We start from the raw sequence: 573,897 nt of genomic DNA on the forward strand, positions 1-573,897 counted from the left end.
ATGCGAGACAATTCAAGAGCATATACAGAAATTGGAATTGAAATATATAACTGTAAAATAAACATAGAAATTAAATATAATATTAGGGTGGGCCCGAATCTTCCACATTAAGTGTAAAATGATAATAAAAATATATTATTTGCGGTAAAAAAAAATAAATATGAAAGCATCTTAATATTTGATGTAAATATTAAAAAGTAAAAGTAACTCAATTTATATTAAAATTCATTTATATATATATAACATTATTACATTTAATTATGCTAAATCTTATTAAAAATTTAAATCAAATATTTTTGAGTATCTTAATTTGATCTCAATTTTCAAAATGTTTCTATTATTCTATGCATATGTGCATATTACATACAAAAAATTCATATTTCTGAACATAACGTATATTGTGTAGCGGCGAACTGTTGCGAACAAACTCGGTACAAAAACTCGGTTCGGGCGACAAAAAAGTAAGTATCTGAACTGGCACCGACAGGTGCCTGAGAGATAACACGTTCCACATAACACCATGTTCCGACAAAAAATTTGTGGTGGTTAGATAACCGTTAATATGTTCAGTAACGTCCGTCCTCCCTACCGTTCGAGATATTATATATTCACGTCGTTCAAGATTTATTATAAGAAAACATTTCAACGTCGTACTTTGTGGTAATTTTAATTCTCCATTTAATGGAAATAATGGAAACTTTTTTATTTTAAGCGCATAGCATAATATGGAGCAAATTCAATAAGGTTTATGTCCTGCAATATCATCCTTAAAACTTTCTTTGAATTGCAATATAATATAAATTAAATGTATAGAAAAACATATGTGTATATAAAAGTGAATATTGTATGCTAAAATGCATATAAATATATACATATATATAATATATTTTATAATAACAAGTAAAGTCATTGTTTTCGTCTAACTGATTTCTAAATTAATAATACTTTTTTGGTCCTGTTTTATGTGTATTACTTTATTTGCTTTTTCATGGCCCCACTCGTATTGATATTCGTAAGGTCACGAATGATCGCACTTGGACAGCTAGAAACGATGGCATTGAGCCTGTTAGAAATTTCTTGAGGCCTCTAATATTAATTTAAGCCGATTCACCTGCTCCTCCGTGCAACTTTGAAAATTTGCATTCTTCACAATCTTTGACCGCACAGACCGAGTATCACTAGGAGATTGTCTTATTATTTTAACGAGATGAACCTTAGTAAAAATCTTGAGAGCTCAAGGTCAGTGGTGCCGCTCTGCTATCGAAGTGAATGTACAACTCTCTAAATGATGTTGCAGCTACCTCTGCTTGAAAAGCAGTTTTTTTGTTTTTGTTTTTGGAACTTAAATATATAAAGAACAAATACATGTAGAAAATTTGAACTGAATTACCTATTAACATGGTGTTTTTACTTTACTTAAAAAATAGTGTCAGGTGTACGCAGACTTTATTGGCTATGTGTACATACATAGTACATATATGTAAAGTTTATAATTAGGAACCAATTTGGTTAATGTGGTTATGTTAAAATTTTTATAATAGAATATCTTTTATATTATATACTAATATAATATATTATGAATTTCTTTAGGTTTTTTGGATTGCGAGTTGATTGGATTACAGTTGAATTTAACAAATTTAAATCCTGCTGAAATTGCGGGCAAAACAGATATGTACATGGTGATAAGTGTTCATATCAACTTGATAAGTGAAAATGAAGTGAAAAATATGCGCATAGTGTGGTTAACTCAGTGAATCAGCATGCATTAATTTGCATTGCATATTTCTTAATCTGGAGAAACTCATCTATCCATCTACTATCAAATCGCGGTGAATATTCTTTTCACTTTAACACTCACCTTTTACCACTTTTACGAAGAGGATACAACGGAGTCCTTTAAGTGCATTTTTTAATGGTGTGGTGTGCCAGTATTGTCTTGTGTGGTGTGTTGTGTTGTATGTTGAATGCATCAGGGTGGGAAACTTAATTCATTTAGCCATCCCGGCCCCCATAGATGAAACATCTTGTTCAGCCTAGCAGAAGCTGGAGCTGTTGCAGCCTTGCCACAGCGTTGCTGTGGTCTGTCCTGCGGCAGGTTCGCGGCCTTAAGGGTTGGTGTCGCGTCGAGGTGCCATTGAGTTGGCGCCAGGTACGGGGTGCAGCGAGTGCTTGTCGTCGACGGGGTCGCCCTGCACGGCTCGGCTGCAGACGCCGGGGTGCATCATGACTGCGGGGTACGGAGGGCCGTGCAACAAGGCGTCTTGGATTTCTATGCAGCAAGGTATGATGCGGTCTGTCACATATGCTGGCACGTGATGTCGGACACGCATTCCTGTGTGTCATGCGTATGGGCCAAACAATTCAAACAATGCCCATGTGCCTGGGGCACCTGTAGCCGTTGATTGGGCGCCATACCCTTAAAAATGGGGTAGTGCTGCAGCCGGTGTGAACGGCAACAGAGCGGGCATCGGAGACGGGCAGCTTCGAAACTAAAGTCGGCGTTGGGCGCATGGCACTTCGTGCAGCGGTCGGTGCAGTTGTTGCCGTGGTTGTTCCGAGCCGCTGCTACGGGAGTAGAACCAGGGCACAACAGCCAAACGTATGATTGGCGTTGGTGTAACTGGCATTTCAGCGTCCATAGCTACCTGTATGGAGAAAAGGGCGAGTTTAGTTATGACTCAATGGTATAGGTTATGTATATATTTTTATATGTAACCAACTTTATTTGGTTTGTGGGGGTCGTATTAGTCTACCCATTATTGTATTAGTATATATGGTTGTGATTTCTCATATTTGCGGTTTATTTCGGTTTTAGATTATTAGACGGATGTTTCGACTTCTGCGTGTAAATTTTATTGTACGGATGGTTTCTTATTTGCGTTTTCGCTATTATCTGAATAAAATCTAAATAAATTTGTAGAAGCTACGTTTTTAAAGTAAGATTTGAAGCTTTTTACAGCTGGTTTCCATGATCCACCCATATGAGGAGCGCTTAGAGGGATAAACTGACAATTGTTACTTTTGACGGAAAACCGCGTCGTCCGACGAAGCGAGCAAATGCCGGAAGTAAGACCTCGTTCATAGCTAGAGGTGCACTGCTTTTGTCGTAAAATAGACAAAGACAGCCGCATAGCCTTTCATGCAGGTGGGAGACCTTAACATGTTCGCCTTTATCTGAAAAGGCCCAGCAAAATGGACACCTATGATGGAGAAAGGCAGAGCGAAGTTGCAGCGTTCCGGTGGAAGTGCTGGCATAATCTGTGTTCGCATCTTCTGATCATGCGGATACATTTAGTGCGAACTGTTTTACTATTACGCCTGCTTGACCTTTTGTTTTGTATCGAAGGTGATGCAATTGAGATCTCGTTGAAGTGATCAATGTGCCTTTATTTTTTTTGTACGCAATCCTGCTTGTTTGTTACAAGGAAAAAATTTACATATGCGTATGTACTTAAGTTTTTGTTTAAACATAAATTTTATGTTTTTTTTTTGTTTGCGTGGTAACAAATATATTTTTTAATATTTGGTTTTACTTTATTTACCAAATCATTTAATCACCTCTTTTGCAAGATTTAAAATTTAATATTGCTGTTCAATAAAACATAATGTAGGGTGTAGAAAGATAGGTAGATTCTTTGCCGTAAGTTTATAAAAATTTGCATACATATTTAAGCGACGTAGGGAGCGCGAAAATAGAATTGGTAAAACACGATGTTTTCCCGTATATGCACTTCTCTTTCTTTGTATTTTAATTTTTGTTACATGTTTGTGCCTTTGCTTACTTATTTTAGGCAATCCTGCTTACTGTTTTTGTTAAAAATAAGGGGTATTGCCGGAAAATATTTGCATGTAAATACTTGAATTATGTGTGTTTGAAAAAACAAAGGTAAGCTTATAGGCATACAATAATTATTTACATATTATATATATTGTACCAAACTGGTTTTAATGTCAGCGGTTCGATTATTTCGAGTTTTACTGTGATTTATACCAGTTTGATATTCGTTTTTTATATTAGTAAAAACGGTTTTACTGCTACAGGTTTTATGTTATATAAATATGTTTGACATACATATATAAAATAGTACGTGAAATGAATACGCTCTTTGGTTTTGCAGGGGTAGGTTTCTGTTTGTATGTACGCATGTGTGTTCCGTTGTTGTCAATTCCTTTTCCTCTGCTTCCAGTTGTGCTTGGTTTTAGTGAGTGTTGTTTTTGTTTATTATCATTTGTTTTAGACTCGCACCCGTTTAAGTTGTTGGTGTTTATGTATGCAATCAGGTATTTTAGTTTTCGCGCTGTATTAGTTTGTTGATCCCTTTTTTTGTTTGTGTATTGACGCACTTTATTTAAATTCGTTTGTTAATATGTTTTTTTTTTTCTATTTTACTGCACTTGTTAGGCCTATGTGTTAGGCTATCGGTGAATTTTTTTTTGAAGTTGGCTTTGTATATTTTAAAATATGTATATATGTAGCTATGCATGTACATATGTATGTGCATATATTTTTTTCGTTTGCGCTTTATTGTTATTATAACTTAAATTAACCGCATTTGTTTTTGGCAAATATATGTATTTATTATTGTGCACATTTGGTTGTTGTCATCGCACTTCAACCATTTCGATAAGTTATGTATGTATGTTTATGTTTATTTTGTTTGGTTCACCGCACTTTTTTTTTACTTGTATTTGGTCACCGCACTGTGTATGTGTAACTAAATTTTTTTTGTTTTTAAAGTTTTTTCACTCCATAGTGCCTTTCACTATGGCTCGAAGGACCATAAACATAGCGATACAGAATTTGTATGGGAGCACCCACCACTGTCTTAAAAATGCTGACACTCAATACACTCGCGTTTAAAATTAAAAATAACAATGCGATTTTTTTCGTTTACAATATACAATATTTTATTACATATAAAAGCCAGTTATTATTATTGCTTTTAATACATATCTGGAAAGTAATATTTTGGGCCGATGTCGATCGACGGGTTTATAATCGGCAAGAGTAGCGCACAGGATCGTTGTTGTCGAAAAGTCATAAGCGAATGTTGATGTGGTGTTCGTAGACGATAAGCGAGTGTAAGATGGTATGTTGTGTTGTCCTGTGTGGTGTATTGGTGAGTATGTGGTGGGCATTATTACAGTGCGCCAGTTTTTCTCGAGTAGAATGGTGTACTTGGAGGAGGGAGTTTAAACTCATTTAAACACGACTAGTAAGTGGCTTGTGGTCGCAGTGTCGCTTTGTTGTTTCGGATAATGCTGATATTGACTCTGTAGTGTATGAAAACTGGTCAGATATCGCATTCAATTGGATCCCCAAAGTTTTTGTTGTACTTTCCTTTTCAAATTTAAGAAAATTAGTATCTAGAAAATTTTCATTTGATATATTTTTCAAAATATTAGGGTGGTTCGCCGTTATCTTTTTCAATGGAAACCCTGCGGTTTCGAGGGCTTGTACCACTTGTGATAGTGACTCGTATGCTTGTGGAAGACTGTGACTTCCAGACAGGATATCGTCTACATACGTTTGAGTTTTTAACACTTCGGTTGCCAGAGGAAATTCTGACTTTGTGTTTTCTGCCAATTCGTGGAGTGTTCGAATGGCTAAATATGGAGTACAATTGACGCCAAAGGTAAGCCGTCTTTATGTACGACTATTTGTGGATACATTTTTTCAACGTCCCCGTATGTGAATATAAGCCAATTTAATATGAGGAGCAGTAAATCCGGTTCCAGCAAATATAATATCATTTAGGGAATTTCGTGAGCTAGTGTATCTTGAGGCAATGACTACTACTACTACTGCGTGATTAGGCAATTAAAATGAGTAGTATTTGCCGTTTATGATTTTTTCGCCTGCGCTTATTTCCTCCATGTGATCTAAATGGATCGCCATCGTATTCTGGATTAAGCTCACTTTTTTTAAGTAAGTTTTTTTCCATACTTAACAACCGCTGCATTGCGAGAGTGACCTAAGGCGAGTGTAAGACAAATTATTAAACTCAATGAAGATTCTAATTGTCTTACCGCTGGTGGGGGACTGAAAAAGACTTGATTGAGCTGAGAATAAATTCATTCTAACTTAATTTTATTAAATTCTTCTCTTATATACTATTTACAAATCTTACTATCTAATTATGTGTATATATATGTGTATATTGCATGCACACCACATGGGGTTGTTTTTAAGTACACAACTCAATACATGTGTGTTTTTATTTTTATTTTATTTTTTATCCGAAAGGGGAATCTTCTGAAAGATACTGTCACCAGTGACAGCATGCACGATTCATACCGTACGCTTAGTGCACCTCTTTCGGGACCACGCCCGGTATATATTATTTAATATGCCCAACTCGCGCATCGGTACGCCTACGTGCTAAACCCTTAACTCCGTCAGCTTCGTATGTACCTCGCGGGACTACCGTTAAGTATTTTTCGCAAGATAAGCTTAGCCTATGGGCTCTTGCATCTCATTGTACTTATACTCTATTTATTGCTCTCGTTTCGCTCTTTCGCAGCCGTTCTGCTATTCTCAGTTCTATCAGGGCTTTTTCGGTCAAGTCTTTTACGGTGAGCCACACCTGCTCAGATCGCAGCATATGTGGTACTATGTTATCCGGTGATACGGGCTCTGCTATCTGATGTTCAAGCAAGGTCCTTTCCACATTATATTTCGGGCAATAGATGGGTAAAAGATGTGCAGAGCATTTGCATTTCTGTTAGCACAAAAGGAACACGTCACTCCGTTTTTATGGCCATACTTGTACAGGTACTGTCTAAAGCAGCCATGGCCAGTGAGGAACTGCGTCATATAAAAGTCCTTGTCCGTGCTTTCTATCCACCCAGGTTTTTCCATTTTGGATAAGCTGGTGCGTCCATCGCTCTTTGGTTGTTGCATCCCTGTTTACACTCTGTTGCCACTCGTTAAGACTCTTTTGTCTCTCTTCTTTTCGTTCTTCTATTGTTACCGACCTGCCGAGTATTTTGCTCATCATATGTTCTTTTGAGCTCAAGAGCCATTATATCTGGTGGCATTATACCGGATATAATGCTAGCAGCTTCTTGCGATACTGTGCGGAATGTACTGGCTACTCTGATGGTGCTTAGTCTACACAGCGAAATCACCATTTTGGCATATATTTATGGGTCAGCGCTTGTGCCCATACAGGTGCCAATACAGCATAACTGATAGGCTGACTTTTGCTAAAAATAACCTCGCTTGGCTTGTTCCACCAATGTTAGCCATAATTCGCGCTAGTGCCGAAGTCACTCGCGCAGCTTTTTCGCAGGTTTTTTCGATATACATCTTGTAGTTGAGTCTCATATTAATTATGACACCCAGGTACTTTAGAGATGGCTGAGTTCTAATTGCATGCCCGTCAATGTTTAAGGTAATAGCCTCTTGTTTTTTCCTACTCGAGATCAGGACTGCTTCTGTCTTCTGCCCCGCTAGCTGAAGTTTTAACGCGTCGAGCCAGTTTTTAATTTTCTGAGACGTAACTATTGCCACCGCAATGTCATCCGCGTATCCAATTATTTTAGCTTCTTTTAGTAGTGGGAGGCGCAGTATTCCGTCGTACAAGATATTCCATAGCATTGGGCCCAAAACGGAGCCTTGTGGCACTCCACCAGTTACCGCATAACTTTTCACACCTTCCTCAGTGTCGTATAACAGCAGCCTGTTGGACAAATAACTTCTTATAATCCGCAATATATATACCGGAGTTTTGAGGTTCTCTAAGGTTCGTATTATGTGGGGCCAGTATGCTGAATTAAACACGTTTTTCACGTCCAAAGTGATGATTGCGCAGTATTCTTTCGTGCCATGCATCCACCTAGTACCTTCTATTGCTTTATCTGCTATTCCGGTCAGCTTTTTGATTGCGTCGATGGTCGAGCGCTTCCTGCGAAACCCGTATTGGTTGATAGATAAACCATCTTCCACTTCTTCCAGGTGCGCTTCAAGACGTTCACAAAGTAATCACACTAGAATTTTCCCAATTGTGTCTATCATGCACAGTGGTCGATACGCACTAGGATCCCCAACTGTTTTTTTTTTGGTTTTTTTAATAAGACCAAACGTAGTTTTTTAAATATTTTTGGAAAAATACCATCGGATAAGCACTTCGTGTATAGCTGGGTAAAGCATTTTGGGTTTTTTGTAGTGCAATCTTCAGAGCACGATTTGGGATGGCGTCCAACCCCGGTGCTTTAGCATTACCAAAACGTGCACCAGCATTTATTACCTCCATATCGGTAACTACTGGTATAGCTGGTTCTTCTGGGAGAAACCGCTCTTCTTCTCGCATGTGCTGTTTTGGAAAAAGTGTTTCCACAATATGTTTTAGAAGGACTGGGCAGGTCGGCGCTTGTCCTTTAGGACCTCGTACTTTAGACATGACCAGCTTGTACGCACCGCCCCAAGGATTTTCATCGATCTTGTTACATAGCTCTTTGAAACACGTAGCTTTGCTATTTTTAATAGCATTTTTCAGTTGCTTGCGTCTGGCCTTGAAGTTTTCACGTAATCCCTTTTGATTTGCCGTGCCTGTACTTCTCTGGTACTGTCGCCTCGCTTCTATTCGTAATTGTTGGATCTCATTATTCCACCAGTATGCTGGCTTTCGTGTGGGGTGTTGTTTTCTTCGAATCATGACGGCGCCACAGGCTCTGAGATATGTTGCACAAGCAACTTAGCCAGTTGATTGGTGTCTTCTGATTCAGGTATGTCTTTTGTCAACACGAGTTTCAATAAATCCTAATCGATTGTGCTTTCCTTCCACCCTTTAGCTTGTACCTTTTTTACACGCGGCCATCTTTTTTGGCTTACGGAGCGGTTGCGAAATCTATCATGATTGCGAAATTTTCACTGTGTGTGTACGTGTCACACACCTGTCACTCTACCGTTCGAGCTAGAGATTTGCTGGCAAACGTTATATCGATAATAGAACCACGACCATTTTTTTCGAAAGTGTTTCTAAAGCCTGTGTTTAGAAGGACAATGTGACGTAGCCCGAAGGCTTTGACGCATGTCCTCGCTGGTTTCTGCTTCTGCTTCCCCATTCTAAGGCCCATGCATTGAAGTCTCCTGCTATTATGTTTGGTTTGGTTGTGTAGGCATGCCCAACCAACTCATCGAGAACCTTTTCGAAGACTGACTGCGGAAGGCTTTGTGGCAAGTAACAGCTGTAAAAGTGTATTCCGCCGATTTTTACTCTCGTGTAGTAGGATTTGTGTGTCAATGGTTGGTCTTGTATCATTTTATCACCGCAGGCCCAAATTTCTGCTTTTTTTGTGTTATCTGAAATCCACGTATCAGAGCTCAGGTTTTTGTATTGCTTACATATTATTACAACATCTACGTTCCTTTCGTACACGGTTTGCGTCAACAGTTCTTGTGCGGCTTAGCAGTGGTTTAGGTTGATCTTTAATATTTTCATTTCCTTTTCTTTTTGCAGGCTTCTAAGAAAATAGGTCATATCCGGCTCAAAATTTGATGGTTCGTCCTCGCTCTTCCTTTGCTTTTACACAGAGGGGCTCTTTACTACAGTCCTTCGCTTAGTGTCCGGCTTCTCCGCATTTCATGCAACATTTACTCCTGTCATCAGGATTCGTGCACGATTTTGCGACATGCCCGAATTCAAAGCATCGGTAACATTTTTTTAGGTTTACTTTTTCTCGAACTCTACACACAACCCAACCAACCTTAATTTTTTGTGCCTTGCCTGTTGTGCTGAGAGACTTCTCTCCGCCTTCTGTGTATCTGCGTATGCCTTCCTTACCTGTTTTATTGAATCGACGCAGAGATTCAGCTCTTTGATTTGCGAGTGGATGGCCTCGACTATGTCGTCCTTTGTTGTGATTTCGTCCGAATCGCGACTTTCAACAGTTAGCTCAGAGTTCTAATCTGCGCCTGGTCTCCTAATACCCTGTTTATTTCATTCCGGTATTCATGGGTACTCCCTGTTCGTGCTCTTCTTAGTTCGAACAACGTCTCTCCTTTGGCGGTCTTTCTTATCCTCGACACGTTTTCTCCAAGCTGTTTCAGGTTTACATCCTTTTTGACCGCTCTCAGTATGCCACTGTAGGACATATCTCCAGTTTTTGCTATGACTAGAGCATCCGGTCATGGTGGCTGCGGTGGCATTTTTCTTCTTCGCTTTCTTGTTCTTGGGGTGTTCCTTTCTTCCCTACACTAGCTGGATTCTCACATATTTCCTCTACGCTCTCCGTTTCCTCCTACAGCATTCCGTAAGGACTGATTTTGTGAATTGGATTCCTTAACCTTAGCAAAGTCCTTCTGTGCACTTGCATGTAGCTTCGCAATCGTGTTCAGAAGCTCTCTCATCGGATTATTAATAGAGCGTTGTGGGAGACTCATCATGCTTATTAACTTATTTATGTTTCCTCCCAGTTCATGCATATGATCTTGCATGACATCGTTTTTTTGGTGCAGTGTCGGGATTTCCTTTTGTAGCGCGTTTGGAGAAGACCAAGCTCGTACTTGTTCTTCGACATTTGCTCAAACTTGTAGTTTTATCTGATGCAATGGCCAAGTGGTCCACCATCGCATCATTGCAGTCGTTGGATATCGACGGTCGGGAGCCTGCTTTCTCCCCCCCAAAACCGCCGGCACTGGACTTTTTACACCCTGCACAGTAACTTTTAATTTTTCGAACGCAGCCATGTTTTGTTTTTCCGGGATCCTACCCGTACCATTTTATACCTACTGGAAGGAATCAATACATTTGTGTGTGTGTGTTCATATGTATGAAGCACATTCAAGTGCACATGTGCACATGTAATCAATTACCTAAATGTATATCTTAGGTTACAAGTTATCATATGAATGCATATATATTTATGTGTTTGTTTATGTATGTATGTATGTTAAATATATTATATTTGAACATACATATTTATGATTAGTGGACTCTATTAACTCCTATCTTGATATATATATATATAAATTTTTTGTTGCACGCCGTCGAAATGGAGCCCTTTTGGTCCCAACGCACCTGTTCAGCTTTAAACAGCGGGTGTTAGGAAATTTTTGTTTTAGTGGTAGTCGTACGACGTACCGACCATTATCTGATCAAGTAGTTGTGGCTTTGTAAAAGTATTCACAATACTGATCTTCAGGGGTTGTGGTTGATATGGGAGGAGCTCTTCTGACTCCTAAAATTTCTTTAATTGTCAATTGAGGTATTCATTTGAGATTTCCTCAACTCGAATGGTCATGGTGGTAACTGGTTCCGTAACTAGGCTACTTAGGATACAACCAAAATTAGTATTTTGAGCCAGAAGTGTGTTTGAGATTTTCTAAAAACCTTCGTGTATTATCTGTGGTATTGCTGCCTAATAGAAAATAGAGAAGATCTATTTGAGCGGGGGTATTGCAGTTGAGATCAGCTACCTTTAGGTGTGAAACCTTTTGCCAATGCTTGCTATTTATATGATAGCTTGGAACCGCAACTAACAGGTAAGACAATAGCTTCTGCTTGAATGCGCTTATGCGCTTTTGGGAGAAGTTAGGGTAACGGGGCAGATTTTGTTTGTACGTTTGTTTATATTGTTCGGATGTGAACGATTGATTTTTAAAAAAGCTTCTATTTAAATTGTTGTTGCTACTGGCTTGGGGTCTATTGAAGCTTCTATTTAGGTCGTGTTGAACGCTTATCGTTCTGAATATTTTTTTGTCTAACTTTTCTGCGATTTCGTATTGGGTAGTTAGGAAATCTTTCATTTGTTGCCAGGTGGGGCACTTTCTTCGTGATGAGAGCGATTGCTTCCATAGAAGTAATATTTTTTCTGGTAATGTCGCTGGGCATATATTTACCAGTATTGGATCCCAGCTGTCTGTGAGATTATTATGTGTCAATAGAACCAACAAACAATTTGAAACAGTGGATTGTAGTCTTATAAATTATTCACTTGTTTCTTTTTGAATTTTCGACAAGTTAATTAATATCGTTACTTGCTTATCGAACAATATTCATTCGTGTTCGTATCTTAATTTAAGAGCTTCCCAAGCCAGATCGAAATTATCGTCATTTAGTGCGAACTGTTTGACCTTTTGTTTTGAATCGGTGGTGATATAATTTTTGTGCATTTGATAATTTAGGATGGTTTATGTAAACGGCAGTAAACATGTCCCGGAAGGAAATTTGCCTTTATTCATAACCATCCTGAAAGATTTTTGTGTCACATGCGGGCAACTTGAGGTGGATGCGTGAACTGGATTTGTAACAGCTCTACTATCGGCTGTGGAGTAGGTGCAATTCCTTTGATTAATTTTAATTGGTCAGAAATCATTGCTTTTGTTTCTTCAAGCTGGTATAAACCGGTTTAGTATTTGGCTAAAGCGCTGGATTTGAAATTTTCCGGTAAATCTAATTCGTCAGATTCTACGATTGTGTCATATGCAGCTTGGAGACATGTCCAGAAATTTTCAAGATTTTATTTTCTGATTTCTAATACCGATTCAGAATTGTCCTGAATCGGCGAAGATGAAAATCGAGTGCAGTATATTAGGCTGTCACTCTCGGAAATAAATTTGGTGCTTCAAATATCTTTAAAAAACAAGAACGTTTTCAATTTCCGTGTATACTCGTATGTTTAACCGAAAACTCTTTTAAGTTAATAAGAGTTTTTATTTCCAATAAAAATGAGAAGAGTACGCGTATTTCGTATTTAATGATATCGCTGTGAATTAATTTTTTTTAATATTATTTTATTTAATAGTTTATTAATAAACGCAAAGGGTTTTTTTTTTATTTGGATGTATAATGTGTCCGTAAATCTTATAGGGTATACCTATAAACGGATCAGCTTATACATATGTACATATGAGACCAATGCACTTTGTACAATACATATGTATGTATGCATTAAGCTTTAATATGTTTTGCGCAATCCTGCTTGTTTTTGTTGGGAAAAGAACAAGCGGTATTGCAGATATGTGCTAATGTGGAACTAGAATATTATATATATACGCAATCCTACTTGTTTTTGTTTGACAAAGAATAAGGGATATTGCGGGATATTTGCCAATGTGGAATTTAAAGCGATAAATATACACGTATATACCAATATACGCAAATGTTAACAAATAAACCCAAAAATTTTTTTTTGTTTTATTAGATCACAAATTGTCGCCGGTTAATTTTTTTTTCTAAATGTCAATAGGGTATATAATTTTTTTTTTCGATGCTTTCTCGTGTGTATGTTTGTATAAATGCGCCCGTATGATGTATACAAGTATGTTTGTTAATCCACTGCATAGTCACTTGTTACATATACATATGTATATATAATATATATATTATATTATTATGTATATATGTATCTACGTTCAGTCATTTTACAGCACTTTTAATCACTTAAGTTAGGCCACTGCACAATGGGTATTGGGTCCTTTCTTTTCGTTTTTAAATATTTAATACTCCATAGTGCTTCTCACTATGACTCGAAGGACCATGAATATTTTTTTCAGTTATACACTCACCTTTTACCACTTTAACCAAGAGGACAAACCAAAAGTTATTTAAAAGAAAGTGAGAGTAAAAGTTTTAATATCTTATCTCAATTACCCGACGATATCCGCTTCGTTTATTAAAAAATATATAAACAAAATTAAAATTAAAATTAATATATGTATCTGCACTCGGGCGAGAAGATGTGTATTGCTGCGGTCGACGTACGTCCTGACGGCTCGAATGGTGCAAAACGAAATTGGTCTCTGGATCTTGGGCAGTCCGTTTTGACTGTTGGGTAGTGTAGAGTTGTGGTTGGTATGTGTGGGTGGTCTGCGTGGGGTGTGATGTTTGCATTGGTGGTGTATGTTTGTGTGTTTAAGTGAGTGGAGTCTTCTTGTGGATTGTGTTGATGTTGTGTTTTGGCGCTCAGTGGTGTGCGTTGAGGGGGAGGCGTAACTCACCTAGACACACGGCGTCAATCAAAGTCGGAAGTATAGAAAAAATCAGAATCAAGAATATTTTGGCCTGATGACTATATCCAAGTATGGGAACAAAATTATTAATATAACTTTTTCACAGGGTTAGCTTGTGCGGGTCCCCAGAACCTCAAATGTTTTCACCGATGATGTGACCAAAGAGTAGAGCGAGAGCGGCAATGCGTTGTTCGAAAAGGAAATCGAGTGGTATAAATTGTGTGGCGATCATGAAATGTTGCGTGAGATATTTTCCAATGGAGATTCCAAGGTTCGAAAACCCATAACTTACATTGTCTTGCCTCTTCTGAGCTGTATTGCCTTGCAGGGCTGTGACGTCGTGGTGCGCAACGATCATCTTTCGAAACAGGCCAATGAGTACGCCGTACTACTGTTTCAGTGTTTGGTGGACTATTATGCGAAAAATATTCCACATCAATAAGCGCATGTCCAAATAAGAATTGCTGTAGAAGGCTTAAATTAACTACTTATTTATTTACTTTGTGTATTTTTTAAGTGTGTTTTAGATGAAACTCAACACTATCCGTTTTACAGGTGTGTCATCAAATAATGTATCATTGGGTATGCGACGTGTAAAGGAAATCCTTAATATCTCCAAGAAACCAAGAACTCTCTAACAGTATTCTTACTGGTGGTGCAGCGCGGGTCGCCAAGAAAGCTACAAATGTGCTATGTCGTTTGGAGCACACCATCTTGCGAAAGGTGACGGTCAACACTGCTATTTATACGCAGAGAACTGTCATCTCAGAGGATTGTGTCTACTATGCCCGATTTCAATCCAACACGCATTCCGCTTTGTGTAGGGCATAGAGGCTGTGAGTAAATCGGTTCCTTCGTCCGTCTTTTGGTCTTGTATGAGGTAATGACAGCTTACTGAATACAAGTAAGTAAATTATATATTCTAGATGTTATAAATAATAAGAGGGCATATATTGGCATTATAATAATATATACGTATGAATAATATAATCATAGTTTTCCAATCTATTTACATATATTCTAGCTTAGATGGAGGGTTTATCTTTCTACCTCGCATTGTTATATAATTATGATTATCTTTCTTTGTTGTTCTTATATTATCAGTTTCACCGACCGAGCTACGGCTTCTAATTTATCTATTTAAGTATTTCAATTCCCTTTGGATTCTTTTGTCTGTCTGTTTTCTTCATTATGTTTTTCTTGCATGACCATTTTATAGATATGCTCCCTATTTCTTCAATAAGTCGCTCTGTCTACGTCTTGAATTAAAAATGAACGAGGCTGATCACAACTATCAACGATAACTCCCGGAAACCATACAGCCGCCGGTGTTTTCTTAAACATAATTTGTTCACGTTTTTCAACTGGCTTTAGACTCTTTGTTCGTTTATTAAACTATTTGGCAAATTTTTTACTAAATACTAAGTTTTAAAAGCTGTTTGTATTTCTCAATATCAATAACTTTTGGCCTTAGGTTATGGGAAGAAGAGGGATCTTAATTTTAAGATTTCTCGACATGAGCAACTGTGCGGGGCTTGGCATATTACCCTTAGGTGTGTTTTGATAGTTCAATATAGCAACATATGGATCTATTTGGGACTCGTTACATTTATTTAGCATTTTTTTATAGTCTAAACTGAACCTTCTGCTATTCCGTTGGAGCTAGCTAAATAGGGACTTGATGTATTTCATTCAGAGCAGAAACTTTGAAATTCTTTTGAATTATATGTTGAGCCATTATCTGTAATTAATACTTGTGGAATTCCATGTCTGGAGAAAATTGATTTTAATTTGGTTTTGACTTCGCTTGTTAAAAATCCATTAGTTAAAACCTCAATTTCAATATATAATATTTGGAGAAATAATCAACACCAAGTAAACATGTTTTACTGTTAAACTGCAAAATATCAGAACCAAGCTTTAACCACGAAACATCAACGCATTCATGGGATTTAAATCTTGTCTAAGGTTAGAATTTCGAAATTTCATGCATATTTCACAGTTAGAGACCAAATTTTTTTTGTTGCACTAAACTTTGGGTACACTGTGGAATTAATATTTGTTTATTTAAAAAAAAAATCCATCAATAACACAAATTTCGTCTTTTATTTTAAAGTAAGGTATAACTTTTTTGTCTCCCATTGCTTTTTAGATGGTCAACCTATTTTAACTAACTCTAAACTTTTTTTTAAAAGTCTCCTCGTTTCCTCTACATATTTTAATTTAATCAACTTTTCTTGATGGAAGTGCAATTTCTGAAATTATCATATTGCAGTGCAACTTCAAATCATCATTAATTTTATTTGGTACCGTTTCCTTTACAGGAGCTTTTGATAAAGTATCAACAACTCGAGCTCTACGTCTGCTATATCGGTGAAGGTCGTGATGTGTCCACTGTGAATGACGGTCAGCTTGTCTAAAGTTCGTTGCGTCCGAAGTACGGTCAGCGTACTGTCTGATATCGTCGACGTAATCAAGGAAGGACCTCTTGACGTTCCTAGGGGAGCTCGTTATGTTCCTTAACCGGAAGCATACGGGCCTCACTGTGCAGGTGTTCTATTGGGCAAGAGGCATCCCGTGATAGTCCGGGGTGCAGTGTTTTGACAAGTCTGAAGTTTGTAAAAATGGTCGCTATGGACTTAGTGGGGAAGAGTGTCAGACTCCTTGCAGAGAAGAAGAGAGAAAGGTTGGAGAGATAGCTGTTTACTTTTACTGTAAGCACGCGGCTAATTAGGGCTGCTGAAGCTAGTTTGCTGTGATAAAGATTTATTTATAGAAGACGCATTAACTATTGTTAGAGTCGCTTAAAAGCTCTCTCCGTATACATGTTTGAAGGTTTGTTAGCAAGCTCAGACTCGGAAGAAACTTACCTTGCTCTATACTTTCCACATCACTCGAAGACTCCATAGGATCTTCCTCGACTTTGCGTATCTCGTTTTCTGATGCTAGATGGTCTGCAGCATCGGCGTCCAATTTTTTCGATACCAATAAATGCCTTGACGAACTTCCACCTCTCGGCTCTTATGAGCCGCATAATCTGATCCGGCTGTTATGGTGTAGCCGGGATCCATACCCTTGCCCTGGTCTGGATGGTATATCCCTTTTATCTACTGCTACCTATTATGTGCCGATTATACCTCCCCTACCTTGGCTATAGCAGCTTTGTATAAAGCGACCGATTTCCCGTCGTCGCATGCAATGATTTTGATTTGGCCCTGGTACCAGCCGGCATGTGTGCATGACGGTGGCGAACCCGGGGGATCGCCCTCATTCATAACGCCATTGATAATTCGGTTTCGGGCCATATCGGCAAATTATTTTGCGGGCGTTATGCCCTTTATCGTCGCACTCTTGGCTGACGGCTTAGCCTCTTCAGCTGATCTTTGCCGTTTGGCAGCCTGTACTGGCGGTTCCAGCTTGAAATTTGGTATGACTGTCCTTGCGCAGCCAATCGGTGGGATCCCGCTACGCAAATAAGGTTATCTTATTACGGAGGGCGCCAGGTATCCATCGGCTCCGTTGACCCTCGGCACGGGTCGCACGACACCTTGATCCAGCCCTTTATAGTACCCCCGACGATGGTAAGGCTCCTTATCTGTATACTGTGCTATTGAGGAACAACGAACACACAGGTGACCTTAACCAGATTCCTCACGACTACGGCCGGGGCGGACTGTTACCAGATCGTCCCTGCTTACGTCGTGAAACTGTGGTATCTATTACTATAGAAGTTAACGTGGTAATTGATCAACCAGTTTTCAGTAACCAATGGCTAACCGAACAAATAACCTATGAATCAGTTTTCTGTAACTTATATGTAACCATAACAGTAACCAAACAAACTATTTGCAGTAACAGATGGCTAATCCAACAAATAGGAATGAAAAAGACGCTGTTGACCAAAGAATAACAGATAGTTTTCCAAAATAGTTGGCAAATTAAAGCAGTAAAATATGTGTAGTATTTCCGCAAAAGTAATGAGAGAGAGCGAATAACATAATCACACCGACGTGTAGTGAAAGAGGAGGAAAAGTTACTTTTTTCCCGAGACTAGAACAAAAATAACCTATCGAATAACTAATGCATTAATTAATGACAACCTATCGATAATTAATAATAAACCTAACTTTAACTCATCTTGTAGGGTACCTATAATGCTAGAAACAGTCACCGACGCAAAACGTAGGCCGAATAAGCTGGTACGACCTATCTTATGAAAGCGCAATGCAAATGATACTCATCCGGTTATACCCTCCCCTTATACATACCGTACGGTAGGATATCCACGAAAATTGGATTTTTCCTGTAGAAACGAATTTTTTCCTGTAGTGAGCTGATTGCTTTCTTGCAACGCAGGGTTGCACCTCTCGGTATTTTGTAGTAATTAAAAAGTAAACTTGAATATATTTGAAATATTCTTAAAAGTCACAGCCGAATACATTTATTTATAAATAGGTAGACTATTTTTAATAGCTGGGAAATGAAAATTATAAAAAAAATATAACTAAAAACTAAATGTGTGCAAAATCATGTATACAAATTGATCAATGGCAACATTGGTGAAATGAAAACAAAAGAGAGCAACTGATGTTTACGTTGCCACTATGGCCATAACTTTTAAAAAATTTCTTTTGATATGGGCGGTAAAGGCGGAATGTCGATGACTGTTTCCAGCCTAATTTATCCGGACGTTGCACGATCAAGGAATTGCTTGAAAGTTGCAACACTTTCACACTTTTTTACTACCAAACTCTCACTTTTCGAACTTGAAAGCCGTCTTGATATCAATTTTTTCATTCAAGCCGAGTGGCAAGTTAACGATCTTTTTTGAACAGCTGATCACATTTTAAAGTAAGTTTACCGTATATAAAAGCCATACAGTTCTATTGGTTACGAATCTTTCGTGTTATCGCCGAATTTACATAAAAATTAAAGTTTATGACTCAATTTCGGCTGAAACTAAAATGCATGTGGAGAATGAAAAAAAGAAAGTCAAATCTCTTCGCACAGCATACAATGCAGAGAGCAGTAAGGTGTAAAGGAGCCAAAAATGTGGATGTGGTACAGACTCCTTATATACTCCAACCGTATTTTGGTATAACGAGATGGCTTTCCTGGAGTTTTCTCTTATTAATCGGAAAACTGTGTGTTTAATTTTTCCAGATATTGTTTAATTTATATTTATCTCTTGCACCTGGAACTCAACATTTCCATATATGGCTAAATATTGTGACAACTCGTCTCTAGCTTTGCATGCATACCTATATGTTTTGTGGTTTTGAACACCAATTGCTGAAATAATTCTACAATTAAATTTTAATCTGATTGTGGTACTTTTCCTACCGCTCTTAGTGGTGTTAAATAGTTGTGAAGCACATAACAAGACTTTAGCAAAGCGTCCGCCGTCTTGCGTTGCACCTCAATGGGTCTTTGAAAAATTCTGAACCTATGTGACTCTCGCCCGAGAGCACATTCGACTGTCATCCTTGCGACATAGACTGTAATTGAAAATTTCCTGGGGCACACTCAATTTCGAGCTTTGACTTCACAGTTTTATAAGGTGCCAGTCCAAAGCGAAAGCTTCGTCCCCAATAAAAAAATATAGGATTTTATTTCCTTCGCCGACAACAAGCTGAGTTGTATTAAAGGTGTTTCTCTTCAGAGGATGGTATAAATAAATGTCACTATAAATACTGTTGTGTGATAACTTGCCATTGCTACCTATATTCACGTGTGCAAAACAGCATGTGAAACAGCAAGAAATAGGACAACGCTAAGATATTCTTTAAAATTATAAAATTGGTAGCCTGTGTGTTCTGGGGCTTTAATTCTAATATGCTTGCCATCGATCGCACCCAATGTATGGGGGAATTGCTACAAGTTTTCAAAATCATTAGTTATTTGCTGCCATTCGCATACCGTAGTGGGCATCTGAAATCAAAATAATATAAAATTTTCAATTCAATATTGGTTGTATGTATATTAAAATTTTAATATTTTCAGGAAAAGAAAGAAAGCATGGGCTCCGACACGAACGAAATATTACTTTCCGATTCATCATATATTGAGCAATGCATTGAAGAAGCGCCATCTTCCGCAAAAAGAACAAAAACGAAAACAGTGTATTTGAAACTTTTGATGCTTATCAAACTATGGCTGATATTTAAGTTTAACAAAAAGAAAACTGGAACTATTCAAGAATATCCGAGAAGAGAAAATGCTTAGTAGAACATCAACACCGTGTTTTCAAAGGTCGAGATATTGGAAGAAGTCTGCATAGTTCCCTTAGTACATATAGTTTTATGTATTTAGAATGAAATGCTTTTAATTTTCTTTACTGTGTATGCAAGGAATTTGTACTTATATTTTAGTTTTGATTCAGTTATATGAATTGTTAAAGAAATATACATATGTTGAAAAAATTAAATTAATTATTTTTGTTAAAACTCTATATATCTAACCTTTATTTAAGACGGTTGAAGACTTCTTAATAAAAACTCTAAGGATTTGTAAGAGTCTCCAGTACCTAAGTACCTTAGAGTCACACACAATTTCATTCGGGGTGTAATAGCTGCTCGCATTACCGTGTCCTTTTTTTAAGCCGGTTTTGAACCTTGTTATAGAAATTAATATGTACTTTGGGTGGGCTTTAGTTTAGCATCCCACGATTTCAGGGTTAAGAGGCGTATGGTTGGATAGAGGAGATTCTCCAGATCACGAATATATATAATTATTGCCGCCGGAAACTTATAGTTTTCGAGATATTTGCATTTTAAGTTGAAAATTTCACAAAATTCATTTTACAATTTCTCTATTTATGGTTATATTTTCTTTTATATTATGCACTTATTATACACTAACTTTTCACTTCAGTGTTTCTACATATTTATTTTATATTAAATATTTAAGTATTTGCTTTAAATAAGCATTTAATTTTTACACAATTTTCGTAATATGATCAATAACAAATGGGTTCCATGTTGTCAGATAATAAGTGTTGCCATATCTATTATATATATATATATATATATAAATATATATTTTGAAAGCGAATTAAAATGAACAATAAAAGAGGATTATACCCCAAATACATGAACTATTATTTTGTTCATTCCCTTCTATTGATAAATTATGGTATTGGATTGGCCAGGGTTATTTTTTTAAAGCGCGGCCGAAGGCCTCCAGTGCGGAAAGAAGTTTGACGCGATTAAATTATGAACACCCCGGTGTTGGACCGACCAGGGTTATTTTTTTGAAGCGCGGCCGAAGGCCGCCAGTGCAGAAAGGAGTTTGACGCGATTGAATTATCAACACCCCGGTGTTGGACCGACCAGGGTTATTTTTTTGAAGCGCGGCCGAAGGCCGCCAGTGCAGAAAGAAGTTTGACGCGATTGAATTATGAACACCCCGGTGTTGGACCGACCAAGGTTATTTTTTTGAACCGCGAAGGCCGCCAGTGCAAATAAAAAATCTTTACAAAAAAAAGCAATGTTAAAGAGAATATATAACTCTCTATAAACTTCAATTTTTATTAAGGATAATTATAATAACAGTGAAGATTTTGAAAATTTGATATATGAATACATATGGCGTAAAAATATAGTAAATCAGCATCATGATCCATTTGTGAAATTATCAGATGCAATAAAACATACGCCATAAAACCTTTTTCTTTTATTAAAATGGAAAATTAAGTTCATAATATTTTGTAGAGGGTGATTGGGTTTTTTATTTATTTTCATTGCTTTCATCCGTTTGGATATGGCAACACTTATTATCTGACAACATGGAACCCATTTGTTATTGTTCATATTACGAAAATTGTGTAAAAATTAAATGCTTATTTAAAGCAAATACTTAAATATTTAATATAAAATAAATATGTAGAAACACTGAAGTGAAAAGTTAGTGTATAATAAGTGCATAATATAAAAGAAAATATAACCATAAATCGAGAAATTGTAAAATGAATTTTGTGAAATTTTCAACTTAAAATGCAAATATCTCGAAAACTATAAGTTTCCGGCGGCAATAATTATATATATTCGTGATCTGGAGAATCTCCTCTATCCAACCATATGCCTCTTAACCCTGAAATCGTGGGATGCTAAACTAAAGTTTTCCCTGTACTTTTATTATTTTGTTCTAAATCATCTAAATCTTTACTGTTTGGAGTAAGTTTTCAAACTAATTTATATAAATACGTGTAAAATTTATGATTTCACTGTCATCGCCGTCCCATACTAAACACTTTAAAAAATAACACTCCAAATCATGTTTCATCCTTTTAAATAAATACATTTAAAAACAAATTCCGAACGATGGTAATGTGTATTTACGCACCTTGTTACTAGAAACGGTTTCATCCATTTATTTTTTCTTGTACATTTTTTTTTGTATCTTTTTCCATAAAATTTTTTATTTCTAGCAAATTTTACATAGATCCTAGAATTTTTAGTTGTTTCCTTGACGACGGCATCTTTAAACCAATATTGATTTGAATTTGTTTGGTTATTCACTGAATAACATATCGGTTACCTTTTTCCTCACAAATAAAACAATTGAAATTCGCATTTAATTTTTATTTCTTTAATCATTATGATTCTATTTTTCTTTTCTATTTTTACAAACTTTTAGTAATTATTTTGGTTTAGTTTTTAAGTATTAGTATTATTATGCATATATATATTTATACAATATCAGCCTTTATACATTACACACTAAATTTTCTTAATTACAATAATTTAAAAAATTTTTTGTAATTATTTTATATTAGATTTCAAATTTTAGTGTTCATACATATATGTATATACATTACAAAACCTTCCTTCTTACAATATTTTTATTGGCTAAAATTTATACATATTGTAACGGATTTCTCGATAAATCGTCTACCTGTAACTCACTCTTGAGTTCGATCACTGGATTGTTAAATAAAAGTCCCAATTTAATGGCTACACACTTATCTTAGTTTCTAATTCCAACAACCTAACACTTATTGCTCGTTATTCGAGCTTACAACTTCTTGCTTATAGCTTGATTGCTCTTATCACAACACTCTAACTAGAACTGTGTTTGCTGCACAATCCGGCAGCCCTTATATAGTAATTCTGTAACAAAACATTGCTTCTAGAACATTCTGGCAACTACGAATTCTCTAACTAGTTGCTTCTGGCAGTTTATTATCGTTGATTCGATTTAGTTCTATCATCTATATTCGTCACACTGCCCTCCACATAAGTCTGATCGTCCCGATTAGACATATTTGCGATACCAAACACACGCTTTTATGTCCCCCATCTCGTCTTCTAGGCTGGTGCTGACATCGTTAGCCGTCCTTCTCTGCTTGGAGTTAATTCTATCCGTTTTCCGGATACTCAGTTTCTGGTACATCCCTTGACTTAAAGCTGACTCGAGATTCCATTCTTGATCAGAACGTAACTCCATTGGAACACCGAATCTCGGTACCCACTTGTTGATGAATGCCTCCGCCACTGGTTCAGTCTCTTGGTTAGGAATTGTGTATACTTGTGGCCATTCATTGAAATGGTCCTTGACTACCAAAACATGACTATTTCCTAATTTATTGGTGGGGAATGGACCATCTTCATCCACGCCTATTTTCTCAACTGGCGCACTCGAATTGTGCTGTTTCATCTGCCCATGACTCCTGGACCTTGATCCTTTAGCTACAATGTTCTCAGCATATTTCGCAATCTTTTCTATAGCTGATTGACAACCAGTCCAATAAAACCTTTGCTTCAAATGCTCCAAGGACTTCATGTCTCTCAAGTGCCCTCCTCTTGGACATTTGTACTGCACGTTAAGAACATCAGGAATTCCAACCCTTGGAACAACCATAAGTACTCGGAAGGGTTGCTTATTTTCGCTTTTGGATACTCGATGCAAGCAGCCATACACTAACTTTAAACTGTGCCGTTCTGCCCAATATGATTTTGTGACTGGCCTTCCTGTAGTTATTTCTCCAATCGTTGTACATTGGTTCAACTCCACCTTATGTAATGCACCTTTCAATTCTGGATCTTCTTGCACAGAGTCATCCGTTCCAGGTTCAATTTTATGCTGATCTTCCACCTGTGATGGTATACACGCTTCCTGCTCTTCCAACTGTAAGGACACTTGTGCTGGTATCCAAGCTTCTTGCTCTTCTAACTGTGAGGAACCTTTTACTGGTTCACACGCTTCCTCCTCTTCCAACTGTGAGAACACCTGCCCTGACATACGCAGTTCCAGCTCTTTCGACTGTGAGGACCCTTGTACTGGTACACACGCTTCCTCCTCTTCCGACTGTGAGGACACCTGGCTGGCATACGCCCGTTCAGTTCTTCCGACTGCGAAGACACTTTTGCTGGTATACAAGCTTCTTGCTCTTCATACTGTGAAGATCCTGGTTCACATGCTTCCTCCTCTTCCAACTGTGAGGATACCTGCGCTGACATATGCACGTCGAGCTCTTTCGGTGCTGACAACTGTGCTGAAAAACGTGCATGTTGCGCTGCGAACAGCTCTTCCAAATGCGTTGACAATCGCGTTATTGCGGCAAAAACCATGTTTATGTCCACAATCTTTGACGAGCATTGAGCCTCTTCCTTTTCTTCAATCTTTGTTGTCTCTTCTTCTAATTCCATGTGAAAGACATATTCCTCAACACTAATGTTTTCCGCCTCCATGGCCTCTCTCAACCGTGATTGTAATTCAGTTTTTAATCCATTTGTCGCCAAACCACGTTGCTCCAGCTCCTTTTTCAGTTGTGGAATCTTCAGATCGTTAAACTTGACCATTTTCAAATAATTATCTCCTTGGGAATTTATTTGACAATCCCACTTCTGACACCAATTGTAACGGATTTCTCGATAAATCGTCTACCTGTAACTCACTCTTGAGTTCGATCACTGGATTGTTAAATAAAAGTCCCAATTTAATGGCTACACACTTATCTTTATTTCTAATTCCAACAACTTAACACTTATTGCTCGTTATTCGAGCTTACAACTTCTTGCTTATAGCTTAATTGCTCTTATCACGACAACACTCTAACTAGAACTGTGTTTGCTGCACAATCCGGCAGCCCTTATATAGTAAATCTGTAACAAAACATTGCTTCTAGAACATTCTGGCAACTACGAATTCGGTAACTAGTTGCTTCTGGCAGTTTATCGTTCATTCGATTTTGTTCTATCATCTATATTCGTCACAAGATTGTAACGGATTTCTCGATAAATCGTCTACCCATAACTCACTCTTGAGTTCGATCACTGGATTGTTAAATTAAAGTCCCAATTTAATGGCTGTAAACTTATCTTTATTCCAACTACTTAACATTTATTGCTCGTTATTCGATTTTACAACTTATTGCTTATAGCTTAATTGCTTTTTACACGGCAGCACTCTAATTATAACTGTGTCTGCTGCACAATCCGGCAGCCCTTAAATAGTAAATTTTTAACAAAAGTTCGCTACTGGAACATTCTGGCAAGTACGAATTAGCTGTATAGTTGCTTCTGGCAGTTTATCGTCTATTCTGATTTGTTCTGGTATTCGCGGTCGCCCCAATATACTACATTATTAATATATTTTTATTTTTGATTGTTAAACTTTTATTGTTTTGAATATTAGTTACATTTAATTAATTCTTAAGAAAAAACGTAAAATTCACGAACTCACCGTCTTTATAAACGCCCTTTGAATCTAGAAAACAAATAAAAATTATATAAATTTTAACACAACTATCAAAAAATGTACTTGTCTCAAAAAATTTCCAAAAAATTCCGGCCATTATTGAAGGAAAATGGTAAATATATATTATATGTATGTGCGTCTCATTTTGTCGCATTCAAAAATTTTGCATGATGAATGTTGTTTCTCTTACAACAAATGTTTTCTATTTAAAAAAAAAAAGTTAGTTTTGAATATCTAGTGGTGTAAGAAGTGAAATTTTACAAGTGTGGTAGGAAATTGTTACCACCGCATTGTCGGAAAGTAACAATTTTTTTAAATTTAAACGCGAGTGAACAATAACAAGTAGTAAACACGTTTACTAACAGATACCGGTTTCGCAGGGTAGCAGTGATCGGAACCGTACGATAATTATCGTACATATGCGATAATTTCATGCCTACGTACGATGTACGATATGATATCATTATCGTACGCAGATTGTACGATAATTTTTATATGATGCATTAAGAATGTATCTTATTTCTACCCTCGCTGACAGTTGGGATATTTTTTTTTTTATAGGAAAAAAGAGGAGAAGGCGCCAGCTCTTGGCTCTTACTGCTAGCAAATATTTTTTCCGTCTTTTTGCACACAACGCCATCTACTGGTTCGTTCAACGAACAAATAATATCGATATTGTAACGGATTTCTCGATAAATCGTCTACCTGTAACTCACTCTTGAGTTCGATCCCTGGATTGTTAAATAAAAGTCCCAATTTAATGGCTACACACTTATCTTTATTTCTAATTCCAACAACTTAACACTTATTGCTCGTTATTCAAGCTTACAACTTCTTGCTATAGCTTAATTGCTCTTATCACGACAACACTCTAACTAGAACTGTGTTTGCTGCACAATCCGGCAGCCCTTATATAGTAAATCTGTAACAAAACATTGCTTCTAGAACATTCTGGCAACTACGAATTCGCTAACTAGTTGCTTCTGGCAGTTTATCGTTCATTCGATTTTGTTCCATCATCTATGTTCGTCACAATATTGTGGTTTGATTTCGATCATTTTCGCTCTCTTAACATAACCAAACGGCGAATATTGAAGAGAATATAATATGTATGCCAAACTGGGAATATTGATATGCTATTAGAAACATATTCCCTTTTATTGAACTATTATTTATTATTATTTTTAAATTATTTTATGTTAATTCATTTTTACTTTCTTGTGAGTTATTAATAATAATTTAAACATATTTTGATATATTTCTTAAAATAATTCAAGTGCTTGACACCATTATGGGGTACAGAATTGTGTTTTGCCGTCGGCACTTTCATATCATGTGTAAAAATATTTGTAAATTTGTCTACAAACCTGAGAACTTTAATCAAGTTATGTATGTAGATATGAACACTCATTACTTCATGTGTAATCTCCGTTGACACGGTCAACTAATGATCGAAGCTCACGTTCTTTGCTTTTATGTCAAAGAGTCAATCTGTCGAAGGACTGACGCGACGACAAAGCGTCGCAACATTGTGTTGTTGTATGTATGTTTTAATATGAACATGCATACATATTGATGAAGATTTTTACGAGCCACGGAAAAATATTTTAGAATTGTTAAATATTTTAAATCGACAAAAGCTTTGTTGCCACTTTTGTCATTGATTTCTTCTAGAGGGAACATCAGAAAGATGTTCAATTTATGATTTCTAGCTTTTGCCATCGTCGCGAAAAGGCGCTTGTGGGCAAACGCATGCTCCGGAAGTTGTGTAAGGCGTTTGCTTTTAAGAATGAAACGACTTAGCTTATTGATTATGCGCCAGCGTTCATGAATGAAAATGTTGTTGTTGTGGGATTTACTACAAATTTAGGATTTGTCAATTTGGCTGCCATATTGATTTCTGCGACTATTTGAGGCAATTGTTATTTTTGTAAAACAATGTTTGTATTTTGCCTATTAGCTGACTTACATTTGTACGCTTAAATGTACATATGTAGATTTGTGTATGCATTACTTATTTTGCGCGGTCGCATATTTGTACATACATACTTACATATAGAGCAGTGCGCTCACATTCTTTTATTGATAATTGATAATATATTATTACAAGTATATTATATAATATAATATAACATATTGATGTACATATGTACATACATAAATTATTAATTCTGTAACAACTGAAATTAGAAAATTATGAAAATAGTAAAATATCATTTCTTGCATAATCTTTCACATTTTATCAATGAAGCATTTGTGCAAAAAAATCATATTTTATCAATTTTTCATGATAAAAATCGTTTATATGGCAAAAAAATAATCATGCATATGTGAAGTGGCATTTGTATTTTTTGTTTTCTCATTCATTTAATTTCATTTTTCTCTTTATGTTGGGAGATACGTAATTTGTCAGAGAACGCTGTTATAAATTCTCATTTCTGTTAAATAACAGCAAATATTACAGAAAATGGTGAACTTCTTGATCTCAATTTTTCAGCCAACCAATCGAGCATCATACAAAATTCAAATTGCACCTTCTCGTTATTTTAAGTTCTCTGGTTCACCTACGGACCTGCGTGTGAATTGTCAAAACATAACAAAATAAAATGAACGTGTTTCAACACAGCTAGCTCGGAAGGAGAAATTTTAACGTGGCACGTGAACAGAGCTGAGCATTCAATGAAAATTGTGCTCAGAAGTTTGCATTGATATTACAGCCGCATGTTACTCTTTTGGCTTATATTTTTGTTATATATATTATATTTATATGCAATCACATAAATTGATATGAGTTTCATTACAATTTTTATGAATGCATGCATTATTTAATTTTCAAAATATTATATATAGTCAATTTGGGAGTTTAATGATTTTATTTAGTTTTTACATAATATATTTTTCTAATAAATATTTTGGGAAAACTTTGGTTTAGCATACCACGATTTCAGGGTTAAAAGGGGTATGGTTGGATAGAGGAGATTCTCCACATAACGCATATATATAATTATATACGCATATATATAGTTTTCGAGATATTTGCATTTTCAGTTGAAAATTTCACAAATTTTATTTTACAATTTCTCAATTTTGGTTAACGGTTCTTTTATATTATGCACTTATTACATTCTAACACTTCACTACAATGTTTCTACATATTATTTTAGATTAAATATTTGCTTTATATAAGCATTTTATTTTTACACAATTTTCGTAATATGAACAATAACAAAGGGGTTCCATGTTGTCAGATAATAAGTGTTGCCATATCCAAACGAATGAAAAAACCCAATCACCCTCTACAAAATATTATTAACTTAATTTTCCATTTTAATAAAAGAAAAAGGTTTTATGGCTTAAACGTATGTTTTATTGCATCTGATAATTTCACATATGGATCATGATGCTGCTTTGGTTTATTTTTACGCCATATGTATTCATATAGCAAATTTTCAAAATCTTTACTGTTATTATAATTATCCTTAATAAAAATTGAAGTTTATAGAGAGTGATATACCCCCGTTAACATTACTTTTTTTTTGTTGAGATTTCTTATTTGAAATGGCGGCCTTCGGCCGCCCTTTAAAAAAATAACCCTGGTCGGGCCAACACCGGGGTGTTCATAATTCAATCGCATCAAACTTCTTTCCGCACTGAAGGCCTTCGGCCGCGCTTCAAAAAAATAACCCTGGTCGGTCCTACACCGGGGTGGTCATAATTCAATCGCGTCAAACGCGCCTTCGGCCGCGCTTCAAAAAAATAACCCTGGCCAATCCAATACCATAATTTATCAATAGAAGGGAATGAACAAAATTATAGTTCATGTATTTGGGGTATAATCCTCTTTTATTGTTCATTTTAGTTCGCTTGCAAAATATAAATATATATTGTATATATATATATAATAGATATGGCTACACTTGTTAGCTGTCAACATGGAACCCATTTGTTATTGTTCATATAACGAAAATTGTGTAAAACTTAAATGTTTTTTTAAAGCAAATACTTAAATATTTAATATAAAATAAATATATAGAAACATTGAAGTGAAAAGTTAGTGTATAATAAGTGCATAATATAAAAGAAAAGATAACCATAAATCGAGAAATTGTAAAATGAAATGTTTGATATTTTCAACTTAAAATGCAAATATCTCGAAAGTTTCCGGCGGCAATATATTCGTGATCTGGAAAATCTCCTCTATCCAACCTTAACCCTGAAATCGTGGGATGCTAAACTAAAGCCCACCCAATATTTTGTATCATAATTGTTACTAATAGAGATTAAAATTATTACAACATATATGTACATATGTACATCTTTTATCATATTAATCTTATATAATCATATGTATATCTGCACAAGTGCATTTGAATGTACGGATTCAGAAATTCAAATCATAATTTTATCACTTATCAATACACTATAGTGCTCGCATTGATTTATACGTACACACATATATGCATGTATATATAAAATTGCCGAACAAATGATGCATACATAAACCAACCTACATATGTATATGCGTACGCATGTAAATATGTCACTCTCAAAAACTACGAAGATTGTTCTACAAAAACAACAATCATCACAAGTCAATAGTTAGTCAAATAGCCGAAGCCCAAATATACGGCGAAGAAAACGAATACCAGAACAAATCAGAATCTACGATAAACTGCCAGAAGCAACTAGACAGCGAATTCGTAGTTGCCAGAATGTTCTAGTAGCGAACTTTTGTTAAAGATTTACTATATATGGGCTGCCGGATTGTGCAATTAAGCTATAAGCAATAAGTTGTAAACTCTAATATAGAGCAATAAGTGTTAAGTTGTTGGAATTAGAAATAAAGATAAGTGTATGGCCATTAAATTGAGACTTTTATTTATTAATCCAGTGATCGAACTCAAGAGTGAGTTACAAGGAACTCAAGAGTGATTTATAAGTAGATGATTTATCAATAAATCCGTTACAATATCAGTTTAAACACTTACTATGAGTAATGACGAAATGTATTGGTTTGTTTTTCGCTAGTTTAATCATATTATAGTATGCTACGGAAACCATATGTGTTGACACACGTATTTTGAATTTTTGTTCAAAAGCAAATGGAGTTCTGTACCTCAATAGTGTTCAAGAAATCATTGAGATTATATTTGTGTAATGTTCTACCACGGATAGTTTGTGTCATATTCACAGCTAACCATATGTGTGTTACCCTGCTGGTACATAGTTTCCTGGGGTTTCATTGTAGTACATATTGAAGTAAGGAAGATACATTAATTGCTTCTAAAAGAGTACTATTAAATAACATTCGCTGTTTTCTATTTTGAGATAAGAAGGTACCCTTTGAAGAAATACTGGCAGAGTTCCAAAAATATCAGGTTTTTGCACGAGAGTCGAATGATCAAATGAAATTCAAATAAATTTGTTTGAGGGGGTTTCCTTTTATGAAATCTGTACCGAGATCAATAAATTAAAGGTAAAATAGAAAAAGTTGTTTTGTCTGTGATAATAGCTTGCAAATCCCCTATAGTTTTCAAAGGATTATCCCACCTTTTAAGCAAAGGTATCATGACTGTTTCCATACCGAAGAAAGAGATAAATTGAATAGTCGTTCCCATAACAACTGGCCAAGTAACTCGGCACTTTTCCTCGAAATTACTTTATATTATATTATCATATTCGAATTAGAATATCAATTAATAATTGGTCGCAGCTCGTGTTGATTTTAATTTTTTTTTTTGAAAAATTAGTACGGTAAGTTGACTTTAATAATTCTGTTAACATGTTGGAAATAATGTGGTTATCCCACGACATGTTATATTTGTATTTCTAGATTTTCTATTTTTTAATGTATATAACTTTTTCCTTTTAGAATGAATTAGTTTTAAATTAAAAATTTCCCCATTCAACTTACGTCTAATTACATAAAAATTAATATAGGTTTGGTGTAGCATATTTTGAGGTATTGTATATTTTCATTGCGTGTGTTTTGTTGTTGTGCCACTGCACAGTGGGCCAGATTTTCAAAAAAGCTGGCCAAAACTCTAATTAATAAGATAACGGTACAAAAATTAGTATACCCATGTTTTTTGATGCGCCGACTTCGAAAAACATAGTTTTAAGATGATTGAACGAGTTCTTCAAGGTCATTTTAAGGTAAAACATTAAAAAAATTCGAATTTCGAACTAAAAATTAGTATACCTATGTTTGTTGATGCGCTGAATTTGAAAAACATGGTTTCAAGATAATTCAACAATTTTCTAAAGTTCTTCTGAGGTTAAACGACTGAAAAATTAAGATTCAACACTGAAAATTTGTGTACTTAAAACTTTGATAGCCGCAGTAAAGAAACATATATATAGGCTACCTTTATACTTAATTTGAAAATTTGCCCTCGCCCAATTAGTTTCAATTTTATAAATTTACTTACGCGCTTTACCACGAGAAGGTATGGGGTGGGACTTTTAAACGCATTTCATTTTTTTTCTATTTTTTTTTTAGTTTTTTTTTTACTTTTTATATTTTATATATTTTTTGGTATTTTTTACATATTTTTATTGTTTTTTTTAATTTTATTTTTTATTTTTTTAATTTTCTAAATTTTAAAATTTTTTTAAATTTTAATAAACTTTGTTTTATTCCTCATCTGAGGTTTCATCGTTTTCCGATTCTTCGTTTTGTGTGATAGTTTGTGGAATATCAGGCATTTTCAAAAGAGCAATGACATCAGCTGAAAATGATTTAGATTTTTTTCTTGGAGTTTTTTGTAAGCTCGAAATTAAAGGATCTGATGAGACAAGAAGAATATTTAATAAATCTTGGTTTGTATGAGTTCGTGAAAACTTCCTTGTGTGACTTAGCCTGTACATTTTATAATTTTGGTTACCTGACTCCTGTGCTTCTTCTGATAACTGCCCTTAAACTGGATGGTTGAAAAATCACTAAGTCGCAAGTTGTCGCAAGATTTTTTGATTTGAGGTCACACTCTTAAGTGCCCTTAAGAAGTTCCTGACCGTGGTACTGCGCGGAAATGCACGGAACACTTGTTGTAGAAAAGGAAAAATTCCTTTTATTGTTCCCATTTAATTTACATGTAAATTAATAAAATTACGAAATAAATAATATCACATTACTAAGAAACTAAACAAGATACATCAAAATGCTTTTACATGCTTAAAGTCAATGCATTAAAGATTAGAAAATAACTTGTTTAAACCATTTTTGTTCACTTTTATTTTTTTGAGTTTTGCCCAGCTTTTTTGAAAATCTGGCCCACTGAGCACTGCACCGATTGGAAAATATAGTAATCCGTGCCCCATTTTTGCAGATAATCTGCTTTATATGTTTCAGTCAGCCCCAAAGTTCAACTTACGAATTTAAATATCATCAATTTTTAAATGCGATGGAATTTAAGACTTACTATCAAAAACCGAGATATCCTTGGCGAATCTGGAGATGAACACCGATTTCTTCGGTAGTATTTCAATCAAGTTTTTGAAAAAGGTCGCTAAAAATTACAATTGAAAATATACGTAATAAAAATAACCATTGTTAATTTAATTTTAAAACCAAAATTTGAGAGAATCAATGCATCGATCAGTTTGAGATGCACTAAAACATTAAAACAAAAACAAAAAACAGAAAACACCCAGCACAGCTGTGAATAAAGGGTGTACACGATCACAAACTGCAATGTTTATAAAAGTAGCAACAATATCCACCATTATGAAAGAGGACCCGGAAATATATTAGAATAATAAATGTACTCTTTAAATTAAAGCACAATATAGCATTAAAAGCACTAATACTTAGCTCTCATATGAATCACGCAATAAATAGACTAATAATTTTTAATTAAATTATTTAAATTTATTGAAATAAAAAATATACGTAATCAATGCCCAAAATTTAAAGGGCCAAAATTTTATGAACCGTACCGCATGAAGTGTTACCAGGCCAAATAAAATAAATTATTATTAAAAAAAAAGTCAATCGAAATGTAGATGTACCAGGAAATTAGTGACATTTATTTAACAATCAAGCGACTCTAAAGATTTTGGTAAATTATTAGTACTGCAGAGATTCCACAAATTTCGTTTGACTTCCTTTGGCTACAATGGCTCCATCATTTTTCTGCATTAAAACGCATTCAATAAAAGCTAGTTTTTTGCCCGCTTTTATTGTATTTGCAGAAACTAGTATTGTGTCTCCTTCTTTGGCTGCTTTTAAATAAGTGACATGCAAATCAACTGAAACACCGGGATTGCAAGGCTTAGACATTAATGCGTACGTGGTCACCATATCCACTATTGTAGCTGTGAATCCGCCATGTAAAAATCCACCGCGATTGAGATGCTCAGGTCCTACCTTGAATTCAACAGTGCATTTACCGTCAGCTCCATCGATTATTTGAACCTGGGAAAGAAACAGGATTCATTTTAAACATTAGGAGACATAAAAAGCTTAGTACTTGAATATCCTAATATGCATTTGTCTAGCTATGAAATGGGTAACAATCTTCCTATTATGCATATATAATTGCCGGAGTACAGCTGCCGTTCAACAACAGAATACCAAATTGTGGTTTTCTAGAGATTGGCGTCTACTTAGCGCAGACCCTGGCAAATTATTATTAAATTGCACAATAAAGGGCCAAAATAATGGGTAAATAGTAAAACCCGTCGGTAGAATCTAAAAATCAGGTATTACAACTATCCAAAACTTTGCAAACGGAGGAATAATCCCTTCAATGCCAAGATTTAGACGTTCTCCTAAGCTGACACAAAGATAACTGAGGAGGGTAGTGTGCCTTGTGAATTTTTTGCATAGTAAAGTTCCAAAAGACCATAAGTATTTTCATCGCCAGGAGAATTTTGAACACAGTAGGGGTTTTTTTTTTATAGAGGAGGAAATACAATTACGTATGCCAGGCCCGGAACCGCCGCGAGGAGATTTAGCTACTGTCCATCTACCCTTCCCACTGTAGTTGCCAACGTGCGATGCTCTTTTGCCTTTCTCTTGTTCCGAGTTCATCAGTGCTCAGTGATGTTGACCTTTTTCGATGGTAAAGGTTCTGTCTTTCCTCAGCAAGAACCTTAATATACAAAGTTCCGAAAATAACGCATACTGCCTCCTCAGATATTGTGTGGAAGGCGCTGGCTATTCTTAAGGCACTCAGACGATATACTGGTCCAGCTTTTCGCCATTAATCTTGGGTGTTCAGCGCGTCTGCCCAGATGGATATTCCACAAGTCAGTACTGATGTGACTACTGATGACAGTAGTAATCACCTATTCTGATGCTTTGTTGGTCACATGTTCGACTTGTTGCTTGAAATTGAGTCGGGCATCAAGCATCACTTCCATATATCGGATATAAGGTTGTATGTGATTTCTTGGTCTCCGACTTTTAGCGTGATTGTATCCACCACTTTCCTGCTAGTAATAAGCACAGCCTCGGTCTTCTGTTTAGCCAGTTGGAGGTTCACTGTATCCATCCAGCGGTTAACTCGCTCAAAAGTGATGCCAAGCATATGGTGGTCAAGGTGTTTCGTGTTGATCATTACGGCTACATCGCCCGCATATGCTACGAGTTTGACGCTTTTTGGCAGTTTCAGTCTTAGTAGGCCATCGTACATGATATTCCATAGAAGTGGGCCAAGTACTGATCCCTGGCGTACACCTCCGGTAATATCGTACTCATTTGGACCATTCCTCGTGTCGTATTTTAGGACTCTATCTGTGAAGTAGCTAGCCACTATTTTACACAGATATTCTGGCACTTTTTTCTCTCGGAGAGCTTGCATGATCCAGTCTTAGTTGGCGGAGTTGAAGGCATTTCTGATGTCTAAGGCGACTCCCAGGCAATACTTCTTTGTACCACCCTTCCACCTGGTTCGTGCAATTGTCTCCTTGGCCGTGTTAACAACCAGATTGATTGCATCCAGGGTTGATCGTCCTTTTCGGACGACTGCTTTTCTGCTAGGAGTGGATCGACTACTGCTTCAATTCTCTGATGAATGATACGGTCGATTATTTTACTCGCTGTGTCTAACATGCAAAGTGGACGGTAAGAAGACGGTTCTTCTGGGGTTTTTTTTTCCTTTGGGGAGTAGCTCCAGTCGATGCTGTTTCCACTTTCGAGGAAAAGTCCCTTCCTTCAGGCAGGTGTTGTAGACGTCAAAGAATAGCGCTGGCGCTGTTTTTATGGATTTGTGCGTTAGAGGTTGAATGGTTGTGTGCTATTCGTGTATGTTTTATTTGTAGCATGTTTTCGTTGCAGAGAGGAAATATTTGAGCGATAACTTCATCGAGTATTTCATGAAAATGTAGTTTCGTGTCCAATTTTCGTAGATAAGCGTATTTAGAGTACCTATCAATACATTAGAGATATTGTACGTTTTGTATGTGAAATACATCCATATGTATTGAAGTACCTGCTAAATTTGGTGTAGGTGTTTTGCCTAATACGTGTCTTAGTGGTTTTTGTTCATATTTATTTTCTGTACGGTTTACGCAGTAGCGTACTAATTTTTCTGTATGTTTTTAGGGTGTCCAATCACAGGTTTCTAATATTTTGATTGTTTTTTGCATTCCTAGATGCTGTGATGTCATGTAGCTTATGTTGTGTGAATACCTCTGGAAAAGCTTCAAATATTGTTTTTAATGTAGTGCGTATTTCATGCCATGTTTCTGAATCTGTGTGAAATGCTGTCATTACTTTTGGTTCCATAACTCTTGTTGCAATTTCGATTATATAGTATAACGTAGTGAATCGTATCACAAAGTGTTCGTGTTTAGGAAAAGGTGTGGTTGAGTCTAATGTATTTTTATGTGATTTAATTAATTATATTTGTGTCTTGGAGGAAGTAAATGGTGAGCTCATATTTTTTATGTGTATTCGAGTTGGTGATAATGCGAGTCGTGTTGCATCGTACATGCTATGCTATGTATTTCTTTCGTTAGTGCATTAGCTACATTTTTGTTTTTGTGAGTCATTTCAATTTTTGAAAGAATCACATGCAATGCCTGATTTAGTTGGACATAGTACACGTGGAGGGAATTATTATACTCTCTAATTTTCATCATCTCCTCTTCCAGGACGTTGATTTGGGCTGCATTGCTTAGGATTTCCTCTGACAATTATTAATGCTGGGGCATATATGTATGTTAAATCCTTCCAATTGTTTAATTGTATCTATTAGTGTAAGGGCAATTTTTTTTACCAGTTTCGGGAAAATGTTTAAGTCTACTTCGATTGGATTTACGTAGTTGAATAATTGTTCAATTACAGGAACTGGGGTACTAGAATTTCTGCTTCCACTATCGCCAGCCGCTGTTGTAATTCTGTTATGATGGTTTGCAATGCATTATAGTCTGCTGCTGTTGCCATTTTTGTATACCTATTTTATTATTTTCCACTATTTATATGTTTTACTTCCTTTATTTTGTATAGGACTATGTCCTTTCTTTTGACTGCTCCTTTAAGAATTTTATTCCTGAATAATTTTAACACTGCAGCCCCATGTTGGGCGCCAATTAATCTTTCAACAATAAAATATTATAAATAACTTATTTTCTTTGCCCTGCACATAAAGTGTGGAGCATTTTCTAATTGTTCACTTCACTGTTACACAAGTAAAACACTAAACACAAAGACAAGCCATCCTATGAAAATATATGGAAAATACCGGTTACAGCGCCCTACTTCTACCGACAGATTTTACTATTTCCCGGTTAGTTTGGACGTTTATTGTGACATTTGATAATTTGTTTACATGCAACGTATGTATGTACAGTCATTGCTTCATGCACAAACCAAATTGAGACGAACAACCATTGGCCGAAGCTTATGTATTTTGTTTTCATGTCAAAGAGTAAATGTGTCGAAGGACTGACGCGACGACAAAGGGTCACAACATTGTGCACAACAGCTTTACCTACAAACCATCATAAATATGTTTGTTTATGTATGAGCATGCATACATATCAACGAGGATTTTTGCGAGCTATGCAAAAATATTTTAGATTTGACATATATTTTAAAGCGACAAGAGCTATGCTGTAATTTTTTCACTTTTTTCTGTGTTTGGCGGTTGTCACTTTTCCCTTCCCGAAGGAACATCAGGAAGTTGTTCAATTTATGATTTTTAACTTTATATGACGAGGTTTCATATGCGCTTTTTCTAGGTTTTTGTATCATAATGATTTCGGATACCTTCCATGACATGGGGACGTACGCTCCGATAGTGTTGGCAGTGGCGCGAGTTAAGGAACGTGTTATTTATAACATTATATCACCAAAATATCGTAAGCAAACAAGCATCAAAACAACCTTATCTTTGAACCAAGATAATGTATCAAAACAACATTGAACAAAATACATCAAAACCTAATCTTAAAACAAAGGAAATATAGTAAAGCAAACAATATGTTATATAATATGTATGTAAACAAACTATCAACTAGTAATAAGTAAACATAGCATTTAGTATAAATAGCAGTAAGATCTAGGTAACAAGTTAGTGTTATGAATATCAATAAAGAGTACATATTTCGGCGCAGCTCAAAAGTATATCTTTAATGACTCATTTCGAATAGACGATATTAACGCGCGGTACAATAACGTGAAAACTCGTCACCGTTTTATATATCTTGGTTTAAAATTAAAATGCCATCTGTGCGGTGTGTTAATTTATTTGACAGTTTCTGTTATATTTGTTTAGTATTAGCTTTCTGATATGCGATTCCTATGGTATGGCGCAAGCAAAAGAACCATAGTTATGATTGTTACTTTTATTCGTGTAAATTGAAAGGGTATAATTAAAAACGCAAGCAGTCAATTTCATACCGCAATGGGTAATCAGCTCGTTGCTCGGATAACAATCTGGGTTTACCAAATTCCCTTGTATTTTGTTTTGGTGCCTCTGGTGTCTCCCCATAAAGTTCTTCTACCTCCGCTTCACATAATGTTGGGATTGATGAAGCAATTTGTTAAGTCACTTCCAAGAGATGAAAATTGCCTCTAATACTTAGTGTCAAAGTTCTTAGGACTTCACCAAGATATTAAGGAAATGGGAAAAAGATAGCAGGGAAGATGGAGTGTGTCAATGATGACAGACTATTATTGGACGTTTCATAGACTTTCCAGATGTTTCCTACAAGCGAAAATGTACCAAAAGGAGTCTCACTGGGAAAAATAAATGTGATTAGTATTTACTAATAATAATATAAAATAAAAAATTTTGTTACACAAATAATTGCGTATTAATAAACATTTTTTTTAGTGTTTTATCTTTTTTTTATGACTTAACATATTGGCTGGCAACTAAGTAATTGCGAATTTTTTTTTTAAAATCAAAGAAAATTTTTTCATGGAACTAAAAAATTTTATTCTATAATGTATTGCCCATTTTGATCAATGACCTTTTTCAATGACATCAGCATCATTATTGAAATTTCTACCATTCAAGGAGTTTTGTAAAGATCGAAACAAAAAGTAATCCCATGGTGCAAGGTCAGGACTATATGGTGGATGCGGCAAAACATCCCAACCAAGCTCGAATAATTTTTGCCGAGTGACCAAAAATGTGTGTAGCCTTGCATTGTCATAATGGAATACAACACCTTTTCGATTTATCAATTCGGGCCGCTTTTCTTCAACTGCATTGTTTAATTTCGTTAGTTGTTCAATGTAGACAACAGAACTGATCGTTCGGTTGGGTGGTAAGAGTTCAAAGTAGACAATTCCTTTATAATCCCACCAAACTGATAACAAAACCTTCTTTTGATGAATACCAGCTTTTGATGTTGTTTGAGCTGGTTTACCTGGGGTGCTTCACGATCTTTTCCGCTCGATATTGTTGTAAACAACCCATTTTTCAATGCCAGTTATCATTCGTTTCTTTAGTAAATCGCAGCTGGTAATGCGTTGCGTTAAATGCGTCTCTTTCAATTCGTGAGGAACCCATGTATCGAGTTTTTGAACATAGCCAAAGTCAAGATGCTCGATTAGAATCGGATACCGTGCTGATCTCCATTTTCGAGAGTAAAATTCAATACCTCAGAAAAGTTATGGATGTTCTAAACAATAAAATAATAAACAGTAATCACATCAAGCTTTTGAAAATTGTATATTTTCAAATGGACAATTTTTACACAAAGTACGTAGAGAGAATTTTCTCTCTTGAAGTTGACGAATTGTACCTTGAAATTATTGCGGAATATTACAAGGCGCTTGAAAATTGTAAAAAAATATTACAAGAAGAGCCCGAAATCAAGGAAGGCGAGCTACGCGTGGAAGATATTACCTTTGAGAAACTACGCTTAGAAAACATTACCTTTGAGAAGGAAAATATATTTGAGGATGCAGCTCAAGTAATTTATGAAGATCTTTCATATATAAAATTTCCTAAAGTAATAGATGTTGAAGTTGATGTCACAATGGAAGAGCACGACCCAATAGTAGCTGATGACGAGTCAATAAATCCAACGCAACACGACCACAAGCAATGCAGGCTGGCAGAAGTAAAAGAAGAAACTAATATTACAACGTTTAAAGATGAGGATGCAGCTCAAGTGATCGAACACATTTATGAAGACCTTACATATATAAAATTTCCAAAAGAAATGGATGTTGAAATTGATGCAAAAGCAAAGAAAGAACGAGTGATTACACCAACTATAGAAAGAGAAGACATCAAGTGGCATTTTATATCCTCGGAGAGTCCCCACTTTGGAGGAATTAGGGAGACTGGTTATGTTGTCATAGACACAACATTGGATCCTGATCCTCCTGATGAAGAGCCATATGAAGATATGGAAATTAAAGTCTCCGACGATGGAGGCATAACAAATAAAGATGACTTAGATGATTTTAAGTTTGGTACTACAATCAAAAAGAGACGTTCTCAACGTGGTGCTGATGGTAGACCAAGTAGACGCAAATCAACGGCCGCAACAACACGGAACCCAAAGCCCAAAGAGAAGAAACGTATGAGACGTCCGCCAAGCAGTGAGGAGGAGTATGGTAAGTCACAAATAAAGAAGGGTAAAATCAAGGGTACACCGCCGTCTGATGAGAGAGAGAGAAGACCGACAGAATACCTTTGCGACGAATATGAAGAAATAGTTACAAGTATATTATCACTAATACAACACAGGAAGGCGCATAGTAATCGTGAAATGTTATTTGAAATGTCAAGATTTAAATGGCAGAAAGACGAATATGCAGCCACCAGCTACGACGTCACTTAGTTGACGAACATGACACGACTACATGCTGCGGGCATCTTTCCAGCCGTCACTTTGTCGCCCTGGAGTATGTTCAAAAATGAACATGTGCGTTAGGGCCACAAGGGCCCCACTTAGACGGCGTGCAGCAATAAATTTAGTTTTATTATTTTTCATATTAAGATAAGAAACATGTTAGAATATACAGTCCACTAATCCTAAATATGTATACTCAAATATATTTAACAGGCATACATACATACATAAGCAAACACAAACAAATATACACTCATATGATAACTTGTAGACCTAAGATATATATTTAGGCAATTGATTACAAGTGCACATGTGCACTTGAAAACAATTCCATAACATGTAGCATAAACAATGTGCTACATACATACGGACATACACACACACACATGTATTGAGTTGTACTTAAAAACAACCCTATGTGGTGTGCATGCCACATACACATATACATATATATACATTTAATTAGATAGTAAGATTTGTAAATAGTATATAAGCCATCCATTTCATAAAATAAAATTAGAATGAATAAGTTCTCAGCTCAATGAAGTCTTTTTCTGTCCCCCACCAGCGGTAAGGCAATTAGAATCTTCAGTGAGTTTAATAATTGGTCTTACAAATCAATTATACAAATGTGAAAATCATTGCTTATCGAACAAAACACATAAATTAGTGTATACATAAAACTAATATAAATACACAAAATATACGTACTCCAAATACTAATGCACACAAGCAGCAACCGATAAGATAGTATCATGTGTGTGTACGTATGTATATAAGTGCGTTAGATGCACTAAGTCACACAGTGAATCTAAACAGTTGTAAAATATCAATGCATTGGTATCTGAAGTATGCAATAAAAATAATATACATATTTACGCATATGTACTTTTAAGCATACACATATACAAATATACCTAGTAAAGAGATTAGAATTAAAAAATGTATTTAAGAAAGAAGTTTTAATAAATTAAAGAGTTTTTCTGTACAGTGCTGAAGGCTTCACCGCTTCATGCGAAGCAGCATGCTTACAGAGCAGGCAGATCAACAAATACTGCTCTGTATCAACTAGCCTCGGAGATCCAGAGTTCGTTAGATGGTGGTGAGGTGATGTTATGCGCCTTCCTTAACAACGAAGGTGCTTTTAACAATACGTCTCAGGTAGCGTGTCAAGAGCACTGGAGAAAAGAAGTGTGGCAGTACCAGTATGCAGATGGATCACAGCCGTACTGCGCATCAGGGTAGCTGAAACCTCAGTAGGAGATACTAAAATTCGTCTTCGCACAACAAGAGGTTGCTCACAGGGGGTTCTTGTTTTTGTTGTAGCGGCAGAAAGTCTACTTGCCCACAGGGTGGAGTGCTATCCTCCCTACTTTGGAGCCTAGTTGTGGACGATCTCCTTGAGCTGCTAACTAACAATGGAATCCGCTGTCAGGGATATGCGGATGACATTATTTTAGCTAGGGGTTAATTTGTAGACACACTCTGCGATATCGTACAGGCTGGAAAAGCGATGGTGGAATCTGGTTGGCCTAAACATCAACCCATCTAAAACTACCAGGCCTCAGATATCTATCCCTTGACGGCAGTGTTGAAGATGGCCAGCACGGTCAAGTACCTGGGCCTCACGCTGGATTCCACTCTACGGTGGAAGCAGCACGTGGACCTGATCCTAACCTGTGCAACCAACTAGCTGGGAAATCCGATGGGTGCTCCCCAAGGACTATCAGGTAGATGTACACCATGATCGAAAGACCGATTATCACATATGGAGCGGTGGCTTGGGTTTCTAAAGCATCGTAGACTTAGGTAGAACAATGCGTACGTGTCCGACTGCAGTACTGGAAGTAATACTGGAACTTATACCGCTACATATGGTAATCAAACAAACAGCCAAACAGACTCTCCTCCAAATGAGAGCAGAGGGAGTTGGCAGAGGGAAGGTAATCTCGTCCCAGCAGATGAAGGCGCTAAGTGAGGAAATGCCACTGGGCCTTCTCCCAAAGGAACAGCATTACCAAAGCTTCACCGTTCCCACGACAGTCGGGTCTACGTAACCGGAACGGCCCCGGATTTATTCCGGCCAAGGACTGTCAATTCGGTAGAATTCTGCCGCTACAACAACAACCAAAGCTTCACTAAGAAGTTCAAAGTTAACCTTGGCAGTAAGGCGGAATGGAATGATTCATCGCTGGACCTGCTGCTAAGGGAAAGCACTATCAAGTCGCTGGGCCAAGCACCAAACTCTCCATTCCCATGGGAAGTTTTCCAAGTATTTTCCGGAAACCCCAGAACATCTGTTAATGAACTGCACAGCAGTCTGCAGAATCAACGCCCTGGGATCCATGTTTCCAAACAGGGATTGTATCGCTTCACTAGCACCAAGCAGAATATTGGAGTTTATCAATATGATCTGGCTAGATGAGTCGATATGACTTAGGGGAGGGCACAATAGACCATAGGTCGCGGTGCATACCTCAAAACTAATATATCTATCTATCTATCTTTATTTTATATTATGCACTTATTATACACTAAAACTTCCCTTCATTGTTTCTACATATTTATTTTATATCAATTATTTCATATTTGCATTTTTTTTTGTACACAATTTTCGTAATATGAACAGTAAGAAATGGGCTGTATGTTTACAATTAATAAGTGTTGCCATATCCACACGAATGATAGCGATCAAAATAAATATAAATAATATAAAAAATACCCTCTACATAATATTATCATCTAAATTTTCCATTTTAATAAAAGAAAAGTGTTTTAAGGATTATAAGTATGTTTTATTGACTCTATTCGCTGCGTATGGGTTTTTTATTTTGGTTAGGTTTTCTTTCTGCATTGGCAGCCTTCCGCCGCGCTTCAAAAACATAACATTGACCGATCCAACACCGGGGTGGTCGTTATACCTTTCGCGTATTACTTGTTTCTGCATTGGCGGCTTTCGGCGGCGCTTCAAAAAAATAACCCCGGCCGATCCAACACCGTGATTTATCAAGAGAAGGGAACGAAAAGAATTGTGATATTATGGTTATTTGGTACTCTTTTAGGGAAAACTTTAGTTTAGCATCCCACGATTTCAGAGTTAAGAGGGGTATGGTTGGATAGAGGAAATTCTTCAGATCTCGAATATATATAATTATTGCCGCCGGAAACTTATTGTTTTCGAGATTTTTGCATTTTAAGTTGAATATTTCACAAATTTTATTTTACAATTTCTCGATTTATGGTTATCTTTTCTTTTATATTATGCACTTATTACACACTAACACTTCACTACAATGTTTCTACATATTTATTTTATATTAAATATATTATATTATATTAAATAGTTAAGTATTTGCTTTAAATAAGCATTTAATTTTTACACAATTTTCGTAATATGAACAATAACAAATGGGTTCCATGTTGTCAGATAATAAGTGTTGCCATATCCAAACGGGTGAAAGCAATCAAAATAAATAAAAAACTTAATCACCCTCTACAAAATATTATTAATTAAACTTAATTTTCCATTTTAAAAATTTTCCAAATTTTCAAAATCTTCACTGTTATTATAATTATCCTTAATAAAAATTGAAGTTTATAGAGAGTGATATATTCTCTTTAACATTACTTTTTTTTTGTTAAGATTTTTTATTTGCACTGGCGGCTTTCGGCCGCGCTTCAAAAAAATAATCCCGATCTGTCCAACACCGGGGTGTTCATAATTCAATCGCGTCAAACTCCTTTCTGCCGCGCTTCAAAAAAATAACCCTGGTCGGTCCAACACCAGGGTGTTCATAATTCAATCGCGTCAAACGGCCTTCGGCCGCGCTTTAAAAAAAAAAACCCTAGCCAATCCAATACCATAATGTATCAATAGAAGGGAATGAACAAAATTATAGTTCATGTATTTGGGGTATAATCCTCTTTTATTGTTCATTTTAATTCGCTTTCAAAATATATATTTATATCGGACAACAGGGAACGCATTTGTTATTGTTCATATTACGAAAATTGTGTAAAAATTAAATGCTTATTTAAAGCAAATATTTAAATATTTAATATGAAATAAATATGTAGAAACATTGAAGTGAAAAGTGAGTGTATAATAAGTGCATAATATAAAAGAAAAGATAACCATAAATCGAGAAATTGTAAAATGAAATTTGTGAAATTTTCAATTTAAAATGCAAATATCTCGAAAACTATAAATTTCCGGTGGTAATAATTATATATATTCGTGATCTGCAGAATCTCTTCTATCCAACCATACCCCTCTTAACCCTGATCGTGGGATGCTAAACTAAAGCCCACCCCTCTTTTATTATTTATTTTAATTCGTTTGCAAAATATAAACATATATATTTATATATATATATACATATAATAGATATGGCAACTTATTATTTGTGGGTCGGCTTTAGAATAACGTCCCACGCTTTCGTGGATAAAATGGGTATGGGCGGATAGAGGAGATCCTCCACATCAAGAATATATATAGATATAGTTGCGGGAAACTTATAGTTTTCGAGATATTTACGTTTAAAGTTGAAAATTTCAACTATTTAAAGTACGTATTTTTGCGATTTAAAATGAATTATACACTTATATTTTTCACTTTTATATCCACTAACACTTGACTAATTCGTTTTTAAAATTTTTTTTTATATTAGATGCTGCAAAAATAGCTATATTTCAATATTTAAATCATTCTTCAATTTTATTAATTTTGACAATAACAAAATGGTTGTGAATGTCAAAACATCAGTGTTGCCATACTAATATATTTTGTAACCAAAGAAAAATAAAATAAACAGAGATTGTACCCTAGATACAGGAAACAACGCAAAAAGAATTTCTGCGCGTTAAAACTTTGGAACACCCCGGTGTTGGATCGACCAGGGTTATTTTTTTTGAAGCGCGGCCGTAGGCCGCCAACCCAAAAACGAGTTCTGCGCAAAAAAACCTTGATACACCTCGGTGTTGGACCGACCAGGGTTATTTTTTTGAAGCGCGGCCGAAGGCCGCCAACCCAAAAACGAGTTCTGCGCAAAAAAACCTTGATACACCCCGGTGTTGGACCGACCAGGGTTATTTTTTTGAAGCGCGGCCGAAGGCCGCCAACCCAAACACGAGTTCTGCGCAAAAAAACCTTGATACACCTCGGTGTTGGACCGACCAGGGTTATTTTTTTAAAGTGCGGCCGAAGGCCGCCAACGCAAAAAGAAATTCTGCGCGAAAAATATTTTGATACATCCCGGTGTTGGACCGACCAGGGTTATTTTTTTGAAGAGCGGCCGAAGGCCGCCAACGCTAAAATGAGTTCTGCGCAAAAAAACCTTGATACACCCCGGTGTTGGACCGACCAGGGTTATTTTTTTTGAAGCGCGGCCGAAGGCCGCCAACCCAAAAACGAGTTCTGCGCAAAAAAACCTTGATACACCGAGGTGTTGGACCGACCAGGGTTATTTTTTTAAAGTGCGGCCGAAGGCCGCCAACGCAAAAAGAAATTCTGCGCGAAAAATATTTTGATACATCCCGGTGTTGGACCGACCAGGGTTATTTTTTTTAAGCGCGGCCGAAGGCCGCCAACCCAAAAACGAGTTCTGCGCAAAAAAACCTTGATACACCTCGGTGTTCGACCGACCAGGGTTATTTTTTTAAAGTGCGGCCGAAGGCCGCCAACGCAAAAAGAAATTCTGCGCGCAAAATATTTGGATACATCCCGGTGTTGGACCGGCCAGGGTTATTTTTTTGAAGCGCGGCCGAAGGCCGCCAACGCAAAAAGAAGTTCTACAAGAAAAAAGTAATATTGTCATAGAGGGTATAACATAATACTTAACATCAATGCTTTGTAATAGTTTATTTCTCTAGGTTTTTGGATTCCTGGATTTGGGGTATTATCTGTTTTAATTTCTTTCAGTTCAATTACAAAAGATGTCGATAAGGTAACACTGGTTATTTGAAATTTTGCAACCCTTTTGTTATTGTCAGAATTAATAGAATTTAACAATAATTTACTTATTGAATTAAACTATTTTTGCACTATATAATGTAAAATAAATGTGTACAATCGAATTAGTGAAGTGTTAGTGGATATAAAAGTGGAAAATATAAGTGTATAACTCATTCGAAATGGGAAAAATGCGTACTTTAAATAGTCGAAATTTTGAACTTTAAACCCAAATATCTCGAAAACTATAAGTTTCCCGCGGCTATATCTATATATGTTCTTGATCTGGAGGATCTCCTCTATCCGCCCATACCCATTTTATCCCCGAAAGCGTGGGACGTTATACTAAAGTTTTCCCTTATTTGTCAACATGGAACCCATTTGTTATTGTGGATACAACGAAAATTGTGTTCAAAATAAAATGCTTATTTCAAGCAAATATGAAAATAATTGATATAAAATAAAATGTAGGAACAATGTAGTGTAGTGTTAGTGTATAATAAGTGCATAATATAAAAGAAAACTTACCTATATTGCAAGATAAAATTTGTCAAAATTTCTACCTTAAATGCCAATATCTCGATTTCCGGCAAGTATAATTACATATATTTCTGATATGGAGAATCTTCTCTATCCAACCATATCCCTTTTAACCCTGAACTCGTAGAACAGTATACTAAAGCCGACTTCATTTTTGAGGCCTCCTGCGTTTTGGGACCTAAACTATACATTTACCATTAACCCATAAACCTTTATTTTATTCTTTATCCAGATTCACAGTTTCGCCGATCAATAAATAGCACTCAATAAGTTTAGGAAGAGGTAGTTGATAATAAGAATCAGCTACCCAAATTGCCTTCATACACTACAGAGTTAAACCATTAGGCTACGAAGCTATTTTCATATTTTGGTAGAAAACTTTTTTCACCTTTTTCAAAGTGCTCTCGAACCCAGTTGATTTAGATATTATGCTTGTTATAGCTTTAATAAAATCGACACCTTTTTTGTTTGTTGTCGCCATTTTTACCATTGTTAATAAATTCGCAAGTGACCTATCCCAAGATTTTGACTAATCCACACGCACTAAAGTCACACTTGGAACGGGTTGCTAACTAATATTATACTACTAAAACGTCCAATTGACTCAAATCTGCTACGGTGTGTTGCCGTGTTCTGCTTTAAAATTTATAAATTTAATAATGTTTTTATTACATATTCAAATAGTTTTCGATTCTTAAAGATTAAATTTACATTTAATAAGTATATCGCTGTGGGTGGTTTAGAATATTTTGGGGTGGGCTTTAGTTTAGCATTCCACGATTTCAGGGTTAGGAGGGGTAAGGTTGGATATGCATTTTAAATTGAAACTTTCAAAAATTTTATTTTACAATTTCTCGATTTATGGTTATCTTTTCTTTTATATTATGCACTTATTATACACTAACTTTTCACTTCAATGTTTCTATATATTTATTTTATATTAAATATATAAGTATTTGCTTTAAACAAGCATTTAAGTTTTACACAATTTTCGTTATATGAACAATAACAAATGGGTTCCATGCTGACAGCTAACAAGTGTAGCCATATCCAAACGGATGAAAGAAATCAAAAAAAATAAAAAACCCAATCACCCTCTACAAAATATTATGAACTTAATTTTTCATTTTAATAAAAGAAAAAGGTTTTATGGCTTAAACGTATGTTTTTAAGTGACAGGGTTAATTTTTTGAAGCGCGGCCGAAGGCCTCCAGTGCGGAAAGAAGTTTGATGCGATTGAATTATGAACACCCCGGTGTTGGACCGACCAGGGCTATTTTTTTAAAGGGCGGCCGAAGGCCGCCAGTGCAAATAAGAAATCTCAACCAAAAAAAAGTAATGTTAACGAGGGTATATCACTCTCTATAAACTTCAATTTTTATTAAGGATTATTATAATAACAGTGAAGATTTTGAAAATTTGAAATATGAATACATATGGCGTAAAAATATAGTAAATCAGAATTATGATCCATTTGTGAAATTATCAGATGCAAAAAAACATACGTTTAAGCCATAAAACCTTTTTCTTTTATCAAAATGAAAAATTAAGTTCATAATATTTTGTAGAGGGTGATTGGGTTTTTTATTTTTTTTGATTTCTTTCATCCGTTTGGATATGGCAACACTTATTATCTGACAACATGGAACCCATTTGCTATTGTTCATATTACGAAAATTGTGTAAAAATAAAATTCTTATTTAAAGCAAACATTTAAATATTTAATATAACATATATATGTAGAAACATTGTAGTGAAAAGTTTGTGTATAATAAGTGCATAATATAGAAGAAAAGATAACCATAAATCGAGAAATTGTAAAATAAAATTTTTGAAATTTTCAACTTAAAATACAAATATTTTGAAAACTGTAAGTTTCCAGTGGCAATAATTGTATATATTCGTGATCTGGAGAATCTCCTCTATCCACCCATACCCCCCTTAACCCTGAAATCGTGGGATGCTCAACTAAAATTTTCCCATATTTGAGTAGTGAAGAAAAGCAAAAAATATATAATAACCTTCGAAAATATTCGTGAAAGCTTTCATTAATATGCTCCATTACATATATATGTTCACAAACAAGTTGTTAAAGTACATTCCTTTTATTTAAATCTCTGTGTAAAAAAAGGCAGATTCCATCAGGTAATCTCATCTGTTTCACATAGATAGGAAAACAGCTGATTCTGTAGTTGTAGATTTTTACAAAAATGTCTACAGTATATTTTTAGGATATTTTTTGCATGAACTATACTCGACTAAGTTTAGGCCATCGACAGGCAATGGCTTTTATCATGATACTTTTATTGCTGTGTAGAAGTCTCCAAACAAAGAGTTGCCCAATGTCAAAGATAGATATATAGTAATTATTGTAGTGTGTTACAACCGAATTTTCAATTTTTGTTCTAACGCAAATGGATTTCTATACCACAATAGCGTTCAAGACATTGTATAAGCTTATAGATTTATGCAATGGTTCAAGAAACCATTGATATTATTTGTTGTTGTGTAATGGTCTACGATAGATTACATTGAACACACCCAGCGCCTTAGCTCTTCTGCTAAAATCATAAATTTTCCGTCACTTTGACATGTAAAAAATATTAAAATTCAAAATAAACGCAAAAATTAGAATCAAATATTAGAGAAAAGGTTGTTACAAAGCCCAGGAAATCAAGCTTGTGTAGTATTTGGTCCCTCTAAATGCCCGTAGAGATAAAGTAAGATATTTCCTTCCTCTCTTCAAGTAAGAAAATACGAGGTGTTTTAAAAGGCAAAATGGAAGGCAAAGCCAATTGAAATGTTGACTGTGGCATTCGGTGAGTCCACTTTGTCTCAAAATAGTGTTTATAAGTGGTACAAGCGCTTTACAAAAGGCCGAGAAGATGATGATGATGAGCATCCTGGATGTGCGACACGCCAACAAGCAAAGAAAACATCGAAACAGTTAAAAAAATGGTTCTTGAAAATCATCAAGTCACTATTAGGGAAGTTTCAGAGAGTGTTGGCATATCAATCTAGCCCTGCCATTAAATTTTCTCTAATGTTTTGGGCATGAAACGTATAGCAGCGATGTATGTTCTGAAATGTCTAAATTTTGAATAAAATCAATGTCGTATTAGTATGGCTTAGCAGTCCCAAAACCAAAACCAAAAGCGTAACCATGCCTAATCTCCCTGCGACTTTTTCTATTCCCAAAACAGAAGAAATCAATGAAAGGAAAGTGTTTTGGCACAATTGATGAGATCAAGTCAGAATCGAAGAAAGAGCTGATGGCCATACCGAAAAGCGCATTTCAGAAGTGCTTCGAGGATTGGAAAAAGCGTTGGCACAAGTGTATTGTATCCGAGGGGGATTAATTATGCAGTCGCATAAATAAAATTTTTATTAAATCGATATGCTTTTTCCATTCTGAGTGGAATAATCGATTATTATCAAAACGTTCAACTAAAATGTGCTGAAAAGCTTAAATTTTCATTGACACTTTTTTTGTACTGGATTTAATAATTTTTGTGAAGTAGCTTTAAGTAAATAAGAACAAAATGTATAAATAAAAGTAAGTTAAAAAAAGAGAGAATTATTTTTCAAAGTACCCTCGTTAAAAAGGGAATAATCGATCCTGATTCCAAAAATTTGAGCACAAGTGATATCCTCAGCAGGACAAAAGGAGAAAACTACTAAGTATCCCTAGCCATGAAATTATCGACAGTGGCGTCTCGAATAAAATTTCTTTAGCAATCAAGAATCCTTACGAGAGGAGAAAAGTAAAGCTAAAAATCGGCAACACATAAACGTGTACAAAAAATAGAAATAAAAACAATTAAATAAACAGCAGGAACCGCAGTAATATTTATAAGGTATTAGTAATATTTATAAATTATTTTATTCTAAAACTAGTTTTTGATTTAGTAGAAATATTTGAATTTTCTTGTGAAATAATTGCAAATGATAACAAGAAACCAAAGTCCAAATTTGATAAAAAATCGTAGCTTACAAGTAATCTAAAATAAAAATGTATAAACTTTATACAACCCATAAGCTAATTAAAATATAAAAAATTCAGTAAAAAAAAGTTAAGATGAAAAAATAAAAAATTTAAATTGAGGAATTGCACGCTAAACCGAAGCGTTGCCAACGAGGGACAAGAGACGAGAATACAACTTTCCTCGTTTTAAGTGACAGTTTATACTGAAACAACGAAGCGCAGAAAGCAAAGAGTATGCTTCAATGAACGCTTTGCTTTCAGTTTTTTTCTGTAATAAAAATGGCGACTGTTGCTTGGCTTCGCGTCGAAAACTTTTAATGTAAACAACAGTATTAAAAACGGTAGCGATGATCCAGGTTTCAAAAAAGAAGGAAAAAGTACACCAAAATACGAAGGGTTGTATTATTATATTTGTGAATAAATTGATACTAATTTGCACAAAGCCTTTAACACTTATTTCCGAATAAAGCAAGGAAAATGTGATGAAAAAGGTTTACAAATTTAAAATTTATTAAAATCTTTTAATACAAGTAACTTGAACTTTAACAAATTAAATTAAATATTCCGCAGAGAAAAAGTCGAAAAAGTGATGTTCACTTCGCAGGTTAACGATGACGGCGGACGGTCGAAAAGTTGCACACAGGAGCTTTCGTATCAAAAATGTTGACTTGGCGCTCAGGCCTATGGACGAAACGAATGATATATAGCGAATGAGAATGGTATGTTGTGTTGTCCTGTGTGGTGTCATCTGGTGTGGGGTGAAATTCCTTGAGTGTTCACAAGTGTGGTGAGTTTCATTAAGGTGTGTCAGTTTTTCCCGAGTAGAGCGGTGCACTTGGAGGAGGGAGTTAAAACTCATTTAAACATCCTGGGCCCCCTAGGCGAATATTTTGCCTAGTATTACACGTATATGCTTATATTGCATGTATTTCGGCGTACTGCTGGTTGAGTAGCCGAGGGCGCGGCATACATGGTGATATAGTTATATCTATATTTACGTGTATGGGCAGAACGCATATTCGGTATGCATTTTGCTGTGCGTGCAAAAGATATGTAACTTAATTTTGCGGGTTTTGAGGTTGTATGTGCTTTTCATACTTATTGTATTGCGGTTGTTTCTTTTATAATTTTATTATCTGTATTGTTTGTTGAAAATTTCTTTACCATCGGTTTATTACGGTTAGCGACTCCACGCCTGGCTCAGATATGGCCAGAATGGGTGCTCCTTTGAAACCTTGAAGAGGGATCTTGCGAGGGTGAGATTTGTGATTTTCACTCACTTTTTTGAAGTGAGATTTACAACTTTTACAAATGTTTCCCATAAACTACCCGTTTGATGAGCGCTTAGATAGTTTCTATAAGTGCGACCTTTGCTTTTTGTAAGTCTGGGTGCGACACTGTATCACATTGTAAATATGGAGATCCCTTAACTTTATTTTTGAAGTTTTATACATTATAAAAATGTTGTCAACTATCAAGCACTATAGAGGTGTCGATTTTTCGGCTTTCTTAGGACAATTTTGTTATATGTTATGTTAAGTGCGATTTTAGCAAGTAGTAGCGCGCCACATAACTCAAGATTTTTGAAGCAGGATTTTTGTATCATTATTGGCTGGAGCCATCCTGCGGGGTCGAAAAGTTACATATTTGTGTTTTTAAACCTGATCTTTTCAGAAAGGACTCTGACTTGATTTTTTCTGCCAATTCGTGGAGTGTTGGAACATTGGGAATTTAGTGGTAGTCGTATGACGTACCGGCCATTATTTGATCTAGTAGTTGTGGATTTGTAAAAGTCTTCACATTACTGATCTTCAGGGGTTGCGATTGATATGGGGGGGAGCTCTTCTAACTCCCAAAATTTCCTTAATTGTGAATGAAGGTATTCTTTAGAGTATTCGTCAACTTGAGTTGTTGTTGTGGAAACTGGTTCTGTAACTAGTCCACTTAGGATCCAGCCGAAAATAGTATTTTGTGCCAATAGTTTGTTTGAAATTTTCTCAACACCCTCGAGTATTATCTGAGGTATGAGATCGCTGCCTAATAGAAGGTCTATTTGAGCGGGAGTGTTGCAGTTGGAATCTGCTAGCTTTAGGTGTGAAACCTTTTGCCAATGCTTGCTATTTATGTTATAGCTTGGAAGCATATTTGTAAGTTGCGGTAAGACTATAGCTTCTGCTTGTATGTGCTTATCCGCTTGGTGGGAAATTAGGGTAATGGGGCAGATTTTATTTGAGTTTTGGACTACTCTTCCGCCCATTCCCGTAATTTCAAAATTGGCTAGTTTTGTTGGCAGTTGTAGCCTATTTTGAGCCCTAGACGCTATGAAAGATCGTTGTGATCCTTGGTCTATTAAGGCCCTAAGTTTAAACAGTTCTCCTCGGTGTTCGATGGAGATGACTGCTGTGGGTAGTAATACCCTATTTTGTATTTCACTGTGTAGCGTTTGAGTTTTTTGTGCCTTTGAGCAACATGGTGTCTTTTGGCAATTTTTGGGATTTCGGTTTTTGGGAGTTGTTGTTACCACTAAACCTGTGGTTCTTTTTGTATAAGCGCTTCTTTGGGGTGATATGGGAAATTCGCTGTAATGAAGCATTGAGTGGTGTCTTTTGTGACAATATAAGCAATTGAACTTGCTTTTGCAATTTTTATACTTATGCGCATGCGACAAGCAATTTGTACAAAGTCTTTTTGATCTGACCAAATTATTTCGTTCGTTAACTTTTAAGTTTTTAAACTTCTCGCAAGATTTTAGTTTATGCCCTCTCGTGCATAGTTCGCATGACGTATGATTATTTTGTTCGGATGTGAACGATTGAGACTTGTAAAAGCTTCTCTTTAATTTATTTTTGCTACTAGCTTGGGGTCTATTGAAGCTTCTTTTTTGGTCGTGTTGTACATTTTTTGTTTTAATTAGCTTTTTGTCTACCCTTTCAGCGATTTCGTATTGGGTAGTTAGAAAGTCTTTCATTTGTAGCCACGTGGGGCATTTCTTTCGTGATGAGAGCGATTGCTCCCATAAAAGTAACGATTTTTCTGGTAATGCGGCAGTGCATATGTTTACCAGTATAGGGTCCCAGCTGTCTGTGGGAATATTTTGTGTCGATAAAACCGACAAACAGTTTGAAACAGTGGATTGTAGTCTTATAAACTCTTCACTGGTTTCTTTTTGAATCTTAGGCAAGGTTATTAGTGTCGTTACTTCTTATAATATTCTTTCATTTTCATATCTTGCTTTTAGAGCTTCCCAAGCCAAATTGAAATTGTCGTCATTAAGTGCGAACTGTTTGACTATTACGCCTGCTTGACCTTGCGTTTTGTATCGGAGGCGATACAATTTTTGCGCTTTTGATAATTTTGGATGGTTGATGTAAACGGCAGTGAACATGTCCCGGAAGGACGGCCATTCTTCATAACCTCCATAAAATATTTCTGTGTCACATGCGGGCACCTCGAGATGGATGCCTGAACTTGCCTCTTGATTTTGTACTTGTGGCAGCTCTACTCTCGGATGTGGAGTAGGTGCAATAGCTTTTATTAGCTTTAATTGATCAGAAATCTTAGCTTTTGTTTCTTCGTACTGGTCTAAGCAGTTTTCGTATAGTGCGTAAGCCGACGATTTAAAATCGTGTGGTAGATCTGAATTGTCATAATCTACTATGGCGTCATGAGCCGTTTGGAGACGAGTCCAAAAATTGTCAATATTTTGTTTTTTTATTTCCAATAACGATTCAGAGATGTCTTGAATCGGTGAAGATGAAAATCGAGTGCAGTAGCGTGTTAATCTGTCACTCTCAGAAATGAATTTGGTGGCACACATATTTTTGCCTTTTATTTGCTATGTGGTAACCTGTCTTGCGCGTGTAGCTTCTGCAGGTGTAATTTGATTTTTATCGTCATTAACCATTTTTGTTATGTTATTTACCGAATACTCTTTTACGTATACTTGTATACGAGTTTTTTTCGGACTAGATAAATATTTAAATGCGAAATAAATTTTTTAATTTGTAAATTATTTTAAATATTTTGTTGTGAGTGTAATTTAAATTTTCTTAATTTTATTATTAAGAATCGCTCTTTTAATTTAACAATATTTTTTATGTCCTTATTGTTGATGTATTTAGGTACACCCTAATACACGGACTTGTTAGTATATATTTATGTGCTCGTGAAATTGAGAGCTCGTTGAAGAGATCAATACACTTTGTATATAAGTATGCACGGATTGTTTGTGCGTATGTATGTATATTTTCTAATGCAATTGAGAGCTCGTTGTAGAGATCAATTTGCTTTTACTTTTGTGTACGCAATCCTGCTTGTTTGTTACAAGGGGTATTGCGGGATGTATGCCAATTGTGGACTTTGAAAATATGTACAATTATAATTGTATATGTTTTAATATGTATATATATTTAAATATTATTTTTGTTTGTGTGCAATTGAGAGCTCGTTAGAGAGATCAATGCGTTTTTGTTTGATTCGCAATCCTGCTTGCTTGTGTTTTAACAAGATCAAGAGGTTTTGCTTGAATAGATGTACATATGCGTATGTATATATATTTATATATATATAAGGTTGGAAGGTATCTCCCTTCCGCTTTTTTGCTCTTCATTCAATGCTTTATAAAAAGTGTTACAGTGATCGGATTTAATTAAAATATGCGTCGTTTTGTTCGATGATCTGTTTTTGAGTTCAACTTCACACCACCAAGGGCATTCGCCATGGACAGGAACAGGTGGTAATCACTTGGCGCTACGTCCGGGCTATATGGTGGATGCGATAAAACCTCCCATCCGAGCTCCCGTAGCTTCTGACGAGTCATCAACGAAGTGTGTGGTCTGGCGTTGTCCTGGTGGAACACTACACCCTTCCTGTTGGCCAATTCTGGACGCTTCTGGTCGATCGCCTGCTTCAAGCGGTCCAGTTGTTCGCAGTAGATGGTAGAATTAAGCGTCTGGCCATATGGGAGCAGCTCATAGTGGATGATTCCCTTCCAATCCCACCAAACACACAGCAAAACCTTCCTGGCCGTCAATCCCGGCTTGGCCACTGTTTGGGACGATTCACCGGCCTTCGACCACGACCGTTTTCGCTTGATATTGTCGTATGTGATCCATTTTTCGTCGCCAGTCACCATCCGCTTCAAGAATGGGACGAGTTCGTTCTGTTTCAGCAGCATATCGCAGGCGTTGATTCGGTCCAGAAGGTTTTTTTGCGTCAAATTATGCGGCACCCAAACATCAAACTTTTTTTTGTATCCAGCCTTCTGCAGATGGTTCAAAATGGTTTGGTGACTAACTCCCATCTCCTGGGCGATGTCACGAGATGCCATATGCCGGTCTAACTCGATGTATTCCATGATTTGATCGGTATTTGTCGTCACAGGTCTTCCGCCGGCTGGCTTAGCCATGGGTCGTTTTCACCGGCTCTGAATCGTCGAAACCAATCCTCCGCGTTTCGAAGTGATAGAGTGCCATCCCCCAAAACACCATTAATCTCACGGAACGTTTCACTAGCGGATTTGCCTTTAACGAAGGAAAACTTTAAAATAGCGCGAATTTCGGCGTTAGTAAACTCCATGTTTGCACGTCTATAACTGTTGAACGTAATATCCAAACTAATCATGTATAGCGTTGTTTTGTAGGTTATGTCAAGACCTTTCAAATTATGTATAGTGTTGCCAGATACGAGCTCTGTAGCGCCTTGTACATAGCCGCGAAATTCAAAAGACAATAAAGCGGAAGAGAGATACCTTCCAACCTTATATATATATTTTTTTTTTTTATTTGTTTTTGTTTGTTTGTTTTTTTGTTTGCTTTTAATAAAAAATAAAATAAAGGAAATTTTATTTCACTTTGTTTATTCATTCGCAATTTAAAAATCACCTTTTAGTGAATGTTTAAAATTTTAATAATTTAATATTACCCAATGTTGAGTATGGTATAAGAATATAGGTAGATTGTATGCCGTATGTATGTATAAACTGGGCTTCTATATTTTGCAATAGAAAGAGAGCGCGAAAAAGGAATTGATAATGTGCAGATATTCTCCGTATGCACATATATGGATGTAAATATGTACTTGGTTTTTGAAAATATATAAATATGTCGTTTGTATTTATTTTGTTTCTTCTTCTTTGTCTTTAAAATTTTTGTTATATGTTTGTGCCTTTGCTTACTTATTTAAGGCAATCCTGCTTACTGTTTTTGTTAAAAATAAGGGGTATTGCCGGAAAATATTTGCAAGTAAATACTTGAATTCTGTTTTTGTTTTTTGTGTTTGTGAAATATGTGTGTTTGAAAACACAAAGGTAAGCTTATAGGCATACAATAACTATTAACATAATATATATTTGGATATATAAGTATATTGTACCAAACTGGTTTTAATGTCAGCGGTATTTCGATTTGTACCGTGATCTATACCAGTTTGGTAATCTTATTTTATATTAGTGTATAAAATAATAAGTGAAATAAATACGCTCACTTTGGTTTTCCTCAAGGGGCTTTTGGAGGGCGTATATATGTATATACAAGTTACGTGCTTGTGCGTTTGTCCCAGTGTCTGTCTTCTTCGGCATCCAGCTGGCTAGCTCCTTATGCGTGTTTGTTGTTTGTATTTTTGTGGATAAATTTGCTCGCGCCCGAATATGTGTTTTTGTTTAGATTTTGTTGTATGGTGCATTAGTTTCGCGCTCAATTTATGTATGCTTTTAGTTTATTTCAGTTTTCGCGCTCGATTTGTGTTGTATTAGTTAGTTGTTTAAGATGTTTAGCAAATTTTGCACTGTATATTTATGTATTTGTTATTTTCACCGCACTTATTTTTGTCACAGCACTTCAACCTTTTCGATAAGTTATATATGTATGTTTATGTTTATTTTGTTTGGTTCGTATTTGGTCACTGTGTATATGTAACTAAATTTTTTTTTTTTTTTTTTTTTTAAATGTTTTTTCACTCCATAGTGCCTCTCACTATGGCTCGAAGGACCATGAATAAATTGATACTAATTTGCACAAAGCCTTTAACACTTATTTCCGAATAAAGCAAGGAAAATGTGATGAAAAAGGTTTACAAATTTAAAATGTATTAAAATCTTTTAATACAAGTAACTTGAACTTTAACAAATTAAATTAAATATTCCGCAGAGAAAAAGTCGAAAAAAACGATGTTCACTTCGCAGGTTGCACACAGGAGCTTTCGTATCAAAAATGTTGACTTGGCGCTCAGGCCTGTGGACGAAACGAATGATATATAGCGAATGAGAATGGTATGTTGTGTTGTCCTGTGTGGTGTCATCTGGTGTGGGGTGAAATTCTTTGAGTGTTCACAGGTGTGGTGAGTTTCATTAAGGTGTGCCAGTTTTTCCCGAGTAGAGCGGTGCACTTGGAGGAGGGAACTCATTTAAACAATTTGGTTAAATGACTAATTCGACATGTCATCCCACACACATTCCACACCAACCCACCACCACGATCACCTCACACATGAAGACTCACATTCCACACCAACCCATCACCACGATCACCCCACACATGAAAACACCCTACACACCACACCGAAGGAGTTAAAAGGGGGACGACGAGTTACCACAAGGCCCTTTTTTCGCTACATCGTGTTAACGTCGCCATCTCCGCTACCGGCTGTTATTAAAAGCGCATACTAGTTCTTAACAAAGTTGTGAACTTAGGAAAAATAAATTCTAATTTAATTTAAATTGGAAACTTATAAAAAGCGTGTTCATTACTAAAACCGGATAAGTAAAAGAAATTGGTGAGTGGTATCCGTGTGATATAGTTTAAACATTGGTCCTTCGAGCCTTAAGAAAAGGCACTATTGGAAAAAAAAATAAATAAAATAAAATAATAATAATAAATAATTATATTAAATAAAGTGCGGAGATCTTACTTACATATAAAATACATATACCTAAAGCAAAAAACAGTGTACAGTGAAACAAGCAAGCGCGGTACAAGTGAATATACATCTTATATATATAAAAAAAAAAAAAAAAAATAAAATAAAAAAATAGTACCGAAGACAAAATTATACATATATATACATTCAGTGCCGTAAAAATAAATACATATATACAAATTGTGCGGAAAAATAGATAAACAGATAAGATATAAATACACAAAAAAATATATATAATAAAATACATAAAAAAGTGCAACAAACCTTTCACATACTGCCTGTGAACAAACATAAAACATATAAAAAACGGGCGCGAAACCTATCTACAATAACACAAATTAAACGGTCGCGATTACTAAACATAATATATAATACATACCAACATAATTATATAGTAACCGGGCGCAAAATAAAAAATAAAAACACACAAATCTTCTACAACAAACTAAGGAACATACCTGCGGGACAAAGGACAACAACAGCAAGCTCGTGTCAGTGACAGTGGAGAGAGAAACAGACTTTTCGGCATTGGCACACACACACACATCTAAAACCCCCCAAAATACCCTTGAGGCGGTACAAAGTGAGTCGTATCGATTCCTTTTACTTATTTATAATTTATTGGCATATATGTATGTTAAAAGTAATAAAATCGGGTTATATTCAAATATAGCGGTTACGGCCAAACTGTTTTAACGTACGGTTAATTTCGAGAAAACCGAATACAGTTTGGTGCATTATATACATCCATATATATGTATATATAAAACATATTTATTTTAAAGAAACCAAAGCCTATACATGCTTACCTTTGTGTATCCAAACACACAAATTTAATAAACACAAACAAAAAAATAAAAATTTGCAAGTACTTACTTGACCAGTTTTTCCGGCAATACCCCTTATGTTTAATAAATCATAAGCAGGATTGCGAAAAATAAGTAAGCAAGGCAAATTGGAAAAATAAATAAAATTCAAACGAAAAAAAAGAGAGAAAAACATACATACATATATGCACGATTACTTGCCAAGTACTTACAAATATATACTATATATATTTCATTTAATATACGTTTATATACGTAACTAACAAAGTTACGAAGAGAATAATTCTTAACATATATACACGAACGGTACGAACTAAAAAGTGTGTACCTGCACATTGTTTATTTTCTTTTCCCGCGTCATTCCTTTAGCCAACCTAACAAGCATACATACATACACACGGCTTAAAATTTGCCTTTGTCTGTATACCCTACATACATTGGGTACAATATTTAAAATTATTTTAATTAAAAATATTGCTAATAATAAAAGACTTTAAACAAAATAATAACAAAATTTCCGAACACTAAGCGTTGCGGTCCATAAGTAGGAATTATTAAATTTTTAAACAGAATTAAAATTTATTACAACAAAAAACAAAGACAAAGTTATACTTGGTGGGAATAGTGCATAATAGCGTTGTACATATATTCAAAGACCGTATCGGCACTTTTCTTGCAATACCCCTTGTTCTTGTTAAAACACAAACAAGCAGAATTGCAAACAAAACTTTTAAGCATATTACATATGCACAAAAAAACGCACATAACGTGCACGCTTATGTACAAAGGTTAATAACCTCATTTTTAATGCGGTAATATACACAATTAAAATACATACAAACGAGTACGTAACAATAAATTATAAAATACAAAGAGGAGAAAAAAAAGCGGAACTAAATAAAACCCGATAATAAGAAAAACGAAATACGCGTTTGTTATTGGCGAAGTCCGGATACAACAAAAAAATATATACTATTTATCTAAAAGGTAATCTCTTCATTTATCCAATATCATCAGTGTACACTGAGAGAAAAAATAGATAAAATATATCTAAACAAAAAAAAAATTAAATTTTTAATTTTACTTTCATCTTTTTAAATGAACGCAGATTCTAAGGAATCTAAAGCAATTCAACATCTAAAAGTACCAAAAATGATTTCGGACGAAAAGAGTCCATGTACACCTGCAGAAGCTACACCCTCAAAGCAAGGTGCTACAAAACAAAAAAAGATAAAAGAAATTTCATATACCAAATTCATTGCAGAGAGTGACAGTCTAATACGATACTGCACTCGATTTTCATCTTCGCCGATTCAGGACAATTCTGAATCGGCATTAGAAATTAAAAAAGACAATCTTGACAATTTTTGGACACGTCTCCAAGCTGCATATGATGCAATCGTAGAATCTGACGACTCAGATCTACCGGAAAATTTCAAATCTTCTGCTTACGCCAAATACGAAAACTGCTTAGACTAGTTCGAAGAAACAAAAGCAATGATTTCTGACCAATTAAAATTAATCAAAGCAATTGCACCTACTCCACAGCCAAGAGTAGAGCTGCCACAAATCCAATGCCAAGAGGCAAGTTCAGATATCCATCTCAAGGTGCCCGCATGTGACACAGAAATCTTTCATGGTGGGTATGAACAATGGCCGTCCTTCCGAGACATTTTTACTGCCGTTTACATAAACCACCCAAAATTAACAAATGCGCAAAAATTGTATCACCTCCGATACAAAACAAAAGGTCAAGCAGGCGTAATAGTAAAACAGTTCGCACTAAATGACGATAATTTCAATATGGCTTGGGAAGCTCTTAAATCAAGATTCGAAAACGAAAGAATATTGGTCGATAAACAAATATCGATATTAATGAACTTGCCAAAAATTCAAAAGAAAACAAGTTAAGAATTTATCAAACTTCAATCGACTGTTTCAAATTGTTTGTCGGTTTTATCGACACAGAATATTCCCACAAACAGCTGGGACCCTATACTGGTAAACATATGCACTGCCGCATTACCAGAGAAATCATTACTTCTATGGGAGCAATCGCTCTCATCACGAAGAAAATGCCCCACGTGGCAACAAATGAAAGATTTCCTAACTACCCAGTACGAAATCGCAGAAAGGGTAGACAAAAAAATAGTAAGAACTAAAAGCGTTCAACACGACGTAAATAGAAGCTTCCACAAACCCCAAGCCAGTAGCAACAACAATTTAAATAGAAGCTTCTTCAGAAATCAAACGTTCACATCCGAACAGTACAAACAAACGTCATGCGAACTGTGTACAGGGGGGCATAAGCTCAAAGCTTGCGAGAAATTCAAAAAAAGGAATATTACCGATCGAAACAATTATGTACGAACAAAAAGGCTTTGTACAAATTGCCTATCACATGCACATACACTTAAAGAGTGCGAAAGCAAATTTAATTGCGTTTATTGTCATAAACGACATCACTCAATGCTGCATTACAGCACATTTTCCAGCTCATCCCCCAACAGCGCAAATATGAAAAGAGCCACGGGTTTAGTTGCAACAGCAAATCCCGAAGTGCGAAATCCCGATAATTGCCAAGAAGCACCATGCTGCTCAAAGGCATTAAAAACCCAAACGCTACACAGCGAAAAGTAGAGTACTACTACCAACAGCAGTCGTCTCCATCGAACACCGAGGAGAGCTGTTTAAACTTAGGGCCTTAATAGACCAAGGATCACAACGATCTTTCATAGCGTCTAGGGCTCAAAATAGGCTACAACTGCCAACAAAACCAGCCAACTTTGAAATACAGGAATGGGCGGAAGAGTAGTTCAAACCTCTAATAAAATCTGCCCCATTACCTTAATTTCCCCCCAAGCGGATAAGCACATACAAGCAGAAGCTATAGTCTTACCGCAACTTACAAATATGCTTCCAAGCTATCATATAAATAGCAAGCATTGAGAAAAGGTTTCACACCTCAAATTAGCAGATCCAAATTGCAACACCCCCGCTCAAATAGACATTCTATTAGGCGGCGATCTCATACCTCAGATAATACTCGAGGGTGTTGAGAAAATTTCAAACATGCTATTGACACAAAATACTATTTTTGGTTGGCTTCTAAGTGGACTAGTTACGGAATCAGTTACCTCCATGACAACCCAAATTAAGGAAAGCTCAAATGAATACCTCAATTCACAATTAAAGATATTTTGGAAGGTAGAAAACTCCTCCCCATATCAATCACAACCCCTGAAGATCAGTATTGTGAAGACTTTTACAAAGACACAACAGATCACATAACGGTTGGTATGTCGTACGACTACAAATACAATACTGCAATTTCAAAGTATGCAAAAATTGATTTTGTCTGGTTAAGCAAGGAAGATATCACGACAATTAGCTGCTACCTGACACCGAGCGATCCTATCTCAGATTTCCTAGCAAAGCTCGATGCCATAGAGGACGCCGCGCATCACACAAACCGTCACTTAAACATAGGCGGAGATTTCAACGGCAAGGCCATGGAATAGGGTACACCAACAACAAATTCGAGATTACGCAAAATCCTTGCCATGGCAGCTAGATTGGGACTTATCGTTGCCAACAGAGGATCCGAAAAAATTTTCAGGAGACCAGGATGCAACGAAACAACCCCCGATTATTCGTTGGTGTCTGAAGGATTCGCAAACCAGCTACGCGGGTGGAAAAGGCTAGAAGACTACACAGGTAGTGATCACCAACACATATACTACCTCATAAGTCCACATGAAAGTCAAACAACAACTGCAAGTAAAAGAAAAGGACCACGTAAATGGAAAGTTTCCAAGCCAGACTCAGAAAAGCTCTTCGTGAGCATAGACAAAAACCCACCTGGCTAAATGACCTCTTGACCATTTCAATTCACATCCACATTAACACACCTTTTTACCATACATTCCACATCGCTACACCTTGCACCAATACGCACACAAATACAACATCACCACAATCACACCACCATGAAGACATCAACAAATATATAAGGGACTAAAAAAAGGATTCCGTTCGCTTTTTAGCATCGATTCGGTTAGGACTCACATCGCATCTTCCCCTTCCCCACATTCGAAAACAAAAAAACAAGGTGCAGTGATAAAGGTGCGTTGCGAAAAAGTGAAAAAAAACAAAAAGGTGCAGTGACATTTATTGAAAAAAAAATAAAAAACAAAAAAGTGAAGTACCATATAAAGAAAATATATTTACATATATATACATACATAAATATACAAAAAGTGAAGTTGAGAGTTGAGGGACCGAACATATACACATTCACATACATGTATGGCAAAACATATTAAGTGTGCCAAAAAACAAAATCATAAAATCAAAAACTACTTAAACACAAAAACAAACGGGCGCGCAAAAAACAAAAAAATTAAAACGGGCGCGAAACCCAAACAAAAAAAAAACATAAATAATAATAAAAATCGGGCGCGATATTAACAGGCATCGGATCATCTGGAGTTTAGGAGAGAAGAAAGGAAGCAGAAAAACAAAAAAACACAAAACCATACAATAACATATACATACATTCTCCCCAAAAACCCCTAGAGGCGCGACGAAGTAAGTGTATCGAAATATCCATTTTAACAGGTTGAAAAAACGGGCACAGGAAACGTTAACGAAAAATATATGAAGAAAAAAAATGAACTAAAAATTTTAGTACTAAATGCTTATATTTTTCCTAACGTTAACGGAAAATTCCAAAAAACCGATATACAAAAACAATCGGACGAATATACTTATATAATACTCATATTTCCATATATGTATATATGTATATATATATATTATATTATCAAATTATTGCTTGCCTTAACTTATGCGCTTTCATTTATATATACAAGTATATATATACACAACAATCACAAAAAAAATTTCAAGTATTTACTTGCAAAAAATTTCCGGCAGTGCCCCTTAGGCTTAATAAAACAATAAGCAGGACTTCATGACAATAAGTAAGCTAAGGCACAATAACAACTAAAGCTAGAATCTACAGCAAAAAGACAAAAATACAAACATACATATACAAGTATATACATTTAATCGGCAAACAATATGCAAATTTATATATTTACATACAAGGTGCGTTCCAAAATAAACAGTAAACAAGTAACAAAGTAAACTCTAGTGACGCCATCTATATGTCGACTAGTGCGTTAGAATCTGCTATCCTTTATCGACTTCCAGTAAAAATTTCATGACATTTCATCTATTGGATGTTTTTGTCATCGGTGCGAAAATGAGCTTCGAACAAAGAGCCAACATTAAATTTTGTTTTTTAAATTGGTAAAACTTTTACCGAAACGTTTCAATTGATGAAACAAGTTTATGGCGATGATTGCCTATCCCGTAGCAGAGTGCAAGAGTGGTTTCAATGTTTTCGAAGTGGTCGTGAGGACATAAATGAGAAATGAGCCGAAACTCAAAAAATCGCGCCTGGAGAAGTCAAAAGCGAAGACAATGCCAATTTGCTTTTATGATTCCAAGGGTATTGTCTACAAAGAATTTGTTCCACCCGGCCAAAATGTCAATGCGGTATTCTACCTTGGAGTTTTGAAGCGTTTGGTGCGCCGTATTCGACATGTTCGGCCCGAATATCGCGAGAGATGGAAGTTAACGTTTGTGCACGATAATGCGCCGTCTCATCGATCGACGCTTGTGGCCGATTATTTTACCAAAAATCACATTTTGACAATCAACCACTCCATTTGCCGATGAAAGAAAAGCGTTATGCAGACGTGGAGGCCATTCAAAAGGCTTGCACCGACATACTGGCGGCCATACCGGGCAACGAGCTAAACACTGGTTCGACATGCTTTTGGACCGTCAAAAAGCTCTATTAAAGCAGAAGGAGACTATTTTGAATAAAATTAATTGATTTTGCCGACAAAACTATTTGTTCTGTCTTTTTTTTTTTAAAGTCCTGTTTACTTTGGAACGCACCTTGTATATACGTACATTCGAATATATTAACATAAGCGCAGTCGGTACCTGCGTATTATAACTTTTTTTACACTCTTCTCTCACGCCGAAAATATAACGCGTTCACATTCATACGTATACACATTTGTACATACGATCTGAATATGGTCGTATACCCAATATACAGAGGGTAAAATTAAATATTTTTTAATTCATTTATTCGTTTAAAAATCGGTTATTTTGAAACTAGTTAAACGGAGCGATTAAATTATACTAACAAATAAATAACTTATTCCATAAACAAACAAAAAATTGCTAAAAGATCAAAAAATTAATCAAATAAAAATATCTCTTCATTCCATTTTAGCATATTCCCCGCAATATCCCTTGTTCTTGGCAAACAAAAACAAGCAGGATTGCGTACAAATAATTCTTGCATACCTAGTTACAAAGTATATTGATCTCTTTAACGAGCTCTCAATTGCACAAGTACATAAATATATACCTACAAGTCCACGCACGGATGTACCTACATACCCTTAAGTGAGGACATAAAAACGAAATATAAATAAAAGTTCGATTGTTAATACATTAAAAAATAAATACGACCGGTAACTATAAAAACTAAATCCGGGTAACAAAGAGTTCGCGGTTATACATACATACGGAATTTAAAATTAATTTTGTCGAAAAAAAAATATATTTACTTAAAAGAGTTTCGTTATATACGAGCATATAGCTTGAATCTGGTCGACACTGAGGAATTTTAAATTTATTTCAATCTTTACTAAATGAGCTCAGATTCAAAAGAATCCAAAACAGTCTCTAAAAGTACCCAGAATGATTTCTGAAGAAAAGACTCCATATACACCTGTGTGAAAGATATTTCATACACCAAATTTATCTCTGAGAGTGACAGTCTAATACGATACTGCACTCGATTTTCATCTTCGCTGATTCATGACAATTCTGAATCGGTATTAGAAATCAAAAAGGGAAATCTTGTTAATTTTTGGACACGTCTCCAATCTGCATATGACGCAAGAGTAGAATCTGACGGCTCTGATCTACCTGAAAATTTTAAATCCTCGGCCAGCTTAGACCAGTTTGAAGAAACAAAAGCAATGATTTCGGATCAATTAAAATGAATTAAAGCAATTGCACCTACTCCATATCCGAGAGTAGAGCTGCCACAAATTGATTGTCAAGAGTCAAATTCAGGCATCCATCTCAAGGTGCCCGCAGATGATACAGAAATCTTTCATGGTGGTTATGAACTATGGCCGTCCTTCCGGACCATGTTTACAGCCGTATACATAAACCACTCAAATTATCAATAGTCAAACAGCTCGCACTAAATGACGATAATTTCAATCTGGCTTGGTAAGCTCTAAAAGCAAGATACGAAAATGAAAGAATATTGGTCGATAAGCAAGTAACAATACTAATTAACTTGCCTAAAATTCAGAAAGAAACAAGTGAAGAATTTATAACACTACAATCCACTGTTTCTAATTGTTTGTCGGTTCTATCGACACAAAATATTCCCACAGGCAGCTAGGACCCTATTCTGGTAAATATATGCACCGCAGCCTTACCAAAAAATCGTTACTTTATTGGGAGCAATCGCTCTCATCCCGGAAAAAATTACCAACGTGGCAGCAAATGAAAGAATTTCTAACTACCTAGTATGCAATAGCAGAAAGGGTAAACAAAAAACTAGTTAGACTAATAACATTGCAGAAGCAACAACAATTTAAATAGAAGCTTTTTTGAAAATCAATCGTTCACATCCTAACAGTATAAACAAACGTCATGCGAACTGTGTACAGGGCATAACCTCAAATCTTGCGAGAAATTCATAAAATTAAAATTGCCGATAGGAACAATTCTGAGAACAAAAAAACTTTGCACAACCTGCTTGTCACGTGAGCATACTCTAAAAGAGTGTGAAAGTCACAAAAGACATCATTCAGTGTTACATATCACAAATTTTTCCAGCTCACCTCACATTAATCATAAAATGGCTTCGGGATTATTTGCAACAGCAAATCCCGAAATACGAAATCCCGAAAATTGCCAAGAAACACCATGCTGCTCAAAGGCATTAAAAACGCAAACGCTAAACAGCGAAAACCAAAGTAGGGTACTACAACCCACAGCAGTCGTCTCCACTGAACTCCTAGGAGAACTGCTTAAATTTAGGGCCTCAAAGATCACAACGATCTCTTATAGCGTCTAGGGCACAAAATAGGATACAACTGCCATTCTACCTGCCTCATCACGCAGTAGTAAAGCCAGATAAAAAAAAACAACAAAAGTCACAGTGGTCTTCAATGCCTCAAGATCTACTAGATCGGGAAATTCCCTAAATGATATTCTATTTACGGGACCCACACTCCAACCAGATTTAATGCTCCTCACATTAAATTGACGTATATTCAAATACGCATTCAATGGGGACGTTGAGAAAATGTATCGACAAATAGTCGTACATAGAGACGAAAAGATTTTCAACGAATTATTTTCCGAAAATCTCCCAATAGTCCACTGCGCGACTAACAATTATAAACAGTTACCAGGCGTTAACTCTGCTCCATATTAAGCCATTCGATATCCTGTCTGGAAGTCGCAGTCGTTCACAAGCATACGAGTCACTAGCACAAGTGACACAAGCCCCCAAAACTGCAGGGATTCCGTTAAAAAATATAGCGGCGAACCACCCTAATATATTAAAGGACATACCTAAAGAAAATCAGTTGGACACTAATTTCCTCAAATTCGAAGAGGAAAGTACAACAAAACTCTGGGGATACAATGGAATGCGATATCTGACCAGTTTTCATATACTACAGAGTCAATATCTGCATTATCTACCATAACAAATCGGCAAATCTTATCCTCTGTGGCAAAACTTTTCGACCCCGCAGGATGGCTTTCGCCAATTATGATACAAGCCAAAATCCTAATACAAGAATTATGGTTAGATGGAACCGACTGGGACGAACAAGTTAAACCACTTCGATTAGAAAAGTGGTCCCAGTTTGCGAGCAATCTAAATGATATCTCACAGATACAAATCCCACGTTGGGTCAATTATGCCCCAGAGCACAAAGTCGAACTACACGGCTTCTGTGACGCTTCTGAAAAGGCATATTGCGCAACTATATATGTTCGCACACAAAGCGACAATGCGACCACATGCCACTTACTAGTAGCAAAAGCAAAAGTGGCTCCTTTAAAAACAATAAATCTGCCTCGACTTTAACTGTGTGGAGCGCTACTACTAGCCAAACTAGTATCCATGGTGCGAATGCATTTAAATATGGTAAAATACAAATTATATCTATGGTCCGATTCCGAAATCGTATTAGCATGGTTAGAAAAACCACCACATGCATGGAAGACGTATATTTCCAATCGAACGTCTCAAATCCTTGACCTAGTAGGATCAGCCACTTGGCGACATGTGGCCAGTGCTGATAATCCTGCTGATCTAGGTACAAGAGGGTGCAAACCCCTGCATCTTGCCACCACCACCCTCTGGTGGAATGGCCCCCGATGGTTAACAGAATCTCCCGATTCTTGGCCACAATCGCCCATGCGCAACATAATTGCCCCATAAAGTCGAAAAATCGACTATTTTTACACAACAGTGGATGCTACCGACATCCTCGAACGATTTTCATCGTTCCCTCGAGCCCTCAGAGTAATCGCTTATATGCTCAAGTTCATAGAGCGACTCAAAATTAAACTTAAGGGAGTAACTTCATTACACTCCCAATGCGATACAGTGACGCACCTAGACTTACAAAAAGCAAAGGTCGCTCTTATCGCATCTACGCAAGCGCGCTACTTCAGCCGCGATATATCACTTTTGAGAGAATCAAAACCTATTGACAAGAGAAGTCCCTCTTACCCGATACAACATCAACGCCCAGCTGCCGCTCCACAGTATCGTCCAAGAAATGGAAGGAACGAAACACCTGCACGGCGCCGACGGCCCAGAGCATCATCCCGCCGCCCCACTGGCCTCAGCAGTGTTGTAGCAACGTTGCAACAACTGCAGAATTTGCTCGGCTAAATATTTGCCTAGAAGACACACATTCCACTAATCTTACTAGTTCTTAACAAAGTTGTGAACTTAGGAAAAATAAACTAAAATTTAATTTAAATTGAAAACTTATAAAAAGCGTGTTCATTACTAAAACCGGATAAGTAAAAGAAATTGTTGAGTGGTATCCGTGTGATATAGTTTAAACAATATTATTATCATTGTAAGGTAGCCATAGAATTAAAAATTGCCCCTATTCAAAGGAAAGTAAAAGTATGAATTAATATATTATATAAACATAGGAAAACTAAAACCAAATTCTAGAAATGGCAAGTCTCTAGTTGCTAGACTGATTGCTGTAACAAATGCATCACTTAGATTAGAAATTTGAGAAATGCGAAGACAAATTGAAGACTTAAAGAAATCAGCAACGATAACAGATTACACACCAAAAGTGATTAATTTTGAAATTCACTGCGACGAATCATTAGAAGTAATAAAATCATTATCAGAATTTTCTGGCAAACAACAAATATGTTAGCTGGAGAGAATCAGCTAATAATAGTTTTTTGCTGCCTTGCCACTAATGAGGAATAAAGTTACACATGGTACTAATGATATATTGTCTAACCACGGTACGGTACTTAATCTTGATGCCATTTTGGCAGGACTTGATTTCACTGACAAGCGATCAGCTCATATTATTGAGCAAATTCGTATTGTGCGCCATGGCAATTATTTAATTATAAAGTATAATAATAAGAATAATGAGAAATTAACCTTGCTGATTAATAAAACAATAATGACTTACTAATCGGATAGTGCGGTAACGCAAAAAGGGCGGGATGCTTTGCGTGTATATATAACAGGTCTAAATGGAAATTTAACATACATATTATTTTAATTATCGCCAAATCATTTATAAAATGCTTTGGCAAAAGCACCGAAATTGCAATCAAATAATATACGAGCAACTCTCGCATTACAATTTGGGAAAAATCTGATTCATTTAACTTTTACCAATAATAATAATTCAATAACAGGAATTTTAATGTCTATTTACGGTTTCCACAAGCCCAACTTCAAAGAGGCTAAATTCAAAGGATAGTTCAGCATAATATTTAACCACGTCCTACACCAATGGACGTCGATTCAAGCATCCACACACGAAACCGAATACAGCAAAAACCAGAAACTTTAGCCAAAACAATAATACAAGTTAATAAAAAAAAGCACATGGCAGTATACAGCAGAATGTGAAGCATCCGCTAAATACACAATGCGTTAACAACTTTAAGGAAAGTATTTTTTAGACCAAAGTTAACTCTGCCATATATTAGGTAAAGTAAAAAGTTCGTTCGGTTTTTATCTAAGAGATGGCGTTATTGTCCATAGTACTAGTGTTACGTGTCGCCTCATGTCATACTCTACGGCGCTGAAAACGTTTATTCGCGGTAAAAGTTTGTCTTTGACAGTTTTTCGATTGATTGACTCAGTACGTTGTGAGAAAATTCGCTATATTTTACAATTTTCCTTCGATCAAGGCGAAAAAGCAGCCAAAGCGACTGAAAAATTTAATTTAGTTTATGGGCCCGATACTGTAAACGAACGTGTAGTACAAAAGTGGTTTGCTAGGTTCCGTTCCGGTTATTTCGATGTCAAAGATGCACCACGCGTCGGGAGGCCTGTCGTCGAAAATTGCTATAAAATCATGAAAATAGTGGACAGACCGTCACGTGAGCACTTATTTAATTGCTGAGGAACTAAAGATAAGCTAGAAACCCGTTTGGAACCATTTGCATAACCTTGGATTCAAAAAAAAACTCGATGTTTGGGTGCCACACGAACTAACGCAAAAAAACATGATGTACCGAGTTTCCATCTGCAAATCGCTGCTGAATCGCAACAAAATCGACCCGTTTTTGAAGCGGATTGTGACTGGCGATGAAAAATAGGTCACTTATGACAACATCGAGCGCAAACGGTCGTGGTCAAAGCTCGGGGAAGCGGCCCAGACAGTAGCCAAGACCGGATTGACGGCCAGGAAGGTTTTGCTGTGTGTTTGGTGGGATTGGAAAGGAATCATCTACTACGAGCTGCTCCCTTATGGCCAAAAGCTCAATTCGGCCCTCTACTGTCAACAACTGGACCGCTTGAAGGCAGCACTCATCCAGAAGAGGCCATCCTTGATCAACAGAGGCCGAATTGTGTTCCATCAGGACAACGCCAGGCCACACTCGTCTTTGGTGACTCGCCAGAAGCTCCGGGAGCTCGGATGGGAGGTCCTAATGCACCCACCTTATAGTCCGGACCTGGCACCAAGTGATTACCATCTTTTCCTGTCCATGGCGAACGCGTTTAAGGGTGAGAAGTTAGCCTCAAGAGAGGCCTGTGAAAATTGGGTCTCCGAGTTTTTTGCCAATAGGGACGCAGCCTTCTACGAGAGGGGTATAATGAAGTTGGCATCTCGTTGGCAACAAGTTTATGAACAAAACGGCATATATTTGACTTAAATCGGACGAATGCACACAAAGTTATCATCTTTTGAAAAATTAATAAAAAACCGAACGAACTTTTTACTTTACCTAATATTTTTCTACATGACAGGGTTGATGGAAAATTTTGAAATACTTGTAGATACGGGAGCAACAAGTAGCTATATTAAATAAGGAATTTATAAAATTAAAAACGAATAAGTAATAATAATTTTCGACAATACGATATTATCAATATTATAACCCTTTTTGGTAAAAGCCAAATTTTCTATGAAATCGAAAATTTTAAAGCAGAATTATTTATCGGATACAAGGTTTTGAAGGATATTATTACAATGATCAACTTGAAAAAAAATAATTTTGATAATAAATAATGAAAGAGAAGAAGAGTAAAGAAGTTGAAAATATAATATTAAGGAAAACAAAACTACTTTAGGAGCAACGACTCTTAAAGCGCCAGATGAAGCTTTATACCAGTACAATAAAGATAATAATTACAAAAAATATATTATGGAACAAAAATGTTTTACAACGCCAGCCGATGATAATACCGGTAACATATATAGCATATATTGCCAACATAAAAGTTCTACAACACCAGTCGATTTTACTGACAAAAAATTAAAGGACAATTACTCAAATTATTTACTTTGGAGAAAGAGTTTTCTGAAGTACCAGCCGAGGTATATATCGGCATAACTGAAGAAGGAAATAACAAAAAAATAAGAAAATCTAAACTAAGGGTCATAACCACATTCCACACAGGAATATAAAAATTCCTCAAAACCAGAAGAGAGAAATATCGGCATAAATAAAAACATTAATATAATATATTTACCATTTTCCTTTAATAATGGACGGCATTTTTTGGAAATTTTTTGAGACAAGTGCATTTTTTGATATTTGTGTTAAAATTTATATAATTTTTATTTGTTTTCTAGATTCAAAGGGCGTTTATAAAGACGGTAAGTTCGTGAATTTTACGTTTTTTCTTAAGAATTGATTAAATGTAACTAATATTGAAAACAATAAAAGTTTAACAATCAAAATTAAAAATATATTAATAATAGAGTATATTGGGGCGACCACGAATACCAGAACAAATCAGAATGGACGATAAACTGCCAGAAGCAACTATACAGCTAATTCGTACTTGCCAGAATGTTCCAGTAGCGAACTTTTGTTAAAAATTTACTATTTAAGGGCTGCCGGATTGTGCAGCAGACACAGTTATAATTAGAGTGTTGCCGTGTAAAAAGCAATTAAGCTATAAGCAATAAGTTGTAAAATCGAATATCGAGCAATAAATGTTAAGTAGTTGGAATAAAGATAAGTTTACAGCCATTAAATTGGGACTTTAATTTAACAATCCAGTGATCGAACTCAAGAGTGAGTTACAGGTAGACGATTTATCGAGAAATCCGTTACAATATCGATATTATTTGTTCGTTGAACGAACCAGTAGATGGCGTTGTGAGCAAAAAGACGGAAAAAATATTTGCTAGCAGTAAGAGCCAAGAGCTGGCGCCTTCTCCTCTTTTTTCCTATGAATAAAAAAATCGCCCAATTGTCGGCGAGGGTAGAAATAATATACATTCTTAATGCATCATAATGAAAATTATCGTACAATCTGCGTACGATAATGATATCATATCGTACATCGTACGTAGGCATGAAATTATCGCATATGTACGATAATTATCGTACGGTTCCGATCACTGCTACCCTGCGAAACGGATATCTGTTAGCAAACGTGTTTACTACTTGTTATTGTTCACTCGCGTTTAAATTTAAAAAAATTGTTACTTTCCGACAATGCGGTGGTAACAATTTCCTACCACACTTGTAAAATTTCACTTCTTACACCACTAGATATTCAAAACTAACTTTTTGTTTTTATTATTATATCATGAAAAAAAATTTTTCCATACAACAAGAAATTTCTTTCATCATAAATATAAATTAAAAATTTAAGGAACATTAAGTTTTTATAAAATTAACCGAAGATTTTACCAGCAATCTTATAATAAATAAATATATTTATGAATTATTTGGTAAAAAATTCTGAAACCACAAATGGTGAAATTAAGGGTCCGATATCCATATCCCTTCACCAGATGCGTAAAGAAAAACTATATACGTATACGTAATATACTAAGGACCGTTTACTCAATGTCTGGTTAAGCGTTTAACAGAACTTTGTCGGGCAACATGTAGAAAAATGTGTTTCTCAATATCTGCCATTTATGGTAATTTCTGGTAAACTTTACTGATACGAGTCTTGGTTAGTTTCTAACCAGAACATACATAAAATGACAGTTGTCAGCTGTAAAATCTATAAGAAAAAACAGCTTCATAGACGGCGTTTATACGAGGACTCGGTCTCTTTGTCTCTATCCTCGCCTACGAAACCGGTTTGGGCGGCAAAAAGAGTCCTCGTCTGACATGCACATACATAGCTCATGACTTTGACAAAGTTTTGCGTGTTCACAATGCATGCTTTGTGAAGTGTTTTCCCCACGCATTCACAGTAAGCAAACTATCTGTAGGTAAGCTAACCACAACGGTTCTGTCAGTTAAAGCTATCATACAGGTAAGCTACTAGCGGTTAAGGATATTATTAACCAGATATTGAGAAAACTGCTCAAAGAAGAACATAATAATAGGGAGAGAAACAAACTACAACCTAGGTATAAAATAAAAGAAAGTTAGGAAAATTTTGGAAATAAAATAATCAGTCTTATTGTAAACATGGGAAAAATCTCTCATATTCGAAAATTTCATAAAATTGTTAGTTGGGAAAAACTATCAATAAAATGTAAGCATACTGTAATAACTAAGTATTTATTTGATTTTAAAAACTTCTTTATATGATCTAAGGCCTATTAACAATATACAGCTGACTTTTTTGGTCAACAGTAAGCCGAAAATCTGATATAGGGAAAGTTTTAAAAAATAAAATTACTAGAAAGTACACGTATTTTGAATGAAGTTACATAATTCTTCCAATAGCAAGAAGCCACCATCGAAATCGATTTCAGAATGAAAAAAGGTGACTATCGAGTTTCAAGTTGCTACCCAATTTCGGGACATTCACGAAATTTTTTTTTTAATCCATTATTCATTTATAATTATTTTAAAACAATAATAGCAGTAGAAAAAGGAGATTTATATAGCCGTATACGTTATGAGAAATCAGCCTACAAGAAACATATTCAGAATTATTATTAATTGAAAATTTCTGCAGAGAACGTATATCATCGAGAATGTTTACCGTGCGGCCATTATCAAAATATTTCACTTTTCGAAGGGGAACTGAAAACGATGAGCGTGTTTCACCACGGAAAGTTATTAGCGTTTTTCATTACAATTATATGAGAAAAAATGCTAATGCCAATGTTAAGAATATACGCTCGCAGATTCGTTTGTTTACAATGCGCAAACGACTCTGCATATAATTTATAGATAATCTGTATATATTTGATATCACAGCACATAAGTATATACACATACGTAAGTTCAAATTGACCTATGGCAGGCACCTTGCCGTGGTGCAGGGACTTGAAGTCGCGAGGCATTCTCGGCATCTCCCAACCGGGGTGAGGAGTGTTGACTAGCGCCTTTTACACGGGTTAGCCGAAGCCGCATACATACATTTGGTGGTCGCTGAACGGAGCCTTCCCAACACCGCGCCGCATTGGGAAGAAACGGTGGCCGGACATTGTGTTCCTCTGAACAAACGCTGACCCGACGACTCGCCTTGTCGAGCCTAAGGTAGTATGTACAAGTGGAAACAACAACAACCAACGGATCAAGGCAACAACAACAGCGAACGGACACGGACAAAGATGATAACACCAGCAACAGCGCAGGAAAGGGTGACTCAGGGACTTACCGAAAGTTCAGCTTCCCGGATTCCCTTTAATTAGAAGAGCGAGCGCTATTCGGGGAGCATGCAAGAGACGATGACGACGACATGCCCTCGTGCAGCGGCGCTCAGCAGGCGAGATTGTCTGCGGCCGGTGCTGATAAAGCGAACCCCATCGAGGCTCCCTCGAGCAGGATCAACTGCTCGGCTGCCTCAAAACTACCCGGCGAAGATGCTGGGGTCGGAGGAGTTCACCGTGCTCCAAGACCTACTCATGGAGGAGGTATTCAGAGGGTCAGGATACAAGGCCTCCTTCCATGGGGTATATTTCAAGGGAGGAATGCTGCAGGTTGACTGCAAGGACGAAAAGTCAGCAAACTGGATGAGGGAGATCGCTCCCAAGCTGGCAGGCTGAAATGGCCCCGTCCTCTGTACAAAGATGAGAGGCGATATAACTATAGGTTCAGCTCGGTGGTCATGAGGCCATACAAGCCAAAGACGACCACCGAAACCAAAACGGGGGAGAAGATGCTGGCAGATGAGGTTGCGACTCAGGCGCCAACTGCTGAGACCACGGTGAAGATCTCCACTGAGAAGGCTAGCAAACAAGGGTGGGTGCAACCCACCACGCAAGAGCTCCTCGAGGGACTCTAGGACCTAGCGGGTGGCAACGCGGTGGACGGCGAAGATGAGGACCAGTCCCTCATGGAACCGATCCTGTAGTGGGTCCACACACGGAAGTTGACCAGGTGAACCTGAACCACGCGGCGTCGACCTCGGCTGTCATCGCGAGCAGGTTCACAGCGGATAGTCTGGGCATACTACTGATCCAGAAGCACTGGATATATAAAGCAGAGGTCAGAGGTCTCAAATGGGAGTTAAGGTAATCTGTGACCTCTCTAGTGAGAGACCTAAAACCTGTATAGTAGTCAGGAACGATATTGATTTCTTTTGCATTTCAGAGTTTCTAACACAAGACCTGGTCCCTGTACAGGCTAAAAACAATGAAGCAGCGGACTTTGTTCTGGCAGCGGCCTACTTTTCGAGGGACGCACTAGCAGCACCCCCAGAGGCTGTCAGTAACCTGGTGAAATACTGCAGAAGGAATAACCTGCCCCTCGTCCTAGGATGCGATGCCAACGCCCATCATACGGAATGGGGCAGCACGGACTGCAATACACGGGGTGAGTCTCTCCTTGAATTTATAGTTAGTAGGAATTTAAGTATTGTAAGCGTAGGGTGCGAACCCACATTCGTAACTAGTGTAAGAAGCGATGTCAAGCACCTTGGTAACGAACTTACGACGGGGCTGATCGGGCAATGGAGGGTGTCGTCGGAACCCTACATGTCAGATCTTCGTATCATAAGATTCGCACTAGGGTTAGAAGTCAGACAACGATACGCTTGAAATAAATGTAAATGGGAGGGGCTGCTGGGCGGCAGTGCCACTGCTTCTGGACTGGAGAGCAGATTTTCTGCGCTAAACTAGTCCATTATGGAGGCATATAACGACAGCTGCCCCCTAAAGACGACCAGCTGAGGCTGTTCCTGGTGGTCAAGTAGGCTCTCAGAACTACGAAAAACGGTATGCAAGCTATTTAACAAGGCCAAGCGTACCGGAAACTGGGACAACTACAAGTGCAGCCTAACTGCATACAACAAGGAGATTAGGTCAGCAAAATAGAAGAGCTTCAGAAAGTTCTGTGAAACGTCTCCTCGACGCCAGAAGCTGCAAGGCTGCATAAGGGCTGGCCAGAGGCAAGACGGACACAGTACTAGCAATAAAAATATCGAATGGAAGCTATACGTCCAGCGCAGAGGAAAGAGCCTCGCCTAGCGCACTTCCCGCAGGTAATTCGAGAGGACCAGATTCGACCTATGGTCGAAGGAAACCATCACGCTTAGATTTGACAGTCTTAAAACAGCTCTTCAATGCAGACTCCATCAAGTGGGCTGTGGCCTTCTTCGAAAAATATAAGTCTCCGGATATGGACGGCATCCTTCCAGCATTTCTGCAACAGAGGGAGCAGAGCCTACTGATCCACCTTTTTCGGCAGCCTAGCGCTGGCATATATCCCGGACCCTTTGCGCATTGCAAGGTTGATCTTCATACCCAAGGTAGGAAGGAAAGACTACACGTTGGCAAAATTCTTCAGGCCAATCAGTCTAACTTCCTTCCTACTTAAGAGTATGGAAAAGATCATTGATCACGAAATAAGATCTGAGGTACTGAGGACTGCACCGCTACACGCAGAGCAAGCAGGTCAGCCAATACTGCTTTGTATCAGCTTACCTCAGAGATCCAAAGTTCGTTAGAGGGGGGTGATGTGTTGTTATGCGCCTTCCTAGACATCGAAGGTGCTTTTGACAATTCTTCTCACAAAAGCGTGTGATTAAAGGAATGTGACAGCACCGCTACGCAGATGGATAGAAGCCATACTGCGCACCAGGATAGCTGAAACCACAGTAAGCGATACCAGAATTCGTCCTGGTACAACAAGGGGCTCTCCACAGGGTGGAGTGCTATAACCCCTACCTTGAAGCCTAGTTGTGGACGATCTCCTTGAGTTGCAATGGAATACGCTGTCAGGGATATGCGGATGATATTGTTATCTTAGCCAGAGGTGAGTTCGTAAACACTCTCTGCGATATTGTACTAAGGGGACGGGGCTGGCAAAGAGGTGGTGTAGTGGGATTGGCTTAACATCAACCCCTCCAAAACTACAATCATTCCGTTTGCCAGGCGCAGGTTACTGCCAGTCCTCGGAAACCTATCCCTCGGCGGCGGGAAGCTGCAGATGGGTAACACGGTCAAGTACCTAGGCATCACGCTGGATTCCACTCTACGGGGGAAGCAGCATGTGGACCTGACCTTAGCCAAAGCTACGAAAGCGCTCATGGTGTACAATCGATTTGTTGGGAAATCATAGGGCTGCAACCCAAGGATTATCAAATGGTTGTGCATCGTGATTAAGAGACCGATCATAACATGTGGAGCGGTGGCTTGGCTTTCCAAAGCATCCCAGACTTCGGTAGGACTTCAACTATCAAAGCTGCAACGACTTGCCTGCATCTGCACGTTGGCGATGCGTACGTGTCTGACTGCAGCACTGGAAGTAATGCTGTAACTCACCTCTTTACATATAGTGATCGAACAGACGGCCAAACAGTCCCTGCTTCAAATGACAGCAGAAGGATTGGGCAAAGGGAAGGTAATCTCGTCCCAACAGATGAGGGTCCTAAGCGACGATATGCCACTAGCCCTTCTCCCAAGGGACAGCCTTACTATAGCAGTAAGCTTCGCTAGGAAGTTCAAGGTTACCCTTGGCAGTAAGGCGAAGTGGTATCAAGTGGCACACCGACGGCTCGAAAGCGGCGAAGGGAATTGGTGCAGGGGTCGCAGGACCCAGCACCAAGCTCCCCATTCCCATAAGAAGTTTTCTTAGCATTTTTTAGACGGAAGTATATGCTATAAGTCGGTGTGTAGAGATAAACCTCCAACGCAACTATCGCAATAAAAGTTTTGCTATACTCAGCGATAGTCAGGCGGCTCTAAAAGCGATCGCCGCTATTGAGGTCAAATCGCTATTAGTGCAGGAGTACATAGAATGGTTGTACAGCCTAGCAAACCACAATAGAGTGCACCTCATTTGGGTGCCTGCTCACAGGGGTAAAGCCGGAAATGAACTGGCTGATGAGTTGGACCGCTCTGCAGCCTCTACAAAAATGGTAGGACCAAAACCATGGATAGCGGTTGGTCCACACACCATTAAGGAGCTGCTCCGTAAAGTGGAAAGAGTGGACAGGGAGAGACATTGGCAACATCTCCAAGGCATGCGCCATGCCAGGTTGCTATCTATATAAATCTCCCGAGAAATAGACTCCGGCTACTTGCTGCGCCTTACGCTGGCCATTGCAGGCTCAATAAACATCTATTCATCATAGGCTTAGTCTCTTCTGCAAACTGCCGGTTCTGTGACATGGAGCCGGAAACCCCAGAACATCTGCTAGTGGACTGCACAGCAGTCTGCAGACGCATAATTAATACCCTGCAATCCAGGTTTTCCAACATGGATCGCATCGCTTCACTAGCACCTAGCAGTATATTAGAGTTCATCTAGTATATTCTGGGGCTAGACGAGTCGTTGTGACTTAGGGGAGGACACAATAGACCATAGGTCGCGGTGCATACCTCTATTCATATCTATCTATCTATATATTAAGGTAAGGATTGTATTATTAAATAAATATTTAATTAATATACATAGGTTTTATTAATAATATATTTATTTACGTTTGTCATTAAAATTTTTGATAACATCTGGAAAAAACAGGTTGTCGCACATATGCTCATACACATATAAAAATGTGTGCATGTAAGCATATAATAGTGTGTTTACATTGGGACTCTTTTGTAACCCAAACGGTTTAGTGTTGGCGAGGAGACGACGAGGAAAGACGAAAAGACCATGGCACGCTTTCCTTTTCACTTTCAAGTTTTTTTAATGGTTGCAAGAGCGCTCGGTTTCAAAAAAATCTATATCATATTTTCAGTAATTTTAATTCTGTTATCTATTTTTTGTACGTAATATGCAAATATGTCTGCATAGAATAATAGAAATATTTTGTAAAATATCAAATAAGGAGAAAGTTAAGTTACTCAAAAATATTCAATTTAGATTTTTAATTACATATAGCGGTATTAAATGTAATAATATACCAGCCTACATAAAAGAATTCTAATAAAAATGGTAACTTTACTGTTTTATATTTCAATAAAATATGAAGATGCTGTCATATTTATTTCTTTTAACCACAAAGAATTTAGTTCGAATATCATTTTATTTAAAACAAGAATTGTAATTAATTCAAGGATGTTTTATAATAAATAGACAAATATATGGAGTAAAGATGTGATGTCTAAGTGTCGAGTAGCCGAACCGCACAAACATTTGCGAAAATTTTATGAAAAGTAATGACAAAAAACTCGATTCGAGTTGCTGGACTCTTTTTGCACGTGTGAATGCACAGAGCGACACCAAAAGAGAATTTTCCGATAATCAGGGTAAAAGGGAAAGAACCATACCCATAATGTTTGTAAATTTGTCTACACACAACTTTGTATGTTAATAAGTACATTCATTGCTTCATGCGAAGTCTCCACTGACACGGACAACCAATGGCCGAAGCTCATGTTTTTTGCTTTCATGTCAAAGAGTCAATGTGTTGGACTTTTTTTGCTCATGTGAATGCACAGAGCGACACCAAAAGAAAATTTCCCGATTATGAGGGTCAAAAGAGTCCCAATGTAAATACTTTAATAAAACTAGGCATATTATTGAATATGACACACTTGAAAATTCAATGACTATTCTAAAAGAATTCTTACAACCAAATCTTTTAACTGCAATATATTGTACACCTAAAGACTTATATGAAATAAGGGATAAATTAAAAGGAAACATTTACTAACAAGTTTTTATTTACAAAAAATTTTCCCATTGATATACCAAACAAGGAAGACCAGGGAACAATAATAGAGCAAACACATAACAGAGCGCACAGGGGCTTTGACGAAAATATTAAACAAATCTCAACTTTTTACTATTAGCCAGAAATGCATAAAAAATTTAAAGAATACATTAGAAATCGTGAAATTTGTAATAAAAATAAATATGGTAGACATCCCATAAAGCCTATTGGAGAGGTCCCTATACCTAAAGAGGAGGGAATACAAATACACATAGAAAAATTTGTATGCACAATTATTAAAATTCATTACATGTATCGATAGTTATTCAAAGTTTTTGGTTAATAAACAAATTGAAGATAAGATTAATTTAGACGATAAAGTGTTAGAGATATACAAGGGTTCCCGAATGTAAAGAGAATAACATTGGATAATGAAGCAGGATTTACTACGGTAGAATTTAAATCCGTGATGCAGAGGCTTCAGATTGAAATTTATTTGTGCAACCCAAATCATAGCACCACAAATGGTCAGATAGAGAGAGATCAACAATAATTGAAATATCGCGCTGTATAAAACAAGAACATAAAATCATCAGCTTCTCGGAATCAATATATAGAGTCGCGCAAACTAGGATGCTAGAAAGACAAAATAAAAATAGATTAAACAAAACATATTTATGTGGAGAAAAGAAACAAGTAATAAAAGAAGATTTAGGGAATAAGGTTACAATTAACTACAGAAATAGAATAGTACATAATGATAATATTAAATCTTGAATATATATTTTCAGAAAATGATACCCTTAATCTTTTTAATATTAATTGTTCAAACAATGGCGGACATCGTGGACTATACAAGAGAGGATTATGTCTTATTAGAGGACCGAGACTTAGCTTTATATAATGAATATGGCGACATTTTTCACAATAATAATTTAACTTATTTTAGAGAACTTATAAATTCAGACAAAAGTTATAGTAATAAAAAATACAGATATAATAATTCACAAGGGAATAATTAAAATGAGGTAGTATTTAATTCTTTTCAAACTAATAATTCTTTTCAAACTTTTCAAAGAAAAACTTACACACTCACCACCTTTCGCTTTTAGTACAATTATAATTTTATTTATAAATGAAATTACGGGTTTTAATCACTCCCTTAATACTACAACCACTTGCGACCCAGCGCAGAGAAAAAAAAATGTATATAAATGCTTTTGATTATGTATAGAAATTTCACTTGATTGGATCAGATCCGCTGATGTGACACGATTGCAGGTTTTCGACCGAGGACGGGAATCCACGGATGACGGTGTGTTCGCTGCGAGTTCAATACGAAGAAGGGGTCAGCCGATTCTAGTGTCCGTGGTTTTGTTGATGGTTGGTGGGGTGATCGCCCGGTGTATTGTGTAGCAGACGCTAAAGTTGTTGCAGCGTGTAGACGACGCTGCTCAGCCCAGTGGCACGGCGGGGTTGTGACCGAAGCTGACTGGCGCGTAATTGCTGCGGGTCGTGCTGATGCCTGCCTTGGGAGTCGCCAGACTACGCCGCGGCGGTGGGAGGCAGTTAGTCGACCATTGTCGCGCCTCGTGGTACGGTGAAGGAGTGTGTGATGTTCAATTCAGGCAGTGTCCATGTGCCTGGGCGATTTGCTGTCGTTGGACTGGTGGCATACCTTTAAATGTGTCGCAATGTTGCAACCGGTGGGGCGACGACATAGCGGGCATCGGAGGCGGTGCTGCTCCGCGGACAGCGATGTTGACGGGGGTAGTGGCCGCGTGCCACTACGAGGAGCGATTGGAGGGGCTGTGGTAGCTGTAGTTCGGGGTGCAGGATTTGCCCCAGGGCGTGGCACATTAACGGCCGAACGTATTGCTGGCGTTGGTGTTGGTGCATTTCCGTCCATAATGATCTATATGGGAAAAAAGTATTTAGATTATAAGTTTGTCGCATGATTGAGTTGGAAATTTGGGCCGCGTTAAGTGGCATAAATGGGTCGTTTGTTCGATCAACCTTTTACCGGATTTAGGTTTTTTTATTTTGATTTATTAATTTTAGCGGTTTTTGGTTCTTATCGGGTTATTATTTACGTTTGTTCGGTATTATCGGCTGTGGGTAAAAAGCTTTACGAGCGGTCTGGTTAATGTTCCGGTTTGCGTACGGAGATCAACTACTCGGATGTGACCGTCGGAACCATGGTGAAGGTTTTCTATACGGCCAAGCCGCCATTCGCTAGGGGGGAGACAATCATCGTGTACTAGCACGCAATCTCCAAGCTTTGGCTCCTTTTTCTGGAGCTTTCCAGCGGTACCTCTTGTGGAGGTCCTTTAAAAAATCTTTTTTTCATCGCCGGCTAAAATTGTGATGAACTCTTTCCGATCGGTTTAATGAGGATAGCGACTCCACGTCTGGCTCAGGTATGGCCAGAATGAGTGCTCCTTTGAGAAAATGCCCAGGAATGGGGTGGTAAAATCGGAGGGATCTTGCGTAGTTTCCAGCTACTTTTTTGAAGTGGGATTTGAAGCTTTTTACAACAGATTCCCATAAACCACCCATATGAGGAGCGCTTGGGGGGATAAACTGCCAATTAATGCCTTGAGGTGCGTACTTCTGTACAATTTCAGGTGAGACTTGTTTGATAAAGTCCACAAACTGTTTCTCAGTGGCTCTTTTGGCTCCAATAACCGTTTTGCCGTTGTCACTCATTATTTTTGAAGGAAAACCACGCCGTCCGACGAAGCGAGCGAATGCCGCGAGAAAAGCCTCTGTCGTCAGATTTGTACATAGCTTAAGGTGAACAGCTTTTGTCGTAAAACAAACAAAAACTGCCACATAGCCTTTCATTAAAGTGGGAGATCTTAACATTGAAGCCTTTATCTGGAAAGGCCCAGCAAAATCGACACCTGTTGTTGTGAAGGGCAGAGCAAAGTTGCAGCGTTCAGGTGGAAGTGCTGCCATTATCTGCATTCGCATTTTTTGCTTGTACGTTGTGCAAACTTTGCACATGTAAAAGCACTTCTTTATTTGAGGCTTAAGACGGGGAATAAAAACTCTTGGCGGACTATTTGATGCATGAGGCGGTGCTCGGCGTGTAGCATCAGTATGTGGACATAATGCAGATATAATGTGGCAAGCCGTGCTTTTTCTGGTATGATTATGGGGCGTCGTTCGTTGTATGTCAGGCTGGAGTTGACAAGCCGACCATTCGCACGAAGCAAACCCAGAAATGGATTTAATACTAAAAGTGAGCTCTTTTTATCGATTGGCTTCGAATCTTTTAGCAATGATATTTCTCGGCTGAAGTATCGCGCTTGAGTGGATGCGATAAGAGCGCCTTTTGCTTTTTGTAAGTGTAGGTGCGTTAATGTATCGCATTGGGGGTATATTGGAGGTGTTCCGTTAACTTTAGTTTTGAGCTGCTCTACAAATTTGATCATGTAGGCAACTACTCTGAGGGCTCGGGGGAACGATGAGAATCGCTCAAGGATGTCAGTATCATCCGATGTTGCATGAAAAGAGTCGATTTTTCGACTTTCTGGGGCAATTATATTGCGCATGGGCGCTTGTGGCCAAGAATCGGGAGATTCTGTTGACCAGCGGGGGCCTTTCCACCAGAGTGTGTTGGTGGCAAGATGCAGGGGTTTGCACCCTCTTGTACCTAGATCAGCAGGATTATCAGCACTGGCCACATGTCGCCAAGTGGCTGATCCTACTAGGTCAAGGATTTGAGACGTTCGATTGGAAATATACGTCTTCCATGCATGTGGTGGTTTTTCTAACCATGCTAATACGATTTCGGAATCGGACCATAGATATAATTTGTATTTTGCCATATTTAAATGCATTCGCACCATGGATACTAGTTTGGCTAGTAGTAGCGCTCCACACAGTTCAAGTCGAGGCAGATTTATTGTTTTTAACGGAGCTACTTTTGCTTTTGCTGCTAGCAAGTGGCTTGTGGTCGCAAAGTCGCTTTGTGTGCGAACATATATAGTTGCGCATTATGCCTTTTCAGAAGCGTCACAGAAGCCGTGTAGTTCGACTTTATGCTCTGGGGCATAGTTTAACCATCGTGGGATTTGTATCTGTGAGATATCGTTTAGATTGTTTGCAAACTGGGACCACTTTTCTAAACGAAGTTGTTTTACTTGTTCGTCCCAGTCGGTTCCATCTAGCCATAATTCTTGTATTAGAATTTTGGCTTGTATCATAACTGGCGAAAGCCATCCTGCGGGGTCGAAAAGTTTCGCCACAGAGAATAGAATTTGTCGCTTCGTTATGGCGGATAATGCAGATATTGAATCTGTAGTGTATGAAAACTGGTCAAATATCGCATTCCATTGGATCCCCAGAGTTTTTGTTGTACTTTCCTTTTCGAATTTAAGGAAATTAGTATCCAACAGATTTTCTTTAGGTATGTCCTTTAAGATATTAGGGCAGTTCGCCGTTATCTTTTTTAACGGAAACCCTGCGGTTTTGAGGGCTTGTGTCACTTGTGCTAGTGACTCGTATGCTTGTGAAAGACTGTGACTACCAGACAGGATATCGTCTAGAGGAAATTCTGACTTGGTGTTTTCTGCCAATTCGTGCAGTGTTCGAATGGCTAAATATGGAGCACAGTTGACGCCAAAGGAAACTGTTTTCAATTTATAGTCGCGGAGTGGACTATTGGGAGATTTTCGGAAAATAATTCGCTGAAAATCTTGATCGTCTTTATGTACGACTATTTTTCTCTACATCTTTTCGATGTCTCCGTTAAATACGTATTTGAATATACGCCAATTTAAAATGAGTAGCATTAAATCTAGTTGGAGCGTGGGTCCCGTAAATAGAATATCATTTAGGGAATTCCCCGAGCTAGTAGATCATGATGCATTAAAGACAACTCTTACTTTAGTTGTTTTTTTGTCTGGCTTTACTACTGCGTGATGAGGCAAGTAAAATGAGTAATATTTGCCATTTATGATTTTTTCGCATGGACTTACTTCCTCCATGTGATCTAAATGGAGGTATTCTTCTAACACGCCATCGTATTCTGGCTTAAGCTCACCTTTTTATACTCTCGCAACCTGTTGCTACAGAGTATAATAGTTTTGTTCACCTAACGGTTGTTTGTATCACCTAAAACTAATCGAGTTAGATATAGGGTTATATATATATAAATAAACAGGATGAAGAGACGAGTTGAAATCCGGGTGACTGTCTGTCCGTCCGTCCGTGCAAGCTCTAACTTGAGTAAAAATTGAGATATCTTTATGAAACTTGGTAGACATGTTTCTTGGTACCGTGAGACGGTTGGTATTGCAGATGGGCATAATCGGACCACTGCCACGCCCACAAAACGCCATTAATCATAAACAAATAACTTGCCATAACTAAGCTCCGCAATAAGATACAAGACTCTTATTTGGTACACAGGATCACATTAGGGAGGGGCATCTGCAGTTAAATTTTTTTTTTAAGTGGGCGTGGTCCCGCCGCTAATAGGTTTAATGTGCATATCTACTAAATTGCTAATGCTATAACAACAAAATTCACTGGAAGCAAATGTTTTTAGAACTTCTACCTACAGTGTGAAAATAGTTGAAATCGTGTGGCGACTCCGTCCACTCCCCATATAACGGTACTGTTAAAAACTACTAAAAGCGCGATAAAACAAGCACTGAACACGCCAGAGACATTAAATTTTATCTCTGGGATGGTATGAGATGACTCTATAGGAACTGCGTTCAAAATTAGGCAGTGGGTGTGGCACAGCCCACTTTTAGGTGAAAATCCACATCTTGAGATCTGCTTAACCGATTTCAAACTCATTCGGTGCATAACGTTCTTTTCATGTTTCTATGTCATAGTGCGAAAATGGGTGAAATCGGACTACAACCACGCTTACTTCCCATATAACACCATTTTAAATTCCATCTGATTCTTTCACTTTCCACTAGGCAAATCAGGCAACAATGACTGTATCGGGATAAAACTTTGCGTGAATAATGCGATTAAAGTATGCCACCTTGTGGCCAAAAATTGTCTAAATCGAACCAAAACTGTTTAAGCCCCTAAGTACTAAATATGTGGACCCCAGTGCCTATAGTTGACCTTCTACCGAAAATATCAGTCAATCCACAAAGAAGTCTCAAACGAGTATACTATTTGACTTTGCGAAAGTATAAAATGTTCGGTTACAGCCGAACTTAGCCCTTCCTTACTTGTTTAAGTAAGTTTTTTTCCATACTTAAAAACTGCTGTATTGCAGAGGTGCGAGAGTGACCTAGGGCGAGTGTGTTAGGAAATTGTTGTTTTAGTGGTAGTCGTACGACGTACCGACCATTATCTGATCTAGTAGTTGTGGCTTTGTAAAAGTTTTCACAATACTGATCTTCAGGGGTTGTGATTGATATGGGGGGGAGTTCTTCTAACTCCCAAAATTTTTTCAATTGTGAATTGAGGTATTCGTTTGAGATTTCCTCAACCTGAGTGGTCATGGTGGTAACTGGTTCCGAAACTAGTCCACTTAGGATCCACCCAAAAATAGTATTTTGTGCCAGAAGTGTATTTGAAATTTTCTCAACACCTTCGAGTATTATCTGTGGTATGAGATCGCTGCCTAATAGAAGGTCTATTTGAGCGGGAGTGTTGCAGTTGGGATCTGCTAGCTTTAGGTGTGAAACCGTTTGCCAATGCTTGCTATTTATGTGATAGCTTGGAAGCATATTTGTAAGTTGCGATAAGACTATAGCTTCTGCTTGTATGTGCTTATCCGCTTGGGGGGAAATTAGGGTAATGGGGCAGATTTTATTTGAGTTTTGGATTACTCTTCCGCCCTTTCCCGTGATTTCAAAACTGGCTAGTTTTGTTGGCAGTTGTAGCCTATTTTGAGCCCTAGACGCTATGAAAGATCGTTGTGATCCTTGGTCTATTAAGGCCTTAAGTTTAAACAGTTCTCCTCGTTGTTCGATGGAGACGACTGCTGTGGGTAGTAGTACTCTTTTTTGATTGTCGCTGTGTAGCGTTTGGGTTTTTAATGCCTTTGAGCAGCATGGTGCTTCTTGGCAGTTTTCAGGATTTCGCACTTCTGGATTTGCTGTTGCAACTAAACCCGTGGCTCTTTTCATATTTGCGCTGTTTGGGGATGAGCTGGAAAATGTGCTGTAATGCAACATTGAGTGATGTCGTTTATGACAATAAACGCAATTAAATTTGCTTTCGCACTCTTTAAGTGTATGTACATGTGATAGGCAATTTGTACAAAGTCTTTTTGTTCTTACATAATTGTATCGATCGGTAATATTAATTTTTTTGAATTTCTCGCAAGATTTGAGCTTATGCCCCCCTGTACACAGTTCGCATGACGTTTATTTGTACTGTTCGGATGTGTACGTTTGATTTCTGAAGAAGCTTCTATTTAAATTGTTGTTGCCACTGGCTTGGGGTCTGTGGAAGCTTCTATTTAGGTCGTGTTGAACGGTTTTCATTCTGCCCATTTTTTTATCTACCCTTTCTGCGATTTCGTACTGGGTAGTTAGGAAATCTTTCATTTGTTGCCAGATGGGACATTTTCTTCGTGATGAGAGCGATTGCTCCCATAGAAGTAATGATTTTTCTGGTAATGCGGCAGTGCATATGTTTACCAGTATAGGGTCCCAGCTGTCTGTGGGAATATTTTGTGTCGATAAAACCGACAAACAATTTGAAACAGTGAATTGAAGTTTGATAAATTCTTCACTAGTTTCCTTTTGAATTTTTTGCAAGTTCATTATTATCGATGTTTGTTTATCGACCAATATTCTTTCGTTTTCGAATCTTGATTTAAGAGCTTCCCAAGCCAAATTGAAATTACCGTCATTTAGTGCGAACTGTTTTACTATTACGCCTGCTTGACCTTTGTATTTTGTATCGGAGGTGATACAATTTTTGTGCGTTTGATAATTTTGGGTGGTTCATGTAAACGGCTGTAAACATGTCCCGGAAGGACGGCCATTGTTCATAACCACCATGAAATATTTCTGTGTCACATGCGGGCACCTTGAGATGGATGCCTGAACTTGCCTCTTGACTTTGTACTTGTGGCAGCTCTACTCGCTGATGTGGAGTAGCTGCAATTGGTTTTATTAGCTTAAGTTGATCGGAAATCATTGCTTTAGTTTCTTCGAACTGGTCTAAGCAGTTTTCGTATTTGGCGTAAGCCGAAGATTTGCGTCATATACAGCTTGGAAACGTGACCAAAAATTGTCAAGATTGTCTTTTTTGATTTCTAATACCGATTCAGAATTGTCCTGAATCGGCGAAGATGAGAATCTAGTGCAGTATCTTATTAAACTGTCACTTTCCGAAATGAATTTTGTGTAAGAAATGTCTCTACCCCTTTTTTGTTTTGTCGCACCTTGCTTGGAGCGTGTAGCTTCTGCTGGTGTGCATGGACTTTTTTCGTCCGAAATCATTTTTGGTACTTTTAGAGACTGTGTTGTTTTTGAATCTTTTGAGTCTGAGCTCATTTAGAAATTGTATGAAATAAATTAAAAATTCCTCAGTGTCGACTGATGGATAATTCAGAAAATATCTTCGTACATATAAATGTGTGAACGAAAGCTATTGTAAGTGAATAGAGTTTTTCACTTCGAACCAAATTAATATTAATTTCCGTATATACTTGTATGAATAACCGCAAAAAAAAATTTGTTTTTTTTTATTAGCGTTCTTAATTTCCAATAAATAACTGAAATACCCGGATTTAGCTGTTATAGATACCGGTTCGTATTTATTTTTAATTTAATTTTATTTAACAATTTATTGACAATGTTTTTATTTATTTTATATATATATATATATATTTTTTTTTATGTCCTTATTTAGGGGTATGTAGGTACACCCTAATGCGTGGACTTGTAGGTATGTATATATGTACTTGTACAATTGAGAGCTCGTTGAAGAGATCAATGCACTCTGTACCTATGTACGAGTAAGCACGAATTATTTGTGCTGAAAAGTTTTGTACGCAATCCTGCTTGCTTGCTGCAAGGGGTATTGCGGGATATGTGCCAAAGTGGACTTTGAATATAAAATATAAATTTAGTTTGAACCAATATGTATGTATATTGTTCAAAATTTTGTATTTTATATATAATATAGTATCATTTTTATTAAATAATCCGCGTTTTATTTACCGAACCGAATTTATGCGAAATGATTGGTTTTCTTATAGTTGTACCCTATGTACCTATATAGGGTATATAAGTAAGCGGTTTGTATACTGTATGTAATGCAAATAAGCGAATTATGTATAATCGTAAAAGAGCGCTAGAGAGAAATCGGCAATAGCAAGTAATGGCGCAATTTTCCGTAAGCACTGTATGTACGTATGCAAGTTTTTAATTGTATGTATAAATGACGCATAGGATATATACATATGTATGTAAAATACGATATGTGATATACGATATTAATATTTAATACTTAAAAATACATATGTATGTATACGTAATTATGCACGCTGTATATAATTTTATATATATAATTGTTATATATACGTTAGAAGTAAATGTATGTACTCATTTTTGTACGTATATATTATATATATATATTATTATATATTTTTTTTCGTTTAACTTCGTTTATTGTATGTATGTATGTATATTTATTTTGCCTTTTATGCTTTAAGTTTGACTATACCTTTGCTCACATATATTACGCAATCCTGCTTACTGCTTAATTAAGCGTAAGGGGTATTGCCGGAAAAATTTGTAAGTATTGAAATACTTAAATTTTTTTTTTTTTGTATATTGTGTTTGAATACACGAAGGTAAGCAGGTACAGGTAGTCAATTATTAGATATTATATACATATATATATCTGCCGTATATATGTATGTGTATGACTGTACATATATTATATATTACAATAAACGTTTTTTCGTTATTTGAACCCGCAATTAAAATCGGTAAGTTATACCAAATTGCCAACCGTTACCAAGATATTGAACGGTTTTTTTGGTATTTTATTACAGTTTTTTGTACAAATGTAAACTGCAATTCGCAATAAATATATATGTATGTGCATAAATATAAGAAAAAGGAATCGAATGGACTCACTTTGATTTCCTCCAAGGGCTTTTGGGGAATATATGTATTGCGTGTATATACAATGGTTACGTGTATGTACGTCTATGTGTGCTTCTGTGCTTCTTTCCAATTCCTTTGTCCTTTCCCTTGGAATTTGTGTGTGCTAGGTGTTGCTTTTTTGTGGTGTTTTTTGTTACCGAATGTATATTTGTATGATATTAAATTTGTTGTTAGGATCGCGCCCGGTTTGATTTTGGGATTATTTCCGCGCCCGTTTTGTTTATTGTTGTTATTTGTATGTAAATTAATATGTAGTTTAAGTTTTTATCTAATATTTTCTGTTTTTTGTCACACCACTTTTAAGTCGATATTATTATTATATTTTTTTTGTTTTTTTTTTTGTTCACCAAGGGAAACACCTTGTATATATGTATATGTATATAACTTTCTGTAGATATGCTTTTATATGTTTAGTACACTACACAGCATTTTAGATGCTTGTTTTGTTTTAACACTGCACTGCACTGACACTTTTGGTAGCTTTGTTTTTTTTTGGTTTTTCACTGTTTCGCTGCACTTTGGCTTTTTGCATATACATATAATATATAACTTTGGTTTTTTTGTTTTTTTTTTGTAAATCGATAGTGCCTTTCTTTTAGGCTCGAAGGACCATATTTAATTCTTTTCAAACTAATAATTCTTTTCAAACTTTTCAAAGAAAAACTTACACACTCACCACCTTTCGCTTTTAGTACAATTATAATTTTATTTATAAATGAAATTACGGGTTTTAATCACTCCCTTAATACCACAATCACTTGCGACCCAGCGCAGAGAAAAAAAAATGTATATAAATGCTTTTGATTATGTATAGAAATTTCACTTGATCGGATCAGATCCGCTGATGTGACACGATTGCAGGTTTTCGACCGAGGACGGGAATCCACGGATGACGGTGTGTTCGCTGCGAGTTCAATACGAAGAAGGGGTCAGCCGATTCTAGTGTCCGTGGTTTTGTTGATGGGTGGTGGGGTGATCGCCCGGTGTGTTGTGTATTCTGGGTGGTAGTGTCGTTGTGTGAGGTGTATGTTGCGTGAGGTGAGGTGGTGAATGATGCGAGAGGTGATGTGGTGAATGTTGCGTGTCAGTGATGTGTGAGGTGTGTTGGTGTAAGTTTTCGGGACAACGTAGGCTCATTTAGCCAGGTAGCATATATAAATGATTTAGATACAGAACCAGAAATTAAAATTATCGAAACTTTATTAGAGCATATACAAAAGAAAGATACAAGATATAAAAGAGGGATAAATGAATTAGGGACACTATGGAAGTGGATAGCAGGAACACCAGATCATGACAATTTAGTGTTAATAAATAAAAAGTTAAACGAACATATTGAAAATAACAATAAACAATACACGACTAACTCTGAAATTTTTAAAATGATCAGTCAATTAACAGAAACAATTAAAAATGTAAACAAAAGTTAACATGTTAAAATTAAATGAAAAGGAAATATCAATAACTGAACTACAAAATATGGTTCATACGATAACTATGGCAAAAATAGGAATTTTAAATCCTGCAATTTTACATTTAGATGAGATAAAAAATATAATACAAAATTAACACGGACGATTGGCTATAACTGATTTAATGGACATTTCTAACTTTAAGATATTACATAATAAGGATTTAATTGTTATATATATTAAGTATCCAAAAATTTTAAATGATTACAAATACTATGAAGTAAGAGCAATCACACAAGAAGACGGTAAATTAGTAATTGGCAAAGAAATTGCAAAATGCAAAAAAGAATATATTAAAGTTTTTAAACATCATTCATTTTTATGGTACATACTTGTAATTTTGTTAATAATGTACATAATTTATAGGATTGTAAAATTAAACAAATCTTATAAAACTTCTAAAATAAAGAGAAATTTAGAATCTCAAAGAATATCATATAACGCTATTTTGGATAAAATAAATAACCTATCGGAAAATAATATTGAGTCGGGGACGATTAATCTTAGAGAGGGGGGAGCAGCCTCCACAAAGTAGCTTTACGCTAATTATAAACAAAACTGTATCTTTGCACTTAGCAATAATACAGCTTCTTAATAAGCATCTTTGCTTATTTAAGTAATCAATATTCGTTTTCATTAAGCTAAGACCACAGCTTCTTAATAAGCATCTTTGCTTATTTAAGTAACCAATATTATTTTTTATTAAGCTAAGACCAGCCACAAAATGTAAACAATAAAACTAATTACTGAATATTTTAACTGACATTTATTGTAAGGCAAATAAGAAAAGTTTATAAATAAGAGTAATTTAAAATAAAGAGATCAGTTATCCATCAGGATCACTTTCTTCCGCGCATTTGCGGCAAGCTATTTTTTTAACACTTCTTAAACGAAGGAAGTTAATTTGCATGATACAGGCGTATGTGTATTTGTAAGTTTTAAATGATAAAATGTAGTAGGTATGGTAATTACTATTGTTATATATTAAGTTTATAGTATACATATAGCATGTATGCATATATGTATATGAAAATATATCTATTAGCGAACATAAGAAATATATGAAAATTAGGTGTTTTTCGCACATTGACTACAAATATTACATTGAAAATTACATAATTTAATTTGAATGTTACCAGTTTTGCATGCATTCATACGAATTCGCAAAATTAAATACATATATTCATATCAATAAATATTATTTGATATAAGCGTATAAAAATATAAACCAAAAGACTAACATGCGGCTGTAAAATCAAAGCAAGCTTTTAAGCATAATTTTTATTCAATGCTCAGCTCTGTTCACGCGTCACTGTTAAAATTTCTCCTTTCGAGCTAGCTGTGGTGAAACACCTCATCGCAAAGCATAAATGCTCACAATTTCCTCAAAAATCTGTGACGCTTGAATGCAACCCTCACAATACAAAAACAGTTGTGTTTGTTTTGTTTATTTCAATATTTTTAGGGAGGGCGTCATATATTATAAATATACGTATTTATTCTAACAATAAATATGTTACTTACGGTTTTTGTACATTTTGCTTCCTTCTGAGTATGAATAACAAGAAAGCTATCTTTAAATAATTCGGTCAAGATTTTATTTGTAAATATGTATGTATTTAATGCATGGACAAATAATTATATTTTTGTTTAAATAATTCTGTTATTTTATTATATATCCATATTTTTTGTTTTTGCGTGTGAGGAGGTGGAAAATGCCTTCCACATCATCAGTGCTGTCGTCACAGCAACGGTAATGCCACTTGCAGGTCACTAAAAACCCCCCTCTAGGGAACCGTAGCTCAGCTGGAACCGCGTTTGCATTACTTCAGGGGGGCGTTCCATTTTCCTCATTGAGAGATTAAGTTGTTCGCGTTTATTGGATCGACCAGGTCTTCTACGGCAGTGCGTTCCTTTTGCCATCGCTCACATTTAAAGAATGTGTTTAACGTCGTCTTCAGTCGTATCGTTGTATAGGTCTTTTCGACTTTTCCCATTCTGTAGAGGTACTTTTTGAAATCTCCATGGCCGGATAGTGGTTGTGTTATGTAGAAGTCGACTTCACTGACTTTACGACTTGTCCATAAGTTTAGGTCTCTTATAAGTCTGGCCGTCACTTTGGTTTTCCAATTTTCGTTGCCATGCTGATATAGTATCTTTCTTTATTTGTTTTAATGCGCTCTTGTAAAATTCAGGCTTTTTCTTTAGCTCCCACAGCTTTTTCCTCTCAAATGCCAGAAGGTCAACTGGGGCATTACCGCTCATAACTAATATTGCATCACTTGACACTGTTCGGTAAGCTGAGGTAACTCTGAGGGCTGCGGTGAGGTATACTCTGCCTAATATCTTACGCCGGTGTTAAAAAAGGATACACATCTGCCCAAATCTCTGCTCCATATAAAAGGACGCTGATGGCCGTGGACATTAAGAGCTTTCTTTTTTCTTGGCTGGGCCCCTATGTTGGCCATTAGTCTACTGAGTTGGGAGGAGATTTTCGCTGCGTGCTGAATTTGTACCCAGAAAGTTAATCTGGGGTCCAGTCATACTGCGATGTCGTCCGCGTAACATTTCGAAATTTTGTAGCCTTGAGCAGCTCCTGACGTAACCGCTATCTGTCGTGATCCCTCTCTGGTTTGGTAGAGCAGGTGATTTATTTCTCTTAAGCTTGCCAGAGGCCAGTTGCGCCTGGATCTCGTATACCATCTACGAAGGCGAAGGCATGTGCGTCTGAGTTGGGCGATAAGCTTTGGGCATTGATTTGTGACAGGCTCTTGTTATATTAAGCTTTATGTGTTCGTCTATTGTGAAGATTAATTTCGAAGTGTTTAGTTTTGAGACGTTCCGTTTTCGGGTTCCAGTATTTTTCCTGTACTGTTGGCGTTTGTTCCGGTGTCCACCGTAAAAGAGAGGTACTGATGATCGCTGCTAGTGAACTCTTCTAGGACTCTCAATTTCTTTATTCTGTATTTTTAAGCCTGCCATGCGTTCTGTTGATATGGTGATGTCTAGTGTGGTTTCCTCACATCCCGGTCTTCTAAACGTGGTTACATTTCCCGTATTAAGCACTATTAGATCAAGCCGCGCAGCTGTTTCTAGAATGCGCTTTCCTCTGGAATCCGTGTTTGGCATGCCCGACCCTAAGTCTTTCGAATTTAGGTCTCCGGCGATAATTAATTAACCTTCTATAGACCTGGCTGAATCCTCTATATTGTCGAGCTTTTCTTAAAATTCTTGTATGCTGTCGCTTGACGTCAAGTAGCATACGAAACCGTTGCCGTTCCCTTTAACTATAGTGCCGACGTTGCTACCAGGTGGTAGCCATATTGCTGCGGTTGAACTGCTATCTTTTAACCAGATTCCGCTTTCCTTCTTTTTATATTGCTCGCTTATGATGATTAAGTCGAAATCATTCTCCGTCACCATTTGCGAGAGTAATGGTCAGCAGCCTTGCATCTATGCATATTGGCCTGTATAATATTAATTTATACTGGTAATTCCTATATACTGAAGATTTTGCGGAGCTCGGGATATGGTCGACTTTTTCGTGTTTGGCCCCTTCGCAGAGGCAGCTTGAGGGGGGTTTTGTCCAGTTTTTTAATTTGTGACCTGGTTGGCCGCATTTTATGCAAGTACCTTGCCCTCTCTGGTCAGGTCCTTTGCAGTCCCAGGTCAAGTGCCCTGGTCCAAAGCAGCGGTAGCACCTTTTTGCATTTTCTGCAGTTAACCCAGCCAATTTTAATGCGTGTCTTTCGCAGCGGTGTGTCAGCTTTATCCTGATGAAGCGTTATATACTCCCTTACCTGCTTTCTTATGTTAGGTGCGGTTATATTTATCGTCAAGTCTCCGATGGGGTCCTGTACCACTTCTTTTACAGCCTACGCGACTTTGTTTTTTGTTGTAAGTGAATCGAGGTCTCCAATCTCTTTAGCAGCCTTTGGTTTAAGGTCGGCCACAGTTGCGGATTTTTGAAGGGTATGCGTGAGTGCCTCACAGAAGTTGGATTTTGCAGTCTGTCCGTTCTCCAGCTCTAATAGTAGCGCCCGGCTCTTGTTTTGCGGATCCCTTTAATCTTAACATCTGCTTCTTTCAGATTTACTTTTCTACGGATGTTCTTAAGGACATCAGCGTAGCTATTGCCTTCTGCTAGCTTTATAATCACGGCCTCTGTTTGTCGCTTGGGCCTATTATTAGCTCTCTGATTTGCAGCTATATTCTTCGCTTGTTGCCTCTCTTCTGTGGTTTTGAGTACTTCCACCACCTTGCCTCCTTCTGCGTGGGTTTTCTTCGTCCTTTTAGGCAAAACTTTTTGCCACTGGCCCTCCTTTTCGTTTCGTGGTCGCACTGTTTCTCGAGGCTCCACAGGGCTTGACGCGCGTCGCTTCCAAGTTATTGGCTCCGGGGTCGTTATGCGCCTGTTTAAATGTCCCCGTCTTATCTCGGTTTCAGCATTATATACATATAGTACATACATGTGTAATATGTAATATAGCATTCTCAATTATATTATATACTATTATAAGAACACATGCAATACAAGACAATACAAAAGAAACATATGCACGCAATACACATGCATTCAACATTTAACAATGCAAACATGTTTACCTAGTTTAAGAACTTGCATATAAACCAACATGTACATGCATTGAGTTGTATACTTAAAAACAACCGATATCGCAGCACAATACAATGCACACACACACACATTTATGTAGGCAAGGTAGATTTCTGAAATAATATACATACAAATATATGTATATCAAATTAGCAAAAATACTTACCTTTCTTGGCTATCCATTTCTTTATTTTGCTTTGTTTATTTTTATAAAGCAACTGTTTAACAGCAAACTGCTTTTTACCTCATGGGGTGACTTTTTTAACCTTTTTTTTATGAGGTTCAAGCAAAAATAACCTCGATAACAAACTTCACTAATTTTTCTTTTCAAATTAGTTGTGAGGTTTTCTCTTAGAATAGCTTAAAAAACCATGTTACACAAAACAGGCCAATAAATGACTTATGAACACTTTTGAAAAGGATAGCGGAACCTCCAGACTATGACGATTTCGGAAAAATTAATAATATTTTAGATGAACTCATAATAATAATACACAACCAGAAAAATTAAAAGAAAAGAATTTATTATATGAAAATATATTAACATTTGCTAAAATAGGAGTTTAAAATCCAATATTACATATATTTTGATGAACTAAAAAAAATATATCATATTACCGCACGGTACAATGACAATTAGAGACTTAATGGATTTAAAATAGTTTCATAAGGTAACATAATTGTACTTTTTATAAAATATCCTAAGATAGAATTAACATGTAAGTACTGTGATATAAGAGCCATAGCTCAACTCGTTGGTAAGCTTATAATTGACCAGAACATTACATAATAATAGTTTTTTCAACATACAAAATTGTAAAACCGAAATTACGAAAACATATTGTAAATTAAATAAGAAAAGTATATGTTTGTTAGAAATATTAAATAAAAAACAAGGAAGGTGCAAAAAATTAAAAGAAAAGAACTTTAAATAGAAGAAATAAAACCAGGAGCAATTTTAATTTCTGGAAAAAATATTGTAGACAACCAAATAGTAATAAGAACCTATTTAATAAAATTCCTTTTCATTTTGAAATTCCTCAAATTAATATTTATACAATACTAGTTCATTCCTAAACGCGTTGCTGTGACTATGATACACATTAAATACTATTACAATAAAATAAGTTAAAATATAATTAACAAAGTGGCAAAAAAGTTATTGCTTGTATAAAAATCCAAGAGAAAGGTCGGATAGACAGCCATTTGCTTTCCAACACATGCCATCGATTCGATTGCTTAATGCCAATATCGTTCAATCATCATCGTACGAGGTGGTGAAAAATCCCTCTAGTGGAGAGTAGTGAGGGAGTCTCGAAATGTAGAAATTAAACAGTAATGGGGAGAGAATACCACTCTGCGATACCCCCTGTTTATTTCTTCTTAAATTGGAGTTTTGACCTTGAAACAGTACGCATGATTGTCCACCGCTCTAAAAGTTTATGGTCTTCAGTCCTGGAGAGAGTGTTGTGTTCTCTGTCCTCAAGTAGCGTTGTATGATTAACTGTGTCAAAGGCTTTTGACGGCCATGAGCTATCTGGGTGGTGGTACCATGCAGAAAGTAAGTGGCGCGCAGTCTCTTGGTATTTTGGGCAGCCTTCGAACACATCGTTTGGCATTGTCTGTGGAAGGGTGCTGTGTGAACTGCCAGCTAAAATAGCTCAGACACTCTTACACATTGTAACGTAGGCATATGCGAAGAATGTTATATACCGAGTTTGGTTGCAATCGGTTAAGCAGATCCCAAGATATGGGTTTTTTACATAAAAGTGAGCGGTACCACGCCAGCTTTCTAATTTTGAACGCGGTTCCTATAAAGTCATCTCGTACCATCTCAGATTGCCTTTGTCGTGTTTAGTGCTTGATTTATCGCGCTTTTAGTGGTTTATAGTAGTACCGTTATATGGGGAGAGGGCGGAGTTGTGACACGATTTCACCCATTTTCACACTGTCGATAAACAGACTAAAAACATTGAATTTCGTTATTATGGCTTAAGCCGTTTAGGAGATATCAACAATAAATCTATTAGGTAGCGGGGCCATGCCCACTTTTTAAAAAGACTTAAACTGCAGACGCCCCTTCCTAATGTGATGCTGTATACCAAATAACAGTCTTGTATTTTATTGTGGAGCTTAGTTATGGCAATTTATTTGTTTTTGATTAATGGCGTTTTGTGGGCGTGGCAGTGGTCCGATTATGCCCATCTGCAATACCAAGCGTCTTAAGGTACCCAGAAACATGTGTACTAAGTTTCATAAAGATATCTCAATTTTTACTCAAGTTACAGCTTGCACAGACGGACGGACAGACAGTCACTCAGATTTCAACTCGTCTCTTCATCCTGATCATTTATCTATATATAACCCTATATCTAACTCGATTAGTTTTAGGTGATACAAACTACCGTTAGGTGAACAAAACTATCTGTAGTAACATGTTGCGCTGTGTTGTATAAAAGTTTGCTTAAATCCTTACATAGAAATTGATGTAAAACCTGCTATTAATTTTACAAAATATTCCGCGGCATATGATTTTTCTTAAAATCCCAGGTTAAGTTCGAATTCCTCTAGGTTTAGGTGTATTCTTGCAAAGGAATCAATGTAGTCAAATTATTTGAAAAATGAAGCCAATGACTGGACTTTGAACAGCGATTAGTCACTATAGTCACTTTTTGCGAATTCAATTTACGGAATAAGTGTTCTTTTATTCACTCGATGAATACATGTTTATTTCCCCGCATTGTGAGGTTCTACTTATTAACATGCAACCAGAATGAAATGCTTTGGGCTTATCCTAGACAGAAAGCTTTCCTGGAAGAAAAAATGTGGAGTGGAATTTGAGGAAGGAGCAATTGGGAAAATTTGGTGACTCTCATCCAAAGTAGTTTTCTGAGTCTATGAAACCATAGTTGAGTTTATAGTGTTTTTTAGACTTAGGCGCTAACCAGGTGAAATATGTTCAAAGAGCGGCCCTCATTATGTCAACGTCAGGGCTATAAGGCTTTCCAGCTGTTGTTTTCCAAATAGTTTTAACCGGTCGAGGCAAGTGTTGACATAACGGTTTTAGAAGAAAGCTAATAATACAGTACGCCTTTCTGACCTCACCTAATTAGCTTGTCGTCATGGATATTCGACTTTGCCGTTGATTTGGCTAGCTGGAAAGGTTTCACTTATGACTCTTTACCTTTTTTAGTGTTTAAGAACTATTTCTGACAAGCAAACTTAATTCATATGACATCCAATTTCCTTGCTTTTGAATGTATCCGCCTGATTTTGAACATTTCGAAATGGTTGGTTGAAGATGCTGCAAGCTCTTCTGAAGTTTGGCAAGATTTTTCGGGAAAACTTTAGTTTAGCATCCCACGATTTCAGGGTTAAGAGGGGTATGGTTGGATAGAGGAGATTCTCTAGATCACGAATATATATAATTATTGCCGCCGGAAACTTATAGTTTTCGAGATATTTGCATTTTAAATTGAAACTTTCACAAATTTTATTTTAAAATTTCTCGATTTATGGTTAACTTTTCTTTTATATTATGCACTTTTTATACACTAACACTTCACTACAATGTTTCTACATATTTTTTTTATGTTAATTATTTAAATATTTGCTTTAATTAAGCATTTTATTTTTACACAATTTTGGTTATAAGCACAATAACAAATGGGTTTCATGTTGTCAGATAATAAGTGTTGCCATATCCAAACGAATGACAGCAATCAAAATAAATAAAAAACCCAATTACCCTCTACAAAGTAATATGAACTAAATTTTCCATTTTAATAAAAGAAAAAGGTTTTATGGCTTAAAGGTATGTTTTATTGCATCTAATAGTTTTACGAATGGATCGTGATGCTGATTTGCAACATTTTTACGCCATACGTATTCATAAATCAAATTCGAGAAATCTTCACTGTTATTATAATTGTCTTTTAAAAAAAACCGTTTGATAACGCGCCACTGGGATTCTATCCTCTGCGTGTGTGTTCCATCTTCGGCAACAAACGGATTTTCTGGATCGCTATGGTTAACGCGTCGGTGCTCATACCCGTGACTGGACAGGCAGTCGTACGCCTTCCAACAATCAGTACATATGATGCTACCTTATAAAACGTGTCTCTGAATATCAGCAGACCTCACATTATCGGGACACACTTCCAGCCGAAGGTCGTCACTCCCATCCTCTACCATCCCTAAAACCCAGTGGCCTTCCACTCTCCGTCCTAAAAAAGAAAAAATTAAATAATTAATAATAAATAATAATGTATTTATTATTACCTTTGTTATATTTTCGTTTCCCGAATTTGCTCTCGTCTATTTGAACAATTTCACCAGGGCCGCCAATTTTACCTACCGCTACCTGGTGATCAACCTGGTATAAAACTACAGCTTCGCGGCAGTAATTGTACCAATCACATATGGTAGCGCTGGATAAAATTGGCTCCTTAATAAAACTGTTCTTTCGAACTTGCGAATGGGACCAGTGCGATGCAAATGCAAACATTATATAAAAAATCTGAGGCAGTGGTATTTTTGCGTTTTCAAACCATGTCCCACTCGACCTCGACACCGCAGTCCGTTTACGGCAGGCACCTTTCCGGCATCGGAATATGCCAACCGTGCTCCTATCTGATAAGGATACCAACATAGGTATCCTATGCGTACGACATAGTTTGCTTTTTAAAATTAAACCCTCCTCCTCTGCAAACGATATACATTTCTCAGTTGTGTCGAAATTTTGAATTATTTTAGGGAAATTCCACATTTCCTTAATTTCGGACACTTTGAGAACGTTTGTTTTTTTTACCGCACCACGGCTGGTTGACGGTTCGTTACAATCTATTTAAAAGTCTTAAGTAATATTTGTTATAATTTTAAATTTCTAATAACATACCTGATGTATTTCCACTCATTTTCTCAAAAACTATCACAATTTAAAAAATTATGTAAAAAATATAAACACTTGCGGAATGATTTATATGCACAATATTCACCAATTAAATTTGAATATGAAAATAATGGCAAAACGGACAAAAAAAGAAACGGTACCTTGTTTAGTTGTAGAAAATTACGTTATAGAAATTGAAGTTTAAAGAGAGTGATATACCCTCTTTAACATTAATTTTTTGTATTTAGATTTCCTGTTTGCACTGGCGGCCTTCGGCCACGCTTCAAAAAAATAACCCTGGTCGGTCCAACACCGGGGTGTTCAAAATTCAATCGCGTGAAACTTCTTTCCGCACTGGCGGCCTTCGGCCGCGCTTCAAAAAAATAACCCTGGTCAGTCCAACACCGGGGTGTTCAAAATTCAATCGCGTGAAACTTCTTTCCGCATTGGCGGCCTTCGGCCGCGCTTCAAAAAAATTACCCTGGTCGGTCCAACACCGGGGTGTTCAAAATTCAATCGCGTGAAACTTCTTTCCGCATTGGCGGCCTTCGGCCGCGCTTAAAAAAAATAACCCTGGTCGGTCCAACACCATAACTTATCAATAGAAGAGAATTAACAAAATTATAAATTGTTCATGTATTTGGGGTATAATCCTCTTTTATTATTCATTTTTATTCGCTTTCAAAATATAAATATATCTATATATATATATAATAGATATGGCAACACTTGTTAACTGTCAACATGGAACCCATTTGTTATTGTGCATATAACCAAAATTGTGTAAAAATAAAATGCTTAATTAAAGCAAATATTTAAATAATTAACATAAAATAAATATGTAGAAACATTGTAGTGAAGTGTTAGTGTATAAAAAGTGCATAATATGAAAGAAAAGTTAACCATAAATCGAGAAATTTTAAAATAAAATTTGTGAAATTTTCAACTTAAAATGCAAATATCTCGAAAACTATAAGTTTCCGGCGGCAATAATTATATATATTCGTGATCTGGAGAATCTCCTCTACCCCATACCCCTCTTAACCCTGAAATCGTGGGATGCTAAACTAAAGCCCACCCGATATAAATAATTGCATTATTAATTATGAGCAATTGACAACGGATACATCTAACAAATTCAATATATATTTAAATGTTGTACAAAAAAAAAACTAATTTCTACGCAATATTAAAGGGCATATAAAATCGTTGATTTTTGATCATACATGGATGCGCAACTGGTACTTATCGTTTCTATGGTATAAAATCTGTCACAACTTTCACTCTCACAGCTTTGCCAACAAATCATTGTAAATATGGTCGCTCTCTAGTTGATTCTGGCAACTTATCGTCGATTCGATTTTGATCTATCATCCGTGTTCGTCACAGGATATTGTTATCTATGGTCTAGACAACGACTGAACAATAGAGCGTAAGCGCACGTGTGGAGTTTATACAATTGTAATGCTTTGAACACAAAGACAACTGCAGCTCAACGAAATTTTCATATCAAACAGCTGATGTACACAATTTCGTTGTTGCCGTACTAAAACCTCTTTTGTTCAAATGTAATTTGTTGTGCAAAAAGTAAGTAAATAGGTCGACTAATTTACATTCAATTATTAATTGTAATCACACATGATATATCATTGATATATTATGCTTCTGTTGGTAAAATAACATTAGATTTGCTTGAGCTTTGAATAATTTTACATTTCACAGATTAGTGGCTACACCCGTTGTCGTCTTCAAATTAGGAAATGGTTTCAAGTTAGAGATTGCGACAACGGCAAGTCCGCTGCGGTAAGGTCGTGCTGCTGTCTAAAATAAGGGATATCCCACTAAATACCAATTTTAATTTGTGCCATTGCTAACCACTGGGCGTTATCATTTATGGCAACCTTTTCCGAACTCCCATTAGAAGTTCCACTTCAAAAAGTAACACATCGCCATTTGAAGTCCCATAGTTTGCTCGTTCTATCTAATTGCAATTATGGAATGCTATGGTTACCTATGTCTTATCCATAACAAAATTAAATGTTACCCAAATTTCTGTTAGTTTTATTGTTTTGGTTAGCAGTTTGTTACCTTTAACATATAAACAGGTTAGCGTATTTGTTACCTACTTGTTACCTATAACAAGCATATCTGTTACCTAGATTTTTCTCGATATGTTATTTTGTTTATTACCCATTTGTTACTTCTAACATATGCATATATTATTACTATAACCAATTCCAATTATTTAAAAAAAAAAAAAAAAAAAATATTTTTCTATTATTTCGATTTATTTTGTTATAAAAACGTATTTATAAACAAAATATTAAAAATAATTAAACCTTATATGTATATATTTAATTTATATAAGTTATATAGTTTAAACATAAATATTAACACTATAAAAATGTTAAATTTAGATATTATCACTTAAAATTTATACTTAAACAAGTAAAGTACATCTCCAATATAATAAATAATTACTTATACTACAATTATTAATCTATAGGCAAAAAAAAATATGATTTCGTCATTCCTTCACGATAACGCACCATGTCACATTACATTAGTTCTTCGGGGTTTTTTTTTGCCAAAAACTCGACTTCAAATGATTTACGCGCCTTATTTACATGTGTATCACGTCTTTCTTTAAAATCCGACATACCAGCCATTACAGCATAAACGATCGTATTCTTTGCGTTTTTTGCATTGCACCCTTGTGTGTTGAGAGAATGTCAGCAGAACTGTTGAGGACGCCTCTAAAATAAAAAAAAAACCAGTAATTTTGCTATTCTAAGAAGATTTTCTTAAGGTCATCAGGTGTGGAAGGACTGAAAGGCTTTCATTAGGAAACAAGTTGGCCACAGCATTTCTCAAGCTAGAGAAACTGGTAGGGCCCATTTGATAAATTCACCATCCCCGCAACCACTAGTTTTTTCAGCATTCAGCTCATCTTCTATTACAATCGCTGCAAATATATTTAACATACTAATTTTTTGTTATTATTTTGATGTATTTTATTTTTTCAATAATTTGAAAGCTTCTCGTTTTTCAGGACACCAAAACCAAATTCATTCGTTTTTGTATTGATATTAATTTCCACTTTCACTCGAATTCCAGAACATACCTGATTATTATACACACCAAATACGAGTTTCGAAAATTTGACAGAAATTCAAAAATTTAACACAATTGAAATATAGTTCTACAGTGCGATTTGATTTTTGATATTATTCCTTATATGCCTACACATACATTGCTTCGACGCATTGAGTTCGTGAGATAGATATAGAGCGGCGATACAAACGAGATTTGCGTCTCATGTTTACTTCAAAAACAAGGGAAAAGTCATTTTAGATGATTGCGTCTTAAAATTTGGTACTGTATTGATTTTAGTAATATTTTCGAAGTATTCCGCAATAAAAGTTTAGTTTGAATAGATAATTTAAATGTTTACGGTAATTTATCCGTAACAAAACAATAAAGTATGTAACAAAATTAGATTTTTTGTCCTATCATTCTTATCAACACATATTTTTCTTATATTGGGTAAATATTTAAAGTCTTAAATTTGAAAGGAGGATACTCGTTATTACATACTAAAAACAAGCCGATTAATGATTAAAATATATGATATGCATTTAGGGGAGGGCACAAAAGACCATAGGTCGTGGTGCATACCTCTATTAGCATCTATCTATCTATCCTATCCACATATTTTGCAAAAAAAACCAAAAGAAATAAAGAAAACAGATAATACCCCAATGACAGGAGGAATTTGCCACATTTTTAGATTTTCACGTAATCGCAACTATCGGTCGAGGGTTCCTTGACGACGTAAAGGAAGTTGCTCATAAACTATTTATACTGATGAACTTCATCAGAAGCACAGGTTGGTTCAGAGAGGAGACAATAGAGTAACGACTTTCTGTCCCTCTCAACAGATGTGAAAGGTTCCGTACAGCAATCCTCGTCCGTGAGCTACAATTAAATCGGCCAATTATGTCGTCAGCTTCTGCCAAGGTAAAACCTCCATCCTTTGATGGCCCGTTCAACGTTTTTAAGCTTCAATTCGAAAAGACGGCATTTTCAAATAATTGGAACGCTGAAGATAAAGTAGCTGCATTGTTCGTTGCATTAGAAGGATCTGCAGCAGAGATATTACAGACCATTCCAAACTGCGAGGCGAGTAGTTATGAAACGTTGATGGGGGCATTACAAAGACGGTATGGTAGTGAGCACAGGAAGCAGATCTTTTAAATCGAGTTGCGAAATCGCGGCCAAAAAGCCAATGAGTCTCTGCAGGAGTTCTCTACAGAGATTAAGAGGTTAGCTCACATAGCTTATGCAAATAAATCCATGGAATACATCGAGGAAACGAAAATTCAGACTTTCGTCAATGGAATACGAGATAACACTACACGATTCGTTGCATTAGCATGTACAAAATTGACGTTTGCAGAAACCGTTTCGTATGTTCTGATATAGGAAATGCATCTCTGCTTAGCAATTAAACATTTAAAGCTCACAAAGTAGAAATAGAGGAACACACTTGGGTGAACCAATTATTTGAAAAAATTGACAACATGCAACAGTGAAAAAATATACGGAAGCGCAAATGAAAAATGATAGTGTGCTTAAATGCTTCAATTGCGGAAAAAGTGGCCATATTGCACGCAACTGTAACCAGCCAAATAATCCAGTTGGACGTAAACGCAAAGCTGAGGAAGATCAAGCAAATGTCAAATCAAACCAATCGTTAAAACTAAAGCGAGCCAGCCGAAAAGGGCACAGGCTGGCTCCCGCAAGCAAATGCTCTGTAATCTCCATTTTACAAATAAGCAGGAAAACGGGTAACGTTACCGTAAGTGGATGCGTAGACGGTAAAAAGCGCATACTGATTGTGGATACGGGCGCAGCACATTCCATAATTCGATCTGATCTGGTTGAGAAAGAAGTGAGACCGTTAGCTGGGGCAAAGTTGCGTACTGCAACTGGAAAAGATACTCTAGTACTCGGAAAGGTAACGTGCGAGATCGTAATTGGAAAGGCAGCCGTGTTACACAATTTTATAGTGGCAGATATCGTTGACGAAGTCATAACTGGAGTAGACATTCTAGCGAATCAAGGAATCAAAATTGACATGAAAAACAGGATTAGGTCCTATAGAAATATGGAAGTACCACTTAAGTTCGGTTACGATAATAAGTACAACGTTAGACGAGTGATAACAACCGAGAGCCGGCAGATTCCATTAACATCAGACTTAGATCCGGAGAAGCTACGGAAATGTCAGCAAGAGGATCCAGATTTGAAAAGTGTTGATGATTGTTCCAAAAGTAAGATTTCCTGAAGTTCTCAACGAGCTGCACAACGGTCCAAGTGGAGGACACATGGGTATCACTAAAACCTTGGAGAAATTAAAACAAAGATTTTATTGGGTTGGTTGTCGTCAATCAGTTACGGAGTGGATTGCCAATTGTGCATTGCTGCTGAAGGGCCGCGGTCCAAGAGTCATGGTCAGATGAAGCAGTACAATTAAGGTGCGCCGTTTGAGCGAGTAGCCATGGATGTAGCTGGTCCATTTCCTACCAGTAAATTAGGAAACAGATATGTTTTAGTAGTCATGGACTATTTCAGCAAATGGCCAGAGGTATACGCAATTCCTAACCAAGAGGCAGGAACAGTAACGGATGTATTCATCAACAATTGGGTACCGAGATATGGTGTTCCAATAGAACTACATTCTGAACAAGGAAGAAATTTTGAATCAGCTCTAATTCAGGAGATGGGCCAGAAGCTGGGTATCCGGAAAAACCGTACAACTGCACTACATCCGCAGTCGGATGGCATGGTAGAACGATTCAATCGAACTTTGGAAGAACATTTGAGGAAAGTTGTGGACAAGTATCAGAAAGATTGGGATACCCATATATCCTTGTTCCTGATGGCTTATCGGTCTGCTGTACGGGAAACAACGGGGCAGACTCCAGCAAGGGTAATTTTTGGTAATGATCTTCGACTACCGATTGATTTAAAATTTGGAATGAACGCCAACGGGGGAAGGAATACTAAGGAATTCAATGGCATCCTAGAAGACGAGATGAGGGATGCTATGGTGAGACAGCGCACCAAAATTATGAGCGATAAGATGAAAGCAAAATACGACAAGGCAATAAACTCTGAGGGTGGCCAAATGAGCTACAATTCCCGCCCCGAAGAACGCAGACACACCACACACAACACCCACACACCACACACCACACAAGGATCTCTACACAACACACCGAACAAAACATCTGTCCTCAAAGCGGACAGTCTCTTCTCTCAGCGACTGTCGAGGACGAAACACCATTCCTTTGGCGCGCGTGTTAATCTATCCCGGCTATCAACCACGTTTTATTACCTCTCCACTGGTATGCGACCAGGGAGTGCGTTGAGTTTGCAATTATCAAAATTATTTGTAATTATTGCAATTATCAAAATAAAAGTTTGTGAATAATTTTGAAACGAAGAAACATACGCTTCTCATTTGCGGAATAAAGTGACAAGTAAGTGGTGGTATTAACATATGGTCCTTCGAGCCCTAGTGGACGGCACTATGGGTTACAAAACATAAAATAAAAAGGTTTAAAAGAACGTGAAAAAAAAACAATAACCGGTGAATTTATTGGCAAAAAAAAAAAAATACAGTGACAAAGTGAACGGAAACAAAAAATGTTAAACAAACAGTGAAAAAAAAAAAAAAGAGTGCAGTGACCAGAAAAACAAAAAAAATAAAAAATATATATGTATATATATATATGTATATATACATATGCTTTGGTGCATGAAACATGCAGTGGCCACAACAACAAGAAAAAAAATATATATATATACATATGCTTTTTGTGGCAATGACCACAACAACAAAAAAATAAATAAATATATATATACATATGCCTATGGTGCATAAAAAGTGCAGTGACCACAACAACTAAAAAATATACATATGCTTTTGGGGCATAATTAACAGTGCAGTAACTGAAAACGGGCGCGAATCAAAACCCATATATATGTATATACATATTAACATAAATCGGGCGCGAAAATAATACAACAAAAACCAATCAAAAACCTCAAGGACCCACATCCCAGGAAAGGATTGGATACACCTACAGGCATCCACATACGAAATACAGGCTATAGTCCCCAAAATCCCTTGACGGATATTCAAGTGAGTTGTATCGATTCCGTTTTGTACCTCATTACTGAAGGGTATATGTATATTTATTACGGTTTTCAAAAACGGTTGCTAAACTGTTTTATTTGCGGTATTTCGGGTTTTACCGAAAAAATTTAGACACATAATATACATATAAACCTTTTTAATTTATATATATATATATCTAAATATATATATATATTTTTTTTTTTGCCTAGGAAAGCTTACCTTCGTGTTTAACACAAATATTCTAAATCCAAAACACAAATATATGATATGCATATATATGAAATTCAAGTACTCTACTTGCAAAAATATCCGGCAATACCCCTTATGCTTGATCAAGTAATAAGCAGGATTGCCTAAAACAAGTAAGCTAAGGCAGATAAAAAAAAAAAAAACACACACATATACATATACCCACATAGCAACATATAACGAATAAAAAGAAAAGAATATTCTCAAAAAACAAAAAAAATTTAAGAATTGCTTACCTATATGCCAAGACTCTCATTACATACATATTTACATATTTTGCACAATATATACCAAAATGTTTAGCAAATTATAATTTTGAGCGCATGCAATATTATTAACATATTTTGCCTACAAAAAAAAAAGGGAGAAGAGAGAGAAAGGTAAAGAAAATAGAAAATTTTTAAACATATAAAATATACGCACATTATTTTACTCTTATACATACGTACATATTTACATCCAATACCGAGAGTGCATATTTACGAATCGTAGTGTACATACGATTACTTTGTTGCTAATTACGTTTATGCGCTCTTTCGTAACTGAGAAACAACGTCCGCTCGTTTACATACGTACTTATACAAGTACGGGACATATTATTATACCCTACTAGGGTAAAACTACAAGTTAAAGAACTTCACAAAACGAATTCATAACAACAAAAAAAAAAAAAAAATTAAAATAAGTATTTATATTTCTATCAATAAAAATAATAACAATAATAAAAAATTGTGAACAATATTACATACATTGCTTCTATACAATTTAATTCAATATATTCCAAAGTCCAATTTGGCACATACTCGGCAATACCTCTTGTTGTTTGGCAAACAAAAAAACAAGTAGGATTGCATATACCTATATGTATAAAGTACATTGATCTCTTATACGAGCTCTCATTGACATATACTAATTCGCTTATAGGTATACCCTATAACGCATACGAACACAATAAAGATATAAAAATAGATATTGCAATTTGAATAATTGTTGAAATAAACAATATAATCGAGATAAATAATAATTAAATACCGTAACAACGAAACACGCTATCTTATTTAATCCGAGATTACGCGTTAAAATTACGAATTTCGCTTAAATTTAATCAGTTTACACTGAGAGAAATCATTTTATTAATTGAATTTTTTTTCTTTTTTTAAATAAACGCAGATTCGAAAGATTCTAAATCTACACAATTATTAAGAGTACCAAAAATGATTTCGGACGAAAAAAGTCCATGTACAGAAGCTAGACGCTCAAAGCAAGGTGCTACAAAACAAAAAAGGGGGAAAGACATTACATACAGTAAACTCATTGCTGAGAGTGACAGTTTGATAAGATACTGCACTCGATTTTCATCTGCTCCGATTCAAGATAATTCTGAATCGACATTAGAAATCAAAAAAGAAAATCTCGACAATTTTTGGATACGTCTCCAAGCTTCATATGACGCCATAGTAGAATCTGACGAATCAGATCTACCAGAAAATTTTAAGTCCTCGGCTTACGCCAAATATGAAAACTGCTTAGACCAGTTCGAAGACACTAAAGCAATGATTTCCGATCAGCTGAAGCTAATAAAAGCAATTGCACCTACTCCACATCAGCGAGTAGAGCTGCCACAAGTACAAAGTCAAGAGGCAAGTTCAGGCATCCATCTCAAGGTGCCCGCATGTGACACAGAAATATTTCATGGTGGTTATGAACAATGGCCGTCCTTCCGGGACATGTTTACAGCCGTTTACATGAACCACCCAAAATTATCAAATGCACAAAAATTGTATCACCTCCGATACAAAACAAAAGGTCAAGCAGGCGTAATAGTAAAACAGTTCGCACTAAATGACGATAATTTCAATTTGGCTTGGGAAGCTCTTAAATCTAGATATGAAAATGAGAGAAAATTGGTCGATAAGCAAGTAACGATACTAATGAACTTGCCCAAGTTTCAAAAGGAAACAAGTGAAGAGTTTATAAAACTGCAATCCACTGTTTCTAATTGCTTGTCGGTTCTATCAACACAAAATATTCCCACAGACAGCTGGGACCCAATACTGGTAAATATATGCACCGCCGCTTTACCAGAAAAATCGTTACTTTTGTGGGAGCAATCACGAAGAAAATGCCCCACGTGGCAACAAATGAAAGATTTCCTAACTACCCAATATGAAATCGCAGAAAGGGTAGATAAAAAAATGGTCAGAACAAAACCCGTTCAACATGACCTAAATAGAAGCTTCCACAGACCCCAAGCCAGTAGCAACAACAATTTAAATAGAAGCTTCTTCAAAAATCAAACGTTCACATCCGAACAGTATAAACAAACGTTATGCAAACTATGTACAGGAGGGCATAAGCTCAAATCTTGCGAGAGATTCAAAAAATTTAATATTATCGACCGAAACAATTTTGTAAAAACAAAAAGACTTTGTACAAACTGCTTGTCACATGCGCATACACTTAAAGAGTGCGAAAGCAAATTTAATTGCGTTTATGGTCATAAACGACATCATTCTATGCTTCATTATAACAATTTTTCCAGATCACCCCCAAACAGCGCAAATATGAAAAGAGCCACGGGTTTAGTTGCAACAGCAAATCCCGAAGTGCTAAATCCCGAAAGTTGCCAAGAAGCACCATGCTGCTCAAAGGCACAAAAAACTCAAACGCTACACAGCGAAATTCAAAGTAGAATACTACTACCCACAGCAGTCGTCTCCATCGAACACCGAGGAGAGCTGTTTAAACTTAGAGCCTTAATAGATCAAGGATCACAACGATCATTCATAGCGTCTAGGGCTCAAAATAGGCTACAACTGCCAACAAAACTAGCCAATTTTGAAATCACGGGAATGGGCGGAAGAGTAGTCCAAAACTCAAATAAAATCTGCCCCATTACCCTAATTTCCCCCCAAGCGGATAAGCACATACAAGCAGAAGCTATAGTCTTACCGCAACTTACAAATATGCTTCCAAGCTATCACATAAATAGCAAGCATTGCCAAAGGTGTCACACCTAAAGCTAGCAGATCCCAACTGCAACACTCCCGCTCAAATAGACCTTCTATTAGGCAGCGATCTCATACCACAGATAATACTCGAAGGTATTGAGAAAATTTCAAATACACTTCTGGCACAAAACACTATTTTGGGTGGATCCTAAGTGGACTAGTTTCGGAACCAGTTACCACCATGACCACTCAGGTTGAGGAAATCTCAAACGAATACCTCAATTCACAATTGAAAAAATGTTGGGAGTTAGAAGAACTCCCCCCCCATATCAATCACAACCCCTGAAGATCAGTATTGTGAAGACTTTTACAAAGCCACAACTACTAGATCAGATAATGGTCGGTACGTCGTACGACTACCACTAAAACAACAATTTCCCAACACCATCGCCTTAGGTCACTCTCGCACCTCTGCAATACAGCAGTTTCAAAGTATGGAAAAAAACCTACTTAAAAAAGGCGAACGCAAACCAGTATATGATATTGTGTTGGAAGAATATCTCCATTTAGACCACATGGAGGAAGTTAGTCCATGCGAAAAAATCATAAGTGGCAAATATTACTCATTTTACTTGCCTCATCACGCAGTAGTAAAGCCAGACAAAAAAACAACTAAAGTAAGAGTTGTTTTTAATGCATCAAGATCTACTAGCTCGGGGAATTCCCTAAATGATATCCTATTTACGGGACCCACGCTCCAACCAGATTTAATGCTACTAATTTTAAATTGGCGTATATTCAAATACGTATATAACGGAGACGTCGAAAAAATGTATAGACAAATAGTCGTACATCAAGACGATCAAGATTTTCAGCGAATTATTTTCCGAAAATCTCCCAATAGTCCACTACGCGACTATAAACTTAAAACAGTTACCTTTGGCGTCAACTGTGCCCCATATTTAGCCATTCGAACACTGCACGAATTAGCAGAAAACACCAAGTCAGAATTTCCTCTGGCAACCCAGGTGTTAACACAAACGTATGTAGACGATATCCTGTCTGGAAGTCACAGTCTTCCACAAGCATACGAGTCACTAGCACAAGTGACACAAGCCCTCAAAACCGCAGGGTTTCCGTTAAAAAAGATAACGGCGAACCACCCTAATATCTTAACGGACATACCTAAAGAAAATCTGTTGGATACTAATTTCCTTAAATTCGAAAAGGAAAGTACAACAAAAACTCTGGGAATCCAGTGGAATGCGATATCTGACCAGTTTTCATACACTACAGAGTCAATATCTGCATTATCTACCATAACAAATCGGCAAATCTTATCCTCTGTGGCAAAACTTTTCGACCCCGCAGGATGGCTTTCGCCAATTATGATACAAGCCAAAATCCTAATACAAGAATTATGGTTAGATGGAACCGACTGGGACGAACAAGTAAAACAACTTCGTTTAGAAAAGTGGTCCCAGTTTGCGAGCACTCTAAATGATATCTCACAGATACAAATCCCACGATAAGTAAATTATGCCCCAGAGCACAAAGTCGAACTACACGGCTTCTGTGACGCTTCTGAAAAGGCATATTGCGCAACTATATATGTTCGCACACAAAGCGACTTTGCGACCACATGCCACTTACTAGTAGCAAAAGCAAAAGTGGCTCCTTTAAAAGCAATAAGTCTACCACGACTTGAATTATGTGGAGCGCTACTACTAGCCAAACTCGTGTCCATCGTACAAACACATTTAAACATGGCACAATATAAATTATATCTATGGTCCGATTCCGAAATTGTACTAGCCTGGTTAGAAAAACCACCACATGCATGGAAGACGTATATTTCCAACCGAACGTCTCAAATACTTGACCTAGTAGGATCAGCCACTTGGCGACATGTAGCCAGTGCTGACAATCCTGCTGATCTAGGTACAAGAGGGTGCAAACCCCTGCACCTTGTCACCACCACCCTCTGGTGGAATGGCCCCCGATGGTTAACAGAATCTCCTGATTCTTGGCCACAATCGCCCATGCGCAATATAATTGCCCCGGAAAGTCGAAAAATCGACTCCTTTCATGCAACATCGGATGATACTGACATCCTTGAGTGATTCTCATCGTTCCCCCGAGCCCTCAGAGTAGTTGCCTACATGATCAAATTTATAGAGCAGCTCAAAACTAAAGTTAACGAAACACCTCCAATATACCCCCAATGCGATACATTAACGCACCTACACTTACAAAAAGCAAAGGGCGCTCTTATCGCATCTACTCAAACGCGCTACTTCAGCCGAGAAATATCATTGCTAAAAGATTCGAAGCCAATCGATAAAAAGAGCTCAATTTTAGTACTAAATCCATTTCTGGACACAAAGGGTTTGCTTCGTGCGAATGGTCGGCTTGTCAACTCCAGCCTGACATACAACGAACGACATCCCATAATCATACCAGAAAAAGCACGGCTTGTCACATTATATCTGCATTATGTCCACATACTGATGCTACACGCCGAGCACCGCCTCATGCAACAAATAGTCCGCCAAGAGTTTTATATTCCCCGTCTTAAGCCTCAAATAAAGAAGTGCTTTTACATGTGCAAAGTTTGCACAACGTACAAGCAAAAAATGCGAACGCAGATAATGGCAGCACTTCCACCTGAACGCTGCAACTTTGCTCTGCCCTTCACAACAACAGGTGTCGATTTTGCTGGGCCTTTCCAGATAAAGGCTTCAATGTTAAGATCTCCCACTTTAATGAAAGGCTATGTGGCAGTTTTTGTTTGTTTTACGACAAAAGCTGTTCACCTTAAGCTATGTACAAATCTGACGACAGAGGCTTTTCTCGCGGCATTCGCTCGCTTCGTCGGACGGCGTGGTTTTCCTTCAAAAATAATGAGTGACAACGGCAAAACGGTTATTGGAGCCAAAAGAGCCACTGAGAAACAGTTTGTGGACTTTATCATACAAGTCTTACCTGAAATTGTACAGAAGTACGCACCTCAAGGCATTAATTGGCAGTTTATCCCCCCAAGCGCTCCTCATATGGGTGGTTTATGGGAATCAGCTGTAAAAAGCTTCAAATCCCACTTCAAAAAAGTAGCTGGAAACTACAAGTTTAATTATGAAGAATTCTCGACCTTATTAATTCGAATTGAAGCCGTTCTCAATTCACGGCCACTAACGACACTCTCGCAAGATCCCTCAGATCTCACAGCCCTAACTCCAGGGCACTTTCTAAAAGGAGCACACATTCTGGCCATACCTGAGCCAGACGTGGAGTCGCTATCCTTACAAAATAGATGGGAAAGAATTAAAATTCTCTATCATGATTTCAGCCGCCGATGGAAGGAGGAGTATATAAAGGACCTTCATAAAAGGTACCGCTGGAAAACTCCCGAGAAGGCGCCAAAGCTTGGAGATTTTGTTTTAATTAATGACGATTGTCTTCCCCCTACGACTTGGTTGCATAGAGAAGCTACATCATGGTTCCGACGGTCATATACGAGTAGTTGACCTCCGTACTCGAAACGGAACGCTAACCAGACCCCTCGTTAAACTATGCTTCCTTCCAATCTCAAATAATAGCGAAAACGCATGTAGTAAACCATCCGTTTAATAATACCTACAAGAAAAAAATCGAAATATCCGTCTAAATAATCGAAAACAGAAATAAAAAACCGCAAATATAATATTACAAATTACAATCATATATACTAACAAAATAATGGGTAGACTAATACGATCACCAAACCAAATAAAGTTGGTCACATATAGAAAGATATCCATACTCTATACCACTGAATCGTATTAATCACGCCTTTTTTCTCCATACAGATAGATATGGATACTGAAATGCATTCCACCCCAACGCCAACAATGCGATCGGCCATCACTGTGCCTCGCCTTGGGATTATGCCAACCGCGACGCCCCGAACACCAGCCGCAACCGCACCGTCAACCACCGCTCGTAATAGTATTCGAGCATCCGCAGCCGTTCCGTCTCCACCTGAGGCGCCCCATCGCATCCGATGCCCCCTTTGCTGCCGTCCCCACAAGTTGCAGCACTGTGGGCTCTTCAAGGGCATGTCGCCGACACAACGCCAGCAGGTTGCCCAGGCGCATGGGCATTGCAACAATTGTCTGGCACATACACACACGACGCAGGAATGCGACTCCGGTGCTTTGTGCCAAACGTGTGGCAGGCAGCATCACACGTTGCTTCACCGTACTCCGAGGCGAGAGTGTGGCACGTCGCCGAAGAACGGCACCCCGATCTGAGTCCCGTCCATGGCGTCAGCACAACGTAGCACCAACTAGGCGTAGGCTGAACTACGTTGCAACAGCTACAGCGACTGCTAGGCTGAACATTCGCCTAGGGGGGCCCTGATGGCCAAATGAGTTACAATTCCCGCCCCGAAGAACGCAGACACACCACACACAAGACAACACTGGCACACACACCACACACAACACCCACACACCACACAAGGATCTCTACACAACACACCGAACAAAACATCTGTCCTCGAAGCGGACAGTCTCTTCTCTCAGCGACTGTCGAGTACGAAACACCATTCCTTTGGCGCGCGTGTCAATCTATCCCGGCTATCAACCACGTTTTATTACCTCTCCACTGGATTGTGACCAGGGAGTGCGTTGAGTTTGCAATTATCAAAATAATTTGTAATTTTTGCAATTATCAAAATAAAAGTTTGTGAATAATTTTGAAACGAAGAAACATACGCTTCTCATTTGCGGAATAAAGTGACAAGTAAGTGGTGGTATTAACAGAGGGTTTTATTGAAGGCGATTGGGTATTGTTATTTAACCCACAACGAAAGAAAGCGTTATCTCCCAAATTACAGTGTAATTGGGAAGGGCCATACCAGTATATTAAACGACTCAATGATGTAGTGTATCGCATACAGACCATTGGAAGACCAAGGAATAAAATGAAGGTTGTTCATCTGGAACGACTTGCAGCGTTTGGTACCGCAAATATCTAATCGGGACGATCAGACTTAGGTAGAGGGCAGTGTGACGAACACGAGTACCAGAACAAATTAGAATTGACGATAAACTGCCAGAAGCAACTAAAGAGTGAATTCGTAGTTGCCAGAATGTTCTAGTAGCGAACTTGTGTTAAAAATTTACTATATAAGGGCTGCCGGATTGTGCAGCAGACACAGTTCTAATTAGAGTGTTGCCGTGTTAAGAGCAATTAAGCTATAAGCAATAAGTTGTAAGTTCGAATAGCGAGCAATAAGTGTTAAGTTGTTGGAATTGGAAATTAAGATAAGTGTATAGCATTATATTATATAGCAGGACAGGATTTTGAATTTGTTAGATTGAATAAAGAAACACGGTATCTTATCTATACTTATATACTTATCTGCAGCTCTGTTGGAACAGATTGTCATTGTCATATTTTCTGACACAATACCGAATAATCGATAACTTTCGCCGCAGTAATAATTTTGTTATTAAATTTGTTGGATTATTTATTCATAAAGCTGTATAAACCAATCAATCGGTTTTTAAATACATTTGCTTTCTTGGTTTTCATAACTGGCGTGAAATACTTATTACTTTAAAATTAGCCGTTATGAATAAAGAAGTTCACTACGAAGGTTGGTTGATAAAGTCACCACCTTCTAAGAGGATATGGAGATCGGTATGTTAAGAAAGTGTTTATCATTTGCATAAAATCAATGCATATAAAATATTTGCTTGTTTTCTCATAATGAGGTACATTACATGTAAATATACTCTGCTTTTTATATTTATGTGGTACAGTGCATGGTTTATTGACCGAGAAGGGAATTAGTAAATCCGATGTTTCAAGTAGTCTTAGGTCCCTATTACGGTTTTCAACTCAATTACATTTTGGTTGAAGTTTCGGTACCATGTTTTTCAACTCAACTCAAGACTCAACTGCATTTTGGTTTACAACTTTGTGCCAATAGGGTAGAGTAGCTAAGAATTTACAACTGCTTGTTAGCACATTTAAAGGGTCGGCTTTAGTATACCGTCCCAGGCTTTCGGGGATAAAATGGGTATGGACGGATAGAGGAGATCCTCCATATCAAGAATATATACAGATATAGCCGCGAGAAACTTAAAGTTTTCTAGATATTTACGTTTATACTTGAAAATTTCAACTATTTAAAGTACGTATTTTTGCGGTTTAAAATGAATTATACACTTATATTGTTGTGCGTTGTCAGCATGGAGTCACATAATTTGTGGCCTACTCCCTATTATGTTGATATACATTGCCCTGAAGTACGATCAAATTTTCAACTGTAATCATTGCTCATGTTGTCTGTAGCAGGCGCTTAAGTTGGATGTGTTTTTATGAGATAGGCGATTTTCGTTTGTTCAAAGATATGGAAAAGATTATGCGAAAAAAATTAACTTTAAAAAGTATTAGAAATTTTAATAAAGGCCCGTGCTAAGTTTGTAATGAAACGATCCGAAAAAAACGCCCGCATTTGTGGAAAAACAAGTCATTGCATTTGCACCAAAACAACGCTCTTAAATTCTTGGCCAAAAACAATACTGTAACAATGCCCAACCTCTATATTCGATAGACATGGCTCCGTGTGACGTTTCCAATTCCAAAAATAAAGAGAACCCTAAAAGGCCGTCGTTTTACAATCATAGAATGGATTAAAAGTGCATACTAGAAGAGCTAAAGGTTATCCCAAAATTCGATTTTGTTAAGTTTTTCAATGATTGGTGGAAGTGCTGGAATACATACAGCTGTGTTGAAATAGCAGTGCAGCAGAAGCGAAAGTATAAAACGTTTTTTTTTTGCAAAAAAATGTATGTGATCAATGTTCGGAAGAGAAATACTCTGCTGAACAAAAGAACTGGTTGAATCGTTATCAGATCGATGTTTATGTTTAGTTTCAAGTTGTCTGATTTCTTTGAAGCCAATGCGCTTCTGCTTATAAACCTTAAATAGATCGATTTCAGTCGATGTACATTTTAAGTAAGACCAACGCAATGAATAGAATCTAAGACATTTCAACATGAAACAAAGCGACCAGACTAATCTTTATAATTACATGTTGGAAAATTAACAGCCATGTTACAATAACAAAAAATATGATTAATAAAAAATAATTAAGGAAGGGCTAAGTTCGGATGTTATTGTTGTTGTTGTAACGGTTATCTAGTCCCCGCTTGGATGGTAAGTGATAGTTTGGTTGTCGTCGAAGTAACCTAACGGGAGGCCCAAGAAACAGGCTGTTTCGACGGGGTCGGACCATAGGGAAAAGGGTGTTAGATGAGTTGGGTTTGTTGGGCATGCAAAGAGGTGGTTAGTATCATGCGGGGCCTCATCGCATGCAGGACATGTGTTTGGTATGTCGGGGTCTATTCTGGATAAGTAGGAGTTTAACCTGCTACAATATCCGGAACGAAGTTGCGAGAGGGTCACTCTGGTTTCGCGGGGCAACTCGAGCTCTACGTCTGCTATAGGTGGTGGTTTGACTCCTAGTACGCCATTCACTGAGAGGGAGTCGATGAAGGTGTTAATGGCTCCACTGTGAATGGCGGTCAGTGCTTGTCTGTAGTTCGTTGCGTCCGAAGTCCGGTCGGCGTACTGTCTGATGTCGTCGACGTAATCAAGGAATGACCTCTTGATGTTCCTAGGAGGCGGTTCCGCTTCAAGCAGGCGACTGCATGGGTGATTTCTACGAAAACACCCCAGCATAAACTGCTTGGATAGGAGCTCATTATGTTCCTTAACCGGAAGCATAAGAGCCTCACTATGTAGGTGTTCAATTGGGGACATCAAGACGCACCCCGTGATAGTCCGGAGTGCAGTGTTTTGACAAGTCTGAAGCTTCCTCGTCTGCGTTGCACTACAACCAGGCGACCAAATTGGAGATCCGTAGTTTAGGACCGGCCGGCCGATTGCCTTGTAAGTTGCCAACAACGTTTCTTTGTCTTTTCCCCAAGAGCTGCCGGCGAGCGACTTGAGGATTTTGTTGCGGCTCTGTACTTTGGCAATTATCGCGGTCGTGTGAGGAGTGAAGGAGCACAGACTGTCCAATGTGACGCGTAAAATTTTAAGGTTATTTACTGTCGGAATTTTTGTGCCATTGACTGAAATGTGCAGTACTCCTTCGTCCAATTTGTGAAGATGGTCGCTGTGGATTTAGTTGGGGAGAGTGTTAGGCTCCTTGCAGAGAAGAAGTGAGAAAGATCGGAGAGGTAACTGTTTACTTTTGAGCACATGCCATCGATTCCATTGCCCGACGTCAATATCGTGCAGTCATGAGCGTACGAGGTCACTGAAATTCCCGCTGGTGGCTGGGAGAGTTTCGAAATATAGAAATTAAACAGTGGTAGGGAGAGGACACCGCCCTGCGGAACCCCCTGTTTATTTTTCCTAAGTTTGGAGTTTAGACCTCGAAACAGTACGGATGAATGCCGACCGCTTAGGTAGTTCATAGTCCACCGCTTCAGCCCTGGAGGGAGCATTGATTGTTCTAGGTCCTCAAGTAGCGTTGTGTGATTGACTGTGTCAAAAGCTTTTGACAAATCCACCTCTAAGAGGATCGTCCTCTCGCAGGGTGGCTTCTGGTTCAGGCCATGAACTATCTGGGCGTTTATGACGCTAAGTGTGCACTTTTCGGAAGCCATGTTGATGATCTGCTAGGCTCAGGTGGTGAGTGAATGACGGGAGTAACAAGGCCTCAAGTGTCTTCACTACTGGGGAAAGGAGAGTTATCGGGCGATAAGTGAATAAGAATAGTGGGACCACTCTTCCGACTTTCCATACATCGGGTATTTGAAGAGTGGATATCGACAAGTTGAGGACCTTGGTGAGATAGTTTACTCCCGTTGGGCTTAGGTGTTTTAGCATCAGTATGCATATTCCGTCAGTGCCGATGGATTTAGACGATTTCGCCTTTTTGATGACACTCTGAACCTCTTCATCGGGGAAAATAAGTGGTGCGCAGTCTTCTCCAAAACCATTCTGTGGATGATACGGTTGGCCCACTGAGAGCTCATCCGCTGCCGTGCCTATGACATAAGCCCACCCAGTCATGTGGGGACTGGCTATGCATTAAAGCATAGATTGCTAGCCTGAGTGGTTATTATATAGGTACTCAGCACATATGAAGAATTCAATGCAACCAAAAACCTCTCTCAGATTCTCTCTCCCCTAGCTGCTGAATGCTGTCCGGACTGCTTATTGGTTATTCGCAGCTTTTCACTATTCGAAAACTGCGACCCGTTTATTTATCTACAGCTCAGCGATTCTCAGATTACCCCGAATCCGCGACCACAGTATTTGCCTTACGTATTAAGACGAGCGGTCTACAACCATTGATTCTTGCAGAAATTGTGAGATCCGTTTTTCTTACCCTGCTGATATAGAAATTTGTTTGGAGATTACTCCTATATTGCCTCATAAAATGTCCTTTACCATCTTAGTGTATGGGGTCTAACTGTTATTGTCTGTGTTACTCCTTTGGCTACTTTCGGATATCTTTAGACTTTCCAATCAAATGCTTCATTACAATTGAATATTTATCCGTTCATTTTATGTTATTGTAGTATATAATATATGTAAGATGGCTATCTGGTTAAACGTTCCAGCCTTTGTTCAAATTTCCCCTAATGATTATAGGATGTTTCTTCTTTGTCATGCTGTTGTTATATCGATAAAAAATGGTTGAGGAACGTTATCTAGGTGCCCTTCATTTGTAGGATTAAAATCCGGCCTCTTAGTAAAGCATTACTATAATACTTGGGTTTACAGTTAACCCTTTAATTTAATCATTCATTGTATAAATAAACAAAAAGCAGTATATGTATATTTTAACTCTTATTAAGATCATGGCAATGTTAGTCATGAAAAGTTAAAAACAAAACTATATTATTGCTTTTATATTCTGTCTTGCAGCGTTGGCGTCGTCGTTGGTTTACACTAAAGCAAGGAGAAATACCTGAACAATTTTGCCTTGAATACTACACTGATCGTAACTGTCGAAAACTTAAGGGCATAATTGATTTAGATCAATGTGAGCAGGTTGATTGTGGTCTTCGGTTGGAAAACAGGAAACAAAAATTTCAATACATGTTTGATATTAAAACACCGAAACGGACCTATTATTTAGCTGCTGATTCTGCAGAAGACATGCGCGATTGGGTTAATTGTATTTGCCAAGTATGCCACTTGCACGACACTAATCATTCATTGGAAGATAACGGTAATTTTTGTTTATTTATTTTAAAGAGACCTAATCAAATCAAAAATATGATTTAAGGTGTATAATCTTAATTTTACTTTGGTAATTTATCAAAATAAATATAGTTAAAAAAAAAATACGCTTTTAAACAAACTAAATAGTGAAAAATAATTCCTTATATAAACTGACCGAAAACTACTTGTATGTCTAGTTATACAATGTAAGGAACTATTTTTAAATTAATATGCTTTAAAAGCATGTTTTCAGTATTTTAAATCATACTTAATCTTTAGACACACGTGGTGTTTTCACTTTCTTTAAGGAGGCGTTTGAGTAAATTTCTTATTCAAATGACAGTATGAATACGACGTTTCACATACGAAATTTGGTTTAAATTAGTTCCATAGTTCCTAAAATTTAGGATTTCACCTAAAGGTTGGTAGTGCCACGCCCATTTTTAAATTTTTACACCTCCTATAACGCTTTTCCCTACCATCTTGCTTGTGAAATTTAATGCTTAGTGGGCGTGGTTATTAATTGATTATACCCATTTCACAGCGTATGCTAAAAAGACTTACTCCCAGCAAATTTGGTTGAGTTAGCTTCAGCGGTATGAAAGATATGTACATGAAACCATTTAGGGGGCGGGGATACGCCTAATTTTAACAAAATATCAGCCAATAGGTATCCCAGGTACCAATTTACAGTGCTAATCTTAATTTAGTGCCTAGTTATGGCACTTTATAGTTTTTCTTTTAACGTTATTAAAAGGAAATAGCTGTAAACACGGATGTGCGCACTAACTTTCAACACAGCCGTTTTTACTTATATGTTACTAGAATTGAAACGAAACTACGACAGTCTTTTTGAGCTTCTAACCCTACCCATTGTAGCGACAGAAAGCATTCCTAAAATAATTTCGAAGAATGGTAGCGGGTTCATAGTCTTTGGCGGGGTGAAAATCAGGTCCGTTCCGCTTGGGTATACCTGAATGTTGTAGGAACGGTTTTTTTTAGTAATATGTATTAAGGGGACTAAGAGAAGTGCGATACCTAGCATCAGGATTGCTGCGCACCGTCTGATTCGAACTGGCATTGAGTCTAACCCAATTTTGAAGCAATGTATCTGCTACGTGTGCAATGAAAGTCTCCATCCAATGTTAACTATGGTTAGGTGTAAAACGTTTTCCTCCAGTACTAGAAGTTCGGCAGTTAATTCCTTGTGTAAATTCTGAATACTGAAATATCACATTGGTCCGTAAAAGTGATATTTAAAATTTGAACACCCTCTGTGTTTGTTGTCCATCTGATGGGATTACAATTTTAATTTACTTTATTTATTATTAAAAGTTCAAAACCGGATGTTTTATTTCCATAAAATTATAACAATATGTAAATAGTTACTCTATATCTTAAACGTTCAATATAGAATAATTTTAAATCGTCAAAAATGTTAGCGGTTTTTATTAAAATAATCTAAAATGAATATTTTGTCCGATAGGGCTACAATGTAAAATAAAATAATCATTTGAAGCGTGCTCACATTGAAATAAGTTGGATATCCCTGTTTAATGCCGTCCGACTCACTTGATTTGTCCGTATTTTAGTGGTCGGTATGAGAGAAAATGTAAACGACTGCTTTAATTATTTTAAGTAACTTTTTTTTCAAAAATTGTCTTTTCTCATAAATCTCAGGTCGTTCCCAGTTTTAATTTATATTTCTGAGGTCTGAAGAATACGGCGTTGTTATTCAGAGACAGTTTTTGTGTAATATTTTGTTTCGTACAGTGAAATTTCTATCTGAAATGGCAGACATGGATGGGCTTCTAAAGATTTTACTGCGTTCCTTTGGTATTAAAATTGTTTGACCTAATAATCAATAATATTTGGACTTCAACCAATATACCACATATACCATAAATCGAGAGTAATTTATGTAAAAATTACGTCCAAAAATTGTTGAAATCGGATTTTAACTTTTCAGGCCCCCGATAACGAATATGTGGACTTCTATGGCAGACTTTTTACCGAAAATATCGGTCAATCCGTGAGATCTAATATTGAAATTCAGTGAGGATGTTTTTATGATAACAAGCATTCGCTTGAGGGATATCTTAGTTAGTTACATATTTATTAACAACAAAAGAATACCGGAAAAAATAAAAAAGGTTAAAAATTTCCACAACTAGCAGCTGATGAATTCGGGGCAGCAAAATACCTATGTATATCTCCGAAAATAATTTTAATATTCAAAAATTCTCTTGTAGACATATTCTTGAATTGTGAAGCTATAAATAAAAAAAATGAAAATAAAAAAAATAAAAATAAAAGGATTTTTTTTCTAAACAAGAGTACCCCTTGATTCAAAAATGGGTAAAATGTGGTCAATACTTCTCCTAGTCCCCATATACATAATGTAAAGATTTTCGTTAATATAATATAAATGTTTTCAAACGTCCGGGTGACTTTATATATCTTATATATTGGTAATTATGTGAGTTATCTTAATGAAACTCAGAGAGCAATTTTCCTGGTAATGATGTGTCGTAATCCCAAAATTAAATATAATCGGGTCAATACCACTCGTACGAATTTCAAACATTGGATTGGTTAAATATCGATAAATGATGAGATATCTTTGCAAAATGAAGTGTACGTATAATACTAAATACAATATGGTCTATTGTCGAAAATGTGTGAAATCAGTCCGTGAATTATCCCGGCTCCCATATACTACATGTCCTAATAACAATTTTCTAGCAGACTTAATGTTAAATATGACGGACAGTGTGTGAGTTATTTTTAAAAAAATAATAATTAGTGGAAAATGTTCTCAAGTATAGGTACTTGAGTAATTTCAAAAGCTAATGCGATCAACACATACTTTCCTCTGGTGGATGTTTTTCTCATGTACTCAATATATTAAAATTAGATTTAAATATAAATATCTCGGACACGAAATAAAGTGTAATGGTGAATCTAAGTAAACGTATGACCTATAATATAATATAAGTTAATAAGATACCAAATATGATTGTAATTCGTTCACGATTTCGTCAACCAATGAATGTTGAACTTTTACTCAACTTTTTTATACTCTCGCAACAAGTTGCTACAGAGTATAGTAGTTTTGTTCACCTAATGGTTGTTTGTATCACCTAAAACTAATCGAGATAGATATGGAGTTATACTGTCTGTCCGCGCAATCTATAAATTGCAGAAAAATTAAGTTATCTTGTTGAAACTTGCTACATATTTTCGTTAGCACCCACGATAGATCGGAATTGCAGATCTAAATGGTTAAATGTACATTAGGGTTTGTAGAAAAAATGCTGGTGATTTGAAAAATAGGTTCCTAAACAGCTCTAAGAAAGTCTCTCCAAGTATGAGCTCTTAATGGTAACGAGAATATCCTCTGCTTCGCAGTTTTATATTTTTTCTTATTATCGGATAAAAATTCAAATCACACTTCCAACTACTTGAATAAATATATCGTGTCATAGATTTTGTTGGAAATTGAATGTTGCTATCAAAATGGATGAAATCGAATGACAACACTTTGCAGTATACAAATTAAACATTAATAAAGTTATCAGAATAAAATTTTTCACAAGCTTTTCAGGGACCCAAAATACGATGTGTCTGTGAATTGGCAAATTTTTGCAGTATTAACCGTCTATTTCGCCCATTCCTTCTCAATGGCTTGTTTTAGCTAGTCATACCGCTTTGTTGACCTAAACATTTTTGAGAAAAGTATGCCCCACAAATCTCTATTGGATTCAGATCAGGACTTAATGCCGGCCAGTGAAGTATCTTGCGACGTGGATAGGCGCGTTATCTTGCTGGAATACCCAGTTGTCGTCATGATATTCCGCAACAAATGTGATTAGCAATTCCACATTTTTTTTTTTTTGCTGTCATACGACTCGGATCAAAGCAAATGGGAGAATTCTCTTTAGCGCTAAAAGTAGACTGCATTAGAGAGCCACCGCCATGTTTACGCTAATAGCAAGATTTTTAAGGGTGCCGTGAATCCCTTCTTTCCAGAATATGTATTTTTAGAAAAAGGAAATGCGTGCCATTTTATGGCGATCTAACAAGTGGAATTTAGGCACTTCGATTCATATATAAGATTTAAGTCCTCTTTCAAAATTTGATTCACACGTTGTCTTGACACTTGTGACCTAATTCCGCCTTGATTTTGGAGCAACTCATTATGCATACTCTCTCCTTAGTTATTTTTATGAGTCCGATAGTAGAGATGTTGACGGCGCGACAGTCAAAAAACAAATACATCATTTTGCACATACCAGTGCAACTCGTTTAACTATTTTCTACTAAGCGGCACGATTTGCATCGATTGCTTATTGAATAGAATAGATATGAGGTATGCACCGCGACCTAAGTTCTATTGTACCCTTCCCTAAGTCACAACGACTCACTTAGCCCCAGCACGTGGATCAATTCCAATATACTGATAGGTGCTAATGAGGCGTTGTGATCCCTATTCGCAAACATGGATCCGAGGACCTTAATTCTGCGTCTGCAAACTGCTATGCTGTCTATTAGCAGGTGTTCTACTTGTATGGTTTCCATCTCAATGTCGCAGAACTAGCAGTTTGAACAAGAGGCTAGGGCCATGTTGTATAGATGCTTTTTGAGCTTGCAATGGCCGGTGTAGAACGCGACAAGTAGCCGAAATTTATTTCTAGGGAGATTGATTACATTTTTAAACCTGCTGAGCTCGTAACCACCCATTAGCAATTTGGCATGGCGCATGCATTGGAGTTGTTGCCAATGCCTCTCCCTGCCTACTCTTTCCTCATTACGGAGCAGCTCCTTTATGGTATGTGGACCAACGGCGATACACGGCTCTAGTCCTACCATTCTGGTGAAAACTGCATAGCCGGCTAGCTCGTCAGCCAGGCATCCAAATAAGGTGCACTTAGCTGCGTTTTGATAGGCTGTTCACTTTCAGTGCTGCGGGAACGTACGCATTGCACGCGACGCGCATTTGCAGGCAAGTCGTTGCATCTTCGATAGTTGGAGTCCTACTGAAGTCTACGATGCTTTAGAAACTCAAGCCACCGTCCCATATGTGATAATCGGTCTCACGATCATGGTGTACATCCACTTTATAATCCTTGGGTTGCAGCCCCAGGATTTTCCGGCATGTCGGTTGCGCACCATGAGTGCTTTCGTAGCCTTGACTAAGGTCAGGTCCACATGCTGCTTCCACCGTAGACTGGAATCCAGCGTGAGACCTAGATATTCTTGCCACGCTTTCGTGAGACGTATTGTCAAAAGCACCTTTGATGTCTAGGACTAATTGGCCTAAAAAATTTCGTCATAGTCTTTCCTTCCTAACTTGGGTATGAGTATTACCTTTGCAGTGCGCCATGGTTCTGGAATATATGCTGGAAAAATGCCATCCGTATCCGGGCACTTGTATTTTTCAAAAGAAGCCATAGTCCTCTGCAGTGAAGAGCTGTTTTGCGACTATCCAATGCTATATGCATTATAATATGCTGGTCTTCTCGAATTGTCTTCGGGAAATGCGCATGTAGAAGAGCTGTGGCTCTTTCTTCAACGCTGGACGTATAGGTCCCATCCAATCTTTAAATGGCTAGTACTGTGCCTTATGCAGCCTTTTGGCTTCTGGTGTTGAGGAGACCTTTTCACTGATCTTCCTGAAACCCCTATGTTTTGCTGTCCTACTCTCTTTGTTGGCCTTGTTAAATACTTAAATTTACCTGAAATTTTAGAGAGTTTTCTTTTTATTGACTTGTCTATGTCTGGAACCAGCCCTATTCCTAAATTTTTACTATTTTCAAAAAATTTGAAACGAAACAGTAAAAGATGGTACAAAAATTGTTTTTGTTTATTTTTCAGACTGTCGCCATTTCGTGAAATTTTTTTTCAAACTCTTTAGTAGTTCCAGATATTGCGACATTATTCCAGATTAATAAATTTTTTCCGTTTTGATTTTAGATTGCTGGGAGGGTTGAAATCGTGAGGATGGTCACGCACTAATTTTTTCAGACCCCCACTATATCAGCTGCTAAAATTTGAATTTATTTTTTTAATATACTGAGAAAATGCAACACTTCGGATTTTTGGTTGTAGTATGTGTATACTTTGTTTCCTCTCACAATGAAATTAGATGGATATCCTTTTATCACTTATTCCTGCGGTATGAATTTGCTCTCTCGACGTATTATTTGATGCATACTTACTTATGTATATGTTCAATAAGATGGGGATTCTTTTGTCGCTCATTATCGGTAAATTCTGTTTTCCTGTCGCTATATGCGTTCACATGAGCGAAAAAAGTCCAGCAACTCGAGTCAAGTTTTTCTGTCATTCCTTTTCATAAAATTTTCGCAAATGTTTGTGCAGTTCGGTTACGCGTGTATTGCATAGTTCATTTGTATATTGGTATGGTTGTCTCTGATTTTGCTTACAAGGAATCACCATGAAAGTGGTAGAACAATATTTAGAATACACGCTAATAATATTTTTAAAGAAAATCTTATGACGGGAATTCCATAATCCATCAGTATGTATTGAATGCCGCTATAAATTTTCAAGGCTAAATGTATGACGCGAATTTCCTAATCTGTCGGGAGTTATTAAAACCCCATTCCTGAATTAATTACATTTCTTGTTATAAATAAAATGTAAATTGAAAGAAATATATATGAAAGCATCTTAATGTTTTATGTAAATATATAAAAGGTAAAAGTAACTTAATTTTTAATACTCCTAAATGTTATTAAAAATTGAAATTAAATATATTGAGTATCTTAATTTTATCCTTATTCACAATTTTTCAAAATATTTCTATTATTCTGTGCATATTTGCATATTACATGCAAAAAATAGATAACAAAATTCAAATTTCCGAACTCATCGTACATATTCATTTGAAACCGAGCGCTATTGCAACCGTGAAACGAATTTCAAAATGAAAAGGAATTCGGAATTGGGCAACAGCGAACTGTTACGAACAAGAAAACCCTTCGTATTTCCTTGTCGTCCCCCGCTCACAAAAAACCGGTTGGGGCGACAAAAGCGTCCGTGTGTGAGCTGGTACTAAGTGGGATTGCTTATATGTTATTACACAAGTATGTTATTTTTATGACATTTAATTGTGCTATTCAATATTATTTAGAGAGGTGTTATGAAAAATACTCATGGTAGCCCCTGTACATATGTACATAGAGTTTAGTTTTTCAGTCACGTGTAGCTACTGGACTTTTTTTCATGGATAAAATGATCCGAAACTCTTTGATTTGAGAGAGCGCTGTCAAAGTCCACATTTTTTTATAACATTTGACAGTGGTGCCATTAACGAAGAAGTAAGTTTTGAGGTTTTAAAATGTATTTCTTGGGTACTTTTAGGTTTCCATTTTACAGAAAAATATACATAATTAAAATTAGTTTAACAAGCTAGATATCCTATATGACTTCTAAATATAAGTACATGTATATTTTAATCACAAAAGATTTTCAAAATTAACGATACAAAATAAATTTAACAAAATATTTTATAATAATCAAAACACACAAGTTTTAAATAACCTAAACATGATCCTAATTTCTTTTTTATATACTCAATTAACAAATATCTTTTGATAATTTATTCGGAAGTCAAAGTTTACATAACATTTGCTGGGAATTTTAACCAAAATAAGTTTATACGTTGGCAATTGGTACTGCTAAGCAAAAGAATACTCTGCGACAAAATACCGCTCTTTCTTAAAAACAAAACTATATTAAATCTCTTTAAATAAATATTACAAATATACGTAAAAGGCAACAAAAAATCTGATCTCACAAATTACCCACTGATTTCGCAATTTATTTCTGCGGGATTCTTAGTGGTAGTTCATGGTTTTGCTTGTCATCTGTTTAGTAGCTCATGAACTCGTTTTTCTTGGCAGCACTGAAAGTTCATGAGCTCTTTTAGAAGGCAAAGAGAGGAGTTTCGGATCATTTTATCTATGCTTTTTTTTTGGCCGGATTGAGAATACCCTATTATGTTGTAAAATGTATACTACAAAATGTACTGGATAAATACTTTTTTATCTTCATTTCAGTTAAATCGCGTGCGTCAAACAATAAAAATGAAAATTCTGTAGAAGCGCCGAATAATACATTACCACGAAAAGATAATCAAAATAGAGAAATAAGTGAAGAGAAACTAGGTATTTTAATGCCGTCACCGATATATTACAATAACGTTTCTAAAAATAGAAAGTCGACTTATGCCAACTCGGAACAAAATAATCTAAGTTCGGTTTCAAATACTGCTCGAGAAACCACAAATACAATCAATCTAACTACTGCAGTTTCGAACAATGAAAGTAATATTTATCTTAATACATCTATAACATCTCATCAAAATCATGAAACGAATGGTGCAACGCGAAAAGTTCCAGAAAATTTAAAACTGCAGAACTCACCTTTATTAGAAACATTGACACTTAGTGTACAATCATCTCCTTCATTAAGCACCTGCTCTGGTCCATATATTCCAATTAGCGAATGTTTCTCTGGCACACCAAAATATGTGAGTAATTATTATAAATAATTAATATAATATTAAACAAGTAAGGGCTAGTGCGCGTATAACCAAACATTTTATACTATCGCATTTTGCAAGGATCAAATCTGGAGAAATATTTTCAGCTGTTGGCAAAATTATTTATTAACAAGAAAAAACGTTAATTTCGGTTGCACCGAAGTTGCTATAATACGATTAAATGTTGTGAAGATACCTCGTCAAATTCAAGAGTTTTCCATACAAGCACTTGAATCCGATTGTTCAGTTTGTATGGCAACTTTATACTATAGTGGTCCGAGGGACCAGTTCGCGTATATACAGGCGGACATGGCTAAATCAACTCAGCTTGTGAATGGATTACCATCAAAATTGGTATTTTATTAACTTATATTGAAGGTCACAGATCCACTTAGTTTTATTACTATATATTACTTCGCGTCAGTGAAAGTTATATTAAAAGTATTCTCAAATAAGATATATATGATATACCGTAAACTTAACCGAAGAGGCTAAATTTAATATATTGAGTTGATGTCGAAAACGTAAAGTAAAGGATCGAAATTCATTATATTAGGGATATGAGGTTCGGACCAAGATCCAGACCAATTCCATTCATATTCAGCTGTAGATCACATAATTTTTAAGAAAACTAGTGCATTTAACTATGAGCTGCATTTAACTAGTTTTCTTAAGAATTATGTGATTTACAGCTGAATATAAATGGAATTGGTCTGGACCTTAGTCCGAACCTCATTTAAATATTACACATTTTGACCCACCTTAACGGTTTAAATATTATATATGATCGATATGTACGATATAAAGCTAACCGGAAGTTTGATTACCTTATATTTGGGACATAAAAGAAGTGCCCGATTTTATCTATTTTTGGAATTACTATTGTTAACAGAAAAAAGTGCTCTCTGATTTTCATTTCACCAATTTATAAAGAGTAAAGTCAACTAGGTGTTTGAAAACCCTGATATTGGTAACAAGGCTGGGGGGTGTTTTCACCGCGTTTTAACCAATTTACAGCTCTGTTCACATAGCCTCACAATAGTCACCACCCCCACTATTGTGAGGTTTTTGAATTTTGTGAGCTTTACCTTATGTTGGCGTAAATTCAAAAGCTCAAATGCTTACAATTTCCTCACATTTTTGTGACGTCTGAAAGCAACCCTCACAATACAACATTTGTGTATGTTTTGTTTATTTCAATATTTATAAGAAATTTGTAAATATTTGATTGAAATAGAATGGAGGAACTTTTTTCAAGTTCCTAAGTATGAATAAAAAGGCTTCTATGTGATTTAAGAGAAATTCTGAAATTTTTAGAGGTGTGTTCTTTTTCGTTTCAAAGATATACATTTTTGAATTTCGGCGAAATAGTATTTTTCTATTTTTTCAACATTTCAAATTCAAAAATTTATATCTTTAAAACAAAAAATAAAACACCTCTGAAAATTTTAGAATTTATTTAGATATGTTAGAGGTATGATAAAAAAATTTTGAGGCCAAAATTTTCCCGCGACGGGTACTTTTAACAATTTTGAAAAAAAAAATTTCCTATACCTTTTAGTGTCCTCTATGAACGCACCAGCGTTTTTTTCAAAATATACAATAGTTTCTCAAATATTGAATAAATAAACTCATAAAATCGGAAAAACAGTGAAAATTTCAATTTTGAATAACTTTTAGGAAACATTTTTTTAAATTTTTTCCTTTGGCAGAACTTCGTTTTATGATGAGACAAAACTCACTGCCAAAATTCATCCAAATCGGTGGGGGTCGCGTCCAACTATTTTTCGATTTGACATGGAATGACCCATATACATACATATAGTACATATGTAGTAATAGCATTCTCAAAGATTTGGTGAATTATCCACGAGAAAATATGTAATCCTAACTATTACGAGAACACATACAATACGAGACAATATACAAGTACAAAAGAAGAATATGCATGCAACATGCATTCAACATTTAACAATACAAACATGTTTAGCTAGTTTTAGAATAAGTAAAAATACACATGCATTGAGTTGTACACAAAAAAGAAAAACGATATATATAAGATAGATTTCTAAAATAGTATAGAATCGAGGAAAATAGTGAAATATCCTAAAACCACATTTTGTACGCATAAAAATAAATGAAATCATTATATTTACATCAAAATGATTAAATTTGCGAAATTAATTACTAATCTTGGTTATCCATTTCTCAATTTTTCTTTGTTTATTTTTATAAAACAGCTGTTTGACAGCATAATGTTTCTTACCTCATTTGGTGACTTTATAAGCTTATTACTTATGAGGTTAAAGGAAAACAAGAGAAAACGTTATCTTCGGCTGTGCTGAAGCTATAATACCCTTCACAGGTGCATTTCTTTTAGTAACTACTATATGTATGACTACATTTGAAAACGTGACTTGCCAACGGTTTGCATCCAACGGAAAGCATTTTGCTAGTTCTTTCTAGCCAGGTTCTTTGCTATAAACAATCTTCTATTCGAATTAAGGTTAGTTATTGAGGTAAATAGATCTTTCAATGATTCAATTCAATTAATTAATGGAAAACAAAACAAATTTTAATATTTTTAGAAATTAGAAAATATATAACATATAATAATATTTATTATTCTATAATACTTTTTTATATGATACCTATATAAATTACAATAATTACATCTATGACTTACACTTTATATTATAATACAAACTTAAATTTAATAATATTGAATCTAACATATATCTATATATATAATATATCTATTTTCTAAAGCTTAAAAATATTCCGTCATGATCACTATATGGTGTTTCATATGTGATACATGAGGTTATTGCAGAATCCATGGTTGTCCATACCCAATCTATTGATGTTTCCTGTTTTGTTGTGGCGACCTTAGCCAATGAAGATTGAAATCCTAACTGTTGCCATCGAGCCTCCAAATCATCAGTTGCTGTTAGGCGACATATGTTAAAGTCACCAAGGACTACTGACGGTCCATTATACTGTTCAGTTATCTGACGGATATTATTTTCCACTTGGTTTCTAAATTCCGGAAGTGATATGGAAACTGTTGAATTGTTTACGTTTAACAGTTGGTAAACGTTTGTTGAACCGGTGTCGTTTCTTGAAAATGATTCTTCTGATAGACCTGGGCACCTATCTTGCTTGTAGTATATTATAAGGCCGTTGGCAGGGCGTCGTCGGGATGATCTTTTTTCTCCATCAAGGCGTGCAGTAACACTGTAGCCTTCTATTTGGAATTCTTCTTGAGGTAAGGCCCATGTCTCGGCAAAGCACAGAATATCAACAGAACAAATCAGCTTGTTTGATCTAATATCTTCAATATGCTTGTTTAGGCTCCTTACATTTTTATAATAAATATCTAGGCGTTGTTCCGATTTTTCAGTCAAAAATCTGTAGCATGTCGTCAATGCTCCTTCTGTCTTCAACCTATTAAGTTGAGTTTTAATTGGATCCTGCGGTCCAAATGGGTTCGGGGGAGAAAATGTCCCGATTATATACAACCCATTGGCACTTGTGGCTCTGCTACATCCTACATATAAAGCTGATCTGCTTACTCTACCCTCTAGATGAACAGCAACTTGTGTGTATGTTCCACCTTGACTTTTATGTATCGTGATGGCTTCAGCTGGAATGACCGGAAACTGTCTGCGTTCTATGGTTATTTGCTCATTTCTCTTGTATTGGAATGATCGGACCACGCTCATGATTGGTGTCCAATCTGCATTGCGACTGTGAGGCTGCTTGGAACGTGCAAAGCTTCCAACTCTTGATTCTGCGAATTTTATCCATAGTCGCACCACTGAACTTTCAGATCTTTGTGATTCGGAATCAACCTGCATTAGTTCCCCCGTAGCACCATTGACGAGACCATCACTTATGCTTATGTTGACTGTCACCATATATTTGATCGAAGTCTTGAGCTGCAATGTATAAAGCATTCCTTGTGTTTCCGATGGCTTAAAAGACTTCACAGCTTCTAAAATGTTTGCCCTGCTGCGTTCTGTTAGGGAACTGGACTTAATTGTATCCTTCGCAGTCGAAATGAACTCCTCGGTCATCGTGTTCGCCAGTTTAGTTAAATTAAAATCATTTGCTCCAGCATTTGAATAAAATAGATGGATGGCTTCGTTCGGTATCTCATTAGAGGTCTTTTCCCTGATTTTGATTAATTGGATGTCAGCGTGTGTCATATTTCCGTCTGACATGTTATTTAAAGCGATAGCAAATGCTTGATCTTCACGCTGGCGCATTATTTCAGTGAGCTAAAAAGTACCGAAATTGATCCCAAAGCGGTGTTCCTGTAATTGTACTGTAATTATCATTCCTATTCGGCGCAAATATCCATCGATCTCCTACTGGCGGCAGCTGCTTTAAGTCACCAAACACGATAATTGGTATGCCTCCAAAGTAAGCGGTGCTCCTGAAAATTTGCTTTAGCCTGCAATCTAAATATGCAAACATCTTTGCTCCAACCATTGAAATTTCGTCAATTATAATAAGCCTAATATCTATGAGATTGGCATGAATTGTGTTTAATGTGTCACTATTTAGCGGCCGAAGATCGCCGGAAGACTGGTTGACAGGGAGTGAAAAAACCGAATGAAGGGTTAGGCCCCCAATTCCAAATGCTGCTTTGCCAGTGGGTGCGCAGAGTCACACCTTGGCTGTTTCAGGGTTGGTTCCTGGTACACTATTAGCTCGCAATGTCAACGATTGATATATAGTTGTTATAAGCCGACTCTTGCCCACTCCAGCACCGCCTCCGACATATTCGAAGAAGATTTCCCTTTTACTGACATTGTGCATTACATGAGCAAAATATTTTCTCTGTTTGCTGTTAAGTGACTGCACCATTGCCAGTAAATGGTCTTCTAATATTAGAGGTGGGAGTTTAATTAATCGAACCGCCTCTTCCTCTTCCTCTGTATTGTTGTGCTCTTGAAAAACATTAATGTCTCCTGTTTGCTCTGGAACGGCTAGAGCTCTAATTCGGAATCTAAAAGTTGTGAGGCAGCTCGATCATCAGCTGTTTCTTCCGCTGTGACATGAAGGTTTTCCAAAATCCGGTCTAGTTCGTTCTATGAAAATTTGTCATATATGAGCTTATTCAGCTCAATTTACTCCTTGTGTTAATTGCAAATACTCTCGACGTCATTATTTAATAAGTCTGTTTCCTCATTTCTTCATGGGTGAAACATCATGGCGGTTTCTCTGAAGAAATCGGCTCTTGAACTTTCAACGCTAAAACGTTTCCAACGCAGAATAAGGGCTTCCTTCCTTTTCCTTAGAAATCCTGATCCATCCTTTAATGCCATTGGAAGTGCAGCTGTCGTGTCATCCTCGTTCTCTACTTCGTTGTATTCTTCCTCCTGTAAAGCATTCAATTCAAGTCGCGGCTTTATCATCCTTACTCGGTTGTTTGGATGTGATGTATTTATAAATATTTCCCCATTACTGATAGATGCAGTCCCAAAATATTATAAGCTGCTTCTTGAGCCGATATTTCCGATCCATTTACAAATTTGTTTCCGATGTGCTGCAGTTTTCTTTTAATGGAGAAATTCCCTGCATTTATTTCCTCCATGGCTTGTCTCAATAATGTTGATACTCCTCTATTGGATTTATTTATATAATTAACGATATAGCTGCAGCAAGCGTATGCGTCCAGAATGAATTGAATATCCATATTTGCTCTATGCAATTTAAGGATATTATTATTATAGGCATTTAGAAGCCTGTCTGAACATTTTTTTCTTTAGGAAAATGTGTGGCTTTTTTACAGATAAGCGAAGAGCAAGCTTGTATCCTTCATAGTCAGTGTTGATTCGCTCATCCGCCAAAAAATTTTCAAAGCAGTTCAACCGTGTTATTTCTTCCTCTGGGAGATCCGTTAGAGTTAATAGTTCCTGTATTTTTTGGAATTGAGCTTTGTGTTGCTCAATACCTTTCTCATTCTCCAAAGGGAAAAGTATTTCTGTCCGTGGCATCGGCGGATATGGCATGTTGAATCGACACACTTGTTTTCCATGTAGGTCTCTTAGGCAAGCTCGACCATGTCTGTGTTTTTGATACTGAATGAATTCCGGTAAGTCCAAATCATCCCCATTGGTTGTAATGTGTCGATCGATGAATGTTTCAACATCATTTGTGTTGGTTAATCCATCACTTTCCAATTGTGGTGCGTTACTTAGCCAGTACATGCCATGACAATGTGGTGATCCCCTATACTGGAATTCAATTCTGTGGTAGTAACGGACTACTAAATTCTCTCCAAATAGTCCGTTCTGTAATAATTTTAGCATTTGGCGGAATCGATTGTCGAAATACCTGGAACATGTAACTGGATCTGTCCTTATCAGTCTCGCCTTTCAGAGCTCTTTCAGAGAAGTAGCTTCCTCTTCCGAAATGTCTACTTTATCCACCAGTTTTTTCAATATGACTAACAGCTCAGGACATTTTGTTTCTGCAGCAGACATTGTGATAAAAAATGTTGGCAAACCAAACTGGCGGATCATGGCTAAAACTTTCTTCTTTTCAGCCTCCCAATGTGCAGGTGAGGATCGAAGTCCTTTGAGTACATGATATCCTTCATCATGCTGGATAAGGTTGCTGACAAAATTTTCATGCTTCACATTTGCAGCAGTTATATTCCTCGATCCAGACTGATTACGCAGGCAAATGGAAATTGCATTTTTAATGCGCTCTAACTCGTAGAACTTATAAATATACAGGAGCACGTCCACGCGCACACAACGCCGATCATAGCGTCGAATTTCAGAACGTGCAATTTTACTATAAGTTGTTGTAGATGTCCTCTTTTTTCCGCAGTAAATCGTTGGATACGACAATTCCTGAGCATCGTCGTCGGTTGTAACGTCCCTTGGGCATCTACCTTGTCCTGGTGCCATTGCAACCCGTTCAATGGATCGATTTTCAACGGGTTCATTGTCCATTAAAGTCTCCTGACCACCTGGATTTAAATGGCACAGTTTCCTCGTTTCCAGCATTTGCCAGTCAATCACTTGACATTTGGATATTATGCTTGACGTAGAGCTCTGTACCCAGCAGATAGTTTAGTGCCTCCAATATTTTTGCTGGTCGCACTGTCTCCGTCAAAAAATTTTGTTTATATTCCAATCGACGTTTCAAAAGCACTTGAATAATATGGCTGTTATCAAATCTTGGTGGAAGCATGGTGACTGTCTCTACAACTGAAATGGGGATATTCACCACTGCTCCACGAATAGCACATTGTCGTTCATATCCTAAGGAGATGATGCGCATAAATAGGATCCTCGGTGATATCAGTCTTTCTTCCAGACACGTTAAATCCTCCAAACTCCAACCCGATAGGCAGATATTTGGTATCTTGCCCTTCCTAACAATACGATAGCATGTGTTGCAAAAGTTGTACTTTTGGTTCGAAGACGGAAATTTTGATGACAGATAATACACTTTTCTAGCATCTTCTGAGCGCGCAAATTTTGTTGAAGTCTGACATTTTTCTAGTTTTTTCACTTGATGAGGGAACCAAGTGCCACCGCAACACACGCATATTTCAGTGGGTCCTTTCTTTATCAACAATGCGTGCATATCAAAGATATTGGCAGCTCAACGTTGACGTTGACGTTCTTGTTCTTCTAGCTGTGCATCAGGAGAAAGTTCACGACGTCTTCTTATATTCCTCCTGATTTGCCTCTCGCTTTCTAGCTGACGATTTGCGGGATCCGATCTATGCAATCGTACTCTTTCCAACGTTGATTCCTGCTCGTTTGCTAGTTGTTGCCTGGTTTGCTGGCGGGTCACTCTTCTTCGAGAAGAATTTAAAATTTGATCACGACGTCTTCTTATTGGATCTTCTCGATGACTTCTCCTCAATGCTGTATCTCGTTGCCTCTCTTCTTCCCTTATTATTGCAGACGCCGTACAGAACGTTCCATTGTGTTGCGCTCCTGCTCCGCTGCTCTATATTCCGGATTGGTTCTCCTATTTAAATGTTCCGCGGTGTTGCGTTCCTGCTCTTTATTTAATTGTTCTATATTCCGGATCCAAGCGCCTGTTCGAATGTCCTATTGTGTTGCGCTCCTGCTCCGCTACTCTATAATCCGGATTGGTTCTCCTAATTAAATGTTCCGCGGTGTTGCGTTCCTGCTCTTCAGTTCTATATTCCGGATCCAAGCGCCTGTTCGAATGTTCTATTGTGTTGCGCTCCTGCTCCGCTGCTCTATATTCCGGATTGGTTCTCCTATTTAAATGTTCCGCGGTGTTGCGTTCCTGCTCTTTATTTAATTGTTCTATATTCCGGATCCAAGCGCCTGTTCGAATGTCCTATTGTGTTGCGCTCCTGCTCCGCTACTCTATAATCCGGATTGGTTCTCCTATTTAAATGTTCCGCAGTGTTGCGTTCCTGCTCTTCAGTTCTATATTCCGGTTCTAAGCGCCTGTTCGAACGACCTATTGTTTTGCGCTCCTGTTCCGCTCTATATTCCGGATTGGTTCTCCTATTTAAATGTTCCGCGGTGTTGCGTTCCTGCTCTTCAGTTCTATATTCCGGATCCAAGCGCCTGTTCGAATGTTCTATTGTGTTGCGCTCCTGCTCCGCTGCTCTATATTCTGGATTCAAACGTCTGTTTGAATGACCTACTGTATTACGCTGCTGCTCTGTGAAGTAGGTTCTGTCGTCTAGTGGAACGTGCAGAACGGGCACGAGTTCTCTCCTCATTGCGGTACTCCAAATTTAAGCTGCGTAATTCGGCAATATAGTCGGCGTTCCTCTGTCTATTATTTTCCAAATTTTGACTATATTGTTGTCGGCTTCGATTCAGAGCATTGCGACGTCTTTGTTCCTGCGATTGTCTAGATACTCTTGGCATTTTTATAAATTAATAAGATATTTATACAAATGAAAAATATAATATACTAAAAATAAACAGTGAAAAAATTATAATAGAATTAAAGTAATGCTTATTCTTAAAAAATAATAATATTTTTGAAATAATGCTCATTATTTGAAAAGGATTTTTTTCGTTGTTTTGAAAGTGTGCCTTGTTGAAAGTTTAAGCTGGTCGCGTAAACTGAAGTGATCCGATGTATTGCGCCCTATTTATTGAATCCTTTAGAGCCCGACTTCACATCTGCAAACTCTTTTGCCCTTCTTGGTATCATCAAGGAATTTTCGAAGAAATGTTAAGGCGTTAATTACAAAAGTTGCATTGTAGAGGTTCTTTTTTACCTAGGTTATATTTTCTACCTCCTCTAAGAACTATGTTTACTTTCTTTATTGAATCCTTTAGAGCCCGACTTCACATCTGCAAACTCTTTTGCCCTTCTTGGTATCATCAAGGAATTTTCGAAGAAATGTTAAGGCGTTAATTACAAAAGTTGCATTGTAGAGGTTCTTTTTTACCTAGGTTATATTTTCTACCTCCTCTAAGAACTATGTTTACTTTCTACCTAGGTTTTGTTTTGTACCTACCCATCAGTTAATTAGGGTTTTAAAATTATTATTAATAAATATTATATAATATATTTTGAATTATTAGGGATTTATTTATTTAATGGGTATTAAAAATATTATTTCGCCTTTCTCTTATGTATATATTCTTAACATAATTGTCTACTTACCTCAATACCAAAATTCATTTAGATCGATCAGTTTGTATGGCAACTATATGATACAGTCATCAGATCTGAAAAATTTCTTATGATATTTTATTGTTACCGTGGCCAATAATCCATGCCAAATTTCATCCAGTAAGTTTAGTGGAAATATTAAGACGTTAAATACAAAAGGGGCATTATCGAAGTGTTTTTTACCTAGGTTATGCTTTTGAGCTACGCTTCGAACAATGTTGATTTCCTACCTGTTATTCTACCTAGAATGTTTTGTACCTACCCATCAGTTAATAAGGGTTTTAAAACTGAATAATTATGTTTTTAAAGTTAGTGTTCAATTATTATTAATAAATAATAATATATCTTGAATAATTAGGGATTTGTTTATTTTATGGTTAATTAAATAATATTTTTGCTCCTTACTCATATGTATCCATTCTTAACACAATTTTCAACTTATTGCCCCAATTAGCTACATGTCATACCTTACTTTTGGCACAAGCAAAACAGTTTTTGGCAGATATAAGAAAAATTTTATTGAAAGTTCAAATTGGACAGTATAAATTATTAATTAATCTGATTTGTTTATAATATATTTTTTGTAAAGTGGTTAAATCTGATTACAATGTAAATATATTGGAGAAGATTGATTAGTTATGTTATTCACTATTTACCATATAGAAAAAATTTAAGGGTTTAATTTTCTATTACAAACTATATTACATTTCGGAAAAAATGGGTTCTCTATTTAATGAAAAAAGTAAGTCATGCCAAACTTTGTGAAGATATTTTGTCACATAAAAAATTGGCCATACAAGATCTTGATTTTGATCGGTCAGTTTCCATGACAGCTGTATGCTATAGTGGTCCGATCTTAACAATTCGTTCGAAGATTGAAGTCATATCTTAAGCAATAATTCATACTAAAAACTTCCATACAAAAACCTATTTTAATCGGTCCGTTTCTATGATAGCTGTGGTCTGATATGAACAATTCGTTCGAAGATTGTAGCGATATCTTGGACAATCATCATCCATGCCATATTTCGTGAAGATAACTTGCCGTAAAAAATTTTTTTCATATAAGAACTTAATTTAGATTGTCAGTTAGTATAGCAGCTATATGCCATTGAGAGAAATCCATGCCGGATTTCGTGAAGATATCTTACCTAATGAACAATTTTTCCATGCAAGCACTTGATTCCGATCGTTCAGTTTGTCTGGCAGATATATGCTATAGTGATCCCATCTGTACAATTTTTTCGGATATTGCAATACTTCTAGCAATAACCTATGCCAAATTTCGATAAGATATCTCGTCAAATGAAAAAGTTTTTCATGCAAGTGCAGCTATATGCTATAGTCATCCGATCTATACAATTTCTTTGGAGATTGCATAGCTTTATTTAACAAAAACCAATACCGAATTTCGTGAAGATACCTCGTCAAATGCAAGAGTTTTCCATACAAACACTCGATTCCGATTGTTCAGTTTGTATGGCAGCTATATGCTATAGCTATATTCGGAGATTACATTGTTGCCTTAAATAATAATCCGTGCCAAATTACGTGAAGATACCTCGTCAAATGCAAGAGTTTTCCATACAAACACTTGATTCCGATTGTTTAGTTTGTATGGCAGCTATATGCTATAGTCATCCGATCTGATTAATTTCTTCGGAGATTACATTGTTGCCTTAAATAATAATCCGTGCCAAATTTCGTGAAAATACCTCGTCAAATGCAAGAGTTTTCCATACAAACACTTGATTCCGATTGTTTAGTTTGTATGGCAGCTATATGCTATAGTCATCCGATCTGATTAATTTCTTCGGAGATTACATTGTTGCCTTAAATAATAATCCGTGCCAAATTTCGTGAAAATACCTCGTCAAATGCAAGAGTTTTCCATACAAACACTTGATTCCGATTGTTCAGTTTGTATGGCAGCTATATGCTATAGTGGTCCGATATCGGCTGTTCCGACAAATGAGCAGCTTCTTGGTAAGAAAAAGACTTGTTCAAAATTTCAGATCGATATCTCAAAAACTGAGGGACTAGTTCGCGTATATACAGACGGACGGACGGACAGACGGACATGGCTAAATCAACTCAGCTCGTCACGGTGATCATTTATATATATACTTTATATGGTCCCCGCCGTTTATTTTGACAATTTGTAGACTTGAGATGTCATACCTTAAAGTCATTATTTGTACAAAGTTTTATCCCTGTATATTTTTGGTGTTTAATTTGTATACTGGGGAGTGAAAGAATGAGATGGAATATAAAGTTGTTATATGAGAAATAGGCGTGGTGGTAGGTCTGAAGATATATGATTTCACCTAAAGTTGGTCGGTGACACGGCTTATATAAAACTCTCTTGCATCATCCCGGGTGTAAAATTGTAAAGTTTCTGACTTATTTAGCTATTGATTTATCACACTTAGTACTTTTTATAACAACCGCTAATTGGGAGTGGGCGGGGATATAATCCGATTTAATTTATTTCAACACCTAAGGAGGGGATTATAAAATCATTTTTTTTTGACCAAACTTGATTTATTTGGCTTTGGTGGTTTGGGAGATATGTACATTAAACCTATTAAAAGGTGGGGAAACACCAACTTTAAAAAAAATTTCAAACCGCAAATGCCTTTCCTGTTCGATTGTTCGACTTTATATTCAACTAATACCACCTTAAGTAAACACCGTATAAGGACCGCCACCCCTTAACTAGGGGAGTTCATAATGGAAGTAGTATCCATGCAAGGTCGTTTAGAAACAACATATTTCCGGGACAGTGAGTATCTAGTATTCGAACAGATGTACCAAGGGACCTGTTAGTGTAAAGACTACCGCAACAACGCTTAAAGAGGTAACGTCGTCATCCTTCGCGAGTTCTTAAGAGATGCCACCGAAAAGCTGTTCCCGGAGTTGCTGCCGTTAGTGTTAGTGTTTTTCACAGTTATTAAGTTGTCGAGAAATAACTCAAGGATGGTCACATCAGAGTCCTACGGTGCGATACGTCAACTGTTACCTCCCAAGGCCTTCGTTATATTGATGGACGTAATATCGTTTCTTCTTCTTTACTGGCGTAGACACCGCTTACGTGGTTAAAGCCGAGTTAACAACAGCGGCAGCTGTTTCTTCTTCTTTTCTTCAAGTGTAGCCAGGTCCTTCTGTACCTGATCCGTCCTATGCTGCCACCGGCGGTTACTGAATCGAATACTTTTAGAGCTGGAGTGTTCTCATCCGTCCGGACAATTTGACCTAGCCAGCGTAGCTGCTGTCTCTTGATTCGCTGAACTATGTCAATGTTGCCGTATATCTCGCATAGCTCATCGTTCCATCGACCGCGGTATTTGTCGTTGGCAAACCGCAAAAGACCATAAATCTTCCGCAAAACATTTTTCTCGCACACTTCTAACGCCGACTCATCAGATTTTGTTGTTGTTATAGGTGCAGAAAAGGTTCCTGAAGTAATTTCGAGGAATGGTGCCGAGTTGACAGTGCTTGGTCGGATAAAAATCCGGGTCCGACTCTAGTGGGAACGGGATGTGGGATGTTGTCATTGTCCATGCCTCCACACTATATAGCAGGACAGTTAATACTGGTTCCAAGATAGACGAAATCATCTACGACTTCTAAAATATGACTGTCAACAGTGACGTGTGGCAAAAGCAGAACTAACGGTGCGGTTGTTGAGGCCAATGATATCAATATCATCAGCGTAGGCCAGCAGCTGTACACTCTAATAGAATATTGTACCTTCTCTATTTAGCTCTGCAGATCGTAATATTTTCTCCAGCAATAGATTGAAGAAGTCACACGATACGGAGTCTCCTTATCTGAAACCTCGCTTAACATCGAACGGCTCGGAGAGGTCCTTCCCGATCCTGACGGAGTTTTTGGTGTTGCTCAAGGTCAGTTTACACAGCCGTATTAATTTTGCGGGAATGCCAAGTTCAGACATAGCGGCCAGATCCTTTTCGTGTTGTCGAAGACGGCTTTAAAATCGACGAAGAGGTGGTGTGTGTCGATCTTCTTTTTACTGATCTTTTTCAAGATTTGGCGCATGATGAAAATTTGGTCGATAGTAGATATTCCAGATCTAAAGTCACACTGATCAGGTCCAATCAGTTTGTTGAGGATGGGCTTCAGCCTTACATACACTACGCTCGATAGGACCCTTTATGCGATATTGAGGAGGCTTATCCCACGGTAATTGGTGCAGATTGTGGGGTCCCACTTTTTTTGGGATTGGGCAGAGAACACTTGGGTGTCAATCGTCGGGAATGGTTTCATCCCACCATAGAAGCTGATGCATGTACCTTTTCAGTTCTTTACCGCCGTATTTAAAATGCTCGGCCGGAAATCCATCTTCATAGTCGCGAAATGGAGTGTCTATTGGGGAATCGGGTTCGCCATCTCCAGATGTTAGCAGGCTGAAGAAGCCATCAGCCACGTGATCACCTCTTTGGGTCATACAAGAGTATGATCCTGTCTTGAAACATTCCGTTAGTCGCCGCATCTTATCGTAGAATTTTGGAGCATTACCCCTGTCGACTAGTTTCTCATGCTCTTTATACTCACGCATTATGGCCTCTTTTTTGTTTTGTTTGCATAAGCGTTTTGCTTCCCTTTTCAACTTTCAGTATCTATCCCACAATTGCTGTCCGCTTTCTCTCGACTGCGATACGACAGTCCTCATCGTACTTGTTCTTTCGAACTTTCCGAAAACCAATGGTTTTGCTTGTAACTCTAAGTAAGGAGCTTGATATGTCGTCTCACAGTTATAAGTGCTCTCAGAGAGCAGGAGTGCAAGTCGGGTAGAAAATCGTTCTGCTGTCGGTTGCGATAGCTTCTCGATGTCGAACATTTCTTGTGTTTGTTGACGGGCGTACTTTGCTGCACAGAGGTGGGTGCCATAACAAAATATGGTCCAAGTCTATGTTAGGCCCTCGGAGCGTACTCACATAATCGATCTGGTTTTGAACTTTTCGATTTGGAGACAGCCAATAAGCTTGATTATTTTCTTGTGCTGGAATCTAGTTTACAGACAACCATATTTCGGGCCCTGGCGAAGTCGATTAGCCTCAGCTTATTTGGAAAGTTTCGTCATGGAGGCTGAATTTTTCAACTGTTAAATGTGCGTTAAAATCACCAAGCACAATTTCGACATCGTGGCGGTAGCAGTTATCATATTATCCATACGCTCAAAAAAGGCATCTTTGGTCATATCGTCCTTCTCTTCCACCGGGACATTGGCGCGAATCAGTGTTATGTTGAAAAAAATTGCTCCGATGTGGATTGTGGCTAGACGATCATTCACCGGAGTGAATGCCAGGACTCGACGACTGAGTCTTTCTCCCACCACAAACCCACACCGAATTTGATCTCATTTATAATGCCGCTCTAGTAAATGTCACAAGGACCTACTCGCCTCTGTCCTTGTCCCATCCAGTTTTACACTTACGAGGACATCAACCAGCTGGTCAGTGGCACCTTCCCAATTTAGGGACCGGACATTACAGGTGCATGTCCTTAAATCATTGTCTCTCACATTTTTGCATTGGTCGTCATCAAAAGTGGGGTCTTTCATCCGAGGCTCTCTTTTTCATTGAGAGTGGTACGTGGCAGGTGCCAAACCCAGCGCACTACCTCGCTAGAAAACTAGTATAAACATTTGTACACATTTATATAACGAGTCGCTTGCTTCAAGGCTGACGCCCGCTCGCAGCCGCACTGTGGTGAAAATACTTTAATTTGGCACAAGGCTCGTAGTAACAAGGGGTATCTGCGGGTTGAACTTTTAAAAAATGGGCGTGGGGCCTCTAAAAGGTTTAATGTACATATCTCTCAGAAATCCCTTAAGCACCCCTACCGACACTGTAAAATGGATGAAATCTGATGAATGTCCCTACTTAAAGCAAAACTGGCCCACTTTTAGGAGAAATCACATATCTCGGGACTTACTTGACAGATTTCAACCATTCCTATTTTACAGTGCGAATTCGGTCTACAATCACGCGTACTTCCTATATAACAAAATTTTAAATTCTTTAAATTTTTATTATGCAAATCAAGCACCAATGAGTGTATCGTGAAAAAACTTTCCACGAATACTGCCTTTAAAGTATGCCACCTTATGACCAAAACTGTTCAAGCTCCTAGGTACCGAATATGTGGACCCCAGTACTTAAAGTAAACTTTTTAACGAAACTATCGGTCATAGTGTGAGATATATAATTGAAATTTAGACAGGATCCTTTTCGGATAAAAGTATGTCCGTATGATAAAATTGGGTTGAATTTAGTCAATGCTTCCCTTAGCCCCCATATACATAATATAAAGATTTTTAAACTTTCAGGTGACATTATACTGCATATATCGGTCAATATGTGAATGAATCTTAATGAAAATGACAGCGCGTGTTTTACTCATATCTTTGTGCCTAAAATCGATGAAATTCGGCAAAAACTTGACCAAACACCCATATATGTAACTAATATCAGGATTTTCGAGCAACTGGCCGACTTTACTCCGTATAATTGGAGGTGGTTTCTGAGGTACCCTAATGAAACAGTGGGAGCAATTTATTAGCCTGTGGTATGTTAGTAGTATGTGGTATTGGTAAAAATTGATAAAATCGGGTCAATACTACCCCTTTTCGTTATTCTAACACGTTTTATGCTGAATATGTCCGTCAGTGAGTATTATTTATGCATAAAATTGCTTCAAAATGTGCTCTCGAGTATACCTGAGCAATGTCAAAATTTATACAATCAGCCCGTCCCTTTCTCTATCCCCAATATACCCCATAAAATAGTCTTTCTACCTGAATTCAAACCTTTTAGGTCCGTCAAAATGTGTGATATTTTAATGAAATACAGTGGAAAATTTTTCTTAACAATTATGTGGTTAGTTGTGTGTTCTTAACATATTCGAAACGATCCATAATACCTTCCACAAAATGGAGGTTGCCCGGTCCTTTAGCCGATATACATCCCCAAACCATTACCGACTCACCGTGCTTAAGAGTTTCCCTAGTATGTTTTGGCAAGTAAGCTTCGTTTTTACGCCGCCATACAAAACTGCAGCTATCAAATCCCTGCAAGTTAAACTTGCTTTCGTCTGTGAAAAGAACCTTAAAAAATAATATATAATATAATATAACACTGTTATAATAATTACCGAATCAAAATTATGCAATTTACCCTTTGCCAGATTTCTTCAGGCTTTTTTAAATGCAAATTTTAGCCTTTTCTTTCTATTTTTTTCGAATATGTACGATTGTTTGTATTAACTAAAACTAATCGAGTTAGATATAGGGTTATATATATATAAATGATCAGGATGAAGAGACGAGTTGAAATCCGGGTGACTGTCTGTCCGTCCGTCCGTCTATTCGTCTGCGCAAGCTGTAACTTGAGTAAAAATTGAGATATCTTTATGAAACTTGGTAGACATATTTCTTGGTACCGTGAGACGGTTGGTATTGCAGATGGGCGTAATCGGACCACTGCCACGCCCACAAAACGCCATTAATCAAAAACAAATAAATTGCCATAACTAAGCTCCGCAATAAGATACAAGACTGTTATTTGGTACACAGGATCACATTAGGGAGGGGCATCTGCAGTTAGAATTTTTATTTAAAGTGGGCGTGGTCCCGCCTCTAATAGGTTTAATGTGCATATCTCCTAAACCGCTAATGCTATAATATAAACATTCACTGGAAGCAAATGTTTTTAGCACTTCTATTGACGGTGCGGAAATAGTTGAAATCGGGTGGTAACTCCGCCCACTCCCCATATAACGGTACTGTTAAAAACTACTAAAATCGCGATAAATCAAACACTAAACACGCCAGAGACTTTTTATCTCTGGGATGGTATGAAATGACTTTATAGGAACCGCGTTCAAAATTAGACAGTGGGCATGGCACAGCCCACTTTTAGGTGAATACCCATATCTTGAGATCTGCTTAACCGATTTCAACCAAATTCGGTGCATAACGATCTTTTCATATTTCTATGTTATAGTGCGAAAATGGAAATCGGACTACAACCACGCCTATTTCCCATAGAACATCATTTTCAATTCCATCTGATTCTTTCACATTCCACTATGCATATCAAGCAACAATGATTATATCGGGGTAAAACTTTGCGTGAATAATACGTACAAAATATGTGGACCCCAGTGCCTATAGTTGACCTTCTACCGAAAATATTAGTTAATCCACAAAGAAATCCCAAACGAGTATACCATTTGACTTTGCGAGAGTATAAAATGTTCGGTTACATCCGAACTTAGCCCTTCCTTACTTGTTTATTATGTTGTTGTTTACCATAAGTTTTTCTAAAATAACTAACCCTTGAAAATCACTTGATTCAATCGTAGTAAGATTATTAGAAAACAAATTAAGTCTTATTAATGAATTCACATTGTTAAACAAACCATCGGGTATGTCAGAAAGATAGTTTTGTCCTAAGAGCAGCTCCCGCAAATTTTTTAGGTCGGAGAATGCATGACCAAAATAAGTATTGTGTAAATGAAATTAATTGAAATTACCTTCGAAATTCGATTAGTACTTAGATCCAAACTAATTAAGCTTTTCAAATTCTTTAATAATTCCGTGGACAGCGATGAAATTCGATTATTATGGAGAATCAAGCTCCGCAGGTTCTTCAGGTCAGAAAATTTTTAATACTGCAATAACATGAAAATTTACCTTTATCGCAGATCTGTAAAATTGATATTTTTCAGTATAAGTCTAAATCTAAGAAAGTGCTATTCTTTTAAAATGCCTTGGTTATATTTATTTGTTAATACTGCAATAACATGAAAATTTACCTTTATCGCAGATCTGTAAAATTGATATTTTTCAGTATAAGTCTAAATCTAAGAAAGTGCTATTCTTTTAAAATGCCTTGGTTATATTTATTTGTTAATACTGCAATAACATGGAAATTTTACTGTAGCGTTAATCAATAAAATTGATATTTTTCAGTATTAGTCCAAATCTAAGAAAGTGCTATTCTTTTAAAATGCCTTGGTTATATTTATTTGTTAATACTACAAGTATATTAACATGAAATCAGTCAAATTGATGTTTTTCAGTATAAATCCAAATCTAAGAAAGTGCAGTTTTTTGGAAATGCACTGGTTATATAAATTTGCTAATGCGGCAATAACATAAAAATTTTACTTTAGCGCAAATTAGTAAAATTGATGCTTTTCAGTATAAGTCTTACTCTAATAAGGTGCTATTATTTCGAAATGCACTTGTTATATAAATTTGTTAATACTTCAATAATATGAAAATTTAACTTAAGCGGAAATCAGTAAAATTGATGTTTTTCAGTATGAATTTAATCTAAGGTTTAAATTACTGGTTTATCAATTTGTTAATGTAGCAATAACATGAAAATTTTACTTTAGCGCAAATCACTAAAATTGATGTTTTTCAGTATAAGTATAAATCTTAGAAAGTGGGATTTTTTCATAATGCTTTGTGTACAGAAATTTGTTAATGCTGCAATAACATGACAATTTTACTTTAGCAGAAATCAGTAAAATTGATGTTTTTCAGTATTCGTCCAAATCTAAGAAAGTGCTATTTTGCGAAATGCACTGGTTATATAAACTTGTTAATACTGTAATAACATGAAAATTTTACTTTACCGCAAGTCAGCAAAATTGATATTTTTCAGTATAAGTCCAAATCTAAGAAAGTGCTATTTTTACGAAATGCACGGGTTATAAAAAATTTTTAATACTGCAATAACATGAAAATTTACCTTTATCGCAGATCTGTAAAATTGATATTTTTCAGTATAAGTCTAAATCTAAAAAAGTGCTATTCTTTTAAAATGCCTTGGTTATATTTATTTGTTAATACTGCAATAACATGAAAATTTTACTGTAGCGTTAATCAATAAAATTGATATTTTTCAGTATTAGTCCAAATCTAAGAAAATGCTATTCTTTAAAAATTTCTTGGTTATATTTGTTTGTTAATACTGCAATAACATGAAAATTTTACTGTAGCGTTAATCAACAAAATTGATATTTTTCAGTATTAGTCCAAATCTAAGAAAGTGCTATTTTTTCGAAATGCACACGTTATAAAAATTTTTTAATACTGCAATAACATGAAAATTTACCTTTATCGCAGATCTGTAAAATTGATATTTTTCAGTATTAGTCCAAATCTAAGAAAGTGTTATTATTTAAAAATTCCTTGGTTATATTTATTTGTTAATTCTGCAATAACATGAAAATTTTACTGTAGCGTTAATCAATAAAATTGATATTTTTCAGTATTAGTCCAAATCTAAGAAAGTGCTATTCTTTTAAAATGCCTTGGTTATATTTATTTGTTAATACTACAAGTATATTAACATGAAATCAGTCAAATTGATGTTTTTCAGTATAAATCCAAATCTAAGAAAGTGCAGTTTTTTGGAAATGCACTGGTTATATAAATTTGCTAATGCGGCAATAACATAAAAATTTTACTTTAGCGCAAATTAGTAAAATTGATGCTTTTCAGTATAAGTCTTACTCTAATAAGGTGCTATTATTTCGAAATGCACTTGTTATATAAATTTGTTAATACTTCAATAATATGAAAATTTAACTTAAGCGGAAATCAGTAAAATTGATGTTTTTCAGTATGAATTTAATCTAAGGTTTAAATTACTGGTTTATCAATTTGTTAATGTAGCAATAACATGAAAATTTTACTTTAGCGCAAATCACTAAAATTGATGTTTTTCAGTATAAGTATAAATCTTAGAAAGTGGGATTTTTTCATAATGCTTTGTGTACAGAAATTTGTTAATGCTGCAATAACATGACAATTTTACTTTAGCAGAAATCAGTAAAATTGATGTTTTTCAGTATTCGTCCAAATCTAAGAAAGTGCTATTTTGCGAAATGCACTGGTTATATAAACTTGTTAATACTGTAATAACATGAAAATTTTACTTTACCGCAAGTCAATAAAATTGATATTTTTCAGTAATAGTCCAAATCTAAGAAAGTGTTATTTTTTCGAAATGCACAGGTTATAAAAAATTTTTAATACTGCAATAACATGAAAATTTACCTTTATCGCAGATCTGTAAAATTGATCATTTTCAGTATAAGTCTAAATCTAAAAAAGTGCTATTCTTTTAAAATTCCTTGGTTATATTTATTTGTTAATTCTGCAATAACATGAAAATTTTACTGCAGCGTTAATCAATAAAATTGATATTTTTCAGTATTAGTCCAAATCTAAGAAAGTGCTATTTTTTCGAAATGCACAGGTTATAAAAATTTTTTAATACTGCAATAACATGAAAACTTACCTTTATCGCAGATCTGTAAAATTGATCATTTTCAGTATAAGTCTAAATCTAAAAAAGTGCTATTCTTTTAAAATGCCTTGGTTATATTTATTTGTTAATACTGCAATAACATGAAAATTTTACTGTAGCGTTAATCAATAAAATTGATATTTTTCAGTATTAGTCCAAATCTAAGAAAATGCTATTCTTTAAAAATTTCTTGGTTATATTTATTTGTTAATACTGCAATAACATGAAAATTTTACTGTAGCGTTAATCAACAAAATTGATATTTTTCAGTATTAGTCCAAATCTAAGAAAGTGCTATTTTTTCGAAATGCACACGTAATAAAAAATTTTTAATACTGCAATAACATAAAAATTTACCTTTATCGCAGATCTGTAAAATTGATATTTTTCAGTATAAGTCTAAATCTAAGAAAGTGCTATTCTTTTAAAATGCCTTGGTTATATTTATTTGTTAATACTGCAATAACATGGAAATTTTACTGTAGCGTTAATCAATAAAATTGATATTTTTCAGTATTAGTCCAAATCTAAGAAAGTGCTATTCTTTTAAAATGCCTTGGTTATATTTATTTGTTAATACTACAAGTATAATATATAATATATATAAATGATTAGGATGAAAAGACGAGTTGAAATCCGGGTGACTGTCTGTCCGGCCGTTCGTCTGTGCAAGCTGTAACTTGAGTCAAAATTGAGATATCTTTATACAACTTGGTACACATATTTCTTGGTACCGTAAGACGGTTGGTATTGTAGATGGGCGTAATCGGACCACTACACTTCCACGCCCATCAAAAACAAATAAATTGCCATAATTTTTTTATATATATTGTTTAAGGTGTTATATAATTAATATATTGTTATATATTGGACTATAGAAAGCTAAACGACCAAACCATTGAAGATAAGTACCCCATACCAATATGAGAGGTGCCGAGTATTTTACAACAATCGAACTGAAATCATAATTTCACCAGTTCGAGCTAGCCGAAAGGGACAGTGAGAAAACTTCCTTTTCCAATAGGCGATGTTCTTAGGGAGCAAATTGGCAGAATCTGTCATGTTTTAGTCGGCGATGTAATTATTTATTCGAAAACTTATATAAAAAACTTAGATAAAAAAGTCTTTATATTGCTAATATGCGAAATTCGATCAAATAAAAAAAAAGTAGAATATTTAGAATTGTTAGGATCCAAGGGTGGCATAAAGATGTGTCCTAAAAAGGTACTTGCAATTAAGAATTATGAGAAACCCACTTTTCGGTCATTCTTGGGACTTTGAAGCTACTAAAGCTGATTCATAAAGGATTTTTTCAGCATAGCGAAACCCTTGACGGATCTCCTAAATAGAGAAAACAGTAAAGTAAGCGCTAGCCAAACCAAAAAAAATTCAAATAAATCTTGATGGTGATAGTTTGAGTGCATTTAACAACCTCAGGACGGTAATGTCAACACAAATACGCTCTTAGCATATCCCGATTTTACCTAACCTTTTCATTTGATAACCGATGCTTCGTCAAAGGGTTTGGGGGGTGTACTGTCACATCAATCATCACAATATCAAGATCTTAGAAGCAATGAAACCACTTCGCAACAAACTAGCGTGAGCTCTTTGCTATTGCATGGGCTCTGAAAAGTTTAAGAAATTACTTATATGGCACAGATAAAGGCACAAACATTTACACTGATCACCAGCCATTACGTTTACGGTGTGAGATAAAATTTCGAATGCAAAAATAAAGTGATGGAAATCCATCATTGAGGAATATAAATCAAAACTGCATTCTAAGCCCGGAGTAGAAAATTTCGTGGCGGACGCTTTGTCCCGCCAACATATTAATCCAATGAAAGTAGATGCGACTTCAGAATGTGCCACAATTCATAGTGAGGTGTCTCTTACCTACTCTATTGAGTCTATTGACAAACCGGTAAATTGTTACAAAAACCAAATTATAGTTGAAGAAGGCAACATACAGTCAAGAAGAACACTTTTTTCTATTTAATAATGCACCACTCTTCTTATGTAATAAAACACCATATTCTAGAGCAAATTTTTTAACTATGTTGATTTTGGAGATAATATGGACCCTAAGCTTAATTTTAGTATTCATATTGATACCATGGTCTTGAAAGCAAAAGCTGTCCTCAGTTTTGTTAAACGTTGGTCTAAAGAATTTAGAGATCCGTATATTACTAAAACACTTTATACAACTTTGGTTAGACCTATATTGGAACAGGCTCTGTTGCATGGAACCCTAGCTACCAAATCCATTCTGACAAGTTAGAGTCGGTTCAAAAACAATTTTCACTTTTCGCCTTAGCGCATTTCCGATGGGATTCTAGGGTAAGTCTACCTCCATTCACTGGTCGTTTAGAACTTATTAATCTACCTACACTTTCTAGTCGTAGGGAAATGCTTGGCATAATATTCTTAGTGAAAATTTTGAATGGAACTGTTTGCAGTTCTTCTCTCCTGTCTGAAATTAAATTTAATATCCCGGTTCGCCTTTCGAGGCAGTTTAGACAGTTACTGCTAAAATCCTGTAGATCAAATTTTGAACTAAACGAGCCATTCCGCCGTATATGTCATGTTTTTAATTCTCATTCCAGCACATTTGACTTAACTGACTCACTTTTCAAAATTAAAAAGACTTTATTGTTTTCTCTTAATAAATGAAAATGTAACAATTTATTATATTGTAACTTTAGATCTTGGCTGTTGAAATTTTTGTTTCTGTAGCTGAGCAGTTTTAGATCTCAACACTTAAAAAACTCTCTTGCCTTTTTTGGCTCGGCTAATTCCGCACGTATGCGGATTGCGCCCCTCGCGTCGGTTGGGTGGGAGGAGAGTAATCGTTGGGTTATTATTATTATTAAGAACATTTTTACTCTTTGAGAAAAAAATCAGAAATGCACTTGGTTTTTTTTTACACACTTAATGAAATCTCTACACTAGGTGGTAAACGATGGCGTCGTTAATTGTAGCTTTATACTTTGGGCAAGAATCCAACAGGAACTAGTGAAACTTCACCCATTGACAAAGTTTCGATACGCTCAAAAATTCATAACGGACATTTCTAATCCTAATGATCAAGTAGAAATAGTAGTGGCTGCACATAACCGCACTCACAGAGCAGCCCAAGAAAACGTGAAGCAAATCTTGAATGAATACTTTTTTTTAAAAATGGCGAGATAAATAGTCTCGAACTGTAGAATTTGCACAAAAGCTAAATACGAGCGACACCCAAAAAGCATACTACTGCAGAAACACAAATACTCTCTTACCCAGGGGAATTTCTCCATATGGACATTTTATTTACTGATAGTAAACATTATCAATTTCAAAATTTGCAATAGAAAAACAATTATGCAATTAATGATTATCTTTAGCAATACCAAAATCATAAATTGCGACAACGAGAATTCACAAACTCTAAAATCAATTTTACTTAATCACTTTAACATTCAAATTATAAATGCAACACCACGGTCAAGTGGAGCGGTTCCATAGTATATTAATAGAAATAGCCAGATGCTTAAAATTGGAAAAGAGTTTGGGTGAAACAGGTGAGTTGATCCTTTTGGCAACCCTCGAATATAATAAATGAATTCACTCGGTCACAAACAAAAGACCAAGTGGCATACTTTTGCATTATTCAGCAACAGCTGCAATTGAAATTAAAGTACGTTTAGAAAATACACAGACGACAAATTTAGAATATCATAACAAAAACGGACAAAGTCGAATATTTAAGGCAGGTGACAGGGTCCTTGTTAAAATCAATGTGATATTAGGTAATAAACTGTTTGATTTATGCACCAAAGAAATAGTTGAAAAAGATCTGGGTACCATCGTTATTATAAAAGGAAGAATTGTCTAAAGGATAACCTGCGCAACTGTTAACTTTGTGTCTAAACGTATAATAAATCCAGTTCCAGATTAATTGTGGGCGCGGTTCTAGCTTTAATGGCTAAGGCAGAAAAACTGGTTGACTACACTCATTCAAATTACATCCCAATTATGGATGGGGACGCGGTCATGTGGGAGCAGTTTGGTTACCTGACTCACTTTACCAACTTTAATTGGTCTGATTCAGTAAAGAATGAGACGAGAGTATTAATTAGATACTACACTACACTACACTACATATGATACACCGTAGCTGTCGAATGTAAGACATCAATCATCCGTGATATTCTGCAATAAGCGAATTGTAGACAAATTGCGAACGACCGAAGCAAAATAATAGAGGTCGATGATGGAATACTAATAATCAACAACATTGCTGCTGCAATCACAAACAAAAAGAATTTTGAACGGAGATGGGACATATTTGCTTACATTCGAAGATTGTATCGAAGTAAATGGCATTGAGCATTGCAATCTTAGCAACGTCTCGAAACGAAAACCGGGAGCACCAACTGCACCCCGTATAAATATTGATCAACATCGAGAAGCCTTTAGTATGCCCTATATGCGATAATTAAGTGAAAAAAATATTAAACACATCGGCACTCTGCAGCAGGAATCAGTATGAAAATTCAATTTACGGTATGTTCGGCGTAAGGGATGTTTTGCAATAATGAAATAAATGTTGCATAAAGGGCTATCAGTATCGTGGTGGGTATAGTAATCCAAAGGTACGTGGACGCTCTTCATTTAAAAGGGGAGGGTTAGCGCTAGTCGGCATCGCCGGCAATACACCACAGCAGCCGATGCCACGAGCTGCTGACTATGAAAACAGCAAACGTCAACAACGGCCATTCACTTTGGACAAGGACCGCTGTAAACAAAGTGGATTTGAAAAAAAAATTGTGAAACAGTAATAAACTGGTTTATTTATTAAATATTAGACTTAGAAATAATACACAAGTTGGCCTTAAATAGTCATTTTTGTTTTCATTATACATTTTTTGATAAGTTAGATCGACACAAGTCTATGCAAATAAAAACGAAGAGTGTGTAAAAGAAATACAACTACTACTATGAATAGATTCTTGCACACCATATGTACATGTGCTAACTTGACACGTACGCTTATGCTATATCCACCGCTGCCAGATCTGCGGATTTGACGGATTTGACGGATTTTATATTTTACCCAAGTTTTTTCGTATTTTGAACGTATCAAATGATCTATTATCTTTTTTTGTATAGTATGAATTCCTTCCGTCAGAAATGCAGTTGTTGCAGAAAGTTGCTGGTTTTTCGGATTCGATCTAGAGGAAACTCACAGCAAATTCAGAGCAGTAAAAAGATTGTTTCAGAAAGACGCAAACCCTCTGAAGTTCTGGGAGAACGTCGCAGTTAGAACACTTGGCGATGGTTTCAAAATTAGTTGAAAATATTGGAGTACTTCCATATTTTTTCCGTTAATTGCGAGATAATTTTATTCCAAATCAATTTGAATATAACTAAAAAGCGCAACAATTTGTCACCAGAGACAATTTGAACAATTCTTTTTAAAGAATGTAATAAAGTTAAATTTTAAATAAAAAATATTTTTTGAAGATTCCAACGTTAAAATAATATATAGTATGTATATGCTCCAGAAATCTTTTTTAAATTTAGAATAGAGAGGAGAGAAAGAGCATCACATAAAAATAAAAAGACATTATACTTTCGAATGTAATAGGTTATAAAAATAGTACCCTCAGGACGTTTTATATAGAAAATATGTAAAGTCCTGCTCCACCATATTTCTCTCGATGTGCGGATTTACAGCGTGGCAGCACTGGCTTTATCGTTCAGGACAAAACGATCCGAAACTCCTCTCTTTCCTTTTTGATAGTGCTCATTATCTCGTGGTTTACTTTGGCAGCACTGAAAGTTCATGAGCTACTAAACAGATGGCAAGCAAACTTACGAACTACCACTAAAAATCCCGCAGTAGAGTTGCAAAACTGTCGATTGGACTACTCAAGAGTTTCGATAGTTTAAAAAAATACTACCTATACTATCCATAGTTTTCCCTTTGAAATCTACTTTTTCGTTTAAATTAAGAGCTATGGCTTTGTACACGTACATGAAAAAGTTAATAAAGTTACATTTAAATTTTATTCATGTTATTATATAAATTGCTCTGAGGCTGACGAAGTAGAAAAAGATACTTTTTTATACGTTTATGTAAAATGATATCAATAAATTTATCTATTGCATGGCATTTTTGATCAACTTATGCAATTATAATTATTTATTTTTTTTTATACAGTACTTTATTTATTTTTGATATTCATTCAAGTAACACTTTCTGAGCGTGGTGACTGATACGAAAACAAATTGTTTTCTCACATTGAATAAACGAGAAGTTTATATTGTTATACTCTCGCAACCTGTTGCTACAGAGTATAATAGTTTTGTTCAACTAACGGTTGTTTGTATCACCTAAAACTAATCGAGTTAGATATAGGGTTATATATATATAAATGATCAGGATGAAGAGAAAGAGAAGAGTTGAAATCCGGGTGACTGTCTGTCCGTCCGTCCGTCTGTCCGTCCGTGCAAGCTCTAACTTGAGTAAAAATTGAGATATCTTTATGAAACTTGGTAGACATGTTTCTTGGTACCGTGAGACGGTTGGTATTGCACATGAGCGTAATCGGACCACTGCCACGCCCACAAAACGCCATTAATCAAAAACAAATAAATTGTCATAACTAAGCTCCGCAATAAGATACAAGACTGTTATTTGGCACACAAGATCACATTAGGTAGGGGCATCTGCAGTTAAAACTTTTTTTTTAAAAGTGGGCGTGGTCCCGCCTCTAATAGGTTTATTGTGCATATCTCCTAAACCGCTAATGCTATAATAACAAAATTCACTAGAAGCAAATTTTTTTAGCACTTCTATTGACGTGTGAAAATAGATGAAATCGGGTGGCAACTCCGCCCACTCCCCATATAACGGTACTGTTAAAAACTACTAAAAGCGCGATAAATCAAGCACTAAACACGCCAGAGACTTTTTATCTCTGGGATGGTATGAAATGACTTTATAGGAACCGCGTTCAAAATTATACAGTGGGCGTGGCACAGCCCACTTTTAGGTGAAAGCCCATATCTTGAGATCTGCTCAACCGATTTCAACCAAATTCGGTGCATAACGTTCTTTTCATATTTCTATGTCATAGTGCGAAAATGGGCGAAATCGGACTACAACCACGCTTACTTCCCATGTAACAACATTTTCAATTCCATCTGATTCTTTCACTTTCCACTATGCAAATCAGGTAACAATGATTATATCGGATAAAACTTTGCGTGAATAATGCAAATAAAGTATGCCACCTTGCGGCCAAAAATTGTCTAAATCGAACCAAAACTGTTCAAACCCCTAAGTACTAAATATGTGGACCCCAGTGCCTATAGTTGACCTTCTACCGAAAATATCAGTCAATCCACAAAGAAATCTCAAACGAGTATACCATTTGACTGTGCGAGAGTATAAAATGTTCGGTTACATCCGAACTTAGCCCTTTCTTACTTGTTTTCTTTGCCGTTCTTATAAGGATTACTACTACCACCATTACTAGATTATCAATGTTATATTAATACCATATGATACATTTTTATGCTATTTTAATTCTGCAATTTCTTTTATATTTTCAATATTTTTTATTGCAATATCATCAATAATTTTTCGACAGGGTATACGATTGTATATTTTTTTATATTCCCATTGTAAAATTTCTATTTTTCAATTTACAACTTTAATTGTATAATTATTTTTTATTCTTGGTAACGAATTTTTATCTCAATATATTTTTTTTTGGCAATGGAGTTATTCATTGAATTTTAGTTTGAAACAAGGTCCTTAGTATCTGAATTGCAAATATTATTGTATACTACTACTCCTACTTTTTTATAAAAATCAATTTAGTATTTTTCCATTTCTTTCTTAACATACTTGGATCACTACTTGATCATTAATTACTATTTGTTTATTTAAGTATACAATAGCATTATGGCCATTTTCTTCAATAATTTTCAAATGGTCCACTATGTCTTGCCTGTCATCATCATCCATAACTCCAAACATCCATTTATATACTATAATATTTATATATTAAGCCTCTTTTATTTCTTTCTTTGATATATGGTGTTATAGATGTAATCTTTGCTTTTATATTTTTTATTTCATTATAAAATTTTTTCAATATTTAGCTGTCCGATCTTTTCTTTAATCTGGTCAACTATTTCTGTAATTTTGTTCGGGTTTATCTTGTGTATAACTGTACTTATTTATTAACTATTTCTATGTCGAATGCTATGTCCGCCGTTTGTATCATTGTATAGCCGTTTCTTCTATTATTGGTGTGATTTGCAAAAGTGCTGCCACTAATGTTATGATTATTGTTAAACAAATAATTATCCCCGTCATCTGTAAAAATAAAAATTTATAACCGTTTGGGTTTTGATTAATTGTCTCTATACGTAAGAGTTTTCGATATTTTATTATTTAATACTCCGTTGGATTTTAGTCGCCTCTTACGACAGTTATCACTTACCATGGGTATATTCTTGAAAAACCCGTTACCCACTGGGGTAGAACAAAAGTCATGTAATGAAATTTTTGTTTTTAAGTGTTACTATCTCCATTAAATGCTCTTAAACTAAATGCGTCATCATCTTTCTCGTTTGTGTTTTCTTTATTTGCCAATTTCATTGGTCTTTTTATATTTGCCGGATGAACATTTTGCAGTGGATTAATTCAGTAATGTTCTTCTCTGTTTAGATTGAACTTGGCTATTGTTTTTTGTTTTACCATATTTATTCTATCTTGTAATATGAATGGACAAATGTTTTCTTTGGCGTCTCTTGGAGAACGTTATAGTTTTATATAACAATTTGCATTGTCATTTGAAAGAAGGTTGAGTGAAGTCTCTCAATATCTGCATTTCCTTTTTGTGTGATGGACTTCTATATTTTCGGCCTTTAAATATTGTATTAATTGCTCTGCTCTAAATTGATTATCCATAATAATTTTCTTAGGTTTACCGAATTTTGCAAAATGTTCCATAATTATTGTCTATTTAGCTCTCCAATTTCTATCTGTTATTCTGTAAGCTGCTGCAAATTTGGTTAATTTATCAATCGCTGTAACAAATGATTGTTTGTTGAAATGGAATCAGTCTTTATGAATTATCTAATTTTTATTTGTTGTTGTTATGCATTTTTGGCAGTTGTTTATTATCAATTGTATGTCTTCCTTGAATTTTGGATAATATATTTTATCTTTTAATGTATTATTTCATTTATGCCACTATGCATAGATTCCTTTGTATGGTACAGTGATATTTGTTATGAAATTCCTCTTCTTCTTCTATTTCTGAGGCTCTTTTTGTGCATTTTACAGATTTTAAACTTCTATCTTGAGCAAACATTTCAATGAGTAGTTTCTGTATTTTATGATAATTTGCTTCAGATAATTCTGAAAATATTCCCGCTATTCCGCTTCCTTTTATACACTTTTTTAATGTTTCCTTGTTCTCTTCTTCTTCATCCATTGAGTTTATTTCAACTATTTCTCTGGAGTCTTTACAGCTGAGATTTTGGGCTACGTGTCAATATAATTTTAATTTTGTACTTATTTACAATTTTTTCTTTAATTGAGAAGTGCTCAAGCAGTTCTTCATCTGTTGAATGAATTGTTTCTGACAATTCCAGGTTTGATTCATTGTCGTTACCTTCTTTTATTTTTGGTGAGTTCTCAATTCGACTCAAGAAATCAACTACAAGTACAACATTATTTTTTCCTTTTACGTATTCTATTTCAAAGTTATATTCCTGCAATTTCAATAACCACCTCTAATGGCGTTGAGAAAATTCCTTTCCTTTATATTTATTAAGAAGATATTTGATTGGACAATGATCTGTTATTATTTTAACTTTATTGCCATATATATGGTCGGAAATATGTGATTGAAAAAAGTATTGCTCCAATGGCATAGTCACTAGCATCAGTTGTGATACTGAATTCTTTATCATACTCTGGGAATTTTAGAATTGGGTGAGATGAAAATTGTGCTTTTAAGTTCTCAAAGCTTGCAATATATTGTGGGTCTTTGGCGTTTATTTTATTGCCTTTTCCAAATATTTTATCGTGGGATAAGCTATGTTTTAATAATCTTTCATGAATTTTCTGTAATATCCTGCTGCTAATAAAAATTCTTTTAAAGGTTTTTAGTTTTAGGTATGGGTAGTTTTTGAATTGCTACAATTTTATCTGGATTAGGCTTGATGTCTTCTTCTGTTAATATGTGCCCTAATAATTTAGTTTCTCTTTGAAGAAAATTGCATTTATCTGCCGGTATTTATAATTTGTTTTCTTGTAATTTCAAAAATATTTTTCTCCATGAGTTTAAATGCTCTTCTAGTGAAGTTGAAGAAATTAGTATGTCGTCTTAATATACAGCACATATTTTATTATTTATTCCCTCATTATGTCGTTCATAAATCTGTGAAATGTAGCTGGGGCATTTTTCAACCCAAAAGGCATTCGAACGTATTCATATAGTGTGGCCGGAGTAACAAAAGCTGTTTTCTCGATGTCATTTCTGCCATTTAAATCTGGAGGTAACCTTTTGCAAAATCTATTGTGCTAAAGTACTGTCCTTTGGCCAGTTTATCCAAGATTCCTTCGATATTTGGTAGAGGATACTTATCGTCTACAGTTAATTTATTTAATCTCCTATAATCGACTACTAGAGGTGAATTTCTGAATTCCTGAATAATCTATCTTCTTTGGTACTATTAAGTTTGGTGAGCTCTATCTACTGTGACTTTTCTTAATTATTCCTTGCTCTCCAAATTCACAAATTTGTCTTCTTACTTCCTCTTCATGATCCGTTACTGTTTTTATTTCATGCACCACTGCTTTTGCACTTGTGAGTATGTCCTTTGTAAGTGAATTAATAAAGTTTTTTAATTTCTCTTTTTTCTTTGATTCAGGGTTGATGTTTTAAAGTTTTCCAAAATTATTACCATTTTTTCGACATCAATTGTTTTTAAATTTCTTGAGGCATTGAAGACAACCCTTACTTTAGTTGTTTTTTGTCTGGCCTGACTACTGCATAATGCGGCAAGAAAAGTTAGTAGTATCATTGATGATTTTTTCCCATGGGTTTACTTCCTTCATGTGGTCCGAATAGAGGTACTCTTCCAACACACCATCATATTCTGGTTTAAGCTCACCTTTTTTAAGTAAGTTTTTTGCATACTTTGAAACTGCTGTATTGCAGAGGTGCGAGAGTGACCTACGGCGATGGTGTTGGGAAATTGTTATTTTGCTGGTAGTCGTACGACATACCGAATTATGTGATCTGTTGTGTCTTTGTAAAAGTCTTCACAATACTGATCTTCAGGGGTTGTGATTGATATGGTGAGGAGTTTTTCTACCTTCCAAAATTTCTTTAATTGTGAATTGAGGTATTCATTTGAGCTTTCCTTAACTTGAGTTGTCATGGAGGTAACTGATTTCGTAACTAGTCCACTTAGAAGCCAACCAAAAATAGTATTTTGTGACAATAGTGTGTTTGGAATTTTCTCAACACCCTCGAGTATTATCTGAGGTATGAGACCGGCGCCCAATAGAATGTCTATTTAAGCGGGGGTGTTGCAATTTGGATTTGCTAATTTGAGGTGTGAAACCTTTTCTCAATGCTTGCTATTTATATGATAGCTTGAAAGCATATTTGTTAGTTGCGGTAAGACTAGAGCTTCTGCTTGAATTCTTCTATCCATTTGGGGGAAATTAGGGTAATGGGGCAGATTTTATTAGAGTTTTGAACTACTCTTCCGCCCTGTAATTTCAAAGTTGGCTTGTTTTGTTAGCAGTTGTAGCCTATTTTGGGTGCTAGATGCTATAAATGATCGTTGTGCTCCTTAGTCTATTAAGGCCCTAAGCTTGTACATAGTTCGCATGACATTTGTTTGTACTGTTCAGATGTGAACGTTTGATTTTGGAAGAAGCTTCTATTTAAATTGTTGTTGATACTGGCTTGGGGTCTGTGGAAGTTTCTATTCAGGTCGCGTTGAACGCTTTTCGTTCTGCCTAGTTTTTTGCCTACACTTTCTGCGATTTTGTACTGGGTAGTTAGGAAATCTTTCAATTGTTGCCACGTGAGGCATTTTCTTCGTGATGAGAGCGATTGCTCCCATAGAAGTAGTAACTTTTATGGTAATGCGAGGGTGCATATATTTACCATTCTAGAGTCACAATTGTCTGTGGGAATATTCTGTGCCGATAAAACCGACAAACAATTTAAAACAGTGGATTGAAGTTTGATAAATTCTTCACTTGTTTCCTTTTGTTCATTATTATCGATATTTGTTTACTGACACATATTTTTTCGTTTTCGTATCTTGATTTAAGAGCTTCCCAAACCAAATTGAAACTATCGTCATTTAATGCGAACTGTTTCACTATTACGCCTGCTTAACCTTTTGTTTTGTATCGGATGTGATACAATTTTTGTACATTTGATAATTTTGGGCTGTAAACATGTCCCGGAAGGACCGCCATTGTTTATAACCACCATGAAATATTTCTATGTCATATGCGGGCAACTTGAGATGGATGCATGAACTTGCCTCTTGACTTTGTACTTTTGGCAGCTCTACTCGCTGATGTGGAGTAGGTGCAATTGCTTTAATTAGTTTTAGTTGATCAGAAATCATTGCTTTAGTTTCTTCAAACTGGTCTAAGCAGTTTTCGTATTTGGTGTAAGCCGAGGATTTGAAATTTTCCGATAGATCACAGTTTGGAGACGTGACCAAAAATTGTCAAGATTGTCTTTTTTTGATTTCTAATACCGATTCAGAATTGTCCTGAATCGGCGAAGATGAAAATCTAGTGTAGTATTTTATTAAACTGTCACTTTCCGAAATGAATTTAAATTTTTTTTCTCTCAGTGCATACTGATAATTGTATCCGGACTTCGTCAATAACAAACGCATATTTCGTTTTTTCGCTTTGTTTTTCTTTATGTTTTATTATTTATTGTTACGTACTCGTTTGTATGTATGTTAACTATGTATATTGCCGCGTTTAAAACGAGGTGAATAATCTTTGTACATAAGCGTGCAAGTTATGTGCATATGTAATATGCTTGTATGTTTTGTTTGCAATCCTGCTTGCTTGTGTTTTAACAAGAACAAGGGGATTGCCAGAAACGTGCCGATATGGACTTTGAATATATGTACAATTGCGTGTGTACCACTAATAATGCCCTATTTCCACCAAGTATAACAATTTGTTTTTTGGTTTTTTTCTTCTTCGTCTGTTAAACCGATGTTCTTGTGTTTTTATTCGAATAAATTTTATTTCAATTTAATAATTCCTACTTATGTATCGTGACAGTTAATTTTTCTAAATTTTATTATTATTAAGTTTAAGGGCTTTTATTATTAGCAATAATTTTAAATACAGTAATATTTTAAATATTGTACCCTATGTACGTAGGGTATACAGTCATAGGTAAATTTTAAGCTGTGTGTATGTACGTACATCCTTGTTAGTTTCGCTATAAGAATGACGCGGGAAAAGAAAATTGATAATGTGCAGGTATGCACTTTTGTGTTCGTATCGTTCGTGTACATATGTAAACAAATTATTCGCTTTGTAACTTGGTTAGTTACGTATATAAATATAATATATAAGGTATGTAGAGATGTATGTACTTGGCAGGTAACCGTGCAGATATGTATGTTTTTTTTATCGTTTGAGTTTTATTGATGTTTCCAATATGCCTTGCTTACTTATTTTGGGCAATCCTGCTAATGATGAATTACGCATAAGGGGTATTGCCGGAAAATGTGGTCAAGTAACTACTTGAAATTTTGTTTCTTATATATAAGTTAGCACAGCAGTTTACACGGTCAGCCAATTCTCACCATCGGTCAGTAACTTGAACCGAAACCGACCAATTGCTGAAGCTGCATCAGCGATATTAACTTGACGACTTCACACGCGCGTCCGATCAACTGCTGACGCGGTAACTTGAGGCAACGTGACCCGGCACGGACTTAGGTTTAATTTAGAGTTAAGAAATGAATTATATTTAATCTTAAAATAATAAAGACCGGGGACGCAAGTCCGCTATTTTTAAAAAACCATTAAATAAATAAAAAACTTAACTGGTGCCCAAGCGTCTAAGTGCGGTGTTAGAATCGTGTTGTGATAATATCCAAATCGCCCGTGGAAGGCCGGCCGAAGGAAATTCAACATAAAAATCACCCGTGGAAGGACGGCTGAAGAAGATTCAACATTAAAATCGCCCGTGGAAGGACGGTCGAGAAATAAAGACACCAAGGCACTCGGACCAAACGAGCTGGTTCGTCAACCACGCGTTAAGATCCAGTAGGAAGAAACGCACCCTCTATACGTGCGCAACGAGGGAAATTAGTAGTAAAGGACAAACGGGAGGACACCCGATGCGCCAGGAGGCTAGTAATAAGTAAGCACCTAATATTAAGAAATTTTCTAAGCATTTAATAAAACAAAGTAAGAGAAAAATTGGAAAAGAAAAAATATTTAAAGGAAAAATTCTAAGAATTTAAAAGGTATTCTGTTAAAATTTTCTAAGCATTTAAAGAAGACAAAGTAAGAAAGAAACTGAAAAAGAAAAATATTTAAAGAAAAAAGTTTAAGAATTTAAAAAGTATTCTGTTGAAATTTTCTAAGCATTTAAAAAAAAAAAGTAAGAAGGAAACTGAAAAGGAAAAAATATTTAAAGAAAAATTTTAAGAATTTAAAATGTATTCTGTTTTGCGAATTACTATTAATTAAATTAAAATCTAAAACTTGTATATTTACTAACCCTAAATAATACATATAAATATTAATAGGCTCGTACAGCCAATAAAAATAAATAAAAATAGAAGCTGCGATTCACCACTTTCGGGGGGACCCTTCAGCTTATAAAAATAAAATTCTTTGCGATTCACCACCTAAGGGACCTTCCAGAGAATTTTAAATTACAAATCAAAATAAAAAAAGGCTCGTACAGCCAATAACTTACAAGAATAAAAAAAGGAACCGCGACTCACCACCTAACGGTTGACCCTCCGGTTCTAAATAACTAGAGTCCAACTCTCATTCACCACCAAAGGGACCCTTCAGAGTATAAGGACACCTAACCAATATAAAATAAAATCATTGCAAATATTTAAAAAAATATGGCAACCAATCCCATAAGACCCATAAGACCTGGTGTGCTGAACGCACCTACTGCAGGCAATACCCAACCATCCCATCCTATTCCTAATCCTAACGAAATGAATCTAGAACAATTGACAAACATTATAAGTAACGTAGTCATAAATATTTTAAGACAAGAGGGACTGAACCTAGTTCAGGCCGCCCTTAATCCGAATGCAAACTTTTCAAACACAACGGACGTCACCATAGACCCCACATTAACAAAAAACATTAGCGAACTATACAAAATCCCCGATGTGGTAAGATGCCTTCGCGAATTTTCCGGGAATCCAGGCGAATTCAATTCATGGAAGAAGAGCTTAGACCGAATACTAGAAATATACGAACCTCAAAGAGGATCGCCAAAATACTATGGTATTCTTAACGTTATAAGAAACAAAATCGTGGGCAACGCAGACATTGCTCTTGAATCATATAACACACCTTTGGAGTGGAAGGCTATTTCAAAATGTCTTACTCTCCATTACGCGGATAAAAGGGACATAGGTACCTTAGAGTACCAAATGACATCATTAGTTCAGGGTAGCTATACCATTCAGGAATTCTACCAAAGGGTATATTCCCACTTATCTCTTATTCTTAATAAACTTGGTTGCATGGAAGTTAGTGCTGAATCTATGCATTTACTTACACGAACATATCGTGACAAAGCCCTTGACACTTTTATTCGAGGACTTAATGGTGATTTGCCAAGACTCTTTGGCATGAGGGAACCCGTAGACCTCCCTCAAGCCCTTCACTTATGCTTTAAGTTGGAAAATCAGAAATTCCGTTCGCATTACGCTATCAATAATAATTCTCATATTAAGAAAGCCCAAGACTTTAAGCCACCTCTTCCACCTAGGAAAGTAACCAACGAGTTCTATCCACAATTGGCTTATATTCCTAAACCATATTTACCTAAACAGAACTTCATGCCGCAGCAACGACCACAGCTAATCATCGCAATTCTCCAAATTTTCGGCCAACATATCAACCTCCTGCTAGGCCACAGCACCCACGACCTTTCGGACTCCCACGTCCAGAGCCAATGGATGTAGACCGCTCTCTACATTCAAAAGTGGTTAACTACATGAATAGAAATGCACCCAATAACCAAGCATGGAAACGACCATCAAATTTATCTCAACAAGTGCCTTTCAAACAACAGAGGAACTTTCATATAGAAACCGGTACGGAAGGTCCTTACTTCCAACAAGCCACATACGACCAACAATATCCATGTGATCAACAATACCAACATGACGAACAGAATTTCAACCGAACAAGAATACGACACAATGCTAGACAATGAACAGATTGAACAACTAGTCCAAGAACAATCCGAACATAACCAACCCGACTACATAGATGTTAATTTTTTAGGATGAAAAGTTCTTCGTTACCATATATAGAATTTAGAACTAAGAACGGAACATTTTTAAAAATACTTATTGATACAGGATCAAGCAAAAATTACATACAACCAGAGCTTGTAGCTAAACCCATTCCGAATGAAGAACCTTTTTTTTGCAAATTCCATAGCAGGAAAAATCCAAATTACCCATCATACCATACTTAATCTAGCCCACATAGATAATTCGAATTTGAAATTTTTCATTCTACCAGGACTGAAATCTTTTGACGGTATTATCGGAAACGATAGCCTCAAATACCTCAATGCTACTATAAACATTCGTGATGACATAATTAGGTTTGGCAATGGTAAAGAAATAAAAATCAAGCAGAAACTTTCTCCTACAGTAAATAATATTGACGTTAGAACAGAACATATGACACCTTCTCAGAAATTTCATATTCATAAACTTACAAATAAATATTCTCAGTTATTTTCCGATCCAAATGAAAGACTGACTTACACTACCACCGTAGTAGGCGAAATCAGAACTTCTACAAATACACCCGTTTACACTAGATATTACCCATATCCTATTGGCATGAGAGAGTTTGTCACTAAGGAAGTCCAAACCTTACTCAAAGATGGGATAATAAGACCATCACGTTCTCCATACAACTCACCCGTGTAGGTTGTCCCAAAAAACTAGACGCTTCTGGCGAAAAAAAAATTTTGACTTGTAATTGATTATAGGAAATTAAATAATGTCACTATTTCCGACAAATACCCCATACCCGAAATAAATGAAATCATTGCGCCATTAGGGAATAATAAATACTTTTCCGTATTGGATCTAAAAAGCGGATTCCACCAAATTCCTTTAAAAGAATCCGACATTAAGGAAACAGCATTTTCTGTCAATAATGGCAAATATGAGTTTACACGACTCCCATTCGGGCTGAAAAACGCGCCTTCAATATTTTAAAGAGCCCTAGATGATATTCTAAGAAACTATATAGGTAAAATCTGCTATGTCTACATCGATGACATAATAGTTTTCAGTGAAAACGAAGAAAGCCATCTCCAAAATATTGAACAAATATTTCACACTCTCAAAGAAGCAAATATGAAAGTGCAACTTGACAAATGCGAATTCTTCCGAAATGAAGTCGAATTTCTAGGCTTCATCATTTCACCAAATGGTGTAAAAACTAACCCCTCAAAGGTTGAAGCTATACAAAAATTCCCATGTCCGAAAACTTTGAAAGACTTAAGATCTTTCCTTGGCCTTTTCCTTTTCGCTCTTAATAGGATAGGATGGACGCATTTTAAAAAATGCATCCAGTAAAAAGCAGATAATACTCAATAACGCAGCACTAGAAGCCTTCAACAAAATAAAATCCTCACTTGTTTCAAAAAAAGTAACACTGGCATATCCTGACTTTAATAAAGACTTCCACCTTACCACCGATGCATCTAATTATGCTCTCGGAGCAGTTTTAGAACAATCAGGCAAACCCATAGCATTCATATCTCGTTCACTAAGTAAAGCCGAAGAAAATTACGCAGAAAATGAAAAAGAAATATTGGCGATAACATGGGTACTTAATAGTTTCAGAAGTTATTTGTATGGTTCACCCAAAGTAATAATTTTCACAGATCACCAACCCTTAACCTATGCATTGAGTAATAAAAACTATAACGGAAAGATGAAAAGATGGAAATGCATCCTTGAAGAGTACAACTATGAAATGAAGTACAAACCAGAAAAGACAAACGTGGTAGCCGACGCGCTATCGAGACCTCCACAGACTGACGTTAATACTCTAACGACTACTGACCATAGCGACGAAAGTTTCGCACATCGGCTTATCCCAGCCACAGAAGCACCAATAAATGCCTTCAAAAACCAGCTATTCATATTACTTGGTGTCGAAGACAACTATACGTTCGAAATACCATTTCCCAGTTTTCGCAGACACACAATTATCAAACAAGACTATTCAACACAGGACATTACAGACATATTCAATTCCCACAACAGCCGGTTCTGCGATACCGGAATTGACCCGGATTTTATCCGGCCAAGGGCTGTTATTTCGACGATCTAACCCTGTTTGGATCGGTAAGTTTTAGATTAAGTTTGTCGTCATTGGAGCAACGCCTAGCAGCAGGGTTGCTCCGTATCCTCCTGACCCGTGCTGGCATCGAGTCCAACCCGGGCCCCGAGGAATTCTACTGCTGCGTATGCGCAAAAAGGCTCCATCCAAATTCCACCTCGGTTAGGTGCAATACATGCAATGGATGGAGCCATCTTAAGACCTGCTCGGGCCTTAAGACACACAGGGAGTGGACCACGAGTTACGTTGCCCCATGCTGTCAACGCAATAATGCGACATCTGCCTCAACGGCCGTGCAACCTGCACCATGTTCGCGCACTGCGCTGCCACTCCAGTCGAGTGGCCAAGATAGGACCTCCACGGTCCTAAGGAGCTCATATAGACAGCATAACTCCCACAACACCGTACAATATCGTCTAATCGATGTTGACATCGACCGCAGGGACACCACCCTAGAATGTCAGGGTATAGCTGTCCGGTCAGGCGATGTCGAGCTCGAAATATTTAATATATACATCCCCCCAGTTACATGTTGCCCTACAGGATATCACCCGAATATAGATGCGCTACTTCGTGGTGAAAACCGTCTGGTGCTAGGCGACTTTAACGCGCATCACGATCTTCCTGCCTGTCAAACGTTCGTAGGGTGATGGAGCTGGCGGAACAGATAGACGATTCGACATTCTGCACAATGAACGACGAAGCCCCCACCAGAATTATGGGCACCTGTAATAGCTCGCCAGATATTACCATCGGTAGCGGTGGTCTGATAAATAGTATAACCTGGCAACCTATGCTAACTCTTGCATCAGACCATCTGCCCATAATTATCTCGATCGAGAAACCTCCTGACTTTATTTCTGTGGATAACCGCACCTATGTTAACTTTAACAAAGCTAACTGGGTCGGCTTCACAGAATTTACTGAGAGCACCTTCAACGCACTATCCATTCCTCGCTGCTGCTACAGCTCGCTTCATACCGGCTGGAAGAATAGCGGAACTCCGCCCTAATTTCCCAGCCGAAGCAGCTGTATTAGCAAATGAGCGCGACACCTTACGCCATGCCGATCCCTGTGATCCCCGAATAAGGGATCTCAATTTGGAGATTCGGCAAATGGTGAATCATCATAAGCGGACAAAATGGATAGAGCACCTGAAGTCCTGCAACCTCTCCACCGGTGTGAGTAAGCTTTGGACTACTGTCAAGGCCCTGTCAAATCCGAGGAAACATGACGATCGGGTTGAAATTCAATTCGATGGCCATGCCTCCTCGGACCCGAAGAAGTGCGCGAGCTACTCTAGCCGGCAGTTTATACTGCGCCCTTCGACCGACAAGGCCAAACGATGTGTTACCCGACGGCTGCGCAAAATGCCAAAAGACTGCGCACCACTTACTTTCACCGATGGGGAGGTTCAGAGTGTCATCAAAAAGGCGAAATCGTCTAAATCCATCGGCCCTGACGGAATAAGCATGCTGATGTTAAAACATCTAGGCTCAACGGGAGTAAACTACCTCACCAAGGTCCTCAACCTGTCGATAGTCGGAAGAGTGGTCCCACTGCTGAAACCTGGGAAACCCGCCAACAAAGGGGAGTCTTATCGCCCGATAACTCTCCTTTCCCCAGTAGTGAAGACACTTGAGGCCTTGTTACTCCCGTCATTCACCCACCACCTGAGCCTAGCAGACCATCAGCATGGCTTCCGTAATGTGCACAGTACCACCACAGCACTTAGCGTCATAAACGCCCAGATAGTTGATGGCCTGAACCAGAAGCCACCCTATGAGAGGGCGATCCTCGTAGCGTTGGACTTGTCAAAAGCTTTTGACACAGTCAATCACGCAACGCTACCTGAGGACCTGGAACATCTTTCTCGCTTCTTTTCTGCAAGGAACCTAACACTCTCCCCCACTAAATCCACAGCGACCATCTTCACCAATTGGACGAAGGATACAGACTGGACCTGAACATTTCAGTCGATGGCACAAAAATTCCGACAGTAAATAACCCTAAAATTGTAGGCGTCACTTTGGACAGTCTGTGCTCTTTCACTCCTCTCACGACCGCGATAACTGCCAAAGTACAGAGCCGCAACAAAATCCTCAAGTTGCTTGACGGCAGCTCATGGGGAAAAGACAAAGAAACGTTGTTGGCAACATACAAGGCAATCGGCCGGCCGGTCCTCAATTATGCAGCCGCAATATGGTCGCCTGGATGCAGTGACACGCAGAATAAGAAGCTTCAGACTTGTCAGAACTCCGGACTATCACGGGATGCCTCTTGATGTCTCCAATCGAACACCTACATAGTGAGGCCCGTATGCTTCCGGTTAAGGAATATAACGAGCTCCTCTCCAAGCAGTTTCTGCTGGGATGTTTTCGCAGAAACCACCCCTGCAGACGCCTGCTTGCAGCGGAGCAGCCTCCTAGGAACATCAAAAGGTCCTTCCTTGACTACGTCGACGACATCAGACAGCACGCCGACCAGACTTCGGACGCAACTAACTTCAGACAGGCACTGACCGCCATTCACAGTGGAGCCATTAACACCTTCACCGACTCCCTCTCAGTGAATGGCGTAATACGAGTCAAACCACCACCCATTGCAGACACAGAGCTCGAGTTGCCTCGCGAATCTAGAGTGACCCTCGCGCAACTTCGTTCTGGATACTGTAGCAGGTTAAACTCGTACCTATCCAGAATAGACCCTGACATACCAAACACATGTCCTGCATGCAATGAGTCTCCGCATGACACTAACCACCTCTTTGCATGCCCAACAAACCCCACTCATCTAACACCCCTCTCCCTATGGTCCGACCCCGTCGAAACAGCTCGTTTCCTGGGCCTTCCGTTAGATGACCTCGACGACAACGAATCTAGAATTTACCACCCAAACGGGGATTAGATAATCGTTACAACAACAACAACAGACATATTCAAACGACAACTTGACCCAGCATTAGTTAATGGACTATACACCACAGAAAGCTTAATGGGAAAAATTCAAGAAATATACCCACTTCACTTTGCAAATATAAAAATTCGATTTACACAATCTCTACTCCAGGATATCGTGTCACACAGAACTGGAAGAAATAATTATTAGGGAACATCAAAGAGCACATAGAAATAGTCGCGAAAATAAAACACAAATATTACGGACATTTTACTTACCAAGTATGCATTCTAAAATTGAAAAAATAGTTAGACAATGTTCCACATGTTGCGAGCATAAATATGACAGACATCCTCCAAAACCACAGATACAAAACACTCCCATTCCGAAGTTTCCAGGAGAAATTGTTCATATCGACATTTACTCGACAGAAAAAAGGCTAATACTCACGGCCATTGATAAATTTTCCAAATACGCACAGATCAAAATTATACAGTCTAAAGCAATAGAACATATTAAAAACCCAATACGAGAATTAATATGATCGCATCGGTATACCAAAACAAGTTATAGTAGATAATGAAAAATCTCTTAATTCTGCCACAATATCAACCTTACTTAAAGACCAAATGTCTATAAATGTTTATACCACACCACCCTACAGTAGCACCAGCAACGGACAAGTTGAAAGATTTCATAGCACCCTTTCCGAAATTATGAGATGCTTAAAAGCTAACAATATAGGAATCACATTCGAAGAACTATTATTCAAATCGGTGCAAGAATACAATGCATCAATACACTCAACAACCAAAATAAACCTTTAGCCACATTCTTTGGAAATAGAATCTTTACAGACCCCCAACACTTAGAAGAGCAAAGGAACGAAAATATTAGATTACTCAGAAAAAAACAGGAACAAGATCTTGCTTATTACAACAGTAAAAGAACAGAACCTAAAGATTACTCTCCAGGTGATATAATAAAAATTAACAAAAAAATTTAGAAAAGAAATAGTATCCGAAAACAATAGAACAACTGTGAAAACAATATCAGGACGTGTAATACATAAATCCCTAATAAAAACTTGAACTATCTCTTTTAGGAAAAATGGATTCATTAAAACTTATAATTATTTCCACTGCAATTACATCTTTACAAGCAGATGTAAAAATTTTGGATTACAGTAAGGCTCAACTTGTTACAATAGACAACGGAAATGCAAAAATACAAGACGGTACCCTAAGACTGATACACCTAATTGACCTAGACCGTTACGAACATTTCTTAAGACAAACTAATGACGAAATAACGACTCAAGTCCCTAAAGATCATTTCCTTTATCCTATCCTCCAACACGAAACCACCCAAACATTCGAAATCCTTAACACCCTTAAACCCGTAGAAAACAGCAAAAGAAGGAGATCGATTGACATACTAGGAACGGCATGGAAATATATAGCCGGATCTCCTGATCACAATGATCTTAATATCATAAATGATAATTTGAATAATCTAAACCAAAATAATAATAATCAAATAATTATTAACAATTTATTCGAAAAACGCATAAATAATATTGTCAATAAAATGCTAAATACTATAAAAAAAGACGAAGACATTATAACAGAAATAATGATAAATCTACAGAATAGAATCAGATTGATAAAAGAGGAATTAATTAATATAAAATATGCCATTCAATGGGCAAAGAAGAATATAGTAAACTCAATAATTTTAAGCAATGACGAAATTAAACTTTCCATAAAGAAGGTAAAAGAAGAAAAAATGCCTTTTAAAAATGCCGAAGAAGCATTAAAATTTTCAAAAATAAATGTATTAAGTAAAGAAATGACTATCTTGTACATGATAAAAATTCCATTAACATTATACGAAACATTTGAAAGAATAATTATAAGACCGGTTAAAAAAGAAAATAATGTTATAATTAAAACCGATTATAAAGAAATTCTAAAAGGAAGAAATAAAATATACGGAATTAAAAGTGATTGTGAAAATATTAATGAACTAGCAATTTGTAAAGAAACTAATTTAATAGATTTAAGTAATGATGAATGTTTGAGTAGAATAGTAAATAGTCTAAATTCAACATGTATATTTACAAACGGGAATCACGTGCCAACAGTTGAAGAAATCAAAACAGGAATAATACTACTAAATCAATTCAATGAAAAGATAGATGCAAATGGGACAACTCAAGAAGTAAATGGAACCAATGTTGTAATATTCTGCAACACAACAATCAAAATTAACAATCAAATATTTGGCAATATTGAAGTAAAATCAATTGAAGCAATTCCCGCAATTTTGCAACCAGCCCCACGGGAAAAAGAACGAATCGAATTACTATCATTGGGAGCTCTAAAAGAGTTACACCTAACTAACATCAAACGAACAAATTTCCTCAAGAAAGCTACGTTATCTATTGGCAGTCTGACATCGGTAGCTTTAATTACAACCATTATACTACTAACCTTGGTACGAAGAAGAAATATTAAAAGAGACTATATCGAAAAAGAGACAAAAAGGCCAAATATTAGTCAAGGAGTTTTCCCGCCGGTAGCAAATAACAATTTTCCAAATCATATAAAATTTACTGATTTACCTTTCTATTGATGATCGAGGACGATCATATTTAAGAGGGGAGGAGTTAACACAGCAGTTCACACGGTCAGCCAGTTCTCACCATCGGTCAGTAACTTGAACCAAAACCTTTACCAAACTTTAGGCAACGTGACCCGGCACGGACTTAGGTTTAATTTAGAGTTAAGAAATGAATTATATTTAGTCTTTTAATAACATTAAAATAATAAAGACCGCGGACGCAAGTCCGCTATTTTTAAAAAACCATTAAATAAATAAAAAACTTAACGTATATGTATGTTTTATATTTATATATATATATATATCATATTATATATTGTATATATGGATGTATATGATCCACAAAATTGTTTTTAGTTTTCCCGGAAATTCACCGTACGTTAAAACAGTTTGGCCGCAACCGCTATATTTAAATATAAACCGCTTTTATTACAGATTTTTAACAAGTTGAGCTTTAAATTTAAAATACATATATGCAAATAAATAAATACAAATTATAAGGAATCTATACGACTCACTTTGTATCATATTTGTATTTGGGGGATTTATATATTATATATTGTGTATACGTCTGGGGTGTGCCAATGCAGAAAAATCCGCTTCTTCATCTTACTGTCCTACTATTTAATTATGTTGGTATGTATGTTGTGTTTAATAATCGCGCCAGTTTGATTTGTTTTAATTTTACATAGGTTTCGCGCCCGGGGTTTGAAATGTTTTATATATGTTCACAGACAGTAAATAAGGTGAAGTAAAAACACAATGTAAATAGGTAATTCAGTTCAAATTTTCTACATGTATTTCTTCTTTATATTTTTAAGTTCAAAATGCAAAAACAAAAATGTGTAGTCCTATTTTCATTTATGTGATAAAGGGATTTTAGAGCAAGGAGAAGTAAACATAGGCACCATTAAGTCTGCGTTCAGCTTTAAAATTAGTTACAAAAGTATTAAAAATGATAAAGAAAAATTAAATTCAATATTTTGTTGGATAGCCGCGTTGTTTTAAAACCTCGTTCAATCGATTTGGCATTGATCTTACCAACTTATCTGTTTCCTCAGCTGTAATCTGGGACCATTTTTCTTTCATAACACTTCGCAAAGCTACTTTACTTGTTATTGTATTCTGACGAATTCTTGTTTCCAACATATCATATATGCTCAATAGGATTGAGGTCAGGTTATTGAGGGGGCGTTTTAAGTTATCTAGGAGCATTGTACAAGAGCCAAAGTCTAACTATTTCCGCAGTAGGCTTCGGGTCATTATCTTGTTGTTTAAAAATGTTTAAATAACGCCATTTATCCATTGTGGATGCAGCCCCACACCATAATTCCGCCATCTCCGTGTTTAATTGTAGCAACAAGATTTTGCTGTTCAAGGGCGGTTCCTGACTTGCGGCACACAAATGTCGGTCGGTTTTTTTTTTTTTAATTATTTACAACTCGCTGGAAGGAAGGAAGAAGAATACATTCTTCCAATAGTTTGCCCAATTTTTCTGAAACTTTCGCCATCTTTCCACAACTTAATGATAATTTTTCTTTCCGGCAGACTAATATCTTTCCCTTTGGTTTCCATTTTTTAAAATATTTTTAAAACGCGTCACGAGCTCTTTAAACGACTAATTACAATATATTAAAGAACAATAGAATCTACGCAAAAACAACGAAAATATTCATGAGAAGTAACGGTATTTCCAATTCAAGCTAACTGAACGCAGACTTAATCTGCCTATGTTTACTTGTTCTTACACTAAAATCACGTTATCACAAAAATGAAAATAGGAATATACACTCGCCAGAAAAATTATCCGTACACCTCGACATGAAAACAATAAACTGATAAATTTGTGATCAAATAACTTATTATGTATAAAAATAGTATACAAAAGTTTTATTTAATATTTTTACTACACTCTCCATACGTTTTTAACTTTTAGACAAACACTTTAAAAAAATTCCCAGAACAAAAACTATACACAGTTACTTAAATTCAACGGAAAAAGTATCCGTACATATCAAAACGGGATATTTCCCTTGTAATATGGTGACAAATACATTCCCTTAAGCGCTTATATTGTATTGTATAATTGATCTCGAACTTGACGGTTGACCTTAAAGTTATTATAATTTTTCATTGTGCATAAATTCGCGATGACCCCTAAAATTAAACAGGTTAGTGCTAGCGAAAGAAAAATTATTCTTAAACTCAGAAAAGAAAGCAAATCATTCCGAGAAATAGGTAAAATGATAGCAAGGACACATTATTCTGTGCAGTATGTGGTGGAAGCATTCAAAAAAACTAAGTCGATTGTGCCAAAACGAACAATATTACAGTCAGTAAAAGCAAATCCTCGACTTACTGCCTCGAAAATATTAAAAATTTGTTCGACAAGGATCTCCATGAAGATACTGTACGAAAATTTTTGAAGAAAGATGGGTATCACGCATGTGTAGCGGGTAGGAAGCCCTTTATATCCGAAGTAAATAGACAGAAACGTATAGATTTTGCAAACAAATATATCAGCAAGCCTCGGGAGTTTTGGGAACGTGTCTTATTCACCGACGAAAGCAAGTTTTGTGCTTTTGGCATTAAAAGAAAAAAGTTGGTGTGGCGTAAGAGTGGTACTGCACTTGATAAAGAAAATCTTTTACCCACCGTCAAACATGGCGGAGGAGGTGTGATGGTATGGGGGTGTATGGCGGCAGAAGGAGTAGGCAAACTCGTTGTTATAACGAGCATTTGTGGGATTTACTGGAGCGCAGAATCCGCCAACACACCATAACCTCCAGAGAAATGCTCAAAAATGTTATCATAAATGAATGGGCGAAAATTACAAATCATGACACATCCAAACTAGTTCATTCAATGCCACATCGACTTGCCGAGGTCCTAAAACGTAAGGGCTATCCTACTAGTTATTAGGATATTAAATTTTTCCAAAATAATTAAATTATATTTAATTATAATCAAAATGTACGAATACTTTTTCTGTTTCATTATGTGAGCTTTTTTTGTTTTTGTTCTGTGAAATTTTTTTTAAAGTGTATGTCTAAAAAAAAAACTCATGGAAAGTGTAGTAAAAATACTGAATAAAACTTTTGGATACTATTTTTATACATAATAAGTTATTTGATCACAAATTTCTCAGTTTATTGTTTTCATGTCGAGGTGTACGGATAATTTTTCTGGCGACTGTACATTTTTTTTATGCCTTTCGAACTTAAGAATATAAAGAAGCAATACCTGCAGAAAATTTGAGCTGAATTACCTATTTACATTGTGGTTTTACTTCACTTAAAAAGATGTGTCGGGTGAACGCAGACTTTATTGGCTATGCGTATATATATTTTCCGCACTTTATGTATATATTTTAGGGCACTGCATATACAAGTATTCTCGGCACTTTTTTTATACTCTCACAACTTGTTGCTACAGGGTATAATAGTTTTGTTCAAATAACGGTTGTTTGTATCACCTAAAACTAATCGTGATCGATATGAAGTTATACGTATATAAATGATCAGGATGTAGAGAAGAGTTAAAATCCGGGTGACTGCTTCTCCACCCGTCCGTCCGTGCAAGCTGTAACTTTAGTAAAAATTGAGATATCTTTATACAACTTGGTACACATGTTTCATGGTACCGTAAGACGGTTTGTATTGTAGATGGGCGTAATCGGACCACTACCACGCCTATCAAAAACAAATAAATTGCCATAATTTTTTTATATATTATTTTAAGGTGGGGGCGGGCCGGCCCCCTAATAGTTTTAATGAGCATATCTTCTAAACCGCTAAAGCTATAATTACAAAATTCAGTTAAAGCACCTCTATCGACAGTATGAAAATGGGTGAAATCGGGTGATTCCCGTCCACTCCCCATATAACGGTACTGTTAAAAACTACTAAAAGCGCGATAATTCAAGCACTATATAAGTCAGAAACATTTACTTTTATCTCTGAGATGGTATGAGATGACTTTATATATTTTATGACAAAATTAGACAGTGGGCATGGTACCGCCCACTTTTAGGTGAAAACTCATATCTTAGGATCTGCTTAACCGATTTCAAGCAAATTCGGTACATAACATTCTTCACATATTTCTATGTTATAGTGCGAAAATGTGCGAAATCGGATTACAACCACGCCTATTTCCCATATAACACCATTTTAAATTCCATCTGATTCTTTCACTTTCTACTATGCAAATCAGGCAACAATGATTGTAATTTAATGAAAATATCGAAAAGAGTATGGAACTTCCGGGTGACTTTATACCGCATATATCGGCCAATATGTGAGTTATCTCAATGAAAATGAAAGAGCGTGTTTTACTCAAAACAAGGTATCTCATAACAAGGTGCCTAAAATGGATCAAATCGGGTGGAAATTTTACCTAGCCCCCATCTAACTAATATCAGGATTTTCGAAGATTCGTCTGACTTTACTCCATATGATGTATGTGAGGTACCTTAATGAAACGGTGGGAGCAATTTATTAGTCTGGGGCATGTTAGTAGTATGTGGTATTGGCAAAAATTGATATAATAGGGTTTGTTTAGGATTATTTACATTAGTTTAAGTTTATTTTCTAATAATGTCACGTTTTGATCTGGCAATACTGTCTTATCTAAGTTTTATATTTGACATCTCTCGTTTATCATTCATTGCCTTTACAATTATCTTTGTTTATGCATATCTAAAGTTACAATATTTTAAATTCCGTTAAATTTCTATAACTGTCGGAGGACAACGAATTCTTCTCTGATTGTAACTGGGTGCTGATTGTACTCATCTATGGTTTGGTGTCAAGCAAACCGTTCACAATCGTACAAATCCCAATAAAGCATTGAGAACTCTACCCGCTGGTAAATTAATTATTTAACATTTTGATGCCTGCTGTGAGGACAAATATTTTTAATTTCGTTTTGTAAGTGCGGTTTTGGGATTTCATGGCGGAGCTCAATTGGCGTACATCAACATTAAAACCAATAAAGCGCATACACGCGTCTCAGAAGGTGCCATGGGAGGTCGTGATGTGTTTCATTTTCAACAAGAGCTCAAGTCGCTTGAATCAAATTTTGAGTTCTTCATGGAGAACCATAATCGTCTGGTTGGAGAAGCTACGTCCTCCGAGATTGGGCCTCATGATGAAATTTTGGAATCAGTCGAGGAGCATGATGGAGATATGTGTAAATGGTTAGCGTTCAAAGACGCCTTTGAAACACTGGTACATAATTCGGCATACCCAGAAGCGTTCAAATTGGGAAAACTTCGTCAGGTAGTCAATGTGGCTACTGTTCCTTTAAATGGTGGAATATACTCGGTTGGCTATCAAGAGGTGTGAAAGGCTCTCAAAGAGCGCTATGACAATAAGAAGCAGCTAGCGGAAATACACGTATCCCGTTTTCTTAACCTTAAACCAGCTACCCCGGAGTCATCACAATCGTTATTGGCTATTGTGTGGATATGGATATCCCCATAAATCAGTGAGATGTGTTAGCTGTACCTATAGTGGTGGCAAAGCTTCCAGCGATAACTAAGCGAGATTGATGTATGAGGTGCTCCAGTACAAAAATACCACAGTTAGAAGAACTTTTGAAATTTCTGGAGAGACGTGTCATAGCCTTGCTCCTGAACCATCGGTCTCATTGATGGTATGGCGTCAGCAAAGACCAGTGAGGACGCATGTGGCTACCACGAATGCAGCTCTGTGTGGTAATTGCGGGTTAGCGCATCGAATCGTGAGGTGTCCTACATTATTGGATCTTAGTATCGAGCAACGGTTGAAGCCCTAAAGAGACTGAAGATGTGTTACAACCGCTTACGTACTGGTCATTCCCATCGATAGTGTTCATCTGGTAACTGTCGAAATTGTGGTCGTAAGCACAACACAATCCTATGTCGAGACAAGTTCAACAACTCGTCAACGCTTGCGTATACAACGACGCCGACCGCATGCATTGGGGTACCTGCGGGGGTGCTAACAACCACAACAGCATGACTAGCAGCACCTGCAAGGCCCCTCGCTGCCAACCCAAAGCCGATAACCCTTTTAGCAAGCGCGCGTGCGTATGCCTTTGGAAAAGCATCAGTTCAGCGAGTGGCACGAGTTCTATGCGATCCCGTATCACAGGTTATCTTTGTGACGGATCGTCTAGCAAACGGTTTGCAGCTCTATCGATGAAAATTTGATGTGAGGATAGAAGGTGTAGGTGCTACCATCAATACTCGAGTGAAAGGCAGCTTTACGTTCACTCCTAGATTAACAACAACTAACTTTGAAATGCGAATTGATGCCTTGGTTTTATCGTCCATTACTTCTGCGACTCCAGCAGTGAATATTCACATGAACCAATGGCCATATTTGAGATACATAGATTTGGCGGACAACCGGTTCGGTGCGCTTGGAACTATCGACGTTCTTATCGGCGCTGACGTGTGGGGCGGCTCATAGAAGGTGAAGTCATCGGCGGAGGACCATACGAACGTACCCGCTTTGGATGGGTGGTTTTTTGTCCAGCAGCAGTGACACGTCCTGCAAAGGCATCAATGCTCACATTCACCACCTCGCTAGACAGGAAGGACCACCGGTTGGAGGAACTGGTGTCCAACTTTTGGGAAATGGAGGAAATCGCAGTGGTTGACGAACTGTCAGAGAATGAATGTGCGCAGATCTTCGAGACCACTCAGAGCCGTATATCAGACTGCCGTTTTTTCGTACACTTACTTTTGCGACGAAAGGCAACGGGATTAGGTGACTCTTACGCACTGGCATTACGGCAATTCCATAGACTAGAGCGTCGCATGGTTGCGGATCCAGTACTTAAGGAAAACTACATTTAATTTATGAGGGAGTATGCAGCACTAGGACATATGGAACTGGTACAACCACCTTACGATCATTCTAATTGCTATTACATTCCTCATCATGCGGTCACAACGAAGTTCTGCGTGGTGTTCAACGCTTCGGCACCTACCAGCACTGGAATATCACTGAACGATGTTCAACTGGTAGGCTCAACACTTCAGTATTCGCTGAGTAGTATATTTTTACGTTTTCGTCGCTATCGAGTGGCGATAACTGCGGACATAGAGAAGATGTTTAGACACGTGTTGGTTGCATCTGAACATCGCGACTATCAACGAATTATATGGCGAGAGTCTCCTGAAGACACATATGGCATGGCATGTAGTCCTTACTATGCAGTACGAATCCTACAACAATGTGCTTATGATAATTCCGCTGTGGTTCCCGACACAACAAGCGACTTGTGCTCGAACTGCGATATCAATCTCGTTTTATGTTGACGACTGCTTAACAAGTTGCGAAAGCGTTACCGAAGCAGTGGAGCTGGCTAAGAATGTGGACGCCATCTTATCTGCGGAACAGTTCACCCTAAGGAAATGAAACTCGAACGATAGTCAGGTGATGATGCGTTTATCTAATGAGCCGTCACTCTCTAGTTATATTTTCCAAACTGGTGAAGCTTCTGTTTTGGGCTTAAGATGGGACGCACTGTCAAAGAGTAGAAATTCCAACGAAGCGCCGTGTACTCAGCGAGGTGTCACAACTCTTCGATCTTACTGGATTATTATCGCCTGTTATCGTAACTGGGAAAGTATTCATTCAGCGACTGTTGTCTGCGAGTCTATCCTGGAACTCCCCATTGCCTGAGGATCTTTGCCGCGATTGGCTAAACTATCGGTCACAGCTTCCGGAGCTCAATCAAATTCACGGGTTTTGCGATGCTAGCCCACATCAGGTGATCGTTGCTCAGGAAATAGACAATTGAATTCGCGTTCAGGTTTGTCATCTTCCAGTCGGATAATACCTTTAAATCCATTTACAGACAAGAACCAAATCCTCCGTGTCGGGGGACACATCCATCAGGCCGAACTAGGCCATGATCAACGATTCCCGATTATTTTGCCTAAATCAACGCCATTGGTCAAGATTTTACTAACTCAGGCGCATGAGGTTACACTGCACGGATGCACGCAACTCATGCTGCATACTCTTCGTCAACGCTTCTGGATTCTGAGTGCCAGGCAAGCAGTAAAGAGTCTCATCCATAACTGCGCTGTATGCCGCCGTCATAGAGGGGAAGTGCTGAAGCAACAAATGGCTTCTTTAACCGGGCAGAGGATCAGAGCAGCAAGGCCGTTCATATCATCTGTTGTCGATTACTGTGGGCCTTTTACACTGCGTATCGGAACGAAACGCTCTCGAACGTTCATCAAGACGTATCTCGCAATATTCGTATGCATGGTCAACAAAGCCGTACACATTGAGGTGGTTGATGACCTATCGGCACAGGTCTTTTTAGATGCTTTCACTCGTTTCATCAGCCGCCGCGGTCCCTGTCGGAATTCATATATTGATAATGGTACAGCCTTTGTTGGTGCCAACCGACTCTTGAAGGAAGATCTCGCAGCCTGGCAGGGTGAAAATAATCAGCAATCGTTAGCAGACTTGGGCCCACATTGGCATTTCATCACACCCAGTGCGCCACACCAAGGAGGATGCTGTGAAGTCCGCTAAGCATCATTTGACACGCTGAGTGGGTGCGCAGGTTATGTGGTGTAGTCAGCTGCAGATACTGGCCGTAAGAATAGAGGCCTGTCTCAATTTCCGTCCTACTAGCTAGCGGTCCCTGAACCAGACATCAAACATATTCCTGGCAACCAGTTGAAACAATGGCAATGGATGCGACAAACTTAACAAGGATTCTGGGAGCAATATAAATAGTTTCAACGCACGAGGAATATAAGGGTGAACAATATCATTCTAGTCAAACAAGAGAACCTGCCTCCCACTCACTGGTGCCTGGGCCGGGTGATAAATGTTAGTAGTGTATTACTAAAGGGGCAAGATACGCTTTTTATTTGGTAACAGATAAACTGCGACCCTATCGGTTAAAATGCTGCTGTCTATTATTTCAGTTTTGCGACACATTTTAATATGAAGGTCATGTAAACTCAAGAAAATTATAGTTAAGTACTTCTTGGGATTTACCCAGCGCCGTTGGCAGCTTATGAAAGGTTTAGATATTAAGATAATTTAGCCTTCATGACCTTTCAAAATAGGTACCATCGATCCTCGTGTTTTCTTGTTTGTGTGAACAAAAATATACCATAACAAAACTATTATACTCTGTAGCAACATGTTGGAAGAGTATAATAAATATCAGTACACTGTTTGTAGTTTCAGTTACCTTAGATTTTTTGACCAAAAAAGTGCTTTCTTCAAACACATTTCAGTGTATCACTTATATAGTGTTTAAACTATTACTATACATACATATGTACACATATTTACACCAGTATATTCAACCAAAGTACCTATACACCGCACAGAAAAGGAGTCAAAGCAAGGACTCAATTACAGTGAAAGAGAGCAGCACCTAGGATCCAACTTTTCACACCCGGACGGACGGAATCTTTTAAGTATTATATGAAATTATAAGTATTTTATATGTTTTGGTAATCCAATTATTGTTTAATAATTATGCCTAGATTAAGTACAAGGTGTATATTGCTAAGTAGTCTTCAGAATAGAAGACGTTTGAGAGTTCTTCGTGCAAACTCTTTATATAGAGATAGTGACGTGAGTCACGCTAATCGTAGATTAGATTCCGATGTACGTCTGTTCGAGTAACTTATCAATACAAATCTAAATAGAACCAGGTGGAAAAATCTCGAGGTACGGTCTTCTGAACAAATTTTTTTTTCTCGTTCTGAAAAGCAAAAAAAAAAGGAATATTCGAGGTCATAGATCTTGGCGCGAAGACCCCGAAAGAAGAAATCGTGAGTATAGGAATTTAGAGCGCATTCGTGATCAAATGCTAAGAGAATATGCAAGAAGAAATCCTGAAATAAGGAGAAAGGGGCGTGATAGAGAAACACAACGTCGACAGCTTAGCAGGAGGTATGAGGGAAGACACGTCTTAGACAAAGTCAAGTTCGCCTTTATAGAGATAACATGGTCAGTAGGGAAATTGAAAACGAAAGGCTGTCCCAATGAATCCGATTAACGAGAGAAAATAATGTTATAGAAACTGATTATAGTGTCAATTTAACAGATTCAAAAACATTTATTTCCAAAATATAGAGAAGGGTCCTACTGATATATGCGTGGCGGTTTATGGGTTTGACACCTAGTTCGCAAATTAAATTTCGAAACTACTGCGCAAGGTCACCCGAATGCTGCATCCGCCTTCTTTTTAATGCAAAAATTTCCTTCAGAAGATGAAAATCACAATTTTTGTGCTATTTTTAGGAAATTAGGATTAGTACATGCAATTGCCTTAGAAAGTTTTGAGGTCGCAACCGAGTTACGGAAACTTTGTTGTTGATTTAACACGATGATGGGAAAAAAAGGCAATCGCTATGATTCGCCAATTTTGGGCTTCCAACCTTCTTTATCACTTTATTGGCTGCTAAATCTCAATGGGTTGAGCTTTTGGTCATCCTCTATAAAACTTTTGATTCTAAAGATATTTCAGTAGAGAAAGCCAATATTTTAGCAGCCCAAGATAGATATCGCTTAATTCGGTCAGACGCGGTTACTTGTGCTAGATATTTTGACTACCGCTATCGACAAATTGTTGAGCTTTTTAAAGATAACGCCCGCATTTTTGGAAAGCATTTTGTCACAAATTTCTACTGGAGAGTGGAGTTTCAACAGAGAAGTTCCCCGCATGTACACGTCATGTATTGGCTTAATAATGCTCCCAGGATCAACCTTCAAGATCCTCAGACATTCGCTGATGTCATTAGTTTAATTGACAATTATATTTCTACAGATGGTTCGGTCAGCCACTTAGAAAATTATTTGGGTTATCAAAAGCATAACCACAGTCGGTTTTGTACTAGGGAAATAAGAGGACAATAGTTTTATAAACGCTTAAAATCCTCTGATTTTGGAACTCCATAGGGCAAATATGGATATCCAATATATACTGGATGCATATGCTTGCTGTTCATATATAATATAATTAACTATATTAACAAGTATAACAGGGGAATTTCTAGGCTCGTAAATGAAGCTATATCAGAGGTAAATGCTGGAAATTATACTGTTAAGCAAAAACTTAAACATATAGGTCACAAATTTATATCAGGTACAGAAATAGCAGCACAAGAAGCAGTATATTGATGCATTGGGCTCCATCTTTCGGAAGCAAATAATGCAGAAATATTTATGAATACTTCTCGACCTAAGGAACGTGTTCGAATGGTTAAACCTAGAGCAGAACTTTAGAAGTTTCCTTCAGGTTCGACTGAAATATTCGTAGCCTCTATTTTAGACCGTAATGTTCAAAGATCCGATCAGTTAGAAACTCTTTGTTTAGCTGATTTTTCATCTAGTTATAAATATTTTAATTCTAGTAGAAGAGCACAAGGCAGTGATCATGAAGAAGAAGAGAGGGAAGACAATAATTTACCAGAAAGCCTGGTTGTCATGCCTCTTAAAGACGTGTATAATTGTATAATTCGGTATAGAACGTTTGGCCAGGAAGGTGCTCTCTATCGTGGAAAATGTGTTGGCACTTCGAAAAATAAACCCAAATGTAAATTTGCTGGATTTGCATGGTGAATATTCAACAGATAATGGCACTGAACCTGATTGCAATATTAAACTTATTAAACTACCCCCTTAAATTCCAGTTGGGGAATTATTTTCTTTAGTTCAAAGTCTAAATACTAAGCAAAGAACCTATTTAACACATTTGATGCACCAGCTAAAAACAAATCGCCCATTTTTTGAGTTCATTGGCGGCGGTGCAGGGGTAGGAAAGAGTCGTTTGATATCTGCAATATATCAAGCTCTTAACCATCATTACAATTCTACACCTGGATCAAATCCAAGTTCCTTAAAAGTTCTTCTTTGCACACCTAGGTTTAAAGCTGCATTCGGAATAGGTGGAATGACCCTTCATTCAATATTCTCTTTACCTGTTAATCAGTTGAATAGAGAGTTGAGGCCACTTAGCAATGACACAGGTAATTTATTGTATTCCAGACTTATCGATTTAAAATTGGTCATACATGATGAAGTATCGATGATAGGTGCAAGTTTGTTTAGCTCTGTTGATGCGAGATTAAAACAAATTTTCAAAACAGACAGCCCTTTCGGTGGTATACCGGTCATATTGTTTGGTGATATGAACTCTCACCTGTTAGATAGATGAATATTCTCTCCTAATTCCAATGATGCATAACTACCAACTTTAGGTGGTTCCCCTTTGTGGGAGTTACTTAAATACTTTAAATTAACAGATATAATAAGAAAACGGGAGGATCAGGCCTTTGCAATTGCATTAAACCGTATGACATCTCGTACTATGACAAATGAGGATATATCACTCATTGAAACTCGAGTAGTTAATTTCGAGGAAGTTCCCGATGGTGCCATACATTTATTTTGGTCTATTGAACAGACAAATAATTTCAATGCCCTTAAGCTCAGTCGAATCCCAATTGAAGCTATCCTTTCAACTGCAAAAAAATCAGTTAAGGTGTGGTTGGGAATTGCTATAAATGAAAATGATAATATTTTGTCAAAGAGTTAAACTTTTCAAGACTTCTGAAACGCAGGGACTGCCCTATGCCCTTGACACTAAAAAGCTCCGTCAAATATATGATTACGGTGAATATATACACGTGTGATGGCTTGGTTAATTGGGCAGCTGGACATTTTATGCAAATTGATTAAAATTGTTCTTTTCCAACAATTCTGTGGATTAAATTTTTGATACCTTCTGTTGGTTTGATAGCACGATCAAAAAAGCCTCATCCTCTAGAAAGTTCTTGGACACCAATTGAAAAAGTTCTAAAATCTTTTCTATATAAAAGAAATGAACAAATTTCAATTGAAAGAAATCAGTTTCCAGTTGTTCCGGCTGAGAGAATAACTATTCATAAAAGTCAGGGTGCCACATATAATAAAGTTGTAGTTCATACTCGACCCAGAATGCCTAGTTCTTCAATACATGTCGCTTGTAGTCGAGCTACCACTGCAGAAGATCTATTCATCATAGGAAATTTAATTCCTCCTAACAAATTTTCTGAATCGGATCCAGTATTTATGGAACTGAGTGAATTGAACACAAATAAAGCTCTGACAACAAGTTTAAATTTTTTGATTTCCCGAACATCAGAACTTCAGGAAGTCCTTACCTGAGTTATGCAATCAATATGTGCTAATTGTTGGAAATTTAAACATTTGTTTAATATCTACAGGGACTACAATAGGAAATCTGCTCTAAGAAAAAACTTTAGTTCCCTGATTGGTGTAGAATATTCAACTACACCTGCCGGTACACAAATTGATTGGACATTTTCAAACATGGATCCTTCCCATGTTAATGCAATTACTTTGAGGACAGTACACAGCTATCATGACAGTATTTATGTTTCTATTTCAAACTAAAGTTTTCAGACTTACTACAATAGCTCTTAATTTTTATACTCTCGCAACCTGTTGCTACAGAGTATAATAGTTTTGTTCACCTAACGGTTGTTTGTATCATTTAAAACTAATCGAGTTAGATATAGGGTTAGGTATATATAAATGATCAGGATGAAGAGACGAGTTGAAATCCGGGTGACTGTCTGTCCGTCCGTCTGTCGGTATGTGCAAGCTGTAACTTGAGTAAAATTGAGACATCTTTATGAAACTTGGTACACATGTTTCTTGGTACAGTAAGCCGGTTGGTATTGCAGATGGGCGTAATCGGACCACTGCCACGCCCACAAAACGCCATTAATCAAAAACAAATAAATTGTCATAACTAAGATCCGCAATAAGATACAAGACTGTTATTTGGTACACGAGATCGCATTAGGGAGGGGCATCTGCAGTTAAAATTTTTTTTAAGTGGGCGTGGTCCCGCCCCTAATAGGTTTACTGTGCATATCTCCTAAACTACTAAAGCTATAATAACAAAATTCACTGGAAGCAAATGGTTTTAGCACCTCTACCTACGGTGTGAAAATGGGTGAAATCAGGTGACAACCCCGCCCACTCCCCATATAACGGTACTGTTAAAAACTACTAAAAGCGCGATAAATCAAGAACTAAACACGCCAGAGACATTAAATTTTATCTCAGGGATGGTATGAGATGACTATAGGAACCGCGTTCAAAATTAGACAGTGGGCGTGACACCGCCCACTTTTAGGTGAAAACCCATATCTTGGGATCTTTTTCATTCATACTTATGTATATCTCACTTCAAGCAATAAAACTGAGACTAAGTTTATGGCCTTTAATATAAGTCAAGAAGATACTAAATTTGATTGTAATTTAATCACGATATCATTTAATAATGGATGTTTAATTCAACATTTTTTAATACACGGTTTGGAGGAATTTTCTGGCCTTTGATTTTCCCAGCTCACATGTACCACTTATGGTATAATTTTTTTCGTCAATTTGATAATTTAATGAAATTAAATGGACAGTTTTTCTTAAAAATAATGTATATCGCTGCATATGAATGAAATTGGTCTAGACTTTGTTTAAACCTTATAACCCTAATATACTGATTTCCGCTCCTCTGGTACAACAGCAACCTCATATACCCCACATATTAAATCTAACTCTTTGGTTCAGCTTATATCACATATACCATGTTTGAGTTAAATAGCTTCTTTTTATAATCTTATATCTTTCGGAGAAAAAAATAGTATTGACACAAAATAAATCTATGATCAATAACATAAGTTAATAAGATACCAAATAATAATCGAGTAATGAATGTTGAATTCTTTCGTAACATTTTTATACTTTCGCAACATGTTGCAACAGAGTATAGTTTTGTTCACCAAAGAGTTGTTTGCATCACCTAAAGTGATAGATATATATTTCTATATACATATATTTCTTCTAATATTTGGTGATTATCAGTGGTTAGGTATATTTTCTCAGCCATCATGTTGAACTTATTATAAAATATACCAGTCAACAATGCTAAAAAAGTTTCTTAGAGTGCTGGACTTTGTATAGAGCAAAAAAATCTTTCTAGAAAAAATTGCATGAAATAAATATTAGTAATGTAGTATCAAAAGGGCTAAAGACCCTTTTTATGTGGTTATAGATAAACTGCGACCATCGGTTTACATGCTACTGTCTATTATTTCAGTTTTGTGACACATTTTAATATGAAGGTCATGAGGTGAACTGTAAACTCAAGAAAATTACATTTTTACCTAACGCCGTTGGCAGCTTATGAAAGGTTTAGATATTAAGACAGAAAGAAGAAAATCTACATACCTGCTCTACATATGTGTATACTATACTTAATATGCAAGTTATTGTTAATTTAGCCTTCATGGTTAGACCCTTCAAAATAGGACCATAGATCCCCCTGTTTTAGAAAGCGTTTAACAAAAGTAATTTACGGAGGGATTTTCCGAGAACTTAATTTCAATACAATGAAATAAACTACTAATTTCTAAAATATAAATATAACTAAATATTATATATTATTATGTTAGTGAATAGCTAAGTAATATATAGGTATACAAAAGTAGGTAAGTTGTACCAACATGTTGCAAGAGTATAATAAATATCAGTACACCGTGTTTGTAGTTTCAGTTTCACTAGATGTCTTTACAAGCAAAGTGCTTCATTCAAACTAATTTTAGTGTATTACACAGTACAGTATATAGTGACGAGCAATAGCATAGCAAGGACTTACAAGGAATTACAGTGAAAGAGAGCAGCACCTAGGATCCAATTTTTAACACCCGGACGAACTGAATTATATAAGTATTATCTATAAGTATTTTATATATTAATCCATTTATTATTAATTAATTATGCTTAGATTAAGTAGAAAATCTATATTACTAAGTCGTCTTCAGAATAGAAGACGTATGAGAGTTCTTCGTGCAAACTCTTTATATAGAGATAGTGAGCAGTCACAAAATACTGTAAGTCACGCTAATCGTAGATTAGATTCCGATGTACGTCTGTCCGAACAAATTATCAATACAAATCAACATAGAACCAGGCGGGAAAATCCGCAAATTCGCTCTGAAGTGCAAATAAGAGATACTCGAGGTCATAGGTCTCGGCGTGAAGACCCCGAGGTTCGATCTGTTGAGCAAGCTGCAAATACTGTTCAACATAGAACAAGGCGGTAAGATCCCCAAATTCGCTCTGAAGAGCAAATAAGAAATACTCGAGGTCATAGGTCTCGGCGTAAAGACCCCGAGGTTCGATCTGTTGAGCAAGTTGCAAATACTGTTCAACATAGAACAAGGCGGCAAGATCCCCAAATTCGCTCTGAAGAGCAAATAAGAAATACTCGAGGTCATAGATCTCGTCGAGAAAATCCTGAGGTACGTTATGATGAACAACGTAGGAACACTAGGGATCATAGAGAACTTCGCGCAAGAAATCCTGAGTATAGGAATTTAGAGCGCATTCTAGATCAAATGCAAAGGGAACATGCAAGAAGAAATCCTGAAATAAGGAGAGAGGAGCGTGATAGAGAAACACAACGTCGACAGCTTAGTAGGAGGGGTATGAGGGAAGAAATTTTGAATCAGAGACGTCTTAGACAAGGTCAAGTTCGCCTTCGTAGAGATAACCCACTCAATAGACAAATTGAAAACCAAAGGCAGTCCCAACGAATCCAATTAACGAGAGAAAATAATGTTATAGAAACTGATAAAGTGGCAATTTAACAGATTTCAAAAACATTTATATCCAAAATATAAATAAGGGCCCTACTGAAATATGTATTTGCTGCGGCGGCTTATGGTTTTCACACCAAGTTCGCAAATTAAATTTCGAAACTATTGCGAAACTAAATTTCCTTCAGAAGATGGAAATTACAATTTTTGTGCTACTTGGAAAAATTCGATTGTTACAAAGAACGTTCCAAAAATATGTTTAGCTAACGGTCTAGACTTTCCTGAAATACCGGATTGTTTGAAAGGTTTAACCCCAATTGAAGAACGTCTCATAATGCCTAGATTGCCTTTTATGACAATCCGTCCGTTAGGATATCAAGGTCAGAGTTTGCTCCAAGGTGCTGTTGTTAATATACCAATTTCTGTTAACAATATTGTGACATCTCTACCAAGGTCCTTTGATGAGGCTCATGTTATACAAATTCACTGAAAAAGGCGTTTGGAATACAATCATGAAAACATGATCCATACCATACGCCCCGCAAAGATTATAGAAGCTTTGCAATTTTTAGTGAATACCCCTCTTTATCGTGAGCACAATATACAAACTTAACAAACAAGAAGAAGTTCCGTTTGTTGCATCTGCAGAGAATTCCGCAACATTCAACATTCAAACTTCTCATGATAATCCCTCAGTCAATAATATTCCCACGGGTCTTTTACCTTCAGAACTAAATCCAGGCGGTAAAGAAATTCTTTTGGACAATATTCCTGTAGAAAACTTAGACTATAACTGTTTAGTTATAGCGCCAGGTGAAGGACAAAGACCAATTGACATAATTCAAGATAATAATTCAGAAGAGTTGTCATTTGGAACAATATACGTTGGGCAGAAGCATACATGCTCTGAAACGTATAGCAAGATAATACGTTCTGAAATTCGCCGTTTTGACAGAAGAGCGTGTACCATTCCATTTGCCTTAGAAAGTTTTCAGGTCGCAACCGAGTTACGGCCCAAAATCTATTAAACGAAAACTTTGTTCAAAACTTGATTCAACACGATGATGGTTACAAGGTTTTGAAAGGCGTTAGATCCTCACCTGCGCACTGGGAAGCTGAGAAGAAAAAGGCAATCGCTATGATTCGCCAATTTGGGCTTCCAACCTTCTTTATCACTTTATCGGCTGCAGAATCTCAGTGGGTTGAGCTTTTGGTCATTCTCTCTAAAACTGTTGATTCTAAAGATATTTCGGAAGAGGAAGCCAACAACCCAAGATAGATATTGCTTAATTCGGTCAGACGCGGTTACTTGTGTTAGATATTTTGACTACCGCTATCGACAAATTCTTAATCTTTTTTAAAGATAGCGCCGGAATTTTTGGAGAGCATTTTGTTACGAATTTCTACTGGAGAGTGGAGTTTCAACAGAGAGGTTCCCCGCATGTACATGGCATGTATTGGCTTAAAAATGCTCCCAGGATCAACCTTCAAGATCCTCAGACATTCCCTGATGTCATTAGTTTTATTGACAATTATATTTTTACCGATGGTTCGATCAGCCACTTAGAAAATTATTATCAAAAGCATAACCACAGTCGGTCTTGTACTAGGGAAATAAGAGGACAACAGTTTTGTCGTTTTGGTATACCATATCCATCAATGCCTTCAACGCAAATACTGTTACCTCTTACAGAAACAAGTCAAAATTCAGAAAGACACAAGGAAAACTTTTTCAAAATTCAAAACGTTTTAAATTCAAATATGACTCCAGAAGACATTTCTAATTTAAACGATTTTGAACAGTTCCTGTCTGATAGTAGAATAAATATGTATTTTGATGACTATTTGTTAGCCCTTAGGTCAAGTTTAACAAAACCCAAAATTTTTCTAAAAAGAAAATTACAGGATCGTTTTATAAACGCTTATAATCCTCTGATTTTGTAACTCAATAGAGCAAATATGGATATCCAATATATACTGGATGCATATGCTTGCTGTTTATATATAATTAATTATATTAACAAGTCTAACAGGGAAATTTCTAGGCTCTTAAATGAAGCTATATCAGAGGTAAATGCTGGAAATTATACTGTTAAGCAAAAATTTAGACATATAGGTCACAAATTTATATCAGGCACAGAAATATCTGCACAAAAAGCAGTATATTGCTGCATTGGGCCCCATCTTTCGGAAGCAAGTAATGCAGAAATATTTATAAATACCTCTCGACCTGAGGAACGTGTTCGAATGGTAAAATCTAGAGCGGAACTTCAGAACCATTCTTCAGGTTCGACTGAAATATTCGTAGCCGGTATTTTAGACCGTTATGTTCTAAGATCCGATCAGTTAGAAACTCTTTGTTTAGCTAATTTTGCATCTAGGTATTAATATTTGAAATCTAGTAGAAGAGCACAAGATAGTGATCATGAAGAACAAGAGAGGGAAGACGATAATTTACCAGAAAGCGGGGTTGTCATGCCTCTTAAAGACGGTAGCGGTTTTGTGAAAAAACGTACTAAACCTTGTATTATTCGGTATAGAAGGTTTAACCCAGATTTGGCCAAAGTTGAGTATTTCCGCGAAATGTTCATGCTTTACTATCCTTGGCGGAATGAACAGCAAGATCTCATTGAAAACGATAATGAGCATTCTTGCATAACACATCGTATTATAATTGAGGAAAATCAAAGAAAATATGATGTTTTTGAGTAAAGAGAACTTGAAAATGTTCTAGAAAGTCTTTATAATGAAATAGACTTGGACGAAGGTGCTCAAAATGAACTACCTATCGTGGAAAATGAGTTCAGATTGTTGGCACTTCCAGAAATAAACCCAAATATAAATTTGCTGGACTTGCATGGCGAAGATTCAACAGATAATGGCACTGAATCTGATTGCAATATTAGACTTATTAAACTACCCCCTTTAATTCCAGTTGGGGAATTATTTTCTTTAGTTCAAAGTCTAAATACTAAGAAAAGAACCTATTTGACACATTTGATGCACCACCTAAAAACAAATCTCCCATTTTATGAGTTCATTGGCGTCGGTGCAGGTGTAGGAAAGAGTCGTTTGATATCTGCAATATATCAAGCTCTTAACCATCGTTACAATTCTAATGACCCTTCATTCAATATTCTCTTTACCTGTTAATCAGTTGAATAGAGAGTTGAGGCCACTTAGCAATGACACAGTGAATTCATTGTGTTCCAGACTTATCGATTTAAAATTGGTCATAAATGATGAAGTATCGATGATAGGTGCTAGTTTGTTTAGCTCTGTTGATGCGAGATTAAAACAAATTTTCAAAACAGACAGCCCTTTCGGTGGTATACCGGTCATAGTGTTTGGTGATATGAAGCAACTCTCACCTGTTAGATAGGTGAATATTCTCTCCTAATTCCAATAATGCATAACTACCAACTTTAGGTGGTTCCCCTTTGTGGGAGTTACTTAAATACTTTGAATTAACAGATATAATAAGAAAACGGGAGGATCAGGCCTTTGCACTTGCATTAAACCGTATGACATCTCGTACTATTACAAATGAGGATATATCACTCATTGAAACTTGAGTAGTTAATTTCGAGGAAGTTCCCGATGGTGCCATACATTTATTTTGGTCTATTGAACAGACAAATAATTTCAATGCCCTTAAGCTCAGTCGAATCCCAATTAAAGCTATCCTTTCAACTGCAAAAGACTCAGTTAAGGTGTGGTTGGGAATTGCTATAGATGAAAATGATAATATTTTGTCAAAGAGTTAAACTTTTCATGACTTCTGAAACGCAGGGACTGCCCTATGCCCTTGACACTAAAAAGCTCCGTCAAATATATGATTACGGTGAATATATACACGTGTGATGGCTTGGTTAATTGGGCAGCTGGACATTTTATGCAAATTGATTAAAATTGTTCTTTTCCAACAATTCTGTGGATTAAATTTTTGATACCTTCTGTTGGTTTGATAGCACGATCAAAAAAGCCTCATCCTCTAGAAAGTTCTTGGACACCAATTGAAAAAGTTCTAAAATCTTTTCTATATAAAAGAAATGAACAAATTTAAATTGAAAGAAATCAGTTTCCAGTTGTTCCGGCTGAGAGAATAACTATTCATAAAAGTCAGGGTGCCACATATAATAAAGTTGTAGTTCATACTCGACCCAGAATGCCTAGTTCTTCAATACATGTCGCTTGTAGTCGAGCTACCACTGCAGAAGATCTATTCATCATAGGAAATTTTATTCCTCCTAACAAATTTTCTGAATCGGATCCCGTATTTAGGGAACTGAGGGAATTGAACACAAATAAAGCTTTGACAACAAGTTTCAATTTTATGATTTCCCGAACATCAGGACATCAAATTTTATTCCATAATGTTCAGAGTCTTCACGCTCACATTAATCATATAAAAAGCGACTGTTTGATGCTATCTTCAGATATTTTATGTTTTGTAGAAACTTGGAGTTATCCTTGCGAAAGTTTTGATATACCAGGATTTATTCCAATTAACGAGCTGAGGATAGATAGCACGGAAACAACCAACAGAAATAAACGGGGCATTATAATATATGAAAAGCATAGCATTGCTTGCTCTATAGAATCAAAGGCTGTAAAGAAAATTTATTCAGACCGCAAAGTTTTAGAAGCGGTTTTGTTTGAATGTTTCAATATTAATATTCTGGTTCTATATAGAAATTCAGCTTTCTCTGTTAGACAATTAATTGTAGAACTTCAGGAAGTCCTTATTTCTGAGTTAGGCAATCAAAATGTGCTAATTGTTGGAGATTTTAACATTTGTTTAATGTCTACAGGGACTGCAATAAGAAATCTGCTCCAAGAAAAAAACTTTAGTTCCCTGCTAAGGCAACAGTTCCTACTTCTAATTATTAAAATATATAAAGAAGTCTCAAACGAATATACCATTTAACTTTGCGAGAGTATAAAATGTTCGGTTACATCCGAACTTAGCCCTTCCTTACTTGTTTATATATGAAATTGCTTCAAAATATGTTCTCGAGTATAGCTGAGCAATGTCAAAATTAATCATCAAAATATCATATTTTAATGAAACTAAGTGATACGTGATTATGTGGTTTGACGTTGAATTATGAAGAATTAAATTAGTATATACCTTGGTCTAAACCTCACACCTTCACATAATGAATTCCGATTCTCTGGTTGACTCACGTTTTCCACATAAGCTTAAATATAAAATTTAGCCACTTTGGTCGAGTTTATATCACCAACATATATTTGATCATTTGAAGGTGTTTTTTATATAATTTTCGCTGACGGGAAGTAACATATAATAATAAAACTAAGTGAGTCTATGACCTTCAAAATAAGTTTATAGGATACCACATTTGATCGTAATTTTTTCACGATTTCATCAAATAATGGATGTTTAATTCTTTCGCAACATGTTGCAACAGGGTATAGTTTTGTTCACCTAACGGTTGTTTGTACCATCTAAAACTAATCGAGATAGATATACAATAGGTTTCTATATACATATATTTCTTCTAATATTTGGTGATAATGAGTGGATAGGTATATTTTCTCAGCCATCATGTTGAACTTATAACAGACTACAATGTAAACGAATTTCTTAGAGTGCTGGACTTTGTATAGAGCAAAAATATCTTTCTAGAAAAAATCGCATGAAATAAATGTTAGTACTTAGCGGCACGATACGCTTTTTATTTGGTAACAGATAAACTGCGACCCTATCGGTTAAAATTCTGCTGTCTATTATTTCAGTTTTGCGACACATTTTAATATGAAGGTCATGTAAACTCAAGAAAATTATAGTTAAGAACTTTTTGGGATTTACCCAGCGCCGTTGGCAGCTTATGAAAGGTTTAGATATTAAGATTATTTAGCCTTCATGACCTTTCAAAATAGGTACCATCGATCCTCGTGTTTTCTTGTTTGTGTGAACAAAAATATACCATAACAAAACTATTATACTCTGTAGCAACATGTTGCAAGAGTATAATAAATATCAGTACACTGTTTGTAGTTTCCTTAGATTTTTTGACCAAAAAAGTGATTTCTTCAAACAAATTTCAGTGTATCACTTATATAGTGTTTAAACTATTACTATACGTACATATGTACAAACATTTATACCAGTATATTCAACCAAAGTACCTATACACCGAACAGAAAAGGAGTCAAAGCAAGGACTCAATTACAGTGAAAGAGAGCAGCACCTAGGATCCAACTTTTCACACCCGGACGGGCGGAATCTTTTAAGTATTATATGAAATTATAAGTATTTTATATATTTTGTCTTCAGAATAGAAGACTTTTGAGAGTTCTTCGTGCAAACTCATTATATAGAGATAGTGAGCAGTCACAAGATACTGTAAGTCACGCTAATCGTAGATTAAATTCCGATGTACGTCTGTTCGAGTAACTTATCAATACAAATCTAAATAGAACCAGGCGGAAAAATCTCGAGGTACGGTCTTCTGAACAAAATTTTAATACTGTTCAACATAAGGCAAAACGTCTAAATCCTCAAATTCGTTCTGAAAAGCAAAAAAAAAGGAATATTCGAGGTCATAGATCTTGGCGCGAAGACCCCGAAAGAAGAAATCGTGAGTATAGGAATTTAGAGCGCATTCGTGATCAAATGCTAAGAGAATATGCAAGAAGAAATCCTGAAATAAGAAGAAAGGAGCGTGATAGAGAAACACAACATCGACAGCTTAGCAGGAGGGGTATGAGGGAAGAAATTTTGAATCAGAGACGTCTTAGACAAGGTCAAGTTCGCCTTCGTAGAGATAACCCACTCAATAGACAAATTGAAAACCAAAGGCAGTCCCAACGAATCCAATTAACGAGAGAAAATAATGTTATAGAAACTGATTATAGTGTCAATTTAACAGATTCAAAAACATTTATTTCCAAAATATAGAGAAGGGCCCTACTGAAATATGAATTTGCGTGGCGGTTTATGGGTTTGACACCAAGTTCGCAAATTAAATTTCGAAACTACTGCGCAAGGTCACCCGAATGCTGCATCCGCCTTATTTTAATGCAAAAATTTCCTTCAGAAGATGAAAGTCACAATTTTTGTGCTATTAGGAAATTAGGATTAGTACGAGTTACGGGCCAAAATCTATTAAACGGAAACTTTGTTTGTTGTTGATTTAACACGATGATGGGAAAAAAAAGGCAATCGCTATGATTCGCAAATTTTGGGCTTCCAACCTTCTTTATCACTTTATTGGCTGCTAAATCTCAATGGGTTGAGCTTTTGGTCATCATCTCTAAAACTTTTGAACTAAAGATATTTCAGTAGGGAAAGCCAATATTTTAGCAGGCCAATATAGATATCGCTTAATTCGGTCAGATGCGGCTACTTCTGCTAGATATTTTGACCACCGCCATCGACAAATTCTTAAGCCTTTTAAAGATAATACCAGCATTTTTGGAAAGCATTTTGTCACAAATTTCTACTGGAGAGTGGAGTTTCAACAGAGAAGTTCCCCGCATGTACATGTCATGTATTGGCTTAATAATGCTCCCAGGATCAACCTTCAAGATCCTTAGACATTCGCTGATATCATTAGTTTAATTGACAATTATATTTTTACAGATGGTTCGGTCAGCCACTTAGAAAATTATTTGGGTTATCAAAAGCATAACCACAGTTGGTGTTGTACTAGAGGAAATAAGAGGACAACAGTTTTATAAACGCTTAAAATTCTCTGATTTTGGAACTCCATAGGGCAAATATGGATATCCAATATATACTGGATGCATATGCTTGCTGTTCATTTATAATATAAGTAACTATATTAACAAGTATAACAGGGGAATTTCTAGGCTCTTAAATGAAGCTATATCAGAGGTAAATGCTGATAATTATACTGTTAAGCAAAAATTTAGACATATAGGTCACAAATTTATATCAGGTACAAAAATAGCAGCACAAGAAGCAGTAGATTGATGCATGGGCTCCATCTTTCGGAAGCAAATAATGCAGAAATATTTATAAATACTTCTCGACCTAAGGAACGTGTTCGAATGGTAAAACCTAGAGCATAACTTCAGAACTTTCCTTCAGGTTCGACTGAAATATTCGTAGCCGCTATTTTAGACCGTTATGTTCAGAGATCCGATCAGTAAGAAACTCTTTGTTTAGCTGATTTTTCATCTAGTTATAAATATTTAAAATCTAGTAGAAGAGCCCAAGACAGTGATCATGAAGAAAAAGAGAGGGAAGACAATAATATACCAGAAAGCGGGGTTGTCATGCTTCTTAAAGACGTGTATAATTGTATAATTCGGTATAGAAGGTTTGGCCAGGAAGGTGCTCCCTATCGTGGAAAATGTGTTGGCAGTTTCAAAAATAAACCCAAATATAAATTTGCTAGACTTGCATGGTGAAGATTCAACAGATAATGGCACTGAACCTGATTGCAATATTAAACTTATTAAACTACCCCCTTTAATTCCAGTTGGGGAATTATTTTCTTTAGTTCAAAGTCTAAATACTAAGCAAAGAACCTATTTAACACATTTGATGCACCAGCTAAAAACAAATCGCCCATTTTTTGAGTTCATTGGCGGCGGTGCAGGGGTAGGAAAGAGTCGTTTGATATCTGCAATATATCAAGCTCTTAACCATCATTACAATTCTACACCTGGATCAAATCCAAGTTCCTTAAAAGTTCTTCTTTGCACACCTAGGTTTAAAGCTGCATTCGGAATAGGTGGAATGACCCTTCATTCAATATTCTCTTTACCTGTTAATCAGTTGAATAGAGAGTTGATGCCACTTAGCAATGACACAGGTAATTTATTGTATTCCAGACTTATCGATTTAAAATTGGTCATACATGATGAAGTATCGATGATAGGTGCAAGTTTGTTTAGCTCTGTTGATGCGAGATTAAAACAAATTTTCAAAACAGACAGCCCTTTCGGTGGTATACCGGTCATAGTGTTTGGTGATATGAACTCTCACCTGTTAGATAGGTGAATATTCTCTCCTAATTCCAATGATGCATAACTACCAACTTTAGGTGGTTCCCCTTTGTGGGAGTTACTTAAATACTTTAAATTAACAGATATAATAAGAAAACGGGAGGATCAGGCCTTTGCAATTGCATTAAACCGTATGACATCTCGTACTATGACAAATGAGGATATATCACTCATTGAAACTCGAGTAGTTAATTTCGAGGAAGTTCCCGATGGTGCCATACATTTATTTTGGTCTATTGAACAGACAAATAATTTCAATGCCCTTAAGCTCAGTCGAATCCCAATTGAAGCTATCCTTTCAACTGCAAAAGACTCAGTTAAGGTGTGGTTGGGAATTGCTATAGATGAAAATGATAATATTTTGTCAAAGAGTTAAACTTTTCATGACTTCTGAAACGCAGGGACTGCCCTATGCCCTTGACACTAAAAAGCTCCGTCAAATATATGATTACGGTGAATATATACACGTGTGATGGCTTGGTTAATTGGGCAGCTGGACATTTTATGCAAATTGATTAAAATTGTTCTTTTCCAACAATTCTGTGGATTAAATTTTTGATACCTTCTGTTGGTTTGATAGCACGATCAAAAAAGCCTTATTCTCTAGAAAGTTCTTGGACACCAATTGAAAAAGTTCTAAAATCTTTTCTATATAAAAGAAATGAACAAATTTCAATTGAAAGAAATCAGTTTCCAGTTGTTCCGGCTGAGAGAATAACTATTCATAAAAGTCAGGGTGCCACATATAATAAAGTTGTAGTTCATACTCGACCCAGAATGCCTAGTTCTTCAATACATGTCGCTTGTAGTCGAGCTACCACTGCAGAAGATCTATTCATCATAGGAAATTTAATTCCTCCTAACAAATTTTCTGAATCGGATCCAGTATTTATGGAACTGAGTGAATTGAACACAAATAAAGCTCTGATAACAAGTTTAAATTTTTTGATTTCCCGAACATCAGAACTTCAGGAAGTCCTTACTTCTGAGTTATGCAATCAATATGTGCTAATTGTTGGAAATTTAAACATTTGTTTAATATCTACAGGGACTACAATAGGAAATCTGCTCTAAGAAAAAACTTTAGTTCCCTGATTGGTGTAGAATATTCAACTACACCTGCCGGTACACAAATTGATTGGACATTTTCAAACATGGATCCTTCCCATGTTAATGCAATTACTTTGAGGACAGTACACAGCTATCATGACAGTATTTATGTTTCTATTTCAAACTAAAGTTTTCAGACTTACTACAATAGCTCTTAATTTTTATACTCTCGCAACCTGTTGCTACAGAGTATAATAGTTTTGTTCACCTAATGGTTGTTTGTATCACCTAAAACTAATCGAGTTAGATATAGGGTTATATATAAATGATCAAAATGAAGAGACGAGTTGAAATCCGGGTGACTGTCTGTCCGTCCGTGCAAGCCCTAACTTGAGTAAAAATTGAGATATCTCTATGAAACTTGGTAGACATGTTTCTTGGTACCGTGAGACGGTTAGTATTGCAGATGGGCGTAATCGGACCACTGCCACGCCCACAAAACGCCATTAATCAAAAACAAATAAATTGTCATAACTAAGATCCGCAATAAGATACAAGACTGTTATTTGGTACACGAGATCACATTAGGGAGGGGCATCTGCAGTTAAATTTTTTGTTTTAAGTGGGCATGGTGCCGCCTCTAATAGGTTTAATGTGCATATCTCCTAAACCGCTAATGCTATAATAACAAAATTCACTGGAAGCAAATGTTTTTAGAACCTCTACCTACAATGTGAAAATAGTTGAAATCGGGTGGCAACTCCGCCCACTCCCCATATAACGGTACTGTTAAAAACTACTAAAAGCGCGATAAATCAAGCACTAAACACGCCAGAGACATTAAATTTTATCTCTGGGATGGTATGAGATGACTTTATAGGAACCGCGTTCAAAATTAGACAGTGGGCGTGGCACAGCCCACTTTTAGGTGAAAACCCAAATCTTGAGATCTGCTTAACCGATTTCAACCAAATTCGGTGCATAACGTTCTTCTCATGTTTCTATGTCATAGTGCGAAATGGGCGAAATCGGACTACAACCACGCCTACTTCCCATATAGCACCATTTTAAATTCCATCTGATTCTTTCACTTTCCACTATGCATATCAAGCAACAATGACTGTATCGGGATAAAACTTTGCGTGAATAATGCGATTAAAGAATGACACCTTGTGGCCAAAAATTGTCTAAATCGAAACAAAACTGTTTAAGCCCCTAAGTACTAAATATGTAGACCCCAGTGCCTATAGTTGACCTTCTACCGAAAATATCAGTCAATCCACAAAGAAATCTCAAACGAGTATACTATTTGACTTTGCGAGAGTATAAAATGTTCGGTTACATCCGAACTTAGCCCTTCCTTACTTGTTTTTAAATATAATCGAATAAGAATGGTATAGCAATTTTGTCAGTAGTTTTTAAGACAATAAGAAAAATATGTAAATAAGTTAATTAATAAAATTAAGAAAATTTAAATTATATGTATAAAACATTGTATAAATGTATGATAGAAATTAAATAGTATAAGGAGCAAAGAAATATAATTTGGATATATGTATAAGAATATTATATACAAATTAATATAATTTTTAAAGTTGTTAATATTTATTGTTCTTAAGCTAAATATGTATAATAATCTCGATATAATAAATAAAAAATTTTATTCATTGTCAAAAAAGGATTTCTTTTCATACTCCTCAATACAGTTGTGTATTTAGTAAATTTAGTTTACAAATGGTTGTAATTAATTTCACTATGGCTGTAAATAACTGAGGCAACTGTTCCTACTTAAAATTATTAAAACATATAAAGAAATCTCAAACGAGTATACCATTTGACTTTGTGAAAGTATAAAATGTTCGGTTACATCCGAACTTAGCCCTTCCTTACTTGTTTAATATAAGGTTTTACCAACACCTGAAGAAATTTCCCGGGCTTTGATTCTTGCAAGTTGTTTTCCTTCCTTACTTCTTTACAGCATGTAATATTTGGTTCCTATCCTACTGATATGAATTTTAATATTTTGTATTTGCTGTTTCAGCTAATAACTAATGTTTGATTACACTTATTTAATATAACGATTTTCAGACACTCGAACATTTTCTCACGTCTATTGTTTTTTATTTTAATACGAGACTGCAACTTTCGGCTGCACCTGAAATTACCTGTTAGATATAAAACTAATGAAATACTATTTTTTCATAAACATTGAAATAATAGCGAAATAACGGTTTGTTTTTAAATATTTATTGATCGCTGTTTAGTTCTAATCTAAAATTTTTTATTTAAATATATTAAAGAATAAATTAACGTTCCTTTTTTTTCAGCTTGAAAATCCAATTACTCCATTAAATAATCTTGATCCAAAATTTTATGATACTCCACGCAGTCACAATAACATAGGCTTAAACCTTACCAACGACCAATCGTATTCACCAAAAATTACGAACTGTATTGCGGTAAGTGAATACTTTTAACTATTATTATTATTATATTCCTAATTACGCTTTCAAAACAAATACAATTTTCAGATTCAAATAATTTACGTTGAAACTAGTATGAATACATACAAGTACATACATATGACTCAAAACATTAACATTTAATTTTTTTAAATTTCCTTTTTTTGTGTAAATAAAATATATGTATAATTAAATTTTAACACCTCCGCCTTGAATTAAATTAAAATTTCACTTAATTTGTTGATCTGGGGATATTTTTTTGAAAATTCTAATCGAAAGAAACTATAACTTCATGAATTAAAGATACATATTTTCAGGTATTACTTAATTTATACCTATAACCGACATACCTATGTTAACAATATTATACTACGTACGAAAACTTGTCTCTTGTCGACTATTCTAAATATTCTGTATTTAGACCTAAACCAAAAATGTTATAACATTTACTTATATAAGGTAAAAAGAATATTATACGTAATCTAAAATTGTTTTATGATTGCGTTAACTCCAAACGGAAGATTTCCAAATATCCGTCCGAGATGAAATACAAATCATGTCACATAAAAATCACATATCCAATATGTTTGCAGAATTTTTCAAGTCAAACTACTGTAATAATTCTAAAACTCTTTCCTGTGGTTGTTGTAACGGTTATCTAATCGCCGCTTGGGTGGTAAGTTTCAGTTTGGTTGTCGTCGAAGTCATCTCACGGGAGGCCCAGGAAACGAGCTGTTTCGCCGGGGGCGGACCATAGGGAGAAGGGTGTTAGATGACTGGGATCCGTAGGACATGCAAGAGGTGGTTCGTATCATGCGGTGACTAATTGCATGCTGGATATATATTTAGTATTATATAATATAATAAGCCGAGCTCCTCCCGCCCAACCGATGTGAGGGGCGCAATCCGCATACGTACGAAATTAGCCGAGTCAGAAAAGAAATGAGAATTAAAATCATGGCATATACGGCGGAATGGTTCGTTTAGTTCGAAATTAGATCTACAGGATTTTAGACGTAAAATTTACGACTAGGCTTGCAACAGGCACCTTTCCTAAAATTTTTGAGAATTCTATTACTGAAGAGATATCGTTAATAACAACAAGAACAGAATCGGGCCAAGATGACTACCTTGCGGAACACCTGAAGAGACATTAATTGTATCTAAAGGAGTATCCTCAAATATCACTCGTTGTATTCTATTATAAAGATAAGAAGCTTTTATTTACTATTTAAGAAATCTTGGCTGAAAGCCCAGCAGATCAAGTTTATGCATAAAAATCGAAAGGTTTCGTTATCGAAAGCTTTGCTAAAGTCTGTGTATATAACATTCGTATGCTTATGTTCGCTAAAACCCAATGATACATGGTTTACAAATTCAACTTTATTAGAGTCGATTTTCCTTTACGAAATCTATACTGAGATGGGAAAATTAACGGAGAAATCGAAAAGGTTATATGGTCAGTGATGATAGCTTCAAAAGTTTAGGTATAACTGATAGTTTTACGATACCTCTATAGTTTTCAATGTTGGACCTAAGTCCACTTTTATGCAAAGGAATTATAAAAGACTGTTTCCATATTGAAATATACCGTGTTTAAGAGAAGAATTTAATATCCTGGTCAAAGGCAAGTAAATATATTTGGCACTATTTTTTAGGAAGCATGAGGGAATCTAGGCCAAACACTAAAAAATGGTTTTAACTTATTTATGTAAGTAGGACGTTTTCTTCAGAAATAGTTGGAGCGTTAATTAAAGTATTCGGACACGGCACGTGTTGATAGGGAAAAGTTTTAGAAGAATTATTACAGTAGTTTGACTTGAAAAATTCTGTAAACATAGTAGATATAATATCATTGTAACTTGAAGTAATAGATTTGTATTTCATCGCGGACGGCAATTTGAAACCCTGCGTTTGGAGTTGACGAAATCATAAAACGATTTCGATTAATTACAATATTCTTTTTTACTTTATTTAAGTAATTATTATAACATTTTTGTTTAGGTCAAAATATTGGCGACGCAATACAGAGTATTTAGAATAGTCGACAAGTAAACCGGTATTTTTTTAAATGTTTAAAGGGTTGATTTTTTTGTTTTTTAATTCATATAGCTCTTTCGAAAACCACGGACTTATACTTTTACTTTTATTCACAATTAATATTGGAACATACTTTTCAAATAATTTCGTAATAATGTTATTAAAATGCAAGACACTCATTTCAATATCACCATTATAATTAGGCCATGTTAATGTAGAAAGTTCTCTATTTAACTTTTAAAATTAGCTTTCAAGTGTGTGTGTTGGCTTATGGCACAAACTATCAGGGCATTTGAGACGCTAAGTGCTGTGGTGGTGCTGTGCACCTTTCGGAAGCCATGCTGGAGGTCTGCTAGACTACGGAGGTGAGTGAATGTCGGGAGAAGGGGAAAGGAGAGTTATTGGGTATTTGAGGAGTGGTCAGCGACAGGTTGAGAACCTTGGTGAGATAGCTTTTTCGGATCGAGCCTATGTGTTCAAGCAACAGTTTGTTTATTCCACCAGGTCCAATGGATTTGGACGATTTTGCCTTGTTTATGACACTCTGAACTTCCCCATCGGTGAAAGTAAATGGCGCGCAGTCTTTTGGCATTTTTCGCAGCCGTCAGGTAAAACATCGTTTGATCTTGCAGTGTGAATTGCCGGCTGAAATAGCTCGCGCACTTCTTCCGGTCCGAGGAGGCATGGTCATCGAATTGAATTTCAACCCGTTCGTCATGTTTCCTCGTATTAGACAAGGCCAATCACCTTGCGGAATTTACGCTACAACGATGACGTACGTAGGAATAGGTAGTGTAAAGTCCCCTAGCACCAAACGGTTTTCACCAAGAAGTAGCACACCTATGTTCTGGTGATATCCTGTTGGGCAACATGTAAATGGAGGGGGATGTATTGTATATATTGAATATCTCGAGTTCGACATCGCCTGACCGGATAACTATACCCTGACATTCTAGGGTAATATCCCTGCGGTCACCATCGATTAGATGATATTGCACGGTGTTTTGCAGTATGAAGTCTTCACCATTATCTCGCTCGCGAGCCTTACGTAAAATGTTGAAACCTGCAACGTTGAGCGGCAATTTGCTTGGTTTCTTGAACCGCAGCTATCGATACGCGTTCCCGTCTCATAATGCAGCTATCTTTTCAATCTGGCTCTGGAGTTCATTGCAGTTGAATTGTAAGAGTCGGGTTTGTCTCGGGTGTCTTGTGGTGATCCTGGGGGTGAGGGTGATACGTGTTGGTGGTGGTTGTTGCAGTTGTAATATCCGCAGGGGCGGTTGTCGCACTGTGGTTTTGTTTGGTCGCCAGTACATGGGATTGCGGGGGCAGACTCCTACAGCACGGGGCAACATACGACGCGCTTCATACACGTGTGGTACGCAGGCCTCAACACGACGGAAAATGACACCAACCAGTACCAGAATTGCACTTGACTGATGTGACGTTCCGACGTATGACGGTCTGACACACGGAAGAGACTGTGCGAAGAATCAGGAGTTGCTGAGTGGTTTGCGCACAAGGATTGGAGCGGGATGATGGGTCTGTTGTATGGAACCCTAGCTACTAAATCCTTTCTGACAAGTTGGAGTCTGTTAAAAACAATTTTTATTTTTCGCCTTAGCGCATTTCCGATGGGTTTCTAGGTAACTCTGCCTCCATACATTAGTCGTTTAAAACTTATTAATTTACCTTCACTTTCTAGCCGTAGTGAAATGCTTGGCATAATATTCTGGGAAAACTTTAGTAACCGTCCCAGACTTTCGGGGATAAAATAGATATGAGCGGATAGAGGAGATCCTCTAGATCAAGAATATATATAGATATAGCCTCGGGAAACTTGTAGTTTTCGAGATATAATATTTACGTTTAAAGTTGAAAATTCAACTATTTAAAGTACGCATTTTTTCGATTTTAAATTAATTATACACTTATATTTTTCACTTTTATATCCACTAACACTTCACTAATTCGTTTGTACACATTTATTTTACATTATATAGTGCAAAAATAGTTTAATTCAATATTTAAATTATTGTTAAAGTCTATTAATTCTGACATTAATAAAGGGTTGCAAAATGTCAAATAACCAGTGTTACCTTATCGACATCTTTTGTAATTGAAATGAAAGAAATGAAAACAGATAATACCCCAAATACAGGAATTCAAAACCTAGAGAAATAAACTACTAGAGAGCATTGATGTTAAGTATTATGTTATACCCTCTATGACAATATTACTTCTTCTTGTAGAACTTCTGTTTTGCGTTGGCGGCTTTTGGCCGTACTCTAAAAAAATAACCCTGGTCGGTCCAACACCGGGGTGTATCAAGGTTTTTTTTGGCAGAACTTCTTTTTGCGTTGGCGGCCTTCGGCCGCTCTTCAAAAAAAATAACCCTGGTCGATCCAACACCGGAGTATACCAAGGTTTTTTCGCGCAGAAATTATTTTTGCGTTGGTTCCTGTGTCTAGGGTATAATCTCTCTGTTTATTTTATTTTTCTTCGTTTGCAAAATATATTAGTATGGCAACACTGGTGTTTTGACATTTACAACCCTTTTGTTATTGTCAAAATTAATAAAATTGAAATAAAGCTATTTTTGCAGCATATAATATTATATTAAAAAATGTCTTAAAACGAAATAGTGAAGTGTTAGTGGATATAAAAGTGAAAAATATAAGTGTATAATTCATTTTAAAACGCAAAGATGCGTACTTTAAAAAGTGGAAATTTTTAACTTTAAACGTAAATATCTCGAAAACTATAAGTTTCTCGCGTTCTCTCCTCTATCCGTCTATACCCATTTTATCCCCGAAAGCCTGGGACGGTATACTAAAGCCGACCCAATATTCTTAATAAAAATCTTGAATGGAACAGTTTGCAGTTCTTTTCTCCTGCCTGAAATTATATTTAATATCCCGGTTCGCTTTTCGAGGCAGTTTAGAACTTTACTGTTGAAATCCTGTAGATCAAATTTTGAGCTAAACAAACCATTCCGCCGTATATGTCATGATTTCAATTCTTATTCCTGTATTTGATTTATCTGACTCACTTTTCAAAATTAAAAAGACTATTGAGTTCTCTTAATAAATAAAATCGTAACATATAATTATATCGTAATATATAAATGTTGAAACTTTTGCTTCTGTAGCTGAGCAGTTTTAGATCTCGACGCTTAAAAAACTCTTGCCTTTTCTGGCTCGACTAATTCCGCACGTATGCGGATTGCGCCTCTTGCGTCGGTTGGGCGAGTGAGGGGTAATCGTTGGGTTATTAAAATCAGATGTGTGTCGAATTTCGCTGATAACAATACTATCCTATTATATAATAATAAAATTAATAAATAAATTGGAAAATAAGATATTTTCAATGATTTTTATTTTTTTTATGGAGAAATTAATTCTGGATTTATTTGCATTAATAATATCTCCATTACACATATATATATATAATTGCATATACATTGTTGAAATTATGCTAAAGCTTTTAACAAATTGTATCAATAATAATATTATACAAAGAGTACTTTTTATACTCTTGCAACATGTTGCTGCAGAGTATAAACGTTTTGTTCACCTAACAGTTGCTTGTATCATCTAAAAATAATCGAGGTAGATATAGGGCTATGGATATATCAATAATCAGGATGACGACACGAGTTGAATTCTGGTTGACTGTCTGTCCGTCTGTACGTCTGTAAGCTGTACTTAGATAGGCGTAATCGGATCCCTGCCTCGCCAACAAAACGCCATTAATCGAAAACATATACATTTTCATAACTAAGACACAAATTAAGCTACAAAACAATTAATTGTTGCAACGAATCGCAATAACGAAAAGCTCCTGTGGTTTGAACATTTTTAAAAAGTGGGTGTGGCACCGCCCTCTAATAAGTTTAATGTACATATCTCGCAAACCATTCAAGTTATATCACCAAATTTGCACAGGACAAATAATTTTGAAACCTCTTGTAACAGTGTGAAAATAGGTAAAATATGCTGATAACCAAACCACTCTCCATGTAACGGTATTGTTAAAAACTAGTAAAAGTTCGATATATCAATAAATAAATGAGTCCAAACATTAAATTTTACACCTAGCATGACACAAGAGGACTTTATAGGAACAGGTGTTATAATTAGACGATAGTTATGGTACCGCCCACATTTAGGTAAAATCACATATCTCCGGACCTTTTTAAACAAATTCGGTACATGAGATTATTTTGACATTTCTATGTTACACTGCAAAAATGGGCGAAATAGGACAGTAACCACGTCTACTCCCATATAACACAACATTAAATTCCATATGATGTTTTCACTTTCCAGTATACAAAACAAGCACTAATTAATACATTGGGATAAAAATATGCACGAATATTTCCTTTATGGTATGTAATCTTAGGTCTTATCGAATCATAATTAGTCAAACCCCCAGATACCGGAAATGTGGACCCCAGAGCCCATGGCAGACTTTTTGCCAAAAATATCGGTTAATCTGTGAGTTATATAATTGAAATTCGGGGAAAATGTTTTTTCGATAATAATATACCCTTGTATCAAAAATGGGTTGAATCGGATCAATACTTCCCTTATCCCCATATACCTAATATAAAGATTTTCTAACTTCCTGTTGACTTTTTGCCGCATATGTATATAAGCCAATGTTTTAATTATTTTAAAGAAATTGAGAAAGCGTGTTTTTCTAATACCAGTGTATCTTTGTGCATAAAATGGATAAAATCGAGCGAGAACTTACCTTAGCCCCCATATATAAACGATATTTACGATTTTGAAACGTCCGGCTGACTTTCTCCATATATATGTTATTATTTATAAAATTGCTTGAAAATAAGTTCTCAAGTATACCTGAGCAATGCCAAAACTAATGCATCAGCCCTTCCATTTCTATGCCCCCAATGATTTTAGTATAATTTTCGCTTACGGCAAGTAAAATACAGTGATAAAACTTAGTGACCTTCAAAATAATAGTGAGTTAATATGATATTTGTAATTGATTGTAATCCATTCACTATTTCGTCCGACAATGAAGTTGAAACTTTTCACCACATTTCTTAATATAAAGTTTTGTTTGAAATATTCTGTTACACCCGAACTTAGCCCTTCAATACTTGTTTAAGATGAAGATTTACCAACGAAGGTATTTCCCCGTATTTGATCCTTCCAAGTTGCAAATGTATGAAATATTCGGTTACATCCGCACTTATCTTTTTCTTACTTGTTTATACCTAAGTTGGACATCTACAAAAAAAAAATCACTTTTATATACTAAATTTTAGAGCATAATCATATTAAGTGCTTTATCACTAGTCTATTGCGTAATCCCATAGCATTTAAAGCAATGAAAGTCTGACACCATGGTTTTATAAACAAATTTACAAAAAATAGTAATTTGGCAGCGCAGAAAAAGTCTGCATACAAATAGTAAAAAGGGGATTTTAAAAGTGTCGGAAAGTTATAGATGTACTTATTTTCGTAATAGTAGCAATTTTTAAAAGATTTTTGTTCTATTTAGTTTGTTATTAAATTTAGAATATCGATTCTCGCCTAAAAGAAAAGAAGCAAGAAAAAACGTTAACTTCGGTTGCACCGAAGCTATAATATCCTTCACAAATACAAAGCTTCCTTACAGATCTTGTTTCCGATATGATCAATTTGAATGACAGCTATATGATATAGTGATTAGATCTGAACAATTTATTCAAAGATTACTTTTAAACAATAACTCGTGCCTAATTTCGTGAATATTCTCCTCAAATGAAAAAGTTTTCTAGCAAGCACCTTATTCCGATCGTTCAGTTAATATGGCAGCTATATGCTATAGTCATCCGATCTATACAATTTCTGCAGAGATAGCGTTATTGCCTTAAATAATAATAATTCATGCCGAATTTCGTGAAGATACCTCGTCAAATGAAAGAGTTTTCCATACAAGCACTTGATTACGATCGTTCAGTTCGTATGGTAGCTATATGCTATAGTGATCTGATCTGAACAATTTCTTGAAAGATTACATTGTTGCCTTAGAAAATAATCCATGCCTTACTTTGTGAAGATACCTCGTCGAATGGAAGAGTTTTCCATACAAGCACTTGATTCCGACCGTTCAGTTTGTTTGGCAGCTATATGATAAGGTGATCTGATCTGAGCAATTTCTTCGGAGAATACATTGTTGTCTTAAAAAATAACTCATGCCTAATTTCTTGAATATTCCTCCTCAAATGAAAATTTATTTGATGCAACTACTTTACTCCGATTGTTCAGTTAATATGGCAGCTATTTGCTATAGTGATCCGATCGAAACAATTTCTTTGGAGATTACATTGTTGCTTTAGCTAATAACTCATGTCAAAGATATAATATATATTATGTTAAACAAAAAAGTTATGCATAGAAGCACTTGATTCCGATTATTCAGTTTGTATGGTAGCTTTATGCTATAGTGATCCGATATCGGCCGATCCGACAAATGAGCAGCTTCTTAGTAAGAAAAGAACAGGTGCAAAATTTCAGATCGATAGCTTAAAAACTGAGGGGCTAGTTTAAATATATACAGGCAGACTAACATGGCTAAATCAACAAAAGCAAAATTTCAGATCGATAGCTTAAAAACTGAGGGGCTAGTTTAAATATATACAGGCAGACTAACATGGCTAAATTAACTCAGCTCATCATGCTGATCATATATGTATATATTTTATAAGGTATCCGACGTTTCCTTTTGGTGTTACAAACTTCGTAGCAAACTTAATATACCCTGTTCAGGGTATAAAAAATTCCTCTGAAAAGGAAATAATGGTTAAACTTTTCGAAGAAGGAAAAACATACCCTGAAATCGGTCATATTGTTGGAAGAACACACACACACAAAGAGTAATAAAAAATTACAAACATACCGGCGTTTTTGCATCTCGGCGCGTCCATGGCGGCCAAAAATACTAGCACATTGTATAACTCGTAACGTTTTGTAAAGTGTGAAGCAAAACCTTCGATTTACTACATCCAAAATCGATTAAAATGTTAAGGAATCCTTCTGCACTGACACCATTCGCAAAATTAAAAACAGGCTTTTATGGTCAAGTCGCACACAAGTACTAATTCATATCGCTAGTCAATAGGTATGTGCATAATGTTTTCGCGAAAGAGCACTTAAATAAGCCGTGGGAGTTTTGGCAGAAAGTAATTTTTTCCGATGAAAGCAAATTTTGCGTCTTTGAAATCAAGGGGCGTAAGATTTTATGGCGAAAAACGGGCACGGAACTCGATAAGGAAATCTTGATGCAGTATACAGCAGACATAGTTAAGCTTTAGTTACTCTACAACGTTCCCTTTCAGCTTCAAACACAACCAGAAACACCAGATTTTAATCCTAAATTGCTCCTATAAGAATACATAAATATGTGCATATTGGTAATTTTTTTAACATTATTATTTTGATCAATAGTTGACTCTAATTTATAACAATTTAATACATTTTCTATGCCAAGTATCAAAGAAATGAAATATTTTTAAGTAAACAATAATAAGTATATACCTACATAGGGTACAATAATAAAGTGGAGTTATCTTGAAGAATTGAAGCAAATAATACGTGTTTTTTTACGGCATTAGTCGAAAGTTATTTTTTATATGTATGTTGCTCATATATTTAAAAAACATATGGTTCATTTAGTGTTAAAACGGGCTAAGCGCTTTTAAAATTTATATCCATACTAATATTATAAATGTTAATATAAGTTTGTTTGTTATGCTTTCACGTAAAAACCACTTAACCGATCATCATGAAATTTTGTACACATATTCCTAATAGTATTAGAAAGTACATAGGATACTCATTACAAGTATTAAAAAACATATAATTTTATACGGATTTTGAAAAAACTTATTTTTAGATGCACAGTTTATTTGACACTGTCATGAAAGTTGCTCGCAGGCAACCGAATTTACAGTTACAGATAGTACATAATGCGTTGCTTATATGTACATGTTTTGTGTATTTCTAACACTCTTTTTCAACGCAATATGTCATTAAACACTTAAATGTTAACATTTTTTATTTTAATGCATCGTTGTCGCGAACAAAAACAAATCTTGCTGCGACTTGGCAACTAAGATCACTTCACCGTCACGATTTTGAATGCACGCACCTTCTTGTTTAAACTTGACAGTCCCTTGAAAGGGATTCAGATTGATGGATTGCTTTTGGTATAGATATGAAATTGCATTCAAGGTCTTCCACATAGAGTACGTTTACCGAGCCAACTGTGCTTTCACGCCAATTCAGTTGCACTGAACCACGACCAGTGGCTACAATGTAATTGTTTCCAGCTAAAACAACTTTCTCAGTATGCCGTTCGAATTTTATGAAACTCGATTTATCACAGCACAAATGCGCTGTTGCACCACTATCCAAGCACCAAAAGTTTTTTGCAAAACCACCGTTAGAACATGAAAACACAGAGTACGATTTTTTCGATCTTTGTCGTTTTTCTCATTTTTATTGTCTTTGACACTCGCGTTTTTTTCATTGACTTTTCCTCGACAATTCTTGGAAATGTGTCCACGGCGGCCACACGACCAGCAACTTATGTTTTTTCTTTGTTCTTGACCGTCCTTTACACTCTCTTGATTTCCGCCTCGCGAAGATAATATTTTTTGCTCTCCTTGACGTTTGGCAATTTTTCACATTATTTATCTGTGAAGACTTAATGCATAGCATAATGCTGGCTAATGCTTTTTCGTCTTTTGTATCAAACGCAGCTTTTACCTCTGCAGTGTCTTCTTCGTTCTTTACGACACGACCACAAACCACGGTCCTTAACTCTGCATGTATGTGTATGAGTACGCTTTTCATCTGAACGATCTACGCGCTGTAATTGTGGTCATTCAGCTTTTCAATAGAATGCATAACGGAATGCATTTTACTTAAAAAAAATTAGTACAAACTACTTGTCCAAGAAAGTCCAGAATGATCACATTCACCTTCTACAAGAAATTTCACTTTGAGTCAATTCGACTTATTATTATTATTTTATTTCATTTGTCTCCTCGCCTGAGCCGATAACCTATTAGATGCACAGTTTATTTGAGACTGTCATGAAAGTACTATATACGCATATATATATGTATGTAAGAGAGAACCTCGTTGCTCGCAGGCAACCGAATTTACAGTTAACATAATGCGTTGTTTATGTGTACATGTTTTGTACAAGTGGGGTTTTCTGGTTACCACCACCACCATGAAGATGATCAGAGGGATAGTATTTATGCATTTATGCATTTAGTTTGATGTTTGGTTAATAATCTTTGATATTTATTTAAGGAATTCAATGCGATCGAAGCTGCGGGAAAAGCTAGTATTAAACCAGATATATTTTAAAATACCCCTACCCAGGTTTATTTCAATAGAAGTAAAATTTTGATTTTTTTCAATTAGTTGCTTATTAATTTTTATTAAAAAGAAACACCTCTTCTTAATTTTTCTAAAATAAAAAAGGTTAAACAACAAAAGCATTTTCCGTTTAAATCCTAACTGGACAAATCTACAGCACCTCTTTTGAAATAGTATCTAAAAATTAATATTTTGTAGCAAATCCTTTATTTTGGATGACTAAAGCACAACTTTTCGGCGTAAAGAAATTCAATTATTTATTAGGTCCTGTGGTATGCCATTCCAAGCAATTTGTACAGCTTCAAAAAGTCTTCAGTCCTATTTATTTTGAAATTAACGTTCTCCTATAAGTTCTCGATGGGGTTGCGATCGGCTGATTTCGCCGGCCAGTCTAAAACATCAACTCTGTTTCTACGCAACCAAGTTTTGCAATGCCTAGAGAGAGGTATTTTTAAGATCATTGTCCTGCTGGAACCTCCACTTTATTGGTATTTCCTCTTCAGCATACGGTAGCATCAGATTGTTTAAAATGTCGCTGTAAACCAACCGGTCCATTATTCCAATTATTCTATGAAGTTTTTCGGTGTCTTCCTCCGATGTCCCGAGTAAGTACACTGCCAATTGCTGAAATTTCTTTATTAATCGCGACACCTGACTGACTGATCTGTTCACCGAATATTTTTCACTAAACTGTTTCGATTGATTTTTTTGTGCTGCAAACCTTTTCTCTCTTTCTCACCAAATTTTTTTCCAGCTGAACTAAAAGGCTGCAATCATATTCAGAGTTGATTGCTTTACGTTTCTGCAGATGCTGAGAAATTTGTTTTCGAACCAGTTTTTGTTGAATTGTTAACGTGTGTGGCACTAACTTTCCAAACAGCTTTTTCATATGTAATGCTCCATGTAAAATATGAAGTATTCGTTCGTCTGAGATGCCTAGGGCATTAGCAATTTCACGCTTAGTCAAACATGGATTTTCACTATCAATATTATGAACTTGCTCAATGTCTTCTGGTGTGGTTGCGGTTTTTGGTCGTCCTTCGCGTGGATCGTCTTCAAGCCTAGTACGACCACGTTTAAATTCACCTGCCCAAATTTCTACGGTGCGTTTTGAAGATGAGGATACTTATACTTATAGGTACACTTAAAATAATTGTTCATAAATTTCCTTTGCTTTTAAACCTTTAAAAACAAAGAATCTATACACTGCGCGATAATAAATTTTTTCCACATATAAAAAATACTCTGACACGTCAACTTCTAATAGCTTGTAAATAAAGACTTAATTAATATATTATATAATGTATATTTGTTGACTATTTATTCCACTTTTCGGAAACGTTTTATTTAAATTTTACATATAAATATATTTTCATTAATTAGACACAAGTAACGACTGCCACAAATCGGGGAACAGTAACCCGTTCGGATTCGGATTCCGAAAGCGTTTTTACAGATGATGATGATTGGACGTACCCTATGCCTTTACGTGAAAATGTTGGTAGGTATTAAAATTACTAATTGCTGTGTAACTTATATAATTACAAATTCTTCTTCAGACCGAAATACTAGGCCTTCCGACAGTTCCGTTGAAAATGAATCCTTTGTTTTAACGTATTCGCAGCGGTTTTCTAAATTACCTGATGATGTTAGTGATAAAGCCAATGTTTTCAAATATTATGTGGACGCTGAAAAGAAACATCAACCGCTCAAAATAATCAAAAAATATAAAAATAAACAAAATTTATCTCTAGATATTAAAAAGAATGAAAGGTATTTAAAGAAAACTTTTAAACGTAATAATACAGTATACATAATAGATTTTAATATTGGTCATAGAACTTTAAAAGAAATATTACAACTATCCGACACGGAAAATACTTCGCCAGCTATGGGGCCCCTGGATGTCAATTCAATAGTAGACGAAAGTTATGATATACCACGATCTCATCAGTTGCCTTATCATAATATAGATCAAATATTTAACGAAAAAATATGGAGCCCGGAAACTGAAGAGTTTTCAGATTATGAATTGGCTACAACAGAACATTCGAAATCAAATACTCAAAAGAAATTACAAAAACATTTCTATACAAACGCGGCGCCTAATAAACTTGAAGGAAATGTTTTTCGTTATGATTTTATTCAACACGTAAGTTAAATTTTTGAAACAATATAAAACTGTTGTAAAAACTATTGTTTTATAGCTGAATTATTTTCTTCTTAAAGAAAATAAAAAACAGTTACCCAATATATATACAGCGTCTACCAATAGGGTGGCGGCCATGTTTGTTTACGGTTTTGTGTCAAAATTTGTCAGTGTGTTCAGTAAGGTGGGCCTTTTCATCATGTCACGTTTTACTTTGCTACAATACTTGGAAATTGTTCAAGATTATTACCCAAATTCATGTTCTCCAAAAAGTTCATAAATTCACGTTCATCGAAAAATCGTCTTCTCAGATAAGGCCCATTTCTGGCTTAATGGCTTCGTAAACGAATAGAATTGTCGCTATTGAATCAAACCCTCGTGTGGTTCAGAAAACGCAATTGAAAAAAATTGATCGCTTGGGCAGAAAATGCCATTACCATCAATAGCGAGCGTTATAACATGATGTTGACCAACTTTTTCCCGGTATTTGATAAAGTTGACGCCGACGATCTCTATTTCCATCAAGAAGGTGTGTCGCCTCATGTTTTACGTCTAAACATGGACACATTGCTTGCAAAGTTTGGCGATTCATTCGAAGATCATGCGATTTAACAATTTTAGATTATTTTCTCTGGGGGTATATTAAATCAAAGGTTTACGCCAATCAACCAGCAACGCTCGAGGAGCTCGAAGACAACATGTAACGCACTATAATCAAAATGTTGTACCGGGTCATCGAAAATTGGCGTAAATGGGTGGAGATATGCAAACGGAGCCGTGGTGGCTATTTGGCTGACATTTTGTTCAAATCATAAATGGCATAAAATTATCTACATAACAAAAAAAGAGCCCATTTTGTTTAAATTTGAGTGTGTTATTTCATTTTTACATCACGTCGTTCTTGTTGGTAGACCCTATATACCTTACGTTCTATTAATTCAGGTGCCCTTAAATAAAACTCCCTAGTAAAATGAAACAGCTTTTTTACGCAGAGTTTAATAAATAACTTGAATAAATCTTTTTTGTGAGCAACACAAATAAAAATAGGAAAACACGTTAACTTGGATTGAACAAAATTCATAAATACAAAAAATTTTATACAAGAACTTGATTTTGATCGTTTAGTTGGATGACATCTATATGCTATAGTTGTCTGATCTGAACAGTTTCTGCGGAGATTGTAGTTTTGTCTTGGACAATAATCTGTGCCGAATTTTGTAAAGATATATTTTCAAATGAAAAAGTTTTCCATACAAGGCCTTAATTTTGATCGATTAGTTTGTATGGCAACTATATGCTATAATGGTGCGATATCGGCGGTTCCGACAAATGGGCAGCTTCTTAGAGAGAAAATTATAGATCGATATCTCAAACTGAGGGACTGGTTTGCGTGTATACAAACAGACGGGCATGGCTAAATCGGCTCAGCTCGTCGTGCTAATCATTTACAACGTTTCCTTTTGTATGTTACAAACTTCGTGGCAAACTTTAAATGCCCTGTTCAGGGTGCAAAGAGGGAGCGGTGCGCCTTGTTGTTGGTGTGGTCCGATTACAGTTTCGATAAACGTAAAAAAGAGAAAGGCAATGATAAACCTCTGATTTTACCTATACACAAACAAACCTCAAAACTTAGTTCGTCTGAACTTATGGATCGGATAATATCGCATGTTTCAAGAGGAAGTTACTTTTATTCATATATTTGTGATGTAAAAATATATCACAATTTTAATTTATCAAAGAATTTCTATATGATAATATTATATATTGTTAAATCTTTATTTTTAAAGACCGAATTGCCACCAGTAAACCGCAAACTTAAACCTAAACCTAGTATTAACAATAAACTACCTGAGGGAGAATCCGAAAATCAATGTTTACCAGAGAAACCTATAAAGAAAGCATTTATTGAATCTTCAAGGCCACCTTCAGTGGATAGAAATCTAAAACCGAATGTATATAAGGTAAGTCATTATGATGTTTTGGAGAACATATATATGTATCGCTCTATATATTTTCATTTACAGGCAGTCAATTCATCATTAATGGAACATGGAATGCGACGTTCCGTAGATATGTCTTTTTCAATAGAAATAACGCCAGAAGTAGATGAATGTATATTAGAAACTCGTACCTTACCAAGGAAAATAACTTCGCGTTTGGATAGAAGTAATAATGGCGTGACTACAGATATTTCAGTTTTACACCATCGGTCAAAATCTGCAGCTAATTCAATGTATCAAGAGTCTGTTAAATGTAATCCTCTGCAAAAAAATACAAGGAATGAACATCGACTACAGTATTTTGATTTAGATGTAACAAATCCACCAACAATAAATCGACAGAGTATAAGCACAAGCAATTTAACCAAGGAGGAGTCTAGCAATGTCGATTTATTACCCGAAAATTCTTTAAAAAGCGGAGTGGTTTATAATTCAGTAGATTTTGTGAAAACTGAAGCATTTAAGCGTATCCGTGAGGAACGTAAAAAAGAGAGTGAAGGTTTAAGTTCTAAATAATTTGATATTTTCTATTTGTGTTTAGAATATAGCGATAATAGTTTTGTACATTCAGCAAATTAATTGTTTTGTAAGTGTTTATGTGTGTTTAAAAATATAATTTTTGGAAAATTCCTAGTAAAGATAGTATTTGCTTAATTTGTGAAATTATTCATAGTACCCAAATGTTTATATAATAAATAAATTCATATAATATACTTAATTATATAATTATGTTTTTGTAATACTCAAGTAGAAAAGAAAAACAATTTGTTTTTTATACCAACAAATTTTTGTCGGTTTTGTGTTTGATTGGTAGGTTTGTTTATATGGCTTTGTTGTACTTCTTGACCAATCGTTAGCGTACTGTCAGCGAGGTCAAGGCTGATACTGACGCTCTATCGGAATAGATGCTCACATCTTTGAAGGAGACCGCATTATAGAGCTGCTACTGTAATAACAGTCACCTCTGTTTCAATCCATTCCTGAAAAAAAAAATTCATTGTGCGCTTTTTCTTGCATTTTATCCACATGTTTCTCGCAGTAATGAATGCGTAGAGGAAACCACTAAGAGTAGACGGCGACGTAATTTCGAAGGATTATAGAGTGGCTAGGCCATGTTAGAGAGTGCTAGGAAAAAATCACGTTAATACCCCTGGTTTGCATTTAGACTTAGCGAAATAAAGTTAAAACAATTCTACTTCAGTTCAACCAGACTCATTTCTGGTATTATGAACTAAAAAAAATTAAATTTTTTTTGATATTGCTTATCTATAAACGTGAAGATTTATCCGCTAATTAAACACCTGAAAATTTTTGAACGAAAAATTAAAACTATTCAACCGACATTTCCTTCTGGGTGTTACAAACTTCGTGACAAACAATATACATATATAAATCAAATTAATTCAATCCTACTTCGATTAATAGTAATTTTCATCTTACCATAAGATCTACGTTGTCTGCCTAGATAATGACCCGAATCCTCTTTTTCCAAGTTAATTTTACATAAAGCACAGTTACCAACCTCAGCCCCCAGATATTTCAAGGATTCCTTGTAAAAATGTGCTTTAATATTGAAGTCGTTTGAGATTGACCTCGGTTCCTAGCTTCTTCATAACTCCATTCTCCTCTTCTACTCACACCGATTCGATGCAGTCGGCAAACATAACAATTCGGTTGGTACCACTTTCACTCGTGACTTCTTATCGAGGGAGGACTGCTTATTTTGTGTGCCGGTTTCAGCTTAGCAAACAAGATATTTATTTAACGCCGATATTAACTGGAGGCTCAACCGATTTTTAAGTTGGCTTTCAATTCACTTCAGTTTTTGAAATACAGAAAGCATACTCAACAACTTGGTACATTTAAAAATCGCTCCATAGGTTTACAAAATAAAATTTAGTGTTAAGTCTTAAAAAATAGACAATTCGAATCGCTAAAAAAGTGGCAAAAATACTTTAACCTAACCTAAATATATAATTTCGTTAACGAATTGCCATCGACTCTCTCTCTCAAAAATTCAAGGAAATTCAGTTGATATTTTAATCCATTTATTATACTTATGCAGATCAAAGACTTCTATATGTTGTTACTTGAAGAGATGAAAAAATTTACTCAGGGTAAAAAGACCTTATCGGAATCCCACTGCTTCTGATATACTGTAATTATTTGTACTTCTATAATGTATGCAATCGAAAATACTCTGACAATTATAACAAACATTGATACGTACCAGTTTATAACAATATAAGGCAAAATATTAATGAAAAAGTTATTCAGGGAATCGGAATTGAAACTGACAAAAAAAATGTCGTAGGTGGCATGAATTAAAATTGGTTTGACGTTCGAAATAGAAATTCTATTGGTTTTGGGTGCAAATCAATTTTATCGGGTTTGTTAACAAAAACAAAGCAAGAGGATAGTCGCTGCCAGATTTGAAATGTAAGTTAAAAAATTAATTATATTATTTTTACAATTTATTTTTTTTTATTTCTATAGGGGAAAATATAAGAATAAAACACAAAATGTCATAATTATTGAGTTTATGGAAAAAAATACAGATAAATATATAAAAAATACATATAAAAGCGTCTTTATTTAGATACATATGTGTTATTATTCATCAGCTACATCTTCGGAATCATGTTTACTTCTATAAAACTCATCACCTTGCTCATCATCTTCATTGTTATTTGCTGAATAGTCTGTAGAAATAAAGTATACGGTAAATCAATAAAATGAAAAAATACTTTAGTATAACACAATTGTCTGGTCCATCCTGAGCAAGATGACTAACATAACTTATCTTGTTTTTTATGCCCCAATTCCAAAGGGAAATATCATAAGCCCTCAAAAATTGCTAGTGGTGTTCAGATTCGTATGGAGATATCAAGCTAACATCAAATCTCTTTTTTTATTGCATTTAAGTCTTCATTAATGTTAAAAGCTTTGTAGTTGTCGACAAAGAATTGAAAAGGGCTGTCATCTAGGTCTTTGCATTTCTTCGCGTTGTACATGTTGCAAATAAATTCTTGAGCTTTCAAAAGCTTTTTAATGATGCAACGACTCTTTTTTATTTGAATGCAGTATATGAATTTGATCTATAAATTCATTTCACATTTTTTCTTCCAAATAAGGTGCTGTAAAGACAATTGACGTTTCCTAATTATTTACTTCAGTGAATGAGTGAATATATTGCTTACGTAAATACGAGGCAAAATATATCCATCCACTTGGAATATCAGTTGTTGCACTTGTTGACTTCGAAAGCAGATCAGTTGTTTCTTCCAGTAATATTTTTTGTTCCGGATTTTCATCTACGTTTTCACTTACATTAGATATTTTTTCTAAAGTTGAATCTTGCACTGTAGTATGAGTAATTTTTGAGCAACTCGCAGATAATGGGGGCTGCTCATTTGATATATTATATTCTGATAGAACACACGATTGAGTTGTTGGTACAGCTTATTTTTTACTGGTTCCAAAAAACATGTTTTTAATGATGAAAGCGACCTGTATTATATCCTGCTTTAAAAATATCACTTGGTAAAACGGTATTTTAATATTTAAATTTATGAAATTTTCGTTTCTGTAAATGTTTAATTTTTTAATTGTTGCTCAGAAAACAAAAGCACTTCATTTTCTTGGCACAAAACACATACTACAATTTCGACGACATAATTTTGATTCACGGAAAAAACAACTAATATTCAATATTGTAATATCAAATATTTTATGACGCGTAATGGGATGCTTCTTTGTTAACGGCTAAAAACAGCTATTCCCTACGTAAACAATGTTTACAATTGGTGCTCGCACAAGGTCCTGTTCTGTCTCTTGTCTCTTGTATACATGCAAACAGAGAAGCTGGCATTCGCGTTGATAAAGGCCCGCTCGATGTCGAGAAAGGTGTCCACAGCAAATTCCTTGTAAGAGCTATCTCCGGTCATGACACTACATCATGCAAAGTAATACAAAAAAAAAAATACAATCTAATATACAAATCCATAAGTCTCTCCAACGTTTTTAACAGAAACGAGAATAGTCTGATGGGTCTGAAATCCTTTGCACCGACATAAGAGCTTTTACCGGCCTTCGGTGTAAACATAACCTTAGCCTGTCCAGGACTCCCGGACATGGCCTAATCTAACACAGTTCGCGTAGATGGAATATAGCCAGATGTATGACACCTTGACCGTACGCTGTAACTGCGCCGGTATAATGCCATCAGTACTTGAGGACTTGAAAGATTTGAATGATTTCAACGCCCAGGTAAGGTGACGTTCATCCAGAAGGTCCAATTAGGTTGTACAGCCTTCCTGAAGCTCCCCCAGTGGCACTTCTTCAGCAGAGCGATTCAGCGGAAAATGACCATCCAGAAGTAGCTTCAACGACTCCTCACTGCTCGTTGTCCAACCACTATCTGCATTTCTCAGATACCCCAATGGTATGGGATTTTTCGCAAGAATGCGCTTAAACCGTAAGGACTCATAACAACCCTCTACACTAACCTTCCTTGTACAGCGCTCTGTTAGCTCCGAAGTCCACCAAGGGGGTTTCAATTTACTGACTCCTTTACTTCTCTGACTTCTCAGATAACAGGAGCTTTCAAGAGTAGTCCTACTAACAGAGCTGAAAGCCTCGACGAGCTCATCATTCGCCTCCCCAGTTAGAATCGAACCTTTGTCGGGCGCGGTTGTAAGAGCTGATCGAAGTTGCTTGCAATGCACGACCCAATTGGTATTTCTGAAATTTCAATAGGTTTTGAGCTCCGGGCGCGAGGTGTCCAAGCTGTAACCAATATATTGTAACGAGTTTCTCGATAAATCGTCTACCGATAACTCACTCTTGAGTTCGATCACTGGATTGTTAAATAAAAATCCCAATTTATATATATATATATGTATATACACTTATCTTTATTTCTAATTCCACCAACTTACCACTTATTGCTCGTTATTCGAGTTTCAGCTTCTTGCTTATGTCTCAATTGCTCTTAACATGACAATAATCTAACTAGAACTGTCCTTGCTGCACAATCCCTTATATAGTAGATTGTTAACTAAACTTCGCTACTGGAACATTCTGGCAACTACGCTATCAAGTTATATATAGTCAATTCGGATATGTTCTAGCATTCGAGTTCGCCACACTGCTCTCCACCGAAGTCTGATCGTTCCGATTAGACATATTTGCGGTACCAAACGCTGCAAGCAGTTCTAGATGCACTACCTTCATTTTATTCCTTGGTCTTCCAATGGTCTGTATGTGATACAGAACATCGTTGAGTCGTTCACTAACCTGGTATGGTCTTTTTTAATTTCACTGTAGTTTGGGAGACAACCCTTTCTTTCGTTGTGGGTTAAATAACAATACCCAATCGCCTTCAGTAAAACCCTCACAGTTCATTGCCTTGTAGAATTTTGCTTTCATTTTATCGCTCACAATTTTGGTGCGCTGTCTCACCATAGCATGTATATCCCTCATTTCGTCTTCTCGGATGCTGTTGAATTCCTTAGTATTCCTTCCTCCGTTGGTATTAATTCCAAATTTCAAATCAATCGGTAGTCGAAGATGGTTACCACAAATTTCATTGGTGGAGTCTGCCCCGTTGTTTCATGTACAGCAGACCGATAAGTCATCAGAAACAAGGAAATATTGCTATCACAATTTTTTTTGATACTGGCCCTCAACTTTCCTCAAATGTTCTTCCAAAGTTCGATTGAATCGTTGATGAATACATCCGCTACTGTTCTGGCCAAAACATATTTGTTTCCTAATTTATTGATAGGAAATGCACCAGCTACATCCATGGCAATTCGCTTAAACGGCGCACCTGAGTTGTACTGCTTCATCTGACCATGACTCCTGGACCGCGGCCCTTTAGCAGCAATGCACTCGACACAATTGGCGATCCACTCCGTAACTGATTGACGACAACCAAACAATAAAATCTTTGTTTTAATTTCTCCACGGATTTAAGGATACTCATGTGTCCCACTTGGACCGTTGTGCACGTCGTTGAGAACTTCGGGAATTTTTACTTTTGGTACAATCATCAGAGCTAACTTTAAACTATTCCTTTGTGCCCAATAAGCCTTTGCGATTGGGCTTTTTGCAGCTATTTCTTCTCTCGTTGGAGGTTTATTCATCTTCAATCCATGTATTAAACTTTTCATATCTGGATCTTCTTGCTAACATTTCTGTAGCTCCTCCGGATCCCAGTCTGATGGTTTACTCATTAATCGAACATCTATAATGGCTTCTTTGACCTCAGCGGCAGGACATGGCATCAGCATCTTCATGACTACTACCTTTTCGATGTTCTATAGAGAAGTTGTAACAGTGTCTTTTGAGTCTCTCAATCCACCGTGCCATCTGTCCTTCTGGGTTCCTGAATTGTAAAAGCCATTTTAATGCTGCATAATCTGTCCTCACTCGAAATCGCTGCCCATAAAGGTACTTATGAAAATGTTTGATGCACTTCATCAACGCCAGTAATTCCCTCCGAGTAAAAAATAATTTCTCTCGGGCTTGCTTATTGTCTGGCTGTTATATGCAATCACTTTCTCATGCCCATCGATGACTTGTGATAGAACGCCTCCTACTGCAAACCTACTAACATCCGTATCTAAAATAAACGCTGATCCTGAGACCGGGAATGCTAACATTGACGCAGTACTTAACCGCTTCTTCAGAGTTTGGAAAGTCTCTACCTGTTCTTTATTCTATTCAAAAACTTGGTTCTTTTTCAAGAGTCCATGGTGGCTACTAGCTACGCTGGCAAGATTTGGAACGAATCAGCGATAAAAGGTACACACTCCAAGAAAACTCCGCAATTCATGCAAATGCCCTCCGTTGTCACTTTGTGTCCGAAATAGATTACTTCCTTTTTGAAAGGGGAACACTTATTTGGACTCAGCTTCAGAACCGCGCTAGCTATCCGGTAGAAAACCCTTTCTAAGTTCTTAAGGTGCTCATCGAAGATTTTACCCAACACGATGATATCGTCGAGGTATACCAAACAGGTCTCTTAATACCTGGTTCATAAGTCTCTCAAAAGTAGCAAGAGCGTTACATAATCTAAAGGGCACTACGGTTAATTGCCATAGACCATCTCCCACGCTGAAAGCCGTCTTTTCTTTGTCTTCTTCGTTTACCTCCACTTGCCAATAACCACTTTTTAAATCAAGTGTTGAGAACCATTTTGTGCCTGGTAACGAGCCCAGTGTATCATCGATTCTAGGTAGTGGATAACTGTCTTTCTACGTTACATCATTCAACCTTCTATAGTCCATACAAAATCTCATGTTACCATCTTATTTTTTCACAAGTACTACAGGTGAGTTCCACGGAATCTCTTATGGTTCGATTACGCCGCTTTCGCTCATTTCACGTATGGTCTGGCTTACAACTTCACGTTTTGCTAAAAGAACGCTTCGAGGAGCCTGGCGGATTGGTCTTGCATCACCTGTGTTAATAAAATGTTTCACAACTTTGGTTCTTCCTGGTTTGGCATCATCTTTATCAAATATGGATGAGTATCTGAGAAGAAGTTGTTTAGCCATAGTTTGAGAGTTAGCCTCTAGTTCCTCAGTCCATGGGTTAATTTCACTCGATATGTCGTTTTCGTCCATGGAATCTTCCTCAAGACGTATTTCGCAATTTATCACGGCCTCAATCTCGTGACACTGCCCTAATATAGCTCCTTTGAAGAGTTTGATTGGCAACTTGCACTCATTAAGTACTCTTACTGGAACACGTTTATCTTGTCTTGTCATAGCCAGGGTTTAGCCTATAAGTAAGTTTGGTGTAGATTCTTTTGTGAGCTCAACAATCCACCACTTGTTTGGCCCATAGTATCCATCTATTTCTGCCCAAATAACTGCTTTTGATGTTGGTGGAATCTGCTGGCACTCTGTTGTTATCACTCGTCTAACGTTGTACTTATTATCGTAACCGAACATAAGTGGCACTTCCATATTTCTATAGGACATAATTCTGTTTTCCATGTCAATTTTGATTCCTTGATTCGCTAGAAAGTCTACTCCAATTATGACTTCGTCGGCGATATATGCCACTATAAAATTGTGTACTAACTGGAGTATCTTTTCCAGTTGCAGTACGTAACTTTGCCCTAGCTAATGGTTTCACTTCTTTCTCAACCAGATCAGATCGAATTATGGAATGTGATGCGCCCGTATCCGCAGTCAGTATGCGCTTTTTGCCGTCTACATATCCACTAGCCGATAACGTTACTCGTATTCCTGCTTAATTGTGAAATGGAGATTACAGGGCATTTGCTTGTGGGAGCCAGTCCGTGCCCTTTTCATGTTGTCAAGTAATTGGTTGACCCAAGTGTGTTCCTCTACTTATGAGCTTTAAATGTTTGATTGCTAAGCAGATATGCAGTTTCCTGTGTCAGAGCATCCGAACCGGTTTCCGCAAACGTCAATTTTGAACATGCTAATGCAGCAAAGCGTGTAGTGTTATCTCGTATTCCATTGACGAAGGTCTGAATTTTCATGTCTCCGATGTATTCCACGGATTTATGTGCATAAGCTAAGTGAGCTAACCTCTCAGTCTCTGTAGAAAACTCCTGCAGAGACTCATTGGCTTTTTGGCGGCGATACCATATCGTCTTTCTAATGCACCCATCAACGTTTCATAACTACTCGCCTCGCAGTTTGGAATGGTCTGTAACGTCTCCGCTGCAGATCCTTTTAATGCAACGAACTGCGACTTTATCTTCAGCGTTCCAATTATTTGAAGATGCCGTCTTTTCGAATTTAAGCTTAAAAAGATGGAACGGAATAGTGCCATCAAAAGATGGAGGTTTTACCTTGGTAAAAGCTGACGGCATAATTGGCCGATTTAATTTTTGCTCGCGGAGACGATCTTTCAATTCATCCACTTCAGTTTTAATTCTATCCCGCTCTTCCGAAATCTGTGACAACACTTCTGCTATTTGTGAGGTCACCTGCGATATGCGTGTATCCTGCTCTTTCAACTGTGAGGAAACCTGTGCTGATATACGTGCATCTTGCGTTGCGAACTGCTCTTCCAACTGCGTTGACAATCGCGATTCTAACTGCGACATTTGTGTCGATATTTGCGTTGACATCTGAGACATACGTGCATTCTGCTCTTTCCCCATCTGCGATATTGCAGCAAAAATCATGTTTATGTCCCCCATCTTTGACGAGCATTAAGCCCCTTCCTTTTCTTCTATCTTTGTTGTTTCTTCTTTCAATTCCATGTGAAAGACATATTCCTCAACATTAATGTATTCCGCCTCCATGGCCTCTCTCAACCGTGATTGCAATTCAGTTTTTAATACATTTGTCCAAACCACGTTGCTCCTGCTCCTTTTTAAGTTGTGTAATCTTCAGATCGTTAAACTTGGCCATTTTCAAATAATTATCTCCTTGGGAATTTATTTGACAATCCCACTTCTGAAACCAATTGTAACGGATTTCCCGATAAATCGTTTACCTGTAACTCACTCTTGAGTTCGATCACTGGATTGTTAAATTAAAGTCCCAATTTAATGGCTATACACTTATCTTTACTTTTATTTCCAACAACTTAATACTTATTGCTCGATATTCGATTTACAACTTATTGCTTAATTGCTTTTTACACGGCAACACTCTAATTAGAACTGTTCCTGCTGCACAATCCGGCAGCCCTTATATAGTAAATTTTTAACACAAAATTCGCTACTAAAACATTCTGGCAACTACAAATTCTCTGTCTAGTTGCTTCTGGCAGTTTAATTGAAAGTTTGAGTTAAATAGCTGCTTTTTATTAAAGTTAACATTTCGGAGAAAAAAAATAGTACTGAAACTAAATAAATCTATGACCAATAACATAAGTTAATAAGTTACCAAATAATAATCGAATAATGAATGTTGAATTCTCCCGCAACATATTTGTACTTTCGCAACCTGTTGCAACAGAGTACAGTTTTGTTCACCAAACGTTTGTTTGCATCACCTAAAACTAATCGTGATAGATATAGATTTCAATATACATATATTACTTTTAATTTTTGATATCTTATAATCGGTGAATAGGAATATTTTCTCAGTCATCATGTTGAACTTATAACAAAATATACCAGACAACAATGTAAAACAGTTTCTTAGAGTGCTTGACTTTGTATAGAGCAAAAATATCTATCTAGAAAAAATCGCATGAAAAAAATATTAATGGTGTAGTATCAAAATGGCTAATAAACTTATAACAAAATATACCAGACAACAATGTAAAAAAGTTTCTTAGAGTGTTGGAGGAAAGGGCTAAATACCTTTTTTATGTGTTAATATTATTTCAATTTTCCGAGACATTTCAATGTGAAGGTCATATAATGAACTGTAAACTTAAGAAAATTACATTTAAGTACCTTTTGGGATTAACCCAGCGCCGTTGGCAGCTTATGAAAAGTTTAGATATTAAGACAGAAAAGAGAATATCTACAAACCTGCTCTACATATGTGTATACCATACCAGAGAATGTTAATGAATAGAGAAGGAGCAAATGTTAGCTGTTCTAAAATGTTAATTACGATGGAGGAACATCGAAAACGCGCAAGTTCGAAAATAAAATGTCACCACACCTGTCAATTTACGCAACGAACTACACCCAGAGAACTTAGAACAATGAGAAGGTGCAGGTTCGACAGCGAACAATTTGTAGGAATTTATCAAGGAGTTCACCACAGATGCACGAGAAACAAATAACATTTTTCGCTTTTATAACAGCGGTGAATCTGTAAACATACGCTCTCTTAACATAACCAAACGGCGAATATTGAAGAGAATATAATATGTATGCCAAACTGGGAATATTGATATGCTATTTGAAACATATTCCTTTTATTGAACTATTATTTATTATTTTTTAAATTATTTTATGTTTATTCATTTTTACTTTATTATGAGAAATATATCAAAATACTTTTAAATTATTACTAATAAAGTATTTTGATATATTTCTTAAAATAATTCATTAATTGTACTTGACACCATTATGGAGTCATAAAAGTACAGAATTGTGTTTTGCCGTCGGTATTTCACATTCATGCTTCAATTTTTCTTTTCAAATGCATGTGTAAACATATGTAACAGGACATACATATATTATGTCGTTTACACATTTGTATGTATTTTTATGTAGATATGTACACTCATTACTTCATGTGAAATCTCCGTTGACACATTTTTTGCTTTTATGTCAAAGAGTCAATCTGTCGAAGAACTGACGCGACGACAAAGCGTCACAACATTGTGTTATTGGTAGAAAATCCGAGATGTGCCATGCACACTCTTACAAACATACATCGCATATGGGCAAGTGCAAAGTCAATGTGTGTACAAAAAATTCGAACGTACTTACGTAAATTCTTTGACAAATACAGTCAATCCCGGTTAAGTGCCAAAACCAAAGATGCAGATTTTTTGTGCTTTGTAGTACATAAGCGATTGTGGTACTTAAGCGAGTGGTACCAAAAAAAAATTATTTCTATGTATTTAAAAAAGAATTACCGTTTTCTTTAAAAAATTAAGAAAAAAAAAGTGAGATGCAGCAAGACACCGGCAGATAAGAGGGATTGGAGGAGTGATACTTAACCGGGGTTTACTGTATACATAAATCAGAGGAATATTGAATATTTTCTTTAAAAAGTTTCTTGAATTGTAAATCGACAAATTTACTATGTTGTCACTTTTATTCTAAAATATTTTAATACTCATATTTGAGGGGTTGTCACTTTTCCCTTCTAGATTTTTTGTACAACAATGTTTGTATTTTTCTTATTGGCTGACGTACTTACATTTGTACGCTTAAATGTATGTAGATTTGTGTATGCATAATTTCTTTTGCGCGGTCATATGCATATTTGTACATACATACTTACATATAGAGCAGTGCGCTCACATGTATTTATTGATAATTGATAATATATTATTATATTATATAATATAACATATTGATGTACATACATAAATTATTAATTCTGTAAAAATTGAGATTAGAAAATTATGAAAATAGTAAAATATCATTTTTTGCATAATCTTTCACATTTTATCAATGTAGCATTTGTGCAAAATAATAATAATTTATCAATTTTTCATCATAAAAATCGTTTATGTGGCAAAAAATAATCATGCATATGTGAAGTGGCATTTGTATTTCTTGTTTTCTCATTCATTTCATTTCATTTTTCTCTTTATATTGGTAGATACGTATTTTGTCAGAGAACGTTGTTAACATTCTCATTTCTGTTAAATAACAGCAAAACTGTACAGAAAGTGGTGAACTCCTTGATCTCAAATTTTCAGCCAACCAATCGAGCATCATACAAAATTCAATTTGCACCTTCTCATTGTTCTAAGTTCTCTGGTGCAAATTGAATTTTGTATGATGCTCGATTGGTTGGCTGAAAATTTGAGATCAAGGAGTTCACCACTTTCTGTACAGTTTTGCTGTTATTTAACAGAAATGAGAATGTTAACAACGTTCTCTGACAAAATACGTATCTACCAATATAAAGAGAAAAATGAAATGAAATGAATGAGAAAACAAGAAATACAAATGCCACTTCACATATGCATGATTATTTTTTGCCACATAAACGATTTTTATGATGAAAAATTGATAAATTATTATTATTTTGCACAAATGCTACATTGATAAAATGTGAAAGATTATGCAAAAAATGATATTTTACTATTTTCATAATTTTCTAATCTCAATTTTTACAGAATTAATAATTTATGTATGTACATCAATATGTTATATTATATAATATAATAATATATTATCAATTATCAATAAATACATGTGAGCGCACTGCTCTATATGTAAGTATGTATGTACAAATATGCATATGACCGCGCAAAAGAAATTATGCATACACAAATCTACATACATTTAAGCGTACAAATGTAAGTACGTCAGCCAATAAGAAAAATACAAACATTGTTGTACAAAAAATCTAGAAGGGAAAAGTGACAACCCCTCAAATATGAGTATTAAAATATTTTAGAATAAAAGTGACAACATAGTAAATTTGTCGATTTACAATTCAAGAAACTTTTTAAAGAAAATATTCAATATTCCTCTGATTTATGTATACAGTAAACCCCGGTTAAGTATCACTCCTCCAATCCCTCTTATCTGCCGGTGTCTTGCTGCATCTCACTTTTTTTTTCTTAATTTTTTAAAGAAAACGGTAATTCTTTTTTAAATACATAGAAATAATTTTTTTTTGGTACCACTCGCTTAAGTACCACAATCGCTTATGTACTACAAAGCACAAAAAATCTGCATCTTTGGTTTTGGCACTTAACCGGGATTGACTGTATTTGTCAAAGAATTTACGTAAGTACGTTCGAATTTTTTGTACACACATTGACTTTGCACTTGCCCATATGCGATGTATGTTTGTAAGAGTGTGCATGGCACATCTCGGATTTTCTACCAATAACACAATGTTGTGACGCTTTGTCGTCGCGTCAGTTCTTCGACAGATTGACTCTTTGACATAAAAGCAAAAAATGTGTCAACGGAGATTTCACATGAAGTAATGAGTGTACATATCTACATAAAAATACATACAAATGTGTAAACGACATAATATATGTATGTCCTGTTACATATGTTTACACATGCATTTGAAAAGAAAAATTGAAGCATGAATGTGAAATACCGACGGCAAAACACAATTCTGTACTTTTATGACTCCATAATGGTGTCAAGTACAATTAATGAATTATTTTAAGAAATATATCAAAATACTTTATTAGTAATAATTTAAAAGTATTTTGATATATTTCTCATAATAAAGTAAAAATGAATAAACATAAAATAATTTAAAAAATAATAAATAATAGTTCAATAAAAGGAATATGTTTCAAATAGCATATCAATATTCCCAGTTTGGCATACATATTATATTCTCTTCAATATTCGCCGTTTGGTTATGTTAAGAGAGCGTATGTTTACAGATTCACCGCTGTTATAAAAGCGAAAAATGTTATTTGTTTCTCGTGCATCTGTGGTGAACTCCTTGATAAATTCCTACAAATTGTTCGCTGTCGAACCTGCACCTTCTCATTGTTCTAAGTTCTCTGTTTGCACCTTCTCATTGTTCTAAGTTCTCTGCTACACCACTCTATAAGCAAAATGTATATACATACATATGCAGAGATGTTCTTTGATATGCGCATAAACAAAAATTAAAGTAATAAAATGGAGAATAATTGACTTATGAAAAGAAAATGTAAATAATGAGGGAAATTATATTAAAATAGAGTTCAAATATCATTTCATAAAAAAGGGTTATAAAAATAAAAAAAGAGTATATAAAAATATGTGATAGGATATGAACTTAGGCAAAATATTTTACATTGCCATAAAGAAGTGTGCTATACAAGCAGCACCACAGACAATCTCTGAGCAAATTTGTCTAATCTGTGAACTCAAACAGCTATTATTGTTTACTTGCTTCAAATGTTCATATGTCCATATGTGAATATTCTTGAAATTGCCTTCTTTCATTCGCATGTCCAAATATATTTGCATATATGTACACATATGTACATATGTATGTCCCTCAATAAGTCTTTCGCAAAAAATCAAACATTCGCGTAAGTGACAAAAAAACGTAGACGCACCACCATCGGCCAATAATATTCAAGCGAACTCGCGGCTTATTTTCTAAGTATTTCATATTACAACGACAACAAATTCATTCATAAGGAACGTGCGACTGCTTCAAAGCAAAGTGCGTTCGTTCATAACTCTGCGCCGCGCTATTTTTTCTGTGCGCCTGGTAAACCACATTTGGTTTGCATATAGAATTCCTACGCAAAATTTTATAAAAAATGAATGAATGAAATTGAATTTTGAATGTCTTCAATAAAATTGAAGAAGTTTCAATTTTACAACTGATCCTACCATTCCCCTCGCATTTGTATGTTGCCCACAAGCTGCTTCCTCACAACATTTGCTAAAAATCAGAAATTGAAGAATTTGTCTGGTGTTCCCTTCAGAAAGGAGAATTGGCAACATGACCTCTTAGCGATTTGAAATATTATTTTAATTTTTTTCATATTATGCACTATTTATAGCATTAAATTATAAAATTTATATAAAATTGCCATTCATATGAAATGATTAACTACTTCTATATATTCTAAGCACCCTCCATATAGTACTTTTATATGTTTACTTATTATCATTATTTCATAGTTTGTCGATTTAGCCCATTTTATCTAAATACGACGCTATGAAAATGCAGCCCAATCGGTAATCGCAATATTTCAAAAGAGCATAAGTCAATTTTCAACAGCAAAGCCCTGCAAAAAGGACAAACGAGACAACATAGCCGATCGACATTGTCGTAAAATTGTCGATTGAAACAAATTTTGTCAACTCCGCCACGATGCGCAAAATTCGGCGTCAATATGTATGCGAGCTCATATGTATATATGTATGTTTGTCGACAAAATCGTCATTTGGTTACTTTCAACAACACAATGTCTGCGCGAACTCGCCGTTATTTCGTTGGCTTGCCACTATACACAGAGGCGTTCTAACTGAGGACTCTTAGTATATTATTATGTTGCTTATTTTGTATTGAAAAATACTGATGCATTTATGAATTATTTTCGTACTATAATATATATTATATATATATATAAATACACATAAACTCATACCTATAATCGTTTTTAAACTAAATTCGATAAATAAAATATATATCTGAAATAATTATGTGGCAGTGCGCCCCAATCCCTCCTTGCCTGCGATCGTTCAACCCGCAAAAAGCAAAAAGCGTAGACAAAAGTCATTGCTTGTGCGGGGCAAGAAGAAGCAAGCATCTGCGTACGTGTATTTAAGAATGCATGTGTGATTATCACATATGTGTAAATACGCATAATAAGAAAATATTCAATAAATCTAATCATATGAAAATATTTTCCTGATATATTTTAATTATATTAGGAAGTAAAATATGCTATTAAAGAAATTGAATTATGATATGCTTAGACTCCAATTAATAAAATAAAAAAATTAAATAAAATTTTAAGTTTTATGTATTTTACGATTCGAACGTATATGCTCGTATTCGGATTGAGCTTAACTCCTTCACGCCTACGACCTAAGCCACTATATAAATGGAAACGCGCCCGCTTAGCCACTGTTTTATTGTCTTTTGTTTGATAAGTATATTGCTTACGCAACGCATATACAAAAGTTGGAAAAATTGCTTATCAAAGGTTATTTTATTATGAATTCTGGGGTTTTTGCCAGTAATCCTCCTTTTTAATTCAAAAGGCTTTTCATAATTATAAATTTGTCATATCATAGAAATTGAAAACATAAATCTAAATAGGTATGCGCAACGATTTTTCATATAGGAATATTCGTTGCGTCTATTTATAGCATTTCGCACATTGTGTGGTGTATTTTTCTTTTTCGAAGTTATATTTTTCGATGTTCCCTCATGTGGAATTACAAATTAGTACTCAAAAAGTTTTCAGTTAACATTTGCTCCTTCTCTATTCATTAACATTCTTTGACCATACTTAATTATACAAGTATGTAAGTTATTGTTAATTTAGCCTTCATGAGCAGACCTTTCAAAATAGGTACCATAGATCCCCCTGTTTTAAACAGCGTTAGACAAAAGCAATTTACGGAGGGGTTTCCGAGCACTTAATTTCAATACAATGAAGTAAACTATTAATTTATAAAATATATATCTAACTAAATATTATATATTATTATATGAATTTCACACCCGGACGGACGGAATTATCTAAGTATTATATGTAAGTATTTTATATATTAAGCCATTTATAATTTATTAATTATACCTAGATAAAGTAGAAGGTCCGTATTACTAAGTCGTCTTCAGAATAGAAGACGTATGACAGTTCTTCGTGCATACTCTTTATATAGAGATAGTAAGCAGTCACAAGATACTGTAAGTTACGCTAATCGTAGTAGAGTCCCATGTACGTCTGTCCGAGCAACTTATCAATGCAAATCAAAATAGAACCAGGTGGGAAAATCTCGAGGCACTTTCTTTAAAAGAAAATTTAAATACTGCTCAACGTAGGGCAAACCGTCTAAATCCCTAAATCCGCTCTGAAGAGCAAAGCATAAATACTAGGGGACATAGATTTCGGCGCGAAAATCCCGAAGTTCGATCTGTTGAGCAAGTTGTAAATACTGTTCAATATACTTGTAGAACAAGGGGCGAAATCCACGAATTCCCTCTGAAGAGCAAATAAGAAATACTCGAGGTCATAGATCTCGGCGCGAAGACTTCGAGGTACGATTTGATGAGCAATATGTAAATACTGTTTAATATAGAACAATCACAATTTTTGTGCTACTTGTAAAAATGCGATTGTTAGGAAATTAGGAATAGTACATACATTTGCCTTTGAAAGTTTTGAGGTCGATGATGGTAAAACAAAAGGCAATCGCTACGGTACGCCAATTTTGGGCTTCCAACCTTCTTTATCACTTTATTGGCTGCAGAATCTCAGTGGGTTGAGCTTTTGGTCATCCTCTCTAAAACTGTTGATTCTAAAGATATTTATCGCAATCGACAAATTCTTAAGCTTTTTTTAATAATGCTCCCAGGATTTACTTTCAGGATCCTCAGACAATCCTGATGTCATTAGTTTTGACAATTATATTTCTACAGATGGTTCGGTTAGCCACTTAGAAAATTATTTGGGTTATCAAAAGCATAACCACAGTCAGTCTTGTACTAGAAAAGTAAGAGGATAACAGTTTTTGTATACCATATCGACAAAGCCTTCAACGCAAATACTGTTACTTCTTACAGAAACTAGTCAAAATTCAGAAAGACACAAGGAAAACTTTCTCAAAATTTTTTCAAATTCAAATATAACTACAGAAGACATTTCTAATTTAAACGATTTTGAAAATTTCCTGTCTGATAGTAGAATAAATATGTATTTTGATGGCTATTTGTTAGCCCTTTGATCAAGTTTAGCAAAACCCAATATTTTTCTAAAAAGAAAATTACAGGATCGTTTTATAAACGCTTATAATCCTCTGATTTTGGAACTTCATAGAGCATACATGGATATCCAATATTTACTGGATGCATATACTTGCTGTTCATATATAATTAATTATATTAACAAATTTAACAGGGAAGTTTCTAGGCTCTTAAATAAAGCTATATCTGAGGTTAATGCTGGAATTTATACTGTTAGGCAAAAACTTAAACATATAGGTCACAAATTTATATCAGGTACAGAAATAGCAGCACAAGAAGCAGTATATTGATGCATTGGGCCCCATCTTTCGGAAGCAAGTAATGCAGAAATATTTATAAATACCTCTCGACCTGAGGAACGTGTTCGAATGGTAAAATCTAGAGCGGAACTTCAGAACCGTTCTTCAGGTTCGACTGAAATATTCGTAGCCGGTATTTTAGACCGTTATGTTCTAAGATCCGATCAGTTAGAAACTCTTTGTTTAGCTAATTTTGCATCTAGGTATAAATATTTGAAATCTAGTAGAAGAGCACAAGATAGTGATCATGAAGAAGAAGAGAGGGAAGACGATAATTTACCAGAAAGCGGGGTTGTCATGTCTCTTAAAGACTTTAGCCTTTTGTTAAAAAACATACCAAACCTTGTATAATTCGGTATAGAAGGTTTAACCCAGATTTGACCAGAGTTGAGTATTTCCGCGAAATGTTAATGCTTTACTATCCATGGCGGAATGAACAGCAAGATCTCATTTAAAATGATAATGAGCTGGCTTGAATAACACATCGTATTATAATTGAGAAAATTCAAAGAAAATATGATGGTTTTGAGCAAAGAAAACTTGAAAATGTTCTAGAAAGTTTTTATAATGAGATAGACTTAGAGAAAGGTGCACAAAATTAACTACCTATCTTGAAAATGAGTTCAGAGTTGTAGCACTTCCATAAATAAAACCAAATAAAAGTTCCTTAAAAGTTCTTCTTTTAATCATAATTGATGACACTGTTAATTCATTGTATTCCAGACGTATCGTATTTTAGCTCTGTTGATACGAGATTAAAACAAATTTCTAAAACAGACAGCCCTTTCGGTGGTATACCCAACATAGTGTTTGGTGATTTCAAGCAACTCTCACCTGTTTAGGATAGGTGGATATTCTCTCATAATCCCAATGATGCATACATACCAACTTTAGTTGGTTCCCCTCTGTGGGAGTTATTTAAATAATTTTAATTAACAGAAATAATGAGACAACGAGATCAGGGCTTTGCAATTGCATTAAACCATATGGCATCTGGTACTATGACAAATGAGGACATATCACTCATTAAAACTTGAGTAGTTAATTTCGAGGAAGTTCCCGATGGTGCCATACATTTATTTTGGTCCAATGAACAGACAAATAATTTCAATGCCCTTAAGCTCAGTCGAATCCCAATTGAAGCTATCGTTTCAACTGCAAAAGACTCAGTTAAGGGGTGGTTAGGAATTGGTATAAGTGAAAATGTGAATATTTTGGAAAGAATTCAAGACTTCTGAAACGCAGGGACTGCCCTATGAATTGACACTAAAAACCTCCGCCAAATATATGATTACTGTGAATATACACACGTGTGATGGCTTGGTTAATGGGGCAGCTGAACAACTTATGCAAATTGATTTCTATTGTTTTTTTCCAGCAACTCTGTGAAATAAATTTTTGGAACCTTCTGTTGGTTGATAGCACGATCAAAAAAGTCTCATCCTCTAGAAAGTTCCTGGAAACCAATTGAAAAAGTTCTAAAATTTATATAATTATATATTTTTTTATTATATAAGACATTATTGTATAAATATATGATAGAAATTAAATAGTATAAGGAGAAAATATATATAATTTGGATATAGGTATGTATAAGAATCTCTATAAAAATGTATGTTTAAAATTGTAAATGTTATATACAAATAATTATACTAATATAATATTTAACGTTGTTAATATTTATTATTTTTAAGCAAAACATGTATTATAATATCGATAGAATAAATAAAAAATTTTATTCATTGTAAAAAAAAAGGATTTATTGGTTTGAGTGATTCCAAGGCTGCTTGGCTATCCGTTTATCCTGCTTGGAAGACACTGCAGTGGTCTAGTAAACGGAAGGCGATTTTGGTGTTTAATTTTGCTGAATGCAGATGCTAATCCCTGTATTCCTGTCCACCTCGTCCACTTCCCACTCTTTACTGGTGAGGAAGGCAATATTGTGGACCGGATTTAGATTCGATTCTGTTGGATTGAGGAAATCCGTGCTTGGGGGTAGAAACGGGAACTTACTAAGTATCTTAGAATATCCCTTTTTGCACGCGACTAATTGGGAGGATTCCCTCAGTCTGAACTTATAGAACAAGTCTGTTGGCAGTAATTGTAAAATGACGTTTAGTGCCTGGCTTGGCGTAGTTCTAAGACCTCCACTGATGTATATACTGACTGCTCTTTGTATGCTTTCAATGCGCGTCACTGCGTATTTCTTTTCCATTATTGGCCACCATACCAATATACCGTATGCCATGATTGGTCCAACAACTACTGTGTAGAGCCAATAAGCTATCCGAGGCATCAGTCCCCATTTGGGGCCTCCTTTTGCAGGTGTAGAGTGCCGTAGGTGCTTTCTTCACCCTAGCATACAAGTTTGGTTTCCATGAAAGCTTTCTGTCTAAGATTAGTCCTACGTAGCTAGCCTTATCTCCAATTGTTAGTCTGCTACCATTTAATAATTGTTTGCATAAGGTTAGCGAGAGTGTTCGGGATTTACCTCTAACCGAAACTGCCACATTGTCAGCATAGGCCACCACATGTACCCCCTTTTTTCTAAATTCAACAACAAGATATTTATTTTCAAGATCCAGAGAAGTGGGGATAACACGCCTTCTTTAGGTGTACCCCTTTGGACAGATCTGCAGATCGTTGAAGCTCCCAGCGTTGAAATTATTGACCTGCTCGTGAGCATTTGTTCAATTAGTTTTCTGAGAGGTTCAGAGATGTCCAAATCTTTAAGCGCGCTCAGTACGGCCCTAGGTTGAATATTATTGAAGGCTCCTTCTATATTTAAGAAGGCAATTAGAGAGTATTCTTTAACTTCCAGATAATTTTTTAATCTCGCTACCACAGAGTTTAGTGCTGTTTCTAAGGATTTTCCCTTAGAATCATGCTGCGAAACCATTAACTTTTCTAGTTTTGGTTCGTTTCTTATATGTATTTATCTTAGCCTTTCCAACGTTTATAGGAGGAATAAGGTTGGTTACAAGCTAATCTATTATGTAATTCTGCGACTGCTGTAGTTGAGCCGGGAATAGACCGTCCGCTGTCTTGTGTATACTCTTCAGTATGGCTTTCAGAGCTACCTGGAAAGTAGGTGTCCATTAATAGGCCTAAAGATTTTTCGTTGGATACCGTCCAGCTGTAGTCTGACTTCTGAAGATATGCGATTGTACCATTATTTTCCTAAGTCGAACAGCTTCCGCCGAACTCTCGATATCATTACAAAAATATTTCCAAGAATTTCTTTTTGTATAACCTTAAGAGGTTGTAATAATTAACGCAATCTAACTCGCCTTGGGACATCTTAGCTACATTGAACTGCTTTAAATCGTTTAACGAGGATGTCGAGATTCCCCTTGCTTTGGGACTGAAACGGCGGAGTCATAAGGATACGTTTTTCCAGCTCATGCATATGCACCAATCAGTTCATTTTCCTATGATTTCTGAAGTTATTGACTCTCCATGCCTTTTCCTCAATAATACATTTAATATATCGGTGATCCGAAAAGGAGGATTAATAGATATATGTATATATACATACAAATATTCAATTAATTACTAGATATCTATAATCATATAAAACAAAGCCTTGAGATTCATATATGGATAACAATATTATCAATTTATCAGTATAATATAATATATAATCTAACCTTATAAACATTTCTATAGATCAATAATAAAAAAACAGGCTTCGAGAAGTCTCCATTGGGTTACCCTGTTAAGCAGTTCTTCAGACACAAGTATGATATCTAGTACTTTTTATCGGTTTCATGTGCTGAACGTTGGCATACTACCTTTATTACACAACAGAAGATTGGTGCCTAGTAAGGAATGAAAGACAAACTCATCTCTGTCATTGACATCTGTGCTGCCCCAGATTGTATGATGCTCGTTTGAGTCACATCCAAGTATAGTCATGCACTTGGATGTCTCGCTATCCCGTAACAACTATTTTACCAGCACAGTTGGCACATGCTCCTCGTCGTATGGCATATAACAAGACACCAGCCGGTAATTACTTGAGCCCGTTTTCTAGCTTACTGCTGCTGTGCCTTGGTTCCTATAACGATGTAACAAAAAATCGTTAAGGTTTTTCTTTGCCATTATGCAGGCTCTGACTTTACCTTCATAATTAGCCATAAAAATCTTGTAGTTCGGTGTCCTCAATCCTCCGTTAAACCATGGCTCTTGAATAAGGACAAACTCAGGCTGTTTTATTGCCACTGGGGACACAATAGGTCGCGGTGCATACCTCTATCCATATTGTCACGCGGTTAACTAGGGCTACTGAAGCTAATTTGCTGTGATGAAGCTTAATTTGTAGAAGACACATTTACTATTGTTATATTTGCGTCTTCTTGCGAGCCACTTAAAAGCTCTATCTCAGTACAAAGGTTTGAGAGTCTGTCAGCTAGGCGTCCGACTTGTGAAGTGTGATCCATTTTTCGCCAGCGGTACGATGGATTCTGTCGTTAGTAAGAGCAGAATCTGCACCGTGGCACTTTGGGTCTCCACGCAAGATTCTGCTACGGGGTTCTCGAAGGCCTTGACAAATTTCCACCCCTCCTTAGGCAGACTCGGATTGCAGGCTCTTATGAGCTGCATAATCTGTAATGGTGTAGCCGGGATCCAGACCCTTTCCCTTGATGTGAACAGTATGTCCTTTTTGTCTACTGCTACCAATTTAGCTCCGGGATATACCTCCCCTACCTTGGCTATAGCAGCTTTACAGAGTGCGTCTTTGGCTGGTGGTTGCATCTCCACTTTTTTCAGTAGGTATGCGGGGCGTCCCTCTCCGCATCGCCTCTCCGCTTTCGAGCTCGTACCAAATGCTGCGGTCTTTTGGTTGTAGCTAGCTCCCTCCGGTGTTCTTGTAGATCGGGGCTCTTTTGCACTTTTGTGTTTGTTTTATTGTTTTTTAAATTTAGGCTCATAACAGGTCCCACGAATGTAGGGGAAAGTATGTCCGCTACGCAAGAAAGGCTATCTTATTACGGAGGGCGCCTCCGTGCCTCCTCCTTTATCCTCTTGGACCTTGATCCAGCCCTTTTAAACACCCTCGACCATAGTAAGGCTCCTTATCTCTATGCTGTGCTATTGAGGAACAACGAACACACAGGTAAGAAATCTGGCTAGAATCCTCACACCTACGACAGGGGCAGACTGTTACCAGCCCGTCCTTGCTTACGTCGTGAAACTGTGGTATCTACTACCAGTCGGCACCCTCGGAGAGGGTGCAGCGGGGGATTTCTGCCGACCTGTTAATGTAATTACTATCCATGAAGTGTACCTGATTTTATATATATATTTTTTTTTTCTAGATACATTCGTTTTGGAAAGAAAATTGATCTAGAAATGTATGTATTATATGGGTGAATATAGGCCTCTTGTGGAACCAAACTGTCAAAAAGATCGGTAACGTGTCTACATTGCATCCTTAGAGGTGGTGAGGAATTAAGCAAGAAAATTTACAACTTTGAAAAAGTGATAGTTTATTACAAAAATTTCCGCTCTACATAAAAGGCCTTAATGAATTTTTTTCATAGAAACACTCCTTTAAATCTAAAAGTTATAACTACATGACTTGAGCATTCATACAAGTGATTTATACATTCTGAGTTGCCCAAACGACATCGTGTATTATATGAATACAGTACGATGAAAGAACTCTCCGTGCAAATTTTTGACTTCTTTGGTGTCTCATTTCTGCCTAGGCAACCTATTTCCCTCCTTTCCGTTTTATTTATTTTTTTTTAATTTTTTACTTTTCTTCACACACCTGCTTCTCCGCATTAAACATAATAACAAAATAAGAAAGTATTACATTTCGATTCGAGTGTAAGCAAATATAAATAATTCAGGTAACGAAAACGATAAGTTTACTTGAAAGTATCCCTAGGGAGATTTGTACGGGCTCCATACCAGAAAAAAATCCCCAGCACAAAATTGAATAGAAACATTTCAGTGCGAGAGCGCCTCAAAATTAGCGGTGTTTATAACGTTTTTCATTATAGCCAGATTGGAAAAAAATTGGTTTTGAGCATTTTTTGTAAAACACCCAATTTGCATTTTCAATACCACCTATGAGTTACGCAAAGGGCGCGTAACGGAAGTTATTTTTGGGTGCTCGGTTGAGAATAATTTGAGGCGTTAAATGTAGGTTCGACAATTAAATATGTATTCGGAAGGGCCCTTGGACACAATTTTTTGGCGTGGTGAATGTTTTGGAAAAATGCCGCTCGCAAGCCAAAATGTGTTTAGGTATTTCTTCATAAAATCTTTCAGAAACACCTTAACGTCTGAGCCAACATTTACGCCTTTTGAAAAAACACATAATATACCCAAGTTATAAAATAATATAAAATGTATATTATAATAATAGTGCAAAAAGTGCCAAAACACATAAACTTTTATTTAAATAACACGTTACAAATGGAGAGAAAAAAATTAAAAATGTGTCCATTCGAATTATAATTTTGCGGGATCCCTCCATCGTTTTCCAATTGCTAAACCTCAGACCTCCTAAACTTTGTCAATTACCTGAGTTCAGGAGATTTTGACGTGTAGCTATTGCTCTCTCATATCTAGTGTGATTTGTTGCAGAGATAAAGAAATGCCCAATTATCCTGTCATTGAAAATGAGAGGACAATTCCCTTGCTCGACTTTGACTGTTGACTGGATCGGGTATGTTTTGACGTTAGGCAATTGGAACGACTGGAACGGCCTGATTGAAATTCTACGAAAAATATATGTGAACAGAGGGATTTTTTGCCGCCGTTTAAAATCACTAATAAACAATGAAAATTAAAGAAGATACGATATTTAAATGTATTTGATGAACTGTTAGGTAATGTGATGCATCATAGTATTAATTTTCAATTTAAAATTATTAAAAACATTTTATAATTAAAAGCTATCAAGCTTAAATCACTTTATTAAGTATTAAAAGTTCAAAAGTCAGAGTTAAGTTAAAGTTAATATACCATAAGATCATAAAAAAGATTTAAATAGTTTCTCCATGTATTAAACATCCAATATACATATAATAATTTTTAATCGTGAAAAATGTTGCGTGGTTTAATTTAATTATAGTATTTAATGATAAGCTTATAGTAGCTCAAAAAATGGAGAGAGAATTCACCGAAATCCTGCAAAAAATGCAAATCATACAAGCAACACATACGTGCTCCTAAAAGATACAAAATATATTTTAGTCGAACATACGTCACGGTTGTAAGTGCCAGGACTCTTTTATCGCCCAAACCGGTTTTTTGTAGGCGAGGCGACGACAAGGAAAGACGAATGGACCGTAACGAGTGCGCTCGAGTGGCACGCTTTGGGTTCTTCGACTCGAGCTACCGGAGTCTTATCGCCCGTGTAAATGCACTGAGCGACACCAAAAGAGAATTTTCCGATAATGAGCGACAAAAGAGTCCCTACTTGAACGCTGTCTAATAAATTCGCTCAATACTCGGAGAGCTGCTTACAGGCTTACAAGTAAACAAAGAATCATATGGTTTCCAAGAATTTTACACAGCTGTGATCACCTGATCGAAATCAGCGTTCTTTGGGCACAGAGATTTAAATAAAAGTGTGAAAGCTGACAATAACTTGATTTAAACAACGTAACATTAATCTTGAGGAACTTTAGTACTCGAAAAATATTTGAAAATGTACCAAAAAGATATTTAAAGTTATAAATTTGAAAAAAATTTGGATTCTAATTTATTTATTTTAGTTGATTTAAGTTTTCATTTCTTGTTATAATTTAGTAGTATTAAATGTACACCGGTATAAAAGTTGGACAATGGGTGTGGCACGCCCGCCATCAGGTAAAATCTTATATCTCAGGAACTCTTCTTCGATATAATTTAGTAGTATTAAATGTACGCCGGTATAAAAGTTGGACAATGGGTGTAGCACGCCCGCCTTCAGGTAAAATCTTATATCTCAGGAACTACTCTACCATTTTCAACCAAATTCGGTATATAAAATTATATTGATATTATTATAACATGTGAAAAAGGGCGAAATCGGAATTAATCGGTAGCACAGCGAGCCTATAAAGATTTCTTCGATCATACTAACTTACACGGCTCTCGACATTTAATTGTCTTCAGGCCAAATGTAATTGATACCTACAGATCGTTCTGTTGGATTTATCTAACGGCGTAGGGGTCCACAGGACCTAGATCAAAACGGCCAACCAAAACTGGACCCTTTGTTACTAAAAACCTTATATATGTCCTTACCATTAAAGTTATGCTATTTCAAGTTTCAGGTTAGAAACTTCACTAAGCGCCAGAACCCCTTGCGTGTGATTATGTAACATTCCATGACGTTTGACGTTGATCGCCTAGAATCATATCTTTAATAACTGCTGCCGCCCCGCCGCTGTTGACTGTTCGAAAAATTCTCAATAATTTTTTCTGAAAGGATTTGTAGTTAAAACTTGTCAGTGTAGCGCCTATGATGCAGCGTAGCTCTATCAGCTTATTAGGCGGTATACTAGAAGAACGATATCGAATTTCCCATTATCGTTGGTCATTGAAAAAGTGGAATGAGCAAAATATTAACATACATATCGTTAAGCGCCATTTGTATGAGGCAGCTCGAGTCGAGGTTTTTCTGTCATCATATATTCACCTACCTTGTGTATATTGGTGCTGAACCTATCGGCCGACGTTCACTCTTGTTGATAAGGCAGTAGTCGACGTTCAGATAGGGACTCTTTTGTCGTAATCGGCAAATTCTCTTTTGGTGTCGCTCGGCGCGTTTACGCGAGCGATACGACTTCGGCAGCTCGAGTCGAGGTTTTTCTGTCATTCTTTTTAACATAATTTTCGCAAATATTTGTGCGGTTCGGTTACGTGACACTTACAGCGTGTTGCATAGTTCATTTGTATGTTAATATAATGGTCTCTCATTTTGATTATATGAATGTGGCAGAACAATATTTAGAATACCCGCTATTAATATTTTCAAAGAAAAACGTACGACGGGAATTCTTTAATCCATGTATCGAATCCCCGTTATTAAGTCTCCAAATCTATCGGCAAGTATTAAGTACCAATATTTTTTTTACCCCATAATTACATTTCTTGTTTTAAATAGAACAATATTTAGAATACCTGCTATTAATATTTTCGAAGAAAAACGTATGACGGGAATTCTTTAATCCATTAGAATGTTTCGAATCCCCGTTATTAATATTTTCAAAACCAAATTTATGACGCGAGTCTCCAAATCTATCGGTAAGTATTAAGTACCCATATTTTTTTACCCCATAATTACATTTCTTGTTTTAAATACAATAAAATAATCTTATAATTATATAATTGGGGTTAATAGAAATAAATATAAATGCATCTTAATAATTTTATGTGAATATAATAAAGTCATTTACAACGGAGCACTATTGCAACCATAAAAAGAATTTCAAAACGAAAAGGAATGCTGAATTGTATAGTAGCGAACAAGAGACAAAGCGTGCCATCAGAGCAAGAGCAGAATGTGTATTAACCAGCACTTTGTTCTTCGTTGTCCGATCGTTTTTAGTCCAGTCATTATAGTAAGTTCACCTCGGAATTCAGATACCCAGCTGTAAGTCTGTAAATACTTGTATATTGACACCCTTAAGGTTGTCTCAAAACCTACATATGGTAGGGTGTACGCAACTATTAAATTTCAAGGTCAAAGGTCACAAAAATCGGTTTTTTGCGCCTTTTTTGTAAATATCTCATTTCCTATGGGTCTTTTGCTATTGGTATTTTTTATCAATATTGTAGAATACAAAATTCTTTCTTGTTTAAAAATTTTTTTCATACGGTGAACCGTTTTCGAGATAGAGGGCTTAGAGTCACAGCATCACTTCAGGTCAACCGGTGCCTCCGATCAAAAACGCGCCATATATAGTTGATGAACTATCGATAAATCAATGATTATAAATATTTGCCAATTTTTATTAACTATTATATTATATTTTATCATTTTCTTCATGCCTTAAATCTTTATCTATTCAATAATACTGATCACCGCTTCCTAAAATTAAAAAATAATGAAGGGAAAAACTTAAATCTTACTATAATTATATTCCCATTAACACTAATGACATTTTAATTAGAAAATAATTAAGTGCATCTTCTTTAAAATCTGTAAATTTGTAAATAATAGGACAAGATATTAATTTACTCATCATTTTAATTGGGCGTACACTGTCTTACGAACAAGAAACAAGAAGAACAGGCAATGTAAAAACGGAGATATACTCGACTAAAGGTTTTGATAATTATCCTCATTCCAAAACACATATTTTATTTCTGCGCGCATTAAGTGGATGTGACACAACTTCTGCGCTTTTTAAAAAGGGAAAAAAACATTTTTAAAAGTTTTTGAGAAACTGACCAATTTGAATGAACTAGCTGCAGCATTTAAGGAAAAAAATTGTTCGGCCCAGAGATTATTAGAGAGTGGAACTCAAACCTTATTGGCAGTCTATAATGCTCCGAAATCTGTGAAAAGTCTCGATCATCTTCGTTATATGCATTACGTCAAGTCTACAAAACTTAATAAACCTGTGCAGCTTTCAAATATTCCACCAACAAGTGCAGCTGCTCATCAACATTTCGAACGTTTATATTATCAAGTTCAAACTTGGTTAGGGCAAGATTTGGAACCCCAGGTATGGGGTTGGGCAATGCGAAACGATTTTCTGGAGCCTATCATGACAATTTTACCACCTGCTCCAGAACATTTGCTAAATACAATTTTCTGCAACTGCAAGAGTGGTTGTGGTTCGCGATGCGGATGCAGGAAATCGGGCTTGCAATGCTCTTTAGCTTGTGGCCAATGTAATGGGCAAGCTTGTCTCAATGCTCTACCATATCAGAGCGACATTAACGAAGATGGAACTTTTGACCCCGAAATCATGGAAGAACTTGAAACAAATGTCGTTGAAGACGATAATGAAGACCAGTTTGAAATTTACCAGCAGCCGGAAGACGACGATGATTAAAATTATAAATTGTAGTTTTTGTACCCTTTATTCCATTTTTTTACTTTTAATAAAAATAAATGTATTGAATGATATTTTTTAATAAATTTTTTTTATTTTTTTTTTATCATGTAAGAAGTTATTAATATTAATAAAATTTAAATTCAAATATAATTCCTATATTTTCATTAACAACTCTGCAATTTCATGGGCAGGTAAGTGTTGTTAAATAAATTAATACTGAATAAAAAGTGGATAGGTTAGGAAAAAATGATAAAATATAATATAATAGTTAATAAAAATTGACAAATATTTATAATCATTGATTTATCGATAGTTCATCAACTACATATGGCGCGTTTTTGATCGGCGGCACCGGTTGACCTGAAGTGATGCTGTGACCGCGCTTTAAGCCCTCTATCTCGAAAACGGTTCACCGGATGAAAAAAATTTTTAAACAAAATTTGGAGAGAATTTTGTATTCTACAATATTGATAATAAATACCAAATCCAAAACCCATGAGATATTTACAAAAAAAGAGCAAAAAACCGATTTTTGTGACCTTTGACCTTGAAATTTAATAGTTGGGACACCCTACCATATGTAGGTTTTGAGACAACTTTTAGGGTGTCAATATACAAGTATTTACAGACTTACAGCGGGGTATCTGAATTCCGAGATTCTTACCTAATTTAAGCTTAAATGACTGGACTATTTGGATACATAAGGATGCGTGCCAAATATCAACCTTTTTATCTGTGTTGAGTTGGGGTGAAAAAATTTCCTATGGTGTAAACAAATTTTACATTTTGCTGTGCCAAATGAAAAGTAAAATTTGGAAAATTTTAATTCAAAAAAACGCAATAGCATCTTGGACATTAATTATTAAATATATTCTCAAAATGAATAAAATTAAAAGGAAAAACTTTGTTTTGTTAATTACATTATTAATGAGACTCTAAAAATGCATTAATTTAAAGATTGGATATTAACTGAGAAACTCAATTAATCAAAAATAGCTAACAAAACATAGAAAATTTGTTGATCGCCTTGGCTAAGACTTTCAGAGCAGAATAGAAAAAAAGGTAGTTAAAATTGTGAAAAAAAGTTAATAAGAAAAAACTTATACTTACTTTTGTAAAAATAATAAACAGAGCTAAGATCGTTTTTCCTTTAAAAAGCAAACAAATGAAACCGGAACAATTAGTGAGCATAGTGCAAGCGGCAATACCTACTGCAACAAATTCAACAATTGACCACACAAATTAGTGCATTGACAGCGAGTCAAACGGTTACAACATACGACCCAGTGACAATTGACCCAGACGTTATATGCGAAGAATCATTAGAACAAGTAAAATCGTTGCCAGATTCGAATTACAAGAAACAAAATTGGGGACACTGTAAATGTGGTGTTAGCATCGTTCAACGCAGTCTTGAACTTTGAAGCAATTATTGCTAGACGATTCACATACATGGAAGTCCTTCGCAAAGAACATTCCACAATTCGAAAAAAATTAGATCAAATAGCTTAGAGTGGGACAGAAACTTTAATTCCAACCGTTATTTCCGAAATAAAAGGCAGGCTGACTCTGTAGGAATCTCTGGAACAAAGGTACAAAGGGTTAACAATTTGTGCCATGAAGATAGAACCAAATATGATCAGTAGTCAGAAGCGGAAATAAGTTGCATACTACCGAAAATCAACACATTCGATAGTATAGTTGGGCTTGATCTTCTTGACCAAAATAGACATAAGTAACGCCCGAGTAAAGCATGATTTTGGAGTTGAGAAGTATTGCAAAAACGTGCATTATACCAATGCAATTGACGACGAAATGCCATCTGCAGTACGCGACCTGTTCTACAAAATGATTATAAGGAATGCAAAAGCGTTTGCTGACCCTAACGAGTCACTTCCTTTTAACACTAATGTTATAGCAACCATTCGAACAAGTAACCCATATATTCTATGTTTTACCCGTACCCAGTAGGACTTGCGGGTTTCGTGAACAGCGAGATAAAATACCTTCAGCTTACGGCATTATTCGGCTTTGTAGGTCCCCATATACCAGCCTCATCTGGGTTGCGGATAAAAAAGCGTCGACCCACCTAGAAACAAAAAGAAAATATTGGACTATAGAAAGCTAAACGACCAAACCATTGAAGATAAATACCCCATACCAATATGAGAGGTGCAGAGTATTATACAACAATCGAACTGAAATCACAAGCGAGCTAGCCGAAAGGGACATTGAGAAATCTTCCTTTTCCATAAACAATGGCAAATTGATGTATTCCTTTTGATCTCAAGAATGCGCCAAGCAGCTTCCAAAGGGCAAAAGGCGATGTTCTTAGGGAGCAAATTGGCAGAATCTGTCATGTTTTATTCGGCGATGTAATTATTTATTCGAAAACTTATGAGCAGCACATCCACGACATTGAATGGGTATAAAAGAGTCTTTATATTGCTAATATGCGAATTTCGTTCAAATCAAAAAAAAGTAGAATATTTAGAATTGTTAGGATCCAAGGGTGGCATAAAGATGTGTCCTAAAACGGTACCTGCGATTAAGAATTATGAGAAACCCCCTCTTCGGTCATTCTCGGGACTTTGAAGCTACTAAAACTGCTTCATAAAGGATTTTTTCAGCATAGCGAAACCCTTGACGGATCTCCTAAATAGAGAAAACGGTAAAGTAAGCGCTAGCCAAACAAAAAAAATTCAAATAAATCATGATGGTGATAGTATGAGTGCATTTAACAATCACAGGACGATAATGTCAACGAAAAGAGAGCATATTCCGATTTTACCTAACCTTTTAATTTGATAACCGATGCTTCGTCCAAGGGTTTGGGGGGTGTACTGTCACATCAATCATCACGATATCAATATCTTAGCCAACATATTAATCCAATGAAAATAGATGCCACTTCAGAATGTGCCACAATTCATAGTGAGGAGTACCTTACCTACTCTATTGAGTCTATTGACAAACCGGTAAATTGTTACAGAAACCAAATTATAATATAGAAGGCAACATACAGTCAAGAATAACATTTTTACTCTTTGAGAAAAAAAACAGAAATGCATTTGGTTTTTTTACACACTTAATGAAATCTCTACACGAGGTGGTAAACGATGGCGTCGTTAATGTAATGCATTTTAGCTTTATACATTGGGCAAGGATCCAACACGAACTAGTGAAACTTCACCCATTGACAAAGTTTCGATACGCTCAAAAATTCATAACGGAGATTTCTAATCCTAATGATCAAGTAGAAATAGTAGTTGCTGCAAATAACCGCACTCACAGAGCAGCCCAAGAAAACGTGAAGCAAATCTCGAATCAATACTTTTTTCTAAAAATGGCAAGATAAATAGTCTCGAACTGTAGAATTTGCACAAAAGTAAAGTACGAGCGACACCCAAAAGGCAAACTACTGCAGAAACACAAATACCCTTTTCTCCATATCAACATTTTCTTTACTGATAATAAACATTATCTTACTTGCATGGAAAAAATTTCAAAATTTTCAATAGAAAAAATAGACTCCAGGACAATAAAGGATGTAAAAAAAAAGATTATCTTTAACAATACCAAAACCATATATTGCGACAACGAGAATTCACAAACTCTAAAATCAACATTCAAATTACAAATTCACCACCACAGTCAAGTGGAGCGGTTCCATAGTATGTTAATAGAAATAGCCAGATGCTTAAAATTGGAAAAAAGTTTGGGTGAAGCAGGCGCCTAACAGGTAATATTAATAGTATAACTGAAACACTGGGAATGTCTAAAACTAAGGTATTGCAAAGCAAAAACTGTTTGTATTTTAATATTAAATACTCTAAAATTAAAGATATCTGTAAGAAACTCAGTTTATATGGAGCACAACGGAAACGGAAACGGAATTTAACATTTTGAAAGAATATATGCGATAATTAACTGCCCAAAATTTTTACACATCGGCACTCTGCAGCAGGAATCAGTACGAAAACTAAATTTACGGTATGTTCGGCGTAAGGGGTCGCGGTGTTGGCTGCGGGATGTTTTGCAATAATGAAATAAATGTTGCAAAGCGGGCTATCAGTATCGTGGTGGGTATAGTAATCCAAAGGTATGTGGACGCTATTCATTTAGAAAGGGAGGAGTTAGCACTAGTCGGTATTGCCGGCAATACACCACAGCAGCCGCTGCCACGAGCTGCTGACTATGCAAACAGCAAACCTCAACAAAGGCCATTCACTTTGGACAAGGACCGTTGTAAACAAAGTGGATTTGAAAAAAAATTGTTAAACAGTAATAAACTGGTTTATTTATTAAATATTAGACTTAGAAATAATACATAAGTTGGCCTTAAATAGTCATTTTTTTTTTCCTTATACATTTTTTGATAAGTTAGATCGACACAAGTCTATGAAAATAAAAACGAAGAGTGTGTAAAAGAAATATAACTACTACTATGAGTAGATTCTTGCACACCGTATGTATATGTGCTAATACGCTTATGCTATGTCCAGTGCTGCCAGATTTTCGGATTTGCCGGATTTTATATTTTACCCAAGCTTTTTCATATTTTGAACGTATCAAATGATCTATTATCTTTTTTTGTACGGTATGAGTTCGAAAGAAATAGCAAATCAAAGATGTCGATTTCTTTCGTCAGAAATGCAGTTGTTGCAGAAAGTTGCTGGTTTTTCGGATTCGATCTAGAGGAAACTCACAGCGAACGCAGAACGTCGCAGTTAGAACACTTGGCGATGGTTCCCAATAGTTTCCACTAGTTTCAAAATTAGTTGAAAAGATTGGAGTACCATATTTTTTCCGCCAATTGCGAGATAATTTTATTCCAAATCAATTTGAATATAACTGAAAAGCGCAACAATTTGTCAACAGAAAATTTGAGCAATTCTTTTTAAAGAATGTAATAAAGCTAAATTTTAAATAAAAATTTTTTTTGAAAATTCCAACGTTAAAATAATATATAGTATGTATATGCTCCAGAAGCCTTTTTTTAAATTTAGAGCACAGAGGAGAGAAAGAGCACCATATAAAAATAAAAAGACATTATACTTTCGAATGTAATAGGTTATAAAAATAGTACCCTCAGGACATTTTATATAGAAAATATGTAAAGTCGGATTTTTCAACTCCCTGCTCCACCATTTTTCTCTCGATGTGCGGACTTACAGCATGGCAGCACTGGCTCTATCGTTCAGGACAAAACGATTCGAAATTCCTCTCTTTGCTTTTTGATATAGCTTATTATCTCATGGTTTACTTTGGCAGCACTGAAAGTTCATGAGCTACTAAACAGATGACAAGCAAACTTACGAACTACCACTAAGAACCCCGCAGTAGAGTTGCAAAACTGTCGATAGGACTACTCAAGAGTTTCGATAGTTTAAAAAAATACTACCTATACTATCCATAGTTTTCCTCTTGAAATCTACTTTTTCGTTTAAATTAAGAGCATTGTATAAGCGTAGTTTTATACAATGATTAAGAGACTATCGCTTGTACACGTACATAAAAAAGTTAATAAAGTTACATTTAAATTTTATTCATGTTATTATATAAATTGCTCTGAGACTGACGAAGTAGGAAAAGATACTTTTGTATACTTTTATGTAAAATGAGATCAATAAATTTATTATTAAAATTACGTGTGGCACTCGGGGACTGTCGCGGTAAAGCTATTGCATTGCATTTATGCAATTATAATTATTTATTTATTTTTTATACAGTACTTTATTTATTTTTGATATTAATTGAAGTAACACTTTTTGAGCGTGGTGACCGATAAGAAAACAAATTGCAGAGACAAATTGTTTTCTTATATTGAATAAACGAGAAGTTTATATTGTTTGAAATATTTTTATTATCTTACAATATATGTAGGTTACTCAGAAGTTTTTAACATTGAAACTATAGGTTTATGGTAACTGAAATAAGTAACATAAGTTTGAGAGTTCTTTAAATATCTGGAAAATACCGCATCAATGGTGGTCCCATATTTTGTTGTGGATTCTTGTGGATCATTATTCATTTTCAAATTCAGTTTTTCTGAAATAAAAGTTGTCAATCACTCTGATTTTATCAGCGAAGTTGATGCTGAAATCGCCAGCCAAGATAAGTGTAAATTGATTACCATTGATAATCCGACTGAAATACATAATTTCAATTGTATTGTTCAATTTAAGCGAGATACTGTTCCAAAAGGTGGGGTAGCTATTTACCAAAATAATAATAATGTTACTAATATTATGACTCCCAATATTGAATAATTTATTTTCTATTTATATCTATAAATTTTTATGAAATTCTATATTTTTATTTGCCATTAAAAAAATTATATCTTAAATATTATTATTTTTGAATCACCCTGCTTTAAATTGATTTGTTCAGCTTGAAATATGCAAAAATACGCCCAAAAGTAAGCAAACATTCTGCGAATACTTTGTGATTGTGTTAGGTTAATTTCCGTTACGAAATTTTTTGATTCGGTCACCGCGCTCAAAGCCGCGATAAAAGCTATGCAATTGCTTTAAATATAAAAATTCTCCGTTAACTCTTAGTCTAAAGAAAACTAACAAGGTAGATGCTAAACCGGTAAACTTATAAAAAAAATTAAAAGGGACTTGCTACTTAAATAGGAAACAATTCTAAATAGGATTCTTGTATAAAGTTGTGCTAAATGTTGTGCATTCAAAAAATTTGAACAAAAAGAACGATATTAAGAGTTTGATCGTCGTAATAATAAAATGTATATATGTATATAGAGTACACACTTATTTTCTTTCAGTATTTTTTCATTACTTTCTTCATTGCTAAATGCACTTTGTTTATTTATATTTAAAACACTTAATACACGAATTTTACGCGTACTTTTTTTTACCGAACATACGTTTGCCTACAAGCATATTTTCGCCACGATGGCAAAAGCTAAAAATCATAAATTGAACAACTTTTTGATGTTCCTTCTGGAAGGGAAAAGTGTCAACCCCGCTAACCCGCAAACACAGAAAAAGTGACAAAAATGGCGTCATAGTTCTTGTCGATTTGAAATATTTTGACTGCTAAAATATGTTTCCATGGCTCGCAAAATCTACGACAATATATTGCTTGCTCATACATAAACCTTTCGCACGAGCCAATTAGTGTACATTTATGTACATATTATATGTTGCATGTAGACAGATATACAAACATTATGCGTGTTAGATTTATTTTCGTTACGGAATTTCTTACTGCGGTTACCGCACTTAAAGCGGCGATAAAAGCTTTGCAATTGCTTAATAATAATGTTACTAATATTATGACTCCGAATATTGAATAATTTATTTTTATTAATTAAATTTTTATTAAATTCCATATTTTTATTTGTCATTCAAAAAATTGCATCTTAAATATTATTATTTAAACGATTCCATAAACTACTTTATTCATCAATAATCCACTTATTTTTGTTTAAAAATAGTAATTTATTGACGTTTTTAGTCTTTAATGCTGCTCTCCTATTTGATATTATCGACTGGCACAGATGCTGAGGGAAATTGAAGCATTTTCGTTGCTCTGTAATGGAAATAAAAATAAATGTATAAGACACATTCGGTGCTAAAACTATACATTACATAAACATATGTTTCTATATCCAAAGATGACTACTTTACTACTTTTAGACCTATACAAGTAATTACATTCCTATAGTCCAAAGGTGAATAATCTGGGGAATCATTTGCCCGCTCGAGATAGGGACGAACTGAAATTCTCGCATCCACTCTGTTTGATTTAATCTTCTCCTTATTTTTTTTTTGAGGTTGAATGAGTGTTCTATACACTGAGGTACTGGTTGGCTTGCATTCATACCAGCTATTTCACCTTCTGCCGCTTTTGCTGCACAATCAGCGATTGAAGAGGAACCAAACCCTTCTCTTTTGAACCGTGCATCCAAAATAGTGGCCATGTTTGTGACGGTGCGGTTTTCGTAATGAAAAAGACGTATTTATAAGAGCTCTATCACAATTAGATAATAAAAACCCGTCAGTTTTCAGATCACTTAACAGGCTTACGCGACTTACCGGGTAGTTTATTACCTTTTGTTAGTTTACTTGGAGCCGTTGTGCTGACTCGACGTTTGTCAACATCGACGACTCGGCATAATTTAAATAATCAATATGAAATATTCCTTATGTGACAATATAATATTAAATGTATGTATGATAATCAATATGAAATATTCCTTGTGTAGTAATATGATATTAAATGTATGTTGGTATGGTATGTATATACCCAAGTGTGGCACCAAATTTCATTATGCTATTGCAACAGCATATTAAAATGTATAGTGCATATACAAGTGGGTATGATACATATTAATAACTTATAATATTCACTTACCTATGTATGTTATTTGTTACAGTGGGGGCTATTTAAAAAATACTTCTTTTTATGTTAGGTTTAGGCAGCTTGGGAGCGGTGGAGTCATCTGATGACACAACTCTCCCAGCGTTACTGTAAGAACTCTCCTAAGTTTTTGTATATACGATTTTTTGTTTTGTTGTTTTTTTCTTTGCCGTTCTTATAAGGATTACTACTACCACCATTACTAGATTATCAATGTTATATTAATACCATATGATACATTTTTATGATAATTCTGCAATTTCTTTTATATTTTCAATATTTCTTATTGCAATATGATCAATAATTTTTCGACAGGGTATACGATTGTATATTTTTTTATATTCCCATTGTAAAATTTCTATTTTTCAATTTACAACTTTAATTGTATAATTATTTTTTAGTGCGATTTTTCTATCATCCCAGTTCTCTTTTATTGTATCGTTTCTGGTATTTCTTATTAATATTGTATCATCGCTTATCTCTTGTATTGTTGTTTTGTTATTGTATATAAATTCACACATGTAATTGAAAATATACAGCTTATACTCAATTTAAAATTTTTAAATTAGTTATTTTTTTCGAAACCAAAATAGCTTTCGCTAATCTTGGTAACGAATTTTTATCTCAATATATTTTTTTTTGGCAATGGAGTTATTCATTGAATTTTAGTTTGAAACAAGGTCCTTAGTATCTGAATTGCAAATATTATTGTATACTACTTCTCCTACTTTTGCCAATTTTAATTTATAAAAATCAATTTAGTATTTTTCCATTTCTTTCTTAACATACTTGGATCACTACTTGAACATTAATTACTATTTGTTTATTTAAGTTTACAATAGCATTATGGCCATTTTCTTCAATAATTTTTAAATGGTCCACAATGTCTCGCCTGTCATCATCATCCATAACTCCAAACATCCATTTATATACTATAATATTTATATATTAAGCCTCTTTTTTTTCTTTCTTTGATATATGGTGTTATAGATGTAATCTTTGCTTTTATATTTTTTATTTCATTATAAAAATTTTTCAATATTTAGCTGTCCGATCTTTTCTTTAATCCGGTCAACTATTTCTGTAATTTTGTTCGGATTTATCTGGTGTATAACTGTACTTATTTCATTAACTATTTCTATGTCGAATGCTATGTCCGCCGTTTGTATCATTATATAGCCGTTTCTTCTATTATTGGTGTGATTTGCAAAAGTGCTGCCACTAATGTTATGATTATTGTTAAACAAATAATTATCCCCGTCATCTGTAAAAATAAAAATTTATAACCGTTTGGGTTTTGATTAATTGTCTCTATACGTAAGAGTTTTCGATATTTTATTATTTATTACTCCGTTGGATTTTAGTCGCCTCTTACGACAGTTATCACTTACCATGGGTATATTCTTGAAAAACCCCGTACCCACTGGGGTAGAACAAAAATCATGTAATGAAATTTTTGTTTTTAAGTGTTACTATCTCCATTAAATGCGTCATCATCTTTCTCGTTTGTGTTTTCTTTATTTGCCAATTTCATTGGTCTTTTTATATTTGCCGGATGAACATTTTGCAGTGGATTAATTCAGTAATGTTCTTCTCTGTTTAGATTGAACTTGGCTATTGTTTTTTGTTTTACCATATTTATTCTATCTTGTAATATGAATGGACAAATGTTTTCTTTGGCGTCTCTTGGAGAACGTTATAGTTTTATATAACAATTTGCATTGTCATTTGAAAGAAGGTTGAGTGAAGTCTCTCAATATCTGCATTTCCTTTTTGTGTGATGGACTTCTATATTTTCGGCCTTTAAATATTGTATTAATTGCTCTGCTCTAAATTGATTATCCATAATAATTTTCTTAGGTTTACCGAATTTTGCAAAATGTTCCATAATTATTGTCTGTTTAGCTCTCCAATTTCTATCTGTTATTCTGTAAGCTGCTGCAAATTTGGTTAATTTATCAATCGCTGTAACAAATGATTGTTTGTTGAAATGGAATCAGTCTTTATGAATTATCTAATTTTTATTTGTTGTTGTTATGCATTTTTGGCAGTTGTTTATTATCAATTGTATGCCTTCCTGGAATTTTGGATAATATATTTTATCTTTTAATGTATTATTTCATTTATGCCACTATGCATAGATTCCTTTGTATGGTACAGTGATATTTGTTATGAAATTCCTCTTCTTCTTCTTTTTCTGAAGCTCTTTTTGTGCATTTTACAAATTTTAAACTTCTATCTTGAGCAAACATTTCAGTGAGTAGTTTCTGTATTTTATGATAATTTGCTTCAGATAATTCTGAAAATATTCCCGCTATTCCGCTTCCTTTTATACACTTTTTTAATGTTTCCTTGTTCTCTTCTTCTTCATCCATTGAGTTTATTTCAACTATTTCTCTGGATTCTTTGCAGCTGAGATTTTGGGCTACGTGTCAATATAATTTGAATTTTGTACTTATTTACAATTTTTTCTTTAATTGGGAAGTGCTCAAGCAGTTCTTCATCTGTTGAATGAAGTGTTTCTGACAATTCCAGGTTTGATTCATTGTCGTTACCTTCTTTTATTTTTGGTGAGTTCTCAATTCGACTCAAGAAATCAACTACAAGTACAACATTATTTTTTCCTTTTACGTATTCTATTTCAAAGTTATTCTCCTGCAATTTCAATAACCACCACTAATGGTCGAAAATGTATGACAATATGGTCGAAAATATGTGATTGAAAAAATTATTGCTCCAATGGCATAGTCACTAGTATCAGTTGTGATACTGAATTCTTTATCATACTCTGGGAATTTTAGAATTGGGTGAGATGAAAATTGTGCTTTTAAGTTCTCAAAGCTTTCAATATATTGTGGGTCTTTGGCGTTTATTTTATTGCCTTTTCCAAATATTTTATCATGGGATAAGCTATTTTTGAATAATTTTTCATTAATTTTCTGTAATATCCTGTTGCTAATAAAAATCTTTTTAAAGGTTTCTTAGTTTTAGGTATTGGTAGTTTTTGAATTACTACAATTTTATCTGGATTAGGCTTGATGTCTTCTTCTGTTAATATGTGCCCTAATAATTTAGTTTCTCTTTGAAGAAAATTGCATTTATCTGCCGGTATTTATAATTTGTTTTCTTGTAATTTCAAAAATATTTTCCTCCATGAGTTTCAATGCATCTAATGAAGTTGAAGAACTTAGTATGTCGTCTTAATATACAGCACATATTTTATTATGTATTCCCTCATTATGTCGTTCATAAATCTGTAAAATGTAGCTGGGGCATTTTTCAACCCAAAGGCATTCCAACGTATTTATATAGTCAGGCCGGAGTAACTAAAGCTGTTTTCTCGATGCCATTTCTGCCATTGAAATCTGGTAGTAACCTTTTGCAAAATCTATTGTGCTAAAGTACTGTGCTTTGCCCAATTTATCCATGTTTCCTTCGATATTTGGTGGAGGATACTTATCGTCTACAGTTAATTTATTTAATCTCCTATAATCGACTACTAACGTGAATTTCTGAATTCCTGAATAATCTATCTTCTTTGGTACTATTAAGATTGGTGAGCTATATCTACTGTGACTTTTCCTAATTATTCCTTGCTCTCCAAATTCACAAATTTGTCTTCTTACTTCCTCTTCATGATCCGTTACTGTTTTTATTTCATGCACCACCTCTTTTGCACTTGTGAGTATGTCCTTTGTAAATGAGTAAATAAAGTTTTTCAATTTCTCTTTTTTCTTTGATTCAGGGTTGATGTTCTAATGTTTTCCAATATTATTACCATTTTTTCGAAATCAATTGTTTTTAAAATTTTAAAAATAAAACCATTTCCTATCAATGCTCATTTAACCATCCCGGCCCACCTAAGCAAATATTTAGCCTAGCAAACTCTGTAACTGTTGCAGCGTTGCTTCACACTTCGGATAGTGCTGTGGCAGCTGGCCGTTGATGTTGTATCCGGCGGCTGAGTTTTAAATCGGTACCTCTTGGGGAGGTCCTTTGAATATTCTTCTTTCCATCGGCGGCTGAAATTATGATGCTGAATTTTAAATCTTTCCCATCTGTTTAGTAGGGATAGCGACTCCACGTCTGGCTCAGTTATGGCCAGAAAGGGTGACCTTTGAGAAAATGCCGTGAAGTTAAGGCTGTCAAATCTAAGGGCTCTTGCGAGAGTGTTGTGAGAGACCTTGAATTAAGAACGGCTTCAATTCGAATTGATAATATTGTGAATTCTTTATAATTAAATTTGTAATTTCCAGCTACCTTTTTGTAGTGGGAGACCACCCATATGAGGAGCGCTTGGGGGGATAAATTGCCCATTAATGCCTTGGGGTGCGTACTTTTGTACAATCTCAGGTGAGACTTGTATGATAAAGTTCACAAACTGTTTTTCGGTGGTTCTTTGAGAGCCGAAAAAGCTTTTACCATTGTCGCCCATTATCTTCGATGGGAACCCTTGTCGTCCGACGAAGCGAGCAAATGCCGCAAAGAAAGCCTCCTTTTTCAGATTTGAAGACAAACAAAACCAGTCACATAACCTTTCATCAGAGTGGGAGATCTTAACATAGACGCTTTTATCTGAAAAGCTCCAGCAAAATCAACACTTGTGATGGAGAAAGGCAGAGCGAAGTTGCAACGTTCCGGTGGAAGTGCTGCCATAATCTGTATTCGCATCTTCTGCTTGCGCGTAGTGAAGATTTTTCACATGAAGATGCACTTCTTATTTTGGGTTTTCAGTCGGGGAATATAAAGTTCGGCGTGAAGCAATAATATGTGGATATAACTTAGGAGTAATGTGGCAAGTCGAGACTTCTCTGGTATAATTATGGGATGGCGTTCGTTAAACGTTAGCCTTGAATTGGCAAGCCGACCATTCACCCGAAGAAGACCTTTCGTGTCCATGAATGGATTTAGTACTAAGAGTGAGCTCTTTTTATCAATCGGCTTCGATTCTCTTAGTAATGATATTTCTCGGCTGAACTAACGCGCTTGAATAGATGCGATAAGAGCGACCTTTGTTTTTGTAAGTCTAGGTGCATCACTGCATTGCAGTGGGAGTATACTGAGGTTACTCCCTTAACTTTAATTTTGAGTCTCTCTATGAACCTGATCATGTAAGCGATTACCCTGAGGGCTCAGGGGTACGATGAAAATTGCTCAAGGATATCGTATCCTGCAATGTTGTGTGGAAAGAGTCGATTTTTCAACTTTCTGGGGCAATTATATTGCGCATGAGCGATTGTGGCCAAGAATCGGGAGATTTTGTTAACTATCGGGGGCAATTCCCCCAGAGAGTGGTGATGGCAAGGTGCAGTGGATTGCACCCCCTTGTACCTAGATCTGCAGGATTGTCAGCACTGACTACATGTCGGACCATAGATATAATTTATATTCTGTTATGTTTAAATGCGTTTGTACGATGGACACTAGTTTTGCTTATAGTAGCGCTCCACATAGTTCCAGCCGTGGGAGACTTATAGTTTTTAAAGGAGCAACTTTTGCTTTTGCTACTAGTAAGTAGCTTGTGGTCGCAATGTCGCTTTTTGTACAAACGTACAAGTATATAGTGACGCAATATGCTTTTTCAGAGGCATCACAGGAATAATTTACCCATCGTGGGATTTGTATCCTGGGACCACTTTTCTAAACGAATGGTTTTACTTGTTCGTCCCAGTCGGTTCCATTTAGCCATATTTCTTGTATTAGGATTTTGGCTTGTATCATAATTGGCGAAAGCCATCCTGCGGGGTCGAAAAGTTTTGCCACCGAGGATAGAATTTGTAGCTTTGTTATAGCGGATAATGCTGATATTGACTCTGTAGTATATGAAAACTGGTCAGATATCGCATTCCATTGTATCCCCAGAGTTTTGTTGTACTTTCCTCTTCGAATTTGAGGAAATTAGTGTCCAACTGATTTTCTTTAGGTATGTCCTTTAATATATTAGGGTGGTTCGCTGCTATATTTTTTAACGGAACCCCTGCAGTTTTGGGGGCTTGTGTCACTTGTGCTAGTGACTCGTATGCTTGTGAACGACTGTGACTTCCAGACAGGATATCGAATGGCTTAATATGGAGCAGAGTTAACGCCAAAGGTAACTGTTTATAATTGTTAGTCGCGCAGTGGACTATTGGGAGATTTTCGGAAAATAATTCGTTGAAAATCTTTTCGTCTCTATGTACGACTATTTGTCGATACATTTTCTCAACGTCCCCATTGAATGCGTATTTGAATATACGTCAATTTAATGTGAGGAGCATTAAATCTGGTTGGAGTGTGGGTCCCGTAAATAGAATATCATTTAGGGAATTTCCCGATCTAGTGGATCTTGAGGCATTGAAGACCACTGTGACTTTTGTTGTTTTTTTATCTGGCTTTACTACTGCGTGATGAGGCAGGTAGAATGGCAGTTGTATCCTATTTTGTGCCCTAGACGCTATAAGAGATCGTTGTGATCTTTGAGGCCCTAAATTTAAGCAGTTCTCCTAGGAGTTCAATGGAGACGACTGCTGTGGGTTGTAGTACCCTACTTTGGTTTTCGCTGTTTAGCGTTTGCGTTTTTAATGCCTTTGAGCAGCATGGTGTTTCTTGGCAATTTTCGGGATTTCGTATTTCGGGATTTGCTGTTGCAATTAATCCCGAAGCCATTTTATGATTAATGTGAGGTGAGCTGGAAAAATTTGTGATATGTAACACTGAATGATGTCTTTTGTGACTTTCACACTCTTTTAGAGTATGCTCACGTGACAAGCAGGTTGTGCAAAGTTTTTTTGTTCTCAGAATTGTTCCTATCGGCAATTTTAATTTTATGAATTTCTCGCAAGATTTGAGGTTATGCCCTGTACACAGTTCGCATGACGTTTGTTTATACTGTTAGGATGTGAACGATTGATTTTCAAAAAAGCTTCTATTTAAATTGTTGTTGCTTCTGGAACGTTATTAGTCTAACTAGTTTTTTGCTTACCCTTTCTGCTATTGCATACTAGGTAGTTAGAAATTCTTTCATTTGCTGCCACGTTGGTAATTTTTTCCGGGATGAGAGCGATTGCTCCCAATAAAGTAACGATTTTTTGGTAAGGCTGCGGTGCATATATTTACCAGAATAGGGTCCTAGCTGCCTGTGGGAATATTTTGTGTCGATAGAACCGACAAACAATTAGAAACAGTGGATTGTAGTGTTATAAATTCTTCACTTGTTTCTTTCTGAATTTTAGGCAAGTTAATTAGTATTGTTACTTGCTTATCGACCAATATTCTTTCATTTTCGTATCTTGCTTTTAGAGCTTACCAAGCCAGATTGAAATTATCGTCATTTAGTGCGAGCTGTTTGACTATTGATAATTTGAGTGGTTTATGTATACGGCTGTAAACATGGTCCGGAAGGACGGCCATAGTTCATAACCACCATGAAAGATTTCTGTATCATCTGCGGGCACCTTGAGATGGATGCCTGAATTTGACTCTTGACAATCAATTTGTGGCAGCTCTACTCTCGGATATGGAGTAGGTGCAATTGCTTTAATTCATTTTAATTGATCCGAAATCATTGCTTTTGTTTCTTCAAACTGGTCTAAGCTGGCCGAGGATTTAAAATTTTCAGGTAGATCAGAGCCGTCAGATTCTACTCTTGCGTCATATGCAGATTGGAGACATGTCCAAAAATTAACAAGATTTCCCTTTTTGATTTCTAATACCGATTCAGAATTGTCATGAATCAGCGAAGATGAAAATCGAGTGCAGTATCGTATTAGACTGTCACTCTCAGAGATAAATTTGGTGTATGAAATATCTCTCACACAGGTGTATATGGAGTCTTTTCTTCAGAAATCATTTTGGGTACTTTTAGAGACTGTTTTGGATTCTTTTGAATCTGAGCTCATTTAGTAAAGATTGAAATAAATTTAAAATTCCTCAGTGTCGACCAGATTCAAGCTATATGCTCGTATATAACGAAACTCTTTTAAGTAAATATATTTTTTTTTCGACAAAATTAATTTTAAATTCCGTATGTATGTATAACCGCGAACTCTTTGTTACCCGGATTTAGTTTTTATAGTTACCGGTCGTATTTATTTTTTAATGTATTAACAATCGAACTTTTATTTATATTTCGTTTTTATGTCCTCACTTAAGGGTATGTAGGTACATCCGTGCGTGGACTTGTAGGTATATATTTATGTACTTGTGCAATTGAGAGCTCGTTAAAGAGATCAATATACTTTGTAGCTAGGTATGCAAGAATTATTTGTGCGCAATCCTGCTTGTTTTTGTTTGCCAAGAACAAGGGATATTGCGGGGAATATGCTAAAATGGAATGAAGAGATATTTTTATTTGATTAATTTTTTGATCTTTTAGCAATTTTTTGTTTATTTATGGAATAAGTTATTTATTTGTTAGTATAATTTAATCGCTCCGTTTAACTAGTTTCAAAATAACCGATTTTTAAACGAATAAATACATTAAAAAATATTTAATTTTACCCTCTGTATGTTGGGTATTCGACCATATTCAGATCGTATGTACAAATGTGTATACGTATGAATGTGAACGCGTTATATTTTCGGCGTGAGAGAAGAGTGTAAAAAAAGTTATAATACGCAGGTACCGACTGCGCTTATGTTAATATATTCGAATGTACGTATATACAAGGTGCGTTCCAAAGTAAACAGGACTTTAAAAAAAAAAGACAGAACAAATAGTTTTGTCGGCAAAATCAATTAATTTTATTCAAAATAGTCTCCTTCTGCTTTAATAGAGCTTTTTGCACGGTCCAAAAGCATGCCGAACCAGTGTTTAAGCTCGTTGCCCGGTATGGCCGCCAGTATGTCGGTGCAAGCCTTTTGAATGGCCTCCACGTCTGCATAACGCTTTTCTTTCATCGGCAAATGGAGTGGTTGATTGTTAAAATGTGATTTTTGGTAAAATAATCGGCCACAAGCGTCGATCGATGAGACGGCGCATTATCGTGCACAAACGTTAACTTCCATCTCTCGCGATATTCGGGCCGAACATGTCGAATACGGCGCACCAAACGCTTCAAAACTCCAAGGTAGAATACCGCATTGACATTTTGGCCGGGTGGAACAAATTCTTTGTAGACAATACCCTTGGAATCATAAAAGCAAATCGGCATTGTCTTCGCTTTTGACTTCTCCAGACGCGATTTTTTGAGTTTCGGCTCATTTCTCATTTATGTCCTCACGACCACTTCGAAAACATTGAAACCACTCTTGCACTCTGCTACGGGATAGGCAATCATCGCCATAAACTTGTTTCATCAATTGAAACGTTTCGGTAAAAGTTTTACCAATTTAAAAAACAAAATTTAATGTTGGCTCTTTGTTCGAAGCTCATTTTCGCACCGATGACAAAAACATCCAATAGATGAAATGTCATGAAATTTTTACTGGAAGTCGATAAAGGATAGCAGATTCTAACGCACTAGTCGACATATAGATGGCGTCACTAGAGTTTACTTTGTTACTTGTTTACTGTTTATTTTGGAACGCACCTTGTATGTAAATATATAAATTTGCATATTGTTTGCCGATTAAATGTATATACTTGTATATGTATGTTTGTATTTTTGTCTTTTTGCTGTAGATTCTAGCTTTAGTTGTTATTGTGCCTTAGCTTACTTATTGTCATGAAGTCCTGCTTATTGTTTTATTAAGCCTAAGGGGCACTGCCGGAAATTTTTTGCAAGTAAATACTTGAAATTTTTTTTGTGATTGTTGTGTATATATATATACTTGTATATATAAATGAAAGCGCATAAGTTAAGGCAAGCAATAATTTGATAATATAAAATATATATATACATATATACATATATGGAAATATGAGTATTATATAAGTATATTCGTCCGATTGTTTTTGTATATCGGTTTTTTGGAATTTTCCGTTAACGTTAGGAAAAATATAAGCATTTAGTACTAAAATTTTTAGTTCATTTTTTTTCTTCATATATTTTTCGTTAACGTTTCCTGTGCCCGTTTTTTCAACCTGTTAAAATGGATATTTCGATACACTTACTTCGTCGCGCCTCTAGGGGTTTTTGGGGAGAATGTATGTATATGTTATTGTATGGTTTTGTGTTTTTTTGTTTTTCTGCTTCCTTCCTTCTCTCCTAAACTCCAGATGATCCGATGCCTGTTAATATCGCGCCCGATTTTTTATTATTATTTAATTTTTTTGTTTTTTGCGCGCCCGTTTGTTTTTGTGTTTAAGTAGTTTTTGATTTTATGATTTTGTTTTTTGGCACATTTAATATGTTTTGCCATACATGTATGTGAATGTGTATATGTTCGGTCCCTCAACTCTCAACTTCACTTTTTGTATATTTATGTATGTATATATATGTACATATATTTTCTTTATATGGTACTTCACTTTTTTGTTTTTTATTTTTTTTTTCAATAAATGTCACTGCACCTTTTTGTTTTTTTTCACTTTTTCGCAACGCACCTTTATCACTGCACCTTGTTTTTTTGTTTTCGAATGTGGGGAAGGGGAAGATGCGATGTGAGTCCTAACCGAATCGTTGCTAAAAAGCGAACGGAATCCTTTTTTTAGTCCCTTATATATTTGTTGATGTCTTCATGGTGGTGTGATTGTGGTGATGTTGTATTTGTGTGCGTATTGGTGCAAGGTGTAGCGATGTGGAATGTATGGTAAAAAGGTGTGTTAATGTGGATGTGAATTGAAATGGTCAAGAGGTCATTTAGCCAGGTGGGTTTTTGTCTATGCTCACGAAGAGCTTTTCTGAGTCTGGCTTGGAAACTTTCCATTTACGTGGTCCTTTTCTTTTACTTGCAGTTGTTGTTTGACTTTCATGTGGACTTATGAGGTAGTATATGTGTTGGTGATCACTACCTGTGTAGTCTTCTAGCCCTTTCCACCCGCGTAGCTGGTTTGCGAATCCTTCAGACACCAACGAATAATCGGGGGTTGCTTCGTTGCATCCTGGTCTCCTGAAAATTTTTTCGGATCCTCTGTTGGCAACGATAAGTCCCAATCTAGCTGCCATGGCAAGGATTTTGCGTAATCTCGAATTTGTTGTTGGTGTACCCTATTCCATGGCCTTGCCGTTGAAATCTCCGGCTATGTTTAAGTGACGGTTTGTGTGATGCGCGGCGTCCTCTATGGCATCGAGCTTTGCTAGGAAATCTGAGATAGGATCGCTCGGTGTCAGGTAGCAGCTAATTGTCGTGATATCTTCCTTGCTTAACCAGACAAAATCAATTTTTGCATACTTTGAAATTGCAGTATTGTATTTGTAGTCGTACGACATACCAACCGTTATGTGATCTGTTGTGTCTTTGTAAAAGTCTTCACAATACTGATCTTCAGGGGTTGTGATTGATATGGGGAGGAGTTTTCTACCTTCCAAAATATCTTTAATTGTGAATTGAGGTATTCATTTGAGCTTTCCTTAATTTGGGTTGTCATTGAGGTAACTGATTCCGTAACTAGTCCACTTAGAAGCCAACCAAAAATAGTATTTTGTGTCAATAGCATGTTTGAAATTTTCTCAACACCCTCGAGTATTATCTGAGGTATGAGATCGCCGCCTAATAGAATGTCTATTTGAGCGGGGGTGTTGCAATTTGGATCTGCTAATTTGAGGTGTGAAACCTTTTCTCAATGCTTGCTATTTATATGATAGCTTGAAAGCATATTTGTTAGTTGCGGTAAGACTAGAGCTTCTGCTTGAATTCTTCTATCCGTTTGGGGGAAATTAGGGTAATGGGGCAGATTTTATTAGAGTTTTGAACTACTCTTCCGCCCTGTAATTTCAAAGTTGGCTTGTTTTGTTAGCAGTTGTAGCCTATTTTGGATGTTAGATGCTATAAATGATCGTTGCGCTCCTTAGTCTATTAAGGCTCTAAGCTTAAACAGTTCTCCTCGGTGGTCGGTCCTCGGTGGTCACCCTGTACATAGTTCGCATGACATTTGTTTGTACTGTTCAGATGTGAACGTTTGATTTTTGAAGAAGCTTCTATTTAAATTGTTGTTGATACTGGCTTGGGGTCTGTGGAAGTTTCTATTCAGGTCACGTTGAACGCTTTTCGTTCTGCCTTTTTTTTTGCCAACCCTTTCTGCGATTTTGTACTGGGTAGTTAGGAAATCTTTCAATTGTTGCCACGTGAGGCATTTTCTTCGTGATTAGAGGATTGCTCCCATAGAAGTAATAATTTTTTTTCCCGGAAAATGTTTTCAAGTAAGTACTTGAAATTTTGTTATATATATATATATATATATAAAACAAATATAATATACATCCATATATACAATATATCATATGATATATATATATATATCATATTATAGACATATATATAAATTGTAACGGATCTTTCATAGCGTCTAGGGCACAAAATAGGCTAAAACTGCCATCAAAACAATTGAATTTTGAAATTACGGGAATAGGCGGAAGAGTAGTCCAAAACTCAAATAAAATCTGCCCCATTACCCTAATTTCCCCCCAAGCGAATAGGAGAATTAAAGCAGAAGCTATAGTCTTATCGCAGCCAACAAATATGCTTCGAAGCTATCATACAAATAGCAAGCATTGCCAAAAGGTTTGACACCTGAAGCTAGCAGATCCCAATTGCAATACCCCTGCTCAAATAGGTATAATAGTAGGCAGCGACCTTATACCGCAAATAATGCTTGAAGGTGTTGAAAAAATTTCAACGACCCTTCTAGCCCAAAATACTATATTCAGTTGTATTCTAAGTGGATTAGTTTTTGAACCAGTTTCCACATCAACAACTCAAGTTGACGAAAATTCAAAAGAATATCTTAATTCAAAATTAAGGAAATTTCGGGAGTTAGAAAAATGCCCCCTCATATCAATTACAACCCCAAAAGATCAGTATTGTGAAGACTTCCACAAAGCCACAACTACTCCATCAAATAATAGCCGGTACGTCATACCACTACCACTGTATTCCCAATGTTCCAACACTCCACGAATTGGCAGAAAAATAAAATAAAATAAAGTCAGAATTTCCTTTGACATCCCAATATTAAAAACACATACATATATAACTTTTCGACCCCGCAGGATGGCTTTCGCCAATTATGATACAAGAATTATGCCAAATTAGTATCCACGTATGTAGCATTTCAACCTGGTAAAATATAAACAATCTCGCTGCTCCAATTCCGAATAGCCAGGCTAGAACGACTACCGTGTGCATGAAACACATTCCATCGCACGTACACTCGTCCATGCGCCCCATAATTTTCTAGTATAATAAATTCTCAAATTTATAGAACAACACCAAAAAAAATAAAGGGATCACCATACTCCCAAGGTGATACAGCGATTCTAGATTTGCAAAAAGCAAACGTCGCATTTATCTAAGCGCTTCTCATATGGGTAGTTTATGGGAATCAGCTATAAAAAGCTTCAAATCGCACTTCAAAAAAGTGAGCGAAAATCAAAAATCTCACTCTCGCAAGATCCCTCAAAGGTTTCAAAGTCGCACCCATTCTGGTCATATCTGAGCCAGGCGTGGAGTTGCTAACCTTAATAAGCCGATAGTAAAGAAATATTAAACAAAGAATACAAATAATAATAATAATATTATTATTATTATAAAAGAAACCCGCAAAATAAAGTTACTTACCTTAAAGCACCTACATACATATTAAAATGCATACAAGATATGTTTTTAAAACCAAAGCCGTTTTATACACTACAGATAAATATGGATATAACATTACTCCATCACCACGTGGTATCAACCCGTACTAAGTTCGATTCCGTCCACAAATCAATATACTTTTTTATGTTATCTATTGAATTTCGCTTATGTAAAATACATTATTATTATGTTGTGGAATAAACCAAAATTATTGATACACCGAGACCCTTACTTTTATTATATTAATATTGGATCAGTGGTGTGTGCTCCCACGCAAATTAAGTATAGAATTGCCCTTTTAATACTACACTACTAATATTAATTTCATGCGATTTTTTCTAAGAAAATTGTTTCACTTTAAGAAATTTGTTTACATTGTAGTCCATTATAAGTTCAACATGATGACTGAGCAAATATACCTATCCACTCATTATCACCAAATATTAGAAGAAATATGTGTCGATAAGTCTGGAATACAATAAATTACCTGTGTCATTGCTAAGTGGCCTCAACTCTCTATTCAACTGATTAACAGGTAAAGAGAAGGGTCATTCCACCTATTCCTAATGCAGCTTTAAACCTAAGTGCGCAAAGAAGAACTTTTAAGGAACTTGGATTTGATCCAGGTGTAGAATTGTAATGATGGTTAAAAGCTTGATATATTGCAGATATCAAACGACTCTTTCCTACCCCTGCACCGCCGCCAATGAACTCAAAAAATGGGCGATTTGTTTTTAGCTGGTGCATCAAATGTGTTAAATAGGTTCTTTGCTTAGTATTTAGACTTTGAACTAAAGAAAATAATTATCCAACTGATATTAAAGGGGTAGTTTATTAAGTTTAATATTGCAATCAGATTCAGTGCCATTATCTGTTGAATCTTCACCATGCGAATCCAGCAAATTTACATTTGGGTTAAATTTTTAAGTGCCAACACATTGTCCACGATAGGGAGCACCTTCCTGGCCAAACGTTTTATACCGAATTATACAATTATACACGTCTTTAAGAGGCATGACAACCAGGCTTTCTGGTAAATTATTGTCTTCCCTCTCTTCTTCTTCATGATCACTGTCTTGTGCTCTTCTACTAGAATTAAAATATTTATAACTAGATGAAAAATCAGCTAAACAAAGAGTTTCTAACTGATCGGATCTTTGAACATAACGGTCCATAATAGAGGCTACGAATATTTCAGTCGAGCCTGAAGGAAAGTTTTAAAGTTCTGCTCTAGGTTTAACCATTCGAACACGTTCCTTAGGTCGAGAAGTATTTATAAATATTTCTGCATTATTTGCTTCCGAAAGATGGAGCCCAATGCATCAATATACTGCTTCTTGTGCTGCTATTTCTGTACCTGATATAAATTTGTGACCTATATGTTTAAGTTTTTGCTTAACAGTATAATTTCCAGCATTTACCTCTGATATAGCTTCATTTACGAGCCTAGAAATTCCCCTGTTATATTTGTTAATATAGTTAATTATATTATATATGAACAGCAAGCATATGCATCCAGTATATATTGGATATCCATATTTGCCCTATGGAGTTCCAAAATCAGAGGATTTTAAGCGTTTATAAAACTGTTGTCCTCTTATTTCCCTAGTACAAAACCGACTGTGGTTATGCTTTTGATAACCCAAATAATTTTCTAAGTGGCTGACCGAACCATCTGTAGAAATATAATTGTCAATTAAATTAATGACATCAGCGAATGTCTGAGGATCTTGAAGGTTGATCCTGGGAGCATTATTAAGCCAATACATGACGTGTACATGCGGGGAACTTCTCTGTTGAAACTCCACTCTCCAGTAGAAATTTGTGACAAAATGCTTTCCAAAAATGCGGGCGTTATCTTTAAAAAGCTGAACAATTTGTCGATAGCGGTAGTCAAAATATTTAGCACAAGTAACCGCGTCTGACCGAATTAAGCGATATCTATCTTGGGCTGCTAAAATATTGGCTTTCTTTACTGAAATATCTTTAGAATCAAAAGTTTTATAGAGGATGACCAAAAGCTCAACCCATTGAGATTTAGCAGCCAATAAAGTGATAAAGAAGGTTGGAAGCCCAAAATTGGCGAATCATAGCGATTGCCTTTTTTTCCCATCATCGTGTTAAATCAACAACAAAGTTTCCGTAACTCGGTTGCGACCTCAAAACTTTCTAAGGCAATTGCATGTACTAATCCTAATTTCCTAACAATAGCACAAAAATTGTGATTTTCATCTTCTGAAGGAAATTTTTGCATTAAAAAGAAGGCGGATGCAGCATTCGGGTGACCTTGCGCAGTAGTTTCGAAATTTAATTTGCGAATTTAGTGTCAAACCCATAAACCGCCACGCATATTTCAGTAGGGCCCTTCTCTATATTTTGGAAATAAATGTTTTTGAATCTGTTAAATTGACACTATTATCAGTTTCAATAACACTATTTTCTCTCGTTAATCGTATGCATTGGGAAAGCCTTTCGTTTTCAATTTGCCTATTGACCAGGTTATCTCTATGAAGGCGAACTTGACTTTGTCTAAGACGTTTCTTCCCTCATACCCCTACTGCTAAGCTGTCGACGTTGTGTTTCTCTATCACGCCCCTTTCTCCTTATTTCAGGATTTCTTCTTGCATATTCTCTTAGCATTTGATCACGAATACGTTCTAAATTCCTATACTCACGATTTCTTCTTTCATGTTGAACAGTATTAAAATTTTGTTCAGAAGACCGTACCTCGAGATTTTTCCACCTGCTTCTATTTAGATTTGTATTGATAAGTTACTCGAACAGACGTACATCGGAATCTAATCTACGTTTAGCGTGACTCACGTCACTATCTCTATATAAAGAGTTTGCACGAAGAACTCTCAAACGTCTTCTATTCTGAAGACTACTTAGCAATACACTCCTTGTACTTAATCTAGGCATAATTATTAAACAATAATTGGATTACCAAAACATATAAAATACTTATAATTTCATATAATACTTAAAAGATTCCGTCCGTCCGGGTGTGAAAAGTTGGATCCTAGGTGCTGCTCTCTTTCACTGTAATTGAGTCCTTGCTTTGACTCCTTTTCTGTTCGGTGTATAGGTAACCTCATGCGCCTGAGTTAGTAAAATCTTGACCAATGGCGTTGATTTAGGCAGAATAATCGGGAATCGTTGATCATGCCCTAGTTCGGCCTGATGGATGTGTCCCCCGACACGGAGGATTTGGATTTTCCCCCCATGGATTATAGTGTATAATGCGTCCTCCAATTCCTGAGCATCGATCACCTGTTGACGCAAGTGTCGACACCTTCTTAACCAGCGCAGGATATTGGCCAATGTAGCGAACAATCGAGTGATACTACTGAACCGTTCAGTTGACAGAATAGTGGGACCGTTTGGACGACGAGTATATAACGGATGTGAAACGAGTTTTCGGTGAGTAAGACATTTGACTCATCCTTGCTGAGAGGAACATCACTACCGTCCGAAAACATCATCTCTGCTTCCTTAGGTCCATGCCTCCAATGGGGATGTACTAATAGCTCGGCGGGTGTGATGCCTCTACTGGCACAATCAGCTGGGTTCCGAGCCGAACGAATGTGATACCATCGGGCGGGGGATGTCAGCTCCTGTATTCTACGAACCAGATTTGATAGAAAGGTTTAAGTGTTGGTGAATTCTTCCTCAGCTAACACAATACGATCGCTGAGTCCGACCACAAATAGTACGGAACGTCAACTAATCGCAAAGAATCTCGCACGTTCTGGAATGTCTCTAGCTCTAGGCGTGGAATGGTAGCAGTTTTGAGTGGTGCTATCTTGGTGCGTGCCGTCAGAAGTGTGAAACGCACCGAACCGTGCGTTCGACGTCTTCGCATAAATAACTGCGGCATAAGCATGTGAGCTAGCATCGCAAAACCCGTGAAATGATGTCTGTCTGAACGCGTGGAATCATTCCGATCCACCGTTCGATACGAATTTGATTGAGCCCCTGAAGCTGTGACCGATAGTTTAGCCAATCGCGGCAAAGATCCTCTGGCAATGGGGAGTTCCAGGATAGACCCGCAGACTACAGTCGCTGAATGAATATTTTCCCAGTTACGATAACAGGCGATAATAATCCAGTAGGATCGCAGAGTCGTGCCACCTCGCTAAGTACACGGCGCTTCGTTGGAATTTCTACTCTTTGACATAGATCGACGCGAAAGAGTAACTGATCTTTCAGTGCGTCCCATCTTAAGCCCAAAACGGAAGCTTCACCAGAATGCAAAATATCACTAGAAAGAGACAGCTCGTTAGATAAACGTATCATCACCTGACTATCGTTCGAGTTTCATTTCCTTAGGGTGAATTGTCCCGCAGATAAGATGGCGTCCACGTTCTTAGCCAGCTCCACTGCCTCGGTAACGCATTCGCAACTTGTTAAAAAGTCGTCAACATAAAACGAGGTTAATATTGCAGTTTGAGCACAAATCGCTTGTTGTATGTCGGGAACCACAGCGGAATTATCATAAGCACATTGTTGTAGGGTTCGTACTGCATAGTAAGGACTACATGCCATGCCATATGTGTCTTCAGGAGACTCTCGCCATATAATTGTTGATAGTCGCGTTGTTCAGGTGCAACCAACTCTTGTCTGAACATCTTCTCTATGTCCGCAGTTATCGCCACTCGATAGCGACGAAAACGTAAAAATATACTACTCAGCGAATACTGAAGTGTTGGACCTACCAGTTGAACATCGTTCTGTAAGATTCCAGTGGTGGTAGGTGCCGAAGCGTTGAACACCACGCAAAACTTCGTTGTGACCGCATGATGAGGAATGTAATAGCAATTAGTATGATCGTAAAGTGGTTGTACCAGTTCCATATATTCGAGTGCTGCATACTCCCCCATAAATTAAATGTAGTTTTTCTTAAGGACTAGATCTACAACCGTGCGACGCTCTAGTCTATGGAATTGCCGTAGTACCAGTGCGTAAGAGTCACCTAGTCCCGTTGCCTTTCGTCGCAAGGGTAAGTGTACGAAATAACGCCCGTCTGAGGTACGGCTACGAGTGGTATCGAAGATCTGCCCACATTCATTCTCTGACAGATCGTCAACCACTGCGATTTCCTCCATTTCCCAAAAGTTGGACACCAGTTCCTCCAACCGGTGGTCCTTCCTGTCTAGCGAGGTGGTGAATGTCAGCAATGATTCCTTTGCAGGAAGTGTCACTGCTGCTGGACCAAACACCACCCATCCAAAGCGGGTACGCTGGGAAAAAAGTTCGTCTGGTCCTCCACCGACGACTTCACCTTCTATGAGTCGCCCCCACACATCAGCAAACTGTTTGCAGCTGTATTGATGAAGCACATTGAGGTGGTGACCTATCGGCGCAGGTCTTTTTAGATGTCCTCACCCGTTTCATCAGCCGACGCGGTCCCTGTCGGAATTCATATAGTGATAATGGTACAGCCTTTGTTGGTGCCAACCGACTCTTGAAGGAAGATCTCGCAGCCTGGCAGGGTGAAAATAATCAGCAATCGTTAGCAGACTTGGGCCCACATTGGCATTTCATCACACCCAGTGCGCCACACCAAGGAGGATGCTGTGAAGTCCGCTAAGCATCATTTGACACGCTGAGTGGGTGCGCAGGTTATGTGGTGTAGTCAGCTGCAGATACTGGCCGTAAGAATAGAGGCCTGTCTCAATTTCCGTCCTACTAGCTAGCGGTCCCTGAACCAGACATCAAACATATTCCTGGCAACCAGTTGAAACAATGGCAATGGATGCGACAAACTTAACAAAGATTCTGGGAGCAATATAAATAGTTTCAACGCACGAGGAATATAAGGGTGAACAATATCATTCTAGTCAAACAAGAGAACCTGCCTCCCACTCACTGGTGCCTGGGCCGGGTGATAAATGTTAGTAGTGTATTACTAAAGGGGCAAGATACGCTTTTTATTTGGTAACAGATAAACTGCGACCCTATCGGTTAAAATGCTGCTGTCTATTATTTCAGTTTTGCGACACATTTTAATATGAAGGTCATGTAAACTCAAGAAAATTATAGTTAAGTACTTCTTGGGATTTACCCAGCGCCGTTGGCAGCTTATGAAAGGTTTAGATATTAAGATAATTTAGCCTTCATGACCTTTCAAAATAGGTACCATCGATCCTCGTGTTTTCTTGTTTGTGTGAACAAAAATATACCATAACAAAACTATTATACTCTGTAGCAACATGTTGGAAGAGTATAATAAATATCAGTACACTGTTTGTAGTTTCAGTTACCTTAGATTTTTTGACCAAAAAAGTGCTTTCTTCAAACACATTTCAGTGTATCACTTATATAGTGTTTAAACTATTACTATACATACATATGTACACATATTTACACCAGTATATTCAACCAAAGTACCTATACACCGCACAGAAAAGGAGTCAAAGCAAGGACTCAATTACAGTGAAAGAGAGCAGCACCTAGGATCCAACTTTTCACACCCGGACGGACGGAATCTTTTAAGTATTATATGAAATTATAAGTATTTTATATGTTTTGGTAATCCAATTATTGTTTAATAATTATGCCTAGATTAAGTACAAGGTGTATATTGCTAAGTAGTCTTCAGAATAGAAGACGTTTGAGAGTTCTTCGTACAAACTCTTTATATAGAGATAGTGACGTGAGTCACGCTAATCGTAGATTAGATTCCGATGTACGTCTGTTCGAGTAACTTATCAATACAAATCTAAATAGAACCAGGTGGAAAAATCTCGAGGTACGGTCTTCTGAACAAATTTTTTTTTCTCGTTCTGAAAAGCAAAAAAAAAGGAATATTCGAGGTCATAGATCTTGGCGCGAAGACCCCGAAAGAAGAAATCGTGAGTATAGGAATTTAGAGCGCATTCGTGATCAAATGCTAAGAGAATATGCAAGAAGAAATCCTGAAATAAGGAGAAAGGGGCGTGATAGAGAAACACAACGTCGACAGCTTAGCAGGAGGTATGAGGGAAGACACGTCTTAGACAAAGTCAAGTTCGCCTTTATAGAGATAACATGGTCAGTAGGGAAATTGAAAACGAAAGGCTGTCCCAATGAATCCGATTAACGAGAGAAAATAATGTTATAGAAACTGATTATAGTGTCAATTTAACAGATTCAAAAACATTTATTTCCAAAATATAGAGAAGGGTCCTACTGATATATGCGTGGCGGTTTATGGGTTTGACACCTAGTTCGCAAATTAAATTTCGAAACTACTGCGCAAGGTCACCCGAATGCTGCATCCGCCTTCTTTTTAATGCAAAAATTTCCTTCAGAAGATGAAAATCACAATTTTTGTGCTATTGTTAGGAAATTAGGATTAGTACATGCAATTGCCTTAGAAAGTTTTGAGGTCGCAACCGAGTTACGGAAACTTTGTTGTTGATTTAACACGATGATGGGAAAAAAAGGCAATCGCTCACTTTATTGGCTGCTAAATCTCAATGGGTTGAGCTTTTGGTCATCCTCTATAAAACTTTTGATTCTAAAGATATTTCAGTAGAGAAAGCCAATATTTTAGCAGCCCAAGATAGATATCGCTTAATTCGGTCAGACGCGGTTACTTGTGCTAGATATTTTGACTACCGCTATCGACAAATTGTTCAGCTTTTTAAAGATAACGCCCGCATTTTTGGAAAGCATTTTGTCACAAATTTCTACTGGAGAGTGGAGTTTCAACAGAGAAGTTCCCCGCATGTACACGTCATGTATTGGCTTAATAATGCTCCCAGGATCAACCTTCAAGATCCTCAGACATTCGCTGATGTCATTAATTTAATTGACAATTATATTTCTACAGATGGTTCGGTCAGCCACTTAGAAAATTATTTGGGTTATCAAAAGCATAACCACAGTCGGTTTTGTACTAGGGAAATAAGAGGACAACAGTTTTATAAACGCTTAAAATCCTCTGATTTTGGAACTCCATAGGGCAAATATGGATATCCAATATATACTGGATGCATATGCTTGCTGTTCATATATAATATAATTAACTATATTAACAAATATAACAGGGGAATTTCTAGGCTCGTAAATGAAGCTATATCAGAGGTAAATGCTGGAAATTATACTGTTAAGCAAAAACTTAAACATATAGGTCACAAATTTATATCAGGTACAGAAATAGCAGCACAAGAAGCAGTATATTGATGCATTGGGCTCCATCTTTCGGAAGCAAATAATGCAGAAATATTTATAAATACTTCTCGACCTAAGGAACGTGTTCGAATGGTTAAACCTAGAGCAGAACTTTAAAACTTTCCTTCAGGTTCGACTGAAATATTCGTAGCCTCTATTATGGACCGTTATGTTCAAAGATCCGATCAGTTAGAAACTCTTTGTTTAGCTGATTTTTCATCTAGTTATAAATATTTTAATTCTAGTAGAAGAGCACAAGGCAGTGATCATGAAGAAGAAGAGAGGGAAGACAATAATTTACCAGAAAGCCTGGTTGTCATGCCTCTTAAAGACGTGTATAATTGTATAATTCGGTATAGAACGTTTGGCCAGGAAGGTGCTCCCTATCGTGGAAAATGTGTTGGCACTTCGAAAAATAAACCCAAATGTAAATTTGCTGGATTTGCATGGTGAAGATTCAACAGATAATGGCACTGAATCTGATTGCAATATTAAACTTAATAAACTACCCCTTTAATATCAGTTGGGGAATTATTTTCTTTAGTTCCAAGTCTAAATACTAAGCAAAGAACCTATTTAACACATTTGATGCACCAGCTAAAAACAAATCGCCCATTTTTTGAGTTCATTGGCGGCGGTGCAGGGGTAGGAAAGAGTCGTTTGATATCTGCAATATATCAAGCTTTTAACCATCATTACAATTCTACACCTGGATCAAATCCAAGTTCCTTAAAAGTTCTTCTTTGCGCACTTAGGTTTAAAGCTGCATTAGGAATAGGTGGAATGACCCTTCTCTTTACCTGTTAATCAGTTGAATAGAGAGTTGAGGCCACTTAGCAATGACACAGGTAATTTATTGTATTCCAGACTTATCGACACATATTTCTTCTAATATTTGGTGATAATGAGTGGATAGGTATATTTGCTCAGTCATCATGTTGAACTTATAATGGACTACAATGTAAACAAATTTCTTAAAGTGAAACAAATTTCTTAGAAAAAATCGCATGAAATTAATATTAGTAGTGTAGTATTAAAAGGGCAATTCTATACTTAATTTGCGTGGGAGCACACACCACTGATCCAATATTAATATAATAAAAGTAAGGGTCTCGGTGTATCAATAATTTTGGTTTATTCCGCAACATAATAATAATGTATTTTACATAAGCGAAATTCAATAGATAACATAAAAAATTATATTGATTTGTGGACGGAATCGAACTTAGTAGTGGTGATGGAGTAATGTTATATCCATATTTATCTGTAGTGTATAAAACGGCTTTGGTTTTAAAAACATATCTTGTATGCATTTTAATATGTATGTAGGTGCTTTAAGGTAAGTAACTTTATTTTGCGGGTTTCTTTTATAATAATAATAATAATATTATTATTATTTGTATTCTTTGTTTAATATTTCTTTACTATCGGCTTATTAAGGTTAGCAACTCCACGCCTGGCTCAGATATGACCAGAATGGGTGCGACTTTGAAACCTTTGAGGGATCTTGCGAGAGTGAGATTTGTGATTTTCGCTCACTTTTTTGAAGTGCGATTTGAAGCTTTTTATAGCTGATTCCCATAAACTACCCATATGAGAGGCGCTTAGATAAATGCGACGTTTGCTTTTTGCAAATCTAGAACCGCTGTATCACCTTGGGAGTATGGTGATCCCTTTATTTTTTTTGGTGTTGTTCTATAAATTTGAGAATTTATTATACTAGAAAATTATGGGGCGCATGGACGAGTGTACGTGCGATGGAATGTGTTTCATGCACACGGTAGTCGTTCTAGCCAGGCTATTCGGAATTGGAGCAGCGAGATTGTTTATATTTTACCAGGTTGAAATGCTACATACGTGGATACTAATTTGGCATAATTCTTGTATCATAATTGGCGAAAGCCATCCTGCGGGGTCAAAAAGTTATATATGTATGTGTTTTTAATACTGGGATGTCAAAGGAAATTCTGACTTTATTTTATTTTATTTTTCTGCCAATTCGTGGAGTGTTGGAACATTGGGAATACAGTGGTAGTGGTATGACGTACCGGCTATTATTTGATGGAGTAGTTGTGGCTTTGTGGAAGTCTTCACAATACTGATCTTTTGGGGTTGTAATTGATATGAGGGGGCATTTTTCTAACTCCCGAAATTTCCTTAATTTTGAATTAAGATATTCTTTTGAATTTTCGTCAACTTGAGTTGTTGATGTGGAAACTGGTTCAAAAACTAATCCACTTAGAATACTACTGAATATAGTATTTTGGGCTAGAAGGGTCGTTGAAATTTTTTCAACACCTTCAAGCATTATTTGCGGTATAAGGTCGCTGCCTACTATTATACCTATTTGAGCAGGGGTATTGCAATTGGGATCTCCTAGCTTCAGGTGTCAAACCTTTTGGCAATGCTTGCTATTTGTATGATAGCTTCGAAGCATATTTGTTGGCTGCGATAAGACTATAGCTTCTGCTTTAATTCTCCTATCCGCTTGGGGGGAAATTAGGGTAATGGGGCAGATTTTATTTGAGTTTTGGACTACTCTTCCGCCTATTCCCGTAATTTCAAAATTCAATTGTTTTGATGGCAGTTTTAGCCTATTTTGTGCCCTAGACGCTATGAAAGATCCGTTACAATTTATATATATGTCTATAATATGATATATATATATATATCATATGATATATTGTATATATGGATGTATATTATATTTGTTTTATATATATATATAACAAAATTTCAAGTACTTACTTGAAAACATTTTCCGGGAAAAAAATTTATTACTTCTATGGGAGCAATCCTCTAATCACGAAGAAAATGCCTCACGTGGCAACAATTGAAAGATTTCCTAACTACCCAGTACAAAATCGCAGAAAGGGTTGGCAAAAAAAAAGGCAGAACGAAAAGCGTATTTGTAAGTTGCGGTAAGACTATAGCTTCTGCTTGTATGTGCTTATCCGCTTGGTGGGAAATTAGGGTAATGGGGCAGATTTTATTTGAGTTTTGGACTACTCTTCCGCCCATTCCCGTAATTTCAAAATTGGCTAGTTTTGTTGGCAGTTGTAGCCTATTTTGAGCCCTAGACGCTATGAAAGATCGTTGTGATCCTTGGTCTATTAAGGCCCTAAGTTTAAACAGTTCTCCTCGGTGTTCGATGGAGATGACTGCTGTGGGTAGTAATACCCTATTTTGTATTTCGCTGTGTAGCGTTTGAGTTTTTTGTGCCTTTGAGCAACATGGTGTCTTTTGGCAATTTTTGGGATTTCGGTTTTTGGGAGTTGTTACCACTAAACCTGTGGTTCTTTTTGTATAAGCGCTTCTTTGGGGTGATATGGGAAATTCGCTGTAATGAAGCATTGAGTGGTGTCTTTTGTGACAATATAAGCAATTGAACTTGCTTTTGCAATTTTTATACTTATGCGCATGCGACAAGCAATTTGTACAAAGTCTTTTTGATCTGACCAAATTATTTCGTTCGTTAACTTTTAAGTTTTTAAACTTCTCGCAAGATTTTAGTTTATGCCCTCTCGTGCATAGTTCGCATGACGTATGATTATTTTGTTCGGATGTGAACGATTGAGACTTGTAAAAGCTTCTGTTTAATTTATTTTTGCTACTAGCTTGGGGTCTATTGAAGCTTCTTTTTTGGTCGTGTTGTACATTTTTTGTTTTAATTAGCTTTTTGTCTACCCTTTCAGCGATTTCGTATTGGGTAGTTAGAAAGTCTTTCATTTGTAGCCACGTGGGGCATTTTTTTCGTGATGAGAGCGATTGCTCCCATAAAAGTAACGATTTTTCTGGTAATGCGGCAGTGCATATGTTTACCAGTATAGGGTCCCAGCTGTCTGTGGGAATATTTTGTGTCGATAAAACCGACAAACAGTTTGAAACAGTGGATTGTAGTCTTATAAACTCTTCACTGGTTTCTTTTTGAATCTTAGGCAAGGTTATTAGTGTCGTTACTTGGTTATCGACCAATATTCTTTCATTTTCATATCTTGCTTTTAGAGCTTCCCAAGCCAAATTGAAATTATCGTCATTTAGTGCGAACTGTTTTACTATTGCGCCTGCTTGACCTTTAGTTTTGTATCGGAGGTGATACAATTTTTGCACTTTTGATAATTTCGGATGGTTGATGTAAACGGCTGTAAACATATCCCGGAAGGACGGCCATTCTTCATAACCTCCATGAAATATTTCTGTGTCACATGCGGGCACCTCGAGGTGGATGCCTGAAATTGCCTCTTGATTTTGTACTTGTGGCAGCTCTACTCTCGGTTGTGGATTAGATGCAATAGCTTTTATTAGCTTTAACTGATCGGAGATCATAGCTTTTGTAGCTTTGTACTGGTCTAAGCAGTTTTCATAATTGACGAAAGCCGAGGTTTTAAAATTTTGTGGTAGATCTGATGACTCAGTTTCTACTATGGCGTCATGAGCCGCTTGGAGACGAGTCCACAAATTGTTAAGATTTTGCTTTTTTATTTGTAATAACGATTCAGAGTTGTCTTGAATCGGTGAAGATGAAAATCGAGTGCAGTATCGTATTAACCTGTCACTCTCAGAACTGTAGTTTGATTTTTTTCGTCATTAACCATTTTTGTTATGTTATTTATTACTATATGTGTCAAAGTTAATTAAAATTTTCTCAGTGTAAACTGATTTAAACGCAGAGATAAATGATAATTAATACCGAATACTCTTTTATGTATGTAAAATTTTTTGTAAAAGTTTTTTTTTCGGATTAGATAATTAGTTACTTGCGAAATAAATTTTTTAATTTGTATTTTATTTTACATATTTTCTTTTGAGTGTAATTTTAATTTTCGTAATTTAATTATTAAGAATCACACTTTTAATTTCAAAATACTTTTTATGTCCTTATCTTGATGTATTTAGGTACACCCTAATACACGGACTTGTATGAATATATTTATGTGCTCGTGAAATTGAGAGCTCGTTGAAGAGATTGTTTGCGGATTGTTTGCGCGTATGTATGTATATTTTCTAATGCAATTGAGAGCTCGTTGAAGAGATTTTTTTTATACGTTTTTTAGTTTTTTTTTGTACGTAATCCTGCTTGTTTGTTACAAGGGGTATTGCGGGATATATGCCAATAGGGACTTTGAAAAGATGTACATATGCGTATGTACTTATGTTATTGTATTTTTTTTTCCTTTTTGAGAGATTGTTGATTGTTCGTTTGTGTTTTAATAAAAAATAAAATTAAGGACATTATATTTCAATTTACCATAATGGAAAATTTTTTTATTTTTTATTATACATATATATATATATATTACAATATATATTATATACTACATTTATATGTTGGTGTATATATGCATGTATATTTTACCGAACTGTTGTAGTTTGGTGAACGTATTTATTATTATAGGTTCTATATATAAATATAAAACTGCAATTTTTACGTATGTACATTAATGCATGATAAAATAAAAGAATACGAAACGATACGACTCACTTTATTTTTTCTCAAGGGTTTTTTGAGGGGATAATATATATGTACGTGTGTGTATTCCTTTGTTGTCAATTTCTTTTCCTCCGCTTTCAGTTGTGCCTGGTTTTAGTGAGTGTTGTTTTTAATTATTATCGTTTGTTTTAAATTCGCTCCCGTTTAAGTTGTTGGTATTTATGTATGTTTTGTTGTTTTGGTATTTCGCGCCCGATTTGTGTATCTAGCTTTTTGTTTGAAGTTTGTCGGTTTCGCGCCCGATTTATGAGTTAGTTTGTCAAAACCTTTTGTATTTATTTGTTTTGGTTGACACACACCTTTTATGTACATATATCTACATGTATATAGGTTTTTGCGTCACTGCACTCTTCCTAAGTAGTTTTGTATACGTTTATATATATTATTTTGTTTGCCACTGCACTTCACTATACCTTTGGTAGGTTTGTGTTTAAGCTTGTGTAGTGTATCTCGCCTTTTTAATTTATTTTTGTTTTTTGTCACCACTGTTTTTAAAATTTTTGTGTCTTGGACGTAAATTATAGTGCATTTCGTTAAGGCTCGGAGGGCCATGAACAATTCTATACTTAATTTGCGTGGGATTTTTGCCGAATAGAGTGGTGTGTTTAGTTACTGAGGCTTAGCTCATTTAAACAATTTGCTAACAGATAAACTGCGACCCTATCGGTTTAAATGCTACTGTCTATTATTTCAGTTTTGCGACACATTTTAATATGAAGGTCATGTAAACTCAAGAAAATTACAGTTAAGTACTTTTTGGGATTTACCCAGCGCCGTTGGCAGCTTATGTAAGGTTTAGATATTAAGACAGAAAGAAGAAAATCTACTCATGTATATAAATTTCAGTGTATCACTTATATAGCGTTTAAAATATTACTATACATACATACTTGTATGTGCACACATTTACACCAGTATATTCAACCAAAGTACCTATACACCGAACAGAAAAGGAGTCATAGCCAGGACTCAATTACAGTGAAAGAGATCAGCACCTAGGATCCAACTTTTCACACCCGGACGGACGGAATTTTATATAGTTTGGTAAGCCATTTATCGTGAGTATAGGAATTTAGAGCGCATTCGTGATCAAATGCTAAGAGAATATGCAAGAAGAAATCCTGAAATAAGGAGAAAGGAGCGTGATAGAGAAAGACAACGTCGACAGCTTAGCAGGAGGGGTATGAGGGAAGAAACGTCTTAGACAAAGTCAAGTTCGCCTTTATAGAGATAACCTGGTCAGTAGGCAAATTGAAAACGAAAGGCTGTCCCAATGCATACGATTAACGAGAGAAAATAATGTTATAGAAACTGATTATAGTGTCAATTTAACAGATTCAAAAACATTTATTTCCAAAATATAAAGAAGGGCCCTACTGAAATATGAATTTGCGTGGCGATTTATGGGTTTCACACCAAGTTCACAAATTAAATTTCGAAACTATTGCGCAAGGTCACCCGAATGCTGCATCTGCCTTCTTTTTAATGCAAAAATTTCCTTCAGAAGATGAAAATCACAATTTTTGTGCTACTTGTAAAAATGAGATTGTTAGGAATTCAGGATTAGTACATGCAATTGCCCTAGAAAGTTTTGAGGTCGCAACCGAGTTACGGGCCAAAATCTATTAAACGGAAACTTTGTTTGTTGTTGCCAATTTTGGGCTTCCAACCTTTATCACTTTATTGGCTGCAAAATCTCAATGGGTTGAGCTTTTGGTCATCCTCTCTAAAACTTTTGATTTTAAAGATATTTCGGTAGAGAAAGCCAATATTTTAACAGTCCAAGATAGATATCGCTTAATTCGGTCAGATGCGGTTATTTCTGCTAGATATTTTGACCACCGCTATCGACAAATTCTTAAGCCTTTTAAAGATAATGCGGGCATTTTTGGAGAGTATTTTGTCACAAATTACTACTGGAGAGTGGAGTTTCAACAGAGAAGTTCCCCGCATGTACATGTCATGTATTGGCTTTATAATGCTCCCAAGATCAACCTTCAAGATCCTCAGACATTTCCTGATGTCATTAGTTTGATTGACAATTATATTTCTATAGATGGTTCGGTCAGCCACTTAGAAAATTATTTGGGTCATCAAAAGCATAACCACAGTCGGTTTTGTAATAGGGAAATAAGAGGACAACAGTTTTATAAACGCTTAAAATCTTCTGATTTTGGAACTCCATAGGGCAAATATGGATATCCAGTTTATACTGGATGCATATGCTTGCTGTTCATAAACATATAGGTCACAAATTTATATCACGTACAGAAATAGCAGCACAAGAAGCAGTATATTGATGCATTGGGCTCCATCTTTCGGTATTTATAAATACTTCTCGACCTAAGGAACGTGTTCGAATGGTAAAACCTAGAGCAGAACTTCAGGACTTGCCTTCAGGTTCGACTGAAATATTCGTAGCCGCTATTTTAGACCGTTATGCTCAAAGATCCGATCAGTTAGAAACTCTTTGTTTAGCTGATTTTTCATCTAGTTATAAATATTTTAAATATAGTAGAAGAGCACAATACAGTGATCATGAAGAAGAAGAGAGGGAAGACAATAATTTACCAGAAAGCCTGGTTGTCATGCTTCTTAAAGACGTGTATAATTGTATAATTCGGTATAGAAGGTTTGGCCAGGAAGGTGCTCCCTATCGTGGAATTTGTGTTGGCGGTTCCAAAAATAAACCCAAATATAAATTTGCTAGACTTGCATGGTGAACAGATAATGGCACTGAATCTGATTGCAATATTAAACTTAATAAACTACCCGTTTAATATCAGTTGGGGAATTATTTTCTTTAGTTCAAAGTCTAAATACTAAGCAAAGAACCTATTTAACACATTTGATGCACCAGCTTAAAACAAATCGCCCATTTTTTGAGTTCATTGGCGGCGGTGCAGGAGTAAGAAAGAGTCGTTTGATATCTGCAATATATCAAGCTCTTAACCATCATTACAATTCTACACCTGGATCAAATCCAAGTTCCTTAAAAGTTCTTCTTTGCGCACCTAGGTTTAAAGCTGCATTCGGAATAGGTGGAATGAGCCTTCATTCAATATTCTCTTTACCTATTAATCAGTTGAATAGAGAGTTGAGGCCACTTAGCAATGACACAGGTAATTTATTGTATTCCAGACTTATCGATTTAAAATTGGTCATAATTGATGAAGTATCGATGATAGGTGCTAGTTTGTTTAGCTCTGTTAATGCGAGATTAAAACAAATCATAAAAACAGACAGCCCTTTCGGTGGTATACCGGTCATAGTGTTTGGTGATTTGAAGCAACTCTCACCTGTTAGATAGGTGAATATTCTCTCCTAATTCCAATGATGCATACATACCAACTTTAGGTGTTTCCCCTTTGTGGGAGTTACTTAAATACTTTGAATTAACAGATATAATAAGAAAACGGGAGGATCAGGCCTTTGCAATTGCATTAAACCGTATGGCATCTCGTACTATGACAAATGAGGACATATCACTCATTAAAGCTCGAGTAGTTAAGTTCGAGAAAGTTCCCGATGGTGCCATACATTTATTTTGGTGCAATGAACAGACAAATAATTTCAATGCAATTCTGCTCAGTTGAATCCCAATTGAAGCTATCGTTTCAACTGCAAAAGACTCAGTTAAGGGGTGGTTGAGAATTGGTATAAGTGAAAATGTGAATATTTTGGAAAGAATTAAACTTTTCAAGACTTCTGAAACGCAAGGACTGCCGTATGCTCTTGACACTAAAAACCTCCGTCAAATGAACAAATTTTCGGAAATAAATTTGTGAAATAAATTTTTGGAACCTTCTGTTGGTTTGATAGCACGATCAAAAAAGCCTCATCCTCTAGAAAGTTCCTGGACACCGATTGAAAAGGTTCTAAAATTTTTTCAATATTAAAGAAATGAACAAGTTTCAATTGAAAGAAATCAGATCCAGTTCTTCCGGCTAAGGGAATAACTATTCATAAAAGTCAGGGTGCCATATAATAAAGTTGTAGTTCATACTCGACCCAGAATGCCTAGTTCTTCAATACTTGTCGCTTGTAGTCGAGCTACCACTGAAGAAGATCTATTCATCATAGTACATTTAATTCCTCCTAACAAATTTTCGGAATCGGATCCAGTATTTATGGAACTGAGTGAATTGAACACAAATAAAGCTCTGACAACAAGTTTAAATTTTTTGATTTCCCGAACATCAGAACTTCAGGAAGTCCTTACTTCTGAGTTATGCAATCAATATGTGCTAATTTTTGGAAATTTAAACTACAATAGTTCTTAATTTTTTTTTAAATATAATCGAATTAGAATGGTATAGCAATTTTTTCAGTAGTTTTTAAGACAATAAGAAAAATATGTAAATAAGTTACTTAAGAAAATTTAAATTATATGTATAATTTGTTAATATATAAAACATTGTATAAACATATGACAGAAATTAAATAGTATAAGGAGTAAAGAAATATAATTTGGATATATGTATAAGCATATAATATAGATAGATATACAATAGAATGTATGTTTAATATTGTAAATATTATATACAAATTAATATAATTTTTAAAGTTGTTAATATTTATTGTTTTTAAGGTAAATATATATAATAATCTCGATGTAATAAATAAAAAATTTTATTCATTGTCAAAAAAGGATTTCTTTTTATACTCCTCAATACAGTTGTGTATTAGTAAATTTAGTTTACAAATTGTTGTAATTAATTTCACTATGGCTGTAAATAACTGAGGCAACTGTTTCTACTTAAAATTATTAAAACATATAAAGAAATCTCAAACGAGTATACCATTTGACTTTGTGAGAGTATAAAATGTTCGGTTACATCCGAACTTAGCCCTTCCTTACTTGTTTAATATAAGGTTTTACCAACACCTGAAGAAATTTCCCGGGCTTTGATTCTTGCAAGTTGTTTTCCTTCCTTACTTCTTTACAGCATGTAATATTTGGTTCCTATCCTACTGATATGAATTTTAATATTTTGTATTTGCTGTTTCAGCTAATAACTAATGTTTGATTACACTTATTTAATATAACGATTTTCAGACACTCGAACATTTTCTCACGTCTATTGTTTTTTATTTTAATACGAGACTGCAACTTTCGGCTGCACCTGAAATTACCTGTTAGATATAAAACTAATGAAATACTATTTTTTCATAAACATTGAAATAATAGCGAATTAACGGTTTGTTTTTAAATATTTATTTATCGCTGTTTAGTTCTAATCTAAAATTTTTTATTTAAATATTATATTAATGAATAAATTAACGTTAATTTTTTTTCAGCTTGAAAATCCAATTACTCCATTAAATAATCTTGATCCAATATTTTATGGCACTCCACACAGTCACAATAACATAGGCTTAAACCTAATCAACGACCAATCGTATTCACCAAAAATTACGAACTGTAATGCGGTAAGTGAACACTTTTAACTATTATTATTATTATATTCCTAATTACGCTTTCAAAACAAATATAATTTTCAGATTTAAATAATTTACGTTGAAACTAGTATACATACATACAAGTACATACATATGACTCAAAACATTAACATTTAATTTTTTTAAATTTACTGTTTTTGTAGTGGTGTAAATAAAATATATGTATAATTATATTTTAGCACCTCCGCCTTGAATAAAATTAAAATTTCACTTAATCTGTTAATCTGGGGATATTTTTTTGAAAATTGGAATCGAATAAAAAGGAAAGAAACTATAACTTCATGAATTAAAGATACATATTTTCAGGTATTACTTTATTTATAAACTTGTCACTTGTCGACTATTCTAAATATTCTGTATTTAGACCTAAGCCAAAAATTTTATAACATTTACTTATATAAGGTAAAAAATAATCTAAAATTGTTTTATGATTTCGTTAACTCCAAACCGAGATGAAATACAAATCATGTCACGTGAAAATCACATATCTAATATGTTTGCAGAATTTTTCATGTCAAACTACTGTAATAATTCTAAAACTTTTTCCTGTTGTTGTTGTAACGGTTATCTAATCGCCGCTTGAGTGGTAAGTTTCAGTTTGGTTGTCGTCGAGGTCATCTCACGGGAGGCCCAGGAAACGAGCTGTTTCGACGGGGTTGGACCATAGGGAGAAGGGTGTTAGATGACTGGGGTTCGTTGGGCCTCATGCGGAGACTAATTGCATGCTAGATATATATTTAGTATTATATAATATAATAACCCGACGAGTGCGCTCCTCCCGCCCAACCGATGTGAGGGGCGCAATCCGCATACGTACGGAATTAGTCGAGTCAGAAAAGGAATGAGAATTAAAATCAAGGCATATACGGCGGAATGGTTCGTTTAGTTCGAAATTTGATCTACAGGATTTTAACCGTAAAATCTACGACTAGGCTTGCAACAGACACCTTTCCTCAGTTAAAGTGTATGATTTAAAAGGCTTTACGTTGTCAGCGTATAATAAAATTTTTGAGAATTCTATTACTGAAGAGATATCGTTAATAAACAACAAGAATAGAATCAGGCCAAGATGACTACCTTGCGGAACACCTGAAGATACATTAATTGTATCTAAAGGAGTATCCTCAAATATCACTCGTTGTGTTCTATTATAAAGATAAGAAGCTTTTATATACCATTTAAGAAATCTTGGCTGAAAGCCCAGCAGATCAAGTTTATGTATAAAAATCGAAAGATTTACTTTACCGAAAGCTTTGCTAACGTCTGTGTACATAACATCCGTATGCTTATGTTCGCTAAAACCCAATGATACATGGTTTACAAATTCAAGTTTATTAGACTTGATTTTCCTCTACGAAATCCATGCTGAGATGAGGAAATTAACGGAGAAATCGGAAAGGTTATATGGGCAGTGATGTTAGCGTCAAAAAGTTTAGGTATAACTGATAGATTTGCGATACATCTATAGTTTTCAATGTTGGACTTAAATCCACTTTTATGCAAAGGAATTATAAAAGACTGTTTCCATATTGAAATATATTGTTGGCTAAATGACCACTCAATCCCACCTCACCATAAGACACTGTCACAACACACCAATTCACAATCACATCACCACATCTACTTACTATACATTCCACACCTACATATCATACATTCCACATCACTACACCATGGACCAACACGCACACAAATACAACTTAACCACGATCACACCACCATTAAGACAACAATATATAAGGGACTAGAAGAAGGAGCCCGCTGGTGTTTTAGCATTCGATCCGGTTATGACCACATCTCTCTCTTCGAGCACCCGCCACTTCACTTCGCTTTCTTTCTTTGTACGAACGGTGAGTGAAATCAAAATTGATTTATTAACTAATTTAATATGGTCCTTCGAGCCCTAGTGGACGGCACTATGGGGTACAAAACATAAAATAAAAAATTAAAAAAAAGAACCGGTGCAGTGACAAAGTGTACAAAAAAAAAAAATAAGTGCAGTGACAACAAAAAAAAACACATAAATGAACAAACAGTGAAAAAAAAGAACCGTTGCATTTATTGGAAAAAAACCAAGTGCAGTGACAAAGTGAACAAAAAAAAACCAAAAACGATACCTGCGTATTACAATTTTTATTTTTCTCCAGTGACAAGGTGAACAAAACAAAAAAACACATAAATGAACAAACAGTGAAAACAAAAGAACCGTTGCATTTATAGGAAAAAAAACCAAGTGCAGTGACAAAATGAACAATAAAAAAACCAAAAACGATACCTGCGTATTACAATTTTTATTTTTCTCCACACTCTTCTCTCACGCCGAAAAATATCACGCGTGCACAGTCATACACATACACACTTGTACATACACACGTTCACAAGGCTAGCTTAAGCTACTGTGGGGGTCAGCAGGTGGCGGATAGCTGAACGGCCTCCAGATATGTAGGTTAGCTGCGAATATCCCAATAAGCAGTCCCCGACCAAAGCAGCAGAGATGGAGGGTGTAGCTTAAAAGGCTATATATACCCGATGAAGTCTATGTGATGGGGTGAAATGACACCACCCATAACTAAGTGCCTAAAAAACAAAAAAAGGGAGCGTCTGACTCAAATTCTGCGGCTCAATGGGCAGCGTCTGTCCCCAGATTAAGAGCGGCTGAAATCGTTACCTGTCAGTAGGTATAAAATGATATGGGTAGGGTCCCAGAAAATAAGCCATGACAAGTAAAACAGAAAGTAAAGTTACGGTGCAGGGTGTAAAATGCCCAGTGCCGGCGGTTTTAGGGGGTGAGCAAGCAGGCTCCCGGCCGTCGGTATCCAGCGACTGCAATGATACGTTGGTGGCACACTTGGCCAGCGTATCAGATAATGCCACAAGCAACATAGAAAGCGCAGCAGTAGACCCCTTTAAACGTGGTTCGAAAATAGCCCGGACCCCAGAAAAGGCAACCTTAATGGGAAGACCTGCATGAGCAAGATCGTCCCCGCCAACATTGCAACAAGGAAGTACGCCTCCTGTGGAAATAGTGAACTCTGGTAGAGATTATATGCAGAGTTAAGGGATAACATAAACAAGCTGGTAAGTTTGATGCGTCCTCCTCAACGCTCAATAAACAATGGTATGAAGGAGCTCTTAAGTGCTATTTCGAGATTGTATGCACGAGCACAAGAGCAAAACATCAATGCAAAGAAGGCCGATCAAACTCCCACTCTCGCTAAAGTGGTTGCAGAAGCAACACTAAAGAGAATCCGTGAGGAGACACAAAATTATCGGAAAACTCCCCCAAAGAAAAGTAAAGTATCCCATGGAGTGGAGTCGACAAACGAGGAAGGAAAAAGGATGGCATTAGCCCCTGTCATGAGAAAAAAACAAAAACGCCAAGAAAACAAAATTGGGTTACTGTTAAATACAAAGGGAAAAAAACCAAGGAGAAGAGCAATGAAAAGAGTAAGACCAACCACAGGCCCCCACCGAAACCGGATGCCCTGTTAATCGAAAAAACCGGTGACATGTCTTACAGTGATATCCTCAAGGCGGTAAAAAAAGATGACACTTTGCATCAATTGGGTGAAAATGTGTCACGAATACGAAAGACAGCCAAAGGAGAGATCTTGCTTGAGCTAATGAGAGTAAAAAAAAGGAGTGCCGATGAGTACAAGGAGGAAATATGCAAAGTGCTGGGCAATAAGGCGGAAATTAAAGTGCTAACGCACACTAAATTATTAGAAATCCGGGACTTAAGTGATGTCACCACAAAAGACGATATAGCCCAAGCTATTAATTCGCAGTTCAAGCAACTCAAACTCGGTGAAAATTCCATCAAGAGCATAAGGAAAGCGTATGCAGGAACACAAACCGCAACTTTAAGTCTTCCGGTGCGAGAAGCATCGCAACTATTAGATGTGGGAAAGATGAAAGTTGGGTGGGTTGTGTGCAGAATCCGGGAAAGGTCAAACCTTAAAAAATGTTTCAGATGTCTGGAATGTGGGCACGTAGCCAAAAGATGCACTAACCCAGAAGACAGGAGCGGATGCTGTATTAAGTGCGGAGCAAAGGGGCACTTTGCTAAAAGCTGTAGCAAGGAACCTTTCTGTATATCCTGCAAAAACGCTGGAAGGACAAATACAAACCACCAAATTGGTAGTAAAAGATGCCCAGTTTACATAGCAGCATGTAAGATTGGAAAATGAAATGCCTGCAAATTAACCTTAACCATTGTGAAGCAGCACAAGAATTGCTGAAACAAACGGTGTATGAAAAAAAAATTGACGTCGTTATAATCTGCGAACAATATAAAAGCCTAAAAGCAGGAACATGGGTTGTAACCCTAACACAGGAAAAGTGGCAATATGGGTGCCGGGTGGGTAAAGCGGTGCAAGATAGTCCACTGCTTGGTAAATCGTTTAACGTAAGAGTAAAAGTATGTGGTATAAATATCTATAGTTGTTACGTGCCACCAAGCGTATCGCTAGCAGACTTTGAAAAGTTTCTTGACGACCTAGTCAGGGATGTTCAAACAACAACACCAAATCTAATAGCAGAGGACTTCAACGCGTGGGCTCTGGAGTGGGGAAGTCGAAAAACAAATAAACCTGGAAATGCCTTGCTTGAGGCAGTCTCACTACTTGACGTGGTACTGCTAAACACGGGATCCAAGAACACTTTTGAAAAGAAATGATATGGCTCTATAATTGACATAGCGTTTGTCAGTAGATCCCTATCAGGCAACACGAAGTGGCAGATGTGTGAAATGTACACACATAGCGACCACCAAGCCATAATGATAGAAGTTGGCAATAATAACGAACGCAAAGGGAGAAGCGTGCGGGCGAAAAAAGCACAAAGTAAAGGATGGAAACACGAAACCATGGACGAAGATGTATTTACCTTCATGTTGGACAAAGAAATAAGCAACGTAAATGACGCGTATAAACAAGCAAAATTACTAATTGATCATCTCAGCAGAGCTTGCGATGCTGCTATGACAAGGAAAAAGCAAGACCGCCGTCGAAACCCAGTCTATTGGTGGAATAGCGAAATCGCTGATTTGAGGTGTAGCTGTCACAGAGTTAGGCGACAATATCAAAGAAGTAGAGGTACCGTGGAATATGAGCGGCTGCGCGAGAGTTTTAAAAGAAAACGAAAAGAACTTAAAGCAGCAATTAGGAAAAGCAAATCCACATGCTTTAAATAACTCTGTGACAAAGCAGATGAAAACCCATGGGGTGGAGCGTATAAGGTTGTAATGTCAAAAATTAGAGGCGATAAAGGGCAAATGCCGACCTGCCCTGTATTACTAAAGGCTGTAGTAGAAACCCTGTTTCCAGCACAACAAACGCAAGCAAGGGGGGAACAACCCTCTGACAACCTAGAACGCCCCGTTTTTTTACCAGTCGATGACAATGAGGTAGTGCAAGCATCGGATCGTTTTGGTAATGCAAAAGCGCCTGGCTTGGATGGCATTCCAAACGGAGCCTTAAAAACAGCTATAAAGGTCAAAACTAAATACTTCACAGAACTTTTCAATAAGTGTCTGCGGGATGGAGTTTTTCCGAATATTTGGAAACGACAACGTTTGGTTCTGCTATCAAAACCTACAAGCCACCAGGAAACCCAAGTTCGTACAGGCCACTTTGTATTATCGATACCAGTGGTAAGATCTTTGAACGGATCATATGTGATCGGATAGAAAAACACCTTGAAGAAGTAGCGGGCCTATCTGACTATCAATACGGTTTTCGCAGAAAACGCTCGACAATTGACGCGATAAAAAACTGACCGAAATAGCAGGCAAAGCTGTTGAGGGCACTAGGTGTTGTATGGCTCCAAGGAATACTGTGCAGTCGTTACCTTGGATGTTAAAAATGCGTTCAGCTCTGCGTGTTGGGACCACATAACTCAAGCTTTAGAGACCCTTAAAATGCCATTGTATCTCCGGCGAATTATTAAAAGTTATTTATACAATAGAGTGTTGCTATATGACACAGATGACGGTGTCAAGCGGTACAAAGTGACTGGTGGAGTACCACAAAGATCGGTACTGGGTCCACTTCTATGGAACATATTATATGACGGAATCCTTCGCCTTCCAATGCCGACAGAAGTAAAAATAATTGGGTATGCTGACGATATTGCGGTGACAATCGTGGCAAAAGAACTGCACCAAATTGACGCATATGCAGTACTGTTGCACAAAAAATTAAAGTATGGCTAACAACAGCGAAGTTGCAACTGGCAGGGCAAAAAACAGAAGCCTTATTAATTTCAAGCAGGAAGAAAATGGAAGCCATCACCCTAAATATTGACGGACATAGCATCACGTCACAGCCTTTTCTCAAATATTTAGGCGTAATAATTGACGCGAGAATAAACTATAAAACAAATGTCGAGAAAGCTTTCGAAAAAGCTGCACGAGTAAACACGGCCTTAAGTCGAATAATGGCTAACATAGGCGGACCTAGTCAGAACAGAAGGCTACTATTGACAATAGTAACCCAATCAATAGCAATGTATGCAGCGCCAGTGTGGGTTAACGCTCTAAAGCAAAAATCATACGCCGAACCAGTAAGATCCTTGTTCAGGTTAAGTGCACTTAGGGTTGCCAGCGCTTTCCGCACAGTGTCGCACGAAGCCGCTGGAGTGATATCTGGTATAATGCCACCTGACATAATAGCTCTGGAGCATAAGAGAGTTTACGATAAAAGTAAAAATCTGGGCAGGCCTCTAACAGCTAAAAAGCGCGAAGAAGAAAGACAGAAGAGTGTAAATGAATGGCAAGCACGGTGGGATACAGCGCCCAAAGGACGATGGACGCACAGGTTGATCAAAGACGTTAAAACCTGGTGTAATAGAAAACATGGCAATGTTGACTTTTACTTGACGCAGCTCCTAAGCGGGCAGGGTTGTTTTAGGGAATACCTTTATAAATATAGTCACGATGAGGCAGAAATGTGCTCATATTGTGGCGGTGAGAAAGATAATGCAGAACACGTCTTTTTCCTTTGTCCGCAATATGCGACAGATAGAAAGAATTTGGAAACCCAAATTTTTGAGAGACTGATGCCAGAAAATCTGGTTCTACACATGCAACGGTCAAAGCAGGTGTGGGATTATGTAAGATGTTGGGCCACAAAGGTTCTTGAAGAGCAGCGAAGATTAGAGCGACTGCGATATAGTGCGGCAAATAGCCAAAATCAGCTTTAAAATCCCTAAGACGTTGTAGCCAATAGGCCTAGCTACCCCTGCGATGTAATACTTACGGTAGTTCCGCAGGGGAATCATAAAAAAGCTATGATATATGTTCTTGAGATGTTTTTTTTAGTGGGTTAAAGTCTCACACTACTGTTGTAAGGGCAACCGTGTCTTTTGATGATTTTTTCACATCTCGCCACAAAAAAAAAACACTTGTACATACGGCATACGATGTGCCTATGCTCACATACCCCATATACTGTGAAACCAGTTCGGGGAATTCCCTAAATGATATCCTATTTACGGCACCCACGCTCCAACCATATTTAATGCTAGTCATTTTAAATTGGCGGATATTTAAATACGTATTTACGGAGAAGTCGCAAAAATTTATAAACAAATAGTCGTACATAAAGACGATCAAGATTTTCAGCGAATTGTTTTCCGAAAATCTCCCAATAGTCCACTCCGCGACTCTAAATTGAAAACAGTTACTTTTGGCGTCAACTGTGCTCCCTATTTAGTCATTCGAACACTGCACGAATTAGCAGAAAGCACCAAGTCAGAATTTCCTCTAGACGATATCCTGTCTGGAAGTCACAGTCTTTCACAAGCATACGAATCACTATCACATGTGGTAAAAGCCCTCAAAACCGCAGGGTTTCCATTAAAAAAGATAACGGCGAACCCCCTAATATCTTAGAGGACATACCTAAAAAAAATCTGTTGGACACTAATTTCCTTAAATTCGAAAAGAAAAGTACAACAAAAACTCTGGGGATCCAATGGAATGCGATATCTGACCGGTTTTCATACACTACAGAGTCAATATCAGCATTATCCGCTATTACAAAACGCCAAATTTTATCCTATGTAGCAAAACTTTTCGACCTCGCAGGATGGCTTTCGATAATTATGATACAAGCCAAAATCCTAATACAAGATTTATGGTTAGTTGGAACCGACTGGGACGAACAAGTAAAACCCCTTCGTTTAAGAAAGTGGTCCCAGTTTGCGAGCAATCTAAATGATATCACACAGATACCAATTCCAAAATGGGTAAATTATGCCCCAGAGCACAAAGTCGAACTACACGGCTTTTGTGACGCTTCTGAAAAGGCATATTGGCGATGGATAACAGAATCTCCCGATTCTTGGCCAAAATCGCCCATGCGCGATATAATTGCCCCAAAAAGTCGAAAAATCGACTATTTTCACACAACAGTGGATGATACCGACATCCTCGAACGATTTTCATCGTTCCCACGAGCCCTCAGAGTAATCGCTTATATGCTCAAGTTCATAGAGCGACTCAAAATTAAACTTAAGGGAGTAACCTCATTATATTCCCTATGCGATACAGTGACGCACCTAGACTTACAAAAAGCAAAGGTCGCTCTTATCGCATATACTCAAGCGCGCCACTTCAGCCGCGATATATCACTATTGAGAGAATAAAAACCTATTGAAAAGAGAAGTCCCCCCTTAGTTCTAAACCTATTCCTCGACACGAAAGGTCTTCTTCGTGTGAATGATCGACTCGTCACATTACTCATCAATTATATCCACATATTAATGCTTCATGCCGAACATCGCCTCATGCAACACATGGTCCGCCAGGAATTTTACATTCCCCGACTTAAGCCCCAAATAAAGAAGTGCATTTTCTGTGCAAAATCTGTACCACGCACAAGCAAAAGATGCGAACACAGATTATGGCAGCACTTCCCTGGAACGCTGCAACTTTGCTCTGCCTTTCTCCATCACAGGTGTCGATTTTGCTGGGCCTTTTCAAATAAAGGCGTCCATGATAAGGTCTCCCAAGGTTTTTGTCTGTTTTACGATATAAGCAGTGCACCTTTATCTTTGTACTAATCTGACGAAGGAAGCTTTCCTTGTGGCATTTGCCCGCTTCTATCAAAGATAATGAGCGATAATGGTAAAACAGTTATAGGCGCTCAAAGAGCCACCGAAAAACAATTTGTGGACTTTATCAAACAAGTCTCACTTGATATTGTACAAAAGTATGCGCCCCAACGTATTAATTGGCAATTCATCCCCCCAAGCGCTCCTCATATGGGTGGTTTATGAGAATCAGCTGTAAAAAGATTCAGATCCCACTTCAAAAAAGTAGCTGGAAATTACAAATTCAATTACGAAGAATTCACGACATTATTAATTCGAATTGAAGCCATTCTCAATTCACAGCCTCTTACAATCCTTTCGCAAGATCCCTCCGATTCCACAGCTTTGACTCCAGGACACTTTCTCAAAGGAACACCCATTCTGGCCATACCTGAACCAAGCCTGGAGTCGCTATCCTTATTAAATCGCTGGGAAAGAATTAAAACTCTCCATCACGATTTCAGCCGCCGATGGAAATAAGAATACATAAAGGATCTCCATAAACGATACCGTTGGAAGACTCCTGAACAAGCACCAAAACTTGGAGATTGTGTCATCATCCATGATGATTGTCTACCTCCTACCGAATGGCGGCTTGGGCGCATAGAAAAGCTACATTACGGCTCCGACGGTCATATACGAGTGGTTGATCTTCATACACAAAGCGGAATGCTAACCAGACCGCTCGTGAAGCTATGCTTTCTCCCAACCGTCGATAATAGCGACACAGCAAAACGCAAACAATCAACCTAAACAACCGCAATACAATAAAATAATCAAATCAAGAAGCAAAAAACCGAAAAACTCGTTAATAACCGTTAAAAATAACAAATAACTAATAAAAAAATGGTCGATCAATACGATGACTCATTCATGCCACATAGCGTGGCACGATCATCCATATCCTTTATATGACAAATCTGCATAATTAAACAACTCTTTCATTCAGATTAACATGGATGTGGATACGCCAACTAGTCCCACGCCAACTGTGCGGTCGGCTACCAACGTGCCACGCACGGGGCCTACCATAACGCCCCGATCTGCAGCTGCGACTACCCCTACAAGCGCACCTGCAACGCCACCGATACCAGCACCAGTTCCTCGTGGTGGCACGCGACCTTCACCGACGCTACCATCACTGCCTTCAAAGGCACATCGTATACGATGTCCCATATGTCGGCGCCCACACCGCCTGCAACATTGTGGGATTTTTAGAAGTATGCTACCGTTGCAACGACACACGCCCAGGCACACGGGTACTGTCTAAACTGCCTATCGCACACGCATGGGAATCAAGAGTGTGAGTCCACGGGTCTGTGCCAAATTTGCAGCAGACCACATCACACGCTACTTCATCGCACCTCGAGGCGCGACGCCGGTCGGTCATCTACCCTTCGAAGCCGCGCAACAGGACCTCAACTCGTGCGGTACACCCGCGGAATGTAACACCACGGTGTCGACAGCCTAAACCGCAACGACGTCGTTCCACGGGTCTGAGCAGTGTTGTGGCAACGCTACAACAGCTGCAGCGACTACTAGGCTAGGGGGCCGGGATGGCTAAATGACCACTCAACCCCCCCTCACCATAAGACACTGTCACACCACACCAATTCACATCCACATCACCACACCTACTTACCATACATTCCACATCACTACACCATGCACCAACATGCACACAAATACAATTAACCACGATCACACCACCATGAAGACATAAATATATAAGGAACTAGAAGAAGGATCCCGCTGGTTTTTTATCATTTGACTCGGTTACGACCACATCTCTCTATTCGAGCACCCGCCACTTCACTTCGCTTTCTTTCTTTGTACGAACGGTGAGTGAAATCAAAATTGATTTATTACGAATGATTTATTATGAATTTAATATCCTGGTCAAAGGCAAGTAAATATATTTGGCACTATTTTTTAGGAAGCATGAGGGTATCATGTCTGGGCCATAACTAAAATATGGTTGTAACTTATTTAAATTAAGTAGGACGTCTTCTTCAGAAATAATTGAAGCGTTAATTAAAGTATTCGGACACAGCACGTGCTGATAGGGAAAAGTTTTAGAAGAATTATTACAGTAGTTTGACTTGAAAAATTCTGTAAACATATTGGATATAATATCATTGTCACTTGAGGTAATATATTCGTATTTCATCGCGGATGGAAATTTGGAAATCCTGCGTTTGGAGTTGACGAAATCATAAAATGATTTTGGATTAATTACAATATTATTTTTTATTTTATTTAAGTAATTTTTATAAAATTTTTTGTTTAGGTCAAAATATTGTTGACGCAATACAGAATATTTACAATAGTCGACAAGTAAACCGGTTTTTTTTAAATGTTTAAATATATATATATAAATATAGAAAGGTACGCCAGTCGAAATAACTGTAAGAGCAGCGCAATGAATTCGAACACACCATCCCACACACATTCCACACTAATCCAACCACCACAATCACACCACACATGAGGACACACTACCACACACCACACCGAAGGAAAAGGGACCGATAAGCGACCAAAAGGCCCTCTTGCGCGACGTCATTGTACGATAAACACGACTTCCGCTTATCAACCGTCACGGCCCTTTTTCATTTAAATAATTTGTCTATTAATTTTTTGTTTTCTCTTATAAATAAAATTGTGAACTTCTTAAAAAACAAAAAAGAACCGGTATGTTAGTGAAGATAAAGTATAAAAGGTGAGTTCTAACCAAGGTGGTGCATAAATTAAACATTGTTCCTTCGAGCCTTACGAAAAGGCAAAGGAAAAAATAAATAAATCAATAAAATATAAGTACAAAAGTGCGGGGATCATATATTTACATATACATATAAAAAAATTTAAAAAAAATCAAAAGCGTACAGTGACACAAACAAGTGAAGTGAAAATGAATATACATACATATATAAAAAAAAACAAGTAAGGAAGTTTAAAGTTCTTCTAACTGTGGTATTTCTGTACTGCAGCAATACACCAATCTCGCTTAGTTATCGCTGGAAGCTTTGCCACCACTATTGGTACAGCTAACGCATCCCACTTATTTATATGGATATCCATAACACGCAATGCACGCAGCGACTCATGAACCGTGTCCACAATAGGCAATAACGATTGTGATGACTCCTGGGTAGCTGTTTTAAGCTTAAGAAAACGGGATACGTGTATTTCCGCTAGCTGCTTCTTATTGTCATAGCGGTCCTTGAGAGCCTTCCACACCTCTTGATAGCCATCCGAGTATATTCCACCAATTAAAGGAACAGTAGCGTGACGAAGTTTTCCCAATTTGAAGGCTTCTGGGTATGCCGAATTAGGTACCAGTGTTTCAAAGGCGTCTTTGAACGCTAACCATTTACACATGTCTCCATCAAATAACGGGGTAGCTGACGCCAATTTGAGATTGTGGGACAAATGTGCGCTCCGTCAGCGACATTTTTATCCCAAAACCGCGATTAATTAAAAATATTTGTCCTCACAGGAGGTACCATAATGTTAAATAATTAATTTACCAGCGGGTAGAGTTCTCAATGCTTTATTGGGATTTGTACGATTGTGAACGGTTTGCTTGACATCAAACCATAGATGAGTACAATCAGTACCGAGTTACAATCAGAGAAGAATTCGTTGTCCTCCGACAGTTATAGAAGTTTAACGGAATTTAAAATACTGTAACTTTAAATATGCATAAACAAAGATAATTGTAAAGACAATGAATGATAAACGAGAGATGTCAAATATAAAACTTAAGTAAGACAGTATTGCCAGATCAAAACGTGACATTATTAGAAAATAAACTTAAACTAATGTAAATAATCCTAAACAAACCCTATTCTATCAAGTTTTGCCAATACCACATACTACTAACATGCCCCAGACTAATAAATTGCTCCCACCGTTTCATTAAGGTACCTCACATATATCATATGGAGTAAAGTCAGACGAATGTTCGGAAATCCTGCTATTAGTTAGATGGGGACTAGGTAAAATTTCCACCCGACTTGATTCATTTTAGGCACAAATATACCTTTTTATGAGTAAAACACGCTCTCTCATTTTCATTGAGATAATATCACATATTGGCCGATATATGCGGTAGAAAGTTACCCGGAAGTTCTACAATCTTTATATTAGGTATATAAGGTCTATAGGAAGTATTGATCGGATTCAATCTCTTTTTGACACAAAAACATATTATTATCGAGAGCTTTATTTATATATTCTATTATTGAATTTCAATTGAATTACAAATTGACCGATATTTTAAAAAGTCAAATATATGCACCAGGGTCCACATATTTGGTAACTAGGGCTTGAACAGTTTTGGTTCGATTCAGATAATTTTTGATCACAAGGGGCATACTTTAAACGCATTATTCACGCAAACTTTTACCCCGATACAATCATTGTTGCTTGATTTGCATAGTGGAAAGTGAAAGAATCAGATGGAATTTAAAATGGTGTTATATGGGGAATAGGCGTGGTTGTAATCTGATTTCGCCCATTTTCGCACTATAACATAAAAATATGTGAAGAATGTTATGTACCGAATTTGCTTGAAATCGGTTAAGCAGATCCTGAGATATGAGTTTTCACCTAAAAGTAAGCGGTACCACCCCCACTGCCTAATTTTGAACGCGTTTCCTATATAGTCATCTCATATTATCTCAGAGATTAAAGTAAATGTTTCTGACTTATTTAGTGCTTGATTTATCGCGCTTTTAGTAGTTTTTAACAGTACCGTTATATGGTGAGTGGGCGGGGTTGTCACCCAATTTCACCCATTTTCACACTGTCGATAGAGGTGCTAAAAACATTTGTTCTAAGTAAATTTTATTATTATAGCTTTAGCGGTTTAGAATATAAGCACATTAAAACTATTAGGGGACGGACGGACGGGCGGAGAAGCAGTCACCCGGATTTTAACTCTTCTCTTCATCCTGATCATTTATATACGCATAACTTCATATCTATCTCGATTAGTTTTAGGTGATACAAACAACCGTTATTTTAACAAAATATTATACTGTGTAGCAACAGGTTTCAGGAGTATGAAAAAAAAGTGCCGAGAATAAAAATATACATATATATGCAGTGCCCTAAAAATAGATACATATATACATAGAGTGCGGAAAATAAATATACACATACATGACACAAAATCAGTTATCAAGCTAATATATAAATACACCAATAAAATATTTAATTAAAAAGATAAAAAAAGGAAGAAACGAATTTTTCTGCATTGGCACACCCCACACGTATACAAAATGAGTCGTATAGATTCCTTTTACTCTTACTTATAATTTGTATTTATTTGTTTGCGTATATCTATGTTAAAATTTAAAGTTCAACTTGTTAAAAAACTGTAATAAAATCGGTTTATATTTAAATATAGCGGTTGCGGCCAAACTGTTTTAACGTACGGTGAATTTCCGGGAAAACCAAAAACAATTTGGTGGATCATATACATCCATATATGCAATATATAATATGATATATATATATATATATATATATATAAAATAAAGAATACATATATATAAGAAACAAAATTTCAAAAACTTACTTGACCACATTTTCCGGCAATATCCCTATGCTTAATACATCATTAGCAGGATTGCGCAAAATAAGTAAGCAAGGCATATTGAAAAAATCAATAAAACTCAAACGATAAAGAAAAAAAACATACATATCTGCACGGTTACCTGCCAAGTACATACATCTCTACATACTATATATATTATATTTATATACGTAACTAACCAAGTTACAAAGCGAATAATTTTTTTACATATATACACAAAAGTGCATACCTGCACATTATCAATTTTCTTTTCCCGCGTTATTCTTATAGCGACATACACACAGCTTAAAATTTACCTATGACTGTATACCCTACGTACATAGGGTACAATATTTAAAATATTACTATATTTAAAATTATTGCTAATAATAAAAGCCCTTAAACTTAATAATAATAAAATTTAGAAAAATTAACTGTCACGATACATAAGTAGGAATTATTAAATTGAAATAAAATTTATTCGAATAAAAACACAAGAACATCGGTTTAACAGACGAAGAAGAAAAAAACCAAAAAACAAATTGTTATACTTGGTGGAAATAGGGCATTATTAGTGGTACACACGCAATTGTACATATATTCAAAGTCCATATCGGCACGTTTCTGGCAATCCCCTTGTTCTTGTTAAAACACAAGCAAGTAAGATTGCAAACAAAACACACAAGCATATTACATATGCACATAATGTGCACGCTTATGTAAAAACGTTATTCACCTCGTTTTAAAAGCGGTAATATACACAATTAACATACATACAAACGAGTACGTAACAATAAATAATAAAACACTTTGTCTTTTTAAATGAACGCAGATTCTAAGGAATCTCAACCAACTCAATATCTAAAAGTACCAAAAATGATTTCGCAGAAGCTACACGCTCAAAGCAAGGTGCTACAAAACAAAAAAAGGGTAAACACATTTCTTACAAAAAATTCATTTCGGAAAGTGACAGTTTAGTAAAATACTGCACTAGATTTTCATCTTCGCCGATTCAGGAAAATTCTGAATCGGTATTAGACATCAAAAAAAGACAATCTTGACAATTTTTGATCACGTCTCCAAACTGCATATGACGCAATCGTAGAATCTGACGGCTCTGATCTACCGGAAAATTTCAAAACCTCGGCTGACGCCAAATACGAAAACTGCTTAGACCAGTTTGAAGAAACTAAAGCAATGATTTCTGATCAACTAAAACTAATTAAAGCAATTGCACCTTTTCCACATCAGCGAGTAGAGCTGCCACAAGTAAAAAGTCAAGAGGCAAGTTCAGGCATCCATCTCAAGGTGCCCGCATATGACATAGAAATATTTCATGGTGGTTATAAACAATGGCCGTCCTTCCGGGACATGTTTACAGCCGTTTACATAAAGTATCCAAAATTATCAAATGCTCAAAAATTGTATCACCTCCGATACAAAACAAAAGGTTAAGCAGGCGTAATAGTAAAACAGTTCGCATTAAATGACGATAGTTTTAATTTGGTTTGGGAAGCTCTTAAATAAAGATACGAAAACGCAAAAATATTTGTCGATAAGCAAATATCGCTATTAATGAACTTTCCAAAAATTCAAAAGGAAACAAGTGAAGAATTTATCAAACTTCAATCCACTGTTTCAAATTTCCTTCCGGGACATGTTTACAGCCGTTTACATAAACCACCCAAAATTATCAAATGCACAAAAATTGTATCACCTCCGAGATACGAAAACGAAAAATTTTTTGTTGATAAACTAATATCGATAACAATGAACAAACGGAAACAAGTGAAGAATTCATCAAACTTCAATCCGCTGTTTCAAATTGTTTGTCGGTTTTATCGACACAGAATATTCCCACAGACAATTGTGACTCTAGAATGGTAAATATATGCACCCTCGCATTACCATAAAAGTTATTACTTCTATGGGAGCAATCGCTCTCATCACGAAGAAAATGCCTCACGTGGCAACAATTGAAAGATTTCCTAACTACCCAGTACAAAATCGCAGAAAGTGTAGGCAAAAAACTAGGCAGAACGAAAAGCGTTCAACGCGACCTGAATAGAAACTTCCACAGACCCCAAGCCAGTATCAACAACAATTTAAATAGAAGCTTCTTCAAAAATCAAACGTTCACATCTGAACAGTACAAACAAATGTCATACGAACTATGTACAGGATATTCATCGACCACCGAGGAAGGGAAAACTGACAACCACGCAAACCCGCATAACACAGAAAAAGTTGTCAGCATAGCTTTTGCCGATTTAAAATATTTTTCCGTGGCTCGCAAAAATATGCGTCGATATGTACTCATGCTCAATAATAATACAAGAAACTGCTGATGGGTTTACCAATCCACTCACATTTGTTATGTCAGTACTGACGGTCAATCCTGTTACTGTTAGAAAGAGACACTTACGATTTATATTGCTTACTATATCTTTACACATGTAAGTATGAAATAGCTGCATTCTTTAGTACTGTCACCATTGAGAAACAAATCAACAGTAAAATGACTGTTCTAAAAGCAAATTTTATATACGTCGGAAGGAGACAGCACACATTTCCATAGGAGTTTCGAGAAGTTGTGAAATACCTAAGTATCTAACTGTTATTCCGTGCGATAAACTAAAAGTGTTGCGTGCTCCTGTGCAATAACTCTTTTTCTGTTAAAAAAATAAATATATAACGAAGGAGTTTTCAAATATAATATACGTAAGTTATTATTAAGTTTCAAATAAAATTATATTTTTAGTTAATTTTAATTTTTATTTAAGCATTTTTAAATTCCGAAATATCCATGAACTGGCGACATATATAGGAAATTTTAAATTTGTTGTTGATCCATTCTAGACACAAGGACACAATGTTATTAGCGATACGTTTTTTAAATTTATTTAAGATATCTCATATTAAGACCAGTTGACACGATATAAAGTCAGTTCGAAAATCTTTATATTAGGTTATGGGGACTAGCGGATGTATGGAATCGATTTTACGCACTTATGGTATCACTACATATAATATTATTTTTGGATTATTTATTTCACCTAAAGGTGAGTGCTGCCACCCCCATTGTTTAATTTTGATTCCAGGTCCTATGGAGCCCTTCCGTATCATATAGGATATGAAATTGAATGCTTCTGATGTATTTATTTAATGAGTTATCGTATCTTAGAAGTTTTTAACATAATCGGGCATGGTTATCATTTGATTTCATCCCTTTTCACAACGAATGAAGAGAAATTAGAAGTACATCACCACAGCAAGATCGAGTGAAATAGTTTAAGTGATTTGTGGGATATACACATTAAACCAATAAGAGGGCGGGGCCAAGCTCACTTCCGCAGACCACCCCACCTTCTATTCTGTGAATAACTATATCAAATTATAGTTTCGTATCTTAATTTTCGGCTAATTTATGGCGTTTTATATTATTATTATTTATAAATATATACTTAGACAGCTCCATATATAAGTCGATTAGTTTAAGATGTGCCAAAAAACCGTTAGATGAAAAAAATTACAATATTATTAAGCATACGATAGTATAAAAAACAAAGGTAGAGCGGCAGGAGTGGTACTTTTAGAAGTGGTTTGTTTTGTCCTCTTTTAACAAACATAACATATATCATCAATTTTCCAATATAAAGTTTTAATATCTTTGTAGTGACCTTTCAAGGAATAATTTTTCAACTTTCCATAAAGACACTTTTCGTGGTTTGACTTTGCTGAAAGAACTGGACCTATCCAATAACATTCTAAACTTTATTCCAGCGAATCTCTTTCAAGACCTAGATAGTCTCTTACAATTGTAAGTTCATTGAAATTGCCAAGCATTATGATTTTATTAACGTTATTTTATGATTTGCATGTATACATATATTTAGGCGGCTTCAAAACAACCATTTGGAGAACTTAGCTTCAGTAACATTTTGGAAGCTTCGTAACTTAAATTTAATAGACATTAGCAAAAACCTGCTATCCGATTTGCCAACAAACTTATTCGGTCATAGCCAACTTTTGATTGTCATTAACTTAAGCCAAAATAGAATACAACATTTTTCACCGGAATTACTTCGGGATCAATTAGTGCTAGAGGACTTAGACCTGTCTCGGAATGAAATTTTGGAACTTCAATCTGGATGTCTAAAAAATTTAAAAACTCTAAAAATGATCGATTTTTCTTTTAACTTTATTTGTAAGTACATATGACAATTATATGCTATTTGTTATTTATATATGTCAATAGATCGTGGCAAAGTATTCAGAAAGCTCATAGATTTTAGTATTTTTCATACCAATAATAATGTTCAGAGTTTAGCATTACCTCTAGAGAGAATAATGCTGTTGCAACATTAAAATTTATCAAAAACTATTGTGTCTTGAGAATACTTTCACGCTTGGTATTAATGTGCAGAATACAAAAAAAAAATCGGCTAACCTTCATATATCCGGTCAAATATGCTAAATAAAAGATGCGAAAAAAACAAATATTTTATCCGGATTTTTACCCAATAATCTTTCGCACGATGAATATGCACGTACCACTGCGATTAGGTGTTACAATGTTGCATAAATTTCGAGTGACTGTCTGTCCATCCGTCCGAGCAAGCGATAACTTGAGTACAAATTAAGAAATCGTTATTAAACTTGGTTGGCACCCAAGAGAGGTTGGTATTGTCATTAATTGAAAACATATAATGTGTCATAAATAAACTTCCCAATAAAGCATTCTTGTTCTTTGTTACTACGGATCGAATTAGAAAGGAGAAAAACGGTAGGTAATGTTATCTAGACATTCCTATTTTACGGTGTGAAAATTGGCGAAATTTTCACAACTTTTAAATTCCAAATCCACCATTGAATATATCGGGATAAAACTTTACGCAAATAGTGTCTTTAAGATATGGCATCTTAAGTCTAAAAATTGTCAAAATCAGACCATAACTGTACAAGCCCCCAGATACCAAAAATATGAACCCCAGTGCCAATAGCTGACTTTTTCCCGAAAATATCGGTCAATGTGTGAAATATATTATTGAAATTATAAGAAGAATCTTTTTTCTAATAAGACTGTACCCCGGTGTCAAAAATTAATAAAGTCGGGTCAATACTCTCCCTCGCCCCCATATACACAATGTATTAATAACCCGATTTTAACCAATTTGTATCTTACGACACATTTTTACCAAAAAAATGTGCTCTATTTCATTAAGATCTGGAAGTTCGAAAAACTTTATATAAGGGGACGTATTGACGTATTGCGTATTGACACAATTTTACCGTTTTTAACACAAGGGTACAGTTAGGGTTAGGGTTAGTTATGGCACTTTATAGGGTTTCGATTAATGTCGTTTTCTGTGTGTGGCAATGGCAGATAACGTAAATTATAGAGAAGATTCAACTGACAAAATGCGATTTCACCACAGTGATTATACTTAAATGTATGCATTGACATTACAGTTGCATGTTAGCCTATTGACTTATATTTTTATATATGCAACCAATTTTGTTGATATGAATATAATTTTGCGAATTTTTATGAATGCATGCAAAAAATATGAATTCTAATTATATTATTTAATTTTCAAACGAATATTTGTAGTCAATGTGCAAATAATACCTACTTTTTATATATTCCTTATTTTTGATAATATAATATATGTACTTTCATATATATATATATAGTGATTGATATGTATACTATATATGTTCATAACATACGATCATAATACAGGAATAAATATAAATCATATCTCTTATCATTCAAAACTTACATACGTATGTATCATATACAGAGCAATAACATGTGCGACCACTGCTCTATATTGTATGTACATAGTTACATATGTGCGTATGATATTGCCACACAAATAATGCATACCCAAACATACATAAGTACGAGTATATGGATAGACATATAAATCTGTCACGCGTAAAAACTACAAACAATGTTCTACAAAAACAACAATCGTTCAAATGACATAAGCAGCATCAGAAATCAATATGCCGAATTTCTGAAACAAAATTTATTTTGAATCATGCAACAACAACATTTTCTTCGGAAGCTTCGCTAACTCATAAAAAGAGACATCATCACATCTCCCCGAACATGGATTTGCCAACAAGAGTCTGTTTGCGACGATGGCAAAAGCTAAAAATCAAAAATTGAACAACTTTCTGATGTTCTCTCTAAAAGGGAAAACTGACAACCACGCAAACCGACATAACACAGAAAAAATTGTCAGCATAGCTTTTGCCGATTTAAAATATTTTTCCGTGGCTCGCAAAAATATGCGTCGATATGTACGCATGCTCAATAATCCTACAAGAAACTGCTGATGGGTTCACCAATCCACTCACATTTGTTATGTCAGTACTGACGGTCAATTTACCCGTCAAGTGACCATCACTGTTACTGTTAGAATGAGACACTTACGATTTATATTGCTTACTATATCTTTACATATGTAAGTATGAAATAGCTGCATTCTTTAGTACTGTCACCACTGAGAGTCAAATCAACAGTAAAATGACTGTTCTAAAAGCAACTTTTATATACGTCGAAGGAGACAGCACACATTTCCATAGGAGTTTCGAGAAGTTGTGAAATACCTAAGTATGTAACTGTTATTCCGTGCGATAAACTAAAAGTGTTGCGTGCTCCTGTGCAATAACTCTTTTTCTGTTAAAAAAATAAATATATAACGAAGGAGTTTTTAAATATAATATACGTGAGTTATTATTAAGTTTCAAATAAAATTATATTTTTAGTTAATTTAAATTTTTATTTAAGCATTTTTAAATTCCGAAATATCCATGAACTGGCGACATATATAGCAGAGCTTTTGGGAAGAGCAAGCATGGAATCAAGTGAAAATATCTTTTCATAGTTTATTACTTAATTATATTTTGGTTGCATTCCATTTTTATATTTATGTATATTACTGTAACTAACTTTAACTAAAAGTTTTGAGTTTATTAAAGAAATAAAAATTGTATTATATACTCCGCAAAAGAATTTTAAACCTTATGCAAATTTACAAACATTATGCGTATGGTTCCTTGTTTATTTTGTTTACACGCTTACTTAAAGATGTATGTATGATCATATATGCGACCGCTTGGTCCTTTCAGAGGTTATCAAATCTTTTAATGACCAAATTAAATAAATATATGTATATATTATTTATAAAACCTATGTATATTAATTACACATTTAGGTAATAATACAATACTTACTTTATCATATATTTCAAAAGATTTTATTGACTTCATCATGATTCATGAAATAGCTCAGTTTGAATATACTTGTATGTATATACTTATGTGCTTTGATACCAAATATATACAGATTATCTAAAAAGTATATGCAGATTCGTTTATGGATTGTAAATAAAGGAATATATACGCGTACATTCCTTAACATTGGAATTTTCTTAATTTTTCTCAATTAACACTGAAAATGTTCAATTCTGCTATTTTTGAGTCAGTCTCCTTATGTTAATTTTGGTGAAACACGTTCATCTTTTTCAGTTCCCCTTTGAAAACTGAAATATTTTGATAATGGCCGTGCCATGAATTTTCTCTATGATATACGTTCTCTGGCAATGGAGATTCTGCCTATCTACCATACGAACCTTCTCATGGTGTTAAGAAACATGTATACCAAGTTTAATCAAGATATCTAAATTTTTAATCAAATTTTCGCTTGCACAGACGGGTGGACATACAGCCCCAGAATTTCTACTCGTTTAGATTAGTTTTAGGTGATGCAATCAACCGTTAGGAGAACAAAACTATTATACTCGTAGCAACCACATGTATATATAACATATACGAGGGCATTAAAAACCAAACTAAACATACCATTGTAATTTATGTTCTTACAGCAAGCATTTCGGATGACTTCTTTTCTGACCTGAAGAACCTGCGGAGCTTGATTCTCCATAATAATCGAATTTCATCGCTGTCCATGGAATTATTAAAAAATTTGAAAAGCTTAATTAGTTTGGATCTAAGTACAAATCGAATTTCGAAGGTAATTTCAATTAATTTCATTTACACAATACTTATTTTTGTCACAACATTCCTCTCCTAGATTGATGGCAATGCATTCTCCGACCTAAAAAATTTGCGGGACTGCTCTTAGGACGAAACTATCTTTCTGACATACCCGATGGTTTGTTTAACAATGTGAATTCATTAATAAGTCTTAATTTGTTTTCTAATAATCGTACTACGATTGAGTCAAGTGATTTTCAAGGGTTAGTTATTTTAGAAAAACTTATGCTAAACAACAACATACTAAAAAAGATGGAAGTTTTCACGCCTATGGGAAAGTTGGAAAAATTGTAAGTATTTTCGAATGTATAAATTATAGTGTGCGCTGGAACTTGTGTGAACATATGGAACACACACTCGGGGGTTAAGAGTCCAATTTTATATTGACTACTCTGTAGCATGAACGATTAAGCGTTGAATATCGTAATAATCGGAGTTCTTCAAAAACTAATTTTTAAAGAGCGTAAAAATTAGAAAAAACTGAGAGAAATAGTAACTGTAAATCGAATAATTGTAAATACTGCAGATCTGTCTTTGCTTAATATTTCAATGTATTTTCCATGGAAAATAAAAAGTCATAATATAAGTGATAAAGTTAAAATTAAATTTTTGATATTCAAGTATGCATTTAATGGGCCGAAAGAAATACTACAGTCATATTACTAATATACTTGCCATGCAGAAATTTCTTGAGATAGGAGTGCATAAATCGGTGTCGAAAATAAAGATTTTTTACTTTGTAAAATTGCAATTAGTGATATGTTTTAGAAAGCTAATTAAAACAATTTATATATGAGTATAGAATGTGATATTGATAATATACACATTTTGGCTTTGGGTACCGATTTTCATAAAAATTACGTTCACGTTACCCAGAGGGACGGCATACAAGCTGAACTTTTAATGGTCGACCCGAAAATTTTAGCCAAAGTCCTGCATTCTCACATCTGTGCGGCTTGGCACAACGAAACAATACCTCCAACATGGTTAAAGTCAGCTCTGCTGACCAAGAAAACACGCTTTGCATCATAGCTCGCAAATCTGCAGAAGCACACAGCTCAAAATATACTGTTGTACGAAAGCGAAACAAGGTTGGGCTCGAACTCCATCATTTAGAGATTTTATGAATTCATCCACAAGTACCTACAAATCATCGCGCACAATATATTGGGCCAAAATTATTAGCAATGAAGCGCTATGGAGATTAACAAAAGTGGAACCCGTACTTATCAAATAAAACACAGAAAATGGCGCTAAATAGGCCATACTTCAAGGAAGGCTCCAAACAGCTTTACGAGGATGTAGCTTGACTAGAATCCACCAGGAAGCAGAAGTCTTGACCGACAATAACATGGACAAGGTCGATGCCATGCGCCAATTAGCCGATGCAATAATCATCCGGGACGCCGCAAAGACTACAACCCTCAATGAGAACCCGTGTGAGATGGCGCTACGTTGTTGAGGGAACAGTAACAAGGAACAAGAACAGAATGCATTGTACAATGATTTGGGATAATATTTATTACAAACCGGGATAAAGGACTATTTTTGGATTAGCAACTAGAAAATTTAAATAAATACCTAATACCAAACATACATACACACTTGTATTTGCATTGAATCTGCCCACGCCGACCCGCCCACATAAGCAAGTTAGGTAATTGCCTATGTCGCAGGAGTTTTAGGTCTGTCATTTTGGCTAATTTTCTTAACATATTTTATTTATTTATTTGATTTTACTTAAATAAAATATAAAACAATTTATAAACTACTTTATTTATTTCATTTGTATAGAATATACAAAAATTATAGTTTAATATTTTCGCATTCCATTCGAAATTATTCAAACAGTTTACTTTTTTAATTGTACTATTAATTATAATTCTTTTAAATAATTATGTTAAAAATTTGGAATATGAGTGGTTATTTATTAACAAAATGACTTCAATATTTTTCAAAAATTATAAATTTTGTTATTAAGGTAAAACAGGCTTAGAAGGAGGGAGAATTTTGCATTTGCCTAAGGCGGTAAAATATTTCGGGGCGGCCCTGCCCCTACCAGCCGCGCCTAACCACTTTCCCCTTAAAGTTTCAACATTTAAATTTTTTTTCTTTAATGACAAACACCACGCACACATATACACCCAACGAAAAATACGAGAACAACATAAACAAAATAGTTTATCTAACTATACGAATAGGGAAACGATAAACCATATTACAAATATGTGTACTAGATAGTAATAGAAAAATACCAATTTTAGGAAGAGCGGGAAATATTTCCTGATGAAAAAAATTTAATTTGGATGGTCCAGATATTTTGGCCCAACAAACGTAAGAAGATGGAAGAAAGACTAGTGCGCAATTTTATTGGAGGATCAGTTATGGTGTGGGTAGCGATTGAAGCCAACGAAATGCCAGAAATACATCGGGCATCTGGACGAAGTACTTTTAAGTTTTGGTGACAACATTTTTAAAAAATTGAATATTCGAGCACGATAATGCAACAGTTCATTTTTAAGACCAAGAATGTATTAAAATTAAAAAAACAGATCCAATACCAGTTATTAATAAATTTATTTTTCACGATTTTTTGCTTTGTTATTAAAAAACATGATGTTGGTCATCTATTTTTTTCGTTCTAGATAAATAATTTTGTTTCTCGAATTTCACAAAAATTACTGTAAATATATATTTTTTTCATAATTATATATATATAATTAACATAATATGCAAAAATAAATGGAGTAACAATATTTTTTGATATATTTAAATAACACAAATTCCAAGTTTTGTTTTGGTCCTATATAGGTATATTTCGCTAGGTGCAGTACAATATTTTTTTTTACCATAAGGCGATACGAAAAAAAATGGTCTAAATTACTTAGAAATGTGTTCCTCCAAAGTCAAATTAATCACACTAGTGGTAATGTATTTCGAATTTCCAAAAAATGGTAAAACTTTTTATCTTATTTCTTCGCCTATTGACAGAGTGCGAATAAGAAAACATCAGACCAGTGACAAATGAAAAATTTCAAAAAGAAAAGTAAAAAACGAGGAAGAAGTGTAAGTAATTTCCGTTCAAAAAATGTGGTGGGTGCTCAACTCTATACGGTGGAATTCAAATTGCACGAAGTTGAAACGACATTGGATCACACTAGCAGCCTCGATAGCGTTGTGTCATAGAACTGTTCGAGTCCATGGCGGAGATCAAGGCGGAATAACATTATCTGGTATAGAATATACGTCGGTGCATCGATAACGCTTTGCAATCGATACGCTGCGCAAAATGCAACAGATATTCAAAAGATCCGAAAAAGCCTCACAAAATGTACTTTTAAGATGCTGTCTATGTCAACGTTTAAGACCAGGGTAGACGTAATCACAATCTATTCAGTTAATAACAATATATTTTTTTGTAAATGTTATAATCATCACATTTGGCCTCTTATTAACTTATACTATAGGTCATAGACTCGAATGAAAGTTTTGCCTAATCGAAATGTTTACTTCCTTATGGATTCCAAGTGATGCTGTCTGGAGTCTTTCTTCGGGTATAACCTATCCATATGACCTCTTTCTGCACTTTACTTAACGTCAATACGAGTTCCTCTTTCTTCTAGTTTCTGACCAGAATATTCTACAAATATTTCATTTATAATGAATTCTTGGAGTCTCTGAGTGACGGAGTTTGAGACTAACCATTTTTCTGTTCCACACAACAGTAACTACATCACACATGCAGATAATATTCTGAGCATTGCTGGAAAGTCGAAAATCGCTATATTGGATATATTGTATTTAGGAGGACTGATGGAATTACCTATGTCATTAAACTAAAGTATGTTTCAGAATAATCAATTTTATTAAGATTACTCACACATTGACCGATATAATCGATATAAAGTTCACTAGAATAACGAAAATCCTTATATAATATAATATAATATGTTGTATGCAGTAATGGGGGTAACTCATGAACCTAATTTTGACTCCAAGCTATTTAATATCTAAGATTTTAAGTTCAGTTAATCTTTCCAAGATATCTAAGGACCGATTTATATGGTATAAAGCATATAGGAAGTTTGAGTTTCGATTTATTTCATTTCATTTTTTTAGGAAGAGATACCCTTTGAATTCCATTAAGAGTACTGAGGTCCTCATATTTCTCCTAATTTCCATCAAAGAAAACTTATTATATTTTACCAAGATATCTTTATTTTCAGATAAGTTATCTTTCGAAAATATAAAAGTACCGCACAATGTATTCTTGGATTTTTTCGCATTCAGTCCTTACTTTCACAATTTTAAAAGATAATTTTTTTTTTTTGCAGACGAATTGACTCGAATAAATTGCAATATTTACAAAACGGGGCGTTCAGTAGTTTAAAAAAGTTAGTCGCAGTCAAACTGGATAAGAATCCCTGGCATTGTGATTGCAAGGTTTTGTATTTAGCGCGATGGATACGGGAGTTCTCTGGAAAATTGTGGGATGGTCAAGTGGCGGTATGCCGCGGACATGGCAGTCTTGGTGGACACGAAGTAGGTTTTCTTCGATACAATGACCTTTGCGAAGGACAATGGGCCAGTATGTTGTCCTTATCTCCCAGACTTCCTTTAAGAAAACATCGCATTATGGCTCATATGAACTATACAACATATTTTAATTTATACTTGAGCCATATATATACGACTACAATCAGCGGCAATTAGTGTTAATTAGACGTGCATTTAAATGTTTCATTTTGGTACTAAAGTCAGGGTGAATCCGTTTAACACTAATTCTTAATGTGTTGGCTCTTTTAATGTAATAAACAGCTTTTTCACATATAAAAATTTAAATAATAATATTTATATAGCCATATATAGTTCTTTATAAATATACGAAACACGATTGTATAGTTTATGAGTAAATTTGTATGAAAAAATAAAAATATTATAATATTTAAGATTCGAAACTACAAAGTAAATATGTAAACAATTATGAAATAATTGTTTTTATTTTAATGGGTAAATCTTTGAAGAGCACTTAAAACTTTTGCTAAATACTGTTTGGAAATTCCACTATTTTCAACATATTAAGTCGATTTTTTCTAATATAATCTAATTGTTCTAGATAGACATATTGGAGTATGATACAAAACCATCCAGTCCCACTTTGAATTTTTGTTCCAAGCCAACGCAGTCGGAACTTAAGTATCGAGCAAGAAATCATAGAAAATGTATTGTGTTGTTCAAGGTACAATGATGGTGAGTGCGTTCATTAATCAAAGCCTTTAGATTTTCTGTCACAACAATACGCTTTCTATAATTTTGACATCAAGCAAACAAATTTTAATTCAAAAAAATTAGAAGTCAAAATAAAAATAAAGACTACAAAATTCAGAATATGTTCTAGATCATAACTTTATAGCAGTTTTTTCGGGTTATGTAAATTAAATTGCTAAAAAGGGGCTGAAATTCCAAAATGTCTATACAGCCTAGTGTGGAGTTTAGGTTTTACTCTGGTATCGCTACACATACCTTTAATAATTGGTCCCCAAGATTCTTACATCTTAGACCGGTTCGACCAGAGGATGAGAAGAGGTGGTTTGTAGAGTGTGTGGAACCTTGGGACCGTGCAATGACCGTGGAACCGGCAATAGCTCCAAAATAGAACGATTAGCAAAATAATCTGGTTATTAAAAGCTCGTTATGATGAAGCAGATGAGTGTTAAAATCATAACATACCAAATATGTGTTACTAAACATGTACATGGTTTTCTGATATTTCATTGTTGTACATTGATATTAAAAGCCTTACTGCTGCTGCGGTCGTTACGTACATGCGCTGTTGCCGTTCTCGTTGCTACCGTGGGCCAACACATATGGTATGGCATTGAATGTGGGAATAGGAATGTGCAGACTCATGCCACGCACTGCAGTCGTAGAGCTGTTTACCAGTATTCGATTTGCTGACTCAGGAATTTGTTTTCGCTCTCCACGATTATTCTATCACTCCTAATAAATCGGTGCCTAACATATTTGACTTTAACGCAAAGTGTAAAGTTTGAGGCCATTTCCTTAACCTATTTTCCATTTGACATTTTCTTGAGGCGCGCGGTGAGACGCAATCTCAAAAATATTTCAAATGCATTACGTTAGAGTATACTTTGTTCTTACACGTTGAAATTGATGTTGAAACTTTTAATCCTCAATATCTCATTGAAAAATAAAATAACAAACAATATAAACATTAACTTCGTTTGCATCGAAGCTTAGATACACTACACAAATACAAGATTCCAAATGTTAAAGACAGACATATGGTTTCTGTACAACAACGTTCAATAAAAGCTCAGGAAACCATATGAGTATGATGGTATATGTTTGACTTATCAGCTGATGCAAAAAAATTTAATTCAACTATAAACAAAAATAAACACAAACCTGGCATGAACCAAATTGCTTATGACAGCAAAGACTTTTATAATATTTTATTACCTGAGGAGGAAAACGAATTATTTTACACTATCTCTATGGGTATTAAAAAAGACCAAGCAATATTGCCTTGCAACAACATTTTTTCGATTTTTTTATATTTTTTTATAATATTTCCGGTTATTTTAGTTTTTAGTGTGTTCAGTGGAATACATCATGGTACAACATAGAACACTATATAATTTCATTGGTTTCTTGACACTATTGTAGTACAGAACTCCATTTGCTTTTGGCTAAATGACCACTCAATCCCCCCTCCCCGTAAGACACTGTCACACTACTCCAATTCACATCCACATCCCCACACCTACTTACCATACATTCCACACCTACATACCATACATTCCACATCACTACACCATGCACCAACACGCACACAAATACAACTTAACACCGATCACACCACCATGAAGACATCAACAGATATATAAGGGACCAAAAGAAGGATCCCGCTCCCCTTTTTTGCATCGACTCGCTAGCGATTAGTTCCTTAAGCACCCGCCGAAATCGACTCTCTTTATTTTTTAATTATTTTGTGCTAAAGGTGAGTGAAGTGAAAATTAATTTATTAATTAAATAAACATGGTCCTTCGAGCCCTAGTGGACGGCACTATGGGGTACAAAACATAAAAAAAAAAAAGAAAAAATGTTTAAATAACGTGGAAAAAAAAAAAAATAAATAATAATAATAATAAAAATTAACAAACAGTGAAAAAAAAAGAACCGGTGCATTCAAACAAACAACAAGTGCAGTGGAAAAAAAAAAAAAAAATATATATATATATCTATATTGTATGTACATAGAATTGTGTATTGTATGAACAGAACGCAAAGTGCAGTGGACAGTGAAAACAAAAAACATCTAAAGTGCGGTGAAGTGTATTAAACACATTATATAAAAAGTTATTATACATACATATATGCACAGTGTTTTCCGAAAAAAAAAAAAAAATATATATATATATATACCTATACATATATAACATAAAATAAACAGTGTCTTAAAAGTGGTGTGACAAAATCATAAAAAACAGAGAGATAAAAGTGTCAAAATACATATTAATTTACATACAAATAACAACAATAAACACAAAACGGGCGCGAAAATAATCACAAAGCAATTGCGGGCGCGATCCTAAAACCAAATTTAATCTTACAAGTTTATACAAACAACACATACGGGCGCGAATTAACAAAAACAAATACACAAAGGCAACACCTAGCATACAAACTCAGAAACAACAGAGGACAAAGGAATCGGAAAGAAACACAGAAGAACACATAGACGTACATACACGTAACTAATTACCCACTCGCAAGTACATATATTCCCCACAAGCCCTTGGAGGAAATCAAAGTGAGTCCATTCGATTCCTTTTCTTATATTTATGCACATACATATGTATATTCATTGCGAATTACAGATTATATTTTGAACAAAAAACTGTAATAAAACATTAAAAAACCGTTCAATATCTTGGTAACGGGTGCCAATTTGGTCTAACGTACCGGTTTTAAATTGCGGGTTAAAATAACGAAAAACCGTTTATTGTATTATATATGTACATTCATACACATACATATATACGACAGACATATATATGTATATAATATATAATAATTGACTACCTGCTTACCTTCGTGTATTAAAACACAATATACAAAAACAAAAAAAAACCAAATTTAAGTATTTCAATACTTACAAATTTTTCCGGCAATACCCCTTACGCTTAATTAAGCAGTAAGCAGGATTGCGAAATATATGTGAGCAAAGGAAAAGTCAAACTTAAAGCATAAAAGGCAAAATAAATATACATACATATATACAATAAACGAAGTTAAACGGAAAAAAAAAGAAAAAAAAAAACAAAATATATATATATATATATAAGTACCAAAAGGAGTACTTCATTTACTTCTAACATATATATAACAATTATATATGTAAAATTATATACAGTGCATAGTTACGTATACATACATATGTATTCTAAATATTAAATATTAATCATTAATATCGTATACAACATATCGTATTTTTCATACATATGTATATATCTTATACATCATTTATACATACAATAAAAACCTTACATACGTACATACAGTGCTTATTGAAAATTGCGACATTACCTGCTATTGCCAATTTCTCTCTCGCGCTCTTTTACGATTATACTTGATTCGCTTTTTTGCATTACTTACAGTATACAATACGCTTATACTTATATACCCTATATATGTACATAGGGTAAATACGGTTCGGTAAATAAAACGCGGATTATTTAATAAAAATCATACTATTTTATATAAATAATACAAAATTTTGAACAATATACATACATATTGGTTCAAACTAAATTTATATTTATATTCAAAGTCCACTTTGGCATATATCCCGCAATACCCCTTGCAGCAAGCAAGCAGGATTGCGTACAAAATTTTCCAGCACAAATAATTCGTGCTTACTAGTACATAGGTACAAAGTGCATTGATCTCTTCAACGAGCTCTCAATTGCACAAGTACATATATACATAACTACAAGTCCAAGCATTAGGGTATACCTACATACCCCTAAATAAGGACATCAAAAAATAAAAAATAAAATAGATAAACAATTTATTCAATACATTGTTAAATTAAATTAAAAATAAATACGCACCGGTATCTATAACAACTGAATCCGGGTATTTCAGTTATTTTCAAATTAAGAACGCTAATTAACAAAAAAAAAAAAAATTTTCCGGTTATACATATATACGAAAATTAATCTTAATTTTGTTTAAAGTGGAAAACTCTACTCACTAAAAAGAGCTTTCGTTCAGATTTCTATATACGAAGAAATTTCCTGAATTATCCATCAGTCGACACTGAGGAATTTTGAATTTATTTCACACAATTTTTAAATGAGCTCAGACTCAAAAGAATCAAAAACATCTCAATTGTTAAAAGTACCAAAGATGATTTCAGATGATAAAAGTCCATGTACACCTGCAGAAGCTACACGCTCAAAACAAGGTGCTACAAAACAAAAACGGGTGAAAGATATTTCATACACCAAATTTATCTCTGAGAGTGACAGTATAATACGATACTGCACTCGATTTTCATCTTCGCCGATTCAGGACAATTCTGAATCGGTATTAGAAATTAAAAAAGACAATCTTGACAATTTTTGGACACGTCTCCAAGCTGCATATGACGCAATCGTAGAATCTGACGACTCAGATCTACCTGAAAATTTTAAATCCTCGGCTTACGCCAAGTACGAAAACTGCTTAGACCAGTTTGAAGAAACAAAAGCTATGATTTCTGATCAATTAAAGCTAATAAAAGCGATTGCACCTACTCCGCATCCGAGAGTAGAGCTGCCACAAATTCAAAGTCATGAAGCAAGTTCAGGCATCCATCTCAAGGTGCCCACATGTGATACAGAAATCTTTCATGGTGGTTATGAACAATGGCCGTCCTTCCGGGACATGTTTACAGCCGTTTACATAAACCACCCAAAATTAACAAATGCGCAAAAATTGTATCACCTCCGATACAAAACAAAAGGTCAAGCAGGCGTCATAGTAAAACAGTTCGCACTAAATGACGATAATTTCAATCTGGCTTGGGAAGCTCTAAAAGCGAGATACGAAAATGAAAGAATATTGGTCGATAAGCAAGTAACGATACTAATGAACTTGCCTAAAATTCAGAAAGAAACAAGTGATGAATTCATTAGACTACAATCCACTGTTTCTAATTGTTTGTCAATTTTATCGACACAAAATATTCCCACAGACAGCTGGGACCCTATTCTGGTAAATATATGCACCGCGGCATTACCAGAAAAATCGTTACTTTTGTGGGAGCAATCGCTCTCATCTCGGAAAAAATGCCCAACGTGGCAGCAAATGAAAGAATTTCTAACTACCCAATATGAAATAGCAGAAAGGGTAGACAAAAAACTAGTTAGAACTAAAAACGTTCAAAACGACCTCAATAGAAGCTTTAATAGACCCCAAACCAGTAGCAATAACCATTTAAATAGAAGTTTCTTTAAAAATCAATCATTCACGTCAGAACAGTATAAACAAACGTCATGCGAACTGTGTTACCTGCGTTAAATTCAAAAAATTAAATATTGTCGATAGGAACAATTTTGTGAGAACAAAAAGACTTTGTACAAATTGCCTATCACATGCACATACACTTAAAGAGTGCGAAAGCAAATTTAATTGCGTTTATTGTCATAAACGACATCATTCAATGCTGCATTACAGGACATTTTCCAGCTCACCCCCAAACAGCGCAAATATGAAAAGAGCCACGGGTTTAGTTGCAACAGCAAATCCCGAAGTGCGAAATCCCGTAAATTGCCAAGAAGCACCATGCTGCTCAAAGGCATTAAAAACTCAAACGCTACACAGCGAAAACCAAAGTAGGGTACTACTACCAACAGCAGTCGTCTCCATCGAACACCGAGGAGAGCTGTTTAAACTTAGGGCCTTAATAGACCAAGGATCACAACGATCTTTTATAGCGTCTAGGGCTCAAATTAGGCTACAACTGCCAACAAAACAAGCCAACTTTGAAATTACAGGAAAGGGGCGGAAGAGTAGTTCAAAACTCTAATAAAATCTGCCCCATTACCTTAATTTCCCCCCAAGCGGATAAGCACATACAAGCAGAAGCAATAGTCTTACCGCAACTTACAAATATGCTTCCAAGCTATCACATAAATAGCAAGCATTGGCAAAAGGTTTCACACCTAAAGCTAGCAGATCCCAACTGCAACACTCCCGCTCAAATAGACCTTCTATTAGGAAGCGATCTCATACCACAGATTATACTCGAAGGTATTGAGAAAATTTCAAATACACTTCTGGCACAAAATACTATTTTTGGGTGGATCCTAAGTGGACTAGTTTCGGAACCAGTTACCACCATGACCACTCAGGTTGAGGAAATCTCAAACGAATACCTCAATTCACAATTGAAAAAATTTTGGGAGTTAGAAGAACTCCCCCCCATATCAATCACAACCCCAGAAGATCAGTATTGTGAAGACTTTTACAAAGCTACAACTACTAGATCAGATAATGGTCGGTACGTCGTACGACTACCACTAAAACAACAATTTCCCAACACAATCGCCTTAGGTCACTCTCGCACCTCTGCAATACAGCAGTTTCAAAGTATGGAAAAAAACCTACTTAAAAAAGGCGAACTCAAACCAGTATATGATGGTGTGTTGGAAGAATATCTCCATTTAGACCACATGGAGGAAATAAGCCCATGTGAAAAAATCATCAACGGCAAATACTACTCATTTTATTTGCCGCACCATGCAGTAGTAAAGCCAGACAAAAAAACAACTAAAGTAAGAGTTGTCTTTAATGCATCAAGATCCACTAGCTCGGGGAATTCCCTAAATGATATTCTATTTACGGGACCCACGCTCCAACCAGATTTAATGCTCCTCATATTAAATTGGCGTATATTCAAATACGTATTTAACGGAGACGTCGAAAAAATGTATAGACAAATAGTCGTACATAAAGACGATCAAGATTTTCAGCGAATTATTTTCCGAAAATCTCCCAATAGTCCACTCCGCGACTATAAATTAAAAACAGTTACCTTTGGCGTCAACTGTGCTCGATATTTAGCCATTCGAACACTGCACGAATTGGCAGAAAACACCAAGTCAGAATTTCCTCTGGCAACCCAGGTGTTAAAAACACAAACGTATGTAGACGATATCTTGTCTGGAAGTCACAGTCTTCCACAAGCATACGAGTCACTATCACAAGTGATACAAGCCCTCAAAACCGCAGGGTTTCCGTTGAAAAAGATAACGGCGAACCACCCTAATATTCTAAAAAATATACCACATGAAAATTTGTTAGATACTAATTTCCTTAAATTCGAAAAGGAAAGTACAACAAAAACTCTGGGGATCCAATGGAATGCGATATCTGACCAGTTTTCATACACTACAGAGTCAATATCGGCATTATCTGCCATAACAAAGCGGCAAATTCTATCCTCTGTGGCGAAACTTTTCGACCCCGCAGGATGGCTTTCGCCAGTTATGATACAAGCCAAAATTCTAATACAAGAATTATGGTTAGATGGTACCGACTGGGACGAACAAGTAAAACCACTGCGTTTAGAAAAGTGGTCCCAGTTTGCGAGCAATCTACATGATATCTCACAGATACAAATCCCACGTTGGGTAAATTATGCCCCAGAGCACAAAGTCGAACTACACGGCTTCTGTGACGCCTCTGAAAAGGCATATTGCGCAACTATATATGTTCGCACACAAAGCGCCAATGCGACCACATGAAACTTACTAGTAGCAAAAGCAAAAGTGGCTCCTTTAAAAACAATAAGTCTACCACGACTTGAATTATGTGGAGCGCTACTACTGGCCAAACTCGTGTCCATCGTACAAACGCAATTAAACATGGCACAATATAAATTATATCTATGGTCCGATTCCGAAATTGTACTAGCCTGGTTAGAAAAACCACCACATGCATGGAAGACGTATATTTCAAACCGAACGTCTCAAATCCTTGACCTAGTAGGATCAGCCACTTGGCGACATGTAGCCAGTGCTGACAATCCTGCTGATCTAGGTACGAGAGGATGCAAACCCCTGCATCTTGCCACCACCACCCTCTGGTGGAATGGCCCCCGATGGTTAACAGAATCTCCTGATTCTTGGCCACAATCGCCCATGCGCAATATAATTGCCCCAGAAAGTCGAAAAATCGACTCTTTTCACACAACAGTGGATGATACTGACATCCTCGAACGATTTTCATCGTATCCCCGAGCACTCAGGGTAATCGCTTACATGCTCAAGTTCATAGAGCGACTCAAAATTAAACTTCAGGGAGTAACTTCATTACACTCCCAATGCGATACAGTGACGCACCTAGACTTACAAAAAGCAAAGGTCGCTCTTATCGCATCTACGCAAGCGCGCTACTTCAGCCGCGATATATCACTTCTGAGAGAATCAAAACCTATTGACAAGAGAAGTCCCCTCTTAGTTCTAAACCCATTCCTCGACACGAAAGGTCTTCTACGTGTGAATGGTCGGCTTGCCAATTCAAGCCTAACGTATAACGAACGCCATCCCATAATTGTTCCAGAGAAGTCTCGACTTGCCACACTACTCATCAATTATATCCACATATTAATGCTTCATGCCGAACATCGCCTCATGCAACATACGGTCCGCCAGGAATTTTACATTCCCCGACTTAAGCCCCAAATAAAGAAGTGCATTTTCTTGTGCAAAATCTGTACCACGCACAAGCAAAAGATGAGAACACAGATTATGGCAGCACTTCCCCCGGAACGCTGCAACTTCGCTCTGCCTTTCTCCATCACAGGTGTCGACTTTGCTGGGCCTTTTCAAATAAAGGCGTCCATGTTAAGGTCTCCCACTCTGATGAAAGGCTATGTGGCTGTTTTTGTCTGTTTTACGACAAAAGCAGTGCACCTTGAGCTTTGTACTAATCTGACGAAGGAGGCTTTCCTTGCGGCATTTGCCCGCTTCGTCGGTCGACGCGGCTTTCCATCGAAGATCATGAGCGATAATGGTAAAACATTTATCGGTGCTCAAAGAGCCACCGAAAAACAATTTGTGGACTTTATCAAACAAGTCTCACCTGAGATTGTACAAAAGTACGCGCCCCAAGGCATTAATTGGCAATTCATCCCCCCAAGCGCTCCTCATATGGGTGGTTTATGGGAATCAGCTGTAAAAAGCTTCAAATCCCACTTCAAAAAAATAGCTGGAAATTACAAATTCAATTACGAAGAATTCACGACATTATTAATTCGAATTGAAGCCGTTCTCAATTCACGGCCTCTTACAATCCTTTCGCAAGATCCCTCCGATTTCACAGCCTTAACTCCAGGGCACTTTCTCAAAGGAACACCCATTCTGGCCATACCTGAGCCAGGCGTGGAGTCGCTATCCTTACTAAATCGCTGGGAAAGAATTAAAATTCTCCATCACGATTTCAGCCGTCGATGGAAAGAAGAATACATAAAGGATCTCCATAAACGATACCGTTGGAAGACTCCTGAACAAGCACCAAAGCTTGGAGATTGTGTCATTATCCATGATGATTGTCTACCTCCTACCGAATGGCGGCTTGGGCGCATAGAAAAGCTACATTACGGCTCCGACGGTCACATACGAGTGGTTGATCTTCGTACACAAAGCGGAATGCTAACCAGACCGCTCGTGAAGCTATGCTTTCTCCCAACCGCCGATAATAGTGACACAGCAAATCGCACACAATCAACCGATACTACCGCAATTCAATAAAATAACCAAATCAATAAGTAAAAAACCGAAAAACTCGTTAATAACCGTTTAAATAACAAATACCTAATAAAAAATGGTCGATCAATACGATGACCCATTCATGCCACATAACGTGGCACGATCATCCATATCCTTTCTATGACAAGTCTGCATCATTAAACAACTTTTTCATACAGATTAACATGGATGTGGATACGCCAACTACTCCCACGCCAACTGTGCGGTCGGCTTCCAACGTGCCACGCACGGGGCCTACCCCAACGCCCCGATCTGCAGCTGCAACTGCCCCTGCAAGCGCACCTGCAACGACACCTAGGTCAGCACCAGTTCCTCGCGGTGGCACGCGACCTTCCCCGACGCTATCATCGCCGCCTTCAGAGGCACATCGTATACGATGTCCCATTTGTCGGCGCCCACATCGTCTGCAACATTGTGGGATTTTCAGGAGTATGCGACCGTTGCAACGACAACAAGTTGCCCAGGCACATGGGCACTGTCTAAATTGCCTATCGCATACGCATGGGACTCAAGAGTGTGTGTCCACGGGTCTGTGCCAAATTTGCAGCAGACCACATCACACACTACTTCATCGCAGCTCGAGGCGCAACGTTGGTCGGCCACCTACTCTGCGAAGCCGCGCAACAGGACCTCGACCCTCCACTCGTGCGGTACACCCGCGGAATGTAACACCACGGCGTCGACAGCCTAGACCGCAACCACGTCGTTCCAATGGACTGAGCAGCGTTGTGGAAACGTTACAACAGCTGCAGCGACTACTAGGCTAATAATTCGCCTAGGGGGGCCGGGATGGCTAAATGACCACTCAATCCCCCCTCCCCGTAAGACACTGTCACACTACACCAATTCACATCCACATCCCCACACGTCCTTACCATACATTCCACACCTACATACCATACATTCCACATCACTACACCATGCACCAACACGCACACAAATACAACTTAACACCGATCACACCACCATGAAGACATCAACAGATATATAAGGGACCAAAAGAAGGATCCCGCTCCCCTTTTTTGCATCGACTCGCTAGCGATTAGTTCCTTAAGCACCCGCCGAAATCGACTCTCTTTCTTTTTTAATTATTTTGTGCTAAAGGTGAGTGAAGTGAAAATTAATTTATTAATTAAATAAACAGCTTTGGAACAAAATTTGGTGTCGGGGTACTCGACGTTGAGTTTGCCGGTGTGCCAAATAAAATAACAACAAAATGTAACTTTAATTACTTTTAGTATATAGGGTAGAAATATAGACAATTTGTGTGGGTTAATTGTACAATATTTATGTGTGCGTTTGTTAAGTGTTATATGTATAATTAAATTTATATGTTATTTTTAGGTTAGGCTTAAATAATATAAATTAACTATACATTTAATTACAACCTGATGTGGCTTATAATCCCGCGTAGATTTTGGTGGTGCTCCTGTTGTTGTTGTATTGCTGGGGCGATCTAATTTTCGCGCCTTTTCTGTCCGTCCGCGTTGATATCTGCTCCTTGATCTGCTGATTAATTCCAATTGGAATTATGAGCTATGTTGGTGCTGTTGAGCCTTTTGCATTGTCCTCTAATTCGTATTTATACAAGTTAGGAGAACAATGCAGGGATGTGTTCATTTGGCATGAACATCCCGGCCGCTTTGCAGGCTCTGCAAATAAAAGTTATTAGATCTATTTCGCTTTGGGTTAAGGAATATTGTTTTAAAATGGGTTGAGTGGTTTAAATCGCACAAGCACCGGTTAGAGTCCAACCGAGTGCGGTGTTTTGTGCGATCACGGCGCTGTTGTCTGGGTTGAATAATCCGGGTTTCATTATCCTTGGGTAGATGTCTGCTCCCAGTTCCATCATGATTTTATCATCCTTGTGGAACATAGGGTCGGCTAGGACTAAGTGGTCGAATCTCTTAAAGATTTCGCCACCTATATCACGATTGTAGGGTCGGGTCGGTAATTCCTGCGTCATAAGGCAGTTAACTTCGACATGCCAGTCGGGATCAGTTAGTGACCCTATGACGATTTTACATATGCGGGGAGAGTCAAGGTACGTTTTCGGTAACCTCAATCTCTGAACTAGCTCTGAGGCAATGATTGTCACCTTTCGGGTCGGGTTAATTATGGCACGTATTTTATTCCATTTGCCCTCGTGTTTTATTTTTATCATGGCAGTGGGTATAAGGGTCGGCTTGGCCAGTAGCGTTGGAATCTCTTGGTCTTTGTGCAGTCTTTTATCGCTATTTGTTGTTTTGGTTGTCTTTTTGCAGAACAACCTGGGGTGCCCGTGTAGGATTGAATGATGCTCACCGTTACACATGTTGCATCGTTTTGCGCTTGTGCATCTTTGTGTTGAGTGCGATCTGGCCAAGCAGTTGACGCAGTACTTATACTTAGTTACTGCGTCAAACTTTTCATGAATGTTCATTTTTGTAAATTTTGAACATGTCACCAATCGGTGATCCTTTTTACACAATCCACAGGGGATGTGTTTATGTGTGCGTTTTGATGAATGGGTGATAGTTCGTCGGGCCGTGCGGTGGGTACTTCCTCTTTCTTCTCGAATGGGGGGGAGGGTCGCTTTAAAGCCATGTAAGCGTCTAGCCAGGGTCCCATTGTCGGAGAGTGGGGTGATGCTTCGGGTGACGCTGAGTGATCGTATGGTGAAGGCTGGGCTGCTCTGTCGGCTGCAGATAGATTTGATGCTATTTTGAGGAGCCATGTCACTATAAAGAAATGAGATTAGTTATTTGGTAAGGCGCAATGACTATTTTGGTTATTTGGCGGGTAATTGTTCCCTGAGAGTACGTATGTCAACTACTCTGGTCTTATTGTCTGCACCGAGATAGGTTTTTTCGATGCGACCAAGTTTCCATTCATTTGGGGGCAGAGTTTCTTGGCGTTGAGGGTATTTCCACATATACCGTTTGTGGAGTTCTTTTAGATATTCTTCTTTCCATCGTTTGCAGAAGTGTTGATGGAGTATCTTTAACTTTTGCCATCTATGTGCGATGCTTAGTTGTGTATCTTTTAAGTTGGGTTCTGCTGGGGTTAATAAAGGGGTACCAATTAAGAAATGGCCTAGAGTTAAAGGTTCTATATTCCTGGGGTCTTCACTTAGTGGGCTTAAAGGTCGAGAATTCAAGCAGCTTTCGATTCGGGTTAGAAGGGTAGATAATTCTTCGAAAGTGAATTTTTGGATCTGAGACACCTTTTTTAAGTGGCTCTTTAAACTTTTCACTCCTGCTTCCCAGAGTCCACCCATATGTGGAGCTCCTGGAGGATTAATGTGCCAGTTGATGTTTTGGTGTGCTGCACTTGTTGTTACTTGTGTTTTTGTGAATTCTCGTCGATCTTTGATTAAGAGTTTAGACGCTCCCACGAAATTAGTACCATTGCCAGAATAAAGATCGGCGGGACATCCGCGCCTAGAAAAGAATCGTGCGATTGCGGCCATGAATGCTTGGGTGGTGAGATCGCTTGCTGCCTCCAGGTGTATTGCTTTGGTTGCAAAACAAACAAATACGCATACATAACCTTTTGTGATCAAGCACGCTCTGCCGGTGTAATTTTTTATGTCAGAGCTGCCATTATTTGGGTAGTTTCTCTCTTCTTGTGTAAGACGCAAGTTTTGCACTGATGGAAAATGGACTTGATGAGCGTTTTAAGCTTCGGTATCCAAAATTCCGTTCGCATGAGTCGTAAAACTAGTTGGTTGCCACCATGTAGGGTAATTGAGTGAGTAAATTGGGTGAGTAGTTTTGTTAATCGACTGCTATAGGGTAGTATAATCGGATGACCCTCGTTATATGATAATGCTTCTGAATTGTTTAATCGGCTATTGACTCGCATTATTCCTTTGGGATCGATTAAAGGGTTTAGGATCAAAATTGTACTTTTTCAGTGTATGCTGGTTTTTTGAGTTAAAGCTTCATACTCCTCCTGGAAGTGCTGTCTTTGGGTTAAAATAATTAACTTCGTGCGGGTAGTTTTGAACTCGTCTGGAGTTATTTCCAACGTTGTGTATGGCTGTTGTGATCTGTTGCGTGACGCATTTGAGCAGAATCTGAATAAATATGCTATGACTCGAATGGCTTTGGGTAGTGATGAAAATCTATCCAGTATTTCCTCTTGTGTTGTGTTGACGATAGTCTTGATTGGCCGCAGTTCCAGTGTTGTATCGATTGATTTTCGGGTAATTGGCCAATGTTTCGGGTCGAGTTTTAACCATTTGGGTCCGTGCCACCAGAGAACATTGTTAACCATTTCCAGAGGTGTGCATCCGCGACTACCCAGATCTGCCGGATTGTCCTGGCTTTAGATGTGACGCCAATTTTCGGTTTCAACTTTTTCTGCAATTGTGGCAACTTGATGGGATACAAAGGTTGTCCATGAGCATGGGGGTTTGCTTAGCCAAGAAAGGATAATTGTAGAATCCGTCCAAAGGTGACTGCGGTACTGAGTAATGTTTAATTGGGGTAGGGTCGCATCCACTAGATTCGCCAGAAGAACCGCTCTGCAAGGTTCTAGCCTTGGTAAAAATATACTTTTTATTGGGGACACACGAGTCTTGGATATCAAAAGAGTTGTTCAGGTATTTGTGTTTGTAGAAACACTGATGCATAGGTTTGCTGCGTAAGCTTTTTCTGATGCGTCAGAGAATCCGTGGAAATTGATGATCGCGGATGTCGAAAAGTGGGTCCACCGAGGAATTTCAATCAGATTTAGGGTTTCGTAATCCTTTATGAAGGTTTTCCAGCAATGGAGAGTTAAGGGTTTTAAACTTTCATCCCAATCGGATTTATCGAGCCATATTTGTTGCATTATTATTTTGGCTGTGACTACAACGGGACTGAGCCAACCAGCTGGGTCGAACAATTTTGCTATAATCGATAATACTTCTCTTTTAGTAAACGAATAGGGTTGATGAGAAAAAAGAATGCATCTTTTTTTGCATTCCATCTGATCCTCAGTATTTTTGTGCTATTGGATTCCGATAAACTGAGTAAATTGGTATCCAACAGGTGTTCTTGTGAGATTCCAGATAAGACTTTTGGGTCATTTGAGGTCCATTTGCGTAGAGCAAATCCTGCGGACTCCAAAGATGAAGTGAGTTCGTCTCGTGCTATCTTCGCTGTTGCTACGTCATGTGCTCCTGCAAGTACATCATCGACGTACATTCCGTTTCGAAGTATCTCTGCTGCCAGTGGGTGGGTTCCTTGTACATCATCCGCTAATTTGAGGAGGGTACGGATAGCTAAATATGGGGCACAGTTAATACCAAACGTAACAGTTTGTAGTTCAAAATCTTCTATGGGCTCGTTAGGCGATCTTCTAAATAAGATTCTTTGAAATGAAGTGTGTTTGCTTTCAACAAGTATTTGACGATACATTTTTTGAATATCTGCATTGAATACGATTCGAAACATACGCCACTTTACCACTAGGATTACCAGGTCTGCTTGCAGAATAGGTCCAGTGTGTAATACATCGTTGAGGCTATTTCTATTTGAGGTGGGGCATGATGCGTTGAATACCACTCGCAGTTGGGTAGATAGTATGTTTTCGTATTCTCTGCGGGGTCATATTCTATTTTGGTCATATGACCGAGTTCCAGGTACTCGTTGATGGCCTTGTCGTATTCTGTTTTTATTTCAGGTTTTCTAGATAGGGACTTTTCATTTCTTAGAAACTGAGCTAAAGCTATATGTCTTGAGTTGCCAATTCTATTTTTTCTGGGGTTTTAAAGGGTAATGTTACCACGTAACACCCAGTTGAGTGTCTTCGGGTTGTTTTTTGATAATGTTGCTCACACAGTATATCCGAAGTTGAGGGTAGAGGCTTTTTCGCAACTTCTTCGACTTCCCAAAATTGTGTGAGCAACTTGTCTGGGGTCGTCTTATTGAAAAATGACAATATTGAGGGTGAGATGGGTTTTTCAGGTGTGGGCCCGGAAAGAATTCAACCGAATTCTGTTTCTTGGGCTACCCGAGTACATTTCTCTGTACGCCACTGAGAATTATTTGTGGGTACAGATCACTTCCGATAAGAATGTCGACAGGTCTGGGTTTATAGAAGTGAGGGTCAGCTAAACTAAAACCGAATTCTTTATTAGAAATTATTCTATCAAGTGAGTGAGTGGGTAAGTTATCGGTTAAAGTTTTTAAGATAAACGCGTGGGTTGTTATCTTAAATTCCCTTTTTGTTGGTGAACGAAGGGTGAGTTCGCAAGTTTTGGTAGCTGTTGCGGAGACTATGTTGTTCAATCCGGTCACTTGTGCGTTTTTCTTGAATGTGGGTATGTCCAATTTTCTGTGGAACTTCTCGGAAATGAACGTACCTTCTGACCCAGAGTCGATTAGTGCTCGAGCTGTATATAATTGCGCTTTGTAAGAAACTTGCACTATGGCAGTACCTAGCAAAACCTGCTTCCTATTTGAGTTGTGTGGTTTGGGAGGTACTACTATTGGTAGAGTCTAAAGGCGGGTTCGGGGTTCTTGATCCCTGCGGGAGGGATTGGGAGCGGGATGGGGCATACGATGCAGAATAGTGTTATGTTTCTTTCTACATATTCTGCATGAGTATTTGCTCTTGCAATCCTTGAAGCTATGCGATAATGCAAGGCAATTAAAACAGTAACCATTATTTTTTATTACGTTTATTCGTGTCTCGACATTCATTTGTAAAAACTTTGGGCATTCTCGAATGGAATGTTGGGTTCTACATAATTTACAACTCTCAATGTCTTGGGGTTTTTTTGAGATGATGTTGCTTCTTACAGGGTTTTCAATAGCGTGTGGAAAACTCAATTTCGAAGTTCCAGAGACGTTCGGGTGAAAGGTATTAAATTTCCTGTCTTTTCCTTTTCTATAAGTCCCACTGTCGGGTTGGGTAACTGGAACGGGGTCAGTTAGATTTCCTACTGCTTCTAAAGATTTGTATCTATGGGTGAGAAATGCGTCGAAAGTTTTCCATGATGGTATTTCGGAGTTGACTTCTAGGGTATCCTCAAATTGATGAAGTAAAATTTTAGGTAGTTTCAATCCACATAAGAAGATTAAGATTGGGTCCCAACTAGTCGTGTCTATATATGCATTATGAAGATTTGTAAGACAATTGCTGACGGTCCTCTGAAGATGTTTAATAGCGCTTCCACTTTCCTGGTTTGCTTGGGGTAAATTGAACAAAATTTTTAATTGCGCGTTGACTTGAACTCGTTTGTTTTCGTATTGCGATACCAGATCCCTCCATGCCATCAAGAAACCATCATTTGTTAATGGTGCGTTTTTCACTATTGCTCTTGCTTCTTCTCGGGTTTTTTGAATTAGGTAAAACAGTCTCTCCACGTTACTAATTTTGTGATTGTTTACATATATGGCCGTAAACATGTCTCTGAATGAGGGCCAGGTTACGAAGTCGCCATAAAATATGTCCGTGTCACAAGGTTGTAGATGAATTGAAGATCCTATGTCCCGCGATGTGTTTTCTTCTGAAGCTCGTTCCTTTATTGTGGGGGTTGGGGTCTTAAGATCATCTATAGCTTGGTTAATGGATCCCAAACATTTCAAATATAATTGATGACCTGTTTTAAATTTTTCTTTAACTTTTATGAAGTCAATAGTCTCACCCGGTTTTTGTGAGGTTCTACGAAAGGCATCGCATGACTTGTTTGCCTTGTCGTAAATAGCGTTGAGTTCAACTCTTTTTATTTCCAAAGTATAAACGGATTCATCTTCGGGGTGGGTTTCGTAATGTTCTTCGATATATTCGAATAAATCCGAAATACAGAACTTAAATTCTTCCATTTTCGATAGAAAATTTATTTATTTCTTTATTATATAGATAGGTATGTATATATCGCAACAATTTATAAAATTTAAATAAAACAAATAATAAATTTCAAGTAATTTTTCTTTATTTAAATTTTAACAAGCAAATTCCCGAAAGCTGGCGAATTTCCAAAACAAAAATTTTTTGTGTGTGTCTTATATATGCACAATATTTAAAATTCCGATGAACGAAAAACTTCCTACTGGGTTATTTGAATTTTTTCCTACAGGGTTTTTTGCTTGCTCGCAATGCACTAGCAATGAATATTTAATGTCTTGAGTTGCCAAGTCTATTTTTTCTGGGGTTTTAAAGGGTAATGTTACCACGTAACACCCAGTTGAGTGTCTTCGGGTTGTTTTTTGATAATGTTGCTCACACAGTATATCCGAAGTTGAGGGTAGAGGCTTTTTCGCAACTTCTTCGACTTCCCAAAATTGTGTGAGCAACTTGTCTGGGGTCGTCTTATTGAAAAATGACAATATTGAGGGTGAGATGGGTTTTTCAGGTGTGGGCCCGGAAAGAATTCAACCGAATTCTGTTTCTTGGGCTACCCGAGTACACTTCTCTGTACGCCACTGAGAATTATTTGTGGGTACAGATCACTTCCGATAAGAATGTCGACAGGTCTGGGTTTATAGAAGTGAGGGTCAGCTAAACTAAAACCGAATTCTTTATTAGAAATTATTCTATCAAGTGAGTGAGTGGGTAAGTTATCGGTTAAAGTTTTTAAGATAAACGCGTGGGTTGTTATCTTAAATTCCCTTTTTGTTGGTGAACGAAGGGTGAGTTCGCAAGTTTTGGTAGCTGTTGCGGAGACTGTGTTGTTCAATCCGGTCACTTTTGCGTTTTTCTTGAATGTGGGTATGTCCAATTTTCTGTGGAACTTCTCGGAAATGAACGTACCTTCTGACCCAGAGTCGATTAGTGCTCGAGCTGTATATAATTGCGCTTTGTAAGAAACTTGCACTATGGCAGTACCTAGCAAAACCTGCTTCCTATTTGAGTTGTGTGGTTTGGGAGGTACTACTATTGGTAGAGTCTAAAGGCGGGTTCGGGGTTCTTGATCCCTGCGGGAGGGATTGGGAGCGGGATGGGGCATACGATGCAGAAGAGTGTTATGTTTCTTTCTACATATTCTGCATGAGTATTTGCTCTTGCAATCCTTGAAGCTATGCGATAATGCAAGGCAATTAAAACAGTAACCATTATTTTTTATTACGTTTATTCGTGTCTCGACATTCATTTGTAAAAACTTTGGGCATTCTCGAATGGAATGTTGGGTTCTACATAATTTACAACTCTCAATGTCTTGGGGTTTTTTTGAGATGATGTTGCTTCTTACAGGGTTTTCACTAGCGTGTGGAAAACTCAATTTCGAAGTTCCAGAGACGTTCGGGTGAAAGGTATTAAATTTCCTGTCTTTTCCTTTTCTATAAGTCCCACTGTCGGGTTGGGTAACTGGAACGGGGTCAGTTAGTTACTAATTTTGTGATTGTTTACATATATGGCCGTAAACATGTCTCTGAATGAGGGCCAGGTTACGAAGTCGCCATAAAATATGTCCGTGTCACAAGGTTGTAGATGAATTGAAGATCCTATGTCCCGCGATGTGTTTTCTGCTGAAGCTCGTTCCTTTATTGTGGGGGTTGGGGTCTTAAGATCATCTATAGCTTGGTTAATGGATCCCAAACATTTCAAATATAATTGATGACTTGTTTTAAAATTTTCTTTAACTTTTATGAAGTCAATAGTCTAACGGGGTTTTTGTGGGGTTCTACGAAAGGCATCGCATGACTTGTTGGCCTTGTCGTAAATAGCGTTGAGTTCAACTCTTTTTATTTCCAGAGTATAAACGGATTCATCTTCGGGGTGGGTTTCGTAATGTTCTTCGATATATTCGAATAAATCCGAAATACAGAACTTAACTTCTTCCATTTTCGATAGAAAATTTATTTATTTCTTTATTATATAGTATATATCGCAACAATTTATAAAATTTAAATGAAACAAATAATAAATTTCAAGTAATTTTTCTTTATTTAAATTTTAACAAGCAAATTCCCGAAAGCTGGCGAATTTCCAAAACAAAAATTTTTTGTGTGTGTCTTATATATGCACAATATTTAAAATTCCGATGAACGAAAAATTTCCTACTGGGTTATTTGAATTTTTTCCTACAGGGTTTTTTGCTTGCTCGCAATGCACTAGCAATGAATATTTAAGAGAGCGGGCAATGCAATTTGAATATATATATACGTTTATGTACGAATAGGTACCAAGAGTAACGTTGCTTGGCTCTCAAAAAATATATATTATATATTGTAAGTACGTACTTATGTATGTATTATGAGTAAAGTGCTAAACGGAATATGACAATAATAAATTCGCAAATACTTTGCACTTAATACCTGTTAAGCACAATATTTATTTTATTATTTATATTTGTTTTATATTATTTTTAAAAATTTGGGTTTATGTACTCACAATTTTTTCCACGTATATAATCCTTCTTGCTTTTCTGATCCAAGTTTGTGGTTGATTGGGTGGGCGAATATATTATTTTTGATGATCCAAACGATGGTTGATTGGGTGGGTGAATGTATAATAAGAAAACGATGTTTAATTGGGTGGGTTTTATTTTATCGGGAACGGATTCGGCTCGAAAGACCAAAATGTCGGTTACTCGACGTTGAGTTTGCCGGTGTGCCAAATAAAATAACAACAAAATGTAACTTTAATTACTTTTAGTATATAGGGTAGAAATATAGACAATTTGTGTGGGTTAATTGTACAATATTTATGTGTGCGTTTGTTAAGTGTTATATGTATAATTAAATTTATATGTTATTTTTAGGTTAGGCTTAAATAATATAAATTAACTATACATTTAATTACAACCTGATGTGGCTTATAATCCCGCGTTGATTTTGGTGGTGCTCCTGTTGTTGTTGTATTGCTGGGGCGATCTAATTTTCGCGCCTTTTCTGTCCGTCCGCTTTGATATCTGCTCCTTGATCTGCTGATTAATTCCAATTGGAATTATGAGCTATGTTGGTGCTGTTGAGCCTTTTGCATTGTCCTCTAATTCGTATTTATACGAGTTAGGAGAACAATGCAGGGATGTGTTCATTTGGTATGAACATCCCGGCCGCCTTGCAGGGTCTGCAAATAAAAGTTATTAGATCTATTTCGCTTTGGGTTAAGGAATATTGTTTTAAAATGGGTTGAGTGGTTTAAATCGCACAAGCACCGGTTAGAGTCCAACCGAGTGCGGTGTTTTGTGCGATCACGGTGCTGTTGTCTGGGTTGAATAATCCGGGTTTCATTATCCTTGGGTAGATGTCTGCTCCCAGTTCCATCATGATTTTATCATCCTTGTGGAACATTGGGTCGGCTAGGACTAAGTGGTCGAATCTCTTAAAGATTTCGCCACCTATATCACGATTGTAGGGTCGGGTCGGTAATTCCTGCGTCATAAGGCAGTTAACTTCGACATGCCAGTCGGGATCAGTTAGTGACCCTATGACGATTTTACATATGCGGGGAGAGTCAAGGTACGTTTTCGGTAACCTCAATCTCTGAACTAGCTCTGAGGCAATGATTGTCACCTTTCGGGTCGGGTTAATTATGGCACGTATTTTATTCCATTTGCCCTCGTGTTTTATTTTTATCATGGCAGTGGGTATAAGGGTCGGCTTGGCCAGTAGCGTTGGAATCTCTTGGTCTTTGTGCAGTCTTTTGTCGCTATTTGTTGTTTTGGTTGTCTTTTTGCAGAACAACCTGGGGTGCCCGTGTAGGATTGAATGATGCTCACCGTTACACATGTTGCATCGTTTTGCGCTTGTGCATCTTTGTGTTGAGTGCGATCTGGCCAAGCAGTTGACGCAGTACTTATACTTAGTTACTGCGTCAAACTTTTCATGAATGTTCATTTTTGTAAATTTTGAACATGTCACCAATCGGTGATCCTTTTTACACAACCCACAGGGGACGTGTTTATGTGTGCGTTTTGATGAATGGGTGATAGTTCGTCGGGCCGTGCGGTGGGTACTTCCTCTTTCTTCTCGAATGGGGGGGAGGGTCGCTTTAAAGCCATGTAAGCGTCTAGCCAGGGTCCCATTGTCGGAGAGTGGGGTGATGCTTCGGGTGACGCTGAGTGATCGTATGGTGAAGGCTGGGCTGCTCTGTCGGCTGCAGATAGATTTGATGCTATTTTGAGGAGCCATGTCACTATAAAGAAATGAGATTAGTTATTTGGTAAGGCGCAATGACTATTTTGGTTATTTGGCGGGTAATTGTTCCCTGAGAGTACGTATGTCAACTACTCTGGTCTTATTGTCTGCACCGAGATAGGTTTTTTCGATGCGACCAAGTTTCCATTCATTTGGGGGCAGAGTTTCTTGGCGTTGAGGGTATTTCCACATATACCGTTTGTGGAGTTCTTTTAGATATTCTTCTTTCCATCGTTTGCAGAAGTGTTGATGGAGTATCTTTAACTTTTGCCATCTATGTGCGATGCTTAGTTGTGTATCTTTTAAGTTGGGTTCTGCTGGGGTTAATAAAGGGGTACCAATTAAGAAATGGCCTAGAGTTAAAGGTTCTATATTCCTGGGGTCTTCACTTAGTGGGCTTAAAGGTCGAGAATTCAAGCAGCTTTCGATTCGGGTTAGAAGGGTAGATAATTCTTCGAAAGTGAATTTTTGGATCTGAGACACCTTTTTTAAGTGGCTCTTTAAACTTTTCACTCCTGCTTCCCAGAGTCCACCCATATGTGGAGCTCCTGGAGGATTAATGTGCCAGTTGATGTTTTGGTGTGCTACACTTGTTGTTACTTGTGTTTTTGTGAATTCTCGTCGATCTTTGATTAAGAGTTTAGACGCTCCCACGAAATTAGTACCATTGCCAGAATAAAGATCGGCGGGACATCCGCGCCTAGAAAAGAATCGTGCGATTGCGGCCATGAATGCTTGGGTGGTGAGATCGCTTGCTGCCTCCAGGTGTATTGCTTTGGTTGCAAAACAAACAAATACGCATACATAACCTTTTGTGATCAAGCACGCTCTGCCGGTGTAATTTTTTATGTCAGAGCTGCCATTATTTGGGTAGTTTCTCTCTTCTTGTGTAAGACGCAAGTTTTGCACTGATGGAAAATGGACTTGATGAGCGTTTTAAGCTTCGGTATCCAAAATTCCGTTCGCATGAGTCGTAAAACTAGTTGGTTACCACCATGTAGGGTAATTGAGTGAGTAAATTGGGTGAGTAGTTTTGTTAATCGACTGCTATAGGGTAGTATAATCGGATGACCCTCGTTATATGATAATGCTTCTGAATTGTTTAATCGGCTATTGACTCGCATTATTCCTTTGGGATCGATTAAAGGGTTTAGGGTCAAAATTGTACTTTTTCAGTGTATGCTGGTTTTTTGAGTTAAAGCTTCATACTCCTCCTGGAAGTGCTGTCTTTGGGTTAAAATAATTAACTTCGTGCGGGTAGTTTTGAACTCGTCTGGAGTTATTTCCAACGTTGTGTATGGCTGTTGTGATCTGTTGCGTGACGCATTTGAGCAGAATCTGAATAAATATGCTATGACTCGAATGGCTTTGGGTAGTGATGAAAATCTATCCAGTATTTCCTCTTGTGTTGTGTTGACGATAGTCTTGATTGGCCGCAGTTCCAGTGTTGTATCGATTGATTTTCGGGTAATTGGCCAATGTTTCGGGTCGAGTTTTAACCATTTGGGTCCGTGCCACCAGAGAACATTGTTAACCATTTCCAGAGGTGTGCATCCGCGACTACCCAGATCTGCCGGATTGTCCTGGCTTTAGATGTGACGCCAATTTTCGGTTTCAACTTTTTCTGCAATTGTGGCAACTTGATGGGATACAAAGGTTGTCCATGAGCATGGGGGTTTGCTTAGCCAAGAAAGGATAATTGTAGAATCCGTCCAAAGGTGACTGCGGTACTGAGTAATGTTTAATTGGGGAAGGGTCGCATCCACTAGATTCGCCAGAAGAACCGCTCTGCAAGGTTCTAGCCTTGGTAAAAATATACTTTTTATTGGGGACACACGAGTCTTGGATATCAAAAGAGTTGTTCAGGTATTTGTGTTTGTAGAAACACTGATGCATAGGTTTGCTGCGTAAGCTTTTTCTGATGCGTCAGAGAATCCGTGGAAATTGATGATCGCGGATGTCGAAAAGTGGGTCCACCGAGGAATTTCAATCAGATTTAGGGTTTCGTAATCCTTTATGAAGGTTTTCCAGCAATGGAGAGTTAAGGGTTTTAAACTTTCATCCCAATCGGATTTATCGAGCCATATTTGTTGCATTATTATTTTGGCTGTGACTACAACGGGACTGAGCCAACCAGCTGGGTCGAACAATTTTGCTATAATCGATAATACTTCTCTTTTAGTAAACGAATAGGGTTGATGAGAATAAAGAATGCATCTTTTTTTGCATTCCATCTGATCCTCAGTTATTTTGTGCTATTGGATTCCGGTAAACTGAGTAAATTGGTATCCAACAGGTGTTCTTGTGAGATTCCAGATAAGACTTTTGGGTCATTTGAGGTCCATTTGCGTAGAGCAAATCCTGCGGACTCCAAAGATGAAGTGAGTTCGTCTCGTGCTATCTTCGCTGTTGCTACGTCATGTGCTCCTGCAAGTACATCATCGACGTACATTCCGTTTCGAAGTATCTCTGCTGCCAGTGGGTGGGTTCCTTGTACATCATCCGCTAATTTGAGGAGGGTACGGATAGCTAAATATGGGGCACAGTTAATACCAAACGTAACAGTTTGTAGTTCAAAATCTTCTATGGGCTCGTTAGGCGATCTTCTAAATAAGATTCTTTGAAATGAAGTGTGTTTGCTTTCAACAAGTATTTGACGATACATTTTTTGAATATCTGCATTGAATACGATTCGAAACATACGCCACTTTACCACTAGGATTACCAGGTCTGCTTGCAGAATAGGTCCAGTGTGTAATACATCGTTGAGGCTATTTCTATTTGAGGTGGGGCATGATGCGTTGAATACCACTCGCAGTTGGGTAGATAGTATGTTTTCGTATTCTCTGCGGGGTCATATTCTATTTTGGTCATATGACCGAGTTCCAGGTACTCGTTGATGGCCTTGTCGTATTCTGTTTTTATTTCAGGTTTTCTAGATAGGGACTTTTCATTTCTTAGAAACTGAGCTAAAGCTATATGTCTTGAGTTGCCAAGTCTATTTTTTCTGGGGTTTTAAAGGGTAATGTTACCACGTAACACCCAGTTGAGTGTCTTCGGGTTGTTTTTTGATAATGTTGCTCACACAGTATATCCGAAGTTGAGGGTAGAGGCTTTTTCGCAACTTCTTCGACTTCCCAAAATTGTGTGAGCAACTTGTCTGGGGTCGTCTTATTGAAAAATGACAATATTGAGGGTGAGATGGGTTTTTCAGGTGTGGGCCCGGAAAGAATTCAACCGAATTCTGTTTCTTGGGCTACCCGAGTACATTTCTCTGTACGCCACTGAGAATTATTTGTGGGTACAGATCACTTCCGATAAGAATGTCGACAGGTCTGGGTTTATAGAAGTGAGGGTCAGCTAAACTAAAACCGAATTCTTTATTAGAAATTATTCTATCAAGTGAGTGAGTGGGTAAGTTATCGGTTAAAGTTTTTAAGATAAACGCGTGGGTTGTTATCTTAAATTCCCTTTTTGTTGGTGAACGAAGGGTGAGTTCGCAAGTTTTGGTAGCTGTTGCGGAGACTATGTTGTTCAATCCGGTCACTTGTGCGTTTTTCTTGAATGTGGGTATGTCCAATTTTCTGTGGAACTTCTCGGAAATGAACGTACCTTCTGACCCAGAGTCGATTAGTGCTCGAGCTGTATATAATTGCGCTTTGTAAGAAACTTGCACTATGGCAGTACCTAGCAAAACCTGCTTCCTATTTGAGTTGTGTGGTTTGGGAGGTACTACTATTGGTAGAGTCTAAAGGCGGGTTCGGGGTTCTTGATCCCTGCGGGAGGGATTGGGAGCGGGATGGGGCATACGATGCAGAAGAGTGTTATGTTTCTTTCTACATATTCTGCATGAGTATTTGCTCTTGCAATCCTTGAATTTATGCGATAATGCAAGGCAATTAAAACAGTAACCATTATTTTTTATTACGTTTATTCGTGTCTCGACATTCATTTGTAAAAACTTTGGGCATTCTCGAATGGAATGTTGGGTTCTACATAATTTACAACTCTCAATGTCTTGGGGTTTTTTTGAGATGATGTTGCTTCTTACAGGGTTTTCAATAGCGTGTGGAAAACTCAATTTCGAAGTTCCAGAGACGTTCGGGTGAAAGGTATTAAATTTCCTGTCTTTTCCTTTTCTATAAGTCCCACTGTCGGGTTGGGTAACTGGAACGGGGTCAGTTAGATTTCCTACTGCTTCTAAAGATTTGTATCTATGGGTGAGAAATGCGTCGAAAGTTTTCCATGATGGTATTTCGGAGTTGACTTCTAGGGTATCCTCAAATTGATGAAGTAAAATTTTAGGTAGTTTCAATCCACATAAGAAGATTAAGATTGGGTCCCAACTAGTCGTGTCTATATATGCATTATGAAGATTTGTAAGACAATTGCTGACGGTCCTCTGAAGATGTTTAATAGCGCTTCCACTTTCCTGGTTTGCTTGGGGTAAATTGAACAAAATTTTTAATTGCGCGTTGACTTGAACTCGTTTGTTTTCGTATTGCGATACCAGATCCCTCCATGCCATCAAGAAACCATCATTTGTTAATGGTGCGTTTTTCACTATTGCTCTTGCTTCTTCTCGGGTTTTTTGAATTAGGTAAAACAGTCTCTCCACGTTACTAATTTTGTGATTGTTTACATATATGGCCGTAAACATGTCTCTGAATGAGGGCCAGGTTACGAAGTCGCCATAAAATATGTCCGTGTCACAAGGTTGTAGATGAATTGAAGATCCTATGTCCCGCGATGTGTTTTCTTCTGAAGCTCGTTCCTTTATTGTGGGGGTTGGGGTCTTAAGATCATCTATAGCTTGGTTAATGGATCCCAAACATTTCAAATATAATTGATGACCTGTTTTAAATTTTTCTTTAACTTTTATGAAGTCAATAGTCTCACCCGGTTTTTGTGAGGTTCTACGAAAGGCATCGCATGACTTGTTTGCCTTGTCGTAAATAGCGTTGAGTTCAACTCTTTTTATTTCCAAAGTATAAACGGATTCATCTTCGGGGTGGGTTTCGTAATGTTCTTCGATATATTCGAATAAATCCGAAATACAGAACTTAAATTCTTCCATTTTCGATAGAAAATTTATTTATTTCTTTATTATATAGATAGGTATGTATATATCGCAACAATTTATAAAATTTAAATAAAACAAATAATAAATTTCAAGTAATTTTTCTTTATTTAAATTTTAACAAGCAAATTCCCGAAAGCTGGCGAATTTCCAAAACAAAAATTTTTTGTGTGTGTCTTATATATGCACAATATTTAAAATTCCGATGAACGAAAAACTTCCTACTGGGTTATTTGAATTTTTTCCTACAGGGTTTTTTGCTTGCTCGCAATGCACTAGCAATGAATATTTAATGTCTTGAGTTGCCAAGTCTATTTTTTCTGGGGTTTTAAAGGGTAATGTTACCACGTAACACCCAGTTGAGTGTCTTCGGGTTGTTTTTTGATAATGTTGCTCACACAGTATATCCGAAGTTGAGGGTAGAGGCTTTTTCGCAACTTCTTCGACTTCCCAAAATTGTGTGAGCAACTTGTCTGGGGTCGTCTTATTGAAAAATGACAATATTGAGGGTGAGATGGGTTTTTCAGGTGTGGGCCCGGAAAGAATTCAACCGAATTCTGTTTCTTGGGCTACCCGAGTACACTTCTCTGTACGCCACTGAGAATTATTTGTGGGTACAGATCACTTCCGATAAGAATGTCGACAGGTCTGGGTTTATAGAAGTGAGGGTCAGCTAAACTAAAACCGAATTCTTTATTAGAAATTATTCTATCAAGTGAGTGAGTGGGTAAGTTATCGGTTAAAGTTTTTAAGATAAACGCGTGGGTTGTTATCTTAAATTCCCTTTTTGTTGGTGAACGAAGGGTGAGTTCGCAAGTTTTGGTAGCTGTTGCGGAGACTATGTTGTTCAATCCGGTCACTTGTGCGTTTTTCTTGAATGTGGGTATGTCCAATTTTCTGTGGAACTTCTCGGAAATGAACGTACCTTCTGACCCAGAGTCGATTAGTGCTCGAGCTGTATATAATTGCGCTTTGTAAGAAACTTGCACTATGGCAGTACCTAGCAAAACCTGCTTCCTATTTGAGTTGTGTGGTTTGGGAGGTACTACTATTGGTAGAGTCTAAAGGCGGGTTCGGGGTTCTTGATCCCTGCGGGAGGGATTGGGAGCGGGATGGGGCATACGATGCAGAAGAGTGTTATGTTTCTTTCTACATATTCTGCATGAGTATTTGCTCTTGCAATCCTTGAAGCTATGCGATAATGCAAGGCAATTAAAACAGTAACCATTATTTTTTATTACGTTTATTCGTGTCTCGACATTCATTTGTAAAAACTTTGGGCATTCTCGAATGGAATGTTGGGTTCTACATAATTTACAACTCTCAATGTCTTGGGGTTTTTTTGAGATGATGTTGCTTCTTACAGGGTTTTCACTAGCGTGTGGAAAACTCAATTTCGAAGTTCCAGAGACGTTCGGGTGAAAGGTATTAAATTTCCTGTCTTTTCCTTTTCTATAAGTCCCACTGTCGGGTTGGGTAACTGGAACGGGGTCAGTTAGTTACTAATTTTGTGATTGTTTACATATATGGCCGTAAACATGTCTCTGAATGAGGGCCAGGTTACGAAGTCGCCATAAAATATGTCCGTGTCACAAGGTTGTAGATGAATTGAAGATCCTATGTCCCGCGATGTGTTTTCTGCTGAAGCTCGTTCCTTTATTGTGGGGGTTGGGGTCTTAAGATCATCTATAGCTTGGTTAATGGATCCCAAACATTTCAAATATAATTGATGACTTGTTTTAAATTTTTCTTTAACTTTTATGAAGTCAATAGTCTCACCGGGTTTTTGTGGGGTTCTACAAAAGGCATCGCATGACTTGTTTGCCTTGTCGTAAATAGCGTTGAGTTCAACTCTTTTTATTTCCACAGTATAAACGGATTCATCTTCGGGGTGGGTTTCGTAATGTTCTTCGATATATTCGAATAAATCCGAAATACAGAACTTAACTTCTTCCATTTTCGATAGAAAATTTATTTATTTCTTTATTATATAGTATATATCGCAACAATTTATAAAATTTAAATGAAACAAATAATAAATTTCAAGTAATTTTTCTTTATTTAAATTTTAACAAGCAAATTCCCGAAAGCTGGCGAATTTCCAAAACAAAAATTTTTTGTGTGTGTCTTATATATGCACAATATTTAAAATTCCGATGAACGAAAAATTTCCTACTGGGTTATTTGAATTTTTTCCTACAGGGTTTTTTGCTTGCTCGCAATGCACTAGCAATGAATATTTAAGAGAGCGGGCAATGCAATTTGAATATATATATACGTTTATGTACGAATAGGTACCAAGAGTAACGTTGTTGGCTCTCAAAAAATATATATTATATATTGTAAGTACGTACTTATGTATGTATTATGAGTAAAGTGCTAAACGGAATATGACAATAATAAATTCGCAAATACTTTGCACTTAATACCTGTTAAGCACAATATTTATTTTATTATTTATATTTGTTTTATATTATTTTTAAAAATTTGGGTTTATGTACTCACAATTTTTTCCACGTATATAATCCTTCTTGCTTTTCTGATCCAAGTTTGTGGTTGATTGGGTGGGCGAATATATTATTTTTGATGATCCAAACGATGGTTGATTGGGTGGGTGAATGTATAATAAGAAAACGATGTTTAATTGGGTGGGTTTTATTTTTTTGGGAACGGATTCGGCTCGAAAGACCAAAATGTCGGTTACTCGACGTTGAGTTTGCCGGTGTGCCAAATAAAATAACAACAAAATGTAACTTTAATTACTTTTAGTATATAGGGTAGAAATATAGACAATTTGTGTGGGTTAATTGTACAATATTTATGTGTGCGTTTGTTAAGTGTTATATGTATAATTAAATTTATATGTTATTTTTAGGTTAGGCTTAAATAATATAAATTAACTATACATTTAATTACAACCTGATGTGGCTTATAATCCCGCGTTGATTTTGGTGGTGCTCCTGTTGTTGTTGTATTGCTGGGGCGATCTAATTTTCGCGCCTTTTCTGTCCGTCCGCTTTGATATCTGCTCCTTGATCTGCTGATTAATTCCAATTGGAATTATGAGCTATGTTGGTGCTGTTGAGCCTTTTGCATTGTCCTCTAATTCGTATTTATACGAGTTAGGAGAACAATGCAGGGATGTGTTCATTTGGTATGAACATCCCGGTCTGCAAATAAAAGTTATTAGATCTATTTCGCTTTGGGTTAAGGAATATTGTTTGAAAATGGGTTGAGTGGTTTAAATCGCACAAGCACTGGTTAGAGTCCAACCGAGTGCGGTGTTTTGTGCGATCACGGTGCTGTTGTCTGGGTTGAATAATCCGGGTTTCATTATCCTTGGGTAGATGTCTGCTCCCAGTTCCATCATGATTTTATCATCCTTGTGGAACATTGGGTCGGCTAGGACTAAGTGGTCGAATCTCTTAAAGATTTCGCCACCTATATCACGATTGTAGGGTCGGGTCGGTAATTCCTGCGTCATAAGGCAGTTAACTTCGACATGCCAGTCGGGATCAGTTAGTGACCCTATGACGATTTTACATATGCGGGGAGAGTCAAGGTACGTTTTCGGTAACCTCAATCTCTGAACTAGCTCTGAGGCAATGATTGTCACCTTTCGGGTCGGGTTAATTATGGCACGTATTTTTTTCCATTTGCCATCGTATTTTATTTTTATCATGGCAGTGGGTATAAGGGTCGGCTTGGCCAGTAGCGTTGGAATCTCTTGGTCTTTGTGCAGTCTTTTGTCGCTATTTGTTGTTTTGGTTGTCTTTTTGCAGAACAACCTGGGGTGCCCGTGTAGGATTGAATGATGCTCACCGTTACACATGTTGCATCGTTTTGCGCTTGTGCATCTTTGTGTTGAGTGCGATCTGGCCAAGCAGTTGACGCAGTACTTATACTTAGTTACTGCGTCAAACTTTTCATGAATGTTCATTTTTGTAAATTTTGAACATGTCACCAATCGGTGATCCTTTTTACACAATCCACAGGCGACGTGTTTATGTGTGCGTTTTGATGAATGAGTGATAGTTCGTCGGGCCGTGCGGTGGGTATTTCCTCTTTCTTCTCGAATGGAGGGGAGGGTCGCTTTAAAGCCATGTAAGCGTCTAGCCAGGGTCCCATTGTCGGAGAGTGGGGTGATGCTTCGGGTGACGCTGAGTGATCGTATGGTGAAGGCTGGGCTGCTCTGTCGGCTGCAGATAGATTTGATGCTATTTTGAGGAGCCATGTCACTATAAAGAAATGAGATTAGTTATTTGGTAAGGCGCAATGACTATTTTGGTTATTTGGCGGGTAATTGTTCCCTGAGAGTACGTATGTCAACTACTCTGGTCTTATTGTCTGCACCGAGATAGGTTTTTTCGATGCGACCAAGTTTCCATTCATTTGGGGGCAGAGTTTCTTGGCGTTGAGGGTATTTCCACATATACCGTTTGTGGAGTTCTTTTAGATATTCTTCTTTCCATCGTTTGCAGAAGTGTTGATGGAGTATCTTTAACTTTTGCCATCTATGTGCGATGCTTAGTTGTGTATCTTTTAAGTTGGGTTCTGCTGGGGTTAATAAAGGGGTACCAATTAAGAAATGGCCTAGAGTTAAAGGTTCTATATTCCTGGGGTCTTCACTTAGTGGGCTTAAAGGTCGAGAATTCAAGCAGCTTTCAATTCGGGTTAGAAGGGTAGATAATTCTTCGAAAGTGAATTTTTGGATCTGAGACACCTTTTTTAAGTGGCTCTTTAAACTTTTCACTCCTGCTTCCCAGAGTCCACCCATATGTGGAGCTCCTGGAGGATTAATGTGCCAGTTGATGTTTTGGTGTGCTACACTTGTTGTTACTTGTGTTTTTGTGAATTCTCGTCGATCTTTGATTAAGAGTTTAGACGCTCCCACGAAATTAGTACCATTGCCAGAATAAAGATCGGCGGGACATCCGCGCCTAGAAAAGAATCGTGCGATTGCGGCCATGAATGCTTGGGTGGTGAGATCGCTTGCTGCCTCCAGGTGTATTGCTTTGGTTGCAAAACAAACAAATACGCATACATAACCTTTTGTGATCAAGCACGCTCTGCCGGTGTAATTTTTTATGTCAGAGCTGCCATTATTTGGGTAGTTTCTCTCTTCTTGTGTAAGACGCAAGTTTTGCACTGATGGAAAATGGACTTGATGAGCGTTTTAAGCTTCGGTATCCAAAATTCCGTTCGCATGAGTCGTAAAACTAGTTGGTTGCCACCATGTAGGGTAATTGAGTGAGTAAATTGGGTGAGTAGTTTTGTTAATCGACTGCTATAGGGTAGTATAATCGGATGACCCTCGTTATATGATAATGCTTCTGAATTGTTTAATCGGCTATTGACTCGCATTATTCCTTTGGGATCGATTAAAGGGTTTAGGGTCAAAATTGTACTTTTTCAGTGTATGCTGGTTTTTTGAGTTAAAGCTTCATACTCCTCCTGGAAGTGCTGTCTTTGGGTTAAAATAATTAACTTCGTGCGGGTAGTTTTGAACTCGTCTGGAGTTATTTCCAACGTTGTGTATGGCTGTTGTGATCTGTTGCGTGACGCATTTGAGCAGAATCTGAATAAATATGCTATGACTCGAATGGCTTTGGGTAGTGATGAAAATCTATCCAGTATTTCCTCTTGTGTTGTGTTGACGATAGTCTTGATTGGCCGCAGTTCCAGTGTTGTATCGATTGATTTTCGGGTAATTGGCCAATGTTTCGGGTCGAGTTTTAACCATTTGGGTCCGTGCCACCAGAGAACATTGTTAACCATTTCCAGAGGTGTGCATCCGCGACTACCCAGATCTGCCGGATTGTCCTGGCTTTAGATGTGACGCCAATTTTCGGTTTCAACTTTTTCTGCAATTGTGGCAACTTGATGGGATACAAAGGTTGTCCATGAGCATGGGGGTTTGCTTAGCCAAGAAAGGATAATTGTAGAATCCGTCCAAAGGTGACTGCGGTACTGAGTAATGTTTAATTGGGGTAGGGTCGCATCCACTAGATTCGCCAGAAGAACCGCTCTGCAAGGTTCTAGCCTTGGTAAAAATATACTTTTTATTGGGGACACACGAGTCTTGGATATCAAAAGAGTTGTTCAGGTATTTGTGTTTGTAGAAACACTGATGCATAGGTTTGCTGCGTAAGCTTTTTCTGATGCGTCAGAGAATCCGTGGAAATTGATGATCGCGGATGTCGAAAAGTGGGTCCACCGAGGAATTTCAATCAGATTTAGGGTTTCGTAATCCTTTATGAAGGTTTTCCAGCAATGGAGAGTTAAGGGTTTTAAACTTTCATCCCAATCGGATTTATCGAGCCATATTTGTTGCATTATTATTTTGGCTGTGACTACAACGGGACTGAGCCAACCAGCTGGGTCGAACAATTTTGCTATAATCGATAATACTTCTCTTTTAGTAAACGAATAGGGTTGATGAGAATAAAGAATGCATCTTTTTTTGCATTCCATCTGATCCTCAGTTATTTTGTGCTATTGGATTCCGGTAAACTGAGTAAATTGGTATCCAACAGGTGTTCTTGTGAGATTCCAGATAAGACTTTTGGGTCATTTGAGGTCCATTTGCGTAGAGCAAATCCTGCGGACTCCAAAGATGAAGTGAGTTCGTCTCGTGCTATCTTCGCTGTTGCTACGTCATGTGCTCCTGCAAGTACATCATCGACGTACATTCCGTTTCGAAGTATCTCTGCTGCCAGTGGGTGGGTTCCTTGTACATCATCCGCTAATTTGAGGAGGGTACGGATAGCTAAATATGGGGCACAGTTAATAACAAACGTAACAGTTTGTAGTTCAAAATCTTCTATGGGCTCGTTAGGCGATCTTCTAAATAAGATTCTTTGAAATGAAGTGTGTTTGCTTTCAACAAGTATTTGACGATACATTTTTTGAATATCTGCATTGAATACGATTCGAAACATACGCCACTTTACCACTAGGATTACCAGGTCTGCTTGCAGAATAGGTCCAGTGTGTAATACATCGTTGAGGCTATTTCTATTTGAGGTGGGGCATGATGCGTTGAATACCACTCGCAGTTGGGTAGATAGTATGTTTTCGTATTCTATGCGGGGTCATATTCTATTTTGGTCATATGACCGAGTTCCAGGTACTCGTTGATGGCCTTGTCGTATTCTGTTTTTATTTCAGATTTTCTAGATAGGGACTTTTCATTTCTTAGAAACTGAGCTAAAGCTATATGTCTTGAGTTGCCAATTCTATTTTTTCTGGGGTTTTAAAGGGTAATGTTACCACGTAACACCCAGTTGAGTGTCTTCGGGTTGTTTTTTGATAATGTTGCTCACACAGTATATCCGAAGTTGAGGGTAGAGGCTTTTTCGCAACTTCTTCGACTTCCCAAAATTGTGTGAGCAACTTGTCTGGGGTCGTCTTATTGAAAAATGACAATATTGAGGGTGAGATGGGTTGGTTGGGAGATGGGAACCGAATTCTGTTTCTTGGGCTACCCGAGTACATTTCTCTGTACGCCACTGAGAATTATTTGTGGGTACAGATCACTTCCGATAAGAATGTCGACAGGTCTGGGTTTATAGAAGTGAGGGTCAGCTAAACTAAAACCGAATTCTTTATTAGAAATTATTCTATCAAGTGAGTGAGTGGGTAAGTTATCGGTTAAAGTTTTTAAGATAAACGCGTGGGTTGTTATCTTAAATTCCCTTTTTGTTGGTGAACGAAGGGTGAGTTCGCAAGTTTTGGTAGCTGTTGCGGAGACTGTGTTGTTCAATCCGGTCACTTGTGCGTTTTTCTTGAATGTGGGTATGTCCAATTTTCTGTGGAACTTCTCGGAAATGAACGTACCTTCTGACCCAGAGTCGATTAGTGCTCGAGCTGTATATAATTGCGCTTTGTAAGAAACTTGCACTATGGCAGTACCTAGCAAAACCTGCTTCCTATTTGAGTTGTGTGGTTTGGGAGGTACTACTATTGGTAGAGTCTAAAGGCGGGTTCGGGGTTCTTGATCCCTGCGGGAGGGATTGGGAGCGGGATGGGGCATACGATGCAGAAGAGTGTTATGTTTCTTTCTACATATTCTGCATGAGTATTTGCTCTTGCAATCCTTGAAGCTATGCGATAATGCAAGGCAATTAAAACAGTAACCATTATTTTTTATTACGTTTATTCGTGTCTCGACATTCATTTGTAAAAACTTTGGGCATTCTCGAATGGAATGTTGGGTTCTACATAATTTACAACTCTCAATGTCTTGGGGTTTTTTTGAGATGATGTTGCTTCTTACAGGGTTTTCAATAGCGTGTGGAAAACTCAATTTCGAAGTTCCAGAGACGTTCGGGGGAAAGGTATTAAATTTCCTGTCTTTTCCTTTTCTATAAGTCCCACTGTCGGGTTGGGTAACTGGAACGGGGTCAGTTAGATTTCCTACTGCTTCTAAAGATTTGTATCTATGGGTGAGAAATGCGTCGAAAGTTTTCCATGATGGTATTTCGGAGTTGACTTCTAGGGTATCCTCAAATTGATGAAGTAAAGTTTTAGGTAGTTTCAATCCACATAAGAAGATTAAGATTGGGTCCCAACTAGTCGTGTCTATATATACATTATGAAGATTTGTAAGACAATTGTTGACGGTCCTCTGAAGATGTTTAATAGCGCTTCCACTTTCCTGGTTTGCTTGGGGTAAATTGAACAAAATTTTTAATTGCGCGTTGACTTGAACTCGTTTGTTTTCGTATTGCGATACCAGATCCCTCCATGCCATCAAGAAACCATCATTTGTTAATGGTGCGTTTTTCACTATTGCTCTTGCTTCTTCTCGGGTTTTTTGAATTAGGTAAAACAGTCTCTCCACGTTACTAATTTTGTGATTGTTTACATATATGGCCGTAAACATGTCTCTGAATGAGGGCCAGGTTACGAAGTCGCCATAAAATATGTCCGTGTCACAAGGTTGTAGATGAATTGAAGATCCTATGTCCCGCGATGTGTTTTCTGCTGAAGCTCGTTCCTTTATTGTGGGGGTTGGGGTCTTAAGATCATCTATAGCTTGGTTAATGGATCCCAAACATTTCAAATATAATTGATGACTTGTTTTAAATTTTTCTTTAACTTTTATGAAGTCAATAGTCTAACGGGGTTTTTGTGGGGTTCTACGAAAGGCATCGCATGACTTGTTGGCCTTGTCGTAAATAGCGTTGAGTTCAACTCTTTTTATTTCCAGAGTATAAACGGATTCATCTTCGGGGTGGGTTTCGTAATGTTCTTCGATATATTCGAATAAATCCGAAATACAGAACTTAAATTCTTCCATTTTCGATAGAAAATTTATTTATTTCTTTATTATATAGTATATATCGCAACAATTTATAAAATTTAAATGAAACAAATAATAAATTTCAAGTAATTTTTCTTTATTTAAATTTTAACAAGCAAATTCCCGAAAGCTGGCGAATTTCCAAAACAAAAATTTTTTGTGTGTGTCTTATATATGCACAATATTTAAAATTCCGATGAACGAAAAATTTCCTACTGGGTTATTTGAATTTTTTCCTACAGGGTTTTTTGCTTGCTCGCAATGCACTAGCAATGAATATTTAAGAGAGCGGGCAATGCAATTTGAATATATATATACGTTTATGTACGAATAGGTACCAAGAGTAACGTTGCTTGGCTCTCAAAAAATATATATTATATATTGTAAGTACGTACTTATGTATGTATTATGAGTAAAGTGCTAAACGGAATATGACAATAATAAATTCGCAAATACTTTGCACTTAATACCTGTTAAGCACAATATTTATTTTATTATTTATATTTGTTTTATATTATTTTTAAAAATTTGGGTTTATGTACTCACAATTTTTTCCACGTATATAATCCTTCTTGCTTTTCTGATCCAAGTTTGTGGTTGATTGGGTGGGCGAATATATTATTTTTGATGATCCAAACGATGGTTGATTGGGTGGGTGAATGTATAATAAGAAAACGATGTTTAATTGGGTGGGTTTTATTTTATCGGGAACGGATTCGGCTCGAAAGACCAAAATGTCGGTTACTCGACGTTGAGTTTGCCGGTGTGCCAAATAAAATAACAACAAAATGTAACTTTAATTACTTTTAGTATATAGGGTAGAAATATAGACAATTTGTGTGGGTTAATTGTACAATATTTATGTGTGCGTTTGTTAAGTGTTATATGTATAATTAAATTTATATGTTATTTTTAGGTTAGGCTTAAATAATATAAATTAACTATACATTTAATTACAACCTGATGTGGCTTATAATCCCGCGTAGATTTTGGTGGTGCTCCTGTTGTTGTTGTATTGCTGGGGCGATCTAATTTTCGCGCCTTTTCTGTCCGTCCGCGTTGATATCTGCTCCTTGATCTGCTGATTAATTCCAATTGGAATTATGAGCTATGTTGGTGCTATTGAGCCTTTTGCATTGTCCTCTAATTCGTATTTATACGAGTTAGGAGAGTACAGTGATGTGTTCATTTGGTATGAACATCCCGGCCGCCTTGCAGGGTCTGCAAATAAAAGTTATTAGATCTATTTCGCTTTGGGTTAAGGAATATTGTTTTAAAATGGGTTGAGTGGTTTAAATCGCACAAGCACCGGTTAGAGTCCAACCGAGTGCGGTGGTTTGTGCGATCACGGTGCTGTTGTCTGGGTTGAATAATCCGGGTTTCATTATCCTTGGGTAGATGTCTGCTCCCAGTTCCATCATGATTTTATCATCCTTGTGGAACATAGGGTCGGCTAGGACTAAGTGGTCGAATCTCTTAAAGATTTCGCCACCTATATCACGATTGTAGGGTCGGGTCGGTAATTCCTGCGTCATAAGGCAGTTAACTTCGACATGCCAGTCGGGATCAGTTAGTGACCCTATGACGATTTTACATATGCGGGGAGAGTCAAGGTACGTTTTCGGTAACCTCAATCTCTGAACTAGCTCTGAGGCAATGATTGTCACCTTTCGGGTCGGGTTAATTATGGCACGGATTTTATTCCATTTGCCCTCGTGTTTTATTTTTATCATGGCAGTGGGTATAAGGGTCGGCTTGGCCAGTAGCGTTGGAATCTCTTGGTCTTTGTGCAGTCTTTTGTCGCTATTTGTTGTTTTGGTTGTCTTTTTGCAGAACAACCTGGGGTGCCCGTGTAGGATTGAATGATGCTCACCGTTACACATGTTGCATCGTTTTGCGCTTGTGCATCTTTGTGTTGAGTGCGATCTGGCCAAGCAGTTGACGCAGTACTTATACTTAGTTACTGCGTCAAACTTTTCATGAATGTTCATTTTTGTAAATTTTGAACATGTCACCAATCGGTGATCCTTTTTACACAACCCACAGGGGACGTGTTTATGTGTGCGTTTTGATGAATGGGTGATAGTTCGTCGGGCCGTGCGGTGGGTACTTCCTCTTTCTTCTCGAATGGGGGGGAGGGTCGCTTTAAAGCCATGTAAGCGTCTAGCCAGGGTCCCATTGTCGGAGAGTGGGGTGATGCTTCGGGTGACGCTGAGTGATCGTATGGTGAAGGCTGGGCTGCTCTGTCGGCTGCAGATAGATTTGATGCTATTTTGAGGAGCCATGTCACTATAAAGAAATGAGATTAGTTATTTGGTAAGGCGCAATGACTATTTTGGTTATTTGGCGGGTAATTGTTCCCTGAGAGTACGTATGTCAACTACTCTGGTCTTATTGTCTGCACCGAGATAGGTTTTTTCGATGCGACCAAGTTTCCATTCATTTGGGGGCAGAGTTTCTTGGCGTTGAGGGTATTTCCACATATACCGTTTGTGGAGTTCTTTTAGATATTCTTCTTTCCATCGTTTGCAGAAGTGTTGATGGAGTATCTTTAACTTTTGCCATCTATGTGAGATGCTTAGTTGTGTATCTTTTTAGTTGGGTTCTGCTGGGGTTAATAAAGGGGTACCAATTAAGAAATGGCCTAGAGTTAAAGGTTCTATATTCCTGGGGTCTTCACTTAGTGGGCTTAAAGGTCGAGAATTCAAGCAGCTTTCGATTCGGGTTAGAAGGGTAGATAATTCTTCGAAAGTGAATTTTTGGATCTGAGACACCTTTTTTAAGTGGCTCTTTAAACTTTTCACTCCTGCTTCCCAGAGTCCACCCATATGTGGAGCTCCTGGAGGATTAAAGTGCCAGTTGATGTTTTGGTGTGCTGCACTTGTTGTTACTTGTGTTTTTGTGAATTCTCGTCGATCTTTGATTAAGAGTTTAGACGCTCCCACGAAATTAGTACCATTGCCAGAATAAAGATCGGCGGGACATCCGCGCCTAGAAAAGAATCGTGCGATTGCGGCCATGAATGCTTGGGTGGTGAGATCGCTTGCTGCCTCCAGGTGTATTGCTTTGGTTGCAAAACAAACAAATACGCATACATAACCTTTTGTGATCAAGCACGCTCTGCCGGTGTAATTTTTTATGTCAGAGCTGCCATTATTTGGGTAGTTTCTCTCTTCTTGTGTAAGACGCAAGTTTTGCACTGATGGAAAATGGACTTGATGAGCGTTTTAAGCTTCGGTATCCAAAATTCCGTTCGCATGAGTCGTAAAACTAGTTGGTTGCCACCATGTAGGGTAATTGAGTGAGTAAATTGGGTGAGTACTTTTGTTAATCGACTGCTATAGGGTAGTATAATCGGATGACCCTCGTTATATGATAATGCGGCTGAATTGTTTAATCGGCTATTGACTCGCATTATTCCTTTGGGATCGATTAAAGGGTTTAGGGTCAAAATTGTACTTTTTCAGTGTATGCTGGTTTTTTGAGTTAAAGCTTCATACTCCTCCTGGAAGTGCTTTCTTTGGGTTAAAATAATTAACTTCGTGCGGGTAGTTTTGAACTCGTCTGGAGTTATTTCCAACGTTGTGTATGGCTGTTGTGATCTGTTGCGTGACGCATTTGAGCAGAATCTGAATAAATATGCTATGACTCGAATGGCTTTGGGTAGTGATGAAAATCTATCCAGTATTTCCTCTTGTGTTGTGTTGACGAAAGTCTTGATTGGCCGCAGTTCCAGTGTTGTATCGATTGATTTTCGGGTAATTGGCCAATGTTTCGGGTCGAGTTTTAACCATTTGGGTCCGTGCCACCAGAGAACATTGTTAACCATTTCCAGAGGTGTGCATCCGCGACTACCCAGATCTGCCGGATTGTCCTGGCTTTAGATGTGACGCCAATTTTCGGTTCCAACTTTTTCTGCAATTGTGGCAACTCGATGGGATACAAAGGTTGTCCATGAGCATGGGGGTTTGCTTAGCCAAGAAAGGATAATTGTAGAATCCGTCTAAAGGTGACTGCGGTACTGAGTAATGTTTAATTGGGGTAGGGTCGCATCCACTAGATTCGCCAGAAGAACCGCTCTGCAAGGTTCTAGCCTTGGCAAAAATATACTTTTTATTGGGGACACACGAGTCTTGGATATCAAAAGAGTTGTTCAGGTATTTGTGTTTGTAGAAACACTGATGCATAGGTTTGCTGCGTAAGCTTTTTCTGATGCGTCAGAGAATCCGTGGAAATTGATGATCGCGGATGTCGAAAAGTGGGTCCACCGAGGAATTTCAATCAGATTTAGGGTTTCGTAATCCTTTATGAAGGTTTTCCAGCGATGGAGAGTTAAGGGTTTTAAACTTTCATCCCAATCGGATTTATCGAGCCATATTTGTTGCATTATTATTTTGGCTGTGACTACAACGGGACTGAGCCAACCAGCTGTGTCGAACAATTTTGCTATAATCGATAATACTTCTCTTTTAGTAAACGAATAGGGTTGATGAGAAAAAAGAATGCATCTTTTTTTGCATTCCATCTGATCCTCAGTATTTTTGTGCTATTGGATTCCGGTAAACTGAGTAAATTGGTATCCAACAGGTGTTCTTGGGAGATTCCAGATAAGACTTTTGGGTCATTTGAGGTCCATTTGCGTAGAGCAAATCCTGCGGACTCCAAAGATGAAGTGAGTTCGTCTCGTGCTATTTTCGCAGCTGCTACGTCATGTGCTCCTGCAAGTACATCATCGACGTACATTCCGTTTCGAAGTATCTCTGCTGCCAGTGGGTGGGTTCCTTGTACATCATCCGCTAATTTGAGGAGGGTACGGATAGCTAAATATGGGGCACAGTTAATACCAAACGTAACAGTTTGTAGTTCAAAATCTTCTATGGGGTCGTTAGGCGATCTTCTAATTAAGATTCTTTGAAATGAAGTGTGTTTGCTTTCAACAAGTATTTGACGATACATTTTTTGAATATCTGCATTGAATACGATTCGAAACATACGCCACTTTACCACTAGGATTACCACGTCTGCTTGCAAAATAGGTCCAGTGTGTAATACATCGTTGAGGCTATTTCTATTTGAGGTGGGGCATGATGCGTTGAATACCACTCGCAGTTGGGTAGATAGTATGTTTTCGTATTCTCTGCGGGGTCATATTCTATTTTGATCATATGACCGAGTTCCAGGTACTCGTTGATGGCCTTGTCGTATTCTGTTTTTATTTCAGGTTTTCTAGATAGGGACTTTTCATTTCTTAGAAACTGAGCTAAAGCTATATGTCTTGAGTTGCCAAGTCTATTTTTTCTGGGGTTTTAAAGGGTAATGTTACCACGTAACACCCAGTTGAGTGTCTTCGGGTTGTTTTTTGATAATGTTGCTCACACAGTATATCCGAAGTTGAGGGTAGAGGCTTTTTCGCAACTTCTTCGACTTCCCAAAATTGTGTGAGCAACTTGTCTGGGGTCGTCTTATTGAAAAATGACAATATTGAGGGTGAGATGGGTTGGTTGGGAGATGGGAACCGAATTCTGTTTCTTGGGCTACCCGAGTACATTTCTCTGTACGCCACTGAGAATTATTTGTGGGTACAGATCACTTCCGATAAGAATGTCGACAGGTCTGGGTTTATAGAAGTGAGGGTCAGCTAAACTAAAACCGAATTCTTTATTAGAAATTATTCTATCAAGTGAGTGAGTGGGTAAGTTATCGGTTAAAGTTTTTAAGATAAACGCGTGGGTTGTTATCTTAAATTCCCTTTTTGTTGGTGAACGAAGGGTGAGTTCGCAAGTTTTGGTAGCTGTTGCGGAGACTGTGTTGTTCAATCCGGTCACTTGTGCGTTTTTCTTGAATGTGGGTATGTCCAATTTTCTGTGGAACTTTTCGGAAATGAACGTACCTTCTGACCCAGAGTCGATTAGTGCTCGAGCTGTATATAATTGCGCTTTGTAAGAAACTTGCACTATGGCAGTACCTAGCAAAACCTGCTTCCTATTTGAGTTGTGTGGTTTGGGAGGTACTACTATTGGTAGAGTCTAAAGGCGGGTTCGGGGTTCTTGATCCCTGCGGGAGGGATTGGGAGCGGGATGGGGCATACGATGCAGAAGAGTGTTATGTTTCTTTCTACATATTCTGCATGAGTATTTGCTCTTGCAATCCTTGAAGCTATGCGATAATCCAAGGCAATTAAAACAGTAACCATTATTTTTTATTACGTTTATTCGTGTCTCGACATTCATTTGTAAAAACTTTGGGCATTCTCGAATGGAATGTTGGGTTCTACATAATTTACAACTCTCAATGTCTTGGGGTTTTTTTGAGATGATGTTGCTTCTTACAGGGTTTTCACTAGCGTGTGGAAAACTCAATTTCGAAGTTCCAGAGACGTTCGGGTGAAAGGTATTAAATTTCCTGTCTTTTCCTTTTCTATAAGTCCCACTGTCGGGTTGGGTAACTGGAACGGGGTCAGTTAGATTTCCTACTGCTTCTAAAGATTTGTATCTATGGGTGAGAAATGCGTCGAAAGTTTTCCATGATGGTATTTCGGAGTTGACTTCTAGGGTATCCTCAAATTGATGAAGTAAAGTTTTAGGTAGTTTCAATCCACATAAGAAGATTAAGATTGGGTCCCAACTAGTCGTGTCTATATATACATTATGAAGATTTGTAAGACAATTGTTGACGGTCCTCTGAAGATGTTTAATAGCGCTTCCACTTTCCTGGTTTGCTTGGGGTAAATTGAACAAAATTTTTAATTGCGCGTTGACTTGAACTCGTTTGTTTTCGTATTGCGATACCAGATCCCTCCATGCCATCAAAAAACCATCATTTGTTAATGGTGCGTTTTTCACTATTGCTCTTGCTTCTCCTCGGGTTTTTTGAATTAGGTGAAACAGTCTCTCCACGTTACTAATTTTGTGATTGTTTACATATATGGCCGTAAACATGTCTCTGAATGAGGGCCAGGTTACGAAGTCGCCATAAAATATGTCCGTGTCACAAGGTTGTAGATGAATTGAAGATCCTATGTCCCGCGATGTGTTTTCTGCTGAAGCTCGTTCCTTTATTGTGGGGGTTGGGGTCTTAAGATCATCTATAGCTTGGTTAATGGATCCCAAACATTTCAAATATAATTGATGACTTGTTTTAAATTTTTCTTTAACTTTTATGAAGTCAATAGTCTCACCGGGTTTTTGTGGGGTTCTACGAAAGGCATCGCATGACTTGTTTGCCTTGTCGTAAATAGCGTTGAGTTCAACTCTTTTTATTTCCACAGTATAAACGGATTCATCTTCGGGGTGGGTTTCGTAATGTTCTTCGATATATTCGAATAAATCCGAAATAAAGAACTTAAATTCTTCCATTTTCGATAGAAAATTTATTTATTTCTTTATTATATAGATAGGTATGTATATATCGCAACAATTTATAAAATTTAAATGAAACAAATAATAAATTTCAAGTAATTTTTCTTTATTTAAATTTTAACAAGCAAATTCCCGAAAGCTGGCGAATTTCCAAAACAAACATTTTTTGTGTGTGTCTTATATATGCACAATATTTAAAATTCCGATGAACGAAAAACTTCCTACTGGGTTATTTGAATTTTTTCCTACAGGGTTTTTTGCTTGCTCGCAATGCACTAGCAATGAATATTTAAGAGAGCGGGCAATGCAATTTGAATATATATATACGTTTATGTACGACTAGGTACCAAGAGTAACGTTGCTTGGCTCTCAAAAAATATATATTATATATTGTAAGTACGTACTTATGTATGTATTATGAGTAAAGTGCTAAACGGAATATGACAATAATAAATTCGCAAATACTTTGCACTTAATACCTGTTAAGCACAATATTTATTTTATTATTTATATTTGTTTTATATTATTTTTAAAAATTTGGGTTTATGTACTTTTCTGATCCAAGTTTGTGGTTGATTGGGTGGGCGAATATATTATTTTTGATGATCCAAACGATGGTTGATTGGGTGGGTGAATGTATAATAAGAAAACGATGTTTAATTGGGTGGGTTTTATTTTATCGGGAACGGATCCGGCTCGAAAGACGGTTACTCGACGTTGAGTTTGCCGGTGTGCCAAATAAAATAACAACAAAATGTAACTTTAATTACTTTTAGTATATAGGGTAGAAATATAGACAATTTGTGTGGGTTAATTGTACATTATTTATGTGTGCGTTTGTTAAGTGTTATATGTATAATTAAATTTATATGTTATTTTTAGGTTAGGCTTAAATAATATAAATTAACTATACATTTAATTACAACCTGATGTGGCTTATAATCCCGCGTAGATTTTGGTGGTGCTCCTGTTGTTGTTGTATTGCTGGGGCGATCTAATTTTCGCGCCTTTTCTGTCCGTCCGCGTTGATATCTGCTCCTTGATCTGCTGATTAATTCCAATTGGAATTATGAGCTATGTTGGTGCTATTGAGCCTTTTGCATTGTCCTCTAATTCGTATTTATACGAGTTAGGAGAGTACAGTGATGTGTTCATTTGGTATGAACATCCCGGCCGCCTTGCAGGGTCTGCAAATAAAAGTTATTAGATCTATTTCGCTTTGGGTTAAGGAATATTGTTTTAAAATGGGTTGAGTGGTTTAAATCGCACAAGCACCGGTTAGAGTCCAACCGAGTGCGGTGGTTTGTGCGATCACGGTGCTGTTGTCTGGGTTGAATAATCCGGGTTTCATTATCCTTGGGTAGATGTCTGCTCCCAGTTCCATCATGATTTTATCATCCTTGTGGAACATAGGGTCGGCTAGGACTAAGTGGTCGAATCTCTTAAAGATTTCGCCACCTATATCACGATTGTAGGGTCGGGTCGGTAATTCCTGCGTCATAAGGCAGTTAACTTCGACATGCCAGTCGGGATCAGTTAGTGACCCTATGACGATTTTACATATGCGGGGAGAGTCAAGGTACGTTTTCGGTAACCTCAATCTCTGAACTAGCTCTGAGGCAATGATTGTCACCTTTCGGGTCGGGTTAATTATGGCACGTATTTTATTCCATTTGCCCTCGTGTTTTATTTTTATCATGGCAGTGGGTATAAGGGTCGGCTTGGCCAGTAGCGTTGGAATCTCTTGGTCTTTGTGCAGTCTTTTGTCGCTATTTGTTGTTTTGGTTGTCTTTTTGCAGAACAACCTGGGGTGCCCGTGTAGGATTGAATGATGCTCACCGTTACACATGTTGCATCGTTTTGCGCTTGTGCATCTTTGTGTTGAGTGCGATCTGGCCAAGCAGTTGACGCAGTACTTATACTTAGTTACTGCGTCAAACTTTTCATGAATGTTCATTTTTGTAAATTTTGAACATGTCACCAATCGGTGATCCTTTTTACACAATCCACAGGGGACGTGTTTATGTGTGCGTTTTGATGAATGGGTGATAGTTCGTCGGGCCGTGCGGTGGGTACTTCCTCTTTCTTCTCGAATGGGGGGGAGGGTCGCTTTAAAGCCATGTAAGCGTCTAGCCAGGGTCCCATTGTCGGAGAGTGGGGTGATGCTTCGGGTGACGCTGAGTGATCGTATGGTGAAGGCTGGGCTGCTCTGTCGGCTGCAGATAGATTTGATGCTATTTTGAGGAGCCATGTCACTATAAAGAAATGAGATTAGTTATTTGGTAAGGCGCAATGACTATTTTGGTTATTTGGCGGGTAATTGTTCCCTGAGAGTACGTATGTCAACTACTCTGGTCTTATTGTCTGCACCGAGATAGGTTTTTTCGATGCGACCAAGTTTCCATTCATTTGGGGGCAGAGTTTCTTGGCGTTGAGGGTATTTCCACATATACCGTTTGTGGAGTTCTTTTAGATATTCTTCTTTCCATCGTTTGCAGAAGTGTTGATGGAGTATCTTTAACTTTTGCCATCTATGTGCGATGCTTAGTTGTGTATCTTTTAAGTTGGGTTCTGCTGGGGTTAATAAAGGGGTACCAATTAAGAAATGGCCTAGAGTTAAAGGTTCTATATTCCTGGGGTCTTCACTTAGTGGGCTTAAAGGTCGAGAATTCAAGCAGCTTTCGATTCGGGTTAGAAGGGTAGATAATTCTTCGAAAGTGAATTTTTGGATCTGAGACACCTTTTTTAAGTGGCTCTTTAAACTTTTCACTCCTGCTTCCCAGAGTCCACCCATATGTGGAGCTCCTGGAGGATTAAAGTGCCAGTTGATGTTTTGGTGTGCTGCACTTGTTGTTACTTGTGTTTTTGTGAATTCTCGTCGATCTTTGATTAAGAGTTTAGACGCTCCCACGAAATTAGTACCATTGCCAGAATAAAGATCGGCGGGACATCCGCGCCTAGAAAAGAATCGTGCGATTGCGGCCATGAATGCTTGGGTGGTGAGATCGCTTGCTGCCTCCAGGTGTATTGCTTTGGTTGCAAAACAAACAAATACGCATACATAACCTTTTGTGATCAAGCACGCTCTGCCGGTGTAATTTTTTATGTCAGAGCTGCAATTATTTGGGTAGTTTCTCTCTTCTTGTGTAAGACGCAAGTTTTGCACTGATGGAAAATGGACTTGATGAGCGTTTTAAGCTTCGGTATCCAAAATTCCGTTCGCATGAGTCGTAAAACTAGTTGGTTGCCACCATGTAGGGTAATTGAGTGAGTAAATTGGGTGAGTAGTTTTGTTAATCGACTGCTATAGGGTAGTATAATCGGATGACCCTCGTTATATGATAATGCTTCTGAATTGTTTAATCGGCTATTGACTCGCATTATTCCTTTGGGATCGATTAAAGGGTTTAGGGTCAAAATTGTACTTTTTCAGTGTATGCTGGTTTTTTGAGTTAAAGCTTCATACTCCTCCTGGAAGTGCTGTCTTTGGGTTAAAATAATTAACTTCGTGCGGGTAGTTTTGAACTCGTCTGGAGTTATTTCCAACGTTGTGTATGGCTGTTGTGATCTGTTGCGTGACGCATTTGAGCAGAATCTGAATAAATATGCTATGACTCGAATGGCTTTGGGTAGTGATGAAAATCTATCCAGTATTTCCTCTTGTGTTGTGTTGACGAAAGTCTTGATTGGCCGCAGTTCCAGTGTTGTATCGATTGATTTTCGGGTAATTGGCCAATGTTTCGGGTCGAGTTTTAACCATTGGGGTCCGTGCCACCAGAGAACATTGTTAACCATTTCCAGAGGTGTGCATCCGCGACTACCCAGATCTGCCGGATTGTCTTGGCTTTAGATGTGACGCCAATTTTCGGTTTCAACTTTTTCTGCAATTGTGGCAACTTAATGGGATACAAAGGTTGTCCATGAGCATGGGGGTTTGCTTAGCCAAGAAAGGATAATTGTAGAATCCGTCCAAAGGTGACTGCGGTACTGAGTAATGTTTAATTGGGGTAGGGTCGCATCCACTAGATTCGCCAGAAGAACCGCTCCGCAAGGTTCTAGCCTTGGTAAAAATATACTTTTTATTGGGGACATACGAGTCTTGGATATCAAAAGAGTTGTTCAGGTATTTGTGTTTGTAGAAACACTGATGCATAGGTTTGCTGCGTAAGCTTTTTCTGATGCGTCAGAAAATCCGTGGAAATTGATGATCGCGGATGTCGAAAAGTGGGTCCACCGAGGAATTTCAATCAGATTTAGGGTTTCGTAATCCTTTATGAAGGTTTTCCAGCAATGGAGAGTTAAGGGTTTTAAACTTTCATCCCAATCGGAAATATCGAGCCATATTTGTTGCATTATTATTTTGGCTGTGACTGAGCCAACCAGCTGGGTCGAACAATTTTGCTATAATCGATAATACTTCTCTTTTAGTAAACGAATAGGGTTGATGAGAAAAAAGAATGCATCTTTTTTTGCATTCCATCTGATCCTCAGTATTTTTGTGCTATTGGATTCCGGTAAACTGAGTAAATTGGTATCCAACAGGTGTTCTTGTGAGATTCCAGATAAGACTTTTGGGTCATTTGAGGTCCATTTGCGTAGAGCAAATCCTGCGGACTCCAAAGATGAAGTGAGTTCGTCTCCTGCAAGTACATCATCGACGTACATTCCGTTTCGAAGTATCTCTGCTGCCAGTGGGTGGGTTCCTTGTACATCATCCGCTAATTTGAGGAGGGTACGGATAGCTAAATATGGGGCACAGTTAATACCAAACGTAACAGTTTGTAGTTCAAAATCTTCTATGGGCTCGTTAGGCGATCTTCTAAATAAGATTCTTTGAAATGAAGTGTGTTTGCTTTCAACAAGTATTTGACGATACATTTTTTGAATATCTGCATTGAATACGATTCGAAACATACGCCACTTTACCACTAGGATTACCAGGTCTGCTTGCAGAATAGGTCCAGTGTGTAATACATCGTTGAGGCTATTTCTATTTGAGGTGGGGCATGATGCGTTGAATACCACTCGCAGTTGGGTAGATAGTATGTTTTCGTATTCTCTGCGGGGTCATATTCTATTTTGGTCATATGACCGAGTTCCAGGTACTCGTTGATGGCCTTGTCGTATTCTGTTTTTATTTCAGGTTTTCTAGATAGGGACTTTTCATTTCTTAGAAACTGAGCTAAAGCTATATGTCTTGAGTTGCCAATTCTATTTTTTCTGGGGTTTTAAAGGGTAATGTTACCACGTAACACCCAGTTGAGTGTCTTCGGGTTGTTTTTTGATAATGTTGCTCACACAGTATATCCGAAGTTGAGGGTAGAGGCTTTTTCGCAACTTCTTCGACTTCCCAAAATTGTGTGAGCAACTTGTCTGGGGTCGTCTTATTGAAAAATGACAATATTGAGGGTGAGATGGGTTGGTTGGGAGATGGGAACCGAATTCTGTTTCTTGGGCTACCCGAGTACATTTCTCTGTACGCCACTGAGAATTATTTGTGGGTACAGATCACTTCCGATAAGAATGTCGACAGGTCTGGGTTTATAGAAGTGAGGGTCAGCTAAACTAAAACCGAATTCTTTATTAGAAATTATTCTATCAAGTGAGTGAGTGGGTAAGTTATCGGTTAAAGTTTTTAAGATAAACGCGTGGGTTGTTATCTTAAATTCCCTTTTTGTTGGTGAACGAAGGGTGAGTTCGCAAGTTTTGGTAGCTGTTGCGGAGACTGTGTTGTTCAATCCGGTCACTTGTGCGTTTTTCTTGAATGTGGGTATGTTCAATTTTCTGTGGAACTTTTCGGAAATGAACGTACCTTCTGACCCAGAGTCGATTAGTGCTCGAGCTGTATATAATTGCGCTTTGTAAGAAACTTGCACTATAGCAGTACCTAGCAAAACCTGCTTCCTATTTGAGTTGTGTGGTTTGGGAGGTACTACTATTGGTAGAGTCTAAAGGCGGGTTCGGGGTTCTTGATCCCTGCGGGAGGGATTGGGAGCGGGATGGGGCATACGATGCAGAAGAGTGTTATGTTTCTTTCTACATATTCTGCATGAGTATTTGCTCTTGCAATCCTTGAAGCTATGCGATAATGCAAGGCAATTAAAACAGTAACCATTATTTTTTATTACGTTTATTCGTGTCTCGACATTCATTTGTAAAAACTTTGGGCATTCTCGAATGGAATGTTGGGTTCTACATAATTTACAACTCTCAATGTCTTGGGGTTTTTTTGAGATGATGTTGCTTCTTACAGGGTTTTCACTAGCGTGTGGAAAACTCAATTTCGAAGTTCCAGAGACGTTCGGGTGAAAGGTATTAAATTTCCTGTCTTTTCCTTTTCTATAAGTCCCACTGTCGGGTTGGGTAACTGGAACGGGGTCAGTTAGATTTCCTACTGCTTCTAAAGATTTGTATCTATGGGTGAGAAATGCGTCGAAAGTTTTCCATGATGGTATTTCGGAGTTGACTTCTAGGGTATCCTCAAATTGATGAAGTAAAGTTTTAGGTAGTTTCAATCCACATAAGAAGATTAAGATTGGGTCCCAACTAGTCGTGTCTATATATATATTATGAAGATTTGTAAGACAATTGTTGACGGTCCTCTGAAGATGTTTAATAGCGCTTCCACTTTCCTGGTTTGCTTGGGGTAAATTGAACAAAATTTTTAATTGCGCGTTGACTTGAACTCGTTTGTTTTCGTATTGCGATACCAGATCCCTCCATGCCATCAAGAAACCATCACTTGTTAATAGTGCGTTTTTCACTATTGCTCTTGCTTCTTCTCGGGTTTTTTGAATTAGGTAAAACAGTCTCTCCACGTTACTAATTTTGTGATTGTTTACATATATGGCCGTAAACATGTCTCTGAATGAGGGCCAGGTTACGAAGTCGCCATAAAATATGTCCGTGTCACAAGGTTGTAGATGAATTGAAGATCCTATGTCCCGCGATGTGTTTTCTGCTGAAGCTCGTTCCTTTATTGTGGGGGTTGGGGTCTTAAGATCATCTATAGCTTGGTTAATGGATCCCAAACATTTCAAATATAATTGATGACCTGTTTTAAATTTTTCTTTAACTTTTATGAAGTCAATAGTCTCACCCGGTTTTTGTGAGGTTCTACGAAAGGCATCGCATGACTTGTTTGCCTTGTCGTAAATAGCGTTGAGTTCAACTCTTTTTATTTCCAAAGTATAAACGGATTCATCTTCGGGGTGGGTTTCGTAATGTTCTTCGATATATTCGAATAAATCCGAAATACAGAACTTAACTTCTTCCATTTTCGATAGAAAATTTCTTTATTTCTTTATTATATAGATAGGTATGTATATATCGCAACAATTTATAAAATTTAAATGAAACAAATAATAAATTTCAAGTAATTTTTCTTTATTTAAATTTTAACAAGCAAATTCCCGAAAGCTGGCGAATTTCCAAAACAAAAATTTTTTGTGTGTGTCTTATATATGCACAATATTTAAAATTCCGATGAACGAAAAATTTCCTACTGGGTTATTTGAATTTTTTCCTACAGGGTTTTTTGCTTGCTCGCAATGCACTAGCAATGAATATTTAAGAGAGCGGGCAATGCAATTTGAATATATATATACGTTTATGTACGACTAGGTACCAAGAGTAACGTTGCTTGGCTCTCAAAAAATATATATTATATATTGTAAGTACGTACTTATGTATGTATTATGAGTAAGTGCTAAACGGAATATGACAATAATAAATTCGCAAATACTTTGCACTTAATACCTGTTAAGCACAATATTTATTTTATTATTTATATTTGTTTTATATTATTTTTAAAAATTTGGGTTTATGTACTCACAATTTTTTCCACGTATATAATCCTTCTTGCATTTCTGATCCAAGTTTGTGGTTGATTGGGTGGGCGAATATATTATTTTTGATGATCCAAACGATGGTTGATTGGGTGGGTGAATGTATAATAAGAAAACGATGTTTAATTGGGTGGGTTTTATTTTATCGGGAACGGATCCGGCTCGAAAGACCAAAATGTCGGTTACTCGACGTTGAGTTTGCCGGTGTGCCAAATAAAATAACAACAAAATGTAACTTTAATTACTTTTAGTATATAGGGTAGAAATATAGACAATTTGTGTGGGTTAATTGTACAATATTTATGTGTGCGTTTGTTAAGTGTTATATGTATAATTCAATTTATATGTTATTTTTAGGTCAGGCTAAAATAATATAAATTAACTATACATTTAATTACAACCTGATGTGGCTTATAATCCCGCGTAGATTTTGGTGGTGCTCCTGTTGTTGTTGTATTGCTGGGGCGATCTAATTTTCGCGCCCTTTCTGTCCGTCCGCGTTGATATCTGCTCCTCGATCTGCTGATTAATTCCAATTGGAATTATGAGCTATGTTGGTGCTGTTGAGCCTTTTGCATTGTCCTCTAATTCGTATTTATACGAGTTAGGAGAACAATGCAGGGATGTGTTCATTTGGTATGAACAATTGGTTTACCATTTATACAAGTGGTTTCTGTAGCATACTAAAATATGTCTGTCTTTGGCATTACAAACACTTGATTCTGATGGTTTAGTTTGTGTGAAAGCTTTAGTGATCCGATCTGAACAATTTCTTCGAAGATTGCACCATTGCCTCGAACAATAATTCGTGCCATATTTGGTATGGATATTTCGTAACATGAAAAAGTTTTTCATATAAGCACTTGATTCCGATCGATCAGTTTTAATTGAAGCTATATGCTTTAGTGATCGTATATGAACAATTTCTACGGAGATTGCACCATTGGCTTGAACAATAATCCGTGCCAAATTTGATGTAGATGAACCATTTCTTCGGAGATTACACCATTGCCTTAAACAATAATCCGTGCCAAATTTTGGTGAAGATATTTCGTTAAATAAAAAAAATTTCAGTTTGTCTGCCGTTCCAGACGCTGATCACTTGCATATAAACATTATAATGTCCCCGACCTTTCCTTTAGGGTGTTACAATCATCGTGACAAACTTAATAAACTCTGTTCAGGGTATAAAAAAGTATAAAGCAAATTGAAAAAAAAATATTGATTAAATATTAAACTTTTTATCATTTTAATATGGTAAATTTATTTTTTGATAAAATTTCAACATAGTTCAGAACATTTTTACATTAAAATACGTATAGTTTTTTTTTCATTTGGAAATGTTTTAATTTTTCCACCAAATTTACCCCAATTTTTAAACTAAAACAATTTTATCAATTTGTAGTTCTTTTTACATCTTAAATTATTTATTTTTACATCTTATCTTTTGTGTTATTAAATTCGCAACCCTGATCCATCGAATAAGTGAGTTATTGTTCAGGTTCAGAATGAAGGGAATGTATAAAAAGGGCCTCAACTACTAAGTTGTCTTTCCCTCGCTTATAATGACGTTTAGCATTATAGCTTGCTATAAAAGCTTTCCACCTTTTTATTTTTGGCTTAGAATTTCGATCGGATACTGCCGAAATGTTCTCGCAATAATTATTAAACACATTTATTTGGTATTGATCAGTGGGAATTTTATTTTTTTAAATTGAGAGGACGAAACCTTACGAAATCAACCTCTAAAGACATAGAGTAAAGGCTTGGCAAATTCCGCGAAGTGGAGCACAAAGCACCCAGACATTTCTAGAAAAGACCGAACATCCCTAAGCTTGTTGGTTGAGGAATGTTTTGGATTGCTCAAATTTTCTGCTGGTAGGTCTTAATTCCTCCTTTTGATATCTGAATGGAAAAATATTCTAGTTCTGGTTTATTAAAATTTGAGAAACTCTGAAGTTTGTTTTTTTTCTTTTTTGCTGTCGACCACTATGGTTTTTATACTTTGGCAACATGTTGCTACATGGTATAATAGTTTTGATCACGTAACGGTTGAACGACGAGATCAGACGAGTTGAATTTTGAGTGACTGTCAGTCTGTCCGTCCGTTTAAGCGATAACTTGAGTAAAAATTTAGATATCTTGTATAAAATTTTTAATTTATACATATATATCTCTCAAACTATTTAAGTTACATCACCCAAATTTGCACAAGACACCTCCTCCGACAACATGAAAATAGGAAAAATCGGATGATAATCATGCCCACTCCCCATATAACGGTTTTGTTAAAAACTACTAAAACTGCGATAAATTAATAACGAAATGTGTCAGAGACATTAAATTTTACATCCAAATGAAAGAAAAGGGCTGCTAGAAGCAGGAGTGGATCAAATACCTTGAACCTACTACACCAATTTCTACCAAATTTGGTATATAAGATTATTTTGACATTCTTATGTAATCAAGCACTAATTAATCAGCCCTATCACGCAATCCATAGTGCAAAGTTACGAATATGAATGTCCGCTACGCATACGAATAATTTGCTACCACTGAATCATTGTGAACTCGAAATTTTTATTACCATATTTAAATATTTAATTTTGGCATATCGAAATCAGCTGGGTAGAAGAAAAAATTTATATTTTGATAAATAGAGCTGAAATCGTTTAGGTTAAAATTGAATTTACGAACAAAAGATGGATTGAAAAGTGCTGCATAGTCGCAGCGAATGCGTTTCGAGGCATATCAGAAGCAACATACAAAAGATGGCTTAAGCGGTTCAGAGGTAATGATTTTGGACATGGAAGACCACCAAAAAAGGATGAAGATGATACTTTAAGGCAAAAGCAAATAGCAGCCATGTTATATGTTGCACAACAATTAATTACAGACCGTTTGAAGCTATGGGAGAGATCCAGAAGTGTGGAAAATGGGAGCCACATGAATTGAATGAAAGACAAATGGAAAACCGAAAAAACACTTGTGAAATTTTACTTCAAAGACACGAAAGAAAATCAGATTTGTATCGAATTGTCACTGGCGATAAAAAATTTATTTATTTTAAGAATCCCAAGCGGAGAAAATCATGGGTTAATCCGGGACAAACATTAACATTGACTGCAAAAACAGATCGGTTCGGTAAGAAGGCAATACACTTGTACTGCTTTCTTTCAGCTGGAAATGTCTTTAATAGACGGACCAAAACTATTGAGTTCCTCGGCCATAATTTTCCAAAATGTTGTTGCTTCTTCATTAGGGCACTTTGTAAAACCCTGCGCCATTTCGGGTTTTTGTTGTAAAAGATCAATCCTAAGCGCATTTTGCTGTTTGGTTGTAATTATTTTAGACCTGTTAAACAGAAAGGTTGTTTTACTCGTAACAAATACAGTTTTAGTTTCATTTGAATAAAAACATACATTTTCTAATTTTTTCGATTTATTTTTCCGCAACCAAAAACTTGTCGTAGACAAATTCCGAGAAAATTCAAAACTTAACGTTTCGAGTGTATTCAGTGAATTCCACTCTGTGAGTTTCGAACTTACGTTCGGAGATGTTCGAATTGCATGATAGCAATTTCGTAAAATTCCCAGAAACACAGTATACGATGGATAGCGTGATAGAGCTGAATATATCAGAATAAAAATTTGCTCGAATATTTCCTTTTAGGTATGCCATTTCAGGTCTAAAAATTGACATAATCGGACCATGAATACGGAATCGGACCATTGAATAGTTTCAATTTTGCCAACACCTGAAGGGTATTTCCCCGTCTTTGATCCTTGCAAGTTGCAATAGTATGAAATGATCAGTTACACCAGAACTTAGCCCTTCCTTACTTGTTTTTTATTCAATTTACGAAAATCTAGAACTAGTCTAGTCTAATGAATACCCCATATTCTCGTTTTATCATACAGATTAGCAATTGAGCTCAATTATTTTAGTCAAATATATTTAACACTTCCTTTACAATTCAAAAGAAGCCTTAACTTAATTGTGTAACTACAAGTGCATTACTTATTTTATGTTTCGTTCTTTATCGTATAATAGTGAGTATTGATGATAATCTCCACTTTGGTGAATTGTACAATTTCAAGGATTTTTTCCACTTCGTTCCATGTTGACTAAGTTGATTAATAACACTAGTTTACAGTCATTTTGCGACTATGAACGTAGGGTTTTTGGTGTTGACGTCAAGGGCTACTATTTACAAAAGTGGCGAAAATAGCGAAGGAAAATTTTTGAATTCAAATTTGTATTCAAGACACCTTAAAGAAAGACCGTTAATCACATCAGTCGTATATTTTTTCTACAGATTTGTTGAGTAGTGTAATTAGACGTTTTCACTTATTTTTCAGGAATGCCCAACATTGGGCACCAGTAAAGATTAAACTTGGGTATTACCATATTCATTATTTTATTTATTGCATGGAAAGAATAACTAAACAGCTTTAAAATTTTGTTTCGCACTAAATTGTCAGTTACTTTTAGTGGGTTTATTTTTGGCATCACGCCCTTTTTATATCATCTGTTCGAAGATCCCTGATTTTCATCGCTACAAAACTTAACAAGACACGTTTAAGAAAACATTTGGAGAGTTTCTAATCGTGTCATCATGTCATCCGTGCTTTTACATGTACATTTTTTGAAAAGAAAGTATCACCCAAAGATAGTTAAAACAAAAATACGGAAGAGTTTGAATGTACATAAATATATACATACTGAAAAAACAATATGCAATTTCAAAAAAAAACAATTTCGTGTTTACGTCGTAACATCATTGTTCAAAAGAAGTGTCGTCAATATTTACTATTATTGCATTTTAAAGTACGTAGGTCGGAATGAGAGGAACTACGACTGTGTGAGTGAGCACTAAAATAAAGACACCAACACAGAACTATGTAACCTTACATTTTGAGAATATTCTTATTCTTTCGTGAAACAAGCAATTCTATGCAATTCTATGCATTTTTATTCATTTATATATTACTATTAAAATAATTATGTTAGACCCTAAAGACCTTAATCTTATTGTCTTATATATATAACTATTAAAAGAATTATGTTAGACCCTAAAGACCTTAACTTTATTGTCTTTAAATAATCATAAAGGAATTTCTTGCAGGGCACATTTGCACACGATGTGTACCAGAGAATTGTTTGAATGCCCAATTTTCTTACTCAAAGTATACTTGCGTGTAGGTGAGCACGAACTTAAACTACACCCAGTGAGAACTTTGTTACGATGAATTTTGTGAATCTCTTTCATTCTTTGTATAAACAAGTAGTCTCACGCTTCCTGATTTATTTTATATATTGTACGATTAAAATAAATATATTAGATCATAAAAATCTTAGTTTTAAGTAATATATAAATAAAGCATTCATAATGACAAACAATTTCGTGCATTCCAAATTTCCCTTAGCGACATGACTATGTTGTGCCGCTGTCGCTACAACCATGAATAACATGAAACTCTTTGAATCGAGAGAGCGCTTTCAAAGTTCACATTTTTTATAACAATTGACAGTGGTGCTACTAAGAGAAAAATAAGTTTTGAGATTCTTTAATGTATTTCATGGGTATTTTTCGGTTTCCATTTTACAGAAAAAAATGCATAATTAAAATTAGTTTAAAAAGTGTAATATCCTATATAAGGCCTAAATATATGTACATATCATATTTTTGTCATTATTGATTTTTCAAAAGATGATAACTTTGTGTACATTTGTCCGATTTAAGTCAAATATGCGCCGTTTTGTTCGTAAACTTGTTGCCAATTTTATTATACCCTTCTCGTAGAAGGCTGCGTCCCTATTGGCAAAAAACTCGGAGAGCCAATTTTCACAGGCCTCTCTTGAGGCCAACTTCTCACCATTAAGCGCGTTCGCCATGGGCAGGAATCACGTGGTGCCAGGTCCGGACTATAAGGTGAGTGCATTAGGACCTCCCATCCGAGCTCTTGGAGCTTCTGGCGTGTCACCAAAGACGTGTGTGGCCTGGCGTTGTCCTGATGGAACACAATTCGGCCTCTGTTGATCAAAGATGACCTCTTCTGGATGAGTGCTGCCTTTAAGCGGTCCAGTTGTTGACAATAGAGGGCCGAATTGAGCGTTTGGCCATAGGGGAGCATCTCGTAGTAGATGATTCCTTGCCAATCCCACCAAACACACAGCAAAACCTTCCTGGCCGTCAATCCGGTCTTGGCTTTCGTCTGGGCCGGTCCATCATGTTTTTTTGCGATAGTGCGTGTGGCACCCAAACATCGAGCTTCAGTTGAATCCTAGGTTATGCAAATGGTTCCAAACGGTTTTCTGGCTTATCTTTATTTCCTCAGCAATTAAATAAGTGCTCACGTGACGGTCTGTTTCCACTATTTCCATGATTTTATCGCAATTTTCGACGACAGGCCTCCCGACGCGTGGTGCATCTTTGACATCGAAATTACCGGAACGGAACCTAGCAAACCACTTTTGTGCTGCACGTTCCTTTACAGTATCGGGCCGATAAACTAAATTAATTTTTTCAGCCGCTTTGGCTTCTTTTTCGCCTTGATCGAAGAAAAATTGTAATATATAGCGAGTTTTCTCTTTGCTTTGTATGGACAATAACGCCATCTCTTAGATAAAAACCGAACGAACTTTTTACTCTAAAATATTTTAATCACAAAGGATTTTCAAAATTAACAAAAACACAAACAAAAACACGACATATTAAAAGTTCTTTCTTAAAAACAAAACACCATTTTAAATCCCTTTATATAAAGATTAGAAACACACGTAAAAATCACTAAACAAGTCACGTAATCTAATTTGACAATTAATCCACTGATTTCGTAATTTATTTCTGCGGGATAGAGCTACAAAACAATCGATGGGACTATTGCTAGCATCGATATTTTATAGTGACTATCAGTGGTTTTTATGCTTCTTATGACTTAGCAACGCAACAATCTTCATAAAATCGCAAAATTTCACTTATGTAGCTACATATTAGTAGGCTGGTAACACCAAATATAAAGTTTATTTTGAATAACATGGCAACCCTTTTAAAAATCATTAGTTCCTTCATTCTTGGCGTTTTTACGCGAGTTGCATCATCAGATGACTCCACCGCTCCCAAGCTGCCAAAATCTAACATAAAAAGTTAAATTTTTTAAATAGCCCCCACTATAACAAACTACATAGTTTTTTTTTTACTCAATCAAATTTAACTACGCATTAACAAGAATCAAATACGGTCCTCGTTCCAGATCCCAATCAAAAAAAAAATTAGGTAAAAGCAGAATCAGCTGCTGTTATTTCAAACTACAAAAATTTAAGACAGCGGCACAACATAGTCATGTCGCTAAGGGAAATTTGGAATGCACGAAATTGTTTGTCATTATGAATGCTTTATTTATATATTACTTAAAACTAAGATTTTTATGATCTAACATATTTATTTTAATCGTACAATATATAAAATAAATCAGGAAGCGTGAGACTACTTGTTTATACAAATAATGAAAGAGATTCACAAAATTCATCGTAACAAAGTTCTCACTGGGTGTAGTTTAAGTTCGTGCTCACCTACACGCAAGTATACTTTGAGTAAGAAAATTGGGCATTCAAACAATTCTCTGGTACACATCGTGTGCAAATGTGCCCTGCAAGAAATTCCTTTATGATTATTTAAAGACAATAAAGTTAAGGTCTTTAGGGTCTAACATAATTCTTTTAATAGTTATATATATAAGACAATAAGATTAAGGTCTTTAGGGTCTAACATAATTATTTTAATAGTAATATATAAATGAATAAAAATGCATAGAATTGCATAGAATTGCTTGTTTCACGAAAGAATAAGAATATTCTCAAAATGTAAGGTTACATAGTTCTGTGTTGGTGTCTTTATTTGAGTGCTCACTCACACAGTCGTAGTTCCTCTCATTCCGACCTACATACTTTAAAATGCAATAATAGTAAATATTGACGACACTTCTTTTGAACAATGATGTTACGACGTAAACACGTAACATGTTCTAACATTCAGCGAATACATTAAGATAGTTCAGAAAATATTGCTCTACGAATATTCAACTGAATTTGCGATAGCCTTTGACTTGGTCCTTATATACTCGTAGCGTTATCTCACATCTGAAAAGTTTTTTTCTGAGAGTTCTCGCTACTTATTGTACATTCGATTTTTGAACTTGCTAGTGTATCAATCTCTTTCTTTTGTCCGACAGTATGTATATATTTATGTACATTCAAACTCTTCCGTATTTTTGTTTTAACTATCTTTGGGTGATACTTTCTTTTCAAAAAATGTACATGTAAAAGCACCGATGACATGATGACACGATGAGAAACTCTCCAAATTTTTTCTTAAACGCGTCTTGTTAAGTTTTGTGGCGATGAAAATCAGGGATCTTCGAACAGATGATATAAAAAGGGCGTGATGCCAAAAATAAACCCACTAAAAGTAACTGACAATTTAGTGCGAAACAAAATTTTAAAGCTGTTTAGTTATTCTTTCCATGCAATAAATAAAATAATGAATATGGTAATACCCAAGTTTAATCTTTACTGGTGCCCAATGTTGGGCATTCCTGAAAAATAAGTGAAAACGTCTTATTACACTACTCAACAAATCTGTAGAAAAAATATACGACTGATGTGATTAACGGTCTTTCTTTAATGTGTCTTGATTACAAATTTGAATTCAAAAATGTTCCTTCGCTATTAAATAGTACCCCTTGACGTCAACACCAAAAATCCTACGTGTTAGGAAATTTTTACTATAATTTTCGGTTTTAGCAACCCAACATTAGCAAGAAACAGCCTCTAACATCATAGTCGCAAAATGACTGTAAACTAGTGTTATTAATCAACTTAGTCAACATGGAACGAATTTCTTTTTGGAAGAGTGGAAAAAATCCTTGAAATTGTACAATTCACCAAAGTTGAGATTATCATCAATACTCACTATTATACGATAAAGAACGGAACATAAAATAAGTAATGCACTTGTAGTTACACAATTAAGTTAAGGCTTCTTTTGAATTGTTAAGGAAGTGTTAAATATTTTTGACTAAAATAATTGAGCTCAATTTTTTTGCAACTTGCAAGGATCAAAGACGGGGAAATACCCTTCAGGTGTTGGCAAAATTGAAACTATTTAATGGTCCGATTCCGTATTCATGGTCCGATTTTGTCAATTTTTAGACCTGAAATGGCATACCTTCAAGGAAATATGCGAGCAAATTTTTATTCTGATATATTCAGCTCTATCACGCTATCCATCGTATACTGTGTTTCTGGGAATTTTACGAAATTGCTATCATGCAATTCGAACATCTCCAAACGTAAGTTTGAAACTCACAGAGTGGAATTCACTGAATACACTCGAAACGTTAAATTTTTAATTTTCGCGGAATTTGTCTACGACAAGTTTTTGGTTGCGGAAAAATAAATCGAAAAAGTAGAAAATGTATGTTTTTATTCAAATGAAACTAAAACTGTATTTGTTACGAGTAAAATAACATTTCATGTTTACCAGGTATAAAATAATTACAACCAAAAATGCGCTTATGATTGATATTTTACAACAAAAACCCGAAATGGCGCAGGGTTTTACAAAGTGCCCTAATGAAGAAGCAACAACATTTTGGAAAATTATGGCCGAGGAACTCAATAGTTTTGGTCCGTCTATCAAAAACAAGAAAGCAGCATATTACAATTATATTTTTTATTGGTGTAGCAGCAGCTAAATAGGATAATTTAAATATTATTCACACATTTTGACCACCTTTCTGGGAATTTGTGGATACCATTCCAATAGAAATGTTCGTATTTTGAAGCAAACCGATCAGACACCCAATTTTCGATTTCTGCGTAGGAATCTAAGTGCTGTACAGTCAATGCGTGTCCCATCGATAAAAACAAATGATAATCGGAAGGTGCCTGGTGAATACGGCCACCTGAATAAGGCCTGCACCGATTTTGCTTTGTTTGCAAGTGTATTGTGGTGTAACAAAATTACTTTACCATGTCTTTTGGCTCGTTCTGGTCGTTTTTGTCTCAATACATCGCTCAAATTTATCATTTGTTGTCTGTAGAGATTAGTATTAACAAATTAAAAATTTTATACAAGATATCTAAATTTTTACTCAAGTTATCGCTTGAACGGACGGACAGACAGACAGTCACTCAAAATTCAACTCGTCTGATCTCGTCGTTCAACCGTTACGTGATCAAAACTATTATACCATGTAGCAACATATTGCCAAAGTATAAAAACCATAGTGGTCGACAGCAAAAAAAGAAAAAAAAAATCTTCAGAGTTTCTCAAATTTTAATAAACCAGAACTAGAATATTTTTCCATTCGGATATCAAAAGGAGGAATTAAGACCTACCAGCAGAAAATTTGAGCAATCCAAAACATTCCTCAACCAACAAGCTTAAGGGGTGTTCGGTATTTTCTAGAAATGTCTGGGTGCTTTGTGCTCCACTACGCGGAATTTGCCAAGCCTTTACTCTATGTCTTTAGAGGTTGATTTCGTAAGGTTTCGTCCTCTCAATTTAAAAAAATAAAATTCCCATTGATCAATACCAAATAAATGTGTTTAATAATTATTGCGAGAACATTTCGGCAGTATCCGATCGAAATTCTAAGCCAAAAATAAAAATGTGGAAAGCTTTTATAGCAAGCTATAATGCTAAACGTCATTATAAGCGAGGGAAAGACAACTTAGTAGTTGAGGCCCTGTTTATAAATTCCCTTCATTCTGAACCTGAACAATAACTCACTTATTCGATGGATCAGGGTTGCGAATTTAATAACACAAAAGTTAAGATGTAAAAATAAATTTTCCAAAATCGGAAAAATATTAGAAATATTTATTTAGTCTCAAAATTAGAACTACAAATTGATAAAATTGTTTTAATTTAAAAATTGGTGTAACAAATAATATAAGAAATTTTTAAATCAAAATGTGGAATGAAAAGGAAAAATTAAAACATTTCCAAATGAAAAAAAAACTCTACGTATTTTAATGTAAAAATGTTCTGAACTATGTTGAAATTTTATCAAAAAATAAATTTACCATATTAAAATGATAAAAAGTTTAATATTTAATCAATATTTTTTTTTCAATTTGCTTTATACTTTTTTATACCCTGAACAGAGTTTATTAAGTTTGTCACGATGATTGTAACACCCTAAAGGAAAGGTCGGGGACATTATAATGTTTATATGCAAGTGATCAGCGTCTGGAACGGCAGACAAATTGAAAATTTTTTTATTTAACGAAATATCTTCACCAAAATTTGGCACGGATTATTGTTTAAGGCAATGGTGTAATCTCCGAAGAAATTGTTCATCTACATCAAATTTGGAACGGATTATTGTTCAAGCCAATGGTGCAATCTCCGTAGAAATTGTTCATATACGATCACTAAAGCATATAGCTTCAATACAAACCGATCGATCGGAATCAAGTGCTTATATGAAAAACTTTTTCATGTTACGAAATATCCTTACCAAATATGGCACGAATTATTGTTCGAGGCAATGGTGCAATCTTCGAAGAAATTGTTCAGATCGGATCACTAAAGCTGTCATACAAACTAAACCATCGGAATCTAGTGTTTGTAATGCCAAAGACAGACATATTTTAGTATGCTACAGAAACAAATTGTATAAATGGTAAACCAATTTTTGTTCCAAAGCAAATGGAGTTCTGTACTACAATAGTGTTCAAAAAACCAATGAAATTATATGGTGTTCTATATTGTACCATTATGTATTCCACTGAACACACTCAAAGCTTAAAGCTTAAAAACTAAAATAACCGGAAATATTATAAAAAAATAAAAAAAATCGAAAAAATGTTGTTGCAAGGCAATATTGCTTGGTCTTTTTTAATGCCCATAGAGATAGTGTAAAATAATTCGTTTTCCTCCTCAGGTAATAAAATATTATAAGATTCTTTGCTGTCATAAGCAATTTGGTTCATGCCAGGTTTGTGTTTATTTTTGTTTGTAGTTGAATTAAATTTTTTTGCATCAGCTGATAAGTCAAACATATACCATCATACCAATATGGTTTCCTGAGCTTTTATTGAACATTGTTGTACAGAAACCATATGTCTGTCTTTAACATTTGGAATCTTGTATTTGTGTAGTGTATCTAAGCTTCGGTGCAACCGAAGTTAATGTTTATATTGTTTGTTATTTTATATAATGAGATATTGAGGATTAAAAGTTTCAACATCAATTTCAACGTGTAAGAACAAAGTATACTCTTTTGTAATGCATTCGAAATATTTTTGAGATTGCGTCTCACCGCGCAAAAATGTCAAATGGAAAATAGGTTAAGGAAATGGCCTCAAACTTTACACTTTGCGGTAAAGTCAAATATGTTAGGCACCCATTTATTAGGAGTGATAGAATAATCGTGAAAAGCGAAAACAAATTCCTGAGTCAGCAAATCGAATACTGGTAAAGATCTCTACGACTGCAGTGCGTGGCATGAGTCTGCAAATTCCTATTCCCACATTCAATGCCATACCATATGTGTTGGCCCACGGTAGCAACGAGAACGGCAACAGCGTATGTACGTAACGACCGCAGCAGCAGTAAAGCTTTTAATATCAATGTACAACAATGAAATATCAGAAAACCATGTACATGTTTAGTAACACATATTTGGTATGTTATGATTTTAACACTCATCTGCTTCATCATAACGAGCTTTTAATAACCAGATTATTTTGCTAATCGTTCTATTTTGGAGCTATTGCCGGTTCCACGGTCATTGCACGGTCCCAAGGTTCCACACACTCTACAAACCACCTCTTCTCATCCTCTGGTCGAACCGGTCTAAGATGTAAGAATCTTGGGGACCAATTATTAAAGGTATGTGTAGCGATACCAGAGTAAAACCTAAACTCCACACTAGGCTGTATAGACATTTTGGAATTTCAGCCCCTTTTTAGCAATTTAATTTACATAACCCGAACAAACTGCTATAAAGTTATGATCTGGAACATATTCTGAATTTGGTAGTCTTTATTTTTATTTTGACTTCTAATTTTTTTGAATTAAAATTTGTTTGCTTGATGTCAAAATTATAGAAAGCGTATTGTTGTGACAGAAAATCTAAAGGCTTTGATTAATGAACGCACTCACCATCATTGTACCTTGAACAACACAATACATTTTCTATGATTTCTTGCTCGATACTTAAGTTCCGACTGCGTTGGCTTGGAACAAAAATTCAAAGTGGGACTGTATGGTTTTGTATCATACTCCAATATGTCTATCTAGAACAATTAGATTATATTAGAAAAAATCGACTTAATATGTTGAAAATAGTGGAATTTCCAAACAATAGTTTGCAAAAGTTTTAAGTGCTCTTCAAAGATTTACCCATTAAAATAAAACCAATTATTTCATAATTGTTTACATATTTACTTTGTAGCTTCGAATCTTAAATATTATAATATTTTTATTTTTTCATACAAATTTACTCATAAACTATACAATCGTGTTTCGTATGTTTATAAAGAACTATATATGGCTATATAAATATTATTATTTAAATTTTTATATGTGAAAAAGCTGTTTATTACATTAAAAGAGCCAACACATTAAGAATTAGTGTTAAACGGATTCACACCGACTTTAGTACCAAAATGAAACATTTAAATGCACGTCTACTTAACACTAATTGCCGCTGATTGTAGTCGTATATATATGGCTCAAGTATAAATTAAAATATGTTGTATAGTTCATATGAGCCATAATGCGATGTTTTCTTAAAGGAAGTCTTGGAGATAAGGACAACATACTGGCCCATTGTCCTTCGCAAAGGTCATCGTATCGAAGAAAACCTACTTCGTGTCCACCAAGACTGCCAGGTCCGCGGCATACCGCCACTTGACCATCCCACAATTTTCCAGAGAACTCCCGTATCCATCGCGCTAAATACAAAACCTTGCAATCACAATGCCAGGGATTCTTATCCAGTTTGACTGCGACTAACTTTTTTAAACTACTGAACGCCCCGTTTTGTAAATATTGCAATTTATTCGAGTCAATTCGTCTGCAAAAAAAAAAAATTATCTTTTACAATTGTGAAAGTAAGGACTGAATGCGAAAAAATCCAAGAATACATTGTGCGGTACTTTTATATTTTCGAAAGATATTGCATAAAGTATAATATTGTATAATAGTGGTTGTTTGAAACACATCAAGATGACGATAACTTATCTGAAAATAAAGATATCTTGGTAAAATATAATAAGTTTTCTTTGACGGAAATTAGGAGAAATATGAGGACCTCAGTACTCTTAATGGAATTCAAAGGGTATCTCTTCCTAAAAAAATGAAATGAAATAAATCGAAACTCAAACTTCCTATATGCTTTATACCATATAAATCGGTCCATAGATATCTTAGAAAGATTATCTGAACTTTAAATCTTAGATATTAAATAGCTTGGGGTCAAAATTAGGTTCATGAATTACCCCCACTTTTGGTTGGCAAAATCCTCCGCTGAACCCTCCACGGGGGTGCCGACTGGGAATAGATACCACAGGTTCACGACGTGGGCAAGGGCGAGCTGGCAGCAGTTCGCCCCTGTTGTAGTAGTGAGGTATCTAGCTAAAGTCAGGCTTAATATCTGGGTGTTCGGTACTCTTCAATAGTGCAGCATCCAGATAGGAGGTCTTACCATGGTAGGAGGTATATAAAGGGCTGGATCAAGGTATCATGCGACCCGTGCCGAAGATCAACCTGGCTGGGGGCCCTTAAATAATCCAGTCTCGCACGGAGCGTCCTCCGTAATAAGATAGCCTTACTTGCGTAGCGGGGGCTATGCGCAAGCGGACATACTTTCCCTTACCCTCGTGGGTCAAAAATTTTGAGCCAAAACTTTATAAACAAAAACAACAAAAACAAAAAGGAGTTCGGACCTCCTTCAAAAAGACCGGAGTGAGCGAGTTGTTCCCAAAGGAGCGCAGCGTTTGGCACGAGCTCGACAACAGCCAAAGCGAGGACAGGAGCGAAGCTTGGTCCTGGAGCAAAGCCAAATACTAAAGGGGTAGAAGCCAAGACTGGCGCCAAGAAAGCAGCAGCGCTGGAGGCAGCCCATACCAACCCCTGTAGCCAAGGCTTGGCAGCTAAGCAGGAGAAGGAGAGAGACGCCAAAAGCGATGCTGCCAGTAGTGGGTCAGCCAGAGAATTTGACCCAGCAAAAGCGAAGTATGCAGAGAGGCGACGCGCTGCATACCTGCTGAAGAAGATGGAGCTGCAACCGGCAACCAATGAGGAGCTCACAAAGGAGCTCCAGGAATCCATTGATTACGCGAGAGCTATTCTACCTAACTTCAAGCTAGAAGCGCCGGTAGTGGCGGCTAAAAGACAAAGGTCAGCTGAAGAGGCTAAGAGGGCTTAGCTAAGAGAGCGAAAACTAAGGGCGTGACGCCCGCAAGAACTTTTGCTGATGTGGCCCGAAACCGCATTGTCATTGGTAGGATGAGGGTGACCCCGAAGGAAAAATCCCCAGAGACCAATGGAAATGGGTGCAAGCCGCACTGACAAATGTGGCTTTGGAAGTGCTACTAAGCAATCTAGGTCCATCCCTGTCATGTGCGGATGCCGGATGGTATCAAGGGCAGATAAAGATGATAGCGTGTGATGACGAGAGATCTGTCCAGCTATATAAGGCAGCAATAGCTAAGGTGGGGGAGGTCGACAGAAAAGACATCCCATCTCGACCGAGGGCAAGGGTATGGATCCCGGCTACACCATCGCAGCCGGACCAATTAATGCAGCTCATAAGAGCCTGCAACCCGAATCTGCCAACTGGGAGATGGAGATTCGTCAAAGCCTTTGACGACCCCGCAGCGGAATCTCGTGTGGAGACGAAACGAGCCACAATGCAGATTTTGTTGCTTCTAACAAAATAATCTGTAAAACCGCTAGCGAAAAGTGGCGGAGAGATCAACTACGGATTCACAAAAAAGAAGGTCATGACCTACAAGTCAGACGCCGATGCAGGAGAGAACTTGGCATCGGAATCGGAGTGCGAAGTCGAGGAAGATCCAGCGGAGTTCTCGAACGACGCATAGAACACAGATCAAGGAGAGTGTACTTCGGGGTCTGAGCTTGCGAACAGACTCCCTAAACTTTACACTGAGAGTGATCTTTTAAGCGACTCTCATGCTGATGCAGAGAAGACAATAACTAATGCGTCTTCTCCAAATGAATCTACACCACAGCAAACTAGCGTCTCTAGCCCTAGTTAACCGCATGGCATAAAAACGGCCTGACTTCGTCCTCATTCAGGAGCCATGGGTTAATGGAGGGCGTATTTGCGGCCTGAGGACACCGGGATATAATTTATACGCGAATGGTTATGTAGGTAAGCCTAGGACATGTATATTGCCTAGCAAAACGCTTAATGTCTTTTTACTACACAGTTACAGTAGTAACGACACTACAGTAGTAAGCTGGGAGACGGCTGAGAAGAAATACCGGCTGGCATCATGCTACATGCCGTACGACGAGGTAGCAGTACCATCACAGCTGTAAGAGCTGGTACGTGACACCGAAGCATCCAAGTGTTCGATTATACTTGGGTGCGACTCCAATGCGCACCACACACTATGGGGAAGTACGGATATTAATGAAAGGGGTGAGTTGTTCTTTAATTATTTAATAGAAAGTAAGCTTTTGCTATGTAACAAAGGTAGTACGCCAACATTTATAACCAGAAACCGACAGGAAGTATTAGATATAACACTGGTATCGGAAGAACTGGTGCATAAAATAACACATTGGAGGGTATTGGAGGAACATTCCTTCCCAGATCACCGCTAATTGAAGAAAATGTAGTTAGGGAAGAGAAATTTAGGAATCATAGGGAAACGAACTGCCAGATGCACATGCAGGAGCTACAAAATCGCATTCCTATGAATCCACAATTTCAACCGGAAAAGAAAGAGGACCTAGACATCCTCGTTAAACAATTCACAGATTCTTGTCGTCAAGCCCTAGAAGTAGCTTGTCCATTAACGTACAGTAGGGGAAGAATTAGACCTCCTTGGTGGTCTCCCATATTTAAGAACATGCAGAAAAAGTGCAGGAGGTAATTCAATTTTGCCAAATTATCCCAAGAAGATATAGAGTGGGATAACTATCATAAACACCTACGGTCATACAAAAAGGAGGTAAGAAAAGCAAAAAGGAATTTGTGGAAATCTTTTTGTAATGACATCGAGAATACGGCAGATGCGTCTCGACTGAGAAAGATAATGACACAGTCGAAACATAGCATCGGATACCTTCAGAAGCCAGAGCACAGCTGGACGGTATCCAGTAAAGAGACTCGAGGCCTACTAATGGATACTCACTTCCCAGACAGTTCCGAGAACCTCATAGGGGGACATATAATGGAGAGTGAAGTAGGCTCAGAGTCCCATCCGCTAGGCATAGTGTCAGATAGCAATGTTTATTGGGCAATAGGCAGCTTCAAGCCTTATAAAACGCCGGGACCAGACGGACTATTCCCGGCTCAGTTACAGCAGTCCCTGAGCTACACAATAAACTGGTTAACAACCATGTTCAGAGGGGCACTGAAATTAAACTATATTCCCTCGATATGGAGGGAAGTCAAGGTGATATACATACCAAAGTCTGGCAAAAGCTCACACATTAATCCAAAGGACTTAAAACCAATTAGTCTTTCATCATTTCTTTTAAAAATGCTGGAGAGACTAATAGGAATACATATAACGGACATACTAAACCCAGGAAAAATGGCAGTTTCGCAGCATGCCTACTCGAAGGGCAGATCCACAGAAACGGCATTAAGCTCAGTGGTAACAGAGATTGAAAAGTCTCTGGAAATAAAAAAATACACCCTCGTAGCCTTCCTAGACATAGAAGGTGCCTTAAACAACATCCAGCCGAAGGCCATATTGAGCAAGCTTAAAGATCTGGGCATCTCTGAGCCTCTCCGGAAATTAATTGAACAGATTCTCTTGGTCAGGTCAATTATTTCAACGCTGGGAGCTTCAACGATGCACAGATCTGTTCGAAGGGGTATACTCCAAGGAGGCGTGTTATCCCGACGTCTCTGGGCAGGTCAATTATTTCAACGCTGGAAGCTTTAACGATGCACAGATCTGTTCGAAGGGGCGTGTTATCCCCACTTCTCTGGATCTTGACAATGAATAAAATGCTGGTGGGTCTAGAAACCGCCATTTTTAAATGGCACCAGGCTAACGATAGGAGATAAAGCAAGCTACTTGGGTCTAATATTGGACAGGAAGCATTCTTGGAAACAAAACTTGGAAGCGAAGGTAAAGAAAGCAGCTACAGCGCTTTAAACATGTAAAAGAATGGTGGGGCCCAGATGGGGACTGATACCTCGGGTGGCTCACTGACTGTATACAGAAATTGTAAGGCCGATTATGACCTACGGTATAGTAGTATGGTGGCCAATTACAGAAAAGAAATATGCGCCAAGCCAGGCACTCAACATAATTTTACACTTGATGCCAACAGATAAGGCACCACCGTACAACTAGATCCTGGTAAGGAGGACATAAATATGCCTCTGGCTACTTGTAGATACTTAATCGACAAACATGTCATTAATATAGCCGAGTGTCAGTGGAGTCAGTCCCTGACCTGCTCAACTAGCAGGCAAACGTAACAAGAATGGAATATGACCCGCACATGCCGACTGTTAAAATTCAAGAGGAATGATATAAGAACTCTAGTAGGAGTACTAACAGGCCACTGTTTAATAGGCAGACATGCAAGTAGACTTCGCACGCCATATAACGATTATTTTAGAAGCTGTCAGGAAGTAGAAGAGGAGGAGACCATTAAACATCTTCTATGCGATTGCGCAGCACTATATAGGAAAAGAATCGCAACCATCGGTCGTGGGTTTCTTGACGACGTCTCGGAGGTTGCACAGATAAAACATGTCTCACTGATGAAGTTTATCAGAAGTACGGGGTGGTTCAGAGAGGAGCCAATAGAGTGAGGGGATCACAGTCCCAGTGCTATCACAATGGGCCTTCTAAAGGCCTAAGTGTGTCGAATGACAGCCACTTTACCTACCTACCCCCACTACTGCATACAACATATAAGGATTTTCGTTATTCAAGTGAACTTTATATCGATTATATCGGTTAATGTGTGAGTAATCTTAATAAAATTGATTATTCTGAAACATACTTTAGTTTATTAATATAGGTAATTCCATCAGTCCTCCTAAAAACAATATATCCAATGTGGCAATTTTCGACTTTCCAGCAATGCTCAGAATATTATCTCCGCCATGGGCTCGAACAGTTCTATGAAACAACGCTATTGAGACTGCTAGTGTGATCCAATGTCGTTTCGACTTCGTGCAATTTGAATTCCACCGTATAGAGTTGAGCACCCCCCACATTTTTTGAACGCAAATTACTTAAACTTCTTACTCGTTTTTTACTTTTCTTTTTGAAATATTTCATTTGGCACTGGTTTTATGTTTTCTTATTCGCACTCTGTCAATAGGCGAAGAAATAAGATAAAAAGTTTTACCATTTTTTGGAAATTCGAAATACGTTACGACTAGTGTGATTAATTTGAGTTTGGAGGAACACATTTCTAAGTCATTTAGACCAATTTTTTTCGTATCGCCTTATGGTTAGAAAAAAAAATAATGTACTGCACCTAGCGAAATATACCTATTTAGGACCAAAACAAAACTTTAAATTTGTGTTATTTAAATGTATCAAAAAACATTGTCACTTCATTAATTTTTGCATATTATGTTAATTATATATATAGAATTATGAAAAAATATATATATTTACATAATTTTTTGTGAAATTCGAGGAACAAAATTATTCATCTAGAACGAAAAAAATATAAGACCAACATCATGTTTTTTAATAACGTAGCAAAAAATCGTGAAAAAGAAATTAATTAATAACTGGTATTGGATTTTAATACATTCTTGGTCTTAAAAATGAACTGTTGCATTATCGTGCTCGAATATTCAATTTTTTTGGAAATGTTGTCACCAAAACTTGAAAGTATTTCGTCCAGATGCCCGATGTATTTCTGGCATTCCATTGGCTTCAATCGCTACCTACACCATAACTGATCCTCCAATAAAATTGCGCACTAGTCTTTCTTCCATCTTCTTACGTTTGTTGGGCCAGAATATCTGGACCATCCAAATTGAATTTTTTTTCACCAGGAAATATTTCTCGCTTTTCCTAAAATTGGTATTTTTATATTACTATCTAGTACACATGTTTGTAATATGGTTTATCGTTTCCCTATTCGTATAGTTAGATAAACTATATTGTTTATGTTGGTCTCGTATTTTTCGTTGGGTGTAAATGTGTGCGTGGTGTTTGTCATTAAAGAAAATAATTTTAAATTATGTTGAAACTTTAAGGGGAAAGTGGTTAGCCGCGGCTGGTAGGGACAGGGCCACCCCGAAATATTTTACCGCCTTAGGCAAATGCAAAATTTTCCCCCCTGTAAGCCTATTTTACCTTAATAACAAAATTTATAATTTTTGAAAATTCAAGTCAAAGTCATTTTGTTAATAAATAACCACTCATATTCCAAATTTTTAACATATTTATTTAAAAGAATTATAATTAATAGTACAATTAAAAAAGTAAACTGTTTGAATAATTTCGAATGGAATGCGAAAACATTAAGCAATTTTACAAAGTAAAGAGTCTTTATTTTCGATTTTTGCACTCCTATCTCAAGAAATTTCTGCATGGCAAGTATATTAGTAATATGACTGTAGTATTTCTTTCGGCCCATTAAATGCATACTTGTATATCAAAAATTAAATTTTAACTTTATCACTTATATTATGACTTTTCATTTTCACTTGAAAATACAAAGAAACACATTGAAATATTAAGCAAAGACAGATCTGCAGTATTTACAATTATTCGATTTACAGTTACTATTTCTCTCAGTTTTTTCTAATTTTTGCGCTCTTTAAAAATTAATTTTTGAAGAACTCCGATTATTACGATATTCAACGCTTAATCGTTCCTGCTACAGAGTAGTCAATATAAAATTGGACTCTTAACCCCCGAGTGTGTGTTCCATATGTTCACACAAGTTCCAGCGCACACTATAATTTATACATTCGAAAATACTTACAATTTTTCCAACTTTCCCATAGGCGTGAAAACGTCGTCTTCCATCTTTTTTAGTATGTTGTTGTTTAGCATAAGTTTTTCTAAAATAACTAACCCTTGAAAATCACTTGACTCAATCGTAGTAAGATTATTAGAAAACAAATTAAGACTTATTAATGAATTCACATTGTTAAACAAACCATCGGGTATGTCAGAAAGATAGTTTTGTCCTAAGAGCAGCTCCCGCAAATTTTTTAGGTCGGAGAATGCATTGCCATCAATCTAGGAGAGGAATGTTGTGACAAAAATAAGTATTGTGTAAATGAAATTAATTGAAATTACCTTCGAAATTCGATTTGTACTTAGATCCAAACTAATTAAGCTTTTCAAATTTTTTAATAATTCCATGGACAGCGATGAAATTCGATTATTATGGAGAATCAAGCTCCGCAGGTTCTTCAGGTCAGAAAAGAAGTCATCCGAAATGCTTGCTGTAAGAACATAAATTACAATGGTATGTTTAGTATGGTTTTTAATGCCCTCGTATATGTTATATATACATGTGGTTGCTACGAGTATAATAGTTTTGTTCTCCTAACGGTTGATTGCATCACCTAAAACTAATCTAAACGAGTAGAAATTCTGGGGCTGTATGTCCACCCGTCTGTGCAAGCGAAAATTTGATTAAAAATTTAGATATCTTGATTAAACTTGGTATACATGTTTCTTAACACCATGAGAAGGTTCGTATGGTAGATAGGCAGAATCTCCATTGCCAGAGAACGTATATCATAGAGAAAATTCATGGCACGGCCATTATCAAAATATTTCAGTTTTCAAAGGGGAACTGAAAAAGATGAACGTGTTTCACCAAAATTAACATAAGGAGACTGACTCAAAAATAGCAGAATTGAACATTTTCAGTGTTAATTGAGAAAAATTAAGAAAATTCCAATGTTAAGGAATGTACGCGTATATATTCCTTTATTTACAATCCACAAACGAATCTGCATATACTTTTTAGATAATCTGTATATATTTGGTATCAAAGCACATAAGTATATACATACAAGTATATTCAAACTGAGCTATTTCATGAATCATGATGAAGTCAATAAAATCTTTTGAAATATATGATAAAGTAAGTATTGTATTATTACCTAAATGTGTAATTAATATACATAGGTTTTATAAATAATATATACATATATTTATTTAATTTGGTCATTAAAAGATTTGATAACCTCTGAAAGGACCAAGCGGTCGCATATATGATCATACATACATCTTTAAGTAAGCGTGTAAACAAAATAAACAAGGAACCATACGCATAATGTTTGTAAATTTGCATAAGGGTTAAAATTCTTTTGCGGAGTATATAATACAATTTTTATATCTTTAATAAACTCAAAACTTTTAGTTAAAGTTAGTTACAGTAATATACATAAATATAAAAATGGAGTGCAACCAAAATATAATTAAGTAATAAACTATGAAAAGATATTTTCACTTGATTCCATGCTTGCTCTTCCCAAAAGCTCTGCTATATATGTCGCCAGTTCATGGATATTTCGGAATTTAAAAATGCTTAAATAAAAATTTAAATTAACTAAAAATATAATTTTATTTGAAACTTAATAATAACTCACGTATATTATATTTAAAAACTCCTTCGTTATATATTTATTTTTTTAACAGAAAAAGAGTTATTGCACAGGAGCACGCAACACTTTTAGTTTATCGCACGGAATAACAGTTACATACTTAGGTATTTCACAACTTCTCGAAACTCCTATGGAAATGTGTGCTGTCTCCTTCGACGTATATAAAAGTTGCTTTTAGAACAGTCATTTTACTGTTGATTTGACTCTCAGTGGTGACAGTACTAAAGAATGCAGCTATTTCATACTTACATATGTAAAGATATAGTAAGCAATATAAATCGTAAGTGTCTCATTCTAACAGTAACAGTGATGGTCACTTGACGGGTAAATTGACCGTCAGTACTGACATAACAAATGTGAGTGGATTGGTGAACCCATCAGCAGTTTCTTGTAGGATTATTGAGCATGCGTACATATCGACGCATATTTTTGCGAGCCACGGAAAAATATTTTAAATCGGCAAAAGCTATGCTGACAATTTTTTCTGTGTTATGTCGGTTTGCGTGGTTGTCAGTTTTCCCTTTTAGAGAGAACATCAGAAAGTTGTTCAATTTTTGATTTTTAGCTTTTGCCATCGTCGCAAACAGACTCTTGTTGGCAAATCCATGTTCGGGGAGATGTGATGATGTCTCTTTTTATGAGTTAGCGAAGCTTCCGAAGAAAATGTTGTTGTTGCATGATTCAAAATAAATTTTGTTTCAGAAATTCGGCATATTGATTTCTGATGCTGCTTATGTCATTTGAACGATTGTTGTTTTTGTAGAACATTGTTTGTAGTTTTTACGCGTGACAGATTTATATGTCTATCCATATACTCGTACTTATGTATGTTTGGGTATGCATTATTTGTGTGGCAATATCATACGCACATATGTAACTATGTACATACAATATAGAGCAGTGGTCGCACATGTTATTGCTCTGTATATGATACATACGTATGTAAGTTTTGAATGATAAGAGATATGATTTATATTTATTCCTGTATTATGATCGTATGTTATGAACATATATAGTATACATATCAATCACTATATATATATATATGAAAGTACATATATTATATTATCAAAAATAAGGAATATATAAAAAGTAGGTATTATTTGCACATTGACTACAAATATTCGTTTGAAAATTAAATAATATAATTAGAATTCATATTTTTTGCATGCATTCATAAAAATTCGCAAAATTATATTCATATCAACAAAATTGGTTGCATATATAAAAATATAAGTCAATAGGCTAACATGCAACTGTAATGTCAATGCATACATTTAAGTATAATCACTGTGGTGAAATCGCATTTTGTCAGTTGAATCTTCTCTATAATTTACGTTATCTGCCATTGCCACACACAGAAAACGACATTAATCGAAACCCTATAAAGTGCCATAACTAACCCTAACCCTAACTGTACCCTTGTGTTAAAAACGGTAAAATTGTGTCAATACGCAATACGTCAATACGTCCCCTTATATAAAGTTTTTCGAACTTCCAGATCTTAATGAAATAGAGCACATTTTTTTGGTAAAAATGTGTCGTAAGATACAAATTGGTTAAAATCGGGTTATTAATACATTGTGTATATGGGGGCGAGGGAGAGTATTGACCCGACTTTATTAATTTTTGACACCGGGGTACAGTCTTATTAGAAAAAAGATTCTTCTTATAATTTCAATAATATATTTCACACATTGACCGATATTTTCGGGAAAAAGTCAGCTATTGGCACTGGGGTCCATATTTTTGGTATCTGGGGGCTTGTACAGTTATGGTCTGATTTTGACAATTTTTAGACTTAAGATGCCATATCTTAAAGACACTATTTGCGTAAAGTTTTATCCCGATATATTCAATGGTGGATTTGGAATTTAAAAGTTGTGAAAATTTCGCCAATTTTCACACCGTAAAATAGGAATGTCTAGATAACGTTACCTACCGTTTTTCTCCTTTCTAATTCGATCCGTAGTAACAAAGAACAAGAATGCTTTATTGGGAAGTTTATTTATGACACATTATATGTTTTCAATTAATGACAATACCAACCTCTCTTGGGTGCCAACCAAGTTTAATAACGATTTCTTAATTTGTACTCAAGTTATCGCTTGCTCGGACGGATGGACAGACAGTCACTCGAAATTTATGCAACATTGTAACACCTAATCGCAGTGGTACGTGCATATTCATCGTGCGAAAGATTATTGGGTAAAAATCCGGATAAAATATTTGTTTTTTTCGCATCTTTTATTTAGCATATTTGACCGGATATATGAAGGTTAGCCGATTTTTTTTTTGTATTCTGCACATTAATACCAAGCGTGAAAGTATTCTCAAGACACAATAGTTTTTGATAAATTTTAATGTTGCAACAGCATTATTCTCTCTAGAGGTAATGCTAAACTCTGAACATTATTATTGGTATGAAAAATACTAAAATCTATGAGCTTTCTGAATACTTTGCCACGATCTATTGACATATATAAATAACAAATAGCATATAATTGTCATATGTACTTACAAATAAAGTTAAAAGAAAAATCGATCATTTTTAGAGTTTTTAAATTTTTTAGACATCCAGATTGAAGTTCCAAAATTTCATTCCGAGACAGGTCTAAGTCCTCTAGCACTAATTGATCCCGAAGTAATTCCGGTGAAAAATGTTGTATTCTATTTTGGCTTAAGTTAATGACAATCAAAAGTTGGCTATGACCGAATAAGTTTGTTGGCAAATCGGATAACAGGTTTTTGCTAATGTCTATTAAATTTAAGTTACGAAGCTTCCAAAATGTTACTGAAGCTAAGTTCTCCAAATGGTTGTTTTGAAGCCGCCTAAATATATGTATACATGCAAATCATAAAATAACGTTAATAAAATCATAATGCTTGGCAATTTCAATGAACTTACAATTGTAAGAGACTATCTAGGTCTTGAAAGAGATTCGCTGGAATAAAGTTTAGAATGTTATTGGATAGGTCCAGTTCTTTCAGCAAAGTCAAACCACGAAAAGTGTCTTTATGGAAAGTTGAAAAATGATTCCTTGAAAGGTCACTACAAAGATATTAAAACTTTATATTGGAAAATTGATGATATATGTTATGTTTGTTAAAAGAGGACAAAACATTTTACGTGAAACTCGCAAAAAGGAGTATTTTAAACCACTTCTAAAAGTACCACTCCTGCCGCTCTACCTTTGTTTTTTATACTATCGTATGCTTAATAATATTGTAATTTTTTTCATCTAACGGTTTTTTGGCACATCTTAAACTAATCGACTTATATATGGAGCTGTTTAAGTATATATTTATAAATAATAATAATATAAAACGCCATAAATTAGCCGAAAATTAAGATACGAAACTATAATTTGATATAGTTATTCACAGAATAGAAGGTGGGGTGGTCTGGGGAAGTGAGCTTGGCCCCGCCCTCTTATTGGTTTAATGTGTATATCCCACAAATCACTTAAACTATTTCACTCGATCTTGCTGTGGTGATGTACTTCTAATTTCTCTTCATTCGTTGTGAAAAGGGATGAAATCAAATGATAACCATGCCCGATTATGTTAAAAACTTCTAAGATACGATAACTCATTAAATAAATACATCAGAAGCATTCAATTTCATATCCTATATGATACGGAAGGGCTCCATAGGACCTGGAATCAAAATTAAACAATGGGGGTGGCAGCACTCACCTTTAGGTGAAATAAATAATCCAAAAATAATATTATATGTAGTGATACCATAAGTGCGTAAAATCGATTCCATACATCCGCTAGTCCCCATAACCTAATATAAAGATTTTCGAACTGACTTTATATCGTGTCAACTGGTCTTAATATGAGATATCTTAAATAAATTTAAAAAACGTATCGCTAATAACATTGTGTCCTTGTGTCTAGAATGGATCAACAACAAATTTAAAATTTCCGGTTGAATTAATAGCGTATACTAGTAAATATTATATAATGCTTTGAAAATATTATTTACAAATTAAGAAGGAAACGGTAATGCGGGTATAAGAATCCAAGATTGATACAAATATTTGTCAATGGAAAAAACAAAAAGTTTTCAAAACCTAAACTGAAAAATGCTTCTTTTGGCGCTGAATAAATAGGAAACTGTAGCTTTCTGAAGACTGGTCTGCAAGAGAATCATTTCTTTAATAAACTTCGCAGTCAAAATGCGCGTTATGAATATTTCTAGTCAACTCTTCGATGATCAAAAGTTTTTTCCATCAGCACCATTGAAAAGTTTATCGTTTCCATTTTAATCTGGCATTCTTCTGTGCAATGCTTCGAGTTATTGTGGAGAATTGATTTTTTTTCTCAGCACTTGGTACGTCACTCAAAATTATAATAACAATAATGTTTTTTTTTTTTAATTTAGAACACATCGTTATGTTTAGAAATATAGTATATAATAGTTGTGTTTACCTAACGGTTGTTTGTTTTACTTACTTGTAAAACTACAATAAATAAGATATAGGGTTATATATTCATATATTATACTTGTATAAATGATAAGAATGACGAAACAAGTTGAAATCCGGATGACTGTTTATCCGACTGTCCGTCTGCCCATGCAAGCGATAACTTGAGTAAAACTCGAGATATCTTCGTGAAACTTGGTAATCGGACTATTGCCTTGCCCACAAAATGCCATTCAATGAAAACTTATAAAGTGTTACAACTATGTTAAGCACTAAAGTAAGATACAATACAAGAAAAAAAATTTAATACAGGGGACACCTGTGGGCAAAAATTTTTTTTAAAGTGGGCATAGCCCCGCCCTCTAAATGGTGGAATGTACATATTTTCCAAACCGCTGATGTTAAATAAACCAAACTTCCTCGCAGTAAGTATTTTTAGCACTTCTTAATATACTGTAAAAAAAGGTAAAATCAAATAACAACAAATGCCATAAGCAAAATGGTATGAAATGGCTTTATAGGATCAGTTGTAAAAATTGGACAATGGGCGTGGCGCCGCCTACCTAATCCTATATCCCAGGAACTACCTATACAACCAAATTTGATGTGTGTATTAACCTAAGATTCGTATGTTACGTGGTAGAATTTTTAAGAATCAAAAACGGTTTCTCTTGATTTCCGACAAAACTACGAGTCTTATAGAAAAAAGTTATATGCCAATGTTGTAGGTAATAAAAAGATCTATAAAATTTGTGTGAAAAATTCAAATACCCAAGTTTTTGAGTTTTTATTTTTATCTTGTACAAAAATTTTGTTTCTTTCACAAAATTTAGAGTAAACTTACCTAATTATGTCCTAAATACATTGTATTTTTATACTCTCGCAACCTGTCTCTACAGAGTATAATACAATAGTTTTGTTCACCTACCGGTTGTTTGTATCACCTAAAACTAATAGAGTTAGATATAGCGTTATGTATATATAAATGGTCAGGATGAAGAGACTGTCTGTCCGTCCGTCCGTCTATCCGTCTGCGCAAGCTGTAACTTGAGTAAAAATTGAGATATATTTATTAAACTTGGTACACATGTTTCTTGGTACCATAAGACGGTTGGTATTGCTGATGGGCGTAATCGGACCACTGCCACGCCCAAAAAACGCCATCAAAAACAAATAAATTGTTCTAACTAAGCTCCACAATAAGATATACGACTGTTATTTGGTATACAGGATCAAATTAGGGAAGGGCATCTTCAGTTTAAAATGTTTTTAAAAAGTGGGTGTAGTCCCGACCCTAAATTGGTTAAATGTGCATATCTTATAAACCGCTAAAGCTATATTAACAAAATTCACTAAGAACAAATCGGGTGACCACTAAAAGCGCGATAAATCAAGTACTAAACACGCCAGAGTCATTAAATTCTAACTCAGGGATGCTACGAGATAACTTTATAGGAACCGACTTCAAAATTAGACAATGGGCGTGGCACCGCCTACTTATGGTTGAAAACCCATATCTGGGATCTGCTTCACCGATTTCAACCAAATTCGGTACATGACATTCTTTTTTGTATTTATATATTATAGTGCGAAAATGGGCGATTTCGGTTTACAACATCGCCTGTTTCCCATATAAGACATTTTAAATTCCATCTGATTTTTTCACTTTCCAGCACTTCGGCGTAAAACTTTGCGTGAATAATATGTTTAAAGTATGCAACCTTGTGACCAAAAATTATCTGAAACGAATCAAAATTGTTCAAGCCCCTAGGTACTGAATTTGTGGAACCCAGTGCCTAAAGTTGACTTTTTACCTAAAATATCGGTCAATGAGTAAGATATATAATTGAAATTCATAAAATAAAATAAATAAATTAAACTATCGATAAACGTAAGTTTGTGTCAAAAAATGGGTTGAATCGGATCAATACTTCCTATAGCCCTCATATACCTAATATAAAGATTTTTGAACTTCCGGGTGACTTGATACCGCATATATCGGCCAATATGTGAGTTATCTCAATGAAAATGAAAGAGCATAAGTCATACAAGGTGTTTTTGTGCCTAAAATGGATGAAAGCGGGTGAACATTTTACCTGGCCCCCATGTAACTAATATCAAGATTTTCGAAAGTTCGCCTGACTTTTCTCCATATGATTGGTGATGGTATGTGAGGTACCTTAAGGAAACAGTGGGAGCATTTTATTAGTATATGTCATGTTAATAGTATGTAGTATTGTCAAAAATTGATAAATTCGGTTTATTACTAACCTCTACTTTCATATACAACTTATAATAACCAGTTTTATGCCGAATATGTCGGTTAGTGAGTATTAAAAAAATTTTTATATATAAAATTGCTTCAAAATATGTTATCTATGCTCGCGTGTAGCTGAGCAATGTCAAATTTAATATCTTTCTCTATCCTCAATATATTATATATAATATATGATTTCCGCTTGACTTTAAACCGTTCCGGTTGATCAAAATGTGACATTTTAATGAAATTAAGTGGATAAATTTTCTTAAAAATTATGTGGTTTGACGATGAATTAGAATGAAAATAGTATATACCTTAGTCTAAGCCTCACACCTTCTTAAAATGAATACCAATTCTCTGGTTGACGTTTTCCACATAAGCTTATAATATAAAATTTAGCCACTTTGGTCGAGTATCATATTCATACATACCTATGTATATCTCACTTCAAGATGTTTTGTTTAAGTATAATTTTCGCTGACGCGAATTAAAATATAGCAATAAAGCTGAGACTAAGTTTATGGCCCTAATTATAAGTCAAGAATATACCAAATTTGATTGTAATTAAATCACGATTTCATTTAATAATGAATGTTTAATTATTTCTCAACATTTTTTTTAATATAAGGTTTTGCCACACCTGAAGGAATCTCCTGGCCTTTGATTCTTGCAAATGGCAAGAGTATAAAATTCTCGGTTCCACCCTAGTACCCATTATCGGGAATGTATTGACCCCAGCCTAAACATACTTTATTTAAAAACTTCAAATATCCGTTTGTCTTTATATAAACGTTAAATGTAAGATAAACAATAGTTTAATGTCGAAAATGTGGGAAATCGGTCCACGAAATTCCCCAGCTCACATGTATGGTATAATTTTTTTTCATTAATTTGATTGAAAACTGTCCATTTAAGTGTTTTTAAAAATACTGTAGTTTATCGCTGCATATGAATGAAATTGGTCTAGACCTTTGTTTAAACCTTATAACCCTAATATACTGATTTCCGCTCCTCTGAACAACAGGAACCTCATATACCCCACATATTAAATCTAACTCCTTTGGTTCAGTTTATATCACATATAGCATGTTTGAGTTAAATAGCTTCTTTTTGTTAAGGTTAACATTTCGGAGAAAAAAAATAGTATTGACACTAAATAAATCTATGATCAATAACATAAGTTAGTAATATACCAAATAATAATCGAATAATAAATGTTGAATTCTTTCGCAACATTTTTATACTTTCGCAAAATGCTGCAACAGAGCATAGTTTTGTTCACAAAACGGTTGTTTGCATCACCTAAAACTAATCGAGATAGATATAGATTTCTATCTACAAATATTTCTTCTAATATTTGGTGATAACCAGTGGATAAGTATATTTTCTTAGAGTGCTGGACTTTGTATAGAGCAAAAATATCTTTCTAGTAAAAATCGCGTGAGATAAATGTTAGTTGTGTAGTATCAAAAGGACTAAAGATTCTTTTTATGTGGTAATAGATAAACTGCGACCCTATCGGTTAAAATGCTATTATCTATTATTTCAGTTTTGCGACACATTTTAATATGAAGGTCATGAGGTGAACTGTAAACTCAAGAAAATTACATTTAAGTACTTTTTGGGATTTACCCAACGACGTTGGCAGCTTATGAAAAGTTTAGATATTAAGACAGAAAGAGAAAATCTAGATATGTGTGTACCATACTTAATTATAGGTTGATTATTGTTAATTTAGCCTTCATGAGCAGACCTTTCAAAATAGATACCATAGACCCCCTGTTTTAAAAGCATTAGACAAAAGCAATTTACGGAGAGGTTTTCCGAGCACTTAATTTCAGTACAATGAAATAAACTACTATTTTCTAAAATTTAAACATAACTAAATATTATGTATTGTTATGATAGTGAATAACTGAGTAATAAATAGGTATACAAAAGCACGTAAGTTGTGTGTACAAAAATATACACTAGATTTCTTGATCAGCAAAGTGCTTTATTCAAACTAATTTGAGTGTATTAGTTATATAGTGTTTAAACTATTATTATATACAGTGGCGAGCAAACACATATACATATGTGCACCAGTATACCGTAGTACCTATACACCGAACAGGAAAGGAGTCATAGCAAGAACTCAATTACAGTGAAAGAGAGCATAAGTATTTTATATATTAAGCCATTTATTATTTATTAATTATGCCAAGATTAAGTAGAAAATCTGTATTACTAAGTCGTCTTCAGAATAAAAGACATATGAGAGTTTTTCGTGCAAACTCTTTATATAGAGATAGTGAGCAGTCACAAGATACTGTAAGTCACGCTAATCGTAGATTAAAATTAACATAGAACCAGCCTTGAAAATCTCGAGGTTCGGTCATTTGAACAAAATTTAAATACTGTCCAACACAGGGCAAGACGTCTAAGTCCCAAATCCGCTCTGAAGAGCAAAACAGAAATACTCGGGACATAGATCTCGGCGAGAGTATCCCGAGATTCGATATGTTGAACAAGTTGTAAATACTGTTCAACATAGAACAGGGAGGCAAGATCCACAAATTCGCTCTGAAAAGCAAATAAGAAATATTCGGGGTTATAGATCTCGGCGTAAAGACCCCGAGGTACGATATGTTGGGTACCAACGAATTCGATTACCGGGAGAAAATAATGTTATAGAAACTGATTATAGGGACAATTTCCAAAATATAAATAAGGGCCCTACTGAGATATGTATTTGCTGCGACGGATTATGGTTTTCACATAGTTCGCATATTAAATTTCGAAACTTCTTCAGAAGATGGAAATTATAATTTTTTGCTATTTGCAAAAATGCGATTGTTAAAAAGAATGTTCCAAAAATTTCTTGAAATACCGGATTGTTTGAAAGATTTAACCCCTCTAATAATGCCTAGATTGCCTTTTATGACAATTCGTCCGTTTAGAGTTTGCTCAAAGGTGCTGTTGTTAATATGCCAATTTCTGTTAACAATATTGTGACATCTCTACCAAGGTCCTTTGATGAGACTCATGTAATACAAATTCACTGAAAAAGGCGTTTGGAATACAATCATGAAAACATGATCCATACCATACGCCCCGCAAAGATTATAGAAGCTTTGCAATTTTTAGTGAATACCCCTCTTTATCGTGAGCACAATATACAAACTTAACAAACAAGAAGAAGTTCCGTTTGTTGCATCTGCAGAGAATTCCGCAACATTCAACATTCAAACTTCTCATGATAATCCCTCAGTCAATAATATTCCCACGGGTCTTTTACCTTCAGAACTAAATCCAGGCGGTAAAGAAATTCTTTTGGACAATATTCCTGTAGAAAACTTAGACTATAACTGTTTAGTTATAGCTCCAGGTGAAGGACAAAGACCAATTGACATAATTCAGAAGAGTTGTTATTTGAAACAATCTACGTTGGGCAGAACATGCTCTGAAACATATAGCAAAATAAAACGTTCTGAAATTCGCCATTTTGACTGAAGAACTTGTACCATTCCAAAGTTGTTCTATGATTAGAACTGCTACAAATTAAGAATAGTCCATTTATTTGCCTTAGAAAGTTTTCAGGTCGCAACCGAGTTACGGCCCAAAATCTATTAAACGAAAACCCAAGATAGATATCGCTTAATTCGTTCAGACTTTGTGTTACTTGTGATAGATATTTTCACTACCACTATCTACAGATTCCTAAAGCTTTTTAAAGATAATGCCGGCATTTTTGAGAGCATTTTGTTACAAATTTCTACTGGAGAGTGGAGTTTCAATAGAGAGGTTCCACGTATTGGCTTAATAATTCTCCCAGGATTTACCTTCAAGATCCTCAGACAATCCCTGATTTCATTACTTTTATTGACAATTATATTTCTACAGATGGTTCGGTCAACCACTTAGAAAATTATTTGGGTTATCAAAAGCATAACTACAGTCAGTCTTGTACCAGGGAAATATGAAGACAACAGTTTTGTCGTTTTGGTATACCAATCCACCAATGCCTTCAACGCAAATACTGCTACCTCTTACAGAAAAAAGTTAAAACTCAGAAAGACACAAGGAAAACTTTTTCAAAATTCAAAACCTTTTCAAATCAAGTATGACTACAGAAAAAATTTCTAATTTAAAAGATTTTGTACATTTCCTGTCTGATAGAAGAAGAAATATGTTTTTTGGTGGCTATTTGTTAGCCCTTTGATCAAGTTTAGCAAACCCCAATATTTTTTTAAAAAGATAATAACAGGGTCGTTTTAAAAACGGTTATGATCCTCTGATTTAGGAACTCCATAGAGCAAACATAGATATCCAATATTTACCGGATGCATATGCTTGCTGTTCATATATAATTAATTATATTAACAAGTTTAACAGGGAAATTTCTAGGCTCTTAAATGAAGCTATATCGGAGGTTAATGCTGGAAATTATACTGTTAAGCAAAAACTGCATTGGGCTCTATCTTTTAGAAGCAAGTAATGCAGAAATATTAATAAATTCCTCTCGACTTGGTAATGCTTTACTATCCATGACAGAATGAATAGCAAGATCACATGGAAAACGATAATGAGCAGACTTGCATAACACATCGTATTCTAATTAAGGAGAATCAAGGAAAATATGATGCTTTTGAGCAAAGAGAACTTGAAAATGTTGTAGAAAGTTTTTATAATGAAATAGACTTCAAGGAAGGTGCTCAAAATTAAATACCTATCGTGGAAAATGAGTTCAGAGTGTTGGCACTTCCAGAAATAAACACAAATATAAATTTGCTGGACTTGCACGGTAAAAATTAAACAGATATTGGCACTGATTCTGATTGCAATACTAGACTTATTAAACTACCCCATTCAATTCTAGTTGGGGAATTATTTTCTTAAGTTCAAAGTCTAAATACTAAGCAAAGAACCTATTTGACACTTTTGACGCCCATTTTATACGTTCATTGGCGGCAGTGCAGGTGTAGGAAAGAGTCGTTTGATTTCTGCAATATATTAACCACTTAGCAATGACACAAGTAATTCGTTGTATTCCAGACTTATCGATTTAAAATTAATCATAATTGATGATATATCGATGGTAGGGGCTCGTATGTTTAGCTCTGTTGATGCGAGATTAAAACAAATTTTCAAAACAGACAGCTCCTTCGGTGGTACACCGATCATAGTGTTTGGTGATTTGAAGCAACTCTCACCTGTTGGAGATAGGTGGATATTCTCTCCTAATCCCAATGATACATACAGCACATTAGTTGGTTCCCGTTTGTGGGAGTTATTTAAATACTTTAAATTAACAGAAATAATGAGACAACGGGAGGATCAGACCTTTGCAATTGCATTAAACCGCCCTTAAGCTCAGTCGAATCCCAATTGAAGCTATCCTTTCAACTGCAAAAGACTCAGTTAAAGGAATTGATATAAACTTTTTAAATTTTCTGAACGCAGGGAATGGCTTATGAATTGACACTAAAAACCTCCTATGATTACTGTGAATATAAACACGTATACACCAAGCCATCACGGTTAATGGAGCAGCTGGACAACTTATGCAAATTGATTTCCATTGTTCTTTTCCAACAATTCTGTGAATTAAATTTTTGGAACCTTATGTTGACAGCCACTCTACCTACCCTACCTATGTTGGTTTGATAGCACGATCAAAATAGCCTCATCCTCTAGAAAGTTCTTGTACACCAATTGCAAAAGTTTTAAAATCTTTTCAATGTAAAAGAAATGAACAAATTTCAATTGAAAGAAATCAGCTTCCAGTTGTTCCGGCTGAGGGAATAACTATTCATAAAGTCAAGTCAGTTCAATAAAGTTGTAGTTCATACTCGACCCAGAATGCCCAGAGCTTCAATATATGTCGCTTGCAGTCGAGTTACTACTATTCATCATAGGAAATTTTATACCTCCTAACAAAATTTCTGAATCGGATCCTGTATTTAGGAAACTGAGGGAATTGAACACAAATAAAGCTTTGACAACAAGTTTCAGTTTAAGATTTCGCGAACATCAGGACTTCAAATTTTATTCCATAATTTTAATTTAATTTTTAAAGTTGTTAATATTTATTGTTTTAAAGCTAAACACATATAATAATATCGATAAAAAAAAAAAAAAAATGTTATTCATTGTCAAAAAACGAGTTATTTACATACTCCCCAATACAGTTGTAATTCATTCTAAGTAAAATAAATTATATAAAATATATACACAAATACTGTGAATGTAAATAACTAAGGCAACACTATACCATTTGACTATGCGTGATTATAAAATGTTCGATTTCATCCGAACTTAACCCTTACTTACTTGTTTTAAATTAAAAATATTACAGAAGAAACCTTATTTCGCGATAAAATCGAATAATCTCTAACTTTCAAGCAACGATTTATAACTGCTGATTTTTACTGCTAATAGGTAGATAAAATAAAAAAAATCAGCTTTGAATCGTTTTTCAGCTGCTTAGAAGTTTTTTTTTAATTTTCTGAGCAAATTTACCATAGTAATTAATTTATTTTTATACCATCCGAAAGTAGAAATGTCGACAAACATGAAGCCTACTGACTTTGTTAAAAGATCTTAAATTTTGACTAGATATTTTTTGATTGAAAGTTAGGACTTTTTTCGATTTTAAGTCGAAATAAGGCTTCTTCTTTAATATTTTAAATTTTAAAAATGTAAAGTGTATTTGGAACTTAAAGTAGGTAAGTTTTCTCCAAATTTCGTGAAAGAAAAAAAAAAAATTTTGTACAAGATATAAATAAAAACCCAAAAACTTTTCACATAAATTTTGAGGTTATGTGAAAGAAGTCTTTATATAAAGGTTTGGATTTTTCATTACCTACAAAATTGCTGTAAATCGAGATGACCTTTAAAAATTCCACCACGCCCCGGCCCTTTCTTTTTCCGGCCTCAGATCACGCGTAAATTATTTTCCCTTTGGAGTTTGTTATTTTATCTTTCGTTTCCGACGGGGTTCAACCTGCTATAAATTTATATCTTTTTTTTTATCATTTTCAAAGGTTTCTGCCCTAGACTAAAAATGATGGGATTAGAGTTTTTTTTAATTTTCTGAGCAAATTTACCATAGTAATTAATTTATTTTTATACCATCCGAAAGTAGAAATGTCAACAAACATGAAGCCTACTGACTTTTTTAAAAGATCTTAAATTTTGACTAGATATTTTTTGATTGAAAGTTAGGACTTTTTTCGATTTTAAGTCGAAATAAGGTTTCCTCTGTAATATTTTAAATTTTAAAAATGTAAAGTGTATTTGGAACTTAAAGTAGGTAAGTTTTCTCCAAATTTCGTGAAAGAAAAAAAAACATTTTGTACAAGATATAAATAAAAACCCAAAAACTTTTCACATAAATTTTGAGGTTATGTGAAAGAAGTCTTTATATAAAGGTTTCGATTTTTCATTACCTACAAAATTGCTGTAAATCGAGATGACCTTTAAAAATTCCACCACGCCCCGGCCCTTTCTTTTTCCGGCCTCAGATCACGCGTAAATTATTTTCCCTTTGGAGTTTGTTATTTTATCTTTCGTTTCCGACGGGGTTCAGCCTGCTATAAATTTATATCTTTTTTTTTATCATTTTCAAAAGTTTCTGCCCTAGACTAAAAATGATGGGATTAGAGTTTTTTTTAATTTTCTGAGCAAATTTACCATAGTAATTAATTTATTTTTATACCATCCGAAAGTAGAAATGTCAACAAACATGAAGCCTACTGACTTTTTTAAAAGATCTTAAATTTTGACTAGATATTTTTTGATTGAAAGTTAGGACTTTTTTCGATTTTAAGTCGAAATAAGGTTTCCTCTGTAATATTTTAAATTTTAAAAATGTAAAGTGTATTTGGAACTTAAAGTAGGTAAGTTTTCTCCAAATTTCGTGAAAGAAAAAAAAACATTTTGTACAAGATATAAATAAAAACCCAAAAACTTTTCACATAAATTTTGAGGTTATGTGAAAGAAGTCTTTATATAAAGGTTTCGATTTTTCATTACCTACAAAATTGCCGTAAATCGAGATAACCCTTAAAAACTGCACCACCCTCTGCGAATGGCAGGCACCTTGCCGTGGTGCAGGGGCTTAAGTCGCAAGGCATCTCGGTATATCCTACTCGGTGTGAGCGGTGCTTGCACCCACACACTAGTTGTCAGAAGCCGCATGCGTGCGACAACCAAGAGCTGCCACCTCCTAATCCAGGGTGTTATGCGACTCCCGTGCCCATTGGATGATTTGCAGCCAGGAGGTTAATTCGGCTGTATTATAACGGAGCCTTCCCAACACCGGGCCGCACTGGGAAGTAACGGTGGCCTTACCGCATCAAGGGGCTCTGGCGCGGCGGACTCTCTGTTCCCCTATACAAAATTTGACCCGACGGCTCGCCCTGTCGAGCCAAGGGTCGTAAGAACAAGATGAACAAGACAAAAACTAAAACCACAACAACTATAACTACAGAAACCAGACAACAACAACAGCAAACGACTTTGGACAGCGGAAACGGAAACAACAAGAGCAGCGGTGCAGGTAAGGGCGAATCATTGGCTAAACGGAAGTTCAGCTTCCTGGACGCTCTTTCGCCAGAGGAGCGAGCGCTGTTCGAGGAGCATGCCAGGGATGACGAAGATGACATGCCCTCGTGCAGCGACGCTCAGCAGGCGATTTCTACTTAGGCCGCTGCGGGAAATGGAACGGAGAACCCGACGGAGACTCTCTCGAGCAGGAGCAACTGCTCGAACACAGAGGAGTCGCAACGGGCAATCACTGGTGGTGCTCACAAACGGAAAAGGAAGAGGGGAGGCAGACTACACCCCCTGCCACCAACGGGATGTCCGGGAGGACAGGACGATCTCAGAAGAAAGGGAATGAGTGGTGACGAGAAACAGGGTGAGAGGTGACAGCACCTCCCCGGCTTCAGGAAAGCAGAAGGGTGGTAATACTGCGGCCACTAAAAAGCGAAATGGCAGCAATCGAGCCCACTGCCCAGAAAGCGCAACTTAGCCCGCCGGCCGAGGTTGCGAAAGGGCAGCTCCCTCGACCACTCAAGTGGCTAAGCGTAAAAGCGGACAGCTGACGCCACAGGAGCCGAACAACACCAAGCGGCAGAGGGGCAACAACGCACAGGCGACCAGTGGCCACCGCTCCGCCCCAAACCCCCCCCGGCTAGTGGAGGGACAGCGCAGGTATACGGACGCCCTCAAAGGCATTCGCATGGCTGTGCTGCCGCTGAACTACTCGGCGGAGGCGCTGGGTGCGGAGGAGCTCACATCGCTCCAAGACTGGGTCTGGATACAAGGCCTCCTTCCATGGGGTATATTACAAGGGAGGCATGCTGCAGGTTGACTGCAAGGATGAGAGGTCGGCTTGTTGGCTGAGGGAGATCGCTCCCAAGCTAACAGGCTGGAACGGCCCCATCCTCTGCGCGAAAAAGAGGGACGAAATTCCGCCCATGCACAGCATGACGGTTTTCCTCCCCAGATGCGCAGGAAAGTCTTACGAGTTTGCTTTAGGACTCATTCGCAATCAGAATGATGGCCTCGACACATCGGCCTGGCGGGTAACCAATAGCATAGCGGAGGATTCAGGATGGAAGCTCAACCTCTGCATTGATGACGAATCATACAAATTCGTCAGGAGGGTGAGCTTCCGCCTGAACTATAGGTTCAGCTCGGTGGTCCTGAGGCCGTTCAAGCCAAAAGCGATCACCGATGCGGGGAAGAAAAGGGCAGTCGGCAACCTGGTGGAGTATTGCAGGAGGAATAAGCTGCCCCTCATCATGGGCTGCGACGCGAATGCCCACCACACCGAATGGGGCAGCACGGACTGCAACACACGGGGTGAGTCTCTTATCGAGTTTATAGTCAGTAAGAATTTAAGTATAGCAAACGTGGGGTGCGAACCCACCTTTGTAACTAGTGTCAGAAGAGAGGTGCTTGACATCACTCTCAGTAACGAGTCTGAGGTAGGGCTGATCTCACAATGGAGGGTATCATCGGAACCCTCCATGTCGGATCACCGTATTATAAGATTCGTGCTGGGGAGGGGGGTCAAGCAACTCCCTCCTAAACGTATCCCTGGGAACACGGACTGGGCCGTTTTTAAGGAATCGCTTGCAACAAAAATTAGCAGTAGGCAGCAGCTGGATAGAAGCGCAACGGCTTCTGGATTGGAGAGCAGACTGTCTGCCCTAAACCAATCCATTATAGAAGCTTATCATAGCAGCTGCCTCCTAAAGACAACCGCCAAGGGCGGTAAATGCTCCTGGTGGTCTAGTAAACTCTCAGTACTAAGAAAAACGGTGCGCAAGCTATTCAATAAGGCTAAGCGCACCGGAAACTGGGAGGATTACAGATGCAGCCTAACTGCTTATAATAAGGAGATTAGGACCGCGAAACAGAAGAGCTTTAGGAAGTTCTGTGAGAGCGTCTCCTCAACCCCAGAGGCAGCTATATTGCATAAGGCTCTGGCTAGAGGCAAGACGGACACAGCACTAGCGATTAAACGATCTGATGGGACCTATACGTCTAGCGCAGAAGAAAGAGCTACGGCTCTTCTACTAGCGCATTTCCCGGAGACGATTCAAGAAGACCAGATTCGACCTATGGTCGAACGAAGGCTGGCACGCTTGGACTGGACAGTCGCAAAACATCTCTTAACTGCAGACTCCATCAAGTGGGCGCCTGCCTTCCTTTGAAAAATATAAGACACCGGGGGCGGATGGTATCCTTTTCTGCAACAGGGGGAGCAGGTGCTACTGCCCCACCTTGTTCGGCTGATGAGGGATAGCCTAGCGCTGGCGTATATCCCAGAACCATGACGCACCGCAAAGGTGATCTTCATACCCAAAGTAGGGAGGAAAGACTACTCATTGGCGGAATCGTTCAGGCCAATCAGTCTTACTTCCTTCGTACTGAAAAGTATGGAAAAGATCATAGACCACGAACTACGATCGAAGGTGCTGAAGGCTTCACCGCTTCATGAGAAGCAACATGCTTACAGAGCAGGCAGGTCAACAAACACTGCTCTGTACCAGCTAACCTCAGAGATCCAGAATTCGTTAGATGGGGGCGTGGTGATGCTATGCGCCTTCCTCGACATAGAAGGTGCCTTTGACAACACGTCTCAAGAGCACTGGAGAAAAGGTGTGTGGCAGAACCAGTGCGCAGATGGATTACAGCCGTACTGCGCACTAGGGTGGCGGAAACCGCAGTAGGAGAAACTAAAATTCGTCTGGGAACAACAAGAGGCTGCTCACAGGGTGGAGTGCTATCCTCCCTACTTTGGAGCCTAGTTGTGGACGATCTCCTTGAGCGGCTGACTAGCAATGGAATCCGCTGTCAGGGATATGCGGATGACATTGTTATCTTAGCTAGGGGAAAATTTGAAGACACACTCTTCGATATCGGTCAGAGAGGATTGGGACTGGCAAAGGGATGGTGTAGTGGGGTTGGCTTAAGCATCAACCCCGCTAAAACTACAATCATTCCCTTCACCAGACGGAGGTTACTGCCGGTCCTCAGGAGTATATCCCTGGACGGCAGAGTGGTTGAGATGGCCAGCACGGTCAAGTACCTGGGCCTCACGCTGGATTCCACACTACGATGGAATCGGCATGTGAACCAGACCTTAACCAAAGCTACTAAAGCACTCATGGTGTGCAACCGACTTGCTGGAAAATCCTGGGGGTGCTCCCCAAGGACTATCAGGTGGATGTACACTATGATCGTGAGACCGATTATCACGTATGGAGCGGTATCGTGGGGTTCGAAAGCATCGCAGACTTCGGTAGGACTTAAACTGTCGAAGCTTCAAAGACTTGCCTGCATCTGCGCGTCGGGAGCAATGCGAACGTGTCCGACCGCAGCACTGGAAGTCATGCTAGAACTTTCACCGCTACACCTGGTAATCAAACAGACTGCCAAACGAACTCTGCTCCAAATGACAGCAGAGGGAGCTGGCAAAGAGAAGGTAATCTCATCCCAACAGATGAAAGAGCTAAGTGAGGAAATACCACTAGCCCCTCTCCCAAGGGATAGCATTACCAAAGTAGTAAACTTCAGCAGGAAGTTTCAAGTAACCCTTGGCAGCAAATCTGAGTGGAATGACTCTTCACTGGACCGGCTGCTAAGGGGTAGCACCATCAAGTGGTACACCGACGGGTCGAAAACGGAGGAGGGGATTGGTGCAGGGGTCGTTGGGCCAAGCACCAAACTCTCCATTCCCATGGGAAGTTTCCCGAGCATTTTCCAAGCCGAGGTCTATGCTTTAAGTCGGTGTGTAGGGATAAACCTCCAACGCAACTATCGCAATAAAAGTATTGCTATACTCAGCGATAGTCAGGCGGCACGAAGAGCGATCTCTGCCTATGAGGTCAGATCTCTTCTAGTGATGGAGTGTATAGAACGGCTGAACAGCCTATCTGAGCACAACAGAGTGCACCTTATTTGGGTGCCTCGCCATAGGGGTATAGCTGGGAACGAACTAGCTGACGAGTTAGCCCGCTCTGCAGCCTCTACAAAAATGGTAGGGCCGGAACCATACATAGCGGTTGGTCCACATACCATCAAAGAGCTTCTCCGAAGGGAGGAAAGAGCAGGCAGGGAGATACATTGGCAACAAATTCCGGCTACTGGCAGCGTTCTACACCCGCCACTGCAGGCTCAAGAAGCACCTCTTTAACATGGGCATAGCCTCTTCTGCAAACTGCCGGTTCTGCGACATAGAGCCGGAAACCCCTGAGCATCTGCTGATGAACTGCACTGTAGTCTGCAAACGCAGAATCAAGGCCCTGGGATCCATATTTCCACACAGGGATCGTATCGCCTCACTAGCACCCAGCAGAATTTTGGAATTTATCAACATGCTGGGCCTAGCTGATACGACATGACTTAGGGGAGCGCACAATAGACCATAGGTCGCGGTGCATACCTCGAAACTAATCTAATCTAATCTAATCTAACTCCACCACGCCTCGGCCCTTCCTTTTTCCGGCCTCAGATCACGCGTAAATTATTTTTCCTTTGGTGTTTGTTATTTTATCTTCCGTTTCCGACGGGGTTCAACCTGCTATAAATTTATATCTTATTTTTTTTTATCATTTTCAAAGGTTTCTGGCCTAGACTAAAAGTGATGAGAATAAGACCTTGGGCAAATTCTACTTTTGAGGTATGCCATCTTATGTCCAAAAATAGCCGAAATTGGACAATAACTTTTCAAGTGTCCAGGCACCGAACATGTGATCCTCATAGCCTATAGCTTTATTTTATTCCGAAAATACCGATAAGACTCTGAGGAATATTATGGAAATTCAAGAAGAATATTTTCCTGATATAGTATGCCTTGAGTCAAATCATAACATTGTAACCTAAAATCGAGTCTAAACTATCCTATATACCTAGTATACGAACGCTTAATATTGGATATGCTCCAGCTTAATTTTGAAAATGTGTAAAATTGGTCCACGAATTACCCAAATTCCCTATACTATACATAATGAATTTCTTAATTTAGCAGACTTTGTGTCGATTATGTCGGTCAGTGTGTGAGTTAGTTATTTATAAATTGCTTGAAAAAATGTTCTGGAGTATACCTGAGCGATGCCAAAGGTTAATGCAACAAGCCCATACCTTTCTCTGGCCCCAATATAGCCTTTACACTTATTACCGACTTTCCACCTGACTTTAAACAATTCAGGTTGGTTAAAATGTGTGGTTTAGAGCTGAATATGAATGTATTTGGTCTATATCTTGGTCTAAACCTCATATGTCATTCACGAAGTTGAACTCTTTCGCTGCATTTTTAATAGGATATTTTGCCAACACCTTCTCCCAGGCTTTGATCCTTCAAATTGCAAGAGTATAAATGTTCGGTTACACCCGAACTTAGCCATTCTTTAGTTATTTATTTATTATCCTATTTTTTAAGTTCGATCAAACTGGACACAGTGTGCAATATTTTATGAAAATCGGTTCAGCTTACCCCGGATTAAACGTGACAGGTAATTATTATATATACATATAAATGGACTGTAAAGTCCCGGGCTTAACAAAGAAACCACGATGTTTTTTGTTCAAAATTGGCTTTATTCATCAATATAATCTCCATCAAGAGCAACACAATCATTTCAGCGCCGCTCTAACATTTCAATACCACTTTTGTAGAACGATTTGAATTTTGCCTCAAAATAGGCCTCAGTTTCAGTGATGACCTCTTCATTCTAGCGAAATTTCTTACCGGCGAGCATTTTCTTGAGGTCGCTGGAGAATAAGGTGGATGCGGCAGTAATACAAAGTGCAATTCATACATATTTGTCATTGCTTTGATAAACTTGTGACACGGTGCGTGTTTGCTACTCCCAAAACACCGAGTCCATAACCTTTCCAGCTGATAGTTCTACTTTCGGGCGCTTTGGACAAAGTGCACCAGCTGCTGTCCACTCAGATGGATCCAGGGTTCATCCATTGTTACATATCGACGTAGATCATTAACACGTTGCTGTTTTTGATCAACACTCAGCAAACGCGGCAGCCACTATGAACAAAGCTTTCTCATGGACAAATGCTTATGCAGTGTAAAACCAACACGGTTTTTGGAAATCTTTACGATTTCAGCTTTAACACGGAACTTTACTTTCCGATCATTCAAAATGATTTTATGGTTTTTTTTTATGTTTTCTGGTATTACAGCCTCATTTGGACGCCCACTGTGTTTTGCATCATTGGTGGCTCTACAACCATGTTTGAAGTCAGCAAACCAACGTTTTATTGTGGTTTCTGATGGTGCGGATTCCCATAACATTTTCGAGCCATTGTTTCGCTTGAACGGTATTTTTTCATATCAAGAAGCAGTGTAAAATTTAAACGTGAAATTGGTTATCATCCATTGTATTTAAAATAACAAAAGTAGCGTCAATAACTCGCAAACTAATAAGTAGAATGTCATAAAATTTTAACAACTGTCTTATGGAGGTTAATACTAACAGAAAATGAGGAGAATTCTATAAAACTACCCATTCCAACGCTTTTCCGGCTATTTTTTGGCACACATACCAATTCGTTAGTTTGATGAACCCTAAGATCTTCGTATACACCACCTAATATAAATTCTTATATTAATATACTGGTATGTATGAATATGAAGAAATATGTTTATCTGAAAGCATGGATCGGCTTTGTAGCATAAAAAGGACTTAATTTTTTGTATATTTGTAAGAGCACCAATGCATATTTCCGAATGTGCAGGCAAAAACTGTTCTGCCAAAAAATCTACATTTTGGCAGGTAATCCAATATAATTGTTTAAAATTTCTATCGCCTTCAACTTTTCTTAATTTGTAATGCTTTCTCTCTCGAGCTTCGTTTTCAACCACTAGCGGGAGTATAATGCTCGAATATAGCATTTGCTCAAATAAGTTTTGTATCATATAAAATTTAGCAAATGCTCAAAATCTGAGCAATTGCTTGGATTTGGACTAATAAATAGGACCCAATAGCTTGCATTTGTAGAAGAGTTCTCTCATCAATTTGATTATAAAACTGGAAAAGAACCTACGCAATATATAAAGGGTGTTTTTTTAGAGGTATAGAACTTTAAATTGCAATAAAACAACGATGGATTATTCGATTGACATGAATTTTATTTATCCGCAAGATAATCTTGAGGCATTACATTTTAAATATGATTTTTAGCCTATGACCGCCACGGCTGGCTCGGATGTAGTCCAATCTGGACGTCTAATTTTCGATGACTTTTTCCAACATTTGTGGCCGTATTTCGGCAATAACACGGCGAATGTTGTCTTCCAAATGGTTAAGCGTTTGTGGCTTATGCGCATAGACCAATGACTTTACATAACCCCACAGAAAGTAGTCTAGCGGTGTTAAATCACCAGATCTTGGAGGCCAATTTACAGGTCCAAAACGTTAAATTAGGCAGTCACCAAACGTGTCTTTCAATTTATCGATTGTGGCACGAGCTGTGTGACATGTTGAGCCGTCTTGTTGAAGCCACAGCTCCTGGACATCATAGTTGTTCAATTCAGGAATAAAAAAGTTAGTAATCATGGCTCCATACCGAACAATATTGACAGTAATGTTCTGGCCATCATCGTTTTTGAAGAAGTACGGACCGATGATTCCACCAGCCCATAAAGTGCACCAAACAGTCAGTTTTTCTGGATGTAGCGGTGTTTTGACATACACTTGAGGATTAGCTTCACTCCAAATGCGGCAGTTTTGTTTGTTGACGTAGCCATTCAACCAGAAGTGCGCTTCATCGCATCATAGGATAAAATGAACGTAGTGCGCGATACGTATTCCGCGTTATTCAGGCGAGAGTCCATTCATGATTAATTGCCAAACTAAATTGAGAATAAATCACTTGACAGCTGTTAAATCGGCCGCCATCTTGAACAGTTATGCCTACTTCAAGTTCTATACCTCAAAAAAAAAACGTTATATATAAGAAGGTATCATATTTCAATAAATATACGTAGATTTCTTAAAACTTATGGCATTTAGTGTTAAATATAAAAAAATAGACATTGGCCTAAACCTCATATCGCTAATATAATTTCGATTTTTTACGGTTTTTTCAAATAGTTTATGTTGAGTTCGCAACATGTTGCTACAGACTATTATTAGACTAGTGCAGAAGCCTTTGAAAATGATAAAAGAGAAAGAAATTTCCGATCACTGAAACAAAAATAAAATGACAAGCATCCGTAAATTGTTACGGATGATCTGAGGTCGAGAAAATGTAGGGAGTCGCGAAATATAGAGAGCATATCTTTTTACAGTGTATTTTTGTGCCTAAAATGAATAAAAATGGGTCAATACAAACCATAGCTACCACATACCAGACACAAAATTCTTAAACTTTCGGTTCATTTTATAACATACATACACAAGTATATTGGTCAGTATGTAAGAGATTTTCTTTCTTCAAAATTTAGTGAACGCATAATAATGCACTATCTTATGGTTAATACCGAAAATGTGTAACATCGGTCCACGAATTACTCAAGCTCCCACATACTAAATGCAATGACTATCATTTTTATACCCTTAACAAGGTATATTAAGCTTCCCACGAAGTTTGTAACACCCAGAAGGGAACGTCGGAGACCATATATACATTAAGACCAGAAAGTTTCCGGAAATTGTAAATAAACAGAAAAATTTTTAATCTTCATCAATATTTATTTGGTTGCCTTGAAAATATGCTCCTTCTGAAGCGATACACATATGCCACCTCTTTTTCCAATCATCAAAATATGTCTTGTAGGCGCCATCTGGGATCGCCTTCAGTTTCCTTTGCGGTAACTGGAGTTTGGAACAAAAGTCGCATGGGGCCAAATCCAAAGAATACGGTGGTCGATCAATGGTATTGAACGAGTTTTTGGTCTTAAAATTATTCACAACTATAGCTCAGTGAGATGGGGCATTATCGTCATGAAAAATCCATGAATTGTTGGCCCACAATTCCGGGCGTTTACGACAAATGTTTTCGCGTTTGTTTAATTTAATTATGGTATACCTATTATATTAAATATAGTGCCCTTAAGTTGAGTTTATATCATTACGTGAAAGTGTTTTCCCGGTTTTGATTCTTGCAAATTGCGAGAGTATAAAGCCTTAGCCTTTCATTTTTGTTTATTGTATGTATATAAGTATTTTTGTCAACGCCGGTAAATATGTCTTCGACATGGATTTTTGAAAATTCAGAGAATATAAAACGTTTGGTTACACCTGAATGTAGGCATTTCTTATTTGTAAATTTAATTTTTTAATATATTTGAACTGTGTCAGCGGAACAAAAATGAATATTTTAATCAAATACAAACGTTAAATTGTACTCTATACATATTCCCTGCATAATATTTGAAAATTATCCGTAATCCAATATCCTACCTTGTCGTGACACTCTTAAATATATACATATTTTACCAATATACGTTGCCACATATTTGTTTCGTTAGTCTTCTATAAATATACTTACATTGATTCCATATTCATTGGTATTACTTGTGAAACAGGTAAAGATATAAAATTTGCATTCCAGCATGTAAAGCTTTTAGTTTCGGGAGAACAGCGACATACTCCTGAAGTGCATCGGTTCCACTCTCTTTGACTTGCTGAAACTAGACGCCAGACTGGTTGTTCTATTGATCTTAACCTGTTTTCAATCTGGCGTACTCGATTTACCATTTCCAGATTTATGGGTGAATTTAAAGCATCCGCGGAACTAACTTTTAACCATCTTTCAAAATCACTATCAATGAAAGTTTTTACCTTTACAAATTGTGTAGATAAGTAATTCAAAACTTCACACGCGCTTAATTTGCAAGAGTTGTTGTGTTGAGTCATTGAAAATTTGTCACTAAACTCGTATCTCTCACGAATCATTTGGTCTGTTAAACCATTGGAAAATTTTAAAACTTTATTAAACGAAAAAATTAGAAATAGTGACAAGTTTAAAACTAATAACCTCCTAACCCCCAATTTCAATATCGTTTGTCAAAAGAATAATATTTGTATCTCCTTATATGCAATATTTAAGAAAAGTAAGAAAGATCTATGTCTGGTTGCAACAGAACATAAGAACTAATCGAACCGATTTTCAAAATATCTTATGTATGGGCCTTCTAAATTTCATAAATATGAATTGATTGATCTTATACTTACCTAGGTATTTTAAGGTCAAGTGGAGTTCGAAGTTAATACATAATTTGCGACGAAATTCTAATCTTTTCAGTAAATTAGCTATTACAAGTATACTTTTTGCTACATGGTGCAAGAGTATAAACATATTTTTGTGTGGACACATTCATATTACAAGATTCTTTGCAAGTAGTTGTCTAATTCAATTATGGCGCAATTAATGTATATAAAGTGAAATTAGTGCACTAAAAATCTCCCTAACATATATGGGCACACAATGTTAAAAACTTACATGACAGGCAACCTTGAGATTTAAATCTAAAGAAGTAAGGAAGTGCTTAGTTCGGGCGTAACCATAACATTTCTTACTCAGGCAATTTGCTATGATGAAATGTGGAAAAATATTTTCAGGGTTTGGCAAAATTTTGAATTAAAAATGTGGCAATTCAATTCAACATTCATTATTCGCCGAAATCGTCAATAAATTACAATCTTATTTGGTTTCTTACGTCATAAGTCATATACTCACTTAGTTTCATTACTACATTTTATGTCCAAGATATTACATACAAATGCTCAAATCAACTTAAATAACACAAATGATTGTGTTATATGCTGGGGGTAAGAGCGTAGTGATATCCATACTTTTTATCAGCCAGTGAGACAATCAAAATATTCTCGTTTAGTTTTATTGAGACATCTTCTGTTGAAATAAATTCAAACAAATAAGCAGACACATCGGACACAGCGGAGCTGGGAGAAGACCTGAATTGATTGCATTTGCATCTGACATTAAACTAAAATACGTTAGAGAATGTGTCTCCACGCAATAGTATTAAGGTAACGCAAAATTTGTTAGAACATACTTCCCCTAAATTTTACTACGGTAACTCACAATTTGACCTATATATTCACAAAAAGTCCACTAGAATAAAACAAATTTCTATATGTGTTTTATAAGGGCTAGGGTAATTAATGAACAAATTTTCTCCCTTTTCGCCATCAGAGTGTAATATACCCAAGATTATACGTTAACTTAATTTCACAGACAGCTTAAATACTCGTACTTGTATATACACCATAAAGTCAACCGGAATAATGAATATTCATATATTAGGTTAAGGCACTATTTGATGAAAGACTATACCGATTGAGATATCTTGTTAATACTTGTAACACATGTTTCTTGCCACCATGAGAAGGCTGATATTGCATATGGGCGGAATTGGATCTTTGCCACATACACAAAATGCCATTCATCGAAAACCTAGAAAGTGCCTTAACTAAGCTCCGCAATAAGAGACAAAAATGTAATTTGGTACAAAGAATCTCAAGAGGGATGGACATATGTGGATTGAAAACTTTTGAGAGAGAAGGCGTGGCTTCGCCCAATAACAAGTTTTATGTACATTTCTTCCCAACCACTATGCTTTATAAAGCAAATTTGTTCAAGACAAATCTTTTTATCACCTCCATCGACAAAGTAAAGGTGCGGGAAATCGAATTATAATACCGACCACTCCTTATATAACTGTTATATTGAAAAATACTAAAAATGCGTTAACTCAATAAATGTCAGAAACATTAGGTTTCACACCTCAGATGGTACAAACGGGCTTTATAAAAGCCGGTTACAAAGCAAGTAAAATGTACCATGTAAGTAAAAAGTAAATGTGTTTCTTCGGGGCCCTTTTACAGTACCACGCCAACCCATTAGAAACATGGAAAATGATTCATATAATTTTGCGTTCAGAGCCAAATAAACCAAAAATTATTACGATATGTGAATGCAATTTTTTGTAGAATATTTATTTGAAATATTCTATTTTCATAAAATTGAATAAAACTTTAATTTTTTTAGTATTTGGTTGACAAAGCTTTATTTTTAATAACTGCCTTCACTCTTTGAGGCATACTAGTTAAACAATTCTTTATCATTATTTTTAAATCCGGGTCTTTTAGCCACACATCCTTAATGTTATCTTTGAGTGCGGCTACTGTAGGATTTCTTCGTGAATACACCTTCGATTTAAGGAACGCCCAATAGTTTTCGATGGGGTTTAGGTCGGGTGAATTGCCCGCCCAAGGTAATATATCAATATCGCAGTTGTGAAGGAAATCAGTCGTACGTCGGGAGGCGTGGCAGGATGCCCCATCGTGCATAAGAGTGTATTGGGATGCTGGAGGGTTCAATGTTGCCAAATACGGTACAAAAACACGTTGAAGTAAATTGATGTACTGCTCGCCATTCATAGTTCCCTCAACAAAATAAATTGGTCCAGGATCTTCCAAGGATATGACCTTGGCGATGTCCCTAAGGCCATTTCCTGTACCATTTCGGTAGCCAGACGTATGACACTTTTGATAATCTGATCAGCTATTTCGTTTCCCGGAATGCCCTTATGATACGGAACCTGCACAGCTGTCTTCCGGTAGCCACTACATCTACTGCCTCTCTACTTCGAAGTTTTTTTTTACGTAATACGAAGTGAGATTATTGCCCTAATTGCCGCTTGGCTATCGACGTATAAGATAATAAAATTAAAAATGTTTCCTAAAATACCCTTAGCTAGCTGTGGGTCAACGGCAGCGTCGTCGGAATTATTGGCGGCAAAGCTTAGCGGATATTCAATGGTCAGCAGCACTTGCAGCTTATGCGTTGCTAATATCGATAGATTCTGAGAGTTGAAGTGGATATTTTTTTATATTTAATGGTCAGAAGAATTAATATTTTATGCTTTGTTAATAGCTATCGATTTCGAGAGTTGGAGCGGATGTTTGTTTTAGCAAATCTCTTTATGTTGTTGAACTTTAATAATTTTGCAATTAATTGCATTGTTGAAATGAATATTGCTATGTTGAAATAAATATTTTTGTGTTAACTTATATCTTAGCCACTAGCACCACAAAGCAAGATTGGCTTGTCTACCGCTGTGTAAGATCAATGTATGAGGACCGGTATTGCGTACGATGTCGACCCTAACATCTACTTACATGCAAGGGAATGCTAATGGTTTTTCCAAAAGTAAAAATGATTTATAACTGCTGATTTTTACTGCTAATAGGTAGATAAAATAAAAAAAATCAGCTTTGAATCGTTTTTCAGCTGCTTAGGAGTTTTTTTTTAATTTTCTGAGCAAATTTACCATAGTAATTAATTTATTTTTATACCATCCGAAAGTAGAAATGTCGACAAACATGAAGCCTACTGACTTTGTTAAAAGATCTTAAATTTTGACTAGATATTTTTTGATTGAAAGTTAGGACTTTTTTCGATTTTAAGTCGAAATAAGGCTTCTTCTTTAATATTTTAAATTTTAAAAATGTAAAGTGTATTTGGAACTTAAAGTAGGTAAGTTTTCTCCAAATTTCGTGAAAGAAAAAAAAAAAATTTTGTACAAGATATAAATAAAAACCCAAAAACTTTTCACATAAATTTTGAGGTTATGTGAAAGAAGTCTTTATATAAAGGTTTGGATTTTTCATTACCTACAAAATTGCCGTAAATCGAGATGACCCTTAAAAATTCCACCACGCCCCGGCCCTTTCTTTTTCCGGCCTCAGATCACGCGTAAATTATTTTCCCTTTGGAGTTTGTTATTTTATCTTTCGTTTCCGACGGGGTTCAACCTGCTATAAATTTATATCTTTTTTTTATCATTTTCAAAGGTTTCTGCCCTAGACTAAAAATGATGGGATTAGAGTTTTTTTTAATTTTCTGAGCAAATTTACCATAGTAATTAATTTATTTTTATACCATCCGAAAGTAGAAATGTCGACAAACATGAAGCCTACTGACTTTGTTAAAAGATCTTAAATTTTGACTAGATATTTTTTGATTGAAAGTTAGGACTTTTTTCGATTTTAAGTCGAAATAAGGCTTCTTCTTTAATATTTTAAATTTTAAAAATGTAAAGTGTATTTGGAACTTAAAGTAGGTAAGTTTTCTCCAAATTTCGTGAAAGAAAAAAAAAAAATTTTGTACAAGATATAAATAAAAACCCAAAAACTTTTCACATAAATTTTGAGGTTATGTGAAAGAAGTCTTTATATAAAGGTTTGGATTTTTCATTACCTACAAAATTGCCGTAAATCGAGATGACCCTTAAAAATTCCACCACGCCCCGGCCCTTTCTTTTTCCGGCCTCAGATCACGCGTAAATTATTTTCCCTTTGGAGTTTGTTATTTTATCTTTCGTTTCCGACGGGGTTCAACCTGCTATAAATTTATATCTTTTTTTTATCATTTTCAAAGGTTTCTGCCCTAGACTAAAAATGATGGGATTAGAGTTTTTTTTAATTTTCTGAGCAAATTTACCATAGTAATTAATTTATTTTTATACCATCCGAAAGTAGAAATGTCAACAAACATGAAGCCTACTGACTTTTTTAAAAGATCTTAAATTTTGACTAGATATTTTTTGATTGAAAGTTAGGACTTTTTTCGATTTTAAGTCGAAATAAGGCTTCTTCTTTAATATTTTAAATTTTAAAAATGTAAAGTGTATTTGGAACTTAAAGTAGGTAAGTTTTCTCCAAATTTCGTGAAAGAAAAAAAAAAAATTTTGTACAAGATATAAATAAAAACCCAAAAACTTTTCACATAAATTTTGAGGTTATGTGAAAGAAGTCTTTATATAAAGGTTTGGATTTTTCATTACCTACAAAATTGCTGTAAATCGAGATGACCTTTAAAAATTCCACCACGCCCCGGCCCTTTCTTTTTCCGGCCTCAGATCACGCGTAAATTATTTTCCCTTTGGAGTTTGTTATTTTATCTTTCGTTTCCGACGGGGTTCAACCTGCTATAAATTTATATCTTTTTTTTTATCATTTTCAAAGGTTTCTGCCCTAGACTAAAAATGATGGGATTAGAGTTTTTTTTAATTTTCTGAGCAAATTTACCATAGTAATTAATTTATTTTTATACCATCCGAAAGTAGAAATGTCAACAAACATGAAGCCTACTGACTTTTTTAAAAGATCTTAAATTTTGACTAGATATTTTTTGATTGAAAGTTAGGACTTTTTTCGATTTTAAGTCGAAATAAGGTTTCCTCTGTAATATTTTAAATTTTAAAAATGTAAAGTGTATTTGGAACTTAAAGTAGGTAAGTTTTCTCCAAATTTCGTGAAAGAAAAAAAAACATTTTGTACAAGATATAAATAAAAACCCAAAAACTTTTCACATAAATATTGAGGTTATGTGAAAGAAGTCTTTATATAAAGGTTTCGATTTTTCATTACCTACAAAATTGCCGTAAATCGAGATAACCCTTAAAAACTGCACCACCCTCTGCGAATGGCAGGCACCTTGCCGTGGTGCAGGGGCTTAAGTCGCAAGGCATCTCGGTATATCCTACTCGGTGTGAGCGGTGCTTGCACCCACACACTAGTTGTCAGAAGCCGCATGCGTGCGACAACCAAGAGCTGCCACCTCCTAATCCAGGGTGTTATGCGACTCCCGTGCCCATTGGATGATTTGCAGCCAGGAGGTTAATTCGGCTGTATTATAACGGAGCCTTCCCAACACCGGGCCGCACTGGGAAGTAACGGTGGCCTTACCGCATCAAGGGGCTCTGGCGCGGCGGACTCTCTGTTCCCCTATACAAAATTTGACCCGACGGCTCGCCCTGTCGAGCCAAGGGTCGTAAGAACAAGATGAACAAGACAAAAACTAAAACCACAACAACTATAACTACAGAAACCAGACAACAACAACAGCAAACGACTTTGGACAGCGGAAACGGAAACAACAAGAGCAGCGGTGCAGGTAAGGGCGAATCATTGGCTAAACGGAAGTTCAGCTTCCTGGACGCTCTTTCGCCAGAGGAGCGAGCGCTGTTCGAGGAGCATGCCAGGGATGACGAAGATGACATGCCCTCGTGCAGCGACGCTCAGCAGGCGATTTCTACTTAGGCCGCTGCGGGAAATGGAACGGAGAACCCGACGGAGACTCTCTCGAGCAGGAGCAACTGCTCGAACACAGAGGAGTCGCAACGGGCAATCACTGGTGGTGCTCACAAACGGAAAAGGAAGAGGGGAGGCAGACTACACCCCCTGCCACCAACGGGATGTCCGGGAGGACAGGACGATCTCAGAAGAAAGGGAATGAGTGGTGACGAGAAACAGGGTGAGAGGTGACAGCACCTCCCCGGCTTCAGGAAAGCAGAAGGGTGGTAATACTGCGGCCACTAAAAAGCGAAATGGCAGCAATCGAGCCCACTGCCCAGAAAGCGCAACTTAGCCCGCCGGCCGAGGTTGCGAAAGGGCAGCTCCCTCGACCACTCAAGTGGCTAAGCGTAAAAGCGGACAGCTGACGCCACAGGAGCCGAACAACACCAAGCGGCAGAGGGGCAACAACGCACAGGCGACTAGTGGCCACCGCTCCGCCCCAAACCCCCCCCGGCTAGTGGAGGGACAGCGCAGGTATACGGACGCCCTCAAAGGCATTCGCATGGCTGTGCTGCCGCTGAACTACTCGGCGGAGGCGCTGGGTGCGGAGGAGCTCACATCGCTCCAAGACTGGGTCTGGATACAAGGCCTCCTTCCATGGGGTATATTACAAGGGAGGCATGCTGCAGGTTGACTGCAAGGATGAGAGGTCGGCTTGTTGGCTGAGGGAGATCGCTCCCAAGCTAACAGGCTGGAACGGCCCCATCCTCTGCGCGAAAAAGAGGGACGAAATTCCGCCCATGCACAGCATGACGGTTTTCCTCCCCAGATGCGCAGGAAAGTCTTACGAGTTTGCTTTAGGACTCATTCGCAATCAGAATGATGGCCTCGACACATCGGCCTGGCGGGTAACCAATAGCATAGCGGAGGATTCAGGATGGAAGCTCAACCTCTGCATTGATGACGAATCATACAAATTCGTCAGGAGGGTGAGCTTCCGCCTGAACTATAGGTTCAGCTCGGTGGTCCTGAGGCCGTTCAAGCCAAAAACGATCACCGATGCGGGGAAGAAAATGCAGGTGGATGAGGTTGCGACTCAACCCTGCGCAAGTACGTCGAAGCAGGCGGCAACTGCTGAGACAATGGCGAAGGTCCCTTCCGAGAAGACGGGCGAGCAAGGAGGGGCGCTACCCTCCACTCAGTAGCTTCTGGAGGGGCTCACAAACCTGGCGGGAGACATCGCGGAGGACGGTGAGCATGAGGACCAACTCCTCATGGAGCCGATCCTGTAGTGGGGCCGCGCTTAGAAGTTGCCCAGGTGAACCTGCATCCCGCAGCGTCGGCCTCAGCGGTTATCGCGAGCAGGTTCACGATGGATGGACTGGGCACACTGCTGATCCAGGAGCCATGGGTCAATAAAGAAGAGGTCAGGGGCCTCAAAACGGAGTCAAATAAGGTAATCTGAGATCTCTCAAGTGAGAGACCTAGAACCTGCATAGTACTTAGGAACGGTATTGACTTCTTCTGTATTTCAGAGTTCCTAACTCAGGACCTGGTCGCTGTGCAAGCGAGGAACGTCGAAGGAGCGGACTTTGTCGTAGCAGCGGCCTATTTTCCGGGGGAGACTCCGACAGCACCCCCAGAGGCAGTCGGCAACCTGGTGGAGTATTGCAGGAGGAATAAGCTGCCCCTCATCATGGGCTGCGACGCGAATGCCCACCACACCGAATGGGGCAGCACGGACTGCAACACACGGGGTGAGTCTCTTATCGAGTTTATAGTCAGTAAGAATTTAAGTATAGCAAACGTAAGGTGCGAACCCACCTTTGTAACTAGTGTCAGAAGAGAGGTGCTTGACATCACTCTCAGTAACGAGTCTGAGGTAGGGCTGATCTCACAATGGAGGGTATCATCGGAACCCTCCATGTCGGATCACCGTATTATAAGATTCGTGCTGGGGAGGGGGGTCAAGCAACTCCCTCCTAAACGTATCCCTGGGAACACGGACTGGGCCGTTTTTAAGGAATCGCTTGCAACAAAAATTAGCAGTAGGCAGCAGCTGGATAGAAGCGCAACGGCTTCTGGATTGGAGAGCAGACTGTCTGCCCTAAACCAATCCATTATAGAAGCTTATCATAGCAGCTGCCTCCTAAAGACAACCGCCAAGGGCGGTAAATGCTCCTGGTGGTCTAGTAAACTCTCAGTACTAAGAAAAACGGTGCGCAAGCTATTCAATAAGGCTAAGCGCACCGGAAACTGGGAGGATTACAGATGCAGCCTAACTGCTTATAATAAGGAGATTAGGACCTTTAGGAAGTTCTGTGAGAGCGTCTCCTCAACCCCAGAGGCAGCTATACTGCATAAGGCTCTGGCTAGAGGCAAGACGGACACAGCACTAGCGATTAAACGATCTGATGGGACTTATACGTCTAGCGCAGAAGAAAGAGCTACGGCTCTTCTACTAGCGCATTTCCCGGAGACGATTCAAGAAGACCAGATTCGACCTATGGTCGAACGAAGGCTGGCACGCTTGGACTGGACAGTCGCAAAACATCTCTTAACTGCAGACTCCATCAAGTGGGCGCCTGCCTTCCTTTGAAAAATATAAGACACCGGGGGCGGATGGTATCCTTTTCTGCAACAGGGGGAGCAGGTGCTACTGCCCCACCTTGTTCGGCTGGTGAGGGATAGCCTAGCGCTGGCGTATATCCCAGAACCATGACGCACCGCAAAGGTGATCTTCATACCCAAAGTAGGGAGGAAAGACTACTCATTGGCGGAATCGTTCAGGCCAATCAGTCTTACTTCCTTCGTACTGAAAAGTATGGAAAAGATCATAGACCACGAACTACGATCGAAGGTGCTGAAGGCTTCACCGCTTCATGAGAAGCAACATGCTTACAGAGCAGGCAGGTCAACAAACACTGCTCTGTACCAGCTAACCTCAGAGATCCAGAATTCGTTAGATGGGGGCGTGGTGATGCTATGCGCCTTCCTCGACATAGAAGGTGCCTTTGACAACACGTCTCAAGAGCACTGGAGAAAAGGTGTGTGGCAGAACCAGTGCGCAGATGGATTACAGCCGTACTGCGCACTAGGGTGGCGGAAACCGCAGTAGGAGAAACTAAAATTCGTCTGGGAACAACAAGAGGCTGCTCACAGGGTGGAGTGCTATCCTCCCTACTTTGGAGCCTAGTTGTGGACGATCTCCTTGAGCGGCTGACTAGCAATGGAATCCGCTGTCAGGGATATGCGGATGACATTGTTATCTTAGCTAGGGGAAAATTTGAAGACACACTCTTCGATATCGGTCAGAGGGGATTGGGACTGGCAAAGGGATGGTGTAGTGGGGTTGGCTTAAGCATCAACCCCGCTAAAACTACAATCATTCCCTTCACCAGACGGAGGTTACTGCCGGTCCTCAGGAGTATATCCCTGGACGGCAGAGTGGTTGAGATGGCCAGCACGGTCAAGTACCTGGGCCTCACGCTGGATTCCACACTACGATGGAATCGGCATGTGAACCAGACCTTAACCAAAGCTACTAAAGCACTCATGGTGTGCAATCGACTTGCTGGAAAATCCTGGGGGTGCTCCCCAAGGACTATCAGGTGGATGTACACTATGATCGTGAGACCGATTATCACATATGGAGCGGTATCGTGGGGTTCGAACGCATCGCAGACTTCGGTAGGACTTAAACTGTCGAAGCTACAAAGACTTGCCTGCATCTGCGCGTCGGGAGCAATGCGAACGTGTCCGACCGCAGCACTGGAAGTCATGCTAGAACTTTCACCGCTACACCTGGTAATCAAACAGACTGCCAAACGAACTCTGCTCCAAATGACAGCAGAGGGAGCTGGCAAAGAGAAGGTAATCTCATCCCAACAGATGAAAGAGCTAAGTGAGGAAATACCACTAGCCCCTCTCCCAAGGGATAGCATTACCAAAGTAGTAAACTTCAGCAGGAAGTTTCAAGTAACCCTTGGCAGCAAATCTGAGTGGAATGACTCTTCACTGGACCGGCTGCTAAGGGGTAGCACCATCAAGTGGTACACCGACGGGTCGAAAACGGAGGAGGGGATTGGTGCAGGGGTCGTTGGGCCAAGCACCAAACTCTCCATTCCCATGGGAAGTTTCCCGAGCATTTTCCAAGCCGAGGTCTATGCTTTAAGTCGGTGTGTAGGGATAAACCTCCAACGCAACTATCGCAATAAAAGTATTGCTATACTCAGCGATAGTCAGGCGGCACGAAGAGCGATCTCTGCCTATGAGGTCAGATCTCTTCTAGTGATGGAGTGTATAGAACGGCTGAACAGCCTATCTGAGCACAACAGAGTGCACCTTATTTGGGTGCCTCGCCATAGGGGTATAGCTGGGAACGAACTAGCTGACGAGTTAGCCCGCTCTGCAGCCTCTACAAAAATGGTAGGGCCGGAACCATACATAGCGGTTGGTCCACATACCATCAAAGAGCTTCTCCGAAGGGAGGAAAGAGCAGGCAGGGAGATACATTGGCAACAAATTCCGGCTACTGGCAGCGTTCTACACCCGCCACTGCAGGCTCAAGAAGCACCTCTTTAACATGGGCATAGCCTCTTCTGCAAACTGCCGGTTCTGCGACATAGAGCCGGAAACCCCTGAGCATCTGCTGATGAACTGCACTGTAGTCTGCAAACGCAGAATCAAGGCCCTGGGATCCATATTTCCACACAGGGATCGTATCGCCTCACTAGCACCCAGCAGAATTTTGGAATTTATCAACATGCTGGGCCTAGCTGATACGACATGACTTAGGGGAGCGCACAATAGACCATAGGTCGCGGTGCATACCTCGAAACTAATCTAATCTAATCTAATCTAACTCCACCACGCCTCGGCCCTTCCTTTTTCCGGCCTCAGATCACGCGTAAATTATTTTTCCTTTGGTGTTTGTTATTTTATCTTCCGTTTCCGACGGGGTTCAACCTGCTATAAATTTATATCTTATTTTTTTTATCATTTTCAAAGGTTTCTGGCCTAGACTAAAAGTGATGAGAATAAGACCTTGGGCAAATTCTACTTTTGAGGTATGCCATCTTATGTCCAAAAATAGCCGAAATTGGACAATAACTTTTCAAGTGTCCAGGCACCGAACATGTGATCCTCATAGCCTATAGCTTTATTTTATTCCGAAAATACCGATAAGACTCTGAGGAATATTATGGAAATTCAAGAAGAATATTTTCCTGATATAGTATGCCTTGAGTCAAATCATAACATTGTAACCTAAAATCGAGTCTAAACTATCCTATATACCTAGTATACGAACGCTTAATATTGGATATGCTCCAGCTTAATTTTGAAAATGTGTAAAATTGGTCCACGAATTACCCAAATTCCCTATACTATACATAATGAATTTCTTAATTTAGCAGACTTTGTGTCGATTATGTCGGTCAGTGTGTGAGTTAGTTATTTATAAATTGCTTGAAAAAATGTTCTGGAGTATACCTGAGCGATGCCAAAGGTTAATGCAACAAGCCCATACCTTTCTCTGGCCCCAATATAGCCTTTACACTTATTACCGACTTTCCACCTGACTTTAAACAATTCAGGTTGGTTAAAATGTGTGGTTTAGAGCTGAATATGAATGTATTTGGTCTATATCTTGGTCTAAACCTCATATGTCATTCACGAAGTTGAACTCTTTCGCTGCATTTTTAATAGGATATTTTGCCAACACCTTCTCCCAGGCTTTGATCCTTCAAATTGCAAGAGTATAAATGTTCGGTTACACCCGAACTTAGCCATTCTTTAGTTATTTATTTATTATCCTATTTTTTAAGTTCGATCAAACTGGACACAGTGTGCAATATTTTATGAAAATCGGTTCAGCTTACCCCGGATTAAACGTGACAGGTAATTATTATATATACATATAAATGGACTGTAAAGTCCCGGGCTTAACAAAGAAACCACGATGTTTTTTGTTCAAAATTGGCTTTATTCATCAATATAATCTCCATCAAGAGCAACACAATCATTTCAGCGCCGCTCTAACATTTCAATACCACTTTTGTAGAACGATTTGAATTTTGCCTCAAAATAGGCCTCAGTTTCAGTGATGACCTCTTCATTCTAGCGAAATTTCTTACCGGCGAGCATTTTCTTGAGGTCGCTGGAGAATAAGGTGGATGCGGCAGTAATACAAAGTGCAATTCATACATATTTGTCATTGCTTTGATAAACTTGTGACACGGTGCGTGTTTGCTACTCCCAAAACACCGAGTCCATAACCTTTCCAGCTGATAGTTCTACTTTCGGGCGCTTTGGACAAAGTGCACCAGCTGCTGTCCACTCAGATGGATCCAGGGTTCATCCATTGTTACATATCGACGTAGATCATTAACACGTGGCTGTTTTTGATCAACACTCAGCAAACGCGGCAGCCACTATGAACAAAGCTTTCTCATGGACAAATGCTTATGCAGTGTAAAACCAACACGGTTTTTTGAAATCTTTACGATTTCAGCTTTAACACGGAACTTTACTTTCCGATCATTCAAAATGATTTTATGGTTTTTTTTTTTATGTTTTCTGGTATTACAGCCTCATTTGGACGCCCACTGTGTTTTGCATCATTGGTGGCTCTACAACCATGTTTGAAGTCAGCAAACCAACGTTTTATTGTGGTTTCTGATGGTGCGGATTCCCATAACATTTTCGAGCCATTGTTTCGTTTGAACGGTATTTTTTCATATCAAGAAGCAGTGTAAAATTTAAACGTGAAATTGGTTATCATCCATTGTATTTAAAATAACAAAAGTAGCGTCAATAACTCGCAAACTAATAAGTAGAATGTCATAAAATTTTAACAACTGTCTTATGGAGGTTAATACTAACAGAAAATGAGGAGAATTCTATAAAACTACCCATTCCAACGCTTTTCCGGCTATTTTTTGGCACACATACCAATTCGTTAGTTTGATGAACCCTAAGATCTTCGTATACACCACCTAATATAAATTCTTATATTAATATACTGGTATGTATGAATATGAAGAAATATGTTTATCTGAAAGCATGGATCGGCTTTGTAGCATAAAAAGGACTTAATTTTTTGTATATTTGTAAGAGCACCAATGCATATTTCCGAATGTGCAGGCAAAAACTGTTCTGCCAAAAAATCTACATTTTGGCAGGTAATCCAATATAATTGTTTAAAATTTCTATCGCCTTCAACTTTTCTTAATTTGTAATGCTTTCTCTCTCGAGCTTCGTTTTCAACCACTAGCGGGAGTATAATGCTCGAATATAGCATTTGCTCAAATAAGTTTTGTATCATATAAAATTTAGCAAATGCTCAAAATCTGAGCAATTGCTTGGATTTGGACTAATAAATAGGACCCAATAGCTTGCATTTGTAGAAGAGTTCTCTCATCAATTTGATTATAAAACTGGAAAAGAACCTACGCAATATATAAAGGGTGTTTTTTTAGAGGTATAGAACTTTAAATTGCAATAAAACAACGATGGATTATTCGATTGACATGAATTTTATTTATCCGCAAGATAATCTTGAGGCATTACATTTTAAATATGATTTTTAGCCTATGACCGCCACGGCTGGCTCGGATGTAGTCCAATCTGGACGTCCAATTTTCGATGACTTTTTCCAACATTTGTGGCCGTATTTCGGCAATAACACGGCGAATGTTGTCTTCCAAATGGTTAAGCGTTTGTGGCTTATGCGCATAGACCAATGACTTTACATAACCCCACAGAAAGTAGTCTAGCGGTGTTAAATCACCAGATCTTGGAGGCCAATTTACAGGTCCAAAACGTTAAATTAGGCAGTCACCAAACGTGTCTTTCAATTTATCTATTGTGGCACGAGCTGTGTGACATGTTGAGCCGTCTTGTTGAAACCACAGCTCCTGGACATCATAGTTGTTCAATTCAGGAATAAAAAAGTTAGTAATCATGGCTCCATACCGAACAATATTGACAGTAATGTTCTGGCCATCATCGTTTTTGAAGAAGTACGGACCGATGATTCCACCAGCCCATAAAGTGCACCAAACAGTCAGTTTTTCTGGATGTAGCGGTGTTTTGACATACACTTGAGGATTAGCTTCACTCCAAATGCGGCAGTTTTGTTTGTTGACGTAGCCATTCAACCAGAAGTGCGCTTCATCGCATCATAGGATAAAATGAACGTAGTGCGCGATACGTATTCCGCGTTATTCAGGCGAGAGTCCATTCATGATTAATTGCCAAACTAAATTGAGAATAAATCACTTGACAGCTGTTAAATCGGCCGCCATCTTGAACAGTTATGCCTACTTCAAGTTCTATACCTCAAAAAAAAAACGTTATATATAAGAAGGTATCATATTTCAATAAATATACGTAGATTTCTTAAAACTTATGGCATTTAGTGTTAAATATAAAAAAATAGACATTGGCCTAAACCTCATATCGCTAATATAATTTCGATTTTTTACGGTTTTTTCAAATAGTTTATGTTGAGTTCGCAACATGTTGCTACAGACTATTATTAGACTAGTGCAGAAGCCTTTGAAAATGATAAAAGAGAAAGAAATTTCCGATCACTGAAACAAAAATAAAATGACAAGCATCCGTAAATTGTTACGGATGATCTGAGGTCGAGAAAATGTAGGGAGTCGCGAAATATAGAGAGCATATCTTTTTACAGTGTATTTTTGTGCCTAAAATGAATAAAAATGGGTCAATACAAACCATAGCTACCACATACCAGACACAAAATTCTTAAACTTTCGGTTCATTTTATAACATACATACACAAGTATATTGGTCAGTATGTAAGAGATTTTCTTTCTTCAAAATTTAGTGAACGCATAATAATGCACTATCTTATGGTTAATACCGAAAATGTGTAACATCGGTCCACGAATTACTCAAGCTCCCACATACTAAATGCAATGACTATCATTTTTATACCCTTAACAAGGTATATTAAGCTTCCCACGAAGTTTGTAACACCCAGAAGGGAACGTCGGAGACCATATATACATTAAGACCAGAAAGTTTCCGGAAATTGTAAATAAACAGAAAAATTTTTAATCTTCATCAATATTTATTTGGTTGCCTTGAAAATATGCTCCTTCTGAAGCGATACACATATGCCACCTCTTTTTCCAATCATCAAAATATGTCTTGTAGGCGCCATCTGGGATCGCCTTCAGTTTCCTTTGCGGTAACTGGAGTTTGGAACAAAAGTCGCATGGGGCCAAATCCAAAGAATACGGTGGTCGATCAATGGTATTGAACGAGTTTTTGGTCTTAAAATTATTCACAACTATAGCTCAGTGAGATGGGGCATTATCGTCATGAAAAATCCATGAATTGTTGGCCCACAATTCCGGGCGTTTACGACGAATGTTTTCGCGTTTGTTTAATTTAATTATGGTATACCTATTATATTAAATATAGTGCCCTTAAGTTGAGTTTATATCATTACGTGAAAGTGTTTTCCCGGTTTTGATTCTTGCAAATTGCGAGAGTATAAAGCCTTAGCCTTTCATTTTTGTTTATTGTATGTATATAAGTATTTTTGTCAACGCCGGTAAATATGTCTTCGACATGGATTTTTGAAAATTCAGAGAATATAAAACGTTTGGTTACACCTGAATGTAGGCATTTCTTATTTGTAAATTTAATTTTTTAATATATTTGAACTGTGTCAGCGGAACAAAAATGAATATTTTAATCAAATACAAACGTTAAATTGTACTCTATACATATTCCCTGCATAATATTTGAAAATTATCCGTAATCCAATATCCTACCTTGTCGTGACACTCTTAAATATATACATATTTTACCAATATACGTTGCCACATATTTGTTTCGTTAGTCTTCTATAAATATACTTACATTGATTCCATATTCATTGGTATTACTTGTGAAACAGGTAAAGATATAAAATTTGCATTCCAGCATGTAAAGCTTTTAGTTTCGGGAGAACAGCGACATACTCCTGAAGTGCATCGGTTCCACTCTCTTTGACTTGCTGAAACTAGACGCCAGACTGGTTGTTCTATTGATCTTAACCTGTTTTCAATCTGGCGTACTCGATTTACCATTTCAAGATTTATGGGTGAATTTAAAGCATCCGCGGAACTAACTTTTAACCATCTTTCAAAATCACTGTCAATGAAAGTTTTTACCTTTACAAATTGTGTAGATAAGTAATTCAAAACTTCACACGCGCTTAATTTGCAAGAGTTGTTGTGTTGAGTCATTGAAAATTTGTCACTAAACTCGTATCTCTCACGACTCATTTGGTCTGTTAAACCATTGGAAAATTTTAAAACTTTATTAAACGAAAAAATTAGAAATAGTGACAAGTTTAAAACTAATAACCTCCTAACCCCCATTTTCAATATCGTTTGTCAAAAGAATAATATTTGTATCTCCTTATATGCAATATTTAAGAAAAGTAAGAAAGATCTATGTCTGGTTGCAACAGAACATAAGAACTAATCGAACCGATTTTCAAAATATCTTATGTATGGGCCTTCTAAATTTCATAAATATGAATTGATTGATCTTATACTTACCTAGGTATTTTAAGGTCAAGTGGAGTTCGAAGTTAATACATAATTTGCGACGAAATTCTAATCTTTTCAGTAAATTAGCTATTACAAGTATACTTTTTGCTACATGGTGCAAGAGTATAAACATATTTTTGTGTGGACACATTCATATTACAAGATTCTTTGCAAGTAGTTGTCTAATTCAATTATGGCGCAATTAATGTATATAAAGTGAAATTAGTGCACTAAAAATCTCCCTAACATATATGGGCACACAATGTTAAAAACTTACATGACAGGCAACGTTGAGATTTAAATCTAAAGAAGTAAGGAAGTGCTTAGTTCGGGCGTAACCATAACATTTCTTACTCAGGCAATTTGCTATGATGAAATGTGGAAAAATATTTTCAGGGTTTGGCAAAATTTTGAATTAAAAATGTGGCAATTCAATTCAACATTCATTATTCGCCGAAATCGTCAATAAATTACAATCTTATTTGGTTTCTTACGTCATAAGTCATATACTCACTTAGTTTCATTACTACATTTTATGTCCAAGATATTACATACAAATGCTCAAATCAACTTAAATAACACAAATGATTGTGTTATATGCTGGGGGTAAGAGCGTAGTGATATCCATACTTTTTATCAGCCAGTGAGACAATCAAAATATTCTCGTTTAGTTTTATTGAGACATCTTCTGTTGAAATAAATTCAAACAAATAAGCAGACACATCGGACACAGCGGAGCTGGGAGAAGACCTGAATTGATTGCATTTGCATCTGACATTAAACTAAAATACGTTAGAGAATGTGTTTCCACGCAATATTATTAAGGTAACGCAAAATTTGTTAGAACATACTTCCCCTAAATTTTACTACGGTAACTCACAATTTGACCTATATATTCACAAAAAGTCCACTAGAATAAAACAAATTTCTATATGTGTTTTATAAGGGCTAGGGTAATTAATGAACAAATTTTCTCCCTTTTCGCCATCAGAGTGTAATATACCCAAGATTATACGTTAACTTAATTTCACAGACATAGCTTAAATACTCGTACTTGTATATACACCATAAAGTCAACCGGAATAATGAATATTCATATATTAGGTTAAGGCACTATTTGATGAAAGACTATACCGATTGAGATATCTTGTTAATACTTGTAACACATGTTTCTTGCCACCATGAGAAGGCTGATATTGCATATGGGCGGAATTGGATCTTTGCCACATACACAAAATGCCATTCATCGAAAACCTAGAAAGTGCCTTAACTAAGCTCCGCAATAAGAGACAAAAATGTAATTTGGTACAAAGAATCTCAAGAGGGATGGACATATGTGGATTGAAAACTTTTGAGAGAGAAGGCGTGGCTTCGCCCAATAACAAGTTTTATGTACATTTCTTCCCAACCACTATGCTTTATAAAGCAAATTTGTTCAAGACAAATCTTTTTATCACCTCCATCGACAAAGTAAAGGTGCGGGAAATCGAATTATAATACCGACCACTCCTTATATAACTGTTATATTGAAAAATACTAAAAATGCGTTAACTCAATAAATATCAGAAACATTAGGTTTCACCCCTCAGATGGTACAAACGGGCTTTATAAAAGCCGGTTACAAAGCAAGTAAAATGTACCATGTAAGTAAAAAGTAAATGTGTTTCTTCGGGGCCCTTTTACAGTACCACGCCAACCCATTAGAAACATGGAAAATGATTCATATAATTTTGCGTTCAGAGCCAAATAAACCAAAAATTATTACGATATGTGAATGCAATTTTTTGTAGAATATTTATTTGAAATATTCTATTTTCATAAAATTGAATAAAACTTTAATTTTTTTAGTATTTGGTTGACAAAGCTTTATTTTTAATAACTGCCTTCACTCTTTGAGGCATACTAGTTAAACAATTCTTTATCATTATTTTTAAATCCGGGTCTTTTAGCCACACATCCTTAATGTTATCTTTGAGTGCGGCTACTGTAGGATTTCTTCGTGAATACACCTTCGATTTAAGGAACGCCCAATAGTTTTCGATGGGGTTTAGGTCGGGTGAATTGCCCGCCCAAGGTAATATATCAATATCGCAGTTGTGAAGGAAATCAGTCGTACGTCGGGAGGCGTGGCAGGATGCCCCATCGTGCATAAGAGTGTATTGGGATGCTGGAGGGTTCAATGTTGCCAAATACGGTACAAAAACACGTTGAAGTAAATTGATGTACTGCTCGCCATTCATAGTTCCCTCAACAAAATAAATTGGTCCAGGATCTTCCAAGGATATGACCTTGGCGATGTCCCTAAGGCCATTTCCTGTACCATTTCGGTAGCCAGACGTATGACACTTTTGATAATCTGATCAGCTATTTCGTTTCCCGGAATGCCCTTATGATACGGAACCTGCACAGCTGTCTTCCGGTAGCCACTACATCTACTGCCTCTCTACTTCGAAGTTTTTTTTTACGTAATACGAAGTGAGATTATTGCCCTAATTGCCGCTTGGCTATCGACGTATAAGATAATAAAATTAAAAATGTTTCCTAAAATACCCTTAGCTAGCTGTGGGTCAACGGCAGCGTCGTCGGAATTATTGGCGGCAAAGTTTAGCGGATATTCAATGGTCAGCAGCACTTGCAGCTTATGCGTTGCTAATATCGATAGATTCTGAGAGTTGAAGTGGATATTTTTTTATATTTAATGGTCAGAAGAATTAATATTTTATGCTTTGTTAATAGCTATCGATTTCGAGAGTTGGAGCGGATGTTTGTTTTAGCAAATCTCTTTATGTTGTTGAACTTTAATAATTTTGCAATTAATTGCATTGTTGAAATGAATATTGCTATGTTGAAATAAATATTTTTGTGTTAACTTATATCTTAGCCACTAGCACCACAAAGCAAGATTGGCTTGTCTACCGCTGTGTAAGATCAATGTATGAGGACCGGTATTGCGTACGATGTCGACCCTAACATCTACTTACATGCAAGGGAATGCTAATGGTTTTTCCAAAAGTAAAAATGAATTAAAAGTTATTCTACACGACAGAAATATTGATATATGTCTGTTGTCCGAAACGCATTTTACGAACCATTCATTTTAAAAATTTAAAAACTATGAATTATATCTCACTCCACACCCAGCAAACTAAGTGTTTAAATGAGTTTAAACTCCCTCCTTCAAGTGCACCACTCTACTCGGGAAAAACTGACACACCCTAGTGAAACACACCACACCTGTGAACACTCAAGGAATTTCACCCCACACCAGATGACACCACACAGGACAACACAACATACCATTTCATTCGTTTTCGTCTACGGGCCTGAACGTCACATCATCATTCGCATATACACCTGATTCGACAAGGTAGGGATCTTACGCGCAACTGTTCGTTGACAACTGTTGGACACCGATACCTCCTGATTTTGATCGCCATCATCCGAAAGTCGTTTCGAGGAATTGTTACTTTGCATAAACATTGTTGTTATAATTTTAAATAAACTTGTGGTTTAACCGAAATGGTCAAAATACTAAGTTCAACGGAAACTTTTATTTTTAAAATTTGAATAGAGTGGGAAAGTTATGTGCTTCCCGATAAATTTGTTAAGCAAATAATCACTAAGCACGAGGGGAGAGTGCGATATTAATCAAAAGCAATATTGAACACTCCGAGGAAGATCCGTTTAGAACGGTAGAAAATCAAGCTACAACAATTTCAGTTAAAGTGCACAAACACCCATTGTTTCTTACTGCTTTGTATAGTCCGCCTAGACATAATATAAAAATAGATACGCATATGAATTTATTAAAAAAATATGTCGGAAGGTACATCATGGGTGGCGATTTTAACGCAAAGCACACTTATTGGTGATCTCGTTTAACTACAACCAAAGGCCGAGAACTTCTCAAAGCTACTCATTAAACTACCGAAAATCAACTTAAGTATTAAAGATAGCTCAAACCTTAGCTCTGACCATTCACCCGTCTTACTAACCCGGCAAGCCTACGTTTTGTAATAAACATACTAATTGGTATAAATTTAAGAGTACACTGAATAATGTCGACTTAAAGCTTAAGCACACATGGACTGTGAAGCTGAATATTTCACAAATATAATTCAAAATGCCGCGTGGAAGAGCACACCAAATACTCGTGTGAATATAAGTGAAACAAATACTCAAAATATATTTTAGAATGTATCCATAAAAAACACAAACTTCAACGGAGATGGCAGCAAACTAGGTCATCTGCTCTCAAAACTGAGTTTAATAGATGTACAACTCAACTAAGGCCACAAATTTAACAGTTTAAAAATTATTCATTTAGAACTTATGTTGCAAAACTTACAGCTTATAAATCCACTAAGTATTCTCTCTGGAAAGCTGCAAAAAATATGAATAAACAAATAAAACATGTCGCACTAATAAAACTAACTGAAACTTCATGGGCCAAAACTAATGAACATAAAGCTGCCGTATTTGCAAATAATTTGAGAACCTCTTTTACGGCCAACGATGGATATGAGATAAGCTGTGGAAATAGTTGGTTGGATCTACACGTCAGCAATTCTCCAGTTACTAGTAAAGAAGTTAAAAACCTTATCGGGACCACAAGGCTCAAAAAATCACCTGGGTTCGATTTAATAACCGGAGAAATATTACTCAATTTACTAAAGAATTATATAAAGAAACTCGTAAACATTATACACTGTGCATTATGCCAATTCCCATCGCTTCGGAAAGTATCTGAAGTCATAATGATGCCTAAGCCGCGTATAGGCCAATATCGATGTTGCCAGCTTTATCCAAAATATTTCAAAATGTTCTCATAAATAGGCCCAAACCAATTATCGATCGTAAACATTTCATACCAGCACATCAATTTGGCTTTCCTGAACACCATTAAGCAATTGATCAGGTGCACCGAATTGTGAGTTTCGTTGAAAATACAATTGATATAAAGAATGTTTGTTCGGCGGTCTTCTTGGACGTGTCTTAAGCTTTTGACAAAGTTGGACATCGGGTCTGCTGCTCAAATTAAAATACATGTTACCCAAACAATATTTCGAAATAACTGCTTCCTACTTAAAAGATAGATACTGCCGCATTAAACAAGTGTATCCAACTCTAACTTGCATCCGATAGACGGGGGTGTTCCTCAGGGAAGCGTGTTGGATCCAATGCTTTATTTGCTTATTACCAGTGACATCCCAGTAGACCCAAGTTATGTAACAGCGGCATTTGCGGATGACACAGCATTGTTAGCAGCTGGAGAAATAACCTTAGTATCTACTCGACGAGTGCAGACAGCAGTCAATGCAATTACCAAATGGGCATCTAACGGGCGCATTAAATTGAACGACTTCAAATCAAATCACGTCGACTTAACATTGAAAAAATATCACATCATAAGAATTCAAAGTACCTAGGTATCACCTTAGATGCTAAGCTTCGCCGGAAAGACCATGTTAAAAAAAGGATTAAGGTTGATATGAAATTTGCTTAACTTTACAACCTAGTTGGCAGGAGATATAGTTTTTCAGTCCAAAACAAGTTGTTAATATACAATCAAGTCCATCAAGAATCAAATTCTACAGCCAGTTTAGGCCTATGGAGGCCAACTATGGGGTTGCTCAAGTCAAAGCCCTGCATTCAGCGCTTTCAAAGTAAGGCACTAATGACTTTAGTTAATGCTCCTTCGTACATTGGATCTGCTGACCTACACCGTTATCTAGGCGTGAATTCAGGGGTAAATTGTTTTTAGGCAACATTTAGCTTTTACCTATTTTTTTTATTTATTTTAATTAGAAAAGATGCATGGATGCGAATTGCGGCCGCGTCGCATAGTATGCTCGGCCTTCGTTAATTTTCCCGCAGCCCAAGCCAGCTTTTCCTCCTCTTTCTTTGGCCGGTTGAACTTGCAATTAAGTCTTCAATGGACTTTGACTGCTGCTATGTTGATCGCTTTCCCTTTCATCCCCTCCTTTCTTGGTTTTGCTCTAGGCTTAGTATTTATCGCTGAACCAGCGTCTATGCCATCTCACGCCTGTTTTTAACTGAAATTATCTTTGGTCTGAGGACTGTAATATTATAATTCACTGATCAACTTCTTTCCAATAATAATGCGCCCTTGTATCAAACATGTAAAATCGGGTCAATATTTCCCCTAATCCTAACATAACGATTTCCGAAAAAAAAGAATGGACGGATTCCAGTTTCATTTCCGGCGCCAACTATAGTGTATGCAAAATTTTATGTTTGCTTGATGTTGTTAAGATTTCTGAAATCTAACAAATTGACATATGTATATTATTAGTCCAATTTTTACCATATTCGGAATCTCGCAATATGTTACACCCAACTGTTGTTTGAAACATCCAGAAAAGGATATAATGTAATTTAATTCTAACTAATCGAAAAAGAAATAAATATATTTGAAATATTTACCGCCTTAAAAGATGTTATCCATTTTGAAGCAAATCATATTGTGGTGTAGAAAAAGGTTCACTTAATTTTTTCAAAATATCTTCACGAAGTTAACGCAAAAGTTAAAAATCAATTTATTTGGTAAGTGAGGCTAGAGGAGGCTTCAATTTCTGAACATGCAACCTTTTTTATACTCTCGCAACCTGTTGCTACTGAGTATAATAGTTTTGTTCACCTAACGGTTGTTTGTATCACCTAAAACTAATCGAAATAAATATAGGGTTACATACATTTAAATGATTAATGACAAAGAAAATCGGTATTGCAGATGGACGTAATCGGCCTATTGCCACGCCCACAAAACTTTTATAAGTAAAGTATCTGAAGTCATAATGATACCTAAGCCGCGTATAGGCCAATATCGATGTTGCCAGCTTTATCCAAAATATTTCAAAATGTTCTCATAAATAGGCCCAAACCAATTATCGATCGTAAACATTTCATACCAGCACATCAATTTGGCTTTCCTGAACACCATTAAGCAATTGATCAGGTGCACCGAATTGTTAGTTTCGTTGAAAATACAATTGATATAAAGAATGTTTGTTCGGCGGTCTTCTTGGACGTGTCTTAAGCTTTTGACAAAGTTGGACATCGGGTCTGCTGCTCAAATTAAAATACATGTTACCCAAACAATATTTCGAAATAACTGCTTCCTACTTAAAAGATAGATACTGCCGCATTAAGCAAGTGTATCCTACTCTAACTTGCATCCGATAGACGGGGGTGTTCCTCAGGGAAGCGTGTTGGATCCAATGCTTTATTTGCTTATTACCAGTGACATCCCAGTAGACCCAAGTTATGTAACAGCGGCATTTGCGGATGACACAGCATTGTTAGCAGCTGGAGAAACAACCTTAGTATCTACTCGACGAGTGCAGACAACAGTCAATGCAATTACCAAATGGGCATCTAACGGGCGCATTAAATTGAACGACTTCAAATCAAATCACGTCGACTTAACATTGAAAAAATATCACATCATAAGAATTCAAAGTACCTAGGTATCACCTTAGATGCTAAGCTTCGCCGGAAAGACCATGTTAAAAAAAGGATTAAGGTTGATATGAAATTTGCTAAACTTTACAACCTAGTTGGCAGGAGATATAGTTTTTCAGTCCAAAACAAGTTGTTAATATACAATCAAGTCCATCAAGAATCAAATTCTACAGCCAGTTTAGGCCTATGGAGGCCAACTATGGGGTTGCTCAAGTCAAAGCCCTGCATTCAGCGCTTTCAAAGTAAGGCACTAAGGACTTTAGTTAATGCTCCTTCGTACATTGGATCTGCTGACCTACACCGTTATCTAGGCGTGAATTCAGGGGTAAATTGTTTTTAGGCAACATTTAGCTTTTAACTATTTTTTTTATTTATTTTAATTAGAAAAGATGCATGGATGCGAATTGCGGCCGCGTCGCATAGTATGCTCGGCCTTCGTTAATTTTCCCGCAGCCCAAGCCAGCTTTTCCTCCTCTTTCTTTGGCCGGTTGAACTTGCAATTAAGTCTTCAATGGACTTTGACTGCTGCTATGTTGATCGCTTTCCCTTTCATCCCCTCCTTTCTTGGTTTTGCTCTAGGCTTAGTATTTATCGCTGAACCAGCGTCTATGCCATCTCACGCCTCTTTTTAACTGAAATTATCTTTGGTCTGAGGACTGTAATATTATAATTCACTGATCAACTTCTTTCCAATAATAATGCGCCCTTGTATCAAACATGTAAAATCGGGTCAATATTTCCCCTAATCCTAACATAACGATTTCCGAAAAAAAAGAATGGACGGATTCCAGTTTCATTTCCGGCGCCAACTATAGTGTATGCAAAATTTTATATTTGCTTGATGTTGTTAAGATTTCTGAAATCTAACAAATTGACATATGTATATTATTAGTCCAATTTTTACCATATTCGGAATCTCGCAATATGTTACACCCAACTGTTGTTTGAAACATCCAGAAAAGGATATAATGTAATTTAATTCTAACTAATCGAAAAAGAAATAAATATATTTGAAATATTTAACGCCTTAAAAGATGTTATCCATTTTGAAGCAAATCATATTGTGGTGTAGAAAAAGGTTCACTTAATTTTTTCAAAATATCTTCACGAAGTTAACGCAAAAGTTAAAAATCAATTTATTTGGTAAGTGAGGCTAGAGGAGGCTTCAATTTCTGAACATGCAACCTTTTTTATACTCTCGCAACCTGTTGCTACTGAGTATAATAGTTTTGTTCACCTAACGGTTGTTTGTATCACCTAAAACTAATCGAAATAAATATAGGGTTACATACATTTAAATGATTAATGACAAAGGAAATCGGTATTGCAGATGGACGTAATCGGCCCATTGCCACGCCCACAAAACTTTTATAAGTTGATCTTACTATTAAAGTAGTAATGAAACTAAGTGAGTCTACGACTTATAATCTATACAAGTATATAATTATCCTAACAAAAAAGTTTGTGTTGCCTTTTTGACTATGTTGCCGTTGACATATATGGGTAATATTAATACCGTTGGAAAGGAGAAGACGTGCAGAAGTGCGTAAATTAGTACAGTAGTATACAGAAGTATATTTCGTCGCTGTTCTCTATAAGTTGCAAATACATACTTATATCGGATAATTGTGTATCGTTTACGGCGGATTTATGGTTGCGATTTTTTTCCACTTTTAATTGTGTTTGAATTCTCGTGTTGCAACACGAATTGATGTCGAATGAATTCTGTTACAATTAAATTTCAAGTATTGTTTGTGAAAAAAACATTGAAGTAGAAATAACCTTTGATATCATTCGTTTTATTTTGATGAGTTAGAAATTTTTAAATCAATTCCAAGGGCATTGCATAATAGTTAAGTTTTCGAAAAAATTTTCTCCAAGGTTAATTTATGTAGTGGTTGAACCGACAATATCAACTACAACAACGAAATAAGAAATGAATGAATTTTTTTCCGTTTTCTTTCCATGCGGTTGGCTTTTTCCAACTTTCAACAAAGTTGAATTGACAACGTGTATTTTATTTTCGTGATTTTGAAATTTTTAGTTAAATTTTAAGTGCGTTGTTTGATAATTCAACTTTTTACCATTTTTTTCCAATGTTAATTAGTTCGTTGAATCGACATCAACAGCACTTTAATTTGAGAGATAGTTTTTTCGTGTGTTTTGACGATATCCCATTACTTCCTTTATTATTGGCGATTTTTTTTTATTTACTTTCAATTTGTAAACAAAATTGTGAACATAATTTGTATGTTGGGCGATATTTATTCCTAATCAGTCATTCATTCAGTTATTTTTTTTTTTGAAAGTGTAGTGTCGTCGATGCGCACACATACGTCTATTTCATCATGCCTTACCGTAAATAACTTACAGGGAGAGTACAGAGAACACGAAATGTAATTAATATGAATTATAAATTCGAATTTTTTTGAAATTTATTTTTGTGAATTGTTTTCTACAACTTTCTTCAGATTTTGTTCAAATTCTTCACAAAATTTTATCACTATTAATATCGTTAATAAAGTGCATTTTTTATTGGTCGAATTTCGACCACTGGCGAGCGTATACATAAATTACGCCCACAATATGCCATTATTCGAAAAATTTTAAAATGCCATAATTACGCACTAAATTAGAATATAAACCTGAAACTTGGTACAGGAAATTGCAATAGAAAGGGGCACTGCACGCACCCATGTTTTTGTTTTCGAGCTTTTGAAGCTGTGCGATTTTTATTACCATATGCACGCCAACACAGTTTCAAACAAAGAGTTAATGCATACATTCTTTTGTAGCATTTTAAAAAGTAGGAATACGAGTATACCCGAAATAAACGAATTGAAAGCTCATTATAAAATGTATAATCAAAATTTACAAACTAGAAAGCAGTGCACTTTTTACGTATTTTATATATTATACATTTTCAGCTTAACCAAGAAACACATATGTATGTATGGTAACTACTTATATTGGCAATACACACGCAATGAAACAAATAAAATGGTGTAGAAAAGTATTACAAACAGATAATTTAACATGTTTGAAGATTGGCTGAAGCTAAACTATCCTTAAGAAATACAAAAGTTTCCATACAAGAACTTGATTTTGATCGGTCAGTTTGTATGTCGTCTGCATAACGCTTTCCTTTCATCGGCAAACGCATTTGTCCGAAAAGGTAGAAGCCGCACGGTGCCATATCAGGTGAATACGGGGAGTGGTTGATTGTTAAAATGTGATTTTTGGTCAAATAATCGGCCACAAGCGTCGATCGATGAGATGGCGCACTATCGTGCACAAACGTTAACTTCCATCTCTCGCGATATTCGGGCTGAACATGTCGAATACCTCGCACCAAACGCTTCAAAACTCCAAGGTAGAATACCGCATTAACGTTTTGGCTGGATGGAACAAATTCTTTGTGGACAATACCTTTGGAATCATAAAAACAATACGCATTGTCTTCACTTTTGACTTCTCCAGGCGCGATTTTTTGGGTTTTGGCTCGTCCGGCGCTTCCATTCAGCACTCTGGCGTTTCGTTTTGGGATCATATTGTAAACACTACGTTTCGTCACCAGTCACAATCTTTTAAAGGAAGTTCGAGTTTTTTTTGCCTCTTCATCAAACCTTCGAATGTTGAATTCTGAGCAATTTTTGGTCGTCAGTCAATTTGTGCGGAACAAACCGTGCACACACCTTTTGTAAGGCCAAATGTTCGGTCAAAATGCGATAAATCGCTGTTTTGGAGATGTTCATTCCATGAATTTCAATGATGATTTCAGCTGATTTTTTATAAATTCACGCACAGTTTCGATGGAGTTTTTGGTGATCACGGATTTTGGTTGGCCCACATGTTCATCGTCATTTATGTCCTCACGACCACTTTGAAAACGTTGAAACCACTCGTGCACTCTTCTACGGGATAGGCAATCATCGCCAGAAACTTGTTTCATTAATTGAAACGTTTCGGTAAAAGTTTTACCAATTTTAAAACAAAATTTAATGTTGGCTCTTTGTTCGAAGTTCATTTTTGCACCGATGACAAAAAACATACTGACACTTAAAACGCAATAGCTTCACTTCCAATAGATGATATGTCATGAAATTTTTACTGGAAGTCGATAAAGGATATCATATTCTAACGCACTAGTCGACATATAGATGGCGCCACTAGAGTTTACTTTGTTACTTTTTTACTGTTTACTTTGGAACGCACCTTGTACAGACAGACAAACGGACATAGCTAAATCGGTTCAGCTCGTCACACTGATCACTTATATACATAAACACATATTTTATAGGGTCTCCGATGTTTCGTTCTGGGTGTTACAAGCTTTGTGGTTAATTTAATATCCTCTATTAGGGTATAATATTAAATTTAAAAATTAAAATATATTAGCACATATGCAATTCTCAAGTTATGCACAACATTAACATAACAACAAGACAATGATTGTATTGTATTTACAATAACGACTTTTTAAAATAAAAAATATAACTTTTTAAAAAAAACATTATACCAAATATGTTTGTGGTCTTTAATTAACATCATTGAGGACTCTATTGTTCAATCAACCTCCAGCTTTCGGAAACTTCCTATAACTCCACCATCAATGTCGCTAATAATCTTTATTGATGGGCTGTTACAGTCTTTAGTTAATTCAATGCACATTTCATCAAGGGCTAATATAGAAGCTCGTTTTTGAAGAAGTTTCAATTTAAAGTCCTTTATAATATCTGCCATAGGAATGCTACCCCCATATTCTTTTGGAAGGATTTCAGGTTTAACTCTCTCTTTCAATGCATCCACCGATTTGTGTATCTTTAAAGAAATATAATTAGTGCGAATTACACATCAATATACATTAGAACTTACAGTTATACGGTTTTTTAGTTTTTCGCTAAGTAATGATACTCCTAATTCGATAATACGGTTCGCAAAATGTGGTATATTAACAAAATGTGTTGCTTTATGACGCATTGGAGTAGAGTTCTATAAATAGAACTCAATGAAATTTCATACTTAGTTAATTAACATTTACTTACTTGTATACATTTAACCATATTTCTTAAATCTGAAAGAGACCAAAGACTTGCAAAACCCATATTTATCCCACTTTCATCGTTAACATATACATAGCCAGCCACTTGTGACGGTTCATCATCTAATAAACCTTCACATATCAATGAGTGCACACGCGCCATCTGAGCAGAAGTGTATTTATATGGATCAAAATTTTTTGCCACCGATAGTATTATTTGTCTGCCCTTATCATCCCTCTGTGGCAGGGGTACTAGGTACCCGTTATTGAAAATTTCGTTGATATTTGGATCCAAAATATCTAGATTTGAAAACCATTGTGGGAATAATTGACGTATAGTTAAATACCGTTCAAGCATTTCACATGCTTCCGAAACAGAGAACTTTTTTGTTCTTAAAAATCGTAGTAAGAAAAGGGAATCTGTACGACACTTTTTGATTCGCGGGTGCTTCGATATCCATTCACGAAACTGATGTAGGGCTTGGTGGCGTATATTATCATCTTCGTGCAGTTCTGCTCTTGCGATTAATTTCAGCGCTGGACTTAAAGAACATAAATAAGGATCAACAAATTCAGAAGATTCATATTCGGTAGCTTCGGATTTGTGCTTTGTTTCGGCTTCCAACACTGGAAAATGATATAAAATTATTTAGATATTGCAGTTATACCTGTATATAAAAAAAAATCTACTATAGTAAACTAGGTTATAGTAAAATAATATCTAAAATCTTAATTTCAAACTTACATACCTTAGCTAAGTTCGGATGCAACCAAACATTTTATAATGTTGCAATTTACAAAACTCAAATTCTTGTAACTATTTTAAGGTTTAAGGAAGGGCAATATTCGGGTGTAACCGAACATTTTATACTTTCGCAATTTGCAAGGATCAAAGGTGGGAAAATACTTTTCGGTAAACGATAAAACTTGCGTAAGAATTTAACATTCGTTATTCGATGCAACGTGAAAGGATTACAATCAATTTTCGTATCTTATTAACTTATGTTTTATTTATTATGGGTCGTAGACCCACTTATTATACATTTGGATAACTTAAAAGTAATAAATGTGACGCAAATTCAATGAAAGAGAATAAATTTAGTTTATTTGGGTAACCTATGAGGGAAAGGCCAACAAAATAATCGAAAGTCATTATATTAGAAATACAAGGTTTAGAACAAGATCTAGGCCAATTTCACCGCTAGGAGAAAACCAGGACTGATTGCATTAAGTTTTGTCATTACTCAAGTGTACTCGATTTCCAAGTGATTTTAGGCTAACTCACACACTGACCGATATATTCATCATAAAGTCTGATAGAATACCGAAAATTATGATATATTATATATGTAGATTATGGGTGTTGGTTTAGTGCGTGGACCGATTGCACATATTTTCGGAATTAAGCTTTAGTATATCCAATATTATACGTTCACTTAATTTTAATAAGCCATCTTACTAATATACAAATATATAAGCTATAAATTCAAACGGTGAGCGTTACAAGTGCTCATTGTCCAATTTTGGCACTGGCTCGTATGAAGCCCGTCCGTACCATCTTGGGTGTAAAATTTAATGTCTATGATATGTTTACTTAGTGAGATATCGCACTCCTAGTAGTTTTCAATATAACGAATATATGAGTGAGTGCACTTGGTTATCATCTGATTCACAGTGTATGAAGAGGTTCTACAGAGATGTGTTCTTAGTAAGTGTGGTTAATATAACTGTAGACACTTGTGAGATATGTACATTAAGCCTATTAGGACGAGCTGGCTTTTTAGCAATGTTTAGCTCCAAGATGCCTCTCTCTAATTCGACCCCCTGTGCCAAACTAAAGTTTTGTATCTTAATGTCGAGCTCAGCTTTTAACACTTTATAAGTAACTGCATTGTGTGGCAATGGCTTATACCAAGTTTCATGAAGACATCTTAATTTTGACTTAAATTATCGCTTGCACGGACGACAGACACTCAGAATTCAACTCGTCTTGTAATTTTGATAATTTTGAGAGTATAAAAATGTTTCGTGTTAATATAATATTGATATTTTCTTGAAATTGTAAATAATACATGGTATACAAAACCAAAATTAACAAAATTCAATATTTAGAAAAGTCAACCGGAGGGGTGGTAATCATTAAATTAGGGTTATTGCGGCTAGACCGACATCTGTTTCGATCATAATAGGTATCATTTTATAAATATTAGAGCATGGGGAAGGTCTGAACTGATTTAAATTAAACTAAATTATGCTTGAAAAAATATTCACAAACAAAGTAAGCCATAGGTACTGAGATGTTACAATTAAAGGGCAAGGTTGAAATGGTAACTGCAAACGCAGTTAATTGTCTTAGTTCAGTATAAATAACCTAATATAGTTTTTACAACTAATAAAATATTTTGTTGGAATATCGCTTCATTGGGCTTATTTTTTTATCGACACTTCTTCATTTATGATCCTATCCGATTATGCTTTGGTATTGGCTGGGATATTCAAACGTAAATTTGTCCATAACATAGGTGGGGACGGAGAGTAGACTTATGATGTTATTGAAAATAACTTATAAAGTATATATATTGCTAAAGAATTTTTGTTTAGCCTATCTAATGGAATTTTTTTAAGTTAAGTGCTCATGACACTTAAAGCTTAATTTATTATCAGAATATATATCAATGAATTTACTCACAAAGAGAACACCGAATACGAAATGAAGTTATCTTAGTGCTTCGGTTCTAGCTGTTGAAGTGATTTTATTTTCCAAGTGAAGTACTGCTGTGGAAAGACGTATTATATTATGTGTACAACATGGAAAGTATTTTCAGCTTTTCTTTGACGATTTTCGGGGTAAATTTATCGTCGGTATATTAAAAACGATATGTGAGCAAAGGTGACAGCGATTTCTGCAAAGTCGGTCAGTTTTTATTCAATGGGTGTTACAGAAGAGTGAGTAATACCATTTATACGTTGAAAGTTAGAAGAAGATGAAACATATCATATAAAAATGTTATCACTTCTTTTTCTTTTAGTAGCCTTAACACCTCTCTTACAGTACGAAAGATTTGGAACTCATAAGGTCTGACAAACTTTAACAACCGTTGACCAGACTTTATGCGAGCACATTTACTCACCAATCACGAAGCAGTATACATTAAATATGTTTAGCCATGAATGAGAAATGGCATATAATTTAATTTTAGGGCCAAGAATTCAGCGAATTTCAGGGTATTGCGAAACAATTCACCATTCATTATCGTAAATGGATTACAATCAAATTTGATATTCCATTAAGTTTTTTATAGGTCAAAGACTCATTTAGTTTTATTATTATATTATACTTCACGTCAATCTTCTTTAAATGAGATGTATGTGATATAAACTGAACGGCAGAAGTTAAATTTAATATAATGAGTTGGTGTGATAACATCAACCTGAGGATCACAATTCATTATATTAGGGATATAAGGTTTGGACCAAAGTCTAGACCAATTCCATTCATATGTCCACACAGTTTTAAGAAAACTTGTTCATTTAATTTTATTAAAGAATCACACATTTTGTCAGGTGGAAAGCCGGACATATTTTCAAGCAATTTTATAAATATATACATAATAATAACCGCAAACCAATGAGTGCGGAGTTAGCCGAGCCATGAAAGACAAGAGATCTAAAACTACTCAGCTATAAAAACAAAAATTTCAACAGCTATGATTTAATTTAGTAAAAAAAACGTCTTTTTAATTTTAGAAAGTGAGTCACACAAATAAAATGTGCAGGAATGAGAACTAAAATCATGACATATGCGGCGGAATGGTTTGTTCAGTTCAAAACTTCGCCGAAAAGCGAACCGGAATATTAAATTCAATTTCAGACAAGAGAAAAGAAATGCAAACTGTTCCATTCAGGATTTTTTATTAAGATTATTATGCCAAGCATTTCCTTACGACTAGTAAGTGTAGGTAGAATTATCAGTTTTAAACGACTAGCGTATAGAGTTAGACTTAACCTAGAATCCCATCGGAAATGCCTTAAGGCGAAATTAAAATTTGATTTTAACATGCTCTATCTGGTAACTAGGGTTTCGTACCACAGAACGATATTCCAATATAGGCCTAACCAAACTTATAAAAAGAGTTTTAGTAACATACGGATCTCTAAAGCTTTAGGCGAACGTTTAACAAAGAAAAGAAAATCTTTAGCTTTCAAAACCAATATTTAAGGCTCTTCCTTCGGAATATAAACCCGCCCAGTCCCCATATAACGGTTTTGTTAAAAATTTAAATATATATGTATGTATATAACCCTATAACTATCTCGATTAGTTTTAGGTGTTACATACTACCGTTAGGTGAACAAAACTATTATACTCTGTAGAAACATGTGGCTAGGTTGTAACCAGTAGTGTGTCTCGGATATACATCAAGTTTTTCTAATGATTATCGTCCGTCATTGTGAAAGAAAGACATCGTTCAAGGTAATTTGTATGACTGATGTTATGTCGATAAAGTGGCAACACTTCAAGCTCTTAAGCTGTAATTTTTTGGCTGTGAACTTTTGTGTTTTTATTTTACAAAATTCTTCAATTTTAATTGATTTTTTTACTGATTTGATACAATTTTTAGTAATTTAACTCTGAGTTGCAAGATAAGTATTAAATGCCCTTAAGTTTTGTGCAGTATAAAAAAGTTTAAACTTTTGAATTTTTGGTGCCGAGTCAGCTTTTTGTTTCATTTTGTTTTATTTTATTCTATTTTCTCTCTTTATTTATCTCATTTACTTCTTTATTCACAGCTGTGTTGCGTTTAGCTTATTATTTGTTACAGTGCTTCTAAAACTGCTCGCTATATTGCTTTTTAAAACTGTCTTGGTTTTAAACTTTGATAAAAAAATTGCTATTATTTTTGCGTTCTTAATTGAATTTATTATTATTAATATTTTATCAACACACTAATTTATTATATATCTATTAAATTTTTTTCTACTTACTCTTTTATTTGATCTTCATTCTTGTTGTTTATTATGTCTTGTAACTTCCCCAATTGTAACATTAAAGACGAGTCAGATCGCTACGTTTACCCATAATAAATGTGCTGGACTGGACGGCTTTCCCATATTTAATGTGCTGGACTGACAGGTAAAATCTTAGATTCTATTCTCGACTGTTAGAGATTGCGTTGGTCCTGTTTAAATTGTAGATCTATTGAAATCGATCTATTTAAAGTTTATAGGGCGACATGCAATGGCTTTAACGAAATCCGTCGAGATCTTGTAACCCTCACTGAAAAATTTAGGCACTATGAAAAATTGTTCAAATCTTTTAAGTGCCTGAATGATTCTCACGAATCCTCTAAACCTGCTCCTAAGCGTAAACGTGCTTTCGATGAAGTAACACTTAGTTCTTCTGTACAGAAAAGAACGTCTTCTCCCAATGACCTAATAAATCTCTCTTCTCCTTGACCTCAAGGTGATAAGCCGTCAACTTCCAAAGAGCTCAATTCCCCAATATCTATCTAATAGTAATAAGTGTCTCACAATTCCAGAGGCCCCCCTAATAACTTAGTAGCATCAGTTAATAATTTGATAGTTATTCCACCTAAAAAGTCTATATTTATTTCGAGACTTGCCAAAGATACCTTGGTCGAGGACATTAAATCTTACGAAAATGTCTCGTTTAAAAATCGATGATATCAATATCCGTAAATTTTACTTGAATTATGATAGAAGTATATCGTCGTTTAAAATAGACGTATCTCTAGAAACACGCGAATTTAAACCTAAACTTAGAAGTCAAACTGAGGAAAACATTGTTAAATTACCAAAAGCAACCACCGATATAAAAAACTGATTGGTAGAAATTCGCTAAGCATTTATTATCAAAATGTTAGAGGTCTTAATACAAAATTAGCTGACTTGTATTTGAACAGTTCCAATTTTAATTTCCATATAATTGGATTTACAGAAACTTGGTTAAAACCTCACATTTTTGATAATGAGATTTTAAACAGCGAATTTCAAATTTTTAGATGTGATCGACTGAACAGAATCGGTGGAGGTGTTCTATTTGCCGTGCATTCCTCTATCCCATCTGAAAATGTTCTTGTTCCAGGGACCGACTCATTTGAATTTAAACGTATTAGAGTATACGTTAATAGTTGCTTTATTTATTTAACCCTATCTTATATACCACCCCATTCGGACTTATCTGTATACATGCAGCATGCTTCTTTAATAAATAGTGCTACCTCGATGGCAAATAATGCAGATTCAATAATTGTATTAGGTGATTTCAATTTACCGTGTGCATCGTGGAAACCTTTCGATGACTATATCGTGCCGATTTGCAATCGGTCATGTTTTAATGAGTTTTTCGAAAAAATGTCCGAGTTGGGTCTGAACCAAATTAATTTGATTCCGAATAAGTTTGGTAAATGCTTAGATTTAGTATACGTTGATACCTCTTCAAAGTGTTCCGTTATTCAGAGTAATCCTCTTGTTCTACCAGAGGACTCATATCATCCTGCTTTGGAAATATCTGTCGAAATCTCAGGCAATGTAAGGGATAATAATCATCAAGCTTCGTGCTTAGCAAAAGCTAATTCTAAAAAGTTAAATACAGAACTTTCTACAATGACATGGCCTAATTATAATGGTGAATTTAGTGTCTCTGATTTTAATAACATTATTACCAAATTATTTGAAAAGTATGTTCCAATAGTAATTGTTAAAAAAAGTAAAAGTATAAGTCCGTGGTTTTCGAAATATATATTGAAAAATATATATAAATTGAAAAACAGAAAAACTCGAGCCTTTAAATATATTAAAAAAACTGGTTCACTTGTCGACTATTCTAAATATTCTGTATTGCGTCGACAATATTTTGACCTACACAAAATATGTTATAATAATTACTTAAATAAAGTAAAAAAGAATGTTGTAAGTAATCCAAAATCGTTTTATGATTTCGTCAACTCCAAACGCAGGATTTCCAAATTTCCGTCCGCGATGAAATACAAATCTATCATTTCAAGTGAAAATGATATTATATCCAATATGTTTGCAGAATTTTTCAAGTCAAACTACTGTAATAATTCTTCCAAAACTGTTTCTTATTACCACGTGCTGTGTTCGAATACTTTAATTAACGCTCCAATTATTTCTGAAGAAGACGTCCTTTTTAATTTAAATAAGTTAAAACCATATTTTAGTTATGGCCCAGACATGATATCCTCATGCTTCCTAAAAAATGGTGCCAAATATATTTACTTGCCTTTGACAAGGATATTTAATTCCTCTCTTAAACACGGTATATTTCCTTCAATATGGCAACAGTCATTTATAATTCCTTTGCATAAAAGTGGATTTAGATCCAACATTGAAAACTATAGAGGTATCGCAAAACTATCAGTTATACCTAAACTTTTTGAAGCTATCATCACTGACCATATAACCTTTTCGATTTCTCCGTTAATTTCCTCATCTCAGCATGGATTTCGTAAAGGGAATTCGACTATAACAAACTTGCTTGAATTTGTAAAGCATATACCATTGGGTTTTAGGGAACATAAGCATACGGATGTTATATACACAGACTTTAGCAAAGCTTTCGATAAAGTAAATCTCTCGATTCTCATATATAAATTTGATTTGCTGGGCTTTCAGCCAAGATTTCGTCAAAGCTTATCTTCCTATCTTTATAATAGAACATAACGAGTGATATTTGAGGATACACCTTCAGATACAATTAATGTTTCTTCAGGTCTTCCGTAAGGTAGCCATCTTGGCCCGATTCTGTTCTTGTTGTTTATTAACGATATCTCTTCAGTAATAGAATTCTCAAAAATTTTATTATACGCTGACGACGTAAAGCTTTTAAAATCATACACTTCAACTGAAAAAAGGTGTCTGTTGCTGTCTGACTTAAACAATTTGGTTGCATGGTGTGATAGAAATGATTTGCCATTAAATCTCAATAAATGTAAGATGATGTGCTTTTCCCGTAGATCTGTGCACCACTCTTCTTATGTAATAAAACACCATACGAGTTTTTAACTATGTTGATTTGGGAGTTAATATGGACCCTAAGCTTAATTTTAGTCTTCATATTGATACCATGGTCTTGAAAGCAAAAGCTGTCCTCAGTTTTGTTAAACGTTGGTCTAAAGAATTTAGAGATCCGTATATTACTAAAACACTTTATACAACTTTGGTTAGACCTATATTGGAATATGGCTCGGTTGTATGGAACCCTAGCTACCAGATCCATTCTGACAAGTTAGAGTCTGTTCAAAAACAATTTTTACTTTTCGCCTTAGCGCATTTCCGATGGGATTCTAGAGTAAGTCCACCTCCATACACTAGTCGTTTAAAACTTATTAATCTACCTACACTTTCTAGTCGTAGGGAAATGCTTGGCATAATATTCTTGGTGAAAATTTTGAATGGAACAGTTTGCAGTTCTTTTCTCCTGATTGAAATTATATTTAATATCCCGGTTCGCCTTTCGAGGCAGTTTAGACCTTTACTGCTAAAATCCTGTAGATCAAATTTTGAACTAAACGTGCCATTCCGCCGTATATGCACATTTGACTTATCTGACTCACTTTTCAAAATTAAAAATACTTTATTGTTTTCTCTTAATAAATGAAAATGTAACAATTTATTATATTGTAACTTTAAATCTTGGCTGTTGAAATTTTTGTTTCTGTAGCTGGGCAGTTTTAGATCTCAACACTTAAAAAACTCTCTTGCCTTTTCTGACTCGGCTAATTCCGCACGTATGCGGATTGCGCCCCTAGCGTCGGTTGGCGGGAGGAGGGTAATCGTTGGGTTATTATTATTATTTATATTTTCTTCAAAATGGGTTATTTTTCTTTAACAGGAAATTTATTTTTATGACAGTGACCGGATTTTTAGATACATATATAATATTACCAATAATTCCAAACATAATTTTTATATTGTATCATCACATTCAAAATTTACTCACATAATACCAACCAATGTTTAGTATTTTTTTATTATAGATTTTGTAAGTTGGCAATGAATGCATTCACTTTCACTTAACGCCAAAAAGTGTGTCATTCAATACTTCACATGTTTACACTACATTTACATGCGCTTGCAATGTTTTTGTAATTATACTAAATGGTTACCAATATATACATAAATTTCAATATAAATTTAGAGTTTGGTAGCATGTACATGTTTGTAAATATAAAGAATGTAAATGTAATAAAATAGTGTAGTTTTGAAGTGCCATAAAGTATTATAAATTTGGTAGCGGAAATTATGCGTGTATTCATGGTTGTGAGATGTTAAGATGTAGACTGTGTAGTAAGCGATTAATTCAAATCACTTTTACTAATACCTTATTAAATACCTATTTATCAGATATATTTATAATATAAGAATGCAATCAACTTTACTTAGAAAAAGTTAATTAGGTAAACTCACTTATTATGTAATAATTTTGGTAGATTTATAACCAACGCTTATTTTCGGGTTTAAGAGGACAACACTGTTGTTTAAATAGCAATCCAAATGAAACTAAAGTCTCTTTTTGACTTTAAATTTGTTTGAACATTATATGTACATAGTTATCTTAGTGTTAGTTCATATACAAACTTAAAAGTTTTTATGTCGGGTATATATATTACCAAATTCACATTCTTTATATACTGATGGATTCACCTTAGTTCACATGTATATATGTTATAATAATTGTTGTATCTCTGCAACTAAAATCCGTCAATAATATCATGTTTGTATTCCATATGCGTGAACTTACATAGTTTTCACATACACTTTTATAATAATTTGACTTAATTTGCTTGGTAATAACAGATACGCAGCAAAGCAAACAAGTAATCTTTTCTATGATTTATTTTACAAATAAATGGCAAACATATTTGAGTTTTAAATAAGTTTTTTAGAAACATATGTAGCATAACCTATTATCATTTCGTGCGAGACGGGGTGCATTCCCAATACGACGGAAGGTCATATAAACAATATACAAGTAGACATTATTTTACCCTGAACAGGGTATGTTAAGTTTGCCACGATATTTGTAACACCCAAAAGGAAACGTCGCAGACCCTAAACAGAATATATATAAACGATCAGCGCGAACAGTTGAAACATGTCCGTCTGTCTGTATACACGCGAACTAGTCCCTCAATTTTGGAAAAATAAATCATGGATTCTGCATCACGATAATGCACCATCTCACACATCAATGCTTATTCGAGATTTTTTTGGCCAAAAACAAACCCGTAATCATGCCTTAACCACCGTATTCATCAGATTTGGCTCCCAGTGACTTTTTTGTATTCCCAAAACTAAAGAAACCAATGAAAGGAAAGGGTTATGCCGCAATTGATGAGATCAAGTCAGAATCGAAGAAAGAGCTGATGGCCATACCGAAAAGCGCATTTCAGAATTGCTTCGACGATTGGAAAAAGCGTTGGCACAAGTGTATTATATCTAAGGGGGACTACTTTGAAAGGATTAAAATAGATATTGCTTAATTAATACATACTTTCCAAAAAATTTAAAATCCACCTTTTCCTTTGAACACACCTCGTATGCTACTTGGTTTTAGTATAAGCGTATTTTGAATATGTTTTCTTCTTATTTAAGTTTTTTAGGTTTTTAACAAATGTTATATGTAATTTTCCCGTTGCAGAAATTATTATTCGTATTTTTTAAATTCCATTTTGATTCCAAATATTTTTAATTTCTTGGGCGAGTTCGGTGTATTTTTCTATGTATTTGCTGTGTATGTTATGAATCTTAGGTATGCTTATTACTATCAGTTGTGTATATATTTTCCTCCTTATCTGTTGCATGGCATTGTCCTGTTTGTATATGTGGTTTTATCAGAGTATAATTTGAAGTTTTCGTTTTCAAGTTGTTTGTGTTGTCGATTGGTAGTATGGTGTTGTGGTAAATACTACGTGTGACTGTGTGTTTCTGCAAGTATTGGACATTTCCGGGTGTAGATAGATTTTTACTAATGTGCTTATAATAATTTCTAGTCGCTATCATAAAACCCTATCTTTCTATTATTTTAATTTATTAGGAAGAATTTATGCAAATATAATATTAAGCCTAAGTGCTAAGAAGGCAAGCTACTGACTCCGAAAAACCAATACCTTTACTTACTGATGTGTTAGATTCAACTATCCAGGAATCAGAGTAGTAATTTTTTTAATTAAAGGGTTAGTATATAGTGTTGAGTTTCTATCATACATTAATCATTTATACTTCCCAACTTTTGTGCACCTAACGTATGTTAGAGGACGGACACTTAAAACTCTTAGGGATAATGTAGAAACCTTCCTGTACCTCAGATGTCTCGAGCGCTCGAGTCGCACACTAGGAGCGTAGAGTTTAACTTAAATCAAATTTTTATCGAAACTGTATTTTTTGACCTGGTTGACACGAATCCAGCGGATCTACTGAACTGATTTGCTTAAAATTTTATTTAAAGGTTTAGTAATGAATTAGCACGAATTACAACCATCATTGTCCTTCGCTATTTAACAAAATTATAACACAATGGCAAAAACAGGCCGAAAACTGAAAAATAGCTCTACTTGTTTATTTATTAATATTTTTTTACAGTTGTAGTTCGTGCGATAGCCATTTCAAAATGAAGTATGTTTCGTTTATTTCAGATCATCCAAAATCGAGGAATGTGTCAACCACTACTCAAAATGGCTACTTCAGTCGGCTGAAGTCGGGGATCCAACGGATCTTGACCAAAATGGTCGAATTTTATTTTATACTTCATATGATGTACCATAACATGTATAAAAACCCATAATGTCCGATACAAATTGTGCGAATCGGACTTTTTTCCATAAGAAAGTCATTTCTACCTGGCTCCCCATTAATCGAGACAAATATTGTAAAAAGTATATATTTTAATGACACGACCACTAAATACCTTAAATTGAAAAAATATAAGGTGTTATAACTTAGTCACAAATTATTGTGGTTAAACATTTTGATAAGTAGGTATCTCCCTTCTCTCTATTAGAAATATACATGTCTTATAAGAACAGAAACTAGTTGATACCAAAGGAAAATTTCTTCCCAAATGGGCAAATAGGTAAAGTCGAATAATAACCCTATCCACCCCCATATAACGGTAAAGCTTAAAACTACCAAAAGTACTATAACTCTCTAATATAAACTTCATAAGCATTGTAAATAAACTGCTGCAAAACAAACACTAATTGAGATATGGATATCAAACCTCACGCGAACATAAAAAATGTTGTACAAATCCAGGCAAAAATGTTTAGCGATTCGGTTTGCGCGCGGTATAAATGCCAGGTTAAATTTCTATAGCCTTATATTGGGCATAATACAAGATATCTTCACAAATTTATCTCTGATATAACGTAGTGTTCTGTCAGAAATGTTTGAAATAGACCACATTATTTTTATACTATATAAAGTAAGGTATATAATGGCTAGGGATAGTATTGGCTCCATGTTATCCTTTTTAGACATATGGAAATACTGTAATAAATGGAGGTGCTGTTTTAATTTCTTTAAGAACCGGAAGTCTTAATATTAGGTATATGGGGTCTAGCGGAAATATTGACCCGATTTTATCCATTTCTGAAAAATGGGTACAGTTTTATCAGATATATACTCTCTCTGAATTTTGTTAATATATCTTACATATTGCCCGATATTTTCGGTAAAATGTCATCTATAGGAACTGAAAGCTTCGGTATGTGAGGACTTTAAATGTTATGGTCCGCTTTCAACAATATGTTAACTACTAATTTTGGTGGATGGTGGAGCAGAAGCTGAAATGTGTGTTTTCGTCTGAACAAGAGGGCTGATCCAATTGTGATCACTGTGTTAATAGTACAGCTCTCTACGACTAAATTTAGCCATGTCCGCACGTTCCATTTCCGGCTATTCTACAGTCGATTGCTTAGTCGATACATGAGTAACAACAGCGATACTGCCTCCACAGTAAATCAGTACGGTGTTTTACAAGAGGAGAAAGTAGAAATCTTATTACATGTTAGCTTAGACCTAGGAATTTGGAAGAAAAAAAGTATGATTTCCGAAAACCGAACCGAAACATATGCGTAAATATACAAGGCTGCAACCTTGCTCCAAAGGATTTAAAATTGAAGTCCACCGTAGACAACATTGCAGCCGTATTTAATTGAAATTTTATGAGTTGGGATGTAGAAAAATACAAAATACGCTGCATTGTAACTAATAATGGACAAAACATGGTAAATTCTGCAGTTTATTTGGTTGAAAAATCTGGCGATTTGCCATGTTTTGTCCATTATTAGTTACAATATAGCGTATTTTGTATTTTTCTACATCCCAACTCCACAAAACTGTATCACACATTTGCAATGAATGCATATAGTATCTTTTTTGTTAATTTTTTCGAAATGTTCCCAAAATTTTGATATGGGCGTCATTTTCTTAAAAAGTGTAAGCCTTTGTGTGCAAAATTTGCAACGAGTAAATACTTGTACAATGTACTCGATACCTACCAAGTATTTGTGCACACGTATCAAAGTACAAGAATACTCGGTTTTAGTAAAAGATATCGAGTATTTACTTTGAAATACTGGTATCGGAACATCCCAAGAACATCCCTGCTCCCAAAGCTTCAGGCGGGGTACTATCGTTATATTTGGCTTAGCTTGATGGGACGCAATTGCTTCTTTAAATTAAGAGTTTAGCCGTATGGGAGCAGATAATAGTAGATAATTCCTTGAGAATCCACCAAGATCAATGCAAAATATTCCTGATCGCTAACCCTGGCTTGGCCACCGTTTGCGTCGGCACACCGCGATCCAACCATAACAATTTTCGCTCGAAATTGACATACCTAAGTGACCCAATTTTATTCACAATCCGCTTCTGAAATGTATCAATTTTGTTGCGATTGCAACAATTCTCTCCATGAAGTTTTTCTTTGCCTTAGCCACTTCCTCGTCATTGAGTGGCTGACTGAAGGCCAGAATAATCTACTTCTCGTAAAAGAAAAGATAGCCCTTTTGACTGGTTAATGAAAAGTCCCACTTTGATGTTTCGCTAGATCACAGAGCGTGCGGTGAAATTTGCCGCTTGCTATTACAACAATTTAATACGCATCGGCTATTGGTTTCAGTAATTGTCGTTATGAGAACCGAGGTCTTGTTAAACCCCTCTTCGATATCAAAGCAGGCTTATTGTACCACTTCCCTGTTCATAGAGGCATCCTCGATTTTTGGAAACAAACAATACTGCGCAGTGTTCGTAGATCTACCAGTTCAGTACGCATGTTGGTTTAGATGTAATGGATTTTGTTCCAGGGCAGTTCTATAAAAAGAAGGAAGACTAATCTAATCAGCTTGTGGGATTTTGTCAGTAGGTAGACCTTTCATGCCACTTTAGGTATGGAGAACTATTGCAGTTTTCAACTTGTTTGAAATATAAGCTAGCGCTAAGCAGTCTCTCAGTAGATTTACTGACCATCACAGGCTGAAAAAATTTCCGTCTGCTCCTGCCGTCTTATATTTAGTAATAGCGCTGATTTCCCAATGTAAATGGTAAATATTTTCCTTCCCATCCTCCAATCCGTAGGTTATGTGGATAGTTAGTTCGATCATCAAGTAATCCTTTTTATTACTAAGTTTCGTTCTGCCTTAAATCTATTGTTATTTCCAGAACCTGTCGTTTTACTTTTTCTGTTGGAACCTCAGTCGACTCTCTGAGGAACTAGGACGATATTAAGATTACATCCCCCACTTTACTTATAGCTTGCACAAAATCGAGGTCTAGGGTAAAAGTTCTGAAAGTCAGAAAAACTATGTCTTTAAAGGCCAACGATTTCTGAATAAAGGATGCTCCCAAGTTATCTGGCATCTGAAGCACCAAACATTTCCATTGGTCAGTATGTGTCTTCCCAGCCTTGTTGACAATTAACAGTTGTCCCAATGTGATATAGACCCTTGAAAAATAAAGAGGGGGTTGCAACTTTTGAGCACCTCGTACATAATGGCTAGTAAGGAGGGAAAAAATCAGGTTCCATGGCCTCAATATAATCGTTTTTATGAAGTACCGTAATCCTGATACTTTTATGGGCATCTCGGACATCGGACGGTGTCTCGGGTGGGACACTGCTTGGGCAACGAAATCGTCTCCATTAAAGGTAGTACAAAAGCCCCAGCAGCGGATAACAAGTGAGTGGGAGTAGGCAGAAACCAGCCGACTGGTAATGTAGGTAGGGATGACTTGTGATGTGGAATCGCAAGCACCAACAGAGGAGCCTCTGCTCGATTCAGAGGTGATTTCGTGACCTCATCGGCCTCGGAAGAAAGCAGACGATGACAGCAAGAAAACTGAAGTCGGATGTCGTATGGCAGCCAAGATTGTAGGGCGCAACGTAGACATGCAGACTGTTTAGGAATCTATGCTGCATTCCAGCACACTTGAGTGAGATGAAGACTACAGAGCTGCCAAGTCGACTCGTTTGCTTCGGACGTTGTGAGTGTTGGCGGCGGATCATCGATCGACGAATCCCTCTTCAGTTTTAAGCGATTGTTCAAACAGGATCGAGCCTGGAGTGCTGCTGGTGTGGAATTCTAACTTCTGGAGACAAAAATGAAGGCTGAAGATACTTCAGACTAAAATTCAGCACACAAACTGCAGCACCTGACGCCTGTTATGATGGAAGACGACGCAGAGAGCTAATGCCACAATTGGCTAGGACGCGAATTTATGACTCACCGTCTGGGTAAGACTCACAATAGAAGTAAGCCGCTTTTTGATTGTATTGGTAGCAAAAACCTATTTTCTGTAACGAAGAAAACTCCCCTACTTGTGTAGCGTCGAGCAGGGAAGAAGTCCTTGACTTCACCTTTGTATCAAAGGAAACAGCACCTGATCCCCTGATCTACGAATAAAGAGTTTTTGAATAACCATGTTTTGCTCACACTCTAAACTTAAGTGTGGAAACTTGATTAAAATTAAATGACGTTAAAGATGTAATTTCTAAAGTAAGACTTATCGTTAATTGTATAACTTTCCAAATTAAGGAAACGAAAAGTTCAATACGAGCTTTTTTAGCTTTGATAGCAACAGTTACTTTAGGAATTTAAAAACAATTTGAGTACCATAGTGGCATTGCTACCATACTTGATTCAAGCGTGTACAATTTTTGAAGATGTTATAATTTTTGGAAACACCACAGCAAACGTGTTTTACTACAAAATAAGCAAAGAGAAAATATGGACGAAGTTATATTAAATTATAACTCTGTTACATATAAAATTTGGCACTTTTTGTTTTTTAACTAAAAATAATTTGGAATTTAAAGCTGGAGGTGCTTTCAAATACAAAGTATGTAGAAGTGAGTATCATCCTACAGTACTTTCCATAGCATCGAGTACTATCTCTGATACTTTAAAATGAGTACTAACATCGAGTACATAGTGGTGTCAAAACATATAAGGTGTCCGGACCTGGCACCAAATCATACCTTCCTGTGTCTGTCTATGGTGAGTGAGTTGCTGCTGAAAAATATAAACCCTTAATATACCATATACATACATTTGAGGTGGCTATTAAATAACTAGCTTTTTACAAGTCTTTATCAATATCATATGGTTTTGGTTGTTAAAAACGACAGAATGATGAACAAAACCTAAAATATCAGGTTTTCTGGGCAACACACAAGAGGGTGTCCAAAGAAAATATAGCTTATGACAATTGTATAAATAAACGAAATATTACTACACAATTTTTAAGAATTACATTTATTTATTCATGAAATTGTTGCGTCTTTGCAAATAAACATTAGTTTTCGAGATTTTGAACTCTTTTTTTATATTCTTCGAACTCATTTTGTAGTTTGTTAATAGTTTCCTGTAAACTATTTATACGTGATTGACGAGTTTCATTAAGATCCCAGGATTGCTCAAATGTATTTTTAAAAGAATGTAGTGACCTCTTCATTAGGGCATGGTCATTTAATAACTCTGATGCTTCTAGAAGAGTAGGTAAACTTTTACATGTTCCACAATCTTGCCAAAAATTTAAACTTATATCTGGCATATCAGTACATTTTTTAAAACCACCCTGTATTTTTGGTAAAAGAAAAACATTCGATGTAACTTCTTTTATATTATCACCATTATCACAAATTATACGTCCTAAATTTGCTTGTTTTATTTGATTTAGTTGCTGTGAAAGAAAAACGCCACTATTTTCGTAATAAAACCTGTCTCCGTCACGAAGTCTACGAAATTGTTCCACAAGCAAGCATTGGAATAAGGGTCCAACTTTTCCATCCTCAACTTGGTCTTCTAAAATACCACCAACCCAGACATCAATATTATCCGGGTGTCCATAAATCTCTTGAATTTTTTTACGCACATCAGCGCTTTTAATATAATTTTCCATGTCATCGAAAGTTGCTGCTATTGAAAGGTTGCAAAATTCTCTGTAAACATTGTAACCTGGCAGCCCATGATCTCTGCTGCGCTGAATATTAATAGCTGCTAAATCTAATGCAACTGCATGTGCAGTCTGAAATAATTTTTCAGTTAGTTCACTATTTAGATTTTCTTCGGGAGTTTTTAATTTAGCTGGAATTGAGAACATGCCTCGCATGAGAGGATCAACACCACCTTCATATGCAATTCGCCAAGGTGCAAAAAAAGCTTTGTGCAATGGTAAATGGCCTTGGGGTATGGGTTGGAAGGTAGAGTTAAGACGATGAAGTACTGGGTTTATGATAGTATGGCCGAAACGTAATGCGGCTGTGGCAAAAACATTAGCTATTGATGCATCTATATTAGGATCGTATCCTCTATATTCGCCCAACAATTTCATACCACTCTCACCGACAATTAAGGGTAACCAATATTTATAAGTAATATGTTGCATTTGGCCACCCACAATTTTACGCGCCTCTTGATATATAGTATCACCATCCCAATGTGGATTTATGTCGCGTAATTTTATAGCAATTCGATTATGCTCACGCATCCATATAGTGTGCATAGCTAGTAAGCCAATTTGTTCATTAACCCTTATATCGCCAGCGACGAAGCAGTTCATTGTATTTTCATTCAGATTTCTCCGACAATCCATACCATCCTGAGGTGCAGCGAAAGGTAACATATCTTTTTGTCCAGGAAATTGTACTCCTGTCCTTAGAAGTCCATCATCAGTTGTAAGATTTCGAAGTTCGACTGAGAAGTCATAGCTATAACCATAAACCTGAGATGCATCAATATAAGAAGTGAGTTGATTTATTTGCTCTCTATGCTGGACTCCATCAAAAAATATTGACGTCATACCGGAACCACAAACAGAGCTTGTTCGAATAACATCGATGCACCGGCGATTTTTTATGCGAGGATCTCCGGGAGGGACTTCAATAGGAAAGCAAGGAGGTGCATACTCACACGTTTTTTTACAATCTATTCCATCCCAACTTTCCGAACTTACTGATGGCAAAGCATGGTCCAAATCATGATCTAAAAATTGTCCCCACTGCATTACCATATGAGTAATTCGGTTATCTGGAGTTATTCGCTTGGTTCTAATAACAGAAGTTGAAATCAATCGAGAACTGGGTTTTAAAAAACCTCCGTATAATTTTTTTTTGGTCCAACCAACAGGGGTGTTGAAACCATTCTCATAAATTGGTTTCACATTTCGTTTAAATGCTGTAAGAGATGCTCCCCACCAAGGATTTTTTATATTATTACAAGTACCATCTATACTACGATATCTCGAGTGGTAGCACATGTCTGTGCAATTAGGCATTTCGCGATGTTCTACGCAACCTGAAAGCTCCGCCAATAAACGTAAGTGCTCGCGTGAAAGAAGGTCTTTAAACTCATAATTTTGACTTGACATACTAAGAGCATCCCCCTTTGCAATATGTTTTCTAATGTTTACAAGAGTTCGTTCATAAATCTCAGCAGCTCTAGCAAGTTGACGCGCTTCACCTTTAGGAAATCGGAACACTCGTAAGAGATCGGCATAGTTGGGGTTTCCATTTGAATTTCGATTACGTTTTGTAAAAAGTGCATCTATAGTGCTATTGATAGCCAAATCAATTTCCATCAAAGCCTCGTTAAAAGCTATTCGAACGTAATTGTCACCTGGTGATTTGCTCATACTGCCCCTATAATAAAAAAGTAAAGATTTGCTTAGAAAATAAATTTCAAAATGTTTTTTTTTTTAATTTGTTGGTAGTGAGCTTCATGGTTATAATTTGGATATTACAACAATTGTATTGTTAATTTTTTGAAATATATCGTGGTACAAATATTATATACATATGTAGGCATATGTATTTATAGTATATACATTATTTTATGTTGGCTTTGTGATTATAATTTGGACGTTATCATTGCCGGTATTTAAGTGACATAGGTATAAACATACTTATATTTATATGTCAACTACATACATATGTAAAGGGTCTACCAACAAGAACGACGTGATGTTAAAATGAAATAAAATACTCATATTTGGTTAAAATGTGTCCTGTTTGTTTTGTTATGCAGATAATTTTATGCCATTTATGATTTGGACAAAATGTCGGCTAAATGGTCATCATACAGAAAAAAAATCTGTAATGGAAAATCAACTACTCTCTCAGAACAGCCATTTATTATGGAGTTCATCTGTATCCGTACATTTTGATCACTGACACGATTACGAATTTCTCTAAAGAGCGATGGAATCTTTTGTGATGTCATGCCTCATAGTATCAATTTTCAATTAAAAATGATAAAAGAAACATGTATTAATTGAGAGATAATACGTTTAATTCCCCTAATTAAGTATTGAAAGTTTAAAAATCAGATGCTTTAATGTATCAAAAAGTCACAAAAAAAAGTTGGGCATCCCTTTACCCCTGAGTTATTCATTTAAGAGTGGTTTGCGACACCTAAAATTAATCGCAAAATACTTTTATCTATATGAAAATAGTCAGGGGAGAGAGATAAACTGAAACCCGGATGTTTGTCTCTCCATCCGTTTGCTGTGTTTGGGATAACTTGACTAAAAATTAATTTATCTTGATAAAACTTGAACACATGGTATGGTCAGGTATTGTGAATATCAGAAATCAGTTTTTCAGAATTTTTCAAACCACAGATGCCTCTTCTTATGCGATTCCTTGTACTAAATTACAGTTTTGTACTTTTTGTGGAGCTTAGTTGTTGCACTTTATAGGTTTTCGATTAATGACCGAATATCATTGGTTAATCTGTCAACCAAGAAATATGTGTACCAAGTTCCTCAATATATCTCATTTGTTACTCAAGTTGGAAGAATATCAATATTAACTAACCAGAAACGAGGTTTAGTTTGGGTTTGAAAATTTCCAAGAATCAAGCAAACTTAAATAAAAGCTGTTCCAGAACAATGACTTAAAAATACCAACTTTTATTGTGCAAGACCTGGGTTATGTACAGTTGTAGTAAATTTATCAACACACCTGCCAGCAGCTCCACTTTTAAGCTTATCTAATTTTTGAAATACGGAGTTGGCAAATCACAGATATACGAAATATTACATTAAAAAAAGCTTTTATACTCTCGCAACGTGTTTTTTTTTTAGCAAAAGCAACATTTATTACAACTGATCCAGCGGATTTTAAAATATAACATATTGCTAAAGAGCATAGTAGTTTTGTTCACCTAACGGTTGTTTGTGACACTCAAAACCAATCGAAAACTCAATATCTATGAGTTACATATACATATAAGTTATCATAAATAACTTCCCGCCAATTTGTGGAGGAATTAGCATAGGGCATCTAAGGTTTAAAACTTTTTTTAATTAAAAACTAGTATGTTTAATCTGCATATCTCACAAATCTTAAAACTGGTTGAGGAAAATTCTTTCTGGCACTTCTTCAAACACTGTTAAAATAAGTGAAATTAGATGATAATCACGCCCACTATCCATATAACTGTTATGTTCAAAACTACTAAAAGTGCGATAACTCAATAAGTAAATGCGTCAGAGATATTAAATTTTACAATCATGATGGTAAAAATAGTACAATACACGCGGCACCGCCTATATTGTAGTAAAATCCAAATTGCATGAACTACTTGATAAATTTCTACCAAATTTTATGAATACCAATATTTTGATTGCCTATGTTATGTTGGGAAAATTAGTGAAATTGATCTACAACTACGCTTAATTCCCATATATCACAATTTCTAATTCCAGCTGATTATTTCACTTTACAGTATATAAATCTAGAATCATTGACATTGTCGATGTACAACTTTGCACACAAAACAAATTTAAGGCATGCGATCTTACGTCCAAAAATAGTCGAAATTAGTCCATAACTATTCAAGTCCCCAAATACCGAATATGTGGAGCTCAGTGCTTATGACCGATTTTTTACCGAAAATATCGGTCAATCTGTGAGGTACCTTAATGAAAGTTAGACATCATATTTTTCTGGAAATAATATGTCGTGATTCCAAAAATGGATAACATCGGCTCAACATTTCTCCAAGCTCCCATACACCTAATAGAAAGATTTTTATAAAAATTAAGAGAGCGTCTCGCTCTAATAACAGTGTGTTCTTGTGCCTATAATGGATAAAATTCCGCCAATAATAACCCTAGCCCTCAAATACCTTATAAACGAATTAAAAACTTTCGGTTAAATTTATATCGGTCAATAAGTAAGATGCCTTAGCAAAAGTGAGAGAACGTATAATATTAGATACATATATTACAGCTAATTTCCTAAACTATTAGGCTATTCACAAGCTTCGTCTTATGTCTTATGACGTATTTCAATAGTCTTAAAAAATACGACACTTGTGAGCACGCTTTAATTGCTTTATGTCATATTATGTAATATTTCTACACTTCACCAGCTGGTAATGAAAAATTTAAAATACAAAAATGCCACGAGAAAGTGACACAAACCAAATAAAAATAAATTATGTTGAGACGGCGCAATTTGGTTCACATTGCAACCACAGAAAGCCCAGAATATTTTTATATTTCACTTTTCCTTAACTTAATTTACCTGAATATAGTGGCTTCCTTCTTCTATTATTAAAGAAATTGATGAAATTTAATTATTTTATTATTTAGACACTTAAACATCAACAATAAAAAAAGTAAACAGATTTGTTGATAGAATAACGCACTCAAAAAACATACCTGGCCGTGTTGAATTTGTCGTATTTAAATTTTGTGAATACCCCATATGTGTTTGATATATTAATGCTATTAAGTAGATTTATTAAAAATAAGTTAAGTAATGGTTAAGTGTTGAATGTAAATCGAATTGGTCTAGACCTGGACCTAAAACTCACATCCCTAATATAATGACTAAAATTTTACTCATCATATTATTCATTACCATTTGAATTTCATTATCGACCGTGAAGTTTAAAATTAGTACTGAGTCATTATCTTATAGTAATGCCTTAAAATCAACCACAAAGGTTATAACTAGGTGTAATACAATTGATTGTGGAATGGGATATAATAAAGCATGTTTTTATGTTCTTCAAAATTTTATATCATCTGCAAACATTAAACATTTAGCAATTTTACTTTAATTAAATTAAACTAACTTTAGCTGTAATTAACTTTAATATAATTAAATTGAAGATGTTAGACCCTTACATTGTGGGAGCAGTTTTATTAGGTAAACACCATGTTGTCATGTAAAAATTGTGACTATTATTCTATGAACTATCGAGAAGAAATATGAAAATTGTTTTAACAACATTTTAAAGTATAACAATTTTAAACTGCACCACTTATCAAATATATTTATGTTCCTATACATAACATTTCCGTGGAAATTGTAATAAATCTAGTTACTAATGAAACTTTTAAGATATTTGAAAAACCTCTCAAGCCTTTGTTAATAAATGGATGTAGTATGTTCCTATAACGCATACCTGTACTCTTCAGGTATTTCCAGTTGATTTAGCTTTTTACATGAATTTGTAATACTTTATAAAAGAATATATTTAAAAAGGAAAAAAGCTATAAATGGCTATGCAAACGATAACTTACTTCACTTTTACAAGAGATGAAGCGGTAACACGTCCATATTGATTTTTTAACGTACACTCGTAACGACCTCCGTCCGCAGTAGTGACATTTTTGACAAGAAGACTTCCGTATCCGCTAACTTGATATTTATGGTTTGAAAATATATTTTCGGTTATAACTCTTCCATCGTGTCTCCATATCACCTGTAAATACAAACTTAGTAACTTATCGAATAGTATAAATGGATATGTACATAACGTTTATATTACTGTATAAGTCGACACGGGTTGATTCTTTTTTGTTTTGTACATATTGTATGCATGCATTTTCTTTGGCTGTGTACTCAGTACTCTACTAGAGCATGCAGGATAAACAAACGAGCACAACAACAATGTACTCATTTTTAAGGTCGATGTAAGCGCTGTCCAGGATCGCCTTCAGTTCCCTCTGCGAATTTCCTTTTACGGCTCAATCGAGTAGGTAACTTAAGCTTTTGAACCAAAAAACGCATGACACCAAATCCGGTGAATACGGTGGTTGATCGATGGTCTTGAACGAGTTTTTGGTCTTAAAATCGTTCACAACTATAGCTCGGTGCGATGGCGCATTATCGTCATGGAAAGTACTTGAATTGTTGGCTCATAATTCTGACCGTTTACGACGGATATTTTCGCGCAAATGCCTCAAAATGATCTAGTAATACTCTTTATTGACCGTCTGTCTCGTTGTAACGAATTCCTGATGAACCAAACCGCGAATATCGAAAAAAAACAATTCCCGGAAACTTTCTGGTCTTAATGAAAATTTGGAAATCTTGTGAAAAAAATTGCCTGAGAGTTTTCTTCTGCGTCTTTTCCGGAATAATTAAAAAAAAATTAAATTATAATTGACTGTTCTTCCCGTTTGCGTCCTTCGTCCTTTACCATGTTTAGTCCAGTCATTATAGTAAGTTCACCTCGGAATTCAGATACCCAGCTGTAAGTCTGTAAATACTTGTATATTGACACCCTAAAAGTTGTCTCAAAACCTACATATGGTAGGGTGTACGCAACTATTAAATTTCAAGGTCAAAGGTCACAAAAAGCGTTTTTTTGCGCTTTTTTTGTAAATATCTCATTTCCTATGGGTTTTTTGCTATTGGTATTTATTATCAATATTGTAGAATACAAAATTCTCTAAAAATTTTGTTTAAAAATTTTTTGAATACGGTGAACCGTTTTCGAGATAGAGGGCTTAGAGCGCGCGGTCCCAGCATCACTTCAGGTCAACCGGTGCCTCCGATCAAAAACGCGCCATATATAGTTGATGAACTATCGATAAATCAATGATTATAAATTTATATTTGTCAATTTTTATTAACTATTATATTATATTTTATCATTTTCTTCATGCCTTAAATCTTTATCTATTCAATAATACTGATCACCGTTTCCTAAAATTAAAAAATAATGAAGGGAAAAACTTAAATCTTACTATAATTATATTCATATTAACACTAATGACATTTTAATTAGAAAATAATTAAGTGCATCTTCTTTAAAATCTGTAAATTTGTAAATAATAGGACAAGATATTGATTTACTCATCATTTTAATTGGGCGTACACTGTCTTACGAACAAGAAATTTTCTATAAAAAAGTTGGGAAAGGCAATGTAAAAACGGAGATATACTCGACTAAAAGTTTTGATAATTATCCTCATTCCAAAACACATATTTTATTTCTGCACGCATTAAGTGGATGTGACACAACTTCTGCGCTTTTTAAAAAGGGAAAAAAAACATTTTTAAAAGTTTTTGAGAAACTGACCAATTTGGATGAACTAGCTGCAGCATTTAAGGAAAAAAATTGTTCGGCCCAGAGATTATTAGAGAGTGGAACTCAAACCTTATTGGCAGTCTATAATGCTCCGAAATCTGTGAAAAGTCTCGATCATCTTCGTTATATGCATTACGTCAAGTCTACAAAACTTAATAAACCTGTGCAGCTTTCAAATATTCCACCAACAAGTGCAGCTGCTCATCAACATTTCGAACGTGTATATTATCAAGTTCAAACTTGGTTAGGGCATGATTTGGAACCCCAGGTATGGGGTTGGGCAATGCGAAACGATTTTCTGGAGCCTATCTTGACAATTTTGCCACCTGCTCCAGAACATTTGCTAAATACAATTTTCTGCAACTGCAAGAGTGGTTGTGGTTCGCGATGCGGATGCAGGAAAGCGGGCTTGCAATGCTCTTTAGCTTGTGGCCAATGTAATGGGCAAGCTTGTCTCAATGCTCTACCATATCAGAGCGACATTAACGAAGATGGAACTTTTGACCCCGAAATCATGGAAGAACTTGAAACAAATGTCGTTGAAGACGATAATGAAGACCAGTTTGAAATTTACCAGCAGCCGGAAGACGACGATGATTAAAATTATAAATTGTAGTTTTTGTACCCTTTATTCCATTTTTTTACTTTTAATAAAAATAAATGTATTGAATGATATTTTTTAATATATTTTTTATATTTTTTTTTTATCATGTAAGAAGTTATTAATATTAATAAGGTTTAAATTCAAATATAGTTCCTATATTTTCATTAACAATTCTGCAATTTCATGGGCAGGTAAGTGTTGTTAAATAAATTAATACTGAATAAAAAGTGGATAGGTTAGGAAAAAATTATAAAATATAACATAATAGTTAATAAAAATTGACAAATATTTATAATCATTGATTTATCGATAGTTCATCAACTATATATGGCGCGTTTTTGATCGGAGGCACCGGTTGACCTGAAGTGATGCTGTGACAGCGCGCTCTAAGCCCTCTATCTCGAAAACGGTTCACCGTATGAAAAAAAATTTTAAACAAAATTTGTAGAGAATTTTGTATTCTACAATATTGACAATAAATACCAATAGCAAAGAACCCATAGGAAATGAGATATTTACAAAAAAGCGCAAAAACCCAATTTGTGTGACCTTTGACCTTGAAATTTAATAGTTGCGTACACCCTACCATATGTAGGTTTTGAGACAACTTTTAGGGTGTCAATATACAAGTATTTACAGACTTACAGCTGGGTATCTGAATTCCGAGATTCTTACCTAATTTAAGCTTAAATGACTGGACTAGTTGGTTATCTTTTGAAAGTGAAAGCTTATTTTTATACTCTCGCAACCTGTTGATGCAGAGTATAATAGCTTTGTTCACCAAGCGGTTGTTTGTATCACCTAAAACTAATCGAGTTAGATATAGGGTTATGTATATATAAATAATAAGGATGAAGAGACGAGTTGATATCCGGGTGACTGTCTGTCCGTCCGTCCGTGCAAGCTGTAACTTGAATAAAAATTGAGATATCTTTATGAAACTTGGTACACATGTTTCTTGGTACCGTAAGAACGTTGGTATTGCAGATGGGCGTAATCGGATCACTGCCACGCCCACAAAATGCCATTAATAAAAAACAAATAAATTGCAAAAACTAAGCTCCACAATAAGATACAAGACTGTTATTTAGTATACAGGATCACATTAGGAAGGGTCATTTCCAGGTTAAATTGTTTTAAAAAGTGGGAGTGGTCCCGCCCGTAATAGGTTTAATGTGCATATCTCCTAAACTACTAAAGCTATAATAACAAAATTCATTAAAAGCAAATGTTTTTAGCACCTCTACCTACGGGGTGAAAATGGGTGAAATCAGGTGACAACCCCGTCCACTCCCCATATAACGGTACTGTTAAAAACTACTAGAAGCGCGATAAATTAAGCACTAAACACGCCAGAGCCATTAAATTTTTTCTCTGGGATGGTATGAGATAACTTTATAGGAACCGCGTTCAAAATTAGACAGTAGGCGTGGCACCGCCCACTTTTAGGTGAAAACCCATATCTTGGGATCTGCTTAACCGATTTCAACCAAATTCAGTACATGAGATTTTTCTCATATTTCTATATTATGGATGTAATCGTATTACAACCGCGCCTATTTCCATGTAACATAATTTTAAATTCCATCTGATTCTTTCATTTTCCACTATGCAAATGAAACAACCATGATTGTATCGGGGTAAAAGTTTGCGTGAATAACGCGTTTAAAGTGTGCCACCTTGTGACATAAAATTCTCTTAATCGAACCAAAACTGTTCAAGCCCTTAGGTACTGAATTTGTGGATTCCAGTGCCCATAGTTGACTTTTTACCGAAAATATCGGTCAATATGTAAGATATATAATTGAAATTTATATAATAAAATAAATGAAAGTCTCGATAATAGTATGTTTTGTGTCAAAAATGGGTTGAATCGAATCAATACTTCCTTTAATATAAAATTTTGCCAACACCTGAAGTAATTTCCCGGCTTTGATCCCTGCAAGTTTCGAGAGTACAAAATGTTAGGTTACCCCGAACTTAGAACTTCCTTACTTGTTAATGACATTAAATTGATTTTATTTTAATATTTCAGGAGGCGGATAACATCATGCCCGTCATGCTTCCAAACGAGGAAAACTGGAAGAACGTGAAAAAATATATAGAAAACGTACTACTATGGAACGCCACCCTGAAGTAATGCGAAAGCGGTTCCAGGGTGGGCTACGGTTCCCTATAGGAGAGTTTTTTAGTGACCTGCAAGTGGCACATACCATTGCTGTGACGAAACAATGACGATGCGGTAGACATTTTTCTCAACCTCCCCAGAAAAAAAATGTTTCAGGAGGAAATCTATAAATCTTTCCTTTTTTATCCCATTTCATACCAACTTGTAATTGGAAAAATAAATTTTTCCAATTTTTTTAATAAAAAACGTTTTTTTCAATTTTCAATTCCAGGTGTTTGCTTTTCAGTATTAACAAATGGGGAAATGGGAGCCATAATCTATATACTAATTTGATTCCGTGAACCTTAGGGAGCTCATATTAATTGCCGAAAGACAAAGAATAATACTCAAATTATAATGATCATCAACCATCGAAAAAAATTGGTCAGATACTCTATAATGACATTATCATTCATTGACGTAAATATGATCGCCCATGCATTATCCCCATTATCGACAAAATAGAGGAATTGTCCCCATAAAAACAAAGGTAAAATAAACAATGGACAAACACTGGTAATAACTGGAAACAAAATTTTTAATATACTTGTACATCTGCTATGCTAGTTAAACTTCTATAAATCAATCAAGATAAAGTGTTAACTACCATTAAATTTTATTATAGTATATATTATATATACCTGAACATCGCTATGATCCGTTGCCTTACAAGGTATTTCAAAAATTGTTCCCAGTATAACCTCTAAGTCATAGGGTTCTATACTTAGTCGCGGCTTTTGCTTATTATCATATACTGTCACATTCGCTTGTATTGACACGTTGCCATTATAGTTTTGAGCTATACATGTATAAATACCTGCAAGTATACATATATTTTAAGAAATTAAAAAGAATTTATGAAGTTAATATTAGAAATAGGCGTGCTTTGTTCGACTGTCAGAAGCTAATAGTTAAACCTCTAATAAATACAACGCATTTAGCTTATATAATATTTTAGCTGAAATATAAATTGTGTTGAGAATGCGGGCAAAAACTGTCAACTAAAATTGAAATTACAATATTTCAAAATATCTGACATGAAGAAAAAGTAAATTTGAATTTTTAGATTTGTAAAGGGTTATTAATATACTATACATATGTATGTATATTTATTTACTTTGTTTCTTCACTTGCCGAAAAAGTATGGACAAAGGCCGAGACCCACCGATACTAAAATGCTACAGAGAAGTTATGATTTACTATTTTTGACATGAGATGTGATCCCTTGAGGCACTATTTGTGTAAAGATTTATTTGTGAACTGTACAATTAAAGAATGAGATGGAATTGAAAATTGTCTTATATGGGAAGTGGGCGTAGGTGTGGCCACAACCACTTTGTTAAAATTTTCAGCCCACCGATGCCCCTTACTACTACGATCCCAATCTAAATTACAGTTTGTATCTTAGTTTGGAGCTTAGTTATAACACATAAATTGTCCCTTAATGGTATTTTGTAGGCATGTCAATAGTCCGATTACTCCAATCAAAAGTACAAAGTTTAATAACTATGTCTAAATTTTTACTAACGTATTCGCTTGCATTAGTTTTAGGTTAGGTTGAAAATGTAAAAATAAGAACGATTCTTCCAATACCCAAAAAAACAAAGATGAAAAAAAAATAAAAATAGAAAAACGAACATGAAGCATTCATATTTATAGATGATATCTAAAATTTTAAGCAAATAAAATATATGAAACCAAAAGTACAATGAAATTATTTAAGAAGTATCAGACCAAAATATAATTTATTATTATTAAACGATTTCAAAAAATTATAAGTGAAATTAGTTAGTAAGTAATTTTTGTAATAAGAATAAGTTTAATTTTAAATTGTTTAATTAAAATAAACGAGAATGTTTTTGTATACCACCTGCGTCACCTCGCTGTAACCAAACTTGTATATTTTTAAAAAATCGCGTTCATCACAACCCAATTTGAATGTTGCCTGTTTTCTCACTACTTTACCTCCTCTTCCAAGCTTTAACAACGCATAGTAGTACTCAATCAAACTCGTCAAATTTCCACTTGGGTCAACCATATATAATACTTTGTAAATACTTACAATGTTCTCTTGAATTTTTTTAGCTTATACTTTGTAAATACTTACAATGTTCTCTTGAATTTTTTTAGCTTTTCCCCAACTCCGTCTAGTTACTCGCTAACGTAAGGCCTTTCCATCATTTATTACCTCTTCAAAATTACTATGCTATATTTAAATTAATTGATATATCCTTCTTTCCTTACGTTGTTGAAGTATAAGTGGGCTAGGGAGAGATCTTGGCTATTTATGCTGTTAGAGTTTGTATTGTATATGTTAAACTTTTAAAGAACGCCAGAATAAAAAGCTATTCACGTAGTAGCGCAAAGTAAAGGCGATGTAATATTAGTATGAATGTTATAAAAAAGTAAAAATGTATTAGTCTTCCATGTTTTATTCTTATTTCAGTTGTGTATAATACTTTTCCGTCGGGCCTTTATGACAGATCTTATAAGTAATCTCAGAGATTGGCCGATAGGTTGAAAAGCCATTAATATTATTAAGTATTGTAGGTACAAGGCAACACTGTTATTATTAAGAACAGACTTCTGAATTGTATTAAGATTATTCATATATTGACCGTATAAAGTCAACCGGGAGTTCGAAAATCTTTATATTAGGTTTTATTTTCTATGAAAAATCAGCCATAGGTACTTGAATAGTTGTGGTCTGGACCCGACAATTTTTGGACGTGATATCTTTATTGGTTTTTGTTTCATATGCTGTAGTGTGAATCTAGTAAAATATGTAATATCGATATATGGGAAGTAGGCACCGGTATAAAGTGTGCGTTAAGATATATGTAAATGTGTTGGTAGGGAATATTTGTTGTGAATGAGCCTTATTTTTTTTTCTGTTTGGTTGGCATGACAACTGTCAGATATATCTTTACAGCCATTGAACAAACAACAACATATTCGTTGTTTTTTTTTTGTACCGAAAAGTGATGGTTTGGGGAAAGCATTAATTTTTTGTTTCCATTTGAAGAAAAGTGCTGCAGAGTCGCATTGAATTCTTGTCGAGGCATATAGTGATCATGCTCTATCAGAAGCAACATGCACAATATGGTTTCAACGATTTACAGATATGATTTGGATGTAAGAAATTAAGAACATGAAATTAGGTCAAAAGCAAATGAGAAAGATCCAAAAGTGTGGAAAATGGGTGCCACATTAATTAAATGAAAGAAAAATTTGAGTCAAAAGCAAATGAGAAAGATTCAAAAGTGTGGAACATGACTGCCACATGAATTGAATAAGAGACAAATGGAAAACCGAAAAAACGCTTGTGAAATGTTGATTTTCAAGAGCACGAAAGAAAATCAGTCTTGTATCGAATTGTCACTGACGATGAATAATGAATTTATTTTAAAAATCCTAAACGGATAAAATTATGGATTAATCCGGGACAACCATCAACATCGACTGCAAAAATAAATCGATTCGGTAAGAAGGCAATGCTCTGTGTTTGGTGGGATCAGAAGGGTGTGGTATATCGTGAGCTTCTAAAGCCTAGTGAAACTGTTAATACTAATTGCTAAAAACAGCAAATGATCAATTTGAACCATGCATTGATCGAACAGCGACCAGAACGGGCCAAAAGGCACGGTAAAGTAATTTTGCTACACGACAATGCACCTGCACACAAAGCAAATTCGGTTCAGGATACAATCAATGTTGTTAGCTTGGAGCTGCTACCACACCCGCCGTATTCACCAGACTGAGCCCCTTCCGATTACCATTTGTTTTTATCGATGGGACATGCATTGGCTGAGCAGCTCTTCGATTCCTACGCAGAAATCGAAAAATGGATGTCTGATTGGTTTCCATCAAAATACAAACATTTCTATCCACAAATTGCCAAAATCGTGGTTAAAATGTGTGAAAAGCAATGTTCAATACTTTGAGTAAATATTTCATACCGGTACACCGGTATGTGCCAAATTTGTTTCAATTTCAAATTTGAAGTAGTTACTTAGATATGTGATTTCACGTAAATCAGGGCGGTGTCACGCCCATTGTATAATTCACCGATTCCTTTGAAGGGCTTAAGCAAATTAATGTCTGAATAAATTATGGTACTTAGAGAATTATCGCACTTTTGGTATTTTACAATATTTTCGCATCATGTATAGTTGATATAGCTTTAGTGATTTGTAAGATATACAATATATGTACATATGCATACATGCAACCGATTCGCGGGCGAAGTCAATCCCGCTTTTTTTTTAATTTTCAGTCCACGTATGCTCCTCGGTACTCCGTATCGTAATTTGGAGCCTAATTATAGCACTTTATAAGTTTTCGCTTAATGGCATTTTTATGAGCGTGACAGTATTCCGATTTCGCTTATCTAGAATACCGACCTTCTTATTATGACATGAAACACGTACACAAAGTTTCATCAAGATAACTTATTTCACTCTCTCAACATGTTTCTACAGATTATAATAGTTTTGTTCATCTAACGGTTGTTTGTGTTATCTAAAACTAATCGAGATACGGAGTTATATATATATGTATATAAATCTAAATGATCCAGATGACGAGATGAGTTGACATCAGAATGACTGTCTGTCCGTCCGTCTGTTTGTCCGAACATGCAGCTATTGGCACGCCCATAAAACGTCATTAAACGAAAACTTATGAAGTGCTATAACTATGCTTCAAATTAAGATATAAAACGGTATTTTAATATAGGGGATCGAAGTAGGTAAATTTGTAAAAGGTGTACATGGTGCCGACCTCTAATAGATTTAATGTACATATTCAAACGAGTAACATTGAGCCTTTTTTGGGTATTCTTTAATTTTATTCATGCTCTGTGGATATTTCTTGGATATTAGAGAGACTTACCTGCGTCATTTTTTATTACATTATTTATGTTTAATTCGGTGTTTTCGTTATCTAATATTCTGCGTTCATCAGTTGTTAATGGTTTTCCGTTAAAATACCATTTTATGACTGGGTCAGGTTCACCATCTGCATCGCATTCCAAAGTGATCGATTTTCCAGCAATTACTAATTGATTTTCTGGAGCCAAAATAATTTCTGGCAGATCTGAAAGTAGGAAAAAAAGTTCATATGTATGAATCTACATAAAAAATACCTAATTAATTAAAAGAAGCAAAGAGTTTTATACTCGAGAACATGTTTCCACGAAAGTAGGTAACTCATACAATAACCGATTTACTTGATATAGAGTCTGCTAAAATAACAAAAAATTTTAGTATGTAGTGGGGATTAAAGAAGAGCGTTGTTCTGTGGTATGGTTGCGGCACGTCCAGTTTTCTGTTCTGAGTATGTATAACAACAATGTCGAACCTTACGACAAAGTTGTGAATTGCCACATTGCTACCGAAATATAAAAGGCAACCTAAGTAAGTGGTAATTCGTAGATCGATTTCACACATTTTATATATTAAACTACATAATATACAATATTATACGTATATAGTAGTATTGACCAGAAAAATATGGTGTCTGAGTTTCACTAAGACACCTCACAGATTGACCGATATATAATATAATAATTGGTATAAAGTCAGCAATAGGCACTGTGTGGCACTTATTCTGCTATTGTCTGATTTTGTTGAATGATATATGTAATTAGTTTAAGATTAGTATGGTTTACAAATGGAAAATTTTCGACTACATGGGTTAATATCAAGATTAAATCACTAAAAATTACCCGGTTACAAGTGACTCATAAAAGTAAAAGGTATAGTGCTTGTCATTAGTATACGCTGAACAAAATTTATAAAGTTTGTCACGAAGTTCGTAACACAAACAAGGAAACGTTGGAGACTCTACAAATATATACATATACATAAATGATCAGAGTGACGCGCTGAGGCGATTTAGAGTTATGTACGTCGGTGTGTTGGTCTGTCAGTCCGTCTGTCCTTTTATCTGTATATACTCCCTCAGTTTTTGAGATATCGAATATGAAATTTTACACACGTCCTTTTCTCTCCAAAAAGGAGACTGCCGACGTGGGACTACAATAGCATATAGCTGCCATACAAACTGAACGATCACACTCAAGTCCTTGTATAGAAAACTTTTTTATTTGGTGAGATATCTTCACGAAATTTTACATGGATTATTCTACAAATACGATTTTCTAAGAATTTATTCAGATCGGACCACTATAGCAGATAGCTGCCATACAAACTAATCGATCAAAATTAAGTTCTTGCAATAACCTGTGAAGGGTATTATAGATTCGGTGCAGCCGAAGTTAACGTGCTTTCTTGTTTATTAAAAGTTTATAAGTAAAAATTTTCAGAAGGTTTTGCTGTGTTTTTGATGAGATTGGCAGGGAATAATTTACTATGAGCTGCTTCCGTCTGACCAGCCTCTTAATTCGGACCTATACTGTCAACAATTGGACCGTCTAAAAGAAGCAATAGCCTATAAGCGGCTGGTTTTGGCCAATAGAAGTAAAAATGTGTTCCATTAGGACAACGCCAGGCCACACAAGACGATACTGACTCGAATCTCCAGGAGCTTGGCTGGAACGTTCGTATACATTAATCGAACAGTTCGGACCTGCTTCTGAGTGATTCTCTTGTTCCTGTCTATAGCGAGTATTTTGCAGCTAAAAAATTATGCTAAAGAGAAGCTTGTGAAAATCGACTGTTTCAGCTTTTTTTTGCTAATTGCGATGAAGGTTTCTACTTTGCTAAATAAAACCTTAATTTTATTGCAAAAAGTAAGGAATTTATTTTTACTAGACCTTATATGTCGTAGAAAGGTAGTTTTGGTAGCAGAAATTTGTGAGTTAAATTAAAGTTGTTAAATTCTTGTTCGACGCCCATATCAGCTTTTTACCCTTTTTCGCGACAGCTTGTTTTTTACCTATCAATGAAGACTTCGTACTTACTATTTTTACTGGCACTCGCGACCGTAACGAAATTACAGAATCACAGTCAATATCTTGCACTAGTATTTCTGATAAAGTTCGATATTTTTAACCAGTGAAGCTCGTTAATCTAAAGCATATCCTTTTTATATGATATATCAATCCACACTCAACACAACATCCAAATTTTATTGAAATATTTTTTCATTGGCTCAAACTTTTCTCAAAACAGATAGGCTGTATAGTCTAACATTAGTATATATATATATATTTTTAAAGCTAGTTTTGTTATTCGACTACAAACCTAAAAGTTTGCGTTACAATAGCAGGTCGTTTCTAAAGTATTATGGACTGTAATATTCTTGAGGAATTTTAAGATGATTATACTCACTGTTTCAAATAACAAACTTAGCAAAACCTGTCAATTCCATTCAACCCATTCAGATAATGGAGTCTTGGCAATTTGGTAATAAATATTATATACAAATCCAAGCGAAGTACCTAACTTTTGAGTATACCACTCACCAACTCATGAAAACTTTCTCTGACACTCGCTTTTGTTAGACAAATACTATTATTTTTAACATTGATCCGTTTAAATAGCCTGCCAGTCTGCAGTTTATGGCTGCCCCATAACCCGAAACTAATTGTGATTAGTCCATTACCAACGACCAAACCCTTACATCATAAGCAGTGTCTATAAACGGCCATCATTAAAATCAAAATCTTTTAAAAATTTACATTTTTTGAACTTCTTCTGCCATAAGTCTTTATTTTATATAAAGCACGCTTTATGATCTCAGGTGATTATTTTGTAAGATTTCATTTTCATTTTTGTAAGACGTGGCGTTATTTCTGATATGTTCAACACTACAATTAAAAAAAAAAAATCTTTCTAACTTCTCAATTGAATCAAAATTCAGATAAATTTCTGTGTATTAGTGTGTTCCAAAAAAATTTAAGTTCATTAAGGTTAGCGTCCTTATAAATTTGTGTGAGTCATGTTGAAAAAATTTCCCCTAAGTTTGGTGTAGGTAGGATTACTATGATCAGTGTCGATTTGCACAGAATAATTTAATTATACTTTGTGTTTCTTACACATTAAACACACCATTAATAAAAACAAACAAACATAAATCTTTCTTGCAACGACAGTGGGATCCACGTCGACTAGGTCACTCTGGTACTGGGAACAAAAAATTAACCGATAAATAGGAGAGAGGAATAGAAACGGCAATCTACCCAACCCCATAGACATCATCAAATTATCTTATGTAAGAATCATCTGATTCGGACGTAGGAACCCAAAGAAACCAAAATATCAATTCAGAAAGACTTCTTCACTCCAAAATTAGTTGTGGCGGTAGACAGCTTACATAAGTATGAGAGATACCATGTATGTTCTTGAAGCTATTTTTTTGGCCCTTGGAAACAATGCTTTCCTATAAGTAAGAGCTCAATTCAAAGAACTCTCACCTAAAATCGAAAACAGATGCCGGCTCACCAGTAAGGTAACATACAAAGGCCATTTAGAACGCGCTTGCAGGCTAGAATCTAGAACATAAGGCACATCATCAAGGACAGGTCTTATTAATGGAGTTTGTATATTTCTTAAACAGAAACTTGATAGTTGCTAATTTTTGCCTACCGCTATCACATGTATGAGTTAAGAGGCACACCTAGTGTGACATTTTCAAATAATCGATTTTCGATAGTTAATACCTTTAAAACTAACATACTGTAACGGATTTCTCGATAAATCGTCTACCTTGTAACTCACTCTTGAGTTCGATCACTGGATTGTTAAATAAAAGTCCCAAATTAAAGCTATACACTTATCTTTATTTCTAATTCCAACAACTTCACACTTATTACTCGGTATTCGAGTTTACAACTTATTGCTTATAGCTTAATTGCTCTTTACACAGCAACACTCTAATTAGAAGTGTATTTACTGCATAATCCGGCAGCCCTTATATAGTAGATTGTTAACAAAACTACGAATTTTGCTATCTAGTAGGTTCTAGCATCTGATTTGTTCTGGCATTCTTGTTCGCCACACTGCCCTCCACCTAAATCTGATCATCCCGATTAGACATATCTGTGGTAAGAAACGCTGCAAGTCATTCCGGATAACTACCTTCATTTTATTCCTTAGTCTTTTAATGATTTGCTTGCGATACACTACATTGTTGAGTCGTTTAATAACCTGGTATGGTCCTTCCCAATTACACTGTAATTTGGGAGACAGCCATTTCTTTCGTTGTGGGTTATATAACAATACCCGATCACCTTCAATAAAATCCTCGGAGTTCATTGCCTTGTCGTATTTTGCTTTCATGTTATCGCTCATAATTTTGGTGCGCTGTCTCACTAGTATGTATATCCCTCATCTCGTCTTCTAGGGTGCTCTTGACTTCCTTAGCATTCCTTCCTCCGTTGGCGTTAATTCCAAATTTCAAATCAATCGGTAGTCGAAGATCATTGTCAAAAATTACCCTTGCTGAAGTCTCCTCCGTTATTTAATGTACAGCGGACGGATAAACCATCAGAAACAATGTTATATGGGTATCCCCATCTTTTTGATACTTGTCCACAACTTTCCTCAAATGTTCTTCGAAAGTTCGATTGAATCGTTCTACCATGCCATCGGACTGCGATGTAGTGCAGTTGTATGGGTTTTCCAGATACCCAGTTGCTGGCACATCTCCTAAATAAGAGCTGATTTAAAATCTTATTTACTGATAGGATATGGACCAGTTACATCCATGGCAATTTGCTCAAACGGCGCTCCTGAATTGTATTGCTTCATCTGACCATGACTCCTAGAGCTCTTTTAGCAGCAATGCACTCGACGCAATCACTCCATAACTGATTGACGACAACCAACCCAATAAAATCTTTGTTTGAATTTCTTCAAGGTTTTAGTGATACTCATGTGTCCTCCACATGAACCGTTAGGTAGATCGTTGAGAACTTCGTGAATTCTTACTTTTGGAACAATCATCAGAGATAGGGAACTTTGCCCACTTTCGCCTTCCCATACGTAATGCAAGCGGCCAGATACTAACTTTAAACTATTCCATTGTGCTCAATAAGCCTTTGCGAATAGGCTTTCTGCACCTATTTCTTCTCTTGTTGGACGTTTATTCAGCTCCCATCCATGTATTACATATTTCAAAGCTGGATATATTTGCTCATATTTTCGCAGTTCCTTCGGATGCTAGTCAGTTGTTATTGTCACTAGTCGGACATCGATAATGTCTTCTTTGGCTTCAGTTTTCGAGCAATGTCTGCATTCCAAATTACTGGGATGGCGGAACATGTCATAAGCATTTCCATGACTACTACCTTTGCTATGTTCTTTAGAGAAGTCGCAACTTTGGAGTCTCCTAATCCACCGTGCCGCTCTGCCCTTCTGGGTTCCTGAATTATAGAATCCATTTTAATGCTGCATGATCTGCCTTCACCCGAAATTGCTAGCCCTAAAGGTATTTATGAAAATGTTTGATGTACTTCACCAACGCCAGTAATTCCCTCCGAGTTACACAATAATTTCTCTCTGGCGTGCATATTGTCTGGCTGTAATACGTAACCACTTTCTCATGCCCATCAATGACTTTTGATAGAACGCCGCCTACTACAAATCCACTAGCATCCGTATCTAAAATAAACGCTGATTCTGGGACCGGGTATGCTATCCAAATTCATTCTGACAAGTTAGAGCCTGTTCAAAAACAATTTTTTCTTTTCGCCTTACACTTTCTAGTCGTAGGGAAATGCTTGAACTAATATTATTATTGAAAATCTTGAATGGAACAGTTTGCAGTTCTTTTCTTCTGTCTGAAATTAAATTTAATATCCCGGTTCGCTTTTCGAGGCAGTTTAAACCCTTACTGTTAAAATCCTGTAGGTCAAATTTTGAACTAAACGAACCATGGTTTTAATTCTCATTCCAGCACATTTGACTTATCTGACTCACTTTTCAAAATTAAAAAGACTTTACGGTTTTCTCTTAATAAATGAAAATGTAACAATTTATTATATCCTAACTATAAATCTTAGCTGTTGAAATGTTTGTTTTTGTAGCTGAGCAGTTTCAGATCTCAACGCTTAAAAAACTCTCTTGCCTTTTCTGACTTGGCTAATTCCGCACGTATGCGGATTGCGCCCCTCACGTCGGTTGCGCGGGAGGAGGGTAATCGTTGGGTTATTATTATTATTATATAGTATATGCTTGGCAATAAGCAGTTTCAAGCTCCTCAAATCGATATTACCTGACAATATATTCACGGCTAAATTACAGTAATCCTTCGGCTTGTTGTTAGTAATCATTCTCAAAGAAGCGCTGTAGTTAAACTATAATCCCGGATTATGGAGGAAAGTCAAAACGTCTCATACTAGTCATACATGTTGTGGCCTAAGCTGATGAAGTGGTGGTTTCGGTTAGAGGTAAATTCCCAAACACCCTCGCTAACCTTATGCAAACAATATTAAAAAATATAAATTGATAAGTTGAATTGTGCGGACAAATTTAAATGCTAGCAAAACAGAGCTAGTATTGTTCACCAGGAAAAACAGAATTCCAGATTATTGATAGCCTGAGAACATTTATTAATGGCGGCGTGAAACATTTGCAATTTGGCAAGATCAAGAGAATGGTGGGGCGGAAATGGGGACTAACGCCTAGCGGAACTCATTGCTTCTACAAGTACACAGCAGTTGTAAGTTCGATTCTGATATATATATTGGTCGGGTGGAAAATAATGAAAAAGAAATACGCGGTAAGGCTTATGTAAAGTATACCAAGAGCAGCAATTATACGACTCTGTGAGACTCTTAGCACAACACCAAATCAAATACAAAACGTTGACAAAGACACAGAGATAAGTACTTATACGACAGGTCAAAACAGGATAATATCGAGTGGAAGGTGGTGTCCTTTAGCAAAGTAAGATACTAAAATCACCTTCCGACTACCAGATCATTGCAGTGTCTTCAAGCGGAGATCACAGCAATTGAAGAATACCTACTTGTTCTGACAAAGAGGTTGCTTTGTATGAGAAAAGAACCGTAACTATCGCACATATAAAATTATTGAATTGATGCACTTCATCAAGACTAAAGGTGGTTTTATTTACATATATAGGCTCATACCAGGGTAATTAACTAAAACCTTACAAAAATATCAATATCAATTTCATTATAAAACTGGAAAAGAACCTACGCAATATATATAAAGGGTGTTTTTTTAGGGGCATAGAGCTTTAAATTGCAATAAAACAACGATGGATTGTTCGATTGGCATGAATTTTATTTATTCGCAAGATAATCTTGTGGCAGTACATTTTAAATATGATTTCTGGCCTATGACCGACACGGCTGGCTCGTCCAATTTTTGGCATTCTGGCAAACTACGAATTTCGCTGTCTAGTTGATTTTAGCAGATTATCGCCGATTCTATTATGATTTATTTCGCACAATACAAATCTAGGAAAGTTACCACTAAATGACAAACGCTATAATATTGACTTGCAAGATTTATAATCAAGCTAAATGGCACCCACGATTCCCTTATATCTGCGATTCGCTATACTAATTTACAGGTTTGTATCTTATTTTGCGGCTTAGTTACAGAATTTTTTAGGTTTCAGATTAACGATATTTTGTTGGAGGTGCAATGACCCGATTTCGCTTATCTACAACACCAAGGAACTCGTATATCCCGTTTTATCAAGATACAGGGATAGATCAAGATTTACATGAAACAGAGTCGCAAGAAACAGGCCGCTCCTGGAGACAAATTAGCATTAAATAAACAGAATTATAATTTGTTTATTGAGGCTAAGTGTTCCTCCCAGAAACTCTGGGAAAATATATATATAATATGCTACAAGCTACCATATTGTTCCTACAATGGCCGTCCTGACCTATTATTCGACCTCGAATAATTAAGTCCAATTTTTCATATTTTCCGCAACTGTCATCGTTTTCTTTGGTCCTTCCGTATTTCATACCTTTTCGACCTCGTATCTGTCATGAATTAGTTTAGCGACTATCTTGTACGGTCTCACACACTTCGGTCTCAATTTCGTAGATAATCCAAACTAAGTTCTCTTAATAGCTACAATATCCCTATGTTGTATTTAAATCCTTGTTTCCGTGTGTTTTCTTTCTGTATTATATTTTCGTGAGAACTTTGTCGTATTGAGTCGCGTTCTACTTTCAACTCCCCTATTTCTAGGTCTCTTAAAATTCCTTGTAAATCTGGGTAGTCTGTCACACGCATGTTCAATCCTGTGAGAATTCTAAAGGGTGTCATTTTGGTGCTGTAAGGTGCAGTGTTGTTTAAAATCTGTACTTTTGCGACGTGTTTATACTACTGAGTCGGGTGACTTTGACATTCCCTAGATAGCATTGGAACCACGGTCCTGTGAACGCGTTCCACCATTGCCTCGTGGGACACCGGTTGCAATCAACAGGTGTTGTATTTCCTTTTTAGTGCAGTACTCGTTGAAAGCGTTTGATGTGAAAGCCATCCTTCTGTCCGTTACGATTCTTTTCGGATTGCCGAAAACTGTCGATTGTTTCTCTAATTTATCAATTACTTCTCCTACCCTAGCCAAACAAACTTCGAAAACGCTAAAAACTAAAATATGGTTATACCTTTTACATGTTTCAGTTAAAGGACCCACATGGTCGTAATGGTAAGTCCCTAGTGGTTGACAGGTGTTGTCGATCGGTGTCAACAAGCCCTCTTTCTTACCCCTCTTCAAATCTACAATCATGCACTCCCCACATGAATTTACTACACTTTGCTCCCTTTCGTTCAAGTTTGGTATGTAATAATTTCTTTCCACCAGTTCCTGTGTCATTTTTGCTGCAAAATGACCTTGGTTACATAACTAGCATAATAATTTCGTCTTCTATACTGGCCGGTACTACTAACAATTCCTTGACGGGGTCACTGTAAAGTAACTCATTCCTGCAAAAAAAACTTATCGTATGGCTTACTTCCATAACTTTTCTTACCGCTCTTATCCAGTTACCCCATTTGCGCATCCCTTATCCTATACTTACTTATAACGAGTTTTTTCCTAACAAACAGTATGCGCGACTAAGAGCATCTACGTGTCTCATGCGAGTTCCTGACCTATGTTCAACTACATAATTGTATTCTTGCGGGTGCATTGCCCACCTCATAATCCTGTCAGGTACATTTTGTTTCTTGACCGTCATAGTGAAAGCTTAACAATCTCTTACTATTTTAAACCTAATATCTCTTAAGTATATCCGCCATTTTTTAAAAGCTTTCATAGCTGCCAGAACCTCAAGTTCAAACGCACTGTACTTTTCTTCTGTCCTCAATGTTTTACGGCTCATATATTCAATAGGATGCAATAGATTGTCTTCTGGGTCTCTTTGCAATAACACTGCGCCATACCCGAATTTTGACGAATCCGAATGTACTTCTGAATCGCTGTAATTGCTTCTTGCAATTTTGAAGGAAGGAATTCTACCGTTTTCCACGATAAACGGTGTGTAACCCGTTTTCACTTGCATGCTTTAATACTCTTCCTAATTTCTCTCGACCTTCTATCTCATCCTTGGCGGGAATGACGATATCGTCCATTTAAATTATAACAGTTCCGCCGGTGAATTATTGATGTCAAAAGGCACAAATTCAGAAAGAAGAATATTGGCCGTTTTGGGTTACGAAAGACGTGTACTTTCGAGAACCCGTTACTATTGGCACATGATAAAATCCGTTCTTCAAACCCAATGTAGTGAAGACACTTGCACCCTGCAATCTGTCTAACGCTTCCTCCACGACTGTCATTGGACAAATTTCTCTTATTATTTGTTCGTTAATTTTGCAAAAATCACAACAAAACCGGTTTGTTCCGTTTTTCTTTGTAACTAACACAACTGGCGATGCGTATTTCGACACACTATTCTGTATAATACCCTCCTTAAGCATCCGAGCAAAGTCTTCGTCAATACGTTGCTGATCCGCCTGCGATACCCTACGTGTTCGCTGAAATACCGGTTTTTCAATAAGCACAAATTCACCGGGGCTGCGCTGACCAACGTGCTGGTACAGTCGCTTACGCATGCCCATTAAAAACTGTATATTTACTTTACTGGGGCTTCGCTGATTAACTACCAGCGATGGCGTACTGGGTATTCACTTGCGCACTCAAAAAACTGTATGTTCTCTTTTCTTCTTTGCACGAAATGCTTCTTCAAAAAGCACAAATTCACCGGGGCTGCGCTGACCAACGTGCTGGTACAGTCGCCTACGCATCCCCAATAAAAAACTGTATATTTACTTCACTGGGGCTGCGCTGATCAACTACCAGCGATGGCGCACTGGGTAGTCACTTGCGCACTCAAAAAACTGTATGTTTTCTTTTCTTTTTTGCCCTTTACTTCACTATTTTACGTTTGATCCCGGTTGAGCCCCCATTTGTAGGGTTCTAGTTAAGTCCAAAGTATATAAATATTAAAATTGCACAACACTAGTATCATTTAGTTTATTCACAGTTTATTTAGTTAAACTAGAAAGTATTATAACAACTCGCCAATAAAACATTAGCGTCCGTTCATTTCAATGGTTACCATCCTTCTCCCTTATATGCTAAAATCTATATCGACCGCTACCATTTCTTAGGCCGCTATGATGGACGCTTCGTTCTTTTTCGTTCAGTCAGTAGTGCCAATTTCGTAATTGTCAAGCTATAGGTAGTTCTGAACCGAAACATTTTTAGCAGAAAAAGATACCCCTTTAATACACTATACACAGTTGGACAAATATTTTCGGCGGAATTTGTAGCCATAGGCACTCATGTCCGATATCTGAGACTTGGAAAGGTATAGTTTGATTTCAACATATTTGTCAAAAGTTTTATTCAGATATGTTTGCAAATGCTTGATTTGTATACTGTAATCTGATGGAATTTCAAATTGTGTTCTATAGGAAACACGTCGATATCACCTATTTTCAAAGTGTAACATTAAGATAAGGTTACGCCTCAAATTTGGCTATATTGGTCGTTAAGATACGCCAAAAAGTGGTCAGTAGCACGCTCATTGTCCAATTTATACACCGCTTCACATGTATCACCTACGTACTATTTTATTTGTAAAATACAAGTAAAACGCTTCCGACACACAAAAGAAATCTATGTATGCAATACACATGCATTCAACACTTATCAATACAAAAATATTTACGTAGATTAAAAATTATTAAAAATATTAAACAGATATGCAAACATATTATCTACGCAATACAATGTAATACACATGCACATGCATAACAAAACAATGTACACATACCATACGCACATTTAGGTAGATAAAATAGATCTTAAAACTAGTATATAAGCGATGAATTAAGTAAAATAAAATCAGAATGAAATGTTTCTTACTAGATGTCGGTGTCTGTCAATTTTAGTCCCCCACCAGAGGTAAGACAATATTGTTTAGCTTGTTCGTCATTTGGTCTTTCGAGCCGGATGTGAAGCTCAAGCCAAAAATTAGAAGTCGTGTATGCAAACAGGCAATATACATCAATTGGTCTTACGAACCGAACCTTAAAAGTCATATTTAAGAATTATACAAATCAAAAATTAAAAGTCTTGTTGATAAGCATACAGGCAATATCATCCTTTAATCCCTAGAGTGTAACGAGATCAAGCGCCAGTAGTATAATTCTCAAAAAATAAAAGAGAATTACTTGGCAATGTTACAGAATTGGTACAAGAGCCAAAAGAGCTCAAGCTAAAAGGTCAAGGTCCGAATAGATTGACACAAAGCTAACGAATAGCACAGAGGCAATCCAATCAAGAACTTTTGTTACCAAATTATTATAGAAGCAGAAACAGAACTGAATACGGCCAATGACAATAAGCTTGAAAAATACAAAATATACATTAAGCTTTTGTGGAAATTTGTTTACTGCAAATATAATATAAAAGTTATTAATAAAGAAATAGAATATCTTTGTGCTTAGGTCATCAATATCGTACAAAAACAAAGGATGCAAAAAAACACATTAAGTAATAAAAAGAAGGCGAAAGGTGAAAACACCATTCTGAGAAAAACGAGTTAAAGTTTGGAGTGGGATAACATTTTTTTTCATATAAGAGACCCTCCGCCGATTCGACAGCTTCCAACAACTCGAGCTGATGTTGCTTGCGAGTCATTCTTCCCTCTCGGATGCTCTCAGGCGCTCTGCGATCGGAAATGAATGCGCATTAGGCCCAAGTTTCATTCCTATTGCCTTCATATAATTCAGTATTGATGCCATTCCTTTATTAAATATGCCGGAAGCGATTTCCAGAGTTTTCGAATCGGCCGAAACAATTTTGGGAGAGATTTACCAAATCAGTTGACTCTGGCTCTCGTTGTTTTGATTAACTAATAATACCATTATAAATTTTTTTAATGGAATCACAATTTCTCCTTATTGCTAAGCCATAATAAACTGTCAACTTATCGATCATCTTTCCAATAAGTTAGCCTTTTCCACCGAGAGTTTTTTTTTGTATTTTTTTTTATTTTTTGTTTTCAACTGTTTAATTTACATTTCACATATTCAGAAATTGCTGAAAATACTGTTATAAAATTTAATATCCATTCCAAAAATAAAAATTTACATTTCAGGTATAAAAAAAACCACAATGTTGATTTACACAGCTAAATACATTAGAAGGGAGCATTTACAATAGGCAGGTACATAAAAGGGGCCTGTACGCTAGGTAGTCGCAGATGTTTCTAATATATATGGTTTATACCAACCCAAAGGAGACGTTCTCAACGACGTGCTGGTGGTAGACGAATTAGACTCATTAATACAACACAGGAAGGCGCATAGTTATAGTGAACCGTTATGTAACATGTCAACACAGAATTTAAAAATAGTATAGGTATATAAAAAATACTGAAATAAATTTAGAATGAAATATTTCTCACTAAATGACAGACACCGTCAATTGTGAAATTAAAAAAAAAACACTTTATCACATCGATAGGTTGTACTTTTAAAAATAACAAAGTCAAAATTTTAATCAATATTTAAATAAATCTTGAGATAAAGTCTTCTAAAGTGTAGCTGCTCAGTTCAATCATCCATCAATTTATATTTAAACGTGTTTTTCTCCAAACTACATTTTTAAAATTTCCATGAGTGATTACTCGGAATCAACGATCACTATCCAATTTTTTTTCTATGTTCTGTAGACAGTCCACTATACAATGTAAAAACGCCGCCACCATACGTCATTGTACGAATAACAACCTCCTAGATTTCTGTTTTGGGGTTTTATCCACAAAGGACGGAATCCCCGCAGCAGTGGAAAATCGCGTGTAAGTCAAAAAATATCTTATTTTTTTCGTAAAAAATTATACTTTGTAGTCTTAAAATTTATATACGCTTAAATTTTTGAAACAACTGATACAATAGCTTTTTTTTTTGTTTTTTAATTTTCAATAATAGCCTTTTTTAGGCCCTCACACTATGTGTGTCCCATAACGCACTTTAAGTAGTTTTCAACATAACCATTTTTGCTGGAGGAGGATGTGGTTATTATTCGATTTTACCCAATTTGACACTTTTCCCATTCAGTTTGGTTAAACTAGCATTCAGATTTTGGTAAAATTCGCAGAAATTTTTAGTAAATATAATATCTATCTCTACGATCATATTTCCGTAATTATTTTAACTATAAATCGAAGGATATCTGAACGATTTATTTTATGATATAATAAATTATTATTTTTTAGCACGTAGGATGATGAACAATAATTCAATTGTGAGCCAGCTAGCAAGATTAATGATATGGCAGGCCATACGGTAGGAGAATTATGAAGCTGTTGCGATATAATATTATTTTTACTTACTGCATTCGAAGTCCTCTGGTTCAAGTGTTGCGAACTTTTTATATGTCGCTGAAGATGATCCGCACGATAGTATGATTTGATTAATAGTTTTTTTAGGTCCGTTAAAATATTTTTTCCATAATGAATGCACTGCGCAATCGCATCTTAAGGGATTGTTATCAATTTGCAAATACTGTAACCTTGGTAAGCCCGTAAACTCGTCGGATGGAATATTCACAAGTTCGTTATTGTTTAAAGATCTAAAAAAATAAAGCATATATTTTTGATGAACTTTTGCCTAATTTTTCAGAGTATGTCCAACATTATTTATTCTCATTCGAAACAGATAAAAAAAAACAGGTAAGGAAGAGATGCGTTCAGGCGTAACGGAGCATTTTATACCATTGCATTTTGCAAGGAGCAATGCTTTCAGCTGTTGGCAGAACTTTTTATACTTTTGCAAAGTTAAATGGTATACTCGTTTTAGATTTCTTTGTGGATCTTGCCGCCTTGTTTTATGTTGACCGATATTTTCCGTAAAAAGTCAACTATAGGCACTGGGGTTCACATATTCAGTTCCTTAGGGGTTTGAACAGTTTTGATTCAATTTAGATAATATTTGGTCACAAGGTGGCATACTTTAAACGTACACATTCACGCAAAGTTTTACGCCAATATAATCATTGTTGCTTGACTTGCATACTGGAAAGTGAAAAATCAGATGGAATTTAAAATGATGTTATATGGGAAATAGGCGTGGTTGTAAATTGATTTCGCCCATTTTCGTACTGTAACATAGAAATATGAGAAGAATATTATGTACCGAATGTTGTTGAAATCGGTTAAGCAGATCCCAAGATATGGGGTTTCACCTAAAAGTGGGCGGTGCCCACTATCTAATTTTGAACGTGGTTCCTATAAAATCATTACGCCCATCTGCAATACTAACCGTCTTACGTTACCAGGAAACATGTGTACAAAGATTCATAAAGATATTTCAATTTTTACTGAAGTTACGGCTTGCACAGACGGACGGACAGACAGTCACCCGGATTTCAAGTGTTTTAGGTGATACAAACAACCGTTAGATGAACAAAACTATTATACTCTGTAGCAACAAGATGTGAGAGTATAAAAATGTAGCGAAAGGTTAAAATTCATTGTTCGACGAAATCGTGTGTGGATTACAATTAACTTTGGTATCATATTAACATATTTTGAAGGTCATAGACTCACTTAGTTTTATTACTATATTTTACTTCCTGTCAGCGAAAATTATACTAAAATCATCCTCAAATGAGAAATATTGGATATAAACTCAGCTGAAGGGGTTAAATTTAATATATTGAGTTTGTGTGAAAAATCATTATATTGTATTAGGGATACGAGTTTTACACCAAAACTCAATTCATTTGTATTGAGCGCCAAACCATTAATAAAATTTTATTACTCTTAAGAAAACATGTCCACTTAATTTCATTAAAATATTACACATTTTGACCAATCTAAACGGCTTAAGTCAGATAGAAAGTCGGAAATCATTTTATAGGATATATCGGGGCAGAGAATGGAAGGGCTGTTTGCATTAATTTTTGACATTGCTCAGGTATACTTGAGAATTTATATTCAAGCAATTTTATATGTAAATATACATATGGAGTAAAGTCAGCCGGATGTTTAATAATCCTGGATATCAGTTACATGGATGCTAAGGCAAGTTTCCGCCCGATTTTCGACCACTTTAGGCACAAAGATACACTGTTATTATAAAAATACAGATTAAGCACAAGGGTATATTATTATCAAAGAAACATTTTCCCAGAATTTCAACAATATATCTCACAGATTCACCGATATTTTCGGCAAAAAGCTAGTCTTACGCATTGAGGTCGACATATTCGGTATGTGGAAGATTCAATTGTTGTGGTCCGATTTTGACAATTTTAAGACTTGTGATGGTATATCTCAAAGAACTATTTGTGCAAAATTTTATCCGAATATATTCATTAGGGCTTGATTTTTGTACTGGAAGTGAAAGAATCATATGGAATTTAAAATGTGCTATAAGGAAAGTAGGCGTGGTTGTAATCCAATTGCGTCCAATTTCACAATGTATCATAGAACTGTTAAGATAATGTTATGTACCGAATTTGGTTGATATTGATCAAATAAAAGTGAGCGGTGTCCCGCCCATCACCCAATTTTGACTCCGGATCTTATTAAGCCCTCTTGTATTATCCTGGGTGTAAAATTTAATTTCCCTGGAGGATTAAGTTATTGATTTATCGCGTTTTTAGTAGTTTTTTACAAAACCGTTTTATGGGGGGATGGCGGGATTACAATTCGATTTCATTCATTTTCACACTGTTGGTAGGAGTTCTTATAGGAATAGTTCTAGCGAATTTGGTAATTTTAGCTTCAGAGGCTTAAGAGATATGTGCATTATACCTATTAGAGGGCGGGGCCACATTTTTTCTAAATTTTTAGAGCACAGGTGCCCCTTTATATAGCAATTCCCTGTACCAAGTTACAGGTTTATATCTTAATTTAGTGCGTAGTTATAGCATTTTAGATGTTTTCCTTTAATGGCATATTGTGGGCGTAATTTATGTATGCGGTCGCCATGGTCGAAATTCCAATAAACCAATAAAAAATGCACTTTATTAACGATGTTAATAGTGATAAAATTTTGTGAAGAATTTGAACAAAATCTGAAGAAAGTTGTAGAAAACAAGTCACAAAAATAAATTTCAAAAAAAAATTCGAATTTATAATTCATATTAATTACATTTCGTATTCTACTTAATTGCATATTTTCTCTATTTGTTGGTCTCTGTACTCTCCCTGTAAGTTATTTACGGTAAGGCATGATGAAATAGACGTATGTGTGCGCATCGACGACACTACACTTCCAAAAAAAAAAAAAAACTGAATGAATGACTGATTAGGAATAAATATCGCCCAACATACAAATTATGTTCACAATTTTGTTTACAAATTGAAAGTTAATAAAAAAAATCGCCAATAATAAAGGAAGTAATGGGATATCGTCAAAACACACGAAAAAACTATCTCTCAAATTAAAGTGCTGTTGATGTCGATTCAACCAACTAATTAACATTGGGAAAAAAATGGTAAAAAGTTGAATTATCAAACAACGCACTTAAAATTTAACTAAAAATTTCTAAATCACGAAAATAAAATACAAGTTGTCAATTCAACTTTCGTTAAAAGTTGGAACAAGCCAACCGCATGGAAAGAAAACAGAAAAAAAAAATTCTTTCATTTCTTATTTCGAAGTTGTAGTTGATATTGTCGATTCAACCACTACATTAAATTAACCTTGGAGAAAAATGTTTCGAAAAATTAACTACAAGTATTACACAATGCACTTGTAATTAATTTCAAAATTTCTAGCTCACCGAAATGAAACGAATGATATCAAAGGCATAACCACTCCACTTCAATGTTTTTTCACAAACAATACTTGAAATTTAACCTGCGTAATAATGTAATTAAACAGAATTCAGTGTTGCAACATGCAAAATTCAAACACAATAAAACGATATAGAATTATCCGATGTAAGTATGTATTTGCTACTTATAGAGAACAGCGACTAAATATACTTCTGTATACTACTGTCCTAATTTACCCCAACGCATTTTTACCTCACACGTACATGCAAAAAAATAACGCCATGCACTTCTGCACGTCTTCTCCGTCGGTATAATATTACCCATATATGTCAACGGCAACACAGTCGAAAGGGGAACACAAACTTTTTTCTTAGGGTAATTATATATAGATTTTTTACTACTATAATAGTAAGATCAACTTATAAATCTTAATTTAAAGGTTAGTTATGGCACTTTATAATTTTTCGTTTAATGGCGTGGCATTGGGCCGATTACGTCCATCTGCAATACCGATTTCCTTTGGGCGCCAAGAAACGCACGTACAAAGATCCATGACGATATCACAACTTTTACATCTTGTACAAACAGACGGATGGACGGGCAAACAATCACCCGGATTTCAGCTATACTTGTCATCATGATCATTTAAATGTATATAACCCTATATCTATCGCGATTAGTTTTAGGTGATACAAACAACCGTTAGGTGAAGAAAACTATTATACTCTGTGGCAACTTGTTGCAAGAGTATAAATGTTATAAGTGGGCAGTGGTCATTCATCTTATTGTTGCACTTGCGTTTTTTAATTTGTCTTCAGCGTTGTTCAGACATGTGAATATCTCGAAATAACCAAATAGAAAACCAATCTTATAAATGCTACATTACAAAAGATTAAGCTAATAAAATAAATATTTATCGGCATAGAACACTGAAATCTTGAATGCGCGGTAGTAGTAGTTTTTAAGCATTTTATTCCCAAAGATATAAACAAAAATTACGTTTACTGTGATAGATATTCAACTTGTTGTACTGTTTGGTTAAGAACAATCGTGGAGGCATATTAGCAATACTTAGTGATAACATGGGTAGCTAATAAATTGTCGACTTCAATCAAAATTTCGGTTCGAGTACTGTTTATATAGAAGAGATAATGTGTATATTTGTGAGGAACATTACACCAAATTATAACAAATGATTAAAAGTACAATAATTAATTCTTGAAATATGGAAATATTAAAAATGCCTGCTTAAAAAAATTAGCTTACTGTCACTATGTATTTCTTATTGTTATATGTTTAAATATTTTAAAAACTTATACGTAGTTGATTATTTTAATATACGGTATTCCATGATATGAAAACAATTTATACTTTTCCTTTATTTTAAAGAAAAATAACTTTAATTTGCAGCAAAAGTTATCTTATATAACAATACAGAAGTTAGGGAAAATGATTTCGTTCTAAATTATGACAAAGCAATTTGTTAAGGCACCGTCAGCAAAATGTGATATGACTCTAACTCTCTTTTATTTGATAGTTATTTTGAAAGTAAAAACCCATATATAATATATTACAACGCCTAATTTTGAAAAACTGTTAATTAAAAGTAACAAAAAAATGTATTTGTGTAGAGAACGATACCTTCTTATGGTGGTGTATTTTTCTCATGTAAAACCGCAGTTATACTTCAGACAGCATATAGATAGCCTCAGAAATTCGGCAGTTTTTTAATGTTTGTGAGAGCACACAAATGTGAAATATCATATATGCAAATGCCAAATGGAAGTGCAGTGTTACCAACTTGGGGGTTTCCCCCTAAACTTATGAGTCGAATGGGATTTTTTAAGGGTATTTTTAAGAGTTTTCTTTACTTTAAATATTCATTTTTTATACTGAAAACTAAGTTACAGATAACGTTCACAAATTTTTGTGTAACTCTCATCTTTACGCTCTGACAATTTGACATATTTTTATTATTTTCCAACCTTTTTGATAGCGATAACGTTGAACCTGCTAGACTATTTGAAGATCTAATTTCGTTATATAAAAATGTGTAGCACCGACTTGTTGTATCATGTTATTTAAAGAAATTAGTGGATTCGGAACTGACTCAGTCTAATTCCAAAAACCATCCGATGCACACAGTTTCAATGTACTTCGAATTTGATTTTCACAATATGGCACATAAACTTGCCCCCAGAGACTGTTAAAGCTAGATATAAGCATTTTTTTGTTGTTTAACTGTATGGTTACATATATGTACATATTTAATGTTAGGGTATTTTAAATTCCGTTGAACTCCTATAAATGTCGGAGGACCTGTGTGTATCAACTCTTCTCTGATTGTAACTCGGTGCTGATTGCACTCATCTCTGGTTTGGTGTCAAGCAAACCGTTCACAATCGTACTAATCCCAATAAAACATTGAGAACTCTTCCCGCGGGTAAATTAATTATTTAACATTTTGGTGCCTCCTGTGAGGACAAATATTTTTAATTTCGTTTTGTAATTGCGGTTTTGGGATTTCATGGCGGAGCTCAATTGGCATACATCAGCAGTGAAAGCAAAAAGTGCATACATGCACGTGTCTCGGAAGGTGTCATGGAAGGTCGTGATGTGTTTCACTTTCAACAAGAGCTCAAGTCGCTTGAATCACATTTTGAGCACTTCATGGAGAACCAATGATTAAGGTTGCAGGAGTTACGTCCTCCGTCCTCCGTCCTTACGGTGGAAGGCTCTTAAGGACCGTTATGACAATATGAAGCAGCTAGCGGAAATACACGTATCCCGTTGTATTAACCTTAAAACAGCTACCCAGGAGTCATCACAATGGTTATTGACTATTGTGGACACGGTTCATAAGTCGCTGCGTGCATTGCGTGATATGGATATCCATATAAACAATAACGAATCCCGTTAGCTGTACCAATAGTGGTGGCAAGTATAGTTAGAAGACCTTTTGAAATGACGTACTCATAGCCTTGCTCCTAAACCATCGGTCTTATTAATGGTTTGCCGTTAGCAACGACCAGTGAGGACGCATGTGGCTACCACGGATGCAGCTCTGTGTGGTCATTGCGGGTTAGCGCACCGAATCATCAGGTCTCCTACATTATTGGATCTTAGTATCGAGCAACGATTTGAAGCCCTAAAGAGAATGAAGATGTGTTACAACTGCTTACTCTGGTAGCTGTCGAAATTATGGTCGTAAGCACAACACAATCCTATGTCGAGACAAGTTCAACAAGACGTCAACGCTTGCTTCTACAACGACGCCGACCGAATGCAATGGGGTAAATGCGGAGGTGCCAACAACCACAAGAGCATGACTAGCAGCACCTGCAAGGCCCCTCGCTGCCCACCTAAAGCCGATAACCCTTTTAGCAACCGCTTGTGCGTATGCCTTTGGAGAAGTATCAGTGCAACGATTGGCACGAGTTCTATGCGATCCCGGATCACAAGTTAGCTTTGTGACGGATCGTCTAGCAAACTGTTTGCAGCTGTATCGATGAAAATTGGAAAGAAGGTGTAGGTGCTCCCATCAATACTCGAGTGAAAGGCAGCGTTACGCTCACTCTTAGATTAACAACAACTAACTTTAAAATGTGAATTGATGCCTTACTTTTATCGTCCATTACTTCTTCGACTCGACCCGCTTTGGATGGGTGGTATTAGGTCCACCAGCAGTGACACTTCCTGCAAAGGAATCATTCCTCACACTCACCACCTTGCTAGACAAGGAGGACCACCGGTTGGAGGAACTGGTGAGTAACTTTTGGAAAATGGAGGAAATCGCAGTGGTTGACGATCTGTCAGAGAATGAATGTGGACAGATCTTCGAGACCACTCATAGCCTTACCTCAGATGGCCGGAAGGAAAACTACATTTCATTTATGAGGGAGCATGCAGCGGACATATGGAACTGGTACAACCACCTTACGATCATACTAATTGCTATTCAACGTTTCGGCACCTATCAGCACTGGAATCTTACTAAACGATGTTTAACTGGTAGGTCTAACACTTCAGTATTCGCTTAGTAGTATACTTTTACATTTTCGTCGCTATCGATGGCGATAACTGCGGACATAGAAAAGATGTTCAGACAAGTGTTGGTTGCATCTGAACATCGCGACTATCAACGAATTATATGGCGAGAGTCTCCTGAAGACACATATGGCATGGCATTCAGTCCTTACTATGCAGTACGAACTCTACAACAATGTGCTTATGATAATTTCACTGTGGTTTCCGACATACAACAAGCGACTTGTGTTCGAACTGCAATATTTACCTCGTTTTATGTTGACGACTTCTTAACAAGTTGCGAATGCGTTACCGAGGCAGTGGAGCTGGCGAAGAACATGGACGCCATCTTATCTGCGGGACAGTTCACTCTAAGGAGATGAAACTTGAACGATAGTCAGGTGATGATACGTTTATCTAATGAGCTGTCACTTTCTAGTTATATTTTGCATTCTGGTGAAGCTTGCGTTTTGGGCTTAAGATGGGACGCACTGAAAGATCAGTTACTCTTTCGCGTCGATCTATGTCAAAGAGTAGAAATTCCAACGAAGCGCCGCTAGAGCTAGAGACATTCCAGAACGTGCGAGATTCTTTGCGATTAGTGTACGTTCCGTACTATTTTTGATCGGACTCAGCGATCGTATTGTGTTGGCTGAAGAAGAATTCACCAACACTTAAACCTTTCTATCAAATCGGGTTTGTAGAAGACAGGAGCTGACATCCCCCGCCCGATGGTATCACATTCGTTCGGCCCAGAACCCAGCTGATTGTGCCAGTAGAGGCATCACACCCGCCGAGCTATTAGTACATCCTCTTTGAGGAGAGAGTAGAGATGATGTTTTCAGACGGTAGTGATGTTCCTCTCAGCAAGGATGAGTCAAATGTCTTACTCGCCGAAAACCGAAATACAACCAAATTTATTGTACTCGTTTCACATCCGTTATATACTCGTCGTCCAAACGGACATATTATTCTGTTAACTGAACGGTTCAGTAGTATCACTCGATTGTAGGGTACATTGGCCAATATCTTGCGCTGGTTAAGAAGACGTCGACACTTTCGTCAACGGGTGATCGTTGCTCAGGAATTGGAGGACGCATTATACACTATAATCCGTTTAGAGCAAGAGGAGCATTTTGCAGATGACATTCGACAACTGACGCCGAGTTCAGGTTTGTCATTTTCCAGTCGGATAATACCTTTAAATGTATTCACAGTCAAGAACCAACGCCATTGGTCAAGATTTTACTAACTCAGGCGCGTGAGGTTACACTGCACGGAAGCACCCAACTCATGCTTCTGGATTCTCAGTGCCAGGCAAGCAGTAAAGAGTTTCATCCATAACTGCGCTGTATGCCGCCATCATAGAGGGGAAGCCCTGAAGCAACAAATGGCTTCTTTACCCGGGCAGAGGATCAGAGCAGCAAGGCCGTTCATATCATCTGATGTCGATTACTGTGGGCCTTTTACACTACGTATCGGAACGAAACGCTCTCGAACGCTCATCAAGACGTATCTCGTAATATTCGTATGCATGGTCATCAAAGCCGTACACATTAAGGTGGCTGATGACCTATCGGCACAGGTCTTTTTAGATGCTTTTGCTCGTTTCATCAGCCGCCGCGGTCCCTGTCGGAATTCATATATTGATAATGGTACAGCCTTTGTTGGTGCCAACCGACTCTTGAAGAAAGATCTCGCAGCTTGGCAGGGTGAAAATAATCAGCGATCGTTAGCAGATTCGGGCACACAGTGGCATTTCATCACACCCAGTGCGCCACATCAAGGGGGTCTGTCTCAATTTCCGTCCTATTACACCACTCTATGACGATCCTGAAGAGAAACTTGCATTAACACCAGGTGATTTCCTGATTGGGTCACCACTCGTAGCGGTCCCTGAACCAGACATCAAACATATTCCTGGCAACCGGTTAAAACTATGGCAATGGATGTGTCAAATTTAACAAGGATTCTGGGAGCGATATAAATAGTTTCAACGCACTAGGAATATAAGGGTGAACGATATCGTTCTAGTCAAACAAGAGAACCTGCCTCCCAGTCACTGGTGCCTGGGTCGAGTGATAACACTTCACCCCGGAGCTAATGGAGTGGTCCGCAATGTTGCGTTGAGAACCGCTAGAGGATACATGAAACGAGCCATCCAGAAACTATGTTTATTGACAGAGAAGGAGGATTTCGAGTCAACCGACTCGACCGGGCAGGATGTTTAGGATTATTTACATTAGTTTAAAAGTTTATTTTCTAATAATGTCAAGTTTTGATCTGACAATACTGTGTTATCTATGTTTTATATTTGTCATCTCCCCTTTTATCATTCATTCCGTTTATAATTATCTTTGTTTATGCATATTTAAAGTTACGGCATTGAGAACTCTACCAGCTGGTAAATTAATTATTTAACAAAATCTGTTGTGATGCCATGCTTAGTAGTATTTTCAAATGAAAATAATGAAAAACATTTATTTATCGAGAGCTAATACATTTACTATCGATGGAATTTATTGACGAATAAACGAAAATTTAAATTATATTGTGACGGACACGGATGATAGAACAAAATCGTAATTACGATAAATTGCCAGAATCAACTAAACAGCGAATTCGTAGTTACCAGAATATTCTAGAGATGAAGCTTTGTTAAATATCTACCATATTAGGGCTGCCAGATTGTGCAGCAGACACATTTTTAGTTAGAGTGTTGCCGTGTTAAGAGCAATCAAGATACAAGTAAGAAGTTGTGAACTCAGATAATGAGTAGTAAAGCGTTGAAATGTTGGAATAAGTAAAAATAAGTATATAGTCATTAAATTGGGACTTTTATTTAACAATCTCAAGAGTGAATTACAAGGTAAACTATTTATCGAGAAATCCGTTACAATACGGCAACACTTCACGCTCTTAAGCTGTAATTTTTAAGCTGTGTACATTTGTGTTTTTAAAACAAGTCTTGAAGTTTAATTGATTTTTATTACCGTGTTAATACAATTTTTTAGTGATTAAACTCTCAGTTTCATGATAAGTATTAAATGTTCTGTTTTGTGCGGTATTAAAAATTTTAAACTTTCCAATTTTTGGTGCCGAGTCAGCCTTTTGTTTCATTTTGTTTTATTTTATTCTATTTTCTCTCTTTGTTTATCTTATTTACTTCTTTATTCACAGCTGTGTTGCGTTTAGCTTTTTATTTGTTACAGTGCTTCTAAAACTGCTCGCTATATTGCTTCTTGGCTTTAAACTTTGATAAAAAAAAAATTGTTCTTAATTGAATTTATTATTATTAATATTTTATTAACAAACTAATTTATTATTTATCTATTAAATTTTTTTCTACTTACTCTTTTATTTGATCTTCATTCTTGTTGTTATTATGTCTTGTAACTTCCCCTATTGTAACATTAAAGGCGAGTCAGATCGCTATGTCTCATGCTGGCTTTGTGATGGGCTTCCCCATATTAAATGTGCTGGACTGACAGATAGAATCTTAGATTCTATTCTCGGCTGTTAGGGATTGCGTTGGTCCTGTTTAAATTGTAGATCTATTGAAATCGATCTATTTAAAGTTTATAGAGAGACACGCAATGGCTTTAACGAAATCGGTCAAGATCTTGTAGCCCTCACTAAAAAATTTAGGCACTATGAAAAATTGTTCAATTCTTTTAAGTTAATGATTCTCATGAATCCTCCAAACCTGCTCCTAAGCGTAAACGTCCTTCCGATGAAGTAACGCTTAGTTCTTCTGTAGAGAAAAGAACGTCTCCGCCCAATGACCTAATAAATCTCTCTTCTCCTTTCCCTCAAGGTGATAAGCCGTCAACTTCCAAAGAGCTCAATTCCCCAAAAGCTCTATCTAATAGTAATAAGTGTCTCACAATTCCAGAGGCTCCCCCTATTAACTTAGTAGCATCAGTTAATAATTTGATAGTTATTCCACCTAAAAAGTCTATATTTATTTCGAGACTTGCCAAAGATACCTTGGTGGAGGACATTAAATCTTACATTTCGTCACGTTTAAAAATCGATGATATCAATATACGTAATTTAACTTCAATTATGATAGAAGTATATCATCGTTTAAAATAGACGTATCTCTTGAAACATTCAAAAAGATCTTAGATAGTTGATTCTGGCCACCTGGGGCTTTTGTACGCGAATTTAAACCTAAACTTAGAAGTCAAACTGAGGAAAACATTGTTAAATTACCAAAAGCAACCACCGATATAAAAAACTGATTGGTAGAAATTCGCTAAGCATTTATTATCAAAATGTTAGAGGTCTTAATACAAAATTAGCTGACTTGTATTTGAACAGTTCCAATTTTAATTTCCATATAATTGGATTTACAGAAACTTGGTTAAAACCTCACAATTTTGATAATGAGATTTTAAACAGCGAATTTCAAATTTTTAGATGTGATCGACTGAACAGAATCGGTGGAGGTGTTCTATTTGCCGTGCATGCCTCTATCCCATCTGAAAATGTTCTTGTTCCAGGGACCGACTCATTTGAATTTAAACGTATTAGAGTATACGTTAATAGTTGCTTTATTTATTTAACCCTGTCTTATATACCACCCCATTCGGACTTATCTGTATACATGCAGCATGCTTCTTTAATAAATACTGCTACCTCGATGGCAAATAATGCAGATTCAATAATTGTATTAGGTGATTTCAATTTACCGTGTGCTTCGTGGAAACCTTTCGATGACTATATCGTGCCGATTTGCAATCGGTCATGTTTTAATGAGTTTTTCGAAAAAATGTCCGAGTTGGGTCTGAACCAAATTAATTTGATTCCGAATAAGTTTGGTAAATGCTTAGATTTAGTATACGTTGATACCTCTGCAAAGTGTTCCGTTATTCAGAGTAATCCTCTTGTTCTACCAGAGGACTCGTATTATCCTGCTTTGGAAATATCTGTCGAAATCATGAGCAATGTACGCGATAATAATTATCAAACTTCGTGCTTCCGTACTCGGTTCAACTTTGCAAAAGCTAATTTAAAAAAATTAAATACAGAACTTTCTACAATAACATGGCCTAATTATAATGGTGACATTGAATTGAGTGTCTCTCATTTTAATAACATTATTATGAAATTATTTGAAAAGTATGTTCCAATAGTAATTATTAATAAAAGCATAAGTATAAGTCCGTGGTTTTCGAAAGAGTAATATAAATTGAAAAACAGAAAAACTCGAGACTTTAAACATTTAAAAAAAACGGTTCACTTGTCGACTAATCTAAATATTCTCTATTGCGTCGACAATATTTTGACCTAAACAAAAAATGTTATAATAATTACTTAAATAAAGTAAAAAAAAAATATTGTAAGTAATCCAAAATCGTTTTATGATTTCGTCAACTTCAAACGCAGGATTTCCAAATTTCCGTCTGTAATGAAATACAAATCTATCATTTCAAGTGACAATGATATTATATCTAATATGTTTGCAGAATTTTTCAAGTCAAACTACTGTAATAATTCTTCCAAAACTTTTTCTTATCAGCACGTGCTGTGTTCGAATACTTTAATTAACGCTCCAATTATTTCTAAAGAAGACGTCCTTTTTAATTTAAATAAGTTAAAACCATCTTTTAGTTATGGTCCCGACATGATACCCTCATGCTTCCTAAAAAATAGTGCCAAATATATTTACTTGCCTTTGACAAGGATATTTAATTCCTCTCTTAAACACGGTATATTTCCTTCAATATGGAAACAGTCATTTATAATCCCTTTGCATAAAAGTGGATTTAGATCCAACATTGAAAACTATAGAGGTATCGCAAAACTATCAGTTATACCTAAACTTTTTGAAGCTATCATCACTGACCATATAACCTTTTCGATTTCTCCGTTAATTTCCTCATCTCAGCATGGATTTCGTAAAGGGAACTCGACTATAACAAACTTACTTGAATTTGTAAACCACAACATAAGCATACCGATGTTATATACACAGACTTTAGCAAAGCTTTCGATAAAGTAAATATCTCGATTCTCATACATAAACTTGATCTGCTGGGCTTTCAGCCAAGATTCCTTCAATGGGTATCTTCCTATCTTTATAATAGAACACAACGAGTGATATTTGAGGATACACCTTCAGATACAATTAATGTTTCTTCAGGTCTTCCGTAAGGTAGCCATCTTGGCCCGATTCTGTTCTTGTTGTTTATTAACGATATCTCTTCAGTAATAGAATTCTCAAAAATTTTATTATACGCTGACGACGTAAAGCTTTTAAAATCATACACTTCTACTGAAAAAAGGTGTCTGTTGCTGTCTGACTTAAACAATTTGGTTGCATGGTGTGATAGAAATGATTTGCCTTTGAATCTCAATAAATGTAAGACGATGTGCTTTTCCCGTAGATCTGTGCACCCCTCTTCTTATGTAATAAAACACCATATTCTAGAGCAAGTTTTTAACTATGTTGATTTGGGAGTTGGTCTTGAAAGCAAAACCTGTCCTAAGTTTTGTTAAACGTTGGTCTAAAGAATTTAGAGATCCGTACATTACTAAAACACTTTATACAACTTTGGTTAGACCTATATTGGAATATGGCTCTGTGGTATGGAACCCTAGCTACCAAATCCATTCTGACAAGTTAGAGTCGGTTCAAAAACAATTTTTACTTTTCGCCTTAGCGCATTTCCGATGGGATGCTAGGGTAAGTCTACCTCCATACACTAGTCGTTTAAAACTTATTAATCTACCTACACTTTCTAGTCGTAGGGAAATGCTTGGCATAACATTCTTAGTGAAACTTTTGAATAGAAGTGTTTGCAGTTCTTTTCTCCTGTCTGAAATTAAATTTGATATCCCGGTTCGCCTTTCGAGGCAGTTTAGACCTTTACTGCTAAAATCCTGTTAGTCAAATTTTGAACTAAACGAGCCATTCCGCCGTATATGTCATGATTTTAATTCTCATTCCAGCACATTTGACTTATCTGACTCACTTTTCAAAATTAAAAAGACTTTATTGTTTTCTCTTAATAAATGAAAATGTAACAATTTATTATATTGTAACTTTAGATCTTAGCTGTTCAAATTTTTGTTTCTGTAGCTGAGCAGTTTTAGATCTCAACACTTAAAAAACTCTCTTGCTTTTTCTGACTCGGCTAATTCCGCACGTATGCGGATTGCGCCCCTCGCGTCGGTTGGGCGGGAGGAGGGTAATCGTTGGGTTATTAATTAAAAATATGAATACGGACACTCACGGTTCCACAATTTTTGTCCGCTTATGGGGGTTGAAAAACAAAATGGAAAGTAATATTTATTAACTCACGTTTAACATTACTTTTCATTGTAACCGGTCATTTTATTTCATGATTATTTTAAGAACTAATTTATGTATATTGATAAACATATCAATTTATATTTGGGGTTTAAAAAATTCATCTACCGTAGTCCGTCGCAATTTTTCCTATTTTTGTTTATAAAATAACTTTCAAGACGGCATTCTAAAGTTTTGGCGTATTGGAATCAAATAATGTCGTCACTAACAAAATTGCTTATGCGACGAAGTTGATCTAATGCTTCAGGATATGACTTAATTTGTCCTTCGTCTTAGACACGTACTTCATTTAAGTGTTCGGTTTCTCCGTCAGACATTTCATCAGTAATTATTTCGTCAATAACAATATTAATATTATTGTCTTTTGTATTAAGAACTTCGTCGATTGACAAAAAGTCTTCCGGATACTGATCTTTCCCATTTTCATTTAAAGTCTTTATCAAAGCCGATAGCGTCGATATATAAATATCATCCTTTACAAACCAGAAATTTCACACGGAGTTATTTGAAAACCGGCGTTTGGAAAACAGTTCTCAATTGTTTCTGTCGTTGCGTTGTCCCATTCACATTTAATAAATTAAACAGCTTCCATGATGTCAAAAGTTTTTGAAACTCTGTCCATTGGAATGTCTCCTAATTTTGCCAATATTTGGAAATTTTTGTTTGAATTGCTGCACATCCTCGGGATTAAAATCGGCAGATTCCCCACATACGCTTTTGAACTTCACGTTATGACGCCTACGCCATTCATCCAACCATCCATTTCAAGCAGAAAAATTTTGAATGTATACTAAAACAGCGCTTTCCTTTGCCTTTTCCTTTATAATAGGACCCGATATTGGTATATTTTGGCTTCTCGCTTTAGCGAACCACTCAAAACGCAAGTGGTCTGTTTTTGAGCCATCCCCATTTAAGAATCTTTTCTTTTTATCAACGTTATCAGCGTTCAGCTAGATCTTTTTAATGTCTTTCTTTTGTTTAACAATAGTGGCAACCTGGGGTTTTCCAACTTTGTCTATAAAAGTCAAACTAAAGAAACCCTATTAAATTAACTTGATTCAAAAAATACTGTTCTAAGGCACTAACCTCTTTCCCAGAGCACGAACATATAAATTTTCTTTTTCTAATACATTTATGATTTCCATTTTTTTCTTAATGGAAAGTATTTTTTTTTTGCTGTGACATGCTCAGTCTTGTACGCACTCCAATTAACGCGAAGAAAACGTTTTGCAATGCAACTTAAATGGTGCATAATTTGCGTTCTTGTTATACAAGAAGCCACAAATCGTTACACATAGACCGCGTTTTGAGTTAACGTACGTAAGTACATATGTAAGTTGATTCTCGAATAAAAGTTTCACGTCTGCTTATCAGAGGTTTTTATTGATTTGTTCACACTTTTGTTTAATAACATATTTTACTTGTCCGTTAACAGGACGTCCACGTCCGCTTAGTAAAAGTGTTGAAAACATAAAAATAGGAAAAAAGTATCCGCGTCCGCTTATTAGAGTGTCCGATCATTAAAGTGGAATTTGTTCTAAACACGCAATGAAAAACATGGTTCCCAACTTTTGTCCGGTTATAAGAGGATACATAATTGAACTATATTATTAATTAAAATTTAATTTTAACCTGAAAATTAAGTCTATAAATGAATGTTATATGAGGATGAAATATTACTTACAAATAGCTAAGATCCGTTAGATGTGCGAATGTTCCTTTGTGAATTCTTGCTATCATGTTGTTGTCCAAGTATCTGTAAACATAAGAAGTATAAATCATTAAAAAAAATATTTTTATAATTGATTAGACAATGAACACCCAAAACCTCCCGTGGATCTGCCACTGGTTACAGATTTTCAAAGTATTGTTTTCTATTCAAATACACTGTGAAGTTCAAATCACCCTGTTATCCACTCAAGTATATTAAGTATGTTGGAATCAATTCAACATCAAGAACTAATAAATTAAATAACACCAAGAACAAATAAATTTTTAGAAAATGAGAAGTAGATTACTCAGTTTAATACTACTAATAATCTACAAATATTAGTGTAAACACATAAATGAACCGTTTTCATGAAAAATGAGGATATGAAAACAAAAAGAACGCTTACCACTTGCGGTTAAGCAAATGAAATTGCTCACAGTTAACTATGGGGTCGAATGTGTTAACCATTCAGTTTTATTTTTTGAATATTGCTGTTTTTAATAAAATTGTAAAATCAAATCTAAGTGGTTAAATTTATTTACATTTGCCGACGATATAGGATACTTGTGTAATCAAACTATGGCTTCAAAATAAAAATTAAGTTAAGTGTGGAGTATTTAAGAATGGAAATACTCATCTCAGTATTTTTACTTACATGGCTTTAACATTTTTAAATGGCTGAAGCAAATCGACTGTAATGTCCTTAATTTTATTATTCCCCAAATATAATTGCTTTAAATTACTCAAGTCCACAAAAGCGTTTTTGTCTATTGTTTTTATACCATTGTAGTTGAGAAAAAGTCTTGTCAGAAATGATAATCCACGGAAGGCAGCAGCTGGTATGTCACGCAAATTATTATAACGCAAATCTCTACAAAAATAGAAAATATGTTTGGTACATAATTTAATTTTTATGTTTATTTATTTTTATTATTTATTTAAGCACACATGTTATGTCTTGGTTTATATCGTACAAATAATATTATAATTATTTAAATGTAATGGATTTTATTTTAAAATTTTTATTATAATTATAATTAGGTATAAAAAGATCTTAATATTAGTTTTGAACGGTCAGCTTGTATGGCAACTAGATGCTATAGTATGCCAAATTTCGTTGAGATATCTTATCAAATAAAAAAGTTTTCCTTACAAAGACTGTATTTTGATTGTTCCGTTTGTATAGCAGCTATATGCTATAGTGGTCCGATAGATGCGGTTCCGAAAAAAGTGCATCTTCTTGGAAATAAAAAGACGAGCGCCAACTTCAAATTGATATCTCAAAAACTGAGAGACTACACATATATATAGACAGAAATAAATTAAAGTTATGTTAAGAAGATAAAAGAAATAACTGGTTTAAAAGTTTCATTTTTACACAACATATTCTATAGAATCTTTATAGAAGACCTAAAATAAGGCACAATTGAATGTGTTTAGTGAATTGACTATATAAATGTGGATCTATGTAGTTTGAACCCAAGGATCTTTAAGAATTTCTCATCAATAATAATACTAAGGTTCAGCATCATAAGCGTACAAAAGAACAATATAATTGACAACAATAATGTGAAAGATACTTTACTATACTATAGAATTTATTTAGAAATGTATAGTTCAGAGGATATAATAACGACTGATGTGTACAAGAACATTACAATGTATGAATGATAAAAAGAAAGAAAGTATTGTACAAGAATAGTTTGCAGGGTTGGAAGAGGCACATATACATATGTAATTTTAAGTGCATGTTCATTTAATTATATTGACTATTATTAGAGAGTTCATACTTCTGAGTTGCGTTCAATAATGCTTTAATGGCCTCGTTTTTCGCCTTAGGCATGATAACTTTGCAATTCGCTTCTATTCATGTTTTCGAAGGATTGCACTCTGATATGCCGAATCGGTCCAATATTGATTTAGCATATGACCGTTGTGATATAAATATCTCGCCTTTCTCCAGATTCTGATGAAAATATATACGATTAACTTTTCCGATAGCTTTCATATCGAAATGTTGCGAGAGCATCCTCTTTGTTGTTTTTAACAAATTTCGTTCCGTTTAATCCAATTTTGTTGAGGGTTAATCATACTTTATGATACCTCATTAACCTTGACTGATGAAATCGGTACAGTCCTTTCTTTATTGGACACACAGGGTTTGCTTGTTGTAATGATGCTTGCCACTCTTCTACAGTTCACTGTATTTCGCTGCTATGCTTCGTCAAACCTTGATGTGCTTGGAGATTGTTTTCTGCACTCAGGAAATCCTGGAAATCATGAAAGCCTTCCCCTGAGCGCTGAGCGTTACTTTTTGCTAATAGTCATATATTTTTTAAATGCTCATCTTTATACTGAACACTAATTTGTAGCCAATTATTTTACGGTTCGAAGGTATTTCAAGAACTCATCTTCGAGCACCTTTACACCCACAGATGCATCTTTGGATTTCAATGAGTCCGCTAAAGGTTGAAGATCGTCAGTGAAAAGGCGTGCTTTTGTTGCCTATATAAAAGTCGTCTGAATCAACAGGGTCCTCCTCTGAACCGATGTCAGCTATGATATACTTTTCGTGGTCGCGTGAAGAATTATCCGCACTTATTTCACAACTAGATACATCTAACGGTTCGTCGTTACTATACTCGATCGCACTATCTGTATTTTTTTTTAAACCATCTCCTCCATTTTATGTTCATTTTTGAAGTTCTCAAATGGTCCATCAAAACCAGATTTGTTGATAAACTTTACATTGCGGCTTATAATAACACGCTTTTTATTCTTTGAATTTAACCGGTATGCCTTTGAATAGCCGACGAATATTCACTCCTCGGCGCGCGAGTCAAAGTTTCCTTTTGCATTATTTCTATTAAGTATAAACGCTTAGTACATACCCGGTATGACACGATGTTGAATGTAACCGTATTCACCGCTTTAGCCTAAAATAATGAAGGTGCACTCGCAGACTTCATCATACACCTGGACATATCAACAATAGGTATTTTTTTACGCGAACTTCTACCATAGTGTACATTTTACCAACACCACATATTTTTGTCGAACAATTATTTGCTAAACTTAATTCGTTACTACACTTAAGTAGCGTCGCTTTTCTAGCTCGCCCTTTAGTTTGGAATGTCGATTCCAATTTTGACCAAACTTCACATGCACTACTACACTCCGAAATAAGCCCTAGCTCTGCTGGTACCATCGCCAACGTGATGTCTTTTGATCAACAATTTTCCACGTGGATTGACGTGGATTAACTCAGCAACAGTGCATTGATGAACTTAATTAAATTTTGGGCGATAAATCTCCATGAAGGATCAGTATTTATCGATGGTATGGTGAATTCAATCGAGGTTGTAGGGTCTGCCCTTAAGCAGCATTGTCACCGTTTCGTCCATCGATATGTCAACCTCCACTTAAAACCCAACTATTTACAATTTATAAAAATTGTTCTCCCGCTTGCTCTGATAGTCGTTGCAACACTCAATCCCAGCTTAGATAATCAAATACTCTCTTAAAGTCAACAAAAATGCCAAAGACACATGGAAAATAACCCTCCCACATAAACTAATCATAAATGTCCTCCAAGTATTCCGGAATGAACATCCACAAGCTCTTGCACATCTCTCCGTTCAGAGCGTCAAAACCTGGGAACACGTGGAATCTAACCCTCCGACACGCACTTATCATAAATGGCTGGGACAGCCTCTCAGAATTTGGCCGTTGAGTGCCTTGAAGCTTTCGCCTCAATCGCCAGACAGTCCTCCTTTTCGAGGTTAACTCACGCGTCCACCACTTGATATTCCTAACCATAAAACTTTCACATTTTTAAGAATAGCAGTGATGTTGGTATGGGATTGCATTTTTTCTGGTATATTTATGGTACTTTTAATTTTTGGCACAACAAGGAAATGTTGTGGGGTACGTACATTTATGTTTTTTTTTATGGATACGCCAAAGGTGGGTGTAAATCTTTCAAAGATACCATCAATTATGCCCGATTCACTGTACAATAAAAAGTACATTATATACAATAATGCGAAACTACTTATTATTAATTATATCAATGGAACGTGGTAGTAGCGGTTTCCCTAGTTTCTCAGATAGTATTGGTCTTTCATTTCGGAAACGAACACATTTTACAACGAGGTAATTTACCGTTTCAATGTAATTTTCAAAGTTCACCTCGCCGGGTTCACGCATAATTCACTCTTGAATATTGGGTATCAGAGAGTGGCTCCCCTTTTCTTTACTTGACTCATTCCACCTTTTCTGCCATTGAGCGAGGCACTTCTCGTAGATTTTTTAAAGTTCTTGAGCACACTGGTTGGATGTTTTGACGTGTCGAATGTCACGCACTAGTGAACAACGCAATGCTGCTATGTCTACGGGTAGTCTACCTGAGAAAACGCATAGCACGTTCTTAGTGATGCTAGTCTGTGTTTTGAGACCAATCATCTCTTATAAGAACTGTATTTGGTTGCTGGTAGCCAAACTGTTGCCGCATACAAAATTATTGAGTTACTGACACATTTAAGAGCTTTGGGTATTATCCTTTCGACTGCCGACACAGCCCGCGCCGCTTTGATATGGGTGGCGATTAGGTGCTGTTTGAATGAGAGTCTGTGTTCCAGGATGACTCCGAAGTATTTGAGGTGAAGGCTCGATTTTATGGTGTGCCCATCAATGCTGATCTCAATCATTTCAACTTTCTTTCGACTACTCATTAGCACCACTTTTTGTGCCTAGTTCTAGGTCGACGGTCTCTAGCCAGTTTTTAATTTTATGGCTTCACTACAATTGTTCTTCGCTTTATTTAGAGTTTTCGCTACGACTACGACTGCGATATCGTCCGCGTATCCTACTATTTTTACTGTACCCGGCTCCGCAGCTCTTAGAACTGCGTCATACATTATGTTCCACAAGACAGGACCAAGAACTGATCCCTGTGGGACATGGCCAGTAACTTTTTATGGTTCGGGAACATGTTCAGTATCGTAAACCAGAACTCTGTCTTCGAAATAGCTTGTCACAATTCGACAAAGGTAATCCGGGACCTTTAGCTCTTTCAGGGCCCTTAAAATTAGCGTCCATTTGGTCGATTTGAAGGCGTTCTTTAATGTCGATAGGGAGTTCTTCCATTTACATATCTGTGTGACTGTATATGATGTATAAATTTACAATTTCGCGGGCTTGGTTTGGAGAGTCCAATTATCAAATTATTATGTTGTAATACATACCCTTAAATTACGATAAAATATTCAGCAGTATTAATTGTTTACTTTGGTTAGACGTGAAAATTATAATAATGATTAGAAAGAAATTATAATAATGATGTTCGTGAATTCCTGGTCAAAAGCAATACTAACTATATATACTTTATAACGAGGCCCCACCCTCCATATTCGCCAGACAGGGCTCCGTGTGACTTTTCCCTATTTCCAAAAATTAAGAGAACCTTAAGGAGCCGTTGTTTTACAAGCATAGAAGACATTAAAAGTGCATGCTAGAAGAGCTAAAGGCTACCCAAAAGATCGAGTTTGAGACGTGTTTCGACGATTGGAAGCCTACAAGTGCAACTCGCTACTACGATCCCCTATACCAAATGACAGTTTTATATCTTAATTGGTTCAGTTATGCCACTTTATAGATTTTCGTTAAATGGCGTTTTGTGGTCGTAGCAATAGTCCAGTATCCTACGTGCAATTGTTTTGGGTTTATGAAAAAAATCTACCAGAGAATGAGAAATCATTACATTAGTTCTGAAGCGGTATCATTCATTTTCAGCGCTAAACCACATAATGTTTAAGAAAACATGTCCACTTAATTTCGCTAAAATATCAAACCTTTTATGGTCAATACAAAGGGCATGGCTTCATACATTTTCGACATTAAACCATAGTATTTCCAATAATTTACATTCATTTAATTTGGTTAAGATATTTTACATATTGGCTTGTATATGCGGTATAGCTAAAGGCAATCTTGGGAGCCAGAGGAATTTTGGATCCGATTATATAAATATTTGGCATATATTCGGAAAAAAGTAGAACACAGGCACAGGGGCCCACATATTTGGTATCTAGGGTCTAGAAGATCGATGGTCTCATTTCGGAAACCACTGAGATGAAGTACGTTCCCATAATTACAATGGTGCTTTATTTAGATACTGTAAATTGAAAAAATAGTATGGAATTTAAATTTGTGCTATGAGGGAAGTAAGGGTTCGTATAGTCCGATTCCACCCATTTTCACAATGACATATAAGAATGTCGCGTTCATGTTATGTACCATTTGGTTAAAATTTTTCGAGGATTTAGCTTAAAAAGTTAGCGTTGCCATCATTTAATTGTTACAGCTGTAGTGAGTTGTGAAAAATGTTTTACCCACAGGGAGGGGCACCGGTTCGATTGTAGCAGCAAATTACACTTTTTTTGTATTCATTGTTGGCTTAATTATAACGCTTTGTAAGCTTTCGATTATCGGCACTTTATGAGCGCGACATCAGTCTAATTTTACCCATCTGCTATATCAACTTCCTTAGAGTGGCTGGGAACACGTGTACCAAATTTGATCACGTTATCTAAGAAAGCAGCTTCAAAAAAGCAAACAGCAGGAGGCGAAATGATTTTGTCTGGTTAAGCAAGGAAAATATCACGAAAATTAGCTGCTACCTGACACCGAGCGATCCTCTCTCAGATTTCCTAGCAAAGCTCGATGCCATAGAGGACGCCGCGCATCACACAAACCGTCACTTAAATATAGCCGGAGATTTCAACGGCAAGGCCATGGAATGGGGTACACCGACAACAAATTCGAGATTACGCAAAATCCTTGCCATGACAGCTAGATTGGGACTTATCGTTGCCAACAGAGGATCCGAAAAAATTTTCAGGAGACCAGGATGCAACGAAACAACCCCCGATTATTCGTTAGTGTCTGAAGGATTCGCAAATCAGCTACGCGAATGGAAAGGGCTAGAAGACTACACAGGTAGTTATCACCAATACATATACTACCTCATAGGTCCACATGAAAGTCAAACAACAACTACAAGTAAAAGAAAAGGACCACGTAAATGGAAAGTTTCCAAGCCAGACTCAGAAAAGCTCTTCGCGAGCATAGACAAAACCCCACCTTTCTAAATGACCTCTTCACCATTTCAATTCACATCCACATTAACTAACCTACTTACCATACATTCCACATCACTACACCTTGCACCAATACGCACACAAATACAACATCACCACGATCACACCACCATGAAGACATCAACAAATATATAAGGAACTAAAAAAAGGATCCCGTTCGCTTTTTAGCATCGATTCGGTTAGGACTCACATATCATCTTTCGCCTTCCCCACATTCGAAAACAAAAAAACAAGGTGCAGTGACATTTATTGAAAAAAAAAAAATAAAAAAAAAAAAGTGAAGTACCATATAAAGAAAATATATGTACATATATATACATACATAAATATACAAAAAGTGAAGTTGAGAGTTGAGGGACCGAACATATACACATTCACATACATGTATGGCAAAACATATTAAATGTGCCAAAAAACAAAATCATAAAATCAAAAACTACTTAAACTCAAAAACAAACGGGCGCGCAAAAAACAAAAAAATTAAAACGGGCGCGAAACCCAAACAAAAAAAACATTAATAATAATAAAAATCGGGCGCGATATTAACAACAACAATATACTAACGCAGCAAAAACACAGGGAGAGGGCTGCATAACAGGCATCGGATCATCTGGAGTTTAGGAGAGAAGGAAGGAAACAGAAAACCTAAAAAAAACCAAAACCATACAATAATATATACATACATTCTCCCCAAAAACCCCTAGAGGCGAGACGAAGTAAGTGTATCGTTTTCATTTTTTTATTAATTATATATGTATGTTTGTTAATCCTGTATACTGTTAAAACTAGAAATATCAATTTTAACAGGTTGAAAAAACGGGTACAGGAAACGTTAACGGAAAATATATGAAGAAAAAAAAGGAACTAAAAATTTTAGTACTAAATGCTTATATTTTTCCTAACGTTAACGGAAAATTCCAAAAAACCGATATACCAAAAAAATCCGGAAAATATACTTATATAATACTTATATTTCCAAATATGTATATATATATATTATATTATATTATATTATATTATCAAATTATTGCTTGCCTTAACTTATGCGCTTTCATTTGTATATACAAGTATATATATATATCGTTTTCATTTTTTTATTAATTATATATGTATGTTTGTTAATCCTGTATACTGTTAAAACTAGAAATATTCATTTTAACAGGTTGAAAAAACGGGTACAGGAAACGTTAACGGAAAATATATGAAGAAAAAAAGGAACTAAAAATTTTAGTACTAAATGCTTATATTTTTCCTAACAAAAAACCGATATACCAAAAAAATCCGGAAAATATACTTATATAATACTTATATTTCCATATATGTATATATATATATTATATTATATTATATTATATTATCAAATTATTGCTTGCCTTAACTTATGCGCTTTCATTTGTATATACAAGTATATATATAATATATACACAACAATCACAAAAAAAAATTTCAAGTATTTAAATTTCATGACATTTCATCTATTGGAAGTGAAGTTTTTGAATTTTAAGTGTCAGTATGTTTTTGTCATCGGTGCGAAAATGAGCTTCGAACAAAGAGCCAACATTAAATTTTGTTTTTTAAATTGGTAAAACTTTTACCGAAACGTTTCAATTGATGAAACAAGTTTATGGCCGAAACTCAAAAAATCGCGCCTGGAGAAGTCAAAAGTGAAAGATAAAACTATTTGTTCTGTCTTTTTTTTTTAAGTCCTGTTTACTTTGGAACGCACCTTGAATTTACGTACATTCGAATATATTAACATAAGCGCAGTCGGTACCTGCGTATTATAACTTTTTTTACACTTTTCTCTCAAGCCGAAAATATAACGCGTTCACATTCATACGTATACACATTTGTACATACGATCTGAATATGGTCGTATACCCAATATACAGAGGGTAAAATTACATATTTTTTAATTCATTTATTCGTTTAAAAATCGGTTATTTTGAAACTAATTAAGCGGAGCGATTAAATTATACTATCAAATAAATAACTTATTCCATAAACAAACAAAAAATTGCTAAAAAATTAATTAAATAAAAATATCTCTTCATTCCATTTTAGCATATGCCCCGCAATATCCCTTGTTCTTGCAAACAAAAACAAGCAGTATTGCGCACAAATAATTCGAGCATGCCTAGTTACAAAGTGTATTGATCTCTTTAACGAGCTCTCAATTGCATAAGTACATAAATATATACCTACAAGTCCACGCACGGATGTAGGGGTATGTAGCCCTAAATAAGGACATAAAAACGATAAATAAATAAAAGTTCGATTGTTAATACATTAAAAAATAAATACGACCGGTAACTATAAAAACTAAATCCGCGTAACAAAGAGTTCGCGGTTATACATACATACGGAATTTAAAATTAATTTTTTCGAAAAAAAAAATATATTTACTTAAAAGAGTTTCGTTATATACGAGCATATAGCTTGAATCTGGTCGGCACTGAGGAATTTTAAATTTATTTCAATCTTTTCTAAATGAGCTCAGATTCAAAAGAATCCAAAACAGTCTCTAAAAGTACCCAAAATTATTTCTGAAGAAAAACTCCATATACACCTGCAGAAGCTACACGATCAAAGCAAGGTGCTACATAGCAAAAACGAGTGAAAGATATTTCATACACCAAATTTATCTCTGAGAGTGACAGTCTAATACGATACTGCACTCGATTTTCATCTTCGCCGATTCAGGACAATTCTGAATCGATATTAGAAATCAAAAAGGGAAATCTTATTAATTTTTGGACACGTCTCCAATCTGCATATGACGCAGGAGTAGAATCTGACGGCTCTGATCTACCTGAAAATTTTAAATCCTCGGCCAGCTTAGACCAGTTTGAAGAAACAAAAGCAATGATTTCGGATCAATTAAAATGAATTAAAGCAATTGCACCTACTCCATATCCGAGAGTAGAGCTGTCATAAATTGATTGTCAAGAGTCAAATTCAGGCATCCATCTCAAGGTGCCCGCAGATGATACAGAAATCTTTCATGGTGGTTATGAACTATGGCCGTCCTTCCGGAACATGTTTACAGCCGTATACATAAACCACTCAAATTATCAAATGCACAAAAATTGTATCACCTCCGATACAAAACGAAAGGTCAAGCAGGCGTCATAGTCAAACAGCTCGCACTGGATGACGATAATTTTTAACTGGCTTGGTAAGCTCTAAAAGCAAGATACGAAAATGAAAGAATATTGGTCGATAAGCAAGTAACGATACTAATTAACTTGCCTGAAATTCAGAAAGAAACAAGTGAAGAATTTATAACACTACAATCCACTGTTTCTAATTGTTTGTCGGTTCTATCGACACAAAATATTCCCACAGGCAGCTAGGACCCTATTCTGCTAAATATTATATATGCACCGCAGCCTTACCAGAAAAATCGTCACTTTTGTGGGAGAAATCGCTCTCATCCCAGAAAAAATGCCCAATGTGGCAGCAAATGAAAGAATTTCTAACTACCTAGTATGAAATAGCAGAAAGGGTAGACAAAAAACTAGTTAGAACTAATAACGTTCCAGAAGCAACAACAATTTAAATAGAAGCTTTTTTGAAAATCAATCGTTCACATCTTAACAGTATAAACAAACGTCATGCGAACTGTGTACAGGGCATAACCTCAAATCTTGCGGGAAATTCATAACATTAAAATTGCCGATAGGAACAATTCTGAGAACAACAAAAACTTTGCACAAACTGCTTGTCACGTGAGCATACTCTAAAAGAGTGTGAAAGCCGCAAAAGACATCATTCAGTGTTACATATCACAAAATTTTCCAGCTCACCTCACATTAATCATAAAATGACTTTGGGATTAATTGCAACAGCAAATCCCGAAATACGAAATCCCGAAAATTGCCAAGAAACACCATGCTGCTCAAAGACATTAAAAACTCAAACGCTAAACAGCGAAAACCAAAGTAGGGTACTACTACCCACAGCAGTGGTCTCCATCGAACTCCGAGGTGAACTGTTTAAACTTAGGGCCTCAAAGATCACAACGATCTCTTATAGCGTCTAGGGCACAAAATAGGTTACAACTGCCATTCTACCTGCCTCATCACGCAGTAGTAAAGCCAGATAAAAAAACAACAAAAGTCACAGTGGTCTTCAATGCCTCAAGATTCACTAGCTCAGGAAATTCCCTAAATGATATTCTTTTTACGGGACCCACACTCCAACCAGATTTAATGCTTCTCATATTAAATTGGCGTCTATTCACCTTGAGAAAATGTATCGACTATAAATTAAAAACAGTTACCTTTGGCATCAACTGTGCTCCATATTAAGCCATTCGAACACTGCACGAATTGGCAGAAAACACAAAGTCAGAATTTCCTCTGGCAACCGAAGTGTTAAAAACTCAAACGTATGTAGACGATATCCTGTCTGGAAGTCACAGTCGTTCACAAGCATACGAGTCACTAGCACAAGTGACACAAGCCCTCAAAACCGCAGGGCTTCTGTTAAAAAAGATAACGGCGAAATCCCTAATATCTTAAAGGACATACCTAAAGAAAATCAGTTGGACACTAGTTTCCTTAAATTCGAAAAGGAAAGTACAACAAAAACTCTGGGGGTACAATGGAATGCGATATCTGACCAGTTTTCACATACTAAAGAATCAATATCAGCGTTATCAGTCATAACAAAACGCCAAATTTTATCCTCTGTAGCAAAACATTTCGACCCCGCAGGATGGCTTTCGACAATTATGATATAAGCCAAAATCCTAATACAAAAATTATGGTTAGATGGAACCGATTGGGATGAACAAGTAAAACCACAGAGCACAAAGTCGAACTACACGGCTTCTGTGACGTCTCTGAAAAGGCATATTGCGCAACGATATATGTTCGCTCTCAAAGCGACACTGCGACCACAAGCAACTTACTAGTAACAAAAGCAAAAGTAGCTCCTGTACAGACAATAAGTCTACCACGACTTAAACTGTGTCAAGCGCTACTACTAGCAAAACTAGTATCCATGATGCGAATGCAAGTTCATGGAGCGACTCAAAACTAAACATAACCTCTTAATATTCCCAATGCGATACATTGACGCACCTAGGCTTACAAAAAGCAAAAGTACTTCAGCCGCGATATATCACTATCGAGAGAATCAAAAACTTTTGATAAGAGAAGTCCCCACTTAGTTCTAAACCTATTCCTCGACACGAAAGGTCTTCTTCGTGTGAATGGTCGGCTTGTCAATTCAAGCCTAACGTATAACGAACGCCATCCCATAATTGTACCAGAAAAGTCTCGACTTGTCACATTACTCATCAGTTATATCCACTTATAAATGCTTCATGCCGAACATCGCCTTATGCAACATATGGTCCGCCAGGAATTCACATTCCCTGACTTAATCCCCATATAAGAGGTGCACTTTCTTGTGGAAAATCTGCACCACGCATAAGCAAAAGATGCGAACACAGATTATGGCAGCACTTCCCCGGAACGCTGCAACTTTGCTCTGCCTTTCTCCATCACAGGTGTCGATTTTGCTGGGCCTTTTCAAATAAAGGCGTCCATGTTAAGGTGTCCCACTCTGATGAAAGGCTATGCGGCTGTCTTTGTCTGTTTTTCGACAAAAGCAGTGCACCTTGAGCTTTGTACTAATCTGACAAAGGAGGCCTTCCTTGCGGCATTTGCTCGCTTCATCGCACGACGCGGCTTTCCAACGAAGATAATGAGGAACAATGGTAAGACATTTATCGGCGCTCAACGAGCCCCCAAAAAACAATTGTGTGCACTTTATTAAACAAATCTCACCTGAGATTGTAAAAAAGTACGCGCCCCAAGGCATTAATTGGCAATTTATCCCTCCAAGCGCTCCTCATATGGGTGGTTTATGGGAATAAGCTGTAAAAAGCTTCAAATTCTGCTTCAAGAGAGTAGCTGGAAATTACAAATTTAATTACGAAGAATTCACAACATTTTTAATTCGAATTGAAGCCGTTCACAATTAACGGCCTCTTACAATCCATTCGCAAGATCCCTCCGATTTCACAGCCTTAACTCCTGGGCATTTTCTCAACGGAACACCCATTCTGGCCATAGCTGAGCCAGGCCTGAAGTCGCTATCCGTATTAAATTGCTGGGAAAGAATTAAAACTCTCCATCACGATTTCAACCGCCGATGTAAAGAAGAATACATAAAGGATCTCCACAATAGATACCGTTGGAAGACCCCTGAACAAGCGCCAAAACTTGGAGATTGTGTCATCATCCATGATGATTGTCTACCTCCTACCGAATGGCGAATTGGGCGCATAGAAAAGCTACATTACGGCTCCAACGGTCACATACGAGTTGTTGATCTGCGTACGCAAAGCTGAATGCTAACCAGACCGCTCGTGAAGCTATGCTTTCTACCAGCCGCCGATAATAGGGACAAAGCAATTCGCCAACAATTAACCGATACTACCGCAATACAATAAAATAATCAAATCAAGAAGAAAAAACCGAAAAACTCGTTAATAACCGTTAAAAATAACAAATAACTAATAAAAAATTGTCGATCAATACGACGACCCATTCATGCCACATAGCGTGGCACGATCATCCATATAGTTTATATGACAAATCTACATAATCAAACAACTCTTATATACAGATTAACATGGATGTGGATACGCCAATGACTCCAACGCCAACTCTGCGGTCGGCTACCAACGTGCCACGCACCGGGCCTTCAACAACGCTCGAACTGCAGCTGCAACTACCCCTGCAACAGCACCTGCAATGACGCCGGTATCAGCACCAGCTCCTCGTGGGAGGCACATCGGATATGATGTCCCATATGTCGGCGCCCATACTGCCTGCAACATTGTGGGATTCCTAGAGGTATGCGACCGTTGCAACGACGGCAAGTTGCCCAGACACAAGGGCATTGTTTAAACTGCCTATCGCATACGCATGGGTCTCAAGAGTGTGAGTCCACGGGTCTGTGCCAAATTCGCAGCAGACCACATCACAAGCTAATTCATCGCACCTCGAGGCGTGACGTTGGTCGGCCACCTGCCCTTCTCGTGCGGTACACCCGCGGAATGGAACATCAATACGGCGTCGACAGCCTAGACTGCAACAACGTCGTTCCACGGGTCTGAGCAGCGTTGAGGCAACGCTACAACAGCTGCAGCGACTACTATTCTAATCATTTGCCTAGGGGGGCCGGAATGGCTAAATGACCTCTCAGTCCCCCCTCACCATAAGACACTGTCACATCACATCAATTCACATCCACACCACCACTCCTACTTACAATAAATTGCACATCACTACACCAAGCACCAACACGCACATAAATACAACATCACCACGATCACACCACCCTGAATACATCAACAGATATATAGGGGACTAAACAAAGAATCCCGTTCGCTTTGTAGTATCAATTCGCTTAGGACGCACATTGCATCTTTCGCCTTCCCTTAATTCGATTCGGTTATTTATTAACGCTTTTACGGTGAGTGAAGAAAAAAGATTAGTGGTTAAAACACCACCAAAGTAACCCAGCTAGGTTTATTGCCAAAGAAAGACTGAGCAGCATCACAGAGGCATGTAAGGCAGCAATGCCCAAAAAAAAGGCGGGCATCCAAAGAAAGCAGTTTATTGGTGGACGGACGAAATACGAAATTTGAGACAAACTTTCCTGCGTAAAAGACGACGATATACAAGGGCTAGAAGGAGAAGTAGAAACGAAATGGAAGAGCATAAGGAATATAAAGCTGCGAAAACTGAGAAGACATAGAAAGATAAATGGGAAGAGCGACGTAGCGGCATATACAAAAATCCGTTGGATCTCGAATACAAGATCGTAATGAAAAAACACGGTGCGAAACAGTCCATTCTAGAGTTAAATGCTGCTGTCATAAAGCACATCGTACCACCAGAGTATACGCAAGAGACCTTATGGCCACCTGCCACTTTGGAGAAAATGAGCACGGCCGCAAGCACTTTAAAGACCAAAAAAGCCCCGGCCCTGACGGAATACCGGTGGAATTGATAAAGTTAACCGCCGCAAAACGCCCCAATTATTGTTATCGATAAATAGAAGTATGCAAGAGACAACATCTGACCTCTGGTAAGTAAGGGCAAAGGAGACCCAGAAACACCATCAGTATACAGACCTCTGGGCATGCTAGATACAGCAGGAAAGCTACTAGAAAGACTATTGAAACCTCACAAAATAGTCGCCATGTACAACGCTGGTGGTCTATCAGAGCGATAACATGGCTCTAGACTAGGCAGGTCCACCATTAGAGTCCTTGAGAACGTCATGCGCAGCGTGAAGGAAGCCCGCCGAAAGAACAACTTCTCGAGGCCAATAGTCCTCCTCGCAACAATAAATATATGCATTAAATAACGCAAAGTGGATAAATATGATAGATGCACTAGAAAGCCTATTGAAAACGCCCCCTACTAGATGAAAATGATACGAAGCGATCTTAAAGGCAGGGAACTGCTATACGATACAAGTGATGGCCTTCGAAGAAAAAAATCACTTCCAGAGTAGTGCAGAGATCCATACTTGGACCAGACCTATGGAACGCCAGGTACGACGGAATTTTAAACGTCGAAATGCCAGACGAGTGTTACCTCGTTATGTACGCGGCCGAGTTCGCCGCCGTCATAACAGCTGGTAACACCGAAATAGCTAGACGCAAACTAACACAAGTCATGCTGCGAAAACAGACATGGTTGGACTCACATGGCCTTAGTCTAGCCGCGGAAAAAACCGAGCTAATCCGGCTCTTTAGGAAACACGTCCCACGGGAGGTGAACATGCAAGTTCGTTCGGAAACCATACAAAAAACGAAAATCCTAAAATACGTAAGTATAAGAATGGACAACAAACTGACGTACTGGGCTCAAATTCAGCATGCTATTAAATGAAGTGAGTGTGAGAGTAGTGAACTATGGGCCGATACACTAAACGTGAAACATAGACAGAAAAAGCTTGCTAAGGTGCAGAGGACAGCAGCCGTGAGAGTCGCCTCGGCTTACCGCACTGTATCCGAATCCGCAGTGCTAGTGATAAGCAGCGTCATCCCAACCCCTACTCGCAAAGGATAGAAGACAACTCTGGTTATGGTTATGGAAGAAAAATGGAACGGAAAAACACATGCCAGCAAGACAACAAGCATGGAAGAAAACACTCGAACTCTGGCAAAATCGGTGGACAAGGGAACGCAAAGGATAATGGACCGTCAAATTGATCAAAGATGTAGAGATATGACACAGTATAAAACAAGGCGAAGTCAACTACTATTTAGCACAGATTCTCTCCACCCACGGGTATTTCCGAAAATACTTGTACAACATGGGAAAAGCCGAGAGCCCTGCATGTATTTACGGAGACGAACCACTTGGTGATGCAAAACATACCTTCTTTAAGTGCCATCGATGGATTGAAGATTGGAGAAGTTTATAGGTCAAAGCTGGATAGCTTAACACGGAAAACCTAATATTAAAAATGATAGCTAACGACAAAAACTGGCAGAAAATTTCCTCATACGTGGAACATTTAATACGCATTAAGAAAAGAGACATGAACGCGGATCATCCGACCAATTCCACACAATAGGAGAGAGTCAGCCTGATGCTGGATACAAAACTTTAGGCATCCCTGGACGCAGGGAGAGTAGAAACTGACGCGTCATGACTCCATATTGGAAATCTTGCCCTGAAGTAATGCAAAATCGGACCTAGGGCAAAAGGAAATCCATGATAGAAGAGAGGAGTGTTTTAGTGGGTATACCACTCACTTAGGATTACTATTATGGTACGAACTCATTGTAAACATTAAATTCAAATCGTCTCGGCATCTTTATTAATTCGATATATGTATCTATATAACCCTATAGCTATCTCGATTAATTTTAGATTTTTATAATTTAAAGCTCGTGCTGATTTTTAAAACAAAATATAAAAATTTTTATATATAATTCTCTTTATAAATACCTAAAACGGATTAGATGATATTTTGAAAATCAGAAAAGATTGTAAACTTCCACACATTTCCAGTATAAATATATGGTAATTTTGCTTCAGTTATACATACTTATGTTATTGGAACAGCAGAAACTTGCACTTATTTCCCAAAAAACTGGAATTATAAGAAATTTAAGGGTATTTATAGTACTTCCACTTCTTTTTTTATCAAAACTGTACCAGGTCAACTCCATATCTATGTATCAGTAGATGTAACAAATTAAGACAGAGCAATACTTCTTGGAGGTACAAATATGTTAATATATTTCAACTACGGGGTGCTAGATAAATATAACGGTAAGAAGTAATAAAGGGCTAAGTGAGTGTGCAGTTGATGCTAAATATTCTTCGAAACTGTAAGTAAATCTTTAATATGAAATCTGTTATCGTTATTAGTCTAAATTGGGAACTGTTTGTTGTAGGAATTGCCTTTAAATTAAGTTCCTTTCTATTATAAATATCGTTAAATATCAAACCCATTTATACCACATTGAACCGGACTTTCTGAAATTATTATACTTTGGCATAGATTGGGGCTACGATAATGTATGGAACGATCATTAAACTGATGCATAAAGAAGTGAATAAACTTGTCACAAATACAATAAAATTTCGCTAATTTGGCGCTAATCAGTAAGCAAATATTGCTCTTTAAATAGATTTGAACAAAACTGTATGAGGTGGTCTTATTATTATCATATTTTTTTCTTTCTCATTTTAATAGGTTGAGATTGAGAAAACCAATGCTTTCATCAAGCTTAACTAACTGTATAAGGAGGTGTCAAAAGAATTCTTTAACTTCCTTTACTCAGTTAGGGGCACCCACTTTTTGAAATTTTTTAGCCCACAGATGCCCCTCACTACTACGATCCCCTGTACCAAATTAAAGTTTTCTGTTATATCCCTTCATAAGTTTTCGATTAACGACATTTTGTGAGCGTTGATCTTCTGGTTCATATAAGAAAATAGGAATTGTAGTTATTAGAGGCTAATGTGGCTATTTTATTTATGGGGTTGGGGGTAGGCAGAGTTTTCAATAAATCGGTTTTGGTTGTTTTTTTAATTTTCTTAAAGTATAATAAGAAATATTCTCTGCATATGTGAAGTAAATATTTTTCGAGTTACTCGATAATTAGCAAAACCACTCTATAGATTTCAATTAAATTCATACAACTTTTTGAGAACATGAAAAACTAGTGCCTGATCAAGGATTTTTTAATCTCGATTTTTTATAAATAATTAACTGTTTGTTTTTTCTGGAAAATCAGGAAGAAAATCTTCCTGATGCCGCCATATTGTTAATTGAAAAAACTTCGATGATGACCTAGATTGATCTATTAATAAAACTTTGTTTTTGTCTGATTGATTTTAGAAGAAAAATCAAGGATTAATGATGGTCACTGCAAAGAGCTTTGGTTGGAACTGGATCAACATAAATAGCCATTACTTTTGAAATTATTATGTTATTTTTTTCAAATTATGTTTTTACTTTTATAAAATATAATAATGTACTGACAAAAAAAAATATTAAAAATTTAAATTTTTCATGTCTCTGACTACACCTAACCCCTTAAACCCATAAACTGAAAAGAAATCAAAGTAAAGTAAAAACCTGTATCTGGACGAATTTTGTTTAAGAGTGCAACACATGAAAATTTCAACTAATTTTGACCAGATAGATAACGTAATTTATGTCTAGAAAGGTGACTTCAAGGAGAGCGGTTTCTTTAAATAATCAAAAAGTAAATTCACTTACATCATCTGGACATCATTGCTGATATTCTCCGGAATATAATCCAAACCTGCTTGCGAGCAGCGTATAGTTTGGACGTGGCAAGTACATCCTATTGGACAATTGTTATTGCCTACCTTACCGGCGGTTTTTTCATAGATGCAACACAAAGTAAATATAATCAAAAGAGCCTTCTGCATTCTAAATTCAGAAGAATACACTAAATAAAAGTTAAGTTTTCCAACGAAAACCTTTAATGTAACAGTTTGGCTTTGAAAAGTTAATTATTGGTGGAAATTACTCAAACAAGCTCTTAATACGCCTTGGAATAAAGTGTTAATTAAAACAATATTCACTAATAATTTTTATAAGAAACTTCCTATATACATGTACGAATACAAATTTATTTGTGTGTGAAAGCACGAGACCATGTGTGTTGAAGTGAGCTGAGTTCTGATAAATTCATAGTGTACGATATATACATACATACGTACATACATTTTTAATATGTGATAAGACATATATGTACATATACGTGTATACACCGCTTAGGTTTGAAATTTTCTAATTCTTATGCACATTAGACTGGTCGAAAAATTTTTATAATCTCGCAGTATACAGTACAATTTTCTAAAAATGCATTAACTCTCTATAGAAAAATGTAAGAACCACTAAATCTCATGTCTCAGACATTACTCGACCATTATATGGGAATTCTTATGTCCCAAAAATTTTTAAATTCTATATATATAAAGTAAGAACTAATTAAGTTATTGCAGAATTAGTGCCTTAAAGTATAGAACCACTAAAAAGTGTCGAGATTGGACTGTAACCTTTCCAGCCATCAAATAACGAATATGAATACCTCAGTTCTTCTGACTTTATATCGAAAATATCGGTCAATCTGTATAATATATTAACAAGATAAAGTGGAAATCGGTTTAAACACTTCCTTTATAGTAAAAATTATTGTTATCTACTTGTATTGTATTATAATATTTCCCTGTCTTTGATCCTGAGAAATTGAGTTAGTGTTAACGCTAAACGCTAAACGCTGTTTCGGCTTAGCACTCTTTTATTTCAACCCGGGGGTTCACTGAAATCAATCAATACACACATACATATGTTCATTAATCTAATCAATGGACCAACGCGTTGTATACAATTTTAAGCCTTATTACTTGAGACTAACATCGAACAGATATTTGAAAAAATAGAACCAGAAAAGAAGCAATCAATAAGCGAATTTTGGAAAAACTAAAATTTCATGAATGCTGTAGAAAACATAAACCTTTATTGGAATGAGATAACGAAAAGATTTTTGAAAGATTTATGAATAACATTTGGCCAGATTTAAGTAAGAGCGAAGACTATTACTGAAATTATGAACCAATTCATTGAAAATGATCCAAATTTTGACATTAGTTTAAAAATTTAAGAAATAATTGTTTGGTTACAAAAAAAAACATTACTATTAAATTTAATACCTAACCAAATGTCTGTCCATCTTCCTCTAACCCCATTATTTACACGTTAAGATAGTTCCGTTTAGCACATTACGCTCTACTTTGATGGAACGTATCCTAAGCGTTAGGCGGGGTCTTACAGTATATACTGATTGTTTCCCGGTATCTATCAAATTAACTTATTGGTATACATATTTTTTTTTTAATCGGTATTATAATGCACTAAGTTTATATCGATTACGTTTAAAACATGGCAGTTATTTTTTGCGAACATTAATATTAATGATAATCACGTAAGTTCTTATACAGCAAACATTATCGAGATGAAATACAAATTCCACTACATAAAATTTGGTTAGGCAAATTTTTGTATGTCAACATGTACATACTCGTGCAGTATTTTTAATCGGTATTATATTGCACTAAGTTTATATCGATTACGTTTAAAGAATAGATATTATTTTTTGCGCACATTAATATTAATGATAATCACGTAAGTTCTTATACGGCAAGCATTATCGAGATGAAATCCAAATTCTCCTACATAAAATTGGGTTAGGCAAATTTTTGTATGTCTACATGTACATACTGCACAAGTATGTACCATGTAGATAAACATAAACTGATTATAGAAGGGAAATTTCAAGGTTCATTATACTGTTAGGTTCAAACGGGTAATTATATCGAAGAGAACATGTGAAGCTAGTGCAATTCACCATATATTTTACTGATAATATATAGGTATATGAGAACTGAATTTTGCGCTGGTTCAACTCTATACATTTGATAACTTCGCCAGTGTCTGCACAAAGTAAATTAACTGTTGGAATTATTATGTGTACATCTCTTCTCCGACTTCCCGTACGTACATAAACCATTTAAAAAAATGAAAGAATCAGATGGAATTTATAATTGTAATGTTTGGGAAATAAGCGTGGTTTTTGTGCGAGTTTATTTATTTTCACACCGTAATTTAGAAATGACCGGAGTTTGACATAAAGGTGGGCGGTGCCAAGCCTATTGTTTGATTTTGTCAGGGGCTCATATAACGCCCTTTGTGCCATATAGGATGTGAAATTTAATACTTCTGACATATTTACTTAATGAGTTATCGCGAATATAGTATGTTAGTTTTCAACATAATCGTTATATGGGGGGCGCTAAAAGGAATCATCCTCAGCTAGTTTAACTGATATAGCTTTAGAGATTTGTAAGATATATACAATAAACCTATTACGAGGCAGAGCTATGCCCACTTTTTAAAATTTTCAGACTACATGTGCTCCTCACTTCTGGGATCCTCTGGTGCTTAGTTATAGCACTCTATAGTTTTTCGTTTAAAGGGCGTGGTAATGGTACGATTACGCACATCTAGAATACCGTCCTCCAGATTTGACCAGGGAACACTTGGAAGAGTTTCATGACGATATTTTAATTTTTACTCAAGTTACAGCTTGCACAGACTGACGGACGAACGGATGGACAGACAGTCACCCGAATTACAATTCGTCTCGTCATTTTGATTATTTATATATATATATTTATATGTATCTATATATATTGTATATATAAAATATATACATATATATATATATATATATATCTCCATATCTATCTCAATTTGTTTCAGGTAATATTATGTAATATGCAAGAAATCTGTATGAAAATCAAAACGATTACCTTTTTAACACGCTTTTATTAGCTTTACTTGTATGTATATCTGTCAGTTTGTAACTCTCCTTTACAAATAAATGTCCATAACTAAGCTCCCCAATAAGATACAAGACTGTTATTAGGTACACAGGATCACATTAGGAAGGGGCATCTGCAGTTAAATTATTTTTAAAAAGTGGCCGTGGTCCCGCCCCCTAATAAGTTTCATGTGCATATCTCCTAAACCGCTGAAGCTATAATAACAAAATTCACTAGAAGCAAATGTTTTTAGCACCTCTACCTATAGTGTGAAAATCGGGTGACAACTCCGCCCACTCCCCATATAACGGTACTGTTAAAAAATACTAAAAGCGCGATAAACCAAGCACTAAACACGCCAGAGACATTAAATTTTATCTCTAGGATGGTATGAGATGACTTTATAGGAACCGCATTCAAAATTACTCAGTGGGCGTGGCACCGCCCACTTTTAGGTGAAAACCCATATCTTGGGAACTGCTTAACCGATTTCAACCAAATTCATTATACTATCTGCATCAATATTACTTTAACGCTTCAAATTTTATTACGTTGTTCGAGAAGAATTTAACATTCATTGAATCAGAATTTAACATAAAAAATACTAGTATAATTAAGGAAAAAGCTTGGGCGTTTTATGCCAAAATTTTCGTATATCGAGCGCCCCACGCTTTTCCCTCTTTTTCTTGTGATTATTTGTCGTGATGCAAAAACTGAATAAAAACGGGTCAAAATATATCCTAGCCCAGCTTGTAATCCATTCGGTTTCTTCGAATCATGCATGTTGAACTGTTTCGCAAAATATTTAATATAAAGTTTTGCAACACCAGAAAGTATTTCCCCGCCTTTGAGTTTGCAAATTACATAATTCTATAAAATGTTCGGTTCAGTGTTAAAGTTTTGTCAACGGTTATTATATCCTTGGCCTAGAGTCTTGAAGTGAAGAAGAAGTGTGAGCGTCCGCTTATTAGAGTGGAATTTGTTCTAAACACGCAATCAAAAACTTGGTTCTTAAACTCTTGTCCGGTAATAAAATTAGTTTATTTTTATTTTTATCAGTAAAAAATTTTAAATTATATGTATGAATAATTGAGTTAAATGTTATTTAGTTGTCAATTCTCGTCCGATCTGGAAAATTTCTTTAGATATTGTGGCTATATTTTGATTGTTCAGTTTGTACGGCAGATATGTATATGCTATAGTGGTCCAATCTGCACAATTTTTTCGGATATTGTACCGTTGCCTCGGACAATAATCCATGTCAAAAAAAAAGTTTTCCATACTGGGACTTGAGTTTGATCAGTTTGTATGGCAGCTATATGCTATAGTTTAGAGCGATATCTCAAAAATTTATGGACTAGTTTGCGTATATACAGACAGAAGGACATTGCTAAATCAACGTAGTTTATCACGCTAATCACATGTAGATATGTATATATTATATTTTATAGGTTCTCCCACGTTTCCTTCTGAGTGTTACGTAGTTCGTGGCGAACTTAATATACCCTGTTCAGGGTATAACTTATCAAGATAGATATCGAACTATAATAATAACGCGCCCAACCGACGCGAGGGGCGCAATTAGCATACGTGCGAAATTAACCGAGTCAGAAAAGGCAAGAGAGTTTTTAAGTGTTGAGATCTAAAACTGCTCAGCTACAAAAACAAAAATTTCAACAGCTAAGATTTATAGTTAGGATATAATAAATTGTTACATTTTCATTCATTAAGAGAAAACAATAAAGTCTTTTTAATTTTGAAAAGTGAGTCAGATAAGTCAAATGTGCTGGAATGAGAATTAAAATCATGACATATACGGCGGAATGGCTCAAAATTTAATCTAAACTGCCTCGAAAAGCGAATCGGGATATTAAATTTAATTTCAGACAAGAGAAAAGAACTGCAAACTGTTCCATTTAAGATTTTCACTAAGAATATTATGCCAAGCATTTCCCTACGACTAGAAAGTGTAGGTAGATTAATAAGTTTTATACGACTAGTGTGTGGAGGTAGACTTACCCTAGAATCCCATTGGAAATGCGCTAAGGCGAAAAGTAAAAATTGTTTTTGAACAGACTCTGACTTGTCAGAATGGATTTGGTAGTTAGAGTTCCATACAACAGAGCCACATTCCAAGATAGGTATAACCCAAGTTGTATAAAGTGTTTTAGTAACATACGGATCTCTAAATTCTTTAGACCCAAGTTGAACCGAGTACGGAAGCACGAAGTTTGATAATTATTATCGCGTACATTGCTCATGATTTCGACAGATATTTCCAAAGCAGGATAATACGAGTCCTCTGGTAGAACAAGAGGATTACTCTGAATAACGGAACACTTTGAAGAGGTATCAACGTATACTAAATCTAAGCATTTACCAAACTTATTCGGAATCAAATTAATTTGGTTCAGACCCAACTCGGACATTTTTTCGAAAAACTAATGAAAACATGACCGATTGCAAATCGGTAGGATATAGTCATCGAAAGCTTTCCACGAAGCACACGGTAAATTGAAATCTCCTAATACGATTATTGAATCTGCATTATTTGCTATTTATTAAAGAAGCATGCTGCATGTATACAGACAGATAAGTCCGAATGGGGTGATATATAAGACAGGGTTAAACAAATAAAGCAACTATTAACATAGACTCTAATACATTTAAATTCAAATGAGTCGGTTCCTGGAACAAGAACATCTTCAGATGGGAATGAGGAATGTACGGCAAATAGAATACCTCCACCGATTCTGTTCAGTCGATCACATCTAAATATTTGAAATGCGCTGTTTAAAATCTCATTATCAAAAATGTGAGGTTTTAACCATGTTTCTGTAAATCCAATTATATGAAAATTAAAATTGGAACTGTTTAAATACAAGTCGGTTAATTTTGTATTAAGACCTCTAACATTTTGATAATAAATGCTAGCGAATTTTTACCAATCAGTTTTTTATATCGGTGGTTGCTTTTGGTAATTTAGCAATGTTTTCCTCAGTTTGACTGCTAAGTTTAGGCTTAAATTCGCGTACAAAAGCCACAGGTGGCCAGAATGAACTATCTAAGATCTTTTTGAATGTGTCAAGAGATACGTCTATTTTAAACGATGATATACTTCTATCATAATTGAAGTAAAATTTACGGATATTGATATCATCAATTTTAAAACGTGACGAACTGTAAGACTTAATGTCCTCGACCAAGGTATCTTTGGCAAGTCTAGAAATAAATATAGACTTTTTAGGTGGAAAAACTATCAAATTTTTAATAGATGTTACTAAGTTATTAGGGGGAGCCTCTGGAATTGTGAGACACTTATTACTATTAGATAGAGCTTTTGGGGAATTGAGCTCTTTGGAAGTTGACGGCTTATCACCTTGAGGGAAAGGAGAAGAGAGATTTATTAGGTCATTGGGCGGAGACGTTCTTTTCTCTACAGAAGAACTAAGCGTTACTTCATCGGAAGGACGTTTACGCTTAGGAGCAGGTTTGGAGGATTCATGAGAATCATTAACTTAAAAGATTTGAACAATTTTTCATAGTGCCTAAATTTTTTAGTGAGGGCTACAAGATCTTGACCGATTTCGTTAAAGCCATTGCGTGTCTCTCTATAAACTTTAAATAGATCGATTTCAATAGATCTACAATTTAAACAGGACCAACGCAATCCCTAACAGCCGAGAATAGAATCTAAGATTCTATCTGTCAGTCCAGCACATTTAATATGGGGAAGCCCATCACAAAGCCAGCATGAGACATAGCGATCTGACTCGCCTTTAATGTTACAATAGGGGAAGTTACAAGACATAATAACAACAAGAATGAAAATCAAATAAAAAAGTAAGTAAAACAAAATTTAATGGATGTAGAATAAATTAGTGTGTTAATAAAATATTAATAATAATAAATTCAATTAAGAACAAACGCAAAAACAATAACAATTTTTTTATTTTTTTCAAAACCAAGTCAGTTTGAAAAAGCAATATAGCGAGCAGTTTTAGATGCACTGGAACAAATAAAAAGCTACAAGCAACACAGCTGTGAATAAAGAAGTAAATCAGATAAATAAAGAGAGAAAATAGAATAAAATATAACAAAATGAAACAAAAAGCTGACTCGGCACCAAAAATTCGAAAATTTTAACTTTTTAACAATGCACAAAACTTAAGAACATTTAAACTTAGCTTGCAACTCAGAGTTAAATCACTAAATATTGAATTAAATCACTAAAAAATCAATTAAAGTTTGAGAATTTTGCAAAATTAAACACAGTAGTTCACAGCAAAAAAATTACAGCTTTACAGATTAAAGTGTTGCCACCTTATATGTATCAAAATGTATGAGTTGACGAGACGACTTTTTTTTCGAACGTATGTGTATTTGTTTCTTTAACCGTAAAAGTAAAAAGAACATTTGGATCTGAAACGGTTTGTGAATAGGTAGTGGACGTAATTGGACTAAAAAAAAACTATTATAGCAAAAAACCAAGATGTGTGAAGTACCCCAGTAAACATAAGCAGTCTAATTGTTCAAACCCAGAACACCAGTAACTTAAATGTTGTAGTTAATAAGGTGGAAGGTTGTGACAACTAAATATCCTTATGGAATTTAGCCCACACAACACATGAACACGCACCCTCTTAAATAAATACAACACTGCGAGTATACAAATTCTCATACACAACAGTTAAACCATGGCAAAAAAAAAAAATTTTAAATGGAAGCTGCATACAAGCAAATGAGTTCGCTTCACGAGACGAAGGGGATCAGAAGACACCACTTTTACCAGATAAGGCAGAGGAACCGCGGACATTTTCGTGGAATCATCACGACGACAGCCGCCATCAAAAACCATCCGCCGCCATCAACCATAACGGCATGTCACTTCCACAGAACCAGATAGTTACATTCGCACCTATCACCGACCAGGTGAGGAAGTGGTCCGAAAAATACGACGGTGCGGGAGACCCATTAGCGTTCATCGAACGGTTGGAAGAGCTATCTGAAGTTTTCATGATAAACACAGACCTTCTTCCAAGAACCATGCCCGAGTTACTGTGCGGTACCGCTCTCCAATGGTATCGCATCAACAACGAACATTTTAAGAGTTGGAGGTGACCACGAGGTAAGAAATACAACTCGGCCGGACCACCCACCAGTCCAATCTGCATCAGCACGTTCACATCAGCGTCACACGATTTCCCAACACAATACGACGGTAAACGCGCATCACCAACAACCACCCACGAGCCAACCTTTTATGCGTGGAAACACATGCAGGAGATGTGGCCAGGAAGGACACTATGATAGGATGTGCCGTAATCCCAGAAAGATATTTTGCTGGGACATTCCCAGCCGATCGGTTGTGCTAACCAAAGAATGTTGCGACCGATTGCAAGGAAACGGCCGAGGGTTCTTCCAAAAAAAAAAAGGCCGCGGACCCACAGAACTCAGCGCCTCAGGAGCGCGGCCGGTTATATGCCTTGATCAAGCTTGGCGGAGAGCCGGCGGAAGCCGTCATCGACACCGGCGTCTCAAAAAGTTTCGTATCGTCACGAGTTGAAGAAAGTATGGAAGCAACCGGGAGTGGCAAGAAGGTAACCGTGGTCATGTAAATACAAATGGCCGACGGCACCACCAGCAAGATTTGCGACGCCGTAGAAACCAACATCCAACTCGGACAGTCATCGCTGCAAGAAGTGTTACATGTTATGCCCGGTGCAATTAATAACGTCATACTCGGATTAGATACACTGGGGAGCATGGGAGCTAAGTTGTCCTGCGGATGTCACCAGGTAGTGCTGAGAGCGGTAGATGCTCAGTATTCAGCGGCTTTCTACACCATGCCATCAGAAATGGTAGACAACGCAACCCCAACTACACCAAATAGCCGACTACTAAAATCCAGTAGGAGGAAGCGCAACAAAACACGTAAGCTAAAGTGCAGGAGGATTAATAGAGTCGAGCCTAGACAGACCACCAACCAGAGAAACGAAGCGGCTCCTCTTAGCGGAGGAGGTTCAAAAATTTGAAACCATGAGTGGAGTGATTGCAGTGGCGGAGCATAAAATCACTATGACCGGCAACCGCCCCATCAAGCAACGATATTTTCCACGAAATCCAGCGATGCAAGCTATTAGCAACAATGAGATCTATGAGCTGCTATCGAAGGGATGCATCGAGCCGTCTCACAGCCACACAGCGCGCCGATTGTATTGGCCCGGAAGAAAAACGGATTATCGGCAACTCAACGCCCGATCAGTGCCCGACGCATACCCCTTACCTAGGACACAACACATATTAGACAAGTTACGACAAGCAAGGTATATTAGCAGTCTGGACCTCAAGAACGGCTACTGGCAGATACCTTGAGAGCAAAGCAGCCGCACATACACAGCCTTCACCGTACCTGGGCTTGGCCTATTCCAATGGCGCGTCATGCCATTCGGTTTACATTCGGCACCTGCAACGTTCCAGAGGGTACTCGACCAGGTCATAGGCCGTGAGATAGAACCACACGCCTTTACTTACCTCAACGACATAATTGTCATAGGCTCTACATTCGAGGAACACATACAGAATTTACGAAAGTTACTGCAGTGACTACGAATCAATCCTGATAAATGCGAGTTTTTCAAGAAGGAACTCCGGTATTTAGGTCACGTGGTCAGTGACAAAGGCATCCACACCGACCCCGAGAAAGCAATCTAGGAGCCTCCTGGTATCGCCACTTTGTACCCGACTTCGCGACGATGAGCCAGCCGCTCACTGCCCTCTTAAAGAAAGGGAGACACTGGAAATGGGGAGCTGAACAACAAGAAGCATTTGAAAGCATCAAGTACAAGCTAACAGAGGCTCCTATCCTCGCATGTTCGGACTTCAGCCAGACATTTACCTTGCAGACGGACGCTAGCAACATCGGCCTTGGTGCAGTGCTGACACAAAATTTGGAAGGAGGCGAACGAGTAATAGCCTACGCCAGTCGCAAAAGGAATAAGGCAGAGATACCTAGTGGGATATAAATTCAAGGTGATAACGGATCACCTATCACTGAAGTGGCTGAATTCCATAGAAAGCCCTTCCGGTCGTATAGCACAATGAGCTTTAGAATTACAGCAACATACTTTCGACATCGAGTATCGCAAAGGGAAACTCAACCTAGTAGCGGACGCACTGTCCCGGCAGCCACTATAAACCATACGACAAGCGACGACGGTGGCGCCACAACGCAACTGGTGGCGGAAGTGAGTAGGGGAAGTACGCGCCAACCCCGTAGACTACATGGAAAAGGATGGCCCACTCTATCGCCACATTTCGTGTCGATCCCAGGATGAAAAGGCTGTACCCTGGAAGCTATGTGTGCCTTGAACCACGATATACCTAGCGCCGGACACATGGGTATACGCTGGACAGTAGCCCGGGTGGCTAACTGATATTACTGGCCAAGGATGTTCCGCGACATTAGGCGTTACGTACGCCAATGTGAGTCCTGCCAGAGATACAAAGAAGGACAGCAGAAACCAGCAAGAAAGCTGCTTTCGTAGGTGGCACAAGAACCGTTTGCTCCAGTTTGCACTGACTTCAACGGACCCTTACCGCGATCTACGCATGGTAATACTATGTTATTAGTATTCATCGACCGCTTCAGCAAGTTTGTAGAATTGGTCCCCGTGAGGCGCACTACAGCAGAAGGACTTCGTCGCGCATTCAGAGGACGAATCCTCGCAAGATTTAGCGTCCCGAAGTTTCTTATTTCGGACAACGGCGTTCAATTTACTAGCACGCTATGGCAACACTACCTATAGGAACTAGGAGTACGCCAGCAATTCACCGCACCTTACACCCCTCAATAGAATCCCATGGAACGAGCCAGTCGGACAATTAAACGAATTATAGCACAACTCAGTAAAGCTCGACACCAGCGATGGGACGATTTTCTGCCAAAGATCGAGCTCGCAGTGAATACCAGCATTTCGGCATCAACGGGGTATATCCCGGCATTCCTCGTACAAGGACGAGAGCCGCGACTGCCAAAGGCACTCTTCGACGAACTTAATATCGGCACAGGCATGACATCCACGACGGCTGAGAAAAAGTCCAATAGGATGCAGGAAGCCTTCAAAATTATCCGGCAAAATATGGAGAGGGCGACAACGGATCAAGCCCGTCATTATAACTTGAGACGCAGAAAATGGACCCCCGCGATCAGAGAACTGGTTCTCGCAAAAGAGCATCACCTCTATAAAGCTACTGAGGGTTTCGCCGCAAAGTTAGCCCCGAGTATGATGGCCCTTATCAAATTCTCAGGTAAATCTCACCAGTGATCGTTCAACTTCGAAAAATTGACGGTGGAAAGGAGAAAACGGTGAACATCAGCGAATTGAAACCATACCACAAGCCGTAACAGTTTACAACAAAAAAAATACAAAAATATTTAAATGAGCATATTTTGTGACCAATCGAGGTGGTCACATTCATTCAACCACGAGCTGTCAGCAAGGCAAGACTTACCGGCCATTTCAGGAGCAAAAAAAATATGAGTAACGACGAGAAGTGGGAAAATAGTTTAAAGCGGTTTCATGAACGGATGGAGGAGGAGAAGATAAAGCTTCCCAGGACACAGGCGCTGGAAGTAGCCACCACCACAGGCACCAGAAGTGCTTGCTCATCACGTGCAGACGCTATGTACGCGGCGTCGCGACACCTAAAACTAACACATGCCAACAACACGACATTCGAAGCCAATCCTAGCACCGCCAACGTATCCAAGGCCGTCAACACCACCACACAACTAATCGACCACAAACCCACCATAATTGCAGTTGAAGCACGAACAATGCAAGTCAGGACCTGTAGATCGACCTGGTCTGCAGCCTCGTTGAGGACCAACCCAGCCACAACGCCATGTATAGTCGGCCGAGTGACTGTCCAAGAAGTAAGTTAACCAAATCACGAAGGAACCCACAGAAGTCCGACCAGTAGAAGAGCATCAAACGACAGCAGCAAGACTAGTAACGATACGTCTAGCTCAGACGATACCACAGTACCACGACAATCACCGGTGGTCGAACTCTCTTCAGACCAAGAGAATAACGAACCTAAGAGGGAGAGGGTGGAACTAACCTTTCCACAGGGACAAGGTGGAGTTACCCTGTATCGAGCGGACTTACTCTTCCTGGAAGATGGATCCTGGCTAACAGACACCGTGATCGACGCCTGGACGAAGCACCTGGAGACCGAATTTGACCCAAAAGGCACGATACTCAACCCCTTTGTTGTCTGGCAGTTGCACCAACCAGGGGGACGAGAAGAAAATTTCCGCCGCATTCACCGCTGGATCCGAAACATCGACATCATCGGACAGCATGTAGTTCTGGCACCACACAATATCGCTCATCACTGGTATGTGCTTGCCATATCCACACCAGTTATGGACAGCAGATTCCTGGACGAGGGGCAAGGTCACCCATGCAACCACGGCCTATCGTGAATTCCTCCAGTGGGAGTACAAGGAGAGTTACGGCCAGGAAACATTCGATTTCCGGGAACTCCTTTTAGATGTGCCACAACAAGAAAATACAGACGATTGCGGCATTTACGTACTGGAAACGTGAAGCGAGTTATGCGCTATGTAGGACCAGGGGAAGGAGCACCTGGATACATCTCCGAGCCTTTCACGGCGGAGATGGCAGCAAAAAAGTGCGCTCATATGTTAGCTACCTTCAGACACCATCAAGACGCAACGACGACCAATGACACAGAAGTAATAAAGTCACCACCTTTACCATAACCATCCGCGGCGGGACAGCCGACGCACACGGAACAGGACTCGAGGCCTTCCCACAGATCGCCGAAAGAATTAGAAGGAGCTTCACAGACCTCACGACCGGCACAGGGAAGCACCGGCTGAACTTTAGTACCGACAAATATCAAGTGGCCGTACACATTCGGAGGAAGCCAACAGCAACGAAAACAGCTACAAAACCCGACTAAAGAAAATAAACAAACAGGAGAATTACAAATTTATAACTTAAATTAATTGAAAATTTTTTTTTCCAAAAAACAAAAAAATTGGATATATGTGAAAAAAACATTACTTAAGAATCTATACTTAATTAATCAAAAAAAAGCAAATTCGAATTTATAAGTTAATGTAATTGGAGAAAGATAATTGCAATAGAAAATGAAGAGGAAAAACCACAAAATAAGTGTTAATATTGGAAATGAAACTGAAACTAAAGGAAGGATAAAACAAAAACAAAATTTGAAATTTAATTTAAGAAAATTAATGTAGCGTAAATTTTACGAAAAAAACTTGTATAAAAGATTTGGTTGAATTTACAAAAAGAAAAGAAATATTGTAACTTAGATTAAATTTTGCATCTGATCTGAAGCAAAACTCACCGAAGTGGGAGGGGGCGGGAGTATGAGAACTAAATATCCATAAGGAATTTAGCCCACACAACACATGAAGACGCACCCTGTTAAATAAATACAACACTGCGAGGATACAAATTCTCATACACAACAGTTAAACCACGCCACGTAAACAACACAACAAGTATTGGGCTCCAACGGGGAAAACCACGCCACTTTTAGCAACACCCGCCATCCTAAAACAACATGTTGCAAACGGACGAGCAAGCAACACACGGCTTGGAAAGCAAGCAGGCCGATGATCAGTCAGTCAGCACAGGACTGTAACAGCAATCACACACATGACACTAGACCCAGCAGTGAGTCGATCCTCTGGCTAGTCTTAGTGTCTTAAGTTGTGAACGCCGTTCGTTAAGGGTGAGCTCGGTAGTGAGTTGATCCTCTGACCGACTCAACCCTTAACTTTCGTTCGCCAACATAATCTCTTGTTGTCCGGGATTATTTTTCACGGCTATACACGAGCGGCGGCAGAATCGGAATCAAAGTCTACACGAGCTGCGGCAGAATCGCTATCGAAGGCTACACGAGTAGCAGCAGAACCGCCGTCGAAGCCTACACGAGCTGCGGCAGAATCGCCATCGAAGCCTACACGAGTAGCAGCAGAACCGCCATCGAAGCCTAAACGAGCTGCGACAGAATCGTCGTCGAAGCCTAAGTCGCTTAGCACACCCAGAGCGCGGCAGAGTAGAATACGCTATCGTATAAGAGCTATTTAACGGAAGCGCGGAAAGGCGGATGACGTTACTGCGGTAAGGAGTAAAGGAAATTTAAGAAAGTACGATTTGGAAAAAGATCCCCACAGTTTACAAATTTATTGTAACGAACCATGAACAAGGCGAGTATACCTCAGCAAATACAAAAAGCGGGGGCAGCAAAAAGCTTCGTTACAAGGTCTTGTAAATTTCAGAACGAATAATGTTGAACCTTAACAACAAGAAGTTCCTAAATCTATAGCTAAAACGATTTGTCAATGTTTTAAGAGCCAATGGTAACGACATTATGTCTGATAGCACAAGATATTTGCTTATCTTATAGAAGCTGTCTTTGATTCGCCAAGCGTTACTCTCCAGCGAGTCGAACAAACTATACTAGATGCTCAAACAAACGGGCAGCACTTGTAGTACAACCTTGCGCTAACATGTCTTCTTGCGCATGCGCAATAGTGTTGTGATTCTTTCTTAGGGGGGAACTCGGTTTTTCGCGTTAATAAAGGCTACTGTCACTTTTTGTTTTCTATAAATTATTATAATTGATTTTAAGTCTTAAGTTTTGAAAATATAATAATAAAGTAGTTTTACTTGTCATTTGTACCATTCACAATAGTAAAACTGATTTAAAATATCCAAAGTCTGCTAGCATTGAAGATAGCGGGCATATCACTGTAATGAGATCCGGATGTTCTCTTCCACAAATTCTACTTGATAACTTTGTTGTTGCTTTTATATGTAATTTTTTTGAGAAGAGAGCAGAAGCGAGCAGAGAAATGGAGAATCGAAGACAGCTGGAAACTCAACAAGCAAGACGAATTCAAAATCTCCTTTCAATGTCGCTTATGCATGCTTGAAAAATATATTTTTAGCTCCAAAGATTTCTTAAGCTATGTAAAAAACTACGAAACCTAGCAACGTTGATAGAGAAAATGTTACGACAACTTTGCAATCATATGTTTGATGACGAAGTTGGTTCACGAAATTGGTTACTTTCCACTGTCTTTTAAATGTGTTTGTGTCATTTTATACTTGAATCAGCTTAAATTTTTAATTATAACAAGTAGTGAAAGGCTAATTTCGGGTGTAACCGAACATTTTATACTCTTGCATCTTACAAGACTCAAAACCGGGCAAATACCTTCAGGTCTTGCAAAACTTTATATTGAAAAATGTTACGAAAGAATTCAACAAATGTACTGCTAATTTGTATTAACTTCAACAAAATCAATATAAAAAATCAGGTACAATTCAGGAACGACAATCAAAGCTTAGTAATAATTAATATTTTCAAATATAATAAAAACATTCTTAAAGTTATAAATTTTACGTTTTAGGAGAGATAATTAGTGTATGACACTTTTGAGTATGTGTTAAGGAAAAACTAAGGTTGTGGATTTTTCAACTGCTGGTCTTCTCTTATACCCCTGACTTCAGCGGCAGACGGGTGGAGCCGATGCTCTAGGGGCAGCAATCACAAACCTCACAGTCTTGGGTGTTGTCGAGGGCTGGACGTTGATATAGCCGGTGTTCCAATTAAAATATATAAATTAATTATAATATTTAAGGTATAAGCGAATACAAATAGGGTTAATTTTGTAATTAGTATGAATTTGTTTGGTATGAAGGTATTAATTTATATTGTAATTACTTATTTTTTTAGATAAACATAACATGACCTATATATGGGTGCCTATACCCGCGATGACTTTGCTGATGTGAAAGCGATCTATTTTTTTCCATTTCACTTCACTTTTTCTGTTTAATCTGGCCGGCTTCTTTGTGTCGCGTTGTAAACTTCGGTTTAGATTTTATAAGAAAACTGTGTTCATTTGGTATGAACAGGTGTACTATGGTGTATGTGTGTGGATATCTTCTACGTCCATTTCTGTAGTAATAGGAAACATATGTATTAAAAACGTAGTTTGGTTCATAATAAATTGTATATACTTGTATGATATACACACTATTATATATTACATGTATAGATATATATATATATTATATATACTGTACTTAAATTTTTATCTCGTTTGTTAAGGTTACTTTTGCATGCAGAGATTAGAAAACGGTAGTAACAAGAACAGTCGCAGGGGCGAAGAATTATGCTTGCAGAAATGCAGGCTAGAACTAACTACCCAACCAAATCGACTGAATTCAAAATAAAGAAAATTTCCAGATAAAAAAACGGATAATCTGTTCAGTTTCCCGTCAAGCTCAGCTTTTCTGTTGGTATAATAAACGCATAAGGCAGACATTATAGGTAGGAGGGATGCATTTAGAAAAGTCATGCTTCTCTTACGGTCAACTAAATTCGAAAATGTCAAAGCAAGTAACTTACACATTTTTCCACCGGGCGGAAAAACTTACTATGTTGTAAGATAATATCCTACAATAATACTCTGTTGAAATATATTTTAACTTTGGTTGTAGTTAATTATTTCAATTAGACATATTTTCGGTTTTTGGAAATTCTTTATATGTAGTAATTTTCAAATACAAATTTTTATTAAAATGTAAGGATCTTTGATATTTATTGAAAGGATTCAATCCGAGCAAAGCCGCGTGTAAAGCTAGTAGAATCATAAAATATATTTAAATATTTCCTCCATATGAGCCGTTTATTTTGAAAGTGGTTTAAATCCATGTTTTCTTATATCGTGATATTTAAGGGGTTTTAAATTGTTTCAAAAATATTGTTAATTGGTATTAAATTGTTTTTAGGGCTTTGTGTCCGTAAACATGTTAGAATACATAACGTAATACGTTTTGTAAACTTTACTAGAAAAATATGCTGTGTTTCAGAAACTAAAATGGACATAAACGACTTTCATATGACTTTTTTGTTTATGAAAAGGAATAATTCCACTTTGCGTTCTTTGTTTAACATTATTATCAGTTAATTTTTTCACTTAAAGTCACTTTACTACGTTTATATAACTCCAATATAATTATTACATGGAGTTGATTAGCAAACAAAATACGTTAGTTTCACAATAATATTGAAAAATTTAATTAAGAATTGTAAATTTGATTGATAAAATTGATTCCTCTAAATAGCTATATTTTTAAGGTAAGTTCTTATTTAATTATTATTTTAAAGAAATTAAATAGTAAAAATTGTAAATATTTTATTTTTGATGTAGATGAATGTAATAGCTTTAAAATAAATAGGAAAGCTTTCAATTTAGATATACATTAGAAAAACATGTATTTAAAAGTATATATTAATTCATTAATTAAAAAATTAAACTAACAATTATTTATTAATGATAATATTAAAAATTTGGCCATATTATTTCTCTCCATTTATATTATGTGTGAGGTTGTTAAAATATTCATGGTGCATAGGTGGTACATACCTTCGTAACTCTATCATATCCTTATACTTAGGAGTTGAAATGGGACGTACATTTTTGTATATTGCTGTTAATTTTATTTTGTTGAACTTCTGTGGTCTACATAAGACATTCTATTTTGATAAATAATTTCTTTTAATGGATTTGAAGTAGTTTCAGGGTTATGCATTTCGTTAACTAGCTAATTTTCAAGTACACCATAGCGATTTTAATGATACTGGACTCAAATTGTTAATAAAAAAACAAATATTATATACTTGTAGAATTGTGATTGTTGAAAAATGGACTAAAATCACTTTCAAAATAAATGGCTCATATATTAAATGGTCAACATAAATTAATTTTTAATATTATTAAGTGTTAGAAGGTTTAGTTTAAATGCCCAAAAATTATTACTTTGTCGGATCGGGATACAATGCAAAATCTTATAAGCAACGCTAATTTTAAGATATTTTGGTCTAAACCACTCCCTTCGGCGCTCCGAAATTGAAAACTAAATACACCGAAACGAATGTCAGAGAGAACCACTGCGTTAATTAATAAATGTAACTCGTTACAATTAATCGCTGTTGACTACGTCCAAAACGGCCAACGATATATTACATATGTACAATATGTTAAATACGCATACCGTATAAAAGTATCAATTTGAAAAGATTTTTGTTCTATTCAGTTTGTTATTAAATTTAGAATATCGAATCTCGCCTAAATGAAATAAAATAAGCCCCTCTGAAAGGGAAATAATGGTTAAACTTTTCGAAGAAGGAAAAATATACCCTGTAACCGAATTGTTGGAAGAACTCATTTTTTCATACCAAGAGTAATTAAAAAATTACAAACATACCAGCGTTTTTGTATCTCGGCCAGGGCAGTAAAAATATTAGCACAGCGTGAAATTCATAACGTTTTACAAAGTGTAAAGCAAAACCTTCGATTTACTGCATCCAAAATCGATCAAAATGTTAAGACAAATTTTAAGACATCCTTCTGCACAGGCACTGATGGAACTCTTAGGATAGTTTCAAGGTGGACGATTTATGGAGAAATCCGTTACAATACTATGTGTTTGCGCATAATTTCGTTTAACGTTCCGATTTCGGCTGAGAGGCAATCAAGTTTATTTTCCACATTTTTTATCGCTTAGAGAAATTCTTAATTTTTTTTTTTAGAATAGTATTTAATGTAAATTAGGGCAATTTAATGCATTTACCTATACCATTAGTCGAACTACTCTCGATTACTGATAGAACATTTTCCATTTTCTTTTCTCACTATTTGCCTTGAGTGACGGCTAGAATACATATTTTCACACATTCTTTATAAATAATTAAATATATTATTCATAATTAATCACTTTTTACCCGTATAACAATTGTATATATTCACGATACTTGATTCACGTTCACGCGTTAAAGTGACAAAATACGCATTTAAAACAAAAAACCATTTACAGTTATGATTAAGCGTTATGGTTTATCCTTTCTTGATATATTTTGGAGTAATAACCGAGCAATAGAAGAATGCGTTGTGTTTACAACGTTCGTACTTGTATATTATTTACTTGTTTATTTCTCCAAAATATATCAAAAAGCGAGGAAACAAAGATTTTTTTGTTCACTTAATACTCGAAATGGATTAACAAGTTTTCAATTCTTTATAACTCGATTTTGGCACTAATCCATATATTTTTTACTGTGATATTAATCAAAGAAGAAATTTGGAGTTTCTATAGATTTTGCCAACACTGTGTGTATTTTTTTATACCCTTAACAGGATATAATAAGTTTCCCAGAAGGAAAATATACATATAATATAAATATCAGCGGGGAGAGCTGCCGTATGTATATACCCGACTAGTTTTTGAGATATCGATTTGCATACGTCCTTTTCTCTCCAAGCAGCTGCTAATTTGTCGTTCATGATTCTTCCAATAAGGTTTTAAAACCGTTTTAGGAGGGAGAAGGTGAGCATTTCCCAACAATTTATCTCTCATTTACCATATACACTTAAAAACACTCTTGTTAATTAAAATTAAAATTAATAATGAAGATTCTAACATTGATAAAAATTTAAAAGTTAAAATAAAACAAATTTTCGATACAAGAATTTTAGAAAATATTAGCATTTCCCGGAAAATAATTTTATTTTTATACCAACCAGCAAACAATTTAAGTTATTTGAATGAATATAAAAGAATAATATTATGATTGAATGCAAAGAAGTAATGAAAATATTGGATCATTCACCTGAAAAAGGTGAGGTCACCTTAACTAGATTTACCAACAATTTTCTAAATAAATTTTACTTAATAAAGCAAGATAGCAAATGTGAAGTTTAATTTTAGAAAACTGCCTAACAAGTTACGATCACAGAAAGTCAATATATTGAAGGAATTAGCTCCGAAACTAACACCTACACACCGTGTAACTTATAAGCCCAATGCGTACGAAAGGGATGAACGATCGCACGTACACAAGAGTTTCGCTTAGAATTGTCAATAGTGCCTTATGAAACTCATAGAAAATTTATAGTCCAGTCATTATAGTAAGTTCACCTCAGAATTCAGATACCCAGCTGTAAGTCTGTAAATACTTGTATATTGACACCCTAAAAGTTGTCTCAAAACCTACATATGGTAGGGTGTACGCAACTATTAAATTTCAAGGTCAAAGGTCACAAAAATCGGTTTTTTGCGCTTTTTTTGTAAATATCTCATTTCCTATGGGTTTTTTGCTATTGGTATTTATTATCAATATTGTAGAATACAAAATTCTCTACAAATTTTGTTCAAAAATGTTTTTCATACGGTGAACCGTTTTCGAGATAGAGGGCTTAGAGCGCGCGGTCACAGCATCACTTCAGGTCAACCGGTGCCTCCGATCAAAAACGCGCTATATATAGTTGATGAACTATCGATAAATCAATGATTATAAATATTTGTCAATTTTTATTAACTATTATATTATATTTTATAATTTTTTCCTAACCTATCCACTTTTTATTCAGTATTAATTTATTTAACAACACTTACCTGCCCATGAAATTGCAGAATTGTTAATGAAAATATAGGAACTATATTTGAATTTAAACCTTATTAATATTAATAACTTCTTACATGATAAAAAAAAAATATAAAAAATATATTAAAAAATATCATTCAATACATTTATTTTTATTAAAAGTAAAAAAATGGAATAAAGGGTACAAAAACTACAATTTATAATTTTAATCATCGTCGTCTTCCGGCTGCTGGTAAATTTCAAACTGGTCTTCATTATCGTCTTCAACGACATTTGTTTCAAGTTCTTCCATGATTTCGGGGTCAAAAGTTCCATCTTCGTTAATGTCGCTCTGATATGGTAGAGCATTGAGACAAGCTTGCCCATTACATTGGCCACAAGCTAAAGAGCATTGCAAGCCCGCTTTCCTGCATCCGCATCGCGAACCACAACCACTCTTGCAGTTGCAGAAAATTGTATTTAGCAAACGTTCTGGAGCAGGTGGTAAAATTGTCATGATAGGCTCCAGAAAATCGTTTCGCATTGCCCAACCCCATACCTGGGGTTCCAAATCATGCCCTAACCAAGTTTGAACTTGATAATATACACGTTCGAAATGTTGATGAGCAGCTGCACTTGTTGGTGGAATATTTGAAATCTGCACAGGTTTATTAAGTTTTGTAGACTTGACGTAATGCATATAACGAAGATGATCGAGACTTTTCACAGATTTTGGAGCATTATAGACTGCCAATAAGGTTTGCGTTCCACTCTCTAATAATCTCTGGGCCGAACAATTTTTTTCCTCAAATGCTGCAGCTAGTTCATCCAAATTGGTCAGTTTCTCAAAAACTTTTAAAAATGTTTTTTTTTCCCTTTTTAAAAAGCGCAGAAGTTGTGTCACATCCACTTAATGCGTGCAGAAATAAAATATGTGTTTTGGAATGAGGATAATTATCAAAACTTTTAGTCGAGTATATCTCCGTTTTTTACATTGCCTTTCCCAACTTTTTTAAAGAAAATTTCTTGTTCGTATGACAGTGTACGCCCAATTAAAATGATGAGTAAATTAATATCTTGTCCTATTATTTACAAATTTACAGATTTTAAAGAAGATGCACTTAATTATTTTCTAATTAAAATGTCATTAGTGTTAATGGGAATATAATTATAGTAAGATTTAAGTTTTTCCCTTCATTATTTTTTAATTTTAGGAAACGGTGATCAGTATTATTGAATAGATAAAGATTTAACGCATGAAGAAAATGATAAAATATACTATAATAGTTAATAAAAATTAACAAATATTTATAATCATTGATTTATCGATAGTTCATCAACTATATATGGCGCGTTTTTGACCGGAGGCACCGGTTGACCTGAAGTGATGCTGTGACCGCGCGCTCTAAGCCCTCTATCTCGAAAACGGTTCACCGTATGAAAATGTCTAAACAAAATTTGTAGAGAATTTTGTATTCTACAATATTGATAATAAATACCAATAGCAAAAAACCCATAGGAAATGAGATATTTACAAAAAAAGCGCAAAAAACCAATTTTGTGACCTTTGACCTTGAAATTTAATAGTTGCGTACACCCTACCATATGTAGGTTTTGAGACAACTTTTAGGGTGTCAATATACAAGTATTTACAGATTTACAGCTAGGTATCTGAATTCCGAGATTCTTACGTAATGTAAGCTTAAATGACTGGACTATTAACAGATATCTCTGATAGCGCTGTTGGGTGATTAACCGGTGAATTAACAGATAGGTTTCATTCTTGCCTTGACGGCAATAATAATTAAATTGTTAAATATAACTATTTTTTACACTTTAATTAGATGTTGAATGCATTAGAAGAATTTCGAAAATATAATATTAACAAGGAGGTAAGAATTTCTAATTTTCTGATATGCCAGAAAATTTTAAAGAAACCTCCATTTTATTTAGTACTCCTAATTTTGGAAAATAAAATTATGAAACTGAAACACTTTATGAGAACATTCTGTTTCGAATTTCACAATATACATATGTACATACATACTTATACATACACAAACGAAGTAATACTTAATCAGGTGGTTTCGTAGGAGAGTCTAGAGTTGGGAATACGGATTAAACTTATATTACTGTAGTAAATGTATAAAAAATGTATATTGTTATAACTCGTCAAAAGTTGTATACATTACATTAAGACAAGAAAGTTTCCAGAAATTATTTTTTTCAGGCGTTTGCGCGAAAACTTCCGTCGTAAATGGCCGGAATTGTGGCCCAACAATTCATAGATTTTTCATGACGATAATGCGCCATCACACTGAGCTGTAGTTATAAATGATTTTAAGACCAAAAACCATGCGACTTTTTAGTTTCCAAAACTTAAGTTACCACTCCGTGGAACCAGTTTCGACTCGATTGTTTCCGTAAAAGAAAGTTCGCAGAGGTAACTGAAGGCGATCTCGGACAACGCCGATTAGGCATGTTTCAATAATCGGTAAAAGAGGTGGCGACAAAATAAATATTGCTGAAGATTAAGTTAATTAAGAAGGTTAAATTTTCGTCTTATTTACAATTTCCGGAAACTTTCTGGTCTTAATGTTTGCAACATTTACTTTATAAAGATTATAAGGGGTAAAACTATCGATAGCTCTAGTTCAAAATACAGAAGACAAAATGGGTATAAAATTAAGCATGTATCAAAATATAAATGTGGTTATGACGATTTTGATCATCTTCACTGGTGCCATATTCATCAAAAAGAGTTCGCTATACAGGGTTATTTGTAACATATTAGCGATTCCAGGGACTAGAACGGAAAACGGAGACGGGAAAAGAACTACAAGTGGTTAAAATTCAATAGCTGTGAAAGAAATAATGTTTTTAAATATAAATATTGGTTTTGACACAGACAGTTTAATTGAATATAAGTATATACAAAAGTGTTCGAGTATCTTAGTTTATAAATAACATAGGTTAGGTTAGTCTGGTAGACTTATGAGCCAGACATATACCAGTCTTGGTCCGTTATGATACCAGATAGAGTTCAGTTACGAAGTCGATGAGGAATAGTCATTATTTATGATGTCTGCAATAGACGCGACTGTCAAAACAGTCTGTGGCTCACAACGATAGCCTTGTACTCGTTGTTATTGACTGGATTTTCATTACGTTTTGCCTTTATATATATTTATTCTCCTGCAGTATTCTTTTGAAACAGCAATGCTTAGGAAGAAAAATGTTATGCATGTTATTGCATTTGCTGCTCTCAGTGCTCTCATGAATTGAATTGCTCGAGAACAAAACATTGCAGTGTTATGTTAAACGAAACTATATACACAAGTTAAACGAAACGCTATTTATGAAAATGTTCTCATAAATGTTGTTAATCGATCATTAGGTAATTGTCCCATTATTGCCTGTAATAGTGCGCGTATTGAAATTCTACATGTAGAATATATCGATATGATCTCTTTCTTTTGTCCGCAGCCAGTATCTTCCCCGAACTTCACACATGTCTCTGTGGGAAAAATGGCCAATTTGGTGGAGTTTTAGCGAAATCATATATTTTCGAATCCCGCAAAGTTTTTTTTTTGTGCAACTAAATATTCAATACCAATGTTGATCAATGGATTTTTTTTTTGGCTTCTATACCATTTCTTCACAAGAAAAAGCTTTACCCGATTGGTGCGACATCTATGTATATAAATCTACCACATCTGGTTCGTCGATCGTCTTTCGCTGTCCCAATCGTTTTTCTTAGGATTAGGGCTATCGCGCATCATTCTCTCTTTTTGTTTCATACTTGTTGAGATCGGATCATGTGCGGTACTATATTCCCTGGGTTCAATCGCTTTAATATAAAGATCTTTATCTCCGTTTATAACGCGGGCACACAAAGAAGACAGCGCTTTTGGTTTAGCCAAAAATTCTTTTATATTCCATGGCCAGTATGTCTATAGGCTTGAGACCAGCAATCACTGCAACCGCTCGTGAGATACCATCCGGAAAGCGCAAGCAAACCTGGTGGCGCTTAGCCGATATATTGACTTCGTCTTTGCTGCAGTACCATTTTCCATATAGGTGCGGCGTACATTAGGACAGACTGGCTAACTTTGGCCAAGAACGCGCGTCAGTTTTGGCTAGATCCACCAATGTTGTCCGTTATCCTTAGTAGGCTGCCGTCACCCTGCCGCTTTCTTACAGGTTTTCTCGAGTTTAGCTTCGCGTCTATCATCACATCGAAATATTTCACGGACTGTTGTGTGTTGGAATATTATAAATAATTAATGTAGCAACCCCTAGTTTGTTCCTATTCGTATTTAGAATTGATTCAGTTTTTTGAACTGATAACTGAAGCTTAGTTGTTGTGAGTCATGTATTTAATGTTATTGCCGCCTGGTTGCATACTCATTTATCGCGTCTATCATCACATCGATATATTTCACGGACTGTTGTGTGTTGGAATATTATAAATAATTAATGTATCAACCCCTAGTTTGTTCCAATTCGTATTTAGAATTGCTTCAGTTTTTTGAACTGATAACTGAAGCTTAGTTATTGTGAGTCATGTATTTTATGTTATTGCCGCCTGGTTGCATACACATTTATTAAACAGAATTCCTTCGCCGCCAAAATTACTGTATTTGTGTGTCAGAATAACCAATTATTTGTGCCTCCTTAGGAAGCGGGAGGCACAGAACTCCATCGTATAGCATATTCCACAATAGGGGACCCAGGACGGAGCCTTGTGGTACTCCACCAGTTATCTTATAGCTTTGTGGTCCTTAGTCTGTGTCATATAGTAGCAACCTATCCCACAGGTAGTTGGAAATTATTTTCAGACATCGGAGTTTTCTTGATTTCTAAAGCTCTTTTTATATGAGGCCAATAGGCCGAATTGAAAGCGTTTCTCACATGGAACGTGACTACTGCACAATATTCTTTGGAACCATACACCCACCTTTTCTTTCTATTGCATTTTTCGCGACATCCGTTAGTATTGTATTGCATCAAATGTTGACTTGTTTTTTTGAAATCCGTATTGGTTTTCGGCCAGGCTCGGTAGTTTTTTTTCACATGTTGTTTAATGCGTACGCAAATTATTCGTTCAGTGTTTTTCCCATCGTGTCCAGCATGCATATCAGTATTTGGTATGTATTAAATTTAAAAAATGTGTTTGTGATCTTTGCTTATATGTTATAGTGGGTAATCGTAGTAAAAATGCTTTTTGTAATAAAATGTTTAGCATATGTAACCCAATTTTCTGTAACACAAAAGATGGGGTGATTCGATTTGATCAATTATGTATGTCAAGTTGAAAAATTATCTGCAGATTTCTGTAACTTGTGCGTTTTTTAGATTCAATGTCAGCAATGCAAACAAATGAAAAAAATAAGAAACTTTGTTAATAAATTGGTGGACTAGTAGAAAACGAGTCACAAGAGCACTAAATAATGGTAAAATGGAGATTTAATTTTTCCTAAAGCAGCCATTGATCAATGTAAACACAAATCTTTTGCGAAGTGCGCAGCTTAGACTCAAACAAAAAAATTGCATCTGTGATTGATTATAACCCACACGAAGGGTTAATGGTAGCAGCGCGCGTAAGTATTTAAAATATTGTTGAATATTAAAAGTTTAGATGATGACAAAAAACCTCTATTTATTTACAAACCTGAGGAAGCTTTGGCTTCCTTTTTAGATGGAGGCTACTCTACACTGCAGTATTTATCCGAGCTACGGTGTTTAAGTGAACCTAAAAGGGAGTGTTACCCCAATGGCATACGCGTAACTGAACAATCAGCTGAAGTGAATTTGCACTCTCTTGTTGACCACACTATTTCACGCATAATACTCGTAAAGGGATTTTCAACAGAATTTGAAAGCCTCAACAACGATTGCTTCAAAGCCATGTATAAATCGGGGTGTAATGGTAGCAGTGGCCACTATACTACTCGTAAGCTTTTCATAGATGATCGGCGACTGCAACGTCTAAAATTCCATTTATTTACTGAGTCTATGGGAAGAATACATATCTTCTGCACTTGCTGTGTGAAATATTTGTTGCAGATCGAATTCAGAACGTACCAAATTATCACTACTTGGATGAAGTTCTGTTAAACTATTGTGCAAAATTCTCACATTTAATCAGCATCAACTGCCACAATCGCACGCGCTTTGATTCACCACGCTACTTATTGCATTCCTGCAGTGTGGTCAAATTTTCGTTCTATAAACTGACCCAAAACGACTTTATAATAGTTTGTCTCTTTCCACTGTTTAATATCCCATGCTGTTGAACCTTCTGGAACTGCAAATGGAAGAAAACGAAGTTTTCTTATAAAAAATGCCTAGGTGTCAGTACTTAGAGGTCAAAGGGATTATCATTCAGCGAATATAAAGGAAGTGAATTAAGTATTGCTACGATATGGGTAAGTAAAGTTGATTGTTGTTCAAAAGACTGCACAGGCATACGAATCGCTCGAGCTAGATGATACTTCATCGATTTTACCACAGCCTTATAAATTTCACTCTGGTAGAGCGATGAAGGTGTCATAAATCGCCATCCCATACCTTAACCGTTTAATTCTGAAATACGTTGCCTTGCATGTCTTTCTAGCTGCACTCACAAATGACGTTCCAACTTGTAAAGCCGTCTGCAGCGACCCATCTGTCAAGCACAAAATTTATAAGTACTATAAACAATACAATATTTTTACCTTGTCGATATTTCAAAAGCTACGGGCTCGTCCCAATCTAAACCGACGCGCCAGATGTTTTGTATAATTACTTTGTCTAAGATAGTTAATGATGAAATTAAACCGTGTGGATCATAAAGTTGAACTACACACTTTAAGATCTTTCTCTTAGTGGAAACACATTCTAGTTCGGTTTTCATGTATGTTTTCATTAAAAATGCCATAATTTTTGAACAGTTTATGATAGGTTATGATAAAATCCAAAACAAGAATTCCTCAGAGGGATTTTTTTCTTATTTCGTCTTTAAAATTGTTGTACTAAGAATAAATGAACTTAAAGGTTTTCTTTCTTCTTAGTCAAATGGATCCAATAAAAATAAATGAACTTAAAAATTTTCTTTCATCTCAGTCAAATGGCTCCACTAACATTACAGGACCCAGAACTTAACACAATACCAAAAAAATCAACAATCATTCAACAAGCTTGCGGATTATCCAAAATAACCACTGTAAGGCTATTTACTTACTCGTGCTTACTCTTATCCGATAGCTGTCTTTTATTCGCCATTTCTCTGCCCGCTTCTGCTCTCTTGTCAAAAAAACAACAAAGTTTCGGGTTGAATTTGTACAAGAGAGTATGCGGATACCTCATTAAAGTGGTGTATCTATCTTCAATGCTACCAAGTTTTGTTTTGCATATTTTAGATCAGTTTTACTATTTTGGATGGTACAGTAACTTATAGATAACCAAAATAAAAGATTAGAGGAACGTTTTAACACTAAAAACCACTAAGAAAAAATCATAACACTAACACTAACACAAGATCTGCCCGTTTGTTTTAGCATCTGGTATATCTTGTTCGGCTCGCTGGAGAGTAACGCTTTTAGAAAATAGAAAATAGTATTGTCACACTGCAGGGTGCAACTATGGATGCTTCGCCTCTACATCATGATGTTTTTGTACTAGCGATTATCTTGACCTAGTTTGGGTGTAAAGTCACAAGTTAATTGTCAACAAATTCATCTAACAGGAACCCAGAAAACGTGCTATTTAGATGAAGTCAGACCATAAGGAAAAGTGAGCTAAATGAGTTGCACGAGAGCGTGAGTTAAAGAAGGTACCAATAGCTTCACTGTGAATTGCGTTCAGTGCAAAGAAATTGCGTTTAGTGTGTCTGAATCAGCTGCCTCGTAGTCTGGTCGGTTTGATGTTCAATGTCGTTGAAATAGCCTAGGAATGCACTATAGGTGCTCCTAAAAAGTGCATTCACCCCAAGCAAATGACTGCAGGGATGATTTCTGCTAAAGTGGTTCCTTAATCGAAAGCACACCGGCTTCACTATGTTAGTGTTCGATAGGAACATCAACAGGCATCCGGTTCTTGCACGGAGTGCAGTACCGGTGCTGCATAGCTAATAGTGATTGCATTGCAAGTTGCCAACAACGTTTCTTTGGCTTTTTGTACTAACGCCTCAAGTGCCTTTCACTACTAAGGATGGAGAGTTATCGGGCGAGAAGACTCCCTTCGGATAGCCGGTTTCAAGAGTGGGACAACTCTTCGAGCATAGGTGCTTCACTATCAAGATGCCTTGTTGATGACACCTTGACCCTCCTCATCGGTAAAGTAAGTGGCGCACAGTCTTATGGTTTTGTTCGTCGATGGGTGCATTACTAGTTATCGACTTAAATTACTCGCGCACTTTTTCAGGTAAACGAATCAGGAGAATAAAGAGCAACACTGCAGAAAGCTTTTTCTCGAAGGATGGCAGTTCAAACTAACTACTTTCCGATCCAAACAGGATTATGATGAGAAACTAAAATCTCCAAAATTACTTGTAGAAACTCGACTACCATCCTACTGCTAAACAGTCCCACACCAACTATGGATTCGAACATAAATTACGCTGCGCCGATACGGTCGCCTGAATGTAGTGAAACGTAGACGGAGAAGTTTCAGACGTGTCAAAATATTGCAGTCCGAACGATAACAGTATGCCTCCTAATGTCTTTTGCCGAATACTTACACAGCGAAGCCCGCATACTTTCGGTCAAGAAACATAATGAACCCCTCTCCAAGCAGTTTCTGTTGGGATGAAACCATCCCTGCAGTCTACTGCTGGAAACAGACACGCCTCCTAAGATGATCAAAACGTCTTTCCGGGACTATGTCGAACAGTACGCCGACCAAACTTCGAACGTAAAGAATTTTAGATACGACGAAGAGCTCGAGTTGCTCCGAGAATCTAGAGCCACCATTGCGCAACTTCGTTCTGGATGATGTAGCATGTTAAACTCCAGACTAGACTCAGAATCGACCCCGACAAACCAAATATATGACCAGCGTGCAATAAGTCCCCGGATGACTCTAACCACCTCTTTGCATGCCCAGCGAACCCCACTCTTCTAACACCCTTCACCCTATGGTCCGACCTATTTTATAGTGGAACAGAATTTTTACCATTCGACCAAGCTTTGCAATTTGTACCTATAGGGTATGTAATCCTTGGTTGCCAGAATTTTGCTATCACATTTCAACATAAATTTATAAAAGTCTATTAAGATCTGCTAATAATAAATAAAGCGTAATTCTGCATTATTTTCTTTATTCACACTAATAGTTATTTTATGCATGCTTCCCTTTGAATTAAATAAAATGTAATGCATTAAAATGATATTACAAGTATATTGATTCGATTTATATGATTGATTTTTCCTTTAAAATGTGTTATTTCGTCGTTTATAATTATATATGATTGATTAGCTGACCTGATCAACAAGTAAGCAAAAATTTTAATGTTCGTATTTACCAAGACAGATTTAAAATTTTTTTTGAAAGACTTATGCATTTTCTACAGATTTTTACCGATACAATGGCTAAGACGTAATTTTAAAAAGAGTTAAAACGCCGATGTTCTTAGAAACAAACCGTAATAACTTTTCTTTTTAATTCATGCGTTAAATTTTTTATTGTATAGCTTATTTAATTTTATTATATATAATTAATTATTTTTAAAAATTATTGACTGAAAATGACCTCCATGCTCAGCTACGCATATGCGACTCCTAATTAGAAAATTATTCATTGCGGCCTGAAGGGTTGAAGTTGGGATTGCCTCAATTATCAATTTAATAGACTTAATTCAGTCAGATTTCTCGGTTTTGCTTTGTACACTTATTGCTTGACGTAACCCCATAAAAAAAAGTCTGGTGCGGTCAGGTCAGGTGACCTTGCGGCCAGCGGAATGTGGAGATTACAAACTTGGCTATGTGTGCAGTTTCTCTATCTTGCTTTAACCAAACGCCATTGAAAAGGATACGTCCTCGGCGAAATTTTTTTTGAAATGCATTGACTATATGAATCTGTTAAATATGTAATAATATAAAAATTTTACCTTAGCGCAAGAAATTTATGTTTTTTAGTATAAGCGGAATCTTGCTCAAGTAATAAATATACAATTTACCAGAAAGTCGCCTTTGAGTCTAAATCTAAGAAAGTGGGACTTTTTCGAAACTAATTCATTATATGAATTTTTAAAATTGTAACAACATGAAAAACTTACATTAGGGCAAATAAGTAAAATTGATATTTTTCAGTATAAGCGGAGCCTTGCTCCGGTAATTAATATACAATTTGAACGAAAATCAACTTTGAGTCAAAATCTAAGAAAGTGCAATTTTTTCGAAATGCACTGATTATAAGAATTTGTTAAAACTGTAATAAAATGAAAGTCTTATTTAAGAGTAAATCAGTAAAATTGATATTTTTCTGTATAAGCGGTATTTGCCAAGAAATTAATATACAATTTACAAGAAAATCGACTTTGAGTCTAAATCTAAGAAATTTAAATTTTTTCGAAATGCACTGATCTCTGATGTCTCAGAGGATTTCGTCTAAGACAGTGAAAGAATGCCAGATAAAGCAAGCTACTTGGGACTAATTTTATCACTGTATCTAGGTAGGTAGGTAGGTAGGTAAAGTGACTGTCAGTCGACACACTTAGGCCTTTAGGAGGCCCATTGTGATACCACTGGGGCTGTGATCCCCTCACTCTATTGGCTCCTCTCTGAACCACCCCGCACTCAGATGAACGTCATCAGTGAGACAAGTTTTATCTGTGCAACTGATGGTTGCGATTCTTTTCCTATACAGTGCTGCGCAATCGCATAGAAGATGTTTAATGGTCTCCTCCTCTTCTACTTCCTGACAGCTTCTACAATAGTCGTTATATGGCGTGCCAAGTCTACTTGCATGTCTGCCTATTAGACAGTAGCCTGTTAGTACTCCTACTAGAGTTCTTATATCATTCCTCTTGAATTTTAACAGGCGGCATGTGCGGCTCATATTCCATTCTTGCCACGTTTGCCTGCCAGTTGAGCAGGTCCGGGACTGATTCCACTGACACACACATTAATGACATGTTTGTCGATTAAGTATCTACAAGTAGCCAGAGGCATATTTATGTCCTCCTTACCAGAATCTAGTTGTAGGGTGGTGCCTGTTCTGGCTAGTTCATCTGCTACGCAGTTCCCAGGTATGTCACTGTGTCCTGGGACACATTGCAGATTTACCGTGAAATAGGATGACAGATCCGCTAGAAGATCATAGAAATCTTTCACTGTCTTCGACGAAATCCTATGAGACATCAGAGATTTCAAAGCCGCCTGGCTGTCTGTGTATATAAATACACTTCTTGTTGTGATTACACTTTTTGTTAGTACAAGAAGGCTTTCTTTAATTGCAGTAACCTCCGCTTGGAAGACACTGCAGTGGTCTGGTAACCGGAAGGCGATTTTGGTATCTAGTTTAGCCGAGAAGACACCGCCACCTACTTGGTTATCCAGTTTGGAACCATCCGTATAGAAGCTTATCCCTGCTTCCTTGTCCACTACGTCCCTTTCCCACTCCTCTCTGGAGGGGAAGGCAATACTGAAGACCGGATTTGGGTTCAGCTCCATAGGATTGCGAAAATCCGTAGTTATGGGAAGAAACGGGAACTTACTGAGTATCATATAATGCCTCTTGTTGCTGGCGACTAGTAGGGAGGATTCCTTCAATCTCAGAGCTGACTTCGCTGTCATTTGCTTGCAATACAGAACTGTTGGCGTTTTAAGTGTAAAATTATGTTGAGTGCCTGGCTTGGCGTAGTTCTGAGAGCTCCATTGATGCAAATACTAGCTGCTCTTTGTATACTTTCCATGCTTCTGATCGCATATTTCTTTTCTGTAATTGGCCACCATACTACTATACCGTAGGTTATAATCGGCCTTACAATTGATTTGTTCAGCCAGTGAGCCACCCGAGGTGTCAGTCCCCATCTGGGCCCCACCATTCTTTTACATGTGTAAAGTGCTGTAGCTGCTTTCTTTACCCTCGTATCCAAGTTTTGTTTCCAAGAAAGCTTCCTGTCCAAGACTAGTCCCAAGTAGCTTGCTTTATCTCCTACCGTTAGCCTGGTGCCATTTAAAAATGGCAGCGTGATTTCTGGAGTACTGTGTTTCTTTGTGAACAGTACTAGTTTTGTCTTGCTAGCATTTAAATTCAGTCCGCATGATACGGTCCATCGATTAGTATCGTTTAATATTGTCTGCATAAGGCTAGCGAGGGTGTTCGGGAACTTGCCCCTAACCGAGACTGCCACATCATCAGCGCAGGCCACAACATGTACCCCCTTCTTTTCTATACCCACAAGCATTTTATTTATTTTCAGGATCCAGAGAAGTGGGGATAACACGCCTCCTTGGGGTGTACCCCTTCGGACAGATCTGTGCATCGTTGAAGCTCCCTGCGTTGAAATAATTGACCTGCCCAAGAGCATCTGTTCAATTAATTTCCGGAGAGGCTCAGAGATGCCAAGATCTTTAAGCGCGCTCAATATGGCCTTCCGCTGGATATTGTTGAAGGCACCTTCTATGTCTAGGAAGGCTTCGAGGGTGTATTCTTTTATTTCCAGAGACTTTTCAATCTCTGCTACCACTGAGCTTAATGCCGTTTCTGTGGATCTACCCTTGCATGCTGCGAAACTGCCATTTTTCTTGGGTTTAGTATGTCGTTTATATCTATTTCTATTAGTCTGTCCCGCGTTTTTAAAAGAAATGATGAAAGACTAATTGGTCTAAAATCCTTTGGATTAATGTGTGAGCTTTTGCCAGCCTTTGGTATATATATCACCTTGACTTTCCTCCATATCGAGGGAATATAGTTTAATTTCAGTGCCCCTCTAAACATGGTTGTTAAACCAGTCCTATGATTCCTAAATTTCTCTTCTCTAACTACATTTTCTTCAATTATAAACTCAATGTAGCGGTGATCTGAGAAGGAGTGTTCCTTAAATACCCTCCAATGTGTTATTTTATCCACCAGTTCTTCCGATACTAGTGTTATATCTAATACTTCCTGTCGGTTTCTGGTTATATATGTAGGCGTACTACCTTTGTTACATAACAAAAGCTTACTTCCTATTAAATAATTAAAGAGCAACTCACCCCTTTCAATAATATCCGTGCTTCCCCATGGTGCGCATTGGAGTAGCACCCAAGTATAATCGAACACTTGGATGCATCGGTGTCTCGTACCATCTCTCTGAACAGCTGCGATGGCACTGCTACCTATATCTAAGAAAGTTAAACTAAAAAAAGGCATTGATTATATGAATTTGTTAAAAATATTATAACATGAAAATTTTTATTTAGCGCAAGTCAGTAATATACAATATATGTTTTTCAGAATAAGCCGTAATTTGCTCAAGTAATTAATATACAATTTACACGAAAATCGATTTTGAGTCTAAATCTAAGAAAGTTCAATTTTTTTCGAAATATGAATGGCTAAAATCTTACTTTAGTGCAAGTCGGTAATATCGATATTTTGCCGCATAAGCGGTACCTTGCTCAAGTAATTAATATACACTTTACAAGAAAATCGACTTTGAGTCTAAATCTGAGAAAGTGCAATTTTTTCGAAATGCACTGGTTATATGAATTTGTTAAAACAGTAATAACATGAAAATTTACCTTAGCCTAAGTCAATAATATCGATAGTTTGCAGAATAAACGGTTCCTTGCTCAAGTAATTAATATACAATTTATACGAAAATCGATTGTGAGTCTAAATCTAAGAAAGTTCAATTTTCTCGAAATGCAGTGGATATATGAATTTATTAAAACAGTAATAACATGAAAGTCTTATTTAAGCGTATATCAGAAAAATTGATATTTTTCTGTATTAGCGGTACCTTGCTTAAGTAATTAAAATACAATTTACAAAGAGTCGACTTTGAGTCTAAATCTTAGAAAGTGCAATTTTTTCGAAATGCACTGGTTATATGAATTTGTTAAAATAGCAATAGCATGAAAATTTACTTTAGCGTAAGTCAATAATATCGATAGTTTGCAGAATAAGTGGTTCCTTGCTCAAGTAATTAATATACAATTTACACGAAAATCGATTTTGAGTCTAAATCTAAGAAAGCGCAATTTTTGCGAAATGCACTAGCTATATGAATTTGTTAAAACTCTAATAACATGAAAATCTTACTTTAGTGCAGATCAGTAAATTTGATATTTTGCAGAATAAGCGATACCGTGCTCAAGTAATTAATATACAATTTACACGAAAATCGATTTTGAGTCTAAATCTAAGAAAGTTCCATTTTTTTCGAAATGCAGTGGATATATGAATTTGTTAAAACTCTAATAACATGAAAATCTTACTTTAGTGCAGATCAGTAAATTTGATATTTTGCAGAATAAGCGATACCTTGCTCAAGTAATTAATATACAATTTACACGAAAATCGATTTTGGGTCTAAATCTAAGAAAGTTCCATTTTTTTCGAAATGCAGTGGATATATGAATTTGTTAAAACTCTAATAACATGAAAATCTTACTTTAGTGCAGATCAGTAAATTTGATATTTTGCAGAATAAGCGATACCTTGCTCAAGTAATTAATATACAATTTACACGAAAATCGATTTTGAGTCTAAATCTAAGAAAGCGCAATTTTTGCGAAATGCACTAGCTATATGAATTTGTTAAAACTCTAATAACATGAAAATCTTACTTTAGTGCAGATCAGTAAATTTGATATTTTGCAGAATAAGCGATACCGTGCTCAAGTAATTAATATACAATTTACACGAAAATCGATTTTGAGTCTAAATCTAAGAAAGTTCCATTTTTTTCGAAATGCAGTGGATATATGAATTTGTTAAAACTCTAATAACATGAAAATCTTACTTTAGTGCAGATCAGTAAATTTGATATTTTGCAGAATAAGCGATACCTTGCTCAAGTAATTATTAAATAATTTACACGAAAATCGATTTTGAGTCTAAATCTAAGAAAGTTCAATTTTTTCGAAATGCAGTGGATTTAAGAACTTGTTGAAACTGTAATAACATGAAAATCTTAATTTAGCACAAGTCAGTAATATTATTATTTTTCAGTATAAACGGTACCTTGCTCAGGTAATTAATATATGTATGTACAATTTACAAGAAAGTCGACTTTGAGACTAAATCTAAGAAATTGCAATTTTTTCGAAATTCATTGGTTAATTTGTTAAAACTGTATTACCATGAAAGTCTTATTTAAGCGAAAATCAGTAAATTGATATTTTTCTGTATTAACGGTACTTTGCTCAAGTAATTAATATATAATTTACACGAGAATCGATTTTGAGTCTAAATCTAAGAAAGCGCAATTTTTGCGAAATGCACTAGCTATATGAATTTGTTAAAACTGTAATAACATGAAAATCTTATTTTAGTGCAGATCAGTAAATTTGATATTTTGCAGAATAAGCGATACCTTGCTCAAGTAATTAATATACAACTTACACGAAAATCGATTTTGAGTCTAAATCTAAGAAAGTTCCACTTTTTTCGAAATGCAGTGGATATATGAATTTGCGAAAACTGTAATAACATGAAAATCTTACTTTAGTCCAGATCAGTAAATTTGCTCAAGTAATTAATATACAATTTACACGAAAATCGATTTTGAGTATAGATCTAAAAAGTTATATGAATTTGCGAAAACTGTAATAACATGAAAATCTTACTTTAGCCCAAGTCAGTAATATCGATATTTTGCAGAATAAACGGTACCTTGCTCAAGTAATTATTAAACAATTTACACGAAAATCGATTTTGAGTCTAAATCTAAGAAAGTTCAATTTTTTCGAAATGCAGTGGATATATGAATTTGCTAAAACTGTAATATCATGAAAATCTTACTTTAGCGCAAGTTAGTAATATATACATTTTGCAGAATCAGCGGTACCTTGTTCAAGTAATTAATATATGTATGTACAATTTACAAGAAAATCGACTTGAGTCTAAATCAAAGAAAGTGCAATTTTTTCGAAATGAATATGAATTTGTTGAAACTGTAACAACATAAAAAGTTTATTTTAGCGCAAATCAGTAAAATAGATATTTTTAGTATTAGCGGAGCCTTGCTTAGGTAATTAATATAAAATTTGCCCAAAAATCTAGTTTGAGTCCAAATCTAAGAAAGTGCAATTTTTTCGAAATGCACTGATCATAAAAATGTGTATAAACTGTAATAACATAAAATTCTTATTTGAGCGTAATTCAGTAAAATTTATATTTTTCTGTATCAGCGGTACCTTGCTCAAGAAATTACATACAACTTGCAATTACATACAACGGCTTTGAGTCTAAATATAAGAAAGTGCCATTTTTTCGAAATGCACTGAATATAAGTGGCTAGATGAGTTACGCCTCCCCGCTTCATACACGCCACTGAGCGCCAACACACCACATCAACACGATCCACAAGCCACACATACACATCACATCACACCACAACTTTACACAACCCAACACTCAAAAGGGACAAGACTAGAGGTCTCCTTTTTCATGCGCATTTCGAGCCGTAGTGACGTCCGCCGGTCGCAGCATCTTCTCGCCCGAGTACCTTAAGTTAAATCTTCAGCCTTTATATACAAAGCGAATACCGCTGAAAATCCATTTTAATTTATTCTGCTTGCAATAAACGCATTTAAACTGTGAGTGCAATCGAGTGTATTATTTATGGTCTTTCGAGCCATAGTGAGCGGCACTATGGAGTAAACAAAAAACAAAAAAAACACCTCTAAAAACGAAAACAGAAAATAAAAATATATATATATAACTTAAGTGAGAAAAAAAAGTGCTGTGAAGTGTCTAAAGGTTGATATACACACAAACGAAAAAAAAAAATATATATATATACTACAATATATACGTGCTGTGCAGTGTAGTGACTTAACACATATATACACAGAAAAACAAAAAAAAAAGAAGAAAGTGAGTGAATTGTGGAGTGACACAAACATATATACATTAAAGAAGGTGTGAAAAGCAACAACTATCAAAAAAAAAAAAAGAAATATATACATAAAAAACAGAACGGGCGCGAATTAAAATAAAAAAACCTTACCAGCTCACAACAACAACCATACCAGCTCACCAAAGTCAGCGCAGCCAAACAGCAAAGGACTGGGCCACAGAACGAACAGCACACGCACAAGCACATATGTATCTAACATTGTCCCCAAATCCCTTGGCGGAAATCTAAGTGAGTCGTATCGATTCTATTTAGTATCTGTATATATTCAAAAATTATATGTATGTTAAAATTTATGCTTTTGCGGTTTATTTACTACATAAATCCGTCTTAATAAAGGCCACAACAAAAAAAAGCGGTTACCAAACTGTTTCTTTATTTCGGTTTATTTTCCGGTAAAAACCGAAATACCGCAAACAGATAAAACAGTTTGGTAAAAAATATATATCCAACGAACTCTTGATTGCCTAATTGCTTACCGTTGTGTTCAAACACACAAAAATATCTCTACAACAAAATAATTCAAGTATTTACTTATCCAGCAATAGCTCTTATACTTTATCAAGTATAAGCAGGATTGCGTAGAATAAACAAAGGCAAATCAAAAGCAAGAAAAAAAAGCAAAAACTTACAGGATAATTTTAAACATACATACATAAAGGCCAATACAATTTATGATACATAAATATACATATTATATTTAACATATATTTATAAATATATACATACTATATTAGGAGAAAACCTCCGTTTTCAGCATTAACATATGTATGAAAACATACAAACATACATATAATACTAATAATTGCATACATACATGTATTACTAATAATTGATATACATACAGATCCATAAAATTTTACAAGAATACCTGCGGTAAATTATTTCCTTTTCACGGTCTCTTCGCACTGCGTACATATATACACGCTCAGGTATACAAACATACATAAGTACTTCGCTTCAAACTCCACATTTGTTAAACAAAAACAAGTTGGATTGCATATATACATATAATATTCTAAGTCCACATTGGCACATATTCGCAATACCCCTTGTTCTTTGACCAACAAAAACAAGCAGGATTGCGCAAAACATATTAAAACATAATATATTACATACATACATATGAACAAAGTGCATTGATCTCTAAGACGAGCACTCAATTACGCATAACGACAAGTACATATGTATCAGCTGATCCGTTATTGGTATACCCTATAGGAATTACGGACGCATAATACATACAAATAAAATTAAAAATAAAAAACATTTGCGTTTATTAATAATCAATTAAATAATATTAAATTAAAAAAAAATAAACAAAAAAAAAATTGTATTTAATATAAAAGCGAAAAAACACGAAATACGCGTAATTTATTCATTTCAATAAATAAAAACTCTTATCATCTTAATAGAGTTCAGTTACTCATACGAGTTTAAAAACGTCATTAATTTACTAATTTCTCCTAAAAAAAAACTATTCTTCTTGTCTTAAAAGAGGTTTCAAACATATACATATATTTCTTACATTGAAAATATTTTATTTTATTTCGGCACATCTTTTAAATGAGCTCAGACTCGAAAGATTCTAAAACAACTCAGTTGCTAAAAGTTCCAAAAATGATTTCTGACGAAAGAAGTCCATGTACACCTGCAGAAGCTACACGCTCAAAGCAAGGTGCTACAAAGCAAAAAAGGGGGAAAGACATTACATACAGTAAGCTCATTGCCGAGAGTGACAGTTTAATAAGATACTGCACTCGATTTTCATCTTCGCCGATTCAGGACACGTCTTCAAGCTGCATATGACGCAATAGTAGAATCTGACGACTCAGATCTACCTGTAAATTTAAAATCCTCGGCTTACGCCAAGTACGAAAACTGCTTAGACCAGTTTGAAGAAACAAAAGCAATGATTTCGGATCAATTAAAATTAATTAAAGTAATTGCACCTACTTCACAACCGAGAGTAGAGCTACCACATATTCAATGTCAAGAGTCAAATTCAGGCATTCATCTCAAGGTGCCCGCAGAAATCTTTCATGGTGGTTAACAATGGCCGTCCTTCCGGGACATGTTTACAGCCGTTTACATAAACCACCCAAAATTATCAAATGCACAAAAATCCGATACAAAACGAAAAATCAAGCAGGCGTCATAGTCAAACAGTTCGCTCTAAATGACGATAATTTCAATCTGGCTTGGGAAGCTCTAAAAGGAAGATACGAAAATGAAAGAATATTGGTCCATAAGCAAGTAACGATACTAATGAATTTGCCTATTATATTTCCCACAGACAGCTGGGACCCTATACTGGTAAACATATGCACCGCCGCATTACCAGAAAAATCATTACTTCTATGGAAGCAATAACTCTCATCACGAAGAAAATGCCCAACGTGGCAACAAATTAAAGATTTCTTAAATAGAAGCTTCTTCAGAAATCAAACGTTCACATCCGAATAGTACAAGCAAACGTCATGCGAACTATGTACAGGGGGGCATAAGCTCAAATCTTGCGAGAGATTCAAAAAATTGAATATTATCGACCGAAACAATTTTGTAAAAACAAAAAGACTTTGCACAAACTGCTTGTCACATGCACATACACTTAAAGAGTGCGAAAGCAAAGTTAATTGCGTTTATTGTCATAAACGACATCGTTCATCATGCTTCATTATAACAATTTTTCCATCTCACCCCCAAACAGCGCAAATAAGAAAAGAGCCACGAGTTTAGTTGCAACAGCAAATCGCGAAGTGCGAAATTCCGAAAATTGTCATGAAGTACCATGCTGCTCAAATGCATTAAAAACTCAAACGCTACACAGCGAAAACCAAAATAGGGTACTACTACCCACAGCAGTCGTCTCCATCAAACACCGAGGAGAACTGTTTATGCTTAGGGCCTTAATAGACCAAGGATCACAACGATCATTTATAGCGTCTAGGGCTCAAAATAGGCTACAACTGCCCACAAAACTAGCTAATTTTAAAATTACGGGAATGGGCGGAAGAGTAGTCCAAAACTCAAATAAAATCTGACCCATTACCTTAATTTCCCCCCAAGCGGATAAGCACATACAAGCTGAAGCTATAGTCTTACCGCAACTTACAAATATGCTTCCAAGCTATCACATAAATAGCAGGCATTGGCAAGAGGTTTCACACCTAAAGTTAGCAGATCTGAACTGCAACACTCCCGTTCAAATAGATCTTCTATTTGGGAGCGATCTCATATCACAGGTAATACTCGAAGGTATTGAGAAAATTTCAAATATACTTCTGGCATAAAATACTATTTTTGGTTGGTTCCTAAGTGGACTAGTTACGGAACCAGTTACAATCATGACCACTCAGGTTGAGGAAATCTCAAACGAATACCTCAATAGACAATTAAAGAAATTTTGGGAGTTAGAAAAGCTCCCCCCTATATCAATTACAACCCCAGAAGATCAGTATTGTGAAGACTTTTACAAAGCCACAACTACTAGATCAGATAATGGTCGGTACGTCATACGACTACCACTAAAAGAACAATTTCCTAACACACTCGCCTTAGGTCACTCTCGCACCTCTGCAATACAGCAGTTTTTAAGTATGGAAAAAAACTTACTTAAAAAAGCTGAGCTTAAGCGAGAATATGAAGGCGTGTTAGAAGAGTACCTCCATTAAGACCACATGGAGGAAGTAAGCGCAGGCGAAAAAATCATAAATGGCATATTATCATTTTACTTGCCTCATCACGCAGTAGTAAAGCCAGATAAAAAAACAACAAAAGTCAGAATGGTTTTCAATGCCTCAAGATCCACTAGCTCAGGAAATTCCCTAAATGATATTTTATTTATGGGACCCACACTCCAACCAGATTTAATGCTTCTCATATTAAATTGGCGTCTATTCAAATAAGTTTTCAACGGGGACCTCGAGAAAATGTATCGACAAATAGTCGTACATAAAGACGACCCAGATTTTCGGCGAACTATTTTCCGAAAATCTCCCAATAGGCCACTACGCGACTATAAACTAAAAACAGTAACCTTTGGCGTCAACTGTGCTTCATATTTATTTTCATATTTCCCTGATACAAATCCCACGATGGGTAAACTATTTGCCAGAACACAAAGTCGAAATACACGGCTTCTTCCATCTATGTGCGCACACAAAGCGATACTGCGACCACAAGCCACTTATTAGTAGCAAAAGCAAAGGTGGCTCCTTTAAAAACGCTAAGTCTACCTCGACTTGAGCTCTGTGGCGCGCTACTACTCACAAAATTAGTTTCCATGGTGCAGACCCATTTAAACATGAAGAAATATAGATTGTATCTCTGGTCCGATTCTGAAATTGTTCTAGCCTGTTTGGAAAAACCATGCATGGAAGACGTACATTGCTAATCGAACGTCTCAAATACTTGACCTAGTGGGATTAGCCATTTGGCGACACGTAGCCAGTGCTGGCAATCCTGCCGATCTAGGTACAAGAAGGTGCAAACCGCTGGACCTTACCACCACCACCTTCAGGTGGAATGGTTTCCGATGGTTAACCGAATCTCCCAATTCTTGGTCACAATCGTCCATGCGCAATATAATAGCCCCAAAAAGTCGAAAAATCGACTCCTTTCACACAGCAGTGGAGGATATTGACATCCTTGAGCGATTTTCATCGTTCTCCCGAATCCTCAGAGTAATCGCCTATATGTTGAAGTTCATAGAGCGACTTAAAATTTAAGTTAAGGGAGTTCCCTCAGAGTACCTATGCTATACATTGACGCGCCTAGAATTGAAGAAGGCAAAGGTTGCTCTAATCGCATCAACTCAAACGCGCTACTTCAGCCGCGATATAACACTAAGAGAATCAAAACCCATTGACAAGAGGAGTTCACTCTTAGTTCTTAACCCATTCCTAGACACGAAAGGTCTGCTCACGTATAACGAACGCCACCCTCTAATCATACCAGAGAAATCTCGACTTGCCACGTTACTCCTCAATTATATCCACTTTCATATGCTCGCTTCGTCGGACGACGCGGCTTCTCCTCAAAACTAATGAGCGATAGCGGCAAAACCTTCA

At 36.3% G+C, this 573,897-nt stretch overlaps 11 protein-coding genes, 10 long non-coding RNA genes and 2 pseudogenes across 28 annotated transcripts; 8 read left to right on the plus strand and 15 right to left on the minus strand.

Moving 5' to 3' along the window:
* Positions 1 to 268: 268 nt before the first annotated feature.
* LOC118682516 (uncharacterized) lies at positions 269 to 20,922 on the minus strand. 2 transcript variants are annotated; one of them, XR_004978334.2, is made up of 3 exons: positions 20,419 to 20,922; positions 16,828 to 19,888; positions 269 to 2,645 (listed from the first exon to the last, which is right to left on the minus strand). It is a non-coding gene; the product is annotated as an uncharacterized lncRNA (long non-coding RNA). The 2 variants fall into 2 exon arrangements; XR_011396876.1 differs by lacking the exon at positions 269 to 2,645 and adding an exon at positions 14,217 to 14,851.
* Positions 18,882 to 20,384, plus strand: LOC118682515 (uncharacterized). Its single transcript, XR_004978333.2, has 2 exons — positions 18,882 to 19,018; positions 19,961 to 20,384. It is a non-coding gene; the product is annotated as an uncharacterized lncRNA (long non-coding RNA).
* A 1,845-nt stretch (positions 20,923 to 22,767) lies between the features above and the next one.
* On the minus strand, positions 22,768 to 33,165 carry LOC138857635 (uncharacterized). Its single transcript, XM_070110885.1, has 3 exons — positions 33,079 to 33,165; positions 25,721 to 25,859; positions 22,768 to 25,666 (listed from the first exon to the last, which is right to left on the minus strand). Exon 3 carries the CDS (start codon positions 24,197 to 24,199, stop codon positions 23,213 to 23,215), a length of 987 nt encoding a protein of 328 aa, XP_069966986.1. The 5' UTR covers positions 24,200 to 25,666; positions 25,721 to 25,859; positions 33,079 to 33,165; the 3' UTR covers positions 22,768 to 23,212.
* Positions 30,564 to 31,369, plus strand: LOC138857636 (uncharacterized). The gene is made up of 2 exons (XR_011396806.1): positions 30,564 to 31,133; positions 31,188 to 31,369. It is a non-coding gene; the product is annotated as an uncharacterized lncRNA (long non-coding RNA).
* A 493-nt stretch (positions 33,166 to 33,658) lies between the features above and the next one.
* LOC106624626 (acyl-coenzyme A thioesterase 13) lies at positions 33,659 to 47,971 on the minus strand. The gene is made up of 2 exons (XM_014244383.3): positions 47,803 to 47,971; positions 33,659 to 34,073 (listed from the first exon to the last, which is right to left on the minus strand). Exons 1-2 carry the CDS (start codon positions 47,902 to 47,904, stop codon positions 33,726 to 33,728), a joined length of 450 nt encoding a protein of 149 aa, XP_014099858.1. The 5' UTR covers positions 47,905 to 47,971; the 3' UTR covers positions 33,659 to 33,725.
* Positions 47,972 to 74,621: 26,650 nt separating this feature from the next.
* On the plus strand, positions 74,622 to 118,212 carry LOC118683502 (uncharacterized). 2 transcript variants are annotated; one of them, XR_011396990.1, is made up of 3 exons: positions 74,622 to 77,392; positions 77,472 to 77,693; positions 117,333 to 118,212. It is a non-coding gene; the product is annotated as an uncharacterized lncRNA (long non-coding RNA). The 2 variants fall into 2 exon arrangements; XR_004979343.2 differs by lacking the exon at positions 117,333 to 118,212 and adding an exon at positions 82,773 to 82,985.
* Positions 101,960 to 103,014, minus strand: LOC138857768 (uncharacterized; annotated as a pseudogene).
* A 742-nt stretch (positions 118,213 to 118,954) lies between the features above and the next one.
* Positions 118,955 to 223,046, plus strand: dos (daughter of sevenless). The gene is made up of 9 exons (XM_070112173.1): positions 118,955 to 119,172; positions 123,427 to 123,733; positions 131,814 to 132,286; positions 206,546 to 206,677; positions 219,517 to 219,634; positions 219,693 to 219,906; positions 219,973 to 220,285; positions 222,070 to 222,243; positions 222,307 to 223,046. The coding sequence occupies exons 1-9, from the start codon at positions 119,104 to 119,106 to the stop codon at positions 222,796 to 222,798; spliced, it is 2,292 nt and encodes a 763-aa protein (XP_069968274.1). The 5' UTR covers positions 118,955 to 119,103; the 3' UTR covers positions 222,799 to 223,046.
* Positions 146,064 to 147,141, minus strand: LOC138857692 (uncharacterized; annotated as a pseudogene).
* Positions 223,047 to 223,538: 492 nt separating the features above from the next.
* LOC138857947 (uncharacterized) lies at positions 223,539 to 224,598 on the minus strand. Its single transcript, XR_011397178.1, has 3 exons — positions 224,513 to 224,598; positions 224,248 to 224,438; positions 223,539 to 224,190 (listed from the first exon to the last, which is right to left on the minus strand). It is a non-coding gene; the product is annotated as an uncharacterized lncRNA (long non-coding RNA).
* A 33-nt stretch (positions 224,599 to 224,631) lies between these two features.
* On the plus strand, positions 224,632 to 292,981 carry LOC138857948 (uncharacterized). The gene is made up of 3 exons (XR_011397179.1): positions 224,632 to 224,721; positions 292,652 to 292,783; positions 292,856 to 292,981. It is a non-coding gene; the product is annotated as an uncharacterized lncRNA (long non-coding RNA).
* LOC106620619 (uncharacterized) lies at positions 224,808 to 226,007 on the minus strand. Its single transcript, XR_001330840.3, has 3 exons — positions 225,483 to 226,007; positions 225,077 to 225,419; positions 224,808 to 224,984 (listed from the first exon to the last, which is right to left on the minus strand). It is a non-coding gene; the product is annotated as an uncharacterized lncRNA (long non-coding RNA).
* Positions 259,014 to 262,521, minus strand: LOC138857869 (uncharacterized). The gene is made up of 3 exons (XR_011397084.1): positions 261,435 to 262,521; positions 259,338 to 261,307; positions 259,014 to 259,212 (listed from the first exon to the last, which is right to left on the minus strand). It is a non-coding gene; the product is annotated as an uncharacterized lncRNA (long non-coding RNA).
* A 17,677-nt stretch (positions 292,982 to 310,658) lies between the features above and the next one.
* On the plus strand, positions 310,659 to 320,450 carry LOC138857763 (leucine-rich repeat-containing protein 15-like). The gene is given in 7 exon segments (XM_070111472.1): positions 310,659 to 310,774; positions 311,170 to 311,313; positions 311,390 to 311,700; positions 315,395 to 315,543; positions 315,604 to 315,640; positions 315,643 to 315,856; positions 319,901 to 320,450. Coding segments are annotated over 7 exon segments (1,350 nt in total). The 3' UTR covers positions 320,280 to 320,450.
* Positions 320,451 to 331,671: 11,221 nt separating this feature from the next.
* On the minus strand, positions 331,672 to 341,119 carry LOC138857834 (uncharacterized). Its single transcript, XM_070111725.1, has 2 exons — positions 340,721 to 341,119; positions 331,672 to 333,132 (listed from the first exon to the last, which is right to left on the minus strand). The coding sequence occupies exon 2, from the start codon at positions 333,126 to 333,128 to the stop codon at positions 332,136 to 332,138; it is 993 nt and encodes a 330-aa protein (XP_069967826.1). The 5' UTR covers positions 333,129 to 333,132; positions 340,721 to 341,119; the 3' UTR covers positions 331,672 to 332,135.
* Positions 341,120 to 341,139: 20 nt separating this feature from the next.
* Positions 341,140 to 350,474, minus strand: LOC138857835 (uncharacterized). Its single transcript, XM_070111726.1, has 2 exons — positions 350,054 to 350,474; positions 341,140 to 342,466 (listed from the first exon to the last, which is right to left on the minus strand). The coding sequence occupies exon 2, from the start codon at positions 342,460 to 342,462 to the stop codon at positions 341,470 to 341,472; it is 993 nt and encodes a 330-aa protein (XP_069967827.1). The 5' UTR covers positions 342,463 to 342,466; positions 350,054 to 350,474; the 3' UTR covers positions 341,140 to 341,469.
* Positions 350,475 to 350,789: 315 nt separating this feature from the next.
* LOC138857864 (uncharacterized) lies at positions 350,790 to 357,524 on the minus strand. Its single transcript, XM_070111848.1, has 2 exons — positions 357,402 to 357,524; positions 350,790 to 351,786 (listed from the first exon to the last, which is right to left on the minus strand). The coding sequence occupies exon 2, from the start codon at positions 351,780 to 351,782 to the stop codon at positions 350,790 to 350,792; it is 993 nt and encodes a 330-aa protein (XP_069967949.1). The 5' UTR covers positions 351,783 to 351,786; positions 357,402 to 357,524.
* Positions 357,525 to 358,144: 620 nt separating this feature from the next.
* LOC138857865 (uncharacterized) lies at positions 358,145 to 359,347 on the minus strand. The gene has a single exon (XM_070111849.1). The coding sequence runs from the start codon at positions 359,138 to 359,140 to the stop codon at positions 358,148 to 358,150; it is 993 nt and encodes a 330-aa protein (XP_069967950.1). The 5' UTR covers positions 359,141 to 359,347; the 3' UTR covers positions 358,145 to 358,147.
* A 5,412-nt stretch (positions 359,348 to 364,759) lies between these two features.
* On the minus strand, positions 364,760 to 376,764 carry LOC138857836 (uncharacterized). Its single transcript, XM_070111727.1, has 3 exons — positions 376,468 to 376,764; positions 372,048 to 373,236; positions 364,760 to 366,468 (listed from the first exon to the last, which is right to left on the minus strand). Exons 2-3 carry the CDS (start codon positions 372,077 to 372,079, stop codon positions 365,472 to 365,474), a joined length of 1,029 nt encoding a protein of 342 aa, XP_069967828.1. The 5' UTR covers positions 372,080 to 373,236; positions 376,468 to 376,764; the 3' UTR covers positions 364,760 to 365,471.
* An 8,734-nt stretch (positions 376,765 to 385,498) lies between these two features.
* LOC106620617 (leucine-rich repeat-containing protein 15) lies at positions 385,499 to 420,126 on the minus strand. 2 transcript variants are annotated; one of them, XM_036358927.2, is made up of 6 exons: positions 419,616 to 420,121; positions 397,813 to 397,956; positions 397,426 to 397,736; positions 393,583 to 393,731; positions 393,263 to 393,522; positions 385,499 to 386,156 (listed from the first exon to the last, which is right to left on the minus strand). In XM_036358927.2, the coding sequence occupies exons 1-6, from the start codon at positions 420,020 to 420,022 to the stop codon at positions 385,778 to 385,780; spliced, it is 1,650 nt and encodes a 549-aa protein (XP_036214820.2). In that variant the 5' UTR covers positions 420,023 to 420,121; the 3' UTR covers positions 385,499 to 385,777. The 2 variants fall into 2 exon arrangements, with proteins under 2 accessions (XP_036214820.2, XP_036214819.2); XM_036358926.2 differs by lacking the exon at positions 385,499 to 386,156 and adding an exon at positions 392,071 to 392,343 and having other exon boundaries at positions 419,616 to 420,126.
* Positions 420,127 to 425,587: 5,461 nt separating this feature from the next.
* On the plus strand, positions 425,588 to 477,129 carry LOC138857878 (uncharacterized). The gene is made up of 3 exons (XR_011397104.1): positions 425,588 to 427,628; positions 427,708 to 427,929; positions 476,796 to 477,129. It is a non-coding gene; the product is annotated as an uncharacterized lncRNA (long non-coding RNA).
* On the minus strand, positions 448,642 to 531,461 carry LOC106620616 (peroxidasin). Of its 5 annotated transcripts, none has more exons than XM_070111900.1 (8): positions 531,134 to 531,461; positions 512,848 to 513,063; positions 512,166 to 512,237; positions 495,739 to 495,977; positions 481,821 to 482,024; positions 449,283 to 449,905; positions 449,113 to 449,229; positions 448,642 to 449,058 (listed from the first exon to the last, which is right to left on the minus strand). In XM_070111900.1, exons 1-8 carry the CDS (start codon positions 531,307 to 531,309, stop codon positions 448,804 to 448,806), a joined length of 1,902 nt encoding a protein of 633 aa, XP_069968001.1. In that variant the 5' UTR covers positions 531,310 to 531,461; the 3' UTR covers positions 448,642 to 448,803. The 5 variants fall into 5 exon arrangements, with proteins under 5 accessions (XP_069968001.1, XP_014094638.2, XP_069968002.1 ...); XM_036358924.2 differs by lacking the exons at positions 448,642 to 449,058; positions 449,113 to 449,229; positions 449,283 to 449,905 and adding exons at positions 466,062 to 468,461; positions 472,361 to 472,542; positions 477,569 to 477,744 and having other exon boundaries at positions 531,134 to 531,455; XM_014239163.3 differs by lacking the exons at positions 481,821 to 482,024; positions 495,739 to 495,977; positions 512,166 to 512,237; positions 512,848 to 513,063; positions 531,134 to 531,461 and adding an exon at positions 458,732 to 458,907.
* A 1,804-nt stretch (positions 531,462 to 533,265) lies between these two features.
* On the plus strand, positions 533,266 to 547,645 carry LOC138857739 (uncharacterized). The gene is made up of 3 exons (XR_011396921.1): positions 533,266 to 533,436; positions 546,752 to 546,982; positions 547,078 to 547,645. It is a non-coding gene; the product is annotated as an uncharacterized lncRNA (long non-coding RNA).
* The last annotated feature ends 26,252 nt before the right edge of the window (positions 547,646 to 573,897 follow it).

This window comes from Bactrocera oleae, chromosome 6, assembly GCF_042242935.1.
Source record: "Bactrocera oleae isolate idBacOlea1 chromosome 6, idBacOlea1, whole genome shotgun sequence".
NCBI lineage: Eukaryota > Metazoa > Arthropoda > Insecta > Diptera > Tephritidae > Bactrocera > Bactrocera oleae.

What these genes read in the sequence shown, in the direction of transcription:
- LOC106620617 (XM_036358927.2), bottom strand. Translation starts at nt 420,022, where the DNA reads ATGATTCGTGAGAGATACGAGTTTAGTGACAAATTTTCAATGACTCAA. An exon ending in CCAATGAATATGGAATCAAT is followed by an intron (nt 397,957 to 419,615) that starts GTAAGTATATTT and finishes ATATCTTTGTAG; the next exon opens with TGACCTTTCAAGGAATCATT. An exon ending in GTACAAATCGAATTTCGAAG is followed by an intron (nt 393,523 to 393,582) that starts GTAATTTCAATT and finishes TTCCTCTCCTAG; the next exon opens with ATTGATGGCAATGCATTCTC.
- LOC138857864 (XM_070111848.1), bottom strand. Translation starts at nt 351,782, where the DNA reads ATGGCTCCTCAAAATAGCATCAAATCTATCTGCAGCCGACAGAGCAGC.
- LOC138857865 (XM_070111849.1), bottom strand. Translation starts at nt 359,140, where the DNA reads ATGGCTCCTCAAAATAGCATCAAATCTATCTGCAGCCGACAGAGCAGC.
- LOC138857635 (XM_070110885.1), bottom strand. Translation starts at nt 24,199, where the DNA reads ATGTCAGGGCAGGTGTTCTCACAGTTGGAAGAGGAGGAAGCGTGTGAA.
- LOC106620616 (XM_036358924.2), bottom strand. Translation starts at nt 531,309, where the DNA reads ATGCAGAAGGCTCTTTTGATTATATTTACTTTGTGTTGCATCTATGAA. An exon ending in TGTAATAAAAAATGACGCAG is followed by an intron (nt 477,745 to 481,820) that starts GTAAGTCTCTCT and finishes GTATACTTGCAG; the next exon opens with GTATTTATACATGTATAGCT. An exon ending in TCATCTCTTGTAAAAGTGAA is followed by an intron (nt 468,462 to 472,360) that starts GTAAGTTATCGT and finishes TTTTTATTATAG; the next exon opens with GGGCAGTATGAGCAAATCAC.
- LOC138857836 (XM_070111727.1), bottom strand. Translation starts at nt 372,079, where the DNA reads ATGCAAGAAGGATTATATACGTGGAAAAAATT. An exon ending in TTATATACGTGGAAAAAATT is followed by an intron (nt 366,469 to 372,047) that starts GTGAGTACATAA and finishes ATTTCTTTATAG; the next exon opens with TGACATGGCTCCTCAAAATA.
- dos (XM_070112173.1), top strand. Translation starts at nt 119,104, where the DNA reads ATGAATAAAGAAGTTCACTACGAAGGTTGGTTGATAAAGTCACCACCT. An exon ending in TCTCTGGCACACCAAAATAT is followed by an intron (nt 132,287 to 206,545) that starts GTGAGTAATTAT and finishes CTTTTTTTTCAG; the next exon opens with CTTGAAAATCCAATTACTCC. An exon ending in TAAAACCGAATGTATATAAG is followed by an intron (nt 222,244 to 222,306) that starts GTAAGTCATTAT and finishes TTTCATTTACAG; the next exon opens with GCAGTCAATTCATCATTAAT.
- LOC138857835 (XM_070111726.1), bottom strand. Translation starts at nt 342,462, where the DNA reads ATGGCTCCTCAAAATAGCATCAAATCTATCTGCAGCCGACAGAGCAGC.
- LOC106624626 (XM_014244383.3), bottom strand. Translation starts at nt 47,904, where the DNA reads ATGGTAAAAATGGCGACAACAAACAAAAAAGGTGTCGATTTTATTAAA. An exon ending in TCGAGAGCACTTTGAAAAAG is followed by an intron (nt 34,074 to 47,802) that starts GTGAAAAAAGTT and finishes TTTCTTTCCCAG; the next exon opens with GTTCAAATAATCGATGGAGC.
- LOC138857834 (XM_070111725.1), bottom strand. Translation starts at nt 333,128, where the DNA reads ATGGCTCCTCAAAATAGCATCAAATCTATCTGCAGCCGACAGAGCAGC.